The sequence below is a fragment of the Giraffa tippelskirchi genome, chromosome X (genome assembly GCF_054371585.1).
Source record: "Giraffa tippelskirchi isolate mGirTip1 chromosome X, T2T-mGirTip1v1.2.pri, whole genome shotgun sequence".
Taxonomy (NCBI): Eukaryota; Metazoa; Chordata; class Mammalia; order Artiodactyla; family Giraffidae; genus Giraffa; species Giraffa tippelskirchi.
In genome coordinates this window covers 86,420,439-86,997,154 of record NC_137289.1, presented here as the reverse complement: position 1 = coordinate 86,997,154, position 576,716 = coordinate 86,420,439, and the positions used below count along the sequence as shown (strand labels likewise).

Here is a 576,716-nt window from a genome sequence, read left to right as displayed (position 1 = left end):
AGGGGTACTTCCCAACACAGGAATCAAACCTGCATTGCAGGCAGATTCTTTACCAGCTCCCTCAATCAACCCTAATTACCTCTCTAAAGGCTCCATCTCCAAATTCAGTCACTTTGAGCATTAAGGTTTGAAGATAGGAATTTAGGGGCAACACAACTCAGCCCATAATAGGACTCCTTTGAGAATCTATTGAAAGCTCCATACACCCTCCCAAGAAGTCTTTGCACACAATTTCAGGAAGTTCTTGGAACCCAGGTTGAGAGCCACTGTTCTAGGTCACCTTCCTCTTTTCCCAGATGGAGAAACAAGAGGTTCAGAAAGGGGAAGTGCTTTTCAGCAGGTTAGGCGAGAGACAGGTCTCCTGATTGCTCATCAAGTGCTTGCCCTACCTTACTCCACCTTGCGTTAGGCCTGTCAGGTCAGCAATCCACGGTGACCCCAAAACACTAGAGATTCTGTGGATGCAGTGAAGGAGAGTGCTTCACCCGGGATGCTCAAGTGAGTGAACAAGGCTCTAGCTATAACTGACAGTAAATGGGACAGATTTCATTGTTTCCAGTTAGTCAGGAGGTTGGGAAGAAGCTGTACCAACTTCAACACCCATCCACAAGGGCTCTGAGTGTGAGGCGATGGAGGTGCTTCTGTCCTAAGAAACAGCAAAGTGGGGACTGAAGAGGTATAGTTGAACTGTCTGCTGGCCTTGACATGGCACTGTCCCTCTACTCTCAGATTCCCCATTTGTACACCCCTCAGGAGTAGAACTGTTAGATTTCTACGTGAGATTATCTAGCTCTAATATTCTGTACATCTGTGATTCTCGGGCAGGAACCATGCGGGAAAACTCAGTTGAGGCATTTGGGTCCTCGAATCATGGGCAAAACAATTTTTTTCCAAAATGTCTTCTGATGGTGTCAAAGAATTAGCAATAAAGCACATGTAGTTTAAAGAGATGAAAAATCCCTAATAAGCACGAGAAGACCCTTACATGCTCAGTCATTTAAGGTAAAGTCTCAAGAAGAAATGTTTCCTCAATTTCTGTTTCGGGTCCATCCTTAAAAAGGGAGGTGCATTATAACAGCTGGAATTCTGAACAACAAGGTTAGAAGATGGATCCGTATTTATAATGGGAAAAGTTTTGTTATCTTCAGGCAGCGGGGTGGCCCCAGAAAATGACTCCTGTTTCATTTCATCAATCAGTGAGCTTTTAAAAAACATGACATTCTTCCTATCGACCCTATCGATGCCACAAACCAGTGTGGAGCCTTCACTTGGGCCACAAGACTAGAAACAAAAGTAGGGGCACTCACTGCGGGGTGGAGGCTGACATTCAAGGAAAATTCTTTCCGCTTTGCTCCTTACAAAGAACAAGGGAAGGGCTTGAAGGGCTGTGCACACCCACCTACTGCTTCTGTGCCAGTGGAAGGTGGGAGCACACCCAGTCTAGCACATCGATGGTCTCAGTTTCTGTCTGAGGAGAAAGAGGAAGAAAAGAGCTGCTGCTGCGTGGAGCAGGGGTGAAGGTTGGTGTTAAGACAGCAGTGTCAAACGGGCAAGGGAGATGCAGCCCATCCAACCACCAGCACCATCACCACCGCCACCATACTGGCACAAATAAGCTCCTCAGTCTCAGGGGTTAATAGACGAATCACAAAGAACAGGAGGAACTCCAAAGGCATGGCATCTGGCCCTTCCCAAAAAACAGCCTTAAGCAATACTGCCCTCGGCTGGTCAGATAGGTGTACTATAGCGCAGGCACATCGCTCTGGATTTCTGGCCTTCATTTCTTTTTCTCAGGTTCTTGGTGCTCCACCTCTGAGAGGAAGTGGATGGGGAGGGGAGACGTCTCTGAGAAATTGTATCCAAATACATGACTTCTTTGAGTTTCAGCACAAGTTCACAATTAAATTCTGAATGAGAATGTACTACCCAAATATGGAATATATTTAAAAATTGAGATTGATATTATAATTAAATAAGCATCACTTGATTAGTTTTAGTTAAAAAGGTATGAGTTCCCAAAAATATAGCTATTCATGTAGATGAAATAAGATTACTAAGCTCAGTTAGATAGGTTATCAACAAAGAAAGTAATTTTGGTTCTACTTCTGGTTAGAATATAATTACACTATGCTTATACTGGGATGTTATTTCCCTAAGCATTATATTCTTCTCCAGTTATACCGAAACGTAACATAGATAGAGAAAAAGTCACAATATATACGTGGAGTTTAATAATTGATTATCAAGTGTATACCCCCAAGTCATAGAAGTGGATAGTGTCGGCTTTCCCCAACACTCCTGAAGTTTCCCTGTCTTATCTTAGCCCCGTTCCTTCTTCAAGGAGAATAGGCCCACTCTTACTTATGTGCCATCCTTTCTTCTGTTTTCCTCAAAAATTTTATACTACACACACACACACACACACACACACACACACATAATGTTATGAGTTAGTGTTGACAGCTACTTACAGCTGTACGAATGGAATTGTTAAATATATCTGTGTTGCTTCTTGGTTTATCAAACAATGTTAAGTTTGTAAGATTCATGCCTATTCTGTGTAGTGGTAGTCTGTATAATTTTGCTGATGAAATTGTATTTATTCGCATGAAGAGGATGTCCCAGGACTTTTGGATTTGAAGCCAGCAGGGCTTAATTTCAGGAGAGCCAAGGGGTCGTGGGAAATAGACTCCACTCTTAACGGGGGCATACAAAATCTCACACGCTCCAGGACCCAGGGCTGAAGCAATAGTTTGAAAGGAGCCTGGGTCAGACCCAGCTACTTATCTTGGAGAGCCTCCCAGAGAGGCAAGAGGCAACTGGACTCACCCTGGGGACATAGACACTGGAAGCAGTCATTTTGCGGAGCTCCTTCTACCCCGTGGTCACTGGTGCTAGCAAGTGCCATTTTGGACTCCCCCCTCTAGCTTACTAGCACCAGTGCTTAGACATGCCCATCAGCCTGTAGGCAGGAATACTAGGACAGGCCAAGCTACTAGCCAGGCAGAGATGCAGCCCCACCCACAAGCAAGCCTGCTGTCTTAAGACTCCCTGCAGCTGGACCTGTCAATCAGAGGCCCCGACACACCACACTGGCCCTATACCAGTGAGAAGGCACTAAGCCAGGACTCCAGGGTCCTGCAGTCAGAGGCCGTGGGACCTAGTTCCTGCCCACAGCAGGTCATCACTAGCCCCAGGACCAGTTTTACCCATCAGTGGGTAGGCACCAGCCCTAGTATTCCTTGTACCCAGACCCATCCACCAATGGCCCAAAACACCAACTTCTGGACTCCTCCAGAGCCCTGAAGTCAGAGAACCCAGGAACCAGCTCCATCCACCAGCAGGCAGACAACAGCAACCGGAGTAACTCCAGCCCTGCAGCCTGCCACACCAGGAAATAGGTCACCCACCAGCAGGCCCACACCAGTCCCAAGAGCCACTGAGCCCCAGCACAGTGTACCAGCAAGTAGACACCAGGTCTGGGACACTTTGGAGCTCTCAGCCAGCAGCTCTGGAATCTGGCCCCACACTGCAGTGTGTGGAAACCCCCTATGCGACATCCAGGATTCCACAGCCAGCAATATCAGGAACGGGCCGCACCGAAGAGTGAACTGAGACCAGCTCTGAGACCCCCAGGGCCCTGCAGTTAGAGACCCAGGAACAGAAACAGAGCTCCACCCACCAGTGAGCTGGCGCTAGCCCCAGGACACCCTGGACCCCAAACCCAGTCAACGGCAGGACAAACCAGCCTGAAGATACCTTGGCATGTCAGCCAGCTGCCCCCAGAAACAGCCACACTCACCAGCAGGACAAGACGAACTTTGGGACACCTAGGACCCCATAGCCAGCCATGTAGGTGCTAGCCCTACCTATGTCAGCTGAAGGCTATGCTTATTCATTTGATATTGATTCATAGTGGGGAGAGAAGTATGTTTTAGGCTTGCAGGATTATATGCAATAGAATTTGTTGTTGTTTAGTAGCTCAGTCGTGTCCCACTCTTTGCCACCCATGGACTGCAGCACGCCAGGCTTCCCTGTCCTTCACCATCTCCCAGAGGTTGCTCAAACTCATGTCCACTGCGTCAGTGATGCCATCCAAACATCTGATCCTCTGTCGTCCCCTTCTCCTCCTGCCTTCAGCCTTTCCCAGCATCAGGGTCTTTTCCAATGAGTCGGCTCTTTGCATCAGGTGGCCAAAGTATTGGAGCTTCAGCTTCAGCATCAGGGCTTCCAATGAATGAGCAGGATTGGTTTCCTTTTGGGTTGACTGGTTTGACCTTGCTGTCCAAGGGACTCTCAAGAGTCTTCTCCAGCACTACACTTCAAAGGCATCAATTCTTCGGCGCTCAGCCTTTTTTCTTGTCCAGCTCTCACATCCCTACGTGACTGCTGGAAAAACCATAGCTTTGAGTACAAGGACTTTTGTAGGCAAAGTAACGTCTCTGCTTTTTAATACGCTGTCTAGGTTTGTCATTGCTTTTCTTCCAAGGAGCAAGCGTCTTTTAATTTTGTGGCTGCGGTCACCGTTCACAGTAATTTTGGAGCCCAAGAAAATCAAGTCTGTCACTGGTTCCGTTGTTTCCTCATCTATTTGCCGTGAAGTGATGGGACCGGATGCCATGATCTTCGTTTCTTGAATGTTGAGTTTTAAGCCAGTTTTTTCACTCTTCTCTTTCACCTTCATCAAGAGGCTCTTTAGTTCCTCTTCACTCTCTGCCGTAAGGGTGGTGTCGTCTGTGTATCTGAGGTTATTGCCATTTCTCCCCACACTCATTATTAGAAAACGTAAATCAAAACTATAACGAGGTATCACCTCACACAGGTCAGGATGGCCATCATCAGAATAGCTACAAACAACACACACTAGAAATGATGTGGAGAAAAGCAAACCCTCTGGCACTGTTGGTGGCAATGTAAATGATATAGCTACTCTGGAGAACAGTAAGGAGAGTCCTTGAGACAAAACCTGGGAATAAAACGACCATAAGACCCGACAATCCCACTACTGGGCATGTACCCTGACGATACCATAATGCAAAAAGACCCATGTATGCCAATGTTCACTGCAGCACTATTTGAAACAGCTAGGAAATGGAAGCCACTTAGATGTCCATGGACAGATGAATGGATAAAGAAGTGGTGGTACATATATACAGTGGAACATTACTCAGCCATAAAAAGGAACACATTTGAGTCAGTTCTATTGAGGTGGATGAACCTAGAGCCTATTATACAGAGTGAAGTAAGTCAGAAAGTGAGAAACAATTATCATATATTAACGCATATATATATGGAATCTAGAAAGATGGTACTGATGAACCTATTGGCAGGGCTGCAATGGAGACACAGACACAGAGAACAGACTTGCGAACACAGTGAGGGAAGGAGCCGGTGGGACGAATAGAGAGAGTAGCATTGAAACACATACCTTACGATATGTAAAACAGATAGCCATTGGGAATTTGCTGTATGATGCAGGGGACTCAAGCCTGGTGCTCTGTGGCAACCTAGATGGGTGGGGTGGGGTGGGAGCTGGGAAGGAGGTTCAAGAGGGAGGGGATATATGTATACCTATGGATGATTCAAGTTGATGTTCGTCCGAAGCCAACATAATATTTTAAAGCAATTATCCTCCATTTAAAAATAAATCAATTTAAAAAAGTTTAAAAAAAGTAGCAAGAATAAAACATCTAAAGGAGAACCAATCAGAGATGAAGAGTACAATCCGTGAAATAAAAAATATACTTCAACGGTAGGTGAGATGATACGGAGGAACAGATCAAGAAGCTGGAAGACAGGAGAGTGGAAATCACTGAAGCTGAACAGGAAAAAAGAAGGAATAAACATAGATGAGGACAGTTTCAGAGACCTCTGGGACCAGGTCAAGCATAGAAACATTTGAATTCTAGGGGTCCCAGCAGGAGAAGAAAGACAGAAAGGGGCAGAGAGCATATGTGAAGACATACCAGCTGAACACTTTGCTAACCTGGCAAAAGAAATGGGCATCCAGGTACTGAACACAGAGAGCCCTAAACAGAAAGAAGACCACAGCAAGACACATTGTAGTTAGAATGGCAAAAAATAAAGCTAAAGAGGGGATGTTAAAAGCAGCAAGGGAAAAGCAACAAGTTACACACAAGGGACTTTTTGGCAGAAACTCTGCAGGCCAGAAGGGAGTGGCACGACATATTTAAAACGATAAAGAGAAAAACCTCCAACCAAGAAGACACTACTGGAAAGACTGTCACTCCGATCTGAAGGAGAGATCAAAAGTTTTACAGACAGGCAAAAGCTAAAAGAGTTCAGCATCACCAAACCAGCTTTACAGGAAATGTCAAACGGACTTCTCCAAGCAAAAAAGAAAAGACACAACTAGAAACATGAAAATGATGAAAGGAGAAAGCTCACTGATAAAGGCGAATATACAGTAAAGGTAGTACATCAATGGCTTACAAAGCTAGTGGGAAGGATAAAGGACTAAAGTAGTAAAAAGCATCTGTATCCGCAATGAGTAGGTACGGGAGTGTTGCTGTTGTTTAGTTGCTAAGTCATGTTCGAGTCTTTGAAGCCCCATGGACCTAGCCCACCAGACTCCCCTGTCCATGGGATTCTCCAGGCAAGGATATTGGATTCGGTTGCCATTTCTTTCTCCAGGGGACCTTCCCGACCCACGGGTCGAACCCACGTCTCCTGCATTGGCGGGCAAATGCTTTACCGCTGAGCCACCTGGGAAGCCCCTTAGTTAAGGGATACACAGAAGAAAAAGATGGAAAATATGATGTCAGAAACAGTAAACGTGAGGAGAGGAGTAAAGATGGGGGGTAGTTAATATGCATTTAAACTTAAGAGGCCAGCAACTTAAAATAATCAGATAGAAAAAGAGACACGCACAGTGTAGGGAATATAGTCAATAACTACGCACTGCTCTTGTATGGTGGCATATCATAACTAGAATTACAGTGCTGACCATTTTGAAATGTATAGAAATAATAAATCACGATGTTGTATCCCAGGAACTAACATGGTGTTGTAGGTCAATTACGCTTGCAAACAGACAAACAAGCAAACAAACAAAGATGCGGAGGAAAAGAGATCAGATTTGCACTTACCAAAGGGTAGGTGTGGGGGAGGGGAATTGGACAAAGGTGGGCAAAAGGGGCAGACTTCCGGTTACTAGATAAATAAGTACGAGGGATGTAACGTACAACATGGTAAATACAATCGACACTGCCGTATGTTATATATGAAAGTTGTTAAGAGAGCAAATCCTAAGAGTTCTTCTCACAAGAAAAATTGTCTTTTTCTTTAATTTTGTATCTATATGAGAAGATGAGCGTTCACTAAACTTATTGTGATAATCATTTCATTTCATGATGTATATAAGTCAAACCATGATGCTGTACACTTTAAATTTATACAGTGCTGTATGTCAAATATATCTGAATAGAATTGGAAGAATCTAAAGAATATCCTGATGCCATGCGCGGAGACGGACAGGACATCAACTTTGCGGTATTCCTGCCAAAACATTTAACCTGAGTGGAATCAGGAAGCAGCAATGAGACAAATTCAACTGGAGAAGATTTCTAAAAACCACCTGGATTGGATCTTTAAAAATGTCACTATCGTGCAAGACCAAAAAAATCTAGGGAAATGTTATAGTTTACAGGACACTGAAGACGCTTGACAACCAAATGCATCACGTGGCCTTTATTTGGAAGCAAACTTATTTTAGAAATCAGGTAGAAAAACCATATTGGGACGATCAGACATTTTGAGTGAGGATCATATAGTAGGTAACTGTATTGTCTCAAATTAAATTTCCTGAGTATGATAATTGCATTAAGATTTTGAGGCAGACTAATCTTTTTCTTTAGAGATCCATACTGGAATATTGAGAGAAGATACACCGCAACGTCTTAAAGGAACTCCAGTGATTCAACAAAACAGAGAGAGGGACAGACAGAGACTATGGCAAATGTGGCAAAATATTAATAGTGGGTCAGTCCAGGTGAAGGATCTTTGGGTGTTCTGTGCTGTTTTCTTGCAACTGCTATCTGTAGAAGGAATACCCTGGGGGTCCAGTGGTTAGGACTCAGTGGAAAAGACCCTGATGCTGGGAGAGAGTGAGGGCAGGAGGATAAGGTGGGGTGGGGGTGGGGTACACAGGAGGAGATGGTTGGATGCCATCACCGACTCAGTGGACACGAGTTTGAGCAAACTCCAGGAGATAGTGGAGGACAGGGCAGCCTGGTGTGTTGCAGTCCATGGGGTCGCAAAGAGTTGGACACGACTTAGTGACTTGAACAACAACAACAGCTACATGTAAGAGAGATATTTCCGAAAATAAAATTTGGGGGCAAAGAGGACATCATGGGCCACTTTATTCCAATCCGTTTGAAAACTTAGGAAAAGATGACCAATTTTTAGAAAAAAAAAAATAATAACTTACCAACACTGACTCCAGAAAGAATAGCCACCCTGAGTTGCTCCAGGTAACCATAATTAAATACACCAGTAGTCAAAGCAACTTTCACAGAAATCCTCCAGGCTTCCCCCACTGAATGCTGACAAACATCCTAGGCATAAATATTTTCAATTTCACACAAAACCTTAGGAAAAATAGAAAAGGTGGGATACTCCCAAACTCATTTCCCTGAGAATGAAATAACCTTGATATTAAATCCTGTCAAGGACAGTTTGAGAAAGGAAACGCACAGGTCAATCACACACTCAGCACATAAAAGCAAGAACCAGAAACGGAATCTTAGCAAGGTGAATCCTACAGGATATGCAAAAGGGAAATACATCATATGCCATGAGTAGGTTCATCCCGGGGCTTCCCTGGTGGCTCAGATGGTAAAGAACCTACCTGCAATGCGGGAGACCTGGGTTCGATCCCTGGGTGGGGAAGTTCCCCGGGAGGAGGGCATGGCAACCCACTCCAGTATTCTTGCCTGGAGAATCCCCATAGACAGAAGAGCCGCTGGGCTCCCCCCTCCATGGGGTCGCAAAGTGCCGGGCAGGACTGAGCGACTAAGCATAGCACAGCACACAGATTCACCCCAGGAATACAAACTTGATTTAATTTGAGGTGATATATCCTTCCAGCTCATCAGACTATGGGAGAAAACCATGTTGAGAAAAAGTAAGTAGTGTCAATATCTATTCATAATGTACTTTTAAAAATATTTCTTTTAATTTAATGTTTATTTTTAACTGGCGTATAGTTGATTTACAATGCTGTGTTAGGTTCAGGTGTACAGCAGAGTGATTCAGTTATACATCTACATATATCCATTTCTTTTCTGATTCTTTATCCATAAAAATTATTACACAATGTTGAGTAGAGTTCCCTGTGCTATACAGAAGGCCCTTGTTGATTATCTATTTCACATATAGTAGGCTGTATCTGTTAATCCCGAACTTCTAATTCATCCCTCCCCTACCGCTGCCTTTCCCTTTTGGTAATCATAAGTTTTCAAAATCTCTTTCTGTTTGGTAAATAAGTTCCTTTGTACAGTTTTTTAGGTTCCACCCCTAAGGGACATTTGTCTTTCTCTTTCTGACTTTCCTCACTCAGTATGACAATCACCACATCCATCCATGCTGCGGCAAGTGGCATTATTTCATTCTTTGTATGGTTAAGTAATATTCCATTGTATATATGTATCACATATTCCTTATCCATTTCTCCGTCGTTGGATATTTAGGTATCTACCGTGTCTTGGCTGTTGTAAAGAGTGCTGCAATCAACATTTGAGTGCATGCATCTTTTCAAATTATGGTTTTCTCCAGATATATGCCCAGGAGTGGGATTGCTGGATCTTACGGTAGTTCTATTTTCAGTTTTTAGGGAAACTTCCTACTCTTCTCCGTAGTGGTTGTACCAATTTATGTTCCCATCAACAGTGAAGGAGGATTCTCTTTTCTCCACACTTTCTCCAGCATTTACCGTTTGTACATTTATGATGATGGCCATTCTGATAGGCGTGAGGTGATACCTCATTGTAGTTCTGATTTGCATTTATCTGATAATTAATGATGTTGAGCATCTTTTCACGTGGTTTTTGGCCATCTGTATGTCTTCTTGGAGAAACACAATTTCTGCCCCTTTTTATAAAACATAATGGGCAGATTTTATATATATATACGTATGTATGTATGTATGTATGTATGATGAGCTTCATGAAGTGCTTGTATATTGGAAGGTAATCCCCTGTCTGTCACATCATTTTCAAATGTATTCTCCCATTCTGAGGGTTGTCTTTTCGTCTTGTTTATAGTCCCCGCCCCCCCCCCGCCCCCCCCGCCACCTTTGCTGTCCAAAAGCTTTTAAGTTTAATTACATCCCACTTGTTTATTTTCGTTTTTATTTTCATTACTCTAGGAGGTGGATGCAAAATCATATTGCTGTGATTTATGTCAAAGAGTGTTCTGCATATGTTTTCCTCTAAGAGTTACACAGTGTCTTGTGTTACATTTAGGTTTCAATCCATTTTGAATTTATTTTTGTGTATGATGTTAGAGAATGTTCTAATTTCATTCTTTTCTGTGCAGCTGTTCTCCCATCACCACTTATTGCAGAGACTGTCTTTTCTCCTTTGTATATTCTTGCCTCCGTTGTCAGAGATTAATTGACTGTAGGCGCATGGGTTTATTTCTGGGCTTTCTATCCTGTTCCTTTGATCAATATTTCTGTTTTTGTGCCAGTACCATACTGTTTTGATGACTGTACCTTTGTAGTATAGTCTGAAGCCCAGGAGCCTGATTCCTCCAGCTCCATTTTTCTCTCTCAGGATTGCTCTGGCTATTCACAGTCCTTTGTGTCTCCATACAAACCTTGAGAATTTTTGTTCTAGTTCTGTGAAAAATACCATCGGTAATTTGATAGGGATTCAGCATCAGTAGGTTGCACTGGGTTGTATAGTCGTTCTGCCAATATTGATTCTTCCAATCCAAGTGATCTCAGAGAGGCAGCAGTGAGCTGTGGCTTTAAGTTTGCCCCTTTGAAAAATGCATTTCTCAAGGAGGCAAAATCTGTAAAAAGAGGTACAGAGTGTATTGTTAGAGACACAGCACAACAAGTAGGAGAGCACACAGAGAAACAGCTTGTTTAGTTAAGACAGAGAAGGCAATGATACACACTTGGAGAGACAGGGTGTGGGCATCTGTCCTAATGAGGAGGAGTGCAGTGAGAGGCAGTTAAGTCACTTATATAGGGCAGTCCTTTTGGGTCTTTGTTTCCGTTTGGCCAGTTATCCTGTTTCTTTTCTCACACCTGACCTGCCCTAGGACCCTCCCCAACATGCATGAGCAACTCTATCCCAAGATGCATGCCAGCCCAGAGACCTATGGTGGAGACGTTGCATCACATATTATGGGGTGGGGCCCCTTTGTTTTTGACCCCCAAGGAGCCTTTCTGCCCATGTGCAGTGTCTCTCCTGCCCTGAGAATGGGACACACGTGACCTCTTGCTCTTTTACTCAAACGGAGAGTAGCCCCTCTGTCTCTGCCAGAGCTGTTATCTTAAAGTGTCCTCAGGAGACAAAGCCTGACTATTTACCCTGTATCTCTTATTCTTTCTCTTTCAAAGGGCAAGCCGGAGGTTGATTGTAAATACCTGGACTCAAGCCCACTTGCCTCCTTCCTTGGGAAATGGAAAGCAGAGGCTAGTTGCAAATGCTTGGCCTCACAAGAATATGATCTTTCTTTCCATCTGTTTATGTCATCTTCAACATCTCTCATTAGGGTGTTCCAGATGAGGATCTTTATCCCTTCCCTACCTCTGCCTTTCCCTTTTGGTAATCATAAGTTTTCAAAGTCTGTTTCCGTTTTGTTAATAAGTTCATTTGTACAGTTGTTTAGGTTCCACGTGTAAGGGACATTTGTCTTTCTCTTTCTGACTTTCTTCACTCAGTATGGCAATCACTACGCCCATCCATGTTGCTGCAAGTGGCATTATTTCATTCTTTTTATGGTTAAGTAATATTCCGCTGTATATAGGTACCACATATTCTTTATCCATTCCTCTGTCGATGGATATTTAGGTAGGTATTCTTGCCTGGAGAAACCCATAAAAGAGGAGCCTGTTGGGTTACAGTCCATGGAGACGCCAAGACTCACACACGACTGAGCAACTAACACTTTCACTTTCACTTACTAGCATATGAAATGAGCACAGTTGTATGGTAGTTTGAACGTTCTTTGGCATTACCCTTCTTTGGGATTGGACCCCATGAACAGGATAGCAATGTAACAGATTTCTATATAATAATTTTGTACTCTTCAACTTTACTGAATTGATTTATGAATTCTGGAAGATTTCAGGTGGCATCCTTAGGATTTCCAATGTATAGTAACATGTCACATGCAAACAGTGACAGTTTTCATTTTCCTTTTCCATTTTGGACTCCCTTTGTTTCTTTTTCTTCTCTGATTGCGATCTCATACTGTACTTTCTACAGTTTATTAAATAATATGGGTTTACTGAAATTAATTTACATAAAAATCTAAGTGCCTACAAACATTCGATTATGGAAACACCACTACAATCAACATAAAAAGCATTTTCATCAGCTACAAAATTGTTTCATTCTCTTTGGTAGTTTAACCCCTAATCTCAAGCCCGAGACCCTGGCAATCCCCAGTCTGTTTTCTGTGTCTATAGTTTGGCCTCCTCAAGAATGTGAAGTAAATGGAATCGGGCAGTATGTAGATTTATCCATTTGGATTCCTCAGAGAAAAGAACATATCGGTGACTTCTGGACGTGCAATGTACATTTATGTCACCTGAGTATAGTTACATGGGTTGATTGGTTCATGATTATTTGTGATACTGAGGGCTCACACGCTCCACAACGTGTATATGTATGGTCTGTTTAATTCAATGTAATTAATCTTTTATGTTTGGAAGGGTTATTTTAATAAAAAGCAATAGTAAATCCTTTTCAAAAAGTGAATCATCCTGGTAAAAGTCAGGCTGGCAGATACCTCAAGAGGACTAGGGAGGAAGAAGTGATTGGCTTGGAACAAAAGGGGGGTTCGAAACTACAGGCCTGTTCTCCATCTGCATCTGAGCAGTACTTACCAGGCCTTCAAGATCGCACGAGCACAAGGGCATCAAGCACACCACAGTCATTCAAACACTGGGACACTCCAGGGACTGGGATAGTTACCCAGGGATAGTCAAGGTGGAAAATCTGGCAGCCCCAGTGTGCCCGGCCGAACCTGGCCAATGCAGGTGAAACTTACCCCACATTAAGTCAGCTGAGTAGCAGCCTTCATTGCATCTGCAAGCATAACCCACTGTTATCACGCAAAGGAAAATACAAGCCAACTGCAGGGATTAGGACTTGGACATCTTTGGGCAAGTTTACTGTGCTCACCACCCCAGGCTCCCTCTTCAGGACTCACCTCCTCTACCTTCTTTGTTTGTGCCAATCTCCCTCAAGAGTCCAGAGAGAGAGGTAGGCCTGGGGCTGGGGCTGGGGCTGGTGGGGTGGGGGTGTAATGGGGAGGGAGCCTCTTCCCAGGTGTTGGACAGGCAGGATGGGGCCTAGGGCTCTCCAAAGCAGCTGTCACTGTCTCCCAGGCTGGAGAAGGGGCCTGAGGGGGAAAGGCAACAGGGGTGCACCGAATGAGGCTGGGCTTCGGCCTTCCTCCTACCCTCTGGGGCGCAGATGTATTTCTTTAACCTATGCCTCAGATTTCCCGCTGGAAGTGGAAGGCTTGGGGCTGAGCCAAGGCCTGTGATGTATATGTTTCCAGCAACATTATAGTGAGGTAGTTGGTCTGAACTGTGTGCCCAGAGGAGGGAAGGGAGCCTGGTGAAAAGTGAGCGAGGGGTTGTGTTCACGCCCTCGCACCTCCACTTCCATGAGCTTCTCCAACTTCCTCACCCTGGTGACCACAGTCCCGTGCCCCACTCTGCCCAAGGGTGGTGCTGATGCTGGTGCTTGACTTCTCCCCAGGCACAACTTACCTACGTGTCTCGGTGGGCAGAAACCTCAGCGGGAAGGTCTCTGCCAAATCTACTCACTCGGACAACAGCGAGATGTGCTACACCACCAGGCAATAACCACCGGATCAGCTGTAAACTAAGTGATCAGGCCCTCCGGCTCCAGGGAGGGGTCTGAGTGGAAGGAGTAAGTCCCACGCATGTTCTTTGCTGACCCTGAGGTCTGTGACTGGCCCAACCCTCGTGCTCTGTCCACCTGACCTCATGCCATGAGCCCCGGAAGGAAGTCAAGGTCAAAATGTGGGGGAAGGGCGGGCCCGAGGGCTCCCCATTGCTCAGGTGCAGTCACCCCTAACTCCCCACAAGTAATCCAGGTTGGGGGGGATCTCCTGTTTCTAAGATGGGCAGCCACGTCCCAGGTAGTCTCCGGAGCCACCCTTCCCATTTTCACTCATCCACACCCTCAGCAGTTGGCAGACATCACAGAATCACAAGGTAGGATCCAGTGCCTCCTCCAGCGACTCCAACATTTTGGGATGTCCTGTCCTGAGGTTTGGTGAACTGCATCCTCCCCCTTCTATGTTTTGGGAACGTGACAACACCCCTTGAATAAAGGAGATCCGACCCTTGCTTCGGCTCACTCAGTGCCTTACAGAATCTGGACCAGGCTCTATTTCCATTACTCCCCGAATCACACCTTTCTGCCTCAAGGGGCATTATCCCTGATGACTTTAATTCACCCAGAGAGATGCCCAGGCACCAACTTTGAATGTGCTACCTACCATCATACCCTCTTTTGTGAAATAAAACCATGGTCTTTCAGGAAGGGAGTCAGGCAGAACCTACCCTCATTTCACTCCAATACAAATGTGTCCCTCTGAGTCTCAGGCTGGCACAGCCCTGGGGTCTTGGCTGAGAGAAGGAAGTCCTCCCCAAACTTCAGGGCGGGAGGGAGGGACGGGAATTGAACATGGATTTCAGACTCAGTCTTGTGTGCCCTAACAAGTAGTCTGGGAGACTGAGCTGGGACACTCCGGGAAGTATCATTTGCAGGAAAATCTATGTCATGGGGCTGGTGGAACAGTATTTGATGGAGACCCTGTAAGAACACAGACTTACCAACCATACTTGTCATAGAGCCTGATGGGCCCGTTTCCACTCAAGGGCAGAGAGACATCCAGGCTGCAGGAGTGTAGGCTGGTCAGTTGGTTAGGGCAGGGAGGATATGAAAGCTCCAAGGACCGGACCATCCATCTCTAGCTGTCAGGGTGCACTCTGCCCCAGACTGGCACCAGATGCCTCTCCTGACCTCCAGCTCAGCAACTAACCTGAGCTTTTCTCCTGTGTTCCCCTGAGCTCCGATCCTGCTCCCCAGTTCAGCGAGTCCAAGATTCATCCTCATGCCCTTTACTGAACCCAAGGAAGGGGAAGCCAAAGTTTTGGTGCTTGAGTCTCAGGGGTGAGTGCTAAAGAGAACAGGGAGAGTACGCAGGTTCCTGCTTGCAAGGTGGCTCCGGGGGTGGGGTGGGGTAGGGACTCCACTGAGAGGGTAGGGCAGGGGAAGGGGGAAGATGAGCAAACCTGTGCCTGTTACCACCTGCTTAAGTAAACATGCAGGCAAGGTCATCGATGGCAAGCCAGGGGAGAGATCGAGGGTGCTCTGACAGGAAATCAGAGTGGTCGGGGTAAGCAGGACAATGAGTGCAGTGAGGGAAGGGTGAAAGACTGGAGCTCTGTAAGGGGGTCATGACTTCCTTCTGACAGGGAGGCAGAATGGCAGCAATGAATGGAAACTCCTAAACCCCAGAGGAGGGTGTTTAGAGAACTAGAAGAGGGCCTTCAGGGAAAAGGGGGGACGTGCCAAGGTGGCCAGACAGAGCCCACACAGAACACACACTAGGGGCGCTCCGCTGGCCTGACGGCCTGGATGGTAGCACAGGCTGACCCAGAGTGCCCCCCACAGGATGCCAGAGGTACTGTTGTGGAACAGGCTCTGATACGGAGTGGCTCCCCACCAGGCCTTGCCCCATTCCCCCAACCCCTACCCCCCAGAGAGAGGACAGAACACAGAATATGAGAAGCCTTTTAATCAAAAACTGCTGTGAAACTGGGGCAGACAGGGGGCAAAACAAGGGGCAGAGGATGCCCTGGTGGAGGCAGAACAGGAGGCAACAAGCTTGGCCACAGCTCGTCGGCCCCGGAGGTAACAGCTGCTCCTCTTGCCGGAAGATACTGGGCTCAACCTGTGAAACAGCAGAGTCAGGGAAGAGCCTCAAGCCAGGGCCAGCCCACGGCCCTGCTCAACAGCCAGGACTGTGGGAAGGGGTGTGGGGTGTGTAACACTCACTTCAAAGGATCCGGAACTTGTCAACCTGGTACTGCATGGAGGCTGCAACAGGGAGAGGCATAAACAGGTGCTCTAGACAGACGGACATAGAAGCCTGTCCCCCTGTCCCCGTGGGGAACCACCTAGCCCTGCAACCTGAAACCCACATACCCCCAGCCCCGATGCAAAGAGCTCTGGGCCTCGTCACTCCCCACTACCGGAATTAAATGTGGAGCCACTTCCTAAAAGGAAACAAAATGTGCCAGCAGCTCTCAAGGTCGGGGCCACGCCCAGACCATTCAAAAATTGTCTCACAAACAATCCAACAAGAACCTCCGAGGCCACACCAGATCAACAAGGCATCTCTACAAGTCCTATCAGAAGGAGCTCTCTAGGACTCGCCTGGCTGGCAGAGTGTGCACGCAGTCCACACAGCACATTGCTCCTTGTCCACACGCCCAGCTGAACATGCACCGCCTGCTCCAGGGTCAGGCGTGATAGGTTCTCCTCCCCACAGGAATGCTGGTCCCTACGAGGCCTCCTGCACCGGCAGCCCACCCACCCCAAGGGCCCACCCCACTTCTGCACTAAGAACCCACTGCTCTCTGTCCCTGGTTCCTCATACCAAGTTGCTCCTTAAGGTCGTCTATTTCTCTCTGTAGCACCAGACACTAGGCCAGCAGACACAGCAGGAAGAGAAACGGTTAGTATACACCCACCTCCCCTCCTCCTCTCCCCCCGGGCCCTCCATCCCAAAGCCAGGTGTCTAGACTGGCAAGGGAAAGACTTTCCTCAGAGGTGGGCTCCCTCCCTGGGGTGTGGGATGGGGACGGGGCGGGGGGCGGGGGGGTGCCCACACGTCAGTTGAACTTGGACCCAGATCCCACCATGGGGTTTGGGTGTGCATTTCCAGGAGCCAGAAGAAGCATTACCCGAGGACAGCCCTGCCTTGCAGGTGGCTGCTGCCGCCTTTTCGGTCTTGGGGGATGGTCAGTTGGTTCGCGGTCACCTGACAGGGAAAGGACACACAATCCAGCTTCCCAGGCTCCCAGTGAGGTGGAAAGGGCCAAGCAGGGTCTAACGTGAAGTGAGGCAGTACCACCCTCTGCTAGCATCAAGCCTCCCCAGCTCTGCCCGGCAGGCAGCCCAAACCTTCTCTCTGGGCCTGCCCCTCCTATTCCTCAGGGGCAGCCATTTTACCACGATGGTCCCGAAAGACTGTGGTTCTGGGTTCGAGCCTCCCAGAGCGGCAGCCACGGCCAGCACCTGGGAGAGCAATGTGGGCGAACAGCACTTCACAGAAAATGCTATTAGCCTGCAGGTCTACGCCCAGAGTAGCTGTTGGGGCACTGCCACCGATCACCCCTGCCAAACAAATCCCACACAGAAGGTGATGGGGCCAGGGCTAGCCCTGCTGACACCTGTTTCCCATGGAAGAGGCAGCCTGAGAGCAAGGCTGAGGCCCCAGAAAAGAGAGAGAGAGAGACAGAGGTTTCTGCCCTCACCCCTGGTTCCCTTCCCCCATATCAAAACCCAGGACACTCACCTGAGGCGCCAGGCCCTCTGGGCATGACTTCTCCCTTGTTCATGGCCACGGGCTCTGAGTTTCCTGAATCCTGCCCGCCTCTGATGTTGACGTTGGTGCTGCTGGGTTCTCCTTGACGCACCACCCGTGGACAAGACGCCGGTGCCCTGTCAGTGGTCAGCTAAGAACAAAGATTTCTCACTGACCTGGAGTAAGGATGTGTGTGTGTGCGTGCTCCTGTGTGTACCAGTGCATTTATATGTCTATGTCTGTGTGTGTGAGACCTCGTGTGATTCAAGACCGAGCTGAGGCAGGGAACTGGAAAGGAAACTGAAAGGCTGATCTCTTCAGCACATTCCCTCTAAGTCAGCCCCAGGCCAGCAGGCAGAGCTGAGCTGGGGACAACAGTGTGGCACTGAGAAAGCCTGGGGCCCCTGCAAGGAAGGTTTGGGGATCAGCTAGGAAGTAGGATTTAGGAAAGTGATGTGTCTAAACACCGAAGCTCTGTGAAGCTTTTAAGGGGCCCCTCAAATCAATTCAGCTACCAGCTCTCCCTTCCACTCCAGCCCCAGCCTGGCTGGAAACAGGCCAAGGGTGGAGAACCCAGCCCAGCACACCCAAAGTGCTACCTTAACGTTTGTCCCTGGTATAAGACCCCAATCTGGCATCCTAATGACCCAGTGACCGAGGGCCACCCAATGACCACCCCTGAGGGATGGACAGAGGGAGCACCTGTGTCCTGGGGAGGATGGCAGGGGGAAGAGGGGGGAGCGAGGAGGGGCCTGGCCTACTCACTCGGCCCTTTGGGAATGGGTCTCTATTTGGGTCGTTGTCTTCTCCGGACACCGCCATTGCTGCCACCAACTCCCGTGCCCGCCTAGCCATGGATTTCTTCCGAGCGCCGGTTTGCTTGGATTCTTTGGCTCCCAAAGGGACCAAGGCATACTTCTTGGACCTCTCAAGCAGCGGGATGCCGGAGACTGGGGGGAAGGTGACCGGATCCAGGGGAGTGGCCGAGATTCCCTGCTCCCAGGAAGGGAAGGTTCTCCCCGGGGCAGGTTTGGAGACGCCCCTGAGGGATTTCTTCTCCTGGACCCCCTTCCTCCTAGGACTGGGCCTCGGTAGGCTGCCGGTAGTGGCAGCTGCAGTAGCTGATGCTACTGCTACTCTCGGGTACCTGGGCAGGCTGCCCCCCTTCTCCTTGAGCATGCTCTGCAATTTCTTAGAGGGAGAGATGTTCCCCTGCTCTGCACAGCCCTGCCTGACCTGCCTTTCCACAACCGAGATTAATCCTCGCAGAGCCGAGGACTGGCAAGTGCCTGGCACGTTAAGGAGATTCTCCCTGCCTTGGACTTTTGAGTGTTTGGGTGTGTCCCCGGGGCCCTTAGGGCTGTTGAGCTTGGCCTGTCCTCCGTCTTTGCCATAAATGCTCACCCTCATCAGCTCTATCTCACTGAACTCATCAGAGGACTCGGAGTCGGACAGCAGCCCGGCTGGGCTTTCTGAGGGGGGCCGCTGGCGATCCACAGCCACCTTCAACCTACTCTTACTGCCTCTCTTAGGGTTTCCCCCGGCCCGGCCCGCCTCGAGCCTGCCAACCTCGAGAGGGCTGGCCTCAGCCTGTGCCTCTTCCCCAACCCTCTGGGCGGCCACGCCTCGACTGCCGGGTCGCTCCTCGAGGGCCCACAAGGGAGACCCTTCGCCGACTACGTAGCTCTCCGGGGACAGGCATCTGCGGATGCCCAGCAAGTCCAGGTTGGCCAGCTGCTGCAGGATGGCCGCCACTGACTCGTCAGCCAGCTGCAGGACGTCCCCCTGGTCGTCGGCAGGGGAACCAGGCCGGCCTTCGCGGCCACACAGCACCTGCCCTCCCGCTTCCGTTACCTCCCGCTCTGACTCGAAGCACTCAGGATCTAGGAAGCCATCCCCACCCTCACCCTCGCCGTTTCGCGCTGCCCCCGGCTCAGGGCCGGGGCTGGGTCCCTGCAGAGCTGTGGAGCGGACCTCAAGGCCGCTTCTGTGCTCCCCGCACTCTGAGCTGAAACCCACTCCCCTAACAGCCGCCTCATCATCTGAGGAGCTCATGTCGCGACCTGGGTGGCCGCGGACCTGGGGCGGCGACGATTTATCAACCAGGTCGAGGGGGCGGCGGCGGTAACGGTCAGGGCATGCGAGGCGGGCGGCGTCTGGAGCGCGCCCTAAAGCAGCACGCGCAGGCGATGGCAGCAAATCTCGCGAAGCTTTCAGCTTGCCAGCGCTGCGCCTCCTCATTGGTCCGGTTCCTGCCAACCAGCACGCGCCTTCTTTGCCCGCCCCCTCGAGGTGTAACCAATGGGGTCGAGGGCCTCCTGTGGTTTGCTGCCAAGCCCAAAGGCCATCCCGGCAGATGGCGAGTTGGTGGCTGAAGGTGATGCTGCGTGTATACCTCTGTCAAGCCTCTCGTCCCACCTCCTCCTGTCCCACCTCCCCTTTCCGGTTAGAGTCACAGCCCTGAGCCCTGACTGTGTACAAAGTGGGTGGAGCAGGAGGCAGGAAGGTACTGAGGGCGCTGGTCTCCTGGGAGGTGAGGATGACACGTCAGGATGGAGGCGCTGGGCGCCTAGCACGTGCTGAAAGCATTTGCCAGCCTCCCTTCCACCACAAGTCTTATGACCCAATGGGAGAATGGGCAGAGGAATCCCGCGCTCAGTGATGAGTGGTCGGCGTACTTCTCCCTAAGTGGCCAGAGGACAAAGGGATTGTAGTTTTCTTCTGTAACACCTCTGCCTCAACTGCTCCATCAAACGTTCTTGGCAGGCAGATTTGGGGGACAGTCTGGGGTTGACCTCACTCCCCCAGCTCTTTCCCCACTCTGAGGCAATTCAAAGAAGAGAGAGTCTCACTGTCCAGTCCCCCCTTCAAAGATGCTCACCACCGCTGACCCTGGAGATGTAAACTAAAACCACGAATCGGGCTTCCCGCACTAGGACGACAAGCTTCCAAGTGCTTAACCATTCCGAGAGTGGGTGAGTTGAGGAGCAAACCTCTGTGGCGGTGGTGCAAGAAATCCATTTGGGAGGTAATTTGGCTGAATCTATGAAAAGCAACTTATAGAGCAGGGACCCTGTGCCCGGCACTCTTCTAAGTGCTGTACATAAATAGTAATGCTTCCTTGTGACCCTCCTAGGACTATAGTACTAATGATTACCAGCCTCTTACAGGTGAGGAAACAGGTACTGAGAGGTTCAGCCACTGGCCCAAGGTCATTTGGCCCATGGGGATCAGTGGTAGAATTGAAACCAAGCAATCTGACTTCAGAGTCCTTGCTTTGATCCAAAGATCTTAAACCTTAAAAAAAAAAAAAAAAAAGAGAGGAAAGCCATTTTTTTCCTCTATCAGGAAGTCCACGGCCTGGCACACCTTCTAAAAGTGAGGGTTTATTTCTAAGATCTCTAGTTTACTCCACCGATCTATTTGTTAATATGGCACTAACATACAGTTTTCATTACTGTAGCTTTGCAAAGTTTTGAAATCAGGAAGTGTGAGTTCTCTACTTTTTCTTTTTCCAAATTGTTTTCCCTATGTAGGATCTCTTTTTAGATTCTATTTAAATTTTAGGACGAGTTTTTCTATTTCTGTAAAACATGCTATTGGGATTTTGATAGGGTTTGCATTGGATCTGTAGATCCCTCTGGGTAGTGTGTTACAAGAACAGATTCAGTGGAGTGTGTGTGTGTGTGTGTGTGTGTGTGTGTGTGTGTGTAAAAGAATTGACTCATTTGACTGTAGAGGCTGGTAAGTCCCAAGATCTAGAGGGTGAGTTGGCTAGCTGGAGACCCAGAAGAGCCAGTGGTCTAGCTCTAGCCCAGGTTAGAAGGCCTAAGAACCAAACCAGTAGAGCTGATATTTCAGTTTGAGTCCAAAGGCAGGAAAAGAAGCTGGTGTCCCAGGTCCAAAGGCTTTCACGCAGGAGGAATTCTCTTACATGAGGAAAGGTTGCCTTTTCGTTTTATTCAGACTATCAACTGATTAGGTAAAACCCACCCACATTATCAGAAGGAAATCTGTTTTATCCAGTTGACTGATTTAAATGTTAATCTCATGAAAAAGCACCCTACAGAAACACCCAGAATAATGTTTGATTAATACCTACGCACTCTGTGGACCAGTCAAGCTGACACATAAAATTAACCACCTTAGATAGTGTGGACTTCTTAACAATATTTATATTCCTGTCTGTGCAGAGAGATGCCTCTCCATTTATTTGTGTCTTTTTTAGTTTCCTTCAGCAATGTTTTGTAGTTGGCAGTGTACAAGTCTTTTGACTCCTTGCTTGAGTTTATTCCTCAGTATTTTATTCTTTTTTGCTGCTAATGTCAATGGAATTGTTTTCTTAATTTCCTTTACAAATTGTTCTTTGTTAGTGTATAGTAATACAACTGAACTTTCCTTTTGGATTTTGTGTCCTACAACTTTTTTGAATTTGTTTATGAGTTCTACCAGTTGTGTCCATGTGTGTGTGTAAGGGTGTGTGTAATCTTTTGAGTTTTGCATGTACGAAAGCATGCTATCTTCAACAGAGATAATTTTACTTCTTTCTGACTTGGATGCCTTTTATTTCTTTTGCTTTCCTAACAGCTCTGGCTATGACTTCCAGTTGTTGAATACTAACATAATGGTGAGAGCGGGCTTCCTTGCCTTGTTCCTCACCTTAGAAGAAGCGATTTCAGACTTTCACCACTGAGTATGATGTTAGTTGTGGACTTTATTATGTCGAGGTAATTTCTTTCTACTCCTAGTTGTTTGACTGTGTTTTCTCATGAAGGAGTGTTGAATTTTTTGTGCATCTATAGAGAAGATCGTGTGATTTTTGTCCTTCATTCAGTTAATGTGTTTTATTACATTGATTGATTTTTGTATGTTAAGCTATCCTTGCACCAAGGGATAAATCCCTTTTGACCGTGGCACATAGTCCTGCTAATGTGCTGTTGAATTGTTTTGCTAGTATTTTGTCGAGGATTTTTGCATCCGCATTCATCCGGGAATGTGGCCTCTAGTATTCTTTTCTTTTGGTGCCTTTGATATCAGGATAACGCTGGCCTCATAAAATGACTTTGGAAGTGTTCCCTCTTCTTCGATTTTTTGGAAGCATTTGAGAAAGATTGGTATTAATTTTTTAAATGTTTGGTGGAATTCTCCAGTGAAGCTATCAGTTCCTGATTTTGTGTGTGTGTGTGCAGGGGGGGTTGTCATTACCGATTCAATCTCATTGTTGGTCTATTGTGTTTTCTGTTTCTCCTTGATTCAGTTCTGGTAGATTGTGTGTTCCTAGGAATTTATCCATTTCTTCTAGGTTGTCCAATTTATTGCCACAATTGGTCATGATATTCTTGTAAAATCCTGTTTATTATTGTCACGTTGGTTGTAATATCCCCTCTTTTATTTATGATTTCAGTTACTTTAGTCTTTTCCTCTTAGTTAATCCAGCTAAGGACTTAAAAACAATTCTCTGTGTATAAAGAGGTTTGCTCACAACAGTGTTGTTTATAAGGGCAAAAAACCCTGACTGCTACTTACATTTTCATCACAAAAGCTACTAATATCTCTTGAAACTTGATTATGTGCTAGGCCCTCTACATGCATTATGTCATTTAATTCTCACAACAGCCATGTGAGGGAGACACTAATGTTATCCCTACTTTATATTCAAGGCACAAACATGCGATAACTTCTCCAAAGTCAAACACCTAGTAGATGGTGGAATCAGGATTTAAACTCTGGCCTTTGGGTTTATATAGATACAAATGTGTGTTATGCAACTATTAGCAGAGGAAGTATGTTGCAATAAATGATATCCTGCACTGTTCGAAGCAAGAACTCAAGAAATCTGCAAGTGCCTAAAATCGTTGTATTGAAACATGAATGTCCAGGATGGGTTTCTGGCAACCAGCGGGTCCAATGGCTCTGAACCTTTTTTTTGGTTATGGGCCCTGCGTTAGTCTGTTCGAGTTGCCAAAACCAAATACCACAGGCCGGATGGCTTAAACAAAAGACATTTAGTTTCTCATAGTTCGGGATACTAGAAGTCCAAGATCAAGGTGCCAGCCAGTTCAATTCCTGGTGTAGGCACTCCTCTTGTATTGCAGTTGGCCACCTTCTCTCTGTTTCCTCACATGACATTTCCTCTGTGTGTGGACGGAGACAGAGAGAGAGAGTGCGAGAGACCTGGTAACTCCTCCTCTTTTAAGGATATCAGATCCTATGGGATTAGGGCCCCACTCTTATAACCTCTGTGTGTGTTGTGCTTGGTCACTCAGTCGTGTCAGACTCTTGGTGACCCCATGAACTGTGGCACACCAGGCTCCTCTGTCCATGGGAATTTTCCAGGCAAGAATACTGGGGTGGGTTGCCATGCCCTCCTCCAGGGGAACTTCCCAACACAGGGATGGAACTCAGGTGTGCCACACTGCAGGTGGATTCGTTACCATCTAGCCACCAGAGAAGCCCAAGAATACTAGAGTGGGTAGCGTATCCCTTCTCCAGGGGTACTTCCCAACACAGGAATCAAACCTGTATTGCAGGCAGATTCTTTACCAGCTCCCTCAATCAACCCTAATTACCTCTCTAAAGGCTCCATCTCCAAATTCAGTCACTTTGAGCATTAAGGTTTGAAGATAGGAATTTAGGGGCAACACAACTCAGCCCATAATAGGACTCCTTTGAGAATCTATTGAAAGCTCCATACACCCTCCCAAGAAGCCTTTGCACACAATTTCAGGAAGTTCTTGGAACCCAGGTTGAGAGCCACTGTTCTAGGTCACCTTCCTCTTTTCCCAGATGGAGAAACAAGAGGTTCAGAAAGGGGAAGTGCTTTTCAGCAGGTTAGGCGAGAGACAGGTCTCCTGATTGCTCATCAAGTGCTTGCCCTACCTTACTCCACCTTGCATTAGGCCTGTCAGGTCAGCAATCCACGGTGACCCCAAAACACTAGAGATTCTGTGGATGCAGTGAAGGAGAGTGCTTCACCCGGGATGCTCAAGTGAGTGAACAAGGCTCTAGCTATAACTGACAGTAAATGGGACAGATTTCATTGTTTCCAGTTAGTCAGGAGGTTGGGAAGAAGCTGTACCAACTTCAACACCCATCCACAAGGGCTCTGAGTGTGAGGCGAAGGAGGTGCTTCTGTCCTAACAAACAGCAAAGTGGGGACTGAAGAGGTATAGTTGAACTGTCTGCTGGCCTTGACATGGCACTGTCCCTCTACTCTCAGATTCCCCATTTGTACACCCCTCAGGAGTAGAACTGTTAGATTTCTACGTGAGATTATCTAGCTCTAATATTCTGTACGTCTGTGATTCTGGGGCAGGAACCTTGCGGGAAAACTCAGTTGAGGCATTTGGGTCCTCGAATCATGGGCAAAACAATTTTTTTCCAAAATGTCTTCTGATGGTGTCAAAGAATTAGCAATAAAGCACATGTAGTTTAAAGAGATGAAAAATCCCTAATAAGCACGAGAAGACCCTTACATGCTCAGTCATTTAAGGTAAAGTCTCAAGAGAAATGTTTCCTCAATTTCTGTTTCGGGTCCATCCTTAAAAAGGGAGGTGCATTATAACAGCTGGAATTCTGAACAACAAGGTTAGAAGATGGATCCGTATTTATAATGGGAAAAGTTTTGTTATCTTTAGGCAGCGGGGTGGCCCCAGAAAATGACTCCTGTTTCATTTCATCAATCAGTGAGCTTTTAAAAAACATGACATTCTTCCTATCGACCCTATCGATGCCACAAACCAGTGTGGAGCCTTCACTTGGGCCACAAGACTAGAAACAAAAGTAGGGGCACTCACTGCGGGGTGGAGGCTGACATTCAAGGAAAATTCTTTCCGCTTTGCTCCTTACAAAGAACAAGGGAAGGGCTTGAAGGGCTGTGCACACCCACCTACTGCTTCTGTGCCAGTGGAAGGTGGGAGCACACCCAGTCTAGCACATCGATGGTCTCAGTTTCTGTCTGAGGAGAAAGAGGAAGAAAAGAGCTGCTGCTGCGGGGAGCAGGGGTGAAGGTTGGTGTTAAGACAGCAGTGTCAAACGGGCAAGGGAGATGCAGCCCATCCAACCACCAGCACCATCACCACCGCCACCATACTGGCACAAATAAGCTCCTCAGTCTCAGGGGTTAATAGACGAATCACAAAGAACAGGAGGAACTCCAAAGGCATGGCATCTGGCCCTTCCCAACAAACAGCCTTAAGCAATACTGCCCTCGGCTGGTCAGATAGGTGTACTATAGCGCAGGCACATCGCTCTGGATTTCTGGCCTTCATTTCTTTTTCTCAGGTTCTTGGTGCTCCACCTCTGAGAGGAAGTGGATGGGGAGGGGAGACGTCTCTGAGAAATTGTATCCAAATACATGACTTCTTTGAGTTTCAGCACAAGTTCACAATTAAATTCTGAATGAGAATGTACTACCCAAATATGGAATATATTTAAAAATTGAGATTGATATTATAATTAAATAAGCATCACTTGATTAGTTTTAGTTAAAAAGGTATGAGTTCCCAAAAATATAGCTATTAATGTAGATGAAATAAGATTACTAAGCTCAGTTAGATAGGTTATCAACAAAGAAAGTAATTTTGGTTCTACTTCTGGTTAGAATATAATTACACTATGCTTATACTGGGATGTTATTTCCCTAAGCATTATATTCTTCTCCAGTTATACCGAAACGTAACATAGATAGAGAAAAAGTCACAATATATACGTCGAGTTTAATAATTGATTATCAAGTGTATACCCCCAAGTCATAGAAGCGGATAGTGTCGGCTTTCCCCAACACTCCTGAAGTTTCCCTGTCTTATCTTAGCCCCGTTCCTTCTTCAAGGAGAATAGGCCCACTCTTACTTATGTGCCATCCTTTCTTCCGTTCTCCTCAAAAATTTTATACTACACACACACACACACACACACACACACACACATATAATGTTATGAGTTAGTGTTGACAGCTACTTACAGCTGTACGAATGGAATTGTTAAATATATCTGTGTTGCTTCTTGGTTTTTCAATCAATGTTAAGTTTGTAAGATTCATGCCTATTCTGTGTAGTGGTAGTCTGTATAATTTTGCTGATGAAATTGTATTTATTCGCATGAAGAGGATCTCCCAGGACTTTTGGATTTGAAGCCGGCAGGGCTTAATTTCAGGAGAGCCAAGCGGTCGTGGGAAATAGACTCCACTCTTAACGGGGGCATACAAAATCTCACACGCTCCAGGACCCAGGGCTGAAGCAATAGTTTGAAAGGAGCCTGGGTCAGACCCAGCTACTTATCTTGGAGAGCCTCCCAGAGAGGCAAGAGGCAACTGGACTCACCCTGGGGACATAGACACTGGAAGCAGTCATTTTGCGGAGCTCCTTCTACCCCGTGGAAACTGGTGCTAGCAAGTGCCATTTTGGACTCCCCCCCTCTAGCTTACTACCACCAGTGCTTAGACCTGCCCATCAGCCTGTAGGCAGGAATACTAGGACAGGCCCAGCTACTAGCCAGGCAGAGATGCAGCCCCACCCACAAGCAAGCCTGCTGTCTTAAGACTCTCTGGAGCTGGACCTGTCAATCAGAGGCCCCGACACACCACACTGGCCCTATACCAGTGAGAAGGCACTAAGCCAGGACTCCAGGGTCCTGCAGTCAGAGGCCCTGGGACCTAGTTCCTGCCCACAGCAGGTCATCACTAGCCCCAGGACCAGTTTTACCCATCAGTGGGTAGGCACCAGCCCTAGTATTCCTTGTACCCAGACCCATCCACCAATGGCCCAAAACACCAACTTCTGGACTCCTCCAGAGCCCTGAAGTCAGAGAACCCAGGAATCAGCTCCATCCACCAGCAGGCAGACAACAGCAACCAGAGTAACTCCAGCCCTGCAGCCTGCCACAGCTGGAAATAGGTCACCCACCAGCAGGCCCACACCAGTCCCAAGAGCCACTGAGCCCCAGCACAGTGTACCAGCAAGTAGACACCAGGTCTGGGACACTTTGGAGCTCTCAGCCAGCAGCTCTGGAATCTGGCCCCACACTGCAGTGTGTGGAAACCCCCTATGCGACATCCAGGATTCCACAGCCAGCAATATCAGGAACGGGCCGCACCGAAGAGTGAACTGAGACCAGCTCTGAGACCCCCAGGGCCCTGCAGTTAGAGACCCAGGAACAGAAACAGAGCTCCACCCACCAGTGAGCTGGCGCTAGCCCCAGGACACCCTGGACCCCAAACCCAGTCAACGGCAGGAAAAACCAGCCTGAAGATACCTTGGCATGTCAGCCAGCTGCCCCCAGAAACAGCCACACTCACCAGCAGGACAAAACGAACTTTGGGACACCTAGGACCCCATAGCCAGCATTGTAGGTGCTAGCCCTACCTATGTCAGCTGAAGGCTATGCTTATTCATTTGATATTGATTCATAGTGGGGAGAGAAGTATGTTTTAGGCTTGCAGGATTATATGCAATAGAATTTGTTGTTGTTTAGTAGCTCAGTCGTGTCCCACTCTTTGCCACCCATGGACTGCAGCATGCCAGGCTTCCCTGTCCTTCACCATCTCCCAGAGGTTGCTCAAACTCATGTCCACTGCGTCAGTGATGCCATCCAAACATCTGATCCTCTGTCGTCCCCTTCTCCTCCTGCCTTCAGCCTTTCCCAGCATCAGGGTCTTTTCCAATGAGTCGGCTCTTCGCATCAGGTGGCCAAAGTATTGGAGCTTCAGCTTCAGCATCAGGGCTTCCAATGAATGAGCAGGATTGGTTTCCTTTTGGGTTGACTGGTTTGACCTTGCTGTCCAAGGGACTCTCAAGAGTCTTCTCCAGCACTACACTTCAAAGGCATCAATTCTTCGGCGCTCAGCCTTTTTTCTTGTCCAGCTCTCACATCCCTACGTGACTGCTGGAAAAACCATAGCTTTGAGTACAAGGACTTTTGTAGGCAAAGTAACGTCTCTGCTTTTTAATACGCTGTCTAGGTTTGTCATTGCTTTTCTTCCAAGGAGCAAGCGTCTTTTAATTTTGTGGCTGCGGTCACCGTTCACAGTGATTTTGGAGCCCAAGAAAATAAAGTCTGTCACTGGTTCCGTTGTTTCCTCATCTATTTGCCGTGAAGTGATGGGACCGGATGCCATGATCTTCGTTTCTTGAATGTTGAGTTTTAAGCCAGTTTTTTCACTCTTCTCTTTCACCTTCATCAAGAGGCTCTTTAGTTCCTCTTCACTCTCTGCCGTAAGGGTGGTGTCGTCTGTGTATCTGAGGTTATTGCCATTTCTCCCCACACTCATTATTAGAAAACGTAAATCAAAACTATAACGAGGTATCACCTCACACAGGTCAGGATGGCCATCATCAGAATAGCTACAAACAACACACACTAGAACTGATGTGGAGAAAAGCAAACCCTCTGGCACTGTTGGTGGCAATGTAAATGATATAGCTACTCTGGAGAACAGTAAGGAGAGTCCTTGAAACAAAACCTGGGAATGAAACGACCATAAGACCCGACAATCCCACTACTGGGCATGTACCCTGACGATACCGTAATGCAAAAAGACCCATGTATGCCAATGTTCACTGCAGCACTATTTGAAACAGCTAGGAAATGGAAGCCACTTAGATGTCCATGGACAGATGAATGGATAAAGAAGTGGTGGTACATATATACAGTGGAACATTACTCAGCCATAAAAAGGAACACATTTGAGTCAGTTCTATTGAGGTGGATGAACCTAGAGCCTATTATACAGAGTGAAGTAAGTCAGAAAGTGAGAAACAATTATCATATATTAACGCATATATATATGGAATCTAGAAAGATGGTACTGATGAACCTATTGGCAGGGCTGCAATGGAGACACAGACACAGAGAACAGACTTGCGAACACAGTGAGGGAAGGAGCCGGTGGGACGAATAGAGAGAGTAGCATTGAAACACATACCTTACCATATGTAAAACAGATAGCCATTGGGAATTTGCTGTATGATGCAGGGGACTCAAGCCTGGTGCTCTGTGGCAACCTAGATGGGTGGGGTGGGGTGGGAGCTGGGAAGGAGGTTCAAGAGGGAGGGGATATATGTATACCTATGGATGATTCAAGTTGATGTTCGTCCGAAGCCAACATAATATTTTAAAGCAATTATCCTCCATTTAAAAATAAATCAATTTTAAAAAGTTTAAAAAAAGTAGCAAGAATAAAACATCAAAAGGAGAACCAAACAGAGATGAAGAGTACAATCCGTGAAATAAAAAATATACTTCATGCATCGAACATGGAATGGTGTTCTGTTTCACATATGATAATATACATGTTTCAATGTTATTCTCCCAGAACGTCCCACCCTCACCTTCTCCCTCAGAGTCCATAAAATTGTTCCATGCATCTGTGTCTCTTATTCTGTCTCGCATATAGGGTTATCGTTACCATCTTTCAAATTCCATATATATGCATTAGTATACTGTATTGTTGTTTTTCTTTCTGGCTTACTTCACTCTGTATAATGGGCTCCAGTTTCATCCATCTCAGTAGAACCAATTCAAATGTATTTTTTTTAATGGCTGAGTAATATTCCATTGTGTATATGTACCACAGCTTCCTTATCCATTCGTCTGCTGATGGACATCTAGGTTGCTTCAGGGCCGGGGCAATGGGATGATCCAGAAGGATGGGATGGGGAGGGAGGTGGGTGGGGGGTCCAGGAGGGGGACACATGTAAACCCATGGCTGATTCATGTCAATGTATGGCAAAAACTATTGCAATGTTGTGAAGTGATTGGCCCCCAACTAAAATAAATAAATTTATAAAAAAAATTAAAAAAAAAATTAAAAAAAAGGGAGATAAGGAGATCAGAACAAGGCAAGAAGGTGTGAGGATGAAGCAAAGGTTAGACAGAGAGATTTGAAGCTGCTATGGGAGGAAGGGACTACAGACCAAGGACTATGGGTGCCTCTAGAAGCCGGAAAGGGTGAGGAACCGGATTCTCCCCTAAAGCCTTGGAAGGAACAGAAGGAAATAAGTCTTCCCACACCTTGTTTTTAACCCCAGATGACCCATTTCCTCCAGAATTGTAAGATAAATAAATTCGTGTTGTTTGCGTGCTAAAAAAAAAAAAAAAAAAAAAAAAATATACTTCAACGGTAGGTGAGATGATACGGAGGAACAGATCAAGAAGCTGGAAGACAGGAGAGTGGAAATCACTGAAGCTGAACAGGAAAAAAGAAGGAATAAACATAGATGAGGACAGTTTCAGAGACCTCTGGGACCAGGTCAAGCATAGAAACATTTGAATTCTAGGGGTCCCAGCAGCAGAAGAAAGACAGAAAGGGGCAGAGAGCATATGTGAAGACATACCAGCTGAACACTTTGCTAACCTGGCAAAAGAAATGGGCATCCAGGTACTGAACACAGAGAGCCCTAAACAGAAAGAAGACAAAGCAAGACACATTGTAGTTAGAATGGCAAAAAATAAAGCTAAAGAGGGGATGTTAAAAGCAGCAAGGGAAAAGCAACAAGTTACACACAAGGGACTTTTTGGCAGAAACTCTGCAGGCCAGAAGGGAGTGGCACGACATATTTAAAACGATAAAGAGAAAAACCTCCAACCAAGAAGACACTACTGGAAAGACTGTCACTCCAATCTGAAGGAGAGATCAAAAGTTTTACAGACAGGCAAAAGCTAAAAGAGTTCAGCATCACGAAACCAGCTTTACAGGAAATGTCAAACGGACTTCTCCAAGCAAAAAAGAAAAGACACAACTAGAAACATGAAAATGATTATCCAGAAGGATGGGATGGGGAGGGAGGTGGGTGGGGGGTCCAGGAGGGGGAACACATGTAAACCCATGGCTGATTCATGTCAATGTATGGCAAAAACTATTGCAATGTTGTGAAGTGATTGGCCCCCAACTAAAATAAATAAATTTATAAAAAAAAAAAAAAAAGAAAATGATGAAAGGAGAAAGCTCACTGATAAAGGCGAATATACAGTAAAGGTAGTACATCAATGACTTACAAAGCTAGTGGGAAGGATAAAGGACTAAAGTAGTAAAAAGCATCTGTATCCGCAATGAGTAGGTACGGGAGTGTTGCTGTTGTTTAGTTGCTAAGTCATGTTCGAGTCTTTGAAGCCCCATGGACCTAGCCCGCCAGACTCCCCTGTCCATGGGATTCTCCAGGCAAGGATATTGGATTCGGTTGCCATTTCTTTCTCCAGGGGACCTTCCCGACCCACAGGTCGAACCCACGTCTCCTGCATTGGCGGGCAAATGCTTTACCGCTGAGCCACCTGGGAAGCCCCTTAGTTAAAGGATACACAGAAGAAAAAGATGGAAAATATGATGTCAGAAACAGTAAACGTGAGGAGAGGAGTAAAGAAGGGGGGTAGTTAATATGCATTTAAACTTAAGAGGCCAGCAACTTAAAATAATCAGATAGAAAAAGAGACACGCACAGTGTAGGGAATATAGTCAATAACTACGCACTGCCCTTGTATGGTGGCATATCATAACTAGAATTACAGTGCTGACCATTTTGAAATGTATAGAAATAATAAATCACGATGTTGTATCCCAGGAACTAACATGGTGTTGTAGGTCAATTACGCTTGCAAACAGACAAACAAGCAAACAAACAAAGATGCGGAGGAAAAGAGATCAGATTTGCACTTACCAAAGGGTAGGTGTGGGGGAGGGGAATTGGACAAAGGTGGGCAAAAGGGGCAGACTTCCGGTTACTAGATAAATAAGTACGAGGGATGTAACGTACAACATGGTAAATACAATCGACACTGCCGTATGTTATATATGAAAGTTGTTAAGAGAGCAAATCCTAAGAGTTCTTCTCACAAGAAAAATTGTCTTTTTCTTTAATTTTGTATCTATATGAGAAGATGAGCATTCACTAAACTTATTGTGATAATCATTTCATTTCATGATGTATATAAGTCAAACCATGATGCTGTACACTTTAAATTTATACAGTGCTGTATGTCAAATATATCTGAATAGAATTGGAAGAATCTAAAGAATATCCTGATGCCATGCGCGGAGACGGACAGGACATCAACTTTGCGGTATTCCTGCCAAAACATTTAACCTGAGTGGAATCAGGAAGCAGCAATGAGACAAATTCAACTGGAGAAGATTTCTAAAAACCACCTGGATTGGATCTTTAAAAATGTCACTATCGTGCAAGACCAAAAAAATCTAGGGAAATGTTATAGTTTACAGGACACTGAAGACGCTTGACAACCAAATGCATCACGTGGCCTTTATTTGGAAGCAAACTTATTTTAGAAATCAGGTAGAAAAACCATATTGGGACGATCAGACATTTTGAATGAGGATCATATAGTAGGTAACTGTATTGTCTCAAAATTAAATTTCCTGAGTATGATAATTGCATTAAGATTTCGAGGCAGACTAATCTTTTTCTTTAGAGATCCATACTGGAATATTGAGAGAAGATACACCGCAACGTCTTAAAGGAACTCCAGTGATTCAACAAAACAGAGAGAGAGACAGACAGAGACTATGGCAAATGTGGCAAAATATTAATAGTGACTCAGTCCAGGTGAAGGATCTTTGGGTGTTCTGTGCTGTTTTCTTGCAACTGCTATCCGTAGAAGGAATACCCTGGGGGTCCAGTGGTTAGGACTCAGTGGAAAAGACCCTGATGCTGGGAGAGAGTGAGGGCAGGAGGATAAGGTGGGGTGGGGGTGGGGTACACAGGAGGAGATGGTTGGATGCCATCACCGACTCAATGGACACGAGTTTGAGCAAACTCCAGGAGATAGTGGAGGACAGGGCAGCCTGGTGTGTTGCAGTCCATGGGGTCGCAAAGAGTTGGACACAACTTAGTGACTTGAACAACAACAACAACTACATGTAAGAGAGATATTTCCGAAAATAAAATTTGGGGGCAAAGAGGACATCATGGGCCACTTTATTCCAGTCCGTTTGAAAACTTAGGAAAAGATGACCAATTTTTAGAAAAAAAAAAAAGAAATAACTTACCAACACTGACTCCAGAAAGAATAGCCACCCTGAGTTGCTCCAGGTAACCATAATGAAATACACCAGTAGTCAAAGCAACTTTCACAGAAATCCTCCAGGCATCCCCCACTGAATGCTGACAAACATCCTAGGCATAAATATTTTCAATTTCACACAAAACCTTAGGAAAAATAGAAAAGGTGGGATACTCCCAAACTCATTTCCCTGAGAATGAAATAACCTTGATATTAAATCCTGTCAAGGACAGTTTGAGAAAGGAAACGCACAGGTCAATCACACACTCAGCGCATAAAAGCAAGAACCAGAAACAGAATCTTAGCAAGGTGAATCCTACAGGATATGCAAAAGGGAAGTACATCATATGCCATGAGTAGGTTCATCCCGGGGCTTCCCTGGTGGCTCAGATGGTAAAGAACCTACCTGCAATGCGGGAGACCTGGGTTCGATCCCTGGGTGGGGAAGTTCCCCGGGAGGAGGGCATGGCAACCCACTCCAGTATTCTTGCCTGGAGAATCCCCATAGATAGAAGAGCCGCTGGGCTCCCCCCTCCATGGGGTCGCAAAGTGCCGGGCAGGACTGAGCAACTAAGCACAGCACAGCACACAGATTCACCCCAGGAATACAAACTTGATTTAATTTGAGGTGATATATCCTTCCAGCTTATCAAACTATGGGAGAAAACCATGTTCAGAAAAAGTAAGTAGTGTCAATATCTATTCATAATGTACTTTTAAAAACATTTCTTTTAATTTAATGTTTATTTTTAACTGGCGTGTAGTTGATTTACAATGTTGTGTTAGGTTCAGGTGTACAGCAGAGTGATTCAGTTATACATCTACATATATCCATTTCTTTTCTGATTCTTTATCCATAAAAATTATTACACAATGTTGAGTAGAGTTCCCTGTGCTATACAGAAGGCCCTTGTTGATTATCTGTTTCACATATAGTAGGCTGTATCTGTTAATCCCGAACTTCTAATTTATCCCTCCCCTACCGCTGGCTTTCCCTTTTGGTAATCATAAGTTTTCAAAGTCTGTTTCTGTTTGGTAAATAAGTTCCTTTGTACAGTTTTTTAGGTTCCACCCCTAAGGGACACTTGTCTTTCTCTTTCTGACTTTCCTCACTCAGTATGACAATCACCACATCCATCCATGTTGCGGCAAGTGGCATTATTTCATTCTTTGTATGGTTAAGTAATATTCCATTGTATATATGTATCACATATTCCTTATCCATTTCTCCGTCGTTGGATATTTAGGTAGCTACCGTGTCTTGGCTGTTGTAAAGAGTGCTGCAATCAACATTTGAGTGCATGCATCTTTTCAAATTATGGTTTTCTCCAGATATATGCCCAGGAGTGGGATTGCTGGATCTTACGGTAGTTCTATTTTCAGTTTTTAGGGAAACTTCATACTCTTCTCCGTAGTGGTTGTACCAATTTATGTTCCCATCAACAGTGAAGGAGGATTCTCTTTTCTCCACACTTTCTCCAGCATTTACCGTTTGTACATTTATGATGATGGCCATTCTGATAGGCGTGAGGTGATACCTCATTGTAGTTCTGATTTGCATTTATCTGATAATTAATGATGTTGAGCATCTTTTCACGTGGTTTTTGGCCATCTGTGTGTCTTCTTGGAGAAACACAATTTCTGCCCCTTTTTATAAAACATAATGGGCAGATTTTATATATATATGCGTATGTATGTATGTATGTATGTATGATGAGGTTCATGAAGTGCTTGTATATTGGAAGGTAATCCCCTGTCTGTCACATCATTTTCAAATGTATTCTCCCATTCTGAGGGTTGTCTTTTCGTCTTGTTTATAGTCCCCGCCCCACCCCCCACCCCCCCGCAACCTTTGCTGTCCAAAAGCTTTTAAGTTTAATTACATCCCACTTGTTTATTTTCGTTTTTATTTTCATTACTCTAGGAGGTGGATGCAAAATCATATTGCTGTGATTTATGTCAAAGAGTGTTCTGCATATGTTTTCCTCTAAGAGTTACATAGTGTCTTGTGTTACATTTAGGTTTTAATCCATTTTGAATTTATTTTTGTGTATGATGTTAGAGAATGTTCTAATTTCATTCTTTTCTGTGCAGCTGTTCTCCCATCACCACTTATTGCAGAGACTGTCTTTTCTCCTTTGTATATTCTTGCCTCCGTTGTCAGAGATTAATTGACCGTAGGCGCATGGGTTTATTTCTGGGCTTTCTATCCTGTTCCTTTGATCAATATTTCTGTTTTTGTGCCAGTACCATACTGTTTTGATGACTGTACCTTTGTAGTATAGTCTGAAGCCCAGGAGCCTGATTCCTCCAGCTCCATTTTTCTCTCTCAGGATTGCTCTGGCTATTCACAGTCCTTTGTGTCTCCATACAAACCTTGAGAATTTTTGTTCTAGTTCTGTGAAAAATACCATCGGTAATTTGATAGGGATTCAGCATCAGTAGGTTGCACTGGGTTGTATAGTCGTTCTGCCAATATTGATTCTTCCAATCCAAGTGATCTCAGAGAGGCAGCAGTGAGCTGTGGCTTTAAGTTTGCCCCTTTGAAAAATGCATTTCTCAAGGAGGCAAAATCTGTAAAAAGAGGTACAGAGTGTATTGTTAGAGACACAGCACAACAAGTAGGAGAGCACACAGAGAAACAGCTTGTTTAGTTAAGACAGAGAAGGCAATGATACACACTTGGAGAGACAGGGTGTGGGCATCTGTCCTAATGAGGAGGAGTGCAGTGAGAGGCAGTTAAGTCACTTATATAGGGCAGTCCTTTTGGGTCTTTGTTTCCGTTTGGCCAGTTATCCTGTTTCTTTTCTCACACCTGACCTGCCCTAGGACCCTCCCCAACATGCATGAGCAACTCTATCCCAAGATGCATGCCAGCCCAGAGACCTATGGTGGAGACGTTGCATCACATATTATGGGGTGGGGCCCCTTTGTTTTTGACCCCCAAGGAGCCTTTCTGCCCATGTGCAGTGTCTCTCCTGCCCTGAGAATGGGACACACGTGACCTCTTGCTCTTTTACTCAAACGGAGAGTAGCCCCTCTGTCTCTGCCAGAGCTGTTATCTTAAAGTGTCCTCAGGAGACAAAGCCTGACTATTTACCCTGTATCTCTTATTCTTTCTCTTTCAAAGGGCAAGCCGGAGTTTGATTGTAAATACCTGGACTCAAGCCCGCTTGCCTCCTTCCTTGGGAAATGGAAAGCAGAGGCTAGTTGCAAATGCTTGGCCTCACAAGAATATGATCTTTCTTTCCATCTGTTTATGTCATCTTCAACATCTCTCATTAGCGTGTTCCAGATGAGGATCTTTATCCCTTCCCTACCTCTGCCTTTCCCTTTTGGTAATCATAAGTTTTCAAAGTCTGTTTCCGTTTTGTTAATAAGTTCATTTGTACAGTTGTTTAGGTTCCACGTGTAAGGGACATTTGTCTTTCTCTTTCTGACTTTCTTCACTCAGTATGGCAATCACTACGTCCATCCATGTTGCTGCAAGTGGCATTATTTCATTCTTTTTATGGTTAAGTAATATTCCGCTGTATATAGGTACCACATATTCTTTATCCATTCCTCTGTCGATGGATATTTAGGTAGGTATTCTTGCCTGGAGAAACCCATAAAAGAGGAGCCTGTTGGGTTACAGTCCATGGGGACGCCAAGACTCACACACGACTGAGCAACTAACACTTTCACTTTCACTTACTAGCATATGAAATGAGCACAGTTGTATGGTAGTTTGAACGTTCTTTGGCATTACCCTTCTTTGGGATTGGACCCCATGAACAGGATAGCAATGTAACAGATTTCTATATAATAATTTTGTACTCTTCAACTTTACTGAATTGATTTATGAATTCTGGAAGATTTCAGGTGGCATCCTTAGGATTTCCAATGTATAGTAACATGTCACATGCAAACAGTGACAGTTTTCATTTTCCTTTTCCATTTTGGACTCCCTTTGTTTCTTTTTCTTCTCTGATTGCGATCTCATACTGTACTTTCTACAGTTTATTAAATAATATGGGTTTACTGAAATTAATTTACATAAAAATCTAAGTGCCTACAAACATTCGATTATGGAAACACCACTACAATCAACATAAAAAGCATTTTCATCAGCTACAAAATTGTTTCATTCTCTTTGGTAGTTTAACCCCTAATCTCAAGCCCGAGACCCTGGCAATCCCCAGTCTGTTTTCTGTGTCTATAGTTTGGCCTCCTCAAGAATGTGAAGTAAATGGAATCGGGCAGTATGTAGATTTATCCATTTGGATTCCTCAGAGAAAAGAACATATCGGTGACTTCTGGACGTGCAATGTACATTTATGTCACCTGAGTATAGTTACATGGGTTGATTGGTTCATGATTATTTGTGATACTGAGGGCTCACACGCTCCACAACGTGTATATGTATGGTCTGTTTAATTCAATGTAATTAATCTTTTATGTTTGGAAGGGTTATTTTAATAAAAAGCAATAGTAAATCCTTTTCAAAAAGTGAATCATCCTGGTAAAAGTCAGGCTGGCAGATACCTCAAGAGGACTAGGGAGGAAGAAGTGATTGGCTTGGAACAAAAGGGGGGTTCGAAACTACAGGCCTGTTCTCCATCTGCATCTGAGCAGTACTTACCAGGCCTTCAAGATCGCACGAGCACAAGGGCATCAAGCACACCACAGTCATTCAAACACTGGGACACTCCAGGGACTGGGATAGTTACCCAGGGATAGTCAAGGTGGAAAATCTGGCAGCCCCAGTGTGCCCGGCCGAACCTGGCCAATGCAGGTGAAACTTACCCCACATTAAGTCAGCTGAGTAGCAGCCTTCATTGCATCTGCAAGCATAACCCACTGTTATCACGCAAAGGAAACTACAAGCCAACTGCAGGGATTAGGACTTGGACATCTTTGGGCAAGTTTACTGTGCTCACCACCCCAGGCTCCCTCTTCAGGACTCACCTCCTCTACCTTCTTTGTTTGTGCCAATCTCCCTCAAGAGTCCAGAGAGAGAGGTAGGCCTGGGGCTGGGGCTGGGGCTGGGGCTGGTGGGGTGGGGGTGTAATGGGGAGGGAGCCTCTTCCCAGGTGTTGGACAGGCAGGATGGGGCCTAGGGCTCTCCAAAGCAGCTGTCACTGTCTCCCAGGCTGGAGAAGGGGCCTGAGGGGGAAAGGCAACAGGGGTGCACCGAATGAGGCTGGGCTTCGGCCTTCCTCCTACCCTCTGGGGCGCAGATGTATTTCTTTAACCTATGCCTCAGATTTCCCGCTGGAAGTGGAAGGCTTGGGGCTGAGCCAAGGCCTGTGATGTATATGTTTCCAGCAACATTATAGTGAGGTAGTTGGTCTGAACTGTGTGCCCAGAGGAGGGAAGGGAGCCTGGTGAAAAGTGAGCGAGGGGTTGTGTTCACGCCCTCGCACCTCCACTTCCATGAGCTTCTCCAACTTCCTCACCCTGGTGACCACAGTCCCGTGCCCCACTCGGCCCAAGGGTGGTGCTGATGCTGGTGCTTGACTTCTCCCCAGGCACAACTTACCTACGTGTCTCGGTGGGCAGAAACCTCAGCGGGAAGGTCTCTGCCAAATCTACTCACTCGGACAACAGCGAGATGTGCTACACCACCAGGCAATAACCACCGGATCAGCTGTAAACTAAGTGATCAGGCCCTCCTGCTCCAGGGAGGGGTCTGAGTGGAAGGAGTAAGTCCCACGCATGTTCTTTGCTGACCCTGAGGTCTGTGACTGGCCCAACCCTCGTGCTCTGTCCACCTGACCTCATGCCATGAGCCCCGGAAGGAAGTCAAGGTCAAAATGTGGGGGAAGGGCGGGCCCAAGGGCTCCCCATAGCTCAGGTGCAGTCACCCCTAACTCCCCACAAGTAATCCAGGTTGGGGGGGGATCTCCTGTTTCTAAGATGGGCAGCCACGTCCCAGGTAGTCTCCGAAGCCACCCTTCCCATTTTCACTCATCCACACCCTCAGCAGTTGGCAGACATCACAGAATCGCAAGGTAGGATCCAGTGCCTCCTCCAGCGACTCCAACATTTTGGGATGTCCTGTCCTGAGGTTTGGTGAACTGCATCCTCCCCCTTCTATGTTTTGGGAACGTGACAACACCCCTTGAATAAAGGAGATCCGACCCTTGCTTCGGCTCACTCAGTGCCTTACAGAATCTGGACCAGGCTCTATTTCCATTACTCCCCGAATCACACCTTTCTGCCTCAAGGGGCATTATCCCTGATGACTTTAATTCACCCAGAGAGATGCCCAGGCACCAACTTTGAATGTGCTACCTACCATCATACCCTCTTTTGTGAAATAAAACCGTGGTCTTTCAGGAAGGGAGTCAGGCAGAACCTACCCTCATTTCACTCCAATACAAATGTGTCCCTCTGAGTCTCAGGCTGGCACAGCCCTGGGGTCTTGGCTGAGAGAAGGAAGTCCTCCCCAAACTTCAGGGCGGGAGGGAGGGACGGGAATTGAACATGGATTTCAGACTCAGTCTTGTGTGCCCTAACAAGTAGTCTGGGAGACTGAGCTGGGACACTCCGGGAAGTATCATTTGCAGGAAAATCTATGTCATGGGGCTGGTGGAACGGTATTTGATGGAGACCCTGTAAGAACACAGACTTACCAACCATACTTGTCATAGAGCCTGATGGGCCCGTTTCCACTCAAGGGCAGAGAGACATCCAGGCTGCAGGAGTGTAGGCTGGTCAGTTGGTTAGGGCAGGGAGGATATGAAAGCTCCAAGGACCGGACCATCCATCTCTAGCTGTCAGGGTGCACTCTGCCCCAGACTGGCACCAGACGCCTCTCCTGACCTCCAGCTCAGCAACTAACCTGAGCTTTTCTCCTGTGTTCCCCTGTGTTCCCCTGAGCTTCGATCCTGCTCCCCAGTTCAGCGGGTCCAAGATTCATCCTCATGCCCTTTACTGAACCCAAGGAAGGGGAAGCAAAAGTTTTGGTGCCTGAGTCTCAGGGATGAGTGCTCAAGAGAGCAGGGAGAGTACGCAGGTTCCTGCTTGCAAGGTGGCACCGGGGGTGGGGTGGGGTAGGGACTCCACTGAGAGGGTAGGGCAGGGGAAGGGGGAAGATGAGCAAACCTGTGCCTGTTACCACCTGCTTAAGTAAACAGGCAGGCAAGGTCATCGATGGCAAGCCAGGGGAGAGATCGAGGGTGCTCTGACAGGAAATCAGAGTGGTCGGGGTAAGCAGGACAATGAGTGCAGTGAGGGAAGGGTGAAAGACTGGAGCTCTGTAAGGAGGTCATGACTTCCTTCTGACAGGGAGGCAGAATGGCAGCAATGAATGGAAACTCCTAAACCCCAGAGGAGGGTGTTTAGAGAACTAGAAGAGGGCCTTCAGGGAAAAGGGGGGACGTGCCAAGGTGGCCAGACAGAGCCCACACAGAACACACACTAGGGGCGCTCCGCTGGCCTGACGGCCTGGATGGTAGCACAGGCTGACCCAGAGTGCCCCCCACAGGATGCCAGAGGTACTGTTGTGGAACAGGCTCTGATACGGAGTGGCTCCCCACCAGGCCTTGCCCCATTCCCCCAACCCCTACCCCCCAGAGAGAGGACAGAACACAGAATATGAGAAGCCTTTTAATCAAAAACTGCTGTGAAACTGGGGCAGACAGGGGGCAAAACAAGGGGCAGAGGATGCCCTGGTGGAGGCAGAACAGGAGGCAACAAGCTTGGCCACAGCTCGCCGGCCCCGGAGGTAACAGCTGCTCCTCTTGCCGGAAGATACTGGGCTCAACCTGTGAAACAGCAGAGTCAGGGAAGAGCCTCAAGCCAGGGCCAGCCCACGGCCCTGCTCAACAGCCAGGACTGTGGGAAGGGGTGTGGGGTGTGTAACACTCATTTCAAAGGATCCGGAACTTGTCAACCTGGTACTGCATGGAGGCTGCAACAGGGAGAGGCATAAACAGGTGCTCTAGACAGACGGACATAGAAGCCTGTCCCCCTGTCCCCGTGGGGAACCACCTAGCCCTGCAACCTGAAACCCACATACCCCCAGCCCCGATGCAAAGAGCTCTGGGCCTCGTCACTCCCCACTACCGGAATTAAATGTGGAGCCATTTCCTAAAAGGAAACAAAATGTGCCAGCAGCTCTCAAGGTCGGGGCCACGCCCAGACCATTCAAAAATTGTCTCACAAACAATCCAACAAGAACCTCCGAGGCCACACCAGATCAACAAGGCATCTCTACAAGTCCTATCAGAAGGAGCTCTCTAGGACTCGCCTGGCTGGCAGAGTGTGCACGCAGTCCACACAGCACTTTGCTCCTTGTCCACACGCCCAGCTGAACATGCACCGCCCGCTCCAGGGTCAGGCGTGATAGGTTCTCCTCCCCACAGGAATGCTGGTCCCTACGAGGCCTCCTGCACCGGCAGCCCACCCACCCCAAGGGCCCACCCCACTTCTGCATTAAGAACCCACTGCTCTCTGTCCCTGGTTCCTCATACCAAGTTGCTCCTTAAGGTCGTCTATTTCTCTCTGTAGCACCAGACACTAGGCCAGCAGACACAGCAGGAAGAGAAATGGTTAGTATACACCCGCCTCCCCTCTCCTCCTCCTCTCCTCTCCCCCCGGGCCCTCCATCCCAAAGCCAGGTGTCTAGACTGGCAAGGGAAAGACTTTCCTCAGAGGAAAGGAGGTGGGCTCCCTCCCTGGGGTGTGGGATGGGGACGGGGCGGGGGGCGGGGGGGGTGCCCACACATGTCAGTTGAACTTGGACCCAGATCCCACCATGGGGTTTGGGTGTGCATTTCCAGGAGCCAGAAGAAGCATTACCCGAGGACAGCCCTGCCTTGCAGCTGGCTGCTGCCGCCTTTTCGGTCTTGGGGGATGGTCAGTTGGTTCACGGTCACCTGACAGGGAAAGGACACACAATCCAGCTTCCCAGGCTCCCAGTGAGGTGGAAAGGGCCAAGCAGGGTCTAACGTGAGGTGAGGCAGTACCACCCTCTGCTAGCATCAAGCCTCCCCGGCTCTGCCCGGCAGGCAGCCCAAACCTTCTCTCTGGGCCTGCCCCTCCTATTCCTCAGGGGCAGCCATTTTACCACGATGGTCCCGAAAGACTGTGGTTCTGGGTTCGAGCCTCCCAGAGCGGCAGCCACGGCCAGCACCTGGGAGAGCAATGTGGGCGAACAGCACTTCACAGAAAACGCTATTAGCCTGCAGGTCTACGCCCAGAGTAGCTGTTGGGGCACTGCCACCGATCACCCCTGCCAAACAAATCCCACACAGAAGGTGATGGGGCCAGGGCTAGCCCTGCTGACACCTGTTTCCCATGGAAGAGGCAGCCTGAGAGCAAGGCTGAGGCCCCAGAAAAGAGAGAGAGACAGACAGAGGTTTCTGCCCTCACCCCTGGTTCCCTGCCCCCATATCAAAACCCAGGACACTCACCTGAGGGGCCAGGCCCTCTGGGCATGACTTCTCCCTTGTTCATGGCCACGGGCTCTGAGTTTCCTGAATCCTGCCCGCCTCTGATGTTGACGTTGGTGCTGCTGGGTTCTCCTTGACGCACCACCTGTGGACAAGACGCCGGTGCCCTGTCAGTGGTCAGCTAAGAACAAAGATTTCTCACTGACCTGGAGTAAGGATGTGTGTGTGTGCATGCACCTGTGTGTACCAGTGCATTTATATGTCTATGTCTGTGTGTGTGAGACCTCGTGTGATTCAAGACCGAGCTGAGGCAGGGAACTGGAAAGGAAACTGAAAGGCTGATCTCTTCAGCACATTCCCTCTAAGTCAGCCCCAGGCCAGCAGGCAGAGCTGAGCTGGGGACAACAGTGTGGCACTGAGAAAGCCTGGGGCCCCTGCAAGGAAGGTTTGGGGATCAGCTAGGAAGTAGGATTCAGGAAAGTGATGTGTCTAAACACCGAAGCTCTGTGAAGCTTTTAAGGGGCCCCTCAAATCAATTCAGCTACCAGCTCTCCCTTCCACTCCAGCCCCAGCCTGGCTGGAAACAGGCCAAGGGTGGAGAACCCAGCCCAGCACACCCAAAGTGCTACCTTAACGTTTGTCCCTAGTAAAAGACCCCAATCTGGCATCCTAATGACCCAGTGACCGAGGGCCACCCAATGACCACCCCTGAGGGATGGACAGAGGGAGCACGGGTGAAGACCTGTGTCCTGGGGAGGATGGCAGGGGGAAGAGGGGGGAGCGAGGAGGGGCCTGGCCTACTCACTCGGCCCTTTGGGAATGGGTCTCTATTTGGGTCGTTGTCTTCTCCGGACACCGCCATTGCTGCCACCAACTCCCGTGCCCGCCTAGCCATGGATTTCTTCCGAGCGCCGGTTTGCTTGGATTCTTTGGCTCCCGAAGGGACCAAGGCATACTTCTTGGACCTCTCAAGCAGCGGGATGCCGGAGACTGGGGGGAAGGTGACCGGATCCAGGGGAGTGGCCGAGATTCCCTGCTCCCAGGAAGGGAAGGTTCTCCCCGGGGCAGGTTTGGAGACGCCCCTGAGGGATTTCTTCTCCTGTTCCCCCTTCCTCCTAGGACTGGGCTGCGGTAGGCTGCCTGTAGTGGCAGCTGCAGTAGCTGATGCTACTGCTACTCCCGGGTACCTGGGCAGGCTGCCCCCCTTCTCCCTGAGCACGCTCTGCAATTTCTTAGGGGGAGAGACGTCCTCCTGCTCTGCATCGCCCTGCCTGACCTGCCTTTCCACAACCGAGATTAATCCTCGCAGAGCCGAGGACAGGCAAGTGCCTGGCACGTTAACGAGATTCTCCCTGCCTTGGACTTTCGAGTCTCTGGGTGTGTCCCCGGGGTCCTTGGGGCCGTTGAGCTTGGCCTGGCCTCTGTCTTTGGCATAAATGCTCACCCTCATCAGCTCTATCTCACTGAACTCATCAGAGGACTCGGAGTCGGACAGCAGCCCGGCTGGGCTTTCTGAGGGGAGCCGCTGGCGATCCACAGCCACCTTCAACCTACTCTTACTGCCTCTCTTCGGGATCCCCCAGGCCCGGCCCGCCTCGACTCCACCGACCTGGAGAGGGCAGGCCTCAGCCTGTGCCTCTTCCCCACACCTCCGGGCGGCCACGCCTCGACTGCCGGGACGCGCCTCGAGGTCCCACAAGGGAGACCCTTCGCCGACCACGTAGCTCTCCGGGAACAGGCATCTGCGGATGCCCCGCAAGCCCAGGTTGGTCAGCTGCTGCAGGACGGTCGCTACTGACTCGTCAGCCAGCTGCAGGACGTCCCCCTGGTCGTCGGCCGGGGAGCCAGGCCGGTCTTCGCGGCCCCACAGCACCTGCCCTCCCGCTTCCGGCACCTCCCACTCTGACTCGAAGCCTTCAGGGTCTAGGAAGCCATCCCCACCCTCACCCTCGCCGCTTCGCGGTGCCCCCGGCTCGGGGCATGGCCTGGGTCCCCGCGGGGCTGTGGAGCTGGCCTCAAGGCCGCTGGTCTGCTCCCGCACTCTGAGCCGAAACCCGCTCCCCAAACAGCCGCCTCACCATCTGAGGAGCTCATGTCGCAATCTGGGTGGCCGGCGGACCTGGGACGGTGACGATTTATCAACCGGATCGAGGTGGCAGCGGTGGCGGCGGTCAGGGCAGGCGAGGCGGGTGGCGTCTGGCGCACGCCGTCAAGCGCCACGCGCACCACGCGCACCACACACAGGAGATCGCCTCAAATCACGCGAGGCTTTCAGCGAGCCAGCGCTGCCGCCTCCTCATTGGTCCGGTTCCTGCCAAGCAGCACACGCCTTGTTTGCCCGCGCCCTCGAGGTGTAACCAATGGGGTCGAGGGCCTCCTGTGGTTTGCTGCCAAGCCCAAAGGCCATCCCGGCAGATGGCGAGTTGGTGGCTGAAGGTGATGCTGCGTGTATACCTCTGTCAAGCCTCTCGTCCCACCTCCTCCTGTCCCACCTCCCCTTTCCGGTTAGAGTCACAGCCCTGAGCCCTGACTGTGTACAAAGTGGGTGGAGCAGGAGGCAGGAAGGTACTGAGGGCGCTGGTCTCCTGGGAGGTGAGGATGAAACGTCAGGATGGAGGCGCTGGGCGCCTAGCACGTGCTGAAAGCATTTGCCAGCCTCCCTTCCACCACAAGTCTTATGACCCGATGGGAGAATGGGCAGAGGAATCCCGCGCTCAGTGATGAGTGGTCGGCGTACTTCTCCCTAAGTGGCCAGAGGACAAAGGGATTGTCGTTTTCTTCTGTAACATCTCTGCCTCAACTGCTCCATCAAACGTTCTTGGCAGGCAGATTTGGGGGACAGTCTGGGGTTGACCTCACTCCCTCAGCTCTTTCCCCACTCTGAGGCAATTCAAAGAAGAGAGAGTCTCACTGTCCAGTCCCCCCTTCAAAGATGCTCACCACCGCTGACCCTGGAGATGTAAACTAAAACCACGAATCGGGCTTCCTGCACTAGGACGACAAGCTTCCAAGTGCTTAACCATTCCGAGAGTGGGTGAGTTGAGGAGCAAACCTCTGTGGCGGTGGTGCAAGAAATCCATTTGGGAGGTAATTTGGCTGAATCTATGAAAAGCAACTTATAGAGCAGGGACCCTGTGCCCGGCACTCTTCTAAGTGCTGTACATAAATAGTAATGCTTCCTTGTGACCCTCCTAGGACTATAGTACTAATGATCACCAGCCTCTTACAGGTGAGGAAACAGGTACTGAGAGGTTCAGCCACTGGCCCAAGGTCATTTGGCCCATGGGGATCAGTGGTAGAATTGAAACCAAGCAATCTGACTTCAGAGTCCTTGCTTTGATCCAAAGATCTTAAACCTTAAAAAAAAAAAAAAGAGAGGAAAGCCATTTTTTTCCTCTATCAGGAAGTCCACGGCCTGGCACACCTTCTAAAAGTGAGGGTTTATTTCTAAGATCTCTAGTTTACTCCACTGATCTATTTGTTAATATGGCACTAACATACACTTTTCATTACTGTAGCTTTGTAAAGTTTTGAAATCAGGAAGTGTGAGTTCTCTACTTTTTCTTTTTCCAAATTGTTTTCCCTATTTAGGATCTCTTTTTAGATTCTATTTAAATTTTAGGACGAGTTTTTCTATTTCTGTAAAACATGCTATTGGGATTTTGATAGGGTTTGCATTGGATCTGTAGATCACTCTGGGTAGTGTGTTAGAGGAACAGATCCAGTGGAGTGTGTGTGTGTGTAAAAGAATTGACTCATTCGAATGTAGAGGCTGGTAAGTCCCAAGATCTAGAGGGTGAGTTGGCTAGCTGGAGACCCAGAAGAGCCAGTGGTTTAGCTCTAGCCCAGGTTAGAAGGCCTAAGAACCAAACCAGTAGAGCTGATATTTCAGTTTGAGTCTAAAGGCAGGAAAAGAAGCTGATGTCCCAGGTCCAAAGGCTTTCACGCAGGAGGAATTCTCTTACGTGAGGAAAGGTTGCCTTTTTGTGTTATTCAGACTATCAACTGATTAGGTAAAGCCCACCCACATTATCAGGAGGAAATCTGTTTTATCCAGTTGACTGATTTAAATGTTAATCTCATGAAAAAGCACCCTACAGAAACACCCGGAATAATGTTTGACTAAATACCTAGGCACTCTGTGGACCAGTCAAGCTGACACATAAAATTAACCACCTTAGATAGTGTGGACTTCTTAACAATATTTATATTCCTGTCTGTGCAGAGAGATGCCTCTCCATTTATTTGTGTCTTTTTTAGTTTCCTTCAGCAATGTTTTGTAGTTGGGAGTGTACAAGTCTTTTGACTCCTTGCTTGAGTTTATTCCTCAGTATTTTATTCTTTTTTGCTGCTAATGTCAATGGAATTGTTTTCTTAATTTCCTTTACAAATTGTTCTTTGTTAGTGTATAGTAATACAACTGAACTTTCCTTTTGGATTTTGTGTCCTACAACTTTTTTGAATTTGTTTATGAGTTCTACCAGTTGTGTCCATGTGTGTGTGTAAGGGTGTGTGTAATCTTTTGAGTTTTGCATGTACGAAAGCATGCTATCTTCAACAGAGATAATTTTACTTCTTTCTGACTTGGATGCCTTTTATTTCTTTTGCTTTCCTAACAGCTCTGGCTATGACTTCCAGTTGTTGAATACTAACATAATGGTGAGAGCGGGCTTCCTTGCCTTGTTCCTCACCTTAGAAGAAGCGATTTCAGACTTTCACCACTGAGTATGATGTTAGTTGTGGACTTTATTATGTCGAGGTAATTTCTTTCTACTCCTAGTTGTTTGACTGTGTTTTCTCATGAAGGAGTGTTGAATTTTTTGTGCATCTATAGAGAAGATCGTGTGATTTTTGTCCTTCATTCAGTTAATGTGTTTTATTACATTGATTGATTTTTGTATGTTAAGCTATCCTTGCACCAAGGGATAAATCCCTTTTGACCGTGGCACATAGTCCTGCTAATGTGCTGTTGAATTGTTTTGCTAGTATTTTGTCGAGGATTTTTGCATCCGCATTCATCCGGGAATGTGGCCTCTAGTATTCTTTTCTTTTGGTGCCTTTGATATCAGGATAACGCTGGCCTCATAAAATGACTTTGGAAGTGTTCCCTCTTCTTCGGTTTTTTGGAAGCATTTGAGAAAGATTGGTATTAATTTTTTAAATGTTTGGTGGAATTCTCCAGTGAAGCTATCAGTTCCTGATTTTGTGTGTGTGTGTGCAGGGGGGGTTGTCATTACCGATTCAATCTCATTGTTGGTCTATTGTGTTTTCTGTTTCTCCTTGATTCAGTTCTGGTAGATTGTGTGTTCCTAGGAATTTATCCATTTCTTCTAGGTTGTCCAATTTATTGCCACAATTGGTCATGATATTCTTGTAAAATCCTGTTTATTATTGTCACGTTGGTTGTAATATCCCCTCTTTTATTTATGATTTCAGTTACTTTAGTCTTTTCCTCTTAGTTAATCCAGCTAAGGACTTAAAAACAATTCTCTGTGTATAAAGAGGTTTGCTCACAACAGTGTTGTTTATAAGGGCAAAAAACCCTGACTGCTACTTACATTTTCATCACAAAAGCTACTAATATCTCTTGAAACTTGATTATGTGCTAGGCCCTCTACATGCATTATGTCATTTAATTCTCACAACAGCCATGTGAGGGAGACACTAATGTTATCCCTACTTTATATTCAAGGCACAAACATGCGATAACTTCTCCAAAGTCAAACACCTAGTAGATGGTGGAATCAGGATTTAAACTCTGGCCTTTGGGTTTATATAGATACAAATGTGTGTTATGCAACTATTAGCAGAGGAAGTATGTTGCAATAAATGATATCCTGCACTGTTCGAAGCAAGAACTCAAGAAATCTGCAAGTGCCTAAAATCGTTGTATTGAAACATGAATGTCCAGGATGGGTTTCTGGCAACCAGCGGGTCCAATGGCTCTGAACCTTTTTTTTGGTTATGGGCCCTGCGTTAGTCTGTTCGAGTTGCCAAAACCAAATACCACAGGCCGGATGGCTTAAACAAAAGACATTTAGTTTCTCATAGTTCGGGATACTAGAAGTCCAAGATCAAGGTGCCAGCCAGTTCAATTCCTGGTGTAGGCACTCCTCTTGTATTGCAGTTGGCCACCTTCTCTCTGTTTCCTCACATGACATTTCCTCTGTGTGTGGACGGAGACAGAGAGAGAGAGTGCGAGAGACCTGGTAACTCCTCCTCTTTTAAGGATATCAGATCCTATGGGATTAGGGCCCCACTCTTATAACCTCTGTGTGTGTTGTGCTTGGTCACTCAGTCGTGTCAGACTCTTGGTGACCCCATGAACTGTGGCACACCAGGCTCCTCTGTCCATGGGAATTTTCCAGGCAAGAATACTGGGGTGGGTTGCCATGCCCTCCTCCAGGGGAACTTCCCAACACAGGGATGGAACTCAGGTGTGCCACACTGCAGGTGGATTCGTTACCATCTAGCCACCAGAGAAGCCCAAGAATACTAGAGTGGGTAGCGTATCCCTTCTCCAGGGGTACTTCCCAACACAGGAATCAAACCTGTATTGCAGGCAGATTCTTTACCAGCTCCCTCAATCAACCCTAATTACCTCTCTAAAGGCTCCATCTCCAAATTCAGTCACTTTGAGCATTAAGGTTTGAAGATAGGAATTTAGGGGCAACACAACTCAGCCCATAATAGGACTCCTTTGAGAATCTATTGAAAGCTCCATACACCCTCCCAAGAAGCCTTTGCACACAATTTCAGGAAGTTCTTGGAACCCAGGTTGAGAGCCACTGTTCTAGGTCACCTTCCTCTTTTCCCAGATGGAGAAACAAGAGGTTCAGAAAGGGGAAGTGCTTTTCAGCAGGTTAGGCGAGAGACAGGTCTCCTGATTGCTCATCAAGTGCTTGCCCTACCTTACTCCACCTTGCGTTAGGCCTGTCAGGTCAGCAATCCACGGTGACCCCAAAACACTAGAGATTCTGTGGATGCAGTGAAGGAGAGTGCTTCACCCGGGATGCTCAAGTGAGTGAACAAGGCTCTAGCTATAACTGACAGTAAATGGGACAGATTTCATTGTTTCCAGTTAGTCAGGAGGTTGGGAAGAAGCTGTACCAACTTCAACACCCATCCACAAGGGCTCTGAGTGTGAGGCGATGGAGGTGCTTCTGTCCTAACAAACAGCAAAGTGGGGACTGAAGAGGTATAGTTGAACTGTCTGCTGGCCTTGACATGGCACTGTCCCTCTACTCTCAGATTCCCCATTTGTACACCCCTCAGGAGTAGAACTGTTAGATTTCTACGTGAGATTATCTAGCTCTAATATTCTGTACGTCTGTGATTCTGGGGCAGGAACCTTGCGGGAAAACTCAGTTGAGGCATTTGGGTCCTCGAATCATGGGCAAAACAATTTTTTTCCAAAATGTCTTCTGATGGTGTCAAAGAATTAGCAATAAAGCACATGTAGTTTAAAGAGATGAAAAATCCCTAATAAGCACGAGAAGACCCTTACATGCTCAGTCATTTAAGGTAAAGTCTCAAGAGAAATGTTTCCTCAATTTCTGTTTCGGGTCCATCCTTAAAAAGGGAGGTGCATTATAACAGCTGGAATTCTGAACAACAAGGTTAGAAGATGGATCCGTATTTATAACGGGAAAAGTTTTGTTATCTTTAGGCAGCGGGGTGGCCCCAGAAAATGACTCCTGTTTCATTTCATCAATCAGTGAGCTTTTAAAAAACATGACATTCTTCCTATCGACCCTATCGATGCCACAAACCAGTGTGGAGCCTTCACTTGGGCCACAAGACTAGAAACAAAAGTAGGGGCACTCACTGCGGGGTGGAGGCTGACATTCAAGGAAAATTCTTTCCGCTTTGCTCCTTACAAAGAACAAGGGAAGGGCTTGAAGGGCTGTGCACACCCACCTACTGCTTCTGTGCCAGTGGAAGGTGGGAGCACACCCAGTCTAGCACATCGATGGTCTCAGTTTCTGTCTGAGGAGAAAGAGGAAGAAAAGAGCTGCTGCTGCGGGGAGCAGGGGTGAAGGTTGGTGTTAAGACAGCAGTGTCAAACGGGCAAGGGAGATGCAGCCCATCCAACCACCAGCACCATCACCACCGCCACCATACTGGCACAAATAAGCTCCTCAGTCTCAGGGGTTAATAGACGAATCACAAAGAACAGGAGGAACTCCAAAGGCATGGCATCTGGCCCTTCCCAAAAAACAGCCTTAAGCAATACTGCCCTCGGCTGGTCAGATAGGTGTACTATAGCGCAGGCACATCGCTCTGGATTTCTGGCCTTCATTTCTTTTTCTCAGGTTCTTGGTGCTCCACCTCTGAGAGGAAGTGGATGGGGAGGGGAGACGTCTCTGAGAAATTGTATCCAAATACATGACTTCTTTGAGTTTCAGCACAAGTTCACAATTAAATTCTGAATGAGAATGTACTACCCAAATATGGAATATATTTAAAAATTGAGATTGATATTATAATTAAATAAGCATCACTTGATTAGTTTTAGTTAAAAAGGTATGAGTTCCCAAAAATATAGCTATTCATGTAGATGAAATAAGATTACTAAGCTCAGTTAGATAGGTTATCAACAAAGAAAGTAATTTTGGTTCTACTTCTGGTTAGAATATAATTACACTATGCTTATACTGGGATGTTATTTCCCTAAGCATTATATTCTTCTCCAGTTATACCGAAACGTAACATAGATAGAGAAAAAGTCACAATATATACGTCGAGTTTAATAATTGATTATCAAGTGTATACCCCCAAGTCATAGAAGCGGATAGTGTCGGCTTTCCCCAACACTCCTGAAGTTTCCCTGTCTTATCTTAGCCCCGTTCCTTCTTCAAGGAGAATAGGCCCACTCTTACTTATGTGCCATCCTTTCTTCCGTTCTCCTCAAAAATTTTATACTACACACACACGCACACACACACACACACACACACATATAATGTTATGAGTTAGTGTTGACAGCTACTTACAGCTGTACGAATGGAATTGTTAAATATATCTGTGTTGCTTCTTGGTTTTTCAATCAATGTTAAGTTTGTAAGATTCATGCCTATTCTGTGTAGTGGTAGTCTGTATAATTTTGCTGATGAAATTGTATTTATTCGCATGAAGAGGATCTCCCAGGACTTTTGGATTTGAAGCCGGCAGGGCTTAATTTCAGGAGAGCCAAGCGGTCGTGGGAAATAGACTCCACTCTTAACGGGGGCATACAAAATCTCACACGCTCCAGGACCCAGGGCTGAAGCAATAGTTTGAAAGGAGCCTGGGTCAGACCCAGCTACTTATCTTGGAGAGCCTCCCAGAGAGGCAAGAGGCAACTGGACTCACCCTGGGGACATAGACACTGGAAGCAGTCATTTTGCGGAGCTCCTTCTACCCCGTGGAAACTGGTGCTAGCAAGTGCCGTTTTGGACTCCCCCCCTCTAGCTTACTACCACCAGTGCTTAGACCTGCCCATCAGCCTGTAGGCAGGAATACTAGGACAGGCCCAGCTACTAGCCAGGCAGAGATGCAGCCCCACCCACAAGCAAGCCTGCTGTCTTAAGACTCTCTGGAGCTGGACCTGTCAATCAGAGGCCCCGACACACCACACTGGCCCTATACCAGTGAGAAGGCACTAAGCCAGGACTCCAGGGTCCTGCAGTCAGAGGCCCTGGGACCTAGTTCCTGCCCACAGCAGGTCATCACTAGCCCCAGGACCAGTTTTACCCATCAGTGGGTAGGCACCAGCCCTAGTATTCCTTGTACCCAGACCCATCCACCAATGGCCCAAAACACCAACTTCTGGACTCCTCCAGAGCCCTGAAGTCAGAGAACCCAGGAATCAGCTCCATCCACCAGCAGGCAGACAACAGCAACCAGAGTAACTCCAGCCCTGCAGCCTGCCACAGCTGGAAATAGGTCACCCACCAGCAGGCCCACACCAGTCCCAAGAGCCACTGAGCCCCAGCACAGTGTACCAGCAAGTAGACACCAGGTCTGGGACACTTTGGAGCTCTCAGCCAGCAGCTCTGGAATCTGGCCCCACACTGCAGTGTGTGGAAACCCCCTATGCGACATCCAGGATTCCACAGCCAGCAATATCAGGAACGGGCCGCACCGAAGAGTGAACTGAGACCAGCTCTGAGACCCCCAGGGCCCTGCAGTTAGAGACCCAGGAACAGAAACAGAGCTCCACCCACCAGTGAGCTGGCGCTAGCCCCAGGACACCCTGGACCCCAAACCCAGTCAACGGCAGGAAAAACCAGCCTGAAGATACCTTGGCATGTCAGCCAGCTGCCCCCAGAAACAGCCACACTCACCAGCAGGACAAAACGAACTTTGGGACACCTAGGACCCCATAGCCAGCAATGTAGGTGCTAGCCCTACCTATGTCAGCTGAAGGCTATGCTTATTCATGTGATATTGATTCATAGTGGGGAGAGAAGTATGTTTTAGGCTTGCAGGATTATATGCAATAGAATTTGTTGTTGTTTAGTAGCTCAGTCGTGTCCCACTCTTTGCCACCCATGGACTGCAGCACGCCAGGCTTCCCTGTCCTTCACCATCTCCCAGAGGTTGCTCAAACTCATGTCCACTGCGTCAGTGATGCCATCCAAACATCTGATCCTCTGTCGTCCCCTTCTCCTCCTGCCTTCAGCCTTTCCCAGCATCAGGGTCTTTTCCAATGAGTCGGCTCTTCGCATCAGGTGGCCAAAGTATTGGAGCTTCAGCTTCAGCATCAGGGCTTCCAATGAATGAGCAGGATTGGTTTCCTTTTGGGTTGACTGGTTTGACCTTGCTGTCCAAGGGACTCTCAAGAGTCTTCTCCAGCACTACACTTCAAAGGCATCAATTCTTCGGCGCTCAGCCTTTTTTCTTGTCCAGCTCTCACATCCCTACGTGACTGCTGGAAAAACCATAGCTTTGAGTACAAGGACTTTTGTAGGCAAAGTAACGTCTCTGCTTTTTAATACGCTGTCTAGGTTTGTCATTGCTTTTCTTCCAAGGAGCAAGCGTCTTTTAATTTTGTGGCTGCGGTCACCGTTCACAGTGATTTTGGAGCCCAAGAAAATAAAGTCTGTCACTGGTTCCGTTGTTTCCTCATCTATTTGCCGTGAAGTGATGGGACCGGATGCCATGATCTTCGTTTCTTGAATGTTGAGTTTTAAGCCAGTTTTTTCACTCTTCTCTTTCACCTTCATCAAGAGGCTCTTTAGTTCCTCTTCACTCTCTGCCGTAAGGGTGGTGTCGTCTGTGTATCTGAGGTTATTGCCATTTCTCCCCACACTCATTATTAGAAAACGTAAATCAAAACTATAACGAGGTATCACCTCACACAGGTCAGGATGGCCATCATCAGAATAGCTACAAACAACACACACTAGAAATGATGTGGAGAAAAGCAAACCCTCTGGCACTGTTGGTGGCAATGTAAATGATATAGCTACTCTGGAGAACAGTAAGGAGAGTCCTTGAAACAAAACCTGGGAATGAAACGACCATAAGACCCGACAATCCCACTACTGGGCATGTACCCTGACGATACCGTAATGCAAAAAGACCCATGTATGCCAATGTTCACTGCAGCACTATTTGAAACAGCTAGGAAATGGAAGCCACTTAGATGTCCATGGACAGATGAATGGATAAAGAAGTGGTGGTACATATATACAGTGGAACATTACTCAGCCATAAAAAGGAACACATTTGAGTCAGTTCTATTGAGGTGGATGAACCTAGAGCCTATTATACAGAGTGAAGTAAGTCAGAAAGTGAGAAACAATTATCATATATTAACGCATATATATATGGAATCTAGAAAGATGGTACTGATGAACCTATTGGCAGGGCTGCAATGGAGACACAGACACAGAGAACAGACTTGCGAACACAGTGAGGGAAGGAGCCGGTGGGACGAATAGAGAGAGTAGCATTGAAACACATACCTTACCATATGTAAAACAGATAGCCATTGGGAATTTGCTGTATGATGCAGGGGACTCAAGCCTGGTGCTCTGTGGCAACCTAGATGGGTGGGGTGGGGTGGGAGCTGGGAAGGAGGTTCAAGAGGGAGGGGATATATGTATACCTATGGATGATTCAAGTTGATGTTCGTCCGAAGCCAACATAATATTTTAAAGCAATTATCCTCCATTTAAAAATAAATCAATTTTAAAAAGTTTAAAAAAAGTAGCAAGAATAAAACATCAAAAGGAGAACCAAACAGAGATGAAGAGTACAATCCGTGAAATAAAAAATATACTTCATGCATCGAACATGGAATGGTGTTCTGTTTCACATATGATAATATACATGTTTCAATGTTATTCTCCCAGAACGTCCCACCCTCACCTTCTCCCTCAGAGTCCATAAAATTGTTCCATGCATCTGTGTCTCTTATTCTGTCTCGCATATAGGGTTATCGTTACCATCTTTCAAATTCCATATATATGCATTAGTATACTGTATTGTTGTTTTTCTTTCTGGCTTACTTCACTCTGTATAATGGGCTCCAGTTTCATCCATCTCAGTAGAACCAATTCAAATGTATTTTTTTTAATGGCTGAGTAATATTCCATTGTGTATATGTACCACAGCTTCCTTATCCATTCGTCTGCTGATGGACATCTAGGTTGCTTCAGGGCCGGGGCAATGGGATGATCCAGAAGGATGGGATGGGGAGGGAGGTGGGTGGGGGGTCCAGGAGGGGGACACATGTAAACCCATGGCTGATTCATGTCAATGTATGGCAAAAACTATTGCAATGTTGTGAAGTGATTGGCCCCCAACTAAAATAAATAAATTTATAAAAAAAATTAAAAAAAAAAATTAAAAAAAAGGGAGATAAGGAGATCAGAACAAGGCAAGAAGGTGTGAGGATGAAGCAAAGGTTAGACAGAGAGATTTGAAGCTGCTATGGGAGGAAGGGACTACAGACCAAGGACTATGGGTGCCTCTAGAAGCCGGAAAGGGTGAGGAACCGGATTCTCCCCTAAAGCCTTGGAAGGAACAGAAGGAAATAAGTCTTCCCACACCTTGTTTTTAACCCCAGATGACCCATTTCCTCCAGAATTGTAAGATAAATAAATTCGTGTTGTTTGCGTGCTAAAAAAAAAAAAAAAAAAAAAAATATACTTCAACGGTAGGTGAGATGATACGGAGGAACAGATCAAGAAGCTGGAAGACAGGAGAGTGGAAATCACTGAAGCTGAACAGGAAAAAAGAAGGAATAAACATAGATGAGGACAGTTTCAGAGACCTCTGGGACCAGGTCAAGCATAGAAACATTTGAATTCTAGGGGTCCCAGCAGCAGAAGAAAGACAGAAAGGGGCAGAGAGCATATGTGAAGACATACCAGCTGAACACTTTGCTAACCTGGCAAAAGAAATGGGCATCCAGGTACTGAACACAGAGAGCCCTAAACAGAAAGAAGACAAAGCAAGACACATTGTAGTTAGAATGGCAAAAAATAAAGCTAAAGAGGGGATGTTAAAAGCAGCAAGGGAAAAGCAACAAGTTACACACAAGGGACTTTTTGGCAGAAACTCTGCAGGCCAGAAGGGAGTGGCACGACATATTTAAAACGATAAAGAGAAAAACCTCCAACCAAGAAGACACTACTGGAAAGACTGTCACTCCAATCTGAAGGAGAGATCAAAAGTTTTACAGACAGGCAAAAGCTAAAAGAGTTCAGCATCACGAAACCAGCTTTACAGGAAATGTCAAACGGACTTCTCCAAGCAAAAAAGAAAAGACACAACTAGAAACATGAAAATGATTATCCAGAAGGATGGGATGGGGAGGGAGGTGGGTGGGGGGTCCAGGAGGGGGAACACATGTAAACCCATGGCTGATTCATGTCAATGTATGGCAAAAACTATTGCAATGTTGTGAAGTGATTGGCCCCCAACTAAAATAAATAAATTTATAAAAAAAAAAAAAAAAGAAAATGATGAAAGGAGAAAGCTCACTGATAAAGGCGAATATACAGTAAAGGTAGTACATCAATGACTTACAAAGCTAGTGGGAAGGATAAAGGACTAAAGTAGTAAAAAGCATCTGTATCCGCAATGAGTAGGTACGGGAGTGTTGCTGTTGTTTAGTTGCTAAGTCATGTTCGAGTCTTTGAAGCCCCATGGACCTAGCCCGCCAGACTCCCCTGTCCATGGGATTCTCCAGGCAAGGATATTGGATTCGGTTGCCATTTCTTTCTCCAGGGGACCTTCCCGACCCACAGGTCGAACCCACGTCTCCTGCATTGGCGGGCAAATGCTTTACCGCTGAGCCACCTGGGAAGCCCCTTAGTTAAAGGATACACAGAAGAAAAAGATGGAAAATATGATGTCAGAAACAGTAAACGTGAGGAGAGGAGTAAAGAAGGGGGGTAGTTAATATGCATTTAAACTTAAGAGGCCAGCAACTTAAAATAATCAGATAGAAAAAGAGACACGCACAGTGTAGGGAATATAGTCAATAACTACGCACTGCCCTTGTATGGTGGCATATCATAACTAGAATTACAGTGCTGACCATTTTGAAATGTATAGAAATAATAAATCACGATGTTGTATCCCAGGAACTAACATGGTGTTGTAGGTCAATTACGCTTGCAAACAGACAAACAAGCAAACAAACAAAGATGCGGAGGAAAAGAGATCAGATTTGCACTTACCAAAGGGTAGGTGTGGGGGAGGGGAATTGGACAAAGGTGGGCAAAAGGGGCAGACTTCCGGTTACTAGATAAATAAGTACGAGGGATGTAACGTACAACATGGTAAATACAATCGACACTGCCGTATGTTATATATGAAAGTTGTTAAGAGAGCAAATCCTAAGAGTTCTTCTCACAAGAAAAATTGTCTTTTTCTTTAATTTTGTATCTATATGAGAAGATGAGCGTTCACTAAACTTATTGTGATAATCATTTCATTTCATGATGTATATAAGTCAAACCATGATGCTGTACACTTTAAATTTATACAGTTCTGCATGTCAAATATATCTGAATAGAATTGGAAGAATCTAAAGAATATCCTGATGCCATGCACGGAGACGGACAGGACATCAACTTTGCGGTATTCCTGCCAAAACATTTAACCTGAGTGGAATCAGGAAGCAGCAATGAGACAAATTCAACTGGAGAAGATTTCTAAAAACCACCTGGATTGGATCTTTAAAAATGTCACTATCGTGCAAGACCAAAAAAATCTAGGGAAATGTTATAGTTTACAGGACACTGAAGACGCTTGACAACCAAATGCATCACGTGGCCTTTATTTGGAAGCAAACTTATTTTAGAAATCAGGTAGAAAAACCATATTGGGACGATCAGACATTTTGAGTGAGGATCATATAGTAGGTAACTGTATTGTCTCAAAATTAAATTTCCTGAGTATGATAATTGCATTAAGATTTCGAGGCAGACTAATCTTTTTCTTTAGAGATCCATACTGGAATATTGAGAGAAGATACACCGCAACGTCTTAAAGGAACTCCAGTGATTCAACAAAACAGAGAGAGAGACAGACAGAGACTATGGCAAATGTGGCAAAATATTAATAGTGACTCAGTCCAGGTGAAGGATCTTTGGGTGTTCTGTGCTGTTTTCTTGCAACTGCTATCCGTAGAAGGAATACCCTGGGGGTCCAGTGGTTAGGACTCAGTGGAAAAGACCCTGATGCTGGGAGAGAGTGAGGGCAGGAGGATAAGGTGGGGTGGGGGTGGGGTACACAGGAGGAGATGGTTGGATGCCATCACCGACTCAATGGACACGAGTTTGAGCAAACTCCAGGAGATAGTGGAGGACAGGGCAGCCTGGTGTGTTGCAGTCCATGGGGTCGCAAAGAGTTGGACACAACTTAGTGACTTGAACAACAACAACAACTACATGTAAGAGAGATATTTCCGAAAATAAAATTTGGGGGCAAAGAGGACATCATGGGCCACTTTATTCCAGTCCGTTTGAAAACTTAGGAAAAGATGACCAATTTTTAGAAAAAAAAAAAAGAAATAACTTACCAACACTGACTCCAGAAAGAATAGCCACCCTGAGTTGCTCCAGGTAACCATAATGAAATACACCAGTAGTCAAAGCAACTTTCACAGAAATCCTCCAGGCATCCCCCACTGAATGCTGACAAACATCCTAGGCATAAATATTTTCAATTTCACACAAAACCTTAGGAAAAATAGAAAAGGTGGGATACTCCCAAACTCATTTCCCTGAGAATGAAATAACCTTGATATTAAATCCTGTCAAGGACAGTTTGAGAAAGGAAACGCACAGGTCAATCACACACTCAGCGCATAAAAGCAAGAACCAGAAACAGAATCTTAGCAAGGTGAATCCTACAGGATATGCAAAAGGGAAGTACATCATATGCCATGAGTAGGTTCATCCCGGGGCTTCCCTGGTGGCTCAGATGGTAAAGAACCTACCTGCAATGCGGGAGACCTGGGTTCGATCCCTGGGTGGGGAAGTTCCCCGGGAGGAGGGCATGGCAACCCACTCCAGTATTCTTGCCTGGAGAATCCCCATAGATAGAAGAGCCGCTGGGCTCCCCGCTCCATGGGGTCGCAAAGTGCCGGGCAGGACTGAGCAACTAAGCACAGCACAGCACACAGATTCACCCCAGGAATACAAACTTGATTTAATTTGAGGTGATATATCCTTCCAGCTTATCAAACTATGGGAGAAAACCATGTTCAGAAAAAGTAAGTAGTGTCAATATCTATTCATAATGTACTTTTAAAAACATTTCTTTTAATTTAATGTTTATTTTTAACTGGCGTGTAGTTGATTTACAATGTTGTGTTAGGTTCAGGTGTACAGCAGAGTGATTCAGTTATACATCTACATATATCCATTTCTTTTCTGATTCTTTATCCATAAAAATTATTACACAATGTTGAGTAGAGTTCCCTGTGCTATACAGAAGGCCCTTGTTGATTATCTGTTTCACATATAGTAGGCTGTATCTGTTAATCCCGAACTTCTAATTTATCCCTCCCCTACCGCTGGCTTTCCCTTTTGGTAATCATAAGTTTTCAAAGTCTGTTTCTGTTTGGTAAATAAGTTCCTTTGTACAGTTTTTTAGGTTCCACCCCTAAGGGACACTTGTCTTTCTCTTTCTGACTTTCCTCACTCAGTATGACAATCACCACATCCATCCATGTTGCGGCAAGTGGCATTATTTCATTCTTTGTATGGTTAAGTAATATTCCATTGTATATATGTATCACATATTCCTTATCCATTTCTCCGTCGTTGGATATTTAGGTAGCTACCGTGTCTTGGCTGTTGTAAAGAGTGCTGCAATCAACATTTGAGTGCATGCATCTTTTCAAATTATGGTTTTCTCCAGATATATGCCCAGGAGTGGGATTGCTGGATCTTACGGTAGTTCTATTTTCAGTTTTTAGGGAAACTTCATACTCTTCTCCGTAGTGGTTGTACCAATTTATGTTCCCATCAACAGTGAAGGAGGATTCTCTTTTCTCCACACTTTCTCCAGCATTTACCGTTTGTACATTTATGATGATGGCCATTCTGATAGGCGTGAGGTGATACCTCATTGTAGTTCTGATTTGCATTTATCTGATAATTAATGATGTTGAGCATCTTTTCACGTGGTTTTTGGCCATCTGTGTGTCTTCTTGGAGAAACACAATTTCTGCCCCTTTTTATAAAACATAATGGGCAGATTTTATATATATATGCGTATGTATGTATGTATGTATGTATGATGAGGTTCATGAAGTGCTTGTATATTGGAAGGTAATCCCCTGTCTGTCACATCATTTTCAAATGTATTCTCCCATTCTGAGGGTTGTCTTTTCGTCTTGTTTATAGTCCCCGCCCCACCCCCCACCCCCCCGCAACCTTTGCTGTCCAAAAGCTTTTAAGTTTAATTACATCCCACTTGTTTATTTTCGTTTTTATTTTCATTACTCTAGGAGGTGGATGCAAAATCATATTGCTGTGATTTATGTCAAAGAGTGTTCTGCATATGTTTTCCTCTAAGAGTTACATAGTGTCTTGTGTTACATTTAGGTTTTAATCCATTTTGAATTTATTTTTGTGTATGATGTTAGAGAATGTTCTAATTTCATTCTTTTCTGTGCAGCTGTTCTCCCATCACCACTTATTGCAGAGACTGTCTTTTCTCCTTTGTATATTCTTGCCTCCGTTGTCAGAGATTAATTGACCGTAGGCGCATGGGTTTATTTCTGGGCTTTCTATCCTGTTCCTTTGATCAATATTTCTGTTTTTGTGCCAGTACCATACTGTTTTGATGACTGTACCTTTGTAGTATAGTCTGAAGCCCAGGAGCCTGATTCCTCCAGCTCCATTTTTCTCTCTCAGGATTGCTCTGGCTATTCACAGTCCTTTGTGTCTCCATACAAACCTTGAGAATTTTTGTTCTAGTTCTGTGAAAAATACCATCGGTAATTTGATAGGGATTCAGCATCAGTAGGTTGCACTGGGTTGTATAGTCGTTCTGCCAATATTGATTCTTCCAATCCAAGTGATCTCAGAGAGGCAGCAGTGAGCTGTGGCTTTAAGTTTGCCCCTTTGAAAAATGCATTTCTCAAGGAGGCAAAATCTGTAAAAAGAGGTACAGAGTGTATTGTTAGAGACACAGCACAACAAGTAGGAGAGCACACAGAGAAACAGCTTGTTTAGTTAAGACAGAGAAGGCAATGATACACACTTGGAGAGACAGGGTGTGGGCATCTGTCCTAATGAGGAGGAGTGCAGTGAGAGGCAGTTAAGTCACTTATATAGGGCAGTCCTTTTGGGTCTTTGTTTCCGTTTGGCCAGTTATCCTGTTTCTTTTCTCACACCTGACCTGCCCTAGGACCCTCCCCAACATGCATGAGCAACTCTATCCCAAGATGCATGCCAGCCCAGAGACCTATGGTGGAGACGTTGCATCACATATTATGGGGTGGGGCCCCTTTGTTTTTGACCCCCAAGGAGCCTTTCTGCCCATGTGCAGTGTCTCTCCTGCCCTGAGAATGGGACACACGTGACCTCTTGCTCTTTTACTCAAACGGAGAGTAGCCCCTCTGTCTCTGCCAGAGCTGTTATCTTAAAGTGTCCTCAGGAGACAAAGCCTGACTATTTACCCTGTATCTCTTATTCTTTCTCTTTCAAAGGGCAAGCCGGAGGTTGATTGTAAATACCTGGACTCAAGCCCGCTTGCCTCCTTCCTTGGGAAATGGAAAGCAGAGGCTAGTTGCAAATGCTTGGCCTCACAAGAATATGATCTTTCTTTCCATCTGTTTATGTCATCTTCAACATCTCTCATTAGCGTGTTCCAGATGAGGATCTTTATCCCTTCCCTACCTCTGCCTTTCCCTTTTGGTAATCATAAGTTTTCAAAGTCTGTTTCCGTTTTGTTAATAAGTTCATTTGTACAGTTGTTTAGGTTCCACGTGTAAGGGACATTTGTCTTTCTCTTTCTGACTTTCTTCACTCAGTATGGCAATCACTACGTCCATCCATGTTGCTGCAAGTGGCATTATTTCATTCTTTTTATGGTTAAGTAATATTCCGCTGTATATAGGTACCACATATTCTTTATCCATTCCTCTGTCGATGGATATTTAGGTAGGTATTCTTGCCTGGAGAAACCCATAAAAGAGGAGCCTGTTGGGTTACAGTCCATGGGGACGCCAAGACTCACACACGACTGAGCAACTAACACTTTCACTTTCACTTACTAGCATATGAAATGAGCACAGTTGTATGGTAGTTTGAACGTTCTTTGGCATTACCCTTCTTTGGGATTGGACCCCATGAACAGGATAGCAATGTAACAGATTTCTATATAATAATTTTGTACTCTTCAACTTTACTGAATTGATTTATGAATTCTGGAAGATTTCAGGTGGCATCCTTAGGATTTCCAATGTATAGTAACATGTCACATGCAAACAGTGACAGTTTTCATTTTCCTTTTCCATTTTGGACTCCCTTTGTTTCTTTTTCTTCTCTGATTGCGATCTCATACTGTACTTTCTACAGTTTATTAAATAATATGGGTTTACTGAAATTAATTTACATAAAAATCTAAGTGCCTACAAACATTCGATTATGGAAACACCACTACAATCAACATAAAAAGCATTTTCATCAGCTACAAAATTGTTTCATTCTCTTTGGTAGTTTAACCCCTAATCTCAAGCCCGAGACCCTGGCAATCCCCAGTCTGTTTTCTGTGTCTATAGTTTGGCCTCCTCAAGAATGTGAAGTAAATGGAATCGGGCAGTATGTAGATTTATCCATTTGGATTCCTCAGAGAAAAGAACATATCGGTGACTTCTGGACGTGCAATGTACATTTATGTCACCTGAGTATAGTTACATGGGTTGATTGGTTCATGATTATTTGTGATACTGAGGGCTCACACGCTCCACAACGTGTATATGTATGGTCTGTTTAATTCAATGTAATTAATCTTTTATGTTTGGAAGGGTTATTTTAATAAAAAGCAATAGTAAATCCTTTTCAAAAAGTGAATCATCCTGGTAAAAGTCAGGCTGGCAGATACCTCAAGAGGACTAGGGAGGAAGAAGTGATTGGCTTGGAACAAAAGGGGGGTTCGAAACTACAGGCCTGTTCTCCATCTGCATCTGAGCAGTACTTACCAGGCCTTCAAGATCGCACGAGCACAAGGGCATCAAGCACACCACAGTCATTCAAACACTGGGACACTCCAGGGACTGGGATAGTTACCCAGGGATAGTCAAGGTGGAAAATCTGGCAGCCCCAGTGTGCCCGGCCGAACCTGGCCAATGCAGGTGAAACTTACCCCACATTAAGTCAGCTGAGTAGCAGCCTTCATTGCATCTGCAAGCATAACCCACTGTTATCACGCAAAGGAAACTACAAGCCAACTGCAGGGATTAGGACTTGGACATCTTTGGGCAAGTTTACTGTGCTCACCACCCCAGGCTCCCTCTTCAGGACTCACCTCCTCTACCTTCTTTGTTTGTGCCAATCTCCCTCAAGAGTCCAGAGAGAGAGGTAGGCCTGGGGCTGGGGCTGGGGCTGGGGCTGGTGGGGTGGGGGTGTAATGGGGAGGGAGCCTCTTCCCAGGTGTTGGACAGGCAGGATGGGGCCTAGGGCTCTCCAAAGCAGCTGTCACTGTCTCCCAGGCTGGAGAAGGGGCCTGAGGGGGAAAGGCAACAGGGGTGCACCGAATGAGGCTGGGCTTCGGCCTTCCTCCTACCCTCTGGGGCGCAGATGTATTTCTTTAACCTATGCCTCAGATTTCCCGCTGGAAGTGGAAGGCTTGGGGCTGAGCCAAGGCCTGTGATGTATATGTTTCCAGCAACATTATAGTGAGGTAGTTGGTCTGAACTGTGTGCCCAGAGGAGGGAAGGGAGCCTGGTGAAAAGTGAGCGAGGGGTTGTGTTCACGCCCTCGCACCTCCACTTCCATGAGCTTCTCCAACTTCCTCACCCTGGTGACCACAGTCCCGTGCCCCACTCGGCCCAAGGGTGGTGCTGATGCTGGTGCTTGACTTCTCCCCAGGCACAACTTACCTACGTGTCTCGGTGGGCAGAAACCTCAGCGGGAAGGTCTCTGCCAAATCTACTCACTCGGACAACAGCGAGATGTGCTACACCACCAGGCAATAACCACCGGATCAGCTGTAAACTAAGTGATCAGGCCCTCCTGCTCCAGGGAGGGGTCTGAGTGGAAGGAGTAAGTCCCACGCATGTTCTTTGCTGACCCTGAGGTCTGTGACTGGCCCAACCCTCGTGCTCTGTCCACCTGACCTCATGCCATGAGCCCCGGAAGGAAGTCAAGGTCAAAATGTGGGGGAAGGGCGGGCCCAAGGGCTCCCCATAGCTCAGGTGCAGTCACCCCTAACTCCCCACAAGTAATCCAGGTTGGGGGGGGATCTCCTGTTTCTAAGATGGGCAGCCACGTCCCAGGTAGTCTCCGAAGCCACCCTTCCCATTTTCACTCATCCACACCCTCAGCAGTTGGCAGACATCACAGAATCGCAAGGTAGGATCCAGTGCCTCCTCCAGCGACTCCAACATTTTGGGATGTCCTGTCCTGAGGTTTGGTGAACTGCATCCTCCCCCTTCTATGTTTTGGGAACGTGACAACACCCCTTGAATAAAGGAGATCCGACCCTTGCTTCGGCTCACTCAGTGCCTTACAGAATCTGGACCAGGCTCTATTTCCATTACTCCCCGAATCACACCTTTCTGCCTCAAGGGGCATTATCCCTGATGACTTTAATTCACCCAGAGAGATGCCCAGGCACCAACTTTGAATGTGCTACCTACCATCATACCCTCTTTTGTGAAATAAAACCGTGGTCTTTCAGGAAGGGAGTCAGGCAGAACCTACCCTCATTTCACTCCAATACAAATGTGTCCCTCTGAGTCTCAGGCTGGCACAGCCCTGGGGTCTTGGCTGAGAGAAGGAAGTCCTCCCCAAACTTCAGGGCGGGAGGGAGGGACGGGAATTGAACATGGATTTCAGACTCAGTCTTGTGTGCCCTAACAAGTAGTCTGGGAGACTGAGCTGGGACACTCCGGGAAGTATCATTTGCAGGAAAATCTATGTCATGGGGCTGGTGGAACGGTATTTGATGGAGACCCTGTAAGAACACAGACTTACCAACCATACTTGTCATAGAGCCTGATGGGCCCGTTTCCACTCAAGGGCAGAGAGACATCCAGGCTGCAGGAGTGTAGGCTGGTCAGTTGGTTAGGGCAGGGAGGATATGAAAGCTCCAAGGACCGGACCATCCATCTCTAGCTGTCAGGGTGCACTCTGCCCCAGACTGGCACCAGACGCCTCTCCTGACCTCCAGCTCAGCAACTAACCTGAGCTTTTCTCCTGTGTTCCCCTGTGTTCCCCTGAGCTTCGATCCTGCTCCCCAGTTCAGCGGGTCCAAGATTCATCCTCATGCCCTTTACTGAACCCAAGGAAGGGGAAGCCAAAGTTTTGGTGCCTGAGTCTCAGGGATGAGTGCTCAAGAGAGCAGGGAGAGTACGCAGGTTCCTGCTTGCAAGGTGGCACCGGGGGTGGGGTGGGGTAGGGACTCCACTGAGAGGGTAGGGCAGGGGAAGGGGGAAGATGAGCAAACCTGTGCCTGTTACCACCTGCTTAAGTAAACAGGCAGGCAAGGTCATCGATGGCAAGCCAGGGGAGAGATCGAGGGTGCTCTGACAGGAAAGCAGAGTGGTCGGGGTAAGCAGGACAATGAGTGCAGTGAGGGAAGGGTGAAAGACTGGAGCTCTGTAAGGAGGTCATGACTTCCTTCTGACAGGGAGGCAGAATGGCAGCAATGAATGGAAACTCCTAAACCCCAGAGGAGGGTGTTTAGAGAACTAGAAGAGGGCCTTCAGGGAAAAGGGGGGACGTGCCAAGGTGGCCAGACAGAGCCCACACAGAACACACACTAGGGGCGCTCCGCTGGCCTGACGGCCTGGATGGTAGCACAGGCTGACCCAGAGTGCCCCCCACAGGATGCCAGAGGTACTGTTGTGGAACAGGCTCTGATACGGAGTGGCTCCCCACCAGGCCTTGCCCCATTCCCCCAACCCCTACCCCCCAGAGAGAGGACAGAACACAGAATATGAGAAGCCTTTTAATCAAAAACTGCTGTGAAACTGGGGCAGACAGGGGGCAAAACAAGGGGCAGAGGATGCCCTGGTGGAGGCAGAACAGGAGGCAACAAGCTTGGCCACAGCTCGCCGGCCCCGGAGGTAACAGCTGCTCCTCTTGCCGGAAGATACTGGGCTCAACCTGTGAAACAGCAGAGTCAGGGAAGAGCCTCAAGCCAGGGCCAGCCCACGGCCCTGCTCAACAGCCAGGACTGTGGGAAGGGGTGTGGGGTGTGTAACACTCATTTCAAAGGATCCGGAACTTGTCAACCTGGTACTGCATGGAGGCTGCAACAGGGAGAGGCATAAACAGGTGCTCTAGACAGACGGACATAGAAGCCTGTCCCCCTGTCCCCGTGGGGAACCACCTAGCCCTGCAACCTGAAACCCACATACCCCCAGCCCCGATGCAAAGAGCTCTGGGCCTCGTCACTCCCCACTACCGGAATTAAATGTGGAGCCATTTCCTAAAAGGAAACAAAATGTGCCAGCAGCTCTCAAGGTCGGGGCCACGCCCAGACCATTCAAAAATTGTCTCACAAACAATCCAACAAGAACCTCCGAGGCCACACCAGATCAACAAGGCATCTCTACAAGTCCTATCAGAAGGAGCTCTCTAGGACTCGCCTGGCTGGCAGAGTGTGCACGCAGTCCACACAGCACTTTGCTCCTTGTCCACACGCCCAGCTGAACATGCACCGCCCGCTCCAGGGTCAGGCGTGATAGGTTCTCCTCCCCACAGGAATGCTGGTCCCTACGAGGCCTCCTGCACCGGCAGCCCACCCACCCCAAGGGCCCACCCCACTTCTGCATTAAGAACCCACTGCTCTCTGTCCCTGGTTCCTCATACCAAGTTGCTCCTTAAGGTCGTCTATTTCTCTCTGTAGCACCAGACACTAGGCCAGCAGACACAGCAGGAAGAGAAATGGTTAGTATACACCCGCCTCCCCTCTCCTCCTCCTCTCCTCTCCCCCCGGGCCCTCCATCCCAAAGCCAGGTGTCTAGACTGGCAAGGGAAAGACTTTCCTCAGAGGAAAGGAGGTGGGCTCCCTCCCTGGGGTGTGGGATGGGGACGGGGCGGGGGGCGGGGGGGGTGCCCACACATGTCAGTTGAACTTGGACCCAGATCCCACCATGGGGTTTGGGTGTGCATTTCCAGGAGCCAGAAGAAGCATTACCCGAGGACAGCCCTGCCTTGCAGCTGGCTGCTGCCGCCTTTTCGGTCTTGGGGGATGGTCAGTTGGTTCACGGTCACCTGACAGGGAAAGGACACACAATCCAGCTTCCCAGGCTCCCAGTGAGGTGGAAAGGGCCAAGCAGGGTCTAACGTGAGGTGAGGCAGTACCACCCTCTGCTAGCATCAAGCCTCCCCGGCTCTGCCCGGCAGGCAGCCCAAACCTTCTCTCTGGGCCTGCCCCTCCTATTCCTCAGGGGCAGCCATTTTACCACGATGGTCCCGAAAGACTGTGGTTCTGGGTTCGAGCCTCCCAGAGCGGCAGCCACGGCCAGCACCTGGGAGAGCAATGTGGGCGAACAGCACTTCACAGAAAACGCTATTAGCCTGCAGGTCTACGCCCAGAGTAGCTGTTGGGGCACTGCCACCGATCACCCCTGCCAAACAAATCCCACACAGAAGGTGATGGGGCCAGGGCTAGCCCTGCTGACACCTGTTTCCCATGGAAGAGGCAGCCTGAGAGCAAGGCTGAGGCCCCAGAAAAGAGAGAGAGACAGACAGAGGTTTCTGCCCTCACCCCTGGTTCCCTGCCCCCATATCAAAACCCAGGACACTCACCTGAGGGGCCAGGCCCTCTGGGCATGACTTCTCCCTTGTTCATGGCCACGGGCTCTGAGTTTCCTGAATCCTGCCCGCCTCTGATGTTGACGTTGGTGCTGCTGGGTTCTCCTTGACGCACCACCTGTGGACAAGACGCCGGTGCCCTGTCAGTGGTCAGCTAAGAACAAAGATTTCTCACTGACCTGGAGTAAGGATGTGTGTGTGTGCATGCACCTGTGTGTACCAGTGCATTTATATGTCTATGTCTGTGTGTGTGAGACCTCGTGTGATTCAAGACCGAGCTGAGGCAGGGAACTGGAAAGGAAACTGAAAGGCTGATCTCTTCAGCACATTCCCTCTAAGTCAGCCCCAGGCCAGCAGGCAGAGCTGAGCTGGGGACAACAGTGTGGCACTGAGAAAGCCTGGGGCCCCTGCAAGGAAGGTTTGGGGATCAGCTAGGAAGTAGGATTCAGGAAAGTGATGTGTCTAAACACCGAAGCTCTGTGAAGCTTTTAAGGGGCCCCTCAAATCAATTCAGCTACCAGCTCTCCCTTCCACTCCAGCCCCAGCCTGGCTGGAAACAGGCCAAGGGTGGAGAACCCAGCCCAGCACACCCAAAGTGCTACCTTAACGTTTGTCCCTAGTAAAAGACCCCAATCTGGCATCCTAATGACCCAGTGACCGAGGGCCACCCAATGACCACCCCTGAGGGATGGACAGAGGGAGCACGGGTGAAGACCTGTGTCCTGGGGAGGATGGCAGGGGGAAGAGGGGGGAGCGAGGAGGGGCCTGGCCTACTCACTCGGCCCTTTGGGAATGGGTCTCTATTTGGGTCGTTGTCTTCTCCGGACACCGCCATTGCTGCCACCAACTCCCGTGCCCGCCTAGCCATGGATTTCTTCCGAGCGCCGGTTTGCTTGGATTCTTTGGCTCCCGAAGGGACCAAGGCATACTTCTTGGACCTCTCAAGCAGCGGGATGCCGGAGACTGGGGGGAAGGTGACCGGATCCAGGGGAGTGGCCGAGATTCCCTGCTCCCAGGAAGGGAAGGTTCTCCCCGGGGCAGGTTTGGAGACGCCCCTGAGGGATTTCTTCTCCTGTTCCCCCTTCCTCCTAGGACTGGGCCGCGGTAGGCTGCCTGTAGTGGCAGCTGCAGTAGCTGATGCTACTGCTACTCCCGGGTACCTGGGCAGGCTGCCCCCCTTCTCCCTGAGCACGCTCTGCAATTTCTTAGGGGGAGAGACGTCCTCCTGCTCTGCATCGCCCTGCCTGACCTGCCTTTCCACAACCGAGATTAATCCTCGCAGAGCCGAGGACAGGCAAGTGCCTGGCACGTTAACGAGATTCTCCCTGCCTTGGACTTTCGAGTCTCTGGGTGTGTCCCCGGGGTCCTTGGGGCCGTTGAGCTTGGCCTGGCCTCTGTCTTTGGCATAAATGCTCACCCTCATCAGCTCTATCTCACTGAACTCATCAGAGGACTCGGAGTCGGACAGCAGCCCGGCTGGGCTTTCTGAGGGGAGCCGCTGGCGATCCACAGCCACCTTCAACCTACTCTTACTGCCTCTCTTCGGGATCCCCCAGGCCCGGCCCGCCTCGACTCCGCCGACCTGGAGAGGGCAGGCCTCAGCCTGTGCCTCTTCCCCACACCTCCGGGCGGCCACGCCTCGACTGCCGGGACGCGCCTCGAGGTCCCACAAGGGAGACCCTTCGCCGACCACGTAGCTCTCCGGGAACAGGCATCTGCGGATGCCCCGCAAGCCCAGGTTGGTCAGCTGCTGCAGGACGGTCGCCACTGACTCGTCAGCCAGCTGCAGGACGTCCCCCTGGTCGTCGGCCGGGGAGCCAGGCCGGTCTTCGCGGCCCCACAGCACCTGCCCTCCCGCTTCCGGCACCTCCCACTCTGACTCGAAGCCTTCAGGGTCTAGGAAGCCATCCCCACCCTCACCCTCGCCGCTTCGCGGTGCCCCCGGCTCGGGGCATGGCCTGGGTCCCCGCGGGGCTGTGGAGCTGGCCTCAAGGCCGCTGGTCTGCTCCCGCACTCTGAGCCGAAACCCGCTCCCCAAACAGCCGCCTCACCATCTGAGGAGCTCATGTCGCAATCTGGGTGGCCGGCGGACCTGGGACGGTGACGATTTATCAACCGGATCGAGGTGGCAGCGGTGGCGGCGGTCAGGGCAGGCGAGGCGGGTGGCGTCTGGCGCACGCCGTCAAGCGCCACGCGCACCACGCGCACCACACACAGGAGATCGCCTCAAATCACGCGAGGCTTTCAGCGAGCCAGCGCTGCCGCCTCCTCATTGGTCCGGTTCCTGCCAAGCAGCACACGCCTTGTTTGCCCGCGCCCTCGAGGTGTAACCAATGGGGTCGAGGGCCTCCTGTGGTTTGCTGCCAAGCCCAAAGGCCATCCCGGCAGATGGCGAGTTGGTGGCTGAAGGTGATGCTGCGTGTATACCTCTGTCAAGCCTCTCGTCCCACCTCCTCCTGTCCCACCTCCCCTTTCCGGTTAGAGTCACAGCCCTGAGCCCTGACTGTGTACAAAGTGGGTGGAGCAGGAGGCAGGAAGGTACTGAGGGCGCTGGTCTCCTGGGAGGTGAGGATGAAACGTCAGGATGGAGGCGCTGGGCGCCTAGCACGTGCTGAAAGCATTTGCCAGCCTCCCTTCCACCACAAGTCTTATGACCCGATGGGAGAATGGGCAGAGGAATCCCGCGCTCAGTGATGAGTGGTCGGCGTACTTCTCCCTAAGTGGCCAGAGGACAAAGGGATTGTCGTTTTCTTCTGTAACATCTCTGCCTCAACTGCTCCATCAAACGTTCTTGGCAGGCAGATTTGGGGGACAGTCTGGGGTTGACCTCACTCCCTCAGCTCTTTCCCCACTCTGAGGCAATTCAAAGAAGAGAGAGTCTCACTGTCCAGTCCCCCCTTCAAAGATGCTCACCACCGCTGACCCTGGAGATGTAAACTAAAACCACGAATCGGGCTTCCTGCACTAGGACGACAAGCTTCCAAGTGCTTAACCATTCCGAGAGTGGGTGAGTTGAGGAGCAAACCTCTGTGGCGGTGGTGCAAGAAATCCATTTGGGAGGTAATTTGGCTGAATCTATGAAAAGCAACTTATAGAGCAGGGACCCTGTGCCCGGCACTCTTCTAAGTGCTGTACATAAATAGTAATGCTTCCTTGTGACCCTCCTAGGACTATAGTACTAATGATCACCAGCCTCTTACAGGTGAGGAAACAGGTACTGAGAGGTTCAGCCACTGGCCCAAGGTCATTTGGCCCATGGGGATCAGTGGTAGAATTGAAACCAAGCAATCTGACTTCAGAGTCCTTGCTTTGATCCAAAGATCTTAAACCTTAAAAAAAAAAAAAAAGAGAGGAAAGCCATTTTTTTCCTCTATCAGGAAGTCCACGGCCTGGCACACCTTCTAAAAGTGAGGGTTTATTTCTAAGATCTCTAGTTTACTCCACTGATCTATTTGTTAATATGGCACTAACATACAGTTTTCATTACTGTAGCTTTGTAAAGTTTTGAAATCAGGAAGTGTGAGTTCTCTACTTTTTCTTTTTCCAAATTGTTTTCCCTATTTAGGATCTCTTTTTAGATTCTATTTAAATTTTAGGACGAGTTTTTCTATTTCTGTAAAACATGCTATTGGGATTTTGATAGGGTTTGCATTGGATCTGTAGATCACTCTGGGTAGTGTGTTAGAGGAACAGATCCAGTGGAGTGTGTGTGTGTGTAAAAGAATTGACTCATTCGAATGTAGAGGCTGGTAAGTCCCAAGATCTAGAGGGTGAGTTGGCTAGCTGGAGACCCAGAAGAGCCAGTGGTTTAGCTCTAGCCCAGGTTAGAAGGCCTAAGAACCAAACCAGTAGAGCTGATATTTCAGTTTGAGTCTAAAGGCAGGAAAAGAAGCTGATGTCCCAGGTCCAAAGGCTTTCACGCAGGAGGAATTCTCTTACGTGAGGAAAGGTTGCCTTTTTGTGTTATTCAGACTATCAACTGATTAGGTAAAGCCCACCCACATTATCAGGAGGAAATCTGTTTTATCCAGTTGACTGATTTAAATGTTAATCTCATGAAAAAGCACCCTACAGAAACACCCGGAATAATGTTTGACTAAATACCTAGGCACTCTGTGGACCAGTCAAGCTGACACATAAAATTAACCACCTTAGATAGTGTGGACTTCTTAACAATATTTATATTCCTGTCTGTGCAGAGAGATGCCTCTCCATTTATTTGTGTCTTTTTTAGTTTCCTTCAGCAATGTTTTGTAGTTGGGAGTGTACAAGTCTTTTGACTCCTTGCTTGAGTTTATTCCTCAGTATTTTATTCTTTTTTGCTGCTAATGTCAATGGAATTGTTTTCTTAATTTCCTTTACAAATTGTTCTTTGTTAGTGTATAGTAATACAACTGAACTTTCCTTTTGGATTTTGTGTCCTACAACTTTTTTGAATTTGTTTATGAGTTCTACCAGTTGTGTCCATGTGTGTGTGTAAGGGTGTGTGTAATCTTTTGAGTTTTGCATGTACGAAAGCATGCTATCTTCAACAGAGATAATTTTACTTCTTTCTGACTTGGATGCCTTTTATTTCTTTTGCTTTCCTAACAGCTCTGGCTATGACTTCCAGTTGTTGAATACTAACATAATGGTGAGAGCGGGCTTCCTTGCCTTGTTCCTCACCTTAGAAGAAGCGATTTCAGACTTTCACCACTGAGTATGATGTTAGTTGTGGACTTTATTATGTCGAGGTAATTTCTTTCTACTCCTAGTTGTTTGACTGTGTTTTCTCATGAAGGAGTGTTGAATTTTTTGTGCATCTATAGAGAAGATCGTGTGATTTTTGTCCTTCATTCAGTTAATGTGTTTTATTACATTGATTGATTTTTGTATGTTAAGCTATCCTTGCACCAAGGGATAAATCCCTTTTGACCGTGGCACATAGTCCTGCTAATGTGCTGTTGAATTGTTTTGCTAGTATTTTGTCGAGGATTTTTGCATCCGCATTCATCCGGGAATGTGGCCTCTAGTATTCTTTTCTTTTGGTGCCTTTGATATCAGGATAACGCTGGCCTCATAAAATGACTTTGGAAGTGTTCCCTCTTCTTCGGTTTTTTGGAAGCATTTGAGAAAGATTGGTATTAATTTTTTAAATGTTTGGTGGAATTCTCCAGTGAAGCTATCAGTTCCTGATTTTGTGTGTGTGTGTGCAGGGGGGGTTGTCATTACCGATTCAATCTCATTGTTGGTGTATTGTGTTTTCTGTTTCTCCTTGATTCAGTTCTGGTAGATTGTGTGTTCCTAGGAATTTATCCATTTCTTCTAGGTTGTCCAATTTATTGCCACAATTGGTCATGATATTCTTGTAAAATCCTGTTTATTATTGTCACGTTGGTTGTAATATCCCCTCTTTTATTTATGATTTCAGTTACTTTAGTCTTTTCCTCTTAGTTAATCCAGCTAAGGACTTAAAAACAATTCTCTGTGTATAAAGAGGTTTGCTCACAACAGTGTTGTTTATAAGGGCAAAAAACCCTGACTGCTACTTACATTTTCATCACAAAAGCTACTAATATCTCTTGAAACTTGATTATGTGCTAGGCCCTCTACATGCATTATGTCATTTAATTCTCACAACAGCCATGTGAGGGAGACACTAATGTTATCCCTACTTTATATTCAAGGCACAAACATGCGATAACTTCTCCAAAGTCAAACACCTAGTAGATGGTGGAATCAGGATTTAAACTCTGGCCTTTGGGTTTATATAGATACAAATGTGTGTTATGCAACTATTAGCAGAGGAAGTATGTTGCAATAAATGATATCCTGCACTGTTCGAAGCAAGAACTCAAGAAATCTGCAAGTGCCTAAAATCGTTGTATTGAAACATGAATGTCCAGGATGGGTTTCTGGCAACCAGCGGGTCCAATGGCTCTGAACCTTTTTTTTGGTTATGGGCCCTGCGTTAGTCTGTTCGAGTTGCCAAAACCAAATACCACAGGCCGGATGGCTTAAACAAAAGACATTTAGTTTCTCATAGTTCGGGATACTAGAAGTCCAAGATCAAGGTGCCAGCCAGTTCAATTCCTGGTGTAGGCACTCCTCTTGTATTGCAGTTGGCCACCTTCTCTCTGTTTCCTCACATGACATTTCCTCTGTGTGTGGACGGAGACAGAGAGAGAGAGTGCGAGAGACCTGGTAACTCCTCCTCTTTTAAGGATATCAGATCCTATGGGATTAGGGCCCCACTCTTATAACCTCTGTGTGTGTTGTGCTTGGTCACTCAGTCGTGTCAGACTCTTGGTGACCCCATGAACTGTGGCACACCAGGCTCCTCTGTCCATGGGAATTTTCCAGGCAAGAATACTGGGGTGGGTTGCCATGCCCTCCTCCAGGGGAACTTCCCAACACAGGGATGGAACTCAGGTGTGCCACACTGCAGGTGGATTCGTTACCATCTAGCCACCAGAGAAGCCCAAGAATACTAGAGTGGGTAGCGTATCCCTTCTCCAGGGGTACTTCCCAACACAGGAATCAAACCTGTATTGCAGGCAGATTCTTTACCAGCTCCCTCAATCAACCCTAATTACCTCTCTAAAGGCTCCATCTCCAAATTCAGTCACTTTGAGCATTAAGGTTTGAAGATAGGAATTTAGGGGCAACACAACTCAGCCCATAATAGGACTCCTTTGAGAATCTATTGAAAGCTCCATACACCCTCCCAAGAAGCCTTTGCACACAATTTCAGGAAGTTCTTGGAACCCAGGTTGAGAGCCACTGTTCTAGGTCACCTTCCTCTTTTCCCAGATGGAGAAACAAGAGGTTCAGAAAGGGGAAGTGCTTTTCAGCAGGTTAGGCGAGAGACAGGTCTCCTGATTGCTCATCAAGTGCTTGCCCTACCTTACTCCACCTTGCGTTAGGCCTGTCAGGTCAGCAATCCACGGTGACCCCAAAACACTAGAGATTCTGTGGATGCAGTGAAGGAGAGTGCTTCACCCGGGATGCTCAAGTGAGTGAACAAGGCTCTAGCTATAACTGACAGTAAATGGGACAGATTTCATTGTTTCCAGTTAGTCAGGAGGTTGGGAAGAAGCTGTACCAACTTCAACACCCATCCACAAGGGCTCTGAGTGTGAGGCGATGGAGGTGCTTCTGTCCTAACAAACAGCAAAGTGGGGACTGAAGAGGTATAGTTGAACTGTCTGCTGGCCTTGACATGGCACTGTCCCTCTACTCTCAGATTCCCCATTTGTACACCCCTCAGGAGTAGAACTGTTAGATTTCTACGTGAGATTATCTAGCTCTAATATTCTGTACGTCTGTGATTCTGGGGCAGGAACCTTGCGGGAAAACTCAGTTGAGGCATTTGGGTCCTCGAATCATGGGCAAAACAATTTTTTTCCAAAATGTCTTCTGATGGTGTCAAAGAATTAGCAATAAAGCACATGTAGTTTAAAGAGATGAAAAATCCCTAATAAGCACGAGAAGACCCTTACATGCTCAGTCATTTAAGGTAAAGTCTCAAGAGAAATGTTTCCTCAATTTCTGTTTCGGGTCCATCCTTAAAAAGGGAGGTGCATTATAACAGCTGGAATTCTGAACAACAAGGTTAGAAGATGGATCCGTATTTATAATGGGAAAAGTTTTGTTATCTTTAGGCAGCGGGGTGGCCCCAGAAAATGACTCCTGTTTCATTTCATCAATCAGTGAGCTTTTAAAAAACATGACATTCTTCCTATCGACCCTATCGATGCCACAAACCAGTGTGGAGCCTTCACTTGGGCCACAAGACTAGAAACAAAAGTAGGGGCACTCACTGCGGGGTGGAGGCTGACATTCAAGGAAAATTCTTTCCGCTTTGCTCCTTACAAAGAACAAGGGAAGGGCTTGAAGGGCTGTGCACACCCACCTACTGCTTCTGTGCCAGTGGAAGGTGGGAGCACACCCAGTCTAGCACATCGATGGTCTCAGTTTCTGTCTGAGGAGAAAGAGGAAGAAAAGAGCTGCTGCTGCGGGGAGCAGGGGTGAAGGTTGGTGTTAAGACAGCAGTGTCAAACGGGCAAGGGAGATGCAGCCCATCCAACCACCAGCACCATCACCACCGCCACCATACTGGCACAAATAAGCTCCTCAGTCTCAGGGGTTAATAGACGAATCACAAAGAACAGGAGGAACTCCAAAGGCATGGCATCTGGCCCTTCCCAAAAAACAGCCTTAAGCAATACTGCCCTCGGCTGGTCAGATAGGTGTACTATAGCGCAGGCACATCGCTCTGGATTTCTGGCCTTCATTTCTTTTTCTCAGGTTCTTGGTGCTCCACCTCTGAGAGGAAGTGGATGGGGAGGGGAGACGTCTCTGAGAAATTGTATCCAAATACATGACTTCTTTGAGTTTCAGCACAAGTTCACAATTAAATTCTGAATGAGAATGTACTACCCAAATATGGAATATATTTAAAAATTGAGATTGATATTATAATTAAATAAGCATCACTTGATTAGTTTTAGTTAAAAAGGTATGAGTTCCCAAAAATATAGCTATTAATGTAGATGAAATAAGATTACTAAGCTCAGTTAGATAGGTTATCAACAAAGAAAGTAATTTTGGTTCTACTTCTGGTTAGAATATAATTACACTATGCTTATACTGGGATGTTATTTCCCTAAGCATTATATTCTTCTCCAGTTATACCGAAACGTAACATAGATAGAGAAAAAGTCACAATATATACGTCGAGTTTAATAATTGATTATCAAGTGTATACCCCCAAGTCATAGAAGCGGATAGTGTCGGCTTTCCCCAACACTCCTGAAGTTTCCCTGTCTTATCTTAGCCCCGTTCCTTCTTCAAGGAGAATAGGCCCACTCTTACTTATGTGCCATCCTTTCTTCCGTTCTCCTCAAAAATTTTATACTACACACACACACACACACACACACACACACACACATATAATGTTATGAGTTAGTGTTGACAGCTACTTACAGCTGTACGAATGGAATTGTTAAATATATCTGTGTTGCTTCTTGGTTTTTCAATCAATGTTAAGTTTGTAAGATTCATGCCTATTCTGTGTAGTGGTAGTCTGTATAATTTTGCTGATGAAATTGTATTTATTCGCATGAAGAGGATCTCCCAGGACTTTTGGATTTGAAGCCGGCAGGGCTTAATTTCAGGAGAGCCAAGCGGTCGTGGGAAATAGACTCCACTCTTAACGGGGGCATACAAAATCTCACACGCTCCAGGACCCAGGGCTGAAGCAATAGTTTGAAAGGAGCCTGGGTCAGACCCAGCTACTTATCTTGGAGAGCCTCCCAGAGAGGCAAGAGGCAACTGGACTCACCCTGGGGACATAGACACTGGAAGCAGTCATTTTGCGGAGCTCCTTCTACCCCGTGGAAACTGGTGCTAGCAAGTGCCATTTTGGACTCCCCCCCTCTAGCTTACTACCACCAGTGCTTAGACCTGCCCATCAGCCTGTAGGCAGGAATACTAGGACAGGCCCAGCTACTAGCCAGGCAGAGATGCAGCCCCACCCACAAGCAAGCCTGCTGTCTTAAGACTCTCTGGAGCTGGACCTGTCAATCAGAGGCCCCGACACACCACACTGGCCCTATACCAGTGAGAAGGCACTAAGCCAGGACTCCAGGGTCCTGCAGTCAGAGGCCCTGGGACCTAGTTCCTGCCCACAGCAGGTCATCACTAGCCCCAGGACCAGTTTTACCCATCAGTGGGTAGGCACCAGCCCTAGTATTCCTTGTACCCAGACCCATCCACCAATGGCCCAAAACACCAACTTCTGGACTCCTCCAGAGCCCTGAAGTCAGAGAACCCAGGAATCAGCTCCATCCACCAGCAGGCAGACAACAGCAACCAGAGTAACTCCAGCCCTGCAGCCTGCCACAGCTGGAAATAGGTCACCCACCAGCAGGCCCACACCAGTCCCAAGAGCCACTGAGCCCCAGCACAGTGTACCAGCAAGTAGACACCAGGTCTGGGACACTTTGGAGCTCTCAGCCAGCAGCTCTGGAATCTGGCCCCACACTGCAGTGTGTGGAAACCCCCTATGCGACATCCAGGATTCCACAGCCAGCAATATCAGGAACGGGCCGCACCGAAGAGTGAACTGAGACCAGCTCTGAGACCCCCAGGGCCCTGCAGTTAGAGACCCAGGAACAGAAACAGAGCTCCACCCACCAGTGAGCTGGCGCTAGCCCCAGGACACCCTGGACCCCAAACCCAGTCAACGGCAGGAAAAACCAGCCTGAAGATACCTTGGCATGTCAGCCAGCTGCCCCCAGAAACAGCCACACTCACCAGCAGGACAAAACGAACTTTGGGACACCTAGGACCCCATAGCCAGCAATGTAGGTGCTAGCCCTACCTATGTCAGCTGAAGGCTATGCTTATTCATTTGATATTGATTCATAGTGGGGAGAGAAGTATGTTTTAGGCTTGCAGGATTATATGCAATAGAATTTGTTGTTGTTTAGTAGCTCAGTCGTGTCCCACTCTTTGCCACCCATGGACTGCAAAACGCCAGGCTTCCCTGTCCTTCACCATCTCCCAGAGGTTGCTCAAACTCATGTCCACTGCGTCAGTGATGCCATCCAAACATCTGATCCTCTGTCGTCCCCTTCTCCTCCTGCCTTCAGCCTTTCCCAGCATCAGGGTCTTTTCCAATGAGTCGGCTCTTCGCATCAGGTGGCCAAAGTATTGGAGCTTCAGCTTCAGCATCAGGGCTTCCAATGAATGAGCAGGATTGGTTTCCTTTTGGGTTGACTGGTTTGACCTTGCTGTCCAAGGGACTCTCAAGAGTCTTCTCCAGCACTACACTTCAAAGGCATCAATTCTTCGGCGCTCAGCCTTTTTTCTTGTCCAGCTCTCACATCCCTACGTGACTGCTGGAAAAACCATAGCTTTGAGTACAAGGACTTTTGTAGGCAAAGTAACGTCTCTGCTTTTTAATACGCTGTCTAGGTTTGTCATTGCTTTTCTTCCAAGGAGCAAGCGTCTTTTAATTTTGTGGCTGCGGTCACCGTTCACAGTGATTTTGGAGCCCAAGAAAATAAAGTCTGTCACTGGTTCCGTTGTTTCCTCATCTATTTGCCGTGAAGTGATGGGACCGGATGCCATGATCTTCGTTTCTTGAATGTTGAGTTTTAAGCCAGTTTTTTCACTCTTCTCTTTCACCTTCATCAAGAGGCTCTTTAGTTCCTCTTCACTCTCTGCCGTAAGGGTGGTGTCGTCTGTGTATCTGAGGTTATTGCCATTTCTCCCCACACTCATTATTAGAAAACGTAAATCAAAACTATAACGAGGTATCACCTCACACAGGTCAGGATGGCCATCATCAGAATAGCTACAAACAACACACACTAGAAATGATGTGGAGAAAAGCAAACCCTCTGGCACTGTTGGTGGCAATGTAAATGATATAGCTACTCTGGAGAACAGTAAGGAGAGTCCTTGAAACAAAACCTGGGAATGAAACGACCATAAGACCCGACAATCCCACTACTGGGCATGTACCCTGACGATACCGTAATGCAAAAAGACCCATGTATGCCAATGTTCACTGCAGCACTATTTGAAACAGCTAGGAAATGGAAGCCACTTAGATGTCCATGGACAGATGAATGGATAAAGAAGTGGTGGTACATATATACAGTGGAACATTACTCAGCCATAAAAAGGAACACATTTGAGTCAGTTCTATTGAGGTGGATGAACCTAGAGCCTATTATACAGAGTGAAGTAAGTCAGAAAGTGAGAAACAATTATCATATATTAACGCATATATATATGGAATCTAGAAAGATGGTACTGATGCACCTATTGGCAGGGCTGCAATGGAGACACAGACACAGAGAACAGACTTGCGAACACAGTGAGGGAAGGAGCCGGTGGGACGAATAGAGAGAGTAGCATTGAAACACATACCTTACCATATGTAAAACAGATAGCCATTGGGAATTTGCTGTATGATGCAGGGGACTCAAGCCTGGTGCTCTGTGGCAACCTAGATGGGTGGGGTGGGGTGGGAGCTGGGAAGGAGGTTCAAGAGGGAGGGGATATATGTATACCTATGGATGATTCAAGTTGATGTTCGTCCGAAGCCAACATAATATTTTAAAGCAATTATCCTCCATTTAAAAATAAATCAATTTTAAAAAGTTTAAAAAAAGTAGCAAGAATAAAACATCAAAAGGAGAACCAAACAGAGATGAAGAGTACAATCCGTGAAATAAAAAATATACTTCATGCATCGAACATGGAATGGTGTTCTGTTTCACATATGATAATATACATGTTTCAATGTTATTCTCCCAGAACGTCCCACCCTCACCTTCTCCCTCAGAGTCCATAAAATTGTTCCATGCATCTGTGTCTCTTATTCTGTCTCGCATATAGGGTTATCGTTACCATCTTTCAAATTCCATATATATGCATTAGTATACTGTATTGTTGTTTTTCTTTCTGGCTTACTTCACTCTGTATAATGGGCTCCAGTTTCATCCATCTCAGTAGAACCAATTCAAATGTATTTTTTTTAATGGCTGAGTAATATTCCATTGTGTATATGTACCACAGCTTCCTTATCCATTCGTCTGCTGATGGACATCTAGGTTGCTTCAGGGCCGGGGCAATGGGATGATCCAGAAGGATGGGATGGGGAGGGAGGTGGGTGGGGGGTCCAGGAGGGGGACACATGTAAACCCATGGCTGATTCATGTCAATGTATGGCAAAAACTATTGCAATGTTGTGAAGTGATTGGCCCCCAACTAAAATAAATAAATTTATAAAAAAAATTAAAAAAAAAAAATTAAAAAAAAGGGAGATAAGAAGATCAGAACAAGGCAAGAAGGTGTGAGGATGAAGCAAAGGTTAGACAGAGAGATTTGAAGCTGCTATGGGAGGAAGGGACTACAGACCAAGGACTATGGGTGCCTCTAGAAGCCGGAAAGGGTGAGGAACCGGATTCTCCCCTAAAGCCTTGGAAGGAACAGAAGGAAATAAGTCTTCCCACACCTTGTTTTTAACCCCAGATGACCCATTTCCTCCAGAATTGTAAGATAAATAAATTCGTGTTGTTTGCGTGCTAAAAAAAAAAAAAAAAAAAAAAAATATACTTCAACGGTAGGTGAGATGATACGGAGGAACAGATCAAGAAGCTGGAAGACAGGAGAGTGGAAATCACTGAAGCTGAACAGGAAAAAAGAAGGAATAAACATAGATGAGGACAGTTTCAGAGACCTCTGGGACCAGGTCAAGCATAGAAACATTTGAATTCTAGGGGTCCCAGCAGCAGAAGAAAGACAGAAAGGGGCAGAGAGCATATGTGAAGACATACCAGCTGAACACTTTGCTAACCTGGCAAAAGAAATGGGCATCCAGGTACTGAACACAGAGAGCCCTAAACAGAAAGAAGACAAAGCAAGACACATTGTAGTTAGAATGGCAAAAAATAAAGCTAAAGAGGGGATGTTAAAAGCAGCAAGGGAAAAGCAACAAGTTACACACAAGGGACTTTTTGGCAGAAACTCTGCAGGCCAGAAGGGAGTGGCACGACATATTTAAAACGATAAAGAGAAAAACCTCCAACCAAGAAGACACTACTGGAAAGACTGTCACTCCAATCTGAAGGAGAGATCAAAAGTTTTACAGACAGGCAAAAGCTAAAAGAGTTCAGCATCACGAAACCAGCTTTACAGGAAATGTCAAACGGACTTCTCCAAGCAAAAAAGAAAAGACACAACTAGAAACATGAAAATGATTATCCAGAAGGATGGGATGGGGAGGGAGGTGGGTGGGGGGTCCAGGAGGGGGAACACATGTAAACCCATGGCTGATTCATGTCAATGTATGGCAAAAACTATTGCAATGTTGTGAAGTGATTGGCCCCCAACTAAAATAAATAAATTTATAAAAAAAAAAAAAAGAAAATGATGAAAGGAGAAAGCTCACTGATAAAGGCGAATATACAGTAAAGGTAGTACATCAATGACTTACAAAGCTAGTGGGAAGGATAAAGGACTAAAGTAGTAAAAAGCATCTGTATCCGCAATGAGTAGGTACGGGAGTGTTGCTGTTGTTTAGTTGCTAAGTCATGTTCGAGTCTTTGAAGCCCCATGGACCTAGCCCGCCAGACTCCCCTGTCCATGGGATTCTCCAGGCAAGGATATTGGATTCGGTTGCCATTTCTTTCTCCAGGGGACCTTCCCGACCCACAGGTCGAACCCACGTCTCCTGCATTGGCGGGCAAATGCTTTACCGCTGAGCCACCTGGGAAGCCCCTTAGTTAAAGGATACACAGAAGAAAAAGATGGAAAATATGATGTCAGAAACAGTAAACGTGAGGAGAGGAGTAAAGAAGGGGGGTAGTTAATATGCATTTAAACTTAAGAGGCCAGCAACTTAAAATAATCAGATAGAAAAAGAGACACGCACAGTGTAGGGAATATAGTCAATAACTACGCACTGCCCTTGTATGGTGGCATATCATAACTAGAATTACAGTGCTGACCATTTTGAAATGTATAGAAATAATAAATCACGATGTTGTATCCCAGGAACTAACATGGTGTTGTAGGTCAATTACGCTTGCAAACAGACAAACAAGCAAACAAACAAAGATGCGGAGGAAAAGAGATCAGATTTGCACTTACCAAAGGGTAGGTGTGGGGGAGGGGAATTGGACAAAGGTGGGCAAAAGGGGCAGACTTCCGGTTACTAGATAAATAAGTACGAGGGATGTAACGTACAACATGGTAAATACAATCGACACTGCCGTATGTTATATATGAAAGTTGTTAAGAGAGCAAATCCTAAGAGTTCTTCTCACAAGAAAAATTGTCTTTTTCTTTAATTTTGTATCTATATGAGAAGATGAGCGTTCACTAAACTTATTGTGATAATCATTTCATTTCATGATGTATATAAGTCAAACCATGATGCTGTACACTTTAAATTTATACAGTTCTGCATGTCAAATATATCTGAATAGAATTGGAAGAATCTAAAGAATATCCTGATGCCATGCACGGAGACGGACAGGACATCAACTTTGCGGTATTCCTGCCAAAACATTTAACCTGAGTGGAATCAGGAAGCAGCAATGAGACAAATTCAACTGGAGAAGATTTCTAAAAACCACCTGGATTGGATCTTTAAAAATGTCACTATCGTGCAAGACCAAAAAAATCTAGGGAAATGTTATAGTTTACAGGACACTGAAGATGCTTGACAACCAAATGCATCACGTGGCCTTTATTTGGAAGCAAACTTATTTTAGAAATCAGGTAGAAAAACCATATTGGGACGATCAGACATTTTGAGTGAGGATCATATAGTAGGTAACTGTATTGTCTCAAAATTAAATTTCCTGAGTATGATAATTGCATTAAGATTTTGAGGCAGACTAATCTTTTTCTTTAGAGATCCATACTGGAATATTGAGAGAAGATACACCGCAACGTCTTAAAGGAACTCCAGTGATTCAACAAAACAGAGAGAGAGACAGACAGAGACTATGGCAAATGTGGCAAAATATTAATAGTGACTCAGTCCAGGTGAAGGATCTTTGGGTGTTCTGTGCTGTTTTCTTGCAACTGCTATCCGTAGAAGGAATACCCTGGGGGTCCAGTGGTTAGGACTCAGTGGAAAAGACCCTGATGCTGGGAGAGAGTGAGGGCAGGAGGATAAGGTGGGGTGGGGGTGGGGTACACAGGAGGAGGTGGTTGGATGCCATCACCGACTCAATGGACACGAGTTTGAGCAAACTCCAGGAGATAGTGGAGGACAGGGCAGCCTGGTGTGTTGCAGTCCATGGGGTCGCAAAGAGTTGGACACGACTTAGTGACTTGAACAACAACAACAGCTACATGTAAGAGAGATATTTCCGAAAATAAAATTTGGGGGCAAAGAGGACATCATGGGCCACTTTATTCCAGTCCGTTTGAAAACTTAGGAAAAGATGACCAATTTTTAGAAAAAAAAAAAAGAAATAACTTACCAACACTGACTCCAGAAAGAATAGCCACCCTGAGTTGCTCCAGGTAACCATAATGAAATACACCAGTAGTCAAAGCAACTTTCACAGAAATCCTCCAGGCATCCCCCACTGAATGCTGACAAACATCCTAGGCATAAATATTTTCAATTTCACACAAAACCTTAGGAAAAATAGAAAAGGTGGGATACTCCCAAACTCATTTCCCTGAGAATGAAATAACCTTGATATTAAATCCTGTCAAGGACAGTTTGAGAAAGGAAACGCACAGGTCAATCACACACTCAGCGCATAAAAGCAAGAACCAGAAACAGAATCTTAGCAAGGTGAATCCTACAGGATATGCAAAAGGGAAATACATCATATGCCATGAGTAGGTTCATCCCGGGGCTTCCCTGGTGGCTCAGATGGTAAAGAACCTACCTGCAATGCGGGAGACCTGGGTTCGATCCCTGGGTGGGGAAGTTCCCCGGGAGGAGGGCATGGCAACCCACTCCAGTATTCTTGCCTGGAGAATCCCCATAGATAGAAGAGCCGCTGGGCTCCCCCCTCCATGGGGTCGCAAAGTGCCGGGCAGGACTGAGCAACTAAGCACAGCACAGCACACAGATTCACCCCAGGAATACAAACTTGATTTAATTTGAGGTGATATATCCTTCCAGCTTATCAAACTATGGGAGAAAACCATGTTCAGAAAAAGTAAGTAGTGTCAATATCTATTCATAATGTACTTTTAAAAACATTTCTTTTAATTTAATGTTTATTTTTAACTGGCGTGTAGTTGATTTACAATGTTGTGTTAGGTTCAGGTGTACAGCAGAGTGATTCAGTTATACATCTACATATATCCATTTCTTTTCTGATTCTTTATCCATAAAAATTATTACACAATGTTGAGTAGAGTTCCCTGTGCTATACAGAAGGCCCTTGTTGATTATCTGTTTCACATATAGTAGGCTGTATCTGTTAATCCCGAACTTCTAATTTATCCCTCCCCTACCGCTGGCTTTCCCTTTTGGTAATCATAAGTTTTCAAAGTCTGTTTCTGTTTGGTAAATAAGTTCCTTTGTACAGTTTTTTAGGTTCCACCCCTAAGGGACACTTGTCTTTCTCTTTCTGACTTTCCTCACTCAGTATGACAATCACCACATCCATCCATGTTGCGGCAAGTGGCATTATTTCATTCTTTGTATGGTTAAGTAATATTCCATTGTATATATGTATCACATATTCCTTATCCATTTCTCCGTCGTTGGATATTTAGGTAGCTACCGTGTCTTGGCTGTTGTAAAGAGTGCTGCAATCAACATTTGAGTGCATGCATCTTTTCAAATTATGGTTTTCTCCAGATATATGCCCAGGAGTGGGATTGCTGGATCTTACGGTAGTTCTATTTTCAGTTTTTAGGGAAACTTCATACTCTTCTCCGTAGTGGTTGTACCAATTTATGTTCCCATCAACAGTGAAGGAGGATTCTCTTTTCTCCACACTTTCTCCAGCATTTACCGTTTGTACATTTATGATGATGGCCATTCTGATAGGCGTGAGGTGATACCTCATTGTAGTTCTGATTTGCATTTATCTGATAATTAATGATGTTGAGCATCTTTTCACGTGGTTTTTGGCCATCTGTGTGTCTTCTTGGAGAAACACAATTTCTGCCCCTTTTTATAAAACATAATGGGCAGATTTTATATATATATGCGTATGTATGTATGTATGTATGTATGATGAGGTTCATGAAGTGCTTGTATATTGGAAGGTAATCCCCTGTCTGTCACATCATTTTCAAATGTATTCTCCCATTCTGAGGGTTGTCTTTTCGTCTTGTTTATAGTCCCCGCCCCACCCCCCACCCCCCCGCAACCTTTGCTGTCCAAAAGCTTTTAAGTTTAATTACATCCCACTTGTTTATTTTCGTTTTTATTTTCATTACTCTAGGAGGTGGATGCAAAATCATATTGCTGTGATTTATGTCAAAGAGTGTTCTGCATATGTTTTCCTCTAAGAGTTACATAGTGTCTTGTGTTACATTTAGGTTTTAATCCATTTTGAATTTATTTTTGTGTATGATGTTAGAGAATGTTCTAATTTCATTCTTTTCTGTGCAGCTGTTCTCCCATCACCACTTATTGCAGAGACTGTCTTTTCTCCTTTGTATATTCTTGCCTCCGTTGTCAGAGATTAATTGACCGTAGGCACATGGGTTTATTTCTGGGCTTTCTATCCTGTTCCTTTGATCAATATTTCTGTTTTTGTGCCAGTACCATACTGTTTTGATGACTGTACCTTTGTAGTATAGTCTGAAGCCCAGGAGCCTGATTCCTCCAGCTCCATTTTTCTCTCTCAGGATTGCTCTGGCTATTCACAGTCCTTTGTGTCTCCATACAAACCTTGAGAATTTTTGTTCTAGTTCTGTGAAAAATACCATCGGTAATTTGATAGGGATTCAGCATCAGTAGGTTGCACTGGGTTGTATAGTCGTTCTGCCAATATTGATTCTTCCAATCCAAGTGATCTCAGAGAGGCAGCAGTGAGCTGTGGCTTTAAGTTTGCCCCTTTGAAAAATGCATTTCTCAAGGAGGCAAAATCTGTAAAAAGAGGTACAGAGTGTATTGTTAGAGACACAGCACAACAAGTAGGAGAGCACACAGAGAAACAGCTTGTTTAGTTAAGACAGAGAAGGCAATGATACACACTTGGAGAGACAGGGTGTGGGCATCTGTCCTAATGAGGAGGAGTGCAGTGAGAGGCAGTTAAGTCACTTATATAGGGCAGTCCTTTTGGGTCTTTGTTTCCGTTTGGCCAGTTATCCTGTTTCTTTTCTCACACCTGACCTGCCCTAGGACCCTCCCCAACATGCATGAGCAACTCTATCCCAAGATGCATGCCAGCCCAGAGACCTATGGTGGAGACGTTGCATCACATATTATGGGGTGGGGCCCCTTTGTTTTTGACCCCCAAGGAGCCTTTCTGCCCATGTGCAGTGTCTCTCCTGCCCTGAGAATGGGACACACGTGACCTCTTGCTCTTTTACTCAAACGGAGAGTAGCCCCTCTGTCTCTGCCAGAGCTGTTATCTTAAAGTGTCCTCAGGAGACAAAGCCTGACTATTTACCCTGTATCTCTTATTCTTTCTCTTTCAAAGGGCAAGCCGGAGGTTGATTGTAAATACCTGGACTCAAGCCCGCTTGCCTCCTTCCTTGGGAAATGGAAAGCAGAGGCTAGTTGCAAATGCTTGGCCTCACAAGAATATGATCTTTCTTTCCATCTGTTTATGTCATCTTCAACATCTCTCATTAGCGTGTTCCAGATGAGGATCTTTATCCCTTCCCTACCTCTGCCTTTCCCTTTTGGTAATCATAAGTTTTCAAAGTCTGTTTCCGTTTTGTTAATAAGTTCATTTGTACAGTTGTTTAGGTTCCACGTGTAAGGGACATTTGTCTTTCTCTTTCTGACTTTCTTCACTCAGTATGGCAATCACTACGTCCATCCATGTTGCTGCAAGTGGCATTATTTCATTCTTTTTATGGTTAAGTAATATTCCGCTGTATATAGGTACCACATATTCTTTATCCATTCCTCTGTCGATGGATATTTAGGTAGGTATTCTTGCCTGGAGAAACCCATAAAAGAGGAGCCTGTTGGGTTACAGTCCATGGGGACGCCAAGACTCACACACGACTGAGCAACTAACACTTTCACTTTCACTTACTAGCATATGAAATGAGCACAGTTGTATGGTAGTTTGAACGTTCTTTGGCATTACCCTTCTTTGGGATTGGACCCCATGAACAGGATAGCAATGTAACAGATTTCTATATAATAATTTTGTACTCTTCAACTTTACTGAATTGATTTATGAATTCTGGAAGATTTCAGGTGGCATCCTTAGGATTTCCAATGTATAGTAACATGTCACATGCAAACAGTGACAGTTTTCATTTTCCTTTTCCATTTTGGACTCCCTTTGTTTCTTTTTCTTCTCTGATTGCGATCTCATACTGTACTTTCTACAGTTTATTAAATAATATGGGTTTACTGAAATTAATTTACATAAAAATCTAAGTGCCTACAAACATTCGATTATGGAAACACCACTACAATCAACATAAAAAGCATTTTCATCAGCTACAAAATTGTTTCATTCTCTTTGGTAGTTTAACCCCTAATCTCAAGCCCGAGACCCTGGCAATCCCCAGTCTGTTTTCTGTGTCTATAGTTTGGCCTCCTCAAGAATGTGAAGTAAATGGAATCGGGCAGTATGTAGATTTATCCATTTGGATTCCTCAGAGAAAAGAACATATCGGTGACTTCTGGACGTGCAATGTACATTTATGTCACCTGAGTATAGTTACATGGGTTGATTGGTTCATGATTATTTGTGATACTGAGGGCTCACACGCTCCACAACGTGTATATGTATGGTCTGTTTAATTCAATGTAATTAATCTTTTATGTTTGGAAGGGTTATTTTAATAAAAAGCAATAGTAAATCCTTTTCAAAAAGTGAATCATCCTGGTAAAAGTCAGGCTGGCAGATACCTCAAGAGGACTAGGGAGGAAGAAGTGATTGGCTTGGAACAAAAGGGGGGTTCGAAACTACAGGCCTGTTCTCCATCTGCATCTGAGCAGTACTTACCAGGCCTTCAAGATCGCACGAGCACAAGGGCATCAAGCACACCACAGTCATTCAAACACTGGGACACTCCAGGGACTGGGATAGTTACCCAGGGATAGTCAAGGTGGAAAATCTGGCAGCCCCAGTGTGCCCGGCCGAACCTGGCCAATGCAGGTGAAACTTACCCCACATTAAGTCAGCTGAGTAGCAGCCTTCATTGCATCTGCAAGCATAACCCACTGTTATCACGCAAAGGAAACTACAAGCCAACTGCAGGGATTAGGACTTGGACATCTTTGGGCAAGTTTACTGTGCTCACCACCCCAGGCTCCCTCTTCAGGACTCACCTCCTCTACCTTCTTTGTTTGTGCCAATCTCCCTCAAGAGTCCAGAGAGAGAGGTAGGCCTGGGGCTGGGGCTGGGGCTGGGGCTGGTGGGGTGGGGGTGTAATGGGGAGGGAGCCTCTTCCCAGGTGTTGGACAGGCAGGATGGGGCCTAGGGCTCTCCAAAGCAGCTGTCACTGTCTCCCAGGCTGGAGAAGGGGCCTGAGGGGGAAAGGCAACAGGGGTGCACCGAATGAGGCTGGGCTTCGGCCTTCCTCCTACCCTCTGGGGCGCAGATGTATTTCTTTAACCTATGCCTCAGATTTCCCGCTGGAAGTGGAAGGCTTGGGGCTGAGCCAAGGCCTGTGATGTATATGTTTCCAGCAACATTATAGTGAGGTAGTTGGTCTGAACTGTGTGCCCAGAGGAGGGAAGGGAGCCTGGTGAAAAGTGAGCGAGGGGTTGTGTTCACGCCCTCGCACCTCCACTTCCATGAGCTTCTCCAACTTCCTCACCCTGGTGACCACAGTCCCGTGCCCCACTCGGCCCAAGGGTGGTGCTGATGCTGGTGCTTGACTTCTCCCCAGGCACAACTTACCTACGTGTCTCGGTGGGCAGAAACCTCAGCGGGAAGGTCTCTGCCAAATCTACTCACTCGGACAACAGCGAGATGTGCTACACCACCAGGCAATAACCACCGGATCAGCTGTAAACTAAGTGATCAGGCCCTCCTGCTCCAGGGAGGGGTCTGAGTGGAAGGAGTAAGTCCCACGCATGTTCTTTGCTGACCCTGAGGTCTGTGACTGGCCCAACCCTCGTGCTCTGTCCACCTGACCTCATGCCATGAGCCCCGGAAGGAAGTCAAGGTCAAAATGTGGGGGAAGGGCGGGCCCAAGGGCTCCCCATAGCTCAGGTGCAGTCACCCCTAACTCCCCACAAGTAATCCAGGTTGGGGGGGGATCTCCTGTTTCTAAGATGGGCAGCCACGTCCCAGGTAGTCTCCGAAGCCACCCTTCCCATTTTCACTCATCCACACCCTCAGCAGTTGGCAGACATCACAGAATCGCAAGGTAGGATCCAGTGCCTCCTCCAGCGACTCCAACATTTTGGGATGTCCTGTCCTGAGGTTTGGTGAACTGCATCCTCCCCCTTCTATGTTTTGGGAACGTGACAACACCCCTTGAATAAAGGAGATCCGACCCTTGCTTCGGCTCACTCAGTGCCTTACAGAATCTGGACCAGGCTCTATTTCCATTACTCCCCGAATCACACCTTTCTGCCTCAAGGGGCATTATCCCTGATGACTTTAATTCACCCAGAGAGATGCCCAGGCACCAACTTTGAATGTGCTACCTACCATCATACCCTCTTTTGTGAAATAAAACCGTGGTCTTTCAGGAAGGGAGTCAGGCAGAACCTACCCTCATTTCACTCCAATACAAATGTGTCCCTCTGAGTCTCAGGCTGGCACAGCCCTGGGGTCTTGGCTGAGAGAAGGAAGTCCTCCCCAAACTTCAGGGCGGGAGGGAGGGACGGGAATTGAACATGGATTTCAGACTCAGTCTTGTGTGCCCTAACAAGTAGTCTGGGAGACTGAGCTGGGACACTCCGGGAAGTATCATTTGCAGGAAAATCTATGTCATGGGGCTGGTGGAACGGTATTTGATGGAGACCCTGTAAGAACACAGACTTACCAACCATACTTGTCATAGAGCCTGATGGGCCCGTTTCCACTCAAGGGCAGAGAGACATCCAGGCTGCAGGAGTGTAGGCTGGTCAGTTGGTTAGGGCAGGGAGGATATGAAAGCTCCAAGGACCGGACCATCCATCTCTAGCTGTCAGGGTGCACTCTGCCCCAGACTGGCACCAGACGCCTCTCCTGACCTCCAGCTCAGCAACTAACCTGAGCTTTTCTCCTGTGTTCCCCTGTGTTCCCCTGAGCTTCGATCCTGCTCCCCAGTTCAGCGGGTCCAAGATTCATCCTCATGCCCTTTACTGAACCCAAGGAAGGGGAAGCAAAAGTTTTGGTGCCTGAGTCTCAGGGATGAGTGCTCAAGAGAGCAGGGAGAGTACGCAGGTTCCTGCTTGCAAGGTGGCACCGGGGGTGGGGTGGGGTAGGGACTCCACTGAGAGGGTAGGGCAGGGGAAGGGGGAAGATGAGCAAACCTGTGCCTGTTACCACCTGCTTAAGTAAACAGGCAGGCAAGGTCATCGATGGCAAGCCAGGGGAGAGATCGAGGGTGCTCTGACAGGAAATCAGAGTGGTCGGGGTAAGCAGGACAATGAGTGCAGTGAGGGAAGGGTGAAAGACTGGAGCTCTGTAAGGAGGTCATGACTTCCTTCTGACAGGGAGGCAGAATGGCAGCAATGAATGGAAACTCCTAAACCCCAGAGGAGGGTGTTTAGAGAACTAGAAGAGGGCCTTCAGGGAAAAGGGGGGACGTGCCAAGGTGGCCAGACAGAGCCCACACAGAACACACACTAGGGGCGCTCCGCTGGCCTGACGGCCTGGATGGTAGCACAGGCTGACCCAGAGTGCCCCCCACAGGATGCCAGAGGTACTGTTGTGGAACAGGCTCTGATACGGAGTGGCTCCCCACCAGGCCTTGCCCCATTCCCCCAACCCCTACCCCCCAGAGAGAGGACAGAACACAGAATATGAGAAGCCTTTTAATCAAAAACTGCTGTGAAACTGGGGCAGACAGGGGGCAAAACAAGGGGCAGAGGATGCCCTGGTGGAGGCAGAACAGGAGGCAACAAGCTTGGCCACAGCTCGCCGGCCCCGGAGGTAACAGCTGCTCCTCTTGCCGGAAGATACTGGGCTCAACCTGTGAAACAGCAGAGTCAGGGAAGAGCCTCAAGCCAGGGCCAGCCCACGGCCCTGCTCAACAGCCAGGACTGTGGGAAGGGGTGTGGGGTGTGTAACACTCATTTCAAAGGATCCGGAACTTGTCAACCTGGTACTGCATGGAGGCTGCAACAGGGAGAGGCATAAACAGGTGCTCTAGACAGACGGACATAGAAGCCTGTCCCCCTGTCCCCGTGGGGAACCACCTAGCCCTGCAACCTGAAACCCACATACCCCCAGCCCCGATGCAAAGAGCTCTGGGCCTCGTCACTCCCCACTACCGGAATTAAATGTGGAGCCATTTCCTAAAAGGAAACAAAATGTGCCAGCAGCTCTCAAGGTCGGGGCCACGCCCAGACCATTCAAAAATTGTCTCACAAACAATCCAACAAGAACCTCCGAGGCCACACCGATCAACAAGGCATCTCTACAAGTCCTATCAGAAGGAGCTCTCTAGGACTCGCCTGGCTGGCAGAGTGTGCACGCAGTCCACACAGCACTTTGCTCCTTGTCCACACGCCCAGCTGAACATGCACCGCCCGCTCCAGGGTCAGGCGTGATAGGTTCTCCTCCCCACAGGAATGCTGGTCCCTACGAGGCCTCCTGCACCGGCAGCCCACCCACCCCAAGGGCCCACCCCACTTCTGCATTAAGAACCCACTGCTCTCTGTCCCTGGTTCCTCATACCAAGTTGCTCCTTAAGGTCGTCTATTTCTCTCTGTAGCACCAGACACTAGGCCAGCAGACACAGCAGGAAGAGAAATGGTTAGTATACACCCGCCTCCCCTCTCCTCCTCCTCTCCTCTCCCCCCGGGCCCTCCATCCCAAAGCCAGGTGTCTAGACTGGCAAGGGAAAGACTTTCCTCAGAGGAAAGGAGGTGGGCTCCCTCCCTGGGGTGTGGGATGGGGACGGGGCGGGGGGCGGGGGGGGTGCCCACACATGTCAGTTGAACTTGGACCCAGATCCCACCATGGGGTTTGGGTGTGCATTTCCAGGAGCCAGAAGAAGCATTACCCGAGGACAGCCCTGCCTTGCAGCTGGCTGCTGCCGCCTTTTCGGTCTTGGGGGATGGTCAGTTGGTTCACGGTCACCTGACAGGGAAAGGACACACAATCCAGCTTCCCAGGCTCCCAGTGAGGTGGAAAGGGCCAAGCAGGGTCTAACGTGAGGTGAGGCAGTACCACCCTCTGCTAGCATCAAGCCTCCCCGGCTCTGCCCGGCAGGCAGCCCAAACCTTCTCTCTGGGCCTGCCCCTCCTATTCCTCAGGGGCAGCCATTTTACCACGATGGTCCCGAAAGACTGTGGTTCTGGGTTCGAGCCTCCCAGAGCGGCAGCCACGGCCAGCACCTGGGAGAGCAATGTGGGCGAACAGCACTTCACAGAAAACGCTATTAGCCTGCAGGTCTACGCCCAGAGTAGCTGTTGGGGCACTGCCACCGATCACCCCTGCCAAACAAATCCCACACAGAAGGTGATGGGGCCAGGGCTAGCCCTGCTGACACCTGTTTCCCATGGAAGAGGCAGCCTGAGAGCAAGGCTGAGGCCCCAGAAAAGAGAGAGAGACAGACAGAGGTTTCTGCCCTCACCCCTGGTTCCCTGCCCCCATATCAAAACCCAGGACACTCACCTGAGGGGCCAGGCCCTCTGGGCATGACTTCTCCCTTGTTCATGGCCACGGGCTCTGAGTTTCCTGAATCCTGCCCGCCTCTGATGTTGACGTTGGTGCTGCTGGGTTCTCCTTGACGCACCACCTGTGGACAAGACGCCGGTGCCCTGTCAGTGGTCAGCTAAGAACAAAGATTTCTCACTGACCTGGAGTAAGGATGTGTGTGTGTGCATGCACCTGTGTGTACCAGTGCATTTATATGTCTATGTCTGTGTGTGTGAGACCTCGTGTGATTCAAGACCGAGCTGAGGCAGGGAACTGGAAAGGAAACTGAAAGGCTGATCTCTTCAGCACATTCCCTCTAAGTCAGCCCCAGGCCAGCAGGCAGAGCTGAGCTGGGGACAACAGTGTGGCACTGAGAAAGCCTGGGGCCCCTGCAAGGAAGGTTTGGGGATCAGCTAGGAAGTAGGATTCAGGAAAGTGATGTGTCTAAACACCGAAGCTCTGTGAAGCTTTTAAGGGGCCCCTCAAATCAATTCAGCTACCAGCTCTCCCTTCCACTCCAGCCCCAGCCTGGCTGGAAACAGGCCAAGGGTGGAGAACCCAGCCCAGCACACCCAAAGTGCTACCTTAACGTTTGTCCCTAGTAAAAGACCCCAATCTGGCATCCTAATGACCCAGTGACCGAGGGCCACCCAATGACCACCCCTGAGGGATGGACAGAGGGAGCACGGGTGAAGACCTGTGTCCTGGGGAGGATGGCAGGGGGAAGAGGGGGGAGCGAGGAGGGGCCTGGCCTACTCACTCGGCCCTTTGGGAATGGGTCTCTATTTGGGTCGTTGTCTTCTCCGGACACCGCCATTGCTGCCACCAACTCCCGTGCCCGCCTAGCCATGGATTTCTTCCGAGCGCCGGTTTGCTTGGATTCTTTGGCTCCCGAAGGGACCAAGGCATACTTCTTGGACCTCTCAAGCAGCGGGATGCCGGAGACTGGGGGGAAGGTGACCGGATCCAGGGGAGTGGCCGAGATTCCCTGCTCCCAGGAAGGGAAGGTTCTCCCCGGGGCAGGTTTGGAGACGCCCCTGAGGGATTTCTTCTCCTGTTCCCCCTTCCTCCTAGGACTGGGCCGCGGTAGGCTGCCTGTAGTGGCAGCTGCAGTAGCTGATGCTACTGCTACTCCCGGGTACCTGGGCAGGCTGCCCCCCTTCTCCCTGAGCACGCTCTGCAATTTCTTAGGGGGAGAGACGTCCTCCTGCTCTGCATCGCCCTGCCTGACCTGCCTTTCCACAACCGAGATTAATCCTCGCAGAGCCGAGGACAGGCAAGTGCCTGGCACGTTAACGAGATTCTCCCTGCCTTGGACTTTCGAGTCTCTGGGTGTGTCCCCGGGGTCCTTGGGGCCGTTGAGCTTGGCCTGGCCTCTGTCTTTGGCATAAATGCTCACCCTCATCAGCTCTATCTCACTGAACTCATCAGAGGACTCGGAGTCGGACAGCAGCCCGGCTGGGCTTTCTGAGGGGAGCCGCTGGCGATCCACAGCCACCTTCAACCTACTCTTACTGCCTCTCTTCGGGATCCCCCAGGCCCGGCCCGCCTCGACTCCGCCGACCTGGAGAGGGCAGGCCTCAGCCTGTGCCTCTTCCCCACACCTCCGGGCGGCCACGCCTCGACTGCCGGGACGCGCCTCGAGGTCCCACAAGGGAGACCCTTCGCCGACCACGTAGCTCTCCGGGAACAGGCATCTGCGGATGCCCCGCAAGCCCAGGTTGGTCAGCTGCTGCAGGACGGTCGCCACTGACTCGTCAGCCAGCTGCAGGACGTCCCCCTGGTCGTCGGCCGGGGAGCCAGGCCGGTCTTCGCGGCCCCACAGCACCTGCCCTCCCGCTTCCGGCACCTCCCACTCTGACTCGAAGCCTTCAGGGTCTAGGAAGCCATCCCCACCCTCACCCTCGCCGCTTCGCGGTGCCCCCGGCTCGGGGCATGGCCTGGGTCCCCGCGGGGCTGTGGAGCTGGCCTCAAGGCCGCTGGTCTGCTCCCGCACTCTGAGCCGAAACCCGCTCCCCAAACAGCCGCCTCACCATCTGAGGAGCTCATGTCGCAATCTGGGTGGCCGGCGGACCTGGGACGGTGACGATTTATCAACCGGATCGAGGTGGCAGCGGTGGCGGCGGTCAGGGCAGGCGAGGCGGGTGGCGTCTGGCGCACGCCGTCAAGCGCCACGCGCACCACGCGCACCACACACAGGAGATCGCCTCAAATCACGCGAGGCTTTCAGCGAGCCAGCGCTGCCGCCTCCTCATTGGTCCGGTTCCTGCCAAGCAGCACACGCCTTGTTTGCCCGCGCCCTCGAGGTGTAACCAATGGGGTCGAGGGCCTCCTGTGGTTTGCTGCCAAGCCCAAAGGCCATCCCGGCAGATGGCGAGTTGGTGGCTGAAGGTGATGCTGCGTGTATACCTCTGTCAAGCCTCTCGTCCCACCTCCTCCTGTCCCACCTCCCCTTTCCGGTTAGAGTCACAGCCCTGAGCCCTGACTGTGTACAAAGTGGGTGGAGCAGGAGGCAGGAAGGTACTGAGGGCGCTGGTCTCCTGGGAGGTGAGGATGAAACGTCAGGATGGAGGCGCTGGGCGCCTAGCACGTGCTGAAAGCATTTGCCAGCCTCCCTTCCACCACAAGTCTTATGACCCGATGGGAGAATGGGCAGAGGAATCCCGCGCTCAGTGATGAGTGGTCGGCGTACTTCTCCCTAAGTGGCCAGAGGACAAAGGGATTGTCGTTTTCTTCTGTAACATCTCTGCCTCAACTGCTCCATCAAACGTTCTTGGCAGGCAGATTTGGGGGACAGTCTGGGGTTGACCTCACTCCCTCAGCTCTTTCCCCACTCTGAGGCAATTCAAAGAAGAGAGAGTCTCACTGTCCAGTCCCCCCTTCAAAGATGCTCACCACCGCTGACCCTGGAGATGTAAACTAAAACCACGAATCGGGCTTCCTGCACTAGGACGACAAGCTTCCAAGTGCTTAACCATTCCGAGAGTGGGTGAGTTGAGGAGCAAACCTCTGTGGCGGTGGTGCAAGAAATCCATTTGGGAGGTAATTTGGCTGAATCTATGAAAAGCAACTTATAGAGCAGGGACCCTGTGCCCGGCACTCTTCTAAGTGCTGTACATAAATAGTAATGCTTCCTTGTGACCCTCCTAGGACTATAGTACTAATGATCACCAGCCTCTTACAGGTGAGGAAACAGGTACTGAGAGGTTCAGCCACTGGCCCAAGGTCATTTGGCCCATGGGGATCAGTGGTAGAATTGAAACCAAGCAATCTGACTTCAGAGTCCTTGCTTTGATCCAAAGATCTTAAACCTTAAAAAAAAAAAAAAAAGAGAGGAAAGCCATTTTTTTCCTCTCTCAGGAAGTCCACGGCCTGGCACACCTTCTAAAAGTGAGGGTTTATTTCTAAGATCTCTAGTTTACTCCACCGATCTATTTGTTAATATGGCACTAACATACAGTTTTCATTACTGTAGCTTTGTAAAGTTTTGAAATCAGGAAGTGTGAGTTCTCTACTTTTTCTTTTTCCAAATTGTTTTCCCTATTTAGGATCTCTTTTTAGATTCTATTTAAATTTTAGGACGAGTTTTTCTATTTCTGTAAAACATGCTATTGGGATTTTGATAGGGTTTGCATTGGATCTGTAGATCACTCTGGGTAGTGTGTTAGAGGAACAGATCCAGTGGAGTGTGTGTGTGTGTAAAAGAATTGACTCATTCGAATGTAGAGGCTGGTAAGTCCCAAGATCTAGAGGGTGAGTTGGCTAGCTGGAGACCCAGAAGAGCCAGTGGTTTAGCTCTAGCCCAGGTTAGAAGGCCTAAGAACCAAACCAGTAGAGCTGATATTTCAGTTTGAGTCTAAAGGCAGGAAAAGAAACTGATGTCCCAGGTCCAAAGGCTTTCACGCAGGAGGAATTCTCTTACGTGAGGAAAGGTTGCCTTTTCGTTTTATTCAGACTATCAACTGATTAGGTAAAGCCCACCCACATTATCAGGAGGAAATCTGTTTTATCCAGTTGACTGATTTAAATGTTAATCTCATGAAAAAGCACCCTACAGAAACACCCGGAATAATGTTTGACTAAATACCTAGGCACTCTGTGGACCAGTCAAGCTGACACATAAAATTAACCACCTTAGATAGTGTGGACTTCTTAACAATATTTATATTCCTGTCTGTGCAGAGAGATGCCTCTCCGTTTATTTGTGTCTTTTTTAGTTTCCTTCAGCAATGTTTTGTAGTTGGCAGTGTACAAGTCTTTTGACTCCTTGCTTGAGTTTATTCCTCAGTATTTTATTCTTTTTTGCTGCTAATGTCAATGGAATTGTTTTCTTAATTTCCTTTTCAAATTGTTCTTTGTTAGTGTATAGTAATACAACTGAACTTTCCTTTTGGATTTTGTGTCCTACAACTTTTTTGAATTTGTTTATTAGTTCTACCAGTTGTGTCCATGTGTGTGTGTAAGGGTGTGTGTAATCTTTTGAGTTTTGCATGTACGAAAGCATGCTATCTTCAACAGAGATAATTTTACTTCTTTCTGACTTGGATGCCTTTTATTTCTTTTGCTTTCCTAACAGCTCTGGCTATGACTTCCAGTTGTTGAATACTAACATAATGGTGAGAGCGGGCTTCCTTGCCTTGTTCCTCACCTTAGAAGAAGCGATTTCAGACTTTCACCGCTGAGTATGATGTTATTTGTGGACTTTATTATGTCGAGGTAATTTCTTTCTACTCCTAGTTGTTTGACTGTGTTTTCTCATGAAGGAGTGTTGAATTTTTTGTGCATCTATAGAGAAGATCGTGTGATTTTTGTCCTTCATTCAGTTAATGTGTTTTATTACATTGATTGATTTTTGTATGCTAAACTATCCTTGCACCAAGGGATAAATCCCTTTTGACCGTGGCACATAGTCCTGCTAATGTGCTGTTGAATTGTTTTGCTAGTATTTTGTCGAGGATTTTTGCATCCGCATTCATCCGGGAATGTGGCCTCTAGTATTCTTTTCTTTTGGTGCCTTTGATATCAGGATAACGCTGGCCTCATAAAATGAGTTTGGAAGTGTTCCCTCTTCTTCGATTTTTTGGAAGCATTTGAGAAAGATTGGTATTAATTTTTTAAATGTTTGGTGGAATTCTCCAGTGAAGCTATCAGTTCCTGATTTTGTGTGTGTGTGTGCGGGGGGGGTTGTCATTACCGATTCAATCTCATTGTTGGTCTATTGTGTTTTCTGTTTCTCCTTGATTCAGTTCTGGTAGATTGTGTGTTCCTAGGAATTTATCCATTTCTTCTAGGTTGTCCAATTTATTGCCACAATTGGTCATGATATTCTTGTAAAATCCTGTTTATTATTGTCACGTTGGTTGTAATATCCCCTCTTTTATTTATGATTTCAGTTACTTTAGTCTTTTCCTCTTAGTTAATCCAGCTAAGGACTTAAAAACAATTCTCTGTGTATAAAGAGGTTTGCTCACAACAGTGTTGTTTATAAGGGCAAAAAACCCTGACTGCTACTTACATTTTCATCACAAAAGCTACTAATATCTCTTGAAACTTGATTATGTGCTAGGCCCTCTACATGCATTATGTCATTTAATTCTCACAACAGCCATGTGAGGGAGACACTAATGTTATCCCTACTTTATATTCAAGGCACAAACATGCGATAACTTCTCCAAAGTCAAACACCTAGTAGATGGTGGAATCAGGATTTAAACTCTGGCCTTTGGGTTTATATAGATACAAATGTGTGTTATGCAACTATTAGCAGAGGAAGTATGTTGCAATAAATGATATCCTGCACTGTTCGAAGCAAGAACTCAAGAAATCTGCAAGTGCCTAAAATCGTTGTATTGAAACATGAATGTCCAGGATGGGTTTCTGGCAACCAGCGGGTCCAATGGCTCTGAACCTTTTTTTTGGTTATGGGCCCTGCGTTAGTCTGTTCGAGTTGCCAAAACCAAATACCACAGGCCGGATGGCTTAAACAAAAGACATTTAGTTTCTCATAGTTCGGGATACTAGAAGTCCAAGATCAAGGTGCCAGCCAGTTCAATTCCTGGTGTAGGCACTCCTCTTGTATTGCAGTTGGCCACCTTCTCTCTGTTTCCTCACATGACATTTCCTCTGTGTGTGGACGGAGACAGAGAGAGAGAGTGCGAGAGACCTGGTAACTCCTCCTCTTTTAAGGATATCAGATCCTATGGGATTAGGGCCCCACTCTTATAACCTCTGTGTGTGTTGTGCTTGGTCACTCAGTCGTGTCAGACTCTTGGTGACCCCATGAACTGTGGCACACCAGGCTCCTCTGTCCATGGGAATTTTCCAGGCAAGAATACTGGGGTGGGTTGCCATGCCCTCCTCCAGGGGAACTTCCCAACACAGGGATGGAACTCAGGTGTGCCACACTGCAGGTGGATTCGTTACCATCTAGCCACCAGAGAAGCCCAAGAATACTAGAGTGGGTAGCGTATCCCTTCTCCAGGGGTACTTCCCAACACAGGAATCAAACCTGTATTGCAGGCAGATTCTTTACCAGCTCCCTCAATCAACCCTAATTACCTCTCTAAAGGCTCCATCTCCAAATTCAGTCACTTTGAGCATTAAGGTTTGAAGATAGGAATTTAGGGGCAACACAACTCAGCCCATAATAGGACTCCTTTGAGAATCTATTGAAAGCTCCATACACCCTCCCAAGAAGCCTTTGCACACAATTTCAGGAAGTTCTTGGAACCCAGGTTGAGAGCCACTGTTCTAGGTCACCTTCCTCTTTTCCCAGATGGAGAAACAAGAGGTTCAGAAAGGGGAAGTGCTTTTCAGCAGGTTAGGCGAGAGACAGGTCTCCTGATTGCTCATCAAGTGCTTGCCCTACCTTACTCCACCTTGCGTTAGGCCTGTCAGGTCAGCAATCCACGGTGACCCCAAAACACTAGAGATTCTGTGGATGCAGTGAAGGAGAGTGCTTCACCCGGGATGCTCAAGTGAGTGAACAAGGCTCTAGCTATAACTGACAGTAAATGGGACAGATTTCATTGTTTCCAGTTAGTCAGGAGGTTGGGAAGAAGCTGTACCAACTTCAACACCCATCCACAAGGGCTCTGAGTGTGAGGCGATGGAGGTGCTTCTGTCCTAACAAACAGCAAAGTGGGGACTGAAGAGGTATAGTTGAACTGTCTGCTGGCCTTGACATGGCACTGTCCCTCTACTCTCAGATTCCCCATTTGTACACCCCTCAGGAGTAGAACTGTTAGATTTCTACGTGAGATTATCTAGCTCTAATATTCTGTACGTCTGTGATTCTGGGGCAGGAACCTTGCGGGAAAACTCAGTTGAGGCATTTGGGTCCTCGAATCATGGGCAAAACAATTTTTTTCCAAAATGTCTTCTGATGGTGTCAAAGAATTAGCAATAAAGCACATGTAGTTTAAAGAGATGAAAAATCCCTAATAAGCACGAGAAGACCCTTACATGCTCAGTCATTTAAGGTAAAGTCTCAAGAGAAATGTTTCCTCAATTTCTGTTTCGGGTCCATCCTTAAAAAGGGAGGTGCATTATAACAGCTGGAATTCTGAACAACAAGGTTAGAAGATGGATCCGTATTTATAATGGGAAAAGTTTTGTTATCTTTAGGCAGCGGGGTGGCCCCAGAAAATGACTCCTGTTTCATTTCATCAATCAGTGAGCTTTTAAAAAACATGACATTCTTCCTATCGACCCTATCGATGCCACAAACCAGTGTGGAGCCTTCACTTGGGCCACAAGACTAGAAACAAAAGTAGGGGCACTCACTGCGGGGTGGAGGCTGACATTCAAGGAAAATTCTTTCCGCTTTGCTCCTTACAAAGAACAAGGGAAGGGCTTGAAGGGCTGTGCACACCCACCTACTGCTTCTGTGCCAGTGGAAGGTGGGAGCACACCCAGTCTAGCACATCGATGGTCTCAGTTTCTGTCTGAGGAGAAAGAGGAAGAAAAGAGCTGCTGCTGCGGGGAGCAGGGGTGAAGGTTGGTGTTAAGACAGCAGTGTCAAACGGGCAAGGGAGATGCAGCCCATCCAACCACCAGCACCATCACCACCGCCACCATACTGGCACAAATAAGCTCCTCAGTCTCAGGGGTTAATAGACGAATCACAAAGAACAGGAGGAACTCCAAAGGCATGGCATCTGGCCCTTCCCAAAAAACAGCCTTAAGCAATACTGCCCTCGGCTGGTCAGATAGGTGTACTATAGCGCAGGCACATCGCTCTGGATTTCTGGCCTTCATTTCTTTTTCTCAGGTTCTTGGTGCTCCACCTCTGAGAGGAAGTGGATGGGGAGGGGAGACGTCTCTGAGAAATTGTATCCAAATACATGACTTCTTTGAGTTTCAGCACAAGTTCACAATTAAATTCTGAATGAGAATGTACTACCCAAATATGGAATATATTTAAAAATTGAGATTGATATTATAATTAAATAAGCATCACTTGATTAGTTTTAGTTAAAAAGGTATGAGTTCCCAAAAATATAGCTATTAATGTAGATGAAATAAGATTACTAAGCTCAGTTAGATAGGTTATCAACAAAGAAAGTAATTTTGGTTCTACTTCTGGTTAGAATATAATTACACTATGCTTATACTGGGATGTTATTTCCCTAAGCATTATATTCTTCTCCAGTTATACCGAAACGTAACATAGATAGAGAAAAAGTCACAATATATACGTCGAGTTTAATAATTGATTATCAAGTGTATACCCCCAAGTCATAGAAGCGGATAGTGTCGGCTTTCCCCAACACTCCTGAAGTTTCCCTGTCTTATCTTAGCCCCGTTCCTTCTTCAAGGAGAATAGGCCCACTCTTACTTATGTGCCATCCTTTCTTCCGTTCTCCTCAAAAATTTTATACTACACACACGCACACACACACACACACACACACATATAATGTTATGAGTTAGTGTTGACAGCTACTTACAGCTGTACGAATGGAATTGTTAAATATATCTGTGTTGCTTCTTGGTTTTTCAATCAATGTTAAGTTTGTAAGATTCATGCCTATTCTGTGTAGTGGTAGTCTGTATAATTTTGCTGATGAAATTGTATTTATTCGCATGAAGAGGATCTCCCAGGACTTTTGGATTTGAAGCCGGCAGGGCTTAATTTCAGGAGAGCCAAGCGGTCGTGGGAAATAGACTCCACTCTTAACGGGGGCATACAAAATCTCACACGCTCCAGGACCCAGGGCTGAAGCAATAGTTTGAAAGGAGCCTGGGTCAGACCCAGCTACTTATCTTGGAGAGCCTCCCAGAGAGGCAAGAGGCAACTGGACTCACCCTGGGGACATAGACACTGGAAGCAGTCATTTTGCGGAGCTCCTTCTACCCCGTGGAAACTGGTGCTAGCAAGTGCCGTTTTGGACTCCCCCCCTCTAGCTTACTACCACCAGTGCTTAGACCTGCCCATCAGCCTGTAGGCAGGAATACTAGGACAGGCCCAGCTACTAGCCAGGCAGAGATGCAGCCCCACCCACAAGCAAGCCTGCTGTCTTAAGACTCTCTGGAGCTGGACCTGTCAATCAGAGGCCCCGACACACCACACTGGCCCTATACCAGTGAGAAGGCACTAAGCCAGGACTCCAGGGTCCTGCAGTCAGAGGCCCTGGGACCTAGTTCCTGCCCACAGCAGGTCATCACTAGCCCCAGGACCAGTTTTACCCATCAGTGGGTAGGCACCAGCCCTAGTATTCCTTGTACCCAGACCCATCCACCAATGGCCCAAAACACCAACTTCTGGACTCCTCCAGAGCCCTGAAGTCAGAGAACCCAGGAATCAGCTCCATCCACCAGCAGGCAGACAACAGCAACCAGAGTAACTCCAGCCCTGCAGCCTGCCACAGCTGGAAATAGGTCACCCACCAGCAGGCCCACACCAGTCCCAAGAGCCACTGAGCCCCAGCACAGTGTACCAGCAAGTAGACACCAGGTCTGGGACACTTTGGAGCTCTCAGCCAGCAGCTCTGGAATCTGGCCCCACACTGCAGTGTGTGGAAACCCCCTATGCGACATCCAGGATTCCACAGCCAGCAATATCAGGAACGGGCCGCACCGAAGAGTGAACTGAGACCAGCTCTGAGACCCCCAGGGCCCTGCAGTTAGAGACCCAGGAACAGAAACAGAGCTCCACCCACCAGTGAGCTGGCGCTAGCCCCAGGACACCCTGGACCCCAAACCCAGTCAACGGCAGGAAAAACCAGCCTGAAGATACCTTGGCATGTCAGCCAGCTGCCCCCAGAAACAGCCACACTCACCAGCAGGACAAAACGAACTTTGGGACACCTAGGACCCCATAGCCAGCAATGTAGGTGCTAGCCCTACCTATGTCAGCTGAAGGCTATGCTTATTCATTTGATATTGATTCATAGTGGGGAGAGAAGTATGTTTTAGGCTTGCAGGATTATATGCAATAGAATTTGTTGTTGTTTAGTAGCTCAGTCGTGTCCCACTCTTTGCCACCCATGGACTGCAAAACGCCAGGCTTCCCTGTCCTTCACCATCTCCCAGAGGTTGCTCAAACTCATGTCCACTGCGTCAGTGATGCCATCCAAACATCTGATCCTCTGTCGTCCCCTTCTCCTCCTGCCTTCAGCCTTTCCCAGCATCAGGGTCTTTTCCAATGAGTCGGCTCTTCGCATCAGGTGGCCAAAGTATTGGAGCTTCAGCTTCAGCATCAGGGCTTCCAATGAATGAGCAGGATTGGTTTCCTTTTGGGTTGACTGGTTTGACCTTGCTGTCCAAGGGACTCTCAAGAGTCTTCTCCAGCACTACACTTCAAAGGCATCAATTCTTCGGCGCTCAGCCTTTTTTCTTGTCCAGCTCTCACATCCCTACGTGACTGCTGGAAAAACCATAGCTTTGAGTACAAGGACTTTTGTAGGCAAAGTAACGTCTCTGCTTTTTAATACGCTGTCTAGGTTTGTCATTGCTTTTCTTCCAAGGAGCAAGCGTCTTTTAATTTTGTGGCTGCGGTCACCGTTCACAGTGATTTTGGAGCCCAAGAAAATAAAGTCTGTCACTGGTTCCGTTGTTTCCTCATCTATTTGCCGTGAAGTGATGGGACCGGATGCCATGATCTTCGTTTCTTGAATGTTGAGTTTTAAGCCAGTTTTTTCACTCTTCTCTTTCACCTTCATCAAGAGGCTCTTTAGTTCCTCTTCACTCTCTGCCGTAAGGGTGGTGTCGTCTGTGTATCTGAGGTTATTGCCATTTCTCCCCACACTCATTATTAGAAAACGTAAATCAAAACTATAACGAGGTATCACCTCACACAGGTCAGGATGGCCATCATCAGAATAGCTACAAACAACACACACTAGAACTGATGTGGAGAAAAGCAAACCCTCTGGCACTGTTGGTGGCAATGTAAATGATATAGCTACTCTGGAGAACAGTAAGGAGAGTCCTTGAAACAAAACCTGGGAATAAAACGACCATAAGACCCGACAATCCCACTACTGGGCATGTACCCTGACGATACCGTAATGCAAAAAGACCCATGTATGCCAATGTTCACTGCAGCACTATTTGAAACAGCTAGGAAATGGAAGCCACTTAGATGTCCATGGACAGATGAATGGATAAAGAAGTGGTGGTACATATATACAGTGGAACATTACTCAGCCATAAAAAGGAACACATTTGAGTCAGTTCTATTGAGGTGGATGAACCTAGAGCCTATTATACAGAGTGAAGTAAGTCAGAAAGTGAGAAACAATTATCATATATTAACGCATATATATATGGAATCTAGAAAGATGGTACTGATGCACCTATTGGCAGGGCTGCAATGGAGACACAGACACAGAGAACAGACTTGCGAACACAGTGAGGGAAGGAGCCGGTGGGACGAATAGAGAGAGTAGCATTGAAACACATACCTTACCATATGTAAAACAGATAGCCATTGGGAATTTGCTGTATGATGCAGGGGACTCAAGCCTGGTGCTCTGTGGCAACCTAGATGGGTGGGGTGGGGTGGGAGCTGGGAAGGAGGTTCAAGAGGGAGGGGATATATGTATACCTATGGATGATTCAAGTTGATGTTCGTCCGAAGCCAACATAATATTTTAAAGCAATTATCCTCCATTTAAAAATAAATCAATTTTAAAAAGTTTAAAAAAAGTAGCAAGAATAAAACATCAAAAGGAGAACCAAACAGAGATGAAGAGTACAATCCGTGAAATAAAAAATATACTTCATGCATCGAACATGGAATGGTGTTCTGTTTCACATATGATAATATACATGTTTCAATGTTATTCTCCCAGAACGTCCCACCCTCACCTTCTCCCTCAGAGTCCATAAAATTGTTCCATGCATCTGTGTCTCTTATTCTGTCTCGCATATAGGGTTATCGTTACCATCTTTCAAATTCCATATATATGCATTAGTATACTGTATTGTTGTTTTTCTTTCTGGCTTACTTCACTCTGTATAATGGGCTCCAGTTTCATCCATCTCAGTAGAACCAATTCAAATGTATTTTTTTTAATGGCTGAGTAATATTCCATTGTGTATATGTACCACAGCTTCCTTATCCATTCGTCTGCTGATGGACATCTAGGTTGCTTCAGGGCCGGGGCAATGGGATGATCCAGAAGGATGGGATGGGGAGGGAGGTGGGTGGGGGGTCCAGGAGGGGGACACATGTAAACCCATGGCTGATTCATGTCAATGTATGGCAAAAACTATTGCAATGTTGTGAAGTGATTGGCCCCCAACTAAAATAAATAAATTTATAAAAAAAATTAAAAAAAAAAATTAAAAAAAAGGGAGATAAGAAGATCAGAACAAGGCAAGAAGGTGTGAGGATGAAGCAAAGGTTAGACAGAGAGATTTGAAGCTGCTATGGGAGGAAGGGACTACAGACCAAGGACTATGGGTGCCTCTAGAAGCCGGAAAGGGTGAGGAACCGGATTCTCCCCTAAAGCCGTGGAAGGAACAGAAGGAAATAAGTCTTCCCACACCTTGTTTTTAACCCCAGATGACCCATTTCCTCCAGAATTGTAAGATAAATAAATTCGTGTTGTTTGCGTGCTAAAAAAAAAAAAAAAAAAAAAAAAATATACTTCAACGGTAGGTGAGATGATACGGAGGAACAGATCAAGAAGCTGGAAGACAGGAGAGTGGAAATCACTGAAGCTGAACAGGAAAAAAGAAGGAATAAACATAGATGAGGACAGTTTCAGAGACCTCTGGGACCAGGTCAAGCATAGAAACATTTGAATTCTAGGGGTCCCAGCAGCAGAAGAAAGACAGAAAGGGGCAGAGAGCATATGTGAAGACATACCAGCTGAACACTTTGCTAACCTGGCAAAAGAAATGGGCATCCAGGTACTGAACACAGAGAGCCCTAAACAGAAAGAAGACAAAGCAAGACACATTGTAGTTAGAATGGCAAAAAATAAAGCTAAAGAGGGGATGTTAAAAGCAGCAAGGGAAAAGCAACAAGTTACACACAAGGGACTTTTTGGCAGAAACTCTGCAGGCCAGAAGGGAGTGGCACGACATATTTAAAACGATAAAGAGAAAAACCTCCAACCAAGAAGACACTACTGGAAAGACTGTCACTCCAATCTGAAGGAGAGATCAAAAGTTTTACAGACAGGCAAAAGCTAAAAGAGTTCAGCATCACGAAACCAGCTTTACAGGAAATGTCAAACGGACTTCTCCAAGCAAAAAAGAAAAGACACAACTAGAAACATGAAAATGATTATCCAGAAGGATGGGATGGGGAGGGAGGTGGGTGGGGGGTCCAGGAGGGGGAACACATGTAAACCCATGGCTGATTCATGTCAATGTATGGCAAAAACTATTGCAATGTTGTGAAGTGATTGGCCCCCAACTAAAATAAATAAATTTATAAAAAAAAAAAAGAAAAGAAAATGATGAAAGGAGAAAGCTCACTGATAAAGGCGAATATACAGTAAAGGTAGTACATCAATGACTTACAAAGCTAGTGGGAAGGATAAAGGACTAAAGTAGTAAAAAGCATCTGTATCCGCAATGAGTAGGTACGGGAGTGTTGCTGTTGTTTAGTTGCTAAGTCATGTTCGAGTCTTTGAAGCCCCATGGACCTAGCCCGCCAGACTCCCCTGTCCATGGGATTCTCCAGGCAAGGATATTGGATTCGGTTGCCATTTCTTTCTCCAGGGGACCTTCCCGACCCACAGGTCGAACCCACGTCTCCTGCATTGGCGGGCAAATGCTTTACCGCTGAGCCACCTGGGAAGCCCCTTAGTTAAAGGATACACAGAAGAAAAAGATGGAAAATATGATGTCAGAAACAGTAAACGTGAGGAGAGGAGTAAAGAAGGGGGGTAGTTAATATGCATTTAAACTTAAGAGGCCAGCAACTTAAAATAATCAGATAGAAAAAGAGACACGCACAGTGTAGGGAATATAGTCAATAACTACGCACTGCCCTTGTATGGTGGCATATCATAACTAGAATTACAGTGCTGACCATTTTGAAATGTATAGAAATAATAAATCACGATGTTGTATCCCAGGAACTAACATGGTGTTGTAGGTCAATTACGCTTGCAAACAGACAAACAAGCAAACAAACAAAGATGCGGAGGAAAAGAGATCAGATTTGCACTTACCAAAGGGTAGGTGTGGGGGAGGGGAATTGGACAAAGGTGGGCAAAAGGGGCAGACTTCCGGTTACTAGATAAATAAGTACGAGGGATGTAACGTACAACATGGTAAATACAATCGACACTGCCGTATGTTATATATGAAAGTTGTTAAGAGAGCAAATCCTAAGAGTTCTTCTCACAAGAAAAATTGTCTTTTTCTTTAATTTTGTATCTATATGAGAAGATGAGCGTTCACTAAACTTATTGTGATAATCATTTCATTTCATGATGTATATAAGTCAAACCATGATGCTGTACACTTTAAATTTATACAGTTCTGCATGTCAAATATATCTGAATAGAATTGGAAGAATCTAAAGAATATCCTGATGCCATGCACGGAGACGGACAGGACATCAACTTTGCGGTATTCCTGCCAAAACATTTAACCTGAGTGGAATCAGGAAGCAGCAATGAGACAAATTCAACTGGAGAAGATTTCTAAAAACCACCTGGATTGGATCTTTAAAAATGTCACTATCGTGCAAGACCAAAAAAATCTAGGGAAATGTTATAGTTTACAGGACACTGAAGACGCTTGACAACCAAATGCATCACGTGGCCTTTATTTGGAAGCAAACTTATTTTAGAAATCAGGTAGAAAAACCATATTGGGACGATCAGACATTTTGAGTGAGGATCATATAGTAGGTAACTGTATTGTCTCAAAATTAAATTTCCTGAGTATGATAATTGCATTAAGATTTTGAGGCAGACTAATCTTTTTCTTTAGAGATCCATACTGGAATATTGAGAGAAGATACACCGCAACGTCTTAAAGGAACTCCAGTGATTCAACAAAACAGAGAGAGAGACAGACAGAGACTATGGCAAATGTGGCAAAATATTAATAGTGACTCAGTCCAGGTGAAGGATCTTTGGGTGTTCTGTGCTGTTTTCTTGCAACTGCTATCCGTAGAAGGAATACCCTGGGGGTCCAGTGGTTAGGACTCAGTGGAAAAGACCCTGATGCTGGGAGAGAGTGAGGGCAGGAGGATAAGGTGGGGTGGGGGTGGGGTACACAGGAGGAGGTGGTTGGATGCCATCACCGACTCAATGGACACGAGTTTGAGCAAACTCCAGGAGATAGTGGAGGACAGGGCAGCCTGGTGTGTTGCAGTCCATGGGGTCGCAAAGAGTTGGACACGACTTAGTGACTTGAACAACAACAACAGCTACATGTAAGAGAGATATTTCCGAAAATAAAATTTGGGGGCAAAGAGGACATCATGGGCCACTTTATTCCAGTCCGTTTGAAAACTTAGGAAAAGATGACCAATTTTTAGAAAAAAAAAAAAGAAATAACTTACCAACACTGACTCCAGAAAGAATAGCCACCCTGAGTTGCTCCAGGTAACCATAATGAAATACACCAGTAGTCAAAGCAACTTTCACAGAAATCCTCCAGGCATCCCCCACTGAATGCTGACAAACATCCTAGGCATAAATATTTTCAATTTCACACAAAACCTTAGGAAAAATAGAAAAGGTGGGATACTCCCAAACTCATTTCCCTGAGAATGAAATAACCTTGATATTAAATCCTGTCAAGGACAGTTTGAGAAAGGAAACGCACAGGTCAATCACACACTCAGCGCATAAAAGCAAGAACCAGAAACAGAATCTTAGCAAGGTGAATCCTACAGGATATGCAAAAGGGAAATACATCATATGCCATGAGTAGGTTCATCCCGGGGCTTCCCTGGTGGCTCAGATGGTAAAGAACCTACCTGCAATGCGGGAGACCTGGGTTCGATCCCTGGGTGGGGAAGTTCCCCGGGAGGAGGGCATGGCAACCCACTCCAGTATTCTTGCCTGGAGAATCCCCATAGATAGAAGAGCCGCTGGGCTCCCCCCTCCATGGGGTCGCAAAGTGCCGGGCAGGACTGAGCAACTAAGCACAGCACAGCACACAGATTCACCCCAGGAATACAAACTTGATTTAATTTGAGGTGATATATCCTTCCAGCTTATCAAACTATGGGAGAAAACCATGTTCAGAAAAAGTAAGTAGTGTCAATATCTATTCATAATGTACTTTTAAAAACATTTCTTTTAATTTAATGTTTATTTTTAACTGGCGTGTAGTTGATTTACAATGTTGTGTTAGGTTCAGGTGTACAGCAGAGTGATTCAGTTATACATCTACATATATCCATTTCTTTTCTGATTCTTTATCCATAAAAATTATTACACAATGTTGAGTAGAGTTCCCTGTGCTATACAGAAGGCCCTTGTTGATTATCTGTTTCACATATAGTAGGCTGTATCTGTTAATCCCGAACTTCTAATTTATCCCTCCCCTACCGCTGGCTTTCCCTTTTGGTAATCATAAGTTTTCAAAGTCTGTTTCTGTTTGGTAAATAAGTTCCTTTGTACAGTTTTTTAGGTTCCACCCCTAAGGGACACTTGTCTTTCTCTTTCTGACTTTCCTCACTCAGTATGACAATCACCACATCCATCCATGTTGCGGCAAGTGGCATTATTTCATTCTTTGTATGGTTAAGTAATATTCCATTGTATATATGTATCACATATTCCTTATCCATTTCTCCGTCATTGGATATTTAGGTAGCTACCGTGTCTTGGCTGTTGTAAAGAGTGCTGCAATCAACATTTGAGTGCATGCATCTTTTCAAATTATGGTTTTCTCCAGATATATGCCCAGGAGTGGGATTGCTGGATCTTACGGTAGTTCTATTTTCAGTTTTTAGGGAAACTTCATACTCTTCTCCGTAGTGGTTGTACCAATTTATGTTCCCATCAACAGTGAAGGAGGATTCTCTTTTCTCCACACTTTCTCCAGCATTTACCGTTTGTACATTTATGATGATGGCCATTCTGATAGGCGTGAGGTGATACCTCATTGTAGTTCTGATTTGCATTTATCTGATAATTAATGATGTTGAGCATCTTTTCACGTGGTTTTTGGCCATCTGTGTGTCTTCTTGGAGAAACACAATTTCTGCCCCTTTTTATAAAACATAATGGGCAGATTTTATATATATATGCGTATGTATGTATGTATGTATGTATGATGAGGTTCATGAAGTGCTTGTATATTGGAAGGTAATCCCCTGTCTGTCACATCATTTTCAAATGTATTCTCCCATTCTGAGGGTTGTCTTTTCGTCTTGTTTATAGTCCCCGCCCCACCCCCCACCCCCCCGCAACCTTTGCTGTCCAAAAGCTTTTAAGTTTAATTACATCCCACTTGTTTATTTTCGTTTTTATTTTCATTACTCTAGGAGGTGGATGCAAAATCATATTGCTGTGATTTATGTCAAAGAGTGTTCTGCATATGTTTTCCTCTAAGAGTTACATAGTGTCTTGTGTTACATTTAGGTTTTAATCCATTTTGAATTTATTTTTGTGTATGATGTTAGAGAATGTTCTAATTTCATTCTTTTCTGTGCAGCTGTTCTCCCATCACCACTTATTGCAGAGACTGTCTTTTCTCCTTTGTATATTCTTGCCTCCGTTGTCAGAGATTAATTGACCGTAGGCACATGGGTTTATTTCTGGGCTTTCTATCCTGTTCCTTTGATCAATATTTCTGTTTTTGTGCCAGTACCATACTGTTTTGATGACTGTACCTTTGTAGTATAGTCTGAAGCCCAGGAGCCTGATTCCTCCAGCTCCATTTTTCTCTCTCAGGATTGCTCTGGCTATTCACAGTCCTTTGTGTCTCCATACAAACCTTGAGAATTTTTGTTCTAGTTCTGTGAAAAATACCATCGGTAATTTGATAGGGATTCAGCATCAGTAGGTTGCACTGGGTTGTATAGTCGTTCTGCCAATATTGATTCTTCCAATCCAAGTGATCTCAGAGAGGCAGCAGTGAGCTGTGGCTTTATTTTTTTTTTTTTTAATTTATTTATTTTAGTTGGGGGCTAATTACTTTACAATATTGTAATAGTTTTTGCCATACATTGACATGAATCAGCCATGGGTTTACATGTGTTCCCCTTCCCGGACCCCCCACCCACCTCCCTCCCCATCCCATCCTTCTGGATCATCCCATTGCCCCGGCCCTGAGCCCTTGTCACATGCATCGAACATGGAATGGTGCTCTGTTTCACATATGACAATACACATGTCTCAATGCCATTCTCCCAGAACGTCCCACCCTCACCTTCTCCCTCAGAGTCCATAAAATTGTTCCATGCATCTGTGTCTCTTATTCTGTCTCGCATATAGGGTTATCGTTACCATCTTTCAAATTCCGTATATATGCATTAGTATACTGTATTGTTGTTTTTCTTTCTGGCTTACTTCACTCTGTATAATGGGCTCCAGTTTCATCCATCTCAGTAGAACCGATTCAAATGTATTTTTTTTAATGGCTGAGTAATATTCCATTGTGTATATGTACCACAGCTTCCTTATCCATTCATCTGCTGATGGACATCTAGGTTGCTTCCATGTCCTGGCTATTGTAAACAGTGCTGCGATGAACATTGGGGTACACGCGTCTCTTTCAATTCTGGTTTCCTCGGTGTATATGCCCAGCAGTGGGATTGCTGGGTCATATGGCAGCTTTAAAGATCTAAACGTAAGACCAGAAACTATAAAACTCCTAGAGGAAAACATAGGCAAAACACTCTCCGACATAAATCACAGCAGGATCCTCCATGACCCACCTCCCAGATTATTGGAAATAAAAGCAAAAATAAACAAATGGGACCTAATTAAAATTAAAAGCTTTTGCACAACAAAGGAAACTATAAACAAGGTGAAAAGACAGCCTTCAGAATGGGAGAAAATAATAGCAAATGAAGCAACAGACAAACAATTAATCTCAAAAATATACAAGCAACTTCTGCAGCTGAATTCCCGAAAAATAAACGACCCAATCAAAAAATGGGCCAAAGAACTAAACAGACATTTCTCCAAAGAAGACATACAGATGGCTAACAAACACATGAAAAGATGCTCAACATCACTCATTATTAGAGAAATGCAAATCAAAACCACAATGAGGTATCATTTCACACCAGTCAGAATGGCTGCTATCCAAAAGTCTACAAGCAATAAATGCTGGAGAGGGTGTGGAGAAAAGGGAACCATCTTACACTGTTGGTGGGAATGCAAACTAGTACAGCCACTATGGAGAACAGTGTGGAGATTCCTTAAAAAACAGAGCTGTGGCTTTAAGTTTGCCCCTTTGAAAAATGCATTTCTCAAGGAGGCAAAATCTGTAAAAAGAGGTACAGAGTGTATTGTTAGAGACACAGCACAACAAGTAGGAGAGCACACAGAGAAACAGCTTGTTTAGTTAAGACAGAGAAGGCAATGATACACACTTGGAGAGACAGGGTGTGGGCATCTGTCCTAATGAGGAGGAGTGCAGTGAGAGGCAGTTAAGTCACTTATATAGGGCAGTCCTTTTGGGTCTTTGTTTCCGTTTGGCCAGTTATCCTGTTTCTTTTCTCACACCTGACCTGCCCTAGGACCCTCCCCAACATGCATGAGCAACTCTATCCCAAGATGCATGCCAGCACAGAGACCTAAGGGGGAGACGTTGCATCACATATTATGGGGTGGGGCCCCTTTGTTTTTGACCCCCAAGGAGCCTTTCTGCCCATGTGCAGTGTCTCTCCTGCCCTGAGAATGGGACACACGTGACCTCTTGCTCTTTTACTCAAACGGAGAGTAGCCCCTCTGTCTCTGCCAGAGCTGTTATCTTAAAGTGTCCTCAGGAGACAAAGCCTGACTATTTACCCTGTATCTCTTATTCTTTCTCTTTCAAAGGGCAAGCCGGAGGTTGATTGTAAATACCTGGACTCAAGCCCGCTTGCCTCCTTCCTTGGGAAATGGAAAGCAGAGGCTAGTTGCAAATGCTTGGCCTCACAAGAATATGATCTTTCTTTCCATCTCTTTATGTCATCTTCAACATCTCTCATTAGGGTGTTCCAGATGAGGATCTTTATCCCTTCCCTACCTCTGCCTTTCCCTTTTGGTAATCATAAGTTTTCAAAGTCTGTTTCCGTTTTGTTAATAAGTTCATTTGTACAGTTTTTTAGGTTCCACGTGTAAGGGACATTTGTCTTTCTCTTTCTGACTTTCTTCACTCAGTATGGCAATCACTACGTCCATCCATGTTGCTGCAAGTGGCATTATTTCATTCTTTTTATGGTTAAGTAATATTCCGCTGTATATAGGTACCACATATTCTTTATCCATTCCTCTGTCGATGGATATTTAGGTAGGTATTCTTGCCTGGAGAAACCCATAAAAGAGGAGCCTGTTGGGTTACAGTCCATGGGGACGCCAAGACTCACACACGACTGAGCAACTAACACTTTCACTTTCACTTACTAGCATATGAAATGAGCACAGTTGTATGGTAGTTTGAACGTTCTTTGGCATTACCCTTCTTTGGGATTGGACCCCATGAACAGGATAGCAATGTAACAGATTTCTATATAATAATTTTGTACTCTTCAACTTTACTGAATTGATTTATGAATTCTGGAAGATTTCAGGTGGCATCCTTAGGATTTCCAATGTATAGTAACATGTCACATGCAAACAGTGACAGTTTTCATTTTCCTTTTCCATTTTGGACTCCCTTTGTTTCTTTTTCTTCTCTGATTGCGGTCTCATACTGTACTTTCTACAGTTTATTAAATAATATGGGTTTACTGAAATTAATTTACATAAAAATCTAAGTGCCTACAAACATTCGATTATGGAAACACCACTACAATCAACATAAAAAGCATTTTCATCAGCTACAAAATTGTTTCATTCTCTTTGGTAGTTTAACCCCTAATCTCAAGCCCGAGACCCTGGCAATCCCCAGTCTGTTTTCTGTGTCTATAGTTTGGCCTCCTCAAGAATGTGAAGTAAATGGAATCGGGCAGTATGTAGATTTATCCATTTGGATTCCTCAGAGAAAAGAACATATCGGTGACTTCTGGACGTGCAATGTACATTTATGTCACCTGAGTATAGTTACATGGGTTGATTGGTTCATGATTATTTGTGATACTGAGGGCTCACACGCTCCACAACGTGTATATGTATGGTCTGTTTAATTCAATGTAATTAATCTTTTATGTTTGGAAGGGTTATTTTAATAAAAAGCAATAGTAAATCCTTTTCAAAAAGTGAATCATCCTGGTAAAAGTCAGGCTGGCAGATACCTCAAGAGGACTAGGGAGGAAGAAGTGATTGGCTTGGAACAAAAGGGGGGTTCGAAACTACAGGCCTGTTCTCCATCTGCATCTGAGCAGTACTTACCAGGCCTTCAAGATCGCACGAGCACAAGGGCATCAAGCACACCACAGTCATTCAAACACTGGGACACTCCAGGGACTGGGATAGTTACCCAGGGATAGTCAAGGTGGAAAATCTGGCAGCCCCAGTGTGCCCGGCCGAACCTGGCCAATGCAGGTGAAACTTACCCCACATTAAGTCAGCTGAGTAGCAGCCTTCATTGCATCTGCAAGCATAACCCACTGTTATCACGCAAAGGAAACTACAAGCCAACTGCAGGGATTAGGACTTGGACATCTTTGGGCAAGTTTACTGTGCTCACCACCCCAGGCTCCCTCTTCAGGACTCACCTCCTCTACCTTCTTTGTTTGTGCCAATCTCCCTCAAGAGTCCAGAGAGAGAGGTAGGCCTGGGGCTGGGGCTGGGGCTGGGGCTGGTGGGGTGGGGGTGTAATGGGGAGGGAGCCTCTTCCCAGGTGTTGGACAGGCAGGATGGGGCCTAGGGCTCTCCAAAGCAGCTGTCACTGTCTCCCAGGCTGGAGAAGGGGCCTGAGGGGGAAAGGCAACAGGGGTGCACCGAATGAGGCTGGGCTTCGGCCTTCCTCCTACCCTCTGGGGCGCAGATGTATTTCTTTAACCTATGCCTCAGATTTCCCGCTGGAAGTGGAAGGCTTGGGGCTGAGCCAAGGCCTGTGATGTATATGTTTCCAGCAACATTATAGTGAGGTAGTTGGTCTGAACTGTGTGCCCAGAGGAGGGAAGGGAGCCTGGTGAAAAGTGAGCGAGGGGTTGTGTTCACGCCCTCGCACCTCCACTTCCATGAGCTTCTCCAACTTCCTCACCCTGGTGACCACAGTCCCGTGCCCCACTCGGCCCAAGGGTGGTGCTGATGCTGGTGCTTGACTTCTCCCCAGGCACAACTTACCTACGTGTCTCGGTGGGCAGAAACCTCAGCGGGAAGGTCTCTGCCAAATCTACTCACTCGGACAACAGCGAGATGTGCTACACCACCAGGCAATAACCACCGGATCAGCTGTAAACTAAGTGATCAGGCCCTCCTGCTCCAGGGAGGGGTCTGAGTGGAAGGAGTAAGTCCCACGCATGTTCTTTGCTGACCCTGAGGTCTGTGACTGGCCCAACCCTCGTGCTCTGTCCACCTGACCTCATGCCATGAGCCCCGGAAGGAAGTCAAGGTCAAAATGTGGGGGAAGGGCGGGCCCAAGGGCTCCCCATAGCTCAGGTGCAGTCACCCCTAACTCCCCACAAGTAATCCAGGTTGGGGGGGGATCTCCTGTTTCTAAGATGGGCAGCCACGTCCCAGGTAGTCTCCGAAGCCACCCTTCCCATTTTCACTCATCCACACCCTCAGCAGTTGGCAGACATCACAGAATCGCAAGGTAGGATCCAGTGCCTCCTCCAGCGACTCCAACATTTTGGGATGTCCTGTCCTGAGGTTTGGTGAACTGCATCCTCCCCCTTCTATGTTTTGGGAACGTGACAACACCCCTTGAATAAAGGAGATCCGACCCTTGCTTCGGCTCACTCAGTGCCTTACAGAATCTGGACCAGGCTCTATTTCCATTACTCCCCGAATCACACCTTTCTGCCTCAAGGGGCATTATCCCTGATGACTTTAATTCACCCAGAGAGATGCCCAGGCACCAACTTTGAATGTGCTACCTACCATCATACCCTCTTTTGTGAAATAAAACCGTGGTCTTTCAGGAAGGGAGTCAGGCAGAACCTACCCTCATTTCACTCCAATACAAATGTGTCCCTCTGAGTCTCAGGCTGGCACAGCCCTGGGGTCTTGGCTGAGAGAAGGAAGTCCTCCCCAAACTTCAGGGCGGGAGGGAGGGACGGGAATTGAACATGGATTTCAGACTCAGTCTTGTGTGCCCTAACAAGTAGTCTGGGAGACTGAGCTGGGACACTCCGGGAAGTATCATTTGCAGGAAAATCTATGTCATGGGGCTGGTGGAACGGTATTTGATGGAGACCCTGTAAGAACACAGACTTACCAACCATACTTGTCATAGAGCCTGATGGGCCCGTTTCCACTCAAGGGCAGAGAGACATCCAGGCTGCAGGAGTGCAGGCTGGTCAGTTGGTTAGGGCAGGGAGGATATGAAAGCTCCAAGGACCGGACCATCCATCTCTAGCTGTCAGGGTGCACTCTGCCCCAGACTGGCACCAGACGCCTCTCCTGACCTCCAGCTCAGCAACTAACCTGAGCTTTTCTCCTGTGTTCCCCTGTGTTCCCCTGAGCTTCGATCCTGCTCCCCAGTTCAGCGGGTCCAAGATTCATCCTCATGCCCTTTACTGAACCCAAGGAAGGGGAAGCCAAAGTTTTGGTGCCTGAGTCTCAGGGGTGAGTGCTAAAGAGAGCGGGGAGAGTACGCAGGTTCCTGCTTGCAAGGTGGCTCCGGGGGTGGGGTGGGGTAGGGACTCCACTGAGAGGGTAGGGCAGGGGAAGGGGGAAGATGAGCAAACCTGTGCCTGTTACCACCTGCTTAAGTAAACATGCAGGCAAGGTCATCGATGGCAAGCCAGGGGAGAGATCGAGGGTGCTCTGACAGGAAAGCAGAGTGGTCGGGGTAAGCAGGACAATGAGTGCAGTGAGGGAAGGGTGAAAGACTGGAGCTCTGTAAGGGGGTCATGACTTCCTTCTGACAGGGAGGCAGAATGGCAGCAATGAATGGAAACTCCTAAACCCCAGAGGAGGGTGTTTAGAGAACTAGAAGAGGGCCTTCAGGGAAAAGGGGGGACGTGCCAAGGTGGCCAGACAGAGCCCACACAGAACACACACTAGGGGCGCTCCGCTGGCCTGACGGCCTGGATGGTAGCACAGGCTGACCCAGAGTGCCCCCCACAGGATGCCAGAGGTACTGTTGTGGAACAGGCTCTGATACGGAGTGGCTCCCCACCAGGCCTTGCCCCATTCCCCCAACCCCTACCCCCCAGAGAGAGGACAGAACACAGAATATGAGAAGCCTTTTAATCAAAAACTGCTGTGAAACTGGGGCAGACAGGGGGCAAAACAAGGGGCAGAGGATGCCCTGGTGGAGGCAGAACAGGAGGCAACAAGCTTGGCCACAGCTCGCCGGCCCCGGAGGTAACAGCTGCTCCTCTTGCCGGAAGATACTGGGCTCAACCTGTGAAACAGCAGAGTCAGGGAAGAGCCTCAAGCCAGGGCCAGCCCACGGCCCTGCTCAACAGCCAGGACTGTGGGAAGGGGTGTGGGGTGTGTAACACTCATTTCAAAGGATCCGGAACTTGTCAACCTGGTACTGCATGGAGGCTGCAACAGGGAGAGGCATAAACAGGTGCTCTAGACAGACGGACATAGAAGCCTGTCCCCCTGTCCCCGTGGGGAACCACCTAGCCCTGCAACCTGAAACCCACATACCCCCAGCCCCGATGCAAAGAGCTCTGGGCCTCGTCACTCCCCACTACCGGAATTAAATGTGGAGCCATTTCCTAAAAGGAAACAAAATGTGCCAGCAGCTCTCAAGGTCGGGGCCACGCCCAGACCATTCAAAAATTGTCTCACAAACAATCCAACAAGAACCTCCGAGGCCACACCAGATCAACAAGGCATCTCTACAAGTCCTATCAGAAGGAGCTCTCTAGGACTCGCCTGGCTGGCAGAGTGTGCACGCAGTCCACACAGCACTTTGCTCCTTGTCCACACGCCCAGCTGAACATGCACCGCCCGCTCCAGGGTCAGGCGTGATAGGTTCTCCTCCCCACAGGAATGCTGGTCCCTACGAGGCCTCCTGCACCGGCAGCCCACCCACCCCAAGGGCCCACCCCACTTCTGCATTAAGAACCCACTGCTCTCTGTCCCTGGTTCCTCATACCAAGTTGCTCCTTAAGGTCGTCTATTTCTCTCTGTAGCACCAGACACTAGGCCAGCAGACACAGCAGGAAGAGAAATGGTTAGTATACACCCGCCTCCCCTCTCCTCCTCCTCTCCTCTCCCCCCGGGCCCTCCATCCCAAAGCCAGGTGTCTAGACTGGCAAGGGAAAGACTTTCCTCAGAGGAAAGGAGGTGGGCTCCCTCCCTGGGGTGTGGGATGGGGACGGGGCGGGGGGCGGGGGGGGTGCCCACACATGTCAGTTGAACTTGGACCCAGATCCCACCATGGGGTTTGGGTGTGCATTTCCAGGAGCCAGAAGAAGCATTACCCGAGGACAGCCCTGCCTTGCAGCTGGCTGCTGCCGCCTTTTCGGTCTTGGGGGATGGTCAGTTGGTTCACGGTCACCTGACAGGGAAAGGACACACAATCCAGCTTCCCAGGCTCCCAGTGAGGTGGAAAGGGCCAAGCAGGGTCTAACGTGAGGTGAGGCAGTACCACCCTCTGCTAGCATCAAGCCTCCCCGGCTCTGCCCGGCAGGCAGCCCAAACCTTCTCTCTGGGCCTGCCCCTCCTATTCCTCAGGGGCAGCCATTTTACCACGATGGTCCCGAAAGACTGTGGTTCTGGGTTCGAGCCTCCCAGAGCGGCAGCCACGGCCAGCACCTGGGAGAGCAATGTGGGCGAACAGCACTTCACAGAAAACGCTATTAGCCTGCAGGTCTACGCCCAGAGTAGCTGTTGGGGCACTGCCACCGATCACCCCTGCCAAACAAATCCCACACAGAAGGTGATGGGGCCAGGGCTAGCCCTGCTGACACCTGTTTCCCATGGAAGAGGCAGCCTGAGAGCAAGGCTGAGGCCCCAGAAAAGAGAGAGAGACAGACAGAGGTTTCTGCCCTCACCCCTGGTTCCCTGCCCCCATATCAAAACCCAGGACACTCACCTGAGGGGCCAGGCCCTCTGGGCATGACTTCTCCCTTGTTCATGGCCACGGGCTCTGAGTTTCCTGAATCCTGCCCGCCTCTGATGTTGACGTTGGTGCTGCTGGGTTCTCCTTGACGCACCACCTGTGGACAAGACGCCGGTGCCCTGTCAGTGGTCAGCTAAGAACAAAGATTTCTCACTGACCTGGAGTAAGGATGTGTGTGTGTGCATGCACCTGTGTGTACCAGTGCATTTATATGTCTATGTCTGTGTGTGTGAGACCTCGTGTGATTCAAGACCGAGCTGAGGCAGGGAACTGGAAAGGAAACTGAAAGGCTGATCTCTTCAGCACATTCCCTCTAAGTCAGCCCCAGGCCAGCAGGCAGAGCTGAGCTGGGGACAACAGTGTGGCACTGAGAAAGCCTGGGGCCCCTGCAAGGAAGGTTTGGGGATCAGCTAGGAAGTAGGATTCAGGAAAGTGATGTGTCTAAACACCGAAGCTCTGTGAAGCTTTTAAGGGGCCCCTCAAATCAATTCAGCTACCAGCTCTCCCTTCCACTCCAGCCCCAGCCTGGCTGGAAACAGGCCAAGGGTGGAGAACCCAGCCCAGCACACCCAAAGTGCTACCTTAACGTTTGTCCCTAGTAAAAGACCCCAATCTGGCATCCTAATGACCCAGTGACCGAGGGCCACCCAATGACCACCCCTGAGGGATGGACAGAGGGAGCACGGGTGAAGACCTGTGTCCTGGGGAGGATGGCAGGGGGAAGAGGGGGGAGCGAGGAGGGGCCTGGCCTACTCACTCGGCCCTTTGGGAATGGGTCTCTATTTGGGTCGTTGTCTTCTCCGGACACCGCCATTGCTGCCACCAACTCCCGTGCCCGCCTAGCCATGGATTTCTTCCGAGCGCCGGTTTGCTTGGATTCTTTGGCTCCCGAAGGGACCAAGGCATACTTCTTGGACCTCTCAAGCAGCGGGATGCCGGAGACTGGGGGGAAGGTGACCGGATCCAGGGGAGTGGCCGAGATTCCCTGCTCCCAGGAAGGGAAGGTTCTCCCCGGGGCAGGTTTGGAGACGCCCCTGAGGGATTTCTTCTCCTGTTCCCCCTTCCTCCTAGGACTGGGCCGCGGTAGGCTGCCTGTAGTGGCAGCTGCAGTAGCTGATGCTACTGCTACTCCCGGGTACCTGGGCAGGCTGCCCCCCTTCTCCCTGAGCACGCTCTGCAATTTCTTAGGGGGAGAGACGTCCTCCTGCTCTGCATCGCCCTGCCTGACCTGCCTTTCCACAACCGAGATTAATCCTCGCAGAGCCGAGGACAGGCAAGTGCCTGGCACGTTAACGAGATTCTCCCTGCCTTGGACTTTCGAGTCTCTGGGTGTGTCCCCGGGGTCCTTGGGGCCGTTGAGCTTGGCCTGGCCTCTGTCTTTGGCATAAATGCTCACCCTCATCAGCTCTATCTCACTGAACTCATCAGAGGACTCGGAGTCGGACAGCAGCCCGGCTGGGCTTTCTGAGGGGAGCCGCTGGCGATCCACAGCCACCTTCAACCTACTCTTACTGCCTCTCTTCGGGATCCCCCAGGCCCGGCCCGCCTCGACTCCGCCGACCTGGAGAGGGCAGGCCTCAGCCTGTGCCTCTTCCCCACACCTCCGGGCGGCCACGCCTCGACTGCCGGGACGCGCCTCGAGGTCCCACAAGGGAGACCCTTCGCCGACCACGTAGCTCTCCGGGAACAGGCATCTGCGGATGCCCCGCAAGCCCAGGTTGGTCAGCTGCTGCAGGACGGTCGCCACTGACTCGTCAGCCAGCTGCAGGACGTCCCCCTGGTCGTCGGCCGGGGAGCCAGGCCGGTCTTCGCGGCCCCACAGCACCTGCCCTCCCGCTTCCGGCACCTCCCACTCTGACTCGAAGCCTTCAGGGTCTAGGAAGCCATCCCCACCCTCACCCTCGCCGCTTCGCGGTGCCCCCGGCTCGGGGCATGGCCTGGGTCCCCGCGGGGCTGTGGAGCTGGCCTCAAGGCCGCTGGTCTGCTCCCGCACTCTGAGCCGAAACCCGCTCCCCAAACAGCCGCCTCACCATCTGAGGAGCTCATGTCGCAATCTGGGTGGCCGGCGGACCTGGGACGGTGACGATTTATCAACCGGATCGAGGTGGCAGCGGTGGCGGCGGTCAGGGCAGGCGAGGCGGGTGGCGTCTGGCGCACGCCGTCAAGCGCCACGCGCACCACGCGCACCACACACAGGAGATCGCCTCAAATCACGCGAGGCTTTCAGCGAGCCAGCGCTGCCGCCTCCTCATTGGTCCGGTTCCTGCCAAGCAGCACACGCCTTGTTTGCCCGCGCCCTCGAGGTGTAACCAATGGGGTCGAGGGCCTCCTGTGGTTTGCTGCCAAGCCCAAAGGCCATCCCGGCAGATGGCGAGTTGGTGGCTGAAGGTGATGCTGCGTGTATACCTCTGTCAAGCCTCTCGTCCCACCTCCTCCTGTCCCACCTCCCCTTTCCGGTTAGAGTCACAGCCCTGAGCCCTGACTGTGTACAAAGTGGGTGGAGCAGGAGGCAGGAAGGTACTGAGGGCGCTGGTCTCCTGGGAGGTGAGGATGAAACGTCAGGATGGAGGCGCTGGGCGCCTAGCACGTGCTGAAAGCATTTGCCAGCCTCCCTTCCACCACAAGTCTTATGACCCGATGGGAGAATGGGCAGAGGAATCCCGCGCTCAGTGATGAGTGGTCGGCGTACTTCTCCCTAAGTGGCCAGAGGACAAAGGGATTGTCGTTTTCTTCTGTAACATCTCTGCCTCAACTGCTCCATCAAACGTTCTTGGCAGGCAGATTTGGGGGACAGTCTGGGGTTGACCTCACTCCCTCAGCTCTTTCCCCACTCTGAGGCAATTCAAAGAAGAGAGAGTCTCACTGTCCAGTCCCCCCTTCAAAGATGCTCACCACCGCTGACCCTGGAGATGTAAACTAAAACCACGAATCGGGCTTCCTGCACTAGGACGACAAGCTTCCAAGTGCTTAACCATTCCGAGAGTGGGTGAGTTGAGGAGCAAACCTCTGTGGCGGTGGTGCAAGAAATCCATTTGGGAGGTAATTTGGCTGAATCTATGAAAAGCAACTTATAGAGCAGGGACCCTGTGCCCGGCACTCTTCTAAGTGCTGTACATAAATAGTAATGCTTCCTTGTGACCCTCCTAGGACTATAGTACTAATGATCACCAGCCTCTTACAGGTGAGGAAACAGGTACTGAGAGGTTCAGCCACTGGCCCAAGGTCATTTGGCCCATGGGGATCAGTGGTAGAATTGAAACCAAGCAATCTGACTTCAGAGTCCTTGCTTTGATCCAAAGATCTTAAACCTTAAAAAAAAAAAAAAAAAGAGAGGAAAGCCATTTTTTTCCTCTCTCAGGAAGTCCACGGCCTGGCACACCTTCTAAAAGTGAGGGTTTATTTCTAAGATCTCTAGTTTACTCCACCGATCTATTTGTTAATATGGCACTAACATACAGTTTTCATTACTGTAGCTTTGTAAAGTTTTGAAATCAGGAAGTGTGAGTTCTCTACTTTTTCTTTTTCCAAATTGTTTTCCCTATTTAGGATCTCTTTTTAGATTCTATTTAAATTTTAGGACGAGTTTTTCTATTTCTGTAAAACATGCTATTGGGATTTTGATAGGGTTTGCATTGGATCTGTAGATCACTCTGGGTAGTGTGTTAGAGGAACAGATCCAGTGGAGTGTGTGTGTGTGTAAAAGAATTGACTCATTCGAATGTAGAGGCTGGTAAGTCCCAAGATCTAGAGGGTGAGTTGGCTAGCTGGAGACCCAGAAGAGCCAGTGGTTTAGCTCTAGCCCAGGTTAGAAGGCCTAAGAACCAAACCAGTAGAGCTGATATTTCAGTTTGAGTCTAAAGGCAGGAAAAGAAACTGATGTCCCAGGTCCAAAGGCTTTCACGCAGGAGGAATTCTCTTACGTGAGGAAAGGTTGCCTTTTCGTTTTATTCAGACTATCAACTGATTAGGTAAAGCCCACCCACATTATCAGGAGGAAATCTGTTTTATCCAGTTGACTGATTTAAATGTTAATCTCATGAAAAAGCACCCTACAGAAACACCCGGAATAATGTTTGACTAAATACCTAGGCACTCTGTGGACCAGTCAAGCTGACACATAAAATTAACCACCTTAGATAGTGTGGACTTCTTAACAATATTTATATTCCTGTCTGTGCAGAGAGATGCCTCTCCGTTTATTTGTGTCTTTTTTAGTTTCCTTCAGCAATGTTTTGTAGTTGGCAGTGTACAAGTCTTTTGACTCCTTGCTTGAGTTTATTCCTCAGTATTTTATTCTTTTTTGCTGCTAATGTCAATGGAATTGTTTTCTTAATTTCCTTTTCAAATTGTTCTTTGTTAGTGTATAGTAATACAACTGAACTTTCCTTTTGGATTTTGTGTCCTACAACTTTTTTGAATTTGTTTATTAGTTCTACCAGTTGTGTCCATGTGTGTGTGTAAGGGTGTGTGTAATCTTTTGAGTTTTGCATGTACGAAAGCATGCTATCTTCAACAGAGATAATTTTACTTCTTTCTGACTTGGATGCCTTTTATTTCTTTTGCTTTCCTAACAGCTCTGGCTATGACTTCCAGTTGTTGAATACTAACATAATGGTGAGAGCGGGCTTCCTTGCCTTGTTCCTCACCTTAGAAGAAGCGATTTCAGACTTTCACCGCTGAGTATGATGTTATTTGTGGACTTTATTATGTCGAGGTAATTTCTTTCTACTCCTAGTTGTTTGACTGTGTTTTCTCATGAAGGAGTGTTGAATTTTTTGTGCATCTATAGAGAAGATCGTGTGATTTTTGTCCTTCATTCAGTTAATGTGTTTTATTACATTGATTGATTTTTGTATGCTAAACTATCCTTGCACCAAGGGATAAATCCCTTTTGACCGTGGCACATAGTCCTGCTAATGTGCTGTTGAATTGTTTTGCTAGTATTTTGTCGAGGATTTTTGCATCCGCATTCATCCGGGAATGTGGCCTCTAGTATTCTTTTCTTTTGGTGCCTTTGATATCAGGATAACGCTGGCCTCATAAAATGAGTTTGGAAGTGTTCCCTCTTCTTCGATTTTTTGGAAGCATTTGAGAAAGATTGGTATTAATTTTTTAAATGTTTGGTGGAATTCTCCAGTGAAGCTATCAGTTCCTGATTTTGTGTGTGTGTGTGCGGGGGGGGTTGTCATTACCGATTCAATCTCATTGTTGGTCTATTGTGTTTTCTGTTTCTCCTTGATTCAGTTCTGGTAGATTGTGTGTTCCTAGGAATTTATCCATTTCTTCTAGGTTGTCCAATTTATTGCCACAATTGGTCATGATATTCTTGTAAAATCCTGTTTATTATTGTCACGTTGGTTGTAATATCCCCTCTTTTATTTATGATTTCAGTTACTTTAGTCTTTTCCTCTTAGTTAATCCAGCTAAGGACTTAAAAACAATTCTCTGTGTATAAAGAGGTTTGCTCACAACAGTGTTGTTTATAAGGGCAAAAAACCCTGACTGCTACTTACATTTTCATCACAAAAGCTACTAATATCTCTTGAAACTTGATTATGTGCTAGGCCCTCTACATGCATTATGTCATTTAATTCTCACAACAGCCATGTGAGGGAGACACTAATGTTATCCCTACTTTATATTCAAGGCACAAACATGCGATAACTTCTCCAAAGTCAAACACCTAGTAGATGGTGGAATCAGGATTTAAACTCTGGCCTTTGGGTTTATATAGATACAAATGTGTGTTATGCAACTATTAGCAGAGGAAGTATGTTGCAATAAATGATATCCTGCACTGTTCGAAGCAAGAACTCAAGAAATCTGCAAGTGCCTAAAATCGTTGTATTGAAACATGAATGTCCAGGATGGGTTTCTGGCAACCAGCGGGTCCAATGGCTCTGAACCTTTTTTTTGGTTATGGGCCCTGCGTTAGTCTGTTCGAGTTGCCAAAACCAAATACCACAGGCCGGATGGCTTAAACAAAAGACATTTAGTTTCTCATAGTTCGGGATACTAGAAGTCCAAGATCAAGGTGCCAGCCAGTTCAATTCCTGGTGTAGGCACTCCTCTTGTATTGCAGTTGGCCACCTTCTCTCTGTTTCCTCACATGACATTTCCTCTGTGTGTGGACGGAGACAGAGAGAGAGAGTGCGAGAGACCTGGTAACTCCTCCTCTTTTAAGGATATCAGATCCTATGGGATTAGGGCCCCACTCTTATAACCTCTGTGTGTGTTGTGCTTGGTCACTCAGTCGTGTCAGACTCTTGGTGACCCCATGAACTGTGGCACACCAGGCTCCTCTGTCCATGGGAATTTTCCAGGCAAGAATACTGGGGTGGGTTGCCATGCCCTCCTCCAGGGGAACTTCCCAACACAGGGATGGAACTCAGGTGTGCCACACTGCAGGTGGATTCGTTACCATCTAGCCACCAGAGAAGCCCAAGAATACTAGAGTGGGTAGCGTATCCCTTCTCCAGGGGTACTTCCCAACACAGGAATCAAACCTGTATTGCAGGCAGATTCTTTACCAGCTCCCTCAATCAACCCTAATTACCTCTCTAAAGGCTCCATCTCCAAATTCAGTCACTTTGAGCATTAAGGTTTGAAGATAGGAATTTAGGGGCAACACAACTCAGCCCATAATAGGACTCCTTTGAGAATCTATTGAAAGCTCCATACACCCTCCCAAGAAGCCTTTGCACACAATTTCAGGAAGTTCTTGGAACCCAGGTTGAGAGCCACTGTTCTAGGTCACCTTCCTCTTTTCCCAGATGGAGAAACAAGAGGTTCAGAAAGGGGAAGTGCTTTTCAGCAGGTTAGGCGAGAGACAGGTCTCCTGATTGCTCATCAAGTGCTTGCCCTACCTTACTCCACCTTGCGTTAGGCCTGTCAGGTCAGCAATCCACGGTGACCCCAAAACACTAGAGATTCTGTGGATGCAGTGAAGGAGAGTGCTTCACCCGGGATGCTCAAGTGAGTGAACAAGGCTCTAGCTATAACTGACAGTAAATGGGACAGATTTCATTGTTTCCAGTTAGTCAGGAGGTTGGGAAGAAGCTGTACCAACTTCAACACCCATCCACAAGGGCTCTGAGTGTGAGGCGATGGAGGTGCTTCTGTCCTAACAAACAGCAAAGTGGGGACTGAAGAGGTATAGTTGAACTGTCTGCTGGCCTTGACATGGCACTGTCCCTCTACTCTCAGATTCCCCATTTGTACACCCCTCAGGAGTAGAACTGTTAGATTTCTACGTGAGATTATCTAGCTCTAATATTCTGTACGTCTGTGATTCTGGGGCAGGAACCTTGCGGGAAAACTCAGTTGAGGCATTTGGGTCCTCGAATCATGGGCAAAACAATTTTTTTCCAAAATGTCTTCTGATGGTGTCAAAGAATTAGCAATAAAGCACATGTAGTTTAAAGAGATGAAAAATCCCTAATAAGCACGAGAAGACCCTTACATGCTCAGTCATTTAAGGTAAAGTCTCAAGAGAAATGTTTCCTCAATTTCTGTTTCGGGTCCATCCTTAAAAAGGGAGGTGCATTATAACAGCTGGAATTCTGAACAACAAGGTTAGAAGATGGATCCGTATTTATAATGGGAAAAGTTTTGTTATCTTTAGGCAGCGGGGTGGCCCCAGAAAATGACTCCTGTTTCATTTCATCAATCAGTGAGCTTTTAAAAAACATGACATTCTTCCTATCGACCCTATCGATGCCACAAACCAGTGTGGAGCCTTCACTTGGGCCACAAGACTAGAAACAAAAGTAGGGGCACTCACTGCGGGGTGGAGGCTGACATTCAAGGAAAATTCTTTCCGCTTTGCTCCTTACAAAGAACAAGGGAAGGGCTTGAAGGGCTGTGCACACCCACCTACTGCTTCTGTGCCAGTGGAAGGTGGGAGCACACCCAGTCTAGCACATCGATGGTCTCAGTTTCTGTCTGAGGAGAAAGAGGAAGAAAAGAGCTGCTGCTGCGGGGAGCAGGGGTGAAGGTTGGTGTTAAGACAGCAGTGTCAAACGGGCAAGGGAGATGCAGCCCATCCAACCACCAGCACCATCACCACCGCCACCATACTGGCACAAATAAGCTCCTCAGTCTCAGGGGTTAATAGACGAATCACAAAGAACAGGAGGAACTCCAAAGGCATGGCATCTGGCCCTTCCCAACAAACAGCCTTAAGCAATACTGCCCTCGGCTGGTCAGATAGGTGTACTATAGCGCAGGCACATCGCTCTGGATTTCTGGCCTTCATTTCTTTTTCTCAGGTTCTTGGTGCTCCACCTCTGAGAGGAAGTGGATGGGGAGGGGAGACGTCTCTGAGAAATTGTATCCAAATACATGACTTCTTTGAGTTTCAGCACAAGTTCACAATTAAATTCTGAATGAGAATGTACTACCCAAATATGGAATATATTTAAAAATTGAGATTGATATTATAATTAAATAAGCATCACTTGATTAGTTTTAGTTAAAAAGGTATGAGTTCCCAAAAATATAGCTATTAATGTAGATGAAATAAGATTACTAAGCTCAGTTAGATAGGTTATCAACAAAGAAAGTAATTTTGGTTCTACTTCTGGTTAGAATATAATTACACTATGCTTATACTGGGATGTTATTTCCCTAAGCATTATATTCTTCTCCAGTTATACCGAAACGTAACATAGATAGAGAAAAAGTCACAATATATACGTCGAGTTTAATAATTGATTATCAAGTGTATACCCCCAAGTCATAGAAGCGGATAGTGTCGGCTTTCCCCAACACTCCTGAAGTTTCCCTGTCTTATCTTAGCCCCGTTCCTTCTTCAAGGAGAATAGGCCCACTCTTACTTATGTGCCATCCTTTCTTCCGTTCTCCTCAAAAATTTTATACTACACACACGCACACACACACACACACACACACATATAATGTTATGAGTTAGTGTTGACAGCTACTTACAGCTGTACGAATGGAATTGTTAAATATATCTGTGTTGCTTCTTGGTTTTTCAATCAATGTTAAGTTTGTAAGATTCATGCCTATTCTGTGTAGTGGTAGTCTGTATAATTTTGCTGATGAAATTGTATTTATTCGCATGAAGAGGATCTCCCAGGACTTTTGGATTTGAAGCCGGCAGGGCTTAATTTCAGGAGAGCCAAGCGGTCGTGGGAAATAGACTCCACTCTTAACGGGGGCATACAAAATCTCACACGCTCCAGGACCCAGGGCTGAAGCAATAGTTTGAAAGGAGCCTGGGTCAGACCCAGCTACTTATCTTGGAGAGCCTCCCAGAGAGGCAAGAGGCAACTGGACTCACCCTGGGGACATAGACACTGGAAGCAGTCATTTTGCGGAGCTCCTTCTACCCCGTGGAAACTGGTGCTAGCAAGTGCCGTTTTGGACTCCCCCCCTCTAGCTTACTACCACCAGTGCTTAGACCTGCCCATCAGCCTGTAGGCAGGAATACTAGGACAGGCCCAGCTACTAGCCAGGCAGAGATGCAGCCCCACCCACAAGCAAGCCTGCTGTCTTAAGACTCTCTGGAGCTGGACCTGTCAATCAGAGGCCCCGACACACCACACTGGCCCTATACCAGTGAGAAGGCACTAAGCCAGGACTCCAGGGTCCTGCAGTCAGAGGCCCTGGGACCTAGTTCCTGCCCACAGCAGGTCATCACTAGCCCCAGGACCAGTTTTACCCATCAGTGGGTAGGCACCAGCCCTAGTATTCCTTGTACCCAGACCCATCCACCAATGGCCCAAAACACCAACTTCTGGACTCCTCCAGAGCCCTGAAGTCAGAGAACCCAGGAATCAGCTCCATCCACCAGCAGGCAGACAACAGCAACCAGAGTAACTCCAGCCCTGCAGCCTGCCACAGCTGGAAATAGGTCACCCACCAGCAGGCCCACACCAGTCCCAAGAGCCACTGAGCCCCAGCACAGTGTACCAGCAAGTAGACACCAGGTCTGGGACACTTTGGAGCTCTCAGCCAGCAGCTCTGGAATCTGGCCCCACACTGCAGTGTGTGGAAACCCCCTATGCGACATCCAGGATTCCACAGCCAGCAATATCAGGAACGGGCCGCACCGAAGAGTGAACTGAGACCAGCTCTGAGACCCCCAGGGCCCTGCAGTTAGAGACCCAGGAACAGAAACAGAGCTCCACCCACCAGTGAGCTGGCGCTAGCCCCAGGACACCCTGGACCCCAAACCCAGTCAACGGCAGGAAAAACCAGCCTGAAGATACCTTGGCATGTCAGCCAGCTGCCCCCAGAAACAGCCACACTCACCAGCAGGACAAAACGAACTTTGGGACACCTAGGACCCCATAGCCAGCAATGTAGGTGCTAGCCCTACCTATGTCAGCTGAAGGCTATGCTTATTCATTTGATATTGATTCATAGTGGGGAGAGAAGTATGTTTTAGGCTTGCAGGATTATATGCAATAGAATTTGTTGTTGTTTAGTAGCTCAGTCGTGTCCCACTCTTTGCCACCCATGGACTGCAAAACGCCAGGCTTCCCTGTCCTTCACCATCTCCCAGAGGTTGCTCAAACTCATGTCCACTGCGTCAGTGATGCCATCCAAACATCTGATCCTCTGTCGTCCCCTTCTCCTCCTGCCTTCAGCCTTTCCCAGCATCAGGGTCTTTTCCAATGAGTCGGCTCTTCGCATCAGGTGGCCAAAGTATTGGAGCTTCAGCTTCAGCATCAGGGCTTCCAATGAATGAGCAGGATTGGTTTCCTTTTGGGTTGACTGGTTTGACCTTGCTGTCCAAGGGACTCTCAAGAGTCTTCTCCAGCACTACACTTCAAAGGCATCAATTCTTCGGCGCTCAGCCTTTTTTCTTGTCCAGCTCTCACATCCCTACGTGACTGCTGGAAAAACCATAGCTTTGAGTACAAGGACTTTTGTAGGCAAAGTAACGTCTCTGCTTTTTAATACGCTGTCTAGGTTTGTCATTGCTTTTCTTCCAAGGAGCAAGCGTCTTTTAATTTTGTGGCTGCGGTCACCGTTCACAGTGATTTTGGAGCCCAAGAAAATAAAGTCTGTCACTGGTTCCGTTGTTTCCTCATCTATTTGCCGTGAAGTGATGGGACCGGATGCCATGATCTTCGTTTCTTGAATGTTGAGTTTTAAGCCAGTTTTTTCACTCTTCTCTTTCACCTTCATCAAGAGGCTCTTTAGTTCCTCTTCACTCTCTGCCGTAAGGGTGGTGTCGTCTGTGTATCTGAGGTTATTGCCATTTCTCCCCACACTCATTATTAGAAAACGTAAATCAAAACTATAACGAGGTATCACCTCACACAGGTCAGGATGGCCATCATCAGAATAGCTACAAACAACACACACTAGAACTGATGTGGAGAAAAGCAAACCCTCTGGCACTGTTGGTGGCAATGTAAATGATATAGCTACTCTGGAGAACAGTAAGGAGAGTCCTTGAAACAAAACCTGGGAATGAAACGACCATAAGACCCGACAATCCCACTACTGGGCATGTACCCTGACGATACCGTAATGCAAAAAGACCCATGTATGCCAATGTTCACTGCAGCACTATTTGAAACAGCTAGGAAATGGAAGCCACTTAGATGTCCATGGACAGATGAATGGATAAAGAAGTGGTGGTACATATATACAGTGGAACATTACTCAGCCATAAAAAGGAACACATTTGAGTCAGTTCTATTGAGGTGGATGAACCTAGAGCCTATTATACAGAGTGAAGTAAGTCAGAAAGTGAGAAACAATTATCATATATTAACGCATATATATATGGAATCTAGAAAGATGGTACTGATGCACCTATTGGCAGGGCTGCAATGGAGACACAGACACAGAGAACAGACTTGCGAACACAGTGAGGGAAGGAGCCGGTGGGACGAATAGAGAGAGTAGCATTGAAACACATACCTTACCATATGTAAAACAGATAGCCATTGGGAATTTGCTGTATGATGCAGGGGACTCAAGCCTGGTGCTCTGTGGCAACCTAGATGGGTGGGGTGGGGTGGGAGCTGGGAAGGAGGTTCAAGAGGGAGGGGATATATGTATACCTATGGATGATTCAAGTTGATGTTCGTCCGAAGCCAACATAATATTTTAAAGCAATTATCCTCCATTTAAAAATAAATCAATTTTAAAAAGTTTAAAAAAAGTAGCAAGAATAAAACATCAAAAGGAGAACCAAACAGAGATGAAGAGTACAATCCGTGAAATAAAAAATATACTTCATGCATCGAACATGGAATGGTGTTCTGTTTCACATATGATAATATACATGTTTCAATGTTATTCTCCCAGAACGTCCCACCCTCACCTTCTCCCTCAGAGTCCATAAAATTGTTCCATGCATCTGTGTCTCTTATTCTGTCTCGCATATAGGGTTATCGTTACCATCTTTCAAATTCCATATATATGCATTAGTATACTGTATTGTTGTTTTTCTTTCTGGCTTACTTCACTCTGTATAATGGGCTCCAGTTTCATCCATCTCAGTAGAACCAATTCAAATGTATTTTTTTTAATGGCTGAGTAATATTCCATTGTGTATATGTACCACAGCTTCCTTATCCATTCGTCTGCTGATGGACATCTAGGTTGCTTCAGGGCCGGGGCAATGGGATGATCCAGAAGGATGGGATGGGGAGGGAGGTGGGTGGGGGGTCCAGGAGGGGGACACATGTAAACCCATGGCTGATTCATGTCAATGTATGGCAAAAACTATTGCAATGTTGTGAAGTGATTGGCCCCCAACTAAAATAAATAAATTTATAAAAAAAAATTAAAAAAAAAAATTAAAAAAAAGGGAGATAAGAAGATCAGAACAAGGCAAGAAGGTGTGAGGATGAAGCAAAGGTTAGACAGAGAGATTTGAAGCTGCTATGGGAGGAAGGGACTACAGACCAAGGACTATGGGTGCCTCTAGAAGCCGGAAAGGGTGAGGAACCGGATTCTCCCCTAAAGCCGTGGAAGGAACAGAAGGAAATAAGTCTTCCCACACCTTGTTTTTAACCCCAGATGACCCATTTCCTCCAGAATTGTAAGATAAATAAATTCGTGTTGTTTGCGTGCTAAAAAAAAAAAAAAAAAAAGAAAAAATATACTTCAACGGTAGGTGAGATGATACGGAGGAACAGATCAAGAAGCTGGAAGACAGGAGAGTGGAAATCACTGAAGCTGAACAGGAAAAAAGAAGGAATAAACATAGATGAGGACAGTTTCAGAGACCTCTGGGACCAGGTCAAGCATAGAAACATTTGAATTCTAGGGGTCCCAGCAGCAGAAGAAAGACAGAAAGGGGCAGAGAGCATATGTGAAGACATACCAGCTGAACACTTTGCTAACCTGGCAAAAGAAATGGGCATCCAGGTACTGAACACAGAGAGCCCTAAACAGAAAGAAGACAAAGCAAGACACATTGTAGTTAGAATGGCAAAAAATAAAGCTAAAGAGGGGATGTTAAAAGCAGCAAGGGAAAAGCAACAAGTTACACACAAGGGACTTTTTGGCAGAAACTCTGCAGGCCAGAAGGGAGTGGCACGACATATTTAAAACGATAAAGAGAAAAACCTCCAACCAAGAAGACACTACTGGAAAGACTGTCACTCCAATCTGAAGGAGAGATCAAAAGTTTTACAGACAGGCAAAAGCTAAAAGAGTTCAGCATCACGAAACCAGCTTTACAGGAAATGTCAAACGGACTTCTCCAAGCAAAAAAGAAAAGACACAACTAGAAACATGAAAATGATTATCCAGAAGGATGGGATGGGGAGGGAGGTGGGTGGGGGGTCCAGGAGGGGGAACACATGTAAACCCATGGCTGATTCATGTCAATGTATGGCAAAAACTATTGCAATGTTGTGAAGTGATTGGCCCCCAACTAAAATAAATAAATTTATAAAAAAAAAAAGAAAAGAAAATGATGAAAGGAGAAAGCTCACTGATAAAGGCGAATATACAGTAAAGGTAGTACATCAATGACTTACAAAGCTAGTGGGAAGGATAAAGGACTAAAGTAGTAAAAAGCATCTGTATCCGCAATGAGTAGGTACGGGAGTGTTGCTGTTGTTTAGTTGCTAAGTCATGTTCGAGTCTTTGAAGCCCCATGGACCTAGCCCGCCAGACTCCCCTGTCCATGGGATTCTCCAGGCAAGGATATTGGATTCGGTTGCCATTTCTTTCTCCAGGGGACCTTCCCGACCCACAGGTCGAACCCACGTCTCCTGCATTGGCGGGCAAATGCTTTACCGCTGAGCCACCTGGGAAGCCCCTTAGTTAAAGGATACACAGAAGAAAAAGATGGAAAATATGATGTCAGAAACAGTAAACGTGAGGAGAGGAGTAAAGAAGGGGGGTAGTTAATATGCATTTAAACTTAAGAGGCCAGCAACTTAAAATAATCAGATAGAAAAAGAGACACGCACAGTGTAGGGAATATAGTCAATAACTACGCACTGCCCTTGTATGGTGGCATATCATAACTAGAATTACAGTGCTGACCATTTTGAAATGTATAGAAATAATAAATCACGATGTTGTATCCCAGGAACTAACATGGTGTTGTAGGTCAATTACGCTTGCAAACAGACAAACAAGCAAACAAACAAAGATGCGGAGGAAAAGAGATCAGATTTGCACTTACCAAAGGGTAGGTGTGGGGGAGGGGAATTGGACAAAGGTGGGCAAAAGGGGCAGACTTCCGGTTACTAGATAAATAAGTACGAGGGATGTAACGTACAACATGGTAAATACAATCGACACTGCCGTATGTTATATATGAAAGTTGTTAAGAGAGCAAATCCTAAGAGTTCTTCTCACAAGAAAAATTGTCTTTTTCTTTAATTTTGTATCTATATGAGAAGATGAGCGTTCACTAAACTTATTGTGATAATCATTTCATTTCATGATGTATATAAGTCAAACCATGATGCTGTACACTTTAAATTTATACAGTTCTGCATGTCAAATATATCTGAATAGAATTGGAAGAATCTAAAGAATATCCTGATGCCATGCACGGAGACGGACAGGACATCAACTTTGCGGTATTCCTGCCAAAACATTTAACCTGAGTGGAATCAGGAAGCAGCAATGAGACAAATTCAACTGGAGAAGATTTCTAAAAACCACCTGGATTGGATCTTTAAAAATGTCACTATCGTGCAAGACCAAAAAAATCTAGGGAAATGTTATAGTTTACAGGACACTGAAGACGCTTGACAACCAAATGCATCACGTGGCCTTTATTTGGAAGCAAACTTATTTTAGAAATCAGGTAGAAAAACCATATTGGGACGATCAGACATTTTGAGTGAGGATCATATAGTAGGTAACTGTATTGTCTCAAAATTAAATTTCCTGAGTATGATAATTGCATTAAGATTTTGAGGCAGACTAATCTTTTTCTTTAGAGATCCATACTGGAATATTGAGAGAAGATACACCGCAACGTCTTAAAGGAACTCCAGTGATTCAACAAAACAGAGAGAGAGACAGACAGAGACTATGGCAAATGTGGCAAAATATTAATAGTGACTCAGTCCAGGTGAAGGATCTTTGGGTGTTCTGTGCTGTTTTCTTGCAACTGCTATCCGTAGAAGGAATACCCTGGGGGTCCAGTGGTTAGGACTCAGTGGAAAAGACCCTGATGCTGGGAGAGAGTGAGGGCAGGAGGATAAGGTGGGGTGGGGGTGGGGTACACAGGAGGAGGTGGTTGGATGCCATCACCGACTCAATGGACACGAGTTTGAGCAAACTCCAGGAGATAGTGGAGGACAGGGCAGCCTGGTGTGTTGCAGTCCATGGGGTCGCAAAGAGTTGGACACGACTTAGTGACTTGAACAACAACAACAGCTACATGTAAGAGAGATATTTCCGAAAATAAAATTTGGGGGCAAAGAGGACATCATGGGCCACTTTATTCCAGTCCGTTTGAAAACTTAGGAAAAGATGACCAATTTTTAGAAAAAAAAAAAAGAAATAACTTACCAACACTGACTCCAGAAAGAATAGCCACCCTGAGTTGCTCCAGGTAACCATAATGAAATACACCAGTAGTCAAAGCAACTTTCACAGAAATCCTCCAGGCATCCCCCACTGAATGCTGACAAACATCCTAGGCATAAATATTTTCAATTTCACACAAAACCTTAGGAAAAATAGAAAAGGTGGGATACTCCCAAACTCATTTCCCTGAGAATGAAATAACCTTGATATTAAATCCTGTCAAGGACAGTTTGAGAAAGGAAACGCACAGGTCAATCACACACTCAGCGCATAAAAGCAAGAACCAGAAACAGAATCTTAGCAAGGTGAATCCTACAGGATATGCAAAAGGGAAATACATCATATGCCATGAGTAGGTTCATCCCGGGGCTTCCCTGGTGGCTCAGATGGTAAAGAACCTACCTGCAATGCGGGAGACCTGGGTTCGATCCCTGGGTGGGGAAGTTCCCCGGGAGGAGGGCATGGCAACCCACTCCAGTATTCTTGCCTGGAGAATCCCCATAGATAGAAGAGCCGCTGGGCTCCCCCCTCCATGGGGTCGCAAAGTGCCGGGCAGGACTGAGCAACTAAGCACAGCACAGCACACAGATTCACCCCAGGAATACAAACTTGATTTAATTTGAGGTGATATATCCTTCCAGCTTATCAAACTATGGGAGAAAACCATGTTCAGAAAAAGTAAGTAGTGTCAATATCTATTCATAATGTACTTTTAAAAACATTTCTTTTAATTTAATGTTTATTTTTAACTGGCGTGTAGTTGATTTACAATGTTGTGTTAGGTTCAGGTGTACAGCAGAGTGATTCAGTTATACATCTACATATATCCATTTCTTTTCTGATTCTTTATCCATAAAAATTATTACACAATGTTGAGTAGAGTTCCCTGTGCTATACAGAAGGCCCTTGTTGATTATCTGTTTCACATATAGTAGGCTGTATCTGTTAATCCCGAACTTCTAATTTATCCCTCCCCTACCGCTGGCTTTCCCTTTTGGTAATCATAAGTTTTCAAAGTCTGTTTCTGTTTGGTAAATAAGTTCCTTTGTACAGTTTTTTAGGTTCCACCCCTAAGGGACACTTGTCTTTCTCTTTCTGACTTTCCTCACTCAGTATGACAATCACCACATCCATCCATGTTGCGGCAAGTGGCATTATTTCATTCTTTGTATGGTTAAGTAATATTCCATTGTATATATGTATCACATATTCCTTATCCATTTCTCCGTCATTGGATATTTAGGTAGCTACCGTGTCTTGGCTGTTGTAAAGAGTGCTGCAATCAACATTTGAGTGCATGCATCTTTTCAAATTATGGTTTTCTCCAGATATATGCCCAGGAGTGGGATTGCTGGATCTTACGGTAGTTCTATTTTCAGTTTTTAGGGAAACTTCATACTCTTCTCCGTAGTGGTTGTACCAATTTATGTTCCCATCAACAGTGAAGGAGGATTCTCTTTTCTCCACACTTTCTCCAGCATTTACCGTTTGTACATTTATGATGATGGCCATTCTGATAGGCGTGAGGTGATACCTCATTGTAGTTCTGATTTGCATTTATCTGATAATTAATGATGTTGAGCATCTTTTCACGTGGTTTTTGGCCATCTGTGTGTCTTCTTGGAGAAACACAATTTCTGCCCCTTTTTATAAAACATAATGGGCAGATTTTATATATATATGCGTATGTATGTATGTATGTATGTATGATGAGGTTCATGAAGTGCTTGTATATTGGAAGGTAATCCCCTGTCTGTCACATCATTTTCAAATGTATTCTCCCATTCTGAGGGTTGTCTTTTCGTCTTGTTTATAGTCCCCGCCCCACCCCCCACCCCCCCGCAACCTTTGCTGTCCAAAAGCTTTTAAGTTTAATTACATCCCACTTGTTTATTTTCGTTTTTATTTTCATTACTCTAGGAGGTGGATGCAAAATCATATTGCTGTGATTTATGTCAAAGAGTGTTCTGCATATGTTTTCCTCTAAGAGTTACATAGTGTCTTGTGTTACATTTAGGTTTTAATCCATTTTGAATTTATTTTTGTGTATGATGTTAGAGAATGTTCTAATTTCATTCTTTTCTGTGCAGCTGTTCTCCCATCACCACTTATTGCAGAGACTGTCTTTTCTCCTTTGTATATTCTTGCCTCCGTTGTCAGAGATTAATTGACCGTAGGCACATGGGTTTATTTCTGGGCTTTCTATCCTGTTCCTTTGATCAATATTTCTGTTTTTGTGCCAGTACCATACTGTTTTGATGACTGTACCTTTGTAGTATAGTCTGAAGCCCAGGAGCCTGATTCCTCCAGCTCCATTTTTCTCTCTCAGGATTGCTCTGGCTATTCACAGTCCTTTGTGTCTCCATACAAACCTTGAGAATTTTTGTTCTAGTTCTGTGAAAAATACCATCGGTAATTTGATAGGGATTCAGCATCAGTAGGTTGCACTGGGTTGTATAGTCGTTCTGCCAATATTGATTCTTCCAATCCAAGTGATCTCAGAGAGGCAGCAGTGAGCTGTGGCTTTATTTTTTTTTTTTTAATTTATTTATTTTAGTTGGGGGCTAATTACTTTACAATATTGTAATAGTTTTTGCCATACATTGACATGAATCAGCCATGGGTTTACATGTGTTCCCCTTCCCGGACCCCCCACCCACCTCCCTCCCCATCCCATCCTTCTGGATCATCCCATTGCCCCGGCCCTGAGCCCTTGTCACATGCATCGAACATGGAATGGTGCTCTGTTTCACATATGACAATACACATGTCTCAATGCCATTCTCCCAGAACGTCCCACCCTCACCTTCTCCCTCAGAGTCCATAAAATTGTTCCATGCATCTGTGTCTCTTATTCTGTCTCGCATATAGGGTTATCGTTACCATCTTTCAAATTCCGTATATATGCATTAGTATACTGTATTGTTGTTTTTCTTTCTGGCTTACTTCACTCTGTATAATGGGCTCCAGTTTCATCCATCTCAGTAGAACCGATTCAAATGTATTTTTTTTAATGGCTGAGTAATATTCCATTGTGTATATGTACCACAGCTTCCTTATCCATTCATCTGCTGATGGACATCTAGGTTGCTTCCATGTCCTGGCTATTGTAAACAGTGCTGCGATGAACATTGGGGTACACGCGTCTCTTTCAATTCTGGTTTCCTCGGTGTATATGCCCAGCAGTGGGATTGCTGGGTCATATGGCAGCTTTAAAGATCTAAACGTAAGACCAGAAACTATAAAACTCCTAGAGGAAAACATAGGCAAAACACTCTCCGACATAAATCACAGCAGGATCCTCCATGACCCACCTCCCAGATTATTGGAAATAAAAGCAAAAATAAACAAATGGGACCTAATTAAAATTAAAAGCTTTTGCACAACAAAGGAAACTATAAACAAGGTGAAAAGACAGCCTTCAGAATGGGAGAAAATAATAGCAAATGAAGCAACAGACAAACAATTAATCTCAAAAATATACAAGCAACTTCTGCAGCTGAATTCCCGAAAAATAAACGACCCAATCAAAAAATGGGCCAAAGAACTAAACAGACATTTCTCCAAAGAAGACATACAGATGGCTAACAAACACATGAAAAGATGCTCAACATCACTCATTATTAGAGAAATGCAAATCAAAACCACAATGAGGTATCATTTCACACCAGTCAGAATGGCTGCTATCCAAAAGTCTACAAGCAATAAATGCTGGAGAGGGTGTGGAGAAAAGGGAACCATCTTACACTGTTGGTGGGAATGCAAACTAGTACAGCCACTATGGAGAACAGTGTGGAGATTCCTTAAAAAACAGAGCTGTGGCTTTAAGTTTGCCCCTTTGAAAAATGCATTTCTCAAGGAGGCAAAATCTGTAAAAAGAGGTACAGAGTGTATTGTTAGAGACACAGCACAACAAGTAGGAGAGCACACAGAGAAACAGCTTGTTTAGTTAAGACAGAGAAGGCAATGATACACACTTGGAGAGACAGGGTGTGGGCATCTGTCCTAATGAGGAGGAGTGCAGTGAGAGGCAGTTAAGTCACTTATATAGGGCAGTCCTTTTGGGTCTTTGTTTCCGTTTGGCCAGTTATCCTGTTTCTTTTCTCACACCTGACCTGCCCTAGGACCCTCCCCAACATGCATGAGCAACTCTATCCCAAGATGCATGCCAGCACAGAGACCTAAGGGGGAGACGTTGCATCACATATTATGGGGTGGGGCCCCTTTGTTTTTGACCCCCAAGGAGCCTTTCTGCCCATGTGCAGTGTCTCTCCTGCCCTGAGAATGGGACACACGTGACCTCTTGCTCTTTTACTCAAACGGAGAGTAGCCCCTCTGTCTCTGCCAGAGCTGTTATCTTAAAGTGTCCTCAGGAGACAAAGCCTGACTATTTACCCTGTATCTCTTATTCTTTCTCTTTCAAAGGGCAAGCCGGAGGTTGATTGTAAATACCTGGACTCAAGCCCGCTTGCCTCCTTCCTTGGGAAATGGAAAGCAGAGGCTAGTTGCAAATGCTTGGCCTCACAAGAATATGATCTTTCTTTCCATCTCTTTATGTCATCTTCAACATCTCTCATTAGGGTGTTCCAGATGAGGATCTTTATCCCTTCCCTACCTCTGCCTTTCCCTTTTGGTAATCATAAGTTTTCAAAGTCTGTTTCCGTTTTGTTAATAAGTTCATTTGTACAGTTTTTTAGGTTCCACGTGTAAGGGACATTTGTCTTTCTCTTTCTGACTTTCTTCACTCAGTATGGCAATCACTACGTCCATCCATGTTGCTGCAAGTGGCATTATTTCATTCTTTTTATGGTTAAGTAATATTCCGCTGTATATAGGTACCACATATTCTTTATCCATTCCTCTGTCGATGGATATTTAGGTAGGTATTCTTGCCTGGAGAAACCCATAAAAGAGGAGCCTGTTGGGTTACAGTCCATGGGGACGCCAAGACTCACACACGACTGAGCAACTAACACTTTCACTTTCACTTACTAGCATATGAAATGAGCACAGTTGTATGGTAGTTTGAACGTTCTTTGGCATTACCCTTCTTTGGGATTGGACCCCATGAACAGGATAGCAATGTAACAGATTTCTATATAATAATTTTGTACTCTTCAACTTTACTGAATTGATTTATGAATTCTGGAAGATTTCAGGTGGCATCCTTAGGATTTCCAATGTATAGTAACATGTCACATGCAAACAGTGACAGTTTTCATTTTCCTTTTCCATTTTGGACTCCCTTTGTTTCTTTTTCTTCTCTGATTGCGGTCTCATACTGTACTTTCTACAGTTTATTAAATAATATGGGTTTACTGAAATTAATTTACATAAAAATCTAAGTGCCTACAAACATTCGATTATGGAAACACCACTACAATCAACATAAAAAGCATTTTCATCAGCTACAAAATTGTTTCATTCTCTTTGGTAGTTTAACCCCTAATCTCAAGCCCGAGACCCTGGCAATCCCCAGTCTGTTTTCTGTGTCTATAGTTTGGCCTCCTCAAGAATGTGAAGTAAATGGAATCGGGCAGTATGTAGATTTATCCATTTGGATTCCTCAGAGAAAAGAACATATCGGTGACTTCTGGACGTGCAATGTACATTTATGTCACCTGAGTATAGTTACATGGGTTGATTGGTTCATGATTATTTGTGATACTGAGGGCTCACACGCTCCACAACGTGTATATGTATGGTCTGTTTAATTCAATGTAATTAATCTTTTATGTTTGGAAGGGTTATTTTAATAAAAAGCAATAGTAAATCCTTTTCAAAAAGTGAATCATCCTGGTAAAAGTCAGGCTGGCAGATACCTCAAGAGGACTAGGGAGGAAGAAGTGATTGGCTTGGAACAAAAGGGGGGTTCGAAACTACAGGCCTGTTCTCCATCTGCATCTGAGCAGTACTTACCAGGCCTTCAAGATCGCACGAGCACAAGGGCATCAAGCACACCACAGTCATTCAAACACTGGGACACTCCAGGGACTGGGATAGTTACCCAGGGATAGTCAAGGTGGAAAATCTGGCAGCCCCAGTGTGCCCGGCCGAACCTGGCCAATGCAGGTGAAACTTACCCCACATTAAGTCAGCTGAGTAGCAGCCTTCATTGCATCTGCAAGCATAACCCACTGTTATCACGCAAAGGAAACTACAAGCCAACTGCAGGGATTAGGACTTGGACATCTTTGGGCAAGTTTACTGTGCTCACCACCCCAGGCTCCCTCTTCAGGACTCACCTCCTCTACCTTCTTTGTTTGTGCCAATCTCCCTCAAGAGTCCAGAGAGAGAGGTAGGCCTGGGGCTGGGGCTGGGGCTGGGGCTGGTGGGGTGGGGGTGTAATGGGGAGGGAGCCTCTTCCCAGGTGTTGGACAGGCAGGATGGGGCCTAGGGCTCTCCAAAGCAGCTGTCACTGTCTCCCAGGCTGGAGAAGGGGCCTGAGGGGGAAAGGCAACAGGGGTGCACCGAATGAGGCTGGGCTTCGGCCTTCCTCCTACCCTCTGGGGCGCAGATGTATTTCTTTAACCTATGCCTCAGATTTCCCGCTGGAAGTGGAAGGCTTGGGGCTGAGCCAAGGCCTGTGATGTATATGTTTCCAGCAACATTATAGTGAGGTAGTTGGTCTGAACTGTGTGCCCAGAGGAGGGAAGGGAGCCTGGTGAAAAGTGAGCGAGGGGTTGTGTTCACGCCCTCGCACCTCCACTTCCATGAGCTTCTCCAACTTCCTCACCCTGGTGACCACAGTCCCGTGCCCCACTCGGCCCAAGGGTGGTGCTGATGCTGGTGCTTGACTTCTCCCCAGGCACAACTTACCTACGTGTCTCGGTGGGCAGAAACCTCAGCGGGAAGGTCTCTGCCAAATCTACTCACTCGGACAACAGCGAGATGTGCTACACCACCAGGCAATAACCACCGGATCAGCTGTAAACTAAGTGATCAGGCCCTCCTGCTCCAGGGAGGGGTCTGAGTGGAAGGAGTAAGTCCCACGCATGTTCTTTGCTGACCCTGAGGTCTGTGACTGGCCCAACCCTCGTGCTCTGTCCACCTGACCTCATGCCATGAGCCCCGGAAGGAAGTCAAGGTCAAAATGTGGGGGAAGGGCGGGCCCAAGGGCTCCCCATAGCTCAGGTGCAGTCACCCCTAACTCCCCACAAGTAATCCAGGTTGGGGGGGGATCTCCTGTTTCTAAGATGGGCAGCCACGTCCCAGGTAGTCTCCGAAGCCACCCTTCCCATTTTCACTCATCCACACCCTCAGCAGTTGGCAGACATCACAGAATCGCAAGGTAGGATCCAGTGCCTCCTCCAGCGACTCCAACATTTTGGGATGTCCTGTCCTGAGGTTTGGTGAACTGCATCCTCCCCCTTCTATGTTTTGGGAACGTGACAACACCCCTTGAATAAAGGAGATCCGACCCTTGCTTCGGCTCACTCAGTGCCTTACAGAATCTGGACCAGGCTCTATTTCCATTACTCCCCGAATCACACCTTTCTGCCTCAAGGGGCATTATCCCTGATGACTTTAATTCACCCAGAGAGATGCCCAGGCACCAACTTTGAATGTGCTACCTACCATCATACCCTCTTTTGTGAAATAAAACCGTGGTCTTTCAGGAAGGGAGTCAGGCAGAACCTACCCTCATTTCACTCCAATACAAATGTGTCCCTCTGAGTCTCAGGCTGGCACAGCCCTGGGGTCTTGGCTGAGAGAAGGAAGTCCTCCCCAAACTTCAGGGCGGGAGGGAGGGACGGGAATTGAACATGGATTTCAGACTCAGTCTTGTGTGCCCTAACAAGTAGTCTGGGAGACTGAGCTGGGACACTCCGGGAAGTATCATTTGCAGGAAAATCTATGTCATGGGGCTGGTGGAACGGTATTTGATGGAGACCCTGTAAGAACACAGACTTACCAACCATACTTGTCATAGAGCCTGATGGGCCCGTTTCCACTCAAGGGCAGAGAGACATCCAGGCTGCAGGAGTGCAGGCTGGTCAGTTGGTTAGGGCAGGGAGGATATGAAAGCTCCAAGGACCGGACCATCCATCTCTAGCTGTCAGGGTGCACTCTGCCCCAGACTGGCACCAGACGCCTCTCCTGACCTCCAGCTCAGCAACTAACCTGAGCTTTTCTCCTGTGTTCCCCTGTGTTCCCCTGAGCTTCGATCCTGCTCCCCAGTTCAGCGGGTCCAAGATTCATCCTCATGCCCTTTACTGAACCCAAGGAAGGGGAAGCCAAAGTTTTGGTGCCTGAGTCTCAGGGGTGAGTGCTAAAGAGAGCGGGGAGAGTACGCAGGTTCCTGCTTGCAAGGTGGCTCCGGGGGTGGGGTGGGGTAGGGACTCCACTGAGAGGGTAGGGCAGGGGAAGGGGGAAGATGAGCAAACCTGTGCCTGTTACCACCTGCTTAAGTAAACATGCAGGCAAGGTCATCGATGGCAAGCCAGGGGAGAGATCGAGGGTGCTCTGACAGGAAAGCAGAGTGGTCGGGGTAAGCAGGACAATGAGTGCAGTGAGGGAAGGGTGAAAGACTGGAGCTCTGTAAGGGGGTCATGACTTCCTTCTGACAGGGAGGCAGAATGGCAGCAATGAATGGAAACTCCTAAACCCCAGAGGAGGGTGTTTAGAGAACTAGAAGAGGGCCTTCAGGGAAAAGGGGGGACGTGCCAAGGTGGCCAGACAGAGCCCACACAGAACACACACTAGGGGCGCTCCGCTGGCCTGACGGCCTGGATGGTAGCACAGGCTGACCCAGAGTGCCCCCCACAGGATGCCAGAGGTACTGTTGTGGAACAGGCTCTGATACGGAGTGGCTCCCCACCAGGCCTTGCCCCATTCCCCCAACCCCTACCCCCCAGAGAGAGGACAGAACACAGAATATGAGAAGCCTTTTAATCAAAAACTGCTGTGAAACTGGGGCAGACAGGGGGCAAAACAAGGGGCAGAGGATGCCCTGGTGGAGGCAGAACAGGAGGCAACAAGCTTGGCCACAGCTCGCCGGCCCCGGAGGTAACAGCTGCTCCTCTTGCCGGAAGATACTGGGCTCAACCTGTGAAACAGCAGAGTCAGGGAAGAGCCTCAAGCCAGGGCCAGCCCACGGCCCTGCTCAACAGCCAGGACTGTGGGAAGGGGTGTGGGGTGTGTAACACTCATTTCAAAGGATCCGGAACTTGTCAACCTGGTACTGCATGGAGGCTGCAACAGGGAGAGGCATAAACAGGTGCTCTAGACAGACGGACATAGAAGCCTGTCCCCCTGTCCCCGTGGGGAACCACCTAGCCCTGCAACCTGAAACCCACATACCCCCAGCCCCGATGCAAAGAGCTCTGGGCCTCGTCACTCCCCACTACCGGAATTAAATGTGGAGCCATTTCCTAAAAGGAAACAAAATGTGCCAGCAGCTCTCAAGGTCGGGGCCACGCCCAGACCATTCAAAAATTGTCTCACAAACAATCCAACAAGAACCTCCGAGGCCACACCAGATCAACAAGGCATCTCTACAAGTCCTATCAGAAGGAGCTCTCTAGGACTCGCCTGGCTGGCAGAGTGTGCACGCAGTCCACACAGCACTTTGCTCCTTGTCCACACGCCCAGCTGAACATGCACCGCCCGCTCCAGGGTCAGGCGTGATAGGTTCTCCTCCCCACAGGAATGCTGGTCCCTACGAGGCCTCCTGCACCGGCAGCCCACCCACCCCAAGGGCCCACCCCACTTCTGCATTAAGAACCCACTGCTCTCTGTCCCTGGTTCCTCATACCAAGTTGCTCCTTAAGGTCGTCTATTTCTCTCTGTAGCACCAGACACTAGGCCAGCAGACACAGCAGGAAGAGAAATGGTTAGTATACACCCGCCTCCCCTCTCCTCCTCCTCTCCTCTCCCCCCGGGCCCTCCATCCCAAAGCCAGGTGTCTAGACTGGCAAGGGAAAGACTTTCCTCAGAGGAAAGGAGGTGGGCTCCCTCCCTGGGGTGTGGGATGGGGACGGGGCGGGGGGCGGGGGGGGTGCCCACACATGTCAGTTGAACTTGGACCCAGATCCCACCATGGGGTTTGGGTGTGCATTTCCAGGAGCCAGAAGAAGCATTACCCGAGGACAGCCCTGCCTTGCAGCTGGCTGCTGCCGCCTTTTCGGTCTTGGGGGATGGTCAGTTGGTTCACGGTCACCTGACAGGGAAAGGACACACAATCCAGCTTCCCAGGCTCCCAGTGAGGTGGAAAGGGCCAAGCAGGGTCTAACGTGAGGTGAGGCAGTACCACCCTCTGCTAGCATCAAGCCTCCCCGGCTCTGCCCGGCAGGCAGCCCAAACCTTCTCTCTGGGCCTGCCCCTCCTATTCCTCAGGGGCAGCCATTTTACCACGATGGTCCCGAAAGACTGTGGTTCTGGGTTCGAGCCTCCCAGAGCGGCAGCCACGGCCAGCACCTGGGAGAGCAATGTGGGCGAACAGCACTTCACAGAAAACGCTATTAGCCTGCAGGTCTACGCCCAGAGTAGCTGTTGGGGCACTGCCACCGATCACCCCTGCCAAACAAATCCCACACAGAAGGTGATGGGGCCAGGGCTAGCCCTGCTGACACCTGTTTCCCATGGAAGAGGCAGCCTGAGAGCAAGGCTGAGGCCCCAGAAAAGAGAGAGAGACAGACAGAGGTTTCTGCCCTCACCCCTGGTTCCCTGCCCCCATATCAAAACCCAGGACACTCACCTGAGGGGCCAGGCCCTCTGGGCATGACTTCTCCCTTGTTCATGGCCACGGGCTCTGAGTTTCCTGAATCCTGCCCGCCTCTGATGTTGACGTTGGTGCTGCTGGGTTCTCCTTGACGCACCACCTGTGGACAAGACGCCGGTGCCCTGTCAGTGGTCAGCTAAGAACAAAGATTTCTCACTGACCTGGAGTAAGGATGTGTGTGTGTGCATGCACCTGTGTGTACCAGTGCATTTATATGTCTATGTCTGTGTGTGTGAGACCTCGTGTGATTCAAGACCGAGCTGAGGCAGGGAACTGGAAAGGAAACTGAAAGGCTGATCTCTTCAGCACATTCCCTCTAAGTCAGCCCCAGGCCAGCAGGCAGAGCTGAGCTGGGGACAACAGTGTGGCACTGAGAAAGCCTGGGGCCCCTGCAAGGAAGGTTTGGGGATCAGCTAGGAAGTAGGATTCAGGAAAGTGATGTGTCTAAACACCGAAGCTCTGTGAAGCTTTTAAGGGGCCCCTCAAATCAATTCAGCTACCAGCTCTCCCTTCCACTCCAGCCCCAGCCTGGCTGGAAACAGGCCAAGGGTGGAGAACCCAGCCCAGCACACCCAAAGTGCTACCTTAACGTTTGTCCCTAGTAAAAGACCCCAATCTGGCATCCTAATGACCCAGTGACCGAGGGCCACCCAATGACCACCCCTGAGGGATGGACAGAGGGAGCACGGGTGAAGACCTGTGTCCTGGGGAGGATGGCAGGGGGAAGAGGGGGGAGCGAGGAGGGGCCTGGCCTACTGACTCGGCCCTTTGGGAATGGGTCTCTATTTGGGTCGTTGTCTTCTCCGGACACCGCCATTGCTGCCACCAACTCCCGTGCCCGCCTAGCCATGGATTTCTTCCGAGCGCCGGTTTGCTTGGATTCTTTGGCTCCCGAAGGGACCAAGGCATACTTCTTGGACCTCTCAAGCAGCGGGATGCCGGAGACTGGGGGGAAGGTGACCGGATCCAGGGGAGTGGCCGAGATTCCCTGCTCCCAGGAAGGGAAGGTTCTCCCCGGGGCAGGTTTGGAGACGCCCCTGAGGGATTTCTTCTCCTGTTCCCCCTTCCTCCTAGGACTGGGCCGCGGTAGGCTGCCTGTAGTGGCAGCTGCAGTAGCTGATGCTACTGCTACTCCCGGGTACCTGGGCAGGCTGCCCCCCTTCTCCCTGAGCACGCTCTGCAATTTCTTAGGGGGAGAGACGTCCTCCTGCTCTGCATCGCCCTGCCTGACCTGCCTTTCCACAACCGAGATTAATCCTCGCAGAGCCGAGGACAGGCAAGTGCCTGGCACGTTAACGAGATTCTCCCTGCCTTGGACTTTCGAGTCTCTGGGTGTGTCCCCGGGGTCCTTGGGGCCGTTGAGCTTGGCCTGGCCTCTGTCTTTGGCATAAATGCTCACCCTCATCAGCTCTATCTCACTGAACTCATCAGAGGACTCGGAGTCGGACAGCAGCCCGGCTGGGCTTTCTGAGGGGAGCCGCTGGCGATCCACAGCCACCTTCAACCTACTCTTACTGCCTCTCTTCGGGATCCCCCAGGCCCGGCCCGCCTCGACTCCGCCGACCTGGAGAGGGCAGGCCTCAGCCTGTGCCTCTTCCCCACACCTCCGGGCGGCCACGCCTCGACTGCCGGGACGCGCCTCGAGGTCCCACAAGGGAGACCCTTCGCCGACCACGTAGCTCTCCGGGAACAGGCATCTGCGGATGCCCCGCAAGCCCAGGTTGGTCAGCTGCTGCAGGACGGTCGCCACTGACTCGTCAGCCAGCTGCAGGACGTCCCCCTGGTCGTCGGCCGGGGAGCCAGGCCGGTCTTCGCGGCCCCACAGCACCTGCCCTCCCGCTTCCGGCACCTCCCACTCTGACTCGAAGCCTTCAGGGTCTAGGAAGCCATCCCCACCCTCACCCTCGCCGCTTCGCGGTGCCCCCGGCTCGGGGCATGGCCTGGGTCCCCGCGGGGCTGTGGAGCTGGCCTCAAGGCCGCTGGTCTGCTCCCGCACTCTGAGCCGAAACCCGCTCCCCAAACAGCCGCCTCACCATCTGAGGAGCTCATGTCGCAATCTGGGTGGCCGGCGGACCTGGGACGGTGACGATTTATCAACCGGATCGAGGTGGCAGCGGTGGCGGCGGTCAGGGCAGGCGAGGCGGGTGGCGTCTGGCGCACGCCGTCAAGCGCCACGCGCACCACGCGCACCACACACAGGAGATCGCCTCAAATCACGCGAGGCTTTCAGCGAGCCAGCGCTGCCGCCTCCTCATTGGTCCGGTTCCTGCCAAGCAGCACACGCCTTGTTTGCCCGCGCCCTCGAGGTGTAACCAATGGGGTCGAGGGCCTCCTGTGGTTTGCTGCCAAGCCCAAAGGCCATCCCGGCAGATGGCGAGTTGGTGGCTGAAGGTGATGCTGCGTGTATACCTCTGTCAAGCCTCTCGTCCCACCTCCTCCTGTCCCACCTCCCCTTTCCGGTTAGAGTCACAGCCCTGAGCCCTGACTGTGTACAAAGTGGGTGGAGCAGGAGGCAGGAAGGTACTGAGGGCGCTGGTCTCCTGGGAGGTGAGGATGAAACGTCAGGATGGAGGCGCTGGGCGCCTAGCACGTGCTGAAAGCATTTGCCAGCCTCCCTTCCACCACAAGTCTTATGACCCGATGGGAGAATGGGCAGAGGAATCCCGCGCTCAGTGATGAGTGGTCGGCGTACTTCTCCCTAAGTGGCCAGAGGACAAAGGGATTGTCGTTTTCTTCTGTAACATCTCTGCCTCAACTGCTCCATCAAACGTTCTTGGCAGGCAGATTTGGGGGACAGTCTGGGGTTGACCTCACTCCCTCAGCTCTTTCCCCACTCTGAGGCAATTCAAAGAAGAGAGAGTCTCACTGTCCAGTCCCCCCTTCAAAGATGCTCACCACCGCTGACCCTGGAGATGTAAACTAAAACCACGAATCGGGCTTCCTGCACTAGGACGACAAGCTTCCAAGTGCTTAACCATTCCGAGAGTGGGTGAGTTGAGGAGCAAACCTCTGTGGCGGTGGTGCAAGAAATCCATTTGGGAGGTAATTTGGCTGAATCTATGAAAAGCAACTTATAGAGCAGGGACCCTGTGCCCGGCACTCTTCTAAGTGCTGTACATAAATAGTAATGCTTCCTTGTGACCCTCCTAGGACTATAGTACTAATGATCACCAGCCTCTTACAGGTGAGGAAACAGGTACTGAGAGGTTCAGCCACTGGCCCAAGGTCATTTGGCCCATGGGGATCAGTGGTAGAATTGAAACCAAGCAATCTGACTTCAGAGTCCTTGCTTTGATCCAAAGATCTTAAACCTTAAAAAAAAAAAAAAAAGAGAGGAAAGCCATTTTTTTCCTCTCTCAGGAAGTCCACGGCCTGGCACACCTTCTAAAAGTGAGGGTTTATTTCTAAGATCTCTAGTTTACTCCACCGATCTATTTGTTAATATGGCACTAACATACAGTTTTCATTACTGTAGCTTTGTAAAGTTTTGAAATCAGGAAGTGTGAGTTCTCTACTTTTTCTTTTTCCAAATTGTTTTCCCTATTTAGGATCTCTTTTTAGATTCTATTTAAATTTTAGGACGAGTTTTTCTATTTCTGTAAAACATGCTATTGGGATTTTGATAGGGTTTGCATTGGATCTGTAGATCACTCTGGGTAGTGTGTTAGAGGAACAGATCCAGTGGAGTGTGTGTGTGTGTAAAAGAATTGACTCATTCGAATGTAGAGGCTGGTAAGTCCCAAGATCTAGAGGGTGAGTTGGCTAGCTGGAGACCCAGAAGAGCCAGTGGTTTAGCTCTAGCCCAGGTTAGAAGGCCTAAGAACCAAACCAGTAGAGCTGATATTTCAGTTTGAGTCTAAAGGCAGGAAAAGAAACTGATGTCCCAGGTCCAAAGGCTTTCACGCAGGAGGAATTCTCTTACGTGAGGAAAGGTTGCCTTTTCGTTTTATTCAGACTATCAACTGATTAGGTAAAGCCCACCCACATTATCAGGAGGAAATCTGTTTTATCCAGTTGACTGATTTAAATGTTAATCTCATGAAAAAGCACCCTACAGAAACACCCGGAATAATGTTTGACTAAATACCTAGGCACTCTGTGGACCAGTCAAGCTGACACATAAAATTAACCACCTTAGATAGTGTGGACTTCTTAACAATATTTATATTCCTGTCTGTGCAGAGAGATGCCTCTCCGTTTATTTGTGTCTTTTTTAGTTTCCTTCAGCAATGTTTTGTAGTTGGCAGTGTACAAGTCTTTTGACTCCTTGCTTGAGTTTATTCCTCAGTATTTTATTCTTTTTTGCTGCTAATGTCAATGGAATTGTTTTCTTAATTTCCTTTTCAAATTGTTCTTTGTTAGTGTATAGTAATACAACTGAACTTTCCTTTTGGATTTTGTGTCCTACAACTTTTTTGAATTTGTTTATTAGTTCTACCAGTTGTGTCCATGTGTGTGTGTAAGGGTGTGTGTAATCTTTTGAGTTTTGCATGTACGAAAGCATGCTATCTTCAACAGAGATAATTTTACTTCTTTCTGACTTGGATGCCTTTTATTTCTTTTGCTTTCCTAACAGCTCTGGCTATGACTTCCAGTTGTTGAATACTAACATAATGGTGAGAGCGGGCTTCCTTGCCTTGTTCCTCACCTTAGAAGAAGCGATTTCAGACTTTCACCGCTGAGTATGATGTTATTTGTGGACTTTATTATGTCGAGGTAATTTCTTTCTACTCCTAGTTGTTTGACTGTGTTTTCTCATGAAGGAGTGTTGAATTTTTTGTGCATCTATAGAGAAGATCGTGTGATTTTTGTCCTTCATTCAGTTAATGTGTTTTATTACATTGATTGATTTTTGTATGCTAAACTATCCTTGCACCAAGGGATAAATCCCTTTTGACCGTGGCACATAGTCCTGCTAATGTGCTGTTGAATTGTTTTGCTAGTATTTTGTCGAGGATTTTTGCATCCGCATTCATCCGGGAATGTGGCCTCTAGTATTCTTTTCTTTTGGTGCCTTTGATATCAGGATAACGCTGGCCTCATAAAATGAGTTTGGAAGTGTTCCCTCTTCTTCGATTTTTTGGAAGCATTTGAGAAAGATTGGTATTAATTTTTTAAATGTTTGGTGGAATTCTCCAGTGAAGCTATCAGTTCCTGATTTTGTGTGTGTGTGTGCAGGGGGGGTTGTCATTACCGATTCAATCTCATTGTTGGTCTATTGTGTTTTCTGTTTCTCCTTGATTCAGTTCTGGTAGATTGTGTGTTCCTAGGAATTTATCCATTTCTTCTAGGTTGTCCAATTTATTGCCACAATTGGTCATGATATTCTTGTAAAATCCTGTTTATTATTGTCACGTTGGTTGTAATATCCCCTCTTTTATTTATGATTTCAGTTACTTTAGTCTTTTCCTCTTAGTTAATCCAGCTAAGGACTTAAAAACAATTCTCTGTGTATAAAGAGGTTTGCTCACAACAGTGTTGTTTATAAGGGCAAAAAACCCTGACTGCTACTTACATTTTCATCACAAAAGCTACTAATATCTCTTGAAACTTGATTATGTGCTAGGCCCTCTACATGCATTATGTCATTTAATTCTCACAACAGCCATGTGAGGGAGACACTAATGTTATCCCTACTTTATATTCAAGGCACAAACATGCGATAACTTCTCCAAAGTCAAACACCTAGTAGATGGTGGAATCAGGATTTAAACTCTGGCCTTTGGGTTTATATAGATACAAATGTGTGTTATGCAACTATTAGCAGAGGAAGTATGTTGCAATAAATGATATCCTGCACTGTTCGAAGCAAGAACTCAAGAAATCTGCAAGTGCCTAAAATCGTTGTATTGAAACATGAATGTCCAGGATGGGTTTCTGGCAACCAGCGGGTCCAATGGCTCTGAACCTTTTTTTTGGTTATGGGCCCTGCGTTAGTCTGTTCGAGTTGCCAAAACCAAATACCACAGGCCGGATGGCTTAAACAAAAGACATTTAGTTTCTCATAGTTCGGGATACTAGAAGTCCAAGATCAAGGTGCCAGCCAGTTCAATTCCTGGTGTAGGCACTCCTCTTGTATTGCAGTTGGCCACCTTCTCTCTGTTTCCTCACATGACATTTCCTCTGTGTGTGGACGGAGACAGAGAGAGAGAGTGCGAGAGACCTGGTAACTCCTCCTCTTTTAAGGATATCAGATCCTATGGGATTAGGGCCCCACTCTTATAACCTCTGTGTGTGTTGTGCTTGGTCACTCAGTCGTGTCAGACTCTTGGTGACCCCATGAACTGTGGCACACCAGGCTCCTCTGTCCATGGGAATTTTCCAGGCAAGAATACTGGGGTGGGTTGCCATGCCCTCCTCCAGGGGAACTTCCCAACACAGGGATGGAACTCAGGTGTGCCACACTGCAGGTGGATTCGTTACCATCTAGCCACCAGAGAAGCCCAAGAATACTAGAGTGGGTAGCGTATCCCTTCTCCAGGGGTACTTCCCAACACAGGAATCAAACCTGTATTGCAGGCAGATTCTTTACCAGCTCCCTCAATCAACCCTAATTACCTCTCTAAAGGCTCCATCTCCAAATTCAGTCACTTTGAGCATTAAGGTTTGAAGATAGGAATTTAGGGGCAACACAACTCAGCCCATAATAGGACTCCTTTGAGAATCTATTGAAAGCTCCATACACCCTCCCAAGAAGCCTTTGCACACAATTTCAGGAAGTTCTTGGAACCCAGGTTGAGAGCCACTGTTCTAGGTCACCTTCCTCTTTTCCCAGATGGAGAAACAAGAGGTTCAGAAAGGGGAAGTGCTTTTCAGCAGGTTAGGCGAGAGACAGGTCTCCTGATTGCTCATCAAGTGCTTGCCCTACCTTACTCCACCTTGCGTTAGGCCTGTCAGGTCAGCAATCCACGGTGACCCCAAAACACTAGAGATTCTGTGGATGCAGTGAAGGAGAGTGCTTCACCCGGGATGCTCAAGTGAGTGAACAAGGCTCTAGCTATAACTGACAGTAAATGGGACAGATTTCATTGTTTCCAGTTAGTCAGGAGGTTGGGAAGAAGCTGTACCAACTTCAACACCCATCCACAAGGGCTCTGAGTGTGAGGCGATGGAGGTGCTTCTGTCCTAACGAACAGCAAAGTGGGGACTGAAGAGGTATAGTTGAACTGTCTGCTGGCCTTGACATGGCACTGTCCCTCTACTCTCAGATTCCCCATTTGTACACCCCTCAGGAGTAGAACTGTTAGATTTCTACGTGAGATTATCTAGCTCTAATATTCTGTACGTCTGTGATTCTGGGGCAGGAACCTTGCGGGAAAACTCAGTTGAGGCATTTGGGTCCTCGAATCATGGGCAAAACAATTTTTTTCCAAAATGTCTTCTGATGGTGTCAAAGAATTAGCAATAAAGCACATGTAGTTTAAAGAGATGAAAAATCCCTAATAAGCACGAGAAGACCCTTACATGCTCAGTCATTTAAGGTAAAGTCTCAAGAGAAATGTTTCCTCAATTTCTGTTTCGGGTCCATCCTTAAAAAGGGAGGTGCATTATAACAGCTGGAATTCTGAACAACAAGGTTAGAAGATGGATCCGTATTTATAATGGGAAAAGTTTTGTTATCTTTAGGCAGCGGGGTGGCCCCAGAAAATGACTCCTGTTTCATTTCATCAATCAGTGAGCTTTTAAAAAACATGACATTCTTCCTATCGACCCTATCGATGCCACAAACCAGTGTGGAGCCTTCACTTGGGCCACAAGACTAGAAACAAAAGTAGGGGCACTCACTGCGGGGTGGAGGCTGACATTCAAGGAAAATTCTTTCCGCTTTGCTCCTTACAAAGAACAAGGGAAGGGCTTGAAGGGCTGTGCACACCCACCTACTGCTTCTGTGCCAGTGGAAGGTGGGAGCACACCCAGTCTAGCACATCGATGGTCTCAGTTTCTGTCTGAGGAGAAAGAGGAAGAAAAGAGCTGCTGCTGCGGGGAGCAGGGGTGAAGGTTGGTGTTAAGACAGCAGTGTCAAACGGGCAAGGGAGATGCAGCCCATCCAACCACCAGCACCATCACCACCGCCACCATACTGGCACAAATAAGCTCCTCAGTCTCAGGGGTTAATAGACGAATCACAAAGAACAGGAGGAACTCCAAAGGCATGGCATCTGGCCCTTCCCAAAAAACAGCCTTAAGCAATACTGCCCTCGGCTGGTCAGATAGGTGTACTATAGCGCAGGCACATCGCTCTGGATTTCTGGCCTTCATTTCTTTTTCTCAGGTTCTTGGTGCTCCACCTCTGAGAGGAAGTGGATGGGGAGGGGAGACGTCTCTGAGAAATTGTATCCAAATACATGACTTCTTTGAGTTTCAGCACAAGTTCACAATTAAATTCTGAATGAGAATGTACTACCCAAATATGGAATATATTTAAAAATTGAGATTGATATTATAATTAAATAAGCATCACTTGATTAGTTTTAGTTAAAAAGGTATGAGTTCCCAAAAATATAGCTATTAATGTAGATGAAATAAGATTACTAAGCTCAGTTAGATAGGTTATCAACAAAGAAAGTAATTTTGGTTCTACTTCTGGTTAGAATATAATTACACTATGCTTATACTGGGATGTTATTTCCCTAAGCATTATATTCTTCTCCAGTTATACCGAAACGTAACATAGATAGAGAAAAAGTCACAATATATACGTCGAGTTTAATAATTGATTATCAAGTGTATACCCCCAAGTCATAGAAGCGGATAGTGTCGGCTTTCCCCAACACTCCTGAAGTTTCCCTGTCTTATCTTAGCCCCGTTCCTTCTTCAAGGAGAATAGGCCCACTCTTACTTATGTGCCATCCTTTCTTCCGTTCTCCTCAAAAATTTTATACTACACACACGCACACACACACACACACACACACATATAATGTTATGAGTTAGTGTTGACAGCTACTTACAGCTGTACGAATGGAATTGTTAAATATATCTGTGTTGCTTCTTGGTTTTTCAATCAATGTTAAGTTTGTAAGATTCATGCCTATTCTGTGTAGTGGTAGTCTGTATAATTTTGCTGATGAAATTGTATTTATTCGCATGAAGAGGATCTCCCAGGACTTTTGGATTTGAAGCCGGCAGGGCTTAATTTCAGGAGAGCCAAGCGGTCGTGGGAAATAGACTCCACTCTTAACGGGGGCATACAAAATCTCACACGCTCCAGGACCCAGGGCTGAAGCAATAGTTTGAAAGGAGCCTGGGTCAGACCCAGCTACTTATCTTGGAGAGCCTCCCAGAGAGGCAAGAGGCAACTGGACTCACCCTGGGGACATAGACACTGGAAGCAGTCATTTTGCGGAGCTCCTTCTACCCCGTGGAAACTGGTGCTAGCAAGTGCCGTTTTGGACTCCCCCCCTCTAGCTTACTACCACCAGTGCTTAGACCTGCCCATCAGCCTGTAGGCAGGAATACTAGGACAGGCCCAGCTACTAGCCAGGCAGAGATGCAGCCCCACCCACAAGCAAGCCTGCTGTCTTAAGACTCTCTGGAGCTGGACCTGTCAATCAGAGGCCCCGACACACCACACTGGCCCTATACCAGTGAGAAGGCACTAAGCCAGGACTCCAGGGTCCTGCAGTCAGAGGCCCTGGGACCTAGTTCCTGCCCACAGCAGGTCATCACTAGCCCCAGGACCAGTTTTACCCATCAGTGGGTAGGCACCAGCCCTAGTATTCCTTGTACCCAGACCCATCCACCAATGGCCCAAAACACCAACTTCTGGACTCCTCCAGAGCCCTGAAGTCAGAGAACCCAGGAATCAGCTCCATCCACCAGCAGGCAGACAACAGCAACCAGAGTAACTCCAGCCCTGCAGCCTGCCACAGCTGGAAATAGGTCACCCACCAGCAGGCCCACACCAGTCCCAAGAGCCACTGAGCCCCAGCACAGTGTACCAGCAAGTAGACACCAGGTCTGGGACACTTTGGAGCTCTCAGCCAGCAGCTCTGGAATCTGGCCCCACACTGCAGTGTGTGGAAACCCCCTATGCGACATCCAGGATTCCACAGCCAGCAATATCAGGAACGGGCCGCACCGAAGAGTGAACTGAGACCAGCTCTGAGACCCCCAGGGCCCTGCAGTTAGAGACCCAGGAACAGAAACAGAGCTCCACCCACCAGTGAGCTGGCGCTAGCCCCAGGACACCCTGGACCCCAAACCCAGTCAACGGCAGGAAAAACCAGCCTGAAGATACCTTGGCATGTCAGCCAGCTGCCCCCAGAAACAGCCACACTCACCAGCAGGACAAAACGAACTTTGGGACACCTAGGACCCCATAGCCAGCAATGTAGGTGCTAGCCCTACCTATGTCAGCTGAAGGCTATGCTTATTCATTTGATATTGATTCATAGTGGGGAGAGAAGTATGTTTTAGGCTTGCAGGATTATATGCAATAGAATTTGTTGTTGTTTAGTAGCTCAGTCGTGTCCCACTCTTTGCCACCCATGGACTGCAAAACGCCAGGCTTCCCTGTCCTTCACCATCTCCCAGAGGTTGCTCAAACTCATGTCCACTGCGTCAGTGATGCCATCCAAACATCTGATCCTCTGTCGTCCCCTTCTCCTCCTGCCTTCAGCCTTTCCCAGCATCAGGGTCTTTTCCAATGAGTCGGCTCTTCGCATCAGGTGGCCAAAGTATTGGAGCTTCAGCTTCAGCATCAGGGCTTCCAATGAATGAGCAGGATTGGTTTCCTTTTGGGTTGACTGGTTTGACCTTGCTGTCCAAGGGACTCTCAAGAGTCTTCTCCAGCACTACACTTCAAAGGCATCAATTCTTCGGCGCTCAGCCTTTTTTCTTGTCCAGCTCTCACATCCCTACGTGACTGCTGGAAAAACCATAGCTTTGAGTACAAGGACTTTTGTAGGCAAAGTAACGTCTCTGCTTTTTAATACGCTGTCTAGGTTTGTCATTGCTTTTCTTCCAAGGAGCAAGCGTCTTTTAATTTTGTGGCTGCGGTCACCGTTCACAGTGATTTTGGAGCCCAAGAAAATAAAGTCTGTCACTGGTTCCGTTGTTTCCTCATCTATTTGCCGTGAAGTGATGGGACCGGATGCCATGATCTTCGTTTCTTGAATGTTGAGTTTTAAGCCAGTTTTTTCACTCTTCTCTTTCACCTTCATCAAGAGGCTCTTTAGTTCCTCTTCACTCTCTGCCGTAAGGGTGGTGTCGTCTGTGTATCTGAGGTTATTGCCATTTCTCCCCACACTCATTATTAGAAAACGTAAATCAAAACTATAACGAGGTATCACCTCACACAGGTCAGGATGGCCATCATCAGAATAGCTACAAACAACACACACTAGAACTGATGTGGAGAAAAGCAAACCCTCTGGCACTGTTGGTGGCAATGTAAATGATATAGCTACTCTGGAGAACAGTAAGGAGAGTCCTTGAAACAAAACCTGGGAATAAAACGACCATAAGACCCGACAATCCCACTACTGGGCATGTACCCTGACGATACCGTAATGCAAAAAGACCCATGTATGCCAATGTTCACTGCAGCACTATTTGAAACAGCTAGGAAATGGAAGCCACTTAGATGTCCATGGACAGATGAATGGATAAAGAAGTGGTGGTACATATATACAGTGGAACATTACTCAGCCATAAAAAGGAACACATTTGAGTCAGTTCTATTGAGGTGGATGAACCTAGAGCCTATTATACAGAGTGAAGTAAGTCAGAAAGTGAGAAACAATTATCATATATTAACGCATATATATATGGAATCTAGAAAGATGGTACTGATGCACCTATTGGCAGGGCTGCAATGGAGACACAGACACAGAGAACAGACTTGCGAACACAGTGAGGGAAGGAGCCGGTGGGACGAATAGAGAGAGTAGCATTGAAACACATACCTTACCATATGTAAAACAGATAGCCATTGGGAATTTGCTGTATGATGCAGGGGACTCAAGCCTGGTGCTCTGTGGCAACCTAGATGGGTGGGGTGGGGTGGGAGCTGGGAAGGAGGTTCAAGAGGGAGGGGATATATGTATACCTATGGATGATTCAAGTTGATGTTCGTCCGAAGCCAACATAATATTTTAAAGCAATTATCCTCCATTTAAAAATAAATCAATTTTAAAAAGTTTAAAAAAAGTAGCAAGAATAAAACATCAAAAGGAGAACCAAACAGAGATGAAGAGTACAATCCGTGAAATAAAAAATATACTTCATGCATCGAACATGGAATGGTGTTCTGTTTCACATATGATAATATACATGTTTCAATGTTATTCTCCCAGAACGTCCCACCCTCACCTTCTCCCTCAGAGTCCATAAAATTGTTCCATGCATCTGTGTCTCTTATTCTGTCTCGCATATAGGGTTATCGTTACCATCTTTCAAATTCCATATATATGCATTAGTATACTGTATTGTTGTTTTTCTTTCTGGCTTACTTCACTCTGTATAATGGGCTCCAGTTTCATCCATCTCAGTAGAACCAATTCAAATGTATTTTTTTTAATGGCTGAGTAATATTCCATTGTGTATATGTACCACAGCTTCCTTATCCATTCGTCTGCTGATGGACATCTAGGTTGCTTCAGGGCCGGGGCAATGGGATGATCCAGAAGGATGGGATGGGGAGGGAGGTGGGTGGGGGGTCCAGGAGGGGGACACATGTAAACCCATGGCTGATTCATGTCAATGTATGGCAAAAACTATTGCAATGTTGTGAAGTGATTGGCCCCCAACTAAAATAAATAAATTTATAAAAAAAAATTAAAAAAAAAAATTAAAAAAAAGGGAGATAAGAAGATCAGAACAAGGCAAGAAGGTGTGAGGATGAAGCAAAGGTTAGACAGAGAGATTTGAAGCTGCTATGGGAGGAAGGGACTACAGACCAAGGACTATGGGTGCCTCTAGAAGCCGGAAAGGGTGAGGAACCGGATTCTCCCCTAAAGCCGTGGAAGGAACAGAAGGAAATAAGTCTTCCCACACCTTGTTTTTAACCCCAGATGACCCATTTCCTCCAGAATTGTAAGATAAATAAATTCGTGTTGTTTGCGTGCTAAAAAAAAAAAAAAAAAAAGAAAAAATATACTTCAACGGTAGGTGAGATGATACGGAGGAACAGATCAAGAAGCTGGAAGACAGGAGAGTGGAAATCACTGAAGCTGAACAGGAAAAAAGAAGGAATAAACATAGATGAGGACAGTTTCAGAGACCTCTGGGACCAGGTCAAGCATAGAAACATTTGAATTCTAGGGGTCCCAGCAGCAGAAGAAAGACAGAAAGGGGCAGAGAGCATATGTGAAGACATACCAGCTGAACACTTTGCTAACCTGGCAAAAGAAATGGGCATCCAGGTACTGAACACAGAGAGCCCTAAACAGAAAGAAGACAAAGCAAGACACATTGTAGTTAGAATGGCAAAAAATAAAGCTAAAGAGGGGATGTTAAAAGCAGCAAGGGAAAAGCAACAAGTTACACACAAGGGACTTTTTGGCAGAAACTCTGCAGGCCAGAAGGGAGTGGCACGACATATTTAAAACGATAAAGAGAAAAACCTCCAACCAAGAAGACACTACTGGAAAGACTGTCACTCCAATCTGAAGGAGAGATCAAAAGTTTTACAGACAGGCAAAAGCTAAAAGAGTTCAGCATCACGAAACCAGCTTTACAGGAAATGTCAAACGGACTTCTCCAAGCAAAAAAGAAAAGACACAACTAGAAACATGAAAATGATTATCCAGAAGGATGGGATGGGGAGGGAGGTGGGTGGGGGGTCCAGGAGGGGGAACACATGTAAACCCATGGCTGATTCATGTCAATGTATGGCAAAAACTATTGCAATGTTGTGAAGTGATTGGCCCCCAACTAAAATAAATAAATTTATAAAAAAAAAAAGAAAAGAAAATGATGAAAGGAGAAAGCTCACTGATAAAGGCGAATATACAGTAAAGGTAGTACATCAATGACTTACAAAGCTAGTGGGAAGGATAAAGGACTAAAGTAGTAAAAAGCATCTGTATCCGCAATGAGTAGGTACGGGAGTGTTGCTGTTGTTTAGTTGCTAAGTCATGTTCGAGTCTTTGAAGCCCCATGGACCTAGCCCGCCAGACTCCCCTGTCCATGGGATTCTCCAGGCAAGGATATTGGATTCGGTTGCCATTTCTTTCTCCAGGGGACCTTCCCGACCCACAGGTCGAACCCACGTCTCCTGCATTGGCGGGCAAATGCTTTACCGCTGAGCCACCTGGGAAGCCCCTTAGTTAAAGGATACACAGAAGAAAAAGATGGAAAATATGATGTCAGAAACAGTAAACGTGAGGAGAGGAGTAAAGAAGGGGGGTAGTTAATATGCATTTAAACTTAAGAGGCCAGCAACTTAAAATAATCAGATAGAAAAAGAGACACGCACAGTGTAGGGAATATAGTCAATAACTACGCACTGCCCTTGTATGGTGGCATATCATAACTAGAATTACAGTGCTGACCATTTTGAAATGTATAGAAATAATAAATCACGATGTTGTATCCCAGGAACTAACATGGTGTTGTAGGTCAATTACGCTTGCAAACAGACAAACAAGCAAACAAACAAAGATGCGGAGGAAAAGAGATCAGATTTGCACTTACCAAAGGGTAGGTGTGGGGGAGGGGAATTGGACAAAGGTGGGCAAAAGGGGCAGACTTCCGGTTACTAGATAAATAAGTACGAGGGATGTAACGTACAACATGGTAAATACAATCGACACTGCCGTATGTTATATATGAAAGTTGTTAAGAGAGCAAATCCTAAGAGTTCTTCTCACAAGAAAAATTGTCTTTTTCTTTAATTTTGTATCTATATGAGAAGATGAGCGTTCACTAAACTTATTGTGATAATCATTTCATTTCATGATGTATATAAGTCAAACCATGATGCTGTACACTTTAAATTTATACAGTTCTGCATGTCAAATATATCTGAATAGAATTGGAAGAATCTAAAGAATATCCTGATGCCATGCACGGAGACGGACAGGACATCAACTTTGCGGTATTCCTGCCAAAACATTTAACCTGAGTGGAATCAGGAAGCAGCAATGAGACAAATTCAACTGGAGAAGATTTCTAAAAACCACCTGGATTGGATCTTTAAAAATGTCACTATCGTGCAAGACCAAAAAAATCTAGGGAAATGTTATAGTTTACAGGACACTGAAGACGCTTGACAACCAAATGCATCACGTGGCCTTTATTTGGAAGCAAACTTATTTTAGAAATCAGGTAGAAAAACCATATTGGGACGATCAGACATTTTGAGTGAGGATCATATAGTAGGTAACTGTATTGTCTCAAAATTAAATTTCCTGAGTATGATAATTGCATTAAGATTTTGAGGCAGACTAATCTTTTTCTTTAGAGATCCATACTGGAATATTGAGAGAAGATACACCGCAACGTCTTAAAGGAACTCCAGTGATTCAACAAAACAGAGAGAGAGACAGACAGAGACTATGGCAAATGTGGCAAAATATTAATAGTGACTCAGTCCAGGTGAAGGATCTTTGGGTGTTCTGTGCTGTTTTCTTGCAACTGCTATCCGTAGAAGGAATACCCTGGGGGTCCAGTGGTTAGGACTCAGTGGAAAAGACCCTGATGCTGGGAGAGAGTGAGGGCAGGAGGATAAGGTGGGGTGGGGGTGGGGTACACAGGAGGAGGTGGTTGGATGCCATCACCGACTCAATGGACACGAGTTTGAGCAAACTCCAGGAGATAGTGGAGGACAGGGCAGCCTGGTGTGTTGCAGTCCATGGGGTCGCAAAGAGTTGGACACGACTTAGTGACTTGAACAACAACAACAGCTACATGTAAGAGAGATATTTCCGAAAATAAAATTTGGGGGCAAAGAGGACATCATGGGCCACTTTATTCCAGTCCGTTTGAAAACTTAGGAAAAGATGACCAATTTTTAGAAAAAAAAAAAAAGAAATAACTTACCAACACTGACTCCAGAAAGAATAGCCACCCTGAGTTGCTCCAGGTAACCATAATGAAATACACCAGTAGTCAAAGCAACTTTCACAGAAATCCTCCAGGCATCCCCCACTGAATGCTGACAAACATCCTAGGCATAAATATTTTCAATTTCACACAAAACCTTAGGAAAAATAGAAAAGGTGGGATACTCCCAAACTCATTTCCCTGAGAATGAAATAACCTTGATATTAAATCCTGTCAAGGACAGTTTGAGAAAGGAAACGCACAGGTCAATCACACACTCAGCGCATAAAAGCAAGAACCAGAAACAGAATCTTAGCAAGGTGAATCCTACAGGATATGCAAAAGGGAAATACATCATATGCCATGAGTAGGTTCATCCCGGGGCTTCCCTGGTGGCTCAGATGGTAAAGAACCTACCTGCAATGCGGGAGACCTGGGTTCGATCCCTGGGTGGGGAAGTTCCCCGGGAGGAGGGCATGGCAACCCACTCCAGTATTCTTGCCTGGAGAATCCCCATAGATAGAAGAGCCGCTGGGCTCCCCCCTCCATGGGGTCGCAAAGTGCCGGGCAGGACTGAGCAACTAAGCACAGCACAGCACACAGATTCACCCCAGGAATACAAACTTGATTTAATTTGAGGTGATATATCCTTCCAGCTTATCAAACTATGGGAGAAAACCATGTTCAGAAAAAGTAAGTAGTGTCAATATCTATTCATAATGTACTTTTAAAAACATTTCTTTTAATTTAATGTTTATTTTTAACTGGCGTGTAGTTGATTTACAATGTTGTGTTAGGTTCAGGTGTACAGCAGAGTGATTCAGTTATACATCTACATATATCCATTTCTTTTCTGATTCTTTATCCATAAAAATTATTACACAATGTTGAGTAGAGTTCCCTGTGCTATACAGAAGGCCCTTGTTGATTATCTGTTTCACATATAGTAGGCTGTATCTGTTAATCCCGAACTTCTAATTTATCCCTCCCCTACCGCTGGCTTTCCCTTTTGGTAATCATAAGTTTTCAAAGTCTGTTTCTGTTTGGTAAATAAGTTCCTTTGTACAGTTTTTTAGGTTCCACCCCTAAGGGACACTTGTCTTTCTCTTTCTGACTTTCCTCACTCAGTATGACAATCACCACATCCATCCATGTTGCGGCAAGTGGCATTATTTCATTCTTTGTATGGTTAAGTAATATTCCATTGTATATATGTATCACATATTCCTTATCCATTTCTCCGTCGTTGGATATTTAGGTAGCTACCGTGTCTTGGCTGTTGTAAAGAGTGCTGCAATCAACATTTGAGTGCATGCATCTTTTCAAATTATGGTTTTCTCCAGATATATGCCCAGGAGTGGGATTGCTGGATCTTACGGTAGTTCTATTTTCAGTTTTTAGGGAAACTTCATACTCTTCTCCGTAGTGGTTGTACCAATTTATGTTCCCATCAACAGTGAAGGAGGATTCTCTTTTCTCCACACTTTCTCCAGCATTTACCGTTTGTACATTTATGATGATGGCCATTCTGATAGGCGTGAGGTGATACCTCATTGTAGTTCTGATTTGCATTTATCTGATAATTAATGATGTTGAGCATCTTTTCACGTGGTTTTTGGCCATCTGTGTGTCTTCTTGGAGAAACACAATTTCTGCCCCTTTTTATAAAACATAATGGGCAGATTTTATATATATATGCGTATGTATGTATGTATGTATGTATGATGAGGTTCATGAAGTGCTTGTATATTGGAAGGTAATCCCCTGTCTGTCACATCATTTTCAAATGTATTCTCCCATTCTGAGGGTTGTCTTTTCGTCTTGTTTATAGTCCCCGCCCCACCCCCCACCCCCCCGCAACCTTTGCTGTCCAAAAGCTTTTAAGTTTAATTACATCCCACTTGTTTATTTTCGTTTTTATTTTCATTACTCTAGGAGGTGGATGCAAAATCATATTGCTGTGATTTATGTCAAAGAGTATTCTGCATATGTTTTCCTCTAAGAGTTACATAGTGTCTTGTGTTACATTTAGGTTTTAATCCATTTTGAATTTATTTTTGTGTATGATGTTAGAGAATGTTCTAATTTCATTCTTTTCTGTGCAGCTGTTCTCCCATCACCACTTATTGCAGAGACTGTCTTTTCTCCTTTGTATATTCTTGCCTCCGTTGTCAGAGATTAATTGACCGTAGGCACATGGGTTTATTTCTGGGCTTTCTATCCTGTTCCTTTGATCAATATTTCTGTTTTTGTGCCAGTACCATACTGTTTTGATGACTGTACCTTTGTAGTATAGTCTGAAGCCCAGGAGCCTGATTCCTCCAGCTCCATTTTTCTCTCTCAGGATTGCTCTGGCTATTCACAGTCCTTTGTGTCTCCATACAAACCTTGAGAATTTTTGTTCTAGTTCTGTGAAAAATACCATCGGTAATTTGATAGGGATTCAGCATCAGTAGGTTGCACTGGGTTGTATAGTCGTTCTGCCAATATTGATTCTTCCAATCCAAGTGATCTCAGAGAGGCAGCAGTGAGCTGTGGCTTTATTTTTTTTTTTTTTTAATTTATTTATTTTAGTTGGGGGCTAATTACTTTACAATATTGTAATAGTTTTTGCCATACATTGACATGAATCAGCCATGGGTTTACATGTGTTCCCCTTCCCGGACCCCCCACCCACCTCCCTCCCCATCCCATCCTTCTGGATCATCCCATTGCCCCGGCCCTGAGCCCTTGTCACATGCATCGAACATGGAATGGTGCTCTGTTTCACATATGACAATACACATGTCTCAATGCCATTCTCCCAGAACGTCCCACCCTCACCTTCTCCCTCAGAGTCCATAAAATTGTTCCATGCATCTGTGTCTCTTATTCTGTCTCGCATATAGGGTTATCGTTACCATCTTTCAAATTCCGTATATATGCATTAGTATACTGTATTGTTGTTTTTCTTTCTGGCTTACTTCACTCTGTATAATGGGCTCCAGTTTCATCCATCTCAGTAGAACCGATTCAAATGTATTTTTTTTAATGGCTGAGTAATATTCCATTGTGTATATGTACCACAGCTTCCTTATCCATTCATCTGCTGATGGACATCTAGGTTGCTTCCATGTCCTGGCTATTGTAAACAGTGCTGCGATGAACATTGGGGTACACGCGTCTCTTTCAATTCTGGTTTCCTCGGTGTATATGCCCAGCAGTGGGATTGCTGGGTCATATGGCAGCTTTAAAGATCTAAACGTAAGACCAGAAACTATAAAACTCCTAGAGGAAAACATAGGCAAAACACTCTCCGACATAAATCACAGCAGGATCCTCCATGACCCACCTCCCAGATTATTGGAAATAAAAGCAAAAATAAACAAATGGGACCTAATTAAAATTAAAAGCTTTTGCACAACAAAGGAAACTATAAACAAGGTGAAAAGACAGCCTTCAGAATGGGAGAAAATAATAGCAAATGAAGCAACAGACAAACAATTAATCTCAAAAATATACAAGCAACTTCTGCAGCTGAATTCCCGAAAAATAAACGACCCAATCAAAAAATGGGCCAAAGAACTAAACAGACATTTCTCCAAAGAAGACATACAGATGGCTAACAAACACATGAAAAGATGCTCAACATCACTCATTATTAGAGAAATGCAAATCAAAACCACAATGAGGTATCATTTCACACCAGTCAGAATGGCTGCTATCCAAAAGTCTACAAGCAATAAATGCTGGAGAGGGTGTGGAGAAAAGGGAACCATCTTACACTGTTGGTGGGAATGCAAACTAGTACAGCCACTATGGAGAACAGTGTGGAGATTCCTTAAAAAACAGAGCTGTGGCTTTAAGTTTGCCCCTTTGAAAAATGCATTTCTCAAGGAGGCAAAATCTGTAAAAAGAGGTACAGAGTGTATTGTTAGAGACACAGCACAACAAGTAGGAGAGCACACAGAGAAACAGCTTGTTTAGTTAAGACAGAGAAGGCAATGATACACACTTGGAGAGACAGGGTGTGGGCATCTGTCCTAATGAGGAGGAGTGCAGTGAGAGGCAGTTAAGTCACTTATATAGGGCAGTCCTTTTGGGTCTTTGTTTCCGTTTGGCCAGTTATCCTGTTTCTTTTCTCACACCTGACCTGCCCTAGGACCCTCCCCAACATGCATGAGCAACTCTATCCCAAGATGCATGCCAGCACAGAGACCTAAGGGGGAGACGTTGCATCACATATTATGGGGTGGGGCCCCTTTGTTTTTGACCCCCAAGGAGCCTTTCTGCCCATGTGCAGTGTCTCTCCTGCCCTGAGAATGGGACACACGTGACCTCTTGCTCTTTTACTCAAACGGAGAGTAGCCCCTCTGTCTCTGCCAGAGCTGTTATCTTAAAGTGTCCTCAGGAGACAAAGCCTGACTATTTACCCTGTATCTCTTATTCTTTCTCTTTCAAAGGGCAAGCCGGAGGTTGATTGTAAATACCTGGACTCAAGCCCGCTTGCCTCCTTCCTTGGGAAATGGAAAGCAGAGGCTAGTTGCAAATGCTTGGCCTCACAAGAATATGATCTTTCTTTCCATCTCTTTATGTCATCTTCAACATCTCTCATTAGGGTGTTCCAGATGAGGATCTTTATCCCTTCCCTACCTCTGCCTTTCCCTTTTGGTAATCATAAGTTTTCAAAGTCTGTTTCCGTTTTGTTAATAAGTTCATTTGTACAGTTTTTTAGGTTCCACGTGTAAGGGACATTTGTCTTTCTCTTTCTGACTTTCTTCACTCAGTATGGCAATCACTACGTCCATCCATGTTGCTGCAAGTGGCATTATTTCATTCTTTTTATGGTTAAGTAATATTCCGCTGTATATAGGTACCACATATTCTTTATCCATTCCTCTGTCGATGGATATTTAGGTAGGTATTCTTGCCTGGAGAAACCCATAAAAGAGGAGCCTGTTGGGTTACAGTCCATGGGGACGCCAAGACTCACACACGACTGAGCAACTAACACTTTCACTTTCACTTACTAGCATATGAAATGAGCACAGTTGTATGGTAGTTTGAACGTTCTTTGGCATTACCCTTCTTTGGGATTGGACCCCATGAACAGGATAGCAATGTAACAGATTTCTATATAATAATTTTGTACTCTTCAACTTTACTGAATTGATTTATGAATTCTGGAAGATTTCAGGTGGCATCCTTAGGATTTCCAATGTATAGTAACATGTCACATGCAAACAGTGACAGTTTTCATTTTCCTTTTCCATTTTGGACTCCCTTTGTTTCTTTTTCTTCTCTGATTGCGGTCTCATACTGTACTTTCTACAGTTTATTAAATAATATGGGTTTACTGAAATTAATTTACATAAAAATCTAAGTGCCTACAAACATTCGATTATGGAAACACCACTACAATCAACATAAAAAGCATTTTCATCAGCTACAAAATTGTTTCATTCTCTTTGGTAGTTTAACCCCTAATCTCAAGCCCGAGACCCTGGCAATCCCCAGTCTGTTTTCTGTGTCTATAGTTTGGCCTCCTCAAGAATGTGAAGTAAATGGAATCGGGCAGTATGTAGATTTATCCATTTGGATTCCTCAGAGAAAAGAACATATCGGTGACTTCTGGACGTGCAATGTACATTTATGTCACCTGAGTATAGTTACATGGGTTGATTGGTTCATGATTATTTGTGATACTGAGGGCTCACACGCTCCACAACGTGTATATGTATGGTCTGTTTAATTCAATGTAATTAATCTTTTATGTTTGGAAGGGTTATTTTAATAAAAAGCAATAGTAAATCCTTTTCAAAAAGTGAATCATCCTGGTAAAAGTCAGGCTGGCAGATACCTCAAGAGGACTAGGGAGGAAGAAGTGATTGGCTTGGAACAAAAGGGGGGTTCGAAACTACAGGCCTGTTCTCCATCTGCATCTGAGCAGTACTTACCAGGCCTTCAAGATCGCACGAGCACAAGGGCATCAAGCACACCACAGTCATTCAAACACTGGGACACTCCAGGGACTGGGATAGTTACCCAGGGATAGTCAAGGTGGAAAATCTGGCAGCCCCAGTGTGCCCGGCCGAACCTGGCCAATGCAGGTGAAACTTACCCCACATTAAGTCAGCTGAGTAGCAGCCTTCATTGCATCTGCAAGCATAACCCACTGTTATCACGCAAAGGAAACTACAAGCCAACTGCAGGGATTAGGACTTGGACATCTTTGGGCAAGTTTACTGTGCTCACCACCCCAGGCTCCCTCTTCAGGACTCACCTCCTCTACCTTCTTTGTTTGTGCCAATCTCCCTCAAGAGTCCAGAGAGAGAGGTAGGCCTGGGGCTGGGGCTGGGGCTGGGGCTGGTGGGGTGGGGGTGTAATGGGGAGGGAGCCTCTTCCCAGGTGTTGGACAGGCAGGATGGGGCCTAGGGCTCTCCAAAGCAGCTGTCACTGTCTCCCAGGCTGGAGAAGGGGCCTGAGGGGGAAAGGCAACAGGGGTGCACCGAATGAGGCTGGGCTTCGGCCTTCCTCCTACCCTCTGGGGCGCAGATGTATTTCTTTAACCTATGCCTCAGATTTCCCGCTGGAAGTGGAAGGCTTGGGGCTGAGCCAAGGCCTGTGATGTATATGTTTCCAGCAACATTATAGTGAGGTAGTTGGTCTGAACTGTGTGCCCAGAGGAGGGAAGGGAGCCTGGTGAAAAGTGAGCGAGGGGTTGTGTTCACGCCCTCGCACCTCCACTTCCATGAGCTTCTCCAACTTCCTCACCCTGGTGACCACAGTCCCGTGCCCCACTCGGCCCAAGGGTGGTGCTGATGCTGGTGCTTGACTTCTCCCCAGGCACAACTTACCTACGTGTCTCGGTGGGCAGAAACCTCAGCGGGAAGGTCTCTGCCAAATCTACTCACTCGGACAACAGCGAGATGTGCTACACCACCAGGCAATAACCACCGGATCAGCTGTAAACTAAGTGATCAGGCCCTCCTGCTCCAGGGAGGGGTCTGAGTGGAAGGAGTAAGTCCCACGCATGTTCTTTGCTGACCCTGAGGTCTGTGACTGGCCCAACCCTCGTGCTCTGTCCACCTGACCTCATGCCATGAGCCCCGGAAGGAAGTCAAGGTCAAAATGTGGGGGAAGGGCGGGCCCAAGGGCTCCCCATAGCTCAGGTGCAGTCACCCCTAACTCCCCACAAGTAATCCAGGTTGGGGGGGGATCTCCTGTTTCTAAGATGGGCAGCCACGTCCCAGGTAGTCTCCGAAGCCACCCTTCCCATTTTCACTCATCCACACCCTCAGCAGTTGGCAGACATCACAGAATCGCAAGGTAGGATCCAGTGCCTCCTCCAGCGACTCCAACATTTTGGGATGTCCTGTCCTGAGGTTTGGTGAACTGCATCCTCCCCCTTCTATGTTTTGGGAACGTGACAACACCCCTTGAATAAAGGAGATCCGACCCTTGCTTCGGCTCACTCAGTGCCTTACAGAATCTGGACCAGGCTCTATTTCCATTACTCCCCGAATCACACCTTTCTGCCTCAAGGGGCATTATCCCTGATGACTTTAATTCACCCAGAGAGATGCCCAGGCACCAACTTTGAATGTGCTACCTACCATCATACCCTCTTTTGTGAAATAAAACCGTGGTCTTTCAGGAAGGGAGTCAGGCAGAACCTACCCTCATTTCACTCCAATACAAATGTGTCCCTCTGAGTCTCAGGCTGGCACAGCCCTGGGGTCTTGGCTGAGAGAAGGAAGTCCTCCCCAAACTTCAGGGCGGGAGGGAGGGACGGGAATTGAACATGGATTTCAGACTCAGTCTTGTGTGCCCTAACAAGTAGTCTGGGAGACTGAGCTGGGACACTCCGGGAAGTATCATTTGCAGGAAAATCTATGTCATGGGGCTGGTGGAACGGTATTTGATGGAGACCCTGTAAGAACACAGACTTACCAACCATACTTGTCATAGAGCCTGATGGGCCCGTTTCCACTCAAGGGCAGAGAGACATCCAGGCTGCAGGAGTGCAGGCTGGTCAGTTGGTTAGGGCAGGGAGGATATGAAAGCTCCAAGGACCGGACCATCCATCTCTAGCTGTCAGGGTGCACTCTGCCCCAGACTGGCACCAGACGCCTCTCCTGACCTCCAGCTCAGCAACTAACCTGAGCTTTTCTCCTGTGTTCCCCTGTGTTCCCCTGAGCTTCGATCCTGCTCCCCAGTTCAGCGGGTCCAAGATTCATCCTCATGCCCTTTACTGAACCCAAGGAAGGGGAAGCCAAAGTTTTGGTGCCTGAGTCTCAGGGGTGAGTGCTAAAGAGAGCGGGGAGAGTACGCAGGTTCCTGCTTGCAAGGTGGCTCCGGGGGTGGGGTGGGGTAGGGACTCCACTGAGAGGGTAGGGCAGGGGAAGGGGGAAGATGAGCAAACCTGTGCCTGTTACCACCTGCTTAAGTAAACATGCAGGCAAGGTCATCGATGGCAAGCCAGGGGAGAGATCGAGGGTGCTCTGACAGGAAAGCAGAGTGGTCGGGGTAAGCAGGACAATGAGTGCAGTGAGGGAAGGGTGAAAGACTGGAGCTCTGTAAGGGGGTCATGACTTCCTTCTGACAGGGAGGCAGAATGGCAGCAATGAATGGAAACTCCTAAACCCCAGAGGAGGGTGTTTAGAGAACTAGAAGAGGGCCTTCAGGGAAAAGGGGGGACGTGCCAAGGTGGCCAGACAGAGCCCACACAGAACACACACTAGGGGCGCTCCGCTGGCCTGACGGCCTGGATGGTAGCACAGGCTGACCCAGAGTGCCCCCCACAGGATGCCAGAGGTACTGTTGTGGAACAGGCTCTGATACGGAGTGGCTCCCCACCAGGCCTTGCCCCATTCCCCCAACCCCTACCCCCCAGAGAGAGGACAGAACACAGAATATGAGAAGCCTTTTAATCAAAAACTGCTGTGAAACTGGGGCAGACAGGGGGCAAAACAAGGGGCAGAGGATGCCCTGGTGGAGGCAGAACAGGAGGCAACAAGCTTGGCCACAGCTCGCCGGCCCCGGAGGTAACAGCTGCTCCTCTTGCCGGAAGATACTGGGCTCAACCTGTGAAACAGCAGAGTCAGGGAAGAGCCTCAAGCCAGGGCCAGCCCACGGCCCTGCTCAACAGCCAGGACTGTGGGAAGGGGTGTGGGGTGTGTAACACTCATTTCAAAGGATCCGGAACTTGTCAACCTGGTACTGCATGGAGGCTGCAACAGGGAGAGGCATAAACAGGTGCTCTAGACAGACGGACATAGAAGCCTGTCCCCCTGTCCCCGTGGGGAACCACCTAGCCCTGCAACCTGAAACCCACATACCCCCAGCCCCGATGCAAAGAGCTCTGGGCCTCGTCACTCCCCACTACCGGAATTAAATGTGGAGCCATTTCCTAAAAGGAAACAAAATGTGCCAGCAGCTCTCAAGGTCGGGGCCACGCCCAGACCATTCAAAAATTGTCTCACAAACAATCCAACAAGAACCTCCGAGGCCACACCAGATCAACAAGGCATCTCTACAAGTCCTATCAGAAGGAGCTCTCTAGGACTCGCCTGGCTGGCAGAGTGTGCACGCAGTCCACACAGCACTTTGCTCCTTGTCCACACGCCCAGCTGAACATGCACCGCCCGCTCCAGGGTCAGGCGTGATAGGTTCTCCTCCCCACAGGAATGCTGGTCCCTACGAGGCCTCCTGCACCGGCAGCCCACCCACCCCAAGGGCCCACCCCACTTCTGCATTAAGAACCCACTGCTCTCTGTCCCTGGTTCCTCATACCAAGTTGCTCCTTAAGGTCGTCTATTTCTCTCTGTAGCACCAGACACTAGGCCAGCAGACACAGCAGGAAGAGAAATGGTTAGTATACACCCGCCTCCCCTCTCCTCCTCCTCTCCTCTCCCCCCGGGCCCTCCATCCCAAAGCCAGGTGTCTAGACTGGCAAGGGAAAGACTTTCCTCAGAGGAAAGGAGGTGGGCTCCCTCCCTGGGGTGTGGGATGGGGACGGGGCGGGGGGCGGGGGGGGTGCCCACACATGTCAGTTGAACTTGGACCCAGATCCCACCATGGGGTTTGGGTGTGCATTTCCAGGAGCCAGAAGAAGCATTACCCGAGGACAGCCCTGCCTTGCAGCTGGCTGCTGCCGCCTTTTCGGTCTTGGGGGATGGTCAGTTGGTTCACGGTCACCTGACAGGGAAAGGACACACAATCCAGCTTCCCAGGCTCCCAGTGAGGTGGAAAGGGCCAAGCAGGGTCTAACGTGAGGTGAGGCAGTACCACCCTCTGCTAGCATCAAGCCTCCCCGGCTCTGCCCGGCAGGCAGCCCAAACCTTCTCTCTGGGCCTGCCCCTCCTATTCCTCAGGGGCAGCCATTTTACCACGATGGTCCCGAAAGACTGTGGTTCTGGGTTCGAGCCTCCCAGAGCGGCAGCCACGGCCAGCACCTGGGAGAGCAATGTGGGCGAACAGCACTTCACAGAAAACGCTATTAGCCTGCAGGTCTACGCCCAGAGTAGCTGTTGGGGCACTGCCACCGATCACCCCTGCCAAACAAATCCCACACAGAAGGTGATGGGGCCAGGGCTAGCCCTGCTGACACCTGTTTCCCATGGAAGAGGCAGCCTGAGAGCAAGGCTGAGGCCCCAGAAAAGAGAGAGAGACAGACAGAGGTTTCTGCCCTCACCCCTGGTTCCCTGCCCCCATATCAAAACCCAGGACACTCACCTGAGGGGCCAGGCCCTCTGGGCATGACTTCTCCCTTGTTCATGGCCACGGGCTCTGAGTTTCCTGAATCCTGCCCGCCTCTGATGTTGACGTTGGTGCTGCTGGGTTCTCCTTGACGCACCACCTGTGGACAAGACGCCGGTGCCCTGTCAGTGGTCAGCTAAGAACAAAGATTTCTCACTGACCTGGAGTAAGGATGTGTGTGTGTGCATGCACCTGTGTGTACCAGTGCATTTATATGTCTATGTCTGTGTGTGTGAGACCTCGTGTGATTCAAGACCGAGCTGAGGCAGGGAACTGGAAAGGAAACTGAAAGGCTGATCTCTTCAGCACATTCCCTCTAAGTCAGCCCCAGGCCAGCAGGCAGAGCTGAGCTGGGGACAACAGTGTGGCACTGAGAAAGCCTGGGGCCCCTGCAAGGAAGGTTTGGGGATCAGCTAGGAAGTAGGATTCAGGAAAGTGATGTGTCTAAACACCGAAGCTCTGTGAAGCTTTTAAGGGGCCCCTCAAATCAATTCAGCTACCAGCTCTCCCTTCCACTCCAGCCCCAGCCTGGCTGGAAACAGGCCAAGGGTGGAGAACCCAGCCCAGCACACCCAAAGTGCTACCTTAACGTTTGTCCCTAGTAAAAGACCCCAATCTGGCATCCTAATGACCCAGTGACCGAGGGCCACCCAATGACCACCCCTGAGGGATGGACAGAGGGAGCACGGGTGAAGACCTGTGTCCTGGGGAGGATGGCAGGGGGAAGAGGGGGGAGCGAGGAGGGGCCTGGCCTACTCACTCGGCCCTTTGGGAATGGGTCTCTATTTGGGTCGTTGTCTTCTCCGGACACCGCCATTGCTGCCACCAACTCCCGTGCCCGCCTAGCCATGGATTTCTTCCGAGCGCCGGTTTGCTTGGATTCTTTGGCTCCCGAAGGGACCAAGGCATACTTCTTGGACCTCTCAAGCAGCGGGATGCCGGAGACTGGGGGGAAGGTGACCGGATCCAGGGGAGTGGCCGAGATTCCCTGCTCCCAGGAAGGGAAGGTTCTCCCCGGGGCAGGTTTGGAGACGCCCCTGAGGGATTTCTTCTCCTGTTCCCCCTTCCTCCTAGGACTGGGCCGCGGTAGGCTGCCTGTAGTGGCAGCTGCAGTAGCTGATGCTACTGCTACTCCCGGGTACCTGGGCAGGCTGCCCCCCTTCTCCCTGAGCACGCTCTGCAATTTCTTAGGGGGAGAGACGTCCTCCTGCTCTGCATCGCCCTGCCTGACCTGCCTTTCCACAACCGAGATTAATCCTCGCAGAGCCGAGGACAGGCAAGTGCCTGGCACGTTAACGAGATTCTCCCTGCCTTGGACTTTCGAGTCTCTGGGTGTGTCCCCGGGGTCCTTGGGGCCGTTGAGCTTGGCCTGGCCTCTGTCTTTGGCATAAATGCTCACCCTCATCAGCTCTATCTCACTGAACTCATCAGAGGACTCGGAGTCGGACAGCAGCCCGGCTGGGCTTTCTGAGGGGAGCCGCTGGCGATCCACAGCCACCTTCAACCTACTCTTACTGCCTCTCTTCGGGATCCCCCAGGCCCGGCCCGCCTCGACTCCGCCGACCTGGAGAGGGCAGGCCTCAGCCTGTGCCTCTTCCCCACACCTCCGGGCGGCCACGCCTCGACTGCCGGGACGCGCCTCGAGGTCCCACAAGGGAGACCCTTCGCCGACCACGTAGCTCTCCGGGAACAGGCATCTGCGGATGCCCCGCAAGCCCAGGTTGGTCAGCTGCTGCAGGACGGTCGCCACTGACTCGTCAGCCAGCTGCAGGACGTCCCCCTGGTCGTCGGCCGGGGAGCCAGGCCGGTCTTCGCGGCCCCACAGCACCTGCCCTCCCGCTTCCGGCACCTCCCACTCTGACTCGAAGCCTTCAGGGTCTAGGAAGCCATCCCCACCCTCACCCTCGCCGCTTCGCGGTGCCCCCGGCTCGGGGCATGGCCTGGGTCCCCGCGGGGCTGTGGAGCTGGCCTCAAGGCCGCTGGTCTGCTCCCGCACTCTGAGCCGAAACCCGCTCCCCAAACAGCCGCCTCACCATCTGAGGAGCTCATGTCGCAATCTGGGTGGCCGGCGGACCTGGGACGGTGACGATTTATCAACCGGATCGAGGTGGCAGCGGTGGCGGCGGTCAGGGCAGGCGAGGCGGGTGGCGTCTGGCGCACGCCGTCAAGCGCCACGCGCACCACGCGCACCACACACAGGAGATCGCCTCAAATCACGCGAGGCTTTCAGCGAGCCAGCGCTGCCGCCTCCTCATTGGTCCGGTTCCTGCCAAGCAGCACACGCCTTGTTTGCCCGCGCCCTCGAGGTGTAACCAATGGGGTCGAGGGCCTCCTGTGGTTTGCTGCCAAGCCCAAAGGCCATCCCGGCAGATGGCGAGTTGGTGGCTGAAGGTGATGCTGCGTGTATACCTCTGTCAAGCCTCTCGTCCCACCTCCTCCTGTCCCACCTCCCCTTTCCGGTTAGAGTCACAGCCCTGAGCCCTGACTGTGTACAAAGTGGGTGGAGCAGGAGGCAGGAAGGTACTGAGGGCGCTGGTCTCCTGGGAGGTGAGGATGAAACGTCAGGATGGAGGCGCTGGGCGCCTAGCACGTGCTGAAAGCATTTGCCAGCCTCCCTTCCACCACAAGTCTTATGACCCGATGGGAGAATGGGCAGAGGAATCCCGCGCTCAGTGATGAGTGGTCGGCGTACTTCTCCCTAAGTGGCCAGAGGACAAAGGGATTGTCGTTTTCTTCTGTAACATCTCTGCCTCAACTGCTCCATCAAACGTTCTTGGCAGGCAGATTTGGGGGACAGTCTGGGGTTGACCTCACTCCCTCAGCTCTTTCCCCACTCTGAGGCAATTCAAAGAAGAGAGAGTCTCACTGTCCAGTCCCCCCTTCAAAGATGCTCACCACCGCTGACCCTGGAGATGTAAACTAAAACCACGAATCGGGCTTCCTGCACTAGGACGACAAGCTTCCAAGTGCTTAACCATTCCGAGAGTGGGTGAGTTGAGGAGCAAACCTCTGTGGCGGTGGTGCAAGAAATCCATTTGGGAGGTAATTTGGCTGAATCTATGAAAAGCAACTTATAGAGCAGGGACCCTGTGCCCGGCACTCTTCTAAGTGCTGTACATAAATAGTAATGCTTCCTTGTGACCCTCCTAGGACTATAGTACTAATGATCACCAGCCTCTTACAGGTGAGGAAACAGGTACTGAGAGGTTCAGCCACTGGCCCAAGGTCATTTGGCCCATGGGGATCAGTGGTAGAATTGAAACCAAGCAATCTGACTTCAGAGTCCTTGCTTTGATCCAAAGATCTTAAACCTTAAAAAAAAAAAAAAAAAGAGAGGAAAGCCATTTTTTTCCTCTCTCAGGAAGTCCACGGCCTGGCACACCTTCTAAAAGTGAGGGTTTATTTCTAAGATCTCTAGTTTACTCCACCGATCTATTTGTTAATATGGCACTAACATACAGTTTTCATTACTGTAGCTTTGTAAAGTTTTGAAATCAGGAAGTGTGAGTTCTCTACTTTTTCTTTTTCCAAATTGTTTTCCCTATTTAGGATCTCTTTTTAGATTCTATTTAAATTTTAGGACGAGTTTTTCTATTTCTGTAAAACATGCTATTGGGATTTTGATAGGGTTTGCATTGGATCTGTAGATCACTCTGGGTAGTGTGTTAGAGGAACAGATCCAGTGGAGTGTGTGTGTGTGTAAAAGAATTGACTCATTCGAATGTAGAGGCTGGTAAGTCCCAAGATCTAGAGGGTGAGTTGGCTAGCTGGAGACCCAGAAGAGCCAGTGGTTTAGCTCTAGCCCAGGTTAGAAGGCCTAAGAACCAAACCAGTAGAGCTGATATTTCAGTTTGAGTCTAAAGGCAGGAAAAGAAACTGATGTCCCAGGTCCAAAGGCTTTCACGCAGGAGGAATTCTCTTACGTGAGGAAAGGTTGCCTTTTCGTTTTATTCAGACTATCAACTGATTAGGTAAAGCCCACCCACATTATCAGGAGGAAATCTGTTTTATCCAGTTGACTGATTTAAATGTTAATCTCATGAAAAAGCACCCTACAGAAACACCCGGAATAATGTTTGACTAAATACCTAGGCACTCTGTGGACCAGTCAAGCTGACACATAAAATTAACCACCTTAGATAGTGTGGACTTCTTAACAATATTTATATTCCTGTCTGTGCAGAGAGATGCCTCTCCGTTTATTTGTGTCTTTTTTAGTTTCCTTCAGCAATGTTTTGTAGTTGGCAGTGTACAAGTCTTTTGACTCCTTGCTTGAGTTTATTCCTCAGTATTTTATTCTTTTTTGCTGCTAATGTCAATGGAATTGTTTTCTTAATTTCCTTTTCAAATTGTTCTTTGTTAGTGTATAGTAATACAACTGAACTTTCCTTTTGGATTTTGTGTCCTACAACTTTTTTGAATTTGTTTATTAGTTCTACCAGTTGTGTCCATGTGTGTGTGTAAGGGTGTGTGTAATCTTTTGAGTTTTGCATGTACGAAAGCATGCTATCTTCAACAGAGATAATTTTACTTCTTTCTGACTTGGATGCCTTTTATTTCTTTTGCTTTCCTAACAGCTCTGGCTATGACTTCCAGTTGTTGAATACTAACATAATGGTGAGAGCGGGCTTCCTTGCCTTGTTCCTCACCTTAGAAGAAGCGATTTCAGACTTTCACCGCTGAGTATGATGTTATTTGTGGACTTTATTATGTCGAGGTAATTTCTTTCTACTCCTAGTTGTTTGACTGTGTTTTCTCATGAAGGAGTGTTGAATTTTTTGTGCATCTATAGAGAAGATCGTGTGATTTTTGTCCTTCATTCAGTTAATGTGTTTTATTACATTGATTGATTTTTGTATGCTAAACTATCCTTGCACCAAGGGATAAATCCCTTTTGACCGTGGCACATAGTCCTGCTAATGTGCTGTTGAATTGTTTTGCTAGTATTTTGTCGAGGATTTTTGCATCCGCATTCATCCGGGAATGTGGCCTCTAGTATTCTTTTCTTTTGGTGCCTTTGATATCAGGATAACGCTGGCCTCATAAAATGAGTTTGGAAGTGTTCCCTCTTCTTCGATTTTTTGGAAGCATTTGAGAAAGATTGGTATTAATTTTTTAAATGTTTGGTGGAATTCTCCAGTGAAGCTATCAGTTCCTGATTTTGTGTGTGTGTGTGCAGGGGGGGTTGTCATTACCGATTCAATCTCATTGTTGGTCTATTGTGTTTTCTGTTTCTCCTTGATTCAGTTCTGGTAGATTGTGTGTTCCTAGGAATTTATCCATTTCTTCTAGGTTGTCCAATTTATTGCCACAATTGGTCATGATATTCTTGTAAAATCCTGTTTATTATTGTCACGTTGGTTGTAATATCCCCTCTTTTATTTATGATTTCAGTTACTTTAGTCTTTTCCTCTTAGTTAATCCAGCTAAGGACTTAAAAACAATTCTCTGTGTATAAAGAGGTTTGCTCACAACAGTGTTGTTTATAAGGGCAAAAAACCCTGACTGCTACTTACATTTTCATCACAAAAGCTACTAATATCTCTTGAAACTTGATTATGTGCTAGGCCCTCTACATGCATTATGTCATTTAATTCTCACAACAGCCATGTGAGGGAGACACTAATGTTATCCCTACTTTATATTCAAGGCACAAACATGCGATAACTTCTCCAAAGTCAAACACCTAGTAGATGGTGGAATCAGGATTTAAACTCTGGCCTTTGGGTTTATATAGATACAAATGTGTGTTATGCAACTATTAGCAGAGGAAGTATGTTGCAATAAATGATATCCTGCACTGTTCGAAGCAAGAACTCAAGAAATCTGCAAGTGCCTAAAATCGTTGTATTGAAACATGAATGTCCAGGATGGGTTTCTGGCAACCAGCGGGTCCAATGGCTCTGAACCTTTTTTTTGGTTATGGGCCCTGCGTTAGTCTGTTCGAGTTGCCAAAACCAAATACCACAGGCCGGATGGCTTAAACAAAAGACATTTAGTTTCTCATAGTTCGGGATACTAGAAGTCCAAGATCAAGGTGCCAGCCAGTTCAATTCCTGGTGTAGGCACTCCTCTTGTATTGCAGTTGGCCACCTTCTCTCTGTTTCCTCACATGACATTTCCTCTGTGTGTGGACGGAGACAGAGAGAGAGAGTGCGAGAGACCTGGTAACTCCTCCTCTTTTAAGGATATCAGATCCTATGGGATTAGGGCCCCACTCTTATAACCTCTGTGTGTGTTGTGCTTGGTCACTCAGTCGTGTCAGACTCTTGGTGACCCCATGAACTGTGGCACACCAGGCTCCTCTGTCCATGGGAATTTTCCAGGCAAGAATACTGGGGTGGGTTGCCATGCCCTCCTCCAGGGGAACTTCCCAACACAGGGATGGAACTCAGGTGTGCCACACTGCAGGTGGATTCGTTACCATCTAGCCACCAGAGAAGCCCAAGAATACTAGAGTGGGTAGCGTATCCCTTCTCCAGGGGTACTTCCCAACACAGGAATCAAACCTGTATTGCAGGCAGATTCTTTACCAGCTCCCTCAATCAACCCTAATTACCTCTCTAAAGGCTCCATCTCCAAATTCAGTCACTTTGAGCATTAAGGTTTGAAGATAGGAATTTAGGGGCAACACAACTCAGCCCATAATAGGACTCCTTTGAGAATCTATTGAAAGCTCCATACACCCTCCCAAGAAGCCTTTGCACACAATTTCAGGAAGTTCTTGGAACCCAGGTTGAGAGCCACTGTTCTAGGTCACCTTCCTCTTTTCCCAGATGGAGAAACAAGAGGTTCAGAAAGGGGAAGTGCTTTTCAGCAGGTTAGGCGAGAGACAGGTCTCCTGATTGCTCATCAAGTGCTTGCCCTACCTTACTCCACCTTGCGTTAGGCCTGTCAGGTCAGCAATCCACGGTGACCCCAAAACACTAGAGATTCTGTGGATGCAGTGAAGGAGAGTGCTTCACCCGGGATGCTCAAGTGAGTGAACAAGGCTCTAGCTATAACTGACAGTAAATGGGACAGATTTCATTGTTTCCAGTTAGTCAGGAGGTTGGGAAGAAGCTGTACCAACTTCAACACCCATCCACAAGGGCTCTGAGTGTGAGGCGATGGAGGTGCTTCTGTCCTAACAAACAGCAAAGTGGGGACTGAAGAGGTATAGTTGAACTGTCTGCTGGCCTTGACATGGCACTGTCCCTCTACTCTCAGATTCCCCATTTGTACACCCCTCAGGAGTAGAACTGTTAGATTTCTACGTGAGATTATCTAGCTCTAATATTCTGTACGTCTGTGATTCTGGGGCAGGAACCTTGCGGGAAAACTCAGTTGAGGCATTTGGGTCCTCGAATCATGGGCAAAACAATTTTTTTCCAAAATGTCTTCTGATGGTGTCAAAGAATTAGCAATAAAGCACATGTAGTTTAAAGAGATGAAAAATCCCTAATAAGCACGAGAAGACCCTTACATGCTCAGTCATTTAAGGTAAAGTCTCAAGAGAAATGTTTCCTCAATTTCTGTTTCGGGTCCATCCTTAAAAAGGGAGGTGCATTATAACAGCTGGAATTCTGAACAACAAGGTTAGAAGATGGATCCGTATTTATAATGGGAAAAGTTTTGTTATCTTTAGGCAGCGGGGTGGCCCCAGAAAATGACTCCTGTTTCATTTCATCAATCAGTGAGCTTTTAAAAAACATGACATTCTTCCTATCGACCCTATCGATGCCACAAACCAGTGTGGAGCCTTCACTTGGGCCACAAGACTAGAAACAAAAGTAGGGGCACTCACTGCGGGGTGGAGGCTGACATTCAAGGAAAATTCTTTCCGCTTTGCTCCTTACAAAGAACAAGGGAAGGGCTTGAAGGGCTGTGCACACCCACCTACTGCTTCTGTGCCAGTGGAAGGTGGGAGCACACCCAGTCTAGCACATCGATGGTCTCAGTTTCTGTCTGAGGAGAAAGAGGAAGAAAAGAGCTGCTGCTGCGGGGAGCAGGGGTGAAGGTTGGTGTTAAGACAGCAGTGTCAAACGGGCAAGGGAGATGCAGCCCATCCAACCACCAGCACCATCACCACCGCCACCATACTGGCACAAATAAGCTCCTCAGTCTCAGGGGTTAATAGACGAATCACAAAGAACAGGAGGAACTCCAAAGGCATGGCATCTGGCCCTTCCCAAAAAACAGCCTTAAGCAATACTGCCCTCGGCTGGTCAGATAGGTGTACTATAGCGCAGGCACATCGCTCTGGATTTCTGGCCTTCATTTCTTTTTCTCAGGTTCTTGGTGCTCCACCTCTGAGAGGAAGTGGATGGGGAGGGGAGACGTCTCTGAGAAATTGTATCCAAATACATGACTTCTTTGAGTTTCAGCACAAGTTCACAATTAAATTCTGAATGAGAATGTACTACCCAAATATGGAATATATTTAAAAATTGAGATTGATATTATAATTAAATAAGCATCACTTGATTAGTTTTAGTTAAAAAGGTATGAGTTCCCAAAAATATAGCTATTAATGTAGATGAAATAAGATTACTAAGCTCAGTTAGATAGGTTATCAACAAAGAAAGTAATTTTGGTTCTACTTCTGGTTAGAATATAATTACACTATGCTTATACTGGGATGTTATTTCCCTAAGCATTATATTCTTCTCCAGTTATACCGAAACGTAACATAGATAGAGAAAAAGTCACAATATATACGTCGAGTTTAATAATTGATTATCAAGTGTATACCCCCAAGTCATAGAAGCGGATAGTGTCGGCTTTCCCCAACACTCCTGAAGTTTCCCTGTCTTATCTTAGCCCCGTTCCTTCTTCAAGGAGAATAGGCCCACTCTTACTTATGTGCCATCCTTTCTTCCGTTCTCCTCAAAAATTTTATACTACACACACGCACACACACACACACACACACACACATATAATGTTATGAGTTAGTGTTGACAGCTACTTACAGCTGTACGAATGGAATTGTTAAATATATCTGTGTTGCTTCTTGGTTTTTCAATCAATGTTAAGTTTGTAAGATTCATGCCTATTCTGTGTAGTGGTAGTCTGTATAATTTTGCTGATGAAATTGTATTTATTCGCATGAAGAGGATCTCCCAGGACTTTTGGATTTGAAGCCGGCAGGGCTTAATTTCAGGAGAGCCAAGCGGTCGTGGGAAATAGACTCCACTCTTAACGGGGGCATACAAAATCTCACACGCTCCAGGACCCAGGGCTGAAGCAATAGTTTGAAAGGAGCCTGGGTCAGACCCAGCTACTTATCTTGGAGAGCCTCCCAGAGAGGCAAGAGGCAACTGGACTCACCCTGGGGACATAGACACTGGAAGCAGTCATTTTGCGGAGCTCCTTCTACCCCGTGGAAACTGGTGCTAGCAAGTGCCGTTTTGGACTCCCCCCCTCTAGCTTACTACCACCAGTGCTTAGACCTGCCCATCAGCCTGTAGGCAGGAATACTAGGACAGGCCCAGCTACTAGCCAGGCAGAGATGCAGCCCCACCCACAAGCAAGCCTGCTGTCTTAAGACTCTCTGGAGCTGGACCTGTCAATCAGAGGCCCCGACACACCACACTGGCCCTATACCAGTGAGAAGGCACTAAGCCAGGACTCCAGGGTCCTGCAGTCAGAGGCCCTGGGACCTAGTTCCTGCCCACAGCAGGTCATCACTAGCCCCAGGACCAGTTTTACCCATCAGTGGGTAGGCACCAGCCCTAGTATTCCTTGTACCCAGACCCATCCACCAATGGCCCAAAACACCAACTTCTGGACTCCTCCAGAGCCCTGAAGTCAGAGAACCCAGGAATCAGCTCCATCCACCAGCAGGCAGACAACAGCAACCAGAGTAACTCCAGCCCTGCAGCCTGCCACAGCTGGAAATAGGTCACCCACCAGCAGGCCCACACCAGTCCCAAGAGCCACTGAGCCCCAGCACAGTGTACCAGCAAGTAGACACCAGGTCTGGGACACTTTGGAGCTCTCAGCCAGCAGCTCTGGAATCTGGCCCCACACTGCAGTGTGTGGAAACCCCCTATGCGACATCCAGGATTCCACAGCCAGCAATATCAGGAACGGGCCGCACCGAAGAGTGAACTGAGACCAGCTCTGAGACCCCCAGGGCCCTGCAGTTAGAGACCCAGGAACAGAAACAGAGCTCCACCCACCAGTGAGCTGGCGCTAGCCCCAGGACACCCTGGACCCCAAACCCAGTCAACGGCAGGAAAAACCAGCCTGAAGATACCTTGGCATGTCAGCCAGCTGCCCCCAGAAACAGCCACACTCACCAGCAGGACAAAACGAACTTTGGGACACCTAGGACCCCATAGCCAGCAATGTAGGTGCTAGCCCTACCTATGTCAGCTGAAGGCTATGCTTATTCATTTGATATTGATTCATAGTGGGGAGAGAAGTATGTTTTAGGCTTGCAGGATTATATGCAATAGAATTTGTTGTTGTTTAGTAGCTCAGTCGTGTCCCACTCTTTGCCACCCATGGACTGCAAAACGCCAGGCTTCCCTGTCCTTCACCATCTCCCAGAGGTTGCTCAAACTCATGTCCACTGCGTCAGTGATGCCATCCAAACATCTGATCCTCTGTCGTCCCCTTCTCCTCCTGCCTTCAGCCTTTCCCAGCATCAGGGTCTTTTCCAATGAGTCGGCTCTTCGCATCAGGTGGCCAAAGTATTGGAGCTTCAGCTTCAGCATCAGGGCTTCCAATGAATGAGCAGGATTGGTTTCCTTTTGGGTTGACTGGTTTGACCTTGCTGTCCAAGGGACTCTCAAGAGTCTTCTCCAGCACTACACTTCAAAGGCATCAATTCTTCGGCGCTCAGCCTTTTTTCTTGTCCAGCTCTCACATCCCTACGTGACTGCTGGAAAAACCATAGCTTTGAGTACAAGGACTTTTGTAGGCAAAGTAACGTCTCTGCTTTTTAATACGCTGTCTAGGTTTGTCATTGCTTTTCTTCCAAGGAGCAAGCGTCTTTTAATTTTGTGGCTGCGGTCACCGTTCACAGTGATTTTGGAGCCCAAGAAAATAAAGTCTGTCACTGGTTCCGTTGTTTCCTCATCTATTTGCCGTGAAGTGATGGGACCGGATGCCATGATCTTCGTTTCTTGAATGTTGAGTTTTAAGCCAGTTTTTTCACTCTTCTCTTTCACCTTCATCAAGAGGCTCTTTAGTTCCTCTTCACTCTCTGCCGTAAGGGTGGTGTCGTCTGTGTATCTGAGGTTATTGCCATTTCTCCCCACACTCATTATTAGAAAACGTAAATCAAAACTATAACGAGGTATCACCTCACACAGGTCAGGATGGCCATCATCAGAATAGCTACAAACAACACACACTAGAACTGATGTGGAGAAAAGCAAACCCTCTGGCACTGTTGGTGGCAATGTAAATGATATAGCTACTCTGGAGAACAGTAAGGAGAGTCCTTGAAACAAAACCTGGGAATAAAACGACCATAAGACCCGACAATCCCACTACTGGGCATGTACCCTGACGATACCGTAATGCAAAAAGACCCATGTATGCCAATGTTCACTGCAGCACTATTTGAAACAGCTAGGAAATGGAAGCCACTTAGATGTCCATGGACAGATGAATGGATAAAGAAGTGGTGGTACATATATACAGTGGAACATTACTCAGCCATAAAAAGGAACACATTTGAGTCAGTTCTATTGAGGTGGATGAACCTAGAGCCTATTATACAGAGTGAAGTAAGTCAGAAAGTGAGAAACAATTATCATATATTAACGCATATATATATGGAATCTAGAAAGATGGTACTGATGCACCTATTGGCAGGGCTGCAATGGAGACACAGACACAGAGAACAGACTTGCGAACACAGTGAGGGAAGGAGCCGGTGGGACGAATAGAGAGAGTAGCATTGAAACACATACCTTACCATATGTAAAACAGATAGCCATTGGGAATTTGCTGTATGATGCAGGGGACTCAAGCCTGGTGCTCTGTGGCAACCTAGATGGGTGGGGTGGGGTGGGAGCTGGGAAGGAGGTTCAAGAGGGAGGGGATATATGTATACCTATGGATGATTCAAGTTGATGTTCGTCCGAAGCCAACATAATATTTTAAAGCAATTATCCTCCATTTAAAAATAAATCAATTTTAAAAAGTTTAAAAAAAGTAGCAAGAATAAAACATCAAAAGGAGAACCAAACAGAGATGAAGAGTACAATCCGTGAAATAAAAAATATACTTCATGCATCGAACATGGAATGGTGTTCTGTTTCACATATGATAATATACATGTTTCAATGTTATTCTCCCAGAACGTCCCACCCTCACCTTCTCCCTCAGAGTCCATAAAATTGTTCCATGCATCTGTGTCTCTTATTCTGTCTCGCATATAGGGTTATCGTTACCATCTTTCAAATTCCATATATATGCATTAGTATACTGTATTGTTGTTTTTCTTTCTGGCTTACTTCACTCTGTATAATGGGCTCCAGTTTCATCCATCTCAGTAGAACCAATTCAAATGTATTTTTTTTAATGGCTGAGTAATATTCCATTGTGTATATGTACCACAGCTTCCTTATCCATTCGTCTGCTGATGGACATCTAGGTTGCTTCAGGGCCGGGGCAATGGGATGATCCAGAAGGATGGGATGGGGAGGGAGGTGGGTGGGGGGTCCAGGAGGGGGACACATGTAAACCCATGGCTGATTCATGTCAATGTATGGCAAAAACTATTGCAATGTTGTGAAGTGATTGGCCCCCAACTAAAATAAATAAATTTATAAAAAAAAATTAAAAAAAAAAATTAAAAAAAAGGGAGATAAGAAGATCAGAACAAGGCAAGAAGGTGTGAGGATGAAGCAAAGGTTAGACAGAGAGATTTGAAGCTGCTATGGGAGGAAGGGACTACAGACCAAGGACTATGGGTGCCTCTAGAAGCCGGAAAGGGTGAGGAACCGGATTCTCCCCTAAAGCCGTGGAAGGAACAGAAGGAAATAAGTCTTCCCACACCTTGTTTTTAACCCCAGATGACCCATTTCCTCCAGAATTGTAAGATAAATAAATTCGTGTTGTTTGCGTGCTAAAAAAAAAAAAAAAAAAAGAAAAAATATACTTCAACGGTAGGTGAGATGATACGGAGGAACAGATCAAGAAGCTGGAAGACAGGAGAGTGGAAATCACTGAAGCTGAACAGGAAAAAAGAAGGAATAAACATAGATGAGGACAGTTTCAGAGACCTCTGGGACCAGGTCAAGCATAGAAACATTTGAATTCTAGGGGTCCCAGCAGCAGAAGAAAGACAGAAAGGGGCAGAGAGCATATGTGAAGACATACCAGCTGAACACTTTGCTAACCTGGCAAAAGAAATGGGCATCCAGGTACTGAACACAGAGAGCCCTAAACAGAAAGAAGACAAAGCAAGACACATTGTAGTTAGAATGGCAAAAAATAAAGCTAAAGAGGGGATGTTAAAAGCAGCAAGGGAAAAGCAACAAGTTACACACAAGGGACTTTTTGGCAGAAACTCTGCAGGCCAGAAGGGAGTGGCACGACATATTTAAAACGATAAAGAGAAAAACCTCCAACCAAGAAGACACTACTGGAAAGACTGTCACTCCAATCTGAAGGAGAGATCAAAAGTTTTACAGACAGGCAAAAGCTAAAAGAGTTCAGCATCACAAAACCAGCTTTACAGGAAATGTCAAACGGACTTCTCCAAGCAAAAAAGAAAAGACACAACTAGAAACATGAAAATGATTATCCAGAAGGATGGGATGGGGAGGGAGGTGGGTGGGGGGTCCAGGAGGGGGAACACATGTAAACCCATGGCTGATTCATGTCAATGTATGGCAAAAACTATTGCAATGTTGTGAAGTGATTGGCCCCCAACTAAAATAAATAAATTTATAAAAAAAAAAAGAAAAGAAAATGATGAAAGGAGAAAGCTCACTGATAAAGGCGAATATACAGTAAAGGTAGTACATCAATGACTTACAAAGCTAGTGGGAAGGATAAAGGACTAAAGTAGTAAAAAGCATCTGTATCCGCAATGAGTAGGTACGGGAGTGTTGCTGTTGTTTAGTTGCTAAGTCATGTTCGAGTCTTTGAAGCCCCATGGACCTAGCCCGCCAGACTCCCCTGTCCATGGGATTCTCCAGGCAAGGATATTGGATTCGGTTGCCATTTCTTTCTCCAGGGGACCTTCCCGACCCACAGGTCGAACCCACGTCTCCTGCATTGGCGGGCAAATGCTTTACCGCTGAGCCACCTGGGAAGCCCCTTAGTTAAAGGATACACAGAAGAAAAAGATGGAAAATATGATGTCAGAAACAGTAAACGTGAGGAGAGGAGTAAAGAAGGGGGGTAGTTAATATGCATTTAAACTTAAGAGGCCAGCAACTTAAAATAATCAGATAGAAAAAGAGACACGCACAGTGTAGGGAATATAGTCAATAACTACGCACTGCCCTTGTATGGTGGCATATCATAACTAGAATTACAGTGCTGACCATTTTGAAATGTATAGAAATAATAAATCACGATGTTGTATCCCAGGAACTAACATGGTGTTGTAGGTCAATTACGCTTGCAAACAGACAAACAAGCAAACAAACAAAGATGCGGAGGAAAAGAGATCAGATTTGCACTTACCAAAGGGTAGGTGTGGGGGAGGGGAATTGGACAAAGGTGGGCAAAAGGGGCAGACTTCCGGTTACTAGATAAATAAGTACGAGGGATGTAACGTACAACATGGTAAATACAATCGACACTGCCGTATGTTATATATGAAAGTTGTTAAGAGAGCAAATCCTAAGAGTTCTTCTCACAAGAAAAATTGTCTTTTTCTTTAATTTTGTATCTATATGAGAAGATGAGCGTTCACTAAACTTATTGTGATAATCATTTCATTTCATGATGTATATAAGTCAAACCATGATGCTGTACACTTTAAATTTATACAGTTCTGCATGTCAAATATATCTGAATAGAATTGGAAGAATCTAAAGAATATCCTGATGCCATGCACGGAGACGGACAGGACATCAACTTTGCGGTATTCCTGCCAAAACATTTAACCTGAGTGGAATCAGGAAGCAGCAATGAGACAAATTCAACTGGAGAAGATTTCTAAAAACCACCTGGATTGGATCTTTAAAAATGTCACTATCGTGCAAGACCAAAAAAATCTAGGGAAATGTTATAGTTTACAGGACACTGAAGACGCTTGACAACCAAATGCATCACGTGGCCTTTATTTGGAAGCAAACTTATTTTAGAAATCAGGTAGAAAAACCATATTGGGACGATCAGACATTTTGAGTGAGGATCATATAGTAGGTAACTGTATTGTCTCAAAATTAAATTTCCTGAGTATGATAATTGCATTAAGATTTTGAGGCAGACTAATCTTTTTCTTTAGAGATCCATACTGGAATATTGAGAGAAGATACACCGCAACGTCTTAAAGGAACTCCAGTGATTCAACAAAACAGAGAGAGAGACAGACAGAGACTATGGCAAATGTGGCAAAATATTAATAGTGACTCAGTCCAGGTGAAGGATCTTTGGGTGTTCTGTGCTGTTTTCTTGCAACTGCTATCCGTAGAAGGAATACCCTGGGGGTCCAGTGGTTAGGACTCAGTGGAAAAGACCCTGATGCTGGGAGAGAGTGAGGGCAGGAGGATAAGGTGGGGTGGGGGTGGGGTACACAGGAGGAGGTGGTTGGATGCCATCACCGACTCAATGGACACGAGTTTGAGCAAACTCCAGGAGATAGTGGAGGACAGGGCAGCCTGGTGTGTTGCAGTCCATGGGGTCGCAAAGAGTTGGACACGACTTAGTGACTTGAACAACAACAACAGCTACATGTAAGAGAGATATTTCCGAAAATAAAATTTGGGGGCAAAGAGGACATCATGGGCCACTTTATTCCAGTCCGTTTGAAAACTTAGGAAAAGATGACCAATTTTTAGAAAAAAAAAAAAGAAATAACTTACCAACACTGACTCCAGAAAGAATAGCCACCCTGAGTTGCTCCAGGTAACCATAATGAAATACACCAGTAGTCAAAGCAACTTTCACAGAAATCCTCCAGGCATCCCCCACTGAATGCTGACAAACATCCTAGGCATAAATATTTTCAATTTCACACAAAACCTTAGGAAAAATAGAAAAGGTGGGATACTCCCAAACTCATTTCCCTGAGAATGAAATAACCTTGATATTAAATCCTGTCAAGGACAGTTTGAGAAAGGAAACGCACAGGTCAATCACACACTCAGCGCATAAAAGCAAGAACCAGAAACAGAATCTTAGCAAGGTGAATCCTACAGGATATGCAAAAGGGAAATACATCATATGCCATGAGTAGGTTCATCCCGGGGCTTCCCTGGTGGCTCAGATGGTAAAGAACCTACCTGCAATGCGGGAGACCTGGGTTCGATCCCTGGGTGGGGAAGTTCCCCGGGAGGAGGGCATGGCAACCCACTCCAGTATTCTTGCCTGGAGAATCCCCATAGATAGAAGAGCCGCTGGGCTCCCCCCTCCATGGGGTCGCAAAGTGCCGGGCAGGACTGAGCAACTAAGCACAGCACAGCACACAGATTCACCCCAGGAATACAAACTTGATTTAATTTGAGGTGATATATCCTTCCAGCTTATCAAACTATGGGAGAAAACCATGTTCAGAAAAAGTAAGTAGTGTCAATATCTATTCATAATGTACTTTTAAAAACATTTCTTTTAATTTAATGTTTATTTTTAACTGGCGTGTAGTTGATTTACAATGTTGTGTTAGGTTCAGGTGTACAGCAGAGTGATTCAGTTATACATCTACATATATCCATTTCTTTTCTGATTCTTTATCCATAAAAATTATTACACAATGTTGAGTAGAGTTCCCTGTGCTATACAGAAGGCCCTTGTTGATTATCTGTTTCACATATAGTAGGCTGTATCTGTTAATCCCGAACTTCTAATTTATCCCTCCCCTACCGCTGGCTTTCCCTTTTGGTAATCATAAGTTTTCAAAGTCTGTTTCTGTTTGGTAAATAAGTTCCTTTGTACAGTTTTTTAGGTTCCACCCCTAAGGGACACTTGTCTTTCTCTTTCTGACTTTCCTCACTCAGTATGACAATCACCACATCCATCCATGTTGCGGCAAGTGGCATTATTTCATTCTTTGTATGGTTAAGTAATATTCCATTGTATATATGTATCACATATTCCTTATCCATTTCTCCGTCGTTGGATATTTAGGTAGCTACCGTGTCTTGGCTGTTGTAAAGAGTGCTGCAATCAACATTTGAGTGCATGCATCTTTTCAAATTATGGTTTTCTCCAGATATATGCCCAGGAGTGGGATTGCTGGATCTTACGGTAGTTCTATTTTCAGTTTTTAGGGAAACTTCATACTCTTCTCCGTAGTGGTTGTACCAATTTATGTTCCCATCAACAGTGAAGGAGGATTCTCTTTTCTCCACACTTTCTCCAGCATTTACCGTTTGTACATTTATGATGATGGCCATTCTGATAGGCGTGAGGTGATACCTCATTGTAGTTCTGATTTGCATTTATCTGATAATTAATGATGTTGAGCATCTTTTCACGTGGTTTTTGGCCATCTGTGTGTCTTCTTGGAGAAACACAATTTCTGCCCCTTTTTATAAAACATAATGGGCAGATTTTATATATATATGCATATGTATGTATGTATGTATGTATGATGAGGTTCATGAAGTGCTTGTATATTGGAAGGTAATCCCCTGTCTGTCACATCATTTTCAAATGTATTCTCCCATTCTGAGGGTTGTCTTTTCGTCTTGTTTATAGTCCCCGCCCCACCCCCCACCCCCCCGCAACCTTTGCTGTCCAAAAGCTTTTAAGTTTAATTACATCCCACTTGTTTATTTTCGTTTTTATTTTCATTACTCTAGGAGGTGGATGCAAAATCATATTGCTGTGATTTATGTCAAAGAGTATTCTGCATATGTTTTCCTCTAAGAGTTACATAGTGTCTTGTGTTACATTTAGGTTTTAATCCATTTTGAATTTATTTTTGTGTATGATGTTAGAGAATGTTCTAATTTCATTCTTTTCTGTGCAGCTGTTCTCCCATCACCACTTATTGCAGAGACTGTCTTTTCTCCTTTGTATATTCTTGCCTCCGTTGTCAGAGATTAATTGACCGTAGGCACATGGGTTTATTTCTGGGCTTTCTATCCTGTTCCTTTGATCAATATTTCTGTTTTTGTGCCAGTACCATACTGTTTTGATGACTGTACCTTTGTAGTATAGTCTGAAGCCCAGGAGCCTGATTCCTCCAGCTCCATTTTTCTCTCTCAGGATTGCTCTGGCTATTCACAGTCCTTTGTGTCTCCATACAAACCTTGAGAATTTTTGTTCTAGTTCTGTGAAAAATACCATCGGTAATTTGATAGGGATTCAGCATCAGTAGGTTGCACTGGGTTGTATAGTCGTTCTGCCAATATTGATTCTTCCAATCCAAGTGATCTCAGAGAGGCAGCAGTGAGCTGTGGCTTTATTTTTTTTTTTTTTTAATTTATTTATTTTAGTTGGGGGCTAATTACTTTACAATATTGTAATAGTTTTTGCCATACATTGACATGAATCAGCCATGGGTTTACATGTGTTCCCCTTCCCGGACCCCCCACCCACCTCCCTCCCCATCCCATCCTTCTGGATCATCCCATTGCCCCGGCCCTGAGCCCTTGTCACATGCATCGAACATGGAATGGTGCTCTGTTTCACATATGACAATACACATGTCTCAATGCCATTCTCCCAGAACGTCCCACCCTCACCTTCTCCCTCAGAGTCCATAAAATTGTTCCATGCATCTGTGTCTCTTATTCTGTCTCGCATATAGGGTTATCGTTACCATCTTTCAAATTCCGTATATATGCATTAGTATACTGTATTGTTGTTTTTCTTTCTGGCTTACTTCACTCTGTATAATGGGCTCCAGTTTCATCCATCTCAGTAGAACCGATTCAAATGTATTTTTTTTAATGGCTGAGTAATATTCCATTGTGTATATGTACCACAGCTTCCTTATCCATTCATCTGCTGATGGACATCTAGGTTGCTTCCATGTCCTGGCTATTGTAAACAGTGCTGCGATGAACATTGGGGTACACGCGTCTCTTTCAATTCTGGTTTCCTCGGTGTATATGCCCAGCAGTGGGATTGCTGGGTCATATGGCAGCTTTAAAGATCTAAACGTAAGACCAGAAACTATAAAACTCCTAGAGGAAAACATAGGCAAAACACTCTCCGACATAAATCACAGCAGGATCCTCCATGACCCACCTCCCAGATTATTGGAAATAAAAGCAAAAATAAACAAATGGGACCTAATTAAAATTAAAAGCTTTTGCACAACAAAGGAAACTATAAACAAGGTGAAAAGACAGCCTTCAGAATGGGAGAAAATAATAGCAAATGAAGCAACAGACAAACAATTAATCTCAAAAATATACAAGCAACTTCTGCAGCTGAATTCCCGAAAAATAAACGACCCAATCAAAAAATGGGCCAAAGAACTAAACAGACATTTCTCCAAAGAAGACATACAGATGGCTAACAAACACATGAAAAGATGCTCAACATCACTCATTATTAGAGAAATGCAAATCAAAACCACAATGAGGTATCATTTCACACCAGTCAGAATGGCTGCTATCCAAAAGTCTACAAGCAATAAATGCTGGAGAGGGTGTGGAGAAAAGGGAACCATCTTACACTGTTGGTGGGAATGCAAACTAGTACAGCCACTATGGAGAACAGTGTGGAGATTCCTTAAAAAACAGAGCTGTGGCTTTAAGTTTGCCCCTTTGAAAAATGCATTTCTCAAGGAGGCAAAATCTGTAAAAAGAGGTACAGAGTGTATTGTTAGAGACACAGCACAACAAGTAGGAGAGCACACAGAGAAACAGCTTGTTTAGTTAAGACAGAGAAGGCAATGATACACACTTGGAGAGACAGGGTGTGGGCATCTGTCCTAATGAGGAGGAGTGCAGTGAGAGGCAGTTAAGTCACTTATATAGGGCAGTCCTTTTGGGTCTTTGTTTCCGTTTGGCCAGTTATCCTGTTTCTTTTCTCACACCTGACCTGCCCTAGGACCCTCCCCAACATGCATGAGCAACTCTATCCCAAGATGCATGCCAGCACAGAGACCTAAGGGGGAGACGTTGCATCACATATTATGGGGTGGGGCCCCTTTGTTTTTGACCCCCAAGGAGCCTTTCTGCCCATGTGCAGTGTCTCTCCTGCCCTGAGAATGGGACACACGTGACCTCTTGCTCTTTTACTCAAACGGAGAGTAGCCCCTCTGTCTCTGCCAGAGCTGTTATCTTAAAGTGTCCTCAGGAGACAAAGCCTGACTATTTACCCTGTATCTCTTATTCTTTCTCTTTCAAAGGGCAAGCCGGAGGTTGATTGTAAATACCTGGACTCAAGCCCGCTTGCCTCCTTCCTTGGGAAATGGAAAGCAGAGGCTAGTTGCAAATGCTTGGCCTCACAAGAATATGATCTTTCTTTCCATCTCTTTATGTCATCTTCAACATCTCTCATTAGGGTGTTCCAGATGAGGATCTTTATCCCTTCCCTACCTCTGCCTTTCCCTTTTGGTAATCATAAGTTTTCAAAGTCTGTTTCCGTTTTGTTAATAAGTTCATTTGTACAGTTTTTTAGGTTCCACGTGTAAGGGACATTTGTCTTTCTCTTTCTGACTTTCTTCACTCAGTATGGCAATCACTACGTCCATCCATGTTGCTGCAAGTGGCATTATTTCATTCTTTTTATGGTTAAGTAATATTCCGCTGTATATAGGTACCACATATTCTTTATCCATTCCTCTGTCGATGGATATTTAGGTAGGTATTCTTGCCTGGAGAAACCCATAAAAGAGGAGCCTGTTGGGTTACAGTCCATGGGGACGCCAAGACTCACACACGACTGAGCAACTAACACTTTCACTTTCACTTACTAGCATATGAAATGAGCACAGTTGTATGGTAGTTTGAACGTTCTTTGGCATTACCCTTCTTTGGGATTGGACCCCATGAACAGGATAGCAATGTAACAGATTTCTATATAATAATTTTGTACTCTTCAACTTTACTGAATTGATTTATGAATTCTGGAAGATTTCAGGTGGCATCCTTAGGATTTCCAATGTATAGTAACATGTCACATGCAAACAGTGACAGTTTTCATTTTCCTTTTCCATTTTGGACTCCCTTTGTTTCTTTTTCTTCTCTGATTGCGGTCTCATACTGTACTTTCTACAGTTTATTAAATAATATGGGTTTACTGAAATTAATTTACATAAAAATCTAAGTGCCTACAAACATTCGATTATGGAAACACCACTACAATCAACATAAAAAGCATTTTCATCAGCTACAAAATTGTTTCATTCTCTTTGGTAGTTTAACCCCTAATCTCAAGCCCGAGACCCTGGCAATCCCCAGTCTGTTTTCTGTGTCTATAGTTTGGCCTCCTCAAGAATGTGAAGTAAATGGAATCGGGCAGTATGTAGATTTATCCATTTGGATTCCTCAGAGAAAAGAACATATCGGTGACTTCTGGACGTGCAATGTACATTTATGTCACCTGAGTATAGTTACATGGGTTGATTGGTTCATGATTATTTGTGATACTGAGGGCTCACACGCTCCACAACGTGTATATGTATGGTCTGTTTAATTCAATGTAATTAATCTTTTATGTTTGGAAGGGTTATTTTAATAAAAAGCAATAGTAAATCCTTTTCAAAAAGTGAATCATCCTGGTAAAAGTCAGGCTGGCAGATACCTCAAGAGGACTAGGGAGGAAGAAGTGATTGGCTTGGAACAAAAGGGGGGTTCGAAACTACAGGCCTGTTCTCCATCTGCATCTGAGCAGTACTTACCAGGCCTTCAAGATCGCACGAGCACAAGGGCATCAAGCACACCACAGTCATTCAAACACTGGGACACTCCAGGGACTGGGATAGTTACCCAGGGATAGTCAAGGTGGAAAATCTGGCAGCCCCAGTGTGCCCGGCCGAACCTGGCCAATGCAGGTGAAACTTACCCCACATTAAGTCAGCTGAGTAGCAGCCTTCATTGCATCTGCAAGCATAACCCACTGTTATCACGCAAAGGAAACTACAAGCCAACTGCAGGGATTAGGACTTGGACATCTTTGGGCAAGTTTACTGTGCTCACCACCCCAGGCTCCCTCTTCAGGACTCACCTCCTCTACCTTCTTTGTTTGTGCCAATCTCCCTCAAGAGTCCAGAGAGAGAGGTAGGCCTGGGGCTGGGGCTGGGGCTGGGGCTGGTGGGGTGGGGGTGTAATGGGGAGGGAGCCTCTTCCCAGGTGTTGGACAGGCAGGATGGGGCCTAGGGCTCTCCAAAGCAGCTGTCACTGTCTCCCAGGCTGGAGAAGGGGCCTGAGGGGGAAAGGCAACAGGGGTGCACCGAATGAGGCTGGGCTTCGGCCTTCCTCCTACCCTCTGGGGCGCAGATGTATTTCTTTAACCTATGCCTCAGATTTCCCGCTGGAAGTGGAAGGCTTGGGGCTGAGCCAAGGCCTGTGATGTATATGTTTCCAGCAACATTATAGTGAGGTAGTTGGTCTGAACTGTGTGCCCAGAGGAGGGAAGGGAGCCTGGTGAAAAGTGAGCGAGGGGTTGTGTTCACGCCCTCGCACCTCCACTTCCATGAGCTTCTCCAACTTCCTCACCCTGGTGACCACAGTCCCGTGCCCCACTCGGCCCAAGGGTGGTGCTGATGCTGGTGCTTGACTTCTCCCCAGGCACAACTTACCTACGTGTCTCGGTGGGCAGAAACCTCAGCGGGAAGGTCTCTGCCAAATCTACTCACTCGGACAACAGCGAGATGTGCTACACCACCAGGCAATAACCACCGGATCAGCTGTAAACTAAGTGATCAGGCCCTCCTGCTCCAGGGAGGGGTCTGAGTGGAAGGAGTAAGTCCCACGCATGTTCTTTGCTGACCCTGAGGTCTGTGACTGGCCCAACCCTCGTGCTCTGTCCACCTGACCTCATGCCATGAGCCCCGGAAGGAAGTCAAGGTCAAAATGTGGGGGAAGGGCGGGCCCAAGGGCTCCCCATAGCTCAGGTGCAGTCACCCCTAACTCCCCACAAGTAATCCAGGTTGGGGGGGGATCTCCTGTTTCTAAGATGGGCAGCCACGTCCCAGGTAGTCTCCGAAGCCACCCTTCCCATTTTCACTCATCCACACCCTCAGCAGTTGGCAGACATCACAGAATCGCAAGGTAGGATCCAGTGCCTCCTCCAGCGACTCCAACATTTTGGGATGTCCTGTCCTGAGGTTTGGTGAACTGCATCCTCCCCCTTCTATGTTTTGGGAACGTGACAACACCCCTTGAATAAAGGAGATCCGACCCTTGCTTCGGCTCACTCAGTGCCTTACAGAATCTGGACCAGGCTCTATTTCCATTACTCCCCGAATCACACCTTTCTGCCTCAAGGGGCATTATCCCTGATGACTTTAATTCACCCAGAGAGATGCCCAGGCACCAACTTTGAATGTGCTACCTACCATCATACCCTCTTTTGTGAAATAAAACCGTGGTCTTTCAGGAAGGGAGTCAGGCAGAACCTACCCTCATTTCACTCCAATACAAATGTGTCCCTCTGAGTCTCAGGCTGGCACAGCCCTGGGGTCTTGGCTGAGAGAAGGAAGTCCTCCCCAAACTTCAGGGCGGGAGGGAGGGACGGGAATTGAACATGGATTTCAGACTCAGTCTTGTGTGCCCTAACAAGTAGTCTGGGAGACTGAGCTGGGACACTCCGGGAAGTATCATTTGCAGGAAAATCTATGTCATGGGGCTGGTGGAACGGTATTTGATGGAGACCCTGTAAGAACACAGACTTACCAACCATACTTGTCATAGAGCCTGATGGGCCCGTTTCCACTCAAGGGCAGAGAGACATCCAGGCTGCAGGAGTGCAGGCTGGTCAGTTGGTTAGGGCAGGGAGGATATGAAAGCTCCAAGGACCGGACCATCCATCTCTAGCTGTCAGGGTGCACTCTGCCCCAGACTGGCACCAGACGCCTCTCCTGACCTCCAGCTCAGCAACTAACCTGAGCTTTTCTCCTGTGTTCCCCTGTGTTCCCCTGAGCTTCGATCCTGCTCCCCAGTTCAGCGGGTCCAAGATTCATCCTCATGCCCTTTACTGAACCCAAGGAAGGGGAAGCCAAAGTTTTGGTGCCTGAGTCTCAGGGGTGAGTGCTAAAGAGAGCGGGGAGAGTACGCAGGTTCCTGCTTGCAAGGTGGCTCCGGGGGTGGGGTGGGGTAGGGACTCCACTGAGAGGGTAGGGCAGGGGAAGGGGGAAGATGAGCAAACCTGTGCCTGTTACCACCTGCTTAAGTAAACATGCAGGCAAGGTCATCGATGGCAAGCCAGGGGAGAGATCGAGGGTGCTCTGACAGGAAAGCAGAGTGGTCGGGGTAAGCAGGACAATGAGTGCAGTGAGGGAAGGGTGAAAGACTGGAGCTCTGTAAGGGGGTCATGACTTCCTTCTGACAGGGAGGCAGAATGGCAGCAATGAATGGAAACTCCTAAACCCCAGAGGAGGGTGTTTAGAGAACTAGAAGAGGGCCTTCAGGGAAAAGGGGGGACGTGCCAAGGTGGCCAGACAGAGCCCACACAGAACACACACTAGGGGCGCTCCGCTGGCCTGACGGCCTGGATGGTAGCACAGGCTGACCCAGAGTGCCCCCCACAGGATGCCAGAGGTACTGTTGTGGAACAGGCTCTGATACGGAGTGGCTCCCCACCAGGCCTTGCCCCATTCCCCCAACCCCTACCCCCCAGAGAGAGGACAGAACACAGAATATGAGAAGCCTTTTAATCAAAAACTGCTGTGAAACTGGGGCAGACAGGGGGCAAAACAAGGGGCAGAGGATGCCCTGGTGGAGGCAGAACAGGAGGCAACAAGCTTGGCCACAGCTCGCCGGCCCCGGAGGTAACAGCTGCTCCTCTTGCCGGAAGATACTGGGCTCAACCTGTGAAACAGCAGAGTCAGGGAAGAGCCTCAAGCCAGGGCCAGCCCACGGCCCTGCTCAACAGCCAGGACTGTGGGAAGGGGTGTGGGGTGTGTAACACTCATTTCAAAGGATCCGGAACTTGTCAACCTGGTACTGCATGGAGGCTGCAACAGGGAGAGGCATAAACAGGTGCTCTAGACAGACGGACATAGAAGCCTGTCCCCCTGTCCCCGTGGGGAACCACCTAGCCCTGCAACCTGAAACCCACATACCCCCAGCCCCGATGCAAAGAGCTCTGGGCCTCGTCACTCCCCACTACCGGAATTAAATGTGGAGCCATTTCCTAAAAGGAAACAAAATGTGCCAGCAGCTCTCAAGGTCGGGGCCACGCCCAGACCATTCAAAAATTGTCTCACAAACAATCCAACAAGAACCTCCGAGGCCACACCAGATCAACAAGGCATCTCTACAAGTCCTATCAGAAGGAGCTCTCTAGGACTCGCCTGGCTGGCAGAGTGTGCACGCAGTCCACACAGCACTTTGCTCCTTGTCCACACGCCCAGCTGAACATGCACCGCCCGCTCCAGGGTCAGGCGTGATAGGTTCTCCTCCCCACAGGAATGCTGGTCCCTACGAGGCCTCCTGCACCGGCAGCCCACCCACCCCAAGGGCCCACCCCACTTCTGCATTAAGAACCCACTGCTCTCTGTCCCTGGTTCCTCATACCAAGTTGCTCCTTAAGGTCGTCTATTTCTCTCTGTAGCACCAGACACTAGGCCAGCAGACACAGCAGGAAGAGAAATGGTTAGTATACACCCGCCTCCCCTCTCCTCCTCCTCTCCTCTCCCCCCGGGCCCTCCATCCCAAAGCCAGGTGTCTAGACTGGCAAGGGAAAGACTTTCCTCAGAGGAAAGGAGGTGGGCTCCCTCCCTGGGGTGTGGGATGGGGACGGGGCGGGGGGCGGGGGGGGTGCCCACACATGTCAGTTGAACTTGGACCCAGATCCCACCATGGGGTTTGGGTGTGCATTTCCAGGAGCCAGAAGAAGCATTACCCGAGGACAGCCCTGCCTTGCAGCTGGCTGCTGCCGCCTTTTCGGTCTTGGGGGATGGTCAGTTGGTTCACGGTCACCTGACAGGGAAAGGACACACAATCCAGCTTCCCAGGCTCCCAGTGAGGTGGAAAGGGCCAAGCAGGGTCTAACGTGAGGTGAGGCAGTACCACCCTCTGCTAGCATCAAGCCTCCCCGGCTCTGCCCGGCAGGCAGCCCAAACCTTCTCTCTGGGCCTGCCCCTCCTATTCCTCAGGGGCAGCCATTTTACCACGATGGTCCCGAAAGACTGTGGTTCTGGGTTCGAGCCTCCCAGAGCGGCAGCCACGGCCAGCACCTGGGAGAGCAATGTGGGCGAACAGCACTTCACAGAAAACGCTATTAGCCTGCAGGTCTACGCCCAGAGTAGCTGTTGGGGCACTGCCACCGATCACCCCTGCCAAACAAATCCCACACAGAAGGTGATGGGGCCAGGGCTAGCCCTGCTGACACCTGTTTCCCATGGAAGAAGCAGCCTGAGAGCAAGGCTGAGGCCCCAGAAAAGAGAGAGAGACAGACAGAGGTTTCTGCCCTCACCCCTGGTTCCCTGCCCCCATATCAAAACCCAGGACACTCACCTGAGGGGCCAGGCCCTCTGGGCATGACTTCTCCCTTGTTCATGGCCACGGGCTCTGAGTTTCCTGAATCCTGCCCGCCTCTGATGTTGACGTTGGTGCTGCTGGGTTCTCCTTGACGCACCCGTGGACAAGACGCCGGTGCCCTGTCAGTGGTCAGCTAAGAACAAAGATTTCTCACTGACCTGGAGTAAGGATGTGTGTGTGTGCGAGCACCTGTGTGTACCAGTGCATTTGTATGTCTATGTCTGTGTGTGTGAGACCTCGTGTGATTCAAGACCGAGCTGAGGCAGGGAACTGGAAAGGAAACTGAAAGGCTGATCTCTTCAGCACATTCCCTCTAAGTCAGCCCCAGGCCAGCAGGCAGAGCTGAGCTGGGGACAACAGTGTGGCACTGAGAAAGCCTGGGGCCCCTGCAAGGAAGGTTTGGGGATCAGCTAGGAAGTAGGATTCAGGAAAGTGATGTGTCTAAACACCGAAGCTCTGTGAAGCTTTTAAGGGGCCCCTCAAATCAATTCAGCTACCAGCTCTCCCTTCCACTCCAGACCCGGCCTGGCTGGAAACAGGCCAAGGGTGGAGAACCCAGCCCAGCACACCCAAAGTGCTACCTTAACGTTTGTCCCTAGTAAAAGACCCCAATCTGGCATCCTAATGACCCAGTGACCGAGGGCCACCCAATGACCACCCCTGAGGGATGGACAGAGGGAGCACGGGTGAAGACCTGTGTCCTGGAGAGGGTGGGAGGGGGAAGACGGGGGAGACAGGAGGGGCCTGGCCTACTGACTCGGCCCTTTGGGAATGGGTCTCTATTTGGGTCGTTGTCTTCTCCGGACACCGCCATTGCTGCCATCGACTCCCGTGCCCGCCTTGCCACGGATTTCTTCCGAGCGCCGGTTTGCTTTGACTCTTTGCCTTCCCAAGGGACCAAGGCATACCTCTTGGACCTCCCAAGCAGCGGGATGCCAGAGATTGGGGGAAGGTGGCCGGTTCCAGGGGAGTGGCCGAGATTCCCTGCTCCCAGGAAGGGAAGGTTGTCCCCGGGGCAGGTTTGGAGACGCCCCTGAGGGATTTCTTCAGGAACCCCTTCCTCCTAGGACTGGGCCACGGTAGGCTGCCTGTAGTGGCAGCTGCAGTAGCTGATGCTACTGCTACTCCCGGGTACCTGGGCAGGCTGCCCCCCTTCTCCCTGAGCACGCTCTGCAATTTCTTAGGGGGAGAGACGTCCTCCTGCTCTGCATCGCCCTGCCTGACCTGCCTTTCCACAACCGAGATTAATCCTCGCAGAGCCGAGGACAGGCAAGTGCCTGGCACGTTAACGAGATTCTCCCTGCCTTGGACTTTCGAGTCTCTGGGTGTGTCCCCGGGGTCCTTGGGGCCGTTGAGCTTGGCCTGGCCTCTGTCTTTGGCATAAATGCTCACCCTCATCAGCTCTATCTCACTGAACTCATCAGAGGACTCGGAGTCGGACAGCAGCCCGGCTGGGCTTTCTGAGGGGAGCCGCTGGCGATCCACAGCCACCTTCAACCTACTCTTACTGCCTCTCTTCGGGATCCCCCAGGCCCGGCCCGCCTCGACTCCGCCGACCTGGAGAGGGCAGGCCTCAGCCTGTGCCTCTTCCCCACACCTCCGGGCGGCCACGCCTCGACTGCCGGGACGCGCCTCGAGGTCCCACAAGGGAGACCCTTCGCCGACCACGTAGCTCTCCGGGAACAGGCATCTGCGGATGCCCCGCAAGCCCAGGTTGGTCAGCTGCTGCAGGACGGTCGCCACTGACTCGTCAGCCAGCTGCAGGACGTCCCCCTGGTCGTCGGCCGGGGAGCCAGGCCGGTCTTCGCGGCCCCACAGCACCTGCCCTCCCGCTTCCGGCACCTCCCACTCTGACTCGAAGCCTTCAGGGTCTAGGAAGCCATCCCCACCCTCACCCTCGCCGCTTCGCGGTGCCCCCGGCTCGGGGCATGGCCTGGGTCCCCGCGGGGCTGTGGAGCTGGCCTCAAGGCCGCTGGTCTGCTCCCGCACTCTGAGCCGAAACCCGCTCCCCAAACAGCCGCCTCACCATCTGAGGAGCTCATGTCGCAATCTGGGTGGCCGGCGGACCTGGGACGGTGACGATTTATCAACCGGATCGAGGTGGCAGCGGTGGCGGCGGTCAGGGCAGGCGAGGCGGGTGGCGTCTGGCGCACGCCGTCAAGCGCCACGCGCACCACGCGCACCACACACAGGAGATCGCCTCAAATCACGCGAGGCTTTCAGCGAGCCAGCGCTGCCGCCTCCTCATTGGTCCGGTTCCTGCCAAGCAGCACACGCCTTGTTTGCCCGCGCCCTCGAGGTGTAACCAATGGGGTCGAGGGCCTCCTGTGGTTTGCTGCCAAGCCCAAAGGCCATCCCGGCAGATGGCGAGTTGGTGGCTGAAGGTGATGCTGCGTGTATACCTCTGTCAAGCCTCTCGTCCCACCTCCTCCTGTCCCACCTCCCCTTTCCGGTTAGAGTCACAGCCCTGAGCCCTGACTGTGTACAAAGTGGGTGGAGCAGGAGGCAGGAAGGTACTGAGGGCGCTGGTCTCCTGGGAGGTGAGGATGAAACGTCAGGATGGAGGCGCTGGGCGCCTAGCACGTGCTGAAAGCATTTGCCAGCCTCCCTTCCACCACAAGTCTTATGACCCGATGGGAGAATGGGCAGAGGAATCCCGCGCTCAGTGATGAGTGGTCGGCGTACTTCTCCCTAAGTGGCCAGAGGACAAAGGGATTGTCGTTTTCTTCTGTAACATCTCTGCCTCAACTGCTCCATCAAACGTTCTTGGCAGGCAGATTTGGGGGACAGTCTGGGGTTGACCTCACTCCCTCAGCTCTTTCCCCACTCTGAGGCAATTCAAAGAAGAGAGAGTCTCACTGTCCAGTCCCCCCTTCAAAGATGCTCACCACCGCTGACCCTGGAGATGTAAACTAAAACCACGAATCGGGCTTCCTGCACTAGGACGACAAGCTTCCAAGTGCTTAACCATTCCGAGAGTGGGTGAGTTGAGGAGCAAACCTCTGTGGCGGTGGTGCAAGAAATCCATTTGGGAGGTAATTTGGCTGAATCTATGAAAAGCAACTTATAGAGCAGGGACCCTGTGCCCGGCACTCTTCTAAGTGCTGTACATAAATAGTAATGCTTCCTTGTGACCCTCCTAGGACTATAGTACTAATGATCACCAGCCTCTTACAGGTGAGGAAACAGGTACTGAGAGGTTCAGCCACTGGCCCAAGGTCATTTGGCCCATGGGGATCAGTGGTAGAATTGAAACCAAGCAATCTGACTTCAGAGTCCTTGCTTTGATCCAAAGATCTTAAACCTTAAAAAAAAAAAAAAAGAGAGGAAAGCCATTTTTTTCCTCTCTCAGGAAGTCCACGGCCTGGCACACCTTCTAAAAGTGAGGGTTTATTTCTAAGATCTCTAGTTTACTCCACCGATCTATTTGTTAATATGGCACTAACATACAGTTTTCATTACTGTAGCTTTGTAAAGTTTTGAAATCAGGAAGTGTGAGTTCTCTACTTTTTCTTTTTCCAAATTGTTTTCCCTATTTAGGATCTCTTTTTAGATTCTATTTAAATTTTAGGACGAGTTTTTCTATTTCTGTAAAACATGCTATTGGGATTTTGATAGGGTTTGCATTGGATCTGTAGATCACTCTGGGTAGTGTGTTAGAGGAACAGATCCAGTGGAGTGTGTGTGTGTGTAAAAGAATTGACTCATTCGAATGTAGAGGCTGGTAAGTCCCAAGATCTAGAGGGTGAGTTGGCTAGCTGGAGACCCAGAAGAGCCAGTGGTTTAGCTCTAGCCCAGGTTAGAAGGCCTAAGAACCAAACCAGTAGAGCTGATATTTCAGTTTGAGTCTAAAGGCAGGAAAAGAAACTGATGTCCCAGGTCCAAAGGCTTTCACGCAGGAGGAATTCTCTTACGTGAGGAAAGGTTGCCTTTTCGTTTTATTCAGACTATCAACTGATTAGGTAAAGCCCACCCACATTATCAGGAGGAAATCTGTTTTATCCAGTTGACTGATTTAAATGTTAATCTCATGAAAAAGCACCCTACAGAAACACCCGGAATAATGTTTGACTAAATACCTAGGCACTCTGTGGACCAGTCAAGCTGACACATAAAATTAACCACCTTAGATAGTGTGGACTTCTTAACAATATTTATATTCCAGTCTGTGCAGAGAGATGCCTCTCCGTTTATTTGTGTCTTTTTTAGTTTCCTTCAGCAATGTTTTGTAGTTGGCAGTGTACAAGTCTTTTGACTCCTTGCTTGAGTTTATTCCTCAGTATTTTATTCTTTTTTGCTGCTAATGTCAATGGAATTGTTTTCTTAATTTCCTTTTCAAATTGTTCTTTGTTAGTGTATAGTAATACAACTGAACTTTCCTTTTGGATTTTGTGTCCTACAACTTTTTTGAATTTGTTTATTAGTTCTACCAGTTGTGTCCATGTGTGTGTGTAAGGGTGTGTGTAATCTTTTGAGTTTTGCATGTACGAAAGCATACTATCTTCAACAGAGATAATTTTACTTCTTTCTGACTTGGATGCCTTTTATTTCTTTTGCTTTCCTAACAGCTCTGGCTATGACTTCCAGTTGTTGAATACTAACATAATGGTGAGAGCGGGCTTCCTTGCCTTGTTCCTCACCTTAGAAGAAGCGATTTCAGACTTTCACCGCTGAGTATGATGTTATTTGTGGACTTTATTATGTCGAGGTAATTTCTTTCTACTCCTAGTTGTTTGACTGTGTTTTCTCATGAAGGAGTGTTGAATTTTTTGTGCATCTATAGAGAAGATCGTGTGATTTTTGTCCTTCATTCAGTTAATGTGTTTTATTACATTGATTGATTTTTGTATGCTAAACTATCCTTGCACCAAGGGATAAATCCCTTTTGACCGTGGCACATAGTCCTGCTAATGTGCTGTTGAATTGTTTTGCTAGTATTTTGTCGAGGATTTTTGCATCCGCATTCATCCGGGAATGTGGCCTCTAGTATTCTTTTCTTTTGGTGCCTTTGATATCAGGATAACGCTGGCCTCATAAAATGAGTTTGGAAGTGTTCCCTCTTCTTCGATTTTTTGGAAGCATTTGAGAAAGATTGGTATTAATTTTTTAAATGTTTGGTGGAATTCTCCAGTGAAGCTATCAGTTCCTGATTTTGTGTGTGTGTGTGCGGGGGGGGTTGTCATTACCGATTCAATCTCATTGTTGGTCTATTGTGTTTTCTGTTTCTCCTTGATTCAGTTCTGGTAGATTGTGTGTTCCTAGGAATTTATCCATTTCTTCTAGGTTGTCCAATTTATTGCCACAATTGGTCATGATATTCTTGTAAAATCCTGTTTATTATTGTCACGTTGGTTGTAATATCCCCTCTTTTATTTATGATTTCAGTTACTTTAGTCTTTTCCTCTTAGTTAATCCAGCTAAGGACTTAAAAACAATTCTCTGTGTATAAAGAGGTTTGCTCACAACAGTGTTGTTTATAAGGGCAAAAAACCCTGACTGCTACTTACATTTTCATCACAAAAGCTACTAATATCTCTTGAAACTTGATTATGTGCTAGGCCCTCTACATGCATTATGTCATTTAATTCTCACAACAGCCATGTGAGGGAGACACTAATGTTATCCCTACTTTATATTCAAGGCACAAACATGCGATAACTTCTCCAAAGTCAAACACCTAGTAGATGGTGGAATCAGGATTTAAACTCTGGCCTTTGGGTTTATATAGATACAAATGTGTGTTATGCAACTATTAGCAGAGGAAGTATGTTGCAATAAATGATATCCTGCACTGTTCGAAGCAAGAACTCAAGAAATCTGCAAGTGCCTAAAATCGTTGTATTGAAACATGAATGTCCAGGATGGGTTTCTGGCAACCAGCGGGTCCAATGGCTCTGAACCTTTTTTTTGGTTATGGGCCCTGCGTTAGTCTGTTCGAGTTGCCAAAACCAAATACCACAGGCCGGATGGCTTAAACAAAAGACATTTAGTTTCTCATAGTTCGGGATACTAGAAGTCCAAGATCAAGGTGCCAGCCAGTTCAATTCCTGGTGTAGGCACTCCTCTTGTATTGCAGTTGGCCACCTTCTCTCTGTTTCCTCACATGACATTTCCTCTGTGTGTGGATGGTGACAGAGAGAGAGAGTGCGAGAGACCTGGTAACTCCTCCTCTTTTAAGGATATCAGATCCTATGGGATTAGGGCCCCACTCTTATAACCTCTGTGTGTGTTGTGCTTGGTCACTCAGTCGTGTCAGACTCTTGGTGACCCCATGAACTGTGGCACACCAGGCTCCTCTGTCCATGGGAATTTTCCAGGCAAGAATACTGGGGTGGGTTGCCATGCCCTCCTCCAGGGGAACTTCCCAACACAGGGATGGAACTCAGGTGTGCCACACTGCAGGTGGATTCGTTACCATCTAGCCACCAGAGAAGCCCAAGAATACTAGAGTGGGTAGCGTATCCCTTCTCCAGGGGTACTTCCCAACACAGGAATCAAACCTGTATTGCAGGCAGATTCTTTACCAGCTCCCTCAATCAACCCTAATTACCTCTCTAAAGGCTCCATCTCCAAATTCAGTCACTTTGAGCATTAAGGTTTGAAGATAGGAATTTAGGGGCAACACAACTCAGCCCATAATAGGACTCCTTTGAGAATCTATTGAAAGCTCCATACACCCTCCCAAGAAGCCTTTGCACACAATTTCAGGAAGTTCTTGGAACCCAGGTTGAGAGCCACTGTTCTAGGTCACCTTCCTCTTTTCCCAGATGGAGAAACAAGAGGTTCAGAAAGGGGAAGTGCTTTTCAGCAGGTTAGGCGAGAGACAGGTCTCCTGATTGCTCATCAAGTGCTTGCCCTACCTTACTCCACCTTGCGTTAGGCCTGTCAGGTCAGCAATCCACGGTGACCCCAAAACACTAGAGATTCTGTGGATGCAGTGAAGGAGAGTGCTTCACCCGGGATGCTCAAGTGAGTGAACAAGGCTCTAGCTATAACTGACAGTAAATGGGACAGATTTCATTGTTTCCAGTTAGTCAGGAGGTTGGGAAGAAGCTGTACCAACTTCAACACCCATCCACAAGGGCTCTGAGTGTGAGGCGATGGAGGTGCTTCTGTCCTAACAAACAGCAAAGTGGGGACTGAAGAGGTATAGTTGAACTGTCTGCTGGCCTTGACATGGCACTGTCCCTGTACTCTCAGATTCCCCATTTGTACACCCCTCAGGAGTAGAACTGTTAGATTTCTACGTGAGATTATCTAGCTCTAATATTCTGTACGTCTGTGATTCTGGGGCAGGAACCTTGCGGGAAAACTCAGTTGAGGCATTTGGGTCCTCGAATCATGGGCAAAACAATTTTTTTCCAAAATGTCTTCTGATGGTGTCAAAGAATTAGCAATAAAGCACATGTAGTTTAAAGAGATGAAAAATCCCTAATAAGCACGAGAAGACCCTTACATGCTCAGTCATTTAAGGTAAAGTCTCAAGAGAAATGTTTCCTCAATTTCTGTTTCGGGTCCATCCTTAAAAAGGGAGGTGCATTATAACAGCTGGAATTCTGAACAACAAGGTTAGAAGATGGATCCGTATTTATAATGGGAAAAGTTTTGTTATCTTTAGGCAGCGGGGTGGCCCCAGAAAATGACTCCTGTTTCATTTCATCAATCAGTGAGCTTTTAAAAAACATGACATTCTTCCTATCGACCCTATCGATGCCACAAACCAGTGTGGAGCCTTCACTTGGGCCACAAGACTAGAAACAAAAGTAGGGGCACTCACTGCGGGGTGGAGGCTGACATTCAAGGAAAATTCTTTCCGCTTTGCTCCTTACAAAGAACAAGGGAAGGGCTTGAAGGGCTGTGCACACCCACCTACTGCTTCTGTGCCAGTGGAAGGTGGGAGCACACCCAGTCTAGCACATCGATGGTCTCAGTTTCTGTCTGAGGAGAAAGAGGAAGAAAAGAGCTGCTGCTGCGGGGAGCAGGGGTGAAGGTTGGTGTTAAGACAGCAGTGTCAAACGGGCAAGGGAGATGCAGCCCATCCAACCACCAGCACCATCACCACCGCCACCATACTGGCACAAATAAGCTCCTCAGTCTCAGGGGTTAATAGACGAATCACAAAGAACAGGAGGAACTCCAAAGGCATGGCATCTGGCCCTTCCCAAAAAACAGCCTTAAGCAATACTGCCCTCGGCTGGTCAGATAGGTGTACTATAGCGCAGGCACATCGCTCTGGATTTCTGGCCTTCATTTCTTTTTCTCAGGTTCTTGGTGCTCCACCTCTGAGAGGAAGTGGATGGGGAGGGGAGACGTCTCTGAGAAATTGTATCCAAATACATGACTTCTTTGAGTTTCAGCACAAGTTCACAATTAAATTCTGAATGAGAATGTACTACCCAAATATGGAATATATTTAAAAATTGAGATTGATATTATAATTAAATAAGCATCACTTGATTAGTTTTAGTTAAAAAGGTATGAGTTCCCAAAAATATAGCTATTAATGTAGATGAAATAAGATTACTAAGCTCAGTTAGATAGGTTATCAACAAAGAAAGTAATTTTGGTTCTACTTCTGGTTAGAATATAATTACACTATGCTTATACTGGGATGTTATTTCCCTAAGCATTATATTCTTCTCCAGTTATACCGAAACGTAACATAGATAGAGAAAAAGTCACAATATATACGTCGAGTTTAATAATTGATTATCAAGTGTATACCCCCAAGTCATAGAAGCGGATAGTGTCGGCTTTCCCCAACACTCCTGAAGTTTCCCTGTCTTATCTTAGCCCCGTTCCTTCTTCAAGGAGAATAGGCCCACTCTTACTTATGTGCCATCCTTTCTTCCGTTCTCCTCAAAAATTTTATACTACACACACGCACACACACACACACACACACACACATATAATGTTATGAGTTAGTGTTGACAGCTACTTACAGCTGTACGAATGGAATTGTTAAATATATCTGTGTTGCTTCTTGGTTTTTCAATCAATGTTAAGTTTGTAAGATTCATGCCTATTCTGTGTAGTGGTAGTCTGTATAATTTTGCTGATGAAATTGTATTTATTCGCATGAAGAGGATCTCCCAGGACTTTTGGATTTGAAGCCGGCAGGGCTTAATTTCAGGAGAGCCAAGCGGTCGTGGGAAATAGACTCCACTCTTAACGGGGGCATACAAAATCTCACACGCTCCAGGACCCAGGGCTGAAGCAATAGTTTGAAAGGAGCCTGGGTCAGACCCAGCTACTTATCTTGGAGAGCCTCCCAGAGAGGCAAGAGGCAACTGGACTCACCCTGGGGACATAGACACTGGAAGCAGTCATTTTGCGGAGCTCCTTCTACCCCGTGGAAACTGGTGCTAGCAAGTGCCGTTTTGGACTCCCCCCCTCTAGCTTACTACCACCAGTGCTTAGACCTGCCCATCAGCCTGTAGGCAGGAATACTAGGACAGGCCCAGCTACTAGCCAGGCAGAGATGCAGCCCCACCCACAAGCAAGCCTGCTGTCTTAAGACTCTCTGGAGCTGGACCTGTCAATCAGAGGCCCCGACACACCACACTGGCCCTATACCAGTGAGAAGGCACTAAGCCAGGACTCCAGGGTCCTGCAGTCAGAGGCCCTGGGACCTAGTTCCTGCCCACAGCAGGTCATCACTAGCCCCAGGACCAGTTTTACCCATCAGTGGGTAGGCACCAGCCCTAGTATTCCTTGTACCCAGACCCATCCACCAATGGCCCAAAACACCAACTTCTGGACTCCTCCAGAGCCCTGAAGTCAGAGAACCCAGGAATCAGCTCCATCCACCAGCAGGCAGACAACAGCAACCAGAGTAACTCCAGCCCTGCAGCCTGCCACAGCTGGAAATAGGTCACCCACCAGCAGGCCCACACCAGTCCCAAGAGCCACTGAGCCCCAGCACAGTGTACCAGCAAGTAGACACCAGGTCTGGGACACTTTGGAGCTCTCAGCCAGCAGCTCTGGAATCTGGCCCCACACTGCAGTGTGTGGAAACCCCCTATGCGACATCCAGGATTCCACAGCCAGCAATATCAGGAACGGGCCGCACCGAAGAGTGAACTGAGACCAGCTCTGAGACCCCCAGGGCCCTGCAGTTAGAGACCCAGGAACAGAAACAGAGCTCCACCCACCAGTGAGCTGGCGCTAGCCCCAGGACACCCTGGACCCCAAACCCAGTCAACGGCAGGAAAAACCAGCCTGAAGATACCTTGGCATGTCAGCCAGCTGCCCCCAGAAACAGCCACACTCACCAGCAGGACAAAACGAACTTTGGGACACCTAGGACCCCATAGCCAGCAATGTAGGTGCTAGCCCTACCTATGTCAGCTGAAGGCTATGCTTATTCATTTGATATTGATTCATAGTGGGGAGAGAAGTATGTTTTAGGCTTGCAGGATTATATGCAATAGAATTTGTTGTTGTTTAGTAGCTCAGTCGTGTCCCACTCTTTGCCACCCATGGACTGCAAAACGCCAGGCTTCCCTGTCCTTCACCATCTCCCAGAGGTTGCTCAAACTCATGTCCACTGCGTCAGTGATGCCATCCAAACATCTGATCCTCTGTCGTCCCCTTCTCCTCCTGCCTTCAGCCTTTCCCAGCATCAGGGTCTTTTCCAATGAGTCGGCTCTTCGCATCAGGTGGCCAAAGTATTGGAGCTTCAGCTTCAGCATCAGGGCTTCCAATGAATGAGCAGGATTGGTTTCCTTTTGGGTTGACTGGTTTGACCTTGCTGTCCAAGGGACTCTCAAGAGTCTTCTCCAGCACTACACTTCAAAGGCATCAATTCTTCGGCGCTCAGCCTTTTTTCTTGTCCAGCTCTCACATCCCTACGTGACTGCTGGAAAAACCATAGCTTTGAGTACAAGGACTTTTGTAGGCAAAGTAACGTCTCTGCTTTTTAATACGCTGTCTAGGTTTGTCATTGCTTTTCTTCCAAGGAGCAAGCGTCTTTTAATTTTGTGGCTGCGGTCACCGTTCACAGTGATTTTGGAGCCCAAGAAAATAAAGTCTGTCACTGGTTCCGTTGTTTCCTCATCTATTTGCCGTGAAGTGATGGGACCAGATGCCATGATCTTCGTTTCTTGAATGTTGAGTTTTAAGCCAGTTTTTTCACTCTTCTCTTTCACCTTCATCAAGAGGCTCTTTAGTTCCTCTTCACTCTCTGCCGTAAGGGTGGTGTCGTCTGTGTATCTGAGGTTATTGCCATTTCTCCCCACACTCATTATTAGAAAACGTAAATCAAAACTATAACAAGGTATCACCTCACACAGGTCAGGATGGCCATCATCAGAATAGCTACAAACAACACACACTAGAAATGATGTGGAGAAAAGCAAACCCTCTGGCACTGTTGGTGGCAATGTAAATGATATAGCTACTCTGGAGAACAGTAAGGAGAGTCCTTGAAACAAAACCTGGGAATGAAACGACCATAAGACCCGACAATCCCACTACTGGGCATGTACCCTGACGATACCATAATGCAAAAAGACCCATGTATGCCAATGTTCACTGCAGCACTATTTGAAACAGCTAGGAAATGGAAGCCACTTAGATGTCCATGGACAGATGAATGGATAAAGAAGTGGTGGTACATATATACAGTGGAATATTACTCAGCCATAAAAAGGAACACATTTGAGTCAGTTCTATTGAGGTGGATGAACCTAGAGCCTATTATACAGAGTGAAGTAAGTCAGAAAGTGAGAAACAATTATCATATATTAACGCATATATATATGGAATCTAGAAAGATGGTACTGATGCACCTATTGGCAGGGCTGCAATGGAGACACAGACACAGAGAACAGACTTGCGAACACAGTGAGGGAAGGAGCCGGTGGGACGAATAGAGAGAGTAGCATTGAAACACATACCTTACCATATGTAAAACAGATAGCCATTGGGAATTTGCTGTATGATGCAGGGGACTCAAGCCTGGTGCTCTGTGGCAACCTAGATGGGTGGGGTGGGGTGGGAGCTGGGAAGGAGGTTCAAGAGGGAGGGGATATATGTATACCTATGGATGATTCAAGTTGATGTTCGTCCGAAGCCAACATAATATTTTAAAGCAATTATCCTCCATTTAAAAATAAATCAATTTTAAAAAGTTTAAAAAAAGTAGCAAGAATAAAACATCAAAAGGAGAACCAAACAGAGATGAAGAGTACAATCTGTGAAATAAAAAATATACTTCGACGGTAGGTGAGATGATACGGAGGAACAGATCAAGAAGCTGGAAGACAGGAGAGTGGAAATCACTGAAGCTGAACAGGAAAAAAGAAGGAATAAACATAGATGAGGACAGTTTCAGAGACCTCTGGGACCAGGTCAAGCATAGAAACATTTGAATTCTAGGGGTCCCAGCAGGAGAAGAAAGAGAGAAAGGGGCAGAGAGCATATGTGAAGACATACCAGCTGAACACTTTGCTAACCTGGCAAAAGAAATGGGCATCCAGGTACTGAACACAGAGAGCCCTAAACAGAAAGAAGACAAAGCAAGACACATTGTAGTTAGAATGGCAAAAAATAAAGCTAAAGAGGGGATGTTAAAAGCAGCAAGGGAAAAGCAACAAGTTACACACAAGGGACTTTTTGGCAGAAACTCTGCAGGCCAGAAGGGAGTGGCACGACATATTTAAAACGATAAAGAGAAAAACCTCCAACCAAGAAGACACTACTGGAAAGACTGTCACTCCGATCTGAAGGAGAGATCAAAAGTTTTACAGACAGGCAAAAGCTAAGAGTTCAGCATCACCAAACCAGCTTTACAGGAAATGTCAAACGGACTTCTCCAAGCAAAAAAGAAAAGACACAACTAGAAACATGAAAATGATGAAAGAAGAAAGCTCACTGATAAAGGCGAATATACAGTAAAGGTAGTACATCAATGACTTACAAAGCTAGTGGGAAGGATAAAGGACTAAAGTAGTAAAAAGCATCTGTATCCGCAATGAGTAGGTACGGGAGTGTTGCTGTTGTTTAGTTGCTAAGTCATGTTCGAGTCTTTGAAGCCCCATGGACCTAGCCCGCCAGACTCCCCTGTCCATGGGATTCTCCAGGCAAGGATATTGGATTCGGTTGCCATTTCTTTCTCCAGGGGACCTTCCCGACCCACGGGTCGAACCCACGTCTCCTGCATTGGCGGGCAAATGCTTTACCGCTGAGCCACCTGGGAAGCCCCTTAGTTAAAGGATACACAGAAGAAAAAGATGGAAAATATGATGTCAGAAACAGTAAACGTGAGGAGAGGAGTAAAGATGGGGGGTAGTTAATATGCATTTAAACTTAAGAGGCCAGCAACTTAAAATAATCAGATAGAAAAAGAGACACGCACAGTGTAGGGAATATAGTCAATAACTACGCCCTGCCCTTGTATGGTGGCATATCATAACTAGAATTACAGTGCTGACCATTTTGAAATGTATAGAAATAATAAATCACGATGTTGTATCCCAGGAACTAACATGGTGTTGTAGGTCAATTACGCTTGCAAACAGACAAACAAGGAAACAAACAAAGATGCGGAGGAAAAGAGATCAGATTTGCACTTACCAAAGGGTAGGTGTGGGGGAGGGGAATTGGACAAAGGTGGGCAAAAGGGGCAGACTTCCGGTTACTAGATAAATAAGTACGAGGGATGTAACGTACAACATGGTAAATACAATCGACACTGCCGTATGTTATATATGAAAGTTGTTAAGAGAGCAAATCCTAAGAGTTCTTCTCACAAGAAAAATTGTCTTTTTCTTTAATTTTGTATCTATATGAGAAGATGAGCGTTCACTAAACTTATTGTGATAATCATTTCATTTCATGATGTATATAAGTCAAACCATGATGCTGTACACTTTAAATTTATACAGTTCTGCATGTCAAATAAATCTGAATAGAATTGGAAGAATCTAAAGAATATCCTGATGCCATGCACGGAGACGGACAGGACATCAACTTTGCGGTATTCCTGCCAAAACATTTAACCTGAGTGGAATCAGCAAGCAGCAATGAGACAAATTCAACTGGAGAAGATTTCTAAAAACCACCTGGATTGGATCTTTAAAAATGTCACTATCGTGCAAGACCAAAAAAATCTAGGGAAATGTTATAGTTTACAGGACACTGAAGACGCTTGACAACCAAATGCATCACGTGGCCTTTATTTGGAAGTAAACTTATTTTAGAAATCAGGTAGAAAAACCATATTGGGACGATCAGACATTTTGAGTGAGGATCATATAGTAGGTAACTGTATTGTCTCAAAATTAAATTTCCTGAGTATGATAATTGCATTAAGATTTTGAGGCAGACTAATCTTTTTCTTTAGAGATCCATACTGGAATATTGAGAGAAGATACACCGCAACGTCTTAAAGGAACTCCAGTGATTCAACAAAACAGAGAGAGAGACAGACAGAGACTATGGCAAATGTGGCAAAATATTAATAGTGGGTCAGTCCAGGTGAAGGATCTTTGGGTGTTCTGTGCTGTTTTCTTGCAACTGCTATCCGTAGAAGGAATACCCTGGGGGTCCAGCGGTTAGGACTCAGTGGAAAAGACCCTGATGCTGGGAGAGAGTGAGGGCAGGAGGATAAGGTGGGGTGGGGGTGGGGTACACAGGAGGAGATGGTTGGATGCCATCACCGACTCAATGGACACGAGTTTGAGCAAACTCCAGGAGATAGTGGAGGACAGGGCAGCCTGGTGTGTTGCAGTCCATGGGGTCGCAAAGAGTTGGACACGACTTAGTGAGTTGAACAACAACAACAGCTACATGTAAGAGAGATATTTCCGAAAATAAAATTTGGGGGCAAAGAGGACATCATGGGCCACTTTATTCCAGTCCGTTTGAAAACTTAGGAAAAGATGACCAATTTTTAGAAAAAAAAAAAAGAAATAACTTACCAACACTGACTCCAGAAAGAATAGCCACCCTGAGTTGCTCCAGGTAACCATAATGAAATACACCAGTAGTCAAAGCAACTTTCACAGAAATCCTCCAGGCATCCCCCACTGAATGCTGACAAACATCCTAGGCATAAATATTTTCAATTTCACACAAAACCTTAGGAAAAATAGAAAAGGTGGGATACTCCCAAACTCATTTCCCTGAGAATGAAATAACCTTCATATTAAATCCTGTCAAGGACAGTTTGAGAAGGGAAACACACAGGTCAATCACACACTCAGCGCATAAAAGCAAGAACCAGAAACGGAATCTTAGCAAGGTGAATCCTACAGGATATGCAAAAGGGAAATACATTATATGCCATGAGTAGGTTCATCCCGGGGCTTCCCTGGTGGCTCAGATGGTAAAGAACCTACCTGCAATGCGGGAGACCTGGGTTCGATCCCTGGGTGGGGAAATTCCCCGGGAGGAGGGCATGGCAACCCACTCCAGTATTCTTGCCTGGAGAATCCCCATAGACAGAAGAGCCGCTGGGCTCCCGCCTCCATGGGGTCGCAAAGTGCCGGGCAGGACTGAGCGACTAAGCACAGCACAGCACACAGATTCACCCCAGGAATACAAACTTGATTTAATTTGAGGTGATATATCCTTCCAGCTCATCAGACTATGGGAGAAAACCATGTTCAGAAAAAGTAAGTAGTGTCAATATCTATTCATAATGTACTTTTAAAAATATTTCTTTTAATTTAATGTTTATTTTTACCTGGCGTGTAGTTGATTTACAATGTTGTATTAGGTTCAGGTGTACAGCACAGTGATTCAGTTATACATCTACATATATCCATTTCTTTTCTGATTCTTTATCCATAAAAATTATTACACAATGTTGAGTAGAGTTCCCTGTGCTATACAGAAGGCCCTTGCTGATTATCTATTTCACATATAGTAGGCTGTATCTGTTAATCCCGAACTTCTAATTCTTCCCTCCCCTACCGCTGCCTTTCCCTTTTGGTAATCATAAGTTTTCAAAGTCTGTTTCGGTTTTGTAAATAAGTTCCTTTGTACAGTTTTTTAGGTTCCACCCCTAAGGGACATTTGTCTTTCTCTTTCTGACTTTCCTCACTCAGTATGACAATCACCACATCCATCCATGCTGCGGCAACTGGCATTATTTCATTCTTTGTATGGTTAAGTAATATTCCATTGTATATATGTACCACATATTCCTTATCCATTTCTCCGTCGTTGGATATTTAGGTAGCTACCATGTCTTGGCTGTTGTAAAGAGTGCTGCAATCAACATTTGAGTGCATGCATCTTTTCAAATTATAGTTTTCTCCAGATATATGCCCAGGAGTGGGATTGCTGGATCTTACGGTAGTTCTATTTTCAGTTTTTAGGGAAACTTCACACTCTTCTCCATAGTGGTTGTACCAATTTATGTTCCCATCAACAGTGAAGGAGGATTCTCTTTTCTCCACACTTTCTCCAGCATTTACCGTTTGTACATTTATGATGATGGCCATTCTGATAGGTGTGAGGTGATACCTCATTGTAGTTCTGATTTGCATTTATCTGATAATTAATGATGTTGAGCATCTTTTCACGTGCTTTTTGGCCATCTGTGTGTCTTCTTGGAGAAACACAATCTCTGCCCCTTTTTATAAAACATAATGGGCAGATTTTATATATATATACTTATGTATGTATGTATGTATGATGAGCTTCATGAAGTGCTTGTATATTGGAAGGTAATCCCCTGTCTGTCACATCATTTTCAAATGTATTCTCCCATTCTGCGAGTTGTCTTTTCGTCTTGTTTATAGTCCCCGCCCCACCCCCTCACCCCCCTGCCACCTTTGCTGTCCAAAAGCTTTTAAGTTTAATTACATCCCACTTGTTTATTTTCGTTTTTATTTTCATTACTCTAGGAGGTGGATGCAAAATCATATTGCTGTGATTTATGTCAAAGAGTGTTCTGCATATGTTTTCCTCTAAGAGTTACATAGTGTCTTGTGTTACATTTAGGTTTCAATCCATTTTGAATTTATTTTTGTGTATGATGTTAGAGAATGTTCTAATTTCATTCTTTTCTGTGCAGCTGTTCTCCCAGCACCACTTATTGCAGAGACTGTCTTTTCTCCTTTGTATATTCTTGCCTCCGTTGTCAGAGATTAATTGACCGTAGGCGCATGGGTTTATTTCTGGGCTTTCTATCCTGTTCCTTTGATCAATATTTCTGTTTTTGTGCCAGTAGTACCATACTGTTTTGATGACTGTACCTTTGTAGTATAGTCTGAAGCCCAGGAGCCTGATTCCTCCAGCTCCATTTTTCTCTCTCAGGATTGCTCTGGCTATTCACAGTCCTTTGTGTCTCCATACAAACTTTGAGAATTTTTGTTCTAGTTCTGTGAAAAATGGTTGGATGCCATCACCGACTCAACGGACACGAGTTTGAGCAAACTCCAGGAGATAGTGGAGGACAGGGCAGCCTGGTGTGTTGCAGTCCATGGGGTCGCAAAGAGTTGGACACGACTTAGTGACTTGAACAACAACAACAACTACATGTAAGAGAGATATTTCTGAAAATAAAATTTGGGGGCAAAGAGGACATCATGGGCCACTTTATTCCAATCCATTTGAAAACTTAGGAAAAGATGACCAATTTTTAGAAAAAAAAGAAATAACTTACCAACACTGACTCCAGAAAGAATAGCCAACGTGAATTTCTCCAGGTAACCATAATGAAATATACCAGTAGTCAAAGCAACTTTCACAGAAATCCTCCAGGCTTCCCCCACTGAATGCTGACAAACATCCTAGGCATAAATATTTTCAACTTCACACAAAACCTTAGGAAAAATAGAAAAGGTGGGATACTCCCAAACTCATTTCCCTGAGAATGAAATAACCTTGATATTAAATCCTGTCAAGGATAATTTGAGAAAGGAAACGCACAGGTCAATCACACACTCAGCGCATAAAAGCAAGAACCAGAAAAAGAATATTAGTGAACTGAATCCTACAAGATATGAAAATAGAGAATATATAATATGCCATGAATAAATTCACCGAGGAATACAAATTTGGTTTAATGTAAGGTGATAAAACATTCCACCTTATCAGGCTATCAGAGAAAATCATGTTTAGAAACAAAATTAATGTCAATATCTATTCATAATGTAGTTTTACAAATATTTATTTTAATTTAATTTTTATTTTTAATTGGAGTATTGTTGATTTGCAATGTTGTGTTAGTTTCAGGCATACAACAGAGTGATTCTGTTATACATCTACATATATCCATTTCTTTTCAGTTTGTTTATCCATATAGGGTATTACAGAATGTTGAGTACAGTTCCCTGTGTTATACAGAAGGCACTTATTGATTATCTATTTCACATATAGTTGGGTATATCTGTTAATGCCAAAGTTCAAATTTATGCCTCCCCACTTGTATCTTTCCCTTTTGGTAATCATAAGTTTTCAAAGTCTGTTTCTGTTGTGTAAATAAGTTCATTTGTACAATGTTCTAGTTTCCACATATAAGTGACATTTGTCTTTCTCTTTCTGACATACTTCACTCCATATAACAGTCCATCCATTTTGCTGTAGATGGCATTATATCATTCTTTTTATGGTTAAGTAATATTCCATTGTATATACGTACCACATATTCTTTATGTAATCCTCTGTTGTTGGATATTGAGGTAGTTACCATGTCTTTGGTGTTGTAAATAGTGCTGCAATCAACACTGGGCTGGATGCATCTTTTCAGGTTATGGTTTTCTCCAGATATATGCCCAGAAGTGGGAGTGCTGGATAATACAGTAGTTCTATTTTCAGTTTTTAAGGAAACTTCATACTCTTCTCCATAGTGGTTGTACCAATTTACATTCCCACCAACAGTGAAGGAGGATTCTCTTTTCTTCACACTTTCTCCAGCATTTACTGTTTGTAGGTTTATGATGATGGCCATTCTGATAGGTGTGAGGCGATACCTCATTATAGTTTTGATTTACATTTCTCTAATAATTAATGATGTTGAGCATCTTTTCATGTGGTTTTTGGCCATTTGTATGTCTTCTTTGAGAAATCTCTTTTTAGGTCTTCTGTCCATTTTTGATTAGGTATATATATATATATATATATATATATATATATATAGGAGAAGGAAATGGCAACCCACTCCAGTATTCTTGCCTGGAGAATCCCAGGGATGGCGGAGCCTGGTGGGCTGCCGTCTATGGGGTCGCACAGGGTCATACACAACTGAAGCGATTTAGCAGTAGCAGTAGCAATATATATATATATACACACACATATATGTATATAAAAAATGAACTGCATGAAATGTTTGTATATTGGAAAGTAATCCGTTGTCGGTCATGTCATTTTCAAATATATTCTCCCATTCTGAGGGTCTTTTCATCTTGTTTATAGTTTCCTTTGCTGTGCAAAAGCTTTTAAGTTTAATTAGGTCCCACTTGTTTATTTGTGTTTTTATTTTCATTCTTCTAGGAGGTGGATGCAAAAACATATTCCTGCGATTTATGTCAAAGAGTGTTCTGCATGTGTTTTCCTCTAAGAGTTTTATAGCATCTGGTGTTAGATTTAAGTCTTAATCCATTTTTACTTTATTTTTGTGTGCAATGTTAGAGAAAGTTCTAATTTCATTCTTTTCTGTACAGCTGTTTTCCCAGCACCACTTATTGCAGAGACTGTATTTTTTCATTCATATATTCTTGCCTCCTTTGTCATAGATTAATTGACCATAGGCGCATGGGTTTATTTCTGGGCTTACTATCCTGTTCCTTTGATCAATATTTCTGTTTCTGTGCCAGTGCCAAACTGTTTTGATGACTGTACCTTTGTAGTACAGTCTGAAGTCTGGAAGCCTGATTCCTCCAGCTCCATCTTTCTCTCTCAGGATTGCTTCACTGTCTTGTGTGTCTCCATACAAAACTTTGAGATTTTTTTATGTCTAGTTCTGTGAAAAATATCATTGGTAATTTGATAGGGATTGAATTGTATCACTAGATTGCATTGAGTAGTATAGTCATTCTCACAATATTGATTCTTCTAATCCAAGTTATCTCAGAGAGGCAGCAGTGAGCTGTAGCTTAAAGTGAGATCTTAGTTTCCTGCCCAGGAATTGAACCCAGGTAGCCAGAATGAAAACCAGGAATCCTAGCCACTAGAGAAAAAAGGGCTAGAGGCTAGAAGCAAATTTTTCCTGACTCTTGCCCCATTGAAAAATGCATTTCTCAAAGAGGCAAAAACTGTAAAAATAGGTACAGAGTTTATTATTAAAGACACAACATAGCAAGTAGGAGAGCACACAGAGAAACAGTTTGTTTATTTAAGACAGAGCAAGGCAAAGATACACACTTGGAGAGAAAGGGTGTGGGCATCTGTCCTAATGAGGACGAATGCAGTAAAGAGACAGTTAAGTCATTTATATAGGGAAGTCCTTCTGGGTTTTTCTTTACGTTTGGCCAATTATCTTGTTTCTTTTCCCACACCTGACCTACCCTAGGACCCTCCCCAACATGCATGTGCAACTCTATACCATAGAGACTGCAGATTCCAGGACTGGGCCACCTCAGCCCAAACTACAGAGAGGTAGGACAGCCCCACTGATCAGCAGAAAATTGGATGAAAAATTTACTGAACATGGCCCTGCCCAGAAGAGCAAGACCTAGTTTTCCCCACATCCAGTCCCTTGTGTCATGAAGCTTCCACAAGCCTCCTATCCTTAGCCATTAGAGAGCATACAGAACAATTGAGAACTGCAATCCAATGTCTTACAGAATAAAACCACAATCACAAAAATCTAACCAAAATGACCACCTGGATCACAGCCTTCTATAACTCAATGAAACTATGAGCCATCCTGTGTAGTGCCACCCAGCAAGGTTGGGTCACGGTGGAGAGTTCTGACAAAACATTGTCCACTGGAGAAGAGAATGGCAAAATACTTCAGCATTCTTACCTTGGGATCCCCATGAACCGTGTGAAAAGGCAAAAGATAAGACAGTGAAAGATGAGTCCCCTAGATTGGTAGGTGTCCAAAATGCTAATGGATAAGAGCAGAGAAATAGCTCCTGAAAGAATGAAGAAACTTATCCAAAGCAGAAAACATGCCCAGTTGTGGATGTGTGTGGTGGTGAAATAAAGTTTGATGCTATAAAGAATAATATTGCAGAGGAAACTGTAATATTAGGTCCATGAATCAAGATAAATTAAAAGTGTTCATGCAGGAGATGGTAAGAGTGAACATCGACATTTTAGGAATCAGTGAACAAAAATGGACAGGAATGACCTATTTTAATTCAGATGACCATTATATCTACTACCGTGGCCAAGAATTCCTTAAGAAATGGAGAAGCCCTAATAGTCAACAAAAGAGTCTGAAATGCAGTTCTTGGGTGCAGTCCCAAAAATGACAGAATGATCTCTTGTTCATTTCCAAGGCAAATCATTCAATACCACAATAATTCAAGTCTATGTCCCAACCACTAAGGCCAAAGAAGCTGAAGTTCAATGGTTCTATGAAGACCTACAAGACCTTCTAGAACTAACACCAAAAAAAAGTTGTCCTTTTCATCATAGGGGACTGGAATACAAAAGTAGGCAGTCAAGAGATACCTGGGTAACAGTTAAGTTTGGCCTTGGAGTACAAAATGAAGCAGGTCAAAGGCTAACAGAGTTTTGCCAAGAAAATGCACTGGTCATAGCAAACACCTTCATCCAGCAATGCAGGAGATGACTCTACACATGGACATCACCAGTTGGTCAATACTGAAATCAGATTGAATATATCTTTGAAGCTGAACATGGAGAAACTCCATACAGTCAGCAAAAACAAGACCTGTAGCTGTTTGTGGCTCTGATCATGAGCTCCTTATTGCAAAATTCAGACTTAAATTGAGGAAAGTGGGAAAACTATTAGGCAACTCAGGTATGACCTAAATCAAATCCCTTATACAGTGGAAGTAACAAATAGATTAAAGGGATTAGAACTGATAGAGTACCTGAAGAAGTATGGACAGAGGTTTGTAACATCATACAGGAAGTGGTGACCAAAATCATTCCCAAGAAAAAGATGTGCAAGAAGGCAAAATGGTTGTCTGAGGAGGCCTTCCAAAGAGCTAGGAAAAGAAGAGAAATGAAAGGCAAAGGAGAAAGGGAAAGATACACCCCCACTGAGTGCAGAGTTCCAAAGATTGGCAAGAAGAGATAATAAAGCCTTCTTAAGTGTACAGTGCAAAGAAATGGAGGAAAACAATAGAATGGGAAAGACGAGATCTCTTCAACAAAATTAGCAATACAAAGGAACCATTTCATGCAAATATGGGCACAATAAAGGACAGAAAAAGCAAGGAGCTAACAGAAGCAGAAGATATCTAGAAAAAGTAGCAAGAATACTGGAGAAGGAAATGGCAACCCACTCCAGTATTCTTGCCTGGAGAATCCCAGGGGCAGAGGAGCCTGGTAGGCTGCTGTCTATGGGGTTGCACAGAGTTGGACACGACTGAAATGACTTAGCAGCAGCAGCAGCAAGAATACACAGAACTGTACAAAAAACGTCTTAATGAACCAGATAACCATGATGGTGTGGTCACTCACCTAGAGCCAGACATTCTGGAGTATGAAGTCAGATGGGTCTTGGGAAGCATTACTACAATTAAAGCTAGTGGAGGTGATGGAATTCCATCTGAACTATTTCAAATCCTAAAAGATAATGCTGTTAAAGTACTAACACTGCACTCAATATGCCAGCAAATTTGCAAAACTCAGCAGTAGCCAAAGGATAGGGAAAGGTCAGTTTTCATTCCAATCCCAAAGAAGGGCAATGCCAAAGAATGTTCAAACCACAATACCGTTGCACTCATTCCACATGCTAGCAAGGTAATACTCAAAATCCTTCAAGTTAGGCTTCAAAAGTACATGAACCAAGAACTTCCAGATGTACAAGCTGGATTTAGAAAAGACAGAGGAACTAGAGATCAAATTGCCAACATCAGCTGGATCATAGTGAAAGCAAGAGAATTTCAGAAAAGCATCTGCTTCATTGACAACGCTAAAGCCTTTGACTGTGTAGATCACAACAAACTGTAGAAAATTCTTAAAGAGATGGGAATACCAGACTACCTTACCTGCCTCCTGAGGAACCTGTATGCAGGTCAAGAAGCAATAGTTGTAACTGTACATGGAACAACGTAATGGTTCAAAATTGGGAATGCACTACCTCAAGGCTGTATATTGTCACCCTGCTTATTTAACTTATCTGCAGAGTACATCATGAGAAATGCTGGGCTGGATGAATCACAAGCTGGAATCAAGACTGCTGGGAGAAATACCAAGAATGTCAGATATGCAGATGATACCACCCTAAAGGCAGAAAGCAAGGAGGAACTAAAAAGTCTCTTGATGAACTTGAAAGAGGAGAGTGAAAAAGCTGGCTGAAAACTCAACATTCAGAAAACAAAGACCATTGCATCTGGTCCCATCACTTCATGGCAAATAGATGACAGAAATAAAGAAACAGTGACAAATTTTATTTTCTTGGGCTCCAAAATCACTGTGGATGGTGATTGCAGCCATGAAATTAAAAGACACCTGCTCTTTGGAAGGAAAGCGATGACAAACCTAGACAGCATGTTAAAAAGCAAAGACATCACTTTGCCAACAAAGGTCCATTTAGTCGAAGTTATGGTTTTTCTTTTAGTCATGTTGAATGTGAGAGTTGGACCATAAAGATGGCTGCACTTCAAAGAACTGATGCTTTTGAACTGTGGTAGTGGAGAAGACTCTTGAGATCCCTTGACAGAAGGAGGTCAAACTAGTCAATCCTAAAGGAAATCAACCCTGAATACTCATTGAAAGGACTGATACTGAAGCTGAAGCTCAAATACTTTGGCCAGTTGATGCAAAGAGCTGACTCATTGGAAAAGACCTTGATGCTGGGAAAGACTGAGGGCAGGAGGAGAAAGGGGAGACAGAGGGTGAGATGACAGGATGGCATCATCGATTCAATGGACATGAGTTTGAGCAAACTCTGGGAGACAGTGAAGGACAGGGAAGCCTGGTGTGCTGCAGCCCACGAGGTCTCAAAGAGCTGGACACAACTTAGCCACTGAACAACAACAACAATTTCTGGAAAGCTACTCAATTAATGTGTAACTCTTCACTAATAACCCTTATTCTTAATTATTGTGAAGTGAAATGTTAATTGCTTGGCTGTGTCCGACTCTTTGTGACCGCATGGTCTGTAGCACACCAGGCTCCTCTGTCCCTGGGATTTCCCAGGGGATCTTCCTGACCCAGGGTTTAAACCTGGGTCTCCTGCATTGCAGGCAAATTATCATCTGAGCTACCAGGGAAGTGCCTTTTCTTAATTATTGTAGCATTATTGTAAGTTTTAAAAACAAATGGTGTGATACCTTCAACTTTATTTTTTAAATATTTAGTGATTCTAGTTACTTTGCCTTCCTATATAAATTTTAGAATCATCATATCTGTATCTAAAAAAAGTTCCTCCTGCCATTTTGATTGTATTATATTAAATTTGTGAATTAATTTGAGGAGAATTGATATCTTTACTATGTTGTGCGTTCCAATTCATTAGCATGATATGTTTCTTCATTTAAATAAGTCTTCTTGGATTTTTTCATCAGTATTTTGTGACTTTCAGCAGGTAGATCTTCTATATATTTTGCTTGATTCTTTCTCTAAATATTCCATGTTTTGGATATTGATTCTTAAATTTTTCGTCTCCATTTGTACATTGATTTTATATATAAGTAAAAATTTTGCGTGAGTATTGATATTGTACCCTGTGATCTTACTGAACTCATTTTTTAGTTAGAGGCACTTTTTTATAGATTTCATGGGATTTTCTGTGTAGATAATCATGTTGTCTATAAATACAGGCAGTTTTATCTCTTTCTTTCCTATTGGAATGCCTTTTATTTATTTTACAAATTAGCACACTAGCTAAGATTTCTTGTATGATGTTTTTTAGGAGTAGTAAGTGTGCACATCCTTGTCTTGTCCTAAATTTTAAGGGGAAAGCATTCAGTTTTTCACCAAAAACTGATGTTAGCTGTAGGGTTTTTGTAGATGCCCTCTATCGGGTTGTGTACATTTTTTTCTATTCATAGTTTGCCAAGGGCTTTTATCTTGAATTGATATCAAAGGGGTTTTTGTCATCAGTTTTCCTGATTATGTGACTTTTCTGTTGTAATTAATATAATTGATTCAATTGGTTGTTTTACTAAACATCGAGCAAGTCTTGGATTCCTGGGATAAATTCCACTTGTTTGGGATACAATTTTATTTATTCACATTGCTTGATTCAAATAGTTAATATGTTGTTGAGGATCTTTGTGTCTATATTCATGAGAGTTATTGGTCTACAGTTTATTGCTTGCTTTTTTTATTGTCTTTACTTGGCTTTGATATCAGGGTAATGCTGGCTTCATAAAACGAATTGGGAACTGTTCTATTTGGGGGAAGAGGCTTTAAAAATTGATATTAATTCTTTAGATGTATGGTAGAATTCACCAGTAAAACCATCTTTGGCCTATAGTTTTCTTTTTTGAAAGCTATTTAACAATGACTTCAGTTTCTTCATAAGAGTGTTTAAGTTATCCGTTTGCTACTGAATGAGTTTTGGTAAGCTGATATTTTCAAGATATCGGTCCATTTCTTCTAAGTTGTGGAATTTCTGTGCATTGAGTTATCCATGAAAGTGAACATGTGAAAGTGAAGCTGTTAATCACTCAGTTGTGTCTGACTCTTTGTGACCCCATGGACTGTAGCCCACCAGGCTCTTCTGTCCATGGAATTCTCCAGGCAAGAATACTGGAGTGGGTGGGCATTCCCTTCTCCAGGGGATCTTCCTGACCCAGGGGTCAAACCTGAGTCTCCTGCAATGCAGGCAGATTCTTTACTGTCTGAGGCACCAGGGAAGCCCTGAGTTATCCATAGCACTATATTTTTTCCTATTTGACTAACATCAATATTTTTTATATTCCTGGCATTTGGAATTATCTTAGCAAGGTGTTTTTTTTTTTTTTATGATGTGCATTTTGCTTTATTCTTAGTATACGCTTTTGGTCTGAATATTTGTGTTCTTGACTACCAGGAACTTTTCTTGTCTACTTAGTCAATTCAGACTGCTGTAACAGAATACCATAGACTGAGTGGCTTATAAATGACACAAATTTATTTCTCTCAGTTCTGATGGAAAGTCAATGATAAAAGAACCAGCAGATTTGATATCTGGTGAAGATCGACTTCCTGGTTCATAGCATCTTCTGGCTGTGTCTTCATATGGTGAAGAGGGCAAGGGAACTCACTGGGGTCTCTCATAAGAGCATTATTCCCAGGGCGGGGATAAGATGGCGGAGGAATAGGATGGGGAGACCACTCTCTCCTCCACAAATGTATCGAAAGAACATCTAAACGCTGACCAAACTTCACAAAACTACTTCTGAAGGCTGGCTGAGGACTTCAGGCTTCCACAAAAACTGCGCATTATCTTCAAAAGAGGTAGGAGAAATTATAAAAGATAAAAAGAGAGACAAAAGAGTTAGGGACGGAGACCCGTCCCGGGGAGGGAGTCGTAAAAGAGGAGGAATTTCCAAGCACCAGGAAACCCTCTCACCGGCGGGTGTGGGGGAGGATTTTTTATCTCGGAGGGCAACGTAACTGGGAGGAAAAAATAAATAAAATCCACAGATTACGTGCCTAAAGCAACTCCCAGCAAAGAACCCCAGACGCTCGCATCATCCGCCACCAGCAAGTGGGGGCTGAACGGAGAGGAGCGGGCGGCATTGCCTAGGGTAAGGACCGGGCCCGAGTGCCCCGAGGGCAATCTGAGGGAGCTAACGTGAGATAGTAACCTAAACTGTGGGACAGCGAGAGAGAAAGAACTATCCCGCGAAAAGCCCAACTCTAAGGTACTGCCGGCCCGCTCACAGAACAAAGGACTGAGCGATACCAGAGGAGAGCTAGCCGGCTGCGGACCGCCCCATCCCCCGCCGGACACAGCGGGCAGGCGGGGCCCGCCAGAGCCGGAAAGGGGCAAACTCGGCTCCAGAGAGGGCACCCCCTACCAAACTGCAAACAGGCTCCCAGTTTCTAAGCAAAGACTGCCTGAGATCCCGGAGGGTCGACAGCCGCCGGGAGGGTCGCAGCCAGAGACCAGCTCCCCAGAACCGACACAAAGCACACCGGAGCCGGGCGCGCCCGTAAACCGAGGCGGGGACCAGGGAGGTGATAAGCCGCACCGCCCCAACAGGGAAGAGCGCCCTCGCCAAACTCCTGGCCGCCTGGGCAGCTCCGACCGGGAACGGCACAAGCCGCGGGCGAAACCGAGTCTGCGCCTTTGTGGAGTAACCGGGAGCCTGAACCTGAGCGGCTTAGACCTGGGAAGTGCACGCAGCTCAGGGCCCGCTCCCCGGCCGAGTAACCTGAAGCCTGAGCAGGGTAGACGGGGAAAGCACACACGCCGTGAGCGGGGGCGAACCCAGTGCGGCCGAGACACTGCGAGCTTACCACACGCACGCCAGAATTGCAGTGTTCCTTCCTCCCCACAGCACGATTGAACAAGCGAACCTAAAGAGATCACCTCCACCGCTTTGTTGCAGGGCGGAAATTAGATACTGAAGAGATCTCCAAACAGAAGCCAAATAAACAGAGGGAAGCGCTTTGGAAGGGACAGGCCAACAGATTAAGATCCCTGTAGTTAATACCGACTGCATTGAAAAGGACCTATAGATCTTGAAAAGTATAAGCAGGAATAAGGATCTATCTAAAACTGAGCAGATCCCACACTGCTCACAACAGCTCCAGAGAAAGTCCGGGATATATATATTTTTTACTATTTTTTTTTTTAATTTTTTTTTTTTTAATTAAAAAAAAAATTTTTTTCTCTTCTTTCCTTTTTCTTCAAGTCCTCTATTACACCTTTAACTTTCATTTTCATAACCCACTATTAACTTGCAAAAAAAAAAAACCCTATTTTTGAAGCAAACTACATACATATATCTTATACCTTTTGTGTTTTCTTTTTTTAATGTTTTTTTCCTGTTCTACATTTTTTTACTGTTTCTTTTTTTACTGTTTTACTGTTTTTTTTTCTTTTTACACTGTTTCCTTTTTTCTTTTTTTTTTTTTTAGATTGTAAGTTTTATAAGAGTCTAACCTCTACTCTAGATTTTTAATCTTTGTTTTACATATTTGATATCAACTTTGTACATTTAAGAACCCAATCTTTAGGACCCACTTTTACTCAGGAGTGTGATCACTGGCCTGATCACTCTCTCCACCTATTGATGCTCTTTCTTCTCCCTCAGGGAACCTCTATCTCCCACCCTCCTCCTTCTCTTCTCAACCCAATTCTGTGAATCTCTGAGGGTGTTCTGGGTACCGGAGAACACTTCAGGAACAGGATACTGCCCAGATCTCTCTCTCCCCTCTTAATTCCTCCCTTTCTACTCATGCTCACCTCTGTTACCTTCCTCCCCCCTCTCTATGTATCTCTGTGAATCACTCTGAGTGTTCCAAACTGTGGAAAGCACAGAGGGAAGTGCTTACTTGCTAGATTGCTCTCTCCACATTTGAATTCCCCTCTTGCCCTCCTGGTCACCTCAACCCACCCCCCCACCTCATCTCTCCATGTAACTCAGTGAACCTTTCTGGGTATCCCTCACTGTGGAGAATCTTTTCACCATTAACCTAAAAGTTTTATTATTGAGGCTGTATGGAAGGAGAAGTCTTGAGGCTACTGCAAGAATAAGACTGAAAGCCAGGGGAAACATTAATTAATAAGAGACCATCCAATAGCCTCCATAAATTCACTGAAACCAAGCTCCACCCAAGAGACAATAAGTTCCAGAGCAAGACATACCACGCAAATTCTCCAGCAATGCAGGAACATAGACCTGAGCATCAATATACAGGCTGCCCAGAGGCACACCAAATCCATAGACATCTCAAAAATTAATACTGGTCACTCCATTACACTCTAGAGAGCAGAAATCCAGCTCCACCCACCAGAACACCGACACAAGCTCCCCCAACCAGGAAGCCTTGACAAGCCACCTGTCCAACCCCAACCGCAGTGAGGAACCTCCACAACAAAGAGGAACTTCATACTACCAGAATACAGAAGGGCCACACCTAACACAGCAATCTAAACAAGATGAAAAGACAGAGAAATACTCAGCAAGTAAAGGACAATGAGAAATGCCCACAAAGCCAAACAAAAGAGGAGGAGATAGGGAATCTATCTGAAAAAGAATTTAGAATAAGGATAATAAAAATGATCCAAAATCTTGAAAGCAAAATGGAGTTACAGATAAATAGCCTGGAGACAAAGATTGAGAAGATGCAAGAAATGTTTATCAAGGACTTAGAAGAAATAAAAAGGAATCAATATAGAATGAATAATGAAATAAAGGAGATAAAAGACACTCTGGAGGGGACCAACAGTAGAATAACGGAGGCAGAAGATAGGATAAGTGAGGTAGAAGATAGAATGATGGAAATAAACGAAGCAGAGAGGAAAAAAGAAAAAAGAATCAAAAGAAATGAGGAAAACCTCCGGGACCTCTGGGACAATATGAAACGCCCCAACATTCGAATCATAGGAGTCCCAGAAGAAGAAGATAAAAGGAAAGGCCATGAAAAAATACTCGAGGAGATAATAGTTGAGAATTTCCCTAAATTGAGGAAAGAAATAGTCACAGAAGTCCAAGAAACCCAGAGAGTTCCAAACAGGATAAACCCAAGGCGAAACACCCCAAGACACATATTAATCAAATTAACAAAGATCAAACACAAAGAACAAATATTAAAAGCAGCAAGGGAAAAACAACAAATAACACACAAGGGGATCCCCATAAGGATAACAGCTGATCTTTCAATAGAAACCCTTCAGGCTAGAAGGGAATGGCAGGACATACTTAAAGTAATGAAAGAGAATAATCTACAACCCAGATTACTGTACCCAGCAAGGATTTCATTCAGATATGAAGGAGAATTCAAAAGCTTTACAGACAAGCAAGAGCTGAGGGAATTCAGCACCACCAAACCAGCTCTCCAGCAAATGCTAAAGGATCTTCTCTAAACAGGAAACACAGAAAGGATGTTTCAACACGAACTCAAAACAACAAAGTAAATGGCAACGGGATCATACTTATCAATAATTACCTTAAATGTAAATGGGTTGAATGCCCCAACCAAAAGGCAAAGGGTTGCTGAATGGATACAAAAACAAGACCCCTATATATGCTGTCTACAAGAGACCCACCTCAAAACTAGAGACACACACAGGCTGAAAGTGAAAGGATGGAAAAACATATTCCATGCAAACGGAGACCAAAAGAAAGCAGGAGTCGCAATACTCATTTCAGATAAAATAGACTTTAAAATAAAGGATGTGAAAAGGGACAAAGAAGGACACTACATAAAGATCAAAGGATCAATTCAAGAAGAAGACGTAACAATCATAAATATATATGCACCCAACATAGGAGCACCACAAGATATAAGGCGAATACTAACAAGTATGAAAGGGGGAATTAACAATAACACAATAATAGTGGGAGACTTTAATACTCCACTCACGCATATGGATAGATCAACTAAACAGAAAATTAACAAGGAAACACAAACTTTAAATGATACAATAGACAAATTAGATTTAATTGATATTTACAGGAGTTTCCACCCCAAAACAATCAATTTTACATTTTTCTCAAGTGCACATGGAACTTTCTCCAGGATAGATCACATCCTGGGCCATAAATCTAGCCTTGGTAAATTCAAAAAAATTGAAATCATCCCAGCCATCTTCTCTGACCACAATGCAGTAAGATTAGACCTCAATTACAGGAAAAAAACTATTAAAAGTTCCAACATATGGAGGCTAAACAACACGCTTCTGAATAACCAACAAATCACAGAAGAAATCAAAAAAGAAATAAAATTATGCATGGAAACGAATGAAAATGAAAACACAACAACCCAAAACCTATGGGACACGGTAAAAGCAATACTAAGGGGAAGGTTCATAGCAATACAGGCGTACCTCAAGAAACAAGAAAAAAATCAAATAAATCAACTAACTCTACACCTAAAGCAACTAGAGAAGGAAGAAATGAAAAACCCCAGGGTCAGTAGAAGGAAAGAAATCTTAAAAATTAGGGCAGAAATAAATGCAAAAGAAACAAAAGAGACCATAGCAAAAATCAACAAAACTAAAAGCTGGTTTTTCGAGAAGATAAACAAAATTGATAAGCCATTAGCCAGACTCATCAAGAAACAAAGGGAGAAGAATCAGATCAACAAAATTAGAAATGAAAATGGAGAGATCACAACAGACTCCACAGAAATACAAAGGATCATAAGAGACTACTACCAACAGCTATATGCCAATAAAATGGACAACTGGGAAGAAATGGACAAATTCTTAGAAAAGTATAACTTTCCAAAACTGAACCATGAAGAAATAGAAGATCTTACAGACCCATCACAAGCACGGAAATCGAAACTGTAATCAGAAATCTTCCAGCAAACAAAAGCCCAGGACCAGACGGCTTCACAGCGGAATTCTACCAAAAATTTAGAGAAGAGCTAACACCTATCCTACTCAAACTCTTCCAGAAAATTGCAGAAGATGGTAAACTTCCAAACTCATTCTATGAGGCCACCATCACCCTAATTCCAAAACCAGACAAAGATGTCACAAAAAAGGAAAACTACAGGCCAATATCACTGATGAACATAGATGCAAAAATCCTTAATAAAATTCTAGCAAACAGAATCCAACATCATATTAAAAAGATCATACATCATGACCAAGTGGGCTTTATCCCAGGAATGCAAGGTTTTTTTAACATCCGCAAATCAATCAATGTAATACACCACATTAACAAATTGAAAGAAAAAAACCATATGGTTATCTCAATAGATGCAGAAAAAGCCTTTGACAAAATTCAGCATCCATTTATGATTAAAACCCTCCAGAAAGCAGGAATAGAAGGAACATATCTCAACATAATAAAAGCTATATATGACAAACCCACAGCAAACATTATCCTCAATGGTGAAAAATTGAAAGCATTTCCCCTAAAGTCAGGAACAAGGCAAGGATGCCCACTTTCACCACTACTATTCAACATAGTTTTGGAAGTTTTGGCCACAGCAATCAGAGCTGAAAAAGAAATAAAAGGAATACAGATAGGAAAAGAAGAAGTAAAACTCTCACTGTTTGCAGACGACATGATTCTCTACATAGAAAACCCTAAAGACTCTACTAGAAAATTACTAGAGTTGATCAATGAATATAGTAAAGTTGCAGGATATAAAATTAACACACAGAAATCCCTTGCATTCCTATACTCCAATAATGAGAAAACAGAAAGAGAAATTAAGGAAACAATACCTTTCACCATTGCATCAAAAAGAATAAAATACTTAGGAATATATCTACCTAAAGAAACAAAAGACTTATATATAGAAAACTATAAAACACTGATGAAAGAAATCAAAGAGGACACAAACAGATGGAGAAATATACCGTGTTCATGGATTGGAAGAATTAATATAGTGAAAATGAGTATACTACCCAAAGCAATCTATAGATTCAATGCAATCCCTATCAAGCTACCAATGGTATTTTTCACAGAACTAGAACAAATCATCTCACAATTTGTATGGAAATATAAGAAACCTCGAATAGCCAAAGCAATCTTGAGGAAGAAGAATGGAACTGGAGGAATCAACCTGCCTGACTTCAGGCTCTACTACAAAGCCACAGTCATCAAGACAGTATGGTACTGGCACAAAGATAGAAATATAGATCAATGGAACAAAATAGAAAGCCCAGAGATAAACCCACGCACCTATGGACACCTTATCTTCGACAAAGGAGGCAAGAATATTCAATGGAGAAAAGACAATCTCTTTAACAAGTGGTGCTGGGAAAACTGGTCAACCACTTGTAAAAGAATGAAACTAGAACATTTCCTAACACCGTACACAAAAATAAACTCAAAATGGATTAAAGATCTAAATGTAAGACCAGAAACAATAAAACTCCTAGAGGAAAACATAGGCAAAACACTCTCCGACATAAATCACAGCAGGATCCTCCATGACCCACCTCCTAGAATATTGGAAATAAAAGCAAAAATAAACAAATGGGACCTAATTAAAATTAAAAGCTTTTGCACAACAAAGGAAACTATAAACAAGGTGAAAAGACAGCCTTCAGAATGGGAGAAAATAATAGCAAATGAAGCAACAGACAAACAATTAATCTCAAAAATATACAAGCAACTTCTGCAGCTGAATTCCCGAAAAATAAACGACCCAATCAAAAAATGGGCCAAAGAACTAAACAGACATTTCTCCAAAGAAGACATACAGATGGCTAACAAACACATGAAAAGATGCTCAACATCACTCATTATTAGAGAAATGCAAATCAAAACCACAATGAGGTATCATTTCACACCAGTCAGAATGGCTGCTATCCAAAAGTCTACAAGCAATAAATGCTGGAGAGGGTGTGGAGAAAAGGGAACCCTCTTACACTGTTGGTGGGAATGCAAACTAGTACAGCCACTATGGAGAACAGTGTGGAGATTCCTTAAAAAACTGGGAATAGAACTGCCATATGACCCAGCAATCCCACTGCTGGGCATATACACCGAGGAAACCAGAATTGAAAGAGACGCGTGTACCCCAATGTTCATCGCAGCACTGTTTACAATAGCCAGGACATGGAAGCAACCTAGATGTCCATCAGCAGATGAATGGATAAGGAAGCTGTGGTACATATACACAATGGAATATTACTCAGCCATTAAAAAAAATACATTTGAATCGGTTCTACTGAGATGGATGAAACTGGAGCCCATTATACAGAGTGAAGTAAGCCAGAAAGAAAAACAACAATACAGTATACTAATGCATATATATGGAATTTGAAAGATGGTAACGATAACCCTATATGCGAGACAGAATAAGAGACACAGATGCATGGAACAATTTTATGGACTCTGAGGGAGAAGGTGAGGGTGGGACGTTCTGGGAGAATAGCATTGAAACATGTATATTATCATATGTGAAACAGAACACCATTCCATGTTCAATGCATGAGACAAGGGCTCAGGGCCGGGGCAATGGGATGATCCAGAAGGATGGGATGGGGAGGGAGGTGGGTGGGGGGTCCAGGAGGGGGAACACATGTAAACCCATGGCTGATTCATGTCAATGTATGGCAAAAACTATTGCAATGTTGTGAAGTGATTGGCCCCCAACTAAAATAAATAAATTTATAAAAAAAAAAAAAAAGAAAGTATTTCCAAACAGAAAAAAAAAAAAAAAAAGAGCATTATTCCCACCATGAGGGCTCCACTCTCATGGCCTAATCACCTTCTCCAAACCCCACCTCCAGATACTGTCACATTGGGGATTAAGTTTTAACTGATGAATTTTGGGAGACACACACATTAAGTCTATAACAGTGTTTTATTTTTTCCCCAGTATTTTCTTTTTTTCTCTCTTTTAAGAACTGCTAGTATTTCCATGTTGATCAGCTCTCTACATTTCACAGAGCCAAGAACATCATTCTTAGGCCTGCAGACTGGATTTTCTGGATTGATCATAAAATCTTCTTATCTTTTCTCTTCTATTATCATCCTGATTGTCCTCATTTTTGATGCTTATGAGATATTTCTGCAACTTTAGTTGCAAACTTTCCATTAAGACTTGCTGTTTGTTTTTAGTCTTATTTCTTCTATTTTAGTTTCTACAAACTCTTTTTATTCTATGTTCCTCTTTTACAGCATGGATGCAGTATTTTCTCTGATTTCTCTAGGGTATTAATTAGAGGACTTGGTGTTTATTTTTTTAATGTTTTTATTTTTCTCATATTATGTCTATTTCTACTAGATTCCACTTTCATTTTTTATCCACCTCTTACTGAAGACCTTATTCAAATATCATTTGGTCCCTGGAAGCCCATTAACATTGCATTTTGAATCACTAAAAGGCTGACTACAAGTTGCATTTATGTAAACAGTGTTTGATCATGCACTCTTCTACCACACAGTGTGTAGTGATTTTGAATTTGGAGTATTTTTCTTTTTTAATTTTTGGCCGTACCTTGTGGCATGTGGGAACTTATTTCCTTGACCAGGGATCTAACCCTCACTCCCTACAGTGGAAGTGTGGAGTATTAATCACTGGGCCACCAGAGAAGTCCCCTTGCAGTACTTTTCTCTCTTTCTTTTGTTTTTTAAACATTTTTCTTATTGTGGAAAGTAATGCACATAAGATGACCATCAAACGTGATGAATGTTCATAAAGGAAAGACCTTTGTAAATCACCCCACAAGACAAGAAATAGAACATCGGCAGTAGTCAGTTGCTTCCCCTTGTCCTTTCTCAATCACTTCACCTTCCCCCTTACCTCAAAGTAAAAACTTTTGTGGCAGTTATCTAAATTTTATGGTAATCACTTCTTTGTTTTTCTTTAGAGTCTTACTTTTAATGGTAGAGAGCATTCTTAGAGATTATAGCAAAATTATTTTCTTTTTTTCAAAATTCAGTTCAGTTGCTCAGTCACGACCTACTCTTTTGCAACCCCAAGGACTGCAGCACGTCAGGCGTCCCTGTCCATCACCAACTCCCAGAGTTTACTCAAACTCATATCCATTGAGTTGGCGATGCCATCCAACCATCTCATCCTCTGTCGGCGCCTTCTTCTCTCGCCTTCAATCTTTCTCAGTATCAGGGTCTTTTCCAATGAATTAGTTCTTCACATCAGGTAGCCAAAGTATTGGAGCTTCAGCTTCAGCATCAGTCCTTCCAATGAATATTCAGGATTGTTTTCCTTCAGGATGGACTGGTTGGATCTTCTTGCAATCCAAGGGACTCTCAAGAGTCTTCTCCAAAACCGCAGTTCAAAAGCATCAATTCTTCGGCACTCAGCTTTCTTTATAATCCAACTCTCACATCCATACATGACTACTGGAAAAACAATAGCCTTGACTAGACGGACTTTTGTTGACAAAGTAATGTCTCTGCTTTTTAATATGTTGTCTAGGTTGATCATAACTTTTCTTCCAAGGAGTAAGCATCTTTTTATTTCATGGCTGCAGTCACCATCTGCAGTGATTTTGGAGTTCCAAAAAATCAAGTCTGACACTGTTTCCACTGTTTCCCCATCTATTTCCCATGAAGTGATGAGACTGGATGCCATGATCTTAGTTTTCTGAATGTTGAGCATTAAGCCAACTTGTTCACTCTCCTCTTTCACTTTCATCAAGAGGCTCTTTGGTTCTTCTTGACTTTCTGCCGTAAGAGTGGTGTCATCTGCATATCTGAGGTTATTAATATTTCTCCCGGCAATCTTGATTCCAGCTTGTGCTTCATCCAGCCCAGCGATCTCATGATGTATTCTGCATATAAGTTAAATAAGCAGGGTGACAATCTACAGCCTTGATGTACTCCTTTTCCTAGTTGGAACCAGTCTGTTGTTCCATGTCCAGTTCTAACTGTTGCTTCTAGACCTGCATACAGATTTCTCAGGAGGCAGGTCAGGTGGTCTGGTATCCCTATCCCTTTAAGTATTTCCCACAGTTTATTGTGATCCACACAGTCAAAGGCTTTGGCATACTCAATAAAGCAGAATAGATGTTTTTATGGAACTCTCTTGCTTTTTTGATGATCCAGCGGATGTTGGCAATTTGATCTCTGGTTCCTCTGCCTTTTCTAAAACCAACTTGAAAATCTGGAAGTTCATTGTTCACGTACTGTTGAAGCCTGGCTTGGAGAATTTTGAGCATTACTTTACTAGCATGTGAGATGAGTGCAATTGTGTGGTAGTTTGAGCATTTTTTGATATTACCTTTCTTTGGGATTGGAATGAAAACCGACCTTTTCCAGTCCTGTGGCCACTGCTGAGTTTTCCAAATTTGCCGGCATATTGAGTGCAGCATTTTCACAGCATCATATTTTACGATTTGAAATAGCTCACCTGGAATTCCATCACCTCCACTGGTTTTGTTCATAGTGATGCTTCTTAAGGCCCACTTGACTTCACATTCCAGGATGTCTGGCTCTAGGTGAGTGAACACACCATCGTGATTATCTGGGTCGTAAAGATCTTTTTTGTACAGTTCTTCTGTGTATTCTTGCCACCTCTTCTTAGTATCTTCTGCTTCTGTTAGGTCTATACCATTTCTGTCCCTTATTGTCCCCATCTTTGCATGAAAAGTTCCCTTGGTCTCTCTAATTTTCTTGAAGAGATCTCTAGTCTTTCCCATTCTATTGTTTTTCTCTATCTCTTTGCATTGATCACTGAGGAAGGCTTTCTTATGTCTCCTTGTTATTCTTTGGAACTCTGCATTCAAATGGGTATGTCTTTCCTTTTCTCCTTTGCCTTTCACTTCCCTTCTTTTCATAGCTGTTTGTAAGGCCTCCTCCGGCAACCATTTTGCCTTCTTGCATTTCTTTTCCTTGGGGATGGTCTTGATCCCTGTCTCCTGTACAATGTCATGAACCTCCATCCATAGTTCTTCAGGCACTCTATCAGATCTAATCCCTTGAATTTATTTGTCACTTCCATTGTATAGTCATAAGGGATTTGATTTAGGTCATACCTGAATGGTCTAGTGGTTTTCCCTACTTTCTTCATTTTAAGTCTGAATTTGGCAATAAGGAGTCCATGATCTGAGCCAAAGTCAACTCTTGGTCTTGTTTTTGCTCACTGTATAGAGCTTCTCCATCTTTGGCTGCAAAGAATATTATCAATCTGATTTCAGTGTTGACCATCTGGTGATGCCCATGTGTAGAGTCTTCTCTTGTGTTGTTGAAAGAGGATTGCTATGACCAGTGCTTTCTCTTGGCACAACTCTGTTAGCCTTTGCCCTGCTTCATTCTAACTCCAAGGCCAAATTTGCCTGTTACTCCAGGTATCTCTTGACTTCCTACTTTTGCATTCCAGTCACCTATAATGAAAAGGACATCTTTTTTGAGTGTTAGTTCTAAAAGGTCTTGTAGGTGTTCATAGAACCATTCAACTTCAGCTTCTTCAGCATTACTGTTCAGGGTATAGACTTGGATTACCATGATATTGAATGGTTCGCCTTGGAAATAAACAGGGATCATTCTGTGGTTTATGAGATTGCACCCAAGTACTGCATTTTGGACTCTTTTGTTCTCTATGATGGCTACTCCACTTCTTCTAAGGGATTCTTGCCCACAGTAGTAGATATAACGGTCATTTGAGTTAAATTCACCCATTCAAGTCCATTTTAGTTTGCTGATTCTTAAAATTTCGATGTTCACTCTTGCCATCTCCTGCTTGACTACTTCCAATTTGCCTTGATTCATGGACCTAACATTTCAGGTTTCTATGCAATATTGCTCTTTATAGCATCGAACTTTACTTCCACTTTACTATGGACACAGGTTCGTGACATTGTACAGGAGACAGGTATCAAGACCATCCCCATGGAAAAGAAAAGCAAAAAAGCCAAATGGCTGTCTGAGGAGGCCTTACCAATAGCTGTGAAAAGAAGAGAAGCGAAAAGCAAAGGAGAAAAGGACAGATATTCCCATCTGAATGCAGAGTTCCAAAGAATAGCAAGGAGAGATAAGAAAGCCTTCCTCAGCGATCAATGCAAAGACATAGAGGAAAACAATAGAATGGGAAAGACTAGAGATCCCTTCAAGAAAATTAGAGATACCAAGGGAACATTTCATGCAAATATGGGCTCAATAAAGACCAGAAATGGTATGGACCTAACAGAAGTAGAAGATATTAAGAAGAGGTGGCAAGAATACACAGAAGAACTGTACAAAAAAAGATCTTCATGATCCAGATAATCATGATGGTGTGATCACTCACATAGAGCCAGACATCCTGGAATGTGAAGTCAAGTGGGCCTTAGGAAGCATCACTATGAACAAAGCTAGTGGAGGTGATGGAATTCCAGTTGAGCCATTTCTAATCCTAAAAGGATGCTGTGAAAGTGCTGCACTCAATATGCCAGCAAATTTGGAAAACTCAGCAGTGGCCACAAGACTGGAAAAGGTCAGTTTTCATTCCAGTCCCAAAGAAAGGCAATATCAAAGAATGCTCAAACTACCACACAATTGCACTCATCTCACATGCTAGCAAAGCAATGCTCAAAATTCTCCAAGCCAGGCTTCCACAGTACGTGAACAATGAACTTCCAGATGTTCAAGCTGGTTTTAGAAAAGGCAGAGGAACCAGAGATCAAATTGCCAACATCTGCTGGATCATCGAAAAAGCAAGAGAGTTCCATAAAAACATCTATTTCTGCTTTATTGAGTATGCCAAAGCCTTTGACTGTGTGCATCACAATAAGCTGTGGAAAATTCTGAAAGAGATGGGAATACCAGACCATCTGACCTGTCTCTTGAGAAATCTGTATGCAGGTCAGGAAGCAACAGTTAGAACTGGACATGGAACAACAGACTGGTTCCAAATAGGAAAAGGAGTACATCAAGGCTGTAGATTGTCACCCTGCTTATTTAACTTATATGCAGAATACATCATGAGAAACGCTGGGCTGGAAGAAACACAAGCTTGAATCAAGATTGCCAGGAGAAATATCAATTACCTCAGATATGCAGATGACACCACCCTTATGGCAGAAAGTGAAGAAGAACTAAAGAGCCTCTTGATGAAAGTAAAGGAGGAGAGTGAAAAAGTTGGCTTAAAGCTCAACATTCAGAAAACTAAGATCATGGCATCTAGTCCCATCACTTCATGGGAAATAGATGGGGAAACAGTGGAAACAGTGTCAGACTTTATTTTTTGGGAGGCTCCAAAATCACTGCAGATGGTGATTGCAGCCATGAAATTAAAGGACGCTTGCTCCTTGGAAGGAAGGTTATGACCAACCTAGATAGAATATTGAAAAGCAGAGACATTACTTTGCCAACAAAAGTCTGTCTAGTCAAGGCTATGGTTTTTCCAGTGGTCATGTATGGATGTGAGAGTTGGACGGTGGAGAAAGCTGAGTGCTGAAGAATTGATGCTTTTGATCTGTGGTGTTGGAGAAGACTCTTGAGAGTCCCTTGGACTGCAAGAAGATCCAACCAGTCCAACCTAAGGGAGATCAGTCCTGTGTGTTCATTGGAAGAACTGATGTGGAAGCTGAAACTCCAATACTTTGGCCACCTCATGCGAAGAGTTGACTCATTGGAAAGGACCCTAATGCTGGGAAGGATTGGGGGCAAGAGAAGGGGATGACAGAGGATGAGATGGCTGGATGGCATCACTGACTCGATGGGCATGGGTTTTGGTAGACTGCAGGAGTTGGTTGTGGACAGGGAGGCCTGGCGTGCTGCGATTCATGGGGTTGCAAAGAGTCGGACACGACTGAGCGACTAAACTGAACTGAACTGAACTTACTTCCATCACCAGTAACACCCACTACTGGATGTTGTTTTTGCTTTGGCTCCATCTGTTGATTCTTTTTGGAGTTAGTTCTCTACTGATCTCCAGTAGCATATTGGGCACCTACCGACCTGGGGAGTTCATCTTTCAGTGCCATATCTTTTTTCCTTTTCATACTGTTCATGGGCTTCTCAAGGCAAGAATACTCAAGTGGTTTGCCATTCCGTTTTCCATTGGACCACGTTTGGTCAGAACTCTCCACCATGACCTGTCCATCTTGGGTGGCCCTTCATGGCATGACTCACAGTTTCATTGTGTTAGACAAAGCTGTGGTCCATGTGATCAGATTGGTTAGTTTTCTGTGATTGTGGTTTTCAGTCTGTCTGCCCTCTGATGGAGAAGGATAAGAGGCTTATGGAAGCTTCTTGATGGGAGAGACTGACTGAAGGGGAAACTGGATCTTGTTCTGATGTGCATGCTCAGTAAATCTTTAATCCAATTTTCTGTTAAAGGGCAGGGCTGTGTTCCCTCCCTGTTATTTTCAAAATTATCTACATGGAATTCTACTGGACATGTTATTGTAGGTCTGGCCACTTACATATATCCACATTCTAATCTGTGAAGCTCATGACAACGTTTGGTCACATGGCAAAGACAAATTCATGGCACTTCTCTGATGGTCCAGTGGTTAGGCATCTGCCTTCCAGTGCAAGGGTCACAGGTTTGATCCCTGCTGAGGTAACTAAGATCCCACATGCTGTGGGGCAACTAAGCCCACATACTGCAACTACTGAGCCCATGTGCCACAACTATGGGGCCCAAGCCACAACTAGAGAAAAGCCCACCAAAAGATCCTGCATGCTGCAATGAAGATCCTGTGTGCTGCAAGTAAGACTCAACAGAGTCACAAATAAAAAAACAAATAGATATTTTTTAAAAAGCTTTTTTTAAAAAGGCAAATTGAGGTAGCAGGTGAAATTAAGATTGTTAATCATCTGACCTTAAGAAAGCGAGGTTATCTGGATATCTGGGTGGGCTCATTGTAATCATAAGGGCCCTTAAAGGTGGAAGGGAGAGGCAAAAGGAGAACCAGAGAGGTGGTACCATGAGAAGGACTCAGTACATTATTGACTTTGGAGATGGAGGAAGGAGACTACAAGTCAAGGGATGCAGGCAGGTTCTAGGAGCTGGAAAAAAATCAAGGAAATGTATTCTTCCCAGAGATTCCAGAAGAAACAGAATCTTGCCACCACCTTGATTTCAGCCCAGTGAGACCTGTGTTGGACTTCTGATCTTCAGAACTAAAAGATAACAAGCTTTTATTAAAATTTGTTATTGTTGTTCAGTTGCCCAGTTGTGTCCAACTCTTTGCAACTCCATGGACTGCAGCATGCCAGGCTTCCCTGTCCTTCACTGTCTCCCAGAGTTCTCTCAAACTCATGTCCATTGAATCTGTGATGACATCCAACCACCTCATCCTCTGTCGCTCCTTTCTTCTCTTGCCCTCAGTCTTTCCCAGGATCAGGGTCTTTTCCAATGAGTCAGCTCTTTGTCTTAGGTGGCCAAAGTATTGGAGCTTCAGCTTCAGCATCAGTGGTCATTTGTAGTGGCAGCAATAGGAAACTAATGTAGGTTGCTTCTGCTCAGAATTATGTTCATGAGATTTGTCCATGTTGTGATTTGTTGCTATAGTTTATTCATTTATATTGCTCTATAGCAGGGGTATGAGCTGTGATCCACAGACCAAATCTGGCCTGGTGTTGCTTTCTGTATGCTCTTTGAATTAAGGATGATTTTTACATTTTTAAATGGTTGGGAAAGTTTCAAGAAGAGTAATATTTTATGAAATACACTTTTTTGTGTGTCCATAAATAAAGTTTGATTAGATCATAGTCACTTCCATTCATTAATATATTGTCTATATATGCATTCATGCTATAATGGCAAAATTGAGTAGTTGTGACATGGACCACATGGCCTGCAACATCAAAATTATTTAGTACCAGGCCCTTTACATAAACAGGTAGCTGAATCTTGCTTTCTAGCCATGCTGCCCTTTAATACATTGCAGTGATGTAAATGTTCTATTTCTATACTGTACAGTTTGGTAGACACTAGCCACATGAGACTATGTAACATGGGAAATGTAGCTAATGTTGTTAAGGAACTAGGTTTTTTATTTTATTTTTAATATTTTAAATTTAGGAAGCCACATGTGGCTAGTGGCTATTGTATTGGACATTGTAGCTCTAAAGTGATCCATTGTATGAACATGCCATAAGTTACTTACTCATTTTACTGTTGGTGAGTATTCTATTCCATAGAAACAAGCATTTTACTGTTGGTGAGCATTTATTGTTGTCATAAATTGCTTATTCATTTTACTGTTGGTGAGTTTTTACATAATATTTACCATTTTGTATATATTATGTAAAAGCTTCTTATAACTCTTCTTGCACATGTCTTTGATTCCACACACTGTGACCTTTTGTATATGTGATTTTCTCAATATACCATGAACAGCATGTGAGAATTCCACTACTTCCACATCTTCACCAACTAGACACTAGACAGTGTCAGTCTTTTTTATTTTAGCCATTCTGGTGGACATGTAGTTGTATCACATTGAGGTTTACATTTGCATTTCCTGGTTCCTAGTGAGGTTGAGAACTTTTCCATATATTCATTGTTTCAATGGTAAGACTTAGAACACTTTAATTCTATGCACCACCCATCCTGACTTGCAAGCTATTGTTATGTATTTTAATTTTCTTCATATATTTAAATCCCAAAGATATCATCATCTTCATCAATAGTAGTCTTTTAAATTTACTCCTCCCTTCCTTTCACTCTTTTCATTTTCTTCATTCCTCCCTGAATCTCTGACTTCCAGTCTAGAACCATTTTCCTTATGCTTAAAGAAAAACCTTTAGTATTTTCTTTAGTGCTGGTCTACTGAATTCTCTCAAATTTTGTTTGTCTGAAAATTAACATATTTTCCTTGAACATCTAAAGATATATCAAGAAAATCTCTCCTCCTACCTGATTTTATTCCACAGAAACAAGCAAAATTAACAACTTGATTCAAAGTCTTTCAAATTCTCAGAAGCGGAATTTCTGGATCATATGATAATTCTATTTTTAATATTTTTATGAACTACCATACTGATTCTCTGGATGCTTTAAAGATTTTCTCTTTTCTTTTGATTCTTAGCAGCTTTATTACAAAGTGCTTAGATATGTTTTTCTTTTGATTTATATTACTTGGATTTCATAGTGATTGTTGGATTTATGTATGGATGTCTTTTCTCAATTTTGGAAATTTATTTCTATGAATACTGCTTTTGCCCCATCCTTTCTACTTCTGGGAATCAATTACATGTTTGTTAGACCTTCACATTATATCCCTTTGCCTTTTACCTTTTCCCCCCTCCGTTTTCCATATTTATGCCTCTCTTAGACCCACTCCAGTACTCTTGCCTGGAAAATCCCGTGGACAGAGGAGCCTGGTAGGCTGAAGTCCATGGGGTCGCTAAGAGTCGGACACGACTGAGCATCCTTGCTTTCACTTTTCACTTTCATGCATTGGAGAAGGAAGTGGCAACCCACTCCAGTGTTCTTGCCTGGAGAATCCCAGGGACAGGGGAGCCTGGTGGGCTGCCATCAATGGGGTCGCACAGAGTCGGACACGACTGAAATGACTTAGCAGCAGCAGCAGCAGGTTCATTTTGGATATTTTTCTAACCAATCTTGAGTTTACTAGTTCTTTCCTCTGCTGTATCTGATCTGTTATTACACTTATCCACTGAGCTCTTAACTTTACATATTGTAATTTTTAGTTATAGAATCTCCATTTTGTCCTTTTATTATGGTTGCTAGCTTTCTGCTAATTTCTCAAACTTCTCATTTATTTGTCAAATATATTAAGCATACAAAAATATTTTTATTTTTAATGCAATGGAAATATGTTTATGATACAATTTTGAATGAAAAAAGTGGGTTACAAAGTGAAGTGAAGTGAAGTGAAAGTTGCTCAGTCGTGTCCAACTCTTTGCAACCCCATGGACTATACACTCCATGGAGTTCTCTAGGCCAGAATACCAGAGTGGGTAGCCTTTCCCATCTCCAGGGGATCTTTCCAACCCAGGGATCAAACCCAGGTCTCCCACATTGGTAAAGAAACCCAGGCAGATTCTTTACCAGCTGAGCCACAAGGGGAGCCCGGGTTGCAAAATCTTATACACACAGCTTATACACACAGCTAACATCATACTCAGTGAAACACTGGATGCTTTCCCCCTAAGATCGAGAACAAGATAAGAATGTCCACTTTCATAGTTGCTATTTAACACTGTAATGTAAGTTCTAGCCAAAGCAATTAGATGGAAGAATAAATAAAAACACATAAATTAGAAAAGAAGTAAACCTGGATGATATGATCCCGTATAAAAAAAGCTAAAAGAATCTGCATAAAAGCTACTAGGGCAAAAATTCAGTAAAGCTGCAGGGTACAATATCAACACTCAAAAATCATTTGTGTTTCTATGTACCAGCAATGAAAAATCCAAGAAGGAAATTAAGAAAACAATTTCATTTATAATAGCATCCTATAGAAAAAAATATCTAGGAATAATTTTAAATAAGGAGGTTAAAGACTTGTATGTTGAAAAGTAAAAAAAAAAAAAAACATTCCTGAAACAAAGTAACTATCACCCAAAAAAATGGAAACATGTTCCATGTTCATGGATTCAGTTCAGTTCAGTTCAGTCCAGTCACTCAGTCGTGTCCGACTGTTTGTGACGCCATGAACCGCAGCACGCCAGGCCTCCCTGTCCATCACCAACTCCTGGAGTCCACCCAAACCCATGTCCATTGAGTTGGTGGTGCTATCCAACCATCTGATGCTCTGTCATCCCCTTTTCCTCCTGCCATCAATCTTTCCCAGCATCAGGGTCTTTTCAAATGAGTCAGCTCTTCGCATCAGGTGGCCAAAGTATTGGAGCTTCAGCTTCAGCATCAGTCCTTCCAATGAATATTCAGGACTGATTTCCTTTAGGATGGACTGGTTGGATCTTCTTGCAGTCCAAGGGACTCTCAAGAGTCTTCTCCAACACCACAGTTCAAAAGCATCAATTCTTCTGCGCTCAGCTTTCTTTATAATCCAACTCTCACATCCATATGTGACCATTGGAAAAACCATAGCCTTGACTAGGCAGACCTTTGTTGGCAAAGTAATGTCTCTGCTTTTCAATATGCCATCGAGGTTGGCCATAACTTTCCTTCCAAGGAGTAAGCGTCTTTTAATTTCATGGCTGCAGTCACCATCTGCAGTGATTTTGGAGCCCAGAAAAATAAAGTCAGCCACTGTTTCCCCATCTATTTGCCATGAAGTGATGGGACCAGATGCCATGATCTTAGTTTTCTGAATGTTGAGCTTTAAGTCAACTTTTTCACTCTCGTCTCTCACTTTCATCAAGAGGCTCTTTAGTTCTTCTTCACTTTCTGCCATAAGGGTGGTGTCATCTTCATATCTGAGGTTATTGATATTTCTCCCAGCAATCTTGATTCCAGCTTGTGCTTCATCCAGCCCAGCGTTTCTCATGATGTACTCTGCATATAAGTTAAATAAGCAGGGTGACAATATCCAGCCTTGACGTACTCCTTTTCCTATTTGGAACCAGTCTGTTGTTCCATGTCCAGTTCTAACTGTTGCTTCTTGACCTGCATACAGGTTTCTCAAGAGCCAGGTCAGGTGGTCTGGTATTCCTATCTCTTTCAGAATTTTCCACATTTTATTGTGATCCACACAGTCAAAGGCTTTGGCATACTCAATAAAGCAGAAATAGATGTGTTTCTGGAACTCTCTTGCTTTTTCGATGATCCAGCGGATGTTGGCAATTTGATCTCTGATTCCTCTGCCTTTTCTAAAACCAGCTTGAACATGTGGAAGTTCATGGATTGCAAGACTTAATATTGTTAAGATGCCAATACTACCCAAAGCAATCTATAGTTTGAATGCAATCTCTATCAAAATTTCAATGACCTTTTTTTAAAAATAAAAATGGAAAAGCCAACCCTCAAATTCATATGGAATTGTAATGGACTCCAAACAGCCAAAGCAATTTTTTAAAAAAGGAATAAAGTTGGAGGACTCACACTTACTGATTTCAAAACTTTCAACAAAGCTATAGTAATTAAATCAATTGAGCCCTTCCATAAGGGTGGACATATAGACAAATGGAATAGAATTGAGAGTCCAGATATAAAATCATACATGTATCGTCAATTCATTTTCAACAAGGGTGTCAAGACCATTCAATGGCAAAAGAAGACTCTCTTTAATAGATGGTGATGGGAAAACTGGATATTCCTGTGCAAAAGAATGAAGTTTGAACCCGTACTTCATACCATATACAATAATTAACTCATAATGGATCTAAGACATAAATATAAATGCTAAAGCCATATATTTCTTGGAATAAAGCATAGTAGTCAATCTTCATGAGTTTAGATTTGGCAGTGCATTCTTAGACATAACATAAAAAACACTGGCAGCATAAGAAAAATAGATAAATTAGACTTCACCAAAATTAATTTTTTGTGCATTAAATGACATTATTAGGAAAAGAAGAAAGATAACCTATAGAATGAGAGAAAATATTTGCAAATCTTATGTCAGATATCTCATATCTTATAAGAGTTTAATGTACAGAGTATATAAAGAACTCCTACAATGTGACAGTAAAAAGATCCTCTTAGAAACAGGCAAAGCATTCAAAAAGACATTTCCCCCAAAGAAGATATACAAATGGCTCATAATCACATGAAAAGATGTTCAACATCATTAGTCATTAGGGAAATGCAAATCAAAACCATGATGAGATACTACCTCACATCTGCCAAGATGGCTGTAACAGAGGGGAAAAAAAAAAACAGAAAATGACAACTGTTGGCAAGGATGTGGAGAAATTGGACCATCATACATTGCTGGTGGGAATTTGAAATGGTGTAGCTTCTGTGGAAAACAGTCTTGTAGATCCTCTAAAAGGGTAAACATAGAGTTGTCACATGACCCAGTGACATACCTTACTGTATTAGACACTCAGTTGTGTCTGACTCTTTGCGACCCCATGGACTGTAGCCCACCAGGCTCTTCTGTCCATGGAATTCTCCAGGCAAGAATACTGGAGTAGGTTACCATTTCCTTCTACAGGGGATCTTCCCAACCCAGGAATCGAACCCGGATCTTCTGCATTGCAAACAGATTTCTTTACCATCTGAGCCAACACCTAAAAGAATGGAAAAAAATGTATCAAATATGTATTTTTATGTCTATTCACAATAGTTAAAAGGTGGAAACAACCCAATGTCCATTAACATATTAATTGGCAAGCACAATGTGATATATAATGCAATGGAATATTATTCAACCAATAAAAGAATAAAGTTCTGATACATGCTTCAACATGAACGAAATTTGAAAACATTATGCTAAATGAAAAAATTTCAGACACAAAAGACAAGTGTTTTCTGATTCCACTTATCTGAAATATCTAGAATTGGCAAAATCATATAGACAGAAAGTAAGTTAGAGGTTACCTGGGGCTTTGGGAAGGCAGAAATGAAAATTTATTGCTTAATGGTTAAAAAGCTTTTGTTTTAGGTGATGAAAAAGTTTTGAAAACATATGATGGTGATGGATGCATTGTGGATGTAATTAATGCCACTGAATTGTACACTTAATGTGGTTAAAATCACATATATTATGTTATAATATATATTTTACTACAATAAAAATCATTTTAAAATGGTCTGTTAACCCAAGAGAAGGCTGCGACGGCGCAGGAGTGGCCGAGAGGATCTACCCCACGTCCGAGGTCAGGGTGGCGGCCGAGAGAAGCAACCCCATGTCCAAGGAGCAGCGGCTGTGAGGGCACAGGAGGGCCGAGAGGAGCTACTCCACGTTCAACATCAGGAGGGGCGACCATGAGGAGATACCCCTCGTCCCAGGTAAAGAGCAGTGGCTGCACTTTGCTGGAGCAGCCATGAAGAGATACCCCACGTCCAAGGTAAGAGAAACCCAAGTAAGACGGTAGGTGTTGCGAGAGGGCATCAGAGGGCAGACACACTGAAACCGTAATCACAGAAAACTAGCCAATCTGACCACAGGGACCACATCCTTGTCTAACTCAATGAAACTAAGCAATGCCGTGTGGGGCCACCCAAGATGGATGGGTCATGGTGGAGAGGTCTGAAAGAATGTGGTCCACTGGAGAAGGGAATGCAAACCACTTGATCAGCAATATGTGAACCGTGAACTTCCAGATGTTCAAGCTGGTTTTAGAAAAGGCAGAGGAACCAGAGATCAAATTGGATCATCGAAAAAGCAAGACAGTTCCAGAAAAACATCTATTTCTGCTTTATTAACTATGCCAAAGCCTTTGACTGTGTGGATCACAATAAACTGTGGAAAATTCTGGAAGAGATGGGAAATCCAGACCACCTGACCTGGCTCTTGAGAAACCTGTATGCAGGTCAAGAAGCAACAGTTAGAACTGGACATGGAACAACAGACTGGTTCCAAATAGGAAAAGGAGTACATCAAGGCTGGATATTGTCACCCTGCTTATTTAACTTATATGCAGAGTACATCATGAGAAACACTGGGCTGGATGAAGCACAAGCTGGAATCAAGATTGCTGGGAGAAATATCAATAACCTCAGATATGAAGATGACACCACCCTTATGGCAGAAAGTGAAGAAGAACTAAAGAGCCTCTTGATGAAAGTGAGAGACGAGAGTGAAAAAGTTGACTTAAAGCTCAACATTCAGAAAACTAAGATCATGGCATCTGGTCCCATCACTTCATGGCAAATAGATGGGGAAACAGTGGAAACAGTGGCTGACTTTATTTTTCTGGGCTCCAAAATCACTGCAGATGGTGATTGCAGCCATGAAATTAAAAGACCCTTACTCCTTGGAGGGAAAGTTATGGCCAACCTAGATAGCATATTAAAAAGCAGAGACATTACTTTGCCAACAAAGGTCCGTCTGGTCAAGGCTATGGTTTTTCCAGTAGTCATGTATGGATGTGAGAGTTGTACTATAAAGAAAGCTGAGCACTGAAGAATAGATGCTTTTGAACTGTGGTGTTGGAGAAGACTCTTGAGAGTCCCTTGGACTGCAAGGAGATCCAACCAGTCCATCCTAAAGGAGATCAATCCTGGGTGTTCATTGGAAGGACTGATGTTGAAGCTGAAACTCCAATACTTTGGCCACCTGATGCAAAGAGCTGACTCATTGGAAAAGACCCTGATGCTGGGAAGGACTGGGGGCAGGAGGAGAAGGGGACGACCGAGGATGACATGGCTGGATGGCATCACCAACTCGATGGACATGAGTTTGGGTAAACTCCAGGAGTTGGTGATGGACAGGGAGGCCTGGCGTGCTGCATTTCATGGGGTCACAAAGAGTCAGACACGACTGAGCGACTGAACTGAACTGAACTGAACCCAAGAGAAAAGAAAAAAAGAAGAAAAAGTAAAGACAATTGAAATAGCACGATGACAGATTTTATTGCAAACATATCAATAATCATGTTAAATATGAGTGAACTAAACCCATCAGTTAAAAGACGAAGATTGTCAGATTAGATTAAAAAAACAAAAAGATCCAACTATGTTGTTTACAGGAAACACACTTTAAATATGAAGAAATAGATTATAAGTAAAATGGGAGAAAGATATGCTATGCAGATATGATCAAAAGAAAGCTGAACTAACTATATTGATTTCAGACCAAGACGAGTGCAGAGCAGTGAATATTTTCAGGGACAAAAAGGGACATTGCATAAAGATAAAGGTATCAATTTTCAAGAAGATATATTAATTCTAAATATGTATGCACTTAACAAGAGAGCGTCAAAATACATGAGGCAAAAACTCACAAAACTTATAGAAGTAGATAACCATGGGCTTCCCAGGTGGCGCTGGTGTGAAGAATCTGCCTGCCAATGCAGGAGACCTAAGAGCCACGGATTTGATCCCTGGGCTGGGAAGATCCCCTGGAGGAGGGCATGGCAACCCACTTCAGTATTCTTGCCTGGAGAATCCCATGGACAGAGGATTCTGGCAGGCTACAGTCCATAGGGTGGCAAAGAGTCAGACATGACTGAAACAAGCCTGCCCTTTTTCTGGATTTCTTGTTTTATAAGATTATAAATGTCCTTATCCCCATCAGGAAGCTTCCACAAGTGAAAGAGGAGAGTGAAAAAGCTGGTTTAAAACTCAACATTCAAAAAACTAAGATCATGGCAGCTGGTCCCATCACTTCACGGCAAATAGGTGGGGAAACAATGAAAACAGTGAGGGACTTAATTTTCTTTGGCTAAAAAGGCACTGCAGATGGTGACTGCAGCCATGACATTAAAAGATGCTTGCTCCTTGGAAGAAAAGCTATGACAAACCTAGAGGGCATATTAAAAAGCAGAGACATTACTTTGCCAACAAAGGTCCGTACAGTCAAAGCTATGGTTTTTCCAGTGGTCATATATGGATGTGAGAGTTGGACCATAAAGAAAGCTGAGCACTGAAGAACTGATGCTTTTGAACTATGGTGTTGTAGAAGACTCTTGAGAGACCCTTGGACAGCAAGATCAATCCTAAAGGAAATCAACCCTGAATATTCATTGGAAGGACTGATGATGAAGTTTAAGCTCCAGACTTTGGCCACCTGATGCAAAGAGCTGACTCATTAGAAAAGATCCTGATGCTGGGAAAGATTGAAGGCAGGAGGAGAAGGGGATGACAGAGGATGAGATGGTTGGATGGCATCACTGACTCAATGGACATGAGTTTGAGCAAGCTCCAGGAGCTGGTGATGGACAGGGAAGCCTGGCGTGCTACTTATAAGGAGATTTATAATCTTATGGGGTCGCAAAGAGTGGGACATGACTGAGCGACTGAACTGAACTGAAATATCCTTATTTAAGTGATTTTGAGTTATATTTTTTATTGCTTGCAACTAAATAATCTAGGCCGCACAAGGCCAAGACCAACTTTGCTATTGTTTCTTGGACAGGTTATTTAAACTCTCTTTGCCTCAGTTTCCTTATCCATAAAATGGACAAGGCCAGTATTCACTTGATTTGCTTTGGTAGTGACTAAAAATAGACTTTATTTCCCTCTGATATTGAAAGTGTATTTCAATGCTGGACAATACTTTGTTGTCTTGAATGAACGATCTTGCAACTGCATACAGTGATGAGACAGCCATTTTAAATGTAAATATGGAAATTCATCTGGGATGTTTGGAGACCACTCTCTAGGTAACTCTAGGAACCGGCCATACTAAGAAGGTGAGCAAATGTTCATTTTGATTGCTCGAGGTGATGTCTCTGAATTAGAGACTTTGCAATAGCAGATTCTTACTGATTTAAGATCTAACTGAGATGATTGGGAAATGGATCAACCCATACAAAGAGGAAGCAGAAGAGGGCTGGCACTGGTTATTTCCATAAGTTCATAATCCAGTTTCATCTAATAAATCCCTTACTCATTTATTGGCTGAGAAAAGGCTTGATAATGAAAGTGAGACATCTGAATGTCAGGAAGCCTTTGATAAATTAAAATGCAATTTGGTAAGAGACAAGATTTAGACTATTCCTGATTAAAATAATATGTATAACTACAGAAACTCTGAAGCAAGGATGTGAGGTTGTGTTGACCTAGGATGGAGAAGAGAGAAAAAAAGTCCCTTCATTTTTAAAAAAAATATGAAAATGCATTGTCTAGATTTAAAGTAGCTGGAGATTCCATGGACTGAAGTGAAGTGAAAGTCATTCAGTTGGGTCCGACTCTTTGAGACCCCATGAACTATACAGTCCATGGAATTCTCCAGGCCAGAATATTGGAGTGGATAGCCTTTCCCTTTTCCAGGGGATCTTCCCGACCCAGGAATCAAACCGGGGTCTCCTGCATTTCAGGCAGATTCTTTACCAACTGAGCTATCAGGGAAGCCCTTCCATGGGCTAATGGATTCTTGATCTTGAGGACACATATGGAGAAGATATAGTTTTGGCCAATGGAGGATTTCAAAATGGCTGGTAAAGCTGTTTCTGAAAGAAACAGCACCACAAAGAACTATAAGCTTGATACTGCTTCCACTGGATTGTGAGTGAGCTCAGGCACAAAAGGTGAAAACAGGTAGTCATAGAGGCAAGTCTATGAAATACATGACCATCCCATAAACTCCATCAGTAGTAAACCAGAGAAGCTTGTCTGATTCATTGCCTTTCTATATTATATTTGGGTTGAAATTTCATGTTTCTATATCTTGGAAATGTTAGTTGAAATTGAATTTACTTAGAAATTGAAGACATTGCTGTTGAAAAAATCCCTGTATTACATTATATTTTTAGGCTGTCCCTTCCTGGTTATAACCAGGAAACTATTGTGTTTACTGATAATAACATCTGAGTATCTCCTATGCACAAAGCACAGTGTTAAGCACTTTATTTACATTATCTCATGCAATCTGATCCAACAAACTAAATACCAAGATCACCCCATTTTTAGGTGGTGGTGGTTTAGTCACTAAGTCATGTCTGATCCTTGAGACCCCATCGACCTCGTAGCCTGTCAGGCTCTTCTGTCCATGGGATTTCCCAAGCAAGAATACTGGAGTGGGTTGCAACTTCCTTCTCCAGAGGATCTTCCCAACCTAGGGATTGAACCTGGGTCTCCTGCATTGCAGACAGATTCTTTACCAACTGAGCCACCAGGGAAGCCCCCCCATTTTAGGAGTGGTAGTCAAAAATATTGAACAACCAGGATGGGCCCTGACCAGAATGGACACCTGCAGAATATCAGCATAGCCATACTCATGCACATCAATTGGATATTGGCCTTCTTCATTTTATGGATGAGAAAACCGAGGCACAGAGAGTTTAAATAATCTGCACAAGACATGGCTGGCAATGGAGCTGGGGACTTGAAATCGGATCAGTGTATCTCCAAAGCCCACATTTGACTGTCACCACTATGCTGTGCTGCATAACTTCCCAGGACAGAGGGAAGGCTGACCACATGCCTAACTATATTTGCGTCCTTGATAAAGCTGAAACATTAGTTATTCAGTTTTATATTTTCCCTTCATTAATCCAAAACCCTGACCTGTACAACAACTCCCTAATTAATGTTGTAGAGATAGACAAAGTCATGACCTAAATTTGGCCTTAATATTAAATGTATAGAAGACAAGTCATTGTGTGGCAGACATAACCCATCCTGGGGAGATGAACGACTTATACTTACTGCTTTAGAATTTTGTGGGGAGATAGGAGTTTGCAGAGGAAGGCGAGTGGTCAATAGGTCAAAAAGTAGGATAATGAAGGAGTGGCCTAATATGATTTCTCCTGAGCAAAGCAGGCATGTTAAAATAAAATTACCCAGTGAATGAAACATTTGAATGTTCCTAATTACAGCCATATCCTAACAAGGGAGGGAGGGAAAACATGATGGTGGGGTCAGGGGTGGAGGACTGTTGGTGAGAGGGGGATCCACGTATGATATGAGGGTGAGGGAGTGAAAAAGAATCTGGTCACATTCTGCTGGAGTCTCCTGCAGTCTCTTTCAGAATACTGCAAGTCTGCAAGTCTTTTCTCGCACTTTCAGCCTGGGCTCAGAGTCAGGGCCAAAGTTCGAACAACATCAAAGTTTATTTTTGAAATAAAGGTTTATTTCCTCATGGAATTCTTGAATGGTTTGCCCTGTATCGTGTGTGTGTGTGTGTGTGTGTGTGTGTGTTTGCGAAGCATTGAGTCTGGGCTGAAAGGAATTTCTCTGAGGACCTTGAGCCGTCTTAGGCTTACACGCCTATTGCCCTGGAAGGTGATTGATGGCTGTGTAAGTTTCCAGTCCACCCCTGGAGGCCCAGCTTTGGGGTGCAACCTTCCCCACTCCGTGGCCTCAGCTGCCTCAAGGGCACAAGCTTGCTCTCTCCTCTCAAATCTTGTAGCACTGCTCCACGCTCCACATCCCCTCTTCAAAATGTGGCGTTAATTAGCATGGGTTTTGTCTGCCTTGTTATTTGAGTGTGGGCTTTATTCTGATTGAAAAACCAAAAGCTGCCAGTTTGCTTTCTTTGGGCTACTTTCTTTGCAAGGAGAGAGTTTTTACTTGTGTTTTTAACTATAGAGCCAAGCCTTAATACCAAAATGGGTAATAGACATTTTAAACAAGAGTCAATCTAGTATTTGCCAATTCTTGTTAATTTCTCTTGATACAGACACTTAGAACAAGGGAACAACAGGATGTCAGAGTTGGAACTGAGGAGCAGCCTTTTTTCCCCCCTGCTGGCTATATTTTTTTTTCCCTTGTAAGGGAAGCATCTTTATGGAGTCTCCTGGCAAGAGGGTGTGAGGTGGAATACATATTCTTACAATGTAGATAAAACAATTGATTGACTATAGAGGAATGTAAAGGAGAAAACTGGCATCTCTGCTTAGCCAATAAGATGCTACTATTTAGGTGAGAGGTAGCAACAGGGGGCACAACCTTCTTGTTCTTCATGGTGAAATTAGATGGAGGGCTGCACTAGGAAGCTGGGTAGGTTGTATGAAGTTTGTTCATTGATTTTCATTTTGAAGCTATGAAAACTATCAGTTTGGAGGAAGAGAAATGGCATATCCTATGCTATTTATTCTTTCAGATTCAGCTTTTGATTGAAATTCTAGGTTCTTAGCATCAGGTAATTAGCCATGACAGGAAGTAGGAAGGAAAGTAGAGGCCTTGCTGATCATGGGTGGTCAGCTCTCCTGTTTCCCTCCTACTTGTCTGGCCACTTTTTCTTAGTCTCTGCTTTTAGGCCAGACCTATACCTAACTCCACAGGTGTGCCTTGCTTGGGTTCAGATTGCAACTCAGAGCACAGTGACAGATGAACTACTATAGGCCTGGAGTCCGGGAGCTGGTAGATAAGTAGAAAACACCCAGCATTCTCAGCTTGGTTGGTAGGGGCCTCTTAGAACACGAATTGCCATGATTTTAAACAACTCAAAGCAAGTGTTTCATTCAAGGAGCACTTTCTGGCTACTTGTCCCTGGAGACATGGGCACAGATGAGGCATAGCATCCTTGCCCCTTTCCTGAGTCACAGTGTTCTGCTCCAGAATCCACAATGTTTCTCTGTTGCCTCTTGGGCCAAGTTGAATACTTTAGTAAGGCTCTTCATATCAGGCTCTGCCTCTAGACCAGCTTCATTTACTCATTCATCAACATATATTTTCTGAGTACCTCCTGGGTGCCAATTGTTAGGCTTGGTACTGGGAACATAGCAGTGAGCAAGACAGACATGGTTCCTCTCCTCATGCAACTAACAGTCCAGAGAGAGAGACAATACCATTACAAAAACAATATCATTACCATTAAACAAGGATGATTGTGAGGATACTGTGCAGGGGTGGAGGGGTGATGTGGGAGCATGGGGCAGAATCCTTCACCTTAGCTACTTGCCTGTCCCAGACAGCTTGACTGGAGTGTGGTACTTCTAAAACCCCAACCCTCCCTCCACAGACTGGATCCAGGCCCCTGTGCTCCTTCCTCAGAGGCTCTCTACATCCAGGCCTGCTTCTCACTTGAGGTCTCACCTTTCTTGTTGGGAAGAGACTGGAGAGATGAAGGAACGTGGAAATGTATGTGTATTCCCTTGACTTCTTCCATGGGATGTGCAGTGTGCCTCTGGCCCTGGGAAGGGAGGAAGGGCTCTATTCTGAGGTGGCCCCATTGCAAGTTCTTGATGTTTCCTTGATGAAAACCAGGGCCAGCGCTCTGAAGAGGCTGGAGTGAGCAGATTCGGCTGGGGGGAAGGGCGTGGGGTTAACGCTGATTTGCTTGCAGTTGAGCTTGTTATTAGAGAGCTCTGAAAGATTCGCCAGCTTTAGGAACCAAAGTAGTGAGCGCAGCTCAGACACCAGGCCTGGCCCAGGCCTGCTGCCCTCTGGCAGCGAAGCTCTGCCCACACAGTCTCCTTCAATCTGCTGGTACCTCATTTCTTTTTCTCCGGAATGGAGATCAGTTTAAACAGCCCATAGGTCAAGGAAAATTATCCCTGGAGAGCCCAGCCAAGTCCCTACTTCCTGCCAGTCACTGTCTTGGCTTAGGTTTAAGTTTGCTGAATAGAGAATTTCAGGTCCTCATTCTACAACTTGATTTTATGGTTCAGAAAAAGGACTGTCTTTTGCCCATTTGTTTATTCTTCTTTGCATCAGAACCCAACTTTTCTAGTATCCATGTTCCAATTTACTGAACCAGGGATACCTATTTACTGAAAAGGGTAATCAGATTACTCTTTACTTATTTTTTTGGCCACCTGGCATGCAGGGATCTTAGTTTCCTGAGCAAGGATCAAATCTGTGCTCCCTGAGGTGGAAGCATGGAGTCTTAACCACTAGACCACCAGGAAAGCCCCAGATTACTCTTAACTAGTTATAGCACCCTGAACTGCTTAAGGGGCAATTCTCTGAAAGAAATGAATAAAAACAGGTCGTATTCAGGATCATTAGTGCAGACACATGTATTCTGTTCAAGGTGTTTTACTAAAAGACTATAAGGGATTATAAGAATGGGAACACTTTTTAGGAGGAAAGATGAGAGAATTACCAGAAGGAAGAAGTGGGACCACACCAAAGTCAAAGAAGTGAGAGGAGAATCAGATGGGAGACTGGGTGTGTTGAAAATAAATGTTCTGAGTGGAAACTGCCCAAGTGCACAAGGACATATGCACACTTGGGAATTCTGATTTTCTGAGGATGCCACTATCCCCCATTCTTCTACCTTCTAGAATGGAGAGAAATCAGGACATGACCACAGGGTTGCCAGTACTGAAAGCACACCCTGGCTCCTATACCACCTCCTCTGGGCATCCTAGGAGTACATTGAGGCCAGAGATAGAGGTTGTCTCAGCCCAGAGGCCTTGCCAGGAAGAAGGGGCCCTGGGGCCCTTTTTATTTGCTTAAAATATGGATCTGTGTCCCTCTATCTGGACGGAATCTGTTGTTCCAGAGAATGGGTTTGTTTTCATTCATTCATTCTTTCATTCACTCATTCATTCATTCCAGAGCCTTAATAGTAGTCCAGGACTACTGACTAACAGTAGTCCAGGACTCCCCAGAAACTCTGCCCTCCTGAACAGTTGAGTAAGATATTTGGTTCTTTCCCCACTCCTTTCCAAGCTCCTGGGCGGTAGAAGGCTGTGCTTACAGTCTAGTCGTCTAGCCTGTGTGTGGCACTGAGTACATGTTTGGGAAAGGGAATCGAGAGGAATGAGGTCAGACTATTCGGCGGGTATCCGCTGGTTACTAGCTGCTGTAGGCACGGGTGCGCTTGAATTTCTATTATTTACGAAAAAAAAGTTTAAAGCACACACACACTGAAGCAGAAAAGAAATTTAACCATAAGTAGTGGGACTGGAGCTACAACAGGAGGAGATGGGCACACAACACCGAACGAACATCATATACACACCCCACTCTCGCAGACATTCCTTCTTTCACCCTCCAGCTCGATCTTTTTTACTCCCACTTCCCTTTCCCTCCTCTCCGGGATCAAGCGTTAATCTGTGAATCTCTGACCGAAAAAAAAAAAAAAAAGTGGGTGGGGGGATCCCGAACGAAGTAGCAGAGTGAGGGAAGAGGAGGTGGAGAAAGGCGGGGAGGAGGAGGAGGAGCCCAGCGAACCAGAGTCAGAGAGACTGGTGGCTCCAGCGAGTGTGCAGTCCTGGGGGGAGTCGGCGCTCCAGGCTGGGAACCCGCCCGCTCGCCAGCCCGCGCCCAGGGGCCTGCTTCACCCGGAGCTGGGGCCGCCGCTCAGGGGCGCTCGGGTCTGGGTCGCCGTTCGGGGCGAGCCGGCCGCGCCGCCAGCCTGGTCCCCTGCGCCCACGCCCGGGATGCCGTTCTACAGGCGCACGGTGGTGCCCCAGCGCCTGTGCCCGCGAAACCCGCCGCAGCCACTGACCGAGCTCCGCGACGTGAGCCACCTGGCCGCGCTCAGCGTGCTCCAGCAGCTCGCCGACCTCTGCGGCCACTCGTTGGCTCTGCTCGAGGATCTCGAGGGGCACCTGCTGGCCCTGGGGCGCCGCACCGACAGTCTGTTCCGGCGCACCGTGCGCCTCCGCCGCCGCCTTCCCTACCGCCTGCTCGGCCCGGAGGACCACGAGGAAGAGTTAGGTAAGCCGCGCCAGGGCTGGCGGCCCCGCTAGCACCCCGCCTCTGGGGGCGCCAGCACGCGCCCGCTCTGCGTCCACCCCTCCCCCACCCTCCCCACCCATCCTCGGCCCTTCCCTCCCTTCCCCTCCGGGAGCGGGGAGATCCCATTTCCCTGACTCCACGCTCGCCGCACCCTGGCTGGAACTTCCTGCCCCTGGACCCGGTCGCGCTGTCCCCAGTGGCCATGTGTCCTAGGGGTTCCCCTCCTTGGGACTGGCGGCCACCTTCTGGGGATTTGGGGAAGGAAGGCGGGGGACCTGCGAGGGTCCCCGGGAGCCGCTGAGTCCCGATCGCTTCGGCGCCGCCCCCAGGCCCGAGGCGTACTCGTCTTCGCGGCGTCGGGAACTAAATGGCCGCGCCGCTGGCGTCTTTGCTCCAGTCTAGGAACTTGGCCACTTCGGAAAGGCCACTTCGGAAAGCGCGCCGGAGCCGCCCGCCACCTACGCGGCGGTAGGAGCCCTGCCAGCGGCGCCTACCGACTTTAAACCTGTACAACTTCGCGCTGGAGCGTGATCGCCGCTCTCGCTCCGGGAAAAGTCTGAGAGCCTGCTCGCTTCTCTCCGTGAAATAGGGCTGGTGCTCCAGGAGAGGCTGGAGAGGGTGGCGAGGAGGAGAGACTCCCCCTCGCAGCCGGCTTCTCTGACCCCTTACCCCTAGGGTCCGGTTGCACAGACTTGCTTGGGAGAACCGCTTAAAGCAACTGTCATCAGTTTTGTGATCTCTTTAGAAATCAGCCATGCCTGAGAAACTCGGTGGTGCCCTCACTGAGCACACAGGGCCCATGAGAGGGCAGGAGGGCAACGCGAGCCCTTGTGCTCTACTATTTTGGACCCCAACACTTTAAATGGGGAATCCTCTGTCCATGGAAATGCCGTGATCCTTTAGAGTGTGGGACTTTGGGTGAAAGCAAGGGGATTGAATGTGCTGGAAATGTTGACCTCAGCTGGAGCATGCGAGGTACCAGGGCCAATTGACAGCACCAGAAAGTTAGGAGAGAGAAGGAGCAGGGTGGAAAGAAGTTTCAGATTGGGGTAGAATGGCTACTGACTGACTTGTGATTGCAGCTGCTTTGGGAAAGAAGTGTCTGAGTCAGCCTCTCTCCATTGCAGACCTCACCTCGATCCCACCCCTTCCATAATATAGGAGTCACAGGCCGTGGCACCCCTCTTCCAAAAACTGTCTGGCCTCTGAGGTAGATGGTGGAGGTCACTGGGTCCTGTGGGGAAAGGAAGGTGGAGGACACAATTGACTGCCAGATGGAATGTAGACACGGGGCCAGAAACCCCTGCCAGGCAGGGGAGCAGGAAAGCTGGGGCCTTAGGTCTGGCTAATTCTCACTTAAGAGAGAGGGGAAGAAGGTCACTGTTTTTTTTTCTGGGATCCCACTGACTACCAAGATTAGCCTAGGAAAAATTTGAGAAGTCAGTTTGGGGAGTCATTTTCAAAATGCCCACCTGGCCTGTGGAGAGCCATCTAATGAGTGCATCAGGGTGAGTTAAGGACAGTGAGGAAGCTCTGTTTTTCCAACTTGCACCTTTCTGTCTGAGAGCCCTTTCCGTGTGAGGGAAGGAATGGCTTCACCAAGTTGCCTTCGGGCCAGTGACCTGCTGGGTTAGAAAGAGATGGCTTTATGCAATGAAGATATTTTAAAGGCAGGGAGCCATTTCTTCAGAAAAATTGCATTGGGTTGGCTTCCTTGAAATTTGTAAGAGCTGAGAGAGTGGCTCTCATCTTTGGGGCAGCTGCTTGCCTTTGAGAGTGTACCTGTCTCCAGGCTCAGAGGCATTGAGGGGCCTGCTGTATAAATGGAACACAGCTACCTTAATTTGGCAAGAAGGTCTGGTTTTCCATTTTCTGGTCTAATGCCCTACTCTAGACTCCCCTTGAGGTTCCCACTGCACACTTTTCAGGAGCTTTGATTGTGCGGCACTTAAATTAGGCCTTCTCAGCAATGATCTGAGCACCAATGCCAAATGCAGAGGGAGTTGGGGAGCATAATCAGTGCACCATCTGGCCACCCCCCATGTTGCTCGGACATAAGCATCAATAAAGCGTTCAGCAGATGTATATTATATATTTTGACCCCAACTAAAAATGCTTTCCCCCCCATTGTTGTCAGGACTTGCCCTTTTCTTCTTCCCTGTTTCTTTTCCTCCTAGCACTCCTACTCCGTTACTGACCACTTTGCTGGTGGTGGGCACTCCCAGTCAACATTTTACCCTATATGTCCTCCATCAGGCTGGATTTCCCCCAAATTCTTGCTCTAGCTATTTTTTTGGCCATGAGGTCAGGAAAGAATGGGGAAGGAAAGTTTGGAAGCAACATGGCCAGAGTGCATGACGCCTGACAGGCCAGCAGCTTGTAGCCTCCCTGCAGGGACAGCTTGGCTGCCACCTCCAGACTGAGTAATGACAAGTCAGACTGGCCCATAGCCTTCAGGCTTGTGGAGATCAGACTGCAGGCCCAGCCTGGCAGGGAGGCCAGATGGGGGAGAACAGGGAGAGGAGAGGGAGAAAGATGGAGGAGGAGAAAGTTGATGCTAAAGGAGTCCAAGGTGTCCCTCTCCACAATCAAGGATCACGCCCCCACCATCTTCAAGGTTACAAGGGTGGGACTGGACTGGACTGGTTGCCTGGCAACACCCTCTCCTCCACTGGAGGCTTTTCTTTGGTAACTTGAACCCCTTTGGGACTGCCCCAGAAGCTCTTGTAACTGGGGGGTGGGGTTTAGAAGAAGGAGAGGATGTGCTACAGGACTGCACCAAGTTCCTCTGGTTGTAGATCTGTCGCTGTTGCTGCACCCTTGGCATCACCCTGCCTATAACTTGCATTTTTCCTCACATCTGGCTTTGAATGTGACCCTCTTTGTTGCATTCGTGTCCTGGACTTTGTGCTCTTCATCTCAAGAATGGCATGGTCAAAGCCAGTGGGAAGCCACTGGGTCAGAGCCAGGCATACAGCTCCAGCACATCATCTTCCGCCATGTGCTGAGTCAATCCACGCTTTCCAGTTTCTCCCTCAGAGATCTATTTAATGTATGTAGGTGCTTCGATGATAATTACAAAAGCATTCAGGCCATTGGCTTGGAGGTATAATATCTCCTGTGCAAGCAAGGAAGTCACTGAAGCACAGGACAACACTAGGTATGTTTAATAACACTGGGGAGGTATCCTGTTACACTAGCCCATGAACTTGTTGTGGGAAAGATGCTCTGTTCCGTCTTGCAATGATTTTGGCTTGAATACAGCCAGTTGGGTCGATGGTGGAAACTCCTTCTTCACCTTTATGTAAAATTCCTGCCTCATGATTTTCCAACTTTGTGGCAACTCTGGCTGCAAATCAGAAAGGACAGCTGGTTTATTTATGTTTAAACCATAATTCCAGCATGAGCAGAGACTGTTGTAAATCTATATGGAGATGAAAAATGAAAACTGAACCTCTAGACTGCAGCCAGTTTACCATTAGATGAGGTGTGGTAGACCCTGACTCTGACCATCAGGGCTACTGAGGAGGGGATATGGCCTGCTTGAGTTGGATGGAGCAGAGAGAACTTGGGGGACTTGGAAAAGGCACTCTACCAGGGCTCACTTTTGTCTCTTTCCTATCTGTCAGCCCCAGAGACTGTTGGGACAGTTGGTTTGACAGGATAGGGAGGGGGAGCAAGCCTATTTTCTTTTAAATAAATACCGTGAAATTCCCATTTCATGGTATTTCCATGTATTGAAAACATCTTCTCTGGAAATTTGGACACCAAAATGTCCACTAAAATTTCCTCCATTTTAGAAACAAGAAATTTAATGTTTTCCTTTTTTTTAGACACATGAACAGCTAAAGCAATAAAAGCATCAGAATAATGGAAGAGTAGAGTAATAGGAGAGGATTCAAGTTATGGCTCTTGGGCTCAATTTTTATCTTTATGGAGTTGATTAGGTGACAGAAGAAGGGTGGTGAATTTGCATCATTTTTCCCTGTATTTCTCTGGCTTGAGTGGAGTGGAGTTGATGCTATGTGGCACCAACAATTTGGTCATTAACCATTATGGGCACCATCATACTTGACTTCTGTATTTTCTTCTCAGGAAAGGTTAGGGACTTATCTAAAGGCACCCAGATGGATCAGGACCTTTTGTAGCTTTAAGTGCTGGAAAGATCATAGTGCCTCTTTATACCTAATTCCAAATGAAAACAATACTAAACCTGCAAATAAAATCTTATTTTAAAGGATTACTCAAAGCTCCACTTGTATGTTGAAAATGAAATAGCTTCTTATTAGATTCTTTCATTCTCTCTCTCTTTTGTACTCCAGTTGTTGGTCCCCTAAGCATGGACATAATCTGCCTCTTGGGGAATGTGGCATTGCTTAGGTCACAGTGCAGGTCAGTGGCAGGAGGCCTTGATCTAGAAGCCAGGGCTTCTGCCATCCAAACCAGTGCTCTGCCTTCTGCAAGGATGCTAAGTTCAAAGTCAGCTGTTCATTGAGAGTCACTGCCGTGGCATTTTTTTCTAGCTGGAACTAGTTTAGGATGAGGAATAGCTCCTGCTGCCTTTGGGAACTGAGGGATGATCTAGAGAACAGGCCTCCTGGGGTTTCTACAGTTGGGACTTGGGGAGTGAGATGGAGGCAGAGGGGAGGAAGGAAGATCAACTTTGTATCATGTAAAGAATAGATGTGAGGCAACAGGATCCCTTGCTAAAACAGTCTTGAAGTGTTCAGTAGGAAATAGCCTTGGAAAAAGGATATTTAGTTGGGAACGGATGGCTGGGCCAGTGACCTGACACTGTCCTCTGAAGGTCACCTTTCCACTGGATCTTTCCTTCACAATCCTTCTGTCATCTCTATATCTTCTATTTTCCCTAATAGGTTTTAATCCAACTGTGGACACTCCTCATTGCACACCCACATCCTATTTTCTGTTATTACAGCAGAGTCTAGTTGGTATTTCCAAAGGTACTTTTATTAAAAGCCAAGGGGAATGAGAAAATAAAATTATTACCAAAATTGTGTTTGACATACATGTTTCTAAAGTATGAATTTATTCTTCAAAGCTTGAGTAGCTTAACAGGCTTACTAGCTTTGCTGCTCTATATACTCTTGCTGAGGGACTCAAATCACCTTTTCTTCAGATCATTACTTTCTAGCTTTGAAGAAAGGGCACCACTTTGGGTACTGTTTCCTTCTCTCACCACTCACCCTTGTGCTGGGTTTTAGAGACCCACAGATAAATGAGACCCAGTCTGCCCCTTCAAAGAGCTCTCAATTTCAGGGATAGATATCATCTTGTTTGCAGCATATCAGCACAGGATGCCTGGGTACCTGGTGTTCTCCTCTAGGGCCAGGAGAGCTGATAACCAGAATCCGGACCCCAGTGATTTTCCATTCAATCTGGTTTGGGGTCCAAGGATGGAATTTGGGGTTTTAGAATTCCCTATGGTAAGGGCATGGCAACCCACTCCAGTATTCTTGCCTGGAGAATCCCCATGGACAGAGGAGCCTGGCGGGCTGCCATCCATGGGGTTGCAAAAGAGTCAGACACAACTGAGCGACTAAGCACATGGTTAAAAAACAAAACAAAACAAACAAACGATAGAGTGCTGCTGTGAATTCAGCAATGCTTTTACATGAATTTGTAGATTTAAAATTGATGATCTTCTCTTCATACATAGGCAGAATAGTGCTTATTCAGTAGATGAATAATACTTGGTGGATCTGCAGACTCATAGTCGTCTTGTAGTAACTCCTCAACAGTTATCTGGATGGCCTTCTGGAGTCTTCTACCCTCCTTTGGGAAGCACTGACCTAACCTTCTTGGTTCAAGCTGTCAGCTCGTTCCTGCTCTGGAGAATTCCATGATTTCACTCAGATAAGCCCTCACTGAAATTTTCAAGTTATAGTATGCTGGATGGCAGTATCTTTTCTTCCACTTTATTTATTTACTTTCCTTTCAGTTTTATTGGAATATAATTGACATACAGCACTGCATAAGTGTAGCTGTACGGGATGATTATTTAACTTATACACATCATATAATGATTAGTATAATGTTTAGTGAACATTCATCATATCATGTAGATACAAAATTAAAGAAAAAAGTATTTCTTCCTTGTGATGAGAACTCTTAGGATTTACTCTCTTAACTTTCAGATATAACACACAGCAGTGCTAGTTATATGTTACAACTCTAGTACTTATAATTGGAAGTTGGTACCTATAGACCACCTTCATCCAGTTCTCCTTCCTCTCACCCCATCTCCTCTGGTAACCACAAATCTAATCTCTTTTTTTCTGTGTTTATTTGTATGTTTTTTGAAGTATAATTGACTACGGCACTGTATTAGTTCCTGATGCACAATATAGTGATTCCATTTTTCTATACCTTACAAATTGATCCCATGGTAAGTCTAGTTACTATGTGTCACCACACACAAAAAAAGATATTACATTATTACTGACTCTATTTCCTACACTGTACATTTTATCCCTATGATTCCTTTATTTTGCAACTGGAAGTTGGTACCTCTTAATCTCCCTCATCTATTTCACTCATCCCCCCACCTGCTCCCTGCTGGCAACCACCCGTTTATTCTCTGTTATCTATGACTCTGTTTCTGTTTCATTACGTTTGTTCATTTGTTTTGTTTTTTAGATTCCACGTATAAGTAAAATCGTCTGATATTTGTCTTCCTCTGTATGACTAATTTCATTAAGCATAATATTCTCTTTGGAGAAATACCCAGAAGTGGAATTACTGGATCATATGTTAGTTTTATTTTTAATGTTTTGAGGAACCTCCATTGGATGGCAGTATCTTAATAGACAAGACTATGTCAATAATGCCACAAACAGGAGATGTGCTGACTGTGTTTGCACAAGGAGGCTTGCAACAAGGTGCTTTATATGTGAGGCCCTGGGTCTGATTGTATACAAGACCACTAGGCTCAGTCCTTTAACTTGGGAGGTTTGAGCAACCTCTATCTATCCCTCCTCCATTCCTGCTGTCCCTCCTTCTCTTTCTTTCTAAAGTGTAAGCTCCTCAATAGAAAGTAAGCATCTTTAGGGTGCAGATTTTTCTCTGTTTTTACTGCCTTATCTCCAGTCCCTAAAATAGTGCTTGGCACTTAATAAATAGCTATTAAGTTTAATTCCTCCCTTGTTTCTAACCATCACACATTTATTGAGCACCTGACTCTGGGTCTGTCCCTGTGCTGGTCTCTGAGGATATAGAGCCAAGTTAGAGTGCAGGCCCATGGTCCAGCAGGGAGAGCCTGGAGTCATCATACTGCCCAATCACAGGCAAGCCCGGGGGTTGTCGAAAGGCAAAGGAAGCTTACCTAATTCAGCTCAGAGGCTTGGAAAAGATTTGGGAAGGGAAGGCTGTGTGTGTGAGTTCTGAAGGATGATCTGGAGCTGGCCGATTGAAGAAGGAGGGGGAGGGAATTCCTGGCTCAGGAGGTAGCCTGTGTGAGGCCCTGGATATGTGAGAGGGCTAGCATGGGGGAGGAACTAACTCAAGAGATTCAAGGAGGAGCGGGTACAAGGCACCTCCTGACTCAGAGTGAACCCTCAGGGTGGAGGTGGGGTGGGGAGGTGCTAACACCCTGTTTGCTGACCAAGAAGCTGGATACTGGAGCGTCTTAGGAAGATTCAAACACAGTTATAATAGGAACTGCAGATTTTCTTGATCTACGTTCAAGTTTTCATTATCCTTGGGCAGATGAGACCTGAGCGACCTTGGCCCTTTCCTGCTTTGCAGAGCCAAGTCCTGGTTCCCCCTAAGACATCTAAGCCAGGAGGCATCCCATGCCACAGTGAGATAGAAAGAGGGAGAGAAAGCAAGAATCTACCTGCTTGTTACGTCCCTAGCTATGTGGATCCAGTTGCATTCCAGAGCAAAATATATTATTCATGCCCCTGCTTTTTTGTGAGTGGGGACATTTGAGGTTTCACTGTATGTTTTATTTTATTTTCTTTCTAAATTATTTCTAGATTCTTAAGAATGGTCTGTAATTCATCTAGGGGAAAATCAGAAAAATATTTTTTTTTTCCTTTGGAAAATGGATTCAAAGAAGAGATGAGTTTTAAAAATGATTCAGCTGTTTTTATTTTAAGTGGAATCATTTGCTTCTGAGAACAGTGTAATTAACTGCTTGGCAATTTATAGTCTGATTCCCTGTATCTGTGAAATAGTCAAACTCATGTTCTTTTCCCCAACCAGCAGGCCCCGAGGGGAGTGAAGTCTCCTCCACCAGCAGATCTTGGGCGTTCCCTGCTCTGACAGGAGGCTGTGCATCACAGTTGTCAGCATTTCCAGTAGTGTCATTATATGCTCTTATCGCCCCAGATCCAGTAATTCCATTTCTAAGAACTTATGCTTAAAGAAATGATCAGATATTGTGGGGAAAATGTTTGTAGATACTCACTGCATCTTTTGGTTGTTTATGCTATGCTATGCTAAGTTGCTTCAGTCGTGTCTGACTCCGTGCGACCCCATAGACGGCAGCCCATCAGGCTCCGCCGTCCCTGGGATTCTCCAGGCAAGAACACTGGAGTGGGTTGCCATTTCCTTCTCCAATGCATGAAAGTGAAAATCGAAAGTGAAGGCGCTCAGTCGTGTCCAACTCTTCGAGACCCCATGGACTGTAGCCTACCAGGCTCCTCCATCCATGGGATTTTCCAGGCAAGAGTACTGGAGTGGGGTGCCATTAACCCCTAAATGAAAACAACTTAATGATATGGGTGTGGTTCTATAAATGTTGACAGGTCGATGTGGTAGAAAACTAGACAACTAAGAACAATAATGCTCAAAACAAACATATGAGGATATGTGGAAATGTGCAAAATAATGCTAAGTGAAAAGCCAGGGTATTAAATTGCATGTATGATATTATCTCTTCTCCAGGGATGATAATATCCAAAATAAAGCACACATATAAAAAAGAAACTGGAGGAGTATTGCCAAAATGTTAACAGTGGTTGTTATCTCAGGATGATAACAATGATAGTAAATGATAGCAAAGGTAGCAATGGTTGAGATTATGGGAGTGGGTGGATTTTTTTTCTCGTACCTTTCTGTATTTTTTGAAATTTCCTAAGTGAACATGGATTATTTTTAATGACAATGAATGACATGTTAAGGAAAAGGATCTTGGGATTTGAAAGTAGAACCTGTAGATTTAAGTCTGACTTGCCCAGCACTTATATTATTAAGCTGATTTGAGTGTCTCAGAACCACAGTCCCTCATCTGTAAAAGTAGGTTAATGCTCCCCAGTTCAGAAGGCTGTCATGAAGATCCAGAATAATGTGTGGAAAATGCTTGGCCCATATGCCACAATCCCGCACACAATCACTAAATACTAAGAAGATGAAATGCCACAAAACCTTCTGAAATCCCTGGATGAGGATACTGTCAAGATGAAGTTATAATAAGAATGTTTCCTAGACAGCTCTGATTTGCAGCCATTCTTCCCTTTTGCAGAATATGTAAAGAATGCCTGCCTGTGTGCCCATGGAGGAGCAGCGTCTAGCTTTTGAAGCTGTCAGCTCATCTCTCCCAACCCAAGGATTTTCCTTACCTTTGACTCCTCCCTTCATTTTCCCCCACTGACATCTGTTCACTGCCTCGCCAACCAAGGGGGAAAACACTCTTTGGAACTGAAGCCGAGGCACCACTGAGAGTCTTGGCAGATCTGAGATGTTTATTATCACAGAATATGTGGTGCTGGCTGACCACAAGGACCTGCCAGGCTGGGATGCCAAGGAGAAGCTTTAATGAAGCAGCAGAGGACGGACGCAGGTCGCACAACTCAACTAGACAGCATCCCCTGCCTTGGGGCAGAGCCCTTGTCTAAATGTCCAGTTTGCTCCCTGGTCACCTCTTCCCTCAGGATGGCTTCCCGGCTTCTGACTTGGCTCACTAGTTTTACAGAACCAGCTTGATTTATGGGTGAAAAGCCACCTTCTCACAGAAACTTCTGGAGCCTCAGGATATTTCAGTGACATATTTGGCAACTTGCCTGAGGGTCTATTTCTCACCAGCATGGAATTAGAGCCAGTAAACCCTGATCTGGGAGCCATACAGCCTCAAGGTCATGGGCATATCTTGGGACTGTCTGCAGCATGCCCAGACCACCAGGCAATTCAGTCATCTCCCTGAGTAGAATCCTTCACACTACTTGTCTGGTTGCATTTTTCACTTTTAAAACTACAGCCAAAAATATAGACCCTAGCTGAATTACTTGGAGAGCTTTAAAAAGTTACTAATGCCGTGGCCCTACCTCATACCAATAAAACCAGAATTTCTGGGAGATGAGGCCCAGGAACCAGGATTTTTAAAAGATCCCCAGGTGATTCTAACGTGCAGACGTGGTGAGAACCACTGTTGTAGTAAAGATGGTTAAAACTGGAAGGGCCTGTCCAGAGTTTGAAAAAGTATAATGTATTTGTGGATAATGAGCATGAACTATAATACAGGCTTATATGGAAGTAAGTGACAAAAATGACCTCATGGATGAACTCATTGTAAGCAGTAATAATACCAAGTTAGATAGTACACATCAAAAAAAATTTAATAATGCATTTTATTTAACCCAGTGTATCCAAAATAGTATCATTTTGCCATGAAATCATTATTAAAATGATTAATGAGGTATCTTACATTATTCTTTTGTACTAGGTCTTCAAAACTTAATGTGAATTTTGCACTTACAGAACATCTCAGTTCAGTCTAGCTACCTTTCAGATGCTCCATAGTGCTATGTGGAGCATGGCTTCCATATTGAACAGCACCACTCTAGGGCATGGACTTGTAGACCAACTGGTCTTCTGTATGAGTAAAGTATTTAACTCCTAAAAATTGGATAATACACTTTTTTTAACTTTATAAGACAACAGAGAAAATTAGAAAAATGAAGCCGGTTAATTTTATTAATAAAAAGAATAAGTTTATGTTAAGGCAAAGTTAAGCATCTTTAATTTTACATTTTTTGGTTATAACATGTCATTAACAACTACTGACCTTCTAGATGAGAACAGTATATTTTAAAGATTTGTTTATTTATTTAATTAATTTATGGCCACACTGGGTCTTTGTTGCTGGATGAGGGCCTTCTCCAGTTGTGGCAAGCAAAGGTTACTCTTTAATTGTGGTGCACAGGCTTCTCATTGCAGTGGTTTCTCTTGTGGAGCATGGGCTCTAGGAGCCAGGGCTTCAGTAGTTGCAGAGCGTGGGCTCAGTAACTATGGTGCATGGGCTTAGTTATCCTGAGGCATGTGGAATCTTCCCAGACCAGGGATTGAACTTGTGTCGCCTGCATTGGCAGGCATACTCTCAAGCACTGGACTACCAAGGAAGCCTGAGAATAGTATTTTTGTTTTCTTACATCATAGCTATTTAATATCACTCTTGATGTTACTGGGTTGCATCCCTACATCAAGTCAACCTCAACTTGCCTGTCTTTGCAAAAGAATATTAAAATTCCACTATGCAGAGGGTTCGGAGAAGGCAATGGCACCCCACTCCAGTACTCTTGCCTGGAAAATCCCATGGACGGAGGAGCCTGGTGGGCTGCAGTCCATGGGGTCGCTAAGAGTCAGACACGACTGAGCAACTTCACTTTCACTTTTCACTTTCATGCATTGGAGACGGAAATGGCAACCCACTCCAGTGTTCTTGCCTGGAGAATCCCAGGGACGGGGGAGCCTGGTGGGCTGCCATCTATGGGGTCGCACAGAGTCGGACACGACTGAAGCGACTTAGCAGCAGCAGCAGCATGCAGAGGGTTGTTGGAGTACAGGGAAAAGGAAGGCAACTTCTACTTTGTAATATTTAGTGTTCCAAATTAGGCTATGCCAGAAATCATAAATAGAAATTGAAATGGTTACCTCTGAATCAATATCTAAATTGGACTTCATGCTTTCTTGAAATCCCTTATATGATGCACCATTTCATGCAGGTAGATTATTAGAGCATAATTGTGAAAACAACTGTATAGAGTGTTGTGTTTAGTATTTTTTTTTTCATTTCACCTCACTGCAGGGCATGTGGGATCTTAGTTCCCCGACCTAGGATTGAACTTGGGTCCCTTGAACTGGCAGCACGGAATCTTAACCACTGTACCACCAGGGAAGTCCCATGTGTTTAGTATTTTTACACCCATATCTACTCCGACAAATGCAATTTAGAAGAAAAAGTATTTCTCTTTTTATCCCTTCCATGATCCCAATAGAAATAGAGTTTTAGAATGTGGATCTAGGCCAGCAGTTGCCCAGAAAAAGGAAGAGGACTGGTCCAAAGAGGTCTTCAGGGTCAGTGGTTGCACTGGCTTCAAGTAGAGAACCTCTCCTGTGGCTGTTCTGAGATCCTGAGACATCCATTTGGGCGACCCTATCATCAGCCCCTGAGAAATGCTGGGACAAGGGTGACAAGTGAGAGGAGAAAACTATGGGGGGGGGGGACACTTTTACTGTCCCCTCTCTCTGCTGTGATCAGAGGGGAGAGATACTAAAGGCATCCCCTCTAGTTTGTGTCCCCAGCAACAGCTGATGCTGATTATGACAAGCAAGGCATTGAGAAGAGGCCGCAGCATCTTCAGAGGAATCTGTTTAAGAAGACTGAGGAAAAGTTTTCAGGAAAAGTTCCACTCAAAATAATGCAAATTAAAGGAATGATTCAGTATGAAAAAGTGGGGGTGGGAGGAGGGGAAGAGTAAAACTCCCGGGAAACTTTGCTCTTGAGAGAAACTTGGGGCTTCTAGATAGCAAAGTTTCACTGTATTCCAATTTATACCCTGTTTCACCTTTTGAAATAATGAGTTACATAAGTTTACTCCTCATTGTGAAACAGCATGATGAAGTCTTTTCCCCCATAATTCCAAATTACTGAAAGTGGTAGATTTAGGAAACAAATGTTATTGACTCAAAAAAACACAGAGGCTTTACACTTTGTGCCTGTAGTTGCAAAACTATCTGTTGCACGTGAGGAGGAGGTGGTGGGTGGAAGAGCCAGTGAAGATGAGGAGTCCTCCCATTCCAGTTAGCATGCATTGAACTGCTGTTAGATGCCAGTGGGAGCTGGTAGCATATATATGGCATCATATAGGTGTCCCCTCCAGGTAAAGGGGTGACAAAAAGGGTGCCACCTCTGGATGGATCAATGAGGAAAACCTCCCCCCTTTTGGTGGAACCTTTAGACAAAAGCACATTCTTTGAGCATAGCAATTAGAAAAGATCACTTGTTCTGGTCATAGCTTTTTAAAAATAGAGCATCCTCTGGGTGGACCAATTTTGAAGTTAATAATTAAAGTCCATGTGCAGTCCAACAGGGCATTGGGTTTGACTTGAATTTTGTCCCCAACTTGAGATCCCTTGGCAGGGTGCCCTTGTAGGAATACAACTTGCACAAGAGTACAGGTGGTTCTGTGGTGCCTGGGACCAGGCCAGGCACCAGGCACACAGATATGTGTGAGAGCTAAATCCTGTTCTTGAGAAATTTATAGAACTCCCCCTCCTAACCCCCGTCCTCTTTAACTCACTCCATCTGCTGCCAGCTCCACCCATGCTGCATCCTGCTTGGCAGAGCTTCTCTTTATGGTGACAAAACGTCTCCCCTCCAGATGCATGGGCTGTTGTCTGCTGTTAGTGGGGGCTGTGCTGCTCCTGCCTGAGGCTCCAGACTAAATGTCTACTTTCTATGATGAACAACTCAGGGTAATTGTTCGTTGTGAGGGCTTGTTGCTTCTGGGTTCTAGATGGGAAAATATAGACAGCATCTCTTCAATATCTGTTTTAAAACTTGGCTGTGTTCTGTTTAAATGTGTTTTGAAGTGGCGAGTTTGGGTAGAGCTGAGCTATTTTTCACCTTTAATTTTCATATGCTTTAACGAAAGAAAGCAATTTATCAATAATATGGTGATTTAGAGCTGGCTTCAAGGGCTAATTCCTACCTAGCTCATTGTACTAATACTGTGCCAGGCCCTCTGCCAAGTACTGGTGACAGTGAATTGATAAGACCTGCCTTTTGCCCTTGAGTCTTGATATTTAGTTGGGAGGACAGTGGGGAGGGAGATAACCTCACTGCAGGCTACTGGGTATTAGGTGAAAAGCACAGAGCAGAGACAAGGAAACCTCTCATAGCCTTTTTCTCTCTTGTCTTCCTGAAAACTTCTATTCATATATCCAGACATTCGCTCCTTGTTACAACCTTCTCTGATTCTGCTGTATTTCTGCTGTGCTTTGTTTATTTTTGCAACCTTGGTTCCTCCATGTGGCCCAGATTGGGAGAAGATGGTTGAGTCAGAGACTGCCTACTATGTACTGAAACCTCTTGAATTCATTTTTATTTCCTTTCCTTTACCACCTTTTGAAAGTAACATAACCCTCTTCTTTGAAACTTGGAAGAAAAGCCTGGCCATTCCTGGCCCCAAGATGAACTGGAAGCTAGAAGTTAGCATCCTCTCCTGGGAATAGTAAAAGCCTGTTTTAAAAGCTGTGGGGCTTTGGAAATAAGATAAAACTACTGAGGCCTTCAAATCCTAATAAGTTCAGATGAGTTTGAAGGGTTTCCTCCACCCTAAGGGAAATCAGAGTTACATTATATGGTTGTGGGATAGTGACATGCCTTTAGAGGTATAAAGAGGCCCTGGTTATGAACTTGGCTAATTTCGCTCATTTTGCCAAGGGATAATGCCCAATTTCAGTATTTTCTAATGCAAGTAATTTCAATGTTGAGCCTGTTTACTTTTTGTCGGGAGGATCAAATAAAATCCTATATGGAAAAGGCTTCACAAACAAAAAAATCACCCCAAAGTATTACGTATTGTCATCCTTGAAAACAAGGACACTGGCCAACTCATCCGTCTTTCCCCAGCATCTAGTCTGGAAGTAGGCACACAGCAAATGTTTGCTGAATGACTAAGTGGCATAGTAGAAGACAGGTGTTTGTATTTCTCTCTTTTTTTCCTAGGACTCTACTTTTAATATCAGTAATAACTTTAATGATAATTTCCCTAATTATAAAAATATACTTATTTGATGCAGAAAAGTTGGAAGTATAGAAAGCACAAAGAGAAAAAGAATAAAACAAAAATCATCCTTGATATCAACCAGATACAATAATTGACTACATTCTGATGTATATTCTTCTAATATTTTTCCTTATGAATGTTTCATTTTTGCTTTGTAAGAAAAAGTTATGGTAATACATCTACCCTTTTATAGCCCCTTTCAAATTAATGTATCATTTAAGAATGCTTATATAATATAAATCATATATCTGCTAAGGAGTTATTGAGAATACATAAAAAACTCCCCATAACTCATCAAGAAAACTAAAACCTGTTTCCTTTTCTTTAAACATTTTTATATTATATAATAAGTCTGCTATATTAATGCTTACCTTTAGCTGTTTTGTAATTTCTGCCATTACCAATACTCTGAAGCCTGCAATCAGGATGTACCGCTGCCAGATCGGCAAGTGGTACCTGTGATATGACCTTTTCCTTAACGGCTTAGGTCTCCCACTAGACCACTCAAGAGTTGTGTTCCCCCAGTGCCTTGGTATCCAGTAAGTCCTATATACATCTTTGCTGACTGCCAAACAGGGAGAGCTAGTAGAACGCTTTTTGCACTTCTATTTGGCCAATCAAATTAGCTCTTGATACCAGAAAGTGACAGATATCTCAGCTAGATTACCCAACTTTACTTTTACACTGAGGTGACCCTTGTTTTTTTTTTTTTTTAAATTGTAGAACTTTTGGACAAAAAAAAGCCATGGCTTTTATTGTTATTGTTAAGGGCTTACTATGTGCCTGGCACTATGTGAATCATCAACTCATTTATCCTCACAGTAATTTCATAATATAGTTGCCACTATTATCCCCATGTTCGTTTCCAAGGCAAACCATTCAATATCACAGTAATCCAAGTCTATGCCCCAACCAGTAATGCCGAAGAAGCTGAAGTTGAACGGTTCTATGAAGACCTACAAGACCTTCTAGAACTAACACCCAAAAAAGATGTCCTTTTCATTATAGGGGACTGGAATGCAAAAGTTGGAAGTCAAGAAACACCAGGCGTAACAGGCAAGTTTGGCCTTGGAGTACAGAATGAAGCAGGGCAAAGGCTAATAGAGTTTTGCCAAGAGAACACACTGGTAATAGCAAGCACCCTCTTCCAACAACACAAGAGAAGACTCTACACGTGGACATCACCAGATGGTCAACACCAAAATCAGAGTGATTATATTCTTTGCAGCCAAAGATGGAGAAGCTCTATACAGTCAGCAAAAACAAGACCAGGAGCAGACTGTGACTCAGATCATGAACTGCTTATTGCCAAATTCAGAATTAAATTGAAGAAAGTAGGGAAAACCACTAGTCCATTCAGGTATGACCTAGATCAAATCCCTTATGAGTATACAGTAGAAGTGACAAATAGATTTAAGGGACTAGATCTGATAGACAGAGTGCCTGATGAACTATGGACAGAGGTTCGTGACGTTGTACAGGAGACAGGGACCAAGACCATCCCCATGGAAAAGAAATGCAAAAAAGCAAAATGGCTGTCTGAGGAGGCCTTACAGATAGCTGGGAAGAGAAGCGAAAAGCAAAGGTGAAAAGGAAAGATATTCCCATCTGAATGCAGAGTTCCAAAGAATAGCAAGGAGAGATAAGAAAGCCTTCCTCAGTGATCAATGCAAAGAAATAGAGGAAAACAACAGATTGGGAAAGACTAGAGATCTCTTCAAGAAAATTAGAGATACCAAAGGAAGATTTCATGCAAAGATGGGCTCGATAAAGGACAGAAATGGTATGGACCTCACAGAAGCAGAAGATATTAAGAAGAGGTGGCAAGAATACATAGAAGTACTGTACAAAAAAGATCTTCACGACCCAGATAATCACGATGGTGTGATCACTCACCTAGAGCCAGACATCCTGGAATGTGAAGTCAAGTGGGCCTTAGGAAGCATCACTACGAACAAAGCTAGTGGAGATGATGGAATTCCAGTTGAGCTATTCCAAATCCTGAAAGATGATGCTGTGAAAGTGCTGCACTCGATATGCCAGCAAATTTGGAAAACTCAGCAGTGGCCAAAGGACTGGAAAAGGTCAGTTTTCGTTCCAATCCCAAAGAAAGGCAATGCCAAAGAATGCTCAAACTCCGCACAATTGCATTCATCTCACATGCTAGTAAAGTAATGCTCAAAATTCTCCAAGCAATACGTGAACCGTGAACTTCCAGATGTTCAAGCTGGTTTTAGAAAAGGCAGAGGAACCAGAGATCAAATTGCCAACATCTGATGGATCATCGAAAAAGCAAGAGAGTACCAGAAAAACATCTATTTCTGCTTTATTGACTATGCCAAAGCCTTTGACTGTGTGGATCACAATAAACTGTGGAAAATTCTGAAAGAGATGGGAATACCAGACTATCTGACCTGTCTCTTGAGAAACCTGTATGCAGGTCAGGAAGCAGCAGTTAGAACTGGACATGGAACAACAGGCTGGTTCCGAATAGGAAAAAGAGCACGTCAAGGCTGTATATTGTCACCCTGCTTATTTAACTTATATGCAGAGTACATCATGAGAAATGCTGGGCTGGAAGAAACACAAGCTTGAATCAAGATTGCCAGGAGAAATATCAATAACCTCAGATATGCAGATGACAGCACCCTTATGGCAGAAAGTGAAGAAGCACTAAAGAGCCTCTTGATGAAAGTGAAAGAGGAGAGTGAAAAAGTTGGCTTAAAGCTCAACATTCAGAAAACTAAGATCATGGCGTCTGGTCCCATCACTTCATGGGAAATAGATGGGGAAACAGTGGAAACAGTGTCAGACTTTATTTTTTTGGGCTCCAAAATCACTGCTGATGGTGATTGCAGCCATGAAATTAAAAGACACTTACTCCTTGGAAGGAAGGTTATGGCCAATCTAGATAGCATATTTAAAAGCAGAGACATTACTTTGCCAACCAAAATCTGTCTAGTCAAGACTATGGTTTTTCTAGTGGTCATGTATGGATGTGAGAGTTGGACGGTGAAGAAAGCTGGGCGCCGAAGAATTGATGCTTTTGAACTGTGGTGTTGGAGAAGACTCTTGAGAGTCCCTTGGACTGCAAGGAGATCCAATCAATCCATCCTAAAGGAGATCAATCCTGGGTGTTCATTGGAAGGACTGATGTTGAAGCTGAAACTCCAATACTTTGGCCACCTCATGTGATGAGTTGATTCATTGGAAAAGACCCTAATGCTGGGAAGGCTAGGGGGTAGGAGGAGAAGGGGACGACAGAGGATGAGATGGTTGGATGGCATCACCGACTCGATGGACATGGGTTTGGGTAGACTCCGGGAGTTGGTGATGGACAGAGAGGCCTGGCGTGCTGCAATTCATGGGGTCGCAAAGAGTCGGACATGACTGAGCGACTGAACTGAACTGATTATCCCCATTTTCTGGTCTAATGAACAGGCTCAGAGAAGAAGAAATAATTTTCAAGTTGTAGAGCCCACGTCCGGGTAGGATCAAATGGGGGGCTTTCTAGGGGAACTCAGGAGATTCACCATGAGTAAAGGATTTGTATTTAGACAAATAGGCAAAGGACTATTTGTATTTGGTGGGACTAAAAGGAGAATTAAACTTTGAAGAGTGAGACAGGAAGAGAAAACAGGAAATTGATTTTTTTCTGTGAAATTAACTAGCATTTTTGGATTTCTTCTTAATTTATGAAGCACTTTTACATATGTTGTCTCATATAGCCTTCATGACATCCTTGTGAATTATTATTTTTATTTAAGAAATGAAAGGGGCTTCTCTGGTGGCACAGTGGTAAAAAATCCACCTGCCAATGCAGGAGACACAGGAGACACATCTTCGATCTCTGGGTTGGGAAGATCCCCTGGAGTAGGAAATGGCAACCTACACCAGTATTCTTGCCTGGAAAAATCCCATTGACAGAGGAGCCTGGCTGGCTACAGTCCATGGGATCACAAAAAGTCAAACATGACTGAGCATACACGCAAAGATATGAGAATAGATCCAGAGACATTACCACTGGTTTTCCCATGAAGATCAATAAACCATTCATTAATTCAATAAAAAACATTAATCGAGCATCTGTTGTGTACCAGGCACTGTTTTTGTGCTAGAGATACAGCAGTGAACAAACAAAATTCTTTGTCCTCATGGAGCTTACAAGGTAGATAAACTATGATTTAACTATTTTCAGTTATCCTCTGTCAAGTAATGGATATTGGTTTGGGTTTTCAACCTTGGCTGTGCTTTAGAATCATCTAGCACATTTTGAAAAAAAAAAAAATTGATGCCTGGGAGTGAAGGCTAGGCATTGGATGTGTGTGTGTGTGTGTGTTTTAACTTATTTTTTAATTGGAGGATAATTGCTTTGCAGAATTTTGTTGTTTTCTGTCAAACCTGAACATGAATCAGCCATAGGTATAGTTATATCCCCTCCCTTTTGAACCTCCGTCCCATCTCCCTACCCATCCCACCCCTCTAGGTTGATGCAGAGCCCCTGTTTGGGTTTCCTGAGCCATACAGCAAATTTCTGTTGGCTATCTATTTTACATATGGTAATGTAAGTTTACATGTTACTCTCTCCATACATCTCACCCTCTCCTCCCCTCTCCCCATGTCTATAAGTCTATTCTCTATATCTGTTTCTCCATTGCTGCCCTGCAAATAAATTCTTCAGTACCATTTTTTAGATTCCGTATGTATGTGTTAGTATACGATATTTATCTTTCTCTTTCTGACTTACTTCACTCTGTATAATAGGCTCTAGGTTCATCCACCTCTTTAGAACTGACTCAAATGCGTTCCTTTTTATGACTGAGTAATATTCCATTGTGTATATGTACCACAATTTCTTTATCCATTCATCTGTCGATGGGCATCTAGGTTGCTTCCATGTTCTGTGTGTGTGTGTTTTAAACCTGCTCCAGACAACCTTGCCTTCTTATTAGAATCACCTTGGAAACTTAAAAATATATAAACCGATGCCTGGACCTCACCTGTGTGTGTGTGTGTGTGTGTGTGTGTGTGTGTGTGTGTGTGTGTGTGTGTGTGTGTGTGTGTGTGTGTGTGTGTGTGTGTGTGCGTGCTCAGTCATGTCCAACTCTTTGTGACCCCATGGACTTTAGCCTGCCAGGCTCCTCTGTCCATGGAATTTTCCAGGCAAGCATACTGGAGTGAGTTGCCATTTTCTACTCCAAGGGATCTTCCCAACCCAGAGATCAAACCCATATCTCTTGCGTTGACAGGCAGATTCTTTACTGCTGTGCCACCTGGGAAGCCCACCTCACCTCTGGGGTGAATTAAATTAGAATCTCAGTGGTTTTATCAAGAAATTTTTATTTTATTTTGTTATTGAAGTATAGTTGATTTACAATAGTGTGTTAGTTTCAGGTGTACAGCAAAGTTATTAAGATATATATATATATATATATATATATATATATATATATATATATAAAACCAGGCAACAGAGATGGGTGTAAAAGACATAAAAGGGCAGGATCAGAGGGGAGGACTCAATGGGTTCAGACTGTGAAATTCAACCAGAAGGAAGAAGAAACAAAAATCTTTGTCTTGCAGGTCAAAAGCACCTAGGAGCAGTAGAAAGCATGCTAGAGGAAGGCAGGCTACCATTTGGCCTAATCTCTTTGCACCTATAATTTGTCTGCACTGGCAGAAGAAAGATGATAATGCTAGCATAGGTAGCACAGTGGTTAAGTTCAGGGGCCCTGAGACCACCCTCCCTGGGTTTGAGCCCTCACTCTGCCATTTGCCTTCTTTATGAACCTAGGTAAGTAGCCTGACATCTCTTTGCATGTTTCCCAAGATATAAATTGGGAATCATTTTTATAATACCTACTACATAGGCATACCATGAAGATTATAAGCTTGACACATAGGAAATATTTTTGCACAAACATTATAAAGAATTATTTTGATAAGTGCCCAGCACTCTGCTTGTATTTGTTCCTTAATCTTTACATGAAGTAGTCACTTGGTACATCATGCCTGGTGCCCAGGAACTTCAGAGAGTAGTAAGTGACAGCTTTGTCATGAAACCTGGCTTTGGATTCCGTCCTTGACAGGCACAAGAAAGGACAGAGGGAGCTGTGTGACCAAAGGCAAGGAGGTAAGGCTGTGGATGGCATTTGGGGGCTTGGAGAAAGCACCTTTTCTCCTCTACTACATTGTAGGGAATCCTTGGGAAGCCCCTGAAACTTAGTGCCGAGGTCAGAGGGCACTTAGTGCTAATGAGCTTCTTTCTGGAAATGTCATGGAAGCAGACAATGCAAAAACATGTAAACTCAGGCTGTCATAGCTGGACAAGCCATAAGAAGACTATCCAGTCCAAACTTTCATAGCCAGATGGGGAATCTGAGGCCCAGAAAGGTGAAAGGATCAGCCGCAGCAAGCTAGGAGCAAACTGTGCTTGGCTTTGTCAGGTTGATATTTCTGCCATGTGGTGATGCATGACAGTGCCTGGGCTGTTTACTGGAGATGTCACTCAGTAGTATCCAAGTCTACTCCTCTAGTACCCAGAAGTCATCTTCAGAACTTGCTTCCACTGGGAATTTGGGTTTAACAGATACACACTACTGTATATAAAATAGATAAACAACAAGGACCTATTGTATAGTACAGGGAACTATATTCCATATCTTGTAGTAACCTATAATGGAAAAGAATCTGAAAAGTATATATATATATATATGAATCACTTTGTTGTACACCAGAAGCATTGTAAATCAACTATACTTCAATAATTTTTTTTCAAAAAAGAAATCCATGTTATTACTGAAAAAAAGAACTTGCTTTCAAGTTTTCTGCTTCATTTCATTTCCTTTAGTGTCATAGATTAAGACTTGAACATGAACCTTGGCAGACCTACCAAGGAGGCAACACAGGGTAAGTTGAGAGGAAGACAGGGTAGGGAGAAGGCGAGTCACCCTCTACGACCCATTGGAGTTCCTAATCTTTTTCAGAATATTATTTTTAAATGCATTAGATAAAATAGACAGACTTACCAAGGAAAACAATTATACTGAAATAGTTATCAAAATATTTTTAAAAATTGTGATATGGTAATATACATGCTTCTTTACTAACACATTTTAAATGACAAGATCTAACAGCAGGTTTAATAATTACTGTAATTTTGTAAGTGAAATTTTGAGATTCCTTCAACAACTGTAGATTGATATACAAATCTCTGTGATTTCTATCACAGATATAGTCACAGACATTACTCATACTTCTGTGGATATGTTGCCTATAGTCATCATTTTGACTAGAGGGTAGTGGAAATAAAGAGGTAATTTTTTCACAGACCTCCTAAACTCTCTTCATGTAACTCTTGGAGATCTGTGGACCCCAGGGTAAGAATCCATGCCCTGAGGCAAAGCAAATGCTGGAGAACCAACCCAGTGTGGGGTCTTTATCCTGCTCTAAGAATTGACTTGGAAAAGAAACTTGACCACCTGGAAATTACATTCAAGATTGTATGTGTTTTCCCCAAATTAAAAATACATTTAAAAAAGAATGATATAAAAATTGTATGTGTATGTGAACACGTAAGTGGGTGGTTGTCATCAATGCTACTCTCCAGATAGTTCTGGCTCTCCTTCTTCTGGGTACATAGCAGGACTTCCCCTTCCAGTTAGGTGTGGCCATGTGACTTGCTTCAGCCAGTGAAATATGTCACTCTCCTGCTCCAAAACCTCTTGTGGCTCTTCATCATACTCAGAACAGATTCCACATTCCTTACCATGAGCTGCAAAGCTATCTGTCCTGCCATCATGTCTGACCTCGGCTCCCACCGGTTTAACCCTGGCCACCCTGGCCGACTGCACTGGCCTCATTTCTGTTCTTCACCAAGCTCATTCATGCCTCAGGATCCTTGCACTAGCTATTCCTTCAGGCTGGAATATTCATCCTCTAAGTCTTAGTGTGACTGGCTCATTTTTCATCTTTAGAACTCACCTTCCTTGTTAACACCTATTTTTTCCCCGAAGGACAGCTTTATTGAGCTATAATTCACATACTATATAGGATTCCTCCATTTAAAGTGTACAATTTAGTGACTTTCAATATATTCACAGAATTGTACAACCACCACCACAATCAATTTTAGAACATTTTCATTACCCCCCAGAGCAACCATGCTTCCCTTAGCTGTCACCTTCCAATTCCCAGCCCCTGGTAAACACTAATGTACTTTCTGTTTCTATGGATTTACCTATTTTGGGCATTTCATATAAATGGAATCATACAATATGTGACCTTTTGTGTCTGGCTTCTTTCACTTAGCTTGATGTTTTCAAGGCTCATCCGTGTCATAGCATGTATATGTGCTTCATTTCTTTTTATGGTGGAATAATAGTCTATTGTATGGCTTTACCACAGTTTGTTTATATACTCATGTTGAAGGACATTTGGGTGGTTTTTGTCTTTTGGCTATCATGAATAATGCTTCTGTGAATATTCATGTTCAAAATTTTTTGTAAACACATATTTTCATTTCTTTGAGGTCTGAATCTAAGAGTGGAATTGCTGGGTCTTGTAACTATGTTTAGCCTTTGAAGATCTTGGCATACTAAAGGATGCACCATTTTACATTTCTACCAGCAATGTATGAGAATTCTAATTTCTGCATATCCTTGCTATTTCCCTACATCCAATTTCTCTACATCCTTGTTATTGTCCATTTTTAAAAAAAATTGTAGTCATCCTAGTGAGTGTGATTGATATCTGATCATGGTTTTGATTTGCATTTCCCCTAATGATTAGTGATGTTGAGCATTTTTTCATGTGCTTAGTAGCCATTGTATATCTTTTTGGACAAATACCGATTCAATGCTTTGTCCATTTTTGAATTGGGTTGTTATTTTGTTTTGGAGTTGTAGTTTTTTATGTATTCTGGTTATTAATCCTTCATCTGACATGATTTATTAATATTTTCTCCCATTCTGTGGGTTGCCTTTTTTATTATCTTAATAGTGTCCTTTGATGCAAACATTTTTAAAATTTTGGTAACATCCAATTTACCTATTTTTTCTTTAATTGTTCATCCTTTAGGTGTCACATGTAAGAATGCGTTGTCTAATCCAAAGGTACTCAGATATTCATTTATATTTCCTTCTAAGAGTTCTATAGTTGAACTCTTACATTTAGGTCTTTGATCCATTTTGAGTTAGTTTTTGTATATGGTGTGAGGAGGCAGTGGTCCAATTTCAGTCTTTTGCATGTGGATATCCAGTTGTCCCAGCATCTTTTGTTGAAGAGATTAGTCTTTCCCCATTGACTGGTATTGGCACTCTTGTCAAAAACCAGTTGACCATAAATGTATGGGTTATTTCTGTATTCTAAATTCTATTCCATTGATCTATTTGTTGTCCTTATGCCAGTAACACAGTTTTGATTATTATACTTTTGTGGTAAATTTTGAAATTGGAAAGTGTTTTTCCTCCAGCTTCATTCTTCATTTTCAAGATAGTTTTCACTCATGGATCCCTTGGATTTCCACATTAATTTTAAGATTAGTTGGTTCATTTCTGCAAGACTGATTAATTTTGCACTGCTCTTTACTATTTGTCAAGGATATCCACATTCATCTACTCCTTTAACAAATATTGACTAAGCACCTACTACATGCAAGGCACTGTGTCAGGTGCTTGGGGACACCATGGTGAGGAACGACAGGTGTAGCTCTTGCCTTCAGGACCCTAAGGGTCTAGTGGAAGAGGCAGACATTAATCAAATAATCACCAAAATAAATTGAAAGTGACTAACGGAGAAGGCAATGGCAACCCACTCCAGTACTCTTGCCTGGAAACTCCAATGGATGAAAGAGCCTGGTGGGCTGCAGTCCATGGGGTTGCTAAGAGTCGGACACGACTGAGCGACTTCACTTTCACTTTTCACTCTCATGCATTGGAGAAGGAAATGGCAACCCACTCCAGTGTTCTTGCCTGGAGAATCCTAGGGACAGAAGAGCCTGGTAGGCTGCCGTCTATGGGGTCACACAGAGTCAGACACCACTGAAGTGACTTAGCAACAGCAACAGAAATAATTGATGTAATATCAGGAGATCAAGAAAACCTTTCCTGGTGTATTGAATAAACAATTAGGAAGATGCTTGAAGCTGGGGGGGGGGGGATTGATAAGAGTTTTCCAGGCAGCAAGAACACCATATCCAAAGGCTCCATAGCAGGTGGGAGCATGGTGCATTCAAGGAACTCTAGGGAAGCACATCTGTTGGATCATAGAAAAAGCAGGGAAATTCCAGAAAAACATATACTTCTGCTTCATTGACTATGCTAAAGCCTTTGACTGTGTGGATCACAACAAACTGGAAAATTCTTAAAGAGATGGGAATACCAGAGCACCTTACCTGTCTCTTGGGAAACCTGCTTGCAGGTCAAGAAGCGACAGTTAGAAGTGGACATGAAACAATGGACTGGTTCAAAATTGGGAAAGGAGTATGACAAGGCTGTATATTGTCACCCTGTTTATTTAGCTTTCTCAGAGTACATCATGTGAAATGCCAGGCTGGATGACTCACAAACTGGAATCAAGACAGCTGGGAGAAACATCAACAACCTCAGATATGCAGCTAATACCACTCTAATGGCAGCACATGAAGAACTAAAGAGCCTCTTGATGAGGGTGAAAGAGGAGAGTGAAAAAACTGGCTTAAAACTCAACATTCAAAAAACTAAGATCATAGCATCTCGTCTCATCACTTCACGGCAAATAAATGGGGATAAAAATGGAAGCAGTGACAGATTTTATTTTCCTGGGCTCCAAAATCATTGTGGATGGTGACCGCAGCCATGCAATTAAAAGATATTTGCCTCTTGGAAGGAAAGCTATGACAAACCTAGACAGCCTATTAAAAAGTAGAGACATCTCTTTGCCAACCAAGGTCTGTATCGTCAGAGCTATGGTTTCTCCAGTAGTCATGTATAGATGTTAGAATTGAACCATAAAGAAAGCTGAAGAATTGACGTTTTCAAATTGTGGTGCTGGAGGAGACTCTTGGGAATCCCTTGGACTACAAGGAGATCATAAGACAAAGGCTCAGGGCCGGGGCAATGGGATGACCCAGAGGGATGGGATGGGGAGGGAGGTGGGTGGGGGGTCCAGGAAGGGGAACACATGTGGACCCATGGCTGATTCATGTCAATGTATGGCAAAAACTATTACAATATTGTAAAGTAATTAGCCCCCAACTAAAATAAATAAATTTATAATAAATAAATAAATAAATAAAATAAAAAGCAGAAACATCACTTTGCTGACAAAAGTCAAAAAAAAAAAAGAGTCAGCCCTAAAGGAAATCAACCCTGAATATTCACTGGAAGGATGGATGCTGAAGCTGAAGTTGAAGCTCTAATACTTTGGCCACCTGATGCGAAGAGATCACTTGTTGGAAAAGGCCCTGGTGCTGGGAAAGATTGAAAGCAGGAAGAGAAGGGGACGACAGAGGATGAGATGGTTGGATGACATCACAGGAATGAGTTTGAGCAAACTCTGGGAGGTGGTGAAGGACAGGGAAGCCTGGAGTGCAGCAGTTCATGGGGTCGCAAATAGTTGGACATAACTTAGTGACTGAACAAACAAAAAACAAAAAGAAGTGAATGTGTTGAGGCACAAGGGAATAAGAGAGAGAGCAGCACTAGATGAAGAAAAGTTGCCTGAAGATGCCCAGTCCCACGAGGTCTGGAGGGCTGTGGAAGAAGTCCTAAGATTTTATCCTAAAAGCAATAGGAACCCAGTAAAGCAAAGAAGCAACATGATCTGATTTCATTTCAAAACTCTAATTCTGGCTGCTATGCAGAGAACAGACTGAAGGCGGTTGGAGAAAGAGCAGAGCCAGTAAGGAGAGTATTAACTGTAGTTCAAGAGAGAACTGATGGGATTTTCCCAAGGGTTTCCCAAGCTATGAGGGAAGCTATGGGGACTTCCCTCATAGCTCAGTTGGTAAAGAATCCACCTGCAATTCAGGAGACCCTGGTTTGATTCCTGGGTCAGAAACATCTGCTGGAGAAGGGATAAGCTACCCATTCTAGTATTTTTGAGCTTCCCTGGTGGCTCAGCTAGTAAAGAATCTGCCTGCAATGCAGGAGGCCTGGGTTTGATCCCTCGGTTGGGAAGATCCCCTGGAAAAGGGAAAGGCTACCCACTCCAGTATTCTGGCCTGGAGAATTCCATGGTCTATATAGTCCATGTGGTTGCAAAGAGTCGGACACGACTGAGCAACTTTCGCTTTCACTTTCCCAAGGGTGGCGATGGTAACTCTGGGGAGAAAGTGGACAGATTCACAGATGCAAAAGTAAATGAGGTTATAGAGACAGCCTTCTCTTAGGGAGGCAATGGGATTTTTGGTCTAGGTGACAGTATTGGGAGGAATGGTCTGCATCAAGATGGAAAACACTGGAGCATGGGCAGCTTCAGGGAAGGCAGGATCAGTGTTATTGAGCCTGAGGTGACTTGCAGATGTCATTGTTATTTGATCCTTACTCCAAATCATCCATATGAAGAAGGTATAAAACCCTTGTCCTTATTTTGCAGATGAGGAAACTGAGTACCAGAGAAGTTATTATGGCTTGCCTGTTCTGGACACCTGTGTGTGTGCGTGTGCCAAATCACTTCAATGATGTCCAACTCTTTGCAACCCTATGGACTGTAGCTCACCAGGCTCCTCTGTCCATAGGATTCTCCAGGCAAGAATATTGGAGTGGGTTGTCATGCCCTCCTTCAGAGGACCTTTCCAACCCTGGAATTGAACCTGTGTCTCTTATGTCTCCTGCATTGGCAGGCGGGTTCTTTACTAGTAGTGCCACCTGGGGCACCCAGTAAGTGGCAAAGCCAGATCAGAATCTCATTACTCTAAGAACAATCAGTGCTCCTTTTTTCTCTGATAGCAGAACTGACTCAGTAGAAAGGTCCATCCCAAATAGTTTCAAATAATCAGGGAGAATCAATGTTGTGACTTCTCCTCCCCTCCCTGAACTTTTCCCCCACTACAGCAAGCATTTCCCAAACCTCAAAGCCTACACTCCTGGGGAATCCTTGGCCTCCTTTCTACAAACTTTCATCTCCACAGAATTGCTACCAACTCCCCTCCAGGAGTGTTTAGAGCTACCAAGTCCCTGATTCCTTGACTCATTTACAGTCCATGCACAGAGTGCTGCACTACCTCCTTTCCCAGTGACAGTCACCCTTTTCAAAAGAACTTCCTGCTTCTTTGCTATTGCATACTGGTCAGAGAGGTGTCCCATGACCTCTGTGGTTCTAGATAAGGATCATCTGTCAGTTGTCAATATATGGAAAGCTGAAATGCTGAAACAATGAGCCAGAAGATAAATGACCAGAAAATTAACAATGATGACAAGTCAAGGTGTACTCAATTTTTTTGTCATGTCAAGTAGAGGAGTGTGAGAAGAAGGTATTGAACAGGTGGCAGGAAATGGGATAGAATGAGAAACCAGGAGGAAGAAAAATAAATATGTACATAAATTCAAGGAGAAAATAAAGTGGTTAAAGGCATAGGCTGGGGAGGAGACATCCTAGTTTCAAATCAGGGCTCTGACATTTACTAGCTGCATGATCGTAGGCGAGTTACTTAATGACTCTAAGTGGAGAGTAGTCCTAGCTTTACGGAGTTTGTGTGAGAATTATGGGGAGAGCATGCTTGTGATATACTTGCTGTAGTGCCTGGCATGTGAAAAGCCCTGGATAACTATCAGCTGTTATTTTGATGGTATAAGCCTTTCCTCATTTCTCCCGCCTCTGCTTCCCCCAGCTGTTCCCAAGCAGGTTCAATGTGGCCAACTTGGTTCACCATAGTAACCCCTGAACCAGTCCTGTCTGAGGCAAGGAATATCCCATCAGCTTTAGCAGACCCAGGAGCTGGATAACCTATAACAACAGCTGGGGTCCTGCACTGGTCCCTGAGTCTTCTTGCTGCCAACATGATATAAGATTGGGCACCTCCAAGAGTGACCCTTGGAGATCTATGTTGCCTCTTAGTTGTTTCCTCTTCCCTCCTCTCCTTCTCCCAACCTTGCCACCCCTACCATGTTGATTCCTACTCCCAAATTCTACACAATCACCCTCCTTTGTACTCCAGTCCCGGCCCACCATCCCACCCCAACTGGACCAAGATCCTGTCCTCTATCCTGGTCTAGGTACAGATTGCCTGACTGCTGAGCAGTCTACCCTCTTGACTCACTTCATCCATGTGATGCCCCTGCCCGAGGCATACATAACCGGTCTGTTCATGGTACCCTCTGAGCACTGTGTACACTCAGCCAACTCCACTCTCCTTCTAGGCCAATTGTTGAGAGACTCCTTTAGGAATCAGCTGAAGCCATAATGCTTTCCCCAGAAATATGCATGACTTCAATGAATTAGTCAGGATAGGCTAAGTTATGATGAAGTAACAGACACTACAAAATTCTAACTTATGACCACTATCCAGGGAAGTGGGCTCTGTTCATCATAGTCACAGTGATCCAGGCTGGTAGACGTTCCATTTTGGCTTTTTGTTTGTTTGTTGGATTTTTTTCCCTTTTGATCATGCCGTGATGCTTGTGGGGTCTTAGTTCCGCGACCAGGGGTTGAACCCATGCCCTCAGCAGTGAAAGCGCAGAATCCTAACCACTGGACCACCAGGGAATTCTCTGGAGGTTTCATTTTGAACATGTGCCTCCATAATTGCTGCAACAGGAAAAAGGGGCCATGATCTGACTTATGTTTTTTAAAAGATCCCGCTGAGTGTTGTGTAGAGAATGGACTGTAGGGCAGCAAGGGTGGAAATAGGGAGACCAGTGAGGAGGCCTGGTCTGGGTCAAAGATGATGGTGACTTGACCCACACTGATGGAAGTAAAGGTGGGGGGACATAGAGAGATTTGAGTATATTTTGGAGTAAAGCACAAAAGATTTTTTAATGGATTGGATGTGGAAAGTAGGGAGTATGAGAGAGTCAAGGATGACTGCTAAGTTTTTGGCTTGAATGTGTGGGTAGTTAGATGGTGTCCATTCTTAACTGACATTGAATCTCAGAATCCTTGAGTTTGCAAGGCATACCTTGTAATAACTGAGAGGAGTCTCAGCTTGGAGTTCTTTTAGGGTGCACCTCCAGCTGTTTTGTAACTGGCAAGATCTCTTGTTTTTCAGGAGAGCTCTTTGATAATAGATACACGTGCCCACAAACACATGCACACCCACATGTTCACAAACACATACACACCCCATGGCACCCACATCACTGTGGCAGCTTTTTCTAGACCTCCTACAATCAGTAGTCCGGGGTCTCTAATATGTCCTTAACAATATTTTTGTTTCTGATAGGAATCAACGTTTTGCTAATGGTTTTTAATTAAAAAACACAAAAACAATAGTTGCGCCCTCTCAGGGCCTCCTCCTGTTTTACTCCTTGGAGGAGGTCAGCAGCAATGAGATACCTAAGTTGTTGGAAGAAACTTTTACGCTGTCAGAGTGGTTTCTAACCTTGGGAAATGTGAAAACCATAGTGGTTGTACATTTATTACACCACATGTTCATAAGTCCAAAGTAACAATCTGTGGCTAAGGATAATCACTAACTAAATGCACATCCTGTCACCTGGGCAGCTCATTAGACGGGGAGAGAGGAGTGGAAAACTGAAATAAAAAGAATGAGTCTTGGAGTGGCATTTAAATCCCATGTGTGCAGGTGATTTCCCATAACCTGCTTCACCAAAAGAAATACTATGCTCAGCTTTTTTTTCTCTCAGAGTTCTTCAAGTTTTCTGTTTTCTTCACCAGGAATCTTCTGTCCCAGGTGGCAGAGAGGTTTTTCATTTGTGTTTCAATGTTTTGAGGACGCCCACTATATAGAACTTTTCCTCTCACAGAGAGTTCCAGTTTCCCTGTAAGAGAGCAGTTCTTCAGGCAACTTCTAGAAAAACTGATGCAGTTTTACGAGAAGGTCTCCTCTCCTCGTGTGGAGCCAGGCTGCACGCTGGGAACCTGGGCTGCCTTTTTTCTAGACCACTGGACCTATACCAATGTGCAGCCATGATAAATTGGAAGAGATGGAAAAAAAAAGAAATAAAGCCCTGAGCCTTTGGAGTGGGAGCACTGACTCCAAGACCATAGACTACCAGAGAACTAACCCTAGGGAGTATCAAATAGTGAGAACTCACACAAAGCAAACCATTTGAATACAAGACCCGGCATCACCCAACCACCAGTAGCACCCTGTGGAGAACGCCTCATCTAAACCACAAACAAAATAAAAATACAAACCCAATCATCAGCAGACAGGATTACCACCCTACTCAGCCTTGCCCATCAGAGGAAAAACAAACAAAAAACTCAGCACAAATCTCACCCTACACGAAGCTTACACAAACCACTGGACCAACCTTAGGAGGGCAGAAACCAAAAGGAAGAAAGAATCCAACCCTGAAGCCTGGGAAAAGGAGACCTCAAACACAATAAGTTAAAAAAAAAATAATGAAAAGGCAGAGCAATACTACACAATGAAGGAACAAACTTGAAACACAGAAGTGCAAATAAATGAGGAGGAAATAGGCAAATTCCCTGAAAAAGAATTCAGAATAACGATATTAAAGATGATCAAAAACCTTGAAAAGAAAATGGAGAAAATGCAAGAATCAATTAACAAAGACATAGAAGAATTAAAGAGTAAACATACAGAGAAAAACAACACAATTACTAAAATTTAAAAAGTCTAGAAGGAATCAATAGCAGAATATCTGAAGCAGAAGAATGAATCAGTGAGCTGGAAGATAAAATGGTGGAAATAACTTCTGAAGAGCAGAACAAAATAAAAAGAATGAAAAGAACTGAGGATAGGCTCAGAGACCTCTGGAACAATATCAAATGCACCAACATTCGAATTAAGGGGTCCCAGAAGAAAAAGAGAAAAAGAAAGGGTATGAGAAACATTTTGAAGAGATTATAGTTGAAAATTTCCCCAACATAGAAAAGGAAATAGTCAATCAAGTCCAAAAGGCACAAAGAGTCCCATACAGGATAAACCCAAGGAGAAAGATGGCAAGACACACGCTAATCAAATTAACAAAGACTAACACAAAGAAAGAATATTAAAAGCAGCAAGGGAAAAGCAACAAGTAACATACAAGGGAAACCTCATACGTTTAACAGCTGATCTTTCAGCAGAGACTCCAGAAAGGAACGGCAGGATATATTTAAAGTACTGAAAGGGAAAAATCTACAACCAAGATTACTGTACCTGGCAAGGATCTCATTCAAAATTGATGGAGAAATAAAAAGCTTTTCAGACAAGCAAAAGTTAAGAGAATTCAGTACCACCAAACCAGCTTTACAACAAATGGTAAAGGGACTAATAGTCGAGAAATACAACAGAAGAAAAAGGATCTACAAAATCAACCCCAAACAATAAAGAAAATAACAATAGGAACATATATGTCAATAGTTACTTTAAATGTAAATGGATTAAATGCTCCAACCAAAAGACACAGACTGGCTGAATGGATACAAAAACAAGACCCATATACATGCTGTCTACAAGAAACCCACTTCAGAACTCAAGACACATATAGACTGAAAGTGAGAGGATGGACAAATACATTCCATGAAAATGGGAAGCAAAAGAAAGCTGGAGTAGCAATCCTCATATCAGACAAAATACCTTAAAATAAAGAAGATTATAAGAGACAAGGAAGGACAGTGTATAATGATCAAGGGATCAATCCAATAGGAAGACATAACAATTGCAAATATCTATGCACTCAGCATAGGAGCACCTCAGTACATAAGATAAACACTAACAGACATAAAAGGAGAAATAGACAGTAACACAAAAATAGAAGGAGACTTTAACACCCCACTCACACCAATGGACAGATCATCAAACAGAAAATTAATAAGGAAACATAAGTCTTAAATGATACATTAGATGAGATGGATCTCATCGATATCTTCAGGACATTCCATCCAAATGCAGAAGAATACACCTTCTTCTCAAGTGCACATGTAACATTCTCCGGGATAGACCACATCTTGGGTCACAAATCAAACCTCAGTAAATTTAAGAAAATTGAAATCATATCAAGCATCTTCTCTGACCACAATGCTATGAGACTAGACATCAATTACAAGAAAAATACTGTAAGAAACACAAACCCATGGAGATTAAAGAACATGTTTCTAAATAACCAACAGGTTACTGAAGAAATCAAAAGGGAAATCAAAAAATTTCTAATAACATATTGCAATGAAAACCTGACAACTCAAAACCTATGGGATGCAGCAAAAGCAACTCTAAGAGGGAATTTTATAGCAATACAATCCTACCTCAAGAAACAAGAAAAACATTGAATAGACAATCTTTACACCTAAACCAACTGGAAAAAGAAGAACAAGAAACCCAAAAATTAGTAGAAGGAAAGAAATCATAAAGATGCAAGCAGAAATAAATGAAAAAGGAGTGAAATAAACAATAGTAAAGATTAATAAAATTAAAAGCTGGTTCTTTGACAAGAAAAACAATATTGACAAACCTTTAGCCAGACTCATCAAGAAAAAAAGAGAAGAATCAAATCAAAAAAATTAGAAATGAAAAAGGAGAGGTTACAACAGACAGTGCAGAAATACAAAGGAGTATGAGACTATTATGAACAACTATATGGCAGTAAAATGGTTAACGTGGAAGAAATGGACAGATTCACAGAAAAGTTCAATCTTCCAAGACTGATCCAGGAAGAAATAGAAATTGTGAACAACCCACTTACAAGCACTGAAATTGAAGCTGTGATCAAAAATCTCCCAAAAAACAAAAGCCCAGGACCAGATGGCTTCACAGGAGAATTCTATCAAACATTTAGAGAAGGACTAATGCCTGTCCATCTAATTTTTTTTTAAAAAATTGCAGAGGAAGGAACACTTCCAAACTCATTCTATGAGGCCACCATCACCCTGATACCAAAACCAGACAAAGACAACACAAAAAAAGAAAACTACAAGCCAATATCACTGATGAACATAGATGCAAAAATCCTCAACAAAAATTTATCAAACAGAATTCAACAACACATCAAAAAGCTTATACACCATGATCAAGTTGGGTTTATTCCAGGAATGCAAGGATTCTTCAATATACACAAATCAAACAATGTGGTACACCATATTAACAAATTGAAAGATAAAAATCATATGATAATCTCAATAGATGCAGAAAAAGCGTTTGACAAATTCATCACCCATTTATGATTAAAACTCTTCAAAATATGGGCATAGAAGGAACCTACCTCCACATAGTAAAGGCCATATATGCTAAGCCTACAACAAACATTATTCTCAATGGTGAAAAACTGAAGGTATTCCCCCTAAGGTCAGGAACAAGACAAGGGTGTCTGCTTTCACCTTTATTATTCAACATAGTACTGGAAGTCCTAGCTATAGCAATCAGAGAAGAAAAAGAAATAAAAAGATCCAGATTGGAAAAGAAGAAGTAAAGCTCTCACTGTATGCAAATGGCATGATACTGTATGTGCTGCTGCTGCTGCTAAGTCGCTTCAGTCGTGTCCGACTCTATGCGACCCCATGGACTGCAGCCCACCAGGCTCCTCCATCCATAGGATTTTCCAGGCAAGAGTACTGGAGTGGGGTGCCATTGCCTTCTCTGATACTGTATGTAGAAAACCCTAAAGATAGTATCAGAAAATTACTAGAGCTAATCAGTGGATTTAGCAAAGTTGCAGGATATAAAATCAATACACAGAAATCACTTGCATTTCTATATACTAACAATGAAAAATCAAAAAAAATTAAGGAATTAATCCCATTCACCACTGCAGCAAAAAGAATTAAGTATCTGGGAATAAACTTACCTAAGGAGACAAAAGAACTATATACAGAAAAGTATAAGACACTGATAAAAGAAATAAAAGATGACATAAACAGATGGAGAGATATTCCATGTTCCTCAGTAGGAAGAACCAATACTGTGAAAATGACAACACTACCAAATGCAATCTACAGATTCAATGCAATCCCTATCAAATTACCAATGGCATTTTTCACAGAACTAGAACAAAAATTTCACAATTCATATGGAAACACAAAAGACCTGAATAGCCAAAGCAGTCTTGAGAAAGAAGAATGGAGCAACAGGAATCAACCTTCCTGACTTCAGATTACACTACAAAGATACAGTCATTAAGACAGTTTGGTACTGGCACAAACACAGAAATATAGACCAATGAAACAAGATAGAAAGCCCAGAAATAAACCCATGCACCTATGGGTACCTTATTTTTGACAAAGGAGGCAAGAATATACAATGGGGCAAAGACAGCCTCTTCAATTAATGGTGCTGGGAAAACTGGACAGCTACATGTAAAAGAATGAAATCAGAACACTTCCTAACACCATACACAAAGATAAACTCAAAATGGATTGAAGACCTAGATGTAAGACCGGAAACTATAAAACTCTTAGAGGAAAACACAGGCAAAACACTCGATGACATAAATCAAAGCAAGATCCTCTATGACCCACCTCCTAGAGTAATGGAAATAAAAAGAAAAGTAAACAAGTGGGACCTGATTAAACTTAAAAGCTTTTGCACAGCAAAGAAAACTCTGAGCAAGGTGAAAAGACAACCCTCAGAATGGGAGAAAATAATAGCAAATGTAACAGCTGACAAAGGATTAATTTCCGATATAAACAAGCAGCACATACGAGTCAATACCAGAAAAACAAACAACCCAATCAAAAAGTGGGAAAAAAACCTAAACAGACATTTCTCCAAAGAAGACACACAGATGGCTAACAAACACATGAAAAGATGCTCAACGTTGCTCATCATTAGAGAAATGCAAATCAAAATCACAATGAGATATCACATCACACCAGTTAGAATGGCCATCATCAAAAAGTATACAAACAATAAATGCTGGAGAGGGTGTGGAGAAAAGGGAATGCTCTTGCACTGTTGGGAATGTAAATTGACACAGCCACTATGGAAGACAGTATGGAGATTCCTTAAAAAACTGGGAATAAACCACCATATGACCCAGCAATCCCACTCCTAGGCATATACCCTGAGGAAACAAAAATTTAAAAGACACATGTATTCCATTGTTCATTGAAGCACTATTTACAATAGCTAGAACATGGAAGCAACCTAGATGTCCATTGACAGATGAATGGATAAAGAAGTTGTAGTACATATACACAATGGAATATTACTCAGCCATAAAAAGGAATGCATTTGAGTCAGTTCTGATGAGGTGAATGAACCTAGAACCTATTATACAGAGTGAAGTGAGTTAGAAAGAGAAAGATAAATATCATAATCTAACATACATATATGGAATCTAGAAAAATGGTACTGAAGATTTTATTTACAGGGCAACAGTGGAGAAACAGACATAGAGAATAGACTTATGGACATGGTGAGAGGGCAGGAGAGGGTGAGAAGTATGGAAAGAGTAACATGGAAACTTACATTACCATGTGTAAAATAGATAGCCAATGAGAATTTGCTGTATGGCTCAGGAAACTCAAACAGGGGCTCTGTATCAACCTGGAGGGGTGGGATGGGGAGGGAGATGAAAGGGAGGAGATATATGTATACCTATGGCTGATTCATGTTGAGGTTTGACAGAAAACAACAGAATTCTATAAAGCAATTATCGTTCAATAAAAAAATAAAACAAACAAACAAACAAACAAAAAAAAAAAACAAGAAGAAAAAGAATGAGTCTTGACCACTGACCAGTTGGTTCCAGGCAGGGTTGAATCTGACTGAGGATCACCTCTCAGCTCAGTGTTTCCAGGGCCTGAGGGTGGGAGTTTGCATCAGTGAGGCAAATGCGTCCTAATGGGCTCAGTGCAGTTGCTGGTTGCCCAAATTTTTCTTGGAAAAGACCAACAGGGCAGTCATTCAGCCTGTGTGGTTGAGGGGCAGTAGACCAAAAGGATGGCTTGAGGCAGGGAGGAGTGAGCCTTAGCCTTACAGTCCCACTGGGAAGCAGTTTCTTTGGTACAAAAAGCTGATGGCATTTGTGAGAGGCCAGAGGCTTCTCATAATTAAGAACCAGAGTTCTGTGGAGGTGAGTGAATCTGTATCTTGCCTGGAAGAGGGAGAAATGTGTGATATGCCTCTCTTCCTTCCTACCACCATTGTCTGTGTCCCATGTGGAAATTCTGAAAGCCAAGTGTCACTATGAGTATTTTACAGAGGTAAAGACATTTTGGTTACATACAACTTCTATGAGATAGGCATCACTGCCCCATTTTACAGAGGGAAAAATGCAGATGGAGAAAAATTCGGAGAGAGGAATTGATTTGCCTGGGGCCACATAGGGCTTCTCTTGTGGCTCAGCTGGTAAAGAATCCACATAGCTACACGTGGCTGAGCTGAGCTTTGAATCTGGGTTTCACAGCTCTGGATAACATGATGATGCTTATTCCTGGGCATGGTGAGAGGCCACTGTGCTCCCAAAGTCTAGAGACAGGAATAGGAGGCCTGGCTCCCTCCCTGCTCTACACTGACCACTTGTCAGTCAGCTTGGGGCCTAAGGTGGCCTTCAAGGTCCTTTCCAGCCCTAGGACTCAACAACTCTCTAAATCCCCAGACGTGTGTCCCATCTAGAAATGTAGGCAGTGGATTAGCAGATGACCTCTAAGAAGCTTGCCAGCCCTGACATTCTATAGACTTGGAATGGGCAAAGATCCCAATAGTTTTCAATGTGTGCTCCATTGAGCCTTCGAGAGTCCCTCAGACTCTGGGGCTGCCATGAGCAGTTCTCATCCCGTCTTTTATATTGGAGACCTATAGGTGATTTTGTTTGCAAAAAAGGATGATGCTCCTAAAAACAAACAAACAAAAATAAGTAAAATAGAACATTTAAAGTCCCTGAACTAGACCATGAATGAGAGACAAGTTTGAATGAAGGTAGCCACTGGTAGTGAGAATGGTGATGGTGATGTGTGTGTGGTAGTGGAAGGGGTGGGGGTAGTTTGGATTGAGAGAAGAAAAAGAAGAATTTAAAATGAGAAAAAATGAGATTAGAGCTTTAGTACAAGTCAGTTGTCATTTTGAAAAAGGAAGAGTATATATATATATATATAACTGAGTCACTTTGCTGTACAGTAGAGGTTAACACAACATTGTAAATTAACTATAAAATTTCCAGTGTTTTTCTGCTTGCAGCCTCTCTATAGAATACTTATAGCAGTTCCTTGAGTTCTAAGTGTGATTGTTCCTATTTTGAAGATGAAGACATTGAGACTCAGAGAGACAAAATGACTTATCCAAGATCACATAACAAGTAAGTTGTGTTGCTGGAATTCAAACCCAGCTCTGTTTGACCTCAAAACACACTCTGTCTGTTAGGAGCTCCCTCCCTATAAGAGGGTTGATGAGTTACAGATCTATATGTGTACTAGGGACACCCAACGCCTTCCCTTGGTAGGAGTCAGAGACCTGAAAATGCCTAGGGAGAACCAGGAAGCAGAAGTCATGTTCTTAGTGATTTAAGGGACTTGAGAGAGGGGGCTGCAGCCAGGAGTGGAGAAGCAGGAGAAGAGAAAGCTGCAGTTCTGCAGGGCTGTAGAGTAAGAGCTACGCTAAGAAGGGCCTGGATCTGGTCCTGGACCTAAGGATTTAGAACCTGTTAGGACCTGTGTCCTTAACTGGATCAGGTTTAGTTTAGACTCTTGGGCTATGCTATGTATTTTGGAATTGCTGGCTGCATTCAAAGATCATCACACTTGTGGTTAAGTATTTTACCCTAAATTTGTCAATTTACTAATATAACAAACATGCAAGAACTGACTGCTCAAATAATGATCTAGAACATTGCTAATAACATATTACCAATGTGCTAATAAACTGTGGAAAATTCTGAAAGAGATGGGAATACCAGACCACCTGACCTGCCTCTTGAGAAACCTGTATGCAGGTCAGGAAGCAACAGTTAGAACTGGACATGGAACAGCAGACTGGTTCCAAATAGGAAAAGGAGTATGTCAAGGCTGTATATTGTCACCCTGCTTATTTAACTTATATGCAGGGTACATCATGAGAAATGCTGGGCTGGAAGAAACACAAGCTGGAATCAAGATTGCCGGGAGACAATCAAAAAATGGGCCAAAGAACTAAACAGACATTTCTCCAAAGAAGACATACAGATGGCTAACAAACACATGAAAAGATGCTCAACATCACTCATTATTAGAGAAATGCAAATCAAAACCACAATGAGGTACCATTTCACACCAGTCAGAATGGCTGCTATCCAAAAGTCTACAAGCAATAAATGCTGGAGAGGGTGTGGAGAAAAGGGAACCCTCTTACACTGTTGGTGGGAATGCAAACTAGTACAGCCACTATGCAGAACAGTGTGGAAATTCCTTAAAAAACTGGGAATAGAACTGCCATATGACCCAGCAATCCCACTGCTGGGCATACACACTGAGGAAACCAGAATTGAAAGAGACGTGTGTACCCCAGTGTTCCTCGCAGCACTGTTTACAATAGCCAGGACATGGAAGCAACCTAGATGTCCATCAGCAGACGAATGGATAAGGAGGCTGTGGTACAGATACACAATGGAATATTACTCGGCCATTAAAAAGAATGCATTCAAATCAGTTCTATTGAGATGGGTGAAACTGGAGCCCATTATACAGAGTGAAGTAAGCCAGAAAGAAAAACAACGATACAGTATACTAATGCATATATATGGAATTTGAAAGATGGTAACGATAACCCTATATGCAAGACAGAATAAGAGACACAGATGCATAGAACAGTCTTATGGACTCTGAGGGAGAAGGTGAGGGTGGGACATTCTGGAACAATAGCTTTGAAACATGTATATTATCATATGTGAAACAGAACACCATTCCATGTTCGATGCATGAGACAAATGCTCAGAGCTGGGGCAATGGGATGACCCAGAGGGATGGGATAGGGAGGGAGGTGGGAGGGGAGTTCAGGATGGGGAACACATGTAAACCCATGGCTGATTCATGTCAATGTATGGCAAAAACCACTACAATATTGTAAAGTAATTAGCCCCCAACTAAAATAAATACATTTATTAAAAAAAAAAAGATTGCCGGGAGAAATAACAATAACCTCAGATATGCAGATGGCACCACCCTTATAGCAGAAAGTGAAGAACTAAAGAGCCACTTGATGAAAGTGAAAGAGGAGAGTGAACAAGTTGGCTTAAAGCTCAACGTTCAGAAAACTAAGATCATGGCATCTAGTCCCATCACTTCATGGGAAATAGATGGGGAAACAGTGGAAACAGTGGCAGACTTTATTTTTGGGGGCTCCAAAATCACTGCAGATGGTGATTGCAGCCATGAAATTAAAAGACTCTTACTCCTTGGAAGGAAGGTTATGACCAACCTAGATGGCATATTGAAAAGCAGAGACATTACTTTGCCAACAAAGGTCCGTCTAGTCAAGGCTATGGTTTTTCCAGTGGTCATGTATGGATGTGAGAGTTGGATGGTGAAGAAAGCTGAGCGCCAAAGAACTGATATTTTTGAACTGTGGTGTTGGAGAAGACTCTTGAGAGTCCGTTGGACTGCAAGGAGATCCAACCAGTCCTTCCTAAAGGAAATAAGTCCTGGGTGTTCATTGGAAGGACTGATGTTGAAGCTGAAACTCCAATACTTTGGACACCTCATGCGAAGAGTTGACTCATTGGAAAAGACCCTAATGCTGGGAAGGATTAGGGGCAGGAGGAGAAGGGGACGACAGAGGATGAGATGGTTGGATGGCATCACCAACTCGATGGACATGGATTTGGGTAGACTCTAGGAGCTGGTGATGAACAGGGAGGCCTGGCATGCTGCGATTCATGGGGTCACAAAGAGTTGGACACGACTGAGCAACTGAACTGAACTGAACTGAAGTATTTTGTGGTCGTCATTTTGCTAAATAATTATCTTTCTTTTCAGTCCTGTGGTTATAGTTTCCCTTCCTTGATAATGACAAACCCTAAAGGGAAGATTTAGCTTATGTACCAGTCAGGATGAGCTAGGTTGTCCACAGTAACAGACAACTCAGAATCTTAGTGGCTCCTAACAACACAGGCCAATTCTGGGCCCTTACTACATGTCTATGACAAAATGTTTCAGCCTGGAAGTGACATATTTTAATTCAGTGCCATGGACAGAACTCTTCATATGGACCTACCAAATTGTAATTGGCTATCTTACCTTGTACCCCAAAGGCAAAGAGCTGAGAATATTTGGAGAACAGTACTTAGAGACTATCGCAGCCCACTTGCCCACTGTGATATAGCACGAGATGACCTGCTTCTATCTGAGAAAGTTCTGGAAGAAAGGGATTGCCTGAGGCAGGGTTGAGGAAGCCCACCTGAGTTTCAGCTATCTCTGCTTCCCTTTAAATGATACTGGTAAACTCCGGGAGCTAGTGATGGACAGGGAGGCCTGGTGTGCTGCGATTCATGGGGTCGCAAAGAGTCAGACATGACTGAGCGACTGAATTGAACTGAACTAAACTAAACTGAAGGCAAGCTGCTCCATTCTGCACCCATTTCCCAGCCAGGGCACTTTTCTCCTTGGAAGTTCCCATTCCTTTCTATCTGTTTCCTTCTGTCAGTGTTCCATTGGCTCAAAGCCCAACAGGGCATTTGACTATAGAATCTGACTGGCATCTCACATGAGATCTCACTTTGGCTTCTCCTCCCATGCATGATGCCTGAGATAATCAAGGCACTGCAGCTACCTCCCCTGGAGTGACACTTGAGTTGCCAGTGGTGAGACTGGATGTTGTACAGAGTGGGGCAGGGAGGAGAGATGGGCTGCATGAGTCATCATTGTTATTTCCGTTGCATTCCTATTGATCTCACAAGGCTATTAAAAGAGTCAGTAACTAACACATAGCTAGATTCCAGTTCTAAAAGCCAGGGGATAACTGAAATTCATAATGCAAAGCAAGTCCAGGAAATGGAGTGAAGGGAGAACATTTCCCTACTCCTAGGAAGGAAGGTATGGCCTGATAGCCCAGGACACATATCCTTAGCCTCTGAGCACAGGACCCGTGTCAGGAAGCTGGCTCCAGGTCTCAGCCTCCTAGGGGTGCTTCTGCATACCACTGTGTGTTGCCTGGAGAAAGGCAAAGGAAGAGAGAAGCTTGGTATGGCTTATACATGCATGGCATTCACCAAACTGTGCCACGCTTTGGTGGGGTACAGAGGTGATCAAGACAAAGTCCTGGTCTTACAAAACTTACAGTCTAGTAGAGGAAGAAAATGATTAAACAGATAATATAGGGCACGAGAAATGCTCTGACCAGAATGGGTACAAGGTAATAAAGGAATGGGACCAGAGCTAGACTTGGGGAGTCATGGTAAGCTTCCCAGAGGAGTAGTCCCTCAGCTAAACAAAGAACAGAAGGATAAGTAGGTGTTATCCAGGTGAAGGCAGGTGAGAAGGAAGAAAGTTAGGAGGTAGAGAGGAGCGGCGGGAAGATACAAGCTTAGAGATGCAGGCAGAGGCTGGATCATGAAGGACCATGGATAACATGTGAAGGATCTTGGCCATTATCCAAGGGCATTGGGGAGCTATGGAATGGTTTGCCATTTAGATCAGAATTGCCTTTCAGAAGCATCACTGTGGAAGCAGCATGGAAGATGGATTGGGAAGCTGTTATACTGGTGGTTGAGAGTCCAGGTGAGAAGTGATAGTGACCTGGTTAAGACAGTTGTAATGGGACTGGAGAGAGATGGATGGATCTGAGGCACATTTAGAAGGGAGATAGATTATCTGAATAAACATATATGGACAGTAAAAAAAAATTCAGACCAACTGGATAGCAGTGATAAGAGTATAGGGTGATAGTTAACAGCAGTGATTCTGAAACAGACTGCCACTGATTAGCTGTGTGACCTTGCACAAATTCCTTAACCTCTCTGTGCTTCAGTCTCCTTACCTGTAAAATTAGATTATTAATATTACCTTTCTTATAACAATTAAGTGAAACAGTATATAAAGTGCTTTGAACTTTATCTGGAGCATGAGAAGTGTTCAGTAAATATTAGCTATTATTATAGGCAACGTGGAGGAGGAATAGGCTTCAAAGTAATGATGAGTTCAGTTTTGGGCTTACCAACTCCAGCTTGCCTGTGAGACACTCAAGTGAAAATTGGACATATGAATCTGTGGCTCAGGAGCTATAAATATATATTTCTAGAAGTATTTGGCTAGAAATTATTTATTTGAGACCCATCAGCTCATTGAAATGTTAGGAGATTATGCAGGGAGAAGTCATAGGGAAGAAAAGAAGGCCTAGGAGTGAGCCCTGAACACTCTCAACATTTGTGGGATGAATAGAGATTAAAGAGACCAATGCAGAGGCTGAGCAGCAGCCAGAGAAGCAGGAGAAAATCCAGGGCAGGGCACAGCATCTCAGAAGCCAAAATAAGAGAATGTTTCAAGATGGTGGCTGTGGCCAATGGTGACGATGCTTTGGAGAGGCTGAAATAAGAGAAGATCTGAGAAACTACAATGGGATTTCACCACGAGGAGGTGATTGGTGACAAGTTTCAGTGGAGCAGTGGGACTGGATGTCAGATTACACTGATTGGAAGAGTGTGAGTGAGGAAATGGAGATAGCATGTGTAGACAGCTCTTTCCAGAAGTTTTATCTGTGAAAAGGAAGTATGAGCAGATAACTTGAGGGCTATGGGGGAAGGGAGGGTATACTTCAGTGCTGAGGGGGAGGAGGCCAGTAGTAGAGATGGGAGATACAGGTGGGAAAGGGAATGATTGACGATTGAGGTTCCTGAGATGGTTGGTGGGAGGAGATGGAATGCAGAGCACAAGTGGGGTCAGTCTCAGGCAGGAGGAATTGGAGAGGAAAGGAGGAAAGCATGGACGTGGTGAGTGAGCTTGTAGATTTTCTTATGGAACGTTACTGCCTGTGCTTCTGTTTTTCTGTGAAGTTGAGTGAGGAGGATATGACAAGACTAGAAGTTTGTGGATGAAAGTGGAGGCCATGGTGCTCAGAGAGCCACTGGAGTGAATGGAAGGAAGGGAGAACCCAACAAAGGTTCAAAGAAAGGTTTCCCAGTCATACTGAGTGCCCAGGGGTAGTCGAGACCATGAACTTATCATGTTTCCTACGTGCAAAGTTGGGCTGTTTTCTCCAAGCAGCATTTAGTGGTCCTAAGATAGGAACAGAAAGGGTAGATAATTGGATTGCTTCGAGCCTTGGAAATTTGCAAGATGGATATGATGGATGGACAATGGGGTCAGAAAAGTAAGGACATTGGCGAGAGAATTTTAAATGACTGACTTGTAATTCCCATGCTCTTCAATGCAGAAGCTCCTGTTCTTGCTGCCAGCAGTAATTTCCCTCTACCCTCACTCTGTTTCATAGCTTCTGTTTCACTCAAGGCTCTTACACTGCCTCATGGCTTCTGCCTCAGATCGCTCTCTCTCTCTGTCCCTGTGTCTGCTTCTGCTCCCATTATTGACTGAGGACCCTGTCCTTGACTCATGTCTAGATTCCACAGGAGAGACAATCTGAGTGGTTCTATTAGTCACTATCTTCCATATTTGGCAGATAGTTCAGGCTACCTTCTAGGCTGCTGGCCAACTTTTTCTGCTCTGATTCAAGGATCTGTGTTTGGTCCAGCCAGTGGTATCTAATGTCAACATTCTTCCGAAGGTTTTGTGGGTAAGACAGGCAGAATGGTTAAGGATTTGGGCTCTGGAAACAGAATTCCAAGGACTGTATAGTTCATGGGGTCGCAAAGAGTTGGACACGACCAAACGACTTTCACTGGAACCAGATGCTTAGGCTTAAATCCAGGCCTTTCCACTTACCAGGACACCTTGGGCAATTCACCTCTCTGATTCCCAGTTTCCTTATTTCTTAAATGAGTTCAATCCGAGTAATTGCCTCATGAGTTCTTTGTGAAAATGAAATAATACATGAAAAGCACCCAGCACAGTACCTGGCATATAGTTATTTTCCTATAAACATTTCTTCTTTGTCTTATTGTTGTTATTATTTTACCATGAAGGCAGGGACTCAGAGCCTGAAAGATTTCAGGCATTAGGGGAGGCGAGATTTGAACCCCACCAGAATTGAATGAACACAGTATTTTTTCCTTAATTCCAGCTCTTTGCCATTTTCTAGTCTCCTGACCTTCCCTCAGGGAATGTTTGTCACCCTGTGATCTCTAAAGGCCCAAAGCTTTCAGACTCCCGAGTCTGCTGTGAGCTGAGCACTGAGCTGCTGGGTCTGCTCATCATCAGCCTGGGAGGAATCCTGGCAGCCTGACCTCTCCAGCTCAGTCCTTGGTTTCTATGAGTCATGCTCCTCTTATGCTAAGCCCAGCTCAGATTTGGAAGGGGGCTAGGGGAGTGGGGGTGGAGTGAGGGGAAGAAAGGGAGGAGGAAGGCAGCAACTTAGCCTCTTTCTGAGTTTGTTGGTTAGCTCAAGTTATAGGAATCTTTCCTTCTGATGAGGGGATTTGAGGCCCCTCTGTGATCAGACTGCTGTTGAGGAGAGCCTTCACCTGCTTCGTGTGGCTGGAGATGCCTGCTGAGTAAGCAGCCTCCCCAGGCACCCTGACAGTCAGGACCTTGCCTCTCCATCTCTCTCTCCCCTACAGCTTGACCCAGATGGCTAGATATTTTTTTCCGAGAAAAGAATGCAAATTGCTGATGTGAGAGAAGGGGATGGATTCAAGAGGCCCATTGCACAGAGATTAGGCTCTTAGAAGTGCCCCCACCCTCCTGAAACAGGTCCCTGATGACTTGTGTCTGAGCTAGTGTTTTCCCAATGATGGTGGGCAGGCCACTGGTGGTACATGAAATACTTTCAGGTGGTATATGGCTGAACATTTTTAAACTTCAATAGCCATGGATTTCTTTTAATGTGTTTTAGAAAAATATAATTAGCACATAAAAATTGGTGCTTTCAAGGATATTATTGCTTAGAACCATGCTGAAGTTTTAAAAAAGGAAGTTAATTTAAAGAAAAATATTAAGATATTAGTATAGGTGTTAAGCATGTGGCAGAAGTCATGAAAATAGTATATAGAAGACTGAAGTTTGGGGAACAGTGGTCTTGACCAAATCATGTTGCTTTTTATGCAGCCTCTTCTGCCCCTGCACCCCAATTTGGGGCTTCTGCCTTGGGAATTGTCTAATAGACATATTAATCTGCCTAATCAACTGTCATCTCAACAGATCAAAGTTAAGTCTCATCTCCTTTCCTGAACTTCCTGGTCTCTGTTGAGGGTTCTCGTGTTCTCTCTCTCTCTATGGCTAGTGGATGGAGATATCTGACTCCACTCTCTTCCTTTTACATGTTCAATTACTGACCAAGTCCTATTAATTCTCCTTTCAGACTAACTCTTGCACTGGGTCCCTTTCAACTGTTACCACCCATTTGAGTGTACCAGCCTCAGTCTACACCACACCATCCAATCTATCTTCCTTCAGCATAACTTTTGCCATGAATTTCAGCCAGATTGGTTCTTCAGTGAGTATTAGAACATAGCCAGACTCTTACTTAGTCCTCGGAATATAGCCTCAGCTTAAGATCTGCTCAGATCTCCCATTTCCTTTCTAGGATCCACGCAGGTCTTTCCTGTTCTTCAGATATGCTGTGCTTATTTCTAGTTCTGGCCCTTTCCTATATACCTTGACTAAATTAGTTTCCTGAGTGCTTTCTGTTTGGTCACTTACTTATATTTCACACGGTGCTATTTGTGAGGGGTGTGTATGTGTGTGTGTGTGTCTCCCTAAGTAGACTCAGCTTTCTGAGGTAAAGGAATGTGTTTTCCATTTCTTTGGTAACCTCATTGGTGCTTAGAAAAGTGCTGGGTGCATGGTAGGTACAGTTGAGTATGCTTTGGGATGCAGGTAACAGAAAACCCAACCTATAGTGGCTTAAACAAATAGAAGTTTATTTTTTTCACATAACAAAAATTTTAGAGGCAAGTGTTTGCCTGCTCCCCAATCCATAGTGAATTGGCTTTCACCCTTGTTGCCTCATGGTCACAAAATGACTGCTGCATTTCTGGGTATCACATTTGCATTCTAGCAGGAAGGAGGAAGGAGCAAAGCCCTCCTCCTTGGGTGATTTTGTCCTGTTATTCAGGACGAGGGGACTTTCCCAGGAGACTAATGCTTACATCTCATTAGCCAGAACTGTGTCATGTGCTCACTCTTAGACTGATAACTGGCTTAGACCACTTATAATTCAAACCTGGGGCTGGAACTGGAAAGATCCTTTCATGTCTGGTAAAAGATCTTTACCAGCTACCTGAACAAATTGAAGTTCTGTTAGCAAGTACAAAGGAGAGGGGAATGGCTGTTAGGCAACAGTCAGTATCTACCAATAAACTCAACAAAGACTAGTTTAGAGAAACAAGTAGCCTGCTCCAATTTTGATGTGGAAGACCTGAGACTAAGAGGTTTCCAGAAAGAGCCATTTTCTCAGTGCCCACACAATTGCAGCTAAGGGTCTTTGTCTCTCATTTGAAGGGTCAGATGGATTATGTGGGCCCTCTCAGTTTGGCTTTTTCTCAGCTTAAAGGAAGATTCTGGTGGAGTGTGGGCCCTCTCAGTTTGGCTTTTTCTCAGCTTAAAGGAAGAGTCTGGTGGAGTGTGGTAATGTCTCATTCTGTTACTGCCGTGTGAGTAGTTTCTCCCTGTGGCTCCACTTCAAGGCTTGAGGTGGGAGTGAATGGATAGGCCTGCTTCTCCATAGCGGAAATCATTCCTGCCTTTGGATCTTTGATTTTCTTATATGTTTTCTGAAGTAGTTCTGAAATTGAATTCACCTCCAGAGAAAAAATATCCAGAAGAGGAAATTTCCAAAAGTAAGTTATACAAAGCACTATTAATTACTTGCTATTTATTATAACAACAAATAGAAATGACCCAAATAGCCGATTATAGAGATTTGGCTAAGCAGACTGTGAGTTTTTTATTTTAGTACATTCAGCTATGATATGGTCACAAAATCTGACAACTTCTGAACTCTGCTGTTATGAGAAAATATTTGTACAGAATAATGCTAAATGAAAAAGCAAAATACTAGGTACATGTTTATTGGACAAAATGCACATGTGACATGTATCAGAGGACAACTTTCTGATTTTGAGTCAAAGAGGCATTGGGCAACTTATTGAATGTCAACACTGAGGCAGTTGGGGGTCAATTGGAAGTTCCAGTTCAGCTGGAGTTTAGAAGTGGGAGATGGGGCATCCAAAACTATTCCCTTCTTTCACCATAAAGACAGAAAGCTTGAGATGGAGTTTGAACTAGATTTTTCTCTGCTAGACAGAGCAGACTACAGTCAGAGTTGGGACAGTACTCCACAGACTCTGCATGTCCACCTCACTGCAGAGAAGATCCCTTTCTTCTATCTCACAGCTGACAAAGCATTTTCATGTCTCATTCCCATTCCAGAAGAGGCTGCATTACTGTGTGGGGACCCAGTGTGAGTTCCTTCATGAGGTTTCTTGGCACAGGCTGTGTGCCCCTCCCCATCATCCAAAGTTTACACTATAAATATCTGGATGGGGTGAAAAGCAAAGCCAGACCTCCAACCTGGGGCTAGTCCACTGGAGGCTGAGCCAAGGGTGTGTTGTTGATACAGAAGATAGTTTTCTCCCAAGAGTTTACTGAAGGGGATTATTTTTGCTGGGTCAGGTTTTCCAGCTTTATTCAAGAGACTGAAGACAGGCGGGGGAAGCAGGATGGGTGTGGATATGGGATAGCAGGGAGGAGAGACTTGTTTTTCTCTCTTCTTCTGACCAGTAATCCAATAATAGCTGCCATTTATTGAGTGCTTACTCTGTGTTGTGTGCTGTATGTATATTATCTCATTTAATCCTCATGACAGCTTGGCAAAATATCACCCTCCCATTTTACAGCTGAGGAAACAGGCTCAGAGAGAACCTACCCAAGGTCACTTACCTAGGGAATGGTGAAGTCAGGATTTTCTCAACAAAAATGTATTGAACCACCAGCTCTATGACAAGCCCTGTGCTGCATGCTAGACATGCAGCTGTGAATAAGAGTGGGTCGCTGCCTTCAGCAACTTCAGCAGCCATGGGAGTATGTGTTACAGACAAGTAAGCAGACAGGGATAGAATAGGGTGGCACATATTGTGATGGAGAAGAAATTGATGCTGTGGGAGCACAGAGGAGGGGCATCCATCACAGCCATGGGCAGGAGGTGGGGAGGCAACAAAGGCTTTCCAGAGGAAGTAATGACTGCCCTGGATCTGGAGGAGGAGCAGGAGTCAGCCTAGTGAAAGCCATGGTGGGAAAAAAGCGATCCAATAGAAAGCAAAGCTTTGCAAAGGGCCTGATCAAGAGAGAACACAGTGCTTTGAGAAGCCACTGAGCGTGGTTGAGTATGGCTGGAGCAGGCTGAGAGATGAGACCCAGGAGCTAGGCAGGGACTATGTGCAGAGTGCCCTGGGAGCCATGGGGAGGAGTTTGGATTTCACTCTAGGAGTGATGAGGAGTCTGCAGAAGGCTTTGTGCTGGAGAGTAATGAGATCTGATTGGCATTACCTTTGGCTCAGTCTGGTCACTGTTGTGGAGAACGGTTTATAAGGGATCAAGAGTGAAAGTGGGCATATCACAATGGTGACTTAGCTCGGGGTGGGAGAACCAAGGAAGACAGATTTGGGGCTTATGTCTCAGGTAGAGCTGATAGCACTTCCTGGTGGATTTGAAGTAGGAGGAGAGAAGGAGGGAGGAGTCAAGTCAGGTCAGTTAAGCTCCACAGACCTCAGCTTTTCTTCTCTTCCCAAAGAGGCTGAAGTTGAGGGCTTCCTACAGCCAAACTTGAGGTCTGGCGTCTTGGAACTCTCTGGAAAACAAATGTGTTCTTGCTTGCCATTGAGCCAATGGGACAGGAGAGAGAATTTATTTATTTATTTAAGTGAACACCTTATATACTTACATACCTTATGTGCCCAGCACTGCTTAAGTGCTTTAGAAATATTTGCTTATTTAGTTCTCATTGTTGTTGTTGTTTTAGTCACTAAGTCGTGTTTGACTCTTTGTGACCCCACGGACTGCATAACTCTCATAACAACTGTTTTTTATTGTCTCAGCTTTCCAGATACGGAAACTGGGGCACAGAGAAACAAGTAACTGGACCAAGGTCATACAGCTTTAGGTTAGTGGCAGAGCTGGGATTCAAACTCAAGTAGCCTCACTCTGGGGTTCTCTGCTGCCTCTTCTGTGGAGTCATTCATTCATTTATTTGTTCACACATTCAGTATTTTCCTCAGGAATTACTGAGGATATAACATGTGCTAGAAACCAGACCCAGTCTCTCCTCAAGGAGCTCACAGTCCCATGGAGGAGGCAGATAATAGCCAAATAATTACAGACAAATGTATACACGCTAGGGGAGCCTATATAATAGGGGATTTGACAGGGAAGTCAGAGAAAGCTTCTCTGAGGGAGATGAGATGAAATATGAAGGATGAATAGGAGTTAATTAGGCAAATAAGGGAAGGCACAGACAGAAGAAAGAGCATATGCAAAGACTCTGTGGTGGAAGGGAACATAGTGTATTCAGGTGGCTGGAGGAATGAGAGGCACACGTGTGAGGGAGACCTGAAGCCCTCACACAGGCAAGGCTTGCAGGCCTTTTTTAGTCTTGCCCTTGAACGTTTCCAAGCAGGGGATGACATGTTCACATTATGAACTGATCCCTTCGATCACTGTAGCTTCAGTGTTGTGGTTGCTTTGGAGGAGACCAGTCCAGGGGTAATTGCCACAGTCCAGTGGAGAGATCTGGAGTGGTGGTTTGGACTTAGGTGATAACTTGGGGGCCACAGAATGATTCAAGAGCTACTGAGGAAGAAAAATCAATAGAATCTGGTGACAGACTGAGTGTGAGGATTAAAGAGATAGAGAAGGAGATGTCCAGAAAGGCTCCCAGTGATCTGTCTTGCACATCCACGTAGATAGAGGGTTATATTCTGGAGAACCCAGAAAACGGGATTTTGTGAGGAATGATCATGCCTTCAGTTTGGGGCATGTTAATTTTGAGTTGCCATTGAACCATCCAAGAGTAGGGAGCAAGTAAGCAGCAGGCTATTCAGCTATGTGGACTTAGAGTTTAGAGGAGAGGGCTGAGTGGATTCAGTGGTGTTCTGGAGCTGACTCTCATTAGCTCTTGCAAGCTGGTTGTTTAAATATTGAGCAATTTTGCAAGCTGGTTATCAAGCCATTGGTTACTTCAGATTGGTTATAATAAAAGTGTTTATAGCAAGGAAGGAAGTTGGCAAATGCTACATATTAGTATCTCCTCCCCTACTCCTGTCCCAACTAGTTTAGCAGAACACCAGTGGTTGAGGTCCACATATAGAGATGCCCAGCTGTGATTGTGAACAGGATCATAGAGGGATGCAGTACAGAGTGTGAAGCCTAGGACCAAGCCTTGATGAATGCCGAGATTTGGGTAGAAAATGATGAGCTCACAAAAGAGACTGAAATGGAGTTGTCATCTGGCTTCACATTCACATCTGTCTTATCCTTTCCAGCTCTACGACTGCCACCTTGGTTGGAGCCCATATTGTTTCACATCTGGGCTCTTCAAATAATCTTCACAACATTATTTTCACTTTTCAAGTCTTACTCAAATGTCTCATGCTTTTCTGCTAACTGAATAATGGCATAAGTAAAATAATTTCATTGGAGCAGAGTGTGAATTTTGTAGAAGAGTGTGGGTTTTAAAGCATTCACTCCCATTCTATCACTTGCTAGCTCTGTGGATTGGGCAAGATTCCTGATCTCTCTGAGCCTCAGTTTCTTCATGGGTAAAATGGGGCTAGTACTACCCCTCTTGCTCCAGAGTTGTGAGACTCCAGGGAAACTGCACGTGTGATCAGGGACCCAGAACAGGGCCTTTCTTTTCTATTTGCATTGTCAGTGGAAAGGTTGCCAAGAATTTTCCCATATGGTAGCTGGTCTCGACAGGAAAACTTACTAGAGACTTGAAGACTTGGCAAACCTCCATCCTCAGCCTCAGACCCTTCACCTAGGCACCCAACATCCCTCACTCCCCTTGTTTTCTGCTCCAACTCCTCCTTCCCTTCCATTCTGACAAATTTAAGTGATGGTCCCTGTATCTGCTCTCTCTTGTCCCATTGCTCAGCCTTCTCACATACCAGGAGTGAAGGATTCCTGCCCCTTGCCTCTCACCAGATCTCTTCCTCTTCTCACTCAAGCTGGTCCTTGATCTTGGTCCTCCAAGAAGCTTTCTTTGGCCATGGGCCTCCCTTCCCAACCTCATCCTTCAGATACACTTATCCTTTGCTCTCAGAAACAGGCCAAAAGGACTGGGATGAACTGTACTAAATGTTAAGGGACATAACTCCTGAGCACTTTTCCTGTGCTCTGAAGAAGACTGCAGTGGGGCTGGGAGGCATGGGCGGTTACTTGTTGGCAGTGGGGCTGTTTTCCACATCCTTCCCTAATGCTTTGAAGATGAAAAGGAACTGGGGAAACTAATATTTATTGAATGCCTACTAGATTCCTGACTTCATGCTAAGAGCCTTCATAAGTCATGTCATTCCTTGTCACAACAACCTTGAGAGGTGGTGATGTAATCCCAGTTATCTGTAGTTTCCTTGCTTCCCTGTGAGCTCTGTGAAGATATCGGACATGCCGTCTTCATTTTTGCATCTGACCGAACAATACTGTCCTCAGTAGAAGTCTGTCCTCAAAAAATGCTTGTTACATTGCACTCGGTTGAGTCTTAGGAGATCGTGGATTAAGGATTTTACCTACTTGTGTGGCTTTACGTAAGTGATTTCATTTTTCTGAGCATCAGTTTCCTCTTGAGTAAAGTGGGAATAATGATACCTCCAAGGCAGGGGATAGTGAGAATGTATAGGTAGCTCTGCAAACTTCAGTGTGTGCTTTGTATACTGTGCTAAGTTGCTTCAATCGTGTTCAACTGTTTGAGACCTCTATGGACTTTAGCCCGCCAGGCTTCTCTCTCCATGGGATTCTCCAGGCAAGACTGCTGGAGAGGGTCGCCATGCCCTCCTCCAGGGGACCCTCCGGACCCAGGGATTGAACCCATGTCTTTTATGTCTCGTGCATTGGCAGGTGGATTCTTTACCACTAGCGCCACCTTCAGTTCAGTTCAGACCTTCAGTCGTGTCCAACTCTTTGCGACCCCGTGAATCACAGCACGCCAGGCCTCCCTGTCCATCACCAGCTCCCGGAGTCTACCCAAACCCATGTCCATCGAGTCGGTGATGCCATCCAACCATCTCATCCTCTGTCGACCCCTTCTCCTCCTGCCCCCAATCCTTGCCAGCATTAGGGTCTTTTCCAATGAGTCAACTCTTTGCATGAGGTAGCCAAAGTACTGGAGTTTCAGCTTCCACATCAGTCCTTCCAATGAACACCCAGGACTGATCTCCTTTAGGATGGACTGGTTGGATCTTCTTGCAGTCCAAGGGACTCTCAAGAGTCTTCTCCAACACCACAGTTCAAAAGCATCAATTCTTCGGCGCTCAGCTTTCTTCACAGTCCAACTCTCACATCCATGCATGACCACTGGAAAAACTATAGCCTTGACTAGACAGACCTTTGTTGGCAAAGTAATGTCTCTGCTTTTCAATATGCTATCTAGGTTGATCATAACCTTCCTTCCAAGGAGTAAGCGTCTTTTAATTTCATGGCTGCAATCTCCATCTGCAGTGGTTTTGGAGCCCCCCAAAATAAAGTCTGACACTGTTTCCACTGTTTCCCCATCTATATCCCATGAAGTGATGGGACCAGATGCCATGATCTTAGTTTTCTGAATGTTGAGTTCTAGGCCAACTTTTTCACTCTCCTCTTTCACTTTCATCAAGAGGCTCTTTAGTTCGTCTTCGCTTTCTGCCATAAGGGTGATGTCATCTGCATATCTGAGGTTATTGATATTTCTCCTGGCAATCTTGATTCCAGCTTGTGTTTCTTCCAGCCCAGCGTTTCTCATGATGTACTCTGCATATAAGTTAAATAAGCAGGGTGACAATATACAGCCTTGACGTACTCCTTTTCCTATTTAGAACCAGTCTGTTGTTCCATGTCCAGTTCTAACTGTTGCTTCCTGACCTGCATACAGGTTTCTCAAGAGACAGGTCAGGTGGTCTGGTATTCCTATCTCTTTCAGAATTTTCCACAGTTTATTGTGATCCACACAGTCAAAGGCTTTGGCATAGTCAATAAAACAGGAATAGATGTTTTTCTGGAACTCTCTTGCTTTTTTGATGATCCAGCGGATGTTGGCAATTTGAACTCTGGTTCTTCTGCCTTTTCTAAAACCAGCTTGAACATCTGGATGTTCACAGTTCACGTATTGCTGAAGCCTGGCTTGGAGAATTTTGAGCATTACTTTACTAGCGTGTGAGATGAGCGCAATAGTGCGGTAGTTTGAGCATTCTTTGGCATTGCCTTTCTTTGGGTTGGAATGAAAACTGACCTTTTCCAGTCCTGTGGCCACTGCTGAGTTTTCCAGATTTGCTGGCATATTGAATGCAGCACTTTCATAGCATCATCTTTCAGGATTTGAAATAGCTCAACTGGAATTCCATCACCTCCACTAGCTTTGTTCGTAGTGATGCTTCCTAAGGCCCACTTGACTTCACATTCCAGGATGTCTGGCTCTAGGTGAGTGATCACACCATCGTGATTATCTGGGTCGTGAAGATCTTTTTTGTACAGTACTTCTGTGTATTCTTGCCACCTCTTCTTAATATCTTCTGCTTCTGTGAGGTCCATACCATTTCTGTCCTTTATCGAGCCCATCTTTGCATGAAATGTTCCCTTGGTATCTCTAATTTTCTTGAAGAGATCTCTAGTCTTTCCCAATCTGTTGTTTTCCTCTATTTCTTTGCATCGGTCACTGAGGAAGGCTTTCTTATCTCTCCTTGCTATTCTTTGGAACTCTGCATTCAGATGGGAATATCTTTCCTTTCCACCTTTGCTTTTTGCTTCTCTTCTTTTCATAGCTATTTGTAAGGCCTCCTCAGACAGCCATTTTGCTTTTTTGTATTTCTTTCCCATGGGGATGGTCTTGATCCCTGTCTCCTGTACAATGTCGTGAACCTCTGTCCATAGTTCATCAGGCACTCTGTCTATCAGATCTTGTCCCTTAAATCTATTTCTCACTTCCACTGTATAATCATAACGGATTTGATTTAGGTCATACCTGAATGGTCTAGTGGTTTTCCCTACTTTCTTCAATTTGCATCTGAATTTGGCAATAAGGAGTTCGTGATCTGAGCCACAGTCAGCTCCCAGTCTTGTTTTTGCTGACTGTATAGAGCTTCTCCATCTTTGGCTGCAAAGAATATAATCAATCTGATTTCGATGTTGACCATCTGGTGATGTCCATGTGTAGAGTCTTCTCTTGTGTTATTGGAAGAGGGTGTTTGCTATGACCAGTGCGTTCTCTTGGCAAAACTTTATTAGCCTTTGCCCTGCTTCATTCTGTACTCCAAGGCCAAAGTTGCCTGTTACGCCAGGTGTTTTCTGACTTCCTACTTTTGCATTCCAGTCCCCTATAATGAAAAGGACATCTTTTTTGGGTGTTAGTTCTAAAAGGTCTTGTAGGTCTTCATAGAACTGTTCAAGTTCAGCTTCTTCAGCGTTACTGGTCGGGGCATAGACTTGGATTACCGTGATATTGAATGGTTTGCTTTGGAAACGAACAGAGATCATTCTGTCGTTTTTGAGATCGCATCCAAGTACTGCATTTCGGACTCTTTTGTTGACCATGATGGCTACTCCATTTCTTCTAAGGGATTCCTGCCCACAGTAGTAGATATAATGGTCATCTGAGTTAAATTCACCCATTCCAGTCCATCTTAGTTCGCTGATTCCTAGAATGTCGACGTTCAGTCTCGCCATCTCCCGTTTGACCACTTCCAATTTGCCTTCATTCATGGACCTAACGTTCCAGGTTCCTATGCAATATTGCTCTTTACAGCATCGGACTTTGCTTCTATCACTAGTCACATCCACAGCTGGGTATCGTTTTTGCTTTGGCTCCATCCCATCATTCTTTCTGGAGTTATTTCTCCACTGATCTCCGGTAGCTTATTGGGCACGTACTGACCTGGGGAGTTCATCTTTCAGTGTCCTGTCTTTTTGCCTTTTCATACTGTTCATGGGGTTCTCAAGGCAAGAATACTGAAGTGGTTTGCCATGCCCTTCTCCAGTGGACCACATTCTGTCAGACCGCTCCACCATGACCCGTCCTTCTTGGGTGGCCCCATACGGCATGGCTTAGTTTCACTGAGATAGACAAGGCTGTGGTCCGTGTGATCAGATTGGCTAGTTTTCTGTGATTATAGTTTCAGTGTGTCTGCCCTCTGATGCCCTCTCGTTAACACCTACCATCTTACTTGGGTTTCTCTTACCTTGGATGTGGGGTATCGCTTCACGGCCGCTCCAGCAAAGTGCAGCCATTGCTCCTTACCTTTGACAAGGGGTATCTACTCACGATGGCCCCTCCTGACCTCGAATGTGGAGTAACTCCTCTCAGCCCTCCTGTGCCCACACAGCAGCCACTCCTTGGACGCGGGGTAACTCCTCTCAGAGTGCCATCCAAATGTGGAGGAAGTGTTCACCTGTCTTCCAAGACAAGCTTTTATTTACTTGGTGTCTAGGACTGTAGTTCAGTTCCCAAATGCAACTTGGTGCTCATCTTTCATAAAATTTTCACCCTTCTGGGCTAAAAATGAGAAAAATGACGATGTAATTTTTCATAAAGTCAAATGTGTTCAATTTTTTAAATTCCAGAATTGTCATTCCAACTTTTTGATGTTAAAACATCCTCTTGTTTATGAAATTTCTTTTTTAAGATTTTCTGTTGTGGACCATTTTTAAAGTCTATTGAGTTTGTTACAATATTGCTGTTGTTTTATGTCTTGGATTTTTGGCCCTAAGGCCTGTGGAATCTCAGTTCCCCTACCAGGGATCGAACCCACACCCCCTGCATCGGAAGGTGAAGTCTCAACCACTGAATCTCCATATGAAATCTTGAGTATATTAAATAGAAGTTTAAAAAATGCCTTCACTTGTTCAAATAAAATGTTAGCACTGTGCTGTCAGAGCCCCCATGACAGAGATCATTCAGGGTGCTGAGAGAGAGGACCCTTGGCTGGGCTTAGCTGAGAAAGGCTTTGGGGTAGGTTTCCAGGAGGAGAGGAGATCTGAGAAGATTTAGGAAGGATGGAGAGTATGTTAGATGATGAAGGGAGAGAAAGTCATAAACCAGGGATTTGGGCCAGGATGAACCCAAAAGGCTCTAGGAACCTGCACAGTCTGAGTACCACCCAGTAGCTTAACACATCTGAACTTCCCTGGCTGGAGGTATTAGGGTGGAGGAGTGAGTTGCTTTGTCCCAGACTTGCTTGCCTCACATTTAAGGATATAAAACTCCAGGTCACTGCACCAGGCGATTACCAGTTTTCTCACCCCAACCCAAAGGTGACTGCTCCTTGTCATTTACTCAGATAATTGCTGCCACACTTGCATTAGATCTCCAGCTTACCTTCAAACTTGGTGTACTTTCCATCCCCACTGCTGCTTGGGAAAAACAGGAGTCATTCAGCCCCGCTTGCAAGGAAGAAGGCCAAGATCCCACAGCCTGAGTGCACAAGCTCATTGGAAAGTCAAAATTCCTCCTCCTACTTCCACACACCAAGACACACACAGGGAGCGGAGACCAGGGATGGGGGACTGTTTATTTCTTTTTTTCCAGGATGCCACGTAGCAGACCTGGGGATTGGGGAGGGGTCAGCACACTTCCCCATGTCCTGCTGTGTGACCTGTGGCCTCTCCAGATCACACCACTTGCCTACTCTCCAGCAGAAGGAGGCCTCAGGCGGCCGGGAGGGTCAGGCCATCCAAATGGGCAGAGAGCAGAGAGCGTGCCCACGTGAGCATGCGCTTTTGCATTCCAAGTGGTGGATCTGGATTATCCATTTCTTGAATTTATGCAGACCTCTCCTCCATCCATCAGAGTATTTTTTTCCACCTGGAATCCTTTGGCCAGTAGGTGTAGCCACTAGTTTGTCCAGCCAGGGATGTATGCCAGATGCCTGCTGTCTGCCCAGCTGGCCCAGGCAAGAGGCAAAGGCTAGCTTCCAGAGGAAGAGGCAGGCAAGAAGGAGAGGCTAAGGAGCTGCAGCAGCAGTGGCCAGTCCCAATGCCCAGCCAGACCAGCAGTACACAGCATTCCCAGCTCCCTGTTTAGGGCAGGTTGCCATGGTATTTTGCCTGCTGGTACAGTGGGCCTGGAAAAAAAGCAGAGGAGTTAGTGAGTCTGAGGGTAGAGAATTGGGGGAGGGGTTTAAAAAGTGGAGGAGAACTGGACTTTTTGCTCCAGCTCCAGCTGGAGTTTGCATCAGAAACTGGGTGGCTGCTACAGGGAGACATCCTTGCGTCCTTCTGCCCCCAGGGATTCCTGCCACTCTAAGTGCCCAGCAGTGGCACATGCTTTACAGCTTCCTGAGGACCTGGGTGAGCATCTGTGCCACAGCTCTGCTCCTACCTGTGACATGGTGGGTCCTCCTTGTGGCTTATAAGCTCTCCCCATCTATGTGGCCTGACTTGCATAGCTGTCACTCCTGCACTAAGCCATTTGGCCTTCTCTGTGGGGTTGGCATCAGTCACATCCTATTGATTTCTGGCATATCCGGTCATTGAGCAGCAGCCTGTAGCATGGTGGGGAGAGGGGTTAACGCTCATTTTGATGGTAGCATTCGAGTTGAGTCCAAAGTCCTGAGCCCGGTATTCAAAGACTTCAACAATTCATCCTTTACAATGTTTTAAGTTGTATTTGTGTGTTTGACATCTCACAGACACCAATGTGATGTGAAATTCTATTTGCAAGTTGCCAATTTCCAACTCCATGGATCTAAATATATTTGGATAATCAACATTTGATACAATAATCAGTCTTTTGTGGTCACATGTCCAAGTCTTTCCTGCACTGACAGCCTGTGTAAACTACTTTGCTCAGATTTTAGATGTAAAGCTGACACAAACCTCTGCTATAAGAAAAAGAGCTTTAAGGGGCTGGATTATTCCATGTCCCTTCTCTTCATCTGCCTTTATGACTAGGCAGGCACATTCTTTTTGTGTGTGTGATAAAACATACATAACATAAAATGTACCATTTTAAGTGCTTTTAAGTGTACAGTTCAGTGGCATTGAATACATTCAGTGTTTGTGTATCCGTTTCCAGAAAAATTTTATCTTGAAAACTGAAACTCTACCCACTAAACAGTAACACTCCATTTCCTCCTCCCCTCAACCCCTTATAAACCACTACTGTACTTTCTGACTTGATGAATTTAACTCTTCTATGTACTTCATATAAGTGGAACCATACAACACATGTCCTTTCGTGTCTGACATTTTTTTTTTCCTGTTTAACTTTATTTATTTATTTTTTTATTGAAGGATAATTGCTTTACAAAATTTTGTTGTTTTCTGTCAAACCTCAACATGAATCGCCATAGGTATACACACATCCCCTCCCTCTTGAACCTCCCTCCCATCTCCCTCCCCATCCCACCCCTCTAGGTTGATACAGAGTGCCTGTTTGAGCTTCCTGAGCAATACAGCAAATTCCCATTGGCTGTCTATTTTACATATGGTAATGTAAGTTTACATGTTAGTCTCTCCATAAATCTCACCCTTTCCTCCCCTCTCCCCATGTCCACAAGTCTGTTCTCTATGTCTGTTTCTCTATTGCTGCCCTGTAAATAAATTCTTCAGTACCATTTTTCTAGATTTTGTATGTATGCATTAGAATACAATATTTATCTTTCTCTTTCTGACTTACTTCACTCTGTACAATAGGTTCTAGGTTCATCCACCTCATCAGAACTGACTTAAATGCATTCCTTTTTATGACTGAGTAATATTCCATTGTGTATACATACCACAACTTCTTTATCCATTCATCTGTCGATGGGCATCTAGGTTGCTTCCATGTTCTAGCTATTGTAAATAGTGCTGTAATGAACAATGGGATACGTGTGTCTTTTTCAATTTTAGTTTCCTCAGGGTATATGCCTAGGAGTGGGATTGCTGTGTCATATAGTGGTTTTATTCCTAGTTTTTTTAAGGAATCTCCATACCATCTTCCCTAGTGGCTATATCAATTTACATTCCCACCAACAGTGCAAGAGTGTTCCCTTTTCTCCACACCATCTCCAGCATTTATTGTTTGTAGACTTTTTGATTCTGACCAGTGTGAGATGACATCTCTTTGTAGTTTTGATTTGCATTTCTCTAATAATGAGTGATGTTGAGCTTCTTTTCATGTGTTTGTGTGTTTGTTAGCCATTTGTATTATTCTTTGGAGAAATATCTGTTTAGGCCATTTCCCCACTTTTTGATTGTGTTTTTTGTTTTTCTGATATTGAGTTGTATGAGCTTCTTGTATATTTTGGAAATTAATTCTTTGTCAGTTGTTACATTTGCTATTATTTTCTCCCATTCTGAGGGTTGTCTTTTCACCTTGCTTAGAGTTTCCTTTGCTGTGCAAAAGCTTTTAAGTTTAATCAGGTCCCACTTGTTTACTTTTCTTTTTATTTCTGTTACTCTAGGAGGTGGGTCACAGAGGATCTTGCTTTGATTTATGTCATCGAGTGTTCTGCCTGTGTTTTCCTCTAAGAGTTTTATAGTTTCTGGTCTTACATTTAGGTCTTAAATCCATTTTGAGTTTATCTTTGTGTATGGTGTTAGGAAGTGCTCTAATTTCATTCTTTTACACGTAGCTGTCCAGTTTTCCCAGCACCATTTACTGAAGAGACTCTCTTTGCCCCATTGTATATTCTTGCCTCCTTTGTCAAAAATAAGGTACTCATAGGTGCATGGGTTTATTTCTGGGCTTTCTATCTTGTTCCATTGGTCTATATTTCTGTGTTTGTGCCAGTACCATACTGTCTTGTTGACTGTATCTTTGTAGTATAATCTGAAGTCAGGAAGGTTGATTCCTGTAGCTCCATTCTTCTTTCTCAAGACTGCTTTGGCTATTTGGGTCTTTTGTGTTTCCATGTGAATTGTGAAATCTTTTGTTCTAGTTCTGTGAAAAATGCCATTGGTAATTTGATAGGGATCACATTGAATCTGTAGATTGCATTTGTTAGTATAGCCATTTTCACTGTATTGATTCTTTCTACCTAGGAACATGGAATATCTCTCCATCTGTTTATGTCATCTTTGATTTATTTCATTTGTGTCTTATAATTTTCTGTGTACAGTTCTTTTGTCTCCTTAGGTAAGTTTATTCCTAGATATTTAGTTCCATTTGTTACAATGGTGAGTGGGATTGATTCCTTAATTTCTCTTTGTCTGAAATTTCTTATAAGCGGCATAATGTCTTCAAGGTTTATCCATGTTATATTTAGTTTGGTGCAAATGTAATTACAATTTCAGACCATGAATTTTAAATCATTGTAACTAGGCTCAAACACATCTTTATTAATCAAAATAGGAACCATTACAGTCAACACATTTTTGCCAATGAGAAATATTTGCTCGTTCCTGTAGCATAAAAATCCATGTTTCGGGCTTTGACGAACTCTTGGAAAGCATTTTCTGTATTCTGCTGGTTGCGGAAGCATTTTCCCTACAAAAAGTTTTTGAGATGCTTGAAGAAGTGGTAGTTGGATGGCTAGAGGTCAGGTGAATATGGCGGATAAGGCAAAACTTCATAGCCCAATTCATTCAATTTTTGAAGCATTGGTTGTTCGATATGTGGTCAGGCGTTGTTGTGGAGAAGAATTGGGCCCTTTCTGTTGACCAATGTCAGCTGCAGGTGTTGCAGTTTTTGATACATCTCATTCATTTGATGAGCATACTGCTCAGATGTAATGGTTTTGCTGAAATTCAGAAAGCTGTAGTGGATCAGACTGGCAGCAGACCACCAAACAGTGACCATTACCTTTTTTTTTAGTGCAAGTTTGGCTTTGGGAAGTGCTTTGGAGCTTCTTCTCTGTCAAACCACTGACCTGGTCATCACTGGTTGTCATATAAAATCCACTTTTCATCTCATGTCACAATCCAATTGAAAAATGGCTCACTTTTGCATAGAATAAGAGAAGACAACACTTCAAAATGAAGATTTTTTTTGACTTGTAGTCAGCTCACAAGGCACCCACTCATCAAGCTTTTTCACCTTTCCAATTTACTTCAAATGCCAAATGAGCATATAATGGTTGATGTTGAGTTCATTGGCTTTTCATGTAGTTGTAAGAGGATCAGCTTTGATGATCCTCTCAGTTGGTCATTGTCAACTTCTGATGGCTGGCAACTGCATTCCTCATCTTCAAGGCTCTCATCTCCTTTGCAAAACTTCTTGAACCACCACTGCACTGTATATTCATTAGCAGTTCCTGGGTCAAATGTGTTGTTGATGTTGTGAGTTTTCTCTGCTGTTTATGATACATTTTGAACTCTAATAAGAAAATCGCTAGAGTAGATTGATACAGCCACTATAGAGAACAGTATGGAGATTCCTTAAAAAACTAGGAATAAAACTACCATATGACCCAACAATCCCAACTACTGGGCATATTCCCTGAGAAAATCATAATTGAAAAAGACATATGTACCCCCAGTGTTCATTGCAGCACTATTTACAATAGCTGAGACATGGAAGCAACATAGAGGTCCATTCATAGATGAATTGGTTAAGAAGCTGTGGTATGTATATACAATGGAATATTACTCAACCATAAAAATCAATGCATTTGAGTCAGTTCTAATGAGGTGGATAAACCTAGAGACTATTATGCAGAGTGAAGTAAGTCAGAGAGAGAAAAACAAATATCGTATATTAACACATATATGTTTAATCTAGAAAGATAGTACTGATGAAGCTATTTGGAGGGCAGCAATGGAGATGCAGACATAGAAAACAGACTTATGGACACAGAGGGGGAAGGAGAGAGTGGGACAAATAGAGACAGTAGCATGGAAACATGTACATGTACACTACCATATGTAAAATAGATAGCCAGTGGGAATTTGCTGTATGACTTAGGAACCTCAAACCAGTGCTCTGTGACAACCTAGAAGGGTGGGATGTAGTGGGAGGTGGGAGGGAGGTTCCAGAGGGAGGGGACATATGTATACCGATGGCTGATTCATGTTGGTGTATGGCAGAAACCAACACAATATTGTAAAGCAATTATCCTCCAATTACAAATAAATAAATTAAAAAAGAAAATTGCTTGAATTTGCTTTTGTCTAACATCATTTCCCTAGTCTAAGATAGACATACACAGCAAGTAATAAGTCATTAGCAAAAAAGCAAAGTGAGAATGTGCATTAAAATAATGTATGACATAACCACATTTATTAAGAATGTATTCCAGTATCAAACAGCAAAGTTCAACAATGCAAAACCATGATTACTTTTGCACTGACATAATAGCATTATTGTAGCATGTGTCAGAATTTCCTTCCTTTTAAAGACTGAATAATATTCCATAGAGTGTGTATACCACATTGTGTTTATCCCTTGCTGGGTACTTGAATTGCTTCCACCTCTTGCCTATTGTGAGTAATGCTGCTTTGACCATGGGTGTGCAAATAACTGTTTTTGAGTCCCTGTTTTCAATTCTTTGGGGTATTTTTGAGGACCCCCGCCCCAAACAGTTCTCAACAGTGGCTGTATCACTTCACATTCCCATCAGTGGTGCACTGCAAGAGTTCCAGTTTCTCCACACCTTCACCAACACTTAATATTTTTTACCTTAAAAAAAATAGCCACCCTAATGGGTGTAAAGTGGTACCTTGTGATTTGGAATTTCATTTCCCTAATGACTAGTCATGTTGAGCATCTTTTCATATGTTGGATAGGTAAGTTTTTGGCTTGCCTATGGTGGTTTAGTCGCTAAGTCGTGTCTGACTCTTGCAACCCCATGAACTGGGAACCTATCACGGTCTTCTGTCCATGGGATTCTCCAGGCAAGAATACTGGAGTGGGTAGCCATTTCCTTCTCCAGTGTATCTTCCCTATGAGACTGTGCATTTAGCTTTGACTTCCAGGCACACTTGGAAGTTGAACATGCCCATTGTTTTGTAGGTTAGAATTACCTTGACTTAAAGAAGTCTTTGTTGTACAGTCAGTTACCACCGTATTCTCCATACACTTTGACGAGCCAGTGAGTGAGTCCTGCAGTCTTCCTCAACTCTGACCATGGTTGTAGACCTAGACTACTCCAACTCTAGATGTCTCTGATTCTCTGTTTTCTATGATCTCTGGCCCATATAGTCCCACCTACCGTGACAGCCAGCCAGCCATCCTGGAGAGGAAGAGACTCAGGGATTGGAGAAGAAGAGAAAAGGTAGGAAGCGGCAGATTTCTTTGAACCCATTTTTTGGTTAAAAGAATAGATAAATCTCTCCCTCCCTCCATGCAAAAAACCTGTTTGTGTTTGTTAATCAAGTAGTTCTTTGCCTTTCTCGAAACCCGCTTGGTCCCCATTAGCATAAGATGAAGAATAGAAAAAAATAGATCTATAGAAGGTAGCTGTCAAAATGCCCAAATTTGTCACTAAAGATGTTGTCCATGAGCTTCCTTTGCTATTTGATCTCTGAATGAATGTAAAGACCTGGTGACCCTCATAAAAACAGAAGTAAGAACAAAAAGGAAACCCCTCCAAGTTCTTAGCAGGCAAGAACTGTAGTAAGAGTGTTTCCAGGTGGAGAAGGGATACATTTCTTCAGTTTTATCTTCTTCCTGGAATCCTCTCACTGACTCTGCTGTTCACAGTGGCCTCAGGGTAGGGGAGCTGGTCCTAGCCCACCTGAGGACCAGACCCACATCTGGCATTCTCAACAGGAAATTTATAAAATATTACAGGAGAGGAAGAAGGAAATCATTGTAAAAATACAACTGTTGTGGCTGTTCAATCACCCAGTTGTGTCCAACTCTTTGCAATCCTATGGCCTGCAGCACACCAGGCTTCCCTGTCCCTCACCATCTCCCGAAGTTTGCCCAAGTTCATGTCCATTGCATCGGTGATGCCATTTGTGATCCCCTTCAGGGATCACTGCCTTGTCGTGGCAAAGGGCTTGCATAATTCAATGAAGCTATGAGCCATGCTGTGTAGGGCCACCCACGACAGATGGATCATAGTGGAGAGTTCTGACAAAACAAGATCCACTGGAGTAGGGAATGGCAAACCACCTCAGTATACTTGCCATGAGAACCTCATGAACTGTATAAAAAGACAAAAAATACAATTAGCAGCCTATTAAATAAACAAGTTTCCTGAGGGCAGGTTTTGGATCTGATAGGGATGCAATGTGAACCAGCAAGAGCCAGGGCACTGCAGCTGCTCCCTCACCTGCTGGCCTTCTAGCCTAGCTCTCTGCCTATCCCTAAGGGGTAGGTACCATCTAACTTTCCATAATCTGAAAGGAGATTCCAGGGCAAGACCCAAAGACACCATGTTCCAAATCAGCTGTTCATCAGAGCCTTCCCACTCCAGCATGGTTTTCTGTTTGAACAGAAGCTCAGCTGCCAAGAGTATCTTGGAGCAGGTTTCATCCTCAACACAATCATCTTGTTCTTTAGAGTCAGCTTCCCAAAGTGGGCCTGTCTTGCTCTGAGAGTAGGGGTACAGTTCATGCTTTGAGATGGGACATGAATAAATATTTTTATTTTAATAGCAATGTGTTTGTTTTCATGGTTTCCTTTAATTTAGCACACACTGTAGTGGTTTTCCGATTTACATGACTGATACACAGTTTCTTTGAGTGAAAGAGTGAGAAATTTAAAGGAAAGTATGTGTTAAGTAATAGTTCAGGTGCTATGTGGCTAATGATAAAAATCGGGAAGGTAACCCACAGATGACTGAAGATTGGGACACACTGCCTTAGAGTGACCTGCCTTTCTAAAAAGAGCCTTATGAGCAGACAGTTGCCAGGACTGTGTGACAGGATTCACCAGCATCTGGTTCTGGGAGCCTTCCCATTTCTGGATCTCTGGTGACTGGCAAACCTGGAATAGATTTACTAATCAATTACTTCTATTAGATCTACTAATAGTCTCCTCTATGTGCACGGATAACTAGGCCATTGACTATCCATTGACTATGTTTTGTTTTCTCATTAGCTTCCTCTAATGCTTTCCTTGCTGAAATTCAGGGAGGAAGTGGTGGTAATTGAACCTCAGATTACTCTGCTTTGGTTGAATCTCTTTCACTTAACAGTTTACCTCCCAACCCCTGCCTAGACTCTCTGGAAAGAAGATTTTTCTAATCTTTTCCTTTTTTAATATACACTATCCCACTAGTGCTTATCCTCCTAAAACATGACATGGGACACATTCTTAAATGTTGTTTGTCCTAAAAAAATCTACACTCGGCTTGGATGCTTTTGCTCATGACATGACATCTTGTTCCATTGTATCATGGGCATCCCCTGGCAGCCATTCTAGGCACACAGGGAAGGAACTGAGGAAGCTAGCATCTATTGAGTCCCTCCCAGGAGCCAGGCACTGCCCTGGGCTTCCATCTAATTGAGCTCTTTGAATTCTTCTGCCAGTCCATCAAGTATTCTTTGATACCTGAGGAAACTGAGGCTCAGAGAAGCTCAGTAATTTGCCCCAGATTCCCTGACTCACATGAGCTTTGCACTGCCTCCATGGGGGCCTGCCCTATTCTGCCCCATGCATGCTGCTGCCGCTGCTGTTGGGAAAACTAGCAAAAGGTCTCAATACAAGGGCTTTCTCTTTTGCCTGCAACAACAATGAGCTGGAGGGAAAAACAGATTGATTAAAGTTGAATTTGTCCTAGTGGGAAACTGGCAAGAGCATCTATGGAGAGCCTCAGGCTGGGCCCGGCAGGCTGTCAGGATGTAGCCTGGAGCCTGTCTTCCCTTCCTGGCCCTCCCTTTATCTTCCTGCTCTCTCTCATTGCCTTCTGCTCCCTGACCTTACTGCCCCCTCCATGGGAGCTGGAAAGCAAGCTGCTCCAAAGGAAATGGCTTTTGTTATTTAACCTGGATGAGCGTCTCCTTGTGCCTTCTCTGGAAATCTACTCATGGTTGGGACTGGGGTCACCCTAATGTTGTTTGTTTATTTTGTTGGGGGCCTAAAAGCAAAGCGAAGGAAGCTGCTTATATACATCATTGGTTTGGTCCCCACTTACATTCCAAGAACTAATTCTAACCCAATTCTTTTTTAAAATTTATTTTATTGAAGTATAGTTGATTTACAATGTTGTACAGCAAACTTGTATAGTATAACTGTACAGCAAAGTGATTCAGTTATATTCTTGTTGGTGTTAAGTTGTGTCTGACTCTTTGTGATCCCATGACAGTAGCATGCCAGGCTCATCTGTCTTCTTCTATCTCCTGGAGTTTGTTCAAATTGTGTCCATTGAGTCATTGATGGTATGTAACCATCTCATCCTCTGCCACCCCCTTCTCCTTTTACTTTTAATCTTTCCCAGTATCAGGGTCTTTCCCAATGAGTCGGCTGTTTGCATCACGTGGCCAAAGTATTGGAGCTTCAGGTTCAGCATCAGTCCTTCCAATGAATATTCAGGGTTGATCTTCTTTAGGATTGACTGGTTTGATCTCCTTGCAGTCCAAAGGACTCTCAAGAGTCTTCTCCAGCACCACAGTTTGGAAACATCAATTCTTTGGAGCTCAGCTTTCTTTATGGTCCAACTCTCACATCCATACATGACTACTGGAAAAACCATAGCTTTGACTATATGGACATTTGTTGGCAAAGTGATGTCTCTGCTTTTTAATACACTGTCTAGGTTTGTCAAAGCTTTCCTTCCAAGGAGCAAGTGCCTTAATTTCATAGCTGTAGTCACCGTCTGCAGTGTTTTTGAGCCCAAGAAAATAAAATCTGTCACGACTTCCACTTCTTCCCCTTCTATTTGCCGTGAAGTGTGGGACCAGATGCCATGATCTTAGTTTTTGAATGTTGAGTTTTAAACTAACTTTTCACTCTCCTCTTTCAACCTCATCAAGAGGCTCTTTAGTTCCTCTTCATTTTCTGCCATAAGAGTGGTGTCATCTGCACATCTCGGGTTATATGATGGTCATATGAATTAAATTCATCCATTTCCATCCATTTTAGTTCACTGATTCTTAAAATGTCGATGTTCATTCTTGCCATCTCCTGCTTGACCATGTCCAATTTACCTTGATTCATCAACCTGACATTCCATGTTCCTATGCATTATTGTTCTTTATACCATCAGACTTTCACCACTAGACACATCCACAACTGGGCATCGTTTGAACTTTGGTCCAGCCACTTCGTTCTTTCTAGAGCTATTAGTAATTCCCCTCTGCTCTCCCCAGTAGCATACTGGACACCTTCTGACCTGGGGGGCTCATATTCCAGTGTCATATCTTTTTGTGTGTGTGTGTGTTTCATAAACTTTATTTTTATTTTTTTTAAATTAGTTTATTTATCTATTTTTTAACTTTACAATATTGTATTTGTTTTGCCATACATTGACATGAATCCACCATGGGTGTACACGTTTTCCCCTTCCAGAACCCCCCTCCCACCTCCCTCCCCATCCCATCCTTCCAGGTCATCCCGGTGCACCAGCCAGTGTCATATCGTTTTGCCTTTTCATACTGTTCATGGGATTCTCCAGGCAAGAATACTGGAGTGGATTGCCATTTCAGTTATATATACATTGTTTTTATATTTTCCTTTTCTTTTTATAATTGAGATATAATTGACATGTAACATTGTATTGGTTATGTGTACAACCAATGTTAGAGGTACAACCTAATGATTCAGCGTTTGTATATATTGCAAAATGATCACCACAATAAGTCTAGTTAACGTCTACCATTATTCTTATAAAACATAGGTGATAAATACACAGACCCTTAGCCTGGCATTGAAAGCTATCAACAAGTGGGTCCCAAGCTTCATTCCCAGTCTTGTCATCCACTGCTTCCTTACACAATCCTCATTTTCCTGCTGACCAAAATACCCATCATGGCCCAAAGACCCATGGCTTTCTGGCCTCCTTGCTCCTCCTGCCTCTTCCTATTAAGCAGCTGCATAGAGTAGTAAGGAGGGTTAGACCTGTAGCCCTGGGTTGAATGTCATACCTCCCAGGCTTATCCCCCGTGAGGTTCAGTTTCCTTGTCTCTAAAATGGGCATGATGCTACAGCCCACCTACCTTTTAAAACGGTTGTATGATGAAACAGAATTATATGAAAACCTCTTCGGAAAATGTAAGTGAAAGAAAATTTTAGTCACTCAGTCATGTGGACTGTCACCCACCAGGCTCCTCTGTCCAGGCAAGAATACTAGAGTGGGTTAACATGCCCTCCTCCAGGGGATCTCCCCAACCCAGGGATCAAACCTGCATCTCTTAGTCTCCTCCATTGGCAGGCAGATTCTATACCACTAGTGCCACCTGGGAAGCCCTTAAGTGTCCAGGGGTGCCCCTGGGAAGCCCCTAAGTGTCCTAAGGCAGGACTAGCAAATATAAGACATGTATGACTACATCCCTCCAGCCCCCACCCTGCCTACCCATGGATTACATGACAAACTGGTTTGGGCACATTTTCCTGCTGAACCTAGATACAGCCTCAGAATCCTTCTCAACACAGTACCCCAGGCAGTTACTGTCAATCAGTCAGAGTTGCCAACAAGCTGAAATCTATTTGCCATCCTTCTAGAAAACTGTTCAATGGAGGTGTAGGGAAGAATTCAGACAGCAGTGCATTGAAGTGTCTGAGAAATGAAAAGGTCAAGGTGGTGAAGAAAAAAAGAGATCTTAAGAAGTTTAACAGTGAAGGAATAGAACCCAGATGTTCTTCATTGCAGATGGATTCTTTACAATCTGAGCCACCAGGGAATTTGTAAAACACCATCCAAATGCCATTTCATATTTTTAAGGGACAATGACCTATCTTTTAGGACTCAGCTCTATGGTACCATCCTATGAAAGCTCCCACATGGCCCTGGGTGAAAGCAAGCGTGCTCTCTTTTTGCAGTGCTCCAGCCCTCACAGAGCCTTCATGGCATGCATCATATTTTTCCCACTGTGTCCCAGGCTGAGAGTGCATGTGGAAATCAGAGAAGTGGCTTAAGCATCTTCGTTTTCCAAAAGGCCCAACCTTGCACATGGGTAAATTCTCAAAAAGCATTTGTTGAACTGAGGAAACGAAGAAAGAAAAAGCCAATTCTGCAACTTGGAAGCTAATCTTAGGTACCACATATATGTCCCCTCAGGGAGCTGTGAGGTGAGGGAAGATGACATGGAGTGGAAGTGAGAGGGCTATAGGTGATAGAATTCTTTCGAATGACTTAACTAGTTTCAGCGCTTAGCTGGTAAAGAACTCATCTGTCAATGAAGGAGACACAAGAGATGTAGCTTCGATCCCTGGGTAGGGAATATCCCCTGGAGAAGAAAATGGAAACCTGTTCCAGTACTCATGCCTGGAAAATTCCATAGACAGAAAAGCCTGGTGTGCTATACAGTCCATGGGGGTCTCAAAGAGTCAGACATGACTGAGTGTGCATGTATGTATGCATGCATTGACTCCTAAATTTTTTGAATTTTGATTCAATTCGAGCTGCAGGTTTCCCGAGAATCTTTAGGGAGAAAGAATTCAGAAAAGTTAGTTCTGCACCTATCCCTGACTGGCTGCCAAGTCACCCAGGGGTGAGCCAAAGAACAGGATACAGCCTGAGGACCGTGCTGGGTGGGCCCCATACTCTGCAACCACCGAGCAGCAAAGAGGAGCCTCAGGCCTCCAGGAGGCCCAGATATGACAACTTCCAAGAAAGCTGCCTGTGGTACCTCCATGAAACAAAGTGGAAGGAATGCTGATCTTGAACAACAAAGCTACTTTGTAGCTTTATTAGCATTATTCAGGCCCTGCTAAGTTCTTCATGTTACTAAGATACATTAAATTACACATATTTAAAGGCTGATGAGTTTTGATATATGTATGCACCCATAAACTCATCATGATGATCAAGATAATGAACATTTCCATTGTCCGCAAATTTCTTCTTGTTGGTCACCTTTAATCTTTCTTCACAGCCTAAGTTGAAGGAAAGAACATAGGTCTATCGGTGATGAGCTCTTCTTAGGTTAGAAAACTCTCAGAAGCAGTGGCTTTGGCTTTTGGGTACTGGGGCCAGTAGCCCCTCAGAAGTCGGTTCTTCACAAAAGCTAGTTTTTGCTGTGCTTGTTAAAGGGACATTCGTCAGGTACTGTTTTGTTTGGGTGACCTGAGGCAAGCTTTACTCTCTCTGGGCCTCGGTTTTTCTATCATTATAATGAGATGTTTGGACAAGATCTCTCTAAGGTTCCTGTCATTACAGGACATTTTTATGACAATCTTTTCTAAATAGCAATTTTTTAAAGAACTGTATAAAAGAAATGGAATCGCTCTTCTTTGTTTTCTCATGCCTTAAATTACATTCTGGCAGGTTCCTGGCTGATGACTGGAGTGCTGCAGGATTTTGAGTGGGTTATTAATTCTATTTTACAGATGAGGAAACTGAAGCTCAGAAAGGAGAGATAATCTGCTCATAGTTAATAAATAGTTAAGTTGAGATGTGAATCCAGCCCTGACTCCTAATCCAGTGTCCTGGGCACTGGTCCATACTCCATTCAAAGATAATATTCTCAAAATTCTTTCCATGTTGCTTGGATGAGTTAGGATCCTTGAACCCAGCAGATAGTGCTGCTTTCTTCCTGGCTCAGTCGGGAGCCATAGCTCACCTCTGCAGGCCTCTGGTGGGAATAAGGAGCAAAGGAATGGGCTCCCCTGACCTCCTATGGAGAAGGCAATGGCACCCCACTCCAGTACTCTTGCCTGGAAAATCCCATGGACGGAGGAGCCTGGTGGGCTGCAGTCCATGGGGTCGCTAAGAGTCAGACACAACTGAGCGACTTCACTTTCACTTTTCCCTTTCATGCACTGGAGAAGAAAATGGCAACCCCCTCCAGTATTCTTGCCTGCAGAATCCCAGGGACGGGGGGGCCTGGTGGGCTGCTGTCTATGGGGTTGCACAGAATCAGACACGACTGAAGTGACTTAGCAGCAGCAGCCCTCCTAAATCACCAGATCAAGCCATAGAATAGGAGACTTACATTTTCTTAGACTAGAGGTTACCAGAAAGCAGAAACTCTCTGGGCATGTAATTCATTGTATGCAGTCTCCTCCGACCATGTGTGGGGCAAATGTTCAGTAACCCTTGGAGAGGGGTGCATAGGGCTGGTGGGAAAGGATGGAAATATTGGAATTAGGAAGGAGCTCTATCTGGGTCTCTATATCTCATTTGTTGCCCCAAGGGTACAACCCTCCAAGGGGACCTGATATGGGCTGGGGTGGAGTAGTACTGGGCTGAGCTGTACACAGTCACTTCGGAACAAGCACATGGTCCTGACAGCTGCATCTTTTATAGCTCCCTGGAGGAAGGGAGGAGGGCGAGTTATTTCCCCTCCCTTGAGAGACCACCCCCCTGCATACTACACCCAGGGTTAAGTGGGAAAAGAGTACCTTGGGGACACTTCTCAGCTAAGGGGAACATGAGGTGGTAGCAGTATTCCCATAGGCCCAGGGTGTCTAATTCCTGAGTATTCAGCAAGTACCTAAAATTGGCGGTAGGTAAATATTTGTTGACTAAATGAATGAACTCTTACTCCATGGCAGGCACTGTGGGGGGTACAGAGGTGAACTGGCCCCTATCCCTGACTATAATAGAGAAGGAGGAATACGATAAACACATAAATAACCATTACACACGACAGAATGTGATAAATGCCTTAGGAGAGGAACAAGGAAGAGATGGAGAAGAGAGAGGCTCACATCTGGCAGTGGTGGGGGAAGGGACTCCAGAGAAAACTTCCTGCTTGGGGTGACATTCAAGCTGATCTTGAATAGGCACTAGGGTTTCTATAGTGGATCATGAATGTTTATGTGCTGGGGGTGGGGAGCAAGGGTAGGCTGCATTCCAGGCCTCAGCAGCAGGCTTAGGGCCAGAAAGCTCCCTGAGGATATCCTCAGAGAGCTCAGAGAACTGCAAATCACTGCTAATCCCACAGTCTCAGTATAGCTGAGGAGTTGAACACCCCTTTGCCATCACACCTTCATCTGAGCCCCCAAGTAGCCACATGGATTTATCTGGACCCTTGGCTAGCCCAAGCCTGAAGTAGTGGCCAATCGTGATGGGCTGGTAATAGTGTTCTCATAAAAGTTTTCCTTCCCAGCTCATCACATTGCTAGAAACAATAAAGGTCCTGGATTGGGAGAAAGCCACATAGGGAATAACAGTTGCTGGCTCACTTCATCCATCATTTATATGTCTGAGATAGACCATTGCTGGGCAGCAGTGGGGCCGACTGGGGCCAGGGGGAGAGCCCATCATGTTTTATGAGGTTGCTCACTGGGCTGTCCCCAAAATACCAAGTGAGGAGTTAGATAGCAACATTCCTGGTTGTGTTAATATCCATAGGCATGTGCCTGGGAAGATAACCCAGCCCTTTCTCTGCTCTCTGCCTCTTTCCCTGTTTCCTAATTTCTGTCTAAAGGAAGTTAGCTGCTATTAAGTGGCAAACTGAATGGTTTCACTTGACATGGAACAGGATGTTGGATTCAATTCAGCAGACGCTTTCAAATATAGTATCTCATTGAGTCTTCAAAACAACTTTATAAAGTGGGAGCTGTTTTCACTTTGCGGAAGCTGAGTTTAAGTGACCTACCAAGGGCACACAGCTAGGAAAGTGAACTTTGAGCACAGGTCTCCTAACTTTTCTCAGCTGCATAGTCTAAAGGCTGAGAGTCATAAAACTCATTACAGATATCAAAATCCAGGGACCGTACAAAGGGGAAAAAAGGGTAAATGCAAGAGTTAGACAAGCACCAGGCCAGAGTGTGCCTCCATGGGGAATAAATTGATCAATGATGGAAAAGAAAACTGAAGACTTCAATTCCAGAATGGAGGGGTCTAGAAGGTGCCAAAGGATCACGAAGAAGGTGGAAATGGGTTTTCACCTGCCCACAATTCTACAGCTATGCAGCCACAGCTCTGTTCACCTCCTCAAGGCTGGGAAGTTGGCCAAGGGTAGCCTCCAGAGAGGAGCCATTTACCCTAAGCAATTTTAATCCACAAATATTTGTTGCCTGTACAGGAGTCAGGGCTAGTATATTTCTGGAATGTATTTATACCAAAAATGTAGCTGGTCTTAATTATTTTTAGCAGTTTTATTGAGATGTAATCTATATACCATAAAATTCTCCCACTTAAAGTGTACAGTTCAAAGGTTCTTACTATATTTAAAGAGTTGTATAACCATCACCACAATCATTTTTAGAATGCTTTCATTACCCTTAAAGTAAATATCGTATCCTTTAGCCATCACTCCCAATCCCTCTCCCTCCCCTACTCCTCCCCTCGCCAGTACCAGGCAATGATTTACTCTGCTTTCTACCTCTCTGGATTTGCCTGTTCAGGAAATTTCAAATAAATAATATTATATAATATGTCTTCTTTTGTAAATGGCTTCTTTCACTTAGCACAAGGTTTTTGAGATTCATCCATGATGTTGGATGTATTAGTATGTCATTCCTTTATTTTTGCTGAAAGATATTCAATTGTATGGATATACCATATTGTGTTTATCCATTCATCATTTGAAGACCTTTGAATTGGCAAGTTTTTGTATGGATATATGTTGTCAATTCTCTTTGAACCTAGGAATGGAATTTCTGGGTTATGTGGTAACTAATCTTTCAAGGAACTGCCAAACTGTTTTCCAAAGTGACTGTATGATTTCTCTGTCTCCTTTTCCATACATGCTACTGAGTTTTGTTTTGATTATAACCGTCCCTGTGGGCATTGTTACAGTGGAAGTGAGAAATAGAAATAGATTTAAAGGACTAGATCTGATAGACCGAGTGCCTGATGAACTATGGACAGAGGCTTGTGACATTGTACAGGAGACAGGGATCAAGACCATCCCCAAGAAAAAGAAATGCAAGAAAGCAAAATGGCTGTCTGAGGAGGCCATACAAATAGCTGTGAAAAGAAAAGAAGCGAAAAGCAAAGGAGAAAAGGAAAGATATACCCATTTAAATGCAGAGTTCTAAAGAATACCAAGGAGAGATAAGAAAGCCTTCTTCAGTGATCAGCGCAAAGAAATAGAGGAAAACAATAGAATGGGACAGACTAGAGATCTCTTCAAGAAAATTAGAGATACCAAGGGAATATTTCATGCAAAGATGAGCCCAATAAAGGACAGAAATGCTATGGACCTAACAGAAACAGAAGATATTAAGAAGAGGTGGCAAGAATACACAGAAGAACTGTACAAAAAAGATCTTCATGACCCAGATAATCATGATGGTGAGATCACTCACCTAGAGCCAGACATCCTGGAAGGTGAAGTCAAGTGGGCCTTAGGAAGCATCACTACAAACAAAGCTGGTGGAGGTAATGGAATTCCAGTTAAGCTATTTCAAATCCTAAAAGATGATGCTATGAAAATGCTGCACTCAATATGCCAGCAAATGTGGAAAACTCAGCAGTGGCCACAGGACTGGAAAAGTCAGTTTTCACTCCAATCCCAAAGAAAGGGAATACCAAAGAATGCTCAAACTACCGCACAGTTACACTCATCTCACATGCTAGTAAAGTAATGCTCAAAATTCTCCAAGCCAGGCTTCAACAGTACGTGAACCATGAACTTCCAGATGTTCAAGCTGGTTTTAGAAAAGACAGAGGAACTAGAGATCAAATTGCCAACATCCACTGGATCATCAAAAAAGCAAGAGAGTTCCAGAAAAGCATCTATTCCTGTTTTATTGACTATGCCAAAGCCTTTGACTGTGTGGATCACAATAAACTGTGGAAAATTCTTAAAGAGATGGGAATACCAGACCACCTGACCTGCCTCTTGAGAAATCTGTATGCAGGTCAGGAAGCAACAGTTAGAACTGGACATGGAACAACAGACTGGTTCTAAATAGGAAAAGAAGTACGTCAAGGCTGTATATTGTCACCCTGCTTATTTAACTTATATGCAGAATACAGCATGAGAAACGCCGGACTTGATGAAGCACAAGCTGGAATCAAGGTTGCCAGAAATATCAATAACCTCAGATATGAAGATGACACCACCCTTATGGCAGAAAGTGAAGAAGAACTAAAGAGCCTCTTGATGAAAGTGAAAGAGGAGAGTGAAAAAGTTGGCTTAAAGCTCAACATTCAGAAAGCTAAGATATGGCATCTGTTCCCATCACTTCATGGGAAATAGATGGGGAAACAGTGGAAACAGTGTCAGACTTTATTTTTGGGGGCTCCAAGATCACTGCAGATGGTGACTGCAGCCATGAAATTAAAAGATGCTTACTCCTTGGAAGAAAAGCTATGACCACCTAGACAGCATATTAAAAAGCAGAGACATTACTTTGTCAACAAAGGTCCGTCTAGTCAAGGCTATGGTTTTTCCAGTATGTATGCATGTGAGAGTTGAAGTATAAAGAAAGCTGAAGTCCAAAGAATTGATGCTTTTGAACTATGGTGTTGGAGAAGACTCTTGAGAGTCCCTTGGACTGCAAGGAGATCCAACCAGTCCATCCTAAAGGAAATCAGTCCTGAATATTCATTGGAAGGACTGATGTTGAAGCTGAAACTCCAATACTTTGGCCATGTGATGTGAAGAACTGACTCATTGGAAAAGACCCTGATGCTGGGAAAGATTGAAGGCAGGAGGAGAAGGGGACGACAGAGGATGAGATGGTTGGATGGCATCACCGACTCAATGGACATGAGTTTGAGTAAACTCTGGATGTTGATGATGGACAGGGAAGCCTGGCATGCTGCAGTCCATGGGGTCACAAAGAATCGGACACGACTGAGCGACTGAACTGTGGGCATGTAGTAACTCATTTTAACTTGCATTTTCCTTATGACATATGATGTAGAGCATCTGTTAATATGCTTGTTTGCCATCTGTATATCTTCTTTGGTGAGGTATTTCTTAAGGTCTATGACCCATTTTTTAATCTATTTGTTTGTTTACTTATTGAGTTTTAAGAGTTCTTTGTATATTTTGGATAGTGGTCCTTTTACAACTATTTTTTCCCAGTCAATGGCTTGTCTTCTCATTCTATTTACATTGTCATTTGCAGAGTAGAGGTTTTTAATTTTAATGAAATCCAACTTATTAATGATTTCTTTTATGAATTGTGCCTTCGGTGTTCCATCTACAAGTCATCACCATACCCAAGGTCATCTAGATTTTCACCTATGTCACTTGCTAGCAGTTTGATACTTATGTGTTTTACATTTAGATCTGTGACTCATTTTGAGTTAATTTTTGTGAAGGTATAAGGTCTGTATCTAGATTCATTTTTATGCATGTGAATGTCCAGTGTTCCAGCACCATTTGTTGAAAAGACTATCTTTGCTCCATTTTATTGCCTTTTTCCTTTGCCAAAGATCAAATAGCCATATTTACATGGGTCTATTTCTGGGCTCTCTAATCTCTTCCATTGATCCGTTTGTCTGTTCTCTCACAAATACTACACTGTCTTGATTACCATAGCTTTGTAATAAATCTTCAAATAGGGTAATGTCAGTGCTTCAACTTTGTTCTTCTCCTTCAGTATTGTATTGGCTATTCTGAGTCTTTTGCCTCTCTGTATAAACTAAGACTGAGTTTGTTGATATTCACAAATTAACCTGCTGGAATTTTGATTGGGATTGCATTGAATCTATACATCAAATTGGGAAGAACTAACAGCTTGACAATATTGAGCCTTCCTATCTATGAACATGGACTATATCTCCATTTATTTAGTTCTTCTGTTTCATTCATCAGAGTTTTGTAGTTTTCCTCCTAAAAGTATTATACATCTGTTATTAGATTTATACCTAATTATTTCATTTTGAAGAGTGTTAATATAAAAGGTATTGTGCTTTTAACTTCAAATTTCACTTGTTCATTATTCACTATGCTATGCTATGCTATGCTATGCTATGCTAAGTCGCTTCAGTCGTGTCCGACTCTGTGCGACCCCATAGACGGCAGCCCACCAGGCTCCGCCGTCCCTGGGATTCTCCAGGCAAGAATACTGGAGTGGGTTGCCATTTCCTTCTCCAGTGCATGAAAGGGAAAAGTGAAAGTGAAGTCGCTCAGTCGTGTCCGACTCTTAGCGACCCCATGGACTGTAGCCCACCAGGCTCCTCCGTCCATGGGATTTTCCAGGCAAGAGTACTGGAGTGGGGTGCCATTGCCTTCTCCGTTATTCACTATAGAGGACAGCAATTGACCTTTGTATGTTAACCTTGTATTCTGCAACCTTGCTATAATTGTGTATTAATTCCAAGAGGTTGTCAAGTCTTTTAGATTTACTACATAGACAATCATGTCATTTGTGTACAGAGAATAAAATATTGATTTATTTATATTATTTATTTCCTGCCCAATCTGTATACCTTTTATTTCCTTTTCTCATCTTACTTTGTTAACTAAAACTTCTAGTATGGTGATGAAGAAGATTGATGAGAAGGTATATCTTTACCTTGTTCCTGATCTTATTGGGAAAACTTAGAATTTCTCACCATTAAGTATGATATTAGCTTTTTGTAGATGTTCTTTATCAAGTTGAGGATATTCCCCTCTATACCTAGTTTGATGTGAGTGTATATCATGAAAGGGTGTTGGGTTTTGTCAAATGCTTTTCTGCATCTGTTGACATGACCATATAGTTTTTCTTTGACCTATTCATGTGATGGATTGCATTAATTGATTTTTAAATGTTGCACCAGCCTTGCATAACTGAGATAATTCCTGTTGTTTTTAATATGTAATTCATTTTATACATTGCTGTATTCAATTTGCTAATATTTTGTTGAGAATTTTTGCATCTATGTTCATGACAGATATTGGTCTGTAGTTTTCTTTTCTTATAATGTCTTTGGTTTTAGTATTAGGGTAGTGCTGGCCTCATAGAATGAGTCAAGTATTTTCTTTCCTATCTTCTGGAGCAGATCGTAGAAAATTGATATAATGTCTTCCTTAAATGTTTGATAGAACTCACCAGTGAACCCATCTATTTGGATCTGGTGCTTTCTGTTTGGAAGGCTATTAATTATTGATTCAATTACTTTAATCAATATAGGCCTATTCAGATTATCTATTTCTGCTTGTATGAGTTTTGGCAAGTTGTATCTTTCAAGAAATTGGTCTGTTTCATCTAGGTTATCAAATTTGTGGAAATAAAGTTGTTAATAGCATTCATTTATTATCTTTTTGATGCCCATAGGATCTGTAGTGATGTCACCTCACCTCTCCTTTCTTTTATTTATTTATTTTTTAAATTAGTTTATTTATCTATTTTTTAACTTTACAATATTGTATTTGTTTTGCCATACATTGACGTGAATCCACCATGGGTGTGCATGTTTTCCCCTTCCAGAACCACCCCCCACCTCCCTCCCCATCCCATCCCTCCGGGTTATCCCGGTGCACCAGCCCCGAGCGCCCTATATCATGCATCGAACCTGGACTGGCGATTCGTTTCACATATGATAATTTACATGCTTCAATAATTTGTGTCTTCATTCTATTTTTTTTCTTAATTAGCTTGGCTAGAGATTTGTTGATTTTACTGATCTTTTCAGAGAGTCACTTTTGGTTTTATTAATTTTATCCATTGACTTGTTATTTTCAGTTTTGTTGATTTCTTTACTTTTTTATCATTTATTTTCTTCTGCTTTGTATTTAATTTGCTCTTCTTTTTCTAGTTTCCTAAGGTAGAAGCATAGGTTATTTATTTCATTTTGTTTATTAATTAAAAAACACTTTTTATTTAGATGGACAGCTGTATAGTTAAACCACTGTGTATATATGTATGTGTATATGTATCATTTATTAGATGTAATTTGCAGAAACTTCTGTTACTGATTTCTAGTTTCATTGTGGTCTGACAGCAGACATTATATGATATTTACTCTTTTAAACCTAACATGTGTTTTATGGTCCAGAGTGCAGTCTATCTTGGCAAATATTCCATGTGAGCTTCAGAAGATTGTGTAATCTGCTGCAATTGAATGAAGCAGTCTGTAGTCTATGGATTACAACTTTATTCAGTTGATTGATTGTGCTGTTGAGTTCAACTATGTCCTTACTTTCTGCCTACTGGATCTGTCCATTTCTAATAGAGGGATGTTGAAGTCTCTAACCATAATGGTGGATTCCTCTATTTTCCCCTGCTGTTCTATCAGTTTTTGCCTCACATATGGTTGGGTCTTGTTTTTTGATCTGTTCTGACAATCTCTATCTTTTAATTGGTGTGTTTACACCATTGATGTTAAATGATTATTGATAGAGCTGAAGAAATAGATAGTATATTTGTTACTGTTTTCTATTTGCTGTCCTGTTTCTTGTTTCTATTTTTGTCTTCTCTTTTCTAGCCTTTTGTGGTTTCAGTTGAACATTTTATATGATTCTATTTTCTCTATTAGCATATCATGGAATATCAAACTGTTTTTTTACATTTTAGAGGTTGTAATAGACACTAATGACTGACCCAAGTCCACTTTCAAATAACACTGTACTACTTCATGGGTGATGCAAGTACCTTGTAACAACAAATATTTCTAATTCCTCTCTTCTGTCGTTGTTTCATTTCTGTTATTCATTTCATTGATACATTAATATTTATGCATAATTGAATGGGCTTCTCAGGTGGCTCAGTGGTAAGGAATCCGCTTGCCAATGCAAGGAGATATAGGAGACATGGATTTGATCCCTGGGTCAGGAAGATCCCCTGGAGGAGGAAATGACAACCCACTCCAGTATTCTTGCCTGGAGAATCCCATGGACAGAAGAGCCTGGTGGGCTACAGTCCTTAGGGTTGCAAAGAGTAGGACTCAGCTGAACAACTAAGCAGGACACCCACATGTATACGTAATTGAATACATTGTTGCCATTGTTATTTTGAACAAACTTCTGTTAATTAAGAATAAGAAAAATACAAATTTTATTTTACCTTCACTTATTTATTCTATAATGCTTATCTTTCTTTATGTAGATCAAAGTTTCTGATCTATATCATTTTCCTCCTTCCTGAATAACTTCTTTTAACATTTCTTTCAAGGGAGATCTACTGGTAACAAATTCTCTCAAGTTTTGTTTTTCTGAGAAAGTCTTTCTCCATTTTGAATGATAATTTCATAGGTACAGAATTCTAGTTCAATTTTTTTTCTCCCAACATTTTAAATATTTCACTCCACTCCTTTCTTCCTTGCATGGTCTTTGAGAAGTCAATATAATTGTTATCTTTGCTCCTGTACAGGTAAGGTGTTTTTTTCCCTCTGTTTTTTTTTTCAAAATTATTTTCTTTATCTTTGATTTCCTACAATTTAAATATGATATACCTAGGTGTAGATTTGGGGGATAATTTATCCTGCTTGGCATTTGCTTAGCTTCCTGGATCTGTGGTTTTGTGTCTGACATTTATTTGGAAGAAACTCTCAGACATTATTGCTTCAAATATTATTTCTATTCCTTTCTATCTTTCTTCTCCTTCTGGTATTCTCATTACATGTATGTCACACCTTTTGTAGTTGTCCCACAATTCTTGGATATTATATTTTTATTTTTTTCAGTCTTTTTTCTCTTTGCTTTTCAGTTTTAGGAGTTTCTGTTGATATATCCTCAAGCTCAAAAATTCTTTTCCCACTCTGTCCAGTCTACTAATGAGCCTAGCAAAAGTATTCTTCATTTTTGTTACAGAGTTCTTGGTCTCTAGCATTTCTGCTTAGTTCTTCCTTAGAATTTCCACCTCTCTACTTATGTAACCTATCTGTTCTTGCATGTTGTCTACTTTTTCCTTAGAACATTTTAACGTACTAATTGTAGTCCTTTTAAATTCAGTGTGATAATTCCAACATCTCTGCCATATCTGAGTCTGGTTCTGATGCTTGCTTTTTCTCTTCGGTCAGTGTTTTCTACCTTTTAGTATGTCCTGCAATTTTTTTGTTGTAAGGTGGACATGGTGTACCAGGTAAAAGGAACTGTGGTAAATAGGTCTTTAGTAAAGTAGTGATAAGGGGTGGAAGGAGGGGGAGTGTTATATAGTCCTGTGATTAGGTATCAGCTTTTTAGTGAGCTTGTTCTCCTGGACTGTGAACTTCTTGGAGAATTGACCCCTTAATCATTATGGAGCTGAAGTTGGATATTTCCTTTCCCCTAGGTTCATTAGGCTCTAATAAAATCCCAGAAGATTAGACTCTGGTCTTCCCACGTGGTTGTTCAGTTGCTCATCATGTCTGACTCTTTGCAACCCCGTGGACTACAGCATGCCAGGCATCCCTGTCCTTCACCATCTCCCAGAGCCTGCTCAAACTCATGTCCATTGAGTCAGTGATGCCATCCAACCTTCTTGTCCTCTGTTGTCCCCTTCTCCTCCTGCCTTCAATCGTTCCCAGCATCAGGGTCTTTTCCAATGAGTTGACTCTCCCCATCAGGTGACCAAAATATTGGAGCTTCAGCTCCATCATCAGTCCTTCCAATGAATATTCAGGACTGATTTCCTTTAGGATTGGCTAGTTTGATCTCCTTGCAGTCCAAGAGACTCTCAAGAGTCTTCTCCAACACCACAGTTCAAAAGCATCAATTCTTCGGTGCTCAGCCTTCTTTATGGAACAACTATCACATCTATACGTGACTACTGGAAAAACCGTAGCTATGACTATACGGACCTTTGTTGGCAAAGTGATGTCTCTGCTTTTTAACACACTGTTTAGGTTTGTCATGGCTTTGCTTCCAAGGAGCAAGCATCTTTTAATTTTGTGGCTGCAGTCACCATCTGCAGTGATTTTGGAGCCCAAGAAAACAGTGACAGTCTGTCGCTGTTTCCATTGTTTCCCCATCTAGTTGTCGTGAAGTGATAGGACTGGATGCCATGGTCTTAGTTTTTTAATGTTGAGTTTTAAGCCAACTTTTTCACTCTCCTCTTCCACCTTCATCAAGAGGCTCTTTAGTTCCTCTTCACTTTCTGCCAAAAGGGTGGTGTCATCTGCATATCTGAAGTTATTGATATTTCTCCTGGCAATCTTGATTCCAGCTTGTGATTCATCCAGCCCAGCATTTCACATGATGTACTCTGCATGTAAGTTAAATAAGCAGGATGGCAATATAGAGCCTTGACATACTCCTTTCCCAATTTTGAACCAGTCCATTATTCCATGTGTGGTTCTGTTGCTTCTTTACCTGCATATAGGTTTTGCAGGAGGCAGGTAAGGTGGTCTGGTATTCCCATCTCTTTAAGAATTTTCCACTGTTTGTTGTGATTTGCATAGTCAAAAGCTTTAGCATAGTCAGTGAAGCAGGAATTTTCTGGAAGTCTCTGCTTTTTCTGTGATCCAATGGATATTGGCAATTTGATCTCTGGTTTCTCTGCCTTTTCTAAATCCAGCTTGAATATCTAGAAGTTCTCAGTTCATGTACTGTTGAAGCCTAACTTGGAGCTAGTGGTAAAGAACCTGCCTGCCAATGCAAGAGACTTAAGAGAATTGGGTTCAATCTCTGGGTCAGGAAGATCCTCTGGAGGAGGGCATGGCAACCCACTCCAGTATTCTTGCCTGGAGAATCCCATGGACAGAGGAGCTTGCAGGCTACAGTCCATAGGGTGGCAAAGAATCAGACACAACTGAAGCAACTTAGCATGCATGCACGCAAAACAGCTTCTCCTGAGAAAATACTTTATTAAGAAGAATAGAGTGGTTTAGCATATTTCAAAATGTTTCCATTTCTTCTTGCCCTGCTGAAAGCACAAGGGGATTTTTTTTCTGATCTTCACTATGAGAATATGGTAGAGCTCTTAGAGGTAAAACTATTAAAAGTGAGAGGCCCTTTGTATGACTGGGTTCCCTTGGAATTTTTAACTTGCAGACTTGTCCACACTGGGCCTCCAACAGTTCATCAATTATAATTGTTCCCCCCATCTGCGGTTTTTCCTTCTGTGGTTTCATTCACCCACAGTAAACCGTGGCATAAAAATATTAAGTGGAAAATTCCAGAAATAAACAGTTCATAAGTTTTAAATTGTACACCACTCTGAGTAGCATGGTGAAATCTCACAATGGCATCCTCAGTCTCACCCAGGACATGAATCATCCTTTAGTCCAGTGTATCCTGCCTGTTAGTCACTTAGCAGCCATCTTGGTTATCAGATCTACTGATACAGTATCACAGTGTTTGTGTTTAAGTAACCCTTATTTTACTTATTAGTGGCCCCAAAGTGCGAGAGTAGTGATGCTGGCAATTTGGATATGCCAAAGAAGAGTCATAAAGTGCTTCCATTAAGTGAAAAGGTTCATGTTCTCTTCTCAACTTAATAAGGAAAGAAAAAAAATCATTTGCAAGGTTGCTAGGATCTACAGTAAGAATGAATCACCTATCCATGAAATTCTGATGAAGGATAAAGAAATTTGTGCTAGTTTTGCTGTTGTACCTCAAACTGCAAAAGTTATAGCCACAGTGCATGATGAGTGCTTAGTTAAGATGGAAAAGACACTAAATTTGTACAATAAGATGTTTTGAGAGAGTGAGAGAGACCACATTCACATAACTTTCATTACAGAATATTGTTATAATTGTTCTATTTTATTATTAGTCATTGTTAGTAATCTCTTACTGCACCTAATTATAAATTAAACTTTATCATAGGTATGGATGTGTAGGAAAACACATACCATATATAGGGCTTGGTACTGTCTTCAGTTTAAGGAATCCACTGAGTCTTGGGGGTACTACTGTACAGTTCAGATTTTCCTACCCCAGTACTGGTTTCTGCTCCCGTAAGTTGTGATTCTCTGTCTCTGCTTGTCTGTATATCTAATTTGAGGGGCAGAAGTTTTCTCTGTGACCTCAGTTCTCTGGTGGATAAAAGAGTTGATTTTCAGTTTGAATAAACTGGTTTTCAGTTGGATTTTCTTTTTACTTGTTAGGAAACAGTTAGATGCCAGACTGGAAACCAGAAATCAATGATTTTTTTAAAAGAAATTTCACCACTTTTGCTGGGGAGTGTGTTTACAGAGGTTCTTATACTGTCATGTTTGAAGTTGTCATGCCACTTCATTTTACATTATTGCCAAGTTTAATGTTTTATTGTATAGATATACTACAGTTCATTAATGCATTTACTAGTTGATTGACAGTTGGATTGTTCCCACTTTTTGGATATTGTAAACAATGCCGCTATGAATATTTACGTACACAGGTTGCTTTTACATTTTGTTGATGGTATTCCTTAAAGTACAAAAGTTTTCAATTTTGATGAAGCTCAACTTGTCTTCTTCTCTTCTTTCACTTGTGGTTTTTAGTGTCTTATGTAAGAAAAAAAATAGCTTAACCCAATATCCTGAAGGCATACTTCTGTGTTTTAAGAGTTTTAAACTTCTAACTTTTACATTTAGTCTATAATCTTGAGTTAATTTTTTGTATATGATATCAGACATGTGTTGAGCTTCGTTTTTTTTGCCTCTAGCTATCTAGTTGTCCTAGCACCAGTTCTTGAAAAAAACACTGTTTCCCCATTGAATTATCTTGGCATTTTTGTCCAAAAGCAATTGGCCAGAAATTTTGATTTTATGTATAATTGATTAGTTCTGTTCAATTGATCTATATCTATTCTTGTGCTAGTACCACAGTTTGTTAATTATTGTAGCTTTGTAGTAAGTTTTGATACTGGGAAGTATGACTCCTTCAACTTTGCTGCTCTTTTTCAAGAATGTTTTGGCTATTCTAGGTCCTTTTCATTCCTGTATGTACTGTAGGATCACCTTGTCAATTTATACAAAAAAAGAGAAAAAAGACAGCTGTGATTTTCATAGGAATTGCAATGATTCTACAGATTAATTTGGGGAGTATTACATGTAACAATATTATGTCTTCTGGTATATGAACACAGACTGTCTTCTCATTTATTTATATCTTCTTTGATTTATTTTAACAGTGTTTTGTAGTTTTCAGAGTATGAAAGTTTACTTCTTTTGTTAAGGTTATTCCCAAGTATTTTATTCTTTTTGATGTGCTTATATATGGAAGTGTTTTCTGCATTTCATTTTCAGATGGCTCATGCTAGTGTATACAGCAGATTTTTGGATTTTTGTTTATTCCTCTTCTATCAACTGGGTCAGGGCTATCTCTACTGGTCAATTCCAGTTCTGCCTCTAACAGCAGCAATCTAGGTGTGGGTTTACTTAACCACTTCCTAAAGCTAGTAGTAGCCATTGCTGGCCAGGTACATTTTTCTTTTTGGAATTTTATTGGCATATAGTTGATTTACAATGGTACGTTAGTTTCAGGTATACAGCAAAGTGAATCAGTTATACATATACATATATCTACTCTTTTTTAGATTGTTTTTCCATATAAGCTATTACAGAGTATTGTATAGAATTCCCTGTGCTAGAACACCATTCCATGTTCGATGCATGAGACAAGGGCTCAGGGCCGGGGCAATGGGATGACCCAGAGGGATGGGATGGGGAGGGAGGTGGGTGGGGGGTCCAGGAAGGGGATCACATGTAAACCCATGGCTGATTCATGTCAATGTATGGCAAAAACTATTACAATATTGTAAAGTAATTAGCCCCCAACTAAAATAAATAAATTTATATAAAAAAATAATAATAAAATAGCTCTAATCTAAAAAAATAAAATAAAATAAAATGCAAGAATGATCATTATACTACATGTATTTTATGTTTCATATGATATAACATGTACTATAATCATATTTTTCATACTTATGTTTTATAACAATTATGCTCATGAATGTCCACACGAAAATCATTTCACAAATTTATTTGGCAACTTGGACTTTAAATCTATGTGACCCTAGGTAAAAAAATGGATATTCTCTGAATATCTATATCATCTCCAAATAAAATAACATATGGAAATTTAAGAAAAAAAAAAAGAATTCCCTGTGCTATAGAGTAGGTCCTTATTATCTATATTATATATGGTGTTTTGTACATGTCAATCCCGATCTCCCAATTTATCCCTCCCCCTCTTATTAACAATTACCTACTGACTTTAAATGTTATACTGAAATTTCTATTGCCTATTCCATTGACTGCCACTCTGTTTTTACTTTTTGTGTTAAAGACACTAACATTACTATTCAAACTTCCACCTCTCCTGCCCATTTTTTTAAGCCTCAACTTCTGTATTTCTGTAGTGTCAAGATTTATCATATTTATATTTTGTTCGTTCTGCAAGGATTCAAAATCAAGAGATCTGGGTTAAAATCATATTTGCAATATATATAAGGTATATAATATAATTCTACTAGGCCTTAGTAGTGAGTTTGATTTATTTATTTTTGGCCATACAGGGTCTTCATTGCTGCACATGGGCTTTTGCTAGTTGTGGCAAGTGGGGTCTACTCTCTAGTTGCAGTGTGCAGACTTCTCATTGTGGTGGTGTCTCTTGTTGCAGAACATGGGCTCTAGATGTGCAGGCTTCAGTAGCTGTGGCACATGAGTTCTACTGAAGTCGCTGTGTCATGTACGACTCTTTGAGACCCCACACAAGCTCTAGAGTGCAGGCTCAATAGTTGTGGTGCATGGACTTAGTTGCCCTGCAGTATGTGGAATCTTCCCAGAGCCAGGATTGAATCCATGTCCCCTGTGTTGGCAGGTGGATTCTTAACCACTGGACCAACAGGGACATCCTGGCCAGGTACATTTTTAAGCAGTCTGAATATTTCATCAGACCACAGTATGTCCCCATGTGCCCTGCTTCCTGGTCAGAGGCAGACTTGTGCCTGTACCTCCATGATCCAAAGGTCAATGTGGCAGTGTGGGAACTCAGAGAAGTCACAGCCTCTCTGGAAATGAGAACATTTGTCAGAGGAAAAGGTAGACTAGCTGGCTTCTTCAGCCCTCCTAGGTCCAAGAGCTTCAGTGTGTGCTTCAGTGAAGACCTTTTATCCAGTAAGTGAATGTTAAAAATGTGAGCCAGGCTGGCTGTCAGAAAGTTCCAAGTGATTAACAGGTTGCCCTTTCTATTCCTGAATAGGTTGCCTTATGATTCACATGGTCAATTTTATGTCTGTTGTACAAGTCTGAGAGCAGATTTTTTCTCTGAAATCAAACATTAGTAGCAGTACTAGATATTGAAATCTGTTGTAAAACAGTTTGGTTCTGGTACATGAATGAACCTTCAAAATAATGGAAAACAAGAGTCCCAAAACAAAAAGAGGGTGGGACGAATTGGGAGAATAGCATTGAAACATATACATTATCATATGTAAAATAGATAGCCAGTGGGAATTTGCTGTATGACTCAGGGAACTCAAACCCAGTGCTCTGTGACAATCCAGAGGGGTAGCATGGGATGGGAGGTTCAAGAGGGAGGGGAGATATGTACCCCTATTGATGATTCATGTTGATGTATGGCAGAAACCAACAAAACACTGTAAAGCAATTATCCTTCAATTAAAAATAATTTTTTTTAAAAAAGAGTCCCAAAACAGACCCCAATGCATGAGAAGATTTAGTAGGTGAAGTAAGTGACATTTCAGAGCCGTATGAGATGGTTATTTAATAAATAGTGATGGATCAACTAGTTACCCATTTGAAAAAAATAAAGTTAAATCCCAATTTGCATCAAACTAAATTCCAGATGGTTCAAAGATTGAAATTTTAAAAAATAAAAACGTGAAAATAAGTATCCATGGGAGAATTTACTTTTATAATCTTGTTGTGAAAGCAGGTTTTCTAGGAAATACATAAAGCCGATCAAACTTAAAGAAAAAAATAGTAATCATTTGACAGTTCAGTTCAGTCGCTCAGTCGTGTCTGACTCTTTGCGACCCCATGAATAGCAGCTTGCTAGGCCTCCCTGTCCATCACCAACTCCCGGAGTTTACCCAAACCCACGTCCATCGCGTCGGAGATGCCATCCAACCATCTCATCCTCTGCTGTCCCCTTCTCCTCCTGCCCCCAATCCTTCCCAGCATTAGGGTCTTTTCCAATGAGTCAACTCTTCGCATGAGGTGGCCAAAGTATTGGAGTTTCAGCTTCAACATCAGTCCTTCCAATGAACACCCAGGACTGATCTCCTTTAGAATGGACTGGTTGGATCTTGCAGTCCAAGGGACTCTCAAGCGTCTTCTCCAACACCACAGTTCAAAAGCATCAATTCTTTGCGCGCAGCTTTCTTCACTGTCCAACTCTCACATCCATACATGACCACTGGAAAAACCATAGCCTTGACTAGACGGACCTTTGTTGGCAAAGTAATGTCTCTGCTTTTCAATATGCCATCTAGGTTGGTCATAACGTTCCTTCCAAGGAGTAAGCATCTTTTAATTTCATGGCTGCAATCACCATCTTCAGTGATTTTGGAGCCCCCAAAAATAAAGTCTGACACTGTTTCCACTGTTTCCCCATCTATTTCCCATGAAGTGATGGGACCAGATGCCATGATCTTAGTTTTCTGAACGTTGAGCTTTAAGCCAACTTTTTCACTCTCCTCTTTCACTTTCATCAAGAGGCTCTTTAGTTCTTCTTCACTTTCTGCCATAAGGGTGGTGTCATCTGCATATCTGAGGTTATTGATATTTCTCCCGGCAATCTTGATTCCAGCTTGTGCTTCCTCCAGCCCAGCATTTTGCATGATGTATTCTGCATATAAGTTAAATAAGCAGGGTGACAATATACAGCCTTGATATACTCCTTTTCCTATTTGAACCAGTCTGTTGTTCCATGTCCAGTTCTGATTGTTGCTTCGTGATCTGCATACAGGTTCTCAAGAGACAGGTCAGATGGTCTGGTATTCCCATCTCTTTAAGAATTTTCCACAGTTTATTGTGATCCACACAGTCAAAGGCTTTGGCATAGTCAATAAAGCAGAAATAGATGCTTTTCTGGAACTTTCTTGCTTTTTTGATGATCCAGTGGATGTTGGCAATTTGATCTCTGGTTCCTCTGCCTTTTCTAAAACCAGCTTGAACATCTGGAAGTTCATGGTTCACGTATTGCTGAAGCCTGGCTTGGAGTATTTTGAGCATTAGTTTACTAGCGTGTGAGATGAGTGCAATTGTGCGGTAGTTTGAGCATTCTTTGGCATTGCCTTTCTTTGGGATTGGAATGAAAACTGACCTTTTCCAGTCCTGTGGCCACTGCTGAGTTTTCCAGATTTGCTGGCATATCAAGTGCAGCACTTTCACAGCATCATCTTTCAGGATTTGAAATAGCTCAACTGGAATTCCATCACTTCCACTAGCTTTGTTCATGGTGATGCTTCCTAAGGCCCACTTGACTTCACCTTCCAGGATGTCTGGCTCTAGGTGAGTGATCACACATATAACTTAAAAATTTTTACAAATCAAAATATACCACAAATAATGTCAAAAAATGATAAAAAAACAATAAGCAGGGGAGGAGGGGCTTTTGGAACCTAATAAATGTGGACTAGCATATGTATCGGAGAAGGCAATGGCACCCCACTCCAGTACTCTTGCCTGGGAAACCCCATGGACGGAGGAGCCTGGTAGGCTGCAGCCCATGAGGTCTCGAAGAGTCAGACACGACTGAGTGACTTCACTTTCACTTTTCACTTGCATGCACTGGAGGAGGAAATGGCAACCCACTCCAGTGTTCTTGCCTGGAGAATCCCAGGGACGGAGGAGCCTGGTGGGCTGCCGTCTATGGGGTCGCACAGAGCCAGACAGAACTGACGCGACTTAGCTGCAGCAGCAGCAGCAGCATATGTATAACAACAAAAAGCTAATTTACTTAATGAATTAAGAATTCCCATAAATCAGAGGCCAAAGAGCCAAGAAAGTGAAAAAGGAGCAAAATTCAAAGAAAAAGAGAAAGAATGAAACATCTGTAAGGATGCTTAACCTTTATCATGGGCAAATTTAAACAGTGAAATATCAAATTATATCAGATTAGCCAATATCAAGAGCTTTGATAGTTCTGTGTTGATGGGATTTCTGGGGGGAGGGAGGTGCGGAATGGGAACTGGTGCTCCAGTGTGCTGTTAGTAGGCATGTCACTTGGTATAGCTCCTTTGTTTGGGGCACTATTTTGCAATAGCTATCAAAATTACAAATGTATATAACTTTGGAGGTAACAATTTCATTTCTGAGAATACACAGATTAGAAATAAACATATGCTTAAAATATTCACTACACTATTGTTTGTAATAGTAAACACTAGGAAATTACCTGAATGTCTTTCATTCAAGGTGCCATAAATAAAATATGGTACATGGAAAAAGTCAGTTTTCATTCCAGTCCCAAGGGAAGGGCAATGACAAAGAATATTCAAACTACTGTACAATTGAGCTCAGTTTACATGCTAACAAGGTTATGTTCAAAATCCTTCAAGCTAGGCTTCAGCAGTACATGAACCAAGAACTTCCAAATGTTCAATCTGGGTTTAGAAAAGGCAGAGGAACCAGATATTAAATTGCCAACATTTGTTGGATCTTGGAGAAAGCAAGGGAATTCCAGAAAAACGTGGACTTCTGCTTCATTGACTATGCTAAAGCCTTTGACTGTGTGGATCACAACAAACTGTGGAAAATTCTTAAAGAGATGGGAATTCCAGACCACCTTACCTGTCTCCAGAGAAACCTGTACTCAGGTCAAGAAGCAACAGTTAGAACCAGATATGGAACAACTTACTGGTTCAAAATTGGGAAAGGAATATGTCAAAGCTGTATATTGTCACCCTGCTTATTTAACTTCTATGCAAAGAACATCATGCGAAATGCTGGGCTGGATGAATCACAAGCTGTAATCAAGATTGCCAGTAGAAATATCAACAACCTCTGATATGAGGATGATACCACTCTAATGGCTGAAAGCAAAGAGGAACTAAAGAGTCTCTTGATGAGGGTGAAAGAGGAGAGTGAAAAAAACTGACTCGAAACTCAATATTCAAAAAACTAAGATCATGGCATCTGGTCCCATCACTTCATTGCAAATAGAAGGGGAAGAAGTGGAAGCCATGACAGATTTTATTTGGGGAGCTCCAAAATCACAGTGAACCATGACTGCAGCCTTAAAATTAGAAGACTCTTGCTCCCTGGAAGGAAAGCTATGACAAACCTGGACAGTATATTAAAAAGTAGAAACATCACTTTGATGACAGGAGAGTGTATAGTCAGTGCATGTTTTTTCCAGTAGTCATGTATAGATGTGAGAGTTGGACCATAAAGAAGGCTGAGCACCAAAGAATTGATGCTTTTGAATCGTGGTGCTAGAGAAGACTCTTGAGAGTCCCTTGGACTGCAAGGAGAGCAAACCAATCAATCCCAAAGGAAATTGACCCCGAGTATCCATTGGAAGTACTGATGCTGAAGCTGAAGCTTTGGCCACTTGATGTGAAGAGCCACCTCATTGGAAAAGACTCCGATGCTGGAAGAGATTGAAGGCAAAAGGAGAGCTGGGCAGCAGAGGATGAGACAGTTAACTCAATGGACATGAATTTGAGCAAATTCCAGGAGACAGCAGAGGACAGAGAGCCTGGCATGCTGCAGTCCATGGGTTTGCAGAGTCAGACAAGACTTAACCACTGAACAACAACAACTTGCTTATAGTATAATGCTTTCCAGGTGGGGTTAAAAGATAATGAGTTATTTCTATATGTGCTGCTATGGAAATATCAATGCAATATATCTCTCTCTATGCCTAGAAATTTAAGGTGGTGGTCCCTGGTGTGATACTGGGCATCTGAAGAAAGAAGATTGGTGTATTTTGATCTTGTATCCTACAACCTTCTTGAATGCAATAATTCTAATAGCTTTTTAGTGGTTTCTTTAGGATTTTCTGCATGTGAAATCATGTCATCTGCAAATATAGTTTCACTTTTTTCCTTTCCAATCTGAATGCCTTTTGTTTCTTTCCTTTTTTCCTTTCCTCCCTCCCTTTGTTTCTTTCATTTCTTTTATTCTTCCCTTCCCTCCTTCTCTCTCTCCCTTCCCTCCCTCCTTCTTTCCTTCTTCCCTCTCTTCCTTCCTTCCTTTCTTTTTTTTTCTTTCTTTCTCTTGACTAGAACCCCCCCCCCTTATGATGTTGAATAGATAGAAGTGGTGAGAGCAAACATCCTTCCTCATATTAGGGGAAAAGCTTTCACTTTTGATGAAACATTAGTTACGATGTTACTTGTGGTATTTTTATAGAAACCCCTTATCTGGTTTAGGAAGTTTCCTTCTATTCCTAGTATATTGAGTGATTTTTTTTTTTGCATTTTTAAATTACTTATAAAGTTATATAGAAAGAACACATCTGAGTATCATTCTATTGGTGATGACAGTTGAACAATACTCATAAAACATAACTGTTCTTGAATAACTTATAATCAGTTTATAATTGTACAATATGTAGAAGTATAGAACAAAATACAATTATTAGAGGATAGTGGCCTTACAATATTGTGTTGGCCTCTGCCACACATCAACATGAATTAGCCACAGGTATACATTTGTCCCCTCCCTCCTAAAACCCCTCCTATCTCTCACCTGATCCCACCACTCTAGGTTGTCACAGAACACTGGGTTGAGCTCCCTTTGTCACACACAAGATGCTCACTTGCTGTTTATTTTACATATGGTAATGTATATGTTTCCATGCTATTCTCTCAATTTGTCCCACTCTTTCCTTCCTCCACTGTGTCCACAAATCTGTTCTCTATGTCTTTGTCTCCACTGCTGCCCTGCAAATAGGGTCATCAGTACCATCTTTCTAGATTCCATATGTATGCGTTAATATACAATATTTATCTTTCTCTTTCTGACTTACTTCACTTTGTATAATAGACTCTAGGTTCATCCACAGAATTAGGACTGACTCAAATACATTCTTTTTATAGCTGAGTAATATTCCATTATGTATATGTACCAAAATTTCTGTATTCATTCATCTGTCAATTGACATCTAGGTTGCTTCCATGTCCTAGCTATTGTGAATAGTGCTGCAATGAACATTGGGGTACATGTGTCTCTATCAATTATGGTTTTCTCAGGGTATGTAGCAGTAGGACTGCTGGGTCATGTGGTAGTTGTATTCCTAGTTTTTTAAGGAATCTCCATACTGTTCTTCATAGTGGCTGTATCAGTTTACATTCCTATCGACAGTGCAAGGGGGTTCCCTTTTCTCCACACCCTCTCCAGCATTTATTGTTTGTAGATTTTGTTAATGATGACCATTCTGACAATGAGGTGACAATGAGGTGATAAATTTTGATTTGCATTTCTCTAATAATGAGTGATGTTGAGCATCTTTTCATGTGTTTGCTGACCATCTATATGTCTTCTTTAGAGAAATGTCAGTTTAGATCTTCTGCCCATTTTTTGATTGGGTTGTTTGTTTTCTGGTATTGAGTTGCATGAGCTGCTTGTATATTTTAGAAATTAATCCTTTGTCAGTTGTTTCATTTGCAATTATTTTCTCCCATTCTAAGGGTTGTCTTTTAATCTTGTTTATTATTTCCTTTGCTGTGCAAAAGTTTTTAAATTTAGTTAAGACCCATTTATTTACTTTTGTTTTTATTTCTATTACTCTAGGAAGTACATCAAAGAGGATCTTGCTGTGATGTATGTCAAAGAGTATACCACCTATGTTTCCTCTCAGAACTTTATAATTTCTGGCTTTACATTTAAATCTTTAATCTACTTTGAGTTTATTTTTATGTGTGGTGTTAGAAAGTGTTCTAGTTTCCTTCTTTTGCATGTAGCTATCCAGTTTTCCCAGCACCACTTATTGAAGAGGCTATCTTTTCTCCAATGCATATTCTTGCCTCCTTTGTCAAAGATAAGGTGCCCATAGGTGCATGGGTTTATCTCTTGGCTTTCTATCTTGTTCCATTGGTCTGTATTTCTGTTTTTGTGCCAATACTATACTGTTTTAATGACTGTAGCTTTGTAGTATAGCCTGACGTCAGAATGGTTGGTTCCTCCAGCTCATTTTGAGTGATTTTTTTCAAAGTCACAATAGAGTGTTGCTGTTGCTGCTGCTGCTGCTGCTAAGTTGCTTCAGTCGTGTCCGACTCTGTGCGACCCCATAGACGGCAGCCCACCAGGCTCCGCCATCCCTGGGATTCTCCAGGCAAGAATACTGGAGTGGGTTGCCATTTCCTTCTCCAGTGCATGAATGGGAAAAGTGAAAGTGAAGTCACTCAGTTGTGTCCGACTCTTAGCGACCCCATGGACTGTAGCCTACCAGGCTCCTCCATCCATGGGATTTTCCAGGCAAGAGTACTGGAGTGGGGTGCCATTGCCTTCTCCCAATAGAGTGTTAGATTTTGTCAAATGCTTCTTCTGAATCTATTGAAATAGTCATGTCGTTTTTTTTCCTTTAATGATTTCAGTTGATTTTCAGATGCTAAAGCAACTTTAAATTCTTGGGTAAATCCAACGTATTCATGGCATATCATTCTTTTTATATGTTAATGGATGGGTCTGCTAATATTTTATTGATTTTGAATCTATATTCAAAGGGCTTTTTTAGTTTTCTTTTCTTATGATGCTTTTATCTGACTTTGATATTGAGATAATGATGGCCTCACAAATGAGTTTGAAAGTATTTTTTTTCTCCTCTGTTTTTTGGAAGAATTTGTGAAGGTCTTGATTTTTCTTTTTTTTTTATTTTTCTTTTTTTTTAATAAATTTATTTATTTTAGTTGGGGGCTAATTGCTTTACAATATTGTAATAGTTTTTGCCATACATTGACAAATGTTTTGTAGAATTCATTAATGAAGCTATTTGGGCTTGGACTTTTTTGTAGGAAGTTTTTAAATTATTAATTCAATCTCTTGTTATAAGTCTTTTCAGATTTTCTATTTCTTCTTAGGTCAACTTTAAAACTTTTTTTTTTTTTTGGCTGTGCTGGGTCTTCATTGCTGCACAAGCTTTTCTCTAGTTGCCCAGAATGGGTGTTACTCTCTAGTTGTGCAGGCTTCTTATTGTGGTGGCTTCTCTTGTTGTGGAGCATGGGCTGTAGGGCATGCAGATTTCAGTAGTTATGGTGCACGGGCTTAGTTGCTCCGTGGCATGTGGGATCTTCCTGGACAAGGGATCACACCCATGTCTCCTGCATTGACAGGTGGACTACTGAGCCACCAAGGAAGTCCTAAAACTTTTTTTTCTAGAATTTGTTCATTTCATTTAGGTTATTTAATTTGTTGTCGTACAATTATTCATAGTATTCTCTTATTTTTCCTTTTTATTTCTATTAGAGCAGCAGTAGTGGTCTTTTCTAATTTTCTCTCCATCAATCTAGCTAAAGATTTGTCAATTTTGTTGATTTTTTTTCAAGTAACCAGCTTCTGAATGTGTTGATTTTTCTCTTATTGCTTTTCTATTCTCTACTTCATGTGTCTTCTCTCCAGTCTTTATTATTTCCTTCCTTCTGATTGCTGTCAGTTTAGTTTTCTTTCTTAGAGGTTCCTTAAGCCATTTTGGCTTTTTGTTCCTCTGTTCCTCTTTTACAGCCTTCTTTTGCAGTCAATATTTTTTAGTGTAGCATTTTAATTTCTTTAATGATTTTTAAACTATATTTTCTTAGTACTAAGTTAATTTCAGTAGATACAGAAAATTCTTTTTATATGACTTCCCCTCCTATTTTGTGCTATTATTGTTGTGCATGTTATGTGCATATGTGTTACAAATCCCACCATATATGGTTACAATTATTGCTTTATATAATCTTATGTCTTTTAAAGAAGCTCATAGAAGAAAGTAAGTAAGTGTTAGTCGCTCAGTTGTGCCTAACTCTTTGCGACCCCATGGACTGCAGCCCACCAGGCTCCTCTGTCCATGAGATTTTCCAGGCAAGGATACTGGAGTGGGTTGCCATTTCCTTGGGGATCTTCCCAACCCAGGGATCAAACCTGGGTCTCCTGCACTGCCGGCAGATTCTTTACTGACTGAGCTACAAGGGAAGCCCAAGGAGAACACAAATATATGTACAGAGTTTTAAAAGTGCTAACTTTTTAAATTACCATTGTTGCTTCTCTTCATTTCTTCCTGTGGATTTGAGTTAATATCTGGTGTCATTGCCTTACTCCAGCAAGCTTTATTCTCAACCACTTCCTTTGTGCTATTATTGTCAAATATATTACATTTCTATATGTCACAAGACAAGCAATACTATTTTATAGATACATATGAAATTATCTTTTAAATTAGTAAAGAAAAGAAAGAAAAAGGAATATGTAATTATATTGTCTTTTATCATTACCAACATAATCTCCTTACTGGAACTCTTTGCTTATTTGTGTGAATTCAAATTGCTGTCTGGTATCACTTCCTTTCAATTTGAATAACTACATTTGTTATTTTGTCAGGTAGATATGGTAGCATTTGACTTTCTTAGTCTTTTTTTTGCCTTCATTTTTGGAAAGATAGTTATGTTGGATTTAAATTTTTAAAGGTTTCTCAGCACTTTGAATATGGCATCCTACCTCCTCCTGTCTGACATTGTTTCTGATGAGAAGTTAGATGTTACCCTTACTGGAGTTACCTTGTGTGTGGTAAGTTTTTTTCTCTTTCTGTGTTCAAGATGTTCTCTTTGCCTTTCAACATATTAACAACTGATGTGTCTGGGTAATGATTTATTTGTCTTTATCCCACTTGGAGTTCACTGAGCTTCTTGAATGTGTATATAAGTATTTTTCATCAAATTTGGATTGTTTTCAGCCAATATGTCCTTGAATATTTTGTCTGTTCCTTTCTCTGTCATCTTTCCTCCTGGTACTCCCGTTATATACATATTGGTGCACTTAATGGTATCCTACATTTCTCTTAGGCTCCATTCATTTTTTTCTTCTCCTCCTCCAACTTCCCCTCACCCTCTTCCTTATTCTTTTCATTGTTCTTAAAATGGCAAAATCTCTATTGATCTATCTGTATAGCTGAATGTGTGTATATGGCTTGGAGACTGCTTTGACAGTTCAAGGAGTTTACAGTTATGCCCCACATTCAGCTTCCTAGTAGCTTAGAATTACTTTCTCCATTACTCTCTGGAAGACTGAGAGGGCACAGTCTTCCAGACCACTAGGGATGGTTATGATTTAATTTTAAATCTGACTTCTTGCTCAAGCAGTGCCTGGTCAGAGATTGTGCATGAGTGCATTGAGCCAGTGAGACTTGTGCCCTTTGCTGCTTTATATGTGTGTGGCTTGGGGGATGTTTTCAAGTTTGTTCAATGTCCTTCTCTGATTGCTTCTGAAGCAGCTGAAACCTAGTGCATGTGTACAGCCTTCCAAACCCACAAGGATGAGAATGATCCCATGAGAGAGGTCTTCTTGGCTATCTTTTCTCCTGGTAACCTTTTGGCTGGCCTGCCATTTTTCTTGCTATTATTAATACTAGTTTCATCAAACTACCAGCCCCCTCTTAACTTTTTGCCACTGAAATCTCCATAAACTCCATGCTCTGTTCTAAACAGTCCCACTAAGGTAGAACTGTGCTGTGGAGCTCTCTGTATTTATGGTCTGTCAGCAACCCTGGGTAGAAACTCTGAACCACTTGACTGAGGCTGGGAGTGCAGACTGTGCCCTCCTCCCCTGGAGAATTACTCCCTGCTCTATGAATGGGTTCTGGGGAGAAGATGGTAGCCTCTGGTCTTAGCTTGCCTTTCCTAGGTTTCTCCATCCTATGAGAGAACTGAGGTGGGATGCCTGAGGGCCCAATATTCTTGGCCTGCTGAATCTGAGGTAGAGCTTCTTCTACCCTTTGAGTTAAGGCTGGGTGGGAGAGGGCAGTCCAGTCCTCTTGAGCACCCAGAAGAGAGCTTCTGCAATACTGGCTAGGGGAAACAAGAGATGCTCTTGAGGTGAAACTTTAGCCCCTAGATTGGAAGCTGAGAGGAAAGGGAGCCCTGTTTTCTTGGCCACACTTGCTGAGAGCAGTGCTTCTGTAACATGGAGCTGGTGGGGGTGGGGCAAGGAATTAGAGCACATCATGACTCAAATGCCACAGACTCTCACTGTTCTTACCAAGATTTAGTAAATTTTCTGAATAAATGTTTCTCTACTTGCAGTATGCCACGAGGACAAATCTGCAGAGACCTTACGTGGTTGTTTTTAAAAATAATTTTCACCAGTGAAATGGTTGTTTCACTTGGGAGTCACACCAGCTTCCCATAGAGCCATTCTGGAAGTCCTACATCCCTACCGAACATTTTTCCAGTGGAAAACAACTGATGGGGGCTCCTTCTCCACATATTACCTCTTGGTTCAGTTCAGTCTCTCAGTCATGTCCGACTCTTTGCAACCCCATGAACTGCAGCACGCCAGGCCTCTCTGTCCATCACCAACATCCGGAGTCCACCCAAACCCATGTCCATTGAGTCGGTGATGCCATCCAACCATCTCATCCTCTGTCGCCCCCCTCTCCTCCTGCCCTCAATCTTTCCCAGCATCAGGGTCTTTTCAAATGAGTCAGCTCTTCACATCAGGTGGCCAAAGTATTGGAGTTTCAGCTTCAACATCAGTCCTTCCAATGACAGCCAGGACTGATCTCCTTTAGGGTGGACTGGTTGGATCTCCTTGCAGTCCAAGGGACTCTCAAGAGTCTTCTCCAACACCACAGTTCAAAAGCATCAGTTCTTCGGCACTCAGCTTTCTTCACTGAACAACTCTCACATCCATACATGACCACTGGAAAAACCATAGCCTTGACTAGACGGACCTTTGTTGGCAAAATAATGTCTCTGCTTTTTAATATGCTGTCTAGTTTGGTCATAACTTTCCTTCCAAGGAGTAAGTGTCTTTTAATTTCATGGCTGCAATCACCATCTGCAGTGAATTTGGAGCCCAGAAAAATAAAGTCAACCACTGTTTCCACTGTTTTCACATCTATTTGCCATGAAGTGATGGGACTGGATGCCACGATCTTAGTTTTCTGAATGTTGAGTTTTAAGCCAACTTTTTCACTCTTCTCTTTCACTTTCACCAAGAGGCTCTTCAGTTCCTCTTCACTTTCTGCCATAAGGGTGGTGTCATCTGCATATCTGAGGTTATTGATATTTCTCCCAGCAATCTTGATGCCAGTGTATGCTTTCTCCAGCCCAGCGTTTCTCATGATGTACTCTGCATATAAGTTAAATAAGCAGGGTGACGATATACAGCCTTGATGTACTCCTTTACCTATTTGGAACCAGTCTGTTGTTCCATGTCCAGTTCTAACTGTTGATTCCTGACCTGCATACAGGTTTCTCAAGAGGCAGGTCAGGTGGTCTGGTATTCCCATCTCTTTCAGAATTTTCCACAGTTTATTGTGATCCACACAGTCAAAGGCTTTGGCATAGTCAATAAAGCAGAAATAGATGCTTTTCTGGGACTCTCTTGCTTTTTTTGATGATCCATCAGATGTTGGCAATTTGATCTCTGGTTCCTCTACCTTTTCTAAAACCAGCTTGAACATCTGGAAGTTCATGGTTCACGTATTGCTGAAGCCTGGCTTGGAGAATTTTGAGCATTACTTTACTAGCGTGTGAGATGAGTGAAATTGTGCGGTAGTTTGAGCATTCTTTGGCATTGCCTTTCTTTGGGATTGGAATGAAAACTGGCCTTTTCCTGTCTTGTGACCACTGCTGAGTTTTCCAAATTTGCTGACATACTGGGTGCAGCACTTTCACAGCATCATCTTTTAGGATTTGAAATGGCTCAACTGTAATTCCATCACCTCTACTAGCTTTGTTCGTAGTGATGCTTCCTACGGCCCACTTGACTTCACATTCCAGGATGTCTGGCTCTAGGTGAGTGTGAGTGATCACACCATCATGATTATCTGGGTCGTGAAGATCTTTTTTGTACAGTTCTTCTGTGTATTCTTGCCACCTCTTCTTAATATCTTATGCTTCTGTTAGGTCCATACCAATTTCTGTCCTTTATTGTGCCCATCTTTGCATGAAATGTTCCGTTTGTCTCTCTAATTTTCTTGAAGAGACCTCTAGTCTTTCCCATTCTATTATTTTCCTCTATTTCTTTGCACTGATCGCTGAGGAAGGTTTCTTATCTCTCCTTGCTATTCTTTGGAACTCTCCATTCAAATGGGTATATCTTTCCTTTTCTCCTTTGCTTTCCAATTCTCTTCTTTTCACAGCTATTTGTAAGGCCTCCACAGACAGCCATTTCGCTTTTTTGCATTTATTTTTCTTGGGGATGGTCTGGATTCCTGTCTCCTGTACAATGTCACGAACCTCTGTCCATAGTTCATCAGGCACTCTGTCTATCAGATCTCGTCCCTTAAGCCTATTTCTCACTTCCACTGTATAGTCATAAGGGATTTGATTTAGGTCATACCTGAGTGGTCTAGTGGTTTCCCCCACTTTCTTCAATTTAAGTCTGAATTTGGCAATAAGGAGTTCATGATCTGAGCCACAGTCCACTCCCGGTCTTGTTTTTTGCTGACTGTATAGAGCTTCTCCATCTTTGGCTGCAAAGAATATTAATCAATCTGATTTCGATGTTGACCATCTGGTGATGTCCATGTGTAGAGTCTTCTGTTGTGTTATTGGAAGAGGACGTTTGCTATTACCAGTGCGTTCTCTTGGCAAAACTCTATTAGCCTTTGCCCTGCTTCATTCTGTACTCCAAGTCCAAATTTGCCTGTTACTCCAGGTGTTTCTTGACTTCCAACTTTTGCATTCTAGTCCCCTATAATGAAAAGGACATGTTTTTTGGGTGTTAGTTCTAGAAGGTCTTGTAGGTCTTCATAAAACCGTTCAACTTCAGCTTCTTCAGTGTTACTGGTACTAGAACTCAATTAGCTCAAACCCAAGGTTTTATTTAGAAGGAAAGAAAGCATACAAAAAGTGAAATGGGGTTATAATGTAAGACATTTCAAAAATAAACCCAATAAAAAAATCTGAAGTTTATCTTCTAAATGCTGATGTTTTGCAGAGTAGCTGTCCTACAGAATCAGGCATTAATTGGAAGGGAAAACAGCAGTAGTGATTAATATGTATAAAGCATTCTGATCCCTGGAGCAGCAAAATAATCTCATCCCTAGGAACTACTTATGGTTATGTGGTGCCTGCTCTGCTGCTGATACAACTATGGTTTGGAAATTTCATTGTAATTTTTTACTGGAAAATCTGTCTTGGCTAAATGTTGGTAAGAGCCCCAAATAGCCCCTCATTTGGTCTCTAGAAACATACAGGCTGGGTCCAAAAATGTACAAAAGCAGATTGTGACAGTGCTATGACATTTAACTGCCTTCATGACCCCTTCCATGTTAATCATTTGGGAGAGATCGTTTTCCTTCTCTCTCTGCCTTGCTTTCTCCTTTTGAGGCATAGAATTCTGAACACTAGCCAGGCTGGGAAACTCTTACCTCAATGGAAAGTGCAGTAAGGCTGTGCTACTAAGAAAGATATCTTCATCTAAATTAACACCCTTTCTCCAATTGTGTCTTTCCTTGGCCTACTCAAACTGACCACTTTATCAAGGGAATGGTGAGATTTAAAGAAGTGCAGGGCTCCAAAGAGAAGAGGTAGCCATAGCAGCTTTTACTTCTCTCCCCCCTTGTCCAGCCCGTGTGTGTCTTGATTCTGGGCAGCCACTGCCCCTTTGTGCCTAAATCTGGCAACCTCAAACCCTGACTGCAGTGCCACAGGGCTAGAAGGGCAGATACCAAGTTATCTGTTCCCTGGAGATACTCCTCCATTTGCCTTTTGCAAAGGAAGTTCAGGCACACTGTGAAATGACTGCTTTGAGACCATACCCATGGCAGTGCACTGGCTTGTCTGTTTCCTATCCTTCTGAACTCCTCTAATGTATCCTTTTCATCATTCATGGATACATTTGTATCAAGATATCTCACTCTTTAATTCTCTGTTCTGAGTACAACCTCCCTCCTCCCACAGGTTCCCAGCACATCTGCAGGATGGCCTCTTAGTTTTTGCCAGAACCTTTGGATTTTAGACATAGCCATCCCCACTCCTGCCTTTTCCTCTCTTTCTTCCCCCACTTTACCCCCTCTCCATCAATAAATGCCTTCAATTGCTTCTTTAAAAAGCCTGGACCCCTTGATGACCCCTTGACCTTTGTCCATTCTTGTCATGCCAGTTGTCATCTCAAGGCCCACTCCCTGCCCCTCTTCCTCTAGCTGCTTTATCTCCTTCTCTTGGCCATGAGTTTTCTTTATTTACAGAGACAGTGTTTCTCTCCTCTCCCAAACTAACTCCTCCACAATCTTTATTCTTCCCAGTCTCTGGGTTTGCAGCCTAACAGAATTCAGAGCTTAGGGGCTTTAGGCTTTCTGTTGGCCAGCCAGGTAAGGTGGAGAAGCAGGTCCCAGAGGGCCCTGGGGCATGCTTCTCTATCTCAAGAGAGAAACTTCTGCTGGATCCCAGCCCACTGGTGCCCCATGGGAGTGCCAGCCTAGTGCTGCCGAAACCTCTGGTTCATTAAGAGAAGACTGAAATCCAGATGTTAAACTGTCCTGTTTTAAACCATTGACAATTTTCCTTATATTTTAAGAACATGGGGAGACAAACTTTCTCCTGCCCCTGACATTTCTAGGCTAGACTAAAACCCCCTACCTCCCACATTAATTCATTTGCCTGGTTCTAGAACACTGTATTCTCAGCATTTGTGCTACTGCCTCCATTTCACTGGCCTCCTCTCTTGGATGACTGTTGTTCAGTCACTCAGATGTGTCCGACTCTTTGCAACCCCATGGACTACACACGCCGAGCTTCCCTGCCACCCAACCATCTCATCCTATGTCGTCCCCTTCTCCTCTTGCCTTCAGTCTTTCCCAGCATCAGGGTCTTTTTTAATGAGTCAGCTCTTCGCATCAGGTGGCCAAAATATTGGAGCTTCAGCTTCAGCATCAGTCCCTCCAATGAATATCCAGGATTGATTTCCTTGAAGATTGACTGGATTGATCTCCTGCTGTCCAAGGAACTCTCAAGAGTCTGGATGACTGTAATGGCCTCCTAAACGGTCTCTGTATTCTGCTCTTTCCTCCAGTCTACTGTGTACAACCCTGTTTGATTGAGTTACCTCAAAATAACAGAGCCTCGTGTGGCTCTGGAATCCAGCTGTACAGATTTAGTCCCAGGCCCATCATTTATAAGTTATGTGAGATCTTGGGCAAGTGAGTCCATCTTTCTGAATCTTTGTTTTCACATCTGCAAAACATGAAAAATAGTATACCTACTCACAAGCCTGTTGTGAGGATTTAGTAAAGAATCCTGCCTAACCTGGAATAAGTAGTCAGTAAATGTTCATTGTGATTGTGTCATCCCTTGTATGAAAACCCTCAAAGGCTCCATTACCTCTAAAATATAGTTTAACCCCTTTGTCTGAGGCATTCAAGACTCTTGCTCTGGTCTCAGTCCTCCTTGCCTCCTCTATACTTCAGCCACACTGGACTTCTTATCACACCCTAAATTTGTTTTCCTGTCTTATTCCTTCTCCTCTGTCCCCTGCCTCCAAGTGCCAGGAACTCAGTATGTGTGTGACACTAGAGGAGGAGGAAGGTGGAGTTGGGAGTGAAGTATCTGCTGTGATTATCCTTATTTCTTAGAGGAGTGGATGAGGCAAAGTGACCTCTCAGCCAGGAAGCATAGAAAGCAGGATTTGAAACTAGATCTGTCTACCCTAAAGCCTGTTGCCTTTCTACTCTATTATAGAGGCAGGGTCAGGAAAATAATGGAGACACTTGAGATGTACTTTTTCTTCTGGAAAATTATAGGGCACTGCTTTATCTGTATGATAAACCAATAGAAAAGAGTAGTACAACTGTGTAACAGTGCTATTGGGATGGGTTGGGGCCAGGATATATTAATGCTTATGAAAATTGCTAACCTGCTGAAATCAACACAAGGAACTTTTAAAAGTAGGCTTAAAACAAGTTGGAAAACAAGAAAGGGATTGAGGACAACAGGATAATGTTATAGTCTGGCTCCTTTTGTAGCAGCCTCCCTTATAGGCTTTGGCAAGATCAGTTTAGCATAGCTGTTAGGTGTCCCAGATGGAGGGATGGACTTCTTAGGTTTAAATCTACTTTGCCACTTATAATTTGTGTAACCTTGAAAAAAGTTGTGTTTTATCTTCTTATCTGTAAAATAGAGGCTAATAATAGTACCTGCTTCAAAGGATTATTGTGATGATTAAATTCAAAAGTTCATGGAAGTTCTCAGAACATTGTCTTATACAATGTTCTTTTACAAACCTTAATTAGTGTTTGTCCTTCCAGAATATGTGTGCCCATACTAGGTGACCTTGGAAACTTTTGCACTAATTGGTCTCTCTTTCTTGCCCTTTTCCAATGAGGTAAAACCACAGTCCTAATTGTGGTACCACTTTTTATTGGTAAACCTTTAAAAAATTTTTGGAGCACTCCAGACACCACTAGGAGGATAGTAGGAAATTTCTGAAATCATAATGTAACTTTTCAGAAGGAGGCAACCATGCTTTTTTTCTCCCACCTCCCTTGTTTACATTCCACTTGTATTTATATAGCCTAGTAGCATAAGTGCACAGACTCTGGAGCCAGGTGGCCTACATTCAGATTCCACCCTTGCCACTTACTCTCTATGTGACCATGGGCAAGTTGCCTAACCTCTCTTTTCCTCAATTTTCTCATATGTAAAATAGAGATAAAGACAGTATCTCTATCATGAGGTTTCCATGAGGATTAGATGAGTTAATACATGTAAAGTACTTAGCACAGTACCTAGCACATAAGAAGCTGCTATTATTATTTTTATTATTAGAAAAGGAAAGAAATCATTAGACATCTCTTAAACATTGCTTTGAGCTTTTCTTTACTAACCAGTTCTCAGGTGTCCATGCATCCTCAGGCCCTTTATTACACTGCTTTCCTTTACAGTCTTGGTCAGATCCTTCCCTTGGCCCTGCCAGCCCCTGCCCTTGGGTGCTTTATACCTAAGCCCAGCTATGGGGCCCTCATGTGGTGCCAGGACTCTGCTCAAAACCGCTTATCAGATAATCCTCATGGATTTCCAGGCCCAACAGACTACTGTAAATCTTTAACCTCACTCTGTGTGGGACTAGAAGAAAGAGATTCCAAGCTAAATGTTTTACTCAGTCATGGAAGAGTGGAATGGCACCCCTATATCAAGCCAGAAGCTATTGGTGCATCAGTATTTAATGCTGAAGTTACTGTTCATTTTTCTGCTAAGTTGCTCCTAGTCCTGGTGTCTTTTAGCCTACCCTGGGATCACTTTCTATGCAACATCAGCTTTTGTCAACAACTGGGCTTAACGAATCATTCAGCCAGCATCTCTCAAGCACTACTACAATGCTTATTTCTGCAGCTTGGTGCAACACTTTGAGTCTAGGCTTTGGAGACAGACAGACCTTATACAAATTCTGACTCTGCCTGTTGCCAGTTGTGCAAAGTGGAACAAGTTCATCTCTCTCACTTTGATCAACTATAAGATGAGAATAGTACAAAGGTCTATCTTGAAGAGTTGCTGTAAAAATAAGAGGTAGCATATGTGAGCAGGCTTCCCTTGTGGCTCAGCTGGTAAAGAATCTGCCTGCAATGTGGGAGACCTGGGTTAGATCCCTGGGTTGGGAAGATCCCCTAGAGAAGGGAAAGGCTACCCATTCCAGTGTTCTGGCCTGGAGAATTCCAGAGACTGTATAGTCCATGGGGTCACAAAGAGTCAAACATGACTGAGCATATGTGAGTACCTAGTATAGACCTAACCAATGACTTTTGTTATTATTATGAGTCATGATTTTTTTGCCTAAACCCAGTTCTCAGTTAAGGTGCTTCCCTTGGAAATAAGAAGAAATGAGAATCCTCATGCAAAGACAAATGAAGTTAGACCCTTAACCTCATACCATATACAGAAATTAACTCAAATGGATCAAAGACCTAAATGTAAGAGCTAAAACTGTGAAAATCTTAGAAGAAAGTATAGGTGTAAATCTTCATGACCTTGGATTAGGCAGTGGTTTCTTATATGTGACACCAAAGGGACAAGACACAAAAGAAAAAAAAAATTGAACTTTATTGAAAGTGAAAAACTTTCATTTCAAAGGACACCATCAGGAAAGTGAAGAGACAACCCACGGAATGAGAGAATATGTTTGTAAATCATATGTGTGATAAGGAACTTGTATACAGAATATATAAAGAATTCTTAACTCAATTTCAAAAGGACAAATTACCCAATTTAAAAATAGACAAAGGATCTGAATAGATAGTTTTCTGAAGAGGATGATACAAATGGCCAACAGCATATGAAAAAATGCTCAACGTTATTAGTTGAGGGGAATGCAGATTGAAACCACAAGATGCTACTTCACATCTAATGGGATAGCTATAATCAAAAATATGGATGATAGCAGGTATTTGCAGGGATGTGGAGCAATTGGAACCCTCATACACAGCTGGTGGAATGTAAAATGGTGCAGCCACTTCAGAAAACAGTCTGACAGTTCCTCAATAGGTTAAATATATTACTCAGGTTAGCATATACCCAGCAATTCCACTTTTAGGTTTATATCCAAGAGAAATGGAAACACATGTCCATGCAAAAGCTTATACAGTGTTCATAGGGCATTATTAATAATGGCCAACAGATGGAAACAACTCAATGTTCTTCAGTTTGTGAGTGAATAAACAAATGTCATATATACAAATCCATACAATGGAATGTTATTTAGCCATCAAAAGGAATGAAGATTTATATCAATAGGTTCTGCAACATGGATGAACCCTGGAAACAGTATGCTGAGTGAAAGGAACAGACACAAAATCCTACATATTGTATGGTTCTGTAAGCAAATCCTATAGAGACAGAAAATGGATTAGTGTTTGCTAGGGACTGTGGTGGGGGTTGCTCATCTCTTGAGGGTCCCTTGGACAGCAAGGAGATCAAACCAGTCAATATTAAAGGAAATCAACCCTGAATACTCTTTGGAAGGACTGATGCTGAAGCTGAAGCTCCAGTACTTTGGCCACCTGATGCAAAGAGCTGACTCATTAGAAAAGACCCTGATACTGGGAAAGACTGAAGGCAGGAGGAGACGAGGGTGACAGAGGATGAGGTGGTTGGATGGCATCACCAATTCAATAGACATGAACTTGGGCAAACTCCAGGAGATGGTGAAGGACAGGAAAGCATGGCATGCTGTAGTCCATGGGGTTGTGAAGAGTCGGATGCAACTTGGTGACTGAACAACAAGGGACTGTGCAGGGAGTGGGAATAGGGAATTAATGGGCATGGGTTTCTTTCAGGATAATGAAAATGATCTAAAATGGACTGTAGTGATGGACACACAGCTGAGAATATACTAAAAGCCATTGAATTGTCTACTTTAATAGTTTGAATTGTGAATTGTATGTTAATAAAACTGTTAAAGAAAAAAGTAGAAGGAGAAAAGAACTATCCAGAACTGCCATGGCAGAGTTTATGAAGGGAAGAGGGATTATCAGAGATCATAGGAGGTATTTCTGTGTGGATGTGTATTCCCTGGCTGTGTGTATGTGCATGTGCTCATATGTGTGTTTCAGGGTATTCTGGTCCTGGTCTGGCCCTGGGAAAAACTGTCACACAGGCAAAATTTTCCCCCAGCACTTTTCTAATTATCCCTCTGCCTGAACGTGAATAAAGGTTTAATTTACTCTCCCTTGAAGTGATCTTTGCATTCCTATTGGGCATCAGTTGATTCTGGATGAATGAATTTTTAAGAAAGGAGTCTCAAGACAGCTTCCAGGCAGAAGTTTCAGGCAGTGGGATGGAGAGTGGTGGGCTCCTTCTGGGCTGGAGGTTGACATAGATCTTACTCCTTGCAGGCAGGGCTATAGGAGGGTGGAGTTGCTCGTATAGCCATATGTGCCATATCCTGGGACTTTGGGACTTTACCTATGGTCAGCTAGTGTGAACTCAAAATCAAATTGGGGACCCAGGGGTCCCAATTCCACAGATAGGCCCATCCCAGTGGAGAATGTGTTCTGTAAAAGGCTTCTCAAGTTGGTCTGTGCCTCATGCTGCTCTGACTGCCATCGCTGCTCCTTTGCAAGGGAGCTTCTTTGAGCGATTGGCCTAATCAAGTTTCTGCGCCCCTTTTAACACTTTGAAGAAGTGAAGTGTTAGTTGTTCAGTCATGTCTGACTCTTTATGACCCTATGGACAGTAGCCCTCTGTCCATGGGATTCTCCAGGTAAGAATACTGGAGTGGATTGCCATGCCCTCCTCCAGGGGATCTTCCCAACCGAGGGATCAAACCTGGGTCTCCTATGTCTCCTACACTGGCAGATGGATTCCTTACCACTAGCGCCACCTGGGAAGGCTTTCAGTTCAGTCTCTCAGTTGTGTCCGACTCTTTGTAACCCCATGGACTACAGCACGCCAGGCTTCCCTGCTCTTCACCAACTCCTGGAGCTTGCTCAAACTCATGTCCATTGAGTTGGTGATGCCATCCAGCCATCTCATCCTCTGTTGTCCCCTTCTCCCACCTTCAGTCTTTCCTAGCATCAGGGTCTTTGCAAATGAGTCAGCTCTTCGCATAAGGTGGCCAAAGTATTGGAGTTTCAGCTTCAACATCAGTCCTTCCAATGAACACCCAGGACTGATCTCCTTTAGGATGGACTGGTTGGATCTCCTTGCAGTCCAAGGAACTATTCAAGAGTCTTCTCCAACACCACAGTTCAAAAGCATCAATTCTTCGGCACTCAGCTTTCTTTATAGTCCAACTCTCACATCCATATATGACTACTGGAAGAACCGTAGCTTTGACTATATGGACCTTTGTCAGCAAAGTAATGTCTCTGTTTTTTAATGTCTCTGGGAAGGCTTTGATCTGCCTCACATGAGGGATATGCACAACATGCAGGGAAGGGGGCTAAAGCTGGACTATATGGCAGCTGCAATGCTGTGGGCCATTCTTTAAGGTGGTGGGCATGGTTGCTGCTCCAGACTTTCCATCTTATTCCTGGTTGAGTTTTTGTAATCAAAGTGGAACATGCCCATGTAAAGAAATAACAGAGCCCTGCCAGAATCCCACCAAAGTCCCCTTTCTGGAAGGGCAGCCAATTTTAGTTCTTTTCTTCCTGTATCTACCCTCATTTCTCTAAATAAACACTTCTTTTATTCCTTAATTTACCAATTTGGGGATATTATCTGTTGACTTCCTGCTAAGCTAGCTGAGAATTTATCGCTATTATATGGTTATATCACCATTTTTCATCCCTTTATTGGTTAATCTAGTAATTTATGCAATATACTAACACTTTTTATGTTTTTGTCCCATTAATTATCATCTGCATCTTTTGAATCTCCACTTGGTAAGATGAGATATTGGCTCCTTTTCCCTCCTCCTCAGCGCTTTTCCCCACTGACCCCTCTCACCAGGTAGTATTTTGATACAACACCTGGTCCCTATTTTTTTTTCTTTTAAATTAATTTATTTATTTTAATTGGAGGCTAATTATTTTACAATATTGTGGTGGTTTTTGCCATACATTGACATGACCTTATCTTCAGAAGATATGAAAGATGAAATTAATTTGTATTGAACATTTACTATGTGCTAGGAACTATGGGTGCATCATCACATTTAATCCTCATAGTAACCCTGAAAGGGAAATATCATAATTATAGTTTTATGCATGAAAAAAACTGACCAGACCATGCATATGGAAGGAGGCCAAGCTGAGATTCAAAACGAAGTTGGACTCCGAAACCCCTACTCTTTCCAGAGCTCCACGTATCCTTCAGCTTCAGTTTCATTTGCAGCTTTTCCAGTTTCATTTCTGTGGCCAAAACTTGGACTGGAAGTCTTCGTCTATTTTTGGAACCCCACAGTGATTCTGGTTTGTTCACTCATGCTGCACCCTCTTCCAGAGGGAAAAGGAAAGGGCAACTTAAGAGGGAGCAGAAGGCAAATGAACATCCCTGTAGTGGGTTTGGGGTAAGTGGGTCATATGGTTCAGTCACATGCCTGGCAGGCCTCACCCAACCTGGTATCCCATGCCTTTGGAAGCTAGCGCAATAGTCCCAGGTAGCCCCTGAGGTGACACGGGGAATTATTTTACATCACCAGGGCTCTTACAGCCAGCAGGCTGCCTTTGATACAAGAAGAAAATACAGAATTTTGAAGGTCGTAGCTGACTCAGATCACTGCTGTGGCATTGCGGTCATAGACACATGTGGGAAACTCCCAAATTGACTTTCCCACAGAGCTGTTTTGGAGTGGGGGACAGAAAGAGGTGGGGGTGGAGAATGTATTTTAGTTATTTATTTGATTAGTATTTGTTTAATCGTTGGACCATTTCAACCAGAGGCACCGAGTGGGATTTCCCCAAGGGTCACTTCCGGGCATTTGGAAGAGTCGAGAGGTCAAGAGGCCCTGGCTCAATTTTCCATACTGGGAAGGAGAGGCTATAATAACATAAAACAGACAACCCCAGATTCCTCCTATTGGTCTTGAGGCTGCTGTCATAAAGAAACATTTGGACATCCTCACCCACCCACTTTCCCCCAACCCAGGTCCCCCGGGATTTCTTCCTGTCTGTTGGCATTCCAGCCACTCACCCCATTTTGGAGTCATCTTGATTTTTCCCTTGTCCTGCCTTTTGCAACCCATTTCCTTCACCCTAGGCCCATACACACACACACACACACACACACACACACACAGGAAGCCCCATTCTGTTGATTTGCAGTGTCTTACATATTCATTCTTTCTCCTCCCTTCTTAGTTACCCTCTACCTTAGGCCTAGACTGTTGGTTTCTTCAGCCATCCCACCCTACTGGCCAGGCCCAGTCCATCTTGTTACCACTGATGGGTGGATCTTCCTACAGGACAGTTTTCTGAGACCTGTTCAGACTTTCCCAAGGCTCTGTGCTATATCCAGCACAAAATCCAAATGCCTCAGCTTGACATATAAGGCCCCGTGCTCTCTGCCATCAGCCTTAATTTCCAAGCTTAGTTCTTGACACTTCCCTACTGGACTGAGACTGTCTTGAAGATAGAGAACATGTCTGGTTCAATTCTGGGACCCTGACAGCTCAGGTTGCCTAGGACCTCGTGGGGATCAGGACTTGTTTGCTGAAGGAATGAAGTAACAAATGAGGTGAAGACTCATTTTGTTAAATAGCTGTTCAGGGCTTCTGTCACTGGTGAGTTGGGTGACCTTGAATAAGTCCTTTCCTCTCTGTGGGCTTCCTGTCCCCAACAGCACTCCCAAACTTATGGCTCTTTGGCCCTAAGGACCTGCAGAACTGCTTTGCTGGTTGGCACATTAAAATTATTTTGATTGCCTTTTTGTGAGGCAAGTGGGCTCCAGTTCCCCACCCTCTCCCCCATTTTCTTACACCTCCCCTCCTCTTTCATTTTCATTAGCTGCTTGGAGTCTGAAGGGATTTAAATTTGTGACCCTTGAATGAGGTGGTGTTTATGCACCTTTCAACTCTGGCAAGACCAGGATTCTCTGTTTGACCTGCTTTGAAAAGAAAATCACAAGTGCTTTGCTTAAGTGGTTTCCAATGTCGTCTCACATGCTGCAGTCAGGCCTGACTGGCTCTGCCTTCCCAAAACAGGCCACCAAAGAACAATGGTGTGTGCCCTTAGTATTCTTATTTTGACAGTCAGCTACAGGGGAAGATGTTATTCCATTGAAAGTGACTGTCTTCACATAACCCAGCACAAGTGGGACCCATTTACAATCTAGAAAGGACCAAGCACAGCATGCCCATTGGCAACCAGCTGGGCATACATACACTGGGAGCATTGGTTGCAGGCACAAAGTATGAATTTAGCCTAAGTTGCCTGGCAGGATCCTTTCCAGGACAAAGTGCTGAATGCGGAGTGTGTGCTAGCAAGCCAGGCTCTCGATCTCCGCCTGGCTCTCAGTGGCCTGGTCCACACTGAGACTCCACAGAGAAGCACAGAGTGGGCAAAGAAGGTCAGGGACGGCATTTTCACCACTGGGCTTGTTTGCTTTAGCTGGTCCCAAGGGCCACATGAGCTGAAAACCTACCTGGCCAAAGGCTGACAAGGCTCCGCTTACCTGCAGATGCCAGACCAACACAGCGGCTGCTGGGAGGCACTCACCCAACCTGGACAGCAGCTGAGCCCCACACATTTGGGCAGCATCTGGGTGAAAGGTACTGGGAGCTGGGCAAGGGGCTGGTGTGGGTATATATGTGTCCATCACTGGGCACAGTCACTGAGTAAAAATGGAACTTCTGATGGGCCGTGGTGCCAAATGGCTGCAGGGACTTGGGGGTATGTATAGCCCAGCTGCCCCCAGACTCAATGTGGAAGGTCTAAAGGGGCTATTCAGTTAGGGCGCACACATGGTGAAACCACCCTGTATGTAGTAGTTATAGGCATCCGGGATGAGGACAGGGAGGTTGAGGGAGGCAGAGGAGAGAAGACAAAGTGTTTCAGACTAAGCTGCTTCATGTGTCTGGGACAACCCCAGGGAGATTCCTGGGATGAAGAGGATTGACTGTGTGGTTTGTTTCCCTGTTTCTGCCCTTTCCTGCTTGGCAGCTTCTGAACTCAGGGAGGTGAATCCCTAGTACTGTTTTTCAAAGGCAAATAAAATGGAGTAAGTAAACTTTCCAATTAAAATTTATTTTATTGACATATAGTTGATTTACAATGCTGTGTTACTTTCTAGTGTACAGCAATGTGATTCAGTTACACATATATATCTGTTCTTTTTCTTATTCTTTTCCATTACGATTTATCACAGGATATTGAATATAGTTCCCTGTGCTATATAGTAGGACCTTGTTTATCCATTCTATATATAATAGTTTGCATCTGGTACCAAAGAAACTTTATGGAACACATTTCAAAGTCCTAGATAAACAGTTTTGAATTGTTTTTTAGTGTTGTTGGTTTCTTTTGCATGACGGCACCCAACTCACGTCAGGAAGGCATTAGATGAGACAGATAAGACTGTCTCATGTGCAGAGGGGTGGGAACACCTTCTTGGGGAAGTGTAAGATGGCACAGCCGTTGAAGGTCTGGAGAGGCCTCTGGGTGGGACTTGGCTGCAGCCAGGACCAAAGACCATGCACACAGGGGGATGTGATGTGGTGGGTGGTATGACTGTGGCTGTAGAGTGTGTTGCTGCTGCTGCTAAGTCGCTTCAGTCATGTCCGATTCTGTGCGACCCCATAGACGGCAACCTACCAGGCTCTCCCGTCCCTGGGATTCTCCAGGCAAGAACACTGGAGTGGGTTGCCATTTCCTTCTCCAATGCATGAAAGTGAAAAGTGAAAGTGAAGTCGCTCAGTCGTGTCCGACTCTTCGCGACCCCATGGACTGCAGCCTACCAGGCTCGTCTGTCCATGGGATTTTCCAGGCAAGAGTACCGGAGTGGGGTGCCATTGCCTTCTCCGGTAGAGTGTGTTACGTACGTGTTTCTGACATGACTGGGAAACTTAGCCGTAACTGTTGTGTGTGGATTTATAGCTTGCAGCAAACATAGGGAAGGCCAGAGAGCCCCAGTGTCAGCTAGATAGGCGTAGAGTCAACTGTTCTCACCCTAATTTTCACACAGTCCCCGGGCCCTGTGTCTGACAGCACAGTTGTGGCATTGTTGGCACACCTAGCTACCCCAGGTGCCCTAGAAAGCCAGCTCTGCCTAGAAGGTTAAGAGGATAAGGCGGGGCTCTTGGTTACAGAACCATACCCATGCCTCGTGTTCAGCCAGGGGCCTTGCCATCATCACACAGTGAGGCTTCTTGCTGAAATGCAATCTCCTTCTGGGATGGGAGCCATTGAGGGGACTCTGGTTGTTGTTCCGTATCTTTTGAATACTAGAGGGTCAGGGCAGCCAAGCCCTGGCCTGGGCTCTGCAGCGGCTTCCTGTACAAAGCCCAAGCCCTGCATCCTCTCTTACCATTATGACAGGAGTTCTCACACACTTAGAAGGATTTGAGGTGGAGACAATGGTCCTGTAGTTGGTGAGCATTTGGGTCTTCACCCCCATGGCTACTAACTGACCGGCCAAGCCTGGCATGATCATGTGACTTCCATGTTGTGGGGGGTTAGTCTGAATGAGCCAAATTTGTCCTCTCCTTAGTGGTACGAATTTTTGCCAGTGAGCAGGCACTGGAGATCCCTGAGCAGGGAAGGCAGACTCATCTGCATGCAGAGCCATACTCCCCATACTGCCCTTGGCAGGTATTAGAGCTGAGAGTTGTGGTGTGACCAAGCATAATGCATGTCTCCTCACATGGTCAAATAAAAAGACCAGACTAAAAGTATCTTCAAGCCATATTAGGCCTCCTGGCTGCCAGTTTGTGACCAATGTGAGAAGTTAAATTTCATTGTGCATCACTGAGAATACTTTTGGCCTGGTAAAATCTTTCCTTATCTTCCAAACCTGGCTTAACTAGCATGTCTGCGACACTTTCTCTGACCTCCCTCCTTTGGCCAAAATGAATTCTTCTCTCTCTAATCCCTTAGAATCTCTATTGTAGCATATCAAACCATTAATTCATTAACCATTCATTCAAGGGCTATCCTGGGGTTACAGAGATGAATAAATAAATAATCTCTGCCACTGAAGAGCAACTAGTCCAGTTAAGAGACAGACGGGAGAGCAAACAGCAACTGTCAAATATGTAAAGGCTCAGAGCTCCGTGAATGAGGTTCCCTCTGTGTGTGTAAAATCTGAGAAAGGCAGGCTTCAGGTGAGAGGAGGTAGCTTGGCTAGTTCCTGGTGGGAAAATCAAGTAAAGCAAGCTGAGGTGGGGGCAGGCCTTTCTTAGCCCAGGGTAGCTCCTGAGGAGACCCTTGGCATTATGGCTCTGGATGGCCTGCTCAGGCCGTGGTAAGTGGCCCTGTGACAGGTATGCAAGGAATAGGGGGACTGGGAGTGGCAGGAATAAGGTGGATCATTTAGGGCCTCCTGGGCTAGCTTTCACAGGCATCCACATGGGTGTCTTACAGGCATCTGAAACTTACCACGTTCAAAGCCAAACTCCAGACTGTTCCCCACAAACCTGCTGCTCCTACAGTTTTGCCCATCTGAACTACAACATCCTCAACTTTCCAATTGCTCAGGACACAAAGCCCAAAGTTATTCTTGACTTCTCTCTCTCTCCATTCCCATCTCTGCTCTTTTAGCTTATCATGTTACTTCCACCTTCATAGTATCCAGAATTGAATCACTTGTTACCACTGTGTGCCACCATCATCTGTCACCTAGATATTAGCACAGCCTCTGGTAGATAAAGTTATTGGATCCTCTACATCGACTCTTGACACGGCAGTCAGCGTGATCCTGATGAAACATGTCAGGTCATGTCTCGCCTCGGCTCAAAACTCTCTAATGGGTCTCTATTTCAGACTAAAAGCCGAAGTCCTTACAATGACCCACAAGGCCCTGCATGGTCTGTCCCCCCACGAGCTGTCTGACCTCATGTCTAACCACCATCCCCTCCACCCCTTACTTACTTTGCTCCAGCCACACTGGCCTCCTTACTATTCCCCCACAGCTTCAGGATCTTGGCATTTGCTATTCTCTCTGCCTGGAATTCTTTTCCTCCAGATACCTGTGGGGTGTACTCTCTCACTTCATCCAGATCTCTGTTCACATGTCACTTTCTCAATAAATTCATTTGATCATCCTCTTATAAAAAAGAGTCCTCAACTCTGCTGGCCCCCTGAATCCCTTTGTTGTTTAATTTTCCCCCAAATCAGACATTGCCTTCTAATTTAGGTGCCTGTCGCATAGCAGGCAGTCAAATGAGGACTTATGGAATAAACAGGTAAACTGAGGGGATCAGTGAGGTTGCCCTGGGCCATCTTTGGACCGTGTGACCTGGGATTCATAGGAGCAGGTTGTAGAGGGGAAGCAGAGAACACACTGGTCCACAGAAGTTCATAGGTCTAGCCAAGGTGACCTTGGGCAAGACCTTTCTGCTCCATGATCTTTAGTTTGCTCTTTGATAAAGTGAGGGATCTGGTATGATGATCTCTAAAGGAGTAAAGCAAGGGCCTAGCCAGCTGGGTTTGTGACTCAGGCCCCTTGGACACGAGGGCAGAGGTCCTCACCCCAGCCATTCTCTTTTGTTTTCTTGATCTCTTCCAATGTGCCCTCTTATTTTCAACCAACATCTATAAAGAAACGATGGTATAGCTGGTCACATAATGATGGAGGAGGGGTGACTGCCTATCAGCCACATTCAGTCAAGACAGCAGTGCCCCATGAAGGGTACCTGGCTCTGTCCTAAAGGCCTGGTGCAGGGGAGAAGTCTGGCAGAGACCAGTAGTTGGGAGGATGTCCTACTCCACTTTCCAGAGCAAAAGCTTCTATCACACCTATCACTCAGGTGGGCCCATCACTGGAGCAATGGTATCTCCTCTCCTAGACTAAACTAAATTCTTCCACCTAGTCTAGTTGGAGCCTAGTATTTTGCAAACATTTCTCGAAAATTTTAATCCTTGCAATAACAATATGAAGCAGGCATTCTTCGACCCATTTTTCTGAAGAGTACACTGAGTCTTGGAGGGATTAAGGAATTTGCCCAAGCTCCCAAGGAACCTCTCATCCTTCTATAGGAATCACTTGGAAATCTGCTGACCGAGGTCTAGGAGGCTCATCTGTGTGGCTGGAGCTGTGGGAGAAGCAGGAGGGAGGATGCTTCATTCTTCCTTCTGCTCCTTCTAGGACACAGGTGGAGCCCAAGGAGTGGAAAGCAGGCCAGCCCAGATGGAAGTCATCACTCTCCCGCCAGCTTCCTGAAGGCTGGGGAGAAGGGAGTCACCATCCTTGCCTAGCCCTGCCAGGAATCTGGGTGTCCTGAAAGGCTGAGACCAGTGAGCCGTGGGGACGATGTGTGTGGGGTACTCCATGTGATAAACTATTTTCCTTTCTCATTCCAAAGATCAGAGAGCACTTGGTGAGCAGTTCTTTGTTCCAATGGAAACAGAAAACTAGAAAAGCCCAGTGGGGGTTAGCCAAACTTTCCTTTGTCCTCTTGGACTGGGAGGATGAATGGGAGGACCATGCAAGGGGGTGGGACAAGGCCCCCATAAGGGCAACAAATCTGTAGAAGGGGAACCAGGACAGAACTCTAGCCAAAAAAAAAAAAGATCCATAAAAAACTAAGTACACGCTAGTGAGGAGGCCTTGCAGGCTCCTTCACACAAACTCACTCCATGTGCTTTGGCTAAGTCAGACAGCCCCCGGCAAGAGGCCAGCAGGGACTCCAGAAACACAGCTAGTGCTTTGCTGGCCTAAGGAATACCAAAGGCAGCTCCATGACCACTCTTCTGCATGAATCTCTGAGCTCCCTAGCCCAGTCTGTTTCCTGCCCCTTCCCCACACCATGCTCCCACCAAGAATAATAGGGACTCAAATTTGTCAAAGTCATTCAAAGTTTGCCAAGCACTTCCCCACATAATAGCTCCCCAGGAGGCACGGGAGCCTACTGGTTAAGAACACAGGCTCTGGGCCCAGACTGCCTGGCTCTGCTGTGTGATCTAGCCTTGTACCTAGGTTTCCTCATCTGCAAAATGGAAATGATCTACACCTTAAGGTTGTTTTCAGATTAAATAAGCTAATGTTTAAGCTCCCTAAAAGCAAAGATCATTTTGTCTTTTATTCACTACTCTATCCCTAATGCCTAAACAGTGTATGGTACCTGGTAGAGACATGGCAAATATTTATTGAATATATATGAAGTGCTTGGAATGGGAACTGGCACTTAGTAAGCACAACAAATATTAGTTGTGGTTATCTTTCACACTCTCACAGCAATTACAAGAGGAGCACTCAATTTCCTGCATGTCAGTTCCCTTCCTCCATAAAGTTCAAATTCAGAGTCAAGGCACTATTGACTGGGAAAAAAAGAAAGGCACAACCTAAAAGTTGAGAGTTATGTTTTATTCGGCAGACGTTCTGAGGACTTCAAGCCCAGACACAGCATTTCAGATGACACTGAGAAACTGTTCCTAAGAGGCAAGCGGGGGAGCCAGGATATATAGGAGTTTTTGCAACAAAAGACCAGGTAGTTGGAACATCAAAAGATTACTGTTAATAAAAGAAAACCAGATATCTCAAGTTAAGGAATTTGGTGCTTTGCTATGTATGGGAAGATGCAAGAGTCTGGACTTACTGAAATCGTGCCTTTGATATGCTCCTCAACTATCTGGGGCCAGCATCCTGTGCTTTTTCATCCTGAGTCTCCTCAGGGTGCACTGTCAGGGGTGGTTGCAGCAGTTCACTGCTAGATGGCAGGCATTCTGTTTCTATCCCGAGTTCCGTTAGGGCTGTGTTATAGCTGTCAGGGCAGCTGTAATGTGGTGGCAAGATGGCTGCAACATCTTTTGTTTACGGATATGGCAGGCAACGTTTTAGTTCATAGCACCAAAGAGAGGCAACAGATTTAAAATTGACTGAGAGAGTTTGGGCCACAGAGGATTAGGAATGCAGCCCTCAAATCTGAATAATAGCATCCACCCACACATTCATTTGTTCACTTGTCCATTCCACAGATATTTCTTGAATACCCCCATGGTCCAGGCCCTGAGCTGTGAGCTGGGGATATACTGATGACAAGACAGACAAGGATTCTATGTTTGAGGAGCTGAGATTCTGGTGGCAGGAAACAGGCAAAAGAAAGAGAAGACAAATAATTTCAGATAGTAATAAATGCTGTGAAGAAAATAAAGCAGTAAATGATGTAGAGAGTGGCTGAGGTGTATCTCTAAGGGGGTTGAGAAAGGGACATAGGAGCTTTTCTGGTAATTCTTGGCCTCAGGTCAAGGGCCCTTGCCTTGTGTTGGTCAGCACTACCTCATCCTGAGAGCATTTATATGCCATCTGCCCAAGGCAGGAGTCAGTTGCTAAGTGTAGCTCCCAGGGGTCTGTATATGTGGTTTCAGGTGTGAGGGGCTGGAAAGAGGGTGCTGTGAACATATGATACCTGCATGAAAAGGTTCTAGCATTAGTAATCCTCTGGCAAAAGCTGTTGGTTGCATTAGGTGAAATGGGGGTGGAAGCCTGAGAGCATCCTCTGAGGTCCTTATGGCACTCCCAGGGGGAGGTGTCTGGCCAGTGCCCTCACGTTTGTACTCCTTCATGGTACCACTTTCATGTGTGCACACACCACCTCAACTTCAAGACAGCCCAGGCACTGTCTCCACCATTGCAACCCTTGTCACACTTGTGTGCCCTTATTCATTACATGTTTAGGCATCTCCAGAGCCTGGTACAGAATTGATGCCTAATAAATACGTATAGAATGAAAGAATAGATGTTGACTGCTTTCCTTCTGCTCCCTTATCTGACTGGCTCATTCTCACTGACGCATCAAGACTCAGCTCACACGATCATCTTATTTCCTTGCATATCACCTGCAGAGCTCTTGCTCATCCTTTAATTCTTCTGTGAAGCTTGCCTTGACCTCCCCAGGCAGGGTTGGCCCCTCCCACCTCTGAGCACTCCAGCACATTCTATTTCACCCCCATCATAGCCCTGATTGCTCTAGGGGTACTATTTGCTACTGCTCAGTCATGTCCCCTAACCTGAACTTTTCTCAGTGGCAAGAAGTGTGTGTTTCCATTAGCTCCACATCCCCAGAAGTAGCCCCTAGAGGGCGCTCAATAAATATTAGTGGAATTGATGGAAAAAACAGATGAATTGTCAATTTTGCTTTGCGCTTCCTAGGTAGTGGTGTGCTGGAGCTGGCTTGGGCTTCTTGTGGCTCATAAAAACCAATTGTTCAATATTTAGGAAGTCCATGAAACAATTGTTAAACACAGCCATCGTTAAAAATTAAATTATAAGAGAAAACAGAAAATAAGCCAAGATTGAGGGACATTCTACCAAATAAATGACCAACTAAATGCAATATGGGATCCTGGATTGGATCCTAGAACAGAGAAAGGACTTTTGTGGAAAAATTGGTTAAATCCAAATAAGCTTTATACTTTAGTCAATAATATTGTAGCAAGGTTAATTTTTCAGTTTTGATACATGTTTTATAATTATATAAGATGTCAACATAAGGGAAAATTGTGTGAAGGATATAGGGGAGTTCTCTGTACTGCTTTTGCAACTCCTGTGTGAGTCTAAATTATCCCAAATAAAAAATTAACTGTTGAACAAAAATATTAAATTATATAAACCTTCAGTTAAATAAATTATGTTAAAAATAATAAATACTTAAAATTCACCAGCTCTTAGTTATTTTACTATGATCTGTGCTCTTGAGCTGATTCACATCTACTGCATCTGAATGGTGTACTACCGAGCATCCTTTCCCACTCTGAGTTTGGTGATGTCACATAGGTTGCTTGAAATAGGCCACAATGGGAGTGTTTATAACATGAAAATCTGAGAATGCTACAAATGAGGGTTTAGATTCTTGTTTTGTTCACTGTACTCTAGCCTTGAGAAAGTGATGGAGAAAATGTACATTAAACTTAAGAGTGTCATGTTTATAGCCCTAACATCCTCATCTCATCCTAAGAAATGATGTCCATCTTCATGAATAGCACCAAAAAAACTGAAGAAATATGCTTCCAGTACATGGAAATTATTATCTGATTCAGAAAGGAGTTGTTTGAATCACTGATTAATCTGTCAAGTTCTAACACTTCTTCATGGTTTAACTTTCTTCTTACTCATTAACATAAAGGAAAATATCAGCCACCATTCAAGTAGAAATTACACTCTTCTTTTGCAGCTGTAAGATGGCTATGGATATAAGAGTTCAGCAAAATTAATGAATGCATTATAAAAAATTTAACTGGCTATATGGAATTTGCAATAGAGTATTATTTCATTGTTATTTATAAATTGTGCATTTCACTTCTTACATAAGAAGTAAATTTACATATATATTTATATACATGTGCATTTTTTCTTTTACAAGCCAATGCTTAAACATTTACTAAAACACCACTTGTCCTAAGTATCAGATGCATCATTGGAAAGAGAAGAACATTGCTAGGCATCTTCTCTGTGCCAAGCTGTACTATCTTTTTTACATTCATGATCTTAGTTGCCCTTCACCTCAACTCTGTGAAGTGTAAGTATTATGGACATCATTTGTGAGGATGAGATGAGGATACTAGAGCTCAGAGAAGTTAACTGATTGGACCAAGGTCAAGTAATTGCTATATAGTGGAGTCAGGATTAAACCCTACGTCTGCGTTCAGAGCTAGTTGTAATAGTTTCCTATTGCTGCTATAACAAATTACCACAAATTTACTTAAAGCAACAGAAATGTATTATCTTACAGTTCTGGAAGTTAGATGTCAAAAATGGGTCTCATTGGACTAAAATGAAGGTGTTGGCAGAGCTGCATTCCCTCTGGAGCTTCTAGGGGAGGATCTGTTTACTTGTCTTTTCTAGCTTCTAGACACTACCTGCATTCCTTGGTCTTTATCCCCTTCTTCCATCTTTGAAACCAGTATCTCTCTGACCCCCATTTCTGCTGTCACATCTCCTTCTCTAACTCTGTCTCTCCTGCCCCTCTCTTTCACTTTATAAGGACCTTTGTGATACATTATTCCCTCCTACTCCGTGTAAAAGAGTCTCTCCATCTTGAGGTCAGATGATTAGCAACCTTAACTCTGTCTGCAAACCTTATTTCTGAACTTTGCTCTTTAACCTAACATATTCATTGGTTCCAGTGACTTAGGGCATGTACATAATTGGGGGGGGCACAATTTTGCCTACCACCCTTGTGTGTGCTTTTTCCATGATGCTTAACTACTTTGCCTCTTGTTTTAATTGTTACATAATCTGATACGAGATCAATAGTATTTTCCTCGACACCTGCATCCCACACATTCCTATGCCCTTCACTTTGGGGTAAAATGCCTTCATTCCTTCAGATAAGTTCCCAGCTGCCAGAGAGCCCTGTGGGAGAATGGTTTCTAATCCTTTAGCTTTTAGTATTGGACATATATTTTACCTTGGCTCTTACTAAAGTGTTTTTTAAATAGTTTCCAGGATTTTGTGGATTGCTGGCTTTTTCAAAGCTCCCTGCATTTTTTTCCTTTTCCCAGTGTTTGTATGGGACCAGAGCCCCCTTCCCTGTATGGTAGGTCTCAATGTACTGTGGTTTATCCAGTCCCACCTTCTGGACCTGTTTCTAGTCACCAGATAGGATCCTGCCTTACTTATTTGCACTTCTCATACATTTTTACATTGCTATATTCTAGAAAAGGCCCTGGACTTAACAAAAGTGGCTTTTCCCATGCCTGCTGATGAGGCATCTGTCTGTCTGTGTTTAATATTACTCTCTGACTGGCTTTTCAGAATCAGACTCTCTAAATAGTAGTTCCCCATCTTCCTTTGTCTCCTCCACTCTGAGATTCTTGATTCTGGTTGTCATGAGAAACCTCCTCCACTGAGACTAACCAGAGGCCAGAGGTTGCCCTTCCCCCCAAGAATCCTTCATAACAACCAGATGCACCTCTTCACTGCCTCTGAGTTCTGACTACAACCTTCTTGGTTCACCTTGGTCTATCCTTTCCAAAAACTTTGTGCTCTTCCCTTCTGCCTATCAGATTCACACTCACACTTTTGGAGCCCGGTCTGAATCTTACCACCTGAGGAAAACTTTCCAGGTCATACCAGCCCAAGGAGCTCACATCCTTGTCTGAGCAATTCCAGAACTTACTGTCACTAACACTTATTTCAACAATGTATCATCTGTCATTATGGACTGGTTGCAAACTAGTGGCTGATGGGCCGAATATGTTTGGTTTGGTCTATATGCGGTTTGTTTCTTTTATAAATTATTTGCTAACAAGTCACAATTACTAATATTTCCATTCAATCTAGATTTCTGTCTTCTTTTAGAAACAGAGCAATCTAGTAATACTGGCCCTGCATTTCCACAGGGTGGTAGTTAGCTAGATTGGGATGGCAACTTTCCCGTTAGATGGACCTCTTGCTCTCCACTTTGTCACAGTCCCCACCACTTATGATGATGATGATGATGTTACTCCAGCCTCCTTTACTTATTTATAGTACTTGCCTGGCTCTTAAAGGTATATGGAAATTCTGAAATATTCCACACTTATCTAAACGTCCAACTATATTATAGTCTCTTGAAGGAAAGAAAGTTTATTTTGAAATTTTTTTGTGTCTCCCATGCAGCTCTGTACGTAGTAGATGCCCAATAAGTATTGGGAAAATAATTTCCTGAATCATCCTCTAGATGACTCTATAATGTGTAAAAATTTAATTTTACTACGAGGTAAAACTTTATAAATGTACCATCTGTTGAGAAAGTACCATATACCTGATACATAATCGACGCCTCTGAACAACAGAGAAGGTAACCGAGGCTCAGAAGGCCTCTATACAGTATGGCTGGGGCTGGAGATCTGGTAGTTTCTGGGGTAATGGTAAATGCCTATTCTTGATGAGGAAGCTTTCCTAAATGTCAATTCTGGAAGCAGAGAGGAACTGCCCCCTGGGACTTTCTGGTAATGTGTGTCCACAAATTCTCAGAGTTGTGGACAAAGCTTTGGATAGAGATTAAGCATTTATTCAATTTCCTTTCTGTGCCGGGCATTTATGAAGTAACTCTGCACTTATTCTTGGACTATCAGGAATTCTGAGCATCCTGGGTAGCCCAGGATGATGACTGAAAAGATGAGGGAAATACAGCTAGATTGAATCTAAATGTTGATGGGATTTGGAGCCCATTTGGTGAGTCACATTCAATTGAGAGACGTGTCTGCTGGTTTCCTTGCCCATATGTGCACAGAGATTATGCTATATTCCCTCATGCTGTCATTGGTGGTACTGACGTGTGGTGTGGGATGGGAAAACATGCAGAAATAATACATGTTTCATTGCGCAGCAGCAAGCAGAAAGGAATGTGAGAATACTGTAGACTCCCACTGGGGCAGAAATCTGGTGTCATGTGTTGCTGAACAGCTGCAGGAAAATTTGTCTGGACCCTTGGAGGCAGAGAGGTGGGTTCACCAGACGTTGGTTCTGGGTAACTTTTGAGAGCAAAGAGGTTGTACAGGAAACAGACATGGCACATCTAGAAGCTTGACCTTGGAGCCTTCGTCTGCTTTCTTTGCCACCCCGTCCCCCTCCTGCTACCACCAGTTCCAGCTGTGGCAAGGAGAAAAGGGAAGCAGAAGGCCTCAGCCCCAGGGTACCAGGTTCCTCTGGGCCTGATGTGCTCACAGGTCCTGCTTAGGGCCACCAGAATCCTCAGGACAGCTGCATGGGCTGTAGCTCTAGGACAGAGGGAGCCCCTGGGCCTATCCTAAAGGAAACAAGAGAGAATGGGGGTGGGGTGGGAGAGGCAAGGCAAAGGACCCGTATAGGGGCTTTTATCTTTCAGATTCTGTAGGAATTTATATGACTATAAGAAACATAGAATCCATAACTTTGAACTCACCTAGAACTAGGTTCAAGCCCTTCTCTATTCCTACAAGGGTGGCCTTAAGCAAGTGATTGATCTCTCCAAACCCAGTTTACTTCTCTCTATATAGTGTGAAGGTCATGAGGTGACATTTGTATGGGGCTTAGCCCATATTTCAAGAGATGGGAGCCTTTAAGTTTTCTAATGATGCAGCTAAGCAATAAACTATCATATTAATTATTATGTATTGTGGGCTAACTGTGGGTCAGACAGGTTCGATGCATGATACAAGGCTCTCGGGGCTGGTGCACCAGGATAACCCGGAGGGATGGGATGGGGAGGGAGGTGGGAGGGGGGTTCTGGAAGGGGAAAACATGTACACCCATGGTGGATTCATGTCAATGTATGGCAAAACAAATACAATATTGTAAAGTTAAGAAATAGATAAGTAAACTAATTTAAAATTTAAAAATAAATAAATAAAAATTAAAAAATTAAAACAAAAACCATTTCAATCGATTATCTCTTTCATCTTTCAAAGAAAGATAAAAAAATTGAGTTACAGAGAGGAAGAGTGACTCATTGAAGCTCATCCAGCCAGTAAATGACAGAACCAGCACATACAGCATGCAGAGCAGTTCCAGAGCCCACACTTCCAACCAGACCACCTGCCATGCAGTCATCCCACTTCACGCATGAGGAAACTTGAGGTTCAGGAGGCACTAACCTCGGAGGCAGAGTTTAGGGCTTTAGATGTCTGGCTCTGCTATTTCACGTGCTGTATATCCATGGGCAAGTCACTTAACCTCTCTGAGCTTCAGTTTCCTGATTTGGAAAATGTCTGAGACCAAAGATTCTGGCAGCCTATACAGTGAGCAGTATCCTGTGGGAGAAGGTGGAGGGGACAAAGCTCAGAATCTTCCAAACACAGAGAATGAGAAGAAATGGATGTTACTGACTTTATGAAGTGGAGGCATGTCTGAAGTGGAAACTTGCCAGAGTGAACGTGCCCAGCTCACACAACCCATGTAGCAGAGAGCCTACATGGACCGGGTCGGCGGGAATATGACCAGCTCAGCCAGCACCCACACGGTGAGCTGCAGTTGCTACCTAGGGGGCAGGCGGTGACCATGAACCCAGGCTGAGCACTACGGCACATTCCCTGGCTCCTGCTGGTTTCCAGAGTGGCAAGGAGCAGCCAAGCCTTTTTGCAGGAGTGGGGAGGAGAGTGAGGAAAAGGAACAGAGTGCTGCCTCTGCTTTGGAAGTTATAAATAAATCCATCTGGAAGTGTTTGGGGGCTGTGGGAGCCTAAGGCCGGCCCCTGCAATTCAGGCCATGTGGCACATATTTCCATTCACACCAGACCTCCCCCCACCCCGCCCCAGTCCCAGGAGACTGTCTGATTGGCTTTGTCTGTTTTGGCCCAAGCTGGGTAGGAACCTCTCAGGCCTCAACTCTGCTTCCAGCCCCCGCCCTAATCCTTCTCTCCTCCCAGGCCATCTCCAGCAAGATCATGTTTGAGAAAGTACTTTGAAAAGTTCACATGCTATTTGAGTGCTGCTTGAATGAATGAATGAAAGAATTTCAGTTCATCATTTAACTAGCAGTACATTCCACTCACTAGTAGTTATGAAGGTGATGCATGGTAGTTATGGAAGGTGATGCATTATTGACTTTTAGCCTCCATCTCAGGATCATCTTTATCCTACTCAACTAAGAGACAGGGGACAATGGCACTGCACAAGTCTTGTTCATTTTTCTTTCCCCAGCACCAAGGGTAATGCTCAGTAAAGAACCAAATAGAATCCTTGCCCTCATCTGAGCTCATGGTCACAGTGTTTCTCAATGAGAGTACTACTGGCCCTTGGGGTGAGACAATTCTTTGCAGTGTGGGACACTCATCTGCGTTGCAGGATGTTCAACATCATGACTTCTGGCTTACTTAGCACCCCAGAGTCATTGTGACAACTAGAAATGCCTCTACACATTTTCAAATATTTCCAGGGGCTGGGAGGACCCACCCCTAGCTGAGGGCCACCCCTGAAGGACTTGCGAGGACATGAGGGGAAGGAAGGCCATCCCCAAGGTGTGAACGTGTTGAGTCTTCCAAGTCCACATGGAATTGGTGGTTTATAACTAGGAAATCAAATTTGTCCCAGAAAGGTGTAAAATAATCTTTCAGTGGCTGAAATAGGCCCCAGAAGCCAATAAGGTGGCTGAGGTCCATGGTTTTCCTGGACTGGCCTAGGGCTGAGGTACAGACACCTCAATGACTGTTTTGAACATGCTGATGATATGATGAGATGGTATTTTGAGAATGTTCAAAAATAGCCACTATCTGATCCCAGATGTAGGGTTGAAGTCAACCTCAAGATACAGATTTGGGATAAATCCACTTTGAAGTGGGAGTTCCAGTTGAGATCAGCATTTACTAAGATCATCATTTACTAAGGGAGAAGGTATTGGGGAAGAGGTGAAGAGTGAATTCAGAACCAGAGGGCAAAGCTAGAGAAATAGATCCTGGAGACATCTCTGCCCCTTCATTTCCATTCCTAAGGTCAGCACCCTAGTTCAGGGCTTCCACTCATGCCAGGACCATTGAAGCAGGCTCCTAACTGGCCTGTTTTTCTTCTGGTCTCTCTGTCCTCCAGAATTATCTTCTTAAAACATGGCTTTCTTCACGTCCCTTCTCAGCATTCACCAAGTCCAACTACCTCGGCCTTGTACCCTAACTCCCTGCAGTCCTGCTGCCCAGCAAGCTGGCTCTAGATTCTCCTTTAAGACTTGTTGGTATTCATCTCCTAGATCTTAACATCTGGTTACACAGAGCCCCAACCACACACTGACCTTCTATCCTCAATGCCACCTCCTCCCCTGAAATACCCTTTGAACCTCTCTCCATTTTGAAAAGTAAATTCACGCTTCAAGGCCAAGTTCAAGTCCCCCCTCTTTTGTAAAGCTTTCCTTGACCCCTCAGAGGCAAAGAGACACTTTTGCATCTCTATATTCTCCTCTCCATCTCTTCATATACACCATGGGGCTTCTGTCTCTACCACTAGACTGAGAGTTCCCTTAGGGCAGCAGCCATGTTTTGCTTTGTCATCCTATTACCCAGCCTAGTGTGAAGGGATGGGAAAGTGGGCTTCGGGATGAGCTGATAGGACAGTGCAAAGAGAAAATATGATGGTTCCCCCCAAGCCTGACCATGGATCCAGTTGAGCCACTTTTTTTTTTTTTTTTTCATTTCAGAATAGAGAAAAAATGTTTTTGGTACTAAGGCTGCCCTACTCCACATAGGGCTGTCTATCTTTTTTTTTTTAACAAATTTATATAGGTGTAGTTAAGATAGTGGAGTAGAAGGATGTGCACTCATCTTCTCCTGTGAGAACTCCAAAATTGCAACTAGCTGCTTAACAACCATCAACAGGAGAATGTTGGATCCCACCATAAAAAGATACTCTGTGTCCAAGGGCAAAGGAGAAGCCTCAACAAGACAGAAGGAGGGACGAAATTGTGTTTACAATCGAACCTCATACCCACCAGAGACGCTCAGAGAGTGCAAACAAAACCTTGTGTGCACCAGGACCCAGGGACCCAACAAGAGACTGAGACAGACCTGCCTTTGAGTGTTTGAGTGTCTCCTGCAGAGGCATGGGTCAGCAGTGTCCTGCCGCAGGGACAGGGTCTCTGGCTGCAGCAGACCTGGGAGGCGTGGCGTGTGGCATAAATCTTCTTGGAGGAGGTTGCCATTAGCCCCACCATAGAGCTGCAAAGCAGATGCCCCACAAACTGCAGAACAATTATACCAAGGAAGTTCTCACACTGTTGCAAAACTACTAGGGCCCACAACAGATTTCCCAACCTGGGGATCAAGCAAAGAGACTGAGAACTCCCAGGGAGTTTGACTTTGAAGGCCAGTGAGAAATTTGATGACGGAACTTCCACAGGGCTGGGGAAAGAGACTCTTAGAGAGCACAAACAAAACCTTGTGTGCACCAGGAGCCAGGATAGAGGAGCAGTGTCCCCACAAGAGACTAAACCAGACTTGGCCTGTGAGTGTCCAGGAGTCTCCAGAAGAGGCGTGGGTTGACAGTGGCCAGCCGCAGGATCAGGGGCACTGAATACAACAGTACTGGGTGCCACAACATGCTGGCATAAGTCCTTTTGAAGGAGGTCACCATTGCTGCCACTGCACCTGCCATAGTTTAGCCTCAGGCCAAAGTACTGGGAGGGAACACAGCCCCACCCATCAGCAGAAAAATGGATTACTGAGCATGACCCCACCCATCAGAGCAAGACTCAGTTTGCCCCACAGCCAGTACTTCCCATCAGGAAGCTTCCACAAGCCTCTTATCCTTATCCATCAGAGGCCAGACAGAATGAAAACCACAATCACAGAAAACTAACCAAACTGATCACATGGATCACAGACATGTCTAACTCAATGAAATTATGAGCTATGCCATGTAGGGCCACCCAAGAACGATGGGTCATGGTGGAGAGTTCTGACAAAATGTGGTCCACTGGAGATGGGAATGGCAAACCACTTCAGCATTCTTGCCTTAAGAACACCATGAAGGCAAAAATATGACACTGAAAGATGAACTCCCCAGATCAGTAGGTGCCCAATATGCTACTGGAGAAGAGTGAAGAAATAGCTCCAGAAGAAATGAAGAGGCTGAGCCAAAGCAGAAATAATGCCCAGTTGTAGATGTGTCTGGTGGTGAAAATAAAGTCTGATGCTGTAAAGAGCAATATTGCATAGGAACTTGGAATGTTAGGTCCATGAATCCAGTTAAACTGGAAGTGGTCAAATAGGAGATGGCAAGAATGAACATCAACATTTTAGGGATCAGTGAACTAAAATGGACTGGAATGGGTGAATTTAATTCAGATGAACATTATACCTACTACTGTGGGCAAGAATCCCTTAGAAGAAATTGAGTAGCCATCATAGTTAACAAAAGAGTACAAAATGCAGGACTTGGGTACAGTCTCAAAGACGACAGAATGATGTTCATTTCCAAGGCAAACCATTCAATATCACAGTAATCCAAGTCCATGCCCCAACCACAATGCCAAAGAAGCTGAAGTTGAGCAGTTCTATGAAGCCTTTCAAGACCTTCTAGAACTAACACCAAAAAAAGATGTCTTTTCATCATAGAGGACTGGAATGCAAAAGTAGGAAGTCAAGAGATACCTGGAGTAACAGGCAAGTTTCCTCCTGGAGTACAAAATGAAGCAGGGCAAAGGCTAACAGAGTTTTGCCAAGAGAACGCACTGGTCATAGCAATCACCCTCTTCCAACAACATAAGAGATGACTCTACACATGGACATCACCAATACTGAAATGAGATTGATTATATTCTTTGCAGCCGAAGATGGAGAGGCTGTATACAGTCAGCAAAAACTAGACCAGGAGCTGACTGTGGCTCAGATCATGAACCCCTTATTGCCAAATTCAGACTTAAATTGCAGAAAGTAGGGAAAACGAATAGGCCATTCAGGTATGACCTAAATCAAATCCCTTAAGATTATACAGTGGAAGTGACAAATAGATTCAAGGCATTAGATCTGATAGACAGATTGCCTGGGGAATTATGGGCAGAGGTTTGTAACATTGTACAGGAGGCGGTGTTCAAAACCATCCCCAAGAAAAAGAAATGAAAAAAAGGCAAAATGATTGTCTGAGGAGGCCTTACAAATAACTGAGAAAAGAAGAAAAGTAAAAGGCAAAGAGAAAAGGAAAGATATACCTATCTGAAAGCAGAGTGTCAAAGAATAGCAAGGAGAGATAAGAAAGCCTTCTTAAATGAACAATGCAAAGAAATAGAGGAAAACAATAGAATGAGAAAGACTAGAGATCTCTTAAAGAAAATTAGAGACACCAATGGAACATTTCATGAAAAGATGGGCACAATAAAGGACAGAAATGGTATGGACCTAACAGAAGCTGAAGATATTAAGAAGAGGTAACAAGAATACACAGAAGAACTATACAAAAAAGATCTTAATGACCCAGATAACCACGATGGTGTGATCACTCATGAGAGTGAGAGATCCTGGAGTGTGAAGTCAAGTGGGCCTTAGGAAGCATCACTAGGAACAAAGCTAGTGGAGGTGATGGAATTCCAGTTGAGCTATTTCAAATCCTAAAAGATGATGCTGTGAAAAGCCTGCACTCAAAATGACTGCAAATATGGAAAACTCAGTAGTGGCTGCAGGACTGAAAAAATGTCAGTTTTCATTCCAATCCCAAAGAAAGACAATGCCAAAGAATCATCAAATTACTGCACAATTGCACTCATTTCACATGCTAGCAAAGTAATGCTCAAAGTTCTCCAAGCTAGGCTTCAACAGTATGTGAACCTAGAACTTCCAAATATTCAAGCAGGATTTAGAAGATGCAGAGGAGCCAGAAATCAAATTGCCAATATCGGTTGGATCATAGAAAAAGCAAGAGAATTCCAGAAAAAAAACATCTACTTCTGCTTCATTGACTATGCTAAAGCCTTTGACTGTGTGGATCATAATAAACTGTGGAAAATTCTTCAAGAGATGAGAAAACCAGACCACCTTACCTGCCTTCTGTGAAACCTGTATGCAGATCAAGAAGCAACAGTTAGAACCGCACATGGAAGAATGGACTGGTTCAAAATTAGGAAAGGAGTACATCAAGGTTGTATATTGCCATCCTGCTTATGTAAATTCTATGCAGAGTACACAATGTGAACTTCTGGGCTGGATGAAGCACAAGCTGGAATCAAGATTGCCAGGAGAAATATCAATAACCTCAGATATGCAGATGACAACACCCTTTTGGCAAAAAGTGAAGAGGAACTAAAGAGACTCTTGATGAAGGTGAAAGAGGAGAGTAAAAAAACTGGCTTAAAACTCAACTTTCAAAAACCTAAGATCATGGCATCCAGTCCCATCACCTCATGGCAAATAGATGGGGAAACAATTGAAACAGTGACATACTTTATTTTCTTGGGCTCCAAAATCATTGCGGACTGTGACTGCAGCCACAAAATTAAAAGACGCTTGCTCCTTGGAAGAAAAGCTATGACTAACCTAGACAGCATATTGAAAAGCAGAGACGTTCATTACTTTGTTGACAAAGGTCCATATAGTCAAAGCTATGGTTTTTCCAATCATCATGTATGATGTGAGAGTTGGACTTTAAAGAAGGCTAAGTGTTGAAGAATTGATGCTTTTGAACTGTGGTGTTGGAGAAGGCTCTTGAGAGTCCCTTGGACTGCAAGGAGATCAAACCAGTCCGTCCTAAAGGAAATCAGTCCTGAATATTCATTGGAGGACTGATGCTGAAGCTGAAGCTCCAATTCTTTAGCCACCTGATGCAAAGAGCTGACTCATTAGAAAAGACCCTGATGCTGGGAAAGATTGAAGGCAGGAGGAGAAGGGGATGACAGAGGATGAGATGGTTGGATGGCATCACTGACTCAATGGACATGAGTTTGAGTAAGCTCTGGGAGATAGTGATGGACAAGGAAGCCTGGTGTGCTACAGTCCATGGGTCACAAAGAGTCAGACATGACTGAGCGACTGAACAACAACAAATTTTTAATTGAAGAATAATTGCTTTACAATATTGCATTGGTTTCTGCCATACATCAACATGCATCAGCCATAACACACTTGAGCCACTTTTAACTGCTGTCTCCATGAGGATTGTCTTTGGATGAGGGTTAGTGAAAGAAGGGAGAGAAGGAAGAAGATGGAGAGCCAAGGTGTCGGGCAGGCAGAGGGAATTGAATGGAGAAGAGAGGAGAGGCTGAAGTTATGAAAGAGGAGAGGAGAGAGCCAAGGTCTGCACCAACAGCTTCCACACATAGGAATTCAAATAACCTGAAATGAAATAAGAAAAGAATTGGGATTCTAGAAATGAAAGTAGCTGCCTAGGCAGGTCAGTTGAATGTATAGTTAATTAACAGGCATCAGTGCCCTACAGTGCCAAGCTGAGTGCAGAACCCGTCCTGCTGTGATCAAATGCCAGCTGCCCAGGATGCCCCTTTAACAAAGAGCAACAACAACAACAACAAAAGTATCAGCATGAAAGAGCTGGAGAATTCCTCAGATAGCTCTTCCTAAGGGTATCAGGTCCCACTGGAACTCCATAGTTGCCCCCTACCACTTGCCCTGCTCTTGCCAAAGATAAGTGGACAAGAGAAAAAGAAAACAACATGTAGTGAACAGCTAGTATCCCAGAGGCCACACTGGACACATTTTATGCACACAAGCTCTTTTGATCCTTAATGTAACTCTGTAAGTTAGGTATCATCTATATTTTACAGGTTAGAAAGTTAAGATCCTGGGAGGGTTAAGAATCTTACCCAAGGGTACACAACTTCAAAGTCCTGAATCTGAGATTCCAATGCAGGTCATCCCCTCCACGATTGGCAGCAGTTTTCTCCCTGGTCTTGCTGACTTTGGCTGTGGGGCTGATCTCTGGATTGATTTCTTTGAACATAAACAAAATACCATCAATTTTCCCTGGCTCTGGAAAGAATCTTCAGAATCATGTGCTGTTTTCCAGTTTCCAGCTGGGTGTCTTTGCTGGGTGTTCATGAATATGAAGCAATAGGCCTTATCCTGAACATCAGCAGCATGCATTCAAAAATACCAGGCTGCTTTTCTTCCCAGAAGGCACTTCAGGCTGGGAGCTTTTAGCCTATGGAGCTGAGATTTTTATTTTCTCTCCCTCCCAGTAATCTGGTTGATAGCTGCTAGGCAAATTTTAAAATCCTTATCAAAATCATGGTACCTTTACTTGTTTAGTTTCCTCAGTCCCTACACTGATATTAAGTCAATGTTACACATACTTTCCTAATAAAATGTTGATGATAAAACAAGGTTTAACAAGTGTTTCAAGCTTTAAAAAATCATGGTAACTTTGAGATATTACCCTCACTGTTCTGGCTATCCCTGGGACCCATCCCTATCAGCTCAATGGTTGATGGATGCCATCTGTCTGCTGCCAACCTGTGAGTGATGATGGGCAGAGGACAGGAGGTAGGAACAGGACAGGTTTGACAATGTTTCCCAAAATTCTTATGTGACATGGTTAGGCCAACTCACAGAGGAGCCAGTGGAGGTACACAGGCTGGACCCAAATCAGGGGCCAAAATGGCATGCAGTGCAAACCCTATGGAGTTGTGGCTTTAAGGTGGGATAGGTTGGCTGGAAAGTCTGTGATGATAGTTTTATGGAATTGTTCTGGAGTCAGGTACACTCTGGGAACCTTTGGGGCTGGGCCTTTGGTCTAGAGTTGTGTGTCCTGCACAAGTAGTAAGGGATTAGGATTATTGTGCTGTATGCAGGGCCTTCTGAAATCTCATGGAATAACAGAATTTTCAGTAATATGCAGTGACAAGCAGGTGACAAGTCTCTGATCTTGGGTTTGGGCTTTCACTCTGGTCATTTTAATGAACAGCATTCTTCTGCATCACCTTCAAAATCTACTTGGAATCCAATCACTTTTTACCATCTTTGTTGCCTCCACCTAATCCAAGCCATCATCCTCTCTTGCCTGTCGCTGGTCTCCTAAATGATACCGTTAAAACATAGTCTGTGTTAATCGTTTGCTCAACATCCTCTAATTGTTCCCCATCTCACTCACATTAAAAGCCAAAGTCTTTAGAATAGCCTTCAAGGCCCTCAGAATCTCCCCCTCCCTTACCTCCCTGATGTTATCTACTCCAAATCCCTCCGTCACCTCCTTCATCCCAGCCACTCAAGTCTCCTGATCATTCTTTAAGCTTTCCAGGCACATTCATGTATTGTGCTTGCTTTTCCTTCTGCATGGAATGCTTTCCCCAGTGCAAAGATCAGGATGCTGGGAGAGAGTGGTTATGGGAACGGGGGAAATTTGCTGTCTAAAGAAGGCCACCTGAGAGGAGCTGAGGTCTTTGGTGGAGGGATGCAGCCAACCCGTGATGAACCTGAACAGTGAGAGCTGATGAAAAATCTCATTTTCTCTTTCCTTCTGATCTCCTTGCAGGTGCCTCCCATTGGTCAAACCTAACCCGAAGCCAGAGGGCGAGGGAACCTGTCGATGCAGTCCATACAGGTCAGCCTACCAGGGCACAAAGCTGGGTGGAGAGGGGTGGACAAAATCTGAAGGGGAAAATGAAAAATGTCCACAACCTCTGGATATCTTTGTAGCTGGCTCCGTCACTTCCTCCAGCTCTCCACTGAAATGTTACCTTCTCAGTGAAGACTTCTCTGGCCAGCATTTCTAAAATTTCAGCCCCCAGCACTCAACACCTTACATCCTTCTTTCATGCTATTGATACATTTTTGTATAGCACTTAATACCACCTAACATATAATTTATTTATCTTGCCTATCATCTGCTCCCCCACTAGAATGGGAGCCTCACGAAGGCAGGGACTTTGTTTGATTCATTGCTATTATCACTGCCTAGAATAGTATAAAGTAGGTGCTCAGTGAATATCTGGTCAATGAATGAATGCACTCTCAGAAGCCACCCTAGGGTGAGTCTGCTCTCAGCCAGGCACAGCTAGGGGTAGTTGTTCAGTTGTTATTCATGCCTGCTGCTCTCAGTTTCCTTCAAAGAGGCTTGACTGCTTCCATATTTTCAAATCAGAGGGTGGGGAGGTCTTCGGTGCCCTCAGCATTGAAACTTGCATGACAGCTTTTCAACTAGAATCTTATGGAAACTGCTGTTTCACTGATTAGCATGGCTGAGCTTTGTGTGTTTCTAAGTCATCAGCAGCAGTGGGTAGGTTCACAGTCATGGGGACATTGGCCCTTCCAGGTGATACTTCCATACATCAGTGGTAGTGCTGGTGGGCCTGATTCCAAGTGGACCTAGGAGGCACTTCCTTGAGGCTCAAGGGCAGGGGGATATGAGCTGGGCCCTCTGGCCGTACTGGTGGTGAAATATGGGTAGGTCAGATCAGGACAAGCAAAACAGGTTTGAATTCCTAGTACACTGTTGTTGTGTCCAGGATAATGTTTTTACTATGCAAGTGGCATATGAAGATATTTTTGTCATAGAAAAAAATGAAACAATCCAGCTACAGTTAAAACCCTCTTCCTTTCTCAGCTCTGCTCCCCAGAGGTAACAACCACTGTTATGAGCAAAGAGTACTGTCTTCCAAATCTTTTTCTATGTATTCATAGTTTGGTTGTGTGTGGGTATTTAAAAATAAATAGTATTACACTGAGAGGGCAATGGCACCCCACTCCAGTACTCTTGCCTGGAGAATCCCATGGATGGAGGAGCCTGGTAGGCTACAGTCCATGGGGTCGGTAAGAGTCAGACACGACTGAGCGACTTCACTTTCACTTTTCCCTTTCATGCACTGGAGAAGGAAATGGCAACCCACTCCAGTGTTCTTGCCTGGAGAATCCCAGGGACGGCGGAGCCTGGTGGGCTGCCGTCTATGGGGTCGCACAGAGTCGGACATGACTGAAGCGACTTAGCAGCAGTATTACACTGTATACACTGATCTTTAACTTGCTTTATTTCACTTAACAATGTATCTTGGAAACCTTACCATGTCAGGACACATGGATCTAATTCATTCTTTTTTAATTAATTAAACTTTTTATTTTGATGTAATTGTAGATTCACGTGTAGCTTAGAAATAATAGAGAGATCTCATATACCCATCACCCAGTTTTCCTCAATGGCAACCTCTTGCAAAACTATAGTACAATATCACCTGCAGGATAGTAACATTGATACAGTCAAGATACAGAAAATTTTCATCACCACAAGGATCCTTCAAGTTGCCCTTTCATAGCTACCCCAAATTTTTGTCCCATGCTTCTTCACCTTCTCCTTAACCCCTGGCAACCACCAATCTACTCTCCATTTCTAAAATTAAGCCTTTTCAATAATGGTATATAAATAAAATCATCCAGAATGTAACCTTTAGAAATTGTTTGGTTTTTCAGTCAATATAATTATCTGGAGATTTATCCAGGTTGTTGTATGTATTGATATCCTGTTTCTTTTCATTGCTGAGTAGTTTTCCATGTCTTAGATGTAGAGAAATAGTTTATCCACTTGCCTGTTGAAGGACATGTGGATTATTTCCAGTTTGGAGCTATTACAAATGAAGCTGCTGTGAACAATCATGTAACAGGATTTTATGTGAACAGAGTTTTCATTTCTCTGGGATAAATGTCCAAGAGTGCAATTGCTGGGTCATATGGTTCAACAGTTGCAAGTTTAGCTTTTAAAGAAACTTGCCAAAGTGTTTTATAGAACAGCCATACTATTTTACATTTCCATCAGCAATATATGAATGACCCAGTTTCTTGGCATCTTCTCAAACATTTGGTGTGGTCATTTAAAAAAAAGTTAGTCATTCTGATAGATATGTAGTGGTATCTTATGGTGGTTTTAATTTTCATATCCCTAATGGCAAGTGATAGAACACCTTTTCATGTGCTTATTTGCCATCCATATATCCTTTTCAATGAATTACCTGTTCGTGTCATGGTTTGATTGTCATATACAAAATCTAGCCTATGTGCCTAGTTCTAGATTCCAAATGTTTTCTCTTTTCTAGACATTTTATAGTTTTACATTTTTCATTTAAGTTCATGATGCATTTTCCAGCTTTATTGAGATATAATTGGCATATAATATGATGTAAGTTTCAGGTGTACAACATGATGATTTGATGCACATAATATATATATATATATATATATATATATATATATATATATATATATATATATATATAAAGTAAATGCTGGAGAGGGTGTAGCGAAAAGGGAACCCTCTTACACTGTTGGTGGGAATGCAAACTAGTACAGCCACTATGGAGAACAGTGTGGAGATTCCTCAAAAAACGGGAAATAGAACTGCCATATGACCCAGCAATCCCACTGCTGGGCATTCACACCGAGGAAACCAGAAATGAAAGAGACACGTGTACCCCAATGTTCATCGCAGCACTGTTTACAATAGCCAGGACATGGAAGCAACCTAGATGCCCATCAGCAGATGAATGGATAAGGAAGCTGTGGTACATATACACAATGGAACATTACTCGGCCATTAAAAAGAATACATTCAAATCAGTTCTAATGAGGTGGATGAAACTGGAGCCTATTATACAGAGTGAAGTAAGCCAGAAAGAAAAACACCAATACAGTATACTAACACATATATATGGTATTTAGTCAATCGGTAAAGATAACCCTGTATGCGAGACAGCAAAAGAGACACAGATAAATAGAACAGTATTATGGATTCTATGGGAGAGGGCGAGGGCGGGATGATATGGGAGAATGGCATGGAAGCATGTAAATTATCATAAGTGAAACGAATCGCCAGTCCAGGTTCGACGCATGATACAGGGTGCTCGGGGCTGGTGCACCGGGATGACCCGGAGGGATGAGATGGGGAGGGAGGTGGAAGGGGGGTTCTGGAAGGGGAACACATGTACACCCATGGTGGACTCATGTCAATGTATGGCAAAACAAATAAAAAATAAATTTTAAAAAAAGTAATTACCAAAATAAGGTTAGTTTGGTTTGAAGGGGGGTTGTTTGTTTTTTATTTTGACTTCACTGGGTATTTGTTGCAGCACAGTGGCTTCTCCAGTTGCAGCACACAGACTTCTCTTGTCGTGACACAAGGGTTTCTCACTGTGGTCCAGGACTTCTCTAGTTGTGGCGCATAGGCTTCTCTTATTGTAGAGCATGGACTCTAGAGCACGTGGGCTCAGCAGCTGTGGTATGTGGGCTTCTGTAGTTGCAGTGCAAGGGCTCTTCATTTGTAGTACGAGGACTTAGTTGACCTGTGGCATGTGGGATCTTAGTTCCCCAACCAGAGATGGAGCCCACATCCCCTGCATTGAGAGGCATATTCTTAACCACTCGGCCAGCAGGGAATTCCCAGGGTTAGTTTGTGATGCATTTTAAGTTGGTTTTTTTGAATTTTGATAGGAATTGCACCAAACCTGTATATAACTATGGGAAGAATTGATATCTTTACTGGTGAAGGAGATGGCAACCCACTCCAGTATTCTTGCCTAGAAAATTTCATTGACAGAGGAGCCTGGTGGGCTACAGTCCATGGGGTCGCAAAGAGTCAAACATGACTGAGCAACTGAGCACACATGCATGACGTCCATTACTATGTTGAGTCTTCTAATTCATGAACACAGTATATTTCTCAATTTATTTAGGTCTTCTTTGAATTCTTTCATCATCATTTTGTAGTTTTGAGTGTACAATTCCTATCAAGTTTTGTTATATTTTACACTTAAGCATTTTATTTTGAGAAATTGTACATGTTATTATATTTTTAAATTTTGGCATCCATTTGTTCATTGCTGGTATATAGAAATATGATTTATTTCCATATGCTTATCTTGTATCCTACAACCTTGCCAAACTTAACTTATTAGTTCTAGGAATTGTTTTGTGGTTTGTGGGAATTGTCTACATACACTATCAGGTTATCTCCAAATAGGGACAGTTTTATTTCTTCCTTTTCAATCTGTATGCATTTCATTTCCTCTTCTTGCCTGATTATACTGGCTAGAACTTTCAGCATTGTGTGGAATTAGAGTGGCGAGGGCAGACATTCTTGCCTAGTTCACAATCTGAGGAGAAAAGCATTCAGTCTTTCACCATTAAGTTTAGTGTTAGCTGTGTTTTGTGGCTGCTCTTTTTCAAGTTGAGAAAATTCCTTTCTTTTCCTATTTCTGAGGGTGTTGTTTTTTCTTTTTCATCATAATTGGTGTTGGATTTTTGTGAAGTGTTTTTTCTGCATTGGTTTACTAATCATGTGATTGTTCTTCTTTAGTCTATTAATATTGTGTATGGCATTGATTTATTTTCAGATATTGAAACCATCTTGCATCTCTGGAATAGGCTTCACTTGATAATGGTGTAAAATTCTTATTACTGAATTCTATTTACTAATGTTGTGTTTAGGAGTTTTACTTCTATTTTCATGAGAGATGTTAGTCTGTAGTTTTCATTTTTGTTGTGTGACTGTCATCTGGTTTTGGTATCAAAATAATATAAGCTTCAAAAATTATTTGGAAAGTATTTTTCCTCTTCTGTTTTCTGGAAGAGATTGTATAGAATTGGTGTTAATTCTTTAAAGATTTGGTAGAATTCTTCAGTGCAACCATAGGACCTGGGTGTTTCTCTTCTGGGAGTTTTAAAATTATGAATTCAATTTTATTAATAGATAGGGCTATTCAAATCATCTATTTCCTCTTGACTGAGTTTGGGGCATTTGTGTTTTTTAAGGAATTGGTAAGTTTCATCAAAATTGTCAAAGTGCGTAGAGTTGTCCTTAGTATTTATTCCTTTTGATGTCCGAAGTGATTGATACTCATTTTGTTCCCGATATTAACAGGATGTGTTTTCTCTTTTCCCCCATCTCTTTATCTTACTGCAGTTTGTCAGTTTTACTGATCTTTGTTTCACTGATTTCTCTAATTGTTTTCCTGTTTTCAATTTTATTGATTTCTGCTCTTAGTTTAATTTCCTTTCTTCTGGGTTTATCTTTCTCTTCTTTTTCTAGTTTCTTGAGGTAGGAACATAGATTATTGATTTGAGGCTTTTTCTCTTTTCTATAAATTTCCCTTTAAACACTGCTTTAATTGCATACCACAAATTTTCCTATGTTGTAATTTTCATTCTGTTTAATGTATTTTTAAAATTCCTCTTGAGATTTCATCTTTGACCCATGGATTATTTAGAAGTGTGCTGTTTTGTTTCTGAGTGTTTAGATATTTTCCTATTATCTTTCTGTTATTATTGATTTCTAGTTTGATTCCATTGTGGTCACAGAATACATTTCATTTTATTTCAATTGTTTTTTAATTGGTTAAGGCCTGTTTTATGGCACAGGATATGGTGTAATATAGCTTCTTCCATGGGCACTTGAAAAAAATGTCTAGTCTTCTTTGTTGGATGGAGTGTTCTAGAAATGTTAAATTAGAAACCATTTGTTGAGGGCATTGTTGAGTTCTTCTGTATCCTTGCTGATTTTCTGTCTAGTAGGTCCATCCCAGCTCCCCACTCAGCCTTCTTTGACATCACCCTAGTAGGGAGGTTACACCTGATCACAGTTTAGGAAGGGTGAAAGACTGTGTTTTTAACCCTTTCTTTGCAGGTGGGGTTGAGGATGGGCCACTTGTTTCTTGTGATGTTTGGCTGGAACAGAGGAGTTATTGTTTAAAATCTGTGTGGCTAGTCTACCTCCTTTTCTGGTCCTTTGGTTAGAGAGACAGCCTTGCTTTGGTTTTTTGTCTGTTCCCATTGGTGTTTCCATGTTGCAAGCTTTTTGAGTTCCAACTCTGGAATACATGAGACAAAACAAATCCAGGGAACTGACCACCATGTCATTCCTCAAGTCCTGAGGTCTCTCTGGTGTCCCTTCTCTCTCCACCTTTCAGAGTCTTTTTGTATTTGTTTTATTTATAATCTTCAGGAGTTTCAGTTGTACTTAGGTTATTTCTAATTTATTTATTTTTTATTGAAGGATAACTGCTTTACATAATTTTGTTGTTTTCTGTCAAACCTCAACATGAATCAGCCATAGGTATACATAGGCAGTGGCACCCCACTCCAGTACTCTTGCCTGGAAAATCCCATGGAAGGAGGAGCCTGGTAGGCTACAGCCCATGGGGTCGCTAAGAGTCAGACACGACTGAGTGACCTCACTTTCACTTTTCCCTTTCATGCACTAGAGAAGGAAATGGCAACCCACTCCAGTATTCTTGCCTGGAGAATCCTGGGGACGGCGAAGCCTGGTGGGCTGCCGTCTATGGGGTCGCACAGAGTCGGACATGACTGAAGCAACTTAGAAGCAGTATACATATATCCCCTCCCTCTTGAACTTCCCTCCCATCTCCCTCCCCATCCCACCCCTCTAGGATGATACAGAGCCCCTGTTTGAGTTTCCTGAGCCATACAGCAAATTCCCCTTGGCTGTCTATTTTACATATGGTAATGTAAGTGTCCATGTTACTCTCTCCATACATCTCACCCTCTCTTCCCCTCTCCCCATGTCCACAAGTCTATTCTCTATGTCTGTTTCTCCACTGCTTCCCTGTAAGTAAATTCTTCAGTACCATTTTTCTAGATTCCATATATATGCATTAGAATACAATATTTATCTTTCTGTTTCTGACTTACTTCACTCTGTATAGTAGGTTCTAGATTCACCCACCTCATTAGAACTGACTCAAGCTGTTCCTTTTTATGGCCGAGTAATATTTCATTGTGCATATGTACCACAATTTGTTATCCATTCAACTGTCAATGGATGTCTAGGTTGCTTCCATGTTCTAGCTATTGTAAATAGTTGTGCAATAAACAATGGGATACATGTGTCTTCTTCAATTTTGATTTCCTCAGGGTATATGCCTAGGAGTGGGATTGCTGGGTCATATGGTGGTTTTATTCCTAGTTTTTTAAGGAATCTCCATACCATATTCTATAGTGGCTATATCAATTTACATTGTCACCAACAGTGCAAGAGCGTTCTCTTTTCTCCACACCCTCCCCAGCTTTTTTTATTGTTTGTAAACTTTTTGATGAGGGCCATTCTGACTGGTGTGAGGTGATATCTCATTGTAGTTTTGATTTACATTTCTCTAATAATGAGTGATGTTGAGCATCTTTTCATTTGTCAGCCATCTGTATGTCTTCTTTGGAGAAATATCTGTTTAGGTCTTTTCCCCACTTTTTGATTGGGTTCTTCGTTTATCTCCTGTTGAGTTGTATGAGCAGCTTGTATATTTTGGAAATTAATCCTTTGTCAGTTGTTTCATTTGCTATTATTTTCTCCCATTCTGAGGGTTGTCTTTTCACCTTGCTTAGAGTTTCCTTTGCTGTGCAAAAGCTTTTAAGTTTAATCAGGTCCCACTTGTTTACTTTTGTTTGTATTTCCATTAGTCTAGGAGGTGGGTCACAGATGATCTTGCTTTGATTTATGTCATCGAGTGTTCTGCCTATGTTTTCTTCTAAGAGTTTTATAGTTTCTGGTCTTACATTTAGGTCTTCAATCCATTTTGAGTTTATCTTTGTGTATGGTGTTAGGAAGTGTTCTAATTTCATTCTTTTGCATGTAGCTGTCCAGTTTTCCCAGCACCATTTACTGAAGAGGCTGTCATTGCCCCATTATATATTCTTGCCTTCTTTGTCAAAAATAAGATATCCAAGGGTCGTTGGGTTTATTTCTGGGCTTTCTATCTTGTTCCATTGGTCTATATTTCTGTGTTTGTGCCAGTACCATACTGTCTTGATGACTGTAGCTTTGTAGTATAAACTGAAGTATAATTTGTAGTATAATCTGTAGTATAATCCAGCTCCATTCTTCTTTCTCAAGACTGCTTTGGCAATTCGGGATCTTTTGTGTTTCCATATGAATTGTGAAATTTTTTGTTCTAGTTTTGTGAAAAATGCCATTGGTAATTTCATAGGGATTACATTGAATCTATAGATTGCATTTGGTAGGATAGTCATTTTCACAATATTGAGTCTTCCTACCCAGGATCATGGAATATCTCTCCATCTGTTTATGTCATCTTTGATTTCTTTTATCAATGTCTTATAATTTTCTGTGTACAATTCTTTTGTCTCCTTAGGTAGGTTTATTCCTAGATATTTAATTCATTTTGTTGCAATGGTGAATGGGATTAATTCCTTATTTTCTCTTTTTGATTTTTCATTGTTAGTATATAGAAATGCAAGTGATTTCTGTGTATTGATTTTGTATCCTGCAACTTTGCTAAATTCACTGATTAGCTCTAATAATTTTCTGATACTATCTTTAGGGTTTTCTATGTACAGTATCATGTCATCTGCAAACAGTGAGAGCTTTACTTATTCTTTTCCAATCTGGATTCCTTTTATTTCTTTTTCTTCTCTAATTGCTGAAGCTAGGACTTCCAGAACTCTCTTGAATAATAAAGGTGAAAGCGGACACCCTTGTCTTTTTCCTGATCTTAGGGGGAATGCTTTCAGGTTTTCACCATTGAGAATAATGTTCGCTATAGGCTTATCTTATATGGCCTTTACTATGTTGAGATAAGTTCCTTCTATGCCCATTTTTTGAAGAGTTTTAATCATAAATGGGTGCTGAATTTTATCAAAGGCTTTTCCTGCATCTATTGAGATTATCATATGGTTTTATCTTTCAATTTCTTAATATGATGTATCACAAATTGAAGAATTCTTGCATTCCTGGAATAAACTCAACTTGATCATGGTGTATGAGCTTTTAGATGTGTTGGTGAATTCTGTTTGCAAAATTTTGTTGAGGATTTTTGAACCTTTGTTCATCAGTGATATTGGCCTGTAGTTTTCTTTTTTGTGTGTTGCCCTTTTCTGGTTTTTTGTTTCAGGATGATGGTGGCCTCCTAGAATGAGTTTGGAAGTGTTCCTTCCTCTGCAATTTTTTGAAAGAGTTTTAGAAGGATAGGCATTAGCTCTTCTCTAAATGTTTGATAGAATTCTCCTGTGAAGCCATCTGGTCCTGGGCTTTTGTTTTTGAGGAGATTTTTGAACACAGTTTCAGTTTCAGTGCTTGTAATTGGGTTGTTCATAATTTCTATTTCTTCCTGGTTCAGTCTTAGAAGGTTGAACTTTTCTAAGAATCTGTCCATTTCTTCCAGGTTATCCATTTTATTGCCATATAGTTGTTCATCCTTTGTATTTCTGCACTGTCTGTTGTAACCTCTCCTTTTTCATTTCTAATTGTGTTGATTTGATTCTTCTCTCTTTTTCTTGATGAGTCTGACTAAAGGCTTGTCAATTTTGTTTATCTTCTCAAAGAACCAGCTTTTAGTTGTATCAATCTTTACTATTCTTTCTTTCATTTCTTTTTCATTTCTTTCTGCTTGGAGCTTTATGATTTCTTTCCTTCTACTAATTTTGGGTTTTTCTGTTTTTCTTTTTCCAGTTAGTTTAGGTGTAAAGTTAAGATGTCTAGTCGATGTTTTTCTTGTTTCTTGTGGTAGGATTGTATTGCTATAAACTTCCCTCTTAGAACTGCTTTGGCTGCATCCCATAGGTTTTGAATTGTGTTTTCATTGTCATTTGTTTCTAGAAATTTTTTAATTTCCCTTTTGATTTGTTCAGTAACCTCTTGGTTATTTAGAAATGTGTTGTTTTAATCTCCATGTGTTTGTGTTTCTTGCAGTTTTTTTTTTTTTTTCTTGAAAGTGATATCTAGTCTGATAGCACTGTGGTCAGAGAAGATGCTTGTTACGATTTCAATTTTCTTAAATTTACTGAGGTTTGATTTGTGACCCAAAATTTGGTCTATCCTGGAGCATTTCCATGTGCACTTGAGAAGAAGGTGTATTCTTCTGCATTTGGATGGAATGTCCTGGAGGTACCAATGAGATCCATCTCATCTAACATATCATTTAAGACTTGTGTTTCCTTATTAATTTTGTATTTTGATATTCTGCACCTTGGTGTGAGTGGGGTGTTAAAGTCTCCTACTATTATTGTGTTACTGTCAGTTTCTCCTTTTATGTCTGTTAGTGTTTGTCTTATGTATTGAGGTGCACCTATGTTGGGTGCATAGTTATTTACAATTGTTATGTCTTCCTCTTGGATTGATCCCTTCCTTAATAATTATGTACTGTCCTTCCTTATCTCTTGTAATCTTCTTTATTTTAAGTTATATTTTATCTGATATGAGGATTGCTACTCCAGCTTTCTTTTGCTTCCCATTTGCATGGAATATATTTTTCCATCCTTTAACTTTCAGTCTATATCTGTCTTTAGGTCTGAAGTGGGTTTCCTGTAGTTAGCATGTATATGGGTCTTGTTTTTGTATCCATTCAGCCAGTCTGTGTCTTTTGGTTAGAGCATTTAATCCATTTACATGTAAAGTAATTATTGATATATATTTTGCCATTTTCTTAATTGTTTGCAGTTGATTTTGTAGATCTTTTCACTTCTCTCGTATTTCTTGGCTATATAAGTCTCTGTAACATTTGTTGTAAAGCTGGTTTGGTGGTACTGAATTCTCTTAACTTTTGCTTGTCTGAAAAGCTTTTTATTTCCCCATCAATTTTGAATGAGATCCTTGCTGGGTACAGTAATCTTGGTTGTAGATTTTTCCCTTTCAGTGCTTTAAATATATCCTGCCATTCCCTTCTGGCCTGCAGAGTTTCTGCTGAAAGATCAGCTGTTAAACATATGGGGTTTCCCTTGTATGTTACTTGTTGCTTTCCCTTTGCTGCTTTTAGTATTGTTTCTTTATGTTTAGTCTTTTTTAGTTTGATTAATACATGTCTTGGCGTGTTTCTCCTTGGGTTTATCCTGTATAGTACTCTTTGTGCCTCTTGGACTTGACTGACTATTTCCTTTTCCATGTTGGGGAAATTCTAAACTATAATCTCTTCAAAAATTTTCTCATACCCTTTCTTTTCTCTTCTTCTTCTGGAACCCCTATAATTTGAATGTTGGTGCATTTGACATGGTCCCAGCAGTCTCTGAGACTGTCCTCAGCTCTTTTCATTCTTTTTGCTGTATTCTGCTCTTCAGAAGTTATTTCCACCATTTTATCTTCCAGGTCACTGATTAGTTCTTCTGCTTCAGATATTCTGCTATTGATTACTTCTAGAGTATTTTTAATTTTGATAATTGTGTTGTTTGTCTTTGTATGTTTATTCTTTAATTCTTCTATGTCTTTGTTAATTGATTCTTGCATTTTCTCCATTTTCTTTTCAAGGTTTTTGATCATCTTTACTATCATTATTCTGAATTCTTTTTCAGGGAATTTGCCTATTTCCTTTTCATTTATTTGGACTTCTGTGTTTCTAATTTGTTCCTTCTTTTATGTAGTATTTCTCTGCATTTTCATATATTTTTTTAACTTATCGTGTTTGAGGTCTCCTTTTCCGAGGCTTCAAAGTTGAATTCTTTCTTCCTTTTGGTTTCTGCCCTCCTAAGGGTTGTCCACTGGTTTGTGTGAGCCTCATATAGGGTGAAATTTGTGCTGAGATTTTGTTTGTTTGTTTGTTTTTCCTTTGATGGGCAAGGCTGAGTGAGGTGGTACTCCTGTCTGCTGATGACTGGGTTTGTATTTTTGTTTTGTTTGTTGTTTAGATGAGGCATCCTGCACAGGGTGCTACTGGTGGTTGGGTGATGCAGTGTCTTGTATTCAAGTGGTTTCCTTTGTGTGAGTTATCACTATTTGATACTCCCTAGGGTTAGTTCTCTGGTAGTCTAGGGTCTTGGAATCAGTGCTCCTACTCCAAAGGCTCAGAGCTTGATCTCAGATCAGAAATGAAGATTCGTTCAGGCACTTAGAGGGCTCCCTTGCCTGGGGTCCTTCTCTGTTGTTCGGCGTGTTAGACACATAGCATGCTCCTCCTGGCTGGGGTCCTACTCTGTAGATTGGCATGTCAGGCACTTAAAGGGGCACCTTGGGTGGGATCCTACTCTGTAGTTCACCGCGACAGGTGTTTGATGGACCAGCCTCTCCATTGTTCAGCTGCCAATGCTGGTGTGTGGGGAGAGAGAGGCTATGGTGATAGCTCCATCCCATATGTGTGACTCAGCAGTATCGCCTTGCCTCCATGGTTGCCCAGCTTTCCTTCACAGGCATTTTGCACCACAGTCTCCTCCCTCACATCCCCTCGATTCATCTCTCAGCAGTCAGCAACAGCCCTTGCCCTAGGTTTGCGCCACAATCCCTAAATTCCAGCTCCTAGCTGTTGCGCCTTCCAGGGGACCAGTGTTTCGATCTGGGGTATGTATGGCTGCGGCAAGGACTGTCTGATTCTCATTCCCTTTTGGCTGCCACAGATCAGCTGTTTCACTCCCAGCCTTAAATGTTTTTCCTCTGACTCAGACAGTTGCCCCAATGTGGGGATCGGACCCCTGCTTCAGTTCCCCCACCCACTGAGGGCAGGTCCAGTCCTACTAACACTCCTGTTTTCCCCACTAGTTCCTTTGTCCTACTGAGTTTTGCATGGTTGTATATATTCTTTTCCACTGGTTAGGTACTCCTGTCCATTCTCAGCTTGTGTTTTGCATGCACTTCTGTGTCCGAAGGTGTATTCCTGATGTATCTGTGGAGAGAGATGTACTCCATGTCCACCTACTCCTCTGCCAGCTTGTTCCAGTCCTGTACTTAGTTTTTAGTTTTACTTAGTGGAAGGAACAGGGAAAAAAGTTTATCTACTCCATCTTCCCAGAAGCAGAAGTCCTAACTTATTCTTTTAAAATATAACATAATTTTGCAGAGTATGACATTATTAAGAGTCTATTTAATTATTTACCCATTTGATGAACTACGGTTGTTTCTAAATTTTGATGGCTGATATTTCAATAAGCATCCATTCAGTAAACGTGTGTACATATGCAAGAGCTTTTGGGGGATATATGTGAAGAAGTAGAGTTGCTAAGTGATAGAGGGTGATTCACCATTTACCATTGCAACAAAAAAAATAAAATATCTAGGAATAAACTTACCTAAGGAGACAAAAGAACTGTATACAGAAAAGTACAAGACACCAATAAAAGAAATCAAATATGACATACACAGATGGAGAGATATTCCATGTTCCAGGGTAGGAAGAATCCATATTGTGAAAATGACGATACTACCAAATGCAATCTACAGATTCAATGCAATCCCTATCAAATTACCAGTGGCATTTTTCACAGAACTAGAACAAAAAATTTAACAATTCATATGGAAACACAAAAGATCCCGAATTGCCAAAGCAGTCTTGGGAAAGAAGAATGGAGCTACAGGAATCAAACTTCCTGACTTCAGATTATACTACAAAGATACAGTCATCAAGACAGTATGGTACTGGCACAAACACAGAAATATAGACCAATGGAACAAGATAGAAAGCCCAGAAATAAACCTATGCACCTATGGGTACCTTATTTTTGACAAAGGAGGCAGGAATATACAATGGGGCGAATACAGCCCCTTCAATAAGTGGTGCTGGGAAAACTGGACAGCTACATGTAAAAGAATGAAATTAGAACACTTCCTAACACCATACACAAAGATAAACTCAAAATGGATTGAAGACCTAAATGTAAGACCAGAAACTATAAAATTCTTAGAGGAAAACATAGGCAGAACACTCGATGAAATAAAGCAAGATCATCTGTGACACACCTCCTAGACTAATGGAAATACAAACAAAAGTAAACAAGTGGGACCTGATTAAACTTAAAAGCTTTTGCACAGCAAAGGAAACTCTAAGCAAGGTGAAAAGACAACCCTCAGAATGGGAGAAAATAATAGCAAATGAAACAACTGACAAAGGATTAATTTCCAAAATATACAAGCTGCTCATACAACTCAATAGGAGATAAACAAAGAACCCAATCAAAAAGTGGGGAAAGGACCTAAACAGATATTTCTCCAAAGAAGACATACAGATGGCTGACAAATGAAAAGATGCTCAACATCACTCATTATTAGAGAAATGCAAATCAAAACTACAATGAGATATCACCTCACACCAGTCAGAATGGCTATCATCAAAAAGTCTACAGAGAATAAATGCTGGAAAGGGTGTGGAGAAAAGGGACCCTCTTGCACTGTTGGTGGGAATGTAAATTGATACAACCACTATGGAAGATGGTATGGAGATTCCTTAAAAAACTAGGAATAAAACCACCATATGACCCAGCCATCTCACTCCTAGGCATATATCTTGAGGAAGCCAAAATTGAAAAAGACACATATATCGCATTGTTCATTGCAGCACTGTTTACCATAGCTAGAACATGGAAGCAACCTAGACATCTGTTGACAGATGAGTGGATAAAGAAGTTGTGGTATATATACACAATGGAATATTACTCTGCCATAAAAAATAAATGCATTTAAAATAGGAATGCAGTTCTAATGAAGTGGATGAACCTAGAACCTATTACACAGAATGAAGTAAGTCAAAAAAAGAAATATAAATATTGTATACTAATGCATATATACGGAATTTAGAAAAATGGTACTAAAGAATTTATTTGCAGGGCAGCAATGGAGAAACATACATAAAGAACAGACTTATGGACGTGGGGAGAGGGGAGGAGAGGGTGAGATGTATGGAGAGAGTAACATGGAAACTTATATTACCACATGTAAAATAGATAGCCAACAGGAATTTGCTGTATGTCTCAGGAAACTCAAACAGGGGCTCTATATCAACCTAGAGGGGTGGGATGGGGAGGAAGATGGGAGGGAGGGGATATATGTATAACTATGGCTGATTCATGTTGAGGTTTGACAGAAAACAACAAAATTCTGTAAAGCAATTATCCTTCAATTAGAAAAAAAAAAAGAATTCCTTCATGGCTTTTGTGTTGTGTATGTGTGTTGTTTAAAAAGGATTTCTCTACACTAAATTCATAGATACATATGCCTACATACTTCTCATTGTGGTTATAGGTATATTTTATTTATTCATATTTAGTTCTTTGAGCTATCTCTAATGTGTGTGCATTCATGAGCACAGGTGTAGTATGAAGTAGGAATCTAATTTAGTTTTTATCCAGTGGAAAACCAGTTGTTCCAACACTGTTTATTGAATAGTTCATCCTTTCACCACAGGCTTATAAATGACAAATATTATTTATTTAATATCTTTACATGAGTTGGCTCAGGAGCTCTCTGTTCTCTTTTATTCATTTACTTGTCTATTTCTGTGCCAATGTAATGAATCATCCTTCATTGTTCTTTTTCCTCAAAAATTGTTTTAGTTCTTCTTGTACATATTCTCTTTCACATGGATGTTCAAATCAATTTGTCAAGTTCTATGAAAAATTCCTGTGGCGATTGGATTGGAATGGCAATTAGTTTATAGGTTAATTTAGGGAGAATCAACATGTTTTCTACTTTTCCCCACACAACTTTTCGTCCTTCAAGAAGAACATTAGAGCCCACGTGAAAAATGTTTAATGGCTAAAGAACCCACATAAGCCCGTTCTACACACACACACGCATGCACACACACTTGTTTCTGTGTATTTGTGAAAGCCTGCACTCAGGCTCCAAGGGTAACTCTTCATTAGAAACATGGGCTCTGGGCACTAGGGCTGTTGTTCAATGGTACTCCCGAAGTGGGGAGTACTCCTTTTCCTGATCAAAAAGAAACAACCCCATCCCCAAAATCTCTGACATAATAACATGCTTTGTTGGATTTCAAGGAAGGAAGTGGGGAGTAGATGAAGGAGATAAGCAGCGCATGGTAACATTAGGAGACAGTGGGGTCATGATTTTTTTTAATCCGGGAGAGCCCAGGACAACAAGTTTGAATGGTGAAGGATGGAAAGTACCAGGAATTAGGAATGGCCCTCTATTCCATGCTGGTGTTTATGGGATGGGGTCCTGAGGAACTAGGAAACCACCTGTTCCAAGCAGGCTGCTCTCATTCACTATGTCCATCTATATATGGCATATATTGGAAGATGGGTTGGGTCAGCAGCTGGGCCTACTGGGTCTGATGTTCTGACATTCATAGTGTGGCTTTGGAGGCAGATCTGGCTACCTTTTTGTTCACTCCCATAAAACACGCCCCAGGCTCATGGGGTTTCAGTCTTGGTGAGATTTCTGTTGCCTGGATAGTTTACCCTTGTATAAAAATGGCCTGTTCTATCACAAAAGAGCCATGCTGCCTGCCCAGTGGTATGCCCCTTCAGTGTTACTAGCTAGCAGTAAGTACTCACAGCCAGTTGCACAGATCTTGATGCCTGGCTTCGGGTGGGGCTGCCAGAGCAGCTCAACCTACCTACTCAGTTGTTCCAGCAAACTGTAAGCCCAAGAAGGATATTGTAGCATGAGGCAGTCTTGGAGTTTAGCTGAAGCCTCCAAACTTTTCCTAGGGGGATGTAGGGGCTGGTTTAGGAGTTCTTTGCCATGTCCAGATGCTGTCTAGGCAAGCAGCTCTGCCCTTACCTATGTTACATTCAGCTAACAGAATGGACACTGCCCCCAGACACCTTCACTCTCCCCCACAAGGTCATGTTCTCCAAGGCAGGGGTGGGGCCTCAGGTACCAGTATCCCTCTCTGGATCTTAGCATTGAACAAGGCTGACAAACATCAGTAAAATAAAGAAGGCAAAATCAAGTGCAATAAATACCTTAAAGTGAAAGTGTTAGTGGTTCAGTTGTGTCTGACTCTTTGCGACCCCATGGACTGTAGCCTGCCAGGCTCCTCTGTCCATTGGATTCTCCAGGCAAGAATACTGGAGTGGTTAGCCACTCCCTTCTCCAGGGGATCTTCCTGACCGAGGGGTCGAACCAGGGTCCTCTGCATTGCAGGCAGATTCTGTACTGTCTGAGCCAAAGGCAAAATCAAGTGTAGTAAATACCTTAGGAGAGGTACAAAGTGCTATGTGGAGTTTACTAACCCCACTTTTGAAAATTCAACCTATCATTAAGCCTTTTCCCACCCCAATGTCATTTGGATCTGTACCTTTTCCGTCCATTTTCATGACTCTGATTTAGGCCCTACTGAGCACTACTGGACAACCTCAGGGGCCACTTCTCTGATCTGTTTTCCTCTGGTGCATCTTCGGAACTCAAAGTTCTAATCACGTCCTCTGCTCCATAATAAAACATCTTGACAGAATCACACCCAACGTCCACCTGACTTTCTTCTTAAATGTCATTTACAGCTTTTCCTTTATTTCCAAAATGGCAAATGTTTATTATAGTGCTCGACTTTCAAAGTCCTTATGATGTTTTCCAACTGTCCTTTCCTGTATATGTCTGTAAGTGGAGTTGGAGGGCAGTTAGGAGGACAATACAGCTTGATGCTATGTAAAGCACACCTTGAACTTTGGGGTCAGAGATAACTGGTTCGTCTAGTCCCTCCTCTGCGTCTTAGCCACGTGACTGGCCCTCTCTCTTCACATTTCTGTCACTCTCAGTTTCCCATTCTGTTAAGGCCGTGTAACAAAACAACCCCTATTCAAGGTCAATGAGGAAGACTCAGTGAGAGCGGAGGTACTGGGGCTTCCAGGGCTGGAAGCTTCCCCAGGGTAAGGGTTCAGGCAGGGTGGGACCTGGACTGACTGAGCAGGTGCCACCGTCGGGGATCCGCCCCGGGCTGCTTTTCATGCGCAGAGCACCTCGATGTGTCACCAGGCGCGTGTGGAGGCGGCGAGCCTGCGGGTGTGGCCAGTGCAGGCGCAGACGGCGGGATGAGTCAGGTCCATCAGCACCTCCGGAACAGGAGGCTCCTCTGAAGCGGCCCGGCGCCCCGCCCGCCTTCCTCCCCCGCCCAGCCGAGCGGCCGAGCAGACCCCGCGCCCGGCAGAGGGCGCTGCAGGGCAGCTGCTCCAGATGCCAAAACGGACCCTGCCTCTCTGGCTCAGAGGGAGAAAAGATCCTGGGGCCCGGGGTTGTGGTGGAGGTGAGGGGGTGGGGGTGGAGGAAGTCTCTGCAGTCCCAGTGGTGGCTTTGTTTTGAACAAAAACGGTTTTTTAAACACCAAAGTGGAATGTACCCTAGAATAATCAGTCCCTGTACAGTGCTGGTCTGACAGGGCCATACTAGAGAGAGCCACTTCTTGCTTACCCCACACTTTTGAGCAGGGATGTGAGAAGCTGGCGACGTCCCCATTCTCTCCAGAGGGATCCCTGATAGAGTGAGTCTCCCATTTCCAAAATGCATCTGCCTAAGTGACCCAGCCCTTAATCATGTCTCCTCTTAACTTTTCCCACCCGAGGCGATGGAGTGGAGGTTCCAAAGATTTGGGCTGACTGCAATAGTGGGCGGGGGTGGGGGTGGTGGGAAGAGCTCTAGCTGTCAGGGGACCAGGGTTTCAGTACCACTTCCTTCTCAAGTGTGACTTTGCCCATTTCATTATTCATTCATTCAGAAAACATGCATTAGGTTCACAAGGCACTGACCATGGCGGGAAGGGAGGATACCAAAGCTATGGACAGTTATCCCAACCTTAAAACAGCTATGCCTCACACAGGACCCCACGGCACAGGTGACCCATAAATATTTGTTGAATAAATAAATGTTGTGATTGAATCACTACACACAAGGCCAGGGAATTTTGAATCACTGATGTGTCCCAGGTGCCTAGAACAGTGCCTGACACACAGTAGGTTCTCAGTAATTTGTCAAGTGAATGATAAAGGAATACATTAACCATTTTGTGAGCATGGAGGAGAACACCTAACCCATTAGAATAAGTGATGTTTGAAGCAAGTCTTGAGGAAGAGTGGGCGTTAGCTAGGCACCCAGGGCCAGAAGGGAGGATGATACAGGCAGAGAAGAATGTGTGCCAAGATACAGAGCCTACAGTGTCCTCACAATCTATGCCTCAATTCCCCCCTGTAAGAAAAAATATATATATTTGGCCTTGTGATCTCTCAGATTCTTCAAGTTCTGAGATTCTCTGATTCTAAAAATGAATCCAGTTGCCCAGGTTAGGACCTGGGCATCTTTGCAGTTAAAGAAATTCAGGTTTTGACTTTTGAGTGGGCCCATCTTTGAATAAAGACTTGGTGATCTTGTTCTAAGTGTGCTAAGTTGCTTCAGTCGTGTCTGACTCTTTGTGACCCCGTGGACTGTAGCCCGCCAGTCTCCTCTGTTCCTGGGATTTTCCAGGCAAGAATACTGGAGTGGGTTGCCATTTCCTTCTCCAGGGGATATTCCTGACCAGGGATCAAACCTGCATCTCTTGGGTCTCCTGTATTGACATGTGGGTTCTTTACCAGTAGCACCACCTGGGTATAATTTGGTGATCTTAGGCACACCTTTCTCATCCCCTTGCTCTTTCACTTTGGAAGTTTCCCTCAAATCCTCATATAATGAGTTATCTACACCATAAAAGTCAGCACTTATTTGTGTATTGCCATGATTTTTCTTTGTATTCAATTGGTTTTTTAAATAAAACTTTTGTTAATTTCATATTTTTAAACTACTAATAACAGTTAATTGTGGGCAAAACAGAAAAGTACACAGGAAAGTAAAAACCACCTATCCTTCACCTACCTGATGTAGTTACTTGAAGATATATTATGCCTTCATTAAAATATACACACGTGAGATCATACAACACATTGTCACAGATGGTGTTATATGAGTTTTCCATTCCCAGTGAAAGCATGAGCTAGAGATAGTTCTCTCATACCCTGTATTCATTACTTGTGTCTCTGATGGGAAGGAATGTTGACTGGGACCCCCAAAACTCCAATTCTTTAGCCAGATGTAGACCATCATGCTAAGTCCTCAGAGATCATACTGTTCAAAGAACTTTTCATTCTGAGGCAGAGTTTTGGACCTGAACCAATGTGAGGCCTTCTCACCCTGCCTGGAGTTTGGCTAGAGTTAGGCAAGATTACATGGGGGCCACCAGGCCTCCTTTGGTCCAGACCAGAGACAGCACTGGGGGGCTTGGGGAGGTGCTGCTTGGGAACTTACTTCCCTACCTGTGTGAAGGGGACCCCACAAATAAACCCATAACCCTGACTTGCTCCTCATGAGTCCAACTCCTCATACACCACCCCACTCCACATCCTGCTGTGTCAAAGAGGAAGACGCTAAAGCCACACTAGGGAAATGGAGCCTGCTAAGGTCTGACAATGACCAAGAGGGAGAGATGGCACCCAACCAGATCAGTTTCCCTTGGTCTCTCCCATTAAAAGTTTCATCCCCAGCACACTGGCCCCTTAGTTGTGTCCAGTTCCTTGCTACTCAATGTGGGATCCATGGGCCAGTGACATAGATAACAAGTGCTCTAGGAGATGGTTTGTATATTGAAGTTTAAGAAGTACAGTGCAAACTCTGTTTCAGAAGGTCTGGGGTAGAACCTGAAATTCTTCATTTTCAAACAAGTTCCCAAGTAATAGTGATGCAGGTGGTCCATGGACCACACTTTGAGTAGCAAATATCTTTAAGCCTTTTTTTCAGTCTCTTGTTCTACCTGAAGGTGAAGGGGCAGGAGAGGCCTCCAGCATTCCCTAGAATTATAATGTGTAGACACACACACACACACACACACACACACACACATATGGATTCAAGAGCTATGTCCTGGGGTATTGAGTAAATGCTCAGTGAGTGAATGCATGAAGTTTAAGAGTGAGAAGACTTCAAGCTACACTCCCATTCTTCCCACTCCTCAATGACTTGCCCATTTCAGTGGCAATAGCATCAGCTTCAGTCACCAAACGAAATTGGTTCCTTAGCCATTTTTTGCCTGGTTGTGTCTTCCCTTTCTCACTGCTTCTATTCTCATTCAGACACTTCTCATCTATCCCCAGGCTTCCTCTTGTCTCTGGTCCCATAACCTTCCAGTTTACTGATAAGCCTCTGCAGCTACACACCAGGCCTTGAAGAAATATTTCCAGAATCTTTCTTCTCCACTCTGAACATACTTTTACTAACATGGTGTATCTAGTTCCTGGAAACCTAATCTGATTTTCCCAACACCGTCCCCCCACACACGCCCCAGGCCTGTTACAGTCTGCTGCTTAGCTCGATGCCCACTTGGATCCAAGATGCTGCCTCCATGACCTGCCCTGCCATGCCCTTGCGCCCAACTGCTTTTACATTGCAGCCTTATTACAGTGTCCCAGGCTCCTGCTTGGACTGCAGGGAAAGTCAGATATGGCAACCTGGTTCTCTATTCACATATGTCTATTACTTTCTGTATCTTATATTTGCAAGTAAACTCTAAACTCCCAGAGGGCAGGGTTGTCTGTGTCTTGTTCCTCTCTAGCCCTCTTGCAATATTAGCATTTTCTTTCATTCATTCATTCATTTCTTAGAGATTGAATCTCCAGTCTATGCTAGGCCTGGTACCAGGTGCTAGCGCAGCAGAGGGGAGACAGACACAGTCTAGTATATTCTAGGAGATTCAGGGCAATGGGGGAGTTCACAAACATGAGACTAGCAAACTAATTTTGAGCCCAAGCCTGTAGAAGTATTTGTGAAAATGGTAGGTGAAGCAGGCAGGGCCTACCTATGCTTGTGACAGATAAGGAGGCAATTTGGGCTGGTGGCTACTGGAGGCCTACCTTAGGGGATCTGGGGAAAAGTGGGAGAAAGATATGGAGTATTGTCCACATTTTCCAAAAGGAGCATGTAGAAGGGGAACTAGCAATCATGGTCTTGACCAAAACAAGCTTTCCAGTTGTTACCTGAAACGATAGGATTTGGGATGTAATTCTGAGACATGGGTGATGTCATGGGAATAGTAGTACTAAAGTCAATTCTTTCTAGAATGCAGATTTCATGACCTTGTGACCTGAGTTTGAGTGCCAGCTCTCCCTCTTGCTCGCTGTCAGACCTTGGAGGGCTCCGTTCACCTAGCAAAGCCTTGGAGGCTTCCTCTCTGACATAGCAGGATGTGGAGTGGGATGGTGTGTGAGGAGTTAGATCCGAGAACCGTAAGCTTCCTTCGAGTTCTTGACATATGTGGCATGCGACAGGAGCAGAGGCACAGAGAAAGAAGTCTCAAGCAGCAGAGTGGGCCACGGCTGGGGAGGCAGGTGAGGAGGCAGGGTGAGGGAGAGAGGGCCTGACCCAGGGCAGGTGCAGGGACATGGAGAGGGGCTAATGGATTGGTACCATATTTATGATGAAATGGAACTGATGAGAAGTGTGAACTGGCCAGATGATGGAGAGGAAGAAGAAGGGGGAGGTCTAAGAAGATGGAAATTTTGCTTCAACCAAGAAGGACAGAGTAAGAGGAATCTTGGGTCACAGGCAGTTGCTAGCAAACTGCCATATGGCCTTCAGCAAGTCTTTGTTTTTCTCTGGGTCTCAGTTGCCACATCTGTACACCAAAGGGACGGTTTTGATCTTCACAGACCCTCTCCCTGACTCATAATGACAGCAATAAGTTAGGGAGTGCTACCAGTTTCCAAATTACCCTTTAGCTTGTTAAAAGTTTGGAGGCGAATTCTAGACTCTTAAGTGGGAAGCCTGACACCATGGCAGAGCCTGAAACTGCAGCGCCTTGGGCAGCAGAGGTTGAGGGAGGGGGAGTGGAGGGCAAGTGGGGCTGCATGGAGAGGACTTCTTGGAAGCTGTCCTGAGGCAAAGCCCAAGGGAGGGCAGTCCTTGAAAAGGAGCTTGTTTCTTGGCCTCAGAAGACCTGGCTTTGGCAGTGTTTTAAAGAAGATATTTAAAGATCCCAAGTCCCAGAGGAATACAAATGGCACAGCATCACACATGATGTTGGAGTCATCTTTGCATAGTTGGGGAGCTTAGCTGGAGGTAGGACTGTGCCCTGGGGTTTGGGTTAATGAACTCTGCACCCTGATCTATAGAAGCCCATTTGTACAATAAGAGCTAACACTTAAAGAGCCTCCGCTGTGTCCTAGGCCTGGCTCTAAGCACTTTACATGTACTCAGCCACTCATTGCATCCTCACAGCAACTCCGGTTTTACAGGTGAGGAGACAGGCACAGAGAAGCTAAGTAGGTTGGCCCAGATCACACAGCTATTGAGTAGAGGAGGGGGCAGACCTGTCTCCAGTGCAGTAAACCACAGTGCTATCAGCAGCATTTGGGACTGTCACCAGTAGAATTACAGCCTTTTTCCATATCACATCACAGTTATTACAGGTATCTCAAAAAATCATTTTTTTTTTACTATCTCAAAAGTTTGTTAGTATTAGACCTATTGCTAGATCTTGTTACATTGAATCTGTTCATCAAGAAGCACATATGACTAGACTGTAAGTTGTATTTCTGTATACAATAATGTTTCCTTTGTAATCCTAAGTAGTTTATATAATATGCTGCTGCTGCTGCTAAGTCACTTCAGTCATGTCCGACTCTGTGCGACCCCGTAGATGGCAGCCCATCAGGCTCCTCAGTCCACAGGCTTCTCTAGGCAAGAATACTGGAGTGGGTTGCCATTTCCTTCTCCATTATTTAATATATTTAAAGGCATTTTTTTTCCCTGCAAAAGGGTCTGTAGACTGCCAAAGGGCTTTGCCGCATACCCTAGAAGGCTCCTCCAATAAAGGGCAGGCTGGAGAGTTGGGAAACATGCATACTGAGCACCCCTCTATGCCGGGCACTTTGCCCATGTACTTTTATTGCAGCTCCATGACCCCAGAAACTTTGTGTGATTATCCCACTTGATACACGAGGAGACCAGGGCTACTGAGGAGGAGAGTGTAGTGTAGAGTCACCATCAAGTATGTAGCCAAGCTGGACTGTGCATCCAGGTCTGTCTGACCAGAATCTATTTTTTAAACACTGCAGCTGTGTGTCTTCCTGGAATGTGAGTGCCAGACCTCACATGCAGTTTCCTCAAATACAGATGACCTCCCCAGGATAAAGGACAGCTTTTTATGCATAGAAGGTAGCATACTTTCTCAGCCCCAGTGCATCTCCAGACCTGGGGTGTGGGATGAAGTCCCTTCCAGGGAGGAGGGGAGCGTCTTGAGAACAGTACCAGATCTGAAGCTTGACAGCAAGAGGGATGTGGCATGATGGCTGATGGCCACATGCCTGAGTTCAAATCCCACTCCTGAACCAATTGCTTCACCTCTCAATGCCACAGTTTCCTCAACTGCAAAATGAGAATAATAATGATACCTCCTATGATGGTCATATCTTTTTAACCAGTTCATGAGGTTATCATGGCAAGTATGCTGGAATGGTTTGCCATTCCCTCCTCCCGTGGAGCACCAATGCAATGGACATTAACTTGGGTAAACTTTGGGAGATGGTGCTGGACAGGGAGGCCTGGCTTGCTGCAGTCCATGGGGTGGCAAAGAGTCGGACACGACTGAGCAACTGTAAAAAAAACAATGGTGGTCATGAGGATTGGGTGAGGTAACAAAGCACTTGACACTGTCTGGCTTGATGGTGTGAGCCACTGGCATTATTTTCTCCTGAGAGAGTGATGCATGCAGGGAATAACTACTTCTGGAATATCTTTGGGAGGTGCCAACATTTTCTCTTTTCCCATACCTGTTAGCTGGCCACTCTTCTTCTGATTCCCTGATATCTTTAGCAGCAGGAACCCTCAAAGCCATGGCTTGTACCTCTGATGGCACATTAGAATCTCCTCCCGAGTTTTTACACCAGTGGTGCCCAGGATGCTCCAGACTAATGGAATCTGACTCTAGGGGTGAGGCTTGAGTATGAGCCTTTTTTCTAAAGCTCTTCAGGAAATTCTTATGTGGAGGCAGCTGAGAACCATGGCCTCAAAAGGAAATGAGGCTGTGTGCTATTCTGCAGGGTGAGAAAGGAGGGGGGAGCTTGGAGACGGTGCCCCACTCTGCAGACAGACTGAAAAGGAACAGAAGCCTAGGTGTGGAGAGGAGGCAGACAGCTTTAGGGAAGAAGAGGAGCTGGAGTCTGCAGTAAGAAAGAGCCACCAGGCCCAGAGCCTGGCCCCCAGGCCTTGCCAGGCTGATGGCCTAGGTGGTTTTCCTACAGAGGAAATTAGAAATATGGAGGTGAGGGGAAGATCAGGATGTGCTCATAGCCACTTTCTGCACCCTTGAATGGCAGATCCTCATGGGTTGATAACACCTTGTAAAGAACATGGAAGATAGGCTGTTTCTCCTCCTCCCCTGGCACACACACAAAATGGCTCCCTATCTACCCACTCACCAGCTCACACCTGGATTCCACCCCTACCTAACCCAGCAAAAAAGTCCCAACTCTGATCCTTGTAAGTATCTCTGAGCTGGAGCAGCACAGCATGCTGGGGGTCAGATACCAAGACCCTAAGCACCTAAGGGTGCTGCCTTCCACTGTAACAGGAGACAGCAGCAAGCTGGGAGCTTGGCAGGGCTGCCACTATTAGCTTTTTATGTGTCAAGAAGGGAAACCACGGCTGAGAGGAGGAGAGCAACTTGATCATGGTGACACAGGAAGTAGTGAGAGATGGGACTCATGTTCCAGTGCTCTTTTTCCCACACTCACTTGCAGACTTCAAGAGACCAGCCCAGTGACTCTAGCCAGCAGAGTCTGTGAGTCAGCAGAGGTCTTGAGTTGGCTGCTCTGAGAGAATCTCCAATTGTGGGTCTAGATCAAGAGTGGAGGTGTGGGGCATTTGGGGTTTTGCACTGTGTTGCCTTCCCCCTATCTTTTGTCCTGGGACATACTGGGGCCAGGTGAGATTTGCCCCCCCCCACCCCCGCATAGTGGAGACTATGTCTTTAAGAAAGGCCGAGTCAGAGCCACAGGGATCAGTTTCAGGCAGCCCTCAGAAGGCAAATCTGGATTGAGTTTAGGAGGAAAAAAGAAGGGGTTAGCTTTGGTCCTGCCTCTTTTCCTTTCTCTCCTTTGCTCGTCCCTCCTCCGGCCTTAGTCTGGAAATTCAGTTCACTTGGCCAGAAGGTTACGGAGCCCAGGGCTTTCCCCAGCAGTCTTGTCCTCTCATTTTATCCCTCCTCCAGCTCCCAAGCACACGTTCTGGAGGAATGCTGGGCAAGTTGCTGGAATGACTAGGTATGTAGTCTGGACATTTTAACCTTTGCCCTGTCAGTGAGGTCTGTGAGTGTCTAACATGGACCTGGTGGGAGGTGGGAACAGGACCTGCCAGGACCTCCAAGAACCTTGGTAACTGAGGCAGGAAGAAGATGGCTGGGCCATGAGCACAGCCCTCTGGTTGACTCCACCAGGGGCTCTGTATTTGGGAGTCTATAAGCTCAGAGGCCTGGTCTGTGCAGCCTGGCCCACCAGCACCCTTGTGAACTGCCTACCCAAACCCTGAAGAGTGGGAGTTTGGGAATGTGGAGTGTTGGCTTTGCTGCTGCTGCTGCTGGAGGAATTGAGGCCAGAGGGGTGCTAGGAACCCCATGAGAAAAGCAGATGGAAATATTTCCAGCCCTGGCCATCAGTCTGTTTGTCCATGACACACTGGTGTATAACCTCTCAGATGAGGCAAACAGGGTTTAGTCAGCTCAAGTTGCAAATGCGGTGGCCAAGAGCCATACAAGTTCTTCTCGGGCTTTTTTTCTTCTTTGTGGAAAACTAAAAGCAAGGCTCTTAGTTTTTTAGGACTTCAGAGAAAAGGACTTAATGCTGCTTAGCTGAAAGGGAGAAATGTAAAGAAAGAAATGGAAGGCAAACTGGGCTGGCGATAGAGATTCAAGGAGAGCTTGATATATCTGTGAGCTAAAGAATGCTTTTCTTCTATATTTTTGGACTAAGCCATGCATTTCTTTATGGTTTTATTCAACAAGTATCTGTTAAATGACTATGGGTGGCCACTGCTGGTGAGGGGAACCGGTAACTCAACATGGCAGCTGATCCTCCTATCTGATCTCCTTCTCTACCTCTCTCCTCCTCCCTTCCCTCGCCCTGCCTCCAGCCCCTTTGAGAGGGAAAGAGGCACCAGCTTCTAGTGCACTCAGGTAACCTAGTGAGGGTATGATAAGTGCTGACATTGTCGGCGCTAGAGTGGGTATATCTCATCTGACAGCAGTCTCTTGTGAAAGAAACTTGCAGTTGGGCCCCAAACATGATCTCAACCACTGGGAGAGACTTTGAAGGTCAGGAACCAGCAAGGACACAGTTCAGCTGAACCATTGCTGGACAGAAGGGGCAGTGTGGGCCCTTCCTGGACGTTAGAGGTAAAGCTAGGCCCCTGGCCAAGCCTTTAGCATCATATGTGGGCCAAGGATCAGTTGGATTTACCAAGAGCATCTGAGGACTTTGTTCTTTGTGATTTAAGCAAGCTGTCATAATTTGGGCAGGAGGCATGCTAGGATTGCAGCCGCTATTGAGGCTATTAAGGAAGGGGTGGGGTTGGGAATACTGGTTCTTGGGTGGTCTTTGGGTGTGGAAGACTTAGGCATGACAGAGGCAGACTTGTGTGTGTGTGTATGTGTGTGTGTGTGTGTGTGTGTGTGTGTGTGTGTGTTATAGGAAGTAGTCCCTAGGAGAAAGAGCCTGGCAAAAGCCAGGCAGGGGATGTAATTCTGTCCAAGAACGCTTGGGATTCAGGACTGGACTCATAACTGGCAAGTTGTACAAGGGCCCAGTGAATACAGTGAAAGAGCAATGAGACCAGTGTCAGGGCTGCTCACCCTGTTGGGGGCAGAAATGAGAGGGGGCTGAGACAACTGGTGAGTTCCATGACTTCAGCTCATGGGGGACTGAGCGGGATTTCCAGGAGCTACTAACATTCTACTTTAAAAAAATCCTCATAGCAATATCTGTCTACAGTGCACTTTGAGCACTTGAGCTTGAATTGGGTTTATCCGAGGAGTTATTTCTGAGCCTAGAAGGGAGAGGGGACTAAGTATTTGATTTCTTGAGGCTATGACAGTGACACTGTGCAAATTTATCCTTGTCCACCCTTCAAATTCCACCATGGTTGTTCCTGCATCCCCATAAAGGGCTATCACTGAGCCAGACCTCCCATCCCACTTCCTAGACCCCAGGCTTTGCCTGCAAGCTCCCGTCGTTCCTTCACAGAATAAAGCTGCTGCCCCAAGGAAGTTGTTCAGTTTAGTGGCTGAGGGGAGAGGAGTCCAGAAAGCAGGAGGAGTGTGGGAATTGTTTCAGGAAGGTTAAATGCCAGCCAGCATCCTAAAGATAAAATAGGGAGCTGGGCATTCCCATCTATGGCAATTTTGTGGAAGAAGCTCAGTGAAGGTTGTTTCCTCTCTCTCATGAGGGTGCATTTTGGAAAAGTGCTTCATTTCCTTTCCATTTTCCCCACAAATTGTCTGAGGGGGGGGCAGGTTTCGTGTACTATATTTTTTTTTTTCAAGTGGAGAAAATCGACCCTTCAATATAAAGCTGAGTAATTGCAGTAAAAAGACACAAGCAAATGAGACTTCTGCCCAAGTATGGGAATATATCCGTCCATCTCCCCACTTAATTAGAAAAATGATCTGCTGGATAGTGAGTCATGCTGCCCATCAGCAAACACACCATCCCGAGCCACAGCTACGAATAACGTAGGTGAGAGATGTCAGCAGAAGAGACGAAGAAAAGACATGAAGGGACTTGGATTCCCGATGCTAGCAGCTGTTTGGACCACCTTTGCCCTGTCCTGCGCAATAAATAATGCACTGAACTGAGCTGCCTCATCATCCATCATGCACGTAGATCAATATGCCTGGGAGCATCAATGCATCTTGATTAGTAGGGTCTCTGCAGGGAGCAAGAGATCTAGATCAATCCACAGCTCTTTGCATAGTCTGGAAGTTCCTTTTTATTGAGTAAAACATTCATACAGTAAATTGCAAACAGTGTGCTAGTTGTAAATGTGTAGCTCAATGGATTTTTACCTATGTATACATCTTTGTGTAACCATAAGCCAGATCAAGATAAAAAACATTTGCAGCACCCTAGAAGGCTTATTTTTGCCCCTTCCACCTGGGAGTTCTTTATTTACATGCACCTAAGTACTGCAGCCAAATGTCTGGGATCAGCAGTGTGCTGGTAAATGTTTAACAACCAGTTCTGGTGTTTGTGGAGAGTGCCCTGCTTTGTAGCATTTGCCAATTTTTGTGGCCTAAATATTCCCACCATGGCTGATTTCAAGTTATGAAGGGTTTAAAAATTGGTTCACAAAATTCTGAAAATGTAACAATCGGCTATGGTGAGCCAGGGTAAATTGCTTCAGCACACCAGTGGTTGTGATGTGGGCTCAGAGAAAACTGGGGTCCACACATCTACTCAGCCCACCTGGTGTGATGCAGGTGAAGATGGGTTCTCAGATACTCCCAGGTGCAGCCCTACAGAGAGAATTATTCATAACTTACAAAACAGAAACAGATTTACAAACTTAGTGAACAAGTTTATGGTTGTCGGGGGAGGGAGGATGGGGGGAAGGGATAGTTAGGGATGCACAATTACACACTGCTATATTTAAAATGGATAACCAATAAGGACCTACTGTGGACGGCGGAGCCTGGTGGGCTGCCGTCTATGGGGTCGCACAGAGTCGGACACGATTGAAGCGACTTAGCAGCAGCAGCAGCAGCAGCAGCACATGGAACTCTATTCAGTGTTACGTGGCAGTCTGGATGGGAGGGAGTTTGGGGGAGAATGGATACATGTATATGTATGGCTGAGTCCCTTTGCTGTTTACTTGAAACTATCACAACATTGTTTGTTAATTGGCTATACCCCAATACAAAATAAAAAGTGTAAAAAAAAGAGAGAGAGAAGTATTCACAGAATTTAAAGAGATCTCTCACTTCTTTCATCCATGCACCAGATATCAGTTGTGCCTCTGTTCTAGAGTCATGAACATGAGTAAACCATGGTTCTATCTCTCAAGGAGTTTCCATAACTTAGCATTGGAGGGAGAGGCAGACATTGGAGGTATGTATGCAATAAACGGTTCTAGGGAATGGGGTAAGAGACTCATGGGATGTATTGAGGACACCGAGGAGGGTTCATTTCTGCCTTGGAATCTGAATTTCTTACCCCACTTGACTTTGGAAAGTGCCTTGAGGTTGAGGAAAAGCACATCATACATGCCTGTCTTGGATCCTGATTCTACCTCTTCCATGCTGTGTAATTTTGGGCAGGTCATTTAACCTAGCTGAGCTTCAGGTCCCTCATCTGTTAAATGGGAGTAATAGTAGTACCTGTAATACATTACATAGTTATTTTGAGTATTAAATGAAATAATTCATGAATAGCACTTAGCATACATATGCACTTAATAATTATTAGCTTCAGTTAGAAATTATTAGCCACTAACTTGGACAAGCCCTGAGTCTAAGATTCATTTTCTTCATCTGAAATGAGAAAAAATGCCAACTTCGCCAGGGATGTTTTGAGAATTAAATAAGATTGTATAGATGAATTGTCTGGCCCAGAGCATGTCCCCAGCAAATGCTGGTTTCCATCCTTGCCTTGCTTTCTGATGTACTGACTTATGAACTGCTTCCAAAAGAGCCCAGCTTTGACATCTTAGGAAATAAATACATCAAGTAATACACCAACCCCCTTTAAAAATTTTTATTTTGAAATAATTATAAATTCTCAGCAAATTGCAAAAAAAAAAAGGTACAGGGGTTCTTTACCCAGTTTCCCCCGATGTTGATATCTTACATGACTGTAGTACAATGTCAAAATTGATATTGGTACAATTCATAGTCCTTATTCAGATTTCACCAGTTTTACATGTACTCTGTGAGTGTATGTATTGTGTGTGTATGTAATTTTATTATATATGTGACCATCCCCACGAGTTTCCCTGGTGGCTCAGCAGTAAAGAATCTGCCTGCCAATTCAGAAGACTCGGGTTCGATCCCTGGGTCAGGAAGATCCCCTGGAGAAGGAAATGGCAACCCACTCCAGTATTCTTGCCTGGGAAATTACATGGACAGAGGGGCCTGGCAGGTTACAGTCCATGGGGTTGCAAAGAGTCGGACATGACTTAGTGACTAAAGAGCAACAAAATCATCCCCACAATCAAGGTGCAGAACTATTTGGTCACCACAAGGATCTACCTGGTGCTACCTCTTGATATTCACACCCAGCCACTACCCACTTCCCCCATTGCTAGCCCCTGGCAACCAAGATGCTATCCTCCATCCATATGGTTTTGTTATTTCAAGAATATTATATAAACAAGTTTATATCATATGTAATCTTTCAAGACTGTTTTTTTTTCATTCAGCAGCATTTTATTGAGGTCCTTGCAAGTTGTTGCATCTATCAACAATCTGCTCCTTTTTATTGCAGAGTAGTATTCCATGGTATGAATGTACTAGTTCATTTAACCATTCACCTGTTAAAAGACATCTGTGCTGTTTCCATTCTGGGGCTATATGAATAAAACTTCTATGAGCATTCATGTAACAGGTTTATCTGTGAACATAAGTATTCATTTCTCTGGGATAAATGCCCAAGAATGCAGTTGCCAAGTCGTATGTTAATTGCATGCTTAATTTTTTCCCATGAGGATTTTTTGTTGAGGTACAGTTGATGTACAATATTACATAAGTTTCAGGTATACAACATAGTGATTCACAACTTTTTTTTTCTTTAAATTTGTATTTTATTTTTAAAAGTTTATTTATTTATTTTTATTTGTTTTACCATACATTGACATGAATCCACCATGGGTGTACATGAGGGATGGGATGGGGAGGGAGGTGGAAGGGGGGTTCTGATTCACAACTTTTAAAGTTTATAGTTATTATTGACTCTATTCCCTGTGTTGTACTATAGGTCCTTGTAGGTTATTTATTTTATTCATAGTAGTTTGTATCTCTTCATCCCCTACTCCTATCCTGTTCCTCTCTACTTCCCTCCTCCCACTGGTAACCACTACTTTTTTCTCTATATTTGTGAATTTCTTTTTTGCTACATTCAATAGTTCTTTTAAGATTCTACAAATAAGTGATATCATACAATGTTTGTCTCTCTCTGTCTTATTTATTTCACTTAGCATAATGCCCTCCAAGTCCATCCATGTTGTTGCAAATGGCAAAATTCATTCTTTTTATGGCTGAGTACTATTTCATTGTGTGTGTGTGTGTGTGTGTGTGTGTGTGTGTGTGTGTGTGTACACAACATCTTATTTATCTCTTCATTTGTTGATGGACACTTAGGTTGCTTCCATATCTTGGCTATTGTAAGTAATGCTACTGTGAACACTGGAGTACATATATCTTTTCGAATTAGTGTTTTCCCTTTTTCTGATACATAGCCAGGAGTGGAATTTCTGGGTCATATTGGTAACCCTACTTTTATATTTTTGAGAAACCTCCATACTGTTTTCCTTAATGGCTGCACCAATTTACATTCCCACCAACAGTGTGTGAGGGTTCCCTTTTCTCCACATCCTCACCAACATTTGTTATTTGTGTTCTTTTTGATGATAGCCATTCTGACAGGTGTGAGGTGATATTTACTTTTGACTGTGCTGTGTCTTCATTGCTGCATGCAGGCTTTCTCTAGTTGCCGGGAGCAGGGGCTAGTCTTTGTTGCAGTGCATGAGCTTCTCATCATGGTGGCTTCTCTTGTTGTGGAGCACAGGCTCTCAGGCACACGGGCTTCAGTAGTTGCAGCTCATGGGCTCTAGGACTCGGGCTCAGTAGTTGTGGTGCACAGACTCAGTTGCTCCGTGGCATGTAGAATCTTCCTGGACCAGAGACTGAACCTGTATCCTCTGCATTGGCAGGCAGATTCTTTTACACTGTACCACCAGGGGAATCCTCATTGTGGTTTTAATGTTCATTTCTCTGATGATTAACAATGTTGCGCATCTTTTTCAAGTGCCTGTTGGCCATCTGTATGCCTGCTTTGGTAAATGTCTATTCAGGTCTTCTTCCCATTTTTACATCAGTTTGCTTGGTTTTTTGATATTGAGTTGTATGAGCTGTTTGCATATTTTGGGTATTAACCCTTTATTGGCCATATCATTTGCAAATATTTTCTCCCATTCAGTTGGTTGTCTTTTTGTTTTGTTGATGGTTTCCTTAGCTGTGCAAAAGCTTTTAGGCTTAATTAGGTCCCATTTGTTTGTTTTTGCTTTTATTTTCTTTACTTTAAGAGAGAGATCCAAACAAATACTGCTACAATTTATGTCAAAGAGTGTTCTGCCTAGTGGCAGTACCAGGATTTGATGTGGTCACTTTTGTTTTTTAAGCCATTCTGATACATGTGACATCTCACTGTGATCTGACTTTACATTTCCTTAATAGCTAATGATGTTGAATGTCTTCTCATAGTTTATTTGCCATCTATACATACTCTTCAGTGAAATGTCTGTTCATGGCTTCTATTTTCTAATTGGATTGTTCTTTTTTTACTGTTAAATTTTGAGAGTGCTCTGTGTATTCTAGCATATAGATTTGTAGTTTCTTGGATATGTGGTTTAAAAATACTTTCTCCCACTCTGAAGCTTTTCTTTTTGTCCTTTACACATGGGCTTTTACAGAGCGTATATTTTAATTTTGACGAGATTCAATTTATCCGATTTTCCTTTTATGGTTTGTCCTTGTGATGTCAGGTCCAAGAACCCCTTACCTAGCCCTCAGTATTAAAGATTTTCTCTTTTTTTCCCTAAAAGTTTTATATTTACATTTAATTCATCTTCCATTTGAGATTCTTTTTTCCCCCCGAGGAGGTCAATTCCTTCAGTACCATTTTTTGAAAAGGTTGATCTTCCTCCATTGAACTGCTATTTCACTTTTGTCAAAAATCAGTTGGCTCAATGTTATGTGGCAGACTCGGTGGGAGAGGAGTTTGTGGGAGAATTGATACATATATCAGAGAAGGCAATGGCACCCCACTCCAGTACTCTTGCCTGGAAAATCCCATGGGTGGAGGAGCCTGGTAGGCTGCAGACCCATGGGGTCGCTAGGAGTCGGACATGACTGAGCGACTTCCCTTTCACTTGTCCCTTTCATGCACTGGAGAAGGAAATGGCAACCCACTCCAGTATTCTTGCCTGGAGAATCCCAGGGATGGCGGAGCCTGGTGGGCTGCCGTCTATGGGGTTGCACAGAGTCGGACACAACTGAAGCGACTTAGCAGCAGCGGCAGCAGCGATACATATATATGAAAGGCTGAGTCCCTTCATTGTTCACCTGAAACTATCACAACAGTGCTAATTGGCTACACCCCAATACAAAATAAAAAGTTTTTAAAAATCAGTTGAGCATATTTTGTATGTCTATTTCTGAGTTCTCTATTCCATTTCATTGATCTGTATATGTGTTGCTCCACCAGTACCACTCACTCTTGATTAGTGTAGCTATATAGTATAAGCAGAGCCCTCCCATTTCACTCTTCTTTTCAAGATTATTTTTAGCTATTCTAGGGCCTACTGCCTTTCCATATAAATTTTAGAATAAAGTTGTCTATATCTACAAAAGTATCTTGTTGGATTTTGATAGGAATTGCATTAACCTATACCTTCAATTTTGGAAGAATTGCTATCTTTGCTACGTTGAGTCTTCCAATCCACGAATATAGTACTGTTTCTCCATTTATTTAGGTCTTTTGATTTCTTTCCTAAGTAGTTTAGTAACTTTCAGCATAGAGATCCTGTGCAAGTTCAATACATAAATATTGCTTTTGGGGGCAACAATTGTAAATGGTATTATGTGTTTTTTAATTTGGTTCCCATATGGTCAATGCTTATGTATAGAAATGTAATTGTCTTTTCTGTGTTGAGTAAGAGTGGTAAAAACAGACACCCTTGCCCTGTTCATGATCTCCAGGGGAAAACAGTCAGTCTTTCACCATTAAGTTTAATGATAGCTGCAGATTTGTTTGGAGGTGTTCTTTACTAAGTTGAGGAAGTCCCTCTCTCTTCCTGGTTTCTGAGCATTTCTATCATGAATGGGTATTGGATTTTGCCAAATGATTTTGCTTCAATTGATCATATGATTCTTCTTCTTTAGCCTGTTGATTACACTCATTTTTCAAATATTGAACAACTCTTGCATTCCTGGAGTCAACCCCCATTAGAATAAAACATCCACTTTGTCATGGCATCTCTCTTTCTGTATTGCTGAGTTCTATTGCTAATATTTTGTTAAGCATTTTTGTGTCATGTGTCAATTCATGAAGGATATTGGTCTGTAGGTTTCATTTTGTCCTATCTTTGTCTAATTTGGTATTGGGGTAATACTGAACTGATACATGATTTAGGGGAGTGTCCCCTCCTTTTCTGTTTTCTGTAACAGATTATGTAGAATTTTTTTTTGAATTCAATATTTTAAATCATTATAGGACTATTCAGATGATCCATTTCTTGATTGAGATTTGATAGTTTGTAGTTTTGAGATATTGATCCATTTCTTCTAAGTTGTTGAATTTATGAGTGTAAAGTTGTTTTATAATATTTATTATTCTTCTAATGGTTTCAAGATCTGTGCCAGTCATCCCTGTTTCATTCAAGAACCAGCTTTTTGCTTCCTTGATTTTGCTCAATTGCTTTCTCATTTTCCAATTTCATTGATTTCTGCTCTTATCTTTATTATTTCCTTCATTCTTCTTACTTTGGGCCTATTTTTTTTCTTCTATTTTCTTGGAGTAGAAACTTAGATTATGAGTCTGGGGTCTTTCCCCTTTTATAAGGTAAGCATTTAATGCCACAAATTTCCCTCTAAGCACTGCTTTAGTTGCATCCTACAAATTTTGACAGGTTATATTTTAATTTTCATTCAGTTCAATGTATTTTTAAATTCTTTTGAAACTTCCTTTTTGACTCACAGATTGTTTAGAAGTATGGTGTTTAACTTCCAAGTGTGTGGAGATTTTCTTGTTTGATTGTTTGTTTTTTTTTTTTATCGACTTGTGGTTTGATTCCATTATAGTCGGAGAATACACTCAATATGATTTTAAATATTTTAACTTACTGGGATCTGTTTACATATAGTCTAGGATATGGCTTAGTGAATGTTCCATGAATGCTTGGAAAAATATGTATTCTACTCCTGTTGGGTGGAGTGTTCAATGTATGTCAATTAAATCCTATGGATTGCTGGGTTCTTCTGGTTTTGTCAAGTAGTTCTTTCAGTTATTGCAAATGGAGTGCTTAAGTCCCCAACCATAATTGCGGATTCATCTGTTTCTCCTTTCAGCTCTTTTAGTTTTTGCTTCTTGTATTTTGCGGCTCTGTTGCTTGATACATTCACAATTAGGATTGCTGTCTTCCTGAAAAGTTTATCCGTTCATCATTATGTAATGTCTTTCTTTTTCCCTAGTAGTTTTCTTTGCTCTAAAGTCTACTTTATCTGACATCAATATAGTCTGTCTTGCTTTTTAAAATTAATGTTTTCATGACATATCTTTTTCCATCTTCTTACTTTCAACCTACCTATATTGTTATGTTTAAAGCAAGTTTCTTGTGGACAATGTATAGTTGAATAATGTTTTTTAGCCCACTCTGCTAATCTCTATGTTTTAGTTTTAATAGATAGACCATTTACATTTAACATAATTATTATGTTAGGGTTTAAATCTGCCACTTTATCTTTTGTTTGCTATTTCCTTTTTTTGTCTTCATGTGGGATACTTGAGCATTTTTTAGAATTCCATTCTGATGTATCTAAATGTCTTTGAGTGTATCTCTTTGTATAACATTGCTGAAGGCATTTATAGGTAGAGAGAGATATTTATATAGATAGATATCTTATGAGATATAGATCTTTTCATAGCTGCTGATATTGTCATTTTACCAGTTCAAGTGAAGTATATAGTAATCTTACCTCCCTTTATATCCTTTTTAGCCTCCATTTATAATTATCTTAACTATTTCCTCTAGATTCATTTAGAACTACATCAGACAGTATTATAATTTGTTTCAACCATAAAACATAATTTAGAAAATTTAAGAGAAGAAAGTTCAACATTTACCCATATTTTCACTTACTCTACGTTTCCTTCCTGATGTTCCAAAATTCCTTCTTTAATCATTTCCTTTATATTTAAAGACTTTCATTTAGCTATTCTTTCAGGGTAGGCCTCCTGATGACAAATTTTCTTAGTTTTTCTTTCTCTGAGAATGCTTTGATTTCCCCTCCATTGATGAAAGATATCTTCATTGGACATAGGATTCTAGGTTGACAGCTCTTTTCTTTTAGCACTTGAAAATTGTGCTACTTTTTTATTTGAACTCCATGGTTTCTGATGAAACTCTACTGTCAGTTGGATTGTTTTTGCACTATGGGTAATTGTTTTTCTCTAACTGCTTTCAAGGTCTTTTTCTTCATCTTTAGTTTTCAGAAGTTTAATTGACTTGTCTTTGTGTGAATTTCTTTGGGTTTATCCCATCTGGGTTCCTCACCTTGAATCTGTAGGCTTATGTCTTTGACTAAATTTGGGGAGTTTTCACCCTTTATTTATATTTGCCTTCTGGGGCTCTGATGATATAAATCTTAGATATTTTATAATTGTCCCATGTGTCTGATGCTCTGTTCATGCTTTTTAGTCTATTTTCTCTCTGCTGTTCAGATTGTATAATTTCTGTTGTTCTGTCTTCAAGTTCACAGATCCTTGCCTCTGTCATATTATTTCTTCTATTGAACCTAACCAGTGAGTTTTTATTATTGGATTTTTAACTGCTATAATTTATTTTGGGTTCTTTTTGTATCTTCTTTTACTTTGGTTGAAATTTCATATTTAAAAAAATTAAATAGTATTTGTAGAAGCACTTTATGATGGCTACTTTAAAATCCTTGCTTCGTAATGCCAACATCTGATTCATCTTGGTGTTAGCATATGCTTTTCTCACTCATGTTGTGATTTTCCCAGTTCTTGGTATGATAAGCAATTTTTTAATGCATCCTGGACATTTTGGATATTATGTTAGGAGACTCTAGATCCTATTTCAATCTTGTATTTTAGCAGGAAGTTATTCTATTTAGGTTTAACTGGTAGGTCCTGGCCTACCTCTGTGTGCCATGGTTCCAATGACAATTTAGTTTTTAGAGCCCTTGCACTACTATTCTGGTCTTTTTGTTCACCTTACTGGTGCTCCACATGGAAGTAGAATGCAGTTCTCCAAGATTGATACTGCTGTGTGGGGATAGGAGACACCAGGCCTGTGAAGGAAGAAAGCTACTCCCTAGGCTAGATGCCTGTGGGCCTCCCACTTGATCCCTACTGGTATCCCCGGTGGTGGCAGAAGATGCTTCCCCAGGCAGCTCACCAAGTTCTTGGTAAGCAGTGAGAGATACCAAGATTACAAAGCAGAGAGTGCCTCACCCAACCAACTCTCTGGACAGCCCGATGCCAAGAGGGTTCTCACTCAATCTCTACTAGTGTCATCAAGGAAAGAAAGGCTTACCTAGTCCACCTTCTGTCAGTAGGTGGATGGGTGGGAGATGCTGGACATGAATTGCCTTCTGCCACAAAGTAGAGGGTTGTATAAATGCTAATCAATCCCATTTAAGAATCCAGACCACTAGAAAGCTCAAAGAATCCAAGTTTGCTTTGGCAGCATAGAACTCATACTTTCAGGTGCAGGATATGAGAATGAGATTTGGGAACCTAGAACCTAATCATACTTCTTGTCTTTGGACAAGTCATTTCACCTGTCTGAGCCTCAAGTGCCTCCTTTATAAAATGAGGTAAAGGTTGTGTGAAGGCTTAAATGATCTTGGTCTGTATCAGGCCTTCAACAAAGAAGTATGTGTAAAAGGATAAAAGCAGGGGCAGCCAGAAACACTTTTTTGCTCCTGGTTTTAAAAATTATACAGCAAAGTAGACTGGAAAATATCAAATCTTAACATTTTGCCACATTTGCTTCAGATCTTTTCTAAGAAACAGCTAATTACAGATCCAGCTGTGAGCCCCACCCTATGCTGGTCTAGAGGAAGTCAGTATCCCAAATTGGCTCTTTCTAATTCTCATGCATATATTTATACTTCCACCACATACATATGATCCATAAAAATATATATATTGTTTTATGCATGTTTTTAAACTTTGTATAAATGGCATCATATTGTGCATACATATTCTTCTGAAAATTTCTTTTTTTAAAATCATTATGCTTTTGAGATTTATCCATGCTGATACATGGGTTGCAATTTATTCATTTTTATTGCTATCTACTATCCCATATAGTTCAGTTCAGTTCCAACTCTTTGCAACCCCTTAGACTGCAGCACACCAGGCTTCCCTGTCCATCACCAACTCCCGGTGCTTGCTCAAACTCATGTCCATTGAGTCGGTGATGCCATCCAACCATCTCATCTTCTGTCGTCCCCTTCTCTTCCTGCCTTCAATCTTTCCCAGCATCAGGGTCTTTTCCAATGAGTCAGTTCTTCGCATCAGATGGCCAGAGTATTGGAACTTCCATATAATTGCTATACCACAATTTATCTATTCTCCACTTGTTATACATTTAGATTTCTTCTCATTTTTCATTGATTATAAATACACTATGAAATGCCTTTTAAAGCTCTCAAAAAAGTCTCCAACTTCAAGTTTAGTAAAGTTCAGTGGCATCTACGTTTCCAATCAGTTATCCCCATATGGTGTCTATAGGAAATGCAAGAAAGGTCTGCTAAGCACGATGTGACCCATTTTGGTTGGGTAGGAGCTGGTTATATCAGTGGACTGAATCCAGTGTGGATTTGTTGTGGATATTCAGGACCCACACATGCATTTTTTTTCAATCATTCTCAACCCCTTGACCCCATCTCATTGTGGTCCTATTAAAATTCCTCCTGTCCCTGTCACTTTCATGCCCACCCCTTTCAGTATACAACATGACATGTGCTCAGTGTCCCTCCCTCTTCCATAATTTTTTTTTGGTTGGTCTGCAGTCCTGTGGCCCCACAGAAGGGAAATGGCTTAAGGTTTACTGAACATCTGCTTTGTGTACTAACACCAAGTTAAGTGCTTCAGATGCCCAGTCTCATTAACAATCCCACCCAGCCCTCCAAGCAGTTATCATTTTCATTAAAGAGATGAGGAAACATCCAAAATGGCAGCCAAAATGGGTTGAGTGCAGCACTCATATGTATGGGTGTTGTGGGCACTAGGGAATGGGGATGTGGGCGGGGCAGAGCTCTGCTGTGCCTCTGAGCAGCCTTTGATGGAGGAACTGGATTTATCTCTCTCTTTTGAGGTCTTGTTAACCATCCTGTAATAGAATTCTTCCTTTCAGAGGATGTGTCCTAATCTTCTCTTGAAGTATCCCATGGAATCGGAGCTGGCATCTGCACAGTCCTATGTGTTATATACCATACCCACTCATTCTTACACATGCACATGCTCCTTACTAACCCAGACCAACAAAGGGCCCAACATTTTAACTGTCTGCAACATGTCACTTGACCTAGAGATATCTTGTTTACACCTCATACCTACTCTGTGATGAGGTGGTATTATGCTTTTTTTTTTTTTTTTTTTCTGGTCTGGATGTTGAACCTCAGAAAGATTAAGTCATTTGTTCAGGGTCCCACAGCTGGGATGTGCTGGAGGCAGGATTCTAAACCAGAGTGATGTGAGGTGGCCCCTGGAACACCGACTCCAAACTAAAGTTCAGGTGTCACTCTTTTTGGTCAGATGAGCTCCATTCTTTTAGTCCATGAGCACTTAGAATGTGGCAGGCTCAGTACCAAACAGTTGGTGCCAAATGAGATTGACTTCAGGGAATCTAGAATTGCTCTGGTACCACCCAACTTGCCTCTGTCCCCATCAAGAGACAGTATCTATATTGAGTGTGCAGTGCTGTGCTTAGTCCCTCAGTTGTGTCTGACTCTTTGTGACCTCATGGACTATAACCCACCAGCCTCCTCTGTCCATGTGGATTCTCCAGGCAAGAATACTGGAGTGGGATTGCCACGCCCTCCTCCAGGGGATCTTCCCAACCCAGGGATCGAACCCAGGGTCCTTCACTGCAGGCAGATTCTTTACCATCTGAGCCACCAGGGAAGCACATGAATACTGGAGTGTTGAGTGAGCACTTTATAACTCCCTTTTCATCCCTTCAGTCAGCCATTCCATTATTTATTCAACAAGCATTTGAGTGTCTCCTATGTGCCAGGCCCCTTGCTCAGAGCTGGCGATTCAAGAATAAGTAAGCCATAGTCTCTGGTCTCAAGTAACACACAGTTTAGTAGCAGAACCAGACATAAATGCATAATTATCATCTAGTAGGTAAATGATAATGGTGTAGCATTGGCCTCAATACAAGAATTCAAAGGAGGAAATCCACAGCTCTGCTTGCATGAGTTAGGAAAGACTTCACAGGGGAGATGAGGCTTCAGTCATAAAGGATGGGTAGACATTTTCTAGGTAGGCTATGGGGTGGCATTCCATGCCGAGGGCAGAATAAAGGCAAACATGGAGGCGTGTTTTGGAAATAATAAGTAGCTCAATGTAAATCAGAGATCTCAGTTGAAGTGCTGAGAGGACCCAGGAAGTTAATATAAGTGAGTGAACAGGTCATGTACAAACAAAGACTAGCATGAACATGGTAAGTGGCCCTTCATGCCTGGAGCACCAAAGGGAAGTATGGGGATTATGAGAAAGTGGACAGTAAGTGCCAAGGGGACTGCTGCTTCTGAGCTCTACTACTCATTGTCATCTGGAATTATTGGCCCAGTGCTGCCACATTTTCCAGTTTTTCAAGATGCCAGAAATTAATATTTTTAATGTAAAATATTGTCACTTTTCAATGCTGACAGTGATTTCAAATGTGTAAGCTACACCATGAAAACATCTCCACTGGCCAGTCCTTTATGGCCTCTGATATGACTATAACATGGAGAGCAGAGGGAACAGGGGAAAAACACCAGGGCCAGATCCCTATCCTTCCCCTCTACAAGTAGCCCCACTCCTGGGTGATGCAGAAGTATGTCCACCTGACTTTCAAACTCAGCTTTCAAACAGCAGACAGCATAAAATGATATTCAAGAAGTTGGAGAAGAAAAAAAAAATAGGAGGAGGATTTCATATCACCTCCCTCTTTCCCTTTCTGGGTGAAAACATTTAGTGTCTGGCTTATTTACTCATCTGATCCTGGCCCTCAGCTAGTGATTCTCAGCAGGCTAGGGGTGGGATAGGATGGAAAACAAAAGGAGTTCAAGAATGGTGTGGTGAGGACTTCTCTCGGAAGCTGCCTACACAGGATGCTGCTGGCCTTCTCTTTTCCCCTCACCCCTCATTTCTGGGCTCCTCTGTGAGGCTTGCCAGCCCTGACAGCAGCAAACAGCTGCCACAGAGCCCAAGTGCTTTCTTTTGGGTAAGAGGGGGTAGGCTGACCTGGAGTGGAGACTGGAGGCCTTGCTTGGGGACAGAGTCCTTGCAGGCATCATGGATGAAGCTACCCCCTCAGGCCTTGCCCCTGGGTGTTCTCTCCCCTCCCAGTCTGTCTGATCCCTAGTCTGTGTTATTTCAGCAGGAAAACATCTAGGATGTGTTCAACGCACAGGGTCAGGAGAGTGAACTAGTCTTTGAAACAAAAGCCTGAAACTCCACTCAGTGGACTTCAAGCTCCTGTGGGGATGCAGTGGGGTGGGTGGCCCAGTATGCTGCTGCGGTGAGAGATTGGTGGTCCCAGTTCACCCCAGTAGGGGTCTGAGAGAGGCCAGCTGACTTCCTGGCCTCACTGTTTCTTTGCCCTACTCTGCCCCCCATCCATGTCTTCCCTGAGAGCAGGGCTCAGTTGCTCTGTTCCCTTTGTCTGTGAATTGTTCCTCAATCCTAATCCCTTTCTCAGGTCATTAAGAGCCTGGGGTGTCAGGGCCAGGCCAGGGTGGGATATCCTGGAGCTGGAGAGGGGGTAGGAACTATATACCACATCTATTTGTAAGCAGTGATGAGAGGAGCCCCAAGGAGGATTTAAGAAGCAGAATCTAGTGAAGAAGCTGAAAATCAAAGCTGAGCAGAGCATCCAGTCAGGAAGACAGTTCCTGAACCCAAAGAAGGAGTTGCAAGGACTCTGTGGAGTGAGCAGAGACCGTTGGGCCTGAGTTGAAGGTGTGGACCTACTGTGTGCCTTGGACATGGAAGGTGCTTTAATGCATAAGTGAACGGATGCATGAATGAACCAAGTGAAAACATGTAATTCAGAGCTCTCACAGACCCAAGTCGAGTAGCTTCTGTCCAGAATTCTCTGGTTGCCCTCTCCTGTCATGCATATGCTCTGTGCCAGGCCTGAGCTAGGTATGCGAGGTGGTGGGGCAGAGAGAGGAAGGTTGGGCTTGGTGCTGCCCATAGTTGGCTTGGGGGAGGCAAGCAGGCACTCCACCCCATCAGACCTAATAAATAGCCAGTTCCCTGTCACCTCGTTCACTATCTTGAATTTAGTTTCCTAGAAAATATAACCTTCCTATACATAATTCCACCCTGAAGATCCTGCTTGAAGTCTCTGCAAATTTAACCAGGTTAAACTTTGTGTGTCAGAATCAATCATGTACCAAACATTATTAATTATGTTACTAATATATGCCATTTTTTGAGAATGTTCCAGGTTATAAGGTAGTTTCCGCTTATTATTTGTAACCTTTGTGCTAACTTGATGAGGCAGATGTTACTGTTCCCATTTTACACATGGGGAAATAGACATGACGTTTCCTTAGGAAATTGCCAAAGTCACCCAGTAGACTGCAAAGCTAAGATTTGAGCCTAGGTACTCTGGCCTCAGGCCTGTATGCTCTCTGTTACACCTTGTTCCCTCACAAATGACTTCTTTAGACCCCCTGTGCACATTTCAGCACTCTTTACTCCAGGGCCCATTTCCTCAGAGGTTACTGTGCATTGAGACTCACTGAGGCTTCCTCTTGACCAATGAGGTCCTTGTCCCTCTTGGACCATACACAAGTTGATTATTTTGGCAAATGTTTACTCTCCATCTTACCTAGGGTTTGTGTTCCTAAGCCTTGGTCCTTCTCCTGCTCTAGGCAAATAGAAATCCAAGTTTTAAGTAGGACCTTTCTGGAAAAGGAGTGGAGTTTGTGCAAGGACAAAATAACTGACCAAGCTGTGAGGAGGTCAGTTTAGTCCTACACTTGAAGCAGGTATTTTTTCTGTCAACACTTACCAGCCCTCTTTTGTGTCACACATTCTGTGGGTGATGGGGTACAGAGATGAATGAGGCCCAGCCCCTGTCCTTAAGGGGCTCCCAGGCTTATTGGGAGGTTGGTGGGAAGCCAGTTCCAGGTGGGCACTGTCAATGCTATGGTCATAAAAGACAAGAGACTGGAGCTGAAGGGACACAGGTCAACCTTAGGTCTGGCAGACTGGAACTCAAGGCAGACAAGCACAGTGGGGAAAGTGAGAACCAATCATGAATCCAAAGAAGACAGAAGCAGATATCTGGTGCCAACATGGTAGCAGTGGAAGACATCACGGCTCTTTGGATTCTCACATGCTTATGTTGCAGGAAGGGGGACCCCTTCCAGGGCCCGAAACTGGGCTCTTGTCTAACACTCAGAAATGAATTGTCTGAGGAGACGCATGTGCTGACAAAGCAAGAGATTTTATTGGGAAAGGGCAACCGGGTGGAGAGCAGTAGGGTAAGGGAACCCAGGAGAACAGCTCTGCCACATGGCTTGCAGTCTCAGGTTTTATGGTGATGGGATTAGTTTCCGGGTTGTCTTTAGCCGATCATTCTGACTCAGAGTCCTTCCTGGTGGTGCACGCCTTGTCCAGCCAAGATGGATGCCAGAGAGAAGGATTCTGGGAAGTGGTCGGACATGTGGTGTCTCCTTTTGACCTTTCCCGAACTCTTCCAGTTGGTGGTGGCTTATTAGTTCCATGTTCCTTAGCAGGACCTCCTGTCGTAAAACAACTCATGCAAATAGTTACTATGGTGCCTGGCCAGGGTGGGCGGTTTCAGTCAGTGTGCTTCGCCTAACACTTGGGGTGAAAGGTTGTTTGCTGAACCATGAAAGACGCGGGGATTCTTGTCCTCTGGAGGAGAAGAATTCAATCTGGGGCCAGAGATGAGGCTTGATCGCTCAGAGCTTTTGTGTAATAAAGTTTTATTTAAAAAGTATAAAAGAGATAGAGAAAGCTTCTGATATAGACATCAGAAGGGGGCAGAGAAAGTACCCCCCTGCTAGTCTTTAGCTGGATATTATATAGCTACTAGCAGTCTACTAACTAAAGAAAGGAAATGTCTCAAAACTCAGAGAATGGCACCAGGCCCCTCACCCACAACATGCATTTTGAGATAACATTGGCACCAGGTGAGTCATCCTGGCCATAAAAAGATTGACATGAATTTTGAAGAAAGGCAGATTTCCATACAAATATATAGTTTCATGAATATAGATTAGGAGAACGAAGTATGAGTATAACATACTGGTTTGTCAAGTCGGTTCTGAGCCTTTAGGATGAACCGACTTGAAGACCGAGTCTAGGGTAAATACAAAGTACATTAACATAGCTTAAGACAAACACTTCCATAAGAAAAATGCATTGGTTAGCTCAAGGTTTGAAAAAAGTTAAGTTCAGGTGGAACCAGGTGTCATTATGGCAACACAGAATTTTATGAGAAACTCTTTTTTAAATTTGTATCAGTTCAGTTCAGTTCAGTCACTCAGTCGTGTCCGACTCTTTGCGACCCCATGAATCGCAGCATGTCAGGCCTTCCTGTCCATCACTAACTCCCTGAGTCCACCCAAACCCATGTCCATCGAGTCGGTGATGCCATCCAGCCATCTCATCCTCTGTCATCCCTTTCTCCTCCTGCCCTCAATCTTTCCCAGCGTCAGGGTCTTTTCCAATGAGTCAGCTCTTCACATGAGGTGGCCAAAGTATTGGAGTTTCAGCTTCAACATCAGTCCTTCCAATGAATACCCAGGGCTGATCTCCTTTAGGATGGACTGGTTGGATCTCCTTGCAGTCCAAGGGACTCTCAAGAGTCTTCTCCAACACCACAGTTCAAAAGCATCAGTTCTTCTGTGCTCAGCTTTCTTTATAGTCCAACTCTCACATCCATACATGACCACTGGAAAAACTATAGCTTGACTAGACGGACTTTTGTTGGCAAAGAAATGTCTCTGCTTTTTAATATGCTGTCCAGGTTGGTCATAACTTTCCTTCCAAGGAGTAAGTGTCTTTTAATTTCATGGCTGCAGTCACCATCTGCAGTGATTTTGGAGCCCAGAAAAATAAAGTCAGCCACTGTTTCCACTGTTTCCCCATCTATTTCCCATGAAGTGATGGGACCAGATGCCATGATCTTAGTTTCTGAATGTTGAGCTTTAAGCCAACTTTTTCACTCTCCTCTTTCACTTTCATCAAGAGGCTCTTTGGTTCTTCTTCACGTTCTGCCATAAGGGTGGTGTCATCTGCATATCTGAGGTTATTGATATTTCTCCCGGCAATGTTGATTCCAGCTTGTGCTTCATCCAGCCCAGCGTTTCTCATGATGTACTCTGCATATAAGTTAAATAAGCAGGGTGACAATATACAGCCTTGATTTACTCCTTTTCCTATTTGAACCAGTCTGTTGTTCCATGTCCAATTCTAACTGTTGCTTCCTGACCTGCATACAGGTTTCTCAAGAGCCAGGTCAGGTGGTCTGGTATTCCCATCTCTTTCAGAATTTTCCAGTTTATTGTGATCCACATAGTCAAAGGCTTTGACATAGTCAATAAAGCAGAAATAGATATTTTTCTGGTACTCTCTTGCTTTTTTGATGATCCATCGGATGTTGGCAATTTGATCTCTGGTTCCTCTGCCTTTTCTAAAACCAGCTTGAACATCTGGAAGTTCACGGTTCACATATTGCAGAAGCCTAGCTTGGAGAATTTTGAGCATTACTTTACTAGCGTGTGAGATGAGTGCAACTGTGTGGCAGTTTGAGCATTCTTTGGCATTGCCTTTCTTTGGGATTGGAATGAAAACTGACCTTTTCCAGTCCTTTGGCCACTGCTGAGTTTTCCAGATTTGCTGGCATATCAAGTGCAGCACTTTCACAGCATCATCTTTCAGGATTTGAAATAGCTCAACTGGAATTCCATCACCTTCAACAGCTTTGTTCATAGTGATGCTTCCTAAGGCCCACTTGACTTCACATTCCAGGATGTCTGGCTCTAGGTGAGTGATCACACCATTGTGGTTGTCTGGGTCGTGAAGAACTTTTTTGTACAATTATTCTGTGTATTCTTGCCACCTCCTCTTAATATCTTCTGCTTCTGTTAGGTCCCTACAATTTCTGTCCTTTATTGAGCCCATCTTTGCATGAAATGTTCCCTTGGTATCTCTAATTTTCTTGAAAAGATCTCTAGTATTTCCCATTCTATTGTTTTCCTCTATTTCTTTGCACTGATCACTGAGGAAGGCTTTCTTATCTCTCCTTGCTCTTCTTTGGAACTCTGTATTCAAATGGGTATATCATTCCTTTTCTCCTTTGCTTTTCGCTTCCCATCTTTTCACAGCTATTTGTAAGGCCTCCTCAGACAGCCATTTTGCTTTTTTTGCATTTCTTTTTCTTGGGGATGGTCTGGATTCCTGTCTCCTGTACAATGTCACGAACCTCCATCCATAGTTCGTCAGGCATTCTGTCTATCAGATCTAGTCCTTTAAATCTATTTCTCACTTCCACTGTATAGTCATAAGGGATTTGATTTAGGTCACACCTGAATGGTCTAGTGGTTTTCTCCACTTTCTTCAATTTCAGTCTGAATTTGGCAATAAGGAGTTCATGATCTGATCCACAGTCAGCTCCCGGTCTTGCTTTTGCTGACTGTATAGAGCTTCTCCATCTTTGGCTGGAAAGAATATAATCAATCTGATTTCGATGTTGACCATCTGGTGATGTCCATGTGTAGAGTCTTCTCTTGTGTTGTTGAAGAGGGTGTTTGCTATGACCAGTGCATTCTCTTGGCAGAACTCTATTAGCCTTTGCCCTGCTCCATTCTGTACTCCAAGGCCAAATTTGCCTGTTACTCCAGGTGTTTCCTGACTTCCTACTTTTGCATTCCAGTCCCCTATAATGAAAAGGACATCTTTTTTGGGTGTTAGTTCTAGAAGGCCTTGTAGGTCTTCATTGAACTGTTCAAGTTCAGCTTCTTCAGCGTTACTGGTCAGGGCATAGACTTGGATTACCGTGATATTGAATGGTTTGCCTTGGAAACGAACAGAGATCATTCTGTCGTTTTTGAGATTGCATCCAAGTACTGCATTTCGGACTCTTTTGGTGACCATGATGGCTACTCCATTTCTTCTAAGGGATTCTTGCCCACAGTAGTAGATATAATGGTCCCCTGAGTTAAATTCACCCATTCCAGTCCATCTTAGTTCAGTGATTCCTAGAATGTTGATGTTCACTCTTGTCATCTCCTGTTTGACAACTTCCAATTTGCCCTGATTCATGGACCTAACATTCCAGGTTCCTATGCAATATTGCTCTTTACAGCATCGAATCTTGCTTCTATCACCAGTCCCATTCACAACTGGGTGTTGTTTTTGCTTTGGCTCCATCCCTTCATTCTTTCTGGAGTTATTTCTCCACTGATCTCCAGTAGCATATTGGGCACCTACTGACCTGGGGAGTTCATCTTTCAGTGTCCTATCTTTTTTCCTTTTCATACTGTTCATGGGGTTCTCAAGACAAGAATACTGAAGTGGTTTGCCATTCCCTCCTCCAGTGGACCACATTCTGTCAGACTTCTCCACCATGACCTGTCCGTCTTGGGTGGCCCCATACGGCATGGCTTAGTTTCATTGAGTTGGACAAGGCTGTGGTCCATGTGATCAGGTTGGCTAGTTGTTCGTGACTGTAGTTTCAGCCTGTCTGCCCCCTGATCCCCTCTCTCAGTGCCCACCATCTTACCTGAATTTCTCTTACCTTGGATGCTGGGTCTCTCTTCACGGCTGCTCTGACAAAGCACAGTTGCCGCCCCTTACCTCAGACGCGTGGTAGCTCCTCTCGGCCATGCTCAGTGCGCCACCACAGCCGCACACTAGTTTGTTTCCTCCTGCCACTTTAGAGAGAGAGAAAAAATGTCTGACACTTGCAAATTATTTCCTCCTTTTGGAGACCACTGGCCTTCCTGCCTGTCACCCTCTCAGGGGCCCATCCAATACAACAAGAGACCAGGATTTAGGACATGAGACTGAATCCCAGTCCCTCCCAGTTTTGGAACTCTTCCTCCCATTGAGTGGAAGGGAAGGTACTGCTCCCTAAACAAGGACTCAAACCCCCTTTAGTGTGAGAATCAACCAGTATCCTTGTCAGTGGGCCCCTCCCACCCCCATCCCAGTGTGGCTTGGACCCCCACAGAACTCTCCAGATTGTATAAGGAGAATGGTTCACGGAAACTTCCTAAATGGGGTGGCTCTCGCTATAGATCAGGCTAGAAACTCCCACGTTGTGGCCATCAGGGTCCGAGCTGGCTCTGGATGGGCGGACGGGGGCCAGGGACAACTAGAACCCAACAACCTTCTCAGCTTCTAGCACATGCATGCATGTGTGCTAAGTTGCTTCAGTCGTGTCTGACTCCTTTGCAACCTTAGGTACTGTAGCCCCCCAGGCTCCTCTGTCTGTGGGATTCTCTGGGCAAGAATACTGGAGTGGGTTACCATGCCCTCCTCCAGGGGATCTTCCTGACCCAGGTATCAAACTCGCGTCTCTTATGTCTCCTGCATTGGCTGGCAGGTTCTTTACTACTGAGCCATTTGGGAAGCCCCTTCTAGCACACAGTAGGTGCTAAAATTAAAGAACAACCCAGCCAGGGCATGAGAATCAGTCTGAGTACAATGTCTAAAGAGTGTGGGGGAAACTCAAGGCAGATTTGATACAGAATGCAATATCTAGGGAGGGTGGGGAGCAGGCCTTGGCATTCAGTGGGAATCTAGTCACCCATCCCACAAGCCCACACAAGGCATGGGGTCTAAGCATAGTTCCAACATTGAGGGAAGGAAGGGAATGGCAGGAGCCAAACCTGCCTACTGGCTCCCCAGCAGCCAGCTGAGACTTGGGACTAGATGGCAGGTCCCCTGGGTAGGGGGTGAAGCTAATAGATAGATCAAGGACAGTGGCCCCAGGCACAATGGCTGGTCAGGAAAACCAGCCCCTTCTGGTGGGGGTACAGAGGCAGTGGAAGGTGGGAGGCCCCCATGGCCTCTGGGGCTCAGGTCATTCCCAGCCTTAGGTGCAATGCCCAGGGCAGCATGTGCTTTTTGCAGTGCCCCCTCATACTGCTTGCTGAGGAGGAACCTCCTAGTGCCCTGTCAGGCTGGGTTCACATTGATTCCAGAGCTGGGTCAAGTTTGAGCCGGCAGATAGTCTTTGATCATCCTTGCTGACTGAGATAGGCCTGGGGCAGGCGGGGACTGACATATGAATAGCTTTTCCTTCACTCAGAGTTTAAAGATGACCATGTGTGCCTTTTTATATGATGTACATACCACATGCCTATGGCCTGCACAATTTGCATTTTTACAGACCTGGCAATGGCAAAAGTCTGCTAAAACTGCTTTCGTGTGTTTGTTTGTTTTTTTTTAAATATGACTGAGAACTTATGGATGCCAAGGTCTGAGTGGGAGCTCCCCTAGCTCTCTTAAGCCCCCTCCATGGACAGGTATAAGTACCTAAAGAGAGCTGCAGACCCCACCTCCCTGTTCCCAGACCAGGGAGACAGTTTCTTGTTCGTAGCCAATGATAATCAAGGCTGCCTCATAGAAACAGTGGGGCTCATCCACCATTGGTCTTTGGATGTTGCTAAGTGCTTTCATTGGTCCGTTCCCCTATCTCCCTGGGCCCTGCATTCCATGCCTTTTAAGGTTTGGAGTTTCTTTTCTCCTAGGCCTGCCCACAGCCCCATCTGATAGGTAAAACACCAAGTCTCTTAGACAACACAAGGCAGCCTATCTTCCTGGAAAAGTATCGACCCTAAAAAGCCATCTCTAAAATTCTTACAGTACTAAGGCAACTCCACATACCCAGAAGAAGGCTTTGATCAGGCCAGGTGTTGGAAATGGCAGAAATCTTGTGCTTCCCAATTCCCACATCTTTAAACAAAAAGAAAAATACTCTGAGCTCCCTGAGGGCTGATGTGAGAATGAACTAATCAGAGTGATCACGAATGCACTTTGCCAATATAAAAGTGAGCTGGCAGTATTCATGATCACTAAGGAATCTGGCCCATTTCCTCCTCTTCCTGTGGTTACGAATGCAGAAAGCTTATTAAAGTTGAGAGTCTGGTGGCACTGATAAACGGTCCATGCCATCTGGATTCTGGCTCCCAAATCCTGAGCTGAGGATTATGTTCCCTTCTCTGGTGACATTTCAAGGACAGACACTACAAAGAGAGGGGTTTAGGGTTCACCTTTGCCCTGTGTTTCTGCTTCTCAGTGTCTTTACATTGCTGGCAAAGCCTCTAGTGCTAGCTCAGAACAAAATTTAGATGTAACAAATAAATGAATTCTCCTGTGCCGGGTAGTTTCTCTTATACGCATTTAAGCCTGAAAACAATGTTACCAATTTAGGGTTGTTATTATTATCACGGTTATACAAATGGGAAAACAGAGGTTCAGAGAGGTTAAATAACTTCTCCAAAGTCACACAGCTAGGAAGTGGCAGAGCTGGTATTAAAATTCCAGGGTTTTTTTTTCAAAATGCAATGTCACATGCATACACTACAGCTGTTGTTCATCCTGAAAGTGGTCAAGCTGAAACATGGCTGCCCCCTTAGTTCCCTCCTTCTTACACACACTCACTTCATCATCTTTTTGCCCACCATCCTGAAACCATACCCAGGAGCCCACTTTCCCTCATGCTTTCCCCAAGGGATCTCCTCCATTATACTTCCCTTACTTGTGTTTGAGTATTTCTCAGTAAATGTTGGCAGATCAAGCATGGGGAGAAGGAAGCTGGCATCCATTGTGTTTCTCAGTATTGCAGAGACTTTGCTCAGTAAACTATTTTACTAAAGCCATCAACATTGGCTGTGTTCACTGTGTTCCCATTCTCAGGGCCTTTGCATTCTCACTGGGAACAATGGATGTGGCCACAGAATAAAGCTTTCTAATGGTAGACCTTTAGGCAGCAGCCATTGAATAACAGAGGAGACACTTCTAGGTCTTTCACTTGCTCCTCTCTGCCTATATTGAGCCTGGCCCTGACTGTAAGTTTTTTAGCTCATTAGTTGTCTCCCCATATTGGGTTCCAGGGAGTCCCAAGTGTCTCATGATGAGAAGCATTAGTAGATTTCTCCCAAACATTGTGAGGTACAGCATGCTGGACTGGGCACAGAGAAGGTGTGCCTGGATGCAGCATGGCACCTGAGGCTAGCTCCTAGTGCTAGCTGCCCTTGGTTGCCCAGTCAGTTCAGATCATGAGAGCAAGTCAAAGTACGGTGAAGAGGAGGCAAGATGGGAAGCCAAGAGTGTCAGGAGGAAAGGGTTGCCAACTTTGCCATGCAGAAGAATGCACTCTGAGGGCCCCAGGATCCAGCCTGGCAGTGGCCAGGAGCCTTCGGTGTAGGGCTTCCATCCTGAAACAAACCCTTAGCTATCCAACCCAGACTTGGCTGTCCAGACTGGTTCAGTGCCATTGACACTTCATTGCCCTTCACTGTGTCCTTCACACTCAAGATGATGATGATGATGATAAGCAGTATTTATTGAGTGTCTATTCTATGACAAGCACTAAGCTAAACACTTTATGTGGATTAACTCACTCAATCCTCACAACAACTCTATACAGTAGATATTATTTTCTTCCCATAATACAGATGAGGAAGTGAAGGCACAGGGATTCACTTTCCACTACTTGGGTTTAAGGAAAGGTAGTTAATAGGATGGGATGCCTTCCAAAACAAAGGTAAGCAGGGGCAACCTTGAGAAAAGACGAAGGATATGTCATCATTCATGGGAGAAAGGAACTCACAAAAAGCAAATACAGATAACTTTGTTGGTGGGAGGGGCAGAGTGACAGAGTTTCCATCTGATGGCTACCACTTTCTCAGAATTAAGAGTTCGTATTCTCTTGCTTGAGAAGGGACGACATGGTCCCACTGCAATCTTAGGGAGAGTGCTGATGCTCTATCCCCACTGTTTCCAATGCAGATGTTCTGGCACCCTCAAAAGCTCACATGGGGATGGCAGTAGGCGAGCCTTTTATTTCTTCTTCAGAGTGGCAGAAATGTCATCAGCATTTCCTTTAGGCAACACCAGGGAATGCAGCAGCTTTTTCTAGCCTCTGCCTCTTTGGACTTTACTTGACCTCTGTTGGGAGGGTAGAGAAGCATGTACCTCCCTAACGGAGGCAGTTGAAATGTTCCTGATAACAGAACATAGAGTCCTTGCTTGTAGAATAATATTCAAAATTCACCAAGGAACTGATTTTCATATGTTGACTCCACCTACCTTCGTGCCAAGGAAGGGCCTGCTGTGTTCCAGGGCAAGATGGCCTGGCAGGGGCTGTGAAACAGGGATGGCAGCAAGGGTGGTGACAGTTCCCTCAGCAGGTGGCAATGAGTTGCAGAATGATGGGAGACTAGGGAGAAACTGGTTGTCTTGAGAGCTGATATGGGGATCAGGACTGCTGCCTATGGCAACTTGTGCCCTGCACCTGTGCAAGGGTGCCCAAGCAAATAGGGACTGAAATCCAGCCCTACATCTGGGGGCCATTTACCCCAATTCTCCTCGAAGCGTCGCAGCTCTCTAAATTGTGTGCCAGCTAGAGAAGGCACCTTTCTCAAATCTGCGCAAGGGTGCCATTAGGAGCTAGCAGTGCCCTATGGGCATAAGACCGTCCTCCCTCCCTTATTCTCTCTGGTATCCATTTTGCTTCTAAGAGCCCCCTCCCCATACATTTTTTAGGGACACTTCCTGCCTGAGCCTACTGGTTCTTTCCTCTTCCTGGAGCCTTACTTCTCTGTAGCTCTATCACCGTTCCTTCTGCCGATGCCTCAAACCTGGTCTCCAGCTCCTATCTCAGGCAGCAGGAAACCTTCCCTGGAAACACTGCGAGCAGCTGCTTTGGCACATCTGAAATCCAGTGACTTAGGTAATCAAAATGACACAGAGCTGGGAACACTCAAGACTTCTCCTTTCCAGCACTCCCTTTCACTTAGCAGATAGTGAGCATTTCCTCTATGCCAGGCACTTTTCTAGGCACTGGGGACAGATCAGTGAGCACATCTTGCCGGAGCTCACCTTCTAGTTCTAGCGAGATCACATTCCCTTTGATTTCACCGTCCTTCTCTCTTGATCTGATGACCCAAAAGCTCTCCTATTCTCCTTCTCCTCTGGAAGCACTCCTCATGGTACTTGCAAAGGCTGGACCTGCCACCTTGGCTATGGCACTCAGACCCCTGCAGGGTGAAGCTGATTCTCATGTGGGGAATATATGTGTAAATTTTTCTCTCCAAGTGCCTTTGCATCCGGGCCTGGCAGTATGTTCCAAATCATAGTTCTCCATCTTGGGTCCCTTTTGTTCACTTCTTATTTATTGTTTTCTTGACTGAAAGCTAGTGAAGCTGGGTGCAGGCAAGTGTGGCACTGAACCCAGGCTCTGTAATGTGGCTTTTATTAGAAACCGTGGGAACATTTTTCCTCTTGTTCTTCCTAGTTGTGGCTGTGATGTCCTTCAGTACAGGTCTGTGGTTGAATGTGGTAGTGGCCAGCTCTGTCTCTCATCCCAAAATGAACAATGTTAACATTTGTGTCATGTTTGCTTGAGATTTTTTTTGCTAGCAAAACGACACATTACATATCCCACTCAAGTCCCTGTCCTGTCCTCTCAGTCCCATCCTTCATTGCCTTGACCATAATGTGTATCTCAGCCACGTTTATGTGTCCATATATGGTGTGTATATTATACATTTAACTGGTTTTATACATTTAAAATTTGTCGTAAGTGATATTCTTTGTGAAGTAGCTCTCTAAAATTTACCTTTTTCACTCAGCACTGTATTTTTGGTCTCTATTCTTTTTACACATATAGATGTAGGTTGTTCATGGCAACTGCTACATGGTATACTATCATATGAATAGTAAAACCTGCTTCTCTAATCCCCAGTGACAGAAACTTAGCTTGTTTCTATTTCTTACCATTACGAACTATGCTGCAGTTAATGTTCTTGTGCCTATTTCTCCACGTACATGTAGAAATTTCAACTGTATGTACCTAGAAGTCAGATTGCTGGCTTGAGGGGTATGTCTAGATATTGCAAAACTGCTCTTTAAGATGTCTGTGCCCATTTACGGTTCCACCAGTAATATATGAGAGAACCTTTTCCCCTATGTCGACATCAGCATTTCCCACAATGACAGCACGTTCCAGATAATGTCATGCCACAGGATCACCTCCTAGCTGACCCAGTTCTCTCTTGCTTCTCCTACGTCACTGCCAGGTCAGTCTTTAGTTAAGATTTACTCCTCCACAATGCATTCCTGGTTTATTCCTCCAGCTGGAATTTAAGGCCCTCCACAGGATGCGTCCAGGCAACCTTTCCAATATCATCCCCTACCACTTGCTTCCAGCAGAGTCTTCTAATTGCAGGTCTCCAACCATGCATCCTGATCTGTTACCTATACACCTTTGGTCATGCTACCATTCCCTACACCTAGCCACAGTGTTTATCTCCACCTTGGAAAACCTCATTTATTCCTCACAGTTTGCCTCAGTGACATCTTCTCTGGAAGCCATACCAGATACCTCTAGGCAAAGCCCCATCTTGGTTCCTAATGCACTTGATACAGTATTTATCTCAGCAGCTTGAAAAAAATCTGACATAAAGAAAGCCTCTTGATTCTTGCTTGGAAAGGAAGTTTGGTGAGCATGGATCTCATTTTGCCTTGTTTTTTTTTTTTTTAAATAATTTCTTCAAGAAATTAAAAATAGAAATCACATTCCCACTATGTCCGGGCCAGGCACTGACTGGTAGCTGAGCCCAACTGGGGCCCTGCCCTCCTGGTGCTCCCAGTGTGATGGGACAAGGAGCAACATGCGTGCCTATCATCCTCTGAGAAAGCTGGGCTCTTGGACCTCTGAGGCATGCCTGACTGGATACTCAGTTCCCAGTTTATGTCCCCAGTGCCTGACACTGAGGAAGAATGAGAGTGAGCTTGCTTGTGTGCAAGGTCAGGCACTGAAAGGCTTGGAAACTGAAAGGGAGAGAAGCAACCCTCAGTTATCTCACAGAGGTGCCAGGAGGCCACCGAGCCAACCCTCCTGGGAGTTGCCTGGAGGCCACACAGCTTCTGGAACAAAGCTAGGAGTCTCAACTGAAGGACGTGGGCTTGGAAGTGCAGGAGAGAGTGGGACAGGGACCTGGCTACCCTGTGACGCTCCTCACTCCCCTCCCCACTCTCTCCACACACCCTTCCAGTCCACCTTCCCCCCATGTCCCTCTCCCATTCCTCCAGGGTTACAGGGCAATCTCACCTGCCTCTCCAACTCCAGGCTGATGCCCTGGTGGTTTTGAAGCTTGGCGTTTTCCTGTGTGTGAGGAGGGAAGCCCCCCTCTAGGTTGTAAATGGAAAAGGTGTTCTCCCCCAAGCCACCCATCTCTCTGGGCTTTCCCTCCACACTGCTCAAGTAGCAGAACTGGGGACATGTAACCACCCTGCTCCCTGCAGCCCCTCTGCAGACACTCCATTTCCAGGTTGCTAACTGAAAAGGATAATTTTCTCTCTTATTAACACCTGTTGAAAGTGCTGCTGTGGTCTGGCCCTCTTGGCCTCTTTTGGAGATGGCTTGATTTCTACTTGCCAAAGGCAGCAGGGATCTGATGTGAGCCTTTCCTGTGGGGAAACATTTCCTGCCATCGCCCAGTCCAATTGGCACCTTATTTAAACAGCCATAATAGTGTGTCCCAAACTGCGGAAGGGAAATGAAAAACAATACTCTTCCATGTTGGGAAGAACATAATGGCCAGAATTGAATGTGAGCCCTGCCTCATTAGGAATTGAGTGCAGCAAACCGGGAATTAGGAACCTATTCTTTAGTCAGTCACTTCTCTCCACACACACCAGGCTTCTGGGCCATTTATTCAGAGTTGAGGGCCGCACCACCCCCCCTTCACTAGCTTCTTACAAGATCCTCCCGACCAATTTGCCTGCCTTCATTCTCTCCCCATCCAGTGTTCTCAATTCTGGAGATAGAGCTCTCAGTGGCTCCTTATTACCTTTGGCACAATTTCCCAAAACTTGGAACCTCAACCACTTTCATGAGTTGAAATGTCTCCCAGAGGTATGGGGGAACTTTTCCTTTTATTTTTCCTTATGTATTTATTTTTCTGTACACTAGAGAAAATAATAAGAAGCATATCAAAGCCATTATTTTACAGAGATATTATTGCTTAAAATGAAGCTGAAGTTCAGAACCAGACTGGCAGAGCTGAAAAAGGCCTAGGAGATCATCTCACCCACTCACATGTCTTTGCCTTCACTTCAATTCTCATGTCTACATCCCTGTCTACATCTGCCTCCTGAACTTCTACTCAACCTTCAAAGCCCATCTCAAAAGCTGCTTCTTTCACAAGTTTCATATTATCTTTCCCAAACTGGGAACTTTATAAGCTTTCTTGTAATAAGCTTCTCATTTGGGGGTCCACTCCTCCACTCCCATCTCATGCTCAACAAATAATAAGTCTCAAGCAATGTTTGTGGGAGAAGTGAGCAGTCTTACCATATACAGAAACACAGAATATGTCTGCTCCCCCTGGGTGAGTCCCTTGAAGGCAGCTTGAGAGCAGGGACTCCACCTAAGGACTTGGTCATCATTAAAAGAGCCTCACAGAATCTTCAGCAAGGCCTCACTTATTGTAGTTGTTGTTCAGTCGCTAAGTCGTGTCTGACTCTTTGCAAGTCCATGAACTGCAGCACACCAGGCTTCCCTGTCCTTCACCATCTCCCAGAGCTTGCTCAAACTCATGTCCTTTGAGTCGGTGCTGCCATCCAACCATCTTATCCTCTGTTTTCCCCTTCTCCTCTTGCCCTCAATCTTTCCCAGTATCATGGTCTTTTCCAATGAGTCAGCTCTTCACATCAGGTAGCCAAAGTATCAGAGCTTCAGTTTCAGCATCAGTCCGTCCAATAAATGTTCATGGTTGATTTCCTTTAGGATTGACTGGTTTGATCTCCTTGCTGTCCAAGGGACTCTCAAGAAAGGCCTTACTGAGCACATTCTTACTGAGCACCCAGGTCTGCTCTGGGTGCTGGGGATACAGCATAGCCCTCTTTCCAAGGAGACTCCACAACCCATTCTCTGCCAGAGTCTTCTCTTTTCGCTGTATAGGAAGCAGAGTAATTTTGCTTGCACACGTCAATGACAAGTTCTATTACCATTTGGTAGGTTGTTCTAAACTGGCTGCTTTTAGGCGAGTTCAATAAGCTTTAGGAGACCCTCTACTCCCACCTCCCCAGTACAATAAGCAGAACATTTTCAAACTCTTCCTTCAGTGAGCCACCTTTGTAGTTGTCTGAACTGATCCTTGTTCTGTGGTTCTTAATCACTTCCCTTTCAGAGAATGACATGTTCTTCTGGTTACCCCCCTCCTTGTCTTAAGTAGAGATGATTTTCCTAATTATAAAAGTGAAATGTGTCTCTTTTTACTTATTGGGAAAGAACTTATTACTTAAAGCTCTTCTTCCCTCTCCCAGATCAGATGAATACTCATCTATATTCCCCCTTAGTGGTGAGGGGAATGTTCACCGACCTTGACCCATTCTACTCCTCTTCCAGCCTCCAGGCAGCCCCTCCCCCTGCGATGAACACAACCTTTCTTCAATGGAGGCCAAAGCAATCAATTAGGCTGAGGCTTTAAATATGCTAATGGGTCTATACCCCAGTTACTCTTTCAGCCTCTTTGGCAAAGGACCGAGTGGTGAGGATCCCTCCCACCAACTTTCTATCTCCTGCTTTTTAACCTCCTTCTCAGTGGGGAGAAGGAAGAAAAGGAAAGGGAGAACTAACTTCAAGTATTGGAGGGCTATCTTGCTATTACCCCGTCTCCAGTGTATGCTTTTTTTTCCCAGTAACTACATTTTCAATTAGGTTCAAATCCATTGCTCCCTGTTAATGGAAAGTCCCTGAGCATATGAACGCTCAGGCCTGAATCGAAGTCACGTGACCAGCAGCCAGAGCTCCCCCAGCAACCGCCAGGCCAGGCTCCTGCATCTTCTCCAACACAGTTGCCATGGGAACTCGAGCACTAAATTGCTTTCCGTGTTTGGAAGCTGAAGACCTCAGCTTTGACGCATGTAGCCCAGGAATCGATTGACCTTCCATTAGGTTTTCGTTGTTTTCTTGAGGCATTTTTTGGTTTTATCTTGCCCATCCCTCTTGAGGACTGCGTTGGAGGGAGACCTAAGCATTAGCTCAATTTTTGTAAAAAATGATTTATACCTTGACTTATTCCAAGAAGGATTTAAAGTGGCTTATGAAGATACACCCAGTACTTGGAAAGAGCCTAAAAATTAGCTGTGTGAGAGAAAGATGAGGCAAGGGGAAAATAAGGGTAACCGGTGAACAAGTCCCTTCTTGATAAATGTGAATCTTGAAATTTGGCTTTAAGCTTTCATGTCAGATAGCAGAAAGAAGAGGCATGATCAGTTATAAGATTCACAGATAAAAGCAAATCAACTGCTTAGTAAAAGCACAAGTGTTCCAAACCTCGAGACTAAAAATAAATCTGCTTTTTTTCTGGAGACTCTGACAAAAACTTCTTATCTTTTTATTCCTGTCACCCAGCACTTGAACAAATGGAGACATATTCTAATCTTAGTAGATGGCCTTTTTTCTTCTTTTTCCACTTTTGTTATTATCATTGTTAAATAAGTAAAAAAAAATTGTAACAGGGAAAGAGTAGAAATGGTCAGAATAACCATAGAATACTATGCAGCCTTAAAAAATGAGGTGACTGTGTTCAATGAAAAGTGTAAGGTACCAAAAATGTGTATAGATTCTACCATCTAATTTCTTGTATATGCACAGGACATCTCTGGCAGGATGTCTAAAAAACTGCGCAAGGGCTCAGGGAGACTCACTTTTCTCTGAATTTACTTTTGTACTCCCTTAATATTTAAGCAGTGTATATGCATTAACTATTCAAAAAACATTTTAAAATGAGTAATACACATACACTTAGGAGTGGTTGGAAGGTAGATAAATTAGGAGAAATTTAAATGTAGAAAAATAAAACAATCTTTACAGAATTTTTACCACTTAGATCTGACTACTGTTGATCTTTTATTTTTTAACTCAGACTTTTTCCCTTGTAAATAGGTACAACCTTTCTGCAGGGCATTTTGGAAAGCCTTAAAACGTGTATACCCTTTGGCCTGGCAATTCTACTTTTAGAAATGCATGCTAAGGAAATAATCAAACAAATGCCCAAAGATTCATGCAAAGATGTATATCAAAATGTTTGTTATGATGAAGAGAGAAAGGGAGCAAATTCTAAATGCCCTACAGTAGGGGACTAGCTAAGTTAGTTATGGAGCAATCCTATAGTGAGGTACTGTGCAGCTGTTGAAAATGAGGATGGAGATCTCTGTTTACCAGCAGAGTTCCCAGACTATACCACCAGTATATTCTCTCAACATCCTGTACCTTCTTCCTTTCCTTGCAATTATCATAGTTTAATTATATTGGTATTCATGTGCTCACTTAACACACACCTCCCCCCACCCCACCCCCTCACACACACACACACACTCCTAGGCTGGCAGGTCCATGAAGATAGGGACTATGCTTATTTTACTCTTTATGGTATCCCAAGGTTTGCAATCTTTTTGCACATAACAGACGGTCAATAAATATTTGTTGACTATTGACTAAATAAATGAATGAAAAACCAAGGCAATTTTCCTCCCATCCATCTCAAAGGTTCCTCAGTCTCCAGCTGGGCCTTCAGTGCTGCCTGGAAATGCTTCTATTTCTCTCTAGTCTCTATGGCAGCTGCTTCACATCTTCCCTGGCTCTTCAAACCCCAACTACATACTATCTTCTAGCAATGATCTCATCTCCTACTTTCCAGAGAAAATAGGAGCCAGCAAGTGGAACCGCCTTCCATGCCCTCCCCTACCTTTCTGGACAAGAGGACAGTGGTAACCCAAGCTAATGCATGCTTTGTAGATTGATAGAAGGCAAAACGCAGATGTCCCATCCACTTCTTTCTCGGGACATCTCTCCAGCCATCCCCCTTGCTTTTCACCATGGGAGCCTTGAAAGAATAGACTATTTTCCACCTCGCATTCACTCTGTCCTTATTTGCAACTCGAGAGCACAGTTAAATATATTGCTCTGCACGCTATTATCTATCCATGCAAGGTTCTTTAAAATTTTGTTCACTCTTATTTTATCTTTCCCTTTCACCTCGAATCCCCACTACCATCCACTCTCTAGTGGGTTGGTATATGTTCTTGGAAATACACACATACCTCGGAGATGTCGTGGGTCCAGGACCAGAACACTACAATCAAGCAAATATCACAATAAAGTGAGTCACACAAAGGGTTGGGTTTTTTTTTTTTTTTTTTTGGTTTCCTAGTGCATCTAAAAGCTGTTTACACTATACTGTAGTCTATTAAGTGTGCAATAGTGTTGTGTCTAAAAAACCAAGAGGTACATACCTTAATTTAAAAATACTTTATGACTTAAAAATGCTAACCATTATCTGACAATGCTGAGTTGCCACATACATTCAGATACCTTTTTTGTTGTTGTTAAAGAAACAAAAACAAAAAACTCACTATTGGGGACTTCCCTGGTGGTCCAGTGGCTAAGACTTCACACTCCCAATGCAGGGGGCCCAGGTTCAATCCCTGGTCAAGGAGCTAGATCCCACATACTGCAACTAAAGATCCTGCATGCTGCAACTAAGACCCTTCATAGCTAAATAAATAAAATTTTAAATAAAACACACTATCTTCAAAGCACAATAAAGTGAAGCACAATAAAATGAGGTTAAGCTGTATGTCTTTGAAAAATTTGTAGTGTTTTATTTTTATATGTGTTTTTAATTTACATAAGTGGTATTGAGTCATAGATCATATTCTGTTTCTTTTTTCCCTCACCACTCAGTTTTTAAAGTTTCCCCATGCTGCTATGTACACATATAGTTTATTACTTCTGACACAACACATCCATCACATTTTACTTCTCTGTTCCTCTAAGACTGGACATCTTGGTCCTACCAACCTTCTATGACCATAAATAATACTGCAATAAACCTTCCTTAAGTTACCCCATGGGCCTGGGCAAGAATTTCTCTAAACCAGCAGTTCTTAAAGTGTGGTCCACAGACCCCCTTGGAGTTACTGGGACCCATTCAGGAGATGTGCAAGGTCACAGCTATTTTCAAGATAATACTGCGGCATCATTTGTCTTTTTCATGAGGCTGGTGTTTGCATCAAAGGCAAAACGGCTGGCTCGTTAGTGTGGATCAGCGCAGTGGCACCAACCTGTACTAGTGGTCACTGAGTACTTCATCACCACACACTCTCAGTTATTTTCAAAGTCAGTTATACTGAAGAATGGCATTGACAAAGCAGTAAAAGTTGTTAATTTGATTAAACCTTGACCCTTGAGTTCAGATCTTTATAATTTTCTGTGTGACAGAATGGGAAGAACATATAAAGCACTTGTGCTGATGCCGAAGGCTGATGCTGGTCTTGAGGAAAAGCACTTGTGTAGTTGTTTGAGGTGTGAGCTCTACAGGCCTCTCTTTTCACAGAACATCATTTTTACTTGAAAGGACAACTGACGGACAGACTATGGTTATTCAGACTTGGGTACTTGGCAGACATTTTCTCAAAAATGAACGGAGTGAGCCTGTCACTTCAAGGAAAACAGCTGACAGTGTCTGTTACTAAAGATAAAATTTGAACTTTCAAGTGATAATCAGAATTTTGGAAAACTTGTTTCTGCCACAGCTGGCCTGACAGCTTCCCAATACTTGAAGGCTTTCTCTCTTTGCCCCTTAATTCTTTATGACCCATTGGGATTATCAAGTCCCTCTTCCAGAAAATCCTCGTGTCAAGGGTGCCAGCTGCCTGCCTGATTACCATGGGCCCTATGCATACTAAGGCCCCTTTGTCCACCCAGTTGCAGGAATGCATTGGTCTGCATGGTAGGTGCCTCCCTGAAAGTTGGTCTAGTTCATCAGGAAGGCTGCCACTGCAGAGCCAAGGAGAGACACAAAAAGTCAGGACTCCAAATGTAAACATCAGCACTCCCTTCTCTTCCCATTTTTCCCACTCAAACTGGACTGGCTCATCTAATTTTTGCCTTCATATATCCTGAGAGGTAGTGACTGCTCCATATTGAGCTCCAGCCCTGACCTCCTCTGAGTTCCCGACTGCACATCTTCACTGCCTCCCAGACAGCTGTGCCCAGAGGCACCATACACACCCAATGGCCAAGCTGAGCTCTCTCCCAACTCCCTACACCTGCCCCTCTTCCAGAGCCACCTAACTTGGAGAATGGCACCACCCATTCTACCCTCATGTCACTACTGCTGTCTGTTCTTCTCTCCACCCCAGTGCCAGGAGAGAACCAGGGGAAGGGGTCAGATCCTGCCAAGCTGGGGTGCTGTGTTTTAGGGAAGTTAGGCAAATCTGCCAGCCAAAGGTATTTCCCCCAAGACACAGGCTTTGGACCCTGGTAACCTGGAAGTGATCTCAGGGATCTTCATCAACGTACACAAAATCAGCTCGCACCTCTCTGCCCCCAGCCTCTGGGAGATACCCCCACGGGCTTGGGCCTCTCTGTTGCAGCCCTTGAGCTGATTCAGGTGCCTGGCTGCTTGTTGCCATGGCAACGTTCCAGCGTGCTTTGCATAGTGACAGGGATGCTAGGCTTTGCTAACAAAGTACTCTGTAAAGGACTTCATGTCTTTGGCAGGAACAATTCCGCCTCCTTTTTCACATGTACAACTTTGGGGACTGAAAGGGATTTGGCAAGTCATTTCCCCTGCCTTGGCCTGCATCCCTGGGCTTTCCTTGAAGGCACAAGTTGGCAGCTTTTTATTTTTCTCTTTCCAAATATACCATCATCACTGTCCTCCTGTCCACTCCCCCTCTAAAGGAAAGAATGGTTTTTCCCTTACTTTGAGCTCCGGTGAACTCAACATGTTTAAGAAAATGGGACAAATGGACTGTTTTAATCATTTATATACCCTTGGCTGAGTGCTGGTCAAATAGTCTTCAATCTCCTTTTCATTGTGGTTTTTAGGATTGAAACAGGAAGACCCTGTATTGTCTTGGTGAACGAGTCCCTGGAGCAGGAAACAGAATTAGGATTCTGAGTAGGATGGAAATATGTAGCCAGGCAGACCTGGTTGAATCCTGCTTTTATCACTTACAAGCTGTGTGATCTTAGACAAGTTAACTTCTCTTGGCCTCATTTTCCTCATAAATGCAGTGGGAATGATAACACTGGCCTTTCAAGGGCATTCCTGTAAGGCTGTCACAAGGTTTAAATATATCTTATGCTTGCCTGCTTCTTGCTGGTTCCATTGCCTTGACCCTAGTCCCTCATCTCTTGCCTGGACAAGTATGGTAGCCTCTTCACTTCCCCATTTCTACTCGAACCCCCATAGTGAAAGTCACTCAGTCATGTCTGACTCTTTGCAACCCCATGGACTATACAGTCCATGGAATTCTCCAGGCCAGAATACTGGAGTAGGTAGTCTTTCCCTTCTCCAAGGGATCTTCCCAACCCAGGGATCAAACCCAGGTCTCCCACATTGCAGGTGGATTCTTTACCAGCTGAGCCACAAGGGAAGCCCAAGAATACTGGAGTGGGTAGCCTATCTCTTCTCCAGTGGATCTTCCCGACCCAGGAATCGAACCGAGGTCTCCTGCATTGCCTTCTTGACAGGTAGATTCTTGGCCAACTGAGGTATGAGGGAAGCCCTTATAAAGGCCCCCATGGTGGCCTTTAAATTTTTTAAATCAAATCTTGTCACTCTCTTGTTTAAAACTCTAACAGTTTCCCATTGTACTTAAAATCCCCCCTCCCCCACCTCCTCCACCCTAGACACGCTGGCCTCCTTTCCATTTCTCAAAAACACTAAGATCCTTTTCACCTCATGGACTTGGCATTTTTTGTTCCCTCTGTTGGCTCCTGGCCATCCTCAGTTCTTAGCTCAGAGAGACCTTCCCTGACAACTTATTCAAACTAGCTCCCCACACCCACATCCATGGCTCACCATCATATTGCTGTGTCGCAGCATTTTTCACAAGCTAGCCCTACCTTGGTCATTTGTGTCTTTGATTATTGTTTTTCTCCTCTGACTGGAATGTAAACTCCTTGTGTGTGTCCTGTCTATCTCTCTGTCTCCCAGTGCCTAGCACAGGGCCTAGACATAATAAGCTCAATGAAATCTACTGGTTGAATGAATGATGAGAGCATGCAGAGCACTGAGAACAAAGCCTGAAACAACACATGCTTATTCCTCTCCTTTGGTGCTTCTTCCACCACCTGGCTGTAAGGCTGGGTGGTTCACTAGACCTGTGACTTCCAAAGTGGGCACATAATCCATCAAGGCAGGAACAGAATATTAGCATTCCTCTTAACATTCATTTTAATCACACCTGAATTTCCATATTTGTTAATGTTTTATAATTTATAAGATTGATTAGCACAGTATTACATGAATACCATTTATACATCAATATACAGATGATGGAGTATGGGCTCAAGAGGACTGGGAGACACAGTTGGTGGGAGGCACACTGTCAAGCTGTTGGCAGCCTGTGCACCACAGATAGGTTGGGTTGAGCCAGCAGAGAGGTTTCCCAGATTGGACGTTGAGTGCTAGGGAGCCAGGGTCAGACGTGGGCAGCATGCACTCTCTGGCTCTCCACTACCCTCTGTTGCTTCCACCAGTCTACTTCACACATTTCCCTGCACATTTCCAGCTGGCTGGGGTTTCCCTTGCAAGTCTCTAGAGACTCTTCTGCTCTGGAACTTGGTACTGGTCTATTCCCAGGCGCAAGTATATTAGAAAAACTGAGGTCTGGGAGCCCCCTGAGGGCAGCAGCTAGGACCTTTCAGTCTTGTGTCCTCTGTGACCAGAACACTGCCTAGAACAGCATGAGTGCTCAGATCATTCAAGAATGCATTTGTTGACAAATTTCAGTGCCTAAGACAAGCCCTCTCCAAATGTCGGAGCTGAGAGGACCCTCAGGAAGCAATTAGGTCCATATATTTCACGGACCAAGTGGGAACTAAATGGGGCTCAGAGAGGCCCAGGACCCACTCAGGATTATGAAGCATCCAGCCAGCACTCTGTTCCCCATGCCAGCCTCTTAGCTCAGCCTCTGGGATGTATGTACGTTTATGATCCAGGCTGCTTCCACCCCCTTAGCCTGTGACTCATCAGCGCCAGCTCTCAGAAGGTGCTCTGGTTTTCTTCCTGGGACAGGCGCCAAAGAAGAAAACATGCTCCAAATTACACATCCACAGCCTCCTGCTTTCCCTAAACCCACTTTCTATATAGCCACACCCTCCCTTCCTTGGATGTTAATGGCATCACCAACCTTGTCACATGGGCCCAAAATACAAAGTGTTCAGCTCCCCTTGAGTGAGGGCCTGTTTTAAAAAATGTGTCAGCTACTTTTTCAAAAATAAATGTTATGGGTAATTAGCACACACACCAAAAATGCATACATCAGAAGTACACATCAGAAAGTACTCATATTGATAACAAAGTGAACACACCCGTGTACCCACTACGCTGATCAAGAAGTTGAACCTGAGCGGAATTAAAGTAGCCCTTCTCAAAGCAGTTTTTGGACATTATGGCAGGTCTTCTCGCCACAGCCCTGGGAGGAAGGTGTAAGTAACTCAACATACTTTAGAGATACTGAGTTATTTCTTTTTAATTTGTTTATTTTTTTTAATGAAAGATAATTGCTTTACAGAGTTTTGTTGTTTTCTGTCAAACCTCAATGTGAATCAGCCATAGGTATCCATATATCCCCTCCCTTTTGAACCTCTCTCCCATCTCCCACCGCATCCCACCCCTCTAGGTTGATACAGAGCCCCTGTTTGAGTTTCCTGAGCCATACAGCAAATTCCCGTTGGCTATCTATTTTACATATGGTAATGTAAGTTTCCATGTTACTCTTTCCATACATCTCGACCTCTCCTCCCCTCTCCCCATGTCCATAAGTCTATTCTCTATGTCTGTTTCTCCGTTGTTGCCCTGTAAATAAATTCTTCAGTACTATTTTTCTAAGTTCCGTATATATGCGTTAGAATATGGTATTTATCTTTCTCTTTCTGACTCACTTCACTCTGTATAGTAGGTTCTAGGTTCATCCACCTCATTAGAACTGACTCAAATGTGTTCCTTTTTATGTCTGAGTAATATTCCATTGTGTATATGTACCACAAATTCTTTATCCATTTATCTATCGACGGACATCTAGGCTGCTTCCATGTTCTAGCTATTGTAAATAGTGCTGCAATGAACAATGGGATACATGTGCCTTTTTCAATTTTGGGTTCCTCAGGGTATATGCCTAGGGGTGGAGATGCTGGGTCATATGGTAGTTTTATTCCTAGTTTTTTAAGGAATCTCCATACCATCTTCTATAGTGGCTATATCAATTTATATTCCCACCAACAGTGCAAGAGCATTCCCTTTTCTCCACGCCCTCTCCGGCATTTATTGTTTGTAGACTTTTTGATGAGGGCCATTCTGGCCAGTGTGAGATGATATCTCATTGTAGTTTTGATTTGCATTTCTCTAATAATGAGTGGTGTTGAGCATCTTTTCATGTGTTTGTTAGCCATCTGTTTGTCCTCCTTGGAGAAATGTCTGTTTAGGTCTCTTTCCCACTTTTTGATTGGGTTGTTTGTTTTTCTGGTATTGAGTTGTATGAGCTGCTTGTATATTTTGGAAAGTAATCCTTTGTCATTTGTTTCATTTGCTATTATCTTCTCCCATTCTGAGGGTTGTCTTTTCACCTTGCTTAGAGTTTCCTTTGCTGTGCAAAGCTTTTAAGTTTAATCAGGTCCCACTTGTTTACTTTTGTTTGTATTTCCATTACTCTAGGAGGTGGGTCATACAGGATCTTGCTTTGATTTATATCATCTAGTGTTCTGCCTATGTTTTCCTATAAGAGTTTTATAGTTTCCAGTCTTACATTTAGGTCTTCAATCCATTTTGAATTTATCTGTGTGTATGGTGTTAGAAAGTGTTCTGATTTCATTCTTTTACATGTAGCTGTCCAATTTTCCCAGCACCATTTACTGAAGAGGCTGTCTTTGCCCCATGGTATATTCTTGCCTCCTTTGTCAAAAATAAGGTACCCATATGTGCATGGGTTTATTTCTGGGCTTTCTATCTTGTTCCATCAGTCTATATTTCTGTGTTTGTGCCAGTACCATACTGTCTTGATGACTGTAGCTTTTTAGTATAATCTGAAGTCAGGAAGGTTGATTCCTCCAGCTTCATTCTTCTTTCTCAAGACTGCTTTGGCTATATGGGGTCTTGTGTTTCCATGTAAATTGTGAAATTTTTTGTTCTAGTTTTGTGAAAAATGCCATTGGTAATTTCATAGGGATTACATTGAATCTTACATTGTGTTTGGTATTATAGTCATTTTCACAATATTGATTCTTTCTACCCAGGAAGATGGAATATCTCTTCATCTGTTTATGTCATCTTTGATTTATTTCATTAGTGTCTTATAATTTTCTGTGTACAGTTTGTCTCCTTAGGTAGGTTTATTCCTAGATATTTAATTCTTTTTGTTGCAATGGTGAATAGGATGGATTCCCTAATTTCTCTTTCTGATTTTTCATTGTTAGTATATACAAATGCAGGTGATTTCTGTGTATTGATTTTGTATCCTGCAACTTTGCTAAATTCATTGATTAGCTCTAGTAATTTTCTGATACTGTCTTTAAGGTTTTCTGTGTACAGTATCATGTCATCTGCAAACAGAGAGAGCTTTACTTCTTTTCCAATTTGGATTCCTTTTATTTCTTTTTCTTCTCTAATTGCTGACGCTAGGACTTCCAGAACTATGTTGAATAATAATGGTGAAAGTGGACACCCTTGTCTTGTTCCTGATCTTACGGGGAATGCTTTCAGTTTTTCACCGTTGAGAATGATGTTTGCTGTAGGCTTCTCATGTATGGCCTTTACTATGTTGAGGTAGGTTCCTTCTATGCCCATTTTGTCAAAGGGTTTTTCTGCATCTATTGAGATTATCATATGGTTTTTATATTTCCATTTGTTAATATGGTGTATCACATTGACTGATTTGCATATATTGAAGATTCCTTGCATCCCTGGAATAAACCCAACTTTATCATGGTGTATGAGCTTTTTGATGTGTTGCTGAATTCTGCTTGCTAAAATTTTGTTGAGGATTTTTGCATCTATGTTCATCAGTGATATTGGCTTGTAGTTTTCTTTTTTTGTGTTGCCCTTCTCTGGTTGTGGTATCAGGGTGATGGTGGCCTCGTAGAATGAGTTTGGAGGTGGTCCTTCCTCTGCAAGTTTTTGAAAGAGTTTTAGAAGGATAGACAATAGCTCTTTTCTAAATGTTTGATAGAATTCTCCTGTTAAGCCATCTGGTCCTGAGCTTTTGGTTTTGGGGAGATTTTTGATCACAGCTTCAACTTCAGTGCTTGTAATTGGGCTGTTCATAATTTCTATTTCTTCCTGGTTCAGTCTTGGAAGATTGAACTTTTCTAAGAACCTGTCCATTTCTTCCAGGTTATTTATTTTATTGCCATATAGTTGTTCATAATAGTCTCTTATAATCCTTTGTATTTCTGCATTGTCTGCTGTAACCTCTCCTTTATTTTTAATTTTGTTGATTTGATTCTTCTCTCTTTTTTCCTTGATGAGTTTGGCTAAAGGTTTGTCAATTTTGTTTATCTTCTCAAAGAACCAGCTTTTAGTTGTATCAATCTTTACTATTCTTTCTTTCATTTCTTTTTCATTTATTTCTGCTCAGATCTTTATGATTTCTTTCCTTCTACTAATTTTGGGGGGTTTTGTTCTTTTTCCAGTTGTTTTAGGTGTAAAGTTAGGTTGTTTATTCGATGTTTTTCTTGTTTCTTGAGGTAGGATTGTATTGCTATAAACTTCCCTCTTAGAACTGCTCTTGCTGCATCCCATAGATTTTGAGTTGTCATGTTTTCATTGTCATTTGTTTCTAGAATTTTTTTTATTTCCCTTTTGATTTCTTCAGTAACCTGTTGGTTATTTAGAAACGTGTTGTTTAATCTCCATGTATTTGTGTTTCTTACAGTTTTTTTTTCTTGTAATTGATATCTAGTCTCATAGCACTGTGGTCAGAGAAGATGCTTGGTATGATTTCAATTTTCTTAAATTTACTAAGGTTTGATTTGTGACCCAAAATGTGGTCTATCCTGGAGCATGATCCATGTGCACTTGAGAAGAAGGTGTATTCTTCTGCATTTTGATGGAATGTCCTGAAGATATCAATGAGATCCATCTCACCTAATGTAGCATTTAAGACTTGTGTTTCCTTATTAATTTTCTGTTTTGATGATCTGTCTTATTGCAATTTTCTTAATTGTTTGGGGTTGATTTTGTAGATCTTTTTTCTTCTGCTATATTTCTTGACTGTATAAGTCCCTTTAACATTTGTTGTAAAGCTGGTTTGGTGGTACTGAATTTTTTTAACTTTTGCTTGTCTGAAAAGCTTTTTATTTCCCCATCAATTTTAAATGAGATCCTTGCCAGGTGCAGTAATCACAGTTGTAGATTTTTCCCTTTCAATGCTTTAAGCGTATCCTGCCATTCCTTTCTGGCCTGCAGAGTTTCCGCTGAAAGATCAGCTGTTAAACATATGGAGTTTCCCTTGTATGTTACTTGTTGCTTCTCCTTTGCTGCTTTTAATATTCTTTCTTTGTGTTTAGTCTTTGTTAGTTTGATTAGTATGTGTCTTGGCATGTTTCTCCTTGGGTTTATCCTGTATGGGACTCTTCGTGCCTCTTGGACTTGACTGATTATTTCCTTTCCCATGTTGGGGAAATTTTCAACTATAATCTCTTTAAAAATTTTCTCATACCCTTTCTCTTTCTCTTATTCTTCTGGAACCCCCATAATTCGAATGTTGGTACGTTTGACATGGTCCCAGAAGTCTCTGAGACTGTCCTCAGCTCTTTTCATTCATTTTACTTTATTCTGCTCTTCAGAAGTTATTTCCACCATTTTATCTTCCAGATCACTGATTTGTTCTTCTGCTTCAGATATTCTGCTATTGATTCCTTCTAGAGTATTTTTAATTTTGGTAATTGCGTTGTTTGTCTCTGTATGTTTATTCTTTAATTCTTCTATGTCTTTGTTAATTGATTCTTGCATTTTCTCCATTTTCTTTTCAAGGTTTTTGATCATCTTTACTATCATTATTCTGAATTCTTTTTCAGGTGTTTTGCCTATTTCCTCTTCATTTATTTGGACTTCTGTGTTTCTAGTTTGTTCCTTCATTTGTGCCGTATTTCTCTGCCTTTTCGTTATGTTGTTTTTTTTTTTTTTTAACTAATTGTGTTTGAGGTCTCCTTTACCAGGCTTCAAGGAAAGTTGAATTCTTTCCTTGAAGAAGATTGAATTCTTTCTTCCTTTTGGTTTCTGCTCTCCTAAGATTGGTCCAGTGGTTTGTGTGAGCTTCATATAGGGTGAGATTTGTGCTGAGGTTTTGTTTGTTTGTTTGTTTTTCCTCTGATGGGCAAGGCTGTGTGAGGTGGTACTCCTGTCTGCTGATGATTGGGTTTGTGTTTTTGTTTTGTTTGTTGTTTAGATGAGGCGTCCTGCACAGGGTGCTACTGGTGGTTGGGTGATGCCAGGTCTTGTATTCAAGTGGTTTCCTTTGTGTGAGTTCTCACTACTTGATGCTCCCTAGGGTTAGTTCTCTGGTAGTCTAGGGCCTTGGAGTCAGTGCTGTTACTCCAAAGGCTCAGGGCTTGATCTCTGTTCAGGAACAAAGATTCCACAGTGTTTTGTTATGGCATTAAGTGAGATTAAAACAAATATCCAAAAATGAGAAACCAAAGATTAACCCCAGACAAATGGCAGTTACAAAATCAGGCAAATAATAATTAAAATAATACAATATACACATATACACCCACAAGCAAAGTCAAAACAGTCCAACAAAAATAAAGTACAGTAGATTGACCTGGTGAACAAAGGAAACCAAAAATTATATCTACCAGTTAAGAATAAAACTAACTTAAGCACAAACTGGAAAACAAAACTAAAACAAGGTGCCAAGTGGGGGATAAAGCAATGGAAATAAAACTAACAAATATGTTGAGAGTAAAGGAGAGAAAGAAAAGACAGAAAGAATAGATATGCAAAGTTAAATAGAGGTAGATGAAGAAGATTTATATATGTTAAAGATTAACTACAAGGGGAAAAGAGCAGTAGGAAAGGCAAACAAAGGAATAAATGTAGAAAAAATAATAATAGGTTTAATAAAATTAAAATTTTAAAAAGAGAAAATAAGAAAGAAGGAGGAAAACTCCACAGAACTGCAAAAGCCCAATGTAGAGGCAGAGGTTTATGACAACAATAAAAAATGTGACTGAGGGAAAAAAGAAAGCCCAAAAGCTTAACTGGATTTCTTAGTGCCAATAAAATTGACAACTACAACGGGGGAGGGTGAGGAAGAAAAGAAAATCCTAAAGAATCTACAGAACAAGTAGAATAATAAGAATAATAAATGTTTTTCTTGCGTCACTGCTGTCAGAGTCCTTTCCCTTGCTGGGAGTCACAGTCCACCTTACTTCCCTAGGATGCCCTCCAACACTGTGCTGATCTCTGGACCTGCTGTGGGGGCAGCTCAGATTCTAATCTGGTCCCACTCCTCTGTGTTCTTGCCTCCAGTGTCCACAGCTATCAGAGCCTAGTGCGTTTTCTTTTGTGGGAGCTCTCAATGACCTTTTATATATTCCATCGACACAGAGTCTGCTTAGTTGATCATGTGGATTTAATCTGCTGCCTGTACAGCTGGTGGGAAGGTTTCGGGTCTTCTTCCTTAGCCACACTGCCCCTGGGTTTCAATTGTAGTTTTATTTCCAGCTTTACATGTGGGTCATCCCCTGGGGTTTGCTCCTGAGGCTGCCCTGGAGGGCTTGGGTTTGCCCCTGTGAGGGCCAGGTGTGGAGGTGGTGCAGCTGCTTGGGTCGCAGGGGTTCTGGCAGCACCAGGTACTCAGGGGAGGTTTCAGCTAGGACAGCAGTTAATATAGCGCTCTAGAAGGGTACGGCAACCAGTATTGGTCAATATGCTCCAGTATTCTTGCTTGGAGAACCCCCTCTCTGACAGAGAAGCCTGGCAGGCCACAGTCTACAGGGTTGCAAAGAGTCAGACACAACCGAAGTGACCCTGCATGCAAGACGCGAGATGTTTTTTTGCCTGTGACAGCTGTGCCCCAGTGAGAGTTGAGCGTGAAGGTGGCACAGCTGCTTGGCTTGCAGGGACCTTGGCAGCACCAAGTGTGCAGGGACATGGACTGCCTCCACCACAGGAGTTATCACCCTATCAGAGTCTTTTTTCGAGCCTCTTGTAGCTGGCCATCAGAAGGCCTCTTTGGCCAGTCTTTCTCTGTAGCTCCGTGCATTCAGGCAGTTAGACGGTTCCCTTGCCTGAGGTCCTTCTCTGTTGCTCAGCGTGTCAGGCATATAGAGGGGCCCCCCTGGCTGGGGTCCTACTCTGTAGTTCAGTGTGTCAAGAGTTATTTTTCTTTAAGCCAACTCATTTAATTGAGCCTTGGGTACTCAGGAAATTACACATTTTCTCCACTAGATTTTTTCCTCTGAATATTATTAGAACTTAATATGCATTAGAATAAATACATGACTATTAAACCTTAAAAGGGATCCTTCACATATATTGAAAATTCCCTCTCTCGTACCATCCCCTCACATGCCACTAGCAAAATGTGCACCACACTTTAGGGAACACTGTATTGTAACATTATAAATGTAAGGAGGAAGCTGTTTACAGTTGGGAAGATCAGGAGAGGCTTGAAGCAAGATGAGGAGGCATGTGCAGTGAACCTGACATTTGTGAAGAGGATATTTTTTAACCACTTTATTGAGGTATGATTGACAAGCAAAAAGCTGTACATAGTTAATGTATACAACTTGAGTTTGGAAAGAAAAGTTTAATAAATAAATGAAGATGACCACATGGAGGGGAGTTTGCTTGTGGCTGCAAGGCTGAGGGTAAACTTCATGGAGGAGAAGGCTGGGTCGTGACAGATGAGTATGACTTTTCACAAGCAGAGATGGAAGTGGAAGGAAAGGCATTCCTGGCAGAAGAAATAGAAAAGAGACAGCTCTTGTTTGGGGCTGGAAGAGCAGTTGGTGCTTCATGCTTGAGGGACTGTGACTGATGTGCAGTGGGAAAGTGTCCCCAGGGCAGGGCGCTGAGTGAACTGCCAGGAGCCAGCATTTGGTCGGCTATGGGCCCACCAGGGTCCGAGCCGGATATTAGAATCCACTTCTCCTTGTGGAATTTGCACCTGAAGGTTCGCCCACCGCAGGAGCATGCATGTAGGTCATGGTAGACAGGCCAGGGGAAGGAAGAACTAAGTTTGGAGTTGGTCTAACTTGGGTTTTAGTCCTGATCATGCCACTTAGCAGCTCCACGTCTCTCCATAGTCTCCACATTCTTGTCTGCAGAACTGGGCCTGATAACGCACAGGCCGCAGGGGGCTTGTGAAGAGTGAATGAGAGCATGACCAAAGCCACCTCTAGTCGCAACTCCTGGACCCCTGAGCCCTGTCCACTCCTCTCCCAGCTCCAAGTACAGCTGGATGTGGCTGGTGAGGTGACAGCAATGAGCTTTAAATGCTTTCACTTTGGGGAAATGGACCCCGGACTTGCTTATTTCAGGCCTTGGGCTTCTCTGTCACCTCTACTGGTGTCTCTAAGACTCCAGCTCAGGTGAGGACCTGCACCTTCCACCATAGACACAGCTGCTCCTGGCCTGGCTCAGCTTATGCGTATGCTGGGGAGAAGGCCTTTCCCCTTGAAAACTGCACAAGAAGACACCATAGTGAGTCTAACCCCTTCCTAAAGCCTCTGCACCCCACCTCCAGCACAGTGCTCAGCACAATGGGTAGCTGATCTTCCTGGCACCTTTAAATGGGCAGTGATCTTGCATCACTGGACCCACCGGAAGAGCAGCCACAAGCACCACACAGCCAGGAGGCTCACCCTGATAAGTAAGAAAGGGTGAGAACATATTCAAAAGACTCCTGGGTTAGTGGGACCACTAGGACCAAGCATGTAGAGCTTTTGGAGGGATTGTCAAGGAACAAAGGAAATGTGGAGGAAGAGGAGGAAAGAAGCTCTGCAGGGGCAAGGTAGCAAGGTGGCTTGCTGATTCATGGGCTAACACTGAGACAGCCTCTGTGGCAGGCACTGCACCTGGCAGACTCAACACAGATTCCACCCAGTCCCTCAAGGTACTCACAAGCTGCCAGGACAGAGAAGGTTCATGAGAACATGGAAGATTTGTAACAATTCCAGGACATCTGTGTTTAGGGACAAGTGAGTGACTCGTACACCCAGAGCTGAAAGTACTCAGAGGAGGAAGTGAGCCCTGCAGACTGAGGATGGATGAGGAGTGGGCTTTGACTACACAATGAGGATTGAGCTGAAGCTTGAGGGGCAGTAGGATTTGGAAACACTAAGGAGAGACAGTGAGAAGGGGATGAGAAGCACTTTTTAACTACCACGTGCCTGATGCCTGTTAAAGTAACAGAAATCTGTCAACAGCCTGCAAGTTAGATGTTTTCATCCTCCATTATACAGATACGGAAAATTGAGGCTGGGGAGGTTAAATAACTTTGCAAGCTCAGATTGTCAAGACACCATGGACTTGAGGAGTGGAGGATGAGAATAGGGCAAGTTAAAATGTCACAAAGATATTCTTTTTATCAAGATTCAGCCATTTTAACAAATAATAATCCTTGGATTGCTGTAAGCTTTTGGTTAATTCCATAGTTCTGAAAACATTGATTCTGAATTAGGGAAATGTAGATTCAAATCCTCAGTCTGCCATTTCTACCTGTGTGACCTTGCAAAGTTACTTCCATGGCTGCACCATGGAGTGATAAATCACAAGGACAAGATAAATAATATAATGAGTAGCCCATAGATTGAATGGGCAGAGGGGTTTGTTTCAGGGAGCAAAGAGAGAGAAGGTGAAGAGATTAGCTGGGACAGGTTCTGAGTGTTGCTAGAGAGCGTGTACTTGACACTTTAGACAACCAGATCATTGGAAAGTTCCAAGCAACGGACTGATATGATTTGCTTTATGTTTGTAAAAGCTTATTGTGGATGCTGTGTGAAGAACAGATTATAAAATGCAGAGATAGAAGAAGGAAACCCAGTGAAGAAGATGTTCAGTTTAGTGTTCTGGGGGAAAAGGTAATGGTGGCCGGGGTCAGGGTAAGAGAAATGGAGGTGACAACGAGAAGTGCTTGGATATGAGACAGTTCTAAGGAACAGCTTGGCTTCCCAGGTGATGCAGTGGTAAAGAATCTGCTGGCCAATGGAGGACACAGGAGGCGTGGGTTCAATCCCTAGGTCGGAAAGATCCCCTGGAATAGGAAATGGCAACCCACTTCAGTATTCTTGCCTAGAAAATTCCATGGACAGAGGAGCGTGGTAGGCTACAGTCCATGAGGTCTGAAAGAGTTGGACACAACTGAGCATGCATGCACACATGCACGCAAGGAACAACTCACAAGATTCAGTGAATGGATCAGGGAGGGAGAGGAACGTAGTCAAGATGTCCATCTCCTTTGGATGATAAGGAGAGATATGGTGGAGAAGGTGCTGAATTTGGAGATAACCAGACAGGGGTTCAAATACTGGCTGCCCCATGTACTGGTTAGGTTCATTTAGTCAAGAAGGAGCATGTGACTTCCAGTGGCAAACAAAGCAGGAAGGCCCAATGAGAAAAGATGCTGAAGCATCCTGGCTGTGGCCATGGGGACACTGATGACTGGGTAAGGGATGAAGAAGGGCTGAGACTGCAGAGGGGAGGAGGTGAGGACATGGAACACATGCTGTAGACTCTCCTTACAAGAAGCTCAGACAAGAAGAGGGAGAGGAATGAAAACGTCAAGGGACCCTGGGAGAAAAGAGAGGTTCTGTGCCTGCTGATCTGTTCTCTTCTGTTGGCTTTTCTCCTCTGGGGGCAACTAGCAAAGGCGTGTAGGCCCAGTGGAAGAGGCCAGTGGAGACCTCAGCCAAGCTGCCTCCTCTCAGTTAGCTTCCATTTAGGTATCTATAAAGTGGATCAAGGGACTTCCCAGGTGGCTCAGTGGGTAAAGAATTTGCCTGCAGTGCAGGAGATGCGGGTTCAATTCCTGGGTTAGGGAAGATCCCTTGGGAGAGGGCATGGCAACCCACTCCAGTATTCTTTCCTGGAGAATCCCATGGATAGATGAGCCTGGCAAGCTACAGTCCATGGGGTCGCAAAGAGTCGGACATGACTGAAGCGACTGATCACGCATGCATGAAGTGGACTGAACTGATATATACTCAGGGCTACTGTGAGATTGCAATGATGATTTAAATACTGCTTAGAGGGGCACTTTTGTAGACCAGATTAGGCTAAACTTGTTGACGTGGGTAGTGTGTACACAGGTGTGTTTAGTTTATCATTCACTCATTCCTCAGCAGCTTCCTCCCTCCCCTTACTCCCCAAACGCTTCCAAAACATGCCTGTTCCTATTCAGACTTCCTCACCTGACCCCTGAGAATATCATCTGGAGTCCCACGTGCACAGCCCAGTTGAGTTTGATTCTGCTTTGACTCTCAGGGCGTCCCGTGCATTTTAGGACTGTCTCAAGACATCATGGTTCTGTCTCTTCCAGTCTCTCTAAGCTTTTTTCAGTCCATATTTACAACCTTGAACCTACCAAGACTTGTATCTTGGACCCACCATAAGTGAACAAGAGGGCAGGGACCAAACTGTCCCCAAACCTTACTTTCAAGTTTTTGCTATGTTCATAAATCTTTAGGATTTTTTGCATTAATATGTTTTCCCAAGATGCTTCACTCTTTGTCTTTCACAGTTGCTCTGGGACTTCTATTTCCCAAGACCTCTTTTCTAACCTCTAGTAGGTCCTTTTGGAGGACTCCTGACACATTCTACAGTGAGCTGCAAAGCCCAAGCAAGGATCACACCATCCTGTGACTTCTCAGTATAATTATCTATTTCCCCAACAAAGCTTTAGGGAGCCTTAAAGTCAGTGTCTGCCTCCCTCTGTAGCCTTGTTCTGGAACAAAGGTGGAGCTTAAGGGATGTGTGTGGAATTATTAAAGAAAGCTGAAGAGATCCTTGATGTCTAGGGACCTGGAAGATGTTCCTAGCACAGGTACTTGTGTTTAGTTGCTCAGTCATGTCTGACTCTGCGACCCTATGGGCTGTAGCCTGCTAGAGTCCTCTGTCCATGGGATTTTCCAGGCAAGAATACTGGAGTGGGTTGCCATTTCCTTCTCCAGGGAATCTTCCTGACCCAGGGATCGAACCTGTGTCTCCTGCATTGCAAGCAGATTCTTCACCAGTTGAGCCACCAGGAAAGCCACACAGGTACTTACTATACCAAACATTAAACAGTCTAGTAGTGTTGGTTGCTCAGTTGTGTCTGGCTTTTTGCGACTCCATGGACTGTATGTAGCCCAGCAGGCTCCTCTGTCCATGGAATTCTCCAGGCAAGAATACTGGAGTGGGCTGCCATTTCCTTCTCCAATTTAGCAGTCTACCCTTTCCCTTTCTGGGTCTGGCCAGTTCTTCATCCTTCTTGACCCACTCAAAGAGTCACCTCCTCTGGGAAGGTATCTCCATCTCTTCCAGACCAAAGAAGTTTCTCTCTGGTGTTCCCCCAACACATGATCCTTTCCCTGTTATAGCAGTGATCACACTGTACTGTTGTGGTCTGTGGATATGTTGGTCACCCCTGCTAGATGGTGACTTATACCTCTGTGTCCCCAACACCTAACACGAGGCCTGCCTGGCCAGAGCAGATCCCTGGGGACTGTTGAAAGAGTGACTAAATGACTGAATGGGAGATTGGGTGAGTAGATGGATGGATGGACAGGCAGATGGATCCCACTTTAGACCTCTTGTCCCAAAGTCAGAAAGTTCTGCTTTCTGGGTAGCAGAGAGCCCTAACTCTGCCAGGCTGAGGCTCTAGTTGGACCTGCACCCACAGTGCTCTGTGACCGTGACAGACAGGCCCCCTGTCTCTGTGAGCGTGAGTCTGATGACATCAGCCTTGGGCAGTACTACAACTCCGCTAAGTAAGTGAAGTCACTCAAGGCTGTCTGGCTCTGGCAGAGTTGATTCCAGGAGTCATGGCCCTTCCTCGTTGCCAGGCTATTGAAGCTGGAATGAGCTGCCAATCCAGCACAACCTGCCCCATGTCATTTATCCCACAGGGCTGCAGCACTTGCAGTGAGCAGCTGTGTGTGTGTGTGTGTGTGTGTGTGTGTGTGTGAGAGAGAGAGAGAGAGAGAGAGAGAGAGAGAGGATTTACAGTGTGACTCATGGATGGAGCCTTCTCATTGGCTGCCAAGGGTCCCGGCTCCAGTCTGTGAATCTCTGGGCTGCCAGCACTACCCTCCCCTGGGAAGGCAAGGCAGGCGAAAGAGGGGAGAGTGGAGTGAGACCAGGTGTGTCTGACAAGGAGCCAGGTACGCCTAGTGGCCACACTGGGCATGAGAGAGACATCTGGCTGTGTTTGTTCCCAGTCTGCAGCCTGGCAGCCTCATGTTCTGCCCAGATTTCCCCAGGTCTCGGTCAGGACTGGAGCCCAGAGTCCATTGGCAGCTGTCACTTACAGAACTGGATCCATCCCCCAGCGGAGCAGGGAGCTGTGTCACTTAGAATTCCTGAGTACCACATTCCTTCACTGGTCGCTGTCACACTCCCGGCTCTGTTAGGCTCTGTTATTGGCCCCTCGGTCCTGCCAGCTTCTGCAGACGGAGCTGCGAGCTAGCGGCAGCAGAAATGACAGCACTGGGAACAGAGGCGGCCAGGGATGGTGAGGGCTGGCAAGGTGGGTCCCCAAGGGCACCCGTGCTGGCCCCGTCTGCAGAGGCAGATTTGGCGGGGGCTCACTAGGGTTCTCCTGGAACCTGGGCTGCTCAACCTGAGTGGAGCACCAGGCAAGGAGGAGGGGGAGGAAGGGGGAGAGAGAGAAAGGGAGGGAGAGAGAGAGGGAGAGAGGGAGGAAGAGCGAAGAGAGAGAGAGGCTGGGAGAAGCTCCTAGCAGGCTCTAGTCCAAGTGAGAGGGTCAGGTCTGGACAAATGTGTGCCAGGAGCACAAGTGGGATTTGGATGAGCCATGTGTGTGAGAAGCAAAGCTGAGGTGATGTAAGCACCTGGGGAGGAGCACAGGCGGAGGAGGAGGAGGAGGAGGTGGGGGGAGGAGGAGGAGGAAAAGGAGGAGGAGGAGGCGGCGGCGGCAGCCACAGGGCGGCTGCCAGTCCAGAACAGAATGATGGGCAACTCTCACCACAAGCAACCGAGGAGTAAGAGCCAAAGCGGGATGCATTCAGCAACAGGTACTCTCTTCCCTTCCCTCCTTTTTCCGGGGCCCCTCCAGCCAGGGCCTCCCCAGCTACAGCCGCGCGGGGGCCCCTGACCCTTGGCGTGACTTTCAGGGGCTGGCTGGGGGCGGGGAGAGCTCGAGGGAGATGCCGGTGAACTCCCAGCTCCCCTGCTCCCGCGCCAGCCAGAATTGCATAAGTCAGAGCTCCCTAAGCTGGTAGGGGCCAGCCTCTTTGCCAGCAACCCCATGTAGCCTCTGGAGGGTAGCTGGAGCGTCAGGGAAGTGAGCAACGTGCCATGGACTGAAGTTTATTGCTAAGACTGTGCTTTCTGTCTGCATCCAGTAGGCAGAGACCTGGAACCATGCATGGCTTATCCTTTACGAGCCTCCTTTGTTATTCCAACCTTCATCTCCCCCAGCTGCCCCCACCCTGCACTGAACACCTACACCTCTCCTGCCTCTACCTCCTTTGCTGCATGCACGGAATGATCCAGATGAATCTGTTTCTTGCTGTGTAATGCCCTGCCCCCACCTCCTGCCCCAGCCCTGGCAGAGAGCTCTCCTCGCCGCAAGGGCAAGAGGAGCATGTGCCAGCTTTGAGCTTGTTGCCCTCCTACCCTGGGTGTGCCCTGCTTCGCCCCTGGGCCCTCTCCAGACAAGGACTCACTCAAAGGTGCTGGCATAGCTCTCCCCAACAACCCCTTCCTGGATGCTAACAGCGTGGAAATCAGGGAGACGGGATCTGCAGACAACTTTTCCTAGCCCACCATCCCAGACAGTGCAAGAGCAACATGGATGCAACTTCTCTTGTCCTGTTCACTCCCCACCAGCTCTTTTCCCTCCTGCTTTTCCCTTGGTCGCTGGGAAGCACCCGATCAGGCAGCAGCAATTAAGCTGAGGGTGCCTTCCCTGCCCTCCTCCTTCTGTCTGGATGGTGCCCCCCTCCCTTCTCAGCATCTCTCCTCGCAGAGAAGCTTGTGGTTTTCCTCTGTACCTGTTGGGGAGGCCCTCAGCTACCATTCAGGCTGGTGGGAAGGAAGAAAAAATTGTTGCTAAGTTTAAGTCCAGTTTACCATCAGAAAGCAGCAAATAGATAGGTGTCTTGCTGAAAGCCTGCCATGCTCAGGCCAAGAGGGTTGTCCAGCCTTTTCCTGGGGACTCAGCTGGCCATCTGGTTGAAGGAAGTTGTCCAGAGCCAAGCAGTCCTAGGGGCAGCCCTAGAACGGGAGTCTCACGGGGTGTAGTGGGAGGGAAGCTACAAAAAGTGACCTGGGATGTGCTGCCATGCAGGCTGATGGCCATGGGGGCCCATGTGTCAGAGCAGGTTCTGGTTTGGCCTCCTGGATGGGCTGAATTGGGGCCCCTGTGGTGGACTGAGCCAGTAGCAAAGGTTCTGGGCATTGGAGTTTCTTTGGAATCTTCCGTGGACACACTCTTCTAAGGCCACCATTAGGTGAATGGCCCAACTGCATCTCTGCCACAGAAGCTCAGGACCTGCTGGTGTTAAATAGAGATGCTCTGTACAGGCCACGGTGGGAGCTTGAGGGTAACTTTCCATGTAACTGCTGGTGCTACAGCTCAGGGCAGTTACTGACTGCCATTTCATCTTTTAAAAACTGTTCTGCATCTTCAATGCCAGCTCCAGTCCAGGATCATCCTGGAGGCGGTAACTACTGGACCAGTGTCTGGCTGCCTGAGGAGGGAGTCTCATGACCAATTCTCCTTCTCTCTCTCACTCCACCTCCTGCCCTGCTTCACTTCTTAGCCCTTGGCTTCCCCCAGCACTGCACCTGCACACTCACCATCCATCCCTAGGCAGTCCCAGAAGCCTTAGTTGAACACTCATGCTCACTGGGGTAACTAGAGAAAGGCTAGTTAGCCTCCCAGGCCCAAGCTGCCCACAAACTGGTCAAAGAGAGGAGGGAAGCACAGGAGACAGTCAGCTAGTGGTCTAAGGGAGGGAGCAAGGCATTGACCATGGGAGGCAGTCTGTCCTGTGGTTACTAAGAAATGCTTCATGGAGAAAAAAGCACCTCCTCCATTGCCCACCCTTACATGCAGCTTTCTTTCCTCAGAGCACTGTCTCAGACCTGTGTCTCCTCCTACTCTACACCCTCTCCCCTGGTGGTCGAGGCCACACCCAGAGACCACCTCCAGAGGCCTGGCCTCCAAATCCCTACCTCCAGCTCAAACTAACAGAGTTGATTGCTCCATCTCCATCTGAATAGTACACAAGGGTCTCACACTCAACCAAGCACATCTTCTTGTTCCACCCTCCGCCCCTGCAGAGAAGCTCCCCTTTCTGTTTTCCATTTTCACTTGCTGACACCACCATCTCTCCAGGAACCCAAACTATAGACACTGGGAGTCAGCTCCTCTTGCTGCCTCATCTCATACTTACACTCCACCCATCCATCCATTCATTCAACAAGTCTTTATTGTCGAGTCTTCTCTGAGACCTGGAAACCCCTCCTCTTATCCCACTGTCAGTGCCTGAGTCCAGGCCTTTATGATCTCTGGCCCATTCCAGAACTAGGCTTCCCGCCTCCACGTTTGCCCTTCTCCCGGCCATGCCTAGCACAATCCCCAGAACGATCTGCCCCACACCCCCTTACTATGAACCCAAGGCTTGCTAATTTCGAGAGGGGAGGTCAGGATTGCTCCCAGCATGTACCCTGCACATCCAAGGTGGCCCAGCAGATCATTTGCAGGTGGTATAGGCAAAACTTTTTTTGCCTTTCAGAGTTCTGGGCGTATTTTAATGTGCATTAGGAAAAATATAACTATTAAATCCAACCCACAGTTACTCATATATATTTTAATTAGGGCAAGATTAAGCATTTTTAGAGTAAATCTCTTTTAATAAAATGGCCAAGTAAGTAAATAGTAGTATAGGTGGTGCATGAAAAAAGTTGAGAATGCAAAACAGTATTGCCTGAGGTTTGGGAAGCACCAGTTTCTAGGGTAAAATATATGTTCCTTAGCACAACTTAGAGACCTTCCATGATTATACCTCACCTACCTCTCTGGCCTTACCTCCTTTCACTTCCTGTTGAACTTGATGATCTTGAATCACTTGTGGTTTACCAAATACACTATGCCCATTCAACATGTCCATGCTTTTACAAGTGCACTTTCCTCTGCCTGGATCCCTGCCTCTAACCACCTATCTTCTCTTGGCAATTTCCTAGCCATCCTTCAAAACCCTGATTAGGTGTCACCTCTTCTTTAAAACCTTACCTGACCAACCTTCTTCCTCCATACAGAATTAATTAACAGAGTTCATCCTTCGTTCCTCTGTACTAATTTGGGAACTTGTACCTAATTTTATCATTGCTGGCGTTGTCTTTTTTTCAGTGTACTTTTCTTCTGTCTTTTTAAAAGTAAGGCCTTTTATTTTTAAGAACAGTTTTAGATGCACAGGAAAATTAAAGAGAAGGTATAGAGATTTCCCATATACCTCCTACCCCCACACATGCATAGTCTCCCCCATGGTCTACATCCCCACCAGAGTGGTACATTTGTTATAATTGATGAACCTACATCGACACATCATAATAACCCAAAGTCCATAGTTTACATTATGGTTCACTCTTGGTGTTGTACATTCTCTGGGTTTGGGCAAAGGTATAGTGACATATATCTATAGTTACAGTATCATACAGAATATTTTCACTGCCCTAAAAATCCTCTCTGCTTCACCTCCATCTCCCCTCCACCACCACCACCACCAACCCCTCTAGCAACCACTGATCATTATAATATTAGCATAGCTTTGCCTTTTACAGAATATCATATAGCTGGAATCATACAGTATGCAACCTTTTCAGATGGTTTCCTTCCAGCACTGTCATTTTTATGGTTGTTGTTGCATGCTTATATGCCCTAGTAAAATGTGAGCTTTTCTAAGGTAAGGCCTAAAATTGGGCTTCCCTGGTAGCTCAGCTGGTAAAGAATCTGCCTGCAGTGTGGGAGACCTGGGTTCGATCCCTGGGTTGGGAAGATCCCCAGGAGGAGGGCATGGCAACCGACTCCAGTATTCTTGCCTGGAGAATCCCCATGACAGATAAGCCTGGTGGGCTACAGTCCATGCTGTCTCAAAGAGTTGGACATGACCAAACAACTAAGCTCAGCATAGCACAAAACTTATTTACCAGAGGTTGGAGAAAAACTGTTAACCAGGTCTTGGAAGGCTTGGGTTCTGATCTCTCTTGGCTATGAACCAGCAGTGTGATCTTAGGCAAGTAATTCACCTCTGCTACCTCCATTCTTCAGCTATAAAGCTGTAAATCCTTAAGGGGGATTCTTATCACACATACCTCTCCCCACCCCTGCCAAGGGGGCTTGGGAAGATATGATATGAGATGCTAGGAGAGCTTTTAAAAAGTTGAGGCTGCTTTTCAAATGAAACAAGTGATTGTAGTTGTAGATGGAAGAATAGCATGGGTCTTGCACTGAGAATGGAACCAGGAGTGAGCTTGGTATGTTTAGGAGACCATGGGGAGCAGCCAGTGCAGTTGCAAAGCAGATGGAAGCGGAGGGTGGGGACAGGGTAGTCACAGCATGTGGAAACCCACCATGACCTTAGAGCATAGGTTGCTTTGACCCTGAAAAGACTTGTCTACCAGGCTCGTGAGTTGGAATTGACTTCTCATCAACTTTCACACCCCCTTTCACCTCTTGAGTGAGTGTAGCCATATTGCCCTATGAATCTGTATGGACTTTAGGGGAGATACATGCTAGCGCCACCCTAACTACACAGCATTTGCATAGCTGTGCACATATGAACTATCTATGTGAACAAGTATCCCACAGAAAAGAGACAGGGAACCAATATCACACACGTACTGTATGCCAGCACGTTTTTTATTGACATATAGCTGATTTATAGCATTGTATTCATTACTGCTGTACAGCAAAGTGATTCTGTCTTACATATATATACATTCTTTTTTAATGTTGTTTTCCATTATGGTTTATCATAGGATACTGAATATACTTCTCTGTGCTATACAGTAGGATCTTATTGTTTATCCATTCTGTATATAAATGCCCGCATGTCTCATTTACAACTTTGCTTAACCCTCAGAACAACCTCCAAGCAGGGACTGATTTTTTTGCGGGGGTGGGGGGGCGTTGTTTTTTGGAAAACAATAGAGAAACATTTTTTTTATTTTGATAATTCTCACATATTGCATTCAACTTCCCATTAGTATAGCTCCTATTTGTTCTGTGAAACAGTTTTCAAAAATGGTTTGCCTGAAGGTGAGATGACAAGTCACAGTCTTGGACTTGATCAATCCTTGTAAATGACCCACATCAAGTTTTACTGCTCCCTCCCCACCCCCACCCCCAATCTCCTCCTCCAGGTACCCCTCACCTTTTCCCCCAGAATGCCTCTGACCTGTACCAGCTGGAGCTAACCTCTGCTCATGGGTAGTCTTGTCTCTTCTGGGCAGGCAGGGACTATTGACTCCGTTTTACAGAGGAAAACACTGAGACTCAGAGGTGAGCTGCCTCATGGTCCAATAAAAAAGAAGTTGTAGAGGCAAGATTGGAAGCCAAGCCTGTTGGATTGTCAAAGCTTGTGCCTACTGTGCCATGCCATGTGCTTTTCAGCATCTTTGCATCTGTGACAGGAGTTAGTAACCCTGGAGACCGGGTGTGGTGAAAGGTGGATTCTACAGTTCTATGCTGGTAAGGCTAGCAGATCTCTATAGCAACAAGGACTGCAATTCCCAGCCTTGTAGAAGTCCCACCATATATCTGTCTAATGACATGTTTTGGTTGTTGGAATAACTGAATTCATTTGAAGCTCCATGTTGGTTCCAGAAGCTAGAGCCGATTCCTGAGCTAGTGAGAAAGTGGGGGAATTCTTGAATTTAAGCCCAAATTGGGCATTGAGAGGGGCTTCCAATGTGGAGATAACTGATATCATACTGGTTTCCACCTCCCTTTCCACTTCACCGAGCAACCACACTGTCATTGTAAGCAAGGTGACCTGTGCTTCAAGATGAAGATAAGTCCACCATTCTCTCCTCTGTACCTGAAAACAATGGAGAAATGATCTCATTGCATTTTCCAAGCACTTTATAGTTGACCTAACCCTTTCATAGTCCACAAGCTTATGGAATCCTCAAAATCTTTGATTTCAGTTTGATGGATGCTAAAGTGGCAGAGACTTATAAGAGAGTCAGGTAGCCTCTATTCCCCTGGGAAAACTTCTTCCCAAAGGCATAATTCCTAATCCAATTTAATGAGCCCATTGGAAGATATGAAAGAAATTGAAAGTCTAGGCCACCAAACGGAATATTTCCTCGTGCTCCTCACCTCCCACAAATGAGACACATGTTGAAGGTAGAGGCATGAGCCCTGGGCTTAAGGCCAGTGGTGATACTCCCACATTCCTTGGACCAAAACTAGAAGAAAACAAAAAGTGGGTATAAAAAATTACTGTAACCCCCCCCCCATTGTCAAAGAATAGAATAATGGCTAAGTAAATCTGATGCAGCCAACCTCACTAAAGTGCAATGGAGTGCTAAAGAGCTAATTATGAAGACAGTTGAGCAACACGGACAGTGCTCATAGTAAAGTACAATATAACATACAAACGGCATGATACAAAATCTTATCGAGGTTGAGCTTTACAAACCCTGTAAAAAAAAAAGCATGTCAGCACATGAGCGAGGATTGGAAGGGAATCTGTGGAAAAAGCAAGACTTGATTTATTGTGGGTGGCAAGCTTATTGGTGAATTTTTCTTTCTAGACTTCCATTAATGTTGTTATAATGCTTGTGCAAAGAAAAATAAAAACCATTAACATATAGAACAAGCACCCTGGCAAATCATTCTGTCAAGCTGAGAGACCAAATCATATCATGTCCCTAAGCCAACAAACATAGTTGAAAGACATAAATGCAAAAGTCTGCGCCTCTTTTTATGGAAAGAAGTAGCCACAGGGAATGGGGAAATGTGTAGATTTAGTGCGGGAAACCTCAGGTTTGAATCCAAGCTCTGACCCTTACTTAGGGTCTTTAGTGGAAGTAATTTCACTGCTGTAGCCTCAATTTCTTCATCTGCCACAAGAGGATAATCATAATCACCACCACCACTTTACAGGGCTGTGGTAAGGAACCAATGGTGCAGGATGTTCTAAAGGGCTTTTTGTGAGGTGTAAAAATGCTGCACAGTGTAAGCCTTATCATAGTAGAGATATAAAGACTTGGAAACAAAAGTAATAGGTACTGTTTGCCCCTGTTCCACCTCAGTTGACAACAAAGCCAGGCTGGGCCTGTGCTGCTGGGTGGTTTCAGATGTCTTCTCTGATTATAGAATGCCAGTGAAACGTGGTTAAGGAAGTGAGGCTTTCTGGTTTTAGCCATAGTTGGGGAATATCTGGGGCAATGTTATAGGTTTTTCTCATCTAAAATGTTTAAAATTCATGGAGAGATGAGAATCATGGATATAGAACTTGGTGAAGACTTCCACAGCTCCTTGGGTTCTCAGCCAGACTTGGCCACCTGCTAGCTGTAGGCCTTTAGGCAAGGGACCTAAGCTCTCAGAGTCTCTGTTGCCTTCTTTATCTGGTAGGATTCATAGTGTCTCCCTCATAGGGTGGCTGTGAGGATGAAATAAGATGCTGTGTGTAAAACCCCTGGCACATAGTAAGCAAGGAGAACAGGTGTGCTGCCATCATCACTGTCTGATATTGTCAGAGGAAGAGAGGTCTCTAGGGATCACCTGATTTCAAGCTTCTCAATGGGTACTGAGAGGGGTGTGGAGGAAGTCTCAGGGGAGCACAGTGTGTGTGTATATATATATATATATATATATATTATAATATTTGTGTGTCAATGTTGAAAAGTCTTCTATGGGAAAAGTAGACTTTTTGTGTGTCATGGTGAGACCTGGGTATTTTAACCCACTAGACTCCCACAAACCTTGCATTTTATAGACCCACACAAGTGAGGTGATGTGCCCACAGTCACCTAACTACAGAGATGAGATTAATGTGGGCCACAGTCCAGCTGCTCTCTGCTGCTGCCCTCACCCCCTACTGCTATTACCACTGCCCAAGAGATGTCTTCATGGCCTTTGGGATTTCCTCATCACCCTGGTGGAGACACCCTGTGCCACATAGCCACAGCTGAATAACCAAACTAAGAGAAGACAGACAAAGCTTTGACATGGAGAAGAGGCAAGAATGATGCTTTAGATGATGAGGAAAGATGCCCCTGCAAGGTGGTCCTGCATGCTAACAGGTCAGCTCTGCATCATCCCCGGGTGGTACTTCCAAACAATCTAGGCTGACTGGCCTCCTAAGTGCCATTTGCATCCCTTTAGAGTAAATGGTCTTTGATGAAACCTTCATCTTTCTCAACAGCAGATTTTCTATTTAAAAAGTCAATCTCCTGTCAAATTCTCCAAGAGCACAGATGGAGGGCTGTGGGGTCCCAGAAGTGAGATGAGGCTCCCAATTGCTCCCTGCCATTCGAGTGGAGCATGTTATCCACGTCTGGTTTCTGGTATTGGGGAGGGTGGCACAGAACCACCTCTGTGAATTCCTTTTGTGGAATTTGTAGACTTGGAGGTTGGTGGGGAGTGGGTGTGGTTTACTGATTAGGCCTTTTAGGCTTGATTCAGAGATGTGCCCACCTCCAGTGCCACACAGGAGATAAAAGGCACATACTATGTCTTGCATAGTGCTCCTTTGAAATATTCTCACCCACCTAGCAGCCTGGGACCTTACTCCTGCTTCTGAGAACCTAACTTTATGGGCCTGACTCCTGGGATTTCTGACTTACTTTCATTGCAGAACATTGATGCTTCCCTCATCTCTTTTTCCAGACTCTTGACTACCCCTGTCCCTGCACCATGGTTGTCTTCCCGGACATCTACTCCCACCTTTGGTTCTGTCACCAGCTCCTTCCTCTTCTCTGGATACTTCAGGGCCTGGCCTAGGGGACAGGAGTTGTCTGATTAGGGTAAAGGCCAAAAGGGGGAAGGGTGAGATCTCTTTTGGTGACCACCCAAGCCAGAGTCCTGATCCAGAGAGCCCAAGGTCACACCGCTTGTTCTGAGGATGAAGACAACCGTCATCCCCATCATTGTCAGGCTTCCACCCCACCCCCCCACCCCCAAAATGAAGTGTATGCTGTAGAAACTGACACACACCAATCATTTCCCCACCCAGGGGCAATTGTTTGCCCTGACTCTAGCCAAAAGAACACAAAAACCTGAGTTGGGGGACAAAAGGCAAATATCAGCTGAAACTCTAATTGTGGAGTCTTCCCATCCCAAACAATGCGGCTTCAGTTATGCATAGTGGTGGCCCCTATCACAGCAACGGCAGGTAGCTGCAGCCTAGAGGAACCCAGGTGAGAAGCGGCCGAGGGGGATGACAGACTCCAGCGTGAGCCAGGCAGGCCAGGGATGATAGCCAATGGGAGACCAAGTTGACCATCAGTGTTTTTGAAGGGAGGCCCTCCTGAGCCTTAGGGAGAGAGAGGGGAAGACATAGGCCAGCCCCAACATTGCTTCGATCGAACTAGGCTGCATTCTGAGCACTTTGCAGATATCAACTCATTTGATCCACACAACAACCTGATGGTGTCGGTACTTTTATTATCTTCTAAAGGGATATATAGTTTAGAAACTGTCGATTATGTAACTAATCTATAGATTAGAAGCTGAGGATCAGAGAGGGTAACTTGCACAAAGGCACACAGCTGAGACTGGGGCTTGAGTCCAGATAGTAGGAATCTCAATTCTGTCTTCTTAGCCACTCTGCTCAGCTGTCAGCATCGGGGAGCTAAGCCAGTCAGGCCAATTTGCCTTCAACCCACTAGCTGGGCTAAGGCTGGACTGCAGTCTCTACTAAGAATTAGTGTAATGATTCCCAACCTGAGGAGATTTAGAACACCATCAACGCCTAGTCTCCACGCCTGCGAAATTCTGGTCTAATTGGTCTGAGATGAAGTCCAGCACACAGGGGATGTGGAGGATAGGGTGAGCGGCAATTCTGGTGAGAGCTCCTCGACTTAAAAACGCACAGCACCTCTCCCATCCTGACAAACATCTCACTCCCAGCCAGAGCTCTGTCACTCCCTCCAGCTATGGCTCTCTTTCCTCTCTAACCACAGCCAGACTTCCTGAGAGTTGTCTCCCCTCCCCTCCCATTTCCCTCCTTAACCTGCTGCCGTCTGGCCTCTGCAAGCTGAACTTGCCAAGGCTACCCCTCTTGATGCTGCCACAGTGCACATTCACTGCTTGGTCCTCAGCCTACTTAAAGTCGGGAATGCAATTCATGATGTCAATTGGTCCTTGCTCCTAGAAGCTAACCTTCTCCCAACCTCGGGGTCACAAACCCATTGTCCTTGTCTGCAAATTTCACATCAGTCTTTTTAGATGGCTTTTTGTCTCAAGCCATACAAATATTTTCTGGGGGCAGGGCATCCAGAGCCCCACAACCCTGCCCTTGAGGAGCTGAGAGTCAGCACAGGAGGGATTCAGTATCCTCGTCCTTGAGGTGACAAGGTGGTTCCTCAAGGGGAGCCCTCCAACTCCTTCCCTCAAGCTGCTTCCCTGTCTCTTTGCACTTCTGGCAAAAATAGGAAAGAGAACAAAGCTCTGGCTAGGTCTTTTCACTCTGTGAGCAAGAACTCTCAATACTTCTCTTCCAGTTAAAAGCCAGTTACTGGGACAGGGCGCAGGCTATGGACCTGTGCTCTTTTTGCCAGAAGAGTCATGGAGTCCCTCTGCAATGAGCTTCTGGCATGCACGGATTGTTTCCTGGGCCCTTGTGTTTCTAAACACACAGAAACAAATTGAACAAAAATGCATTTTAAATGTTAAAACCAGCAATTCTCTCCTGTTTTGTGTCCTGGGAAAATAGGCTTTGCTAGCATTTGCAGCACTGATTCTGGAATGCTGGAAGGGTGGAGATGGGAGAAGCAGTGAGGGAGGCCAGCAGGGTTCTCCACCTGATGCTATGGAGAGAAAAGGTGGACTCTGAGACTTACTATTCTCTGGCTGTTGGGCCTTGGGAAAACCCCTTTCCCTCTCAGAGCTTCAGTTTCCTCCCCTGGTACTGGGACCCATCATCATTAGCTACTCTGTCTGTGGCAAGGGTGCTGGGAGATGACCCCTACGTGCTGGAGGCACGATGCTCTGCTGGAGTAGGCACTCCCTAGGAGTTGTGGAAGCTGAATTGAATTGTGTTCAGCCATCATGCACAGACTTGTTCTAGGCCAAGAGAGAAAGTGTGTGTGTGTGCAAGAGAGATTTGCAAAAAACAAGGCCTATCTCTCTGCACGTCTCTCCTCTGGAAAGGAAGGGGCCCGCACGGTGACAATAGACAAGGGGCGCTGACTCAGACAGCCAGTTCCTGCTCATTTCCCCTCACTGCAGGACAGCAGCCGAACGGGAGGTCAGCCCTCCGTGGGGCTCTGATTCAGGCCTTTGGCTGAGACCCTTTCCTAGAGAAAGACAAGACCAACTCACAAACAGGTCTCTCTGTGAGAGGACGGACTGGACCAGTGTGGCTGTGGGCAGGCAAGTGGGGGCAGTGGGGAGTGGAAAAAGAAAGAGAGGAAACTCACTCTTTGAATCCTGCATTGCTTTCCCTGGGCTGGGCGGCCTAGAAACAACTTTACGGGCAACAAAGCATGTGACTGAAGGGGCCAAACTGATCCGGCCAGGGTGCTGGGAAACGGGGTTCAGGAGGAGTCGCTGGGTGCCCACGGAGGAGCCCAGCAAAGGGATTCAGAACAGCGTGGAGTTCCTTGGCTCCCTGCCCCCAGTGTGGAGTTGCTGGATGTGGAGTCTTAGTCATCCACACCGCTAGGATGGAGAGAGCCGAGGCTATCACCCTCTTCTGGAGCCGGGGAGGTGAGTCGCATGGAGGAGGAGCAGGTTCACGGGCTCAGCAGAGGTGGCATGGGGAGGAATCAGCGCTCGCTGAGGGAGAGGGTTGAGCACTCGGAGGTGTCCTGAGGCAGCCTGGGATGTTTGGGGGAACATAGGTCCCTTTTTAGTCCTAGAGGCATATGAGGAGGGACAGGCTAACCACTGGGCAGAGGGGCTATAAAAGGAATTCAAAATTGGGTGGCTCTGGAGGAGGGGAGGGTGGATGTGATCACATCCCAACCCTGATAATCTGGCATTCTAGAGGGATAAGAAAAGTGACTGAAGAATTGTAAGTGTCTGTGTAAGAAACACTGTCTCTCATCTATAAATCGACTTAGCATGCTCTCTGAAGCCTTGTCCCTTGCATGGTGGAAAATGCTGTTTCCGTCACCCTCAGGGCTTTACCCAGCTCCTGGACTGCTGCTAAAATGCTGATTTTTTTCACAGTACCGACAGGGAGAACAGGGAGGGGCAGGAAAGCGGTGTCTGTCACTAGTCATCCGTCAACACAGGTGACTACTAAGGGAGCAAGTGCTTGCTAAGTGCAGGTCAAGCCAGAAGTAGTGGCAGTAGGGTGGAATCAATTTCAGGGTCCTGAGCCACACCAGGGGGCTCCTTTCAGGTTTGTGTGACAAGGATGTTGCCTACCCTTGACAATGTTCCTGAAGATCCAGTTACAGCTGCAGAGGTAGCTAAAAGGATCAGGAGTTGGCCCTCTGTGTCAGACTTCAAAGGAGTTTATGAGCTAAAGGAGTTTGAAAAGCAGAGTGATGGCACTGTGTGAAGACTACATGCTGTTTGGTATGGAGAAGAAACAGAGGAAAGTGGTCTTTGGTCTTCAGGTCTTTGAGGGTCTGTCACAGGGTGAAGGGAATTGAGGGGGGCTCAGGAGACAGAGCTGTGTGACCTATGGACAAGGAGAACTTTCTAACAGACTCTTCACGGGCTGCCTTGCAAAGGAGTAACGAGTCTGAGTGCCTTTGGGAAATAACAGAGAGTGAGCCCTTGAGAAGACAAGGGCAAGTGAGAGCTGGCCTTCTTCTTCCAAGGAGGAGCGAGGGGGGCACCAGGATTGCCTGGGCTGTGGGCTGGCCCCATCTTGCACTGGGTTCCCTCCTCCCATCCTTCTGGTGGCACCTTCCTCTACCTCCCTCCTGCTGGGCTCCCTGCTTTCACTCTTGCCCCTCTCCAGCTCATTCTCCACTCAGCGGCCAGAGTGCGGCCAGAGTGCGACCTTATAAAACAGCCCCAGCTGCTCAAAAATCCTCCAATGGCCGCCCACCACCCACTGGTGCAAGTCCAGATTTATTTCTCTTCTCTATTGCCTCCTTTCTACTCTCTAAAAACAGTGCAGAGATAAGATCGTTTCTCACTCTAACGCAGATCTGACATTTCATAAATCTATGTCCTAGACAGCTGGAAAGGGCTATATTTAACCTTCCGCCTTGTAGCTTATAATGGAGGGACTCGCTTCAGGCGCTGCCTTCTAATGCTGCTGCAGGAGACCAGTGTCTTTTCTTTGTTCTCTGTAAGACTGAGACCACAGCCAGCCTCTCCCTCCAGTGGGGGCAGGCCATTTGCCCCAGAGCACCCACCCTCCCCTCTGTCTCTGGGTGAGGGACGTTCCTGTCCCACCCCCTGGAGTGTGCCCCCTCAGCTTTCTTATCTGCAAATACCTGAAAGACTCTTTGAAGTGAAGTGAAGTGAAGTTGCTCAGTCGTGTCTGACTCTTTGCGACCCCATGGACTGTAGCCTACCAGGCTTCTCCGTCCATGGGATTTTCCAGGCAAGAGTACTGGAGCGGGTTGCCATTGCCTTCTCCAGAGGATCTTCCCCACCCAGGGGTCGAACCCAGGTCTCCGGCAGTGTAGGCAGACACTTTACAGTCTGAGCCACCAGGGAAGTCTTGAAAGACTTTTTAGGAAACCTATAACCCAATATGTGGGACAGCAGATGAGCACAAGAATAGGACAGAGGACAGGGCCAGGAGGCATGGGCTGGGCTAGGCAGGGGAACCAGGAGAGAAGAAAACATCTCATCAGAGGTCTTGCTGTGGACACAGAAAGGGGAAAGGGAGTAATGCTGAGTAATGTGCTGGACCCTGTATATGATACTTTGCATACATTGCCTGGTGTGATCCTCCTACAATCCTAGGAGGTAGGTACTGATAGTACCCACCATCGTCTCCAGTGAAGAGATGGGCTTAGAGCAGTTTAGTGACTTGACCCAAAGTCAGACATAGCTGGAAAGTGACAGAACCGGCATTGAATCTAGGCCTGTCAAACTCCAAATCCTCCCCTGCTGAGTAGGAACTGCCCTTTGGAGCAGCTTTCCCTCATTTCCTTGTGTGTCTGCAAATGCTAGAGCCTCTTGAAGGCTCTGTCCACGCTGTGCATCACGCAGGCCCCAGGCCCACCTCAACCTCCACCCCTAGCTGTGGAACCCAGCCCAGGAGATCTGGTCTTTTGATGGTGCCCCTATGCTCTCAGGCCTGATGGGCTGACTTCCCCCATCTCTGCTTCCACATTCTGTTCTCTTCTGCCTTGCAGGTAGCAGCTACTAGGACCAGGAGTCTCAAACAATAGGGTTGTTTGAGAAGGAAATGCGATGTTTTCTTCCATGTCTGCCCCCTAGACTGCTAACACTAACACCCTCTGTGGCCTTAGACAGATTGTGTCCCTGCTCTGGTCTCAGTTTCCCCAGATCTAAAGTGGGACGATAGGATGTTCTGTAAAGGCCCTCCCAGTTCTAAGAGCCTGGGTTGCCCAAGATCCTGCCCTTCTCCCAGCCCCACCCTGCTGCTTTCTCTCACTGTGTGGGGAATGATGGTCACCACAGGCACTGGTTTGGAAACCTTCACTAAACCAAATGAAAAGACAGCTACATTGAAGTAACTGCCCCAGCACCAATGGACAAAACAATCAAGTGGTAATAACCACATTTGTAGGGGACTTTATTGTTTATACCAACTGCTCTCACAGCCAGCAGAGTGCTAGGGAGGGGGACTCCAAGGTGATCGTAATGGTACATGGTACAGCTTTAAAAAACACTAAATTACATGGTGAGAAAATGATTCTTGCTTCCTCCTCTTTTCCAGCTTTCTGATTACATCAAGGAAAAAAGCTCAGTGTGATGCTATTCTTCACCCTCTGTAATGCTTGCTAATCTTCTTTCAAAACAGAACGAGAGCAGGCCTCAGGCTCAAAGACAGTGACAGGCAATGATATCTACATAGAATTTAATTACCCTGTTCTATTTCTTTGTATTTATTTTTACAGTTACTTTATATTTCTGGTAAATGTTATTCTTTTTGGTTCTTGGGTGCCATATAAAAAAATTAATATACATTTCTTTAAGCAAAAAAAAAGAAAATTCACATTGAGAAAAAGAGGAATAGTAAATAAAACCAGCGGTGCCTAGATATGGCAAAACTTGTGGAAGTGGTTCCTAAATGGTGGAAGTTTGGGCAGCACTGAAAGGCAGCATTCGTTTAACACCAAGATCCTCAGTGTGGCCCATAAGGCCCTGCACAGTTTGCCGCTGCTAGTATCCCAGACTTTGTTTTCCATTACTCCCTTTCCTCCCAAACCTTACACACTTTCATGCCTGCCAGCCTTTGCACATGCTGTACCCTGTGCCTAGAGTGCCTCTCCCACATCCCCTGTCCACCCATCAAACTCTAACTCAGCCTTCAAGACTCAGATTAAATGACACCTCCTCTAGGGAGCTTTCCTTCAGCTAAGCACTAGGTTCATTTATTTCTCTATTATAGTGTCTCTCCCATGGCTATGTTTATTTTCTTCTAGGCTAGTATCTTCTACCCTATTGGTTCCAAATGGATTTTATAAGAAAGAGAGAGAGAAACAAAAATGTAACTGTGAGAGAGGTGTGTGCACAGTGACTGGGCCCTGGGGACTATTACAGCTCCTGGGATCACTTAGAATTGAGACTTCCCAGATGCTGATCCAGAGCCTTACAGAGGCCACAAAGCCGACCTGGGGGCTGCCTCTGAGGGGCAATCGCAGGCCACATGTAGGACGTTCATTGGGGTGCCTTTGAGATCAACACCTTGGATCTAAGAGAAGACAACAGGATTGGTTCAAGGAAGAAGTTGGGCTGGCATAGCTCATGACAGCCTCAGCTGACCGTGAGGAGCTCCGGAACTGGGTTGGCCCTGCAGAGTTGTTCTGAGTTAGGGTGAGGGGCTCAGACGTTGACATCAGCTCCTGTGGACCACTTATTAGATGAAGGCTGTCCCCAGGGAGGGAGCACAGTCTTGGGCGAGGCACCATGGGTCTGAGGAGGTGGCTGGGCAATCCTCAAAGAGGACTATCAGCCAACAACGCTCAGTCTTAGGCAAGTATATGAAGGGGGGGTATCACTGTGTTCACGACAGGACCTTGTCTTCCCCCTTCAGTGCTGGGACTTCAGTGCTGGGAGGGCAGGGAGGGTAGTACAGTGGTTTAAAGGGCAGAATGTAGCTGTCAAGAGTTAGAAACTGGAAGAGTCTAATAAATGTTCGTTTAAAAATGAGTGGCCGAGTATGAGGTTCAAGGCAATATGCTTAGAGGCAAACAAGTCACAGGTAACTTCTGGTATAATTAGGGTGACAGATACGGAAAAAAAAAAAAAAAAAAAAAACCTATTCCAGAACAACATGTGTAGAACAATGTATACCAAAGACCATGTTCTTGCTTCTGTTGGAGGCTTTAGCATCTCGTTCTTGCTTCTGTTGGAGGCTTTAGCTTACCACCCTTCGGACAACCCTCTAAGGCATGGATTCTTGTCCTCACTCTACACGTGTGAAAATTGAGAGCCCCAGATTTGCTCTAAAACTCACTGCCACTCAGATCCCCCAAGCAAGCAGACCTAAACTACCCAGTCCCTCTCCAAGCCACGTGCAGTCCTTTACAAAGTGCTTATTACATATATTCTATCTTGTCACAGCACTGTGAGGGAGCAAAATAAGGGTGACAGAAAAAAGTTGTTTTTTACCTTTATTTTCTTAACCTGCCTGGTATGCTTTCAGATATATTCTGATCATATTTATAACAGTGACATTCTTTTTTATTCTGTTTTTTTTCCTACACATTCTTAACCACCTGTGAAATTCTTCCACTACACTCATCTGTTCTTCCATATTTTATCTCAAAAGTGAGAAAATTATGATCAAAATCCAGTTCATTCCTTTTGTGCTGTGAGGGGGGGGGATTATGTGTTCTGTTTTTTTTTTTTTTTTTAATTTCAGCCTTACTCAGAAAGACAAAACTTTCTTGGATTGAAACATTAAAAATGTATGAAACCAAGAATATCTCTGATTCTACATGTGATTAATACTCTAGGAGAAATGTTCTGTGGGGGAGATTGTATAGTTTGAATAAAAGACCACTTAGGAGCAACTAAAAATCCCCCTTGAGGAGCTGGGTCTTAGACAGGGTTGCCACTCCTTGCTCCCTCTACCACCACCCTAGGCTGTGCCCTCTCCCCACCTTTGTGCCCACCATCCTCCTCAAGCTCCAGGCTGAGGTTTTTCTTCTCTTCATTCACAGCCTTAAAGATCTTCTGTCAAATGATGATGAAGGCAAATTTTGAAGCTGCCCCCCCAAAAAAATTCTAACATCTCTCCCAATAGATTCTATTGTAGTCTCTCTGGTCCCACAGTTCATCTAAAGCAAAGCTTTTCTCTAGAGTTTTCCTAGCAGAAGCTGTCACATTGCAGAGAACCAACAGTTGCTCTGTGTTGCGCAGGAGAAAAGGCTCCATATGTTCCCAATGAAAATAAAGATTTACATGATCTGTGTCCATGCCTAGCCCTGCGTGATACTATTTGCCATCACTATTATGGGACCATAATTAAAATTTCCCCTCTCATTTTAATTACTAAAATACCATGCCGGTCTCATGGGCTAAAGAGAGCCGTCCTTTCTACTCATTTCCTTGACTTCCTTGTAGGGACCTTGCAATAGGCAATAGGAGCTGAGGTGAGGTAAAAGAGTCAATTTTCTTTTAAAGATTAGCAAGGTAAATAAATCACCCTTATTAAAGTATAACTTTCAAAAAATTAAAAGCATGATTCTCATTGAAATATATGGTGATCACCTATCAAAAATTTATTGAACTCATTGATGAAATAAACAGCATTATGGTAAAGCTGGTTTTAAAAGAAATGAGATTTTAGCAGTTCCTCAAAAAGTTAAATATAGAATAACCATGTGATGATGTGAAGTCGCTCAGTTGTGTCCAACTCTTTGTGACCCCATGGACTGTAGCCTACCAGGCTCCTCCGTCCATGGGATTTTCCAGGCAAGAGTACTAGAGTGGGTTACCATTACCCATATGAACTAGCAATTCCACTTCTAGGTATATATCCAAAAGAATCGAGAATAGGGACTTGAACAGATACTTGTACATTAATGTGCATAGCAGCATTATTCACAATAGCCAAAAGGTCCATTGTTCACAACCCAAATGCCCACCAATAGATGAATGAATAAACAAGATGTGGTATATCCATACAACAGAACATTATCCATCAGTAAAAGGGAGTGAAGCTCTAATCCATACCACAGTACGGATGAACTTGAACACATTATGCTCAGTGAAAGAAGCCAAACACAAAAGAAATATTGTATGATTCCACTTATATGAAATATCTAGAATAGGCAAGTTCATAGGGACAGAAAGTAGACTGGAAGTTACCAGGGGTTGGGAAAAGAGGGAAAGGGAAATTACTGCTTAATGTTCTTGTTTGGGATGAAGAAAAATTTTGGAAATGGATAGTGGTAATGGTTGTACAATAGCATGAATATAATTTAATGCCACTGAAATATATGCTTGAAATGATTTTAATGACAATTTTGTGCTATATATGTGTGTGTGCATATATATATATATGTATATATATATATATATAACTTCATTAAAAATATTAAAAAAAAAGTGTGAGAGGCCAAAAGATATTGGAATTTTCAAAAGAATGCTAGAATAAGATTAAAAAGCTGGATACAAAACTAGTTCTACAAGATAATAAAACTGTAATCTTTGGGGCTAGTTTTCCTACTAGACAGAAATAGTTTTCATTTCGACCAGGCAAAAATCACTTGCAACTTATCAGTCTTCTATTAGCTAATGTTTAACTTTACAGAGTGGGCCTTAATTAATACTGAAGAGTCAAACAACAAGGATTTAGTGTATAGCACAGGGAATTGTATTCAGTATCTTATAATAAACTATAATGGAAAAGAATTGGACAAAAAAAAAAGACTATAGATATATACAGATATATGTATAACCAAACAACTTTGCTGTACACATGAAACTAACACAACATTGTAAATCAACTATACTTCAATTTAAAAATTTTTAAGTAGTGAATAGTCAAACAATCACATAGATGATGCTCTCCTATGTTCTTGAAAGGGCATTCAGTAATATTTTTTGCCATGTCAAGTTTCAGATAATTCTTCTAAACACCTCAAATAATACATGATGAACCACAGCTCTCATATGAGTCTCCATGAAGAAAACTTTAGTTTCAAGGCCTGACTCTCATGGCATTAACATCTTGGTGGCATCTTCTGGGTGGCACCCAGCAAGTTCAGCCCTTGGCTACTTGTCAGGCTCACTTCAGTCCATGCTAAATCCAGTATGAACCCACCAGACTGGTCTTTCAAAACATCACATTCACTGTGTCCCTCCTACACACAAAACTGAAATCACTCCTGATACAGTCCACACTTCCCAGACTGGTTCGCAGAAACCTCTGGAATCTAGCCTGGCTCGAATTTGAAAGAAAGCTTTCAAGTTTCATTGCCCTCAGTCCCAATCAGGTGGGTCTCTCCAAACTCCTTGCTGACTTTCTGACCTTCCCTCAGGCAGACATTCCCATTTTATGTCCCTGGCCCATCTCTTATCCTAATGGACTTATGGCAGTTTCCCAAATTTCAGTCATCCATGTACCGCTGTCACAAATTTTGTTTGCTATCTGTACTATTTTCTGATTAAAAAAAAAAATGACTCTCTTTTAAAAAGTTACTTGCCCAAAGCTGCAGGTTTGATAGGCTGTTTAAAAAAGAAAAATTCACTGGTATACCACTTCAAATCACATTTATTTCATACGTGGTTGTATTCTAATTTTTCAGTGTGTTTGACCTCACTTGAAGATGTGGTTTGGCCTCCTTGAGGACAAGTACTATGGTCCTGGTGTCCCTCATCACACAGCACTGGCCTAAGCCCTTGGCATGTACTCACCACAAAACATTTGGTTGACTGAGTAGCTGTCTTCCTTGATAAATTTCTTCTCAGAACACTGCTGACTTTCCCTCTGTCGCTTTAGTGTGCAGAGAAATGTTGAAAATGTACTCCTGGTCCTCCAGGGACTTATATTCTGGCTGGGAAAACAAAAGTAGGTGTTCTTGGTGAGTCCAGCAAATGTAGCTTCCCCCTTGTCCATTTTGTACTTATGTTACCTTGAAGAAGAAACCTCCCTGCCCCTCAGTTTCCTCATCAATGAAATGAAAATAGCAATGATCAGACTTGCTTTGCCTCCCTCATAGAATGGACGGGAGGCTCCAATGAAGTGATAGTCATGTAAGTGCTTTGTAAATAAGAACATGATATCTATATTTTAGTTAAATATTTCCATAAAGTTTCCATAATAATACAAGATGGCCAAATAAAGAATGTCATAAGGCAGTTTCCCAAGCTCCACATGAGTCCCTCTGGTACTCACTTACTAATGGGCAGAAGGGTTCCAGAAGGCTTCTTTAGATGGGCTATGAAGCAAGAGCAGAAGGTCAGTAAGGAATGGAGGTAGGGAAGGGGAGCAGAGATAGGTGTGGAGCATGAGGGAAACAAGTTGAATAGGGAAGAAAAACAGACACCTGCTTGGGGCTGATGAGGAGTGAGGAGGCCAGTTGGGATACACAGAGCAAAGTGTGAAGGGGCAGTGGGAGAAACGGGGAGGTGAGCCAGACCTGGAGGCCTCCAGTGCCAGGCTAAGGTGCTGGGCCTTCCTGCCATGAGGTCACTGGGCAGCTTTTGAACAGAGGAACAATCTAAATCAATCTTTAGAATGCAGTTTTCTCTAAGATTGGACTTCTTGTTTTCCTCATGATTTATTTACCATTTTTATGTTTTTATTATGAGATAAAATATAGTCATTATGCCGAAAAATCACAAGTAAATCAACAAGTATTTAGGGGGTAGAAAAAGTTCCCCTCTTATCTCTCCTCCCTCTCCCCCTAGCCGCTCCCAGTCACTTTCAGAGACTACATCCGTTGTTTGCATGGTGTGACTCATTCTAGATCTTTTCCTATGAATATGCCCGTGTATGTATATCTTTTTACATAAGTGGGATTCTCTTATACATCTTGTACAGAGCCTTGATATTTTTAACCTAATATGTCTATGGACAATTTCTGTGGCAGAATCTCTTCTTCTGAATGGCTGTATAGCATTCCTTAGTAAGAATATATTGCAACTTGTTTAACCAACCCCTTGTTGATGAAGACTTCTGGAATTAATTTTGCTTTTTCTTTTTACTTTCATGTCTTTAAGTAACATGTGCATGTGGCAAAAGAAACTCAACAGTAAAAAGCAGAAAAAGTAGTTCTCCTGACTATCCCTAACCCCCACCCCAACTTTAATAGCTCCTCTTTCAACAGGCAACCACAGAGACCAGTAGTTTGTGTGTCCTTCCAGAAGTGATCTATGTAACTGGAGATGATTTATGCATATACATAAATCACTTCTATGTATGAGTGTGTGTGTGTGTGTTTGTATGGAGAAGGAGGGACTTTCCAGGTGGCACTAGTGGTAAAGAACCTGCCTGCCAATGCAGGAAATGTAATAGATGTGGGTTTGATCTTTGGGTCAGGAAAATCCTCTAGAGGAGGAAATGGCAACCCACTCCAGTATTCTTGCCTGGAGAATCCCATGGACAGAGGAGCCTGGTGGGCTACAGTTCATAAGGTTGCAAAGAGTCGGACATGACTGAAGTGACTTAGCACATGGAGAAGGAGAGAGGGAGGGGGGGCAGAGAAGGAGAGAACATTCTATATCAACACATATTTTAGCTGCATGATTCTTCTTAATGGCTGCAGAGTGTTTTATTGTGTGGCTAAACCACTGTTCATCTAGCATATCTTCTATTGAAGGGGTTATTGCTAGTAGTTTGCTATTGTACATAGTTTTATTTGTTTGTTCAGTCCTTAAGTCTTGTCTGACTCTTCACAACCACATGGACTGCAGCACACCAGGCTCCTCTGTCCTCCACCGTCTCCCAGAGTCTGTTCAAAGTCATGTCCATCGAGTCAGTGATGCTATCTAACCATCTCATCCTCTGCCGCCCCTTTCTACTTTTGCCTTCAATCTTTACCTGCATCAGGGTCTTTTCCAATGAATCAGCTCTTCGCATCAGCTGGCCAAAGTATTGGAGCTTTCAGTGAATATTCAGGGTTGATTTCCTTTAGAATTGGATGGTTCGATCTCCTTGCTGTCCAAGGCACTCTCAAGAGTCCTCCAGCACCACAATTTGAAAGCATCAATTCTTTGGTGCTCAGTCTTGTTTATTGTCCAACTCTCACATCCATACATGACTACTGGAAAAACCATAGTTTTGACTATATGGACCTTTGTTGGCTAAATAATGTCTCTGCTTTTTAATACGCTGTCTAGGTTTATCATAGCTTTCCTTCCAAGGAGCAAACGTCTTTTAATTTCATGGCCATAGTCACTGTCTGCAGTGATTTTGGAGCCCAAGAAAAAAAGAATCTGTACATAGTAGTATAATGTATGTCTTTGTTCACTTGCCTTCGTGTGTACTTTGCCTCTAGTGTAAATTCCTAGAAGTGACATTGTTGGGTAAAGTTCAGTTCAGTTCAGTTCAGTCACTCAGTCATGTCTGACTCTTTGCGACCCCATGGACTGCAGCACACCAGGCCTCCCTGTCCATCCAATTCCCAGAGTTTACTCAAACTCATGTCCATTGAGTTAGTGATGCCATCCAACCATCTCATCCTCTGTCATCCCCTTCTCCTTCCGCCTTCAGTCTTTGGGTAAAAGGAACATGTATTTACACTTTTGACAGATAATGCCAAACTGTCCTCCCAAGAAGTTGTTCCAGTTAACCCTTCCACTAGCTGTGTGAATCCTGTCCCTATATACCCTCTCCCCATCACAGTGGATAATAAAATTTTTTTAATCTGTGCCAGAGGAACACGATGAAAGCCTGAGATGGTGGAGTGGGAGTGTGGTCAGGGAAGGCAGAGATCACCCGGTTGTTCCCCATGGGTATGGCTGAGACTCATAACAGCCCAACGGTGCTTGTAACTCAAAAACATTGTATCCCCAGGACCTGAGGTGTCTAGTGGCACCCAGAAATTACCCATGATCCACAAACCCATATGATGCAGTCTTGGATTGCCCAAAGAGATCCTTTTGGTTCTTGCCACCCTCTTATAGCTTCACACAGAACCTCTTCTGGACTTCTTCATGTACATCACCAGCCAGGACTGAGAAGCCTGGATGACATTCTGCTGGTGAGCGGAATTTTTCACCCACTGTTCCCAAATTCACACACACACACACACACACACACACACACACACACACACACACACACACACACACACACACACACACACACACACACACACACACACACACACACACACACACACACACACACACACACACACACACACACCCCAAAAGGACTAACTGTAGAACTCAACACCCAGGTTCAGAATGCAAGCCCAGTCCTTGGGAAGCACAGCTCACATGTGGTCTGGGTTCCCAGACGCTTGAGGTTAATCAGTTGCAAGAACAAGGGTGTGCCTCAGTTTCCTTGGGAAGTAGGGCATGAGTGTGAGGATTCACGCATAAGTGAAGGAGAGGAAGTCATCTCCAGCAGCCAGGATTCTTCACAACTAATGCATCAGCAGTGCTTTACAAGACAAGCAAAGTGTCTGCCACTTCTCCCACTCAGTTGCTCTCTGCCATTGCCTCTCCTGCTGCTCCCTGTGGCTGTGCTTTACCTGCTCCCTGTGGCTTCTGCTTAGGCTATCTCTCTGGGCTTCTGGACCACCCCCACAGCTTGTGCTCTCCTGTCTGTGTGTGTGTCACATCACATTCCCCAGGGAGGGAATCTCATAGGGTCAGTTGGTCACTCTGCATTCTGGAGTACCTGTCTGTCTGGGTCCTCACTGCAGAACACTCACAGCGCTCAGGGCCAGCTGGCAGGTGACTTCCCTTGACTCAAGCACAGACTCCCTAAATTATTCAGTCACAACCAAAAGAACAGTGCCTGGCACAGAGTAGCCACTCAATAAAATATTTCTTGAATGAATAAGTAATAATCCAGAATCAAGAAATCACTTCTGTACACTTTGTTCAGAAGGGGCTATGGGTGAGGCAGGCACACAAAGCATTGTGGGACCCCTCTCTAAGGTCACATTTAGCAAATTAATTACCTGAATTTCTGATGTACTTCTGTCTCAAATGTAGAGGTGCAATATTATAAGGAGAAGAATGCAGACAGACCTGAACTCAAATCTTGACTATCACTAACTCTGCAGCTTTGGGCAGGTTCCTTGACCTCTTCTTGTCCTTACCCACAAAATGAGCCTCATAATATATCTGGGGCTTCTCTGGTGGCTCAAATGGTAAAGAATCTGCTTTCAATGGAGGAGACGTGGGTTTGATCCCTGAGTCAGAAGATCCCCTGGAGAAGGGATTGGCAACCCATTCAGTATTTTTGCCTGGAGAATCCCATGGACAGAGGAGCCTGATGGGCTACAGTCCATGGGTCACAAAGAGTCGGACACGACTGAGTGACTAACACTTTCACTTTCATAATACATCTATCTTATGGTGTCGTTAGGAAAACTAGTCTAGACAAAGAATGCAGTGCCTAGTACTTAAAGGTGTTTAAGAGGCATTATCTATTTTGGTTATTAAAGTCATTTTAAAAAGTTAAACCTTCTGGCTTTATCCATTAAGCTCCCAGTAAATGAGAGCATGCTTGCAATTTTAGAGATATGCTTGAATGTCTCAAGTCAAATACTCCCAGGCACCACAACCATTTCCTCTTATTGACGTTTGTTACCAAAAGAAAAAGCCTTTTCTTCCTTTTCTTTCTGTTGGGCATTTAGCTTTGAAACAAGGCAAGTCATCTCATCAATTTGCAAATGTTCCTTTCAAATACTTACGAATTCTGTCTCCTTCTGATAGTTCCACAACCTGAGTTCTAATTTATTCCTTGGACTACTTCCCTATTTTTTTTTAAATTGATTTCAAAGAAAGGCACCTTCCCAGCAGACTGGAACTCTAGTCAGGTCTCCATATGGCAGGAGTGAGGGTATCTCCATCTAATACATCAGCAGTTATGTCACCTCCCTGGTACCTGGCCCTGTGCTGTGAGCAACATTATTTCTTCAGTCCAGTAGTCAAGGTAGTAGGTGAGAAAGGGACTGCTTAACATTTCTTTCTTGCAAACTCTATTCTCTAGGGTAGGGGTCCCACAAATTGTTCATCTGCCCCACTCTACACTGACGGACATTGAGAATGTTTCTAGTTTCACCCAAGTACTAACAACGGGGTGATGAGCGTTCTCGTACATATACCTGTGTATATACTGGGGCTTCCCAGGTGGCGCAGTGGTAAAGAACTTGCTTACCAATGCAGGAGATGCAAGAGACTCAGGTTCGATCCCTGGGTCAGGAAGATAGCCTGGAGAAGGAAATGGCAACCCACTCCAGTATTCTTGCCTGGAAAATCCCATGGACAGAGGAGCCTGGTGGGATACAGTCCATGGGGTTGTAAACAATCAGAAATGACTGAGCAATTGAGCATGCACATGTATGAATACTTACCTAGTCTAGCTTTATGAAAGTGCAGTTACTGGGTCAAATACAGTATGAATATTTACTTTGGATAAATATCAGAATATTGCCTCAAAAAAGCTTTTAAAATTTATACTTCCATCATTTACCTCAACTATTGCATGCCTAGGTATATATCCTAGAGACACCCTCATACAGGTGGACAATGACACATATGCCATGAATGTTCATGACAATGTTGTTTACAAGAGTAAAAGCTTGAGAAACAGCAGGAGGACAGACAAATAAAATCATTGATTATTGTGGATGAAAACAGTAGGATACTACACAGCATAAAAATGTCTGAACCAACATCAATGTGACTATTTCTCACATAGCTAATGTTGAACAAAGAAAGCACATTGTAGAAGGATATATACAGTTCAGTAATAATTTGTATAAAGTTTAAGGACGTGCAAAACAATACTGTATATTGTGTATTGTTTATGAGCATATGCAGAGTATATTTTTAAACATGCCTGTGAATCATAGCCTCTCAATTCAGGGGGATAGCTGCCTTTGGGAGGAGAGACACAAGAGGCTTCAACTGACCCTGTAATACTTTATTTCTTTAAAGAAAATATTCTAGGACAAATACTGGGAAATATGTCGTTCCTAATACTTTTCTGTATGTTTGAAATAGTTCAACATCTTCAAAACAGAAGGAAAGAAAAGCAGGGCAAAGATTCCCTCTACTCCTTTTGTGAAGATGAGAAAACTGAGGCTGAGACAGGTTCACAAGCCCCTCTGGAGTTCACCCTTTTGTTCAGGGGCAACCAGTACACCAGAGAGACCAATAACCTCTGTGAGAATGGAGCTCGCACCCTGATTCGCTGAGAAACTCCTTCTGTTTCACACTCCAGTATAAATCCTTGAAGTAGATTGCTTGGGTGATAACATTATGATGCTTGACTTCCCGATCTAAGAGGGTGACCACTGAATTTTTGCTATTGTCACCCAAATGCTGGAGTCTGCCTGCCCACCCATCTAGGGATTCTGAGTGTACTCAAATCAAGTGCTTGGGGCAAATGTTAGATCCAATCCTGATTTGGCAACACCCTTTACCCTACCATTGCCCCACAGATGCAAGGAAACAGGAATATTGCCAAGCTCTTCCTAGAACTGAAGTTTTGCCACAATGCCTCCTGCAAGCAACATTGCCCTGATTAGGTGACACAATGGAACCATTAGGCCTTATCAGCAGCACTTGGTCTAAAACAGAAACTAGGAGGGATAGGAAGGGCAGTCCTCAGTGCTTGGCCCTGTTGCCATGGCACCTGTTGCCATGGCTCCCAAGCACTTTTTGCTTACTATTTCTTTCAACCATTCATGGCATCCATCAGCAAGCAGGACCTAGAAGCTTTCTGAGGCAGACCAGGGAGAAAGCGGTTAACAGAAAGGGTAAGAGTGAGCAGGGAAGTAATTAGACAAATGAAAAGAATTTGGTGTATAGAAACATGAGGCCGAGAGAACAGTTTCTTTTAAGGACTCTTCTTGAGATGTGATGGATCGAGGTGGCTGGGTCAGAATTAGCTGAGAAGTGCCCATTATGCAGCTGCTTTGGGTTTCAAGTATAGCAACTCTGCGCCCTAGATTTTCCAGAAAAGTCCCAGTTTAAAGTATTGGGTTCTGTTTGTCAGACCAAGGATCCTGATTTGAGATTCAGAAAAATAAGGTCACTGTAGTTATAGTAGCTCTCTAAATTATCCAGGAAAAGCTGACTTAGAATTCACTCTGCCCCCACTGGGTGGCAGGGAATCCCCTCAGCGCCTGCCCCTGGGCACTAAAGCCCTGAGTAAGGTAGCCTTTTATACTGCCAACAAGCATCAGAGTGCCTCCTTGCCCTCCATCCCCCTGTAGCTCTCTACGGGGTGTGTAGCCAGAAAGGGATAGGTTTTGACCCCCATAAACCTAGGTTTCAATAGTCTCTGCATTTATTCTGTCAGTTTGGGCAATGCTCTGAGCCCCAATTTCCTCATCTGTAAAATAAGAACAATACCAGGTTTATTCCAAGCAAACATCAAATGAGATGTTTACCTTTAAAGCTCAAACAAAGGTTAGTTATTAAAATTAATCCCTTCATTCATCCAATAAGTGTCTACTACACGTCAGGCTCATATGTGGCCAGTCCTGGGGGTACAGACGTGAGCAAAACAGACAAGGTCTCTGCTAGCATGGAACTTTCAGCCCAGGGGAGATGGCAGACATTAGCCAAAGAATCACCCATTCCAAGTTCACACAGAGGAGAGATGAGGTAGAGCTGTTCTTTCTAAAAGCTGGCTCTGGCTGCTTTGTAGAGTGAGGCAGTGAGAGAAGGGGCTAGAGGCCACTTAGGAGGTTTCTGCCAGCCACAGTAGCATGGGCTAGGGTGGTGACAGTGACGGTGAGAAGGGGTCCGATTCTGGATCTATTTTGAAGGTAGAAGCAACAGAACTGGACGATGGACTCATGTTTCGGAGCAAGGAAGAGGCAAGGAGGTATCTTAGCTAGCTGTGTCCCCAGGACTGGGGCCACTGGAGCCACAGAGACAGTCCCAAGGCTGCTGAGGGAGCCCATGTGAAGCTTGCGTTTCCTCTCTTCTCTCTAGCTCAGACGGTAAAGAATCCACCTGTAATGCGGGAGACATGGGTTTGATCCCTGGGTTGGAAGGTCCCCTGGAGGAGGGCATGGCAACCCACTCCAGTATTCTTGCCTAGAGAATCCCCATGGACAGAGGAACCTGGTGGGCTACAGTCCACAAGGTTGCAAAGAGTCAGACACAGTTGAGCAACTAAGCACAATCACCCTTCTGTAGAATGGTGCAGTTCCCATCAAATTCGTTTGCTAGACTTGATCTTAATTGTTTAGTATTTAAAATGTTGCTTTGTAGTTGATAATAAAGGCAAATATATGGCATTCTGTCTTTACAATGCATGCCGATTTCCTCTTAACGGGAAATTCTTTGCTTCCAAATTTCAAATGGAAATTTTATTTCCAAATAAATTTTATTTATTTTTAATTGAAGGATAATTGCTTTACAATACTGTGTTGGTTTCTGCCATACATCAACATTGATCAGTCATAGGTATACATATGTCTGCTCCCTCTTGAGCATCCCTCCCACCTCCCACTTCATCCCAGCCCTCTAGGTTGTCATGGAGCACCAGTTTGAGCTCTCTGAGTCATACAGTAAGTTGCCACTGGCTGTCTGTTTTACAAATGGTAATGTATATGTTTCCAGGCTACTCTCTCCATTTGTCCCACCCTCGCCCTACCCTCTGCATCCACAAGTCTTTTCTCTATGTCTCCATCAAATGGAATGTTATTTTAAAAACAACATAGTTTCCATTCATTTAGGATGCTGAAAAACTTCAACCTAGGTGATCTCAGGACCAGCATATGTTCTTTAAATTGCATTCCTTTCAAAGCTCTGGCTTGGTATTTTTTGTTCTGAGAGGCTGGGAGAGAAGAGGGTCTGAAAGGAGAGGGGGAAACAGGAAGGCCCAAAGACAAGGTTGAGTTTCATAACAATAATGGACCATACTTTATGGTTTTCAAAGGAATTTCATGCCAATTCTTTGTTGTCATGTTTTGCAAATTCAGGACCAGAGCTATGTCCTGACTCCCAGTCTGGTGATTTTGCTACTTGTAACACTGCCAGGTCCTTAACTTTGGGGGCTAGGTGGGGGAGGAGCGGAGCTCTCCATGGAAAGCAAAAATGTTTCAGTAGACATACAAGGCCCTTCTTTATCAAAGCAATTTATTTCATTTGCATTGAGAATGATTGTTAAAAGAAAATTTGGTGTTTTCCCACACCACTTGTCCCCTACACACATCAGCAGGGCTTTCATTTCTCAATCCTTGCAGGCCCACCCTTCAGAAGCTATTATCTGCTTGACAACTGGCTGAGACCTCTTGTCTCTTTTCCTCTCTCAATTAAACACTAAGGATTGAGGTTCCCATCTGCCCTGGGGCAGACAAATCTTTTGTTATACCTGTTTTCAAGAAGCTGAAGAGCTTTATTGCTTTCTCCAACCTCTGTAGTTCTCTTTTCAAAAACACTTGACCCTCAACTGCCGATGGTACATGAAATTGGTTTCCCAAACTTTGAGCAAGGCTCTCCAAAACCCACTGCTTCAACCCTGCCTCCACCCATCCCTGAATCAGGAAAGAAAAAAACCACACACGTTTTCCTAAGTTGTTGTTTTTTTTTCCTCTTTTCTTTTTTTTTTTTTTTTATAAATTTATTTATTTTAGTTGGGGGCTAATTACTTTACAATATTGTAATAGTTTTTGCCATACATTGACATGAATCAGCCATGGGTTTACATGTGTTCCCCTTCCTGGACCCCCCACCCACCTCCCTCTCCATCCCATCCTTCTGGATCATCCCATTGCCCCGGCCCTGAGCCCTTGTCACATGCATCGAACATGGAATGGTGCTCTGTTTCACATATGACAATACACATGTCTCAATGCCATTCTCCCAGAACGTCCCACCCTCACCTTCTCCCTCAGAGTCCATAAAATTGTTCTATGCATCTGTGTTTCTTATTCTGTCTCGCATATAGGATTATCGTTACCATCTTTCAGATTCCATATATATGCATTAGTATACTGTATTGTTGTTTTTCTTTCTGGCTTACTTCACTCTGTATAATGGGCTCCAGTTTCATCCATCTCAGTAGAACCGATTCAAATGTATTTTTTTAATGGCTGAGTAATATTCCATTGTGTATATGTACCACAGCTTCCTTATCCATTCGTCTGCTGATGGACATCTAGGTTGCTTCCATGTCCTGGCTATTGTAAACAGTGCTGCGATGAACATTGGGGTACACGCGTTTCTAAGCAATCTCATCTTAACATGAATGTGGCAAACTCCTAGGGAGAAATGGTAGGATGTATCTCCACTGAGTAGGTTTTTCTCTCCATAGTGGATGGAGCTGACCTGGCCGTCTTTGATAATGCTGTGGGTAATTGAGCTTTATCCAGGATGGTGCTCTTCTATGGGAATACAGAGGGAGCCTCAGGTTCAAGCTGAGCAAGGAGCCAACAGATGTGGAATGGCTCCCCATGCACAGGGTTTTGAGGGTGAGAGGAAAGGGAAGGTGAGGAAAGAAAACGGCAGAAAAGGAGGAACAAGAAAGAGTAAGGTGAAAGGGGTATTTGCAAGTAGAAATAAAGCTAAGAAAAGAATAATAGAACCTCTAATTTTCTTGGTTGAAAAATATTAATACTTTTACATAAACTATTATAATAAATTATTTTCCAACATATAAAATTTAAATGAATGTAATGGTTTCATTATTGTAAAAACATCATATTTGTCATTAAAACTTCAAATTTTAAAGTGAAAAATCTGGGTTGGAGTCCTTCCCCTTCCCTCGCAAAGCCCTCCTCATGGCCCCCAGAGGCCCACTAGTGGTAACAGTTTTTGTGTGTCCTTGGCAGACAGACTTGCTCTGTTCATATGCAAACTTATGTGTGCTTTCTAGATGCATAAATGAGATCATACTATTTATTATGGCCCATTCCTAGCCCTTTTTTCCTTAAAATTAATAATAACTATCTGGAATTTTCCCATTTCTTTTTTAATTTAATTTTTTGGTAGTTTTAAAACACAGGTTTTTTTTTAAATTGAAATATAGTTGATTTACAATATTGTGTTAGTTTCTGGTGTACAGTAAAGTGATTCCATTATACATATATATATTATTTTTCATATTTTTATTATAGATTATAACAAGATATTGAATATGGTTCCCTGTGTTATACAGTAGGACCTTGTTGTTTATCTATTTTATATATCCCAAACTCCTAATATATCTCTCCCTTACCATTTCCTCTTTGGTAACCATAAGTGTCTTTTCTATGTCTGTGAGTCTGTTTCTGTTTCGTAAATAAGTTCATTTATATCATTTTTTACATTCCACATATAAGTGATATATGATATTTGTCTTTTTCTGACTTACTTCACTTTTTATGATAATCTCTAGATCCATCCATGCTGCTGCAAACGGCATTATTTCATCCTTTTATGGCTGAGTGGTATTCCATTATACATACGTACCACATCTTCTCATTTATTTTCATTGAAGTATGGTTCATTTACAATATTTGACGTATTCCCATTTCTTCTCATAGAGATATACTTCATTCTTATTAATGGTTGCATGACATCCCATTGTATATGTGCCCTGTGGTGGGTGGAACCCTGTTGATGGACATTTAAGTGAAATAGGGAGCCCAGAGCAGCACCACCCAATAGAAATAAAATGTGAACCACAAATGTGAGCTGCCTATAGAATTTTGAAGTTTCTGGTAGTAGCCACGTTTTCTTCTTGCTGATTTGAGATGCCACTTTTATACATGAAATTGTTTTGGACTATTTTATTTCACTCACCAATTTGCCTATTTCTACACTAGTGTCACCCATTTCCAGTAGCCACATTTAAAAAGTAAAAATAAAAAATGAACTTCTAGAAACAATTTTTAGCACACTTGGTTTTTTCCGTTATATATCTTGCTTCAGTTCATTTCCATACTCAAAAAAAGTAAAAAGAAAGATGAAATTTTTATGAAAAATTTTTAAATACTTTAGTATAATATAAGATTGTTTTTTATTGAAGTATAGTTGATTTACAATGTTGTGTGTCAGGTGTACAGCAAAGTGAGTCAGTTACATATATGTGTGTGTGCGTGTATATATGTATATTTATATTCTTTTTCATATTCCTTTCCATTATAGGTTATTACAAGAGACTGAATATAGTTCCTTGTGCTATACAGTAGGTCCTTGTTTATCTGTTTTATATACATTAATGTGTATCTGTTAATCATAAACTTTTAATTTATCCTCTCCCCACTCTTTCCTTTTTAGTAATCATAAGTTTATAAGAAAGAGATGAAGGTAATCTTAAGAATATATTTTATTGAATCCCATATATCAAAAATATTATTTCAACATGAAATCAATATTAAATATTATTAGTAAGATATTTAACACTCTGTTTCATACTCAGTCTTTAAAATCAGGTGTGAATTTTACACTTCTAGCACATTTCAGTTCATACTAGCCAATTTCAAGTGCTCAAAAGCCACACATGGCTGGTAGCTGTGGTCCTAGACAATGGAGGTCAACCAGACAGAGGCCCAAAATGTCACCTAAGTTGTGTGTCTCTGTGGTGGTAGGAATGGCTTAAAATGGCAGAAGCTGAGGATGAAAACCTCAGTGTCACCACTTGGGACAACTCCTGGGCCCTCTTGGGTCGTTTGTGTGTGGATCCCCATAAATTTGCTGTATGCTGCCCTGGTGCAAGGCAAGATAGCTGACTCATGTACAAAAAGCCCAGCTCCTTACCCCCTGAGGGGCTCTAGCTCTGCTGGCCACAGAGATAAAGAAAGGACCTTGAGTGCTCAGGAAGTGATTATCTGGGGCCTGTCACAGGTTCCCCTTTCTTTGCTTCCAGAAGTGCATTTGTTCACAGCTTCTCATTGTACTTAATGAGTGTTGTACCCAATGCTCAATTTCCTTTTTTCAGAAGTAGAGTGGTGTGCCAATGGGGCTGTGAAGAAAGCCTTCACTGGTGTCAGGGAGGGTGTGGTGGGAGGAACCCACTTTGTGGCTTACTCAACTGTAAGATCTTAACCCAGAGGCTCCCAGAGCTACTGTGTTCCCTGGCGGCAGTGGCAACAGCGATGGTGGCCCAGCCTAGAGCATGGAATGGTGAGCATGGGCATGATTTCATACTGCAAGGGGATTTGCAATGGGGTTGGAGGTTGGAGGTTGGCATCTGGATGGGTGCTGGCAGTATGGGAGGAGGCAGGTGGCTGGAGGACACTGAGGACAGGGAGGCCATCTTTGGCCAGGTTTGGGGAGCATTTGGACTTCCCAGCAGGTTTGAGGGCTTGCCCCCAAGTTGGCAGGAAGCTGAGAAATATGATTATCTCCTGCAGCACAGCATTCTGTCCCTGGGCAAAGGCAGTGGCCCCATGCCCACTGCCTGACTAATTTCCAAACTAGCCCTACCCCAGCCTAGCCTTTCCCTGCTGGCCAGCCACAAGAATCCACGCATGGTGGTGAGCTGCTCCAAGAGCTCAGAGTGGACTCTGAGACAGGAGAAAGGGAGCTCTTTTTCACTGGTCCCACTCCCAGTTTCCAGTGACTGCCTTACATGGTGGTGCTCAGCCTTCTTTATGATCCAACTCTCACATCCATACATGACCACTGGAAAAACCATAGCTTTGACTAAACAGACATTTGTCGGCAAAGTGATGTCTCTGTTTTTTAATATGCTGTTTCTAGGTTTGTCATAGCTTCTCTTTCAAGGAGCAAACGTCTTTTAATTTCATGGCTGCAGTCACCATCCGCAGTGATTTTCATGCCCAAGAAAATCTATTACTGTTTCCACTTTTTCCCCATCTATTTGCCACAAAGTGGGACCAGATGCTATGATCTTAATTTTCTGAGTGTTGAGTTTTAAGCCAACTTTTTCACTCCTCTCTTTCACCCTCATCAAGAGGCTCTTTAGTTCCTCTTCACTTTCTGCCATTAGAGTGGTATCATCTGCATATCTGAGGTTATTGATATTTCTCCTGGCAATCTTGATTCCAGCTTGTGATTCATCTAGCCTGGCATTTCGCTTGATGTACTCTGCATATAAGTTAAATAAGCAGGATGGCAATATACAGCCTTGACATACTCCTTTCCCAATTTTGAACCAGTCTGTTGTTCCATGTCTGGTTCTAACTGTTGCTTCTTGTCCTGCATACAGCCTTCTCAGGAGACAAGTAAGGTGGTCTGGTATTCCCATCTCTTTAAGAATTTTCCAGTTTGTTGTGATCCACACAGTCAAAGGCTTTAGTGTAGTCAGTGAAGCAGCAGTAGATGTTTTCTTGGAATTCTCTTGCTTTTTCTATGATCCAGTGGATGCTGGCAATTTGATCTCTGGTTCCTCTGCCTTTTCTAAATCCAGCTTGTACATCTGAAAGTTCTCTGTTCATGTACTGTTGAAGCCTAGCTTGAAGGATTTTGAGCATTACCTTGCTAGCATGTTAAATGAGCATAATTGTACAGTGATTTATACATTCTTTAGCATTGTCTTTCTTTGGGATTGGAATGCAAACTGACCTTTTGCAGTCCTGTGGCCACTGCTGAGTTTTCCAAATTCCCTGGCATATTGAGTGCAGCACTTTAACAGCATCATCTTTTAGAATTTGAAATAGTTCAGCTGAAATTCCATCACCTCCACTAGCTTTGTTTGTAGTACTGCTTCCTAAGTCCCACTTGACTTTGCACTCTAAGATATCTGGTTCTAGGTGAGTGATCACACCATTGTGGTTATCCAGGTCCTTAAGACCTTTTGTGTGCAGTTCCTCTGTGTATTCTTGCCACCTCTTCTTAATCTCTTCTGCTTCTGTTAGGTCCATACCATTTCTGTCCTTTATTGTGCCCATCTCTGCATGAAATGTTCCCTTGGTATCTCTAATTTTCTTGAAGAGATCTCTCGTCTTTCCTGTTCTATTTTGTTCCTCTATTTCTTTGTATTGTTCACTTAAGAAGGCTTTCTTATCTCTCCTGGCTATTCTCTGGAACTCTGCATTCAGTTGGGTATATCTTTCCCTTTCTCCTTTGCCTTTTGCTTCTCTTCTTTTCTCAGCTATTTGTTAGATCTCCTCAGACAACCACTTTAGCTTTTGCATTTCTTTTTCTTGGGGATGTTTTTGGTCAACATCTTCTGTACAATGTTATGAACCTCTGTCCATAGTTCTTCAGGTACTCTGTCTATCAGATTTAATTTGAATCCATTTGTCCCCTCCACTGTATAATCATAAGTGATTTGATTTAGGTCATACCTGAATGGCCTAGTGGTTTTCCCTACTGTCTTCAATTTGTCTGAATTTTGCAATAAGGAGCTCATGATCGGAGCCACAGTCAGCTCCTGGTCTTGTTTTTACTGACTGTATAGAGCTTCTTCATCTTCGGTTGCAAAGAATATAATCAACCTGATTTTGGTAGCTTTCTGCCTGATCCTCTAAGCTGAGGCCTCCCAACAAGTTGCGCCTGGGCTGGAATAAAAGTACTAGGAAGACAGAGCAGCTTCACAGCAAATCAAAGTCCCATATGCATACGGTGGCCTCATCCCAGTTCCACTGTGCCAGTCCCCTTCTCCAGCTGACCAAAGGGTGAAACCCTGCTGATTAAGACTCATCCCTGAATGTCAGTAGCTTAGCACCTAATGCAGAGCCTGGCACATACATGGGAGCTACCCAGTAGATTTTTCTTGGATCAATGGATGGATGGATGAATGACCATGTTCTAGATTTTGTCTTTGCTGTACCACTTGCTCCCAAAGCCCTCAAACTAAAATCTCTCATATCACTTTTGTTCCCTCTACTCCAGGCTCCTCGGCTGCCACTAATCTCTACTAACTAAGAAAAAGTCATGAGTACAGCCAACCCAAGGACTCCTGAGGGTAGGCTGGGAGAATGATCTCACTGCACATTATTGCTTCTCTCTCTTCACATTATTGTTTTTAGGGTCTTCTGGGCTGAATCATCCTACTTTGAGAATCAAAAGCATGAGATTGGGTTCTAGTCTCAAGCCTGCTTTTTCCTATTTACATGACCTTAATCAAAAGTTACATAGCCTCTCCAAGACTTAGTACTCTGCTTTGTAAAATGGAGCTGAAAATACCTATCTGGGATTGTGGTAAGGAATAAATGAGAAAATGTATTAGGATGAACACTAAGAAATTGCCCCAAAACAGTTGAACACCAGCAGTTTTGTACAGTTCAACCTAATATATAAAGTGCTTCATCCTTTTCATCAGAATGCAGGTCAAACTAATAGTAGCAGCTACTCCTCCACTGATCACAGCCGCAGGCATTTCCTGGAGTAGTTTGGCCTGAGAAATCGGGACCAGGTATTTTTAAGAGACTAGACTGGTTCATGGAAAGCAAAGGAAGTGAGAAACAGGGTGACTTCTGGCAGCTCCTACCTGGGAATATTTACCCAGAAGAGCACAGTAGGAGTTGGCAGCTTCTCCTGACCTGGGCAGGAGTGCCCACTTCATAAGTCAAGTTCCAAGGCAGAGATGGCCTAGGACAGGCCTTCCTTCCCAGGGGCAGAGCCACAGGGGTCCCAGACCAGCAGGCATTTGGAAGAAATTGAAAGCAGCTGCCTGCCAGCTTTCTTCTGCCTAGTGGCAGCTGTCAAGCCCAGCTTCTCTTAATCCAACAAAGATCCAGGCCTGACAAAGCTCCAATTTGGAACCAACAGCCATGATGACCACAGTAGGGAAAGCCCTCTCACCATCCTACATATCTGCTACTCAATCCCAGCTCTATCTGTAAAAGTCATGGGGTTTCAAGTGGGAGGGGGATGGGAGAAGTCCAAAGAAACGCCCATTGACTGGCTGTGCCTTGGATGCCGGTGCTCCAGGCTGATGGAGACCACAGGGGCACTAAGCAGATATTTATAGAGTGCCTACTCAGTGTTTCCCAATGAGGGCACAATTGTCATTTTGGTCAGTACAGTTCATTGTACTGGATTGTCCCATGCATTGCAGAACAAGTAGCATCTGACAGCAAGATGAGGATAGGGTGCACCTTGTAAGCCTAAGAGCCAAGTGAGTCCCAGTCACTGAGGCTCAGGAGAATGGCCCCAGCAGAGTGGTAGCCTCTCCATCACTCTGAATGGCACCTTGAAGGTGACTTTTTAAAGTAGATGCTCCACAACTATGTGTTGGCCTGATGGCCATGAGCTACCCCATGAACCCAGTGACCGGGTAATCTTGACTGGGCCAGTGGAGATGTGTAAAATCAGTCAGATGGGGCCTGGGACCTCAGGGTAGAAAAGCCAGGAAGGATATCCCCCAGGAGCTGCCCGAATGGGGTTTATACCCCCAGCAGGCAGTGAACCACTCTGCTCAGGGACCCAAGCCCTGGCCAGCCTGTGCCAGAGTCCACACAGAGGGTGGGGCCAACTCGACTCCAGGACCCAGTGCCAGTTACCCAGCATCAGGCAGGATGGGAGTGGGATGGTGGGAAATTTTTTCAGGGAAGTGTGATGAATCTCCAAGCTGAGCTACAGCGTTGACCCTGCCAGAGCACAGAGGTGCTTGACCAGGAGTCCATGTACTCGGACGGGAAAAAATTACAACTTTATCTTCACTGACCTCTAATTGAAATTTCGACTTCCCTTCCATTATGAATGCAGCAACACACTGCAGTTGTATTAGCACTACCAGCGACTTTGTCTCCAATTAAAACCGTGGAGATTTTTATATCTCATTACTCTTGCTGTGGGCTTCCCAGGTGGCACAGTGGTAAAGAATCTGCTAACCAATACAGGAGACTCAAGTGACGTGGGTTCAATCCCTGGGTCAGGAAGATCCCCTTGAGTAGGAAATGGCAATTCACTCCAGTATTCATGCCTGGAAAATCCCATGAATAGAGGAGCCTGGCGGGCTACACTCCATGGGGTTGCAGAGTCGGACATGACTGAGCACGCACACACCACCACACCACTCTTGCTGCAGATATCTTGAAATATCATTACACTCATAGCCATGAGTGTGGTAGTTACTGGACCTGCCACTAGATCACATTACTCAATATGCTAAAAATGAAACATCTATTACTATATCACAAATTTTAAAACATACATGTTTATAATCATCTTTAAAAATAATTGGCTTCCCTTGGTATCCTATGTATCTTATTTTATGCCCATAGAAACATTCCAAGAAAGTGTCCGTAGGTATCATCAGACTCCCCAAATAGTCCAAGCCATAAATGTGTTAAGAACTGGGTTTGAGATTTGGCAGGAAATCAGGCCAACTGTGGTCAACAGGGGAGGCCTGGATGCCAGAATAGGCAACACAGGCTTGTGCTCTGTAGACACCAAGAGGATACTAAAGGTTTCTAAGCAGGAGACTGCCCAAGATGATGCTGAGGTTTCCAGCCTGGGATTCCAGAGATGGTGGTAGCATTAACAGAAATAGAGAAGTCAGGAGGAAAGGTCAATTAAGGTAGTGGGAGAGACTTTTGTTTTAAACATATTAAATTCGGGACTAAAAATTGGACATCTACGTGAAATTGTCCACCCAGCTCTGGAAAATGCAAGTGGGCAGACTGGGAGAGTGGCCATTGCAACAGAAAAGATTTGAGGGGGTCATCCCTCAAGATGGTCACGGAAGAGTTTAGAGTAATTGTAGCCTTCAATGGGGAAAAGACAGTGGGAGAAAAGAGGCCAAGGCAAGGGGCTGTCATAGGCTGGATTCTCTAGGAAACAGATTCTGAGACGATTTGCATGCAGGTATGCAAGGAGAATGGCTTCTAGAACAGCACCTATGAAGAAGTAATTGAAGCAGGATTGGTCAAAGACAAGAGTTGAACTGCAAAACATAGTCACACTGGAGACCTTAGCTGATCCCATGAGGAGTTCTGAACTGGGATGTCCTTCGTAGGGTCCCAAATGTGGCCAGGTGGCTGGGTCTTTCTCTTCCTACCACCCTCGCTCCCATATTTTGACTAGTCTTTGGATATAGGCTGCCCTCCCCCAGGGCATTTCCTTGGATAGAGACTCAACTATGAGCCACCAGCCAACATCCCTAGCAGCTAGGGGGATGAGTTCCTTGCTCCTGAGTGAGGGAAGGGAACAACTTCAAGTCTGCTGTCCCAGTCCTGTGGAAAGTGCAGATAACTACCCCCAACCCTGCACAGGCCTTTGAGGAAGTCCCATCCTGCAGTCTACAGCCAGCTGTAGGAATCTAGGGACAGGGAGCCATGGCCTAAAAGGAATTTGAGTCCTTGGTGCCTGTAATACAGAGTTCTCAGTATTTACTCCAACTTCTCCCATTTGGGGCTAAGCTGGGGGGAAGTTGGAGAGAGCTGAGCCATTGCTATCCTCTGCTGTTTGTTTTTAAGAGGTTACCAAACTAAGCAAACCAACCACAGCAGAAACAAGTTCTGTGGCCTCTGGGTCCCTCCCTTCCCTTTGGGGTGACCCACATCTCAAAAAGGGGATGTCACCACAATTGAGGTGAGAGCCCTGCTCACAAGGCCTGCAGTCTGTCCAAGAAATGATACTGTTAGAGCTGCCAAGTAAAAGGAGGTTGGGCTTCATTTTGAAAGTGACACATGTACAAACTAGACTTTTGATTTTGACATTTATGTCCTAAGACCAAAAAAGCAAACAAAATAGCAACCAAGTTTATTAGGCACAAGCTCTTCCCCAAATGCAAAATCCAGAAAAATTGATTCATTTGTTCATTCATTCCATAAACAAATAACAGGCTCTGAGTTTGCAAAATGATAGGCCAACTGTGGCCTGAAGGTCAGTTTTTTCTTGTTATTGTACATAGTTTTAAAAATAATTTGTTAGTTGCCAACTCACTTTTTAAAAAATTCTAAGATCTGACCACAGTGAACCTGTCAGTTAGAACTGAGAAGTCCTGTCCCCTTGTGAATGGGCATACCTCCCATCCCCTAGTTTACCTCAGGCCCCATTCAGCCCCCTGCTCTCCTGAGTAGGGGCCCTGCATGCCAACATTCATGTTCATGAACACTTGTTCAGTCACTCAGTCCTGTCTGACTCTTTGCCGCCCGATGGACTGCAGCATGCCAGGCTTCCCTGTCCTTCACCATCTCCCAGAGCTTGCTCAAACTCATGTCCATTGAGTCAATGATGCCATCCAACCATCTTGTCCTCTGTTGTCCCCTTCTCCTCCTACTCTCAATCCTTCCCATCATCAGGGTCTTTTCCAATGAGTCAGCTCTTCACATCAGGTGGCCAAAGTATTGGAGCTTCAGCTTCAGCATCAGTCCTTCCAATGAATATTCAGGGTTGATTTCCTTTAGGACTGATTGATTTGATCAGGAACACTAGAGCCAGCAAAGCTGGATGCTGAGGCTGCAATGCTGGATGAGTGTTACAACTCTGCTCCCAGGACTGTCTCTGCCCTCTTCCACTCATCACCTAGTGTGGGACTTGGACTCGCCAACCTAGACATTGCAAATCTGTTGTGCACCAACAGACAAGGCTTTGGAGAAGAAGCCACTGATGTGGTAAAGAGAAGTTAGGAAAACTTCAGAGATTCTAGGAGGACCAATAGACTTCTACTGGGTGGAAAAAAGGGCAGGGGTGGGGGAAAGAGGCATGTCAGTACAAAGGAATGCCTGGAGAATGGTGCTTCTAAACAAAGTGGCTCGTGTGTAATGGAGAGGAGTGCCAGGTTGAGGGTTGGCATTTTACTTCAGAGGTTTTAAGACAGAGGCATGAGCTGATCTGACTTGTGTGACCAGAATATGACTGTGGTGGCCCCGTGGAGAGCAACATCCCAGGCAGGGAGGGCAGGCAGGAGGTTCTTGCCGATGCTTAAGTGAGAAGTCATAGAGATTTTATTTGAGGAGATGCCAGTGAATGAAGGAAGGAAGGGATTCATGAGGGATTTAGGAGGTCAGACTGACAGGTTCTGGTGATTCCTCAAGGTGGATGGGAACTTGCGTGCCATAGTGCACTGCTGAGCTCTGCTGGTGGCCACTGTAGCGGGTGCCCTTTTTTCAGTATTTATCCATCCGTTAATGCACGCCAACCTCAAAGCCAAAAACAGCCAATGGACTGTCATTCCACAAGGCAACCTGCTCCTTGAGGAGCTCCCCAGTGTCCCTCCTGATACCCTGGCACAGTGCACCCATCCTGACCTTAGCTGTAAGGACAGTCTCCTCTGCTTCAAAGCAACGTACTTCAAAGCAACGGACTGTGCCCAATCCTGGTCATCACTGTATGCCCCGATGTCTATGTGCCCAGTACACAGCAAGGACTCAATAAGTGCTGAATGAATGAACTACTCTTCGGCACCAAGTATGTGTCAGGTGGGCTTCCCAGGTGGCATTAATGGTAAAGAACTCTCCTGCCATTGCAGGAGATGTAAGAGACGCAGGTTCAATCCCTGGGTCGGGAAGATCCCCTGGAGGAGGGCATGCAACCCACTCCGGTATTCTTGCCTGGAGAATCCCCATGGACAGAGGAGACTGGCGGGCTACAGTCCATGGGGTCGCAAGGTCGAACACGACTGAAGCAACTTAGCACACATGCACATGTGTCAGGTACTTCGCAAATATTGATTCATTTCATTCTTGAAACATCCCCATGAGAATAAGCCAGGTATGCTTATGATTCCCATTTTCTAGATGAGGAGAACGAGGCATGGAGAGGTAGAGAGACTTGCCCAAGATCATGGGGATTAGGAAGAGACAGAGCTGGGATCTGACTCCTGATTGATGCTGCTTCCCCTACAATACATTGCTCCAAAGTGTGCATCCAAACAGGATCTTAACTGAGAAGGTCCAGGTAGTTCCACTTTTTCATTCTTGTTTATTTAAAAAACCTAATTTAGAGAAGTTAGATTTGCCCTTCAGAATGCAAAGCAGAGTTCCCAGTCAGTGAGAAAGTCATCCTACACCCGTGGGAGATGCAGCTGAAACCCAAAGGATTGAGCATCCCCTGGAGGATGCAGGAACAGAAGGGCGAAATGCCTCCCTCTGGCCCAGGTATTTTTTCTCAACCAACTTCTTCTTACTCAGAGTGTCACATGAGGACCAGCAGCAACAGCAGCACAGCACCTGGGTCTTAGTTAGGAACACAGCGTCTCGGCACATACCCCTCTCCACCTACTGATTTGAACCTTCATTTTAACAAGACCCTCAGGGGATTCTTATGCATGAAAAGTTGAGAAGCATTGACCTAGGGGGCAGCCTTTGAGATTGACCTGACTCCTCACCAGATGGTAGCTCCCCGTGCCAGGCACCTAGCAGGTGCTCAGTGATGTGTGCTAAATGAGTAAATTTCTGAAGGAATCTAGCCACATACAGCCAGCTTAGGTACAGGTAGAATCACGTACCAGGCACATTGTGCAGCCCTGCCTGCACTTGTCACCTGCTCTTGTAAGCTGTCCAAGGCAGAGGTCCAGCCCTAGGGCTCCCTCCCGGCCTGTGGTCCCATGAGGGAGGCCCACCAACAGGAGATTTGTCTCTATAGGCCTTAGACTTTGGATAGGACGCTAAATAGGCTTGCTTCCTCCATCCTCCCATCCTGAAAACCCCAAGGAGGAACTTCTGAGGCACCTACACTCTGTTTTTTGCTCTCTTCACTGAGGGCCTGGCCTCCTCAGCACAAGTGAGTGCCACCATCCCCATGTTGCTTCTCAAAGGCATTCCCCTCCTGGAAATCCAGATCCCTTCCAAGGTGCAGAAGGTGCTTCCAGGTGCTGGCTATCAAGCCCTCCATGAGTATGCAACCAAAATAAACCTCTGTTGATATGGAAACGGGTCGAATTATGTTAAGAAAAAAAATTGCTCCTTCATTAAGTCACGTTGTTATAGCAACTGGGATTAGGAAAGTTACTTGGCCAAGGAGGTTATGTTCAATGTTTTGGGACTGAGAGTTTTCAGAAGAGCAGAAAACAAATTTGTGAGCTCAACTCACTGTCTCATGGCTCTGCCTAGAGTAGGAAGGGGAGGGGGAGGAAGAGGAGGGCCAATTGAGGATCAGGCCGTCCCACCTGGATAGGCTTGTGCAGGGGGACTGGGGGCCACTCTCAGGGGCCCTGCCTGTGGTGATGCAGGCTGAGGTCATAAAGGATATGTGGTAAAGGAAACTACTGGGGAAGAGGATGTCCTGACCAGAGGTCCAGCACTGCATATGCAAGCAAGCCCGCTACTCTGCTGCCAGAGGAGCACTGCAACTTCCTGGAGTAAGGGAAAGGTGGGAGAGTTGAAGAAAAATCACAGTAGCTGCTCTTGATTGGGTCTTTACTGTGTGCTGGGCACTGAGCTAAGTCCTTAACAGTCTCACATTCAATCCTCGCAGCAACCCTGCCAAGTAGTATTATTACCTCAGTTCTTCAAATAAGGAGACAGAGTATTAGGTCAATGGGGTGACATGTCAAAGGTCACACAGGAAGTGCAGAGCTGGGATTGGAATCTTAAGTCACTGTTTGCAGCCTCTGCTGCAAAGTCAAAGGACTAACCACCTGAAACAAGAAACCAGGTATTATCTTAAGCCCTTATTCATTCATTCAGTTAAAAATCATTTATGGAGTACCTACTCTGTGCCAGGCCCTGAGAAGAGCATACACACATTGCATCTGCTTCTTGCCTTCAAGGAGTCCAAGGACGCATTGTGGGGGAAACCTTGCAATAAGGTGGGTACCAATACAGGCTGCCCCAGGCAAGATGCTAGGCAGTCAGGGAGCCCAACAGCCCTGAACAGAAGAAATTGTAGATCCGCCCTTCCTCAGAGGGGCCCCTGCTCTCCCTTCCTGCTTCCCTCTCCCTTTCAGATATTCCAAAGTGCTCCTTAGACTCAGGAAACACTGTCCTTTGGCATAGAAATCAGAGAGGTTGAGGGGTTCAGGCCAATAGAAGAGAAGGGCAAGAGCACCTGAGACTCCAAGGGTCAGGAAAGGAGGCCAGTCAGAGGGCCCAGCCTTGGTCAAGTTTTCTGCTTCCTTACCTACAAGTCTGGGGAATGCACCATAAACCTCACAGTGACGGAGGTTAGGAGGCTGCTGTGAGGTGTCCTGGTCCCACTAGAAAAAGCGGGTTCCATCCAGCTAAAACAAGTCATTGTGCACCACAGCTTTCTTAACACATAGCGAAATTTGTTGCTGCTTTTTAAATTGCCAGTTAGTATTATGTGAATAGTGCTGAGGCACTTTGCCCTCTTTTCTTTCTAGCCTCAAATAGGCTACTGTTGTGAGATTATCACCAGCGTGTTGTGTGCTGGTTTGCTGTCAGCATAGGCTGGGGCCTGGCTGAATAACAACTTAAGCAAGAGCCCCTAACCCAGCCCAAGACAAAGCCTTCAGAGCCTGCCTGGAGGATCACCAACCTGGGACCCAGTGGGTACGCCCTTATCCCAGGACAGCTTACTCAGTGCTCAGCAGGGAACACAAAGGGGCTCCATCTGCACTCCAGAGACTCATTGAGGACCCTCACACACACACACACACACACACACACACACACACACACACACACACACACTTGTGCAGTTTTGAGTGGGGGAATAAAATTTGCTAGAAATTAAACATCTCCATTCCCATTTACTCTTCACTGTAAGGTATATGCTATTTTCCTTATTTTATAGAAGATAAAATGGAGACTCTCAGAGGGCCAGGGAAATGCCCATGGTCACACAGATGGGAAGTCACAGAGCTGGGACTAAGAACCACAGAGGTTCTCATCCCTTACTGCTTCCTGGGCTAGAAGAACCCCCCAGAAAACTGCCTTATGACTCTGTTGACTGCCTCAGCAGCCCCAGGGACTATTTACATTCTGCTCAGCGTTAGCAAAGCCACTGCCCACTGGAATCACTGGGGATATATCTGATTAAGAAATCATATCTGTTTCTGCAAACTGGATTGGGAAATTAACTGTCAGAGAGACGTGAATTTAAGTGTAGGGCTATTGTTTACTAGCTGGGTGATTTACAGAGCCTCTCAATCTCATTTTTAAATGAAAGTTTGTTGTAAGAATTAGAGATAATATATACACAGGACTTACCTAATGCCTGATATACAATAGGAACTGAATAAAGGGATAAATAAAAGAATCATCTGGAGAGTTTTTGAAAACAGCCCATGTTGGAGCCCTACTCCAGACCAAGTAAATCAAAATCCCTGAAGGTGGAGCCCAGGGATTAGTATTGTTAAGTTCCGCAGATGGTTCTAAGGTACAAGTGGGGTTCCTGGAATGATGCCCATGGCCCCTCTCCACAAGGAGCTCCCAACAAATGGAAAAGGCAGAGGCGAGCAACCACAGCCCATAGAAGCCAGGACTGCAACCGGGCACTGGGACAAGGATTGGGTTGCAGCTGACTGCAGGCGATAAGCGCCATCTAAAGCTAATTTAAAGCATTACAGAGAATTCCCTGGTGGTCCAATGGTTAAGACTGTGATCCCACTGCCAAGGGTGCAGATTCGATCCCTGATTGGGGAACCAAGATCCTACAGGCCATGCCAGGCAGCCAAAAACAAACAAACAAATTCCAGCAACAAGTAGCAGTTCCACAGTAGCATGTTAGCAGTGAGGAGGGGCTACACTGACCCTCTGCACCTCACACTCAGTCCCCCTCAGCATCAGGAGCAGATATTTGCAAGGACAGCGGGCTGGAGTGGGCTTCCCTGATAGCTCAGTTGGTAAAGAATCCACCTGCAATTCAGGAGACCCCGGGTCGATTCATGGGTCAGAAAGATCCGCTGGAGAAGGGATAGGCTACCCACTCCAGTATTCTTGGGCTTCCCTTGTGGCTCAGCTGGCTGGAGTGAGATTCACTCGTTTATTCATTCAACATGCATTTACCGAGCACCTACTGTATGCCAGGCACTGTGGATACACTGGTGACCAAGACAAAGTCCCTTGCCTTGGGGAGTTTACCTCCAATGAAAGGCAAACAGATAGGAAACAATAAAATCAATAAACCAGAAAAGTTTCAAATGGCGGAAGCACTATGAAGGATAGCAAGCAGAGATGTGGCCAGGATGACTAGGATCTGGGCACCATAGGATTGCAGGATCAAAGAAGGTCTGCCTAAGAAGGTGATATTTGAGTGAAGACCCAAATGAAAGAAGAAAGCAAACTGACTACCTGGTAGAAGAGTGTTCCCAGGCAGAGGGACCAACCAGTACCAAGGCCTTGAAGTGGGAATAGGCCTGGCATATTTGAGAAGCAGCAAGAAGGTAGCAGTGACTGAAAAAGAGCTTGCAAAGAGAGTGGTAAGTGATGAGGCCAGAGAGGAAGCCAGAGGCCAGATAATGGTAGGGACTTTTCATCTTCATACAATCTGATGAGAAGCAATGGGAAGGTGTGCTGGGGAACAATAGGATATAGTAAACTTTTTTCTTTAGTAACAGGTTTATTGAGATATTAATAAAATTCATATGCTATACAATTCACCCATTTATTTATTTATATTGAATATAGTTGATTTATTAATGCAATGTTGTATTAGTTTCAGGTATACAGCGCAGTGATTCAGTTATATCTATATATGAATGAAAATATGTGCATATATCTTTTCTAGATTCTTTTCCATTATACTTCATTACAAGACATTGAATATAGTTCCCTCTGCTATACAGTAGGTTCTTGTTGTTTATGTTTTACACATAGTAGTTTGTATCTGCTAATCCCAAACTCTTAATTTATCCCTCCCCTACCCTTTCCCCTTTGTAATCATAAATCTGTTTCCTATGTCTGTGAGTCTATTTCTGTTTTGTAAATAAGTTCATTTGTATCATTTTTTAGATTCCACATATAAGTGACATCATATGATATTTGTCTTTCTCTGTCTGACTTCATTTAGTATGATAATCTCTACCTAGGTTCATCCATGTTGCTGAAATGGCATGATTTCATTTATTTTTATGGCTGAGTAATATTCCATTGTGTGTGTGTGTGTATGTGTGTGTGTGTGTGTGTACACCACATCTTTTTGTCCATTCATCTGTCAATGGACATTTAGATTACTTCTGTGTCTTGGCTATTGTGAACATTGGGGAGCATGTACCTTTTCATAGCTAACCCATTTAAAGCATATAATTCATTGGTTCTTAGTATATTCCCATATATGTGCAACCATCAACAGTTTAATTCCAGAAAGTTTGTAACCCTTTACCCATTAGCAATCATGTCCTACTTTCACCATCACCTACCCTGGCTACTGGTAATCACTAATCTACTTTCTGTCTCTTGGATTTGCCTAGTCTGGACATGTCACATGAATAGAATCATACAATGTTACCTTTTGTGACTAGCTTATTTCACTTAGCATAATGTCAACAAAGTTCATCCATGTTATAACATGTATAAGAACTTCATTCCTTTTTACTGGCAAATAATGTATCATTGTGTGGATATACCACATTTGGTTTATCCATTCATCCATTGATGGACATTTGGTTTGTTCGTGTACACGATTTTTTGTGAACATATGTTTTCAATTTTCTCAGGTGATAACTATGAGTGGAACTGCTGGATCATGTCATAACTCTATGTTTAATCATTTGAGAAACTGCAGTCTGTTTTCCATTGTGGCTGCATAATTTTATATTTCCTCCAGCAATGTATTTGTGGCCAATTCCTCCACATCCTTGCCAACACTTGTGACTCTCTGATTCTATCCATCTTAGTAAGTGTGAAGTGGGATCTCATTGTGGTTTCAGTGTGCATTTCCCTGATGACTAAAGATGTCAAGCATCTTTCCATGTGCTTACTGGCCGTTTATGTATGTTCTTTGGAGAATATCTACCCCTTTGTACATTATGTTAGTATTTGTCTTTTTAGTATTGAGTTATAAGAGTTCTTTATATATACTATTGTTAAATACAAGTTCGTTATCAGGTAGATGATTGGCAAATATTTTCTCCAGTTCTGTGAGTTGTTCTTTTCACTTTTTTGATGGCATTGTTTGAAGCACAAAAGGTTTTTTTTTTTTTTTAATGAAGTACAATTTATCTTATTTTTTTCTTCTGTTGCTTGTGCTCTTGGTGTCATATCTAAGAACCCATCTCCTTGTCCCTTAACTTCGAGAATGACTCTTCTGGCCATCATGCTGGGAACAGATGGGAGGCAGGGACACAGAGTACTGAGCAGAGGCAGAATGACAGTGGCCATGTGGGGTCACTCTGAGCACTCAATGCAGAACCTTCACCTCCTGATTGAGGGCTGGGCTCCAAAGCCTACAAAATGGCCCAGGCCTGGACACATTTACATGCTGTCCTCGTTTTCTTGCCTTTCTTTTATGCAAATCCTGCATGCACCTGGTTGGACAACTCAAATGTCTGGAAAATAGGCTCAGATGTGTATGGCCTTGGGTAGCTGGGGAAGAGCCCCTCTCACACTAATTCAGTGTAGGACCTAAGAAGACACCTTTCCTCTTTCTGGGCCCCAGTTTCCATATTTCTATTATGTGAGGAGCTGGACTTGGGTCTCTGGCTGCCCACAGGCTTCTGGGTCTTCACTCTCCCAGTCTCACAGGGTAGCTAAATGAGGCTGGCAGAAAAGATTTATTGTGGGAGTGAGAGCAAACCACAAAGCAATATTTACAGTATGACCCCATGATTTGTTTGGCATAGGAAAACTTCCGGAAAGATACACGCAAAGTATCAGCAGTGCTTGTTTCTGGCATGTGGAAGGTGATGTGGTTTTTTTTTTCCCTTTTTCAGTTTGCTTGTATGTTCTGATTTTTCACTTTGATAAACATGTTTTGCTTTTGTAACAAGGAAAAAAGGAAAAGCATAAGAAAAAGAAAGTAAAATTGACATTTTAAAATGAAAATTTATTTATTTATTTTTGGCTGTGCTGGGTCTTCGTTGCTATGCGGGCTTTTCTCTAGTTGCCGCAAGCGGGGGCCACTCTCTCATTGCGGTGCACTGGCTTCTCATTGCGATGGCTTCTTATTGTGGAGCATGGACTCTAGAAGTCGGGGCTTTAGTAGCTGCGGTGTGTGGGTTCTAGGGCATGGGCTTCAGTAGTTGTGGCACACAGACTTGGTTGCTCTGCAGCATATGGAATCTTCCCATGTCCCCAGCATTGGCAGGTGGATTCTTAATCACCGGACCACCAGGGAAGTCCTAAAATTGACATTTTTTAAAGAGAGAGATTGCTTAGAGGTCATTAACAGGGAAAGGGAGCAAAAAGATAGTCTCTACCAGAGCCAGTAGGAGCATGTGTCAACACACCTTTCAAAACATGAGGTGCGCTCTCCGCCAAGGGAGGTTGGTTGTCCCAGAAATTGGACTCTGAGATGGAGATGAGTGTTCAGGAAGTTTATTAGGGAGGATCTCAGGATCTGCAGCTTTGGAAAGAGGGTGAAGAAGCAGGGTTGTGCAGGTGGGACAAAGTACACTGCTGTCCTAACGCCTTGCTCAGTCAGCCTAAGTGAGAGGCTCTGGCTCTGAGCTGGCGATTCAGAGCTGGCCTGACTGGAGATGAAAGAGCCACCCTAGGAAGAAGGTATGACATTTGACAAAGAATCCCCACAGATTCCCCAAAGCAAAGGCATCCCCAAAGCAGTACAATGCTGCCTAAGGCAGCTCTGTAAACACTTAGGAGACTAAATTGTTTGTCCCTGATGTGAGATCTGGGCAGCACATCAGTGTCTGCTATGAGGAGACTGCCTGGCAAAGGAGACCTCCATGAAGGGCAAGGCTATAGGCAGATGTTAGACGGGTTTTCAAAGAGGAAAGCATCATTTTTTAATTCAGATGCCTGGCTGCTCTCCCATTCTGAGATCTAATCTCTATTCCAATTTGTCTCCTCAGACAGTGACCTTTGAGGGCCACTGATGGGCTAGCCTTTAGTTTAGGTGCTTTCCACCATCCACAACACTACTCCCGACTTTATCTCCTAGGATCCTTTCATTGCTCTGGAATACAGACAGCATGGAAATATTCTGAGCACATTTTACCAATGAGGAACCCTAGGTTCAGAGAGGAGACCCAGCTAAGTAGTGATGACGTAGGCTCAGAGCCAGCTCTGTCCAGCCCCAGGTCCCACCCTCTGTGTCCCTGGTGACACAGCTGCCCAGACTTTCGAGTGATTTGTTTTTGATCAAATGAACAAATCTGTTCCTTCACATTATTGCCAAACCAGTTTGTTCCCCATGTCCACCAATCAGTTTCCAGATGAGCCCATCTCACTCCTGCAAATCACAAAGTGCACTTTTACTTAGTTGATGCCAACATAAAATGGCCCTTCCTCTCCTGGAAAGCTGCTCTCTTTGGAGGGGAGCAGGGCTCTCTTGCACCTGAGCCTCCCCAGTTTGGGGGGACATGGGAGGCTGAAGCCAGTCTGGCTGAGTTTATCTTGAGTTAATCTTATTAACCTGTGAGATCAATTGGCTGAAGGCACCAGGCAAGTGACAGCACAGGCATTAATTCAGTAGTGACCAGAGCAGCCTGACAGCCAGGGACTGATTTATCAGTCCTTTTAATGGGTGGGATTGCATTTAGCTGATTGAGTCTGAGACTGGCATGAATATGCCCTCTCTTCAGGCAACCCCCTTGTGACATGGTGCTCCTGGGTGGATGTCCTACAGAGGGAATAGTGAGGGAAGAAAAAGCAGGTAGCAAGTAATGCCCCCTTCCTGTAAGGACACTGTAAGGACTGGTTTGGGGACCCAGGTACCTAACTTGCATGCTGCTCTCAGGAGGCAGTTGTTCCCAAGTGTGATCCTCACACCAGCAGGATAAGCATCCCTTGGCGACTTGTGAGAAATGCAGAATTTTGGACTCTACCCCAAACCTACTCGATTATAAACTCTGGGAGCGGGGCCCAGCAATTTGTGTTTTAAGAGACCCTCCATGGAATTCTGATTCTCAGTAAAGTCTGAGACTCACTGAAGGAGTTATGGTGCACAAACTCTGGCACCAGGCAGCCTGCATTACTAGCTATGACTTTGGACAAAAGACCTAACCTTTCAGTATCTCAGTTTCTTCATCTGTAAAATGGGGGCTATAATAGTACCTGCCTTACAGGGTTCATTCACAACAACCCTGCAAGATTAAACTTGCAAAGTGCCTAGCCCAATGTCTGGGACATGGTAAGGAGCTATATTTATAAATGTTGTTGTTTTTGTTGTTGTTTTTGTTGTTGTTCAGTCACTAAGTCATGTCCAACTCTTTGCAACCCCATGGACTGCAGCACACCAGGCCTCCCTGTCCCTCATCATCTCCCGGAGTTTGCCCAAGTTTGTGTCCATTGAATTGGTGATGCTGTCCACCCATGTCATCCTCTGCCACCCTCTTCTCCTCTTGCCTAGTGTAACATTTATAAATGTTAACAACTGTTATTGTTGGAAATAATGGAGCCTAGGGCTTCTGTCTGTTCCTTCAGCATGACAGTGATTCTAAGTAAAAAACAGGGTTGTAAAGTTTCTATGATTTGATAAGTAAAAAAAAAAAAATGGTACAAAATTGTATCTTTACTGTTATTGTATTTATGTAAAACTGTGTATACACATAAACGGTAAAATCATGGGTGATTTCTTTCTCTAATCACAAACATTTGCATGTTGTTAAATATATCTTTGGAATCAAAATATTAAATAAATCCGATTAGACAAGAAAAATGTATTGCATCATAGGTAACCAATGGGCGGAGTTGAAGAAAAGACTGTTCTAGAGCACTCAAGGTATAGGATTGCCATATGTTGTGCCTATCCCCATTCAGGTACAGGAGGGCAAAACTCAAAGTCCCTCAAGGTTAAAATGGACGAAATGTGAGCTAGAGTCTGGTCCAACTAAAGAACCTCAATAATGGCACCAAAGATGGCTGGGAGGTGGTCATGAGGGCTGGACAGTGAACTCAACCTCAGAAAGGGAGACGCATTCCAGCTGAGACTCAGCATGGTCTTGGGAGCTCAGACCTTGCTGATTTCTTGGAAAAGTCTGAATATTTGGTGAGAGCGTCAACTAGATCTCCATCTCTAAAGGAATAAGTCCAGCTAGCTGGCACATCTATATCCCCATCTTTCTACCTACATATATATTTAGGTACCAGGGGACTCCTGATTGGACTGTAAAACCCTGGCATAAGGTCAAAATAGCTGACTTTAGGATCAAGGTCTAGGTCAGATTACTGGGGTAGGTATGTAGTAAGTTTGAAACTTCAGACATGTATTCTACTCACAGCTCTACTTTCCTCTTTTAAACTCTGCTACTTAGAACAACAACTCTCCAATTAGAGTTTACTAAGATCTCTACAAGCAGTATTTCGTTGTACCTTGGTAACCAGTTTACTTTTAAATGGTAGCATATCTGTTGATACATGGTCACTATGGAATCTACTAAGACATACTAGAATTTCTGCAGTTTATCAATTAGCTACCATGATCTTGGGCTTCCCTCGTGGCTCAAAGGTAAAGAATCTGCAAGAGACACAGTTGATCCCTGGCTTGGGAACATCCCCTGAAGAAGGAAATGGCAACCCACTCCAGTATTCTTGCCTGGAGAATCTCATGGACAGAGGGGCCTGGCACAAAAGGGCCGCAAAGGTCAGACAAGACTTACTCACTAAACAGCAACAACCCTGATCTCATCTTGTGGCCTTTGTTTTGACACTTGAGTATGATATTGTGGTACACTTCTGACGTACCAAGGTTCTTTTTCCTGTATATAACAGCTTTATTGAGACATAATGCATGCATTTACCATACAGTTCACACATTTTAAAATGTACTATTCAGCGGGTTTCAGTATATTTAAAGAGTTGTGCAACTGAACAACAACAAGAGTACTGCAGCGATCACCCCAATCTTAGAACATTTTCAGTACCCTGAAAGAAACCTTAAACCCCCTTCCCAGCCCTAGATAACCACTAATCTACTTATTATCTCTATGGATTTGCCTATTCTGGACATGCCATGTAAATGGAATCATTCACTATGTGGCCTGTGTCTGGCTTCTTTGGTGTGGCATAATGTTTTCAAGGTTTATTGATGTAGTATGTCTCATTACTTCATTCCCTTTTATGACTGGATCAGTCCAGTTCAATTCAGTTACTCAGTTCTGTCCAACTCTTTGTGACCCCATGGACTGCAACATGCCAGGTTTCCCTGTCCTTCACCATCTCTCAGAGTTTACTCAAACTCATATCCTTTGAGTCGGTGATGCCATCCAAACATCTCGTCCTCTGTCATCCCCTTCTCTTCCCGCCTTCAATCTTTTCTAGCATCAGGATCTTTTCCAGTGAGTCAGCTCTTCACATCAGGTGGCCTAAGTATTGGAGTTTCAGCTTCAGCAGCAGTCCTTCCAATGAATATTCAGGGTTGATTCCCTTTAGGATTAACTGGTTTAATCTCCTTGTTGTCCAAGGGACTCTCAAGAGTCTTCTCCAACACCACAGTTCAAAAGCATCAATTCTTCAGTGCTCAGCCTTCTTTTTGGTCCAACTCTCACATCTGTACATGACTACTGGAAAAACCATAGCTTTGACTATATGGACCTTTGTCAGCAAAGTAATGTCTCTGCTTTTTAATGTGCTGTTTAGGTTTGTCGCAGCTCTTCTTCCAAGGAGCAAGTATCTTTTAATTTCATGGCTGCAGTCACCATCTGCAGTGATTTTGGAGCCCAAGAAAATAAAGTCTCTCACTGTTTCCTTGGTTTCCCCATCTATTTGCCATGAAGTGAGGGGACCAGATGCCATGATCTTAGTTTTTTGAATGTTGAGTTTTAATCCAGCTTTTTCACTCTCCTCTTTCACCTTCATGAAGAAGCTTTTTAGTTCCTCTTTGGTTTCTGCCATAAGAGTGGTGTCATCTGCATATCTGAGGTTATTGATATTTCTCCCAGCAATCTTGATTCCAGCTTGTGCTTCATCCAGCCCAGCATTTCACATGATGTATTCTACATATAAGCTAAATAAGCAGGGTGACAATATACAGCCTTGACAACAACAACCAGTCTGTTGTTCCATGTCCGGTTCTAACTGTTGATTCTTGACCTATATACAGGTTTCTCAGGAGGCAGGTAAGATAGTCTGGTATTCCCATCTCTTGAAGAATTTTCTGCAGTTTATTGTGATCCACTCACTCAAAGGCTTTAGCATACGACTGGATAGCATTCCATTGTATGGCTACACCATATTTTATTTTTTTATCTATTCATCAGCTGATGCACACAGGTTTCTTCCTCTTTTGGCTTTTGTAAATTATGTGGCTATGAATAATTCATTTACAAGTTTTTGTGTGGATATGTATTTTCATTTCACTTGGGTGTATGCCTAGTAATGGAAGTACTGGATTGTATGATGACCCCATATTTAACATTTTGAGGGACTCACCATTTTCCAAAGCAGCTGCACTATGTTACATTCCCACCAGCAATGTGTAAGAGTACCAGTTTTTTCACATCCTCATCAACATTTGTCTGACTTTTTGATTCTAGCCATCCTAACGGGTGTGGAGTGGGATCTCACTGTTTTTTATCTGTATTCTCCTAATGACTAATGATGTTGAACATCTTTTATGTGCTCATTGGCCACGTGTATATCTTGGAGAAATGTCTATTCAGATCTTTTACCCATTTTTGAGTTCAGTTATTTGTCTTTTTATTACTGATTTGTAAGAGATGTTTATATATTCTGGATGCAAGTCTTTTATTAGATACGTGATTTGCAAATATTTTCTGGCATTCTGGAGGCTATTTACTGTTATGTATTTATTTATTTGTTTTTGTCTGCCTTAGGTCTTTGTTGCAGTGCATGGGCTTTCTCCAGCTGTGGCAAGTGGGGGCTGCTCTTTAATTGTGGTGTGTGGGCTTCTTGTGGTAGTGGGTTCTCTTTGTTGTGTAGCACAGGCTCTAGAGTGTGCAGGCTTTAGTAGTTGTGGTGTGTGGGCTCAGTAGTTGTAGGGCACAGACTTAGCTGCCTCGTGGTATGTGGGATCTTCCTGGACCAGAGATGGAACCTGTGTCCCCTGCATTGGCAGGTGGATTCTTAACCACTGGATGGCCAGAGAAGTCCAGGCTTTTTTACTTGCTCAATGGCATTATTTATAACACAAATTTTTTTTAATTTTAATAAATTCCAGTTTATTTTTTTGTTATTTGTGCAGGATGTCACAACTAAGCAACTGTTGTGTAATCCAAGGTCTCAAAAATTTATATCTATATTTCCTTCTCAATTTTATAGTTTTAGTTGTTATGTGTAAGTCTTTGATCCAATTTGAGTTTAATTTTGTGTGAGTGTAAGAAAGAATTCCCAAGTTCATGCTTCTACTTGTGGAGATCCAGTTGTCCTAATACCACTTGTTGAAAAGACTGTTCTTTCCCCATTGAATGAATTTGGCTCCCTTGTCAAAAATCAGTTGGCCATGAGTATGAGTTTATTTCTGGATTCTCAATTCTGTTCCATTGATCTGTATGCTATCCTTATACTAGTAGCACATTATTTTAATTACTGTGCATGTGTGCTCAGTTGTATCCGACTCTTTGCAACCCCATGGACTGTAGCCCACCAGGGTCCTCTGTCCGTGAAATTCTACAGACAAGAATACTGGGGTGGGTTGCCATTTCCTACTCCCAGTAGCTTTGCATAGAGTTTTGAAATTGGAGGGAAGTGCGAGTCCTCCAACTTTGTTCTTTTTTAAGTTTGTTTGGGTCCCTGGAATTTCCATATGAATTTTAGCCTCAGCCTGTCAATTTCTACAAGGAATTCAACTGGACTTCTGATCCAAATTGCATTCAATCTGTAGATCATTTTGGAGAGTACTGCCATCTTAACAATGTTAAGTATTTGGTCTTTCCATTTGTTTCAGTCTTTTTTCTTTTGTAAGTTTTCAGTGTACAAGTCTGGCACCACTTTTGTTTAATTTTTTCTAAGTGTTTTATTCTTTTGATGACATTGTAAATGGAGTTATTTTCTTAATTTTACTTCAGACTATTCATTACAAGTATATAACAATACAATTTTTATATTGATTCCATATCCTACAACTTTGTTCAGCTCATCCATTACTTTGAATAGTTTTTAGTGGATTCCTTAAAATGTCTATATATAGGATCATGTCTTCTGTCCTTCTTCCTTTCCAGTCTTTCCAGTGCCTTTTATTTCTTTTTCTTATCAAATTGCTCTGGCTAGAACCTCCAGTACAATGTTGAGCAGAAGTGATGAGAGAGGATACCCTTGTCCATTCCTGGTCTTGAGGGAAAACTTTTAGCACTTCACTATTTTGATGTTCTTGTGGGTTTTTCACAGATGCCCTTTGTCAACTTGGAAAACTTTCTTTCTATTTCTATTGGTTGAGAGTATTTTTTTTTATCATGAAAGGGTGTTGGATTTTGTCAAATCCTTTCTCTGTGCCTTTTGAAATAATTATGTTTTTGCTTTTTATTCTATTGATATGCTGTATTTCATAAAATGATTTTCAAATGTTACAACAGCTGTACATTCCTGGGATAAATCCTACTTGGCCATGGTGTGTGATCCTTCTTTTTTAATTTATTTATTTTAATTGAAGGATAATTGCTTTATAATATTCTATTGATTTCTGCCATATGTCAACATAAATCAGCCATAGATATACATATGTCCCCTCCCTCTTCAACCTCCCTCCCACTTCCCACCCCATCTCACCCCTCTAGGTTGTCACAGAGCCCCAGGTTGAGTTCCCTGAATCATACAGCAAATTCCCACTGGCTATCTATTTTACATATGGTAATATGTATGTTGCTGGATTTGGTTTGCTCATATCTTGTTGAGGATTTTTGTGTCCACAATAATAAGAGATATCAGTCTGTAGTTTTCTTGTTATGTTTTGTGTCTATTTTTGTTATCAGGATAATATTGGCCTCATAGAATGAGTGGAGAAGTATTACCTCTTCTTCTACATTTTGAAAAAGTTTTTTAAGAATTGACATTAATTCTTCTTTAATTATTTGGTAGAATTCATCAAAGAAGCCATCTGCGTCTGGGCTTTTCTTCATGGGTAGTTTTGATTATTAATTCAATCTCTTTACTTACAACAGATTTATTTGGAGCTTTTGTTTCTTCTTTGTGTCTTTTCAATAGTTTGTGTCTTTCTAAGAATTTATGCATTTCATCTAACTTGTATAATTTATTGTCATACAATTGTTCATAGTATTCTTTTATAATCTTTTTTATTTCTGTAAAGTAGATTGTAATGTCCCCTTTTTAATTTCTGATTTAAGTAATTGGGATCTTCTTGCTTTTATTCTTGGTCAGTCCAGCTAATCAACGTTCTTTTGAATTCTCATTTGATCCTCAGTTTCTTTCTGCCTATGTTTGGGAGACTTGGCCAACCTAAGAACATACATATATTTCTTTTATAGTCAAAAGAATAAGTCTTCTTCCCATTCCAGCACATGAAGCTCTCAATCTAAACCTCCAAAGCATAGTATTCTGTTCCCTTGGCTAACTGAGGCAGATTCATTGTGAACCAGCCTCTTTATTAGCCCCTGGCTATAGTTCATAAGACTATCACAATCTCAACCGCTGATTTTAGAAATTAAGCTGCAGCCCTTTTAGCACACTGGCCATCAGCCAAGTATTGTTCATTTCTGAATAAATATGAGGAACTGGGGAAGAGCAGAAGGCAGCAGACCCTGGCTAGCAAGGAGCCCCAAGCAAAGCATTGTGAGTAGACCTGAGGCCTGGTCTTGATAAACAGTGCTCTTTCAGTCTTGAATGGCAACAGAGGCAAGTTAGAAAAGCCAGAGGCCTACTGCTGTTCTGACCATTTGTCTCCTTAGCCATGGCACCCAGACTGTGCTGCCCTGGTTGGCAGGGATTCAGCTGACAGGTGGCAAAGTCAGGAAGTCAGGAAAAGGCATTTGGTGTTTTGGGAAAGTGCCAATTTTGACTGGTGGTCTGGGGTGCATAGCACAGTTGGTGATCTTTCCCCTCTCTGCGAGCCTTAAGTCTGGCTGGGGTGTTGGGGGTAGAAGCATCTATTATCTCAGAAAATGTCTTTGAGCCAATAAAATGTTCGCTTAAAGATTATTTCCAGACTAATAGGAAATCTGTATGTGCAAGCAAGTCCAAATTTTAAAAGGGAGCAAAACCCACTGAGATTTCACTGGAAAGGAAGTGGCAACAAATCAACTCTTAGGGATGAGTGTGTGGTGAGCTTGAAACTCAAACCAAGTGTGACAGCCTCAGCCCCACCCTGGGCTGCTGACTCAGGACCAAGAGGAAGAAGGAGCTGCCAGACTTCATGATTTCTGTAAACAGTTCTTGAAAGAGAAACCACACACTTGTCTTTCTGCCAGCCCCCAGCTTCTCCTTAGAGCTTAAAATGAAGCTATTGTCTTTTCTTTGACACCATAGGGCAGGGCTTCTCAACTTGAGCTCTGTGGACCTCCAAGCAGTGTGTGGAAAGAATTTAGGGGGTCTATGAACTTGGATGGGAAAACTATTTGATCCTTTTCCACTAATCTCTAACAGAAATTTAGCATTTCCTCGAATTGGGAATGTAGGCAGCAAGCCATAATAGTATTAACAGTATCTGTGACTTCATCTGCAATAGAAATCACAAATATTTTCATATCAGATTACAGTTATTGTATCTCTGAAAAGTTATTTATGCTCATCATCACTTCAAAACTTCTAATCTATAGACTTGCCACTCAGTCTTGTAACTTAATGCATTATTAAAGTAATATAACTAGATCACAATTTCTTAAAAGTATTCTTATATCCATTTCAATATGATTCATTTCCTTTGTAATTCTACACATTATATTTTATGCATCTGAAAACCATATTCTGAGGAGTCCAGAGGTTTGCTAGAGGGACCGATGACCGAAAAGAGACTGAGACCCTTGCCCTTTATCTTGGTGCTCTCCTGCTCCACTGGCTTCATTTCTGATCCACAAAACTTTCCTTGTCTTATTGGAGGGCTTGAAAACACTTGTGTGCTAGTGCTGTAACATTATGCAAATTCAAATTTCCCTGCTGCTTCTTAATCTGCAAAGTAGGGAATAATAACACTACCGATTTACCTACTTTTATAGGGTTGTTACAATGACTCAGTGAGTTAATATATGTAAAGCACTTAGTCCCCAACAAACAGTAACTGCTCATAAGTATTAGCTATTTTTATTATCGTTGTTCATATCGATTATCTCATGTGTGTGTGTGTGTGTGTGTGTGTGTGTGTGTATACTATTACTATCTCTGTTTTTAGAAAAAGGAAACTGGAGCTTAGAGAGGTGAAATGACTGACCCAAGGATACACACAAGGAAATGGTAGAGCCAGAGTTCAAAGCCAGGTCTGTGTGACTCTCAAGGCCAGAAGAGGTCTCTCTTCACCACATGGCTGATTAGAAGCAACTGCCCATCTCCCCCAAACAGATGAGGACCATCAAGGGGGGAGTCGTTTGGGGATGAATAAGCTCTGCACACTCCTGATTTCTCTTCCCCAACTTATTCCTACTGTCCACACCTCCAGCTTGATGGGGGGAGGGGGTGCTCCCAGCTCCACTTGCATACCATCAGCCCTCAGCCAGATCTCGGGAGGCCAGTCCTCCCATCCTCCCAAAGTCTACTGCCAGTGCAGTCCCTACATGTGAAGGGGACAAATGAGTTCCAAGCTCATTTGGGGTCATGAACCAGCCTTATAGAGCACTGGAGTTGGGGGTAGGAGAGCGACTGGGGACTCAGAAATGGATGAGCTTGTCTGGGCAGTGAAAGCGGCATCAAGAAGGAAGTGGTCTGGGAGCAGAGGAGATCACCAGTTGGAGTGGGGCCAGGAGTGCTTATGAATTTTTAAGGCAGAGGGAATAGGGCATGCAAAGGGCATAAAAGAGTCTGGTATGTAAGGAAAGAAGAAAGTAATTCAGGATGTCTGGGGTTTGGATTGAATGGAAGAGGGAAGAAGGTTGGCATGGGCAGATGAGATGATAGTTTATTTATAACCAGATAGTGAGGAAGGCTGCAGTCATGAAATTAAAAGACGCTTGCTGCTTGGAAGAAAAGTTATGACCAACCTAGACAGCATATTAAAAAGCAGAGACATTCATTACTTTGCCTACAAAGGTCCATATAGTCAAAGCTACGGTTTTTCCAATAGTCATGTATGATGTGAGAGTTGGACGATAAAGAAGGCTAAGTGCCGAAGAATTGATGCTTTTGAACTGTGGTGTTGGAGAAGACTCTTGAGTGTCTCTTGGACTATAAGGAGATTAAACCAGTCAATCCTAAAGGAAATCAGTCCTGAATATTCATTGGAAGGACTGCTGATGAAGCTGAAATTCCAATACTTTGGCCACCTGATGTGAAGAGCTGACTCATTGGAAAAGATCCTGATGCTGGGAAAGATTGAAGGCAGGAGGAGAAGGGGATGACATTAGATGAGATGGTGGATGACATCACCGACTCAATGGACATGAGTTTGAGTAAACTCCAGGAGAAGGTGATGGACAGGGAAGCCTTGTGTGCTGCAGTCCATGGGGTTGCAAAGAGTCGGACACAACTGAGTGACTGAACTGAACTGAGTGAGGAAGGTCAGAACCTGGTCCACAAGTTTTCCAATAGAGGAAGGAGAGCCGTTGAAGTGTTTTTATATAGCAGCAACAAGAGCAGATTTGCCTATTCAAAGAACCATGCCCACCCACCCCACAGGCAAGCTTGCAGAAGGTGGATTGATTAGAAGGGGTAGAGACTAGAGGCTGGTTAGACCAACGGGTGGCGCTACAGTAAAGAACCCGCCTGCCAATGCAGGAGACAAAAGAGACTAGGGTTCGATCCCTGGGTCAGGAATATCCTCTGGAGAAGGAAATGGCAACCCACTCCAGTATTCTTGCCTGGAGAATCCCATGGACAGAGGAGCCTAGTGAGCTATTGTCCATGGAGTTGTAAAAGAGTCGGACACGACTGAGCAACTAAACAACAACAAACAAGATCAACAGGGAGGCTACTTCAGTAGTCGGTGGAGAGATGAGGCTAAACTGGGAGGGGAAGAGTCTGGAACCTTTGACACTCCCTCTGGCTCAGCCTCTGCGTTAAGTGGTGAGGAGGAGGTGGGACCAGGACCACAATTGCTGGGGGCACTTGCCCTCCTCAAGTTTCGTTGTGTTTGGAAAGTCTTCTCCAAGCCAGAAGACAGTCGCCATGAATTCACAGGCTAACACCTCCAAGAGCAGAATAAATAGCCTGGGCCCTAGTTTCTGGCCCTGCCCTCCTAGAAGAGTAGCTGAGGTGAGGGGCCCCAGCTCTACCCCTCTGCGTGGCAGGCAGGAAGGAGAGAGGGGCCTCGAAGAGCAGGTCAGAGCCTGCCCTCTGTCAAAGGAAATATCCACCCTCCTAAGCCTTTCAGAGACTGTTTTCTTCCAAGTAGGTCCCGCTGTTACCAGGGCAACGAAGAACCCTGGGCTTTGTGTTTTTGTCTGTGGAGTCCCTGGGGAGAAGTGATCTGCAGAGCTTTCCCTAGTCTAGGCAGGAAGCAGGAAGTGCTAGCCGGAGGTGGAGCCCCTACTCCCATTTAGAGATAATCTCTTGCCTTGTTAATGCCTTTCTTCATCCCCTGGGAGGGGCCGAGGGCCCAAGGAAGTCAGTTCTGGTTGCCTAGGCTCCGGTGGACCTGGTTTCTCAAGGCCAGGCCCATCTTATGGCACACCTCTCTCAGTGTGTGCAATCTGAGCAAGTGTCCTGGAGGGGGAAGCTCACACCAGGCCATGCTACACGCTGGAGGATCACTGCACAAATATTTCTTGATCCCATACTACATGCTAGTGCAGGATCTCCAGGCTGGCTTCTGCTCCAGGGAGCTCCGTGGGAAGGCTCAGAACCAAACTGGCCACTAAATGTCACCTGAGCTGGTTGGTCCCCAAGGCTCTTTTCTTCCCTGGGCTGGGCTAGTCATTAGAATTGCCTAGGGAGCTTTTTAGAAATACAAATTCCTGGAGATTCTGATTCCACCAGTGTGGGTGTGGGTGGAGGGTGAAGGCTAAGAGTTCTGGATGTCTAATTGCTAGACCTCACAGTTGAACTCTGCAGATGGAGCAAGTGACCTTAAGCTGCCTCTTCTGGGCTTTTGTTCTATTTCCTTGTTTTGGGCATGCAAATGGGCTTCTGTGAGATGCAACCTGGTCACTTCCATTGGGCAGCCAGGATCCCAGGTAGGGCCTGCCATCTCCTGAGTCCTGCATGCACTCTGTTGCAGCAGCCCTGGAAGGTATTAGCATTTCAGGCACCCATGGCACTCTGCTGGTTCATCCTGAGCCCCTATCACCTCAGGACCCCATCAACTTTCAGATTTTTTTCCACAACTTTCTTCTCATCCACACCTTCCCCACTCAGGCTTCTGCAGATGGTTTTGTGAACTTAACTGCAAGATCTCACAAGTGCACCTAGTAAAGGTCATTTCAGCACATCCTTCCAAGTTAGATTGGGAGGGGGTGGCTCCTGATTCCATTTTGGAGGGGGTCCTCTAGTCCTCCAACTTAATGCCATCTGCTAATGCCCTTGGCAGCCTACCTCTAGGTCTCCATCCAGCGGCCCATGTATTCTCTCACTTCTTTGTTTATGTACTAAACTAGGGTTGTGATCCTACTGTGTGGATCATGAAATGCTAATACCTGTGCTGGATAGCTGTGTGCGGGGATGTGGATGAGGAAGCTATGTCCTGAGTAGGATTGGGAGTCACACAGGGTCGCAAATCCAGTCAGTGGTGTGACCAGACTGGAATACAGGGCTCTTTTTCCTATACTCGCAGTGGTCCCCACTGCAAGGGTTGGCAAGTCTGAGCCTGATCTTACTTGACCCACCTCCTTTAACAGGCCATCACATATGCAATCTGGGATCACCTAGCTCTCCCTGAAATGGCATGAGAAACTCCATTGGGTGCTGGAGACTTTATCTGATCCCCTGAAGCAGAAAGGGGAGCTCCAGTACTCACTGATGCTGCTCATGGCCCCACAGCCTTGTCCCTCCCCAGAAGGGGCATTTGTCAGCCACACACTCATGCATACTTATTTCTGTAAACTCAGCCCTGCCACTGGCCTGCCTGGCTCTTCAGGCCCTTCCCTAAAGGACAGAACTGGTTGGTTCTGGAGCTTCCAGAGGTCGCGTACCTGGTTGCTTTGGCAAAGACCCAGAATCCAGTCAGGTTGAGGCTTGAGCGTGTCAGGGGGCTTTCTTGGGAAAAGGCTTGGAGTGTCAGAGTTGAGAGAGTATATATCTGGGAGTCACAAAGACCTGAGTCCATCATGCGACCTAACATCTCTGAAATTCAGGTCCCTCAGTTCTAAAAGAAGACACTATTACCTTCTTCATTGAGTGGGGGAATGAAATGTGGTGAAAGTGCCTGGCACACAGTCAGAACCATGCTAGTTTCCTCCCTCTTTTCTCCCTCCTTCCCTCTGTTCCTTCCCCATAAAGAGGCAAAGCAAGCACACATCTGATGCCGGGCTTTGTTTCTCACAGCGTGTCTGTACGGTGGTGGGCAGGACAGGACAGACCCTGTTGGAGGGCCAGTGGAGGGAGGCAGAGAGGGGTGAAGCATCCCTAGAGCTGAGGAATGGGCAGCTGTGGTGCTATGATAGCGCCACGTAGCAGCTGTAAAGCGTGGGCCAGACTTTCTCCTCTCTAAGCCTCAGTTTCCTCATCTGTAAGAGGAGAGTGAGATGAATGGGATAACGGGTGTGAAGTGCCTGGCAGAGCCACTGGTACCGACTCCATAAGCGTTCTCACCCACTGTCCCAGGTGAGGAAAATTCAGCTCATGGCTGGGAAACTTGAGCAAATCCCAGAATGGGATTCAGTTTCTTCTGACCCCACAGTCTGTAAGGAGCAGTGAATTCTTGCTGGACACAGTCTGCGTGGACTTTCTCTGAGAGTGTATTTAAAAATCTTCACCAGCTTTCTCATTGATGTCCCATAGCACCATCTAGTGCCAAGAAGTGGAAGGGCCTTCCCTCTTTCCCTTCTCCAAAGTCGTGTGTGCGCATGTGTGTTGTGTTTGGAGGCCAGGGAGACTGCACTGTTACAGAATGGTAAGGCTAGGTCATTCATATCTTTATATTAGTGGAGAACTAACAAAGATCATGGCATCCGGTCCCATCACTTCATGGCAGATAGATGGGGAAACAGTGGCTGACTATTTTTCTGGGCTCCAGAATCACTGCAGATGGTGACTGCAGCCATGAAATTAAAAGACGCTTACTCCTTGGAAGGAAAGTTATGACCAACCTAGATAGCATATTGAAAAGCAGAGACATTACTTTGTCAACAAAGGTCCGTCTAGTCAAGGCTATGGTTTTTCCAGTGGTCATGTATGGATGTGAGAGTTGGACTATATAGAAAGCTGAGCACCAAAGAATTGATGCTTTTGAACTGTGGTGTTGGAGAAGACTCTTGAGAGTCCCTTGGACTGCAAGGAGATCCAACCAGTCCATCCTAAAGGAGATCAGTCCTGGGTGTTCATTGGAAGGACTGATGTTGAAGCTGAAACTCCAATACTTTGGCTACCTGATACGAAGAGCTGACTCATTGGAAAAGACCCTGATGCTGGGAAAGATTGAGGGCAGGAGGAGAAGGGGATGACAGAGGATGAGATGGCTGGATGGCATCATTGACTCGATGGACATGGGTTTGGGTGGACTTATGGAGTTGGTGATGGACAGGGAGGCCTGGCGTGCTGTGGTTCATGGGGTTGCAATGAGTTGGACACGACTGAGCGACTGAACTGAACTGAATGCTGTTTTTTAAGATGCCTAGTCCCTCCACTTCCCTCCTGACAGCTTCTGCCATTCACAGACTCAGTAGGCTGGAGCCCTTAGTTTGAAGGACTTCAAGGCTTCAGGCTAGGGTTGATCCAGGTGAAGTGCCTGGGAAGTACCTAATGCCTCCTAGGTGGTCTTCTGTGCCTGCTCAATAACCCAGAGAAACACAGTCTTTACACACCCTTTATCTTTTTATTGAGGAGAAAGCTTTAGCATACAGAACAATTTCTCATCTTCACAACACAGTAATACAACAATAACGCAATAACACATTGGTTTCAAACGATTTCTCCCCGGGTCTCTGGGAATCCCTGGGCTGCCCTCATATCCCTGCATGCATACCCCCACCCCCACCCACCCCTCTTTAAACCCAAGAAATAGCCCAAAGCCCATAGTTCCTCTTACAGCTCTTCTGGCTGTTAGATCACAATATTGAAGATCTGGGAAAGGAGGGGAAGAGGGTCAAAGGGGAGCCCAAGCCCCCTTGCCACCAGAGGGCCACAAACCAGCTCACTGCTCATCTGCTCTTTCCCTGGCCGAGGCTACATGGGCTCAGGATGAAAAGCACCATGGGAACAGGCAGGGCCTGTGATGAGGGGTCCCTGGAAGTGTGGGTGCAAGGCACCTGTCCTTTGGACTTCTCTGGCAGGGACATGGGCAGCAGGGCCAGCATGTTGACCATCAGCAAACAGAGTCCACAGCCTTGAAGAATGGCAGGCCCCCTTCTGGAACTCTCTCCTGAGAAAATAGCTGAAAAACAGACAAAATTTTCTTTACAAGGTTATTTACTCTTGAACTGGTGGGGATGGGGAAAATCAGGCAATTGACGTGTCCAACACATTAGGAGAAAGCTCAAATAAGTTATTCAGTCTGCGTGACTGCATAGGTGGCAGCCATTTTAAATCCTGCTGATCAAGAGCTTGCAGATCTCAGCTTTGAAAAGACATGGCAAGAACACACTAGAAAGAAAGGCAGCAAAGTGTTAAAAGAGTGTGGCTCGTCTGTGTGGTGGGATTCTGAATGTGGCTTTTGGATCCCCATCATTTTCTCTATTTGCCAAATTTTCTATAATGATTATGAATCACTTTTCTCTTTGGAGGAGGGAGTAGCCTTTTTAAAAGATAGAACAGGTTATAGGAATCTGGCTCCACCAATCCCCAGGCTGAGAAACGTGTGAGCAATAGAAGGGCTTCTTACCTCCCACTGATGAATAGAGACCTCACCGGAAACCAGTCGGCGGACTGGGTTTCTCTGTGACTCCTCTTCCTCCTGCTCCTTCTTGCCTCTGAACTCAAAATCCTAAGGCTGGGCTGAGGTTATCTGTCAGACTCCAGTGAGGAACAGAGGTTTAGTTTACTGTGTTTTCTTCCCTCTGGCCACAGACACTTTGGCTGCTCCTGCCCAGCTACCAGGCCCTGTGCAGGAAGCCCAGCGTGGAGGGCAGTTCAGGCCATCAGTGGATCTGGCTGTCATTCTGTGGCCAGAGTAACATAGTATGTACTTTTCACTGCAGAACCATGTCTTCTGGACCCAAGGCCAGCAGCAGGTCTCTGTGAAGGCCCCTAGGTTAGGACCCAGAAGCCCCTGAAGTTACTAGGAAGCAGTCAACCTCTTAAACCTCACCGTCTGCTCAATGCCCAGTATCAGGCTATGGCTTGCCCCTCATGTGAGAGACATGAGGTCATTCCGGTTGCAAAGCTGCAGGAGGCAGAGGCACAGTCTCTGTAGAGAGAACCTTCCTCTCTCCTCTCAGAACTAAGGAGTCCTTCACATTGGAGTTGAAGAGCAGGCTTTGGACCTCTCTCTCTCTGGCATTCTGGGAAGGAAAGGCCAATTAGGCCACCTCTGGAACCCCAAGGATGGCAAATCTTCTGCCAAGACCTATGGCTGGAGACTGCAGTCCAAGGCCTGGCCAGGGGAGGAGACCACCATCCCTAAGGAAAGAGTCACTCCTTACAAGGTCAAATTGAGTTGTTGCTGCTGTTTCTCCTCCTCCTCCCCAACCTAACTGCCTACCCTTTAGGCAACGTCAAGGGGGAAAGGAGTAGGGCATGGAATATTGGGCTGTGTCCACTAGGGATGCCCAGGAGAGCAGTGAAGTAAGAGGAAAGGGTCCCAGATCTGGCGAGCTCTGAAGCCCTAAGCCCATGGTCTGTGGGAAGGTGGAACCAGCTTGCTCAGTCAGTTGAAGACAGGTCTCAGCTGGGTGATCCACTGGACATGTGGCTTTGCATTCTCTCACTGGGCTAACTGGAGGGGCCTCTTCAGGGCCCTCCTGCTGGAGGGGTGACCTGAAGCAAGTGTAGGCTTTCAGGCACGTTTCTTGATAGTATCCTGCTGCCCACCAATTATACCTAGTAAGTGGCTTCAGTGGCTTTAGAAGTTCAGTGGAGCCTGTCCTTTAGCTCACCGAGACAGAACAGTGAGGCATTAGGTGAAGTCCAGGTTAGCCAGCCAGAGAATTAAACCATAGAACATAGTGTGAATTAACACAGGAGAGGTGAGGGCTTGGAACAACTGGAGGGGAAATACAAGAGGGTGACCAGTTCATTTATGGGAACAGGCCCAGAAACCTGCTCTCTAGCTCCTGGCAGGTATAAGCAGAGTGCATGCTGAGAGGACAGCTATCACTGTGCCCTCCTTTCCCGAGTGTCATTCCCCAGTCACAGTCCCAGGATGGTCTGGAGTTCTCCAGGTCTTCTTCGGGTTCTGCAGGTCTGGAACTCCCTTAAGTACTGGTCAGTGAATGAGGCAGGTGTGGCAGCGAAAGCAGGGGCAGGGAACACAGTGGAAGGGTGTGTTGTGGGGGAGGGGCAGCTTACTTCAGCTCTCACACGCGAATACGGCCCCGTGCAGCCCGGTGGCCCCCCTGCCTTGGAGTGAGGCGAAATAGCACTGGGGGACGGCGTCGAATTTGGCGTTGCCCCAGGCGACCTGCGCGGCGAATCAGTGGCGGCGAACTGTAGAATGGTGAATTGGTACCTGGAAGGCCCTCCAGAAGTGGGAGCCGGTTCTGGTTCCTCCGTCTGCTTGGCTGTATGATGGGAGGCGACACATCTAGGAAGTTTTCATGATAGTAGCCGGAAGTCTGGGATGAAGCGTTGGCATAGGTGGGCTCCATCTCCATCAGCTCATCCAGGTCATCGTCTTGGGTCTCATCCTCTGTCTCCTGCTCCTGCTCGGGCTCCTGCTCGGGCTCCTGCTCGGGCTCCTGGCGGCCACCCTCATGTTCCTCTTCTTTCTTATCCTTACTCTGATCTTCCTCCTCCTTCTTCCTCTTCTTCCTCATCCCCTCCTCTTCCTCCCCTTCTTTCTCCTCCTCTTCTTCCGCCTCCTCTTCTTCCTCCTCCTCCTCCCCGTCCTCCTCCCCTTTCTGTTTCAGCTCCTTCCTCATCTCTTCCTCCCTGTCCCTCCTCTTCTCCTCCTCCTCCCCCTTGGTTTCTTGTTGGATTGCTCTCACGCGCCTCCGCTGGTCCTTGTTGAGAAGCCTGCGCCTGCGTGCCTCTTCATCTTCATCCCCACTGTGGCACTCTTCTCCCTCTTCACCTTCGAGAGTACGGTCTGCTGCAAAAGGGAAGAAGATATTGCGAACCCCAGGGAGTGGCATTGGCTTGGGGACACGCACTTTTCTTTCTATCTCCACACACTCGAGAATCAGCTCATCCAGGTCGGCCATTTCAGTTGACCATAAGAGCTCCTTGCGGAAGAACTCTGATAAGCCTTTGAGGAACTGGTTTTGAAGGCGGCAGTCATCCCAAGACAAGAATTGAGCCAGGAACTGAAAAGCATCTGCATAGCTGCCCAGGGTACAGTCTCCCTGCTTGAGCTTACGGATGGCTTTTTTTGCCACGCTTGGGGGAATGGGGCCACAGAATTGCTTACGGATTTCATCCAGGAAGCGCGGAAAGTTGGCATGCAGGGGGCTTCCTTCCTGGGTGACTGAGACGGCCCAGTCCTTGGCTTCACCAGCGAAAAAGGAGATCAGAAAGGCCACCCGCTCAGCGCCCCCGGGGAAATGATCCTCATGGTCGGCTATGAAAGTCTCTAGCTGCATCAAGAATTCAGCCAGGTAGACTGGGTCGCCCGAGAAGGGCTCTATTTCAGGCCGCTCCAGCGGCGGCAGAGGAGGCTGCGGGGGCAGCTCCTTGGCCGGGGGCGGGGGCAGCGCCGGCGGGGGTGGACTGGGCATCGGGGGTGGGTCGGTGGGTGCGCCGGAGGTGCCGCAATCCTGGATCACGCTAATCAACAGTTCGTCCGGGGCATACTCTGGCTCAGTGCGTGGGGGAGGCCAGCACAGGAAGGGCAGTTCTCCCTCGGGAGCGGCGTCGATCTCACTGAGCGGGAACTCAAAGTTCTCCTCAGAAAGGGCGGGCACCCCGGGGACCGGCCAGCGCATGTAGCTCGAGACATTGCCCCGCAAGGAATTGACCTCGGCCAGAGCTCTGCCGAGCTGAAGGCCCAGATTGGCATTCTCCCCGCGAAGGGCATTTAATTCTTCTCGCAGGGCCACGTTCGCCATGCGGAGGCTATTGAGGTTCCCGGCCGCCTCGGACATTAGGACTAGCTGGGGCCCTGGGGCTGCGGGCAGGGGTGGGATGGGGAGATGGGGCCGTGAGAGGAGCCGGGGGCCGCGGCGGGGCGCGCGGGGGGCCGAGCCACACCCACTGGAAGCGGGCTCGGAGGGCCTGGCGGCTCCACCCGGGGCGCGTTACCTCGTCCCGGGGATCGCAAAGGGCGGGCGACGGCGGGAGCCGGGAGGCGCCGGGCGGAGGAGGCGGGCGGCGAGGCGGCGAGGCAGCGAGGTGGCAATCGGGCGGGCGGAGGCTGGCGGCGAGGTAGGAACTGACTGCGGCACGATCTGTCGAGGAAAAATCTTGCAGCTGGCGCGTCCCCGCCTTTTAAGCGCGGCCCGCGCCACCAACCCCCCACCCCCGGCAGGGGCGGGTCTTAGGGAACCGCGGGAGCCCACTGGCCGCTGCGTGCCGCCCCCCTCAAACCCCCCCGCCCCCCCCGCTTGGCGGCGCCTCTCACTGCCTCTCTCCTTCCCTAGCTGCAGCTAACTCGGGTCGGGAAAATGCGACAGCGACTGCCCACTCGAGGTCGTCATGGCGACAGCCAGTGAACGTGTTCCTCTCCTCGGGCAGGCCCCCGAGTGTAGAGGAGCTGCTTCGCGAGGCGCAGCTCAATCTCCAGAGCCTGTTGCAAGGTACTGAGAGGGAGGGGGGCTGCGGCCAGAGGCCACGGGCCCAGCAGCGGCTAGAGGGAGGCGACGAAGAAAGGACAGGGACCCGCGAGAGAAAGAGAATAGTAGAAAACCTATTGAAAAACAAAAGACACACTTGCCATCTTTCACCTTCCAGACTGCTGACTCCAAAAGACTCTATTTTAAGGCTGTTTACACCCCTTGCTCCCCCCTTACTTTTTTTCAGTTCACTTGTCTCTGGGGGAAAAGGGACAGAGGCCGAGACAGAGCCATGAGTCAAGTCATTTACAAAGAGCACCAGATGAGAGACTCCCAAAGTGTGGGTCCACATACCCTCAGGTCTTCTCTTGCCACATCACCCAAGCCTTTGGAGCTGGCACCCAAAGACAAAGGAGGCATCAACAGGGTCTCCCACTCTGGGTTTCACTCTCTCTGCTTTTGAAATAACCTTGTTCATGTGTCTCCTGGGTCACTCCTGCCTCACCAAGTAAGCCCAATACACAGCACTCAGACTTCATCTCATTCCCAATTCCCAACTCAGTGTCTGAGGTATACTGATGAGCACCTTGTACACAAAACTGGGTCCACACAACCAGAGAAACAGCCCAGTCATAACCCCTGAGCAGTCAGAATGCACGCACCAGGTGGAGTGAGAAAACCCATACTTTGAAATCAGACAGAGCCAGAATCTGAGTTGGATCCCACACCTAACTAGCTGTGTGACATTATGCATATTACCCAACCTCTCTGAGCTTCAGATTAGTCAGTCATCTTCAAAATGGCGATTCCAGTTCCCCACATGGCAAAATTTTGTGAGAATTAAAAATAGGGTGTTCCTAACCCAATTAGCAACAGTATCTGGCAGGTGGATTAAATGATACTGATAAAATGCAACATCAACTCCTGATTAGTGTCCTTTGGAACACAGGCTGATCTAGACACAATGTTAAAATTAACATAAAAGAAAAAAACAATGTGGTCCCTGATCTTTCAATATGAAAAACATACACATTGACCTGTGGGATTTATCCAAAGTAAGTGGCAAGAGGATTAATACTCAGTGCTATGAGAGAAACTCTTAGGGTGCTGCAAATATCTGGATGGAGATTGCAAGGGGCGTGCATATATCAGAATTCACTGAACTGCACTGAAGATTTGTGTACTTTACTGTAGGTAAGTTAGATCTCAAAAAAAAAAAAAAAAAACAAATAAAACCCCAGTGCTAGTCACAAGCTCCTTACACCCTCCAGGCACTCATTGTCCCACTCGAGGCACTTTTCCAAGCATAGAAGCCCTTCCTCCCTCTTCCTCACTCCAATCCATATACTTTCTTCCAAGTTCTATGCTTGCTGACTCGAAAAAGATCTTTAACACTAGTTCTGCACTTTGCATCATTCCCTCCCTGAGCACTCATACAAGGCCCTTTGTACCATCTAGCTCAAAAGGACCTGTATAGCTCTGAACTGATTTTCCTTTCATTTGTTCATTCATTTGCTCCTTCTTCTGCTAATCCCAGGTATATATTTTGTCCACCTAACCAGACTGGGCTTCTCAATGTAAAGGATCACATCTCTTAGAACTCTCAGGTTTCCGGAAGCACGTGGCATAGGGCTGGACCCGCAAGAGGGCATTTGTTGAGTGAACATGAAAAGTGAAAAGAGGTCTTACCAGCTGTCATTTATGCATTACCAACAAAGGCTAACTTTTATGGAGAATAGAAAACTTCAGAGTGGCCACCCAACTGGACAACAGCCATGACCTCCACCTCCCTGCCAGGGAAGTAGCAAGCTTAGAGAAGCAAGATTCCAAGGGACACCATGAGCCTTGTGTTCTGATGAGAGGAGCTGCCATGCAGAAAGAGTCAGTGTGCTCTGTGTTGCCACCATGGGCAGAATGAGGACAGGTGTATGGAAACATAGGGGATGGTAGATTTCACCTCAAGAAAAGGAAGAACTTTCCATATGCCTGACAGCCCCAATTGTCCTTGGATGGAATGAGCCACCATGGGAGGAAGGCTGCTTCCCTTCTCTGCAGGCAGGTGTGTGCGGAGGCTGAAGAAACACCTGGAAGGGCTGCTGAGGAGGAAACGGGAGCCCAGAATGAAACGTTAGTCTAGAGAACCCTTGAGGCCCCTCCTGACTCCAAGTTTCTACGATTCTTCAAGTCTCTGTTCAAATGTGCAAGCTCTGACTGTTGGTTCTTTAGCCGTACTTCCTTCATTCATTGAATCCATCACTTAAATAAAACTCATTCAGATCTTCTGCATCCTCCTTCTTCCCTGACAATGCCCCTAAACTTCTCTTTCTCCTCTACCACTACCTCCGCCTTCCCTCTCTTTCACCTTAGCCCCCCTGGAGCTGACATCGCCCCCCACCACAGTGGGGCTAAGGTGCAGGGAACCAAGCCCTCAGAGGCTGAGGTAAGAGTTCTCGGCATGCAAGGGAATGTTCAACATTGGACTTCCCAAGGCAAATTTCTCTGTGCTTCACACAGGTCATGTCCCTGGTAGGGTTGCGTAAAAACCTGAAGAGCTGCAGGGCTTCAAAGAGAGGGCCTTGGAACAGAGAGTGGCAAAGGGCATCTGCATCCTGAGCCTCTTCCCTGAGTTGAACACTTACCATGGGGGCCGTGGAGACAAAGGCTTAGTCCCCGAACCAGCACAACTCAAATCCATTGACTCTCTTTTCTCCTCGTAGGAAGTAGGCATTTTTCCATTCTTGAATCCAGAGGCTCAGACGCTTGGAACTAACCTTAAGAAACAATGAGAGTCAGGCCTGGCAGCTAGAGCAGGAGCCCCCAGCTTGTGGTCCTTCCTCAGCCTGGCGCTTGGCCGTGGCTCCCTAGAGTGTGTATCCACTGTGCTGTTTTTCAGAAGAATATGAGGAACAGTACTCGGAGGCCAGACTTCTGGGGCAGACCTTCCGCTCTGCTGATGAGGCCCCTGAGCCCACCCCCAGCCCAAGGCTCCAGTCTGCCAGGCGTCTGGAGTTTGTACTGATGGTGAGTTGCCTCTTCCCCCACCTGGGAGAGCCAGCATGCAGAGCTTGCCCCAGGCCCATTGACGGGGGACCTGAAACAACTTTCATTACCCACTGGAAGCTGCTACTTACCTCTGCTCACCAGCAGAGCCATCCCGAGGCCACACTGAGGTGGGCCCTGCACAGCAGGCATCTGGCCTGGCAGCCTATCCACGCTTTCCTGCCTCCCAGATGAAGCCTCCGACCACCCTGCCTAGACAGCCATCCTGTGGGCACAGCTCATCTCCAGTTGGAAGCACACCCTTCCCATCACCTTCTTTCCCAACAGCCCACAAAATGGCAGCTGAGCGAGGATGAGACTACCATGCAGGGTGTGAGGGCCCCTGAGGCCTCCCTGAGCCTGCCTACCACAGCCGACAAGCAAGCTGCCTGGAATAGCCCCTTTCCTCTGCCCATCCTAGAGGAGAAGCGGTGGCTTCAGTCTTGTCCCACACACTCTGACATCGTGCCCATCAACGTCTCCGGTAGAGTTGCTTAGCATCACCTCTGTTCGCTTACCTCCATGCCAACTATAGATCATCCTGTCCAAATGCGCTGGGTGCTGGGGGAGGGAGCAAGACTTTCTTTGCTACTGGCTCACCCCGCACTGTCAAGGTCGTGGATCTCACCAGGGAATGGAGGCATGCTCTTTCTTCACTTTCTACTGGCCCTGCCATGCTAACTGAGACCATTTGATGGCAAAGGAAACTCTCTTACCAGAAAACTCCAAAACTTTATGAATTTGTGTGCTCTTTGGAGCATTGTGGAAACTTAGAGTGTATGGGTTATGTTTGGTTTGGGGAAAGAAAACTTGTGCCAGAAGCTGGATTTGGAGCACACAGATAGGAGTTTCAGGGGACGTGTGGGGTTCAGGGTGCTGGTGGTAAATAGTAAGATCAGACACAGAGCACAGACCAAGGGCCTTGCAGCACTTTGAGTCGTCACTCAGTCTCCTAGTGGGGGTGGGCCTCCTCCTATTGTGTAAGATCAAAGAGGAACTCGGTACTACCTTGAGATGGGAAAAATACTGTACACAGCTCAGCTGGCTTTTTCTCTGGGGACATGTGGAACCCTGTACCATGCCCATTATTAATTCATTCACCACACTTCACCAGCTATAAGTGGAAGAGGAGGAAGGTCAACTATTTCAGAAGGAGACAGGGCCAACAACTTGATGAGATCAAAACCTCCTAACCCAAGGGGACCAGAGGCACCCTGTGAGCCAGCACTGGCCTGTGGTGTGCTGGAAAAAGTTGATGAAGATGATAAGGATAGCTCTGGCCACAGGTGGTGTAACTCCCTGGATATGAGGTCATCCAATGCCACTGGTATCATCTCAGGAAATCAGAGGCAGGAAACAGAGCCCAGAGCCTCAGGAGATGTACCCAGAAGTGTGAGGGGTGAGAGGAAAAGCTCACAAAGTGATGGTGGACACTTTGTTTTTGAACTTCTACCTTGCCCTCAATGAGGCTGGCCCTGTGTTTTGTCCACAGAGCCACTTGCTGGGGAGGGGGGTACCTATGTGTTCATGGGACTGAGAGGGCAGGATTTGGTTAGCCAGCCACTGAAAGAGAGACAGTGGTGGGAAGCAGCAAACTTGACTCCACTGCTCTCACCCTGTCCTTGCCCTAGCAATTCCGTAGAAGCAAAGACTGAGCCGGTGCTTTAAGAAAAGTAGATCTCAGTCACCACGCAGGGTGAACTTTGATCAAATGTGACCAGGGGGCTGTAGGGCAGATTATCTGACTGCTTCCTGGATGCCGGGAAGGGATGGGGCAATTTCTTGGAGACACTCATTGGCCCAAGTTAAAGCGTGCTCTGAGAAAAGATTGCAATCAAGCAACATCTAGTCTCAACCTGTCTCTCCACTTCAGGGGTTCTCACCCCAGATTGTACATCTGAACAATCACCTGGGGAGTCTGAGAAAATGCTTCCACCTGGGCCCTATTCCCAGAGTGTTAAGTGTTCTGAGATGGGGTCCAGTTGTTAGAGTTTGAAAAGCCACCCAGTTTATTTCGATATAAAACCAGGGTTGAAAACCACAGCTCTCAGCCACCTAAGACTCACAGGCGACCCCAGGGTGGACCTCTGAAATTCAGCATGCATGCTTCGGAGCTGTGGGTGCCCAGGGCCAAGATGGGAGGGATGGGGAAGAAGGGTCACCTGCCTGAATGCTATTCATTCTCATCGCTACTGCCATCATCCCTTCTCTCTACCTCAGGCCAGTTTCTACCGTACTGTGAACAGAAACCAGGATGTACCCAAGTGTCTTTATTTTGGCTACAGGGCAGCAGTTTGATAAACATGCAAGTTTGCGACACTCGTTGTTTAACACAGAGACAGCCGTGAACCCCAAGTCCACCCTGAGGCGGAGGCGGACCATTATTGGATTCTCTAACTATTCCCAGCGAGACCAAGGTGACCCCACCATAGCTGATCCCCCAAACCTTTTCCCTTGCTCACTCTTACCATTCCTGCAACCCAAGTGTTATTGCTGTGACAGAGAACAGGAGTGATTGGGGGAGAGAGGGACTTTGGACATCTTGAAAAAGGCAATATATTAATAGTAATTAAGAATAACCAAAAGCCTTTTGCAAAGGGCAGCAACTGAAAATGGACAGGAGATCTCCAGACTAATAAATTCTTTATCTTATTGTTTCCCATTGTAAGCAGAATATAGCTATATATGTCAACTTTAGGCAGATAAAGAAGGAAATCATCACTAAAAGTAGCATCTTCACAAAACCATTATTGCCATTAAATGAATGCCATCCAAAGAGCACAGACCAGAAAAATGTGAATACAAATTCTGGCCTGTCCACTTACTAACTGTGAGGCCTTAGCCAAGTTCCCTAACCTCTTTGAGCCTCAGCTTCTTCATCTGTGAATTGGGGATGATGATTCCAACCCATGGAGTGGTCGTGAGGATTAGAGTTATTGTATGTAATTTTCCTACCGTGTGCCCGGTACATAGTATGTGTTCAGCAAACAGTGGCTGTTACTATAAATTATCATAAGAGTAGTCATCCTCATGTCATCCTCATAACAGTAATAATTGTTATGTATATGAGAAAACCTTTGGGGGTTTTCAACATCTGAATGGTTTCCTCACATCTGTAAGTTATCCTCACTTTCTCCTGTTGCCAATCTAAAAAGCCAAGAATGCAACCAAACTCTGAACTTTTCAGCTGTGGCATACTCCCAATGCGCTTCAGGAACTGAAGGTCACACTGTTGTCCTTTATCAGTTTGAAAGCCTCTGCTTTCATCTCTGGAGAGATGAATGCTGAGAGCTGTGGTGGCTTCATGAACCTGGGGTGAAAACCTGGGGGAAAAAAATCCATGGCTGTCCCACATGCTACTTCAGCTCTGAAAGGCATATTCAAAGCTGGAAAGGCAGAAATGTTTATATGTCCCCTCCCTCTGAACCTCTCTCCTCTGGCTGACTCATGTTGATGTATGGCAAAAATCAAACCAATGTTGTAAAGCAATCATCCTTCAATTAAAAAAAAATAAAAATTTTTTAAAAAGCTGGAAATTCTTTGGCAGCCATCGGGACAATTCAAGGGCACCCTGTGACTCACTGTGTGGTGATGGGTAAGGACTCAACTTCCCCAGCATCCTCAACTATGGAAAGGAAGAACCAAGGAATTCTGACCAAGCTATTGGCAAATGCTTCTTGACAAAAAATTGGTGATCCCGTCTCTTTGGTGACAGCTGCTGCTGGGTGATCCCTAACCACACCACTAACATTCTGTCTTTACCTCCTCTAGGTCACAGCAACAGCCCAGCAGGCAGTGTGGCCCGCTCTACCACCTCAGACATCAGGCCCAGCCATTCAGTTCCAGAAAGTGTTCATGGAAGAGTTGCAGTCGGTCAGGAAGCTCAGTTCCCAAATCTCACCTCACCAGTACTAAAAAATCCTTCTAGTCATCCAGAAGAACCTCTCCAGGCATGGGGTGCCACAAAACCCCCTGGAATGGAGAGCATGGGGATGGTGTACAGCATTCCTGGTTCTTGCAATGGACCAACAGAATCGACATTCTCCACTTCCTGGAAGGGAGATGCTTTTACCTATGTGACTCCAAGTGCCACCGCTCACAGCAGTCAAGTCAATGAAAATGGAAAAAATCCTTCCTCTGGGAATTCTTGGGTCTCTCTGCACACACTGCCACCTCTTGTTCCTAAGGAGGCTGCTACCCTCTTTGTCACTCGTGATATCCCAGCAGGATGCAGTGGGCCTGCTGGCTACTCTCAGCATCCTACTCAACGAAGCCAAATATCAGAACGACCCTCCAAGATTGGCCTTCTGACCGGTGGTACCTCAAGGCTAGAGACAGGCCCAGGTGGGACCAGCAGGTTCCGAGAGCGGTCACTGTCTGTACCCACAGATACAGGTACCATGGATGTGGACTATGAGGAGGAGCAGAAGGCCAGTGAAGCCTGTGCCCTACCTTATGCCAGTACGAGTTCTGAGGGCAGTAACAGTGCTGACAACATTGCCTCCCTCAGTGCCCAACAGGAGGCCCATCACAGAAGGCAGAGGTCCAAGAGCATCTCACTCAAGAAAGCCAAGAAAAAGCCTTCCCCTCCAACTCGCAGTGTCTCACTGGTCAAAGATGAACCAGTCCTCTTGCCAGAAGGTGGGTCAGTACTACCCAAGGACCAGAGGCCCAGGAGCCTTTGTCTCTCCTTGGAACACCAAGGACATCACTCATCCCACCCAGATACTCAGGGTCACCCAGCTGTGCCAACCTTCAAAGACCCAGAAGGTACACAATTTGCCCATCACTGGTATCTTACTGACTGGAAGTCTGGTGACACCTACCAATCCTTGTCCAGCTCCAGCACTGCCACTGGCACCACAGTCATTGAGTGCACCCAAGTTCAGGGCAGCTCAGAGTCTCTTGCCTCCCCTTCCACTTCCAGAGCCACAACACCTTCCCAACTCTCCATCGAGGTGGAGGCCAGGGAGGTATCCTCTCCAGGAAGGCCTACTGGGCTGATGTCACCCTCCAGTGGATATTCCAGCCAGTCAGAGACACCAACACCCACTGTCTCCATGTCCTTGACCCTGGGCCACTTGCCTCCTCCAAGCAGCAGTGTCCGGGTGCGTCCAGTGGTACCTGAGAGGAAGTCATCACTACCCCCAACATCACCAATGGAGAAAATGCCCAAGTCACGGCTATCATTTGACCTACCATCGACCTCTTCAACCAACCTGGATCTGTCTGGGATGAGTATCTCAATCCGAAGCAAAAACAAGGTGAGCCAGCATCACTCAGATACAAACTTGGGGACCAAGCTGGCCCAGAAAACTAGCCCCAACCAGCCAATCATGCCCATGGTTACTCAGTCTGACTTACGTTCTGTTCGCCTGAGGTCAGTCAGCAAGTCTGAGCTGGAAGATGACATCGAGAGCCCTGACTATGCTGAGGAGTCAGGAGCTGAAGTCTTCACCTTGCCAGAGAGGAAGATGAAACCTCCCATAGCCGAGAAGCCCCCTCTGGCCCGAAGGCCTCCAAGCTTAGTCCACAAGCCACCATCTGTCCCCGAGGAGTACCCGCTAACTTCGCCTACCTTGGCTATGACTCCTAAGAGCTCAATTCAACACACAAGGCCACTCCCTCAAGATATATACACAGTGGTGCGGAAATCGAAGTCCTCCAGCTTCCCCGAGAGCAGAAGCCCAGGGGAGCCCACAGCACCCTCATCTCTTGTTTTCACGCCTTTTGCCAGTTCCCCTGGTGCTTTCTTCTCAGGAACACAGCAACCTCCCCAGGGAAGTATGGAAGATGAGGGCCCCAAAGGGAGAGCCCTGCCTGAAAGAATTAGCCTCCAGAGCCAAGAAGCAGCTGAGAAAAAGAAAGGCAAGATTCCACCTCCTGTACCAAAAAAGCCCAGTGTGCTGTACCTGCCTCTCACTTCACCCACGTCTCAAGTGGAGGCCTATGTGACTGAACCAAGACTGCCCCTCAGCCCCATCATCACCCTGGAGGAAGATGCCAAGTGTCTCCCAACTGATGACCACCTGCCATCTGCTGGTACAAGGATGACCTCAATGCCACAGTCCAACAGTGAAAGGGAAGCAAGTCTTCCAGGTTAGTAAAATGTCTGTGGGCTTTTCCTTTCAATCCCAGAAGAGACAAGAGTGAGGATGGGGTGCCAGAGGCAGAAGCAAATGCCCCCAGATAATGAACCTGGTCCCAGGGCGACCAAATCAAGAGGGGACACCTCTTGAGGGTTTGAGTTACTCTAAATCGGTCTCACTGCCCTTGGGATCAGGACTGATCTGGGGGTCGGGGGGATCTCCACAGCGATCAGTGGAGACAGTGGAGTATGGGACAGTATGGAACAGTCTATCCTGGAACCCCCAGTGCTGAGCTAATGAAATCAAACTAGGTCTCAGCACCCTAGGATCTTAGGAACCCATCTTCCTCCTCAGGCAGGCATCTCCTGCCCTAGGAACCGTCTCTCCATCTCACTAGACAGCACTTTGCACCAGCTTCCACTAAATTTAGTTTCATGCATAGGACTAAGTACCCTCCCAGTCTGAGTTCAAGTGCCATAGCAGGCTGGTGGGCTTCAAGCAGTGTAATATTTTACTACCAGCAGCTTCTCTTCGTGTTTTCTAGAGGAAAGGGGGCTCACTTTCTTGGATGGTTTAAGCCTTTCTCTCCCTTCAACCATAAGACCAAGCTAGATGATATTTCTCATCCTTTTGGGGTTTTTTTTTTCCCTTGTCTCTTTTTGCTTTAACTGTGGCAAAATACATATAATGTAAAATTTACCATCTTAACCATTTTGAGGGCTTCCCAGGTGGCACTAGTGGTAAAGAACCTGCCTGCCAATGCAAGAGATATAAGAAATATGCGTTCAATGACTGGGTCAGTAAGATCCCCTGGAGGTGGAAATGGCAAGCCACTCCAGTATTCTTGCCTGGAGAATTCCATGGACAGAGGAGCCTGGCGGGCTCTAGTCCACAGGGTTGCAAACAGTCGGACATGACTGAAGCAACTTAGCATGCATGCAACCATTTTTAAGTGCACAGTTCAGTAGGTGTTAAGCACATTTATAGTGTTGTGCAACCATCACCACCATCCATCTCCAGAACTCTCTACATGTTGCAAAATTGAAGTCAGTACCAAGTCAACAATAATTCCCCATCATCCTCTTTGCCCAGCCCCTGGCAACTACTCTTCTACTTTCTGTTTCTATGAATTTGACTCCTCTGGGGACCACATGTAAGTGGAATTATATAGTATTTGTCTTTTGATGACTGGCTATTTCATTTAACATAACGTCCTTCAGGTTCATCTGTGTTTCTCATCCTTTTTGAAACCCTTTACACAAACATCAAAATCTTATGGCCTTCCTTAAGCTCATTTGGATTTTCAACATAAGTTAAATCATTGTGACTAAAACAAGCAAACAAATCAAAGCCACAGGTAATTTTAGAGTCTGCTTCCTCAAACTCCACAGGCTCCCTCTGAGAGTCAGATAAGTCCCACTTCCACCCACTGGTTGAGTCATTGCTTTAGATTGTTCTCAGCTCCTTGAGTTTTAAAAATGATACATTTAAAACAAGGGAATGCTCAGGCAACCTGTTGTAATGGAAAAGGCACGAGAAAACAGGGACTCAGGCTGGCCTTCATCACTCCCTCCACGTTGTGCTGGCCAAATCACTAACCTTTGGAACGTCTTGTTCTCTGCAGAATGGAAACAGCAAGTCTCTGCCCTGCTGCCCTCCCAGAGTTGCTCTGAACATCAGATGAAATACATCTGAGAATGTGCTTTGTCCTAACGATTGTGGTCAAAGTAATTCTTTCTGGGTTTTATGCCTAGGGAGTTCGATGGAACCAAGCACCGAAGAAAAAAGTGTAATCAGTGATAAAACAGCCGAATGGATTGCAGAAGATGATGATGATGTGTTTGTGGCTTCACGTACAACTGAAGATTTATTTACTGTGATCCACAGGTCTGGACCAATTTCTTTAATTTCCATTATAATTGCCTTCCCTCCTTATACCAGAAGAAAAACTGCTACCTCTAAGCATTAGATTGGAAACTGGAGACTAAGTTCAGATGTCCGCGTATGTGAACACAGTCCAGGGCCTCACATCTCTGATTCACTGACATCTTCGGGTGAAGTGGAGGAGGGGCAGACAGGGAAGGGAGGACCAGGTGCGGAGTGAGAGGCCCCTCGTCTCTTAGCAACCACATGGCCTATTGTGGCTCCATCTGCTCTCTCACAGCTCTGCCTACAGTCAGAGACATTTAACCCTTCACAGAATTCCTGTACCAAAAAAAAAAAACCTCATCAAAAAGTAAAGTGGGACACCAGGCTGAGCATCAAAGCAGGAACTTAGCCAAAGGATGAACACACGGGGACCCAGTTATAGGCAAAGGATGACCACATGGGGACCCAGTTATTGGACCGGTGCACAAAGCAGGGATTCAATGGTGAGGAAACTGGAAGGAGCCCAGTTACTGGAGTTGGGGCACAAGTTCAGAACAGGATCAGTTCCCAGGACATCTTGATTCAGAGTCACTGAGCTACTAGCCTTGACTCCTTAAATTCTTCCTTGGTCCCAGAACCTGGGCAGGACTGAGCCTGCAGGCACAGGCCCAGTGACTCCAGATGTGGGCATTGAAAGGAGTATAGGGACAGGGGACCAGACAAGGAACTCTGAGGACTTAGCAGAGAGAGAGAAAGCTGGTAGGTACAACTGCTCACAAAGCTGTTGCACGGAAGTTCCCAGATCATGTCACTGACACTCGTGACACTATATGAAGCATTAGGAAATGTTTGCGCATGAATTCACTGAAAGCACACTTTCTCTTATTTAGGTCCAAAAGAAAGCTGCTTGGCTGGAAGGAACCTGGTGAGACCTTTGCTGGCAGCAGCAGACCAAGCTCCCACTCACCAGTAAGGAACCCGGCTGAGTCTCCAGTCAGTGAGTTGGCTGCCTCTGCAGGGTCAAGCGGCAGTGCCAACCTAGATGCTGGCAGAAATGATGATTTCAAGGCCTTGCTACAGAAGAAGGGAAGCAAGGCAACTCCAAGGTCCCGCCCCTCAGCAGCCGAACTGCTGAAGACCACTAACCCACTGGCTCGGCGAATTATTGCACAATTTTCAAAAGACTACAAAACCCCTGATAACCCCAGTACCTAATCCCTGGGTTCAGCAAGCAAGGTTTAGTTACTAAACTTGAGTAGAGAAGGGGGAAGAGGAAAAAAAGGTTTTGAAAAAGAACATAACAAAAAAGCCTGCATTTCTTTGACATTAGCTTACACTCTGGACAGCAGGATAGAGGCCACATCTAGAACTAAGTTTATCGGGCACTTTAATCATCTTCAGACATTTTACATTTTCATACTTAAAATCTTGCCATTACTGAGTACCGATTTTCTCCTTATTTCCCCCAGTGGTATGCACTCAGAAGAAATTCTCAGATGCAAGGGTACATGTGCCATCTTTTCAATCAATCACCAGGCTTCTCCATCCCTGGCTCCTGTCACTGAGGGGCGCAGTGAGAGAGCAGTTTGAGGGCTGCCAAACCCAGGGGATGTAGGGTGCCAATGCTGATTATTCGCTTTCCCATCAAAGCCCTGATAACCTTGTGTGGAGAAACAGAAGGACTCTAATGCCTCTTCAACCACAGTATAACTCTCTCCCATGAGAGGTTTGCAGGTGTGTGCTTATTTCGGCATGGGGTTGATTGGATGGCTTTTATAGTGCAAAATATGAATGTGACTCTGTCCTGAACTTCATGCCTTTTTCAGTTTGATTGTCTACACGGAGATCAGGGTGATGAGTTTCAGTAAACATATAGACCTCCCCCTCCTCACTCCTCTGCTAGAAAAGGTCAGAACTGGGTTGCTTTGGATGAACCAAGCTCAGTCAACAAACAAGGCCCCATTTGTTCACTCACATCTACCCAAAGTAACTCACACATGCGCTTTGAGATCCTTCAAGTGTCTGCCACCAACGATAGCTAGTGTCTGTGCCCAGCTCATGCTGCATTTGAAGAACTCTGGTTTCATTTGCATATACCATTCATTACAAGAAGTCATTAGCTGAAAGGAAGAGCATCCTCAGAGGCTCAAGGAGAAGAGAAAGTAAGTGTAATTTGCTTACCACCATTCAGTTCAGATTGTGGTTTGTGGTTGGTTTTATTTTGTTTGAAGGAAATCTTCCTCTGTTCCCAAGCTGAGAACATACACACTAAAAGGATGGATCAAAAATCTGAAAGGCGGCCTTGCAAGTTACTGTGGTCCATAACCCCCCAAAAGGGCTACTTTTTGCCATTTAGGTTCTGCTGTTTGACCAATTTTCAATTAACCATGCTAGGGGAGAAAGTAAGAACTTTGTTAAATGGGATGCTGACAGAGCACCGGAACAATCATTGTGACCCCTTCTCCCCACCCCCTGCCAAAGCTTATAGACACTAACTATTCTTGTCAGTTCAATTTTCTAAGCAAAGCAAGAGCCGTGATTCATTTGACTTTCATGTGTCTGGTTTCTGAGAGGTTGAGGGGGAAAACAGACAGCTTTGAACAAAGAAAACTGGCTGACCAATAATGGAAAATTAATTGTCCATCATTCCCAAGAGGGAAAAAAAGAAAGTCAAATAAATTCACAAAGAGGGTATCCTGACCTCTTCCTCCTTCACCCTCCACCCAACAGATTCATTGGTCAACCTCTTGTAGGATGTGGAAACGTGCCCCCAGAGACAAGCAGATCTTGATTTTGATAGGTCTCAATAAGAAGCAAACCCTTTAGCCCAGCTGCCCACACAGCAGACAGAGCAGCTGGAAAACCACACTAAATGTTGAGGAGACTTGGGCCTCTCACATAGAAGGCCTAGGCCTGGGCCCTTGGTTGGTACAGTTTTGAATTCTAGACTTCTGAGTACAGACCAGACCCATCCACTCCCTAACCATCAGCACTCCCCGCCCCCCTGATTTAGACAGAAGCTACTCAAATAATGGACAGTTACCAAAAGCTCAGTTGCTTTTGAAAGCATTCCAATTAGTTGGTTCAAAGGCTCTGACCAGATTTCAGAGGTTTTGCCTGAAGTAAAATAAGATTCATTCTTAGCCTTAATTTGTATACCAATACCACACTTGTCTGCCCTCAACTCAGAATTTCAAAGGACAGAAACATTTTCCTCCGTGGGGAAATGGAGTGTTCGTTCTTTTGCCTAACAAAAGTGAAAGACTGTGGGGGCCCTCTACTCTGGAACCATTATGAGCTATAAAACAGAGTAGGAGACTCACATTGTATAGGACTTGTTACTTCTGCTGACTTTTCTGGACGCTTCTTGTTTGCTACTTTTGTCTCTCCCCTCACTTTGCCACCTCTGGTGGTTTTCCCCAAAGATTTTATAGCTGAATACCCAGGCACCTTGACGTTTTTCAGTTACCCTAAGTCTTGCTTTCCTCTGCAATACTCTGCATGCCTGCAATTTTTAGAAAGTCTTCTACATCTTCACTATGGCCCTCCAATACCCAGTGTTGTTCCCATTAGCAGAAAAGGATTTAGGGCAGAGATGGCATGGTCAGAGGTAACATTGAGGACTGGTAATAATCATTTAATTTTGCAACAGGTGGACCTAGTCCTAAACAAACAACCAAACTATAGAATTTCTATCAATCTTTGATGAACATCATACCACACATCTCTCCTAGTCCTAGCACTCAACGTTTTGCTTCCCCTTGTTTATAACACCAACTCTGTCTCCCATCCAGGCACAAGCCACAGTGTTTGCTGCCTTATGCACCTACTCTGCCAAGACTGGAGAAGAGAGGCAGAAAGCCCCTTCCAGTAAGGCTTTCAGAAAACCCACTGTTGCCACTATTACTAGTGTGAATAAAAATAATAATTTTGGAAGGTGGAGTACAGAAGGGATTCAGATGGAAATGAAGTTAGCCCCAGGAAATCAACTTCCAATTCAGGTTGTTTCTGTCCCTTTGTTTCCTCTGATTCCAACTAATAGCAGCAGGGTTCTCTGCTGAACTGACTTCTATCTAGTCAGGAGTAGAGGGAGTCATCCCCAGGGGAGGAGGTTAATCAGTAGCTAAGAGCACTTTGCCCTTGGTGGGTATTCATTATGTGTTTGTGGTTCAAAGGTTGAGGGTGGAAAACAAGTCATTCTCAGCACAACAGGAATCACTGGGGCTGTCTCTTGTCCTTTGCCTGCCTCAGTCTCTCACCTGGGCCTCCCACCTGGCCCCAACTTGTCCCTCAGTACGTATTCCTGTGAACTGCATCCCTAGCCAACAGCTCACCCTTTAAAGAGGCAAGATCATAGGAAGCAAAAAAGCTCATGTTAGCTTACTGACCACAAATCAACCAGTTGATCTGGAAACATTACCTTGAATGTGCAAAGACAGAGGAGAGTCTGCAAGGCTCTTATAACAGAGTATCACCAGACACCCATTTTAATTCTCCAATGACACAGGTCAGATTGTGATCCCACAAGTTTGAGCAGATCTGTCCATGCACCTGCTCTCTTCCTCATCAACAAACTAGTCCCTGAAAAGACAAGTTCATAGTCAGTGCTCTGTTCCTCCAGTGCAGCCTTCGATTATCACCAAGTATGTAACACAATGGCCAGCCTTCACTTTAATATGATTTGCTAGGGCCAGGACTAGAGTGGGGTGAATGAGGCACCTGGGGTGCAAAATTTAAGGAGGCACCCACTCTCAGGGCCATGTAAGTGCCTTACCCTAATCCCGGCCTTGCAATTTGCACTCTGTAAGTAATACCAATTTAACTTCTTCCTATGGACATGTATGGTTCTTCTGATTTGAGGGGGGAGGATAACTTCCTATCTGTTGTTGCACCAAATGTTTCATTGCCATCTATTTTTCCATGGTTCTAAACCTTTGTATGCCTATACATCAAAGACTCTTCAATATTATGAGAAAACATGGCTGATTTCTAAGTAACCTGCTCCAAGTGGCAAGTTAGCACTCATTTCAGCAGGGATACTGACAGAGACAGCCCTTCAGCAAAATAGTGAATGAGTTGGACGTCTGTCATTGGTATCCTCTGTCTCTTCTTTCTGCTCCATTCCCCCCAGACCTTGCTTCTTGGTACCAACTCTCCTGAATGCCTCCTCGTTTGTCCTCCTCCTTGCAAAGGAAAGCATGCTCTCAGGAAAGGAATAAATTCCTTTACTTTGAGATTATAAGGCTTATTGAAACCTCTTTGGAGGGTCACTTGCATTTTAACAGGGAAAAAGCCTTAAGCCAAAGGAATGATGCTCTACTTGTAGAATTTTAGGCATCTATCAGTTACAGAAGTATATTTTTCACCATGGAAAGGTCAAATTCACTGATAACTAATTCCTAAATATAGAAAATACCTTAATCTCCTGGAACTATCTGAGTAAATTGCTGATGGTCAATTAAATTCTCCTGATTCTCAGTGCTGTTCAGTATGATTTCTACCAAGGGAGTCTCAGAAATGGCTACTCAAGACACTGAGAAGGCCTAGATAATTCTTATTGTACCTTAACATTTTTACACAAATGCAATTACTACTACTTATCATTTGAGTAAAAAACACAAGGGTTTAAAGAGTTTGTGAAAACATGTCTTGTTTATGAAAGGTGAAACTGTCCAATAAGCGTCAGATCAATGTCAGCCATCTGGCATCAGTGGTGATTATTAAACTTCCTCAAGGTGCAGCTTTACTGCACACAGCTTCGGCCCCAACCCTTATCTGTGTTTTGTGCTACCACTTCCTCTTGGTGTGAGAATGAGACCAGATCTATTCCAGAGTACCCAGTCCCTCCAAAGCCTTTGTGTGTATTTCAGCTCTAACTGACTAAACTATTACCGATTTAAAATGATGAGAGAGTGAGAAAGAGATGCAAAGAGCTAACTTTGTGAAAGGGCGGCAAAAATGATAAGGATTTTAACAAGGATATGAAATAAATTTTTTAATAATCAAACATTTGTAGAGGAATACAGTAGGAAAGGGTCATAGGCACACATTTGAGGCACTTTTAATAAGTTTAGCAAAAAAAATTGCATAAGTAATGAGTTATGTGAAATAAGTATCTGCCCACTCCAGTATCCTTGCCTGGAAAATCTCATGGACAGAGGAGCCTGGTGGGCTGTAGTCCATGGGGTTGCAAAGAGTCGGGCATGACTGAGCGACTAGCACTTACTTACTTACTTCTGTTCAGTAAAGCCCAAAATCTAGGCCAGTGGTTCTCAAAGCATGGTCCCAGGACCAGCAGCAGCAGTATCCGAATAGTGTGTGTCTGTGTGTGTGTGTTCTAGTGATGTTACTTCTTCAAGCTCCTGAGTCACTATAGCCACGACTCCAAATGATTCTAGCCTTCCTATCTTTTCTGCTGTCATTACATTATGTGATCAATCTCTGGCCATGTGACTTATGTTATCATGTTCCTCAGATAATATGTTTATTTGGTGTTAAGAAATTATCATATTGAATCAACTACTTGCTCAACCTGCAGAAACTTTTGATTTGACTTAGCCAGCACATCTGGCCTGTTTTTGGTTTTAAAACAATTTTTTAATCCACAAATAGGAAAAAGAAAAGGTGTTACATTTGTTGGTACTGCTGACCCTTAAATGTCTATCTTCCCTGTGGTGGCTATTCTCTAGGGAGGTTCTTATAGAAGTAGATTTGATTTTTAAGATTTTGCATATTTGTGGAATTTGATATCAACAAGTCTGCAAAAAATTCTGAACTGCAGCAACTAGTTAACTACTCTCTCTTTATTCCTTATGTGGCACTGAGCTCTTTTTGATGTCCAATTTTACAAAATGTTCTGCATGCAAACGCAGCATTGTGCTCATTGTACAAGTCACCGGACACTCATCTCCTCCTCCATATGTATGATGGTGAAGAAATAGCAACATGTATGTTCTTACCTCTCCTGATCAATTGTAAATTACAAATCTTTTCATTAATTTTTAAATGAGATATATTTACTCTGGCTAGTAGTTAAAATTTTATTCTTTTTATTATATTTCATTGCTACTTTTTTCTACTGACTCCAGAGCTTACTTTGGGGATTATTTCTTATTTCTAGATTGTTGTATTGATCTTATTTCTATATTTATCTGTAGTCATGGAATGTTAGCGCTGAAAGGGACCAACCTCTCCTCTTACAGAGGAGGCCCAGAAAGTTAAATAACTTAACGCAAGGTCATGCAGTTGCAGGGCCCAGCCTCAATCCCAGTTCTCCTGCCTCTGGGCCCAGTGTTTTTTCATCCAAATCACTGCATTTATAGAAGACCCACAGCTGGCTTCTACTCTTATGACACATGAATTTCCCAGGTATGTCAGTGAATAATATATATGCTTTAAGGAAAAATGTTCAAGAGTTATTTAGTTCATGAATCCAAAGACAAATCTGATTTTCAGTGTAGAAACATTCATTTCCCTCCAAATTAAATATATGTGCCCTACTCTTTACAGTGGATGTTTTCTCTAAGAGTTTTTTGAAAAACTGAATTTTTATAGATTAAATTCCATGTTTTAGGAGAGCAGCTTCTTACAGAAGGGCATCTTCTGGTGACTTCTTTTGAAAAATGCTCTTGTCGATATCCCCTAATGCCTCTATTTTCTTTTTCAGTGTGAACTTTTGTAACTGGTATTTATTTAAAGTAGGGCAAACCAATATAGGCTTTCCTAGAATCTACTTTATTCTTCCCTTATTTAACTTTACAAGATAGTTTCAGACTGTTAGATGCTCATGAGATACTTAGTTGTGTTCTAGAAACTTCTTGATTTTTTATCAATCCCTGGGCTCAAACTCTATCTCAATTTTATCAAACAATAACCAAATTTTCTCATCAGTACTGAGCTCTGCATGCTGTTTGTTTTCCAGAACATGCTTTGCCTAATATTCCTTAGTATGACTCTTTTTAGCTATTCTCAGGCTTCCTTCCAAAGCTCATGTGTACCTCACTAGCGTGGTTTAGTGGAGTTGCAGGCAGTACTCGTCAGATGGAGTGGTGTTTTCAGTTATCCCATTGTTCCAGTCCTTCTCCTGAATCTGTTCTGGTTTCCCTTTTCAGAAATACTCAGAGATTGGTGGGATTTTCCTCTTCATCTAGACCAAGGTTTGACAAACTGTTACTATAAAGGGCCAGATAGTAACTCTTTGAGGCTTTGTGGGCAAGGAACAGATGGTCTCTGCAACATAGTCTTCTTTGTTAGTGCTTGTTTGCTTGCTTTACAACACTTCAAAAATGTAAATACCATTCTTAGCTCTTGGGCCATACAAAGATGCAGACTGAAATTGGCCTGCCTGTCCTGGATTCCTGACCCCTGGGTCGGGCATTTCTGTGAGCCATGTGATGACTGGGTTGTGTGCTGGGTGATGTGCACACTGCCCTTCCATTTACCGCAATGTCAGACTCACCTGCACAGAGGTGGGTGGAAAGGCGTTGCCCATGCCAACCAGTGCTCTCTGCCAGATGCCCTTCATGGACTCTCTCATTCTGTCTCAGTCTGTCCTTCTCTCTCTCTCTTGGACTACCTCAGTGTAGAACCCTCATTCTTTTCTCCAGATCTCCTGTACTGGTTATCTAATGTGCCTCTGCTTCCTCGAGTGTGGGTTGAGCTGGCAGGAAAGAATGGTTTTCTGAGTTTTCTTATTTCATTCATTCCAAACTATGGTTGGGGACCCCTGGCCTCGGTCATCAGTCCCACTCTGCCCTATACTTCCATCACATGTTCAGGGCCATCTCTGGAAAGTCTGGTGGCCCGGGCCATGAGATTCCAGTTCAGTCTACAGTTTCCTAGGAAAATCACCAGCACTCTTGGTTCCAATGGCTGGTTTTAAAATCTGAAATGTCCATGTACCCATTTTAATGTGATTTGGACTTGTTGTAGACTCAGCCCCAGCAATGAAACCAATGAGGTATGGAAAGTGTTCTATGTCCACAGTTTTCCCCTGCCTAAACCGCCTGCATCCCCAACCCCCAGCCCCAGGAATAGGCTCCTTGGGATGCCCCTTGCAGCACCACAGCCAGCAGGCATTCAGCACACCACCACCTCCTGTTTTCTGAACCTCTAAAAGGATTCCTTAAAGCTCCTCCACATCTCTCTTCATCTCACTCCTGTCTCTACCTCTCATGCTGCTTGGGAGTGTAAAGCTTAGTTTCACATTTTCACATTTGCTTGTATAAATATTGGAGGATGCAAGTGAATAACAAGTTATGTGCCTGCGTGTGAGAGCATGGTTTCTCCACCTGGACTGTGAAGGTCCCATTTGCTGGTGTATCTTACACGCACACACACACACTTGTCCAGTTCTCTCACCAGTTCTCTGGTCCAGTTCCAGATCTGATGGGGCTGGTCAAGGAGTAGGGGATAGTTGGGGCTCCTGAGACATTTCCCTTTTCTTGTCTTTTGAAACCTTCCTTCCACTGGCTTATGCTCACTTCTCCCAGGAAGCCCTTTGAAGATACTCCTCTGGGGCAGTTTTGGACAGGCCAACATACAGAGAGCTAGGACTTTAATCCCATATGAATTCTGTCACTTAGACGTATCTCTCAGGCTGCAGGATTTTTTAAATCTAAGAACTTTGTTTCTGAGGACCTTTAGTTTGCTTTCTGTCATTTGAGCCCAGGGATTTACCCACTTACTGAAATCTACATTTTTAAGAGATCAGAGACACTAGTAAGTTTAGGATTTCCCTATTTAAAAGCATTCATGAAACAGTTCCTTTCTGCCTTTTGATTAGGATTTCCAGCCCTGAGGGAACCAGGCTTGTACCCTGGACTCTAAAGCAACAAAAGTAGCACACTTGCCAAAAGCAAAATGAGGAAGGATTGGCTAGTCATACTCTGCAGTCAGGAGGACTTTTGTTAACTTAGTGCTTACCATTCAGTGCTTACTGAGTGGGTATGATGTGCTCTGGAAAAATAAGGGAGACAGGAACTTGCAGACCAATATCCTAAACTGAAAGACAGTGATGAGGCAATTCCCCCAGTGATGAGAATGTATCCTTGGATTAAAATTTCAAGAAGCAGCATAAACTAGGAGAAGAGTGTCATCCCGGTCTTTTTAGAATTACAACACATAATGGAAAGGAGCCCTCTGTGGGGTGATATTACAAAGGGTCTTGTTTGTCTTTCTTTCTTTTTCTTTTTTCCTTAAAAAAAAAAAAGCATTCCTTACTGGCTTGCTACCAGCAATTGAACTGTATTCTTTATATAGCTAGAGCTGTTTGTGTCTTCTTAAAATAAACTTTTTCTGTTAAAATCATTTTCTGTTTCACCCTCTGGTTCTCATTGTAGCAATGATGTGTGTATCTAGATACTAAGCCTAGTTTGTGAGTACCTTTTCCCAACAACACAAGTATGGGACAAACATGAGCTTTGATTCTCACAAACCCCCGAGAGCCCAAAACAGATATGCAGGACACAGTGTCTTACAGAAACATAACCCATCCATCTGTGAATCTACGTTATATGGGCAGAGAATCCATGCTTGAGGACTTTGTCTCAGGATTCTCATTCAACTACTCCTGGAAGCAACAAGGGGTCTCAGACAGGCACAGCTCTGGTGAAGTGGGCAGCAGTCACCAGGCTCCTGAGGGGAGGAGGTTGCTGTAGCAACTGTGCTCAGGACACGCACTCCCTCTTTGTTCTTTGGTTCAATGAAGCCACCCAGCAGGGCAGACCAGAGTGAGTCAGGACTGGGAGCAAAAAACGCAGACCAGATGTGGCTCAGATCACCTCCACCCTCAAGAAGGGTATGGTCCCACCATACTGGTGGTGACAGCTATATTCATGGGTCAAGTCCCATCCAAAACTTTGTTCTCTGGTCCCAATTGTCCAAGGCCTCTAAGGGTGAGGCCCTTGCAACCAACCTTCTTGTCTTCCCAGTCCCCGTGCTAGCTCACCTCCCCTCACACCACTGGACTAATCTTCCAAAAAGACACTGCAGAGCTGGAAACAACCTAGAAAGTTTACAGGGGAAGGGAGAAGGGCCAGGGCTACTCTCAGACAATAGCAGGTATCAAGACTCAAGACCAAGGTCCGAGAAGGAGGTTGACTCGATGTGGGCCTCATGGCATGCAGTACCTCAATGAGACCCCGTGGTTCCGGCTAGTGTTGATCCCAGCAGGATCTGGGCCCCCTTTAACCCCCCACCATGAGCTGGGGAAGCTTTGAGGGATTGATCCACATTGACCAAAGTCACAAAGTATATGTTAAAGGCAAAGAGATACTTTGCCTTTAAATACTTTAAATATACCAGTATATTTAACCAAAGAGAGAGCGTACCTTTAAAGCACAGGTCATACAGGTCAACAGGAAGCCCACAGACTGAATTGAGTTCTTATACATTGCCCAGAGTACTTAATGATGGTTTTTAATTTTTCAAAATGTAGATGGGACACAAAACCTTCACTTTACCCAGTTTCCCACCACTCCCTATTATATAAAGTCCAACTAGCTTCATTCATTTATATCACCTGCCAGGCTCCTGAAGGCATTTGAGCCTGTGACCCCTTGTTGTGGTTGGGTTCCCTGGGAAGCAGACTCAGAGATGGAGTTTGGTGTGTGGGGTGTTTATTAGGAAATGTCCAAGGGATTGACATCTGTGGGAGAGAAGGGAAGGAAACAGCCTTAGGCTGAAGGAGAAAAGAGCAGCAATGCAGGCGCCAGATAGCCTTGGCTGACTCTACAGAGAGCTCCGGCACTAATATGACCCGTCCGAGTTGTCCTGCACAAGCCAAAGGCAGGCTTTCACACCTCTGCCTCAGTCAGTCCCTGGCTATGGGCCATGCCATCATGGGCCTGACCTTGGGTGAGGTGACTCTCTCCAGCAGCGGCAGTCCCCAAACGCGGGGGACAGCTAAAGAAAGTTCTTGGATGACAGCACTCCCAGCAGCTGGAGCAACATCTGCCCTTGAAGGCGGATCTGGCCAACACAGTTCTGTGTCCATCACAGGTGTCTTTCTCCCAAGCACAGTGCAGGTTAGACACAAATTCTGGGACTTCCTTGGTGGTCCAGTGGTTAAGAATCCACCTGCCAGTTGCAGGGGACACAGGTTCGATCCCTGGTCCAGAAAGATCCCACATGCCATGGAGCAACTAACCCCCTGTACCACAACTACTGAGCCTGAGCTCTAGAGCCCATGCACCACAACTACTGAAGCCTGTGTGCCTAGAGCCCATGCACTACAACAAGAGAAGTCACCGCAATGAGAAGCCTGAGCACTAGAGAGTAGACTCTGCTCACCACAAATAGAGAAAGTCTGCTCACAACAATGAAGACCCCACACAGCCAAATAAATCTTTTTTTAAAAAAACACACAAATTATTATTTTCTGTTACCTCAGACAGATTACAGTTCATTTGATGAGGTATATAGCTTTCTTAAATTGTAGTCACCATTTCAGGATACATGCCAGTAGCCTTAATTGGCCTTTGGTGTTTCATAAGCCTCATTCATGCCCATTATTAGCAAACTTTCTCTGAGGTCGTGTCATAGATGCAAATGGATAAGTCAATCCATCATAGATACCAGGAATAAAATGGTGTCAGCATCTATCAAGCACCTGAGATGGCTCAGACATGTGCGCTGCCCCAGCCACTTCTGTTATTCATCCAGTCAGCAAAAATATAACAGGCTCCTTCTACCTACCTGGCTGAGTGCTGAAGAATTGATGCTTTTAAACTGTGGTGCTGGAGAAGACTCTTGAGAGTCCCTTGGACTGCAGAGAGATCAAACCAGTCAATTCTAAAGGAAATCAACTCTGACTATTCACTGGAAGGACTGATGCTGAAGCTCCAATACTTTGGCCACCTGATGTGAAGAGCCCACTCATTAGAAAAGACCCTGATGCTGGGAGAGATTGAAGGCCAGAGGATAAGGGGACGACAGAGGATGAGATGGTTATATGGCATCACCATTTCAATGGACATGAGTCTGAGCAAACTCTGGGAGATAGTGAAGGACAGGGAGGCCTGGCATGTTGCAGTCCATGGGGTCGCAAAGATTTGGACACAACTGAGCAATTGAACAACAACAGCAATCTGCCTGGCAGGGTGTTAGGTGCTGAGGGTAGAGTAGTGACCAACACAGATACCATGCTCATTCCTCATGGAGCTTACAGTCCAGTGGGACCACTGCTGAGACTAGTTCACTCTGCAGCCCTGTTGATGAAGCAGAGCCATTGAAAAGATGAGGGTGATACTAAGTCAGTCATACAGAGAAAGACAACTATCACATGATATCATTTATATGTGGAATCTAATCATTTATCACATCGAATGGAATCGATTTATGGAATTGAATCATTTATATGTGGAATCTAAAAAAATGATACCAAACAGAAATAGACTCATAGACATAGAAAACAAACTTATAGTTACTAAAACAGAAAGGGGGTGTATAAATTAAGTCTGGGATTAACAGATACACAGTACTATATATAAAATAGATACTCAACAAGGATCTAACTGTATATCACAGAGAAGTATATTCAATGTCTTATAATAATCTATAATGGAAAAGAATATATATGTATATACATATATATACATATATATATGTAATACATACATATATATGTATAACTAAATCATTTTTCTGTACACCTGAAACTAACACTAAGTTGTAGATCAACCATATGTCAACAAAATTTTTTAAAAAAGAAAGAAAAGGTGAGAGTGAATAATACCCTGAACATAGGAGGAAGGATTGGCTGGCTTTTTATATGAAGTGAAGAGAGTTCTTCCATAGTAACAGGACAGAAAGCAGAGTATTTGGGCATAAACACAAGTTTTATGGACTGGTGTGAATATAGGAGCCTGAGGAAGTTCATTTCTGGCTGCTTCAAATTTCTCAGTGAAATAGGAAGCAAAGCTATCAGCTGAGATGGTGTGGCCTTTTTGGTGGAGAGGTCACTCTCTCTGGAAGTAACAAGGCAATGTGGAGGTCGTACAGTAACCTGGGATTCCTTTCTCCTAACTCCTGGATGGAACAGAGACCACCATATATCTCCATCCTAAACCTAACTCTTCCTGAACCTCACATCACTTTTCAGCTACCATCTCGTGTCTCATCTCCTTTCATTTAAATTAACATCATGGAAGGGGGAACACATGTAAACCCATGGCTGATTCATGTCAATGTATGGCAAAAACTATTACAATATTGTAAAGTAATTAGCCCCCAACTCCTAAAAAAATAAATAAATAAATAAATTAACATCATGATAAAAATGAACTTATTTACAAAACAGCAACAGATTCAAAGACATACAAACTTACTTATGGTTACCGAAAGGGAAAGCAGGGGAGGGGATAAATTAGGAGTTTGGGATTAGCAGAAACACACTGCTATACATAAAATAGATAAACAACTAGGTCCTACTGTATAGTACAGGGAATTACATTCATTATCTTGTAATAACCTATAATGGAAAAAATGTGCAAAAGAATGTATATATGTATATAATATATATATACACACACACACACACACACATATATCTGAATTATTGTGCTTTACACCTGAAACTAGCACAATATTATGAATAACCTATACTTGATAATGAAAACAAATTTTAATTTTTGATCCTTCATGAGTCAAAAGTCTCAACTCTGCACTACTGTGTGAAATAATATTTTGTGAACATTTGCAATTTATGGGAAGTCATTTTACTTATATATTTTAAAATTATAACACCTCAAATTCTCCTAAGGATAGTTATCTATTCTTTGGTTTTGCTTAATATCAAACCAACAAATATGAAACCAATAGATATTGAACAAGAAAAAAAATTAACATCATGAAAGAATTGTCACCACTGCCCAGTTCTGTTCTTCATGTGTCACCCTCTCACAACTCTCTCTGATCTGAGTTCTGCCCTCCTCCCTCCACCATGTCTACATGCTGTCCTGAGGACACTGAAGAACTCCATGTCAAAAACTTCCAGTGATGCTTTCAATTCTGTCTTATACCTTTGAAGCACTTGGTACCATTGAGCACCGCCTTCTTCTCAATAAGCTTCTTCTTAAAAAAGAAGCTTCTTCGTTTGGCCTCCCTTGACATTGCACTCTCCTGGTTTCCCCATTCACTTACCTGAGCACTCCTTTGCAATTTCCCTTGCTTCTCTCTCCACCTTATTTTTTTTTAATTTTTATTTTGTGTTGGAGTATAGTGGATTAACAATGTTGCAGTAGTTTCAGGTGAACAACAAAGGGACTCAGCCATACATAAACATGTATCCATTCTCCCCCAAACTCCCCTCCCATCCAGGTTACCACATAACATTGAGCAGAGTTCCATGTGCTGTATAGTAGGTCTTTGTTGGCTACCCATTTTAAATACAGCAGTGTACATGTCTATTCCAAACTCCCCAACTATCCCTTCCCCCATCCTTTCCCTGGTAACCATAAATTCATTCTCTAAGTCTGTGAGTCTCTTTCTGATTTGTAAATAAGTTCATTTGAATCATTTATTTTTAGATTCCACATATAAGGGATGTCATACAATATTTCTCCTTCTCTGTCTTAGTTCACTCAGCATGAAAATTTTTAGGTCCATCCATGGTGCTACAAATGGCATTATTTCATTCTTTTTAATGGCCAAGTAATATTCCATTGAATATACGTATCACATCTTCTTTATCCATCCCTTTGTCGATGGAAATTTAGGTTGCTTCCATGTCTTGGCAATTGTAAACAGCACTACAATGAACATTGGGGTGTGTGTTTCCTTTCAGACTAAGTTTTCCTCTGGATTTATGTCCAGGAGTGGGATTGCAGGATCAAATGGTAGTTATATTTTTAGTTTTTTAAGGAACCTCCATGCTGCTCTCAGTAGCCTCCATTCTTGAGTTGGAGTCCTCAGGCCTGTATCTCAGACTTTCTCCTCCTTCTCCTTTACAAATTTTCCCTGGGCTATCTCAGTCACACCTATTGCCCTTCTTCTTGTGGTTCATTTCTCAGTGAATCATGTCATCATCCACTCATGTTCATGAGCCTGGACACTTTCACAGATGTCTCTTCTTATGTCCTACATTCAATAAGCTTTGCAGATTCTACCACATAAATATCTCTCATATTTCTTCATTCTTTATTTTTATTTGTTGCTATAAGGGCTAAATAAATACTTAAAAGCCTATCATTCTGTTATTTATTTCACATGATAAAAAGTGAGCCTCACACCATACTAGGAAATTGGCTCCAAGTAGACAGAAACCTAAATATGAACAGCAAGAATATAAAGCTTTTGGAAGATAATGAAGGAAAATATATTCATGCCTCAGAGTCGAGAAAGATTTCTTAAATAAGATACAAAACCACTAACCATGAAGGAAAATTGATAAAATTCAACTATTTTAAAACTAGGAAACCATTTAAAGAGTGAAGAAGAAAGCCACAGTAAAAGAAAAGATATTTGCAATACATATAACCAACAAAAGATTGGTACTCAGAATACACAAAGAACTCCTACAAATTAGTAATAAAAAGAAAACTCAATAGGAAAAATGGATAAAGGACTTGTATAGGCTCATAATAAAAGAACTCCAAATAGCCAATAATCATTAAAATGTGCTTAACTTCATCTAAGAGAGAAATGAAGATTGAGGGACGATAGATTACCAAGGGGCAGTGGTACTTTTGGAGGTCATGGATATGTTCATTATACTGATTTTTGTTCTGGTTTCACAGATGCTTACTCATCAAACTGTCACTTTAAATACATATAGTTTGGTGTACATCAGTTATACCTCAATAAAGCTGTAAAACACACATATACACAGTAACATACCATTTCACACCCACCAGACTGCAAAATATATTTTATTTTATTGAAGTGTAGTTGATTTACAATGTTGTGTTAATTTCTGCTGTACAGCAAACTAAGTTAAGTTGTTTATTTTTAAGTTGGCCTTTTCACTCTCCTTCTTCACCCTCATCAAGAGGTTCTTTAGCTCCTCTTCACTTTCTGTCATTACAATTGTATCATCCGCATATTTGAGGTTGTTGATATTTCTCCCGGCAATCTTGATTCCAGTTTGTAACTCATCCAGCCCAGCATTTTTCATGATGTGCTCTGCATATAAGTTAAATAAACAGGGTGACAATAAACAGCCTTGTTGCACTGTTTTCTCAATCCTGAACCGGTCAGTTGTTCCATACAAGGTTCTAACTGTTGCTTCTTGACCAGCATACAGGTTTCTCAGGAGATAGGTAAGATGGTCTGATATTCCCATCTCTGAGTTTTCCACAGCTTGTTATGATCCACACAAAGTCTTTAGCGTAGTCAATGAAACAGAGGTAGATGTTTTTCTGGAATTCCCTTGCTTTCTCTATGATCCAGCGAATGATTCCTCTGCCTTTTCTAAACCCAGCTTGGACATCTGGAAGTTCTCAGTTCATGTAATGCTGAAGCCTAGCATGCAGGATTTTGAGCATAACCTTACTAGCCTGGGTTGCTGCTGCTTAGTCACTTCAGTTGTGTCCAACCCTCTGCGACCCCATGGACCATGGCCTGCCAGGCTCCTCTGTCCATGGGATTCTCCAGGCAAGAATACTGGAGTGGGTTGCCAGTTCCTTCTCCAATGATAAAGTAAGACATGAGTGAAGTGAGTGAAGTGAAGTCACTCAGCCGTGTCCGACTCTTTGTGACCCCATGGACTGTAGCCTACCAGGCTCCTCTGTCTATGGGATTTTCCAAGCAAGAGGACTGGAGTGGGTTGCCATTTCCTTCTCCATACAAGCATAGGAGATGAGTGCAATTGTTCAGTGGTTTGAACATTCTTTAGTACTGCCCTTCTTGGGAACTGGGATGAGGATTGACCTTTTCCAGTCCTGTGGCCACTGCTGGATTTTCCAAATTTGCTGATATATTGGGTGCAGCACTTTGATAGCATCATCTTTTAGGATTTTAAATAGCTCTGCTGAAATTCCGTCACATTCACTAGCTTTATTGACAGCAGTGCTTCTAAGGCCCACTTGACTTCACATTCCAGAATGTCTGGCTCTGGGTGAGTGACCATACCATCATGGTTATCCAGGTCATTAAGATCTTTTTTGTACAATTCTTCTGTGTATTCTTTCCATCTCTTCTTGATCTCCATCTTAAGTTCCAGAGGATAGCAAGGAGAGATAAAAAGGCCTTCTCCAATGAACAATGCAAAGAAAACAACAGAAGGGGAAAGACTAGAGATCTCTTCAAGAAAATTGGAAATATCAAAGGAACATTTCATCCAAAGACAGGCACAATAACAGACAGAAATGATAATGACCTAATAGAAGCAGAAAAGATCAAGAAGAGATTCTCTGTATAATAGTTTTCTAAATCTTATGGCAAAATATTTTCAAGCCTAGCAATAAATAGGGTTGAGGAAGAGGTATAGGAATAGAAACTATTATACACCCCTAGTGGGGATTGGAATTGGTTCAACCACTTAGGAAAATAGTTTGTAATTATCTATTTAAGTTGAAGGTACACGTCCCCCAGGACCCAGCAATTCCACTCCTAGCTATATACTTAGAGATATGTGTCTATCTTTCCCAAAATATATACAGAAAATACATAGCAGCATTGCATATAACAGCCCAAACTGGAACCACCAAACAGTCCATCAAAAGGAGAATGAATAAACTGTGGAATATTATACAGCAATGACAATTAAACTATAGCCACATGCAAGAACATGTATGGGACATACAGATACAAAGTTGAGCAAAAGAAGCAAGGCACAGGGGACTTTCCTGGTGGTCCAGTGATTAGGAATTTGTGTTTCCAGTACAGAAGTTCAGTTCAGTCCAGGACAGGGGGCACAGATTCAATACCTGGTCAGGGAACTAAGATCCCACATGCCATGCACCTTAAAAACAAACAAACATAAAAGATTAAGGCACAAAGGAACACATATAGTATGATTCCATTTAGATAAAGTACAAAAATAAACAAAACTGAACTCTTGTTTAGGGATACATAGATGATAAAAAAAAAAAAAAGACTTGTAAAAGAAGCAAGGAAACCGTTATAAAGTTAGGAGAATGGCTCCTTATAAGAGGAAGGGTAAATTGTAATTGGTGAGGACACAGGAGAGGCTTCTAGGGTGCTGGCAAAGTTCTAGTTTTGGATACTGAGTAGTGGTCACACTGGTGTTCACTTATAGCTATTATTACAAGCATACAAATAAACGATACATTTGTTTTAAACACTTTTCTGTATGCATGTCTGTATGTTATATTTTACAATAAAAACGTTTTTAAAGACAGGTTACAATTCTGAGTTGCACCAAATTTAAGACGAAAGCTGCAGGAAAAGGAGTATAGGAAAGAGACAGGGCAGGCAGCAAACCAGAAGAGAAGAACCTGCCAAATTTCCAAAGGGAGTGGACCACAGCACCAACTCCTATTCACCCCTGCTCCACAGGAGGCATTGCAAGCAGGTCTGAGAGCCACCATCCTGGGTCTTT

At 44.5% G+C, this 576,716-nt stretch overlaps 10 protein-coding genes and 5 long non-coding RNA genes across 21 annotated transcripts; 5 read left to right on the top strand and 10 right to left on the bottom strand.

Annotated features, from left to right (window-relative positions):
* Positions 1-16,032: 16,032 nt before the first annotated feature.
* LOC145535344 (uncharacterized protein CXorf49 homolog) lies at positions 16,033-20,061 on the bottom strand. The gene is made up of 6 exons (XM_081563757.1): positions 18,607-20,061; positions 17,833-17,992; positions 17,219-17,295; positions 16,912-16,957; positions 16,308-16,349; positions 16,033-16,203 (listed from the first exon to the last, which is right to left on the bottom strand). Exons 1-5 carry the CDS (start codon positions 19,894-19,896, stop codon positions 16,309-16,311), a joined length of 1,614 nt encoding a protein of 537 aa, XP_081419883.1. The 5' UTR covers positions 19,897-20,061; the 3' UTR covers positions 16,033-16,203; position 16,308.
* A 21,371-nt stretch (positions 20,062-41,432) lies between these two features.
* On the bottom strand, positions 41,433-45,639 carry LOC145535687 (uncharacterized protein CXorf49 homolog). Its single transcript, XM_081564067.1, has 7 exons — positions 45,558-45,639; positions 45,311-45,484; positions 44,038-44,222; positions 43,254-43,377; positions 42,640-42,716; positions 42,312-42,357; positions 41,433-41,603 (listed from the first exon to the last, which is right to left on the bottom strand). The coding sequence occupies exons 1-7, from the start codon at positions 45,637-45,639 to the stop codon at positions 41,599-41,601; spliced, it is 693 nt and encodes a 230-aa protein (XP_081420193.1). The 3' UTR covers positions 41,433-41,598.
* Positions 45,640-66,856: 21,217 nt separating this feature from the next.
* LOC145535686 (uncharacterized protein CXorf49 homolog) lies at positions 66,857-71,063 on the bottom strand. The gene is made up of 7 exons (XM_081564066.1): positions 70,982-71,063; positions 70,735-70,908; positions 69,462-69,646; positions 68,678-68,801; positions 68,064-68,140; positions 67,736-67,781; positions 66,857-67,027 (listed from the first exon to the last, which is right to left on the bottom strand). The coding sequence occupies exons 1-7, from the start codon at positions 71,061-71,063 to the stop codon at positions 67,023-67,025; spliced, it is 693 nt and encodes a 230-aa protein (XP_081420192.1). The 3' UTR covers positions 66,857-67,022.
* A 21,218-nt stretch (positions 71,064-92,281) lies between these two features.
* Positions 92,282-96,487, bottom strand: LOC145535685 (uncharacterized protein CXorf49 homolog). The gene is made up of 7 exons (XM_081564065.1): positions 96,406-96,487; positions 96,159-96,332; positions 94,886-95,070; positions 94,102-94,225; positions 93,488-93,564; positions 93,160-93,205; positions 92,282-92,452 (listed from the first exon to the last, which is right to left on the bottom strand). Exons 1-7 carry the CDS (start codon positions 96,485-96,487, stop codon positions 92,448-92,450), a joined length of 693 nt encoding a protein of 230 aa, XP_081420191.1. The 3' UTR covers positions 92,282-92,447.
* Positions 96,488-96,491: 4 nt separating this feature from the next.
* Positions 96,492-99,187, top strand: LOC145535829 (uncharacterized). Its single transcript, XR_014075508.1, has 2 exons — positions 96,492-97,114; positions 98,702-99,187. It is a non-coding gene; the product is annotated as an uncharacterized LOC145535829 (long non-coding RNA).
* Positions 99,188-119,007: 19,820 nt separating this feature from the next.
* On the bottom strand, positions 119,008-123,214 carry LOC145535684 (uncharacterized protein CXorf49 homolog). Its single transcript, XM_081564064.1, has 7 exons — positions 123,133-123,214; positions 122,886-123,059; positions 121,613-121,797; positions 120,829-120,952; positions 120,215-120,291; positions 119,887-119,932; positions 119,008-119,178 (listed from the first exon to the last, which is right to left on the bottom strand). Exons 1-7 carry the CDS (start codon positions 123,212-123,214, stop codon positions 119,174-119,176), a joined length of 693 nt encoding a protein of 230 aa, XP_081420190.1. The 3' UTR covers positions 119,008-119,173.
* A 4-nt stretch (positions 123,215-123,218) lies between these two features.
* LOC145535569 (uncharacterized) lies at positions 123,219-125,915 on the top strand. Its single transcript, XR_014075478.1, has 2 exons — positions 123,219-123,841; positions 125,430-125,915. It is a non-coding gene; the product is annotated as an uncharacterized LOC145535569 (long non-coding RNA).
* A 19,820-nt stretch (positions 125,916-145,735) lies between these two features.
* On the bottom strand, positions 145,736-149,942 carry LOC145535683 (uncharacterized protein CXorf49 homolog). The gene is made up of 7 exons (XM_081564063.1): positions 149,861-149,942; positions 149,614-149,787; positions 148,341-148,525; positions 147,557-147,680; positions 146,943-147,019; positions 146,615-146,660; positions 145,736-145,906 (listed from the first exon to the last, which is right to left on the bottom strand). Exons 1-7 carry the CDS (start codon positions 149,940-149,942, stop codon positions 145,902-145,904), a joined length of 693 nt encoding a protein of 230 aa, XP_081420189.1. The 3' UTR covers positions 145,736-145,901.
* Positions 149,943-149,946: 4 nt separating this feature from the next.
* On the top strand, positions 149,947-152,642 carry LOC145535817 (uncharacterized). Its single transcript, XR_014075501.1, has 2 exons — positions 149,947-150,569; positions 152,157-152,642. It is a non-coding gene; the product is annotated as an uncharacterized LOC145535817 (long non-coding RNA).
* A 19,823-nt stretch (positions 152,643-172,465) lies between these two features.
* LOC145535682 (uncharacterized protein CXorf49 homolog) lies at positions 172,466-176,672 on the bottom strand. The gene is made up of 7 exons (XM_081564062.1): positions 176,591-176,672; positions 176,344-176,517; positions 175,071-175,255; positions 174,287-174,410; positions 173,673-173,749; positions 173,345-173,390; positions 172,466-172,782 (listed from the first exon to the last, which is right to left on the bottom strand). The coding sequence occupies exons 1-7, from the start codon at positions 176,670-176,672 to the stop codon at positions 172,742-172,744; spliced, it is 729 nt and encodes a 242-aa protein (XP_081420188.1). The 3' UTR covers positions 172,466-172,741.
* A 4-nt stretch (positions 176,673-176,676) lies between these two features.
* Positions 176,677-179,373, top strand: LOC145535505 (uncharacterized). Its single transcript, XR_014075445.1, has 2 exons — positions 176,677-177,299; positions 178,888-179,373. It is a non-coding gene; the product is annotated as an uncharacterized LOC145535505 (long non-coding RNA).
* A 19,824-nt stretch (positions 179,374-199,197) lies between these two features.
* Positions 199,198-203,397, bottom strand: LOC145535681 (uncharacterized protein CXorf49 homolog). Its single transcript, XM_081564060.1, has 7 exons — positions 203,316-203,397; positions 203,134-203,242; positions 202,435-203,047; positions 201,019-201,175; positions 200,405-200,481; positions 200,077-200,122; positions 199,198-199,368 (listed from the first exon to the last, which is right to left on the bottom strand). Exons 1-7 carry the CDS (start codon positions 203,395-203,397, stop codon positions 199,364-199,366), a joined length of 1,089 nt encoding a protein of 362 aa, XP_081420186.1. The 3' UTR covers positions 199,198-199,363.
* Positions 203,398-245,775: 42,378 nt separating this feature from the next.
* Positions 245,776-260,001, bottom strand: LOC145537042 (uncharacterized). Its single transcript, XR_014076145.1, has 3 exons — positions 259,832-260,001; positions 259,448-259,625; positions 245,776-248,726 (listed from the first exon to the last, which is right to left on the bottom strand). It is a non-coding gene; the product is annotated as an uncharacterized LOC145537042 (long non-coding RNA).
* Positions 259,178-559,907, top strand: NHSL2 (NHS like 2). 6 transcript variants are annotated; one of them, XM_081567493.1, is made up of 9 exons: positions 259,178-259,659; positions 395,169-395,237; positions 546,087-546,242; positions 549,112-549,239; positions 549,546-549,741; positions 551,543-551,674; positions 553,029-555,356; positions 557,101-557,233; positions 558,106-559,907. In XM_081567493.1, exons 1-9 carry the CDS (start codon positions 259,380-259,382, stop codon positions 558,428-558,430), a joined length of 3,747 nt encoding a protein of 1,248 aa, XP_081423619.1. In that variant the 5' UTR covers positions 259,178-259,379; the 3' UTR covers positions 558,431-559,907. The 6 variants fall into 6 exon arrangements, with proteins under 6 accessions (XP_081423619.1, XP_081423620.1, XP_081423621.1 ...); XM_081567494.1 differs by lacking the exon at positions 395,169-395,237; XM_081567495.1 differs by lacking the exon at positions 546,087-546,242.
* On the bottom strand, positions 541,209-546,091 carry RTL5 (retrotransposon Gag like 5). 2 transcript variants are annotated; one of them, XM_081567499.1, is made up of 3 exons: positions 545,749-546,091; positions 544,919-545,614; positions 541,209-544,600 (listed from the first exon to the last, which is right to left on the bottom strand). In XM_081567499.1, exons 2-3 carry the CDS (start codon positions 545,589-545,591, stop codon positions 543,867-543,869), a joined length of 1,407 nt encoding a protein of 468 aa, XP_081423625.1. In that variant the 5' UTR covers positions 545,592-545,614; positions 545,749-546,091; the 3' UTR covers positions 541,209-543,866. The 2 variants fall into 2 exon arrangements, with proteins under 2 accessions (XP_081423625.1, XP_081423627.1); XM_081567501.1 differs by lacking the exon at positions 545,749-546,091 and having other exon boundaries at positions 541,209-541,786; positions 542,234-545,740.
* Positions 559,908-576,716: the final 16,809 nt, after the last annotated feature.

What these genes read in the sequence shown, in the direction of transcription:
- LOC145535684 (XM_081564064.1), bottom strand. Translation starts at nt 123,214, where the DNA reads ATGGCCTTTGGGCTTGGCAGCAAACCACAGGAGGCCCTCGACCCCATT. An exon ending in ACCCATTCCCAAAGGGCCGA is followed by an intron (nt 120,953 to 121,612) that starts GTGAGTAGGCCA and finishes TCTTGTCCACAG; the next exon opens with GTGGTGCGTCAAGGAGAACC. An exon ending in CAAGGCAGGGCTGTCCTCGG is followed by an intron (nt 119,933 to 120,214) that starts GTAATGCTTCTT and finishes CTGCTGGCCTAG; the next exon opens with TGTCTGGTGCTACAGAGAGA.
- LOC145535686 (XM_081564066.1), bottom strand. Translation starts at nt 71,063, where the DNA reads ATGGCCTTTGGGCTTGGCAGCAAACCACAGGAGGCCCTCGACCCCATT. An exon ending in GGCGCGGGCAAACAAGGCGT is followed by an intron (nt 70,909 to 70,981) that starts GTGCTGCTTGGC and finishes GCGTGATTTGAG; the next exon opens with GCGATCTCCTGTGTGTGGTG. An exon ending in CGACATGAGCTCCTCAGATG is followed by an intron (nt 69,647 to 70,734) that starts GTGAGGCGGCTG and finishes CCTTCCCCCCAG; the next exon opens with TCTCCGGCATCCCGCTGCTT.
- LOC145535687 (XM_081564067.1), bottom strand. Translation starts at nt 45,639, where the DNA reads ATGGCCTTTGGGCTTGGCAGCAAACCACAGGAGGCCCTCGACCCCATT. An exon ending in GGCGCGGGCAAACAAGGCGT is followed by an intron (nt 45,485 to 45,557) that starts GTGCTGCTTGGC and finishes GCGTGATTTGAG; the next exon opens with GCGATCTCCTGTGTGTGGTG. An exon ending in CGACATGAGCTCCTCAGATG is followed by an intron (nt 44,223 to 45,310) that starts GTGAGGCGGCTG and finishes CCTTCCCCCCAG; the next exon opens with TCTCCGGCATCCCGCTGCTT.
- RTL5 (XM_081567501.1), bottom strand. Translation starts at nt 545,591, where the DNA reads ATGTCCGAGGCGGCCGGGAACCTCAATAGCCTCCGCATGGCGAACGTG.
- LOC145535685 (XM_081564065.1), bottom strand. Translation starts at nt 96,487, where the DNA reads ATGGCCTTTGGGCTTGGCAGCAAACCACAGGAGGCCCTCGACCCCATT. An exon ending in ACCCATTCCCAAAGGGCCGA is followed by an intron (nt 94,226 to 94,885) that starts GTGAGTAGGCCA and finishes TCTTGTCCACAG; the next exon opens with GTGGTGCGTCAAGGAGAACC. An exon ending in CAAGGCAGGGCTGTCCTCGG is followed by an intron (nt 93,206 to 93,487) that starts GTAATGCTTCTT and finishes CTGCTGGCCTAG; the next exon opens with TGTCTGGTGCTACAGAGAGA.
- LOC145535681 (XM_081564060.1), bottom strand. Translation starts at nt 203,397, where the DNA reads ATGGCCTTTGGGCTTGGCAGCAAACCACAGGAGGCCCTCGACCCCATT. An exon ending in GTGAGATAGAGCTGATGAGG is followed by an intron (nt 201,176 to 202,434) that starts GTGAGCATTTAT and finishes CTTTGTTCTTAG; the next exon opens with CTGACCACTGACAGGGCACC. An exon ending in CAGAGGGCCTGGCCCCTCAG is followed by an intron (nt 200,482 to 201,018) that starts GTGAGTGTCCTG and finishes TTTCCCTGTCAG; the next exon opens with GTGACCGTGAACCAACTGAC.
- LOC145535344 (XM_081563757.1), bottom strand. Translation starts at nt 19,896, where the DNA reads ATGAGCTCCTCAGATGATGAGGCGGCTGTTAGGGGAGTGGGTTTCAGC. An exon ending in ACCCATTCCCAAAGGGCCGA is followed by an intron (nt 17,993 to 18,606) that starts GTGAGTAGGCCA and finishes CTTTGTTCTTAG; the next exon opens with CTGACCACTGACAGGGCACC. An exon ending in CAGAGGGCCTGGCGCCTCAG is followed by an intron (nt 17,296 to 17,832) that starts GTGAGTGTCCTG and finishes TTTCCCTGTCAG; the next exon opens with GTGACCGCGAACCAACTGAC.
- LOC145535682 (XM_081564062.1), bottom strand. Translation starts at nt 176,672, where the DNA reads ATGGCCTTTGGGCTTGGCAGCAAACCACAGGAGGCCCTCGACCCCATT. An exon ending in ACCCATTCCCAAAGGGCCGA is followed by an intron (nt 174,411 to 175,070) that starts GTGAGTAGGCCA and finishes TCTTGTCCACAG; the next exon opens with GTGGTGCGTCAAGGAGAACC. An exon ending in CAAGGCAGGGCTGTCCTCGG is followed by an intron (nt 173,391 to 173,672) that starts GTAATGCTTCTT and finishes CTGCTGGCCTAG; the next exon opens with TGTCTGGTGCTACAGAGAGA.
- NHSL2 (XM_081567493.1), top strand. Translation starts at nt 259,380, where the DNA reads ATGCCGTTCTACAGGCGCACGGTGGTGCCCCAGCGCCTGTGCCCGCGA. An exon ending in GTCTGGAGTTTGTACTGATG is followed by an intron (nt 549,240 to 549,545) that starts GTGAGTTGCCTC and finishes CTTTCCCAACAG; the next exon opens with CCCACAAAATGGCAGCTGAG. An exon ending in TTATTTACTGTGATCCACAG is followed by an intron (nt 557,234 to 558,105) that starts GTCTGGACCAAT and finishes TCTCTTATTTAG; the next exon opens with GTCCAAAAGAAAGCTGCTTG.
- LOC145535683 (XM_081564063.1), bottom strand. Translation starts at nt 149,942, where the DNA reads ATGGCCTTTGGGCTTGGCAGCAAACCACAGGAGGCCCTCGACCCCATT. An exon ending in CGACATGAGCTCCTCAGATG is followed by an intron (nt 148,526 to 149,613) that starts GTGAGGCGGCTG and finishes CCTTCCCCCCAG; the next exon opens with TCTCCGGCATCCCGCTGCTT. An exon ending in ACCCATTCCCAAAGGGCCGA is followed by an intron (nt 147,681 to 148,340) that starts GTCAGTAGGCCA and finishes TCTTGTCCACAG; the next exon opens with GTGGTGCGTCAAGGAGAACC.